This window comes from Homo sapiens, chromosome 19 (assembly GCF_000001405.40).
Source record: "Homo sapiens chromosome 19, GRCh38.p14 Primary Assembly".
Taxonomy (NCBI): domain Eukaryota; kingdom Metazoa; phylum Chordata; class Mammalia; order Primates; family Hominidae; genus Homo; species Homo sapiens.
In genome coordinates, this window is record NC_000019.10 from 36,737,904 (window position 1) to 37,240,874 (window position 502,971).

At 41.5% G+C, this 502,971-nt stretch overlaps 9 protein-coding genes, 3 long non-coding RNA genes and 1 pseudogene across 86 annotated transcripts in view, besides 18 other annotated features; 7 read left to right on the plus strand and 6 right to left on the minus strand.

Moving 5' to 3' along the window:
* Positions 1-5,576: 5,576 nt before the first annotated feature.
* Positions 5,577-34,904, minus strand: ZNF850 (zinc finger protein 850). 2 transcript variants are annotated; one of them, NM_001193552.2, is made up of 5 exons: positions 34,822-34,904; positions 24,692-24,772; positions 24,402-24,528; positions 23,740-23,835; positions 5,577-12,901 (listed from the first exon to the last, which is right to left on the minus strand). In NM_001193552.2, exons 2-5 carry the CDS (start codon positions 24,701-24,703, stop codon positions 9,864-9,866), a joined length of 3,273 nt encoding a protein of 1,090 aa, NP_001180481.1. In that variant the 5' UTR covers positions 24,704-24,772; positions 34,822-34,904; the 3' UTR covers positions 5,577-9,863. The 2 variants fall into 2 exon arrangements, with proteins under 2 accessions (NP_001180481.1, NP_001254708.1); NM_001267779.2 differs by lacking the exon at positions 23,740-23,835.
* Positions 34,444-34,738: a silencer, noted in NCBI's record as "tiled region #9870; K562 Repressive non-DNase unmatched - State 1:Tss". NCBI's record gives its function as "represses a minimal TATA promoter and a strong SV40 promoter by Sharpr-MPRA in K562 cells {active_cell/tissue: K562}" and the evidence as "EXISTENCE:reporter gene assay evidence [ECO:0000049][PMID:27701403]".
* Positions 34,725-34,864: an enhancer, noted in NCBI's record as "active region_14532". NCBI's record gives its function as "activates an Ori minimal core promoter by ATAC-STARR-seq in GM12878 lymphoblastoid cells {active_cell/tissue: GM12878}" and the evidence as "EXISTENCE:reporter gene assay evidence [ECO:0000049][PMID:35858748]".
* Positions 35,005-35,164: an enhancer, noted in NCBI's record as "active region_14533". NCBI's record gives its function as "activates an Ori minimal core promoter by ATAC-STARR-seq in GM12878 lymphoblastoid cells {active_cell/tissue: GM12878}" and the evidence as "EXISTENCE:reporter gene assay evidence [ECO:0000049][PMID:35858748]".
* On the plus strand, positions 35,250-39,175 carry LOC728485 (uncharacterized). Of its 3 annotated transcripts, none has more exons than NR_164116.1 (2): positions 35,250-35,635; positions 37,483-39,175. It is a non-coding gene; the product is annotated as an uncharacterized LOC728485 (long non-coding RNA). The 3 variants fall into 3 exon arrangements; NR_164117.1 differs by having other exon boundaries at positions 35,250-35,606; NR_164115.1 differs by having other exon boundaries at positions 35,250-35,406.
* Positions 53,916-54,416: an enhancer, noted in NCBI's record as "H3K4me1 hESC enhancer chr19:37282721-37283221 (GRCh37/hg19 assembly coordinates)". NCBI's record gives its function as "activates a minimal SCP1, AML or CMV promoter by ChIP-STARR-seq in naive H9 embryonic stem cells {active_cell/tissue: H9 hESC(naive)}" and the evidence as "EXISTENCE:reporter gene assay evidence [ECO:0000049][PMID:30033119]".
* Positions 59,209-59,278: a silencer, noted in NCBI's record as "silent region_10551". NCBI's record gives its function as "represses an Ori minimal core promoter by ATAC-STARR-seq in GM12878 lymphoblastoid cells {active_cell/tissue: GM12878}" and the evidence as "EXISTENCE:reporter gene assay evidence [ECO:0000049][PMID:35858748]".
* Positions 59,289-59,448: a silencer, noted in NCBI's record as "silent region_10552". NCBI's record gives its function as "represses an Ori minimal core promoter by ATAC-STARR-seq in GM12878 lymphoblastoid cells {active_cell/tissue: GM12878}" and the evidence as "EXISTENCE:reporter gene assay evidence [ECO:0000049][PMID:35858748]".
* Positions 59,647-90,208, plus strand: ZNF790-AS1 (ZNF790 antisense RNA 1). Of its 2 annotated transcripts, NR_040027.1 has the most exons (6): positions 59,647-59,908; positions 63,300-63,337; positions 63,973-64,030; positions 85,828-85,918; positions 87,477-87,619; positions 89,747-90,208. It is a non-coding gene; the product is annotated as a ZNF790 antisense RNA 1 (long non-coding RNA). The 2 variants fall into 2 exon arrangements; NR_040028.1 differs by lacking the exons at positions 63,300-63,337; positions 87,477-87,619 and having other exon boundaries at positions 59,660-59,908.
* Positions 59,869-59,938: an enhancer, noted in NCBI's record as "active region_14534". NCBI's record gives its function as "activates an Ori minimal core promoter by ATAC-STARR-seq in GM12878 lymphoblastoid cells {active_cell/tissue: GM12878}" and the evidence as "EXISTENCE:reporter gene assay evidence [ECO:0000049][PMID:35858748]".
* ZNF790 (zinc finger protein 790) lies at positions 79,525-112,889 on the minus strand. 10 transcript variants are annotated; one of them, NM_001242800.2, is made up of 5 exons: positions 112,797-112,889; positions 87,708-87,789; positions 85,764-85,887; positions 85,382-85,477; positions 79,525-82,211 (listed from the first exon to the last, which is right to left on the minus strand). In NM_001242800.2, exons 2-5 carry the CDS (start codon positions 87,714-87,716, stop codon positions 80,530-80,532), a joined length of 1,911 nt encoding a protein of 636 aa, NP_001229729.1. In that variant the 5' UTR covers positions 87,717-87,789; positions 112,797-112,889; the 3' UTR covers positions 79,525-80,529. The 10 variants fall into 10 exon arrangements, with proteins under 10 accessions (NP_001229729.1, NP_001229730.1, XP_047294756.1 ...); NM_001242801.2 differs by lacking the exon at positions 112,797-112,889 and adding an exon at positions 112,099-112,382; XM_047438800.1 differs by lacking the exon at positions 112,797-112,889 and adding an exon at positions 108,796-109,210.
* On the plus strand, positions 112,462-155,315 carry ZNF345 (zinc finger protein 345). 14 transcript variants are annotated; one of them, XM_047438566.1, is made up of 4 exons: positions 112,462-112,761; positions 113,825-114,001; positions 116,547-116,691; positions 138,882-141,672. In XM_047438566.1, the coding sequence occupies exon 4, from the start codon at positions 138,928-138,930 to the stop codon at positions 140,392-140,394; it is 1,467 nt and encodes a 488-aa protein (XP_047294522.1). In that variant the 5' UTR covers positions 112,462-112,761; positions 113,825-114,001; positions 116,547-116,691; positions 138,882-138,927; the 3' UTR covers positions 140,395-141,672. The 14 variants fall into 14 exon arrangements, 13 of the variants coding, with proteins under 13 accessions (XP_047294522.1, XP_016882057.1, XP_016882062.1 ...); NM_001242474.2 differs by lacking the exon at positions 112,462-112,761 and adding an exon at positions 112,973-113,065 and having other exon boundaries at positions 113,927-114,001; XM_017026570.3 differs by lacking the exons at positions 112,462-112,761; positions 116,547-116,691 and adding exons at positions 112,973-113,065; positions 125,014-125,108 and having other exon boundaries at positions 113,927-114,001.
* Positions 112,496-112,735: an enhancer, noted in NCBI's record as "active region_14535". NCBI's record gives its function as "activates an Ori minimal core promoter by ATAC-STARR-seq in GM12878 lymphoblastoid cells {active_cell/tissue: GM12878}" and the evidence as "EXISTENCE:reporter gene assay evidence [ECO:0000049][PMID:35858748]".
* Positions 139,529-140,728: an enhancer, noted in NCBI's record as "P300/CBP strongly-dependent group 1 enhancer chr19:37368334-37369533 (GRCh37/hg19 assembly coordinates)". NCBI's record gives its function as "activates an origin of replication core promoter dependent on BRD2, BRD4, P300/CBP, MED14 and CDK7 cofactors, with strong dependence on P300/CBP, by STARR-seq in HCT116 cells {active_cell/tissue: HCT116}" and the evidence as "EXISTENCE:reporter gene assay evidence [ECO:0000049][PMID:35650434]".
* On the minus strand, positions 150,221-178,388 carry ZNF829 (zinc finger protein 829). 4 transcript variants are annotated; one of them, XM_011526933.3, is made up of 6 exons: positions 178,362-178,388; positions 177,227-177,348; positions 177,062-177,119; positions 170,430-170,556; positions 170,026-170,121; positions 150,221-154,568 (listed from the first exon to the last, which is right to left on the minus strand). In XM_011526933.3, exons 2-6 carry the CDS (start codon positions 177,262-177,264, stop codon positions 153,589-153,591), a joined length of 1,299 nt encoding a protein of 432 aa, XP_011525235.1. In that variant the 5' UTR covers positions 177,265-177,348; positions 178,362-178,388; the 3' UTR covers positions 150,221-153,588. The 4 variants fall into 4 exon arrangements, with proteins under 4 accessions (XP_011525235.1, NP_001032309.2, XP_005258933.1 ...); NM_001037232.4 differs by having other exon boundaries at positions 178,108-178,388; XM_005258876.4 differs by lacking the exon at positions 178,362-178,388 and adding an exon at positions 178,033-178,136.
* Positions 153,524-154,723: an enhancer, noted in NCBI's record as "P300/CBP strongly-dependent group 1 enhancer chr19:37382329-37383528 (GRCh37/hg19 assembly coordinates)". NCBI's record gives its function as "activates an origin of replication core promoter dependent on BRD2, BRD4, P300/CBP, MED14 and CDK7 cofactors, with strong dependence on P300/CBP, by STARR-seq in HCT116 cells {active_cell/tissue: HCT116}" and the evidence as "EXISTENCE:reporter gene assay evidence [ECO:0000049][PMID:35650434]".
* On the plus strand, positions 163,816-164,255 carry RPL31P61 (ribosomal protein L31 pseudogene 61; annotated as a pseudogene).
* Positions 178,024-178,073: an enhancer, noted in NCBI's record as "active region_14536". NCBI's record gives its function as "activates an Ori minimal core promoter by ATAC-STARR-seq in GM12878 lymphoblastoid cells {active_cell/tissue: GM12878}" and the evidence as "EXISTENCE:reporter gene assay evidence [ECO:0000049][PMID:35858748]".
* Positions 178,134-178,513: an enhancer, noted in NCBI's record as "active region_14537". NCBI's record gives its function as "activates an Ori minimal core promoter by ATAC-STARR-seq in GM12878 lymphoblastoid cells {active_cell/tissue: GM12878}" and the evidence as "EXISTENCE:reporter gene assay evidence [ECO:0000049][PMID:35858748]".
* ZNF568 (zinc finger protein 568) lies at positions 178,429-260,029 on the plus strand. 8 transcript variants are annotated; one of them, NM_001204838.2, is made up of 10 exons: positions 178,429-178,688; positions 179,676-179,745; positions 184,683-184,943; positions 187,297-187,355; positions 198,843-198,969; positions 199,244-199,339; positions 236,517-236,563; positions 253,273-253,396; positions 253,848-253,943; positions 258,414-260,029. In NM_001204838.2, exons 3-10 carry the CDS (start codon positions 184,868-184,870, stop codon positions 259,694-259,696), a joined length of 1,908 nt encoding a protein of 635 aa, NP_001191767.1. In that variant the 5' UTR covers positions 178,429-178,688; positions 179,676-179,745; positions 184,683-184,867; the 3' UTR covers positions 259,697-260,029. The 8 variants fall into 8 exon arrangements, with proteins under 8 accessions (NP_001191767.1, NP_001191768.1, XP_047294743.1 ...); XM_017026772.2 differs by having other exon boundaries at positions 178,634-179,564; NM_001204839.2 differs by lacking the exon at positions 184,683-184,943.
* ZNF420 (zinc finger protein 420) lies at positions 269,999-392,465 on the plus strand. 23 transcript variants are annotated; one of them, NM_001329521.3, is made up of 7 exons: positions 340,530-340,667; positions 342,442-342,485; positions 351,136-351,224; positions 353,092-353,218; positions 358,128-358,212; positions 389,225-391,003; positions 392,241-392,408. In NM_001329521.3, the coding sequence occupies exons 6-7, from the start codon at positions 389,302-389,304 to the stop codon at positions 392,270-392,272; spliced, it is 1,734 nt and encodes a 577-aa protein (NP_001316450.1). In that variant the 5' UTR covers positions 340,530-340,667; positions 342,442-342,485; positions 351,136-351,224; positions 353,092-353,218; positions 358,128-358,212; positions 389,225-389,301; the 3' UTR covers positions 392,273-392,408. The 23 variants fall into 23 exon arrangements, 22 of the variants coding, with proteins under 22 accessions (XP_047294186.1, XP_011524805.1, XP_011524812.1 ...); NM_001329524.3 differs by having other exon boundaries at positions 389,225-390,499; XM_047438230.1 differs by lacking the exons at positions 340,530-340,667; positions 358,128-358,212 and adding exons at positions 269,999-270,179; positions 347,123-347,155 and having other exon boundaries at positions 389,225-392,465.
* On the minus strand, positions 326,999-340,294 carry LOC105372390 (uncharacterized). The gene is made up of 2 exons (XR_001754095.2): positions 340,195-340,294; positions 326,999-338,402 (listed from the first exon to the last, which is right to left on the minus strand). It is a non-coding gene; the product is annotated as an uncharacterized LOC105372390 (long non-coding RNA).
* Positions 339,986-340,275: a silencer, noted in NCBI's record as "silent region_10553". NCBI's record gives its function as "represses an Ori minimal core promoter by ATAC-STARR-seq in GM12878 lymphoblastoid cells {active_cell/tissue: GM12878}" and the evidence as "EXISTENCE:reporter gene assay evidence [ECO:0000049][PMID:35858748]".
* Positions 340,366-340,605: an enhancer, noted in NCBI's record as "active region_14538". NCBI's record gives its function as "activates an Ori minimal core promoter by ATAC-STARR-seq in GM12878 lymphoblastoid cells {active_cell/tissue: GM12878}" and the evidence as "EXISTENCE:reporter gene assay evidence [ECO:0000049][PMID:35858748]".
* Positions 407,637-434,792, minus strand: ZNF585A (zinc finger protein 585A). 4 transcript variants are annotated; one of them, NM_152655.4, is made up of 6 exons: positions 434,724-434,792; positions 431,936-432,151; positions 427,692-427,793; positions 418,326-418,452; positions 417,962-418,054; positions 407,637-415,703 (listed from the first exon to the last, which is right to left on the minus strand). In NM_152655.4, exons 4-6 carry the CDS (start codon positions 418,357-418,359, stop codon positions 413,686-413,688), a joined length of 2,145 nt encoding a protein of 714 aa, NP_689868.1. In that variant the 5' UTR covers positions 418,360-418,452; positions 427,692-427,793; positions 431,936-432,151; positions 434,724-434,792; the 3' UTR covers positions 407,637-413,685. The 4 variants fall into 4 exon arrangements, 3 of the variants coding, with proteins under 3 accessions (NP_689868.1, NP_954577.1, NP_001275729.1); NM_199126.3 differs by lacking the exon at positions 434,724-434,792 and adding an exon at positions 434,479-434,533; NM_001288800.2 differs by lacking the exon at positions 427,692-427,793.
* Positions 434,693-434,882: an enhancer, noted in NCBI's record as "active region_14539". NCBI's record gives its function as "activates an Ori minimal core promoter by ATAC-STARR-seq in GM12878 lymphoblastoid cells {active_cell/tissue: GM12878}" and the evidence as "EXISTENCE:reporter gene assay evidence [ECO:0000049][PMID:35858748]".
* Positions 434,693-435,018: a biological region, named in NCBI's record as "Sharpr-MPRA regulatory region 11816".
* Positions 434,724-435,018: an enhancer, noted in NCBI's record as "tiled region #11816; HepG2 Activating DNase unmatched - State 1:Tss, and K562 Activating DNase matched - State 1:Tss". NCBI's record gives its function as "activates a minimal TATA promoter and a strong SV40 promoter by Sharpr-MPRA in HepG2 and K562 cells {active_cell/tissue: HepG2 | K562}" and the evidence as "EXISTENCE:reporter gene assay evidence [ECO:0000049][PMID:27701403]".
* On the minus strand, positions 443,676-472,633 carry ZNF585B (zinc finger protein 585B). Its single transcript, NM_152279.4, has 5 exons — positions 472,538-472,633; positions 469,137-469,351; positions 452,121-452,247; positions 451,758-451,850; positions 443,676-449,341 (listed from the first exon to the last, which is right to left on the minus strand). The coding sequence occupies exons 2-5, from the start codon at positions 469,206-469,208 to the stop codon at positions 447,324-447,326; spliced, it is 2,310 nt and encodes a 769-aa protein (NP_689492.3). The 5' UTR covers positions 469,209-469,351; positions 472,538-472,633; the 3' UTR covers positions 443,676-447,323.
* Positions 479,937-480,426: an enhancer, noted in NCBI's record as "active region_14540". NCBI's record gives its function as "activates an Ori minimal core promoter by ATAC-STARR-seq in GM12878 lymphoblastoid cells {active_cell/tissue: GM12878}" and the evidence as "EXISTENCE:reporter gene assay evidence [ECO:0000049][PMID:35858748]".
* The window catches only part of ZNF383 (zinc finger protein 383), a 30,527-nt gene continuing 7,866 nt past the window's right edge, over positions 480,311-502,971 (plus strand). The window contains exons 1-7 of one of the 14 annotated variants that reach the window (NM_001345949.3): positions 480,311-480,426; positions 481,373-481,587; positions 481,696-481,846; positions 486,915-487,036; positions 492,506-492,559; positions 497,646-497,772; positions 498,076-498,171. In NM_001345949.3, coding sequence (NP_001332878.1) covers positions 492,551-492,559; positions 497,646-497,772; positions 498,076-498,171 — 232 coding nt within the window. In that variant the 5' untranslated portion in view covers positions 480,311-480,426; positions 481,373-481,587; positions 481,696-481,846; positions 486,915-487,036; positions 492,506-492,550. Of the gene's footprint in view, positions 481,588-481,695; positions 481,847-486,914; positions 487,037-487,619; positions 487,680-488,560; positions 488,774-489,610; positions 489,841-492,487; positions 492,560-497,645; positions 497,773-498,075; positions 498,172-502,971 lie in introns of those variants that run through there. The other 13 variants (NM_001387599.1, NM_001387597.1, NM_001387598.1 and 10 more) reach the window with 13 other exon arrangements.

The window sequence follows — 502,971 nt, forward strand, 5'->3', positions numbered from 1 at the left end:
AGACCATAAAAGCACAGGCAACAAAAGCAAGACTCCACCAAAAAACTGTTAGAACTGAAAAATGAATTCAGTCAGACAACTGAGATTACATCAAAATAAAGTTTCTGTGCAGCAAAGGAAACAATCAATAACATGAAGAGACCACCCACAAGACGGGAGAAAATATTTGCAAACAACCCATCTGACAGGGGATTAGTATTCTCTTATATAATTATATATATGAGAATATATAAGAACATATAAGGAGCTCAGACAACTCAATAGCAAAAAAAAAAAAAACCCAATTAAAAAAAATGGGCAAAAGATCTGAACAGACATTTCTCAAAAGAAGACATACAAATGGCCAATGGGTATATGAAAAAAATCTCAATATCACTAATCATCAGAGAAATGCAAATCAAAACTACAAAGAGATATCATCTCACCCCAATTAGGACAGCTATTATCAGAAGGACAAAAAAATAACAAATGCTGGCAAGGACGCAAAGAAAAGGGAACCCTTATATGCTGTTGGTAGGAATATAAACTAGTATAGCTACTATGGAAAACAGTTTGGAGGTCCCTCAAAAAACTAAAAATAGAACTATCATATGATCCAGCAATCCCACTGCTGGGCATATACCCAAAAGAAAGGAAATCAGTATATCAAAAAGACAACTGCACTCCATGTTTGCTGCAGCACTGTCCACAATAGCCAAGATTTGGAAGCAACCTCAGTGTCCATCAGCAGATGAATGGATAAAGAAAATGTAGTTTGTGTACATGAGGGAATAATATTCAGCCATAAAAAAAGAATGAGATCCTGTCATTTGCAACAACATGGATGGAATTTGAGATCATTATGTTAAGTGAAGTAAGCCAGGCACAGAATGGCAAACATCACAGGTTCTCACTTATTTGTGGAATCTGAAAATCAGAACAATTGAACTCACAGACAGACAGAGTAGAAGGATGGTTAATGGAGGCTGAGAAAAGTCATGGGGGAAGTGATGAGGGTTAATGGGTAAAAAAAGAATGAATAAGACCTACTATTTGATAACACAACGGGGTGACTATACTCAATAATAAAGTAATTTTACATTTAAAAATACCTAAAAGAGTATAATTGGATTATTTGTAACACAAAAGATAAATGCCTGAGAGGATGGATACCCCATTCTCCATGATGTGATTATTATGCACTGCATTCCTGTATCAAAACATCTCATATACCCTATAAATATATACACTTACTATGTACCCACAAAAGTTACAAATTAAAAAAAATTAAAAAAGATTTTAAGGCCGGGCACGGTGGCTCATGCCTGTAATCCCAGCACTTTGGGAGGCCAAGGCAGGTGTATCACCTGAGGTCAGGAGTTTGAGACCAGCTTTACCAACATGGCGAAACCTCGTCTCTACTAAAAATACAAAAAATTAGCTGGGCATGGTGGTGTGTGCCTGTAATCCCAGCCACTTGGGAGGCTGAGGCAAGAGAATCGCTTGAACCTGGGTAGCGGAGGTTGCAGTGAGCTGAGATGTTGCCATTGCACTCCAGCCTGGGCAACAGAGCAACACTCTGTCTCAAAAAAAAGAAAAGAAAAAAGATTTAAAAAAACCACAGCCAAATAGCAAGAAGGAGTATACTGAATATTCCCAACAACAAAAAAGATGTTTGAAGTGGTGGTTATACTATTAATAATTACCCTGATCTGCTGACTATATGTTATGTGTACCAAAACATCACTATGTTCCCCACAAATGCGTACAATTTTTCTATGTCAATTTCAAAAATAAAATATTTGTGAAAAAAAAGAACATGATAAGGCCAGGTGTGGTGGCTCACTCACGCCTGTAATCCCAGCACTTTAGGAGACTGAGGCAGGTGGATCACTTGAGCTCAGGAGTTCAAGACCAGCCTGGGCAACATGATGAAACCCTGTGTCTACAAAAAATTAGCAGGATACAGTGGCACATGCCTGTAGTCCCAGCTACTTGGGAGGCTAAAGCAGGAGAATTGCTTGAGCCCGGGAGGCAGAGGTTGCAGTGAGCCAAGATCATGCCACTGCACTTCAGAGCCTGGGTGACAGAGTAACACTCCCCCCACTGCCACCCCCCAAAAAAGAACATAATACATAAAGAATACATGTATATTATAGACATTAGAGCAAATCCTAAAAAATATAAAAACAAAGAGGTATAACTAATAAACCATAGTAGAGATAAAATGGAATCATAAAAAACAATTGTAAAGAAGAAAGGAAAAGGCCAGGCATGGTGGCTCACGCCTGTAATCCCGGCACTTTGAGAGGCTGAGGCAGGCAGATCATGAGGTCAGGATATCAAGACCATCCTGGCCAACATGGTGAAACCCCATCCCTACTAAAAATACAAAAAATTAGCTGGCCATGGTTGCGTGCACCTGTAATCCCATCTTGGGAGGCTGAGGCAGGAGAATTGCTTGAAACCGGGAGTTGGAGGTTGAAGTGAGGCGAGATCACCCCACTGCACTCCAGCCTGGTGACAAAGCAAGATTCCACCTCAAAAAAAAAAAAAAAAAAAAAAAAAAGAAGGAACAAACAACAGTTAGGACAAAACAAATGGCAAGCTAGTGGAACTAAATCTAACCATACTGATACTTACTTGAGATGTTAATAATCTAAACCAGGGATCAGAAAACTTTATCAATAAAGGGCCAGAGTGTAAATACAAGTTTTCTGGACCCACAGAGTCTCTGTCAAATCATTCAACCCCTTAGTTGTAGCAGAAAAGCAATTTAAAACATGTAAACAAATGAGCATTTGTTGTATTCCAACAAAGCTTTATATATAAAACAGGTGACAGGCTGGATTTATCCTGGGAACCATAGTTTGCCATTCCCTGACCTAAACACTCCAACTAAAGACAGAGATTGTCAGATTGTATAAAAATGTAAGAACACAGCCAGGCCTCATGGCACGTGCCTGTAGTGCTAGCTACTGGGGAGGCTGAGGCACAAGGATTGCTTGAGCCCAGGAGGTTGAGGCAGCAGTGAGTTGTGACTGCACCACTGCTGTCCAGCCTCGGTGACAGAGCAAAACCGTGTCTCAAAACAACAACAATAACAGCAAAACACCAAACTAAAACTATACATTGTCTACAAGACACCCACTTTAAATTTAAACACCTAGATAGTTTAAAAGTAAAAAAAATGATGGGAAGAGCTATACCATGCAACCACCAATCATGGCTATATTAATATCAGACAAAGTAGACTTCAGAATAAGGACTGTTACAAGGAACAAAGAGGGAATTTTATAATGATAAATGGGAAAAACAATCCTGAATGTGTAAGTACATGATAACAGAGCTCCAAAATGCACAGATTAAAAACAGATAAAACTGAAAAAGATATAGAGAAATACACAATTATAGTTAGATATTTCAACACTCCCCTATCACTGATAGAACAAGTAGACACAAGACTAATTTTAAAAGGAGAAATATTCTGTGATTCCACTTTTGTGAGGTACTTAGAACATTCACATTTATACATACAGGAAATAGAACAGTAGTCACCAGAGGTTAGGAGATTGGGGAAATGGGAAGTGTTGTTAGAAAGGCTTACAGTTTCACTTTTACAAAATGAAAAGGGTTCTGGAGATGGACGTTGGTTGTACATTATGAATGTACTTAGTACTGACTGTACACTTAAAAATAGTTAAGATGGTTAATTTTATATGTATTTTACAATAAAAATTTTGAACAAAATATTAATTGGTTTTTTGAGAAGATCAATAAAATTGATAAACCTCTAAGCAGACTGATCGAAAGAGAGAGAGAACACACAAATTGCCAATGTCAGAAGTGAAAGTGTGGACATCAAAACTACAGGCTGGGTGCAGTGGCTCATGCCTGTAATCCCAGCACTTTGGAGGGCCGAGGCGGGTGGATCACCTGAGATCAGGAGTTTGAGACCAGCCTGGCCAACATGGTGAAACCCCGTCTCTAAAGTACAAAATTAGCTGGGCATGGTGGCACTTACTTGTAATCCCAGCTACTTGGGAGGCTGAGGCAGGAGAATCGCTTGAAACCAAGAGGCAGAGGTTGCAGTAAGCTGAGATTGTGCCATTGCACTCCAGCCTGGAAAACGAGAGTGAAACTCCGCCTCAAAAACAAAAACAAAACCTACAGTTATAAAAAGCAGATCTGGCTGGGCGTGGCAGCTCACGCTTGTAATCCCAGCACTTTCAGAGGCCGAAGCAGGCAGATCACCGGAGGTTGGGAGTTCCAGACCAGCCTGACCAACATGGAGAAAACCCATCTCTGTTAAAAATACAAAATTAGCCAGGTGTGGTGGCGCATGCCTGTAATCCCAGCTACTTGGGAGGCTGAGGCAGGAGAATCACTTGAACCTGGGAGGCGGAGGTTGCGGTAAGCCAAGTTCGCGCCATTGCACTCTACCCTGGGCAACAAGACCAAAATTCCATCTCAAAAAAAAAAAAAAAAGAAGAAGCAGATCTGCAGTTGAAGCAAGCTGTGAATAAGCAGGGAGGGAAGGACCGACTGCAAAGGGACATGAGGGGACTTTTTGGGATGATGGAAACATCCTCTATGATTGTGATGGTAGCTAAACAAATACCGATATCAACATTAATCAAGTTGTTCATTTCAAAGTATGAATTGTAATCTATGTAAATTATACCTCAACCAACTTAACAAAAATATAACAAGTCTTGAGGTCTTGTCTTTGAATAGTGGAAGATACAATCTCTGGCTAAATATAGGCCCAAGTGGTTTTATTTATAGCTTGACATAGTTCCTTTATTAAAATTTGTTTTTGTTTTTTGAGACAGTCTTGCTCTGTCACCCAGGCTGGAGTGCAGTGGCGAGATCTTGGTTCACTGCAACCTCCACCTCCTGGGTTCAAGCGATTCTCCTGCCTCAGCATCCCAAGTAGCTGGGATTACAGGCGCCCACCACCATGTCTGGCTAATTTTTGTATTTTTAGTAGAGGTGGGGTTTCACCATGGTGGCCAGGCTGTTCTTGAACTCCTGATCTCAAATGGTCCACCCACCTCGGCTTCCCAAAGTGCTGGGATTACAGGTGTGAGCCACCATGCCCAGCTAAAAATTGTTTTAATTAACAAAACCATAAACGTACAGCAATCATCCTTAATGGCGAACATTAAAAATATTTCCTTGGCCAGGAACAATGGCTCACACCTGTAATCCCAGCACTTCAGGAGGCCAAGGACGGCAGATGGCTTGAGCCCAGAAGTTCGACAGTGGCCTCGACAACACGGCAAAACCCCATCTCTGCAAATACAAAAATGAGCCGGGCATGGCAGTGCACACCTGTAGTCCCAGGTACTTGGGAGGCTGAGGTGGAAGGACTGATTGAGCCTGGGAGGTTGGGGCTGCAGTGAGCAGTGATCATGCCACTGCCCTCAAGCCTGGTGACAGAGTGAGACCCTGTCTCAAAAAAAAAAAACACCAAAAAAAAAAAAAACCTCACTTAAAGAAAGGGTCAAGTGAGGAAACTAGTTAGTGCTGTAGACATTCATATTACACATATGATCCAAGCTACAAGTATAAATTAAGAAATAAGGCATATAGAAAGGAATAGGCAAATACTTTTATTTACAAATAATACCAACATCTCTTTAGACAATTCAATCTCATGAAGAAACCATTTCATCTACTAAAGTAGTTCATCAATGTTACAATCCTTAGACAAAAACCAACAGTTTAGTACATAGTAATAGTAATCAATTACACAACAGAAAAAATATCCCAATCATATTATAAACAAAAGCCATTAAGTATCTAGAAATAAGTAAAACAAGAAATGTGTACACTTTTATGCTAAAAATATAAAGACTTACTAAAGCACATAAAAGAATACCTACTGAAATAAAGACACACCAGGTACAAGAGAAAAACTCAATGTCGTAAAGATGTCAATAATGATTCTTTTCTTTCTAATACTATGGCAGAGGAGAAATATTGAAACTCCTCTATTAAAAGGATTTACCGGCCGGGCACGTGGATCCTGCCTGTAATCCCAGCACTTTGGGAGGCCGAGGCAGTCAGATCACCTGAGGTCTGGAGTTCAAGCCCAGCCTCAACATGGAGAAACCCTGTCTCTATTAAAAATACAAAATTAGCCGGGCGTGGTGGTGCATGCCTGTAATCCCAGCTACTCAGGAGGCTGAGGCAGGAGAATTGTTTAAACCTGGGAGGCAGAGGTTGCGGTAAGCCGAGATCGTGCCATTGCACTCCAGCCTGGGCAACAATAGCAAAACTCCCGTCTCAAAAAAAAAAAAAAGGATTTACCCCAAATAGATCATCTTTGGTCAATAAGAATATACAGGTGATCTTTCTGTCTTCATTGTGCTTTTCTCTGCTCTTTAAAAAATTCTACTTTTTTCATAAAAAGAGTTAATTTTTAAAAGTGAAAAGTAAAAACGTTAAGAGTATTGGCTGAACACAGTGGCTCACACCTGTAATCCCAGCACCTAGGAGGCTGAGGTGCTAGGACCAATTGAGCCCAAGAGTTCAAGACCAGCCTGGACAACATGGTGAAACCCTGTCTCTACAAAAGATACAAAAATTAGCTAGGTGTGGTGGTGTGCGCCTGTAGTCCTTGCTACTCGGGAGGCTGAGGTGGGGGATCGATTGAGCCCGGGAAGTTGAGGCTGCAGTGAGCCAAGATTGTGGCATTGCACTCCAGCCTGGGCAACACAGCAAAAACCTGTCACACATGAAAAAGACAACTGTGAACTGTAAAAAGCACTCCTCCATCTTCACCCTCTCTGTATATATTTATGTTTAAATATCTCCAAGGAAGCAGTTACAAAAACATGGAGAATAATAAATGACAGAGTAAGAATTTGAGAACAAACATTTGATTTGTTTCCATAAATTGAGACAAACCTCAACTGACTACAAATTGAGACAAAAGAATCAATTGAGCCGGGCGGGGTGGCTCACGCCTGTAATCCCAGCACTTTGGGAGGCCGAGGTGGGCGGGTCATGAGGTCAGGAGATTGAGACCATCCTGGCTAACATGGTGAAATTCCGTCTCTACTACAAATACAAAAAATTAGCCAGGCGTGGTGGCGGGCACCTGTAGTCACAGCTACTAGGGAGGCTGAGGCAGGAGAATGGCGTGAACCTGGGAGGTGGAGCTTGCAGTGAGTCGAGATCACGCCACTGCACTCCAGCCTGGGCGACAGAACGAGACTGTCTCAAAAAAAATCAATTGAGACAAAGCCTCAATTGATTAACCTTAAAATAACCTTCTTAAAAGATATGTGTGTGTGTGTGTGTGTATATAAATCATCCATAAGCATATTAGTAAAAGTACAAATCAACAGATATGTTTTAGAGAAGTGTTAAATTTTTTAAACGCAAGTGTAATTTAAATAGAATGAAATACAACAATCCGAAGTGCATAGACGATGAGGTAAGATTTTTTTCATCAACTTTATTGAAGTGTAATTTACATATAATAAAATGCAACCATATGTCTACATTCATGCAAATACCACCTTGTAAGAAATGCCTTTCCTGACTACCTTATCTAAATTAGTCCTGCCCAGAGTTCAGAGACCAGCCTGACCAACATGGAGAAACCCCGTCTCTACTAAATAATACAAAAATTAGTCGGGCATGGTGGAGCATGCCTGTAATCCCAGTTACTCAGGAGGCTGAGTCAAGAGAATCGCTTGAACCTGGGAGGCGGAGGTTGCAGTGAGCCAAGATCGTGCCATTGCACTCCAGCCTGGGCAACAAGAGCAAAACTCCATCTCAAAAAAAAAAAAAAGAAAAAAGAAAAAGAAAGTCCCAGGTGCAGTGGCTCATGATTGTAATCCCAGCACTTTGAGAGGACAAGGTGGGCCATTCTTTATATTCATAAGGTGGGAAGATTGCTTGAAGACAGGAATTCAAGACCAGCCTGGGTAACAAAGCAAGACTCCAACTCTACTGAAATAAAAAATAAAAACTTAGCTGGGTGTCATGGTGCTGCTGGGAGTATAGCAGTGAGGACGACCAGAGGTCACTCTTGTCACCATCTTGGATTTGGCCGACTTCTTTACTGCAAGATGTTTTCTCAGCAAGGTCTTTATGACCTGTATCTTATGCTGACCTCATATCTCATCTTGTGACTTAGAATGACTTATCTGTCTAGGAATGCAGTCCAGTAGGTTTCAGTGTTACTTTACACAGCTCCTATTCAAGAAGAAGTTGCTCTGGTTTACACGCCTCTGACGTAACCATGCAGTGAACAAGTCTATTGGCTCCATTTATTCACCAGCATGTGCTCACTTTGTATCTGTGTCATATTTGGATGATCCCAACAATATTTCAACTTTCTCATTGTTGTTATATCTGTTATGGTGGCCTATGATTATCTTAGGCACCACTACTTGTTTTAGGGCATCACAAACTGTGTCCATATAAGACAGCAAACTTAATTGATAAACATGGTGTGTGTTCTGACTACAAACTTAATTGATAAACACTGTGTGTGTTCTGACTGCTCCACTGACTGGCTCACTGCAACATCCGCCTCCCAGGTTCAAGCGATTCTCCAGCCTTGCCTCCTGAATAGCTGGGATTACAGGCATATGCCACCATGTCTGGCTGATTTTGTATTTTTAGTAGAGATGGGGTTTCAACATGTTGGCCAGGCTGGTCTTGAACTCTTAACCTCAGGTGATCCACCCACCTCAGCCTCCGAAAGTGCTGGCATTACAGGCGTGAGCCACCACGCCCGGCTTGGAATTTCTAATATAAATTGCCCACTGGATCCAAAGGAGAAGGTGCGCACAGACTTTAGTTTTGCTTGCTTTCTTTCCAGCAAGGACTTTCTTAGCCACCTTTGCAGTTATGGGCTAAAGTAGACAGGGAAATAGACAGGGAAGGCGAAGCTTAAAACAAAGTCAGTAGTCAAACATGAAAAATATAGTCACACTTATTTATTATAAAAAAACTATTACTAGCCAGGCGTGGTGGCTCACACCTGTAATCCCAGCACTTTGGGAGGCCGAGGTAGGGGGATCACGAGGTCAAAAGTTTGAGACCACCCTGACCAACACAGTGAAACCCCGTCTCTACTAAAAATACAAAAATTAGCCAAGCATGGTGGTGCATGCCTGTAATCTGAGCTACTCAGGAGGCAGAGGCAGGAGAATCACTTGAACCCAGGAGGCAGAGGTTGCAGTGAGCCAAGATAGCACCACTGCACTCCAGCCTGGGCAACAGAGCAAGACTCTGTCTCAAAACAAAACAAACAAACAAAAAATACACAAAAACAACTATTGCCATCAACATTTTATCAATTAGTAATTTTGGCACAGAGAATTTACATAACTAGCCTAATGTCACGTAGGTAGTAAATGGTTGTCTTTTGTCATTGACCACATTCTCTAATATGAATTTGTATAACTTCAATAAGCTTTGAATCATGATAGAAAACTCATCTACATTCATTATCAATTTCTTTCAGTATTAAATGTCCTAATTTTGGTGGGTGGATCACCAGGTCAGGAGATCGAGACCATCCTGGCTAACACAGTGAAACCCTGTCTCTACTAAAAATACAAAAACAAAAAAATTAGCCAGGCGTGGTGGCAGGTACCTGTAGTCCCAGCTACTAGGGAGGCTGAGGCAGGAGAATGGCATGAACCCAGGAGGCAGAGCTTGCAGTGAGCCGAGATAGCGCCACTGCACTCCAGCCTGGGCGACAGAGCAAGACTCCGTCTCAAAAAAAAAAAAAAAAGTCGTAATTCTGGAAAAAGTGAATATGAAGTAATACACATCCATTGTATTTGACCCACATATGGAATCTGCTGATGATCCATGACAAATGGCATGAGAACAGTTTCCTACATTAATTATGTTAGGTCATGAATTCTCTGATGTCGAGTAAGCTGTGTAAGCTGTTTAAAGGCCTTCCCACATGTCTTACATTCATAGGGTTTCTCGCCAGTGTGAACACTCTGATGTCGGCTGAGTCCTGAGGCATAGAAAAAGGCTTTCCCACATTCCGGACATTGATAAGTTTTCTCACCAGTATGGATTCGTTTATGTTGACTAAGTTGTGAAGGACATCTAAAGGCCTTCCCACATTCCTTACAATCATAAGGTTTCTCACCAGTGTGAGTTCGCTGATGTCGAATTAGTTCTGAGCCGCAAGTAAAAGATTTCCCACATTCTTTACATTCATAAGGTCTGTCACCGGTATGAATTCTCTGATGTAGAGTAAGGTGTGTACGCTGTCTGAAGGACTTCCCACATGTCTTACATTCATAGGGTTTCTCGCCAGTGTGAATACTGTGATGTTTGGTGAGTCCTGAGAAACGGACAAAGGCTTTTCCACATTCATGACATCGATAAGGTTTCTCACCAGTATGGATTCGTTGATGTTGAGTAAGTTTTGAACGACGTCTAAAGGCCTTGCCACATTCCTTACAATCATAGGGTTTCTCACCAGTGTGAATTCGCCGATGTTGGATTATTGCTGAGCGAAAAGCAAAAGATTTTCCACATTCCTTACAATGATAGGGTTTCTCACCAGTGTGAATTCGCTGATGTTCAATTAGTGTTGAGCGAGAAGTAAAAGATTTCCCACATTCTTTACAACTGTAGCGTTTCTCACCAGTGTGAACTGGCCGATGTTGAATTAGTGCTGAGCGAAGAGTAAAAGATTTCCCACATTCCTTGCAATGATAAGGTTTCTCACCAGTGTGAAGTGGCTGATGTTGAATTAGTGTTGAATGAGAAGTAAAAGATTTCCCACATTCCTTACAATCATAGAGCTTCTCACCAGTGTGTATTTGCTGATGTTGAATTAGTGTTGAGTGAGAAGTAAAAGATTTCCCACATTCCTTACAATCATAGGGTTTCTCACCAGTGTGAATTTGCTGATGTTGAATTAGTGTTGAGTGAGAAGTAAAAGATTTCCCACATTCCTTACCATCATAGGGTTTCTCATCAGTGTGATTTTGCTGATGTTGAATTAGTCCTGAGCAGAAAGTAAAAGATTTCCCACATTCTTTACATTCATAAGGTTTCTCACCAGTATGAATTCTCCGATGTTGATTAAGGTATGTACGCTGTCTAAAGGCCTTCCCACAGTCCGGACATTCATAGGGTTTCTCACCAGTGTGAATTCTGTGATGTTGGGTGAGTCCTGAGACACTGACAAAGGCTTTCCCACATTCCTGACATTGATAAGGTTTCTCACCAGTATGGATTTGTTGATGTTGAGTAAGTCGTAAACGAAGTCTAAAGGCCTTCCCACATTCCTTACAATCATAAGGTTTCTCACCAGTGTGAATTTGCTGATGTTGAAGTAGTGTTGAGCCAACAGTAAAAGATTTTCCACATTCCTTACAGTGATAGGGTTTCTCACCAGTGTGAATTCGCTGATGTTGAATTAGTGCTGAGCGAGAAGTAAAAGATTTTCCACATTCTTTACAATCATAGGGTTTCTCACCAGTGTGAACTGCCTGATGTCCAATTAGCCCTGAGCGAAAAGTAAAAGATTTTCCACATTCCTTACAATGATAGGGTTTCTCACCAGTGTGAATTCGCTGATGTTGAAGTAGTGCTGAGCCAGAAGCAAAAGATTTTCCACATTCTTTACAATTATAGGGTTTCTCACCAGTGTGGATTCGCTGGTGTCGATTGCGTGTTGAGCGAAAAGTAAAAGATTTTCCACATTCCTTACAACAATAGGGTTTCTCACCAGTGTGAATCCGCTGATGTTGAAGTAGTGCTGAGCCCGAAGCAAAAGATTTCCCACACTCCTTACAATCATAGGGTTTCTCACCAGTGTGAATTCGCTGATGTTGAATTAGTGTTGAGCCAGCAGTAAAAGATTTTCCACATTCTTTACAATCATAGGGTTTCTCACCAGTGTGAATTGCCTGGTGTCCAATTAACCCTGAGCGAAAAGTAAAAGATTTCCCACATTCCTTACAATCATAGGGTTTCTCACCAGTGTGAATTCGCTGATGTCGAATTAGAGCTGAGTGAAAAGTAAAAGATTTTCCACATTCCTTACAGTCATAGGGTTTCTCACCAGTGTGAATTCGCTGATGTCGAATTAGTGCTGAGCCTGAAGCAAAAGATTTTCCACATTCCTTACAATCATACGGTTTCTCACCAGTGTGAATTTGCTGGTGTCGAATTAGTGTTGAGCCAACAGTAAAAGATTTTCCACATTGCTTACAATGATAGGGTTTCTCACCAGTGTGAATTTGCTGATGTTGATTTAGTGTTGAGCCAGAAGTAAAAGATTTCCCACATTCTTTACATTCATAAGGTTTGTCACCAGTATGAATTCTCCAATGTTGAATAAGATGTGCAGACGGTCTAAAGGCCTTCACGGATTCCTGACACTCATGAGGTCTCTCATCTGTATACATTTTCTGGTGTTGAATAAGATGTGAGCCAGAAATAAAAGCTTTTCCATATTCTTTACATGCACAGGGCTTTTCCCCAGTATGAATTCTCTGATGTTTAACAAGATAGGAAAAGTGATGAAAGGCCTTCCCACACTCCTTACATTTATAGAGTTTTTCACCAGTATGGGTTTCTTGCTGTTGTGTAAGTTCTGAGCCATACTTAAAAGCCATACATTCTGTGGATTTATACAGTTTCTCTCCAGGATGAATCCGATGATGCAGAGTGAGAGATGTCTGTAGGCAGAAAGTTGGTGTTGTTTCATAAGTCATTATTGCTTTTTCCAAATATCGCTCCTGATTTATATCTTGGTGCTGAAACTGGCCTTTGCATTCCCAGTCATCTCTGACACTGGAGCCCACAAGGCTATGACATTTTTCCATTCTCACCCACTGAGATGATGTTACTTCATAGATTTCTTTTGGCAAACATGAATCTTTGGTCTTACATCTAAACTCCGAGTCTGAAAAATAACCAGAAAGCAAAAACATAGCATTTCCTTGTTGAGTAGAAATAAAAACATCTATGGTAGAAAGGGGAGACAAACTGAAAATAATGTCCTTAAGAATTAAAGATGTGTTGGGCGTGGTGGCTCATGCCTGTAATCCCAGCGCTTTGGGAGTCTGAGACAGGAGGATTGCTTGAGCCCAGGAGTTCAAGGCTGCAGTGAGCTGTGATTGTGCCACTACACTCCAGCCTGGGCCACAGAGCAAGACCCTGTCTTAAAAAAAAAAAAAAAAAAAAAAAGATGGTGTACATACATGGTATACATGGTGATAGTATGTACCCTTATATGATGTGATGAGAACAGTATTTTATCTCTGTGATCTTCCTTCTAAAAATACTGAACTCCAGTCTAATCACTGGAAAAACACCAGACAAATCCCAAAATGAGAGACAATCTATGAAATACCTGGCCAGTACTCTCCAAAACTATTGAGATAATCACAAACAAGGAAAGCCTGAAAAGCTGTCAAAGCAAAGAGGAGCCAAGGGAAACATAATGACTCAATGCAATGTGTTAGCCTAGCCAAGATCCTAGAATAGGAAAAAAGGACATTAGGTAAAAGCTAAGGAGGCCAGGCACAGTGGCTCACACCTATAATCCCAGCACTTTGGGAGGCTGAAGCGGGCGGACCACAAGGTCAGGAGTTCAAGACCAGCCTGGCCAACATGGTGAAACCCTGTCTCTATTAAAAATACAAAAATGAGCCAGACGTGTGGCCCATGCCTGTAATCTCAGCTACTCGGGAGGCTGAGACAGGAGAATCACTTGAGCCCGGGAGGCTGAGGTTGCAGTGAGCCAAGATCGTACCATTGCACTCCAGCCTAGGCAACAAAAACCAGACTCCATCTCAAAAAAAAAAAAAAAAAAAAAAAAAAGCTAAGGAAATCTGAGTAAAGTAGGGGTTTCCATTAATAATAATAGATCTCAGCACCATAGGAAAGGTAAATAATAATAACAACATTGCTTCAACAATGTTATTATTTAATAGGATCAACATTCATTCATTAATTATGACAAATGTACAAATATAAAATGTTAATGGGAAACTACATGTGATGTATATGGGAAGTCTCTGTACTAACCTCACAACTTTTCTGTAAGTCTAAAACTATCCTAAAACCTAAAGTTTACTTTTTTAAAGTGAGAAAGTAACATCTCACTAGCAAAAAGGCCAAGCAAATTTTTGTAAAAGACACAAATGGGGTATCAGTATCTAAAAATTAAAAAATGAATCATTGAAACTTAAAATTCAATGAATGAATTTGAATTGGCAGTATAAGAGTGCAATCATGATTTTTAAAAAATACTATACATCTTCATCCATTGAAGCCTTAGAAACAACCAATCTGGCAGCAATGAACACGCTAATGACAGATTACTGTCTCTAAATACCATTTCTTACTACACAGAACCTAGGCTCCTTGGAGCATCTTGGGATTAGAACAGAAAGTGTGCATTATGAGCATGGAAAAAGCTGGCATATTAGAAAAGCAAAGAAGCTTATTCAAGACTCCTAGGGTCATGTCAAAAAGACTCAGGAACCATTGTGAAGAGGGTCCCATTGGCCAAAGATGGGACAAGTTGAGCATGAATTCAAGAATAAAAACTGTAATCATTGTAATGTAATTACAATAAATCACATCAAATTTTTTTAAATCTGTGTGTTCATAAGGACAATTTTAAAATTACCTAGTAATTTTTAGGGGATGAGATGAGGAATGGCTGCTAACTTCACAAAAACAGAAACAACCAGATATGTGCTTCTTGATGAAATACACAATACTAATATCACATAGTCTGTTTATAGGAAAGAAAGGAGTAAAGGGAGGAGAGCTAAATGTTAAATGACAGATGATCCAGTTTCTTCAACATATAAATTTCAAGGAGAAAAAGAGAAAGAAATCAACAACAAAACCTCACTGGAATGGTTAAATAACTGGAAATGCAAAAGCAAGGTTAAAAGTCATAAAGAAAAGTCAAAGAATTCATTTGTCTTCCTGAAAGTAATACTGAAAGAACAGGGAGCAAACTATATTCAAGATGGAACAGCTAAAATTTATTCAGAAGTGATGAGGTTTTCTAAAAAAAATCTGAGGTGCCATGAGTGCCATGGATGGTAAATTTTAAAAGTTCTACGGGGCCAGGTGCGGTGGCACACGCCTGTAATCTCAGCACTTTGGGAGTCTGAGGCAGGTGGATCACCTGAGGTCAGGAATTCAAGACCAGCCTGGTCAACATGACAAAACCCCGACTTTACTAAAAATACAAAATAAGCCAGGCATGGTGGTGCACGCCTGAATTCTCAGCTACTCAGGGGGCTGAGGCAGAAGAATTGCTTAAATCCAGGAGACAGAGTTTGCAGTGAGCCGAAATTGTGCCACTGCATTCCAGCCTGGGCGACAGAGCGAGACTTCATCTCAGGAAAAAAAAAAAAAAAAAAAAAGTAAAAGTTCTATAAGCCAGGCATGGTGGTTCATGGCTCTAATCCCAACACTTTGGGATGCCAAGACTGCAAGATTACCAGAGCCCAGGAGTTCAAGACCAGCCTGGGCAACAGCCTGGGACACTGTCTCAAAAAAAAAAAAAAAAAAAAAAAAGCCGGGTGTGGTGGCACATGCCTGTAGCCTCAGGTACTCGGGAGGCTAAGGCGGGAGGATCACCTGAGCCCGGAAAGTCAATGCTGCAATGAGCTGTGGTCAAGCCACTGCACTCCAGCCTGGGTGACCACGGGAGAACCTGTCTCTTAAAAAAAAATTATGCATGATGAAATCCCAATAATAAGAACAAAATGGACAGGAAAAAAAAAAATAGCTTACACACCATGCTTGCTATATGCCAGGCACTATTTTCACTGCTTTACACATTTACTATATAAGCTCATTTAATCTTCAGAAGAATCCTGTGAATAGCATATATATTTGCAAATGAGGACCAGAGAGGTTAAGTAAATTGCCAAAAGTCATAGAGGTATTAAATAGCAGAGCTAGGATTTGAATGGAGGCAATCTGGCTCAAGAGTCCATGCTTTCAACTTCCAAATCAGTGGAATCGAACTAAGTATGGGCATCAGATTTTTTTAAAACCTCAAATCTAAAACAGTGTAAAATAAAACAGGCAACAGAAGACAGGAAAAGTGAGACAAATAGAATAAGCTGGTTAAAAAAATTCAAACAGGCCAAGAGAGGTGGATTGTGCCTGTATTTTCAGCTACTCGGGAGGCTGAGGTATGCAGATTGCTTGAGCCTAGGGGGTTGAGGCTGTGGTGAGCTGTGATTGCTCCACTGCACTCAGCCCGGGCAACAGAGAGAGAGAGACCCTGTCTCAAAAAAAAAAAAAAAAAAATCCAAATACATCACTAATTATAAGGAATGTAAACAAAGAAAAAGTAAATTTCAACCCTTTTAAAATAAAAAGTGACTAAAAACATGAGGACACAAAAAAGTTGAAGTAAAAACTAAGAAAATGAAAATCAGGCAAGTATTCATGAATAGAAAGCTAGGGTCTTAGCACTGGAAAAAAATAGACTTTAAGGTGAAAACATTCTTGGGAATAAAGAGGATTACTACATAATAAAACGTTCATTCACCAAAAAGATATAACAATTCTAAATTTGTAAGCATCCAGTAAAATAAACTCTAAATATGCAAAGTAAAAATTGAGAAAATACAAAAAGTTTAGGCTTCATCTTGATTGTGGGAGATTTCTTTTTTTTAGTTATTTTTTTTGAGATGGAGTCTCACTCTGTCACCCAGGCTGGAGTACAGTGGCACGATCTCAGCTCACTGCAACCTCTGCCCTCCGAGTTCAAGCGATTCTCCTGCCTCAGCCTCCCAAGTAGCTGGGATTACAGGCGCCTGCCACCACGCCCGGCTAATTTTTTGTATTTTTAGTAGAGATGGGGTTTCACCATCTTGACCAGCCTGGTCTTGAGCTACTGACCTTGTGTTTCACCCACCTCGGCCTCCCAAAGTGCTGGGATTACAGGCGTGAGCGACCACGCACGGCTGATTGTGGGAGATTTCAATACACCTCTTTTAATAACTGAGAGGTCAAGCACCCAGAAAATATAAAAGGATACAGAGGATCTTTACATCAAATTAACAAGCATGATATGTTGAACATGTGAGAATTCTACACGCAGCAATTAAAAGAAAGCACAGGAACACGTGAATCCCCACCCCCACAAAAACACTGACAATTCAGCAGTGCGTGAAGTAAGTCTGAACACACTTCCAGAAACTGGTCTCATACTGACCATGTAAATATTGACTATAGTGCAATTAAGGTTGAATTCAGGAATAAAAAATGGGAAAAGAATTTAAATGCAAAACATTTACAAAAGCTTATGGGTTAAAAATGGCATCATGCAAATTAAAAAATTCTTTTTCGGTTTTTTTGAGACAGAGTCTCGCTCTGTCACCCGTGCCGGAATGCAGTGGTGCAATCTCGGCTCACTGCAACCTCCACCTCCCAGGTTCAATCAGTTCTGTGCCTCAGCCATTTGAGTAGCTGGGATTACAGGCATGCAACACCACACCCAGCTAATTTTTGTATTTTTAGTACAGAAAGGGTTTCGCCATGTTGGCCAGGCTGGTCTCAAACTCCTGGCCTCAAGTGATCCACCCACCTCCCAAAGTGTTGGGATTACAGGCATGAGCCACCGCACCTGGCCTAAAAATTACTTTGATGCTAAGTGATGACAATAAAAATTGTATCATGGGCCGGGCTGTGTCTTAGGCAACAGGCAAAAAGCAAAGACAAAACCTCTGTGGACGAAATCAACCTCAACTCAACGCTCAAAATATTCTCACAAAGTTTCAAGGAAAGAGAGAGCACTTCGCAATAAAAAAAAAAAACAAAAAACAAAAAAACTAACACGTACAGGGAAATGGGAAATCACATGAAGAAAAAAAACAGCAGAAACAGAACCAAAAGGCTTCAAATACTAATATTAAAGAGAATTATTATGTTTAATAATGCTTAAAGAAGTTAGAAAGTCTTGACACCACTAGTAAATAAAGTAACTACATAGTTTTTTTATATATCTAGTTTTTAGCCTTTTTTTTTTTTTTTTTTTTTATGGAGTCTCACTCTGTTGCCAGGCTGGAGTGCAGTGGTGTGTTCTTGACTCACTGCAACCTCCGCTTCCTGGTTTCATGCGATTCTCCTTCCTCAACATCCCTAGTAGCTGGGATTACAGGCGCCCGCCATGACACCCAGCTAATGTTTGTGTTTTTAGTAGAGACGGGGTTTTACCATGTTGGCCAGGATAGTCTCAATCTCCTGACCTTGTGATCCACCTGCCTTGGCCTCCCAAAGTGCTGGGATTACAGGCATGAGCCACCGCACCTGGCCTTGAGCCAATGTTTTAAGTGCCATATCACCTACTTGTTCACTAAGATCTCAACTATACTTTCAGCACACTACATAACCTTATTTCCAGGAAGATGTGTATTTGCAAATGTTTACTTCTATTTGGAACACATGTTTTTCTACCCCCAGAGGAATGCATTCTTGTCTGGAGTGTTTCTTTTCCCAAGTTGATGCACATCCACATATTCACCCATTCATATGTGATGTATGTGTATCTATGTGTGCATTTTTTTCTTTTTATAAAAATAGAATTGTCCTATACATATTGATGTGCAACTTTTCCCCCCAGATAACAACAGATAAAGGATAGTTATATAGTTACTATTTATAGATTTACTTCATTTCCTTGAATAGCTGCATAATATCCCATTATGTGGATATACCATAATGTCACATTTTTTTTCCCCCTCAAGACAGAGTCTTGCTCTGTTGCCTAGGCTGGAGTACAATGGCATGATCTTGGCTCACTGCAACCTCCGCCTCCTGGGCTCAACCAATTTGCCTGCCTCAGCCTCCCAAGTAGCTGGGACTACAGGTATGCGCCACCACGCCTGGCTAATTTTTTGTATTTTTAGTAGAGATGGGGTTTTCACCATGTTGACCAGGCTGGTGTCGAACTCCTGACCTCGTGATCCACCCGCCTTGGCCTCCCAAGGTGCTGGGATTACAGGCGTGAGCCACCGAGCCTGGCCTGTAACAGTTTTTGTTAATGCCCATTTAGATTGTTACTGCTGTTCCAGGAAATGTGTTTCTGTATATATCAGAATTAGCTACTTCTTTTATTTCTGTAGCAGACAGTCCAAAAAGTGAGATTACTCATTCCAAATGTAGGCACATTTTCATTTGACTGGCTAGTTTGATGCTTCCTGGCAGTGTCAGAGATGGTCTGTTCCTAGCCAGCAATGAATATTCCCATGCTATATAGTGTTGAATTTTTGTTTATCTGAGGGGCAAACTTTGGCAGGGGTCCGTTGGGATATGCTAACAATAAGATAACTAGTAAATAGAAGCTTTTCTTAACCCAAATGGGTAGATCCGTCGTGATTATGTTGGAATTTCAGGAGTTCTAGAAATGAATGTGCAGATGGTTGCACAATATGAATACAATCAAAGATGGTTAAAATAGTAATACATTTATGTTATGTATGTTTTACCATAATTATAAATAAATGAAAAAATGAATGAATGAGTCACTCCTAAAAATTAGTAAGAAAATAAAACCAAATAATGAAGTAGAAAAGATGAAACATAAAAAGGAAGCACAAACAGGAAATATAGTTTCTTTTTTTTTTTTTTTTTTTTTGAGACAGAGTCTTGCTCTGTTGCCCAGGCTGGAGTGCAGTGGTGTGATCTTGGCTCACTGCAACCTCTGCCTCCTGGGTTCAAGCGATTCTCCATCCTCAGCCTCATGAGTAGCTGGGATTACAGGTGACTGCCACCACACCCGGCTAATTTTTTGTGTGTTTGTTTTAGTAGAGATGTTGTTTCACTGTGTTGATTAGGCTGGTCACCATGTTGACCAGACCACTCCTGACCTCAAGTGATCTGCACACCTCAGCCTCCCAAAGTGCTGGGATTTACAGGTGTGAGCCACTGCGCCCAGCCTCTTTTTCTTTTTGAGACAGGGTCTTGCTCTGCCACCCGGGCTGGAATGCAGTGGTGCAATCACAGCTCACTGCAGCCTTGAACTCCTGGACTCAAGCAATCCTCCTGCCTCAGCCTCCCAAAGCCCCGGAGTTACAGGTGTTAGTCACTGTGCCTGGCCAAAAAGTGAATTTTTCATTTTAATTTCAATTACTTTACAGTTAAATCTAATTAGCCCCATGTAGCTAGCGGCTACTGTATGGAACAGCACAGCTTTCATGAACCATCTGTTGAAACTGGATTGCAAGAACCTTTGTGTTGTCCCTTCACATAAAAAACTAAAACCTTAAATGACGACTCATGCCTTACAGGTGTAGTATGTATACAAAATGAGGCAGAACTCCTAGCAGGGTGCCCATTTTCAAACAAAATGCTTTGCCCTACTATCAGAGACTAGTAAGTAAGCAAATAAATAAATTCAGTAACAAAAACAACTATTAAAAATGGGAAAAAATTAAAGGCAAAACATTTACAAAAGCTCATGGATTAAAAATTGTATCATGAAAATTAAAAAGTTCTTTTTTTGTTTTCTTGAGACAGAGTCTCACTCTGTCACTCACACTGCAGTGCAGTGGTGTGATCTCGGCTCATTGCTCCTCCTCCTCCTCCTGGATTCAATCAATTCCGTGCCTCAGTCATTCAAGTAGCTGGGATTACAGGCATGCAGCACCACACCAGGCTAATTTTTTTATTTTTAGTACAGAGGGGATTTCGCCACATTTGCCAGGCTGGTCTCAAGTGATCCACCCATCTCTGATTAAATGCTCTCATCTAAAATCATATGGTTGTGGCATATCAGATCTTTTCACTTTAAACTTTTAAATTAACTAACCAGCTACGAATACTTGTCTGAACTGAGTTGGATGAGGCAGCTCCAGTGGATCATGCATTTCTGTCCTAGACTGTCATGAGCTTTAAAAAGTTAAAACCAGGCCGGGTGTAGTGGCTCATGTCTGTAATCCCAGCATTTTGGGAGGCCAAGGCAGGCAGATCACGAGGTCAGGAGATCAAGACCATCCTGGCCAATGTGGTGAAACCCCATCTCAACTAAAAATACAAAAAAAAAAATTAGCTGGGTGTGGTGGCACATGCCTGTAATCCCAGCTACTCAGGAGGCTAAGGCAGGAGAATCACTTGAACCAGGAAGTCGGAGGTTGCAGTCAGCCAAGATCGTGCCACAGCACTCCAGCCTGGCAACAGAGCAAGACTCCGTCTAAAAAAAAAAAAAATATTGGCCCAGGAATCTCACATCTGAAAGATTAAATATGAAAATGTCCATTTAAATAAAGATACATCAGAGCAGTCATTTTAAATAGAAGAAACACCTGGGCACAGTTGCTCATGCCTGTAATCCCAGCAGTTTGGGAAAGTGAGGCAGTGGGAGGACTGCCTGAGCCCAGGAGTTCCAGACCAGCCCGTGGCACACAGGGAGAACCCATCTCTACAAAAAAAATTAGAAATTGACTGGGTGTGGTGGTGTGTGCTTGTAGTCTGAGCTACTCAGGAGGCAGAGGTGGGAGGATCACTTGAGTCCTGGAGGTCAAGGCTGCAGTGAGCTGTGATTGTGCCACCGTACTCCAGCATGGGCAACAGAGAGACCCTGTCACAAAAACAAAAAAAGAAGAAGCAACACTGAAAAGCTACCTATACATTTAATATTATTGAACTCATGATATCCAGGACTTGCTTTAGTTAAGGGAAGGTGCAGAGGTCAACAGGCATAGATCAAGTAAGATTGGAAACATGGAAACTCATTGATAACTACTGCAGCTAGGAAATGGATTTGGGGGATGTCCATTACACCATCCTTTCTACTTTTGTGTATGTTCAAAGACCTCCGTAATCAAGTTAATAATTAAAAAAAAATTTTTTTGTAATGTTCTATGGATAAAGGGAAATAGTCATCTATATCCTACAATTAAAACGCTTTTTAAAATGGATAGTTTGCATTACTTAAAAGCACATTTTGAAAAACAAAATGCCTTATCTTTTCTACTTCAAAAGAAAAATCCCTCAGTCTATGCTACTTACAGCCCAATTTTTGTCCATGTTAACATTGTCACCAACTTATTGAAAATGGATCACTCCTTTTCCTTGACACTTAAGTCTTCTATATTTAACTTATTGTCCTCTTTTATACACAATCATTTCAGTGTACCTTTTCCTCCTAAAAGCAGGCATATCCTATTCCTTCACATTTATATCTACAGTTCTTTCTTCTAAGCACCATATTAGAAATCTCCTGGTTGAGTCTACTTTTTAGAAAGTGATTTATACAATGATTTAGACCCTTTATTAGGCTGGGTGTGGTGGCTCACGCCGGTAATCCTAGCACTTTGGGAGGCCGAGGTGGGCAGATTGCCTCAGCTCAGGAGTTCAAGACCAGCCTAGGCTATGTGGCAAAACCCTGTCTCTACTAAAAATACAAAAAATTAGCCAGGTGTGGTGGCGCGTGCCTGTAATCTTAGCTACTCCGGAGGCTGTGGCACGAGAATTGCTTGAATTCAGGATGCAGGGGATGCAGTGAGCCGAGATCACTCCACTGCACTCCAGCCTGGGCAACACAAAGAGATATTGTCTCAAAATAAATAAATAAATAAACCCTTTATTAGACTGTAATTCTGATAGCTTATATCTTCCATAACTGTCACCCACCAAGAAAAGAAGGCTTTATGATTTTTTTTTTAAGTCAATAAATTTTGACTAAAAGTGAATGAGGTCAGACGTGGTGGCTCACACCTGTAATCCTGGCACTTTGGGAGACCGAGGCAGGTGGATCACCTGAGGTCAGGAGTTCAGGACCAGCCTGGCCAACATGGTGAAACCCTGTCTCTACTGAAAATACAAAAAGTAGCCAGTTGTGGTGGTACATGCCTGTAGTCCCAGCTACTCAAGAGGCTGAGGCAGGAGAATTACTTGAACCCGGGAAGTGGAGGTTGCAGTGAGCCAATATTGCACCACTGCACTCCAGCCTGGGTGACAGAGTAAGACTCTGTTTCAAAAAAATAAAGTGAATGAATATCCATTGATGCATGAAATGTCTGCATCAAAGGAAAACTAGACAAGACAACACACAAAAAAAGTTAAGGATCAGTATGAAAAATAAATATATTTTGAAAAAAAAATTTTTTAAAGCAAGAACACAGGTTTAAATTTCAAAGGGAAAGAAGTAGCTTGAAGACAGAGGAAACAGGATGGCTCCCGAAGAAGGGAACTTTATTCTTTGAAATGGGAAGAAATTATGACAAGAGGGTAGCACAGACTGAAGAGGTGGAAGTAAAAGGGGATTCTTGGCCAGGCGCAGTGGCTCACACCTGTAATCCCAGCACTTTCAGAGGCCGAGGCAGGTGGATCACTTGAGGTCAGGAGTTCGAGGCCAGCCTAGCCCACATGGTAAAACCCCGTCTCTACTGAAAATACAAAAATTAGCTGGGCATGGTGGTGGATGCCTATAATGCCAGTTCCTTCAAAGGCTGAGGCAGGAGAGTCGCTTCAACCTGGGGACGGAGGTTGCAATGAGCCGAGATCATGCCACTGCACTCCAGCCTGGGCGACAGAGCGAGACTCCATCTCAAAATAAATAAATAAATAAATAATAAAATTTTAAAAAGTGTGTGTGGGGGTGTATCGTGACTTCTCTTCATGTGTCTTAGGCCACCACCCTTACATGGGACCTTGAAGAAGAGACTCCTCAACCAATACCTGTACGGTGCTGCCTCCCTGACAGGCTGGCTTCTAAACAGCAGTGTCTTCCCCATGTGCTCAGTCCTTACTCACCTCGGCACCATCCTCCCAGCACGTCCCTTGAAACCATCCAGGGCTCTTTCCCTTGCTCCAGTAAGGAAATCACATCAGGCTTTGGGATAGAGAGACCTGTTTATAAGAAAAGAAGTAAGATAGCCAGGCATGGTGGCTCACTCCTATAATCCCAGCACTTTGGGAGACCAAAACAGGTGGATTGCTTGAGGTCAGGAGTTCAAGACCAGCCTGACCAACATGGTGAAACCCTGTCTCTACTAAAAATACAAAAATTGGCTGGGCATGGTGGTGGGTGCCTGTAATCCCAGCTACTCAGAAGGCTGAGGCAGGAGAGTCGCTTGAACCCGAGAGACGGAGGTTGGAGTGAACCGAGATCATGACATTGCACTCCAGCCTGGGCGACAGAGTGAGACTTTGTCTCAAAAAAAAAAAAAAAAAGAAAAGAAGTGAGACATACTCCTGCTGTTCCTGAATTCAAAGTTAGTCCCTTAGTCCTCATGAAGGACTAGAGGAAGGTGTAGAGTTCTGAAGCATGGAGAAGATGGAGTGACCCCAAAGAGCTGCCCATCTATTAATCTACAAAACACAAAACAATTCCCTAGGCAACAGGTGAAAAGTCACCCAGACAATTGAAAGCTACACCCAAAATTCATGAGTTATTTGCGGATAGACATCCTTACCTAGTGAGACCAGGCTGCTGTAGTTCTCCATCATTACATCTCTGTATAAGTCCTTCTGAGCAGCGTCCAGGCACTCCCATTCCTCCTGAGAGAAGTCTATAGACAGATCCTGGAACATGACCAACCCCTGAAATGACAAACCCATGCAGCGCTGTTGAAATTAAAGGAAAGGTTTTTAAGATGAAGGAAGAGATGGAAGGGTGCTGAAGGATGGAGAGAATACAGTGAGCAGACCAGCTAGGATGAGAGTGGGGAAGAGTAAAAAAATTAGTGTAACTTCAACAAAGTACCTCCATGTTCATGAATATTCCTGTTGCAGCCAGCAAACCTCCTTCATAGAATGGGACATTCCGAATATTCCATGGTTAGAGCTGGGAATGAATAAAACACATTGATATATTATTTCCCAAATAAATGAACTAGAGTACAAAAGCACACAGCAAGCTGTAGGCCTAGCAAAGCTGAAAGAATATTACAGTAAACATCTGATATGCAAATTACTATTTACAACAAAAGCTTAATAAACAGGCACTCCTCCCTTACCACTTTCTTTCTTGTTTTTTTTTTTCCTCTTGTTTCATTTTTTTGTTTTTGTTTTCGTTTTGAGACAGGGTCTCGTTCTGTTGCCCAGGCTGGAGTGCAGTGGCATGATCACAGCTCACTGCAGCCTCAACCTCCCAGGCTCAGGTGATCCTCTCACCTCAGCCTTTGTGTTAGCTGTGACTATAGGCGTGCACCACCATGTCCAGCTAATTTTTTGTATTTTTAGTAGAAACGAGGTTTTGCCATTTGGTCAGGCTGCTCTCAAACTCCTGGGCTCAAGCAATCTACCTGCTTTGGCCTCCCAAAGTGCTGGGATTACAGGCATGAGCCACCACACCCAGCCTTTCCTCATTTCTTAAAGGAAGACAGGATCTTTCAAAAATATCTACAAAAAGTTTAAAAACCTCTATTGGCTGGGCGCGGTGGCTCACACCTATAATCCCAACATTTTGGGAGGCCAAGGCGGATGGATCACCTGAGGTCGGGAGTTTGAGACCAGCCTGACCAACATGGAGAGACCATTTTAGTCTCTACTAAAAATACAAAATTAGCTGGGGGTGGTGGCGCATGCCTGTAATCCCAGCTACTTGGGAGGCTGAGGCAGGAGAATTGCTTGAACCTGGGAGGCAGAGGTTGCGGTGAGCCAAGATCGCACCACTGCACTCCAGACTGGGCAATAAGAGCGAAACTCTGTCTCAAAACAAACACAACAACAACAAAAAAAAACCTCTAATGCACTTCACTAATTAGTACTTCCATAAAATAGTATAGATAGCACTTCGATAATTAAATGTACATTGGCTGGGTGTGGTAACCCACACCTGTAATCACAGCACTTTGGGAGGCCAAGGCAGATGAATTGCTTGAGCTCAGGAGTTCAAGACCAATTCTGGGCAATGTGGCAAAACCCCATCTCTACAAAAATATATATCATATACAAATTAGCCAGATGTGGTGGGACATGCCTGTAGTCCCAGCTACTTGGGAGGCTGAGGTGGGAGGATTGCTTGAGCCCGGGAGGTCGAGGATGCAGTGAGCTGTGATCCTGCCACTGCACTCCAGCCTAGGCACCAGAGCAAGATCCTGTCTCAAACAAACAAACAAACAAACAAACAAAGGCCAGGTGTGATGGCTCATGCCTGTAATCCCAGCACTTTGGGAGGCTGAGTCGGGCGGATCACGAGGTCAAGAGATAGAGACCATCCCGGCCAACATGGTGAAACCCCGTCTCCACTAAAAATACAAAAATTAGCTGGGCATGGTGGCACACGCCTATAGTCCCAGCTACTCGGGAGGCTGAGGCAGAAGAATTGCTTGAACCCAGAAGGTGGAGGTTGCAGTGAGCCAAGGTCATGCCACTGCATTCCAGCCTGTGAAGGATCAAGACTCCGTCTCAAAAAATAAAATAAAGTAAAATAAAATACAAAAGTGAGTATCATGGTATGAATAAACTGCACACAGGTCAGACAAAAGTTACAGGGGCATCTGCCAGTATAAGCAAGTTTCCTGTGAGACACCTGGTCATGGGTCAGACACTTGAGCATTAGGCTGTGGGCCAGGAAAAATAAATGTCTGGTGAAAGGCTACTGTAAAGACCCACAAGCCCCTCCCCTAGAGCCCCATTAGGGTGAGGCTAGAGTTTATTATAGCCATTCTCCTGAGAGACCTCAAGACCCAATTAGAAGAAAACTACAACATTTGTTACATAGAAGGCATTTTCCAAAGAGTAATTCAAAGATAGTCTTCCTTTGGATATAAAACAAAATCTCAAGATACGCCAAAACTGTTTTGTTTTTACTGAATAATTTTTGTGCATGTGTGTTGTTGCTTTAGCTGCAAGTGGCTAACAAGCTGTGATTTTCTTTTCTTTCCTTTCCCTTTTTTTTTTTTTTTTTTTTTGAAGCAGTCTCGCTCTGTCGCCCAGGCTGAAGTGCCTGATCTCAGCTCACTGCAACCTCAGCCTCCTTTAGCTGGGATTACAGGCGCCTGCCACCATGCCGAACTAATTTTTGTATTTTTAGTAGAGACGGGGTTTCACTGTGTTGCTGAGGCTGGTCTCGAACTCCTGGCCTCAAGTGATCCACCCACCTTGGCTCCCAAAGTACTGGGATTACAGGCGTGAGCCACCATGCCCGGGCAACTCTGATTTTCTAACTTGCCCCCTGTATTAGGGTCATACTAGGAAAAAAACAAGTCAGAACCATTGGAGCCACGTGTACAGATGTGCAGTAGCCCTGCTAGCAACATTGCTGCTTGCTTTGGCTCTTAGGAGAGATGAGTTCAGCACATGTCTGCCCTTGCTCTAGCTGTCTCTGATTCCCAACAGATGCACAATCATTTCACTCCATTAGTTTCACTTTGGATATCCCATCATTAGATTAAAACCAGCAGGCCAAAAAGCTAACTTGAAGAAATGCTTTCACATCCACAGCATTCTCATAGGGTCAGTATCATTTAGACATGACAGGACCGTGGTTGCAGGGGACAGAATGAAGTGTCATCCTTAACTGGCCATCCAATGTCATCAGCATGAACAGGAGGACTTTATATGATATTATCTGATGTTTTCTGAATATTACCTTACAAATGCTGCTTTATTTATAACTAAAGAATAGGGACCCTGTCTTTTAAAGCTTTATATTTCCTCAAGTAAATGTTTTTCGTATTAAATCCATTAATAATATCTAGTGGCTGACCTGGAAATTCCATTTCTAAGTACTTATCCAAAGTAAAGATTTTTTTTTTTTTTTTTTTGAGATGGAGTTTTACTCTTGTTGCCCAGGCTGGAGTGCAGTGGTGCGATCTCGGCTCACTGCAACCTCCTCCTCCTGGATTCAAGCGATTCTCCTGCCTCAGCCTCCCGAGTAGCTGGGATTACAGGCATGTGCCACCACGCCTGGCTAATTTGGTATTTTTAGTAGAGATGGGGTTTCTCCATGTTGGTCAGGCTGGTATCAAACTCCTGACCTCAGGTGATCGGCCCTCCTCGGCCTCCCAAAGTGCTGGGATTACAGGCGTGAGCCACCACGCCCGGCCAATAATTTTTTATTTTTATTTTTTGAGACAAGTCTCAATCTGTTGCCCAGGCTAGCGTGCAGTGAGGTGATCACAGCTCACTGCAACCTCTGCCTCCTGGGTTCAAGTGACTCTTGTGCCTCAGCCATCAAAGTAGCTAGGAATACAGGCACACACCACCACACCTGGCTATTTTTTTTGGTATTTTTGGTAGAGACCGGGTTTCACCATGTTGGCCAGGCTGGTCTCAAACTCCTGGCCTCAAGCAATCCACCCAACTCGGCCTCCCAAAGTGCTGGGATTACAGGCATGAGCCACTGAGCCAGGCCAGAGAATTTTAAAAGTATGAAGTTGTATGCAGAAGAATGTTCCTTGAAGACAAAACCAAAAAATCTGAAACAAATGTCTTGTTGGTAGATATATAATACAATACTTTTTAATGGGAAAGATATGCAATATTGAGGGAGACAGGGAAAAGAGAAAGCAGAAAAAAGAAGAGAGAAAATGAAAATTACTATTAGGACTTAAAGCTATTTCTCCCCAGTCTGTTTTCCATACACAGAACAATACAGATGTGACCGCAGTACACATATAATTTTGTATTCTCCTTTACACTTTGATTTTTTCTTATCAAAAACACTTTATACATGGCATTTAAATGGCTTATAACTTTCCTAAATGGCTACTACACTGTGTACTTAACCATTCTGTTTCCTTCTACTTATGATTTTTGCTGCAAACCTTTCCCCTCCGATCTGTCCACATTTAAATTCCTTTAAGGAAGGGGGCTGTATAGAAATTTTAATTTATGTGCATTTTACTGAAGCCTACCTTTTTCTTTATGGTTTCTTTTCTTATTTCTAAACGCTAATCTATTTGAATGTGGTCAACCATTCCTTAAAATGAACACAAACAGGAAAAAATTGGGGAACTGTGTCCTTCAAAATATAAGTATTTTGGCCATGTGTGGTGGCTCATGCCTGTAGTCCCAGCACTTTGGGAGGCCAAGACGGGTAGATCATTTGAGGTCAGGAGTTCGAGACTAGCCTGACCAACATAGTGAAACCTGGTCTCTACTTAAAATACGAAAAAGGCCAGGCGCAGTGGCTCAAGCCTGTAATCCCAGCACTTTGGGAGGCCAAGGTGGGTGGATCACCAGAGGTCAGGAGTTCGAGACCAGCATGGCCAACATGGTGAAACCCTGTCTCAAATTAAAATACAAAAAGTAGCCAGGCGTGGTGGCAGGTGCCTGTAATCCCAGCTACTCGGGAGGCAGAGGCAGGAGAATCGCTTAAGCATGGGAGGCAGAGGTTACAGTGAGCCAAGACCGTGGCACTGCACTGCAGCCTGGGCAACAGAGCGAGACTCAGTATCAAAATATAAATAAATAAATAAATATAAAAATACAAAAAAGTCGGGCACAGTGGCTCATGCCTGCAATCCCAGCACTTTGGGAGGCTGAGGCGGGCAGATGACTTGAGGTCAGGAGTTCCAGACCAGCCTGGCCAACATGGCAAAACCCTGTCTCTAGTAAAAATACAAAAATTAGCCGGGTTTGGTGGCTCACACCTGTAATCCCAGCTACTCGGGAGGCTGAGGCAGGAGAATCGCTTGAACCCAGGAGGCAGAGGTTGCAGTGAGCAGAGATTGTGCCATTGCACTCCAGCCTGGGCAACACGAGTGAAACTCTATCTCAAAAAAAAAAGAATACAAAAAATTAGCAGGCTGAGGTGGCGCATGCCTGTAATCTAGGCTACTCGGGAGGCTGAGGCAGGAGAATCGCTTGAACCTGAAAGGTGAAGATTACAGTGAGCTGAGATCACACCACTGCACTCCAGCCTGGGTGACAAGAGCGAGAATCTGTCTCAAAAAGAAAAAAGAAAATAAAAAAGAACTTTTATTTGGGGGAAAAAAAAAAGAACTCCAAAAAAACAAAAATGGAGTGAAAGGGATTTAAGGAAATTGAAAGTCAACAGGCTAATAATGCCAATAAATAATGATGGAGCAAAGAAATCCATGTTGGCCAAATAACACCAACGTGTTTTTAAATAGTTTTTCAAAATTTAGACAGTTTTCCAGTACACTGAGACACTTCTGCTATCAAGACTATAATAGTGGCTGAGCACAGTGGCTTACGCCTATAATCCCAGCACTTTGGGATGCCAAGGCAGGAGGATGGCTTGAGCCCAGAAGTTCAAGTCAAGCCTGGGAAATATAGGGAGACCCCCGTCTCTGCAAAAATAAAATAAAATAAAATAATAAGCCAGGCATGGTGGTGTACATCTGTGAACTGTGACCACCCCACTGCACTCTAGCCTGGGTGACAGAGCAAGACCCTGTCTCAAAAAAAAAAAAAACTATAATATAGAGTAAATGACATTCAGGTAAGTGGAATATTAGGTGTTCAATAAACGTAGGTTATTCCCTCCCTATCTCCATAAAATCATCAATTTTTTTAAAAGAGAAATTTTGATTAGAATCTTTAAAAATATCAATACTTCTCTTTCCAAAAAAGGAGGGAAGATTTAAATATAACAATTTCTCAAGTATTTCTATTTATTTTCATTGTTGCTTAATATTACTCATAATAATGAAAATGCAATTGCTCTCTTTCAAACATAGTTTTAATTAGTTGTACAAAATGCCACCTTATAGTCTGATGTACTTCAAATTTCCCTATCTATGAAAGCTAAATTTGGATATTTTCATCTCAAGTATATTGTAATCTCTGTCTTTAAATCTATCTAGGGTTCTACCTTTTCTGTCATCCTTAGTGAATCTCACTATAGTCCTCCTTCCCTTTAAAAATGCAGTGATAGGCCAGGTGTGGTGGCTCTTCCCTGTAATCCCAGCACTTTGGGAGGCTCAGGTTGGAAGATTGCTGGAGCTCAGGAGTTCGAGACCAGACTGGGCAACATGGCAAAACCCTGTCTGTGCAAACAATACAAATATTAGCCCAGCATGGTGCCATATGCCTGTAACCCAGCTCCTTGGGAGGCTGAAGTGGGAGGATCCCTTCAGCCCTGGAGGTCAAGGCTGCAGTATGCCATGATCCTGCCACTGCACTCCAGTCTGGGTAACAGAGTGAGACCCTGTCTTTAAAAAAAAAAAAAAAAGGCCGGGTGTGGTGGCTCACACCTGTAATCCCAGCACTTTGGGAGGCAGAGGTGGGTGAATCACTTGAGATCAGGAGTTCATGACCAGCCTGGCCAACATGGTGAAACCCTGTCTCTACTACAAATACAAAAATTGGTTGGGTGTGGTTGCGGGCACCTGTAATCCCAGCTACTCAGGAGGCTGAGACAGGAAGACTCACTTGAACCCGGCAGGCGGAGGCTGCAGTGAGCTGAGATTGTGCCACTGCAGTCCAGCCTGGGCAAGGCAGAGTAAGACTGTCTCAAAAAAAAAAAAAAAAAAGAAAGAAAGAAAGAAAGAAAGAAAGAAAAAGAAAATCAGTGATAGGTGAGGCAGCTCAGGCCTGTAATCCTAGCACTTTGGAGGCAGAGGTAGGAGGATCACTTGAACTCAGGAGTTCAAGACCAGCCTAGGCAACCTAGTGAGTCTTTCCTAGTGAAAATTATTTGTAATTATGCCAGAGTGCTGGTGTGTGCCTCTGGTTTCAGCTTACTTGGTAGGCTGAGGTAGGAGGATCACTTGAGCACAGGAAATCAAGGCTGCAATGAGCCGAGATCGTGCCACTGCACTCCAGCCTGGGAGACAGAGTGAGACCCTACCTCAAAAATAAAAATAAATAAATAAATAAAAATTCAGCGATGGAGTTGATGGATTCGAGGTTGAGAACCCCCAATGTGAACCCATTTGGAAAAAACTCAAACTATGTTCTTCCTCTGCTTCACAACAAAACCACAACAATCAAACCAGAAGACTTCTGTGGCCTCAAAATCCAAGGAGATTTCTCCCCATCAGCAAGCAAGGAATCAGTTCTGCAGCAGACACCAGCTGGGTGTCCACCAATTCGATTCTGACACTATCTACCATGAGATACTGTCATCCCACAGGCTAAGGGCTCAGCCCCCAAAACTGGTCCCCTTTCAGACACCAGTCACAAGTCCCAGCCTCTACAACTTCTGACTGACGGGTTCAATTTGGGATTCCTACGACCCCCTCTTTGGGTTCGATTAATTTGCTAAAATAAAATGGCTCACAGACCTCAGGGAAACACATTTACTGGCTGATTATAAGGATATTCCAAAGGATACAGATGAAGAGATGCCTAGGGCGAGGTATGGGGCAAGGGGCACAGAGCCTCCATGCCCTCCCTAGGCACGACCCTCCAGGAACCACCATGTGTTCAGCTCTCTGGAAGCTCTCTGAATCCACCCCTTTTGGGTTTGTAAGGAGGCTTCATTACATAGGCATGATTGATTAAACCACTGGCTACTTGCCATCAACTTAATCCTCAGTCCCCTCCACTCCCCAGGGGTGGGAGGGTAGGGGCTCAAAGTCTCAACCCTCTAATCCTGCCTTGGTCTTTCTGATGACCAGCCCCCATCCTGAAGCTTTCGGTCAATCACTAACATACAAAAAGCCAAAGGCTGGGTGCAGTGGCTCACGCCGGTAATCCCAACACTTTGGGAGGCCGAGGCAGGCAGATCACCTGAGGTCAGGAGTTCGCGACCAGACTGGCCAGTATGGTGAAACCCCGTCTCTACTAAAAAAAACAAATACAAAAATTAGCCGGGCGTGGTGGCGCGTGCCTGTAGTTCCAGCTACTCGGGAGGCTGCGGCAGAAGAACTGCTTGAACCCGGGAGGCAGAGGTTGCAGTGACTGGAGATTGCGCCACTGCACTTCAGTCTGGGCGACAGAGAGAGACTCCATCAAAAAAAAAAAAAAAAAAAAAAAAAAAAAAAAAAAGCCAGCACTTAAGAGATTCCAAGGACTTTAGGAGTTGTATGCGAGGAAATAGGGACAAAGACCAAATCTGTATTTGAGAAAATCACAGAACCGTATGAGTATTTAATTCAATACAGACATGGAAACTGGCCCAAGCATTTACTCACAGATGACTGGGCAAATCCCTGGTGTTATTGGTACAAACTATTGATCGAGCCCCCAATCTCATTCCTACCCCTAAAATATAGCAAAGTGAAAGATCTTATCACTTATTTGGACTGAGATTAACACCATCCCATAAACTGCATGGCTTTCAATCCCAGGGCTATGGCGTGTGATGCCACATAGAATATGCACTAATCTCTGCAGCAATTGAGTTGTTAGGGTAAAGGCTCTTGTTTTTGCCTTCTTTCTCTCACGGCCAAGAAAATTAAGGAACAGGGACACAAAGGATGAGGTCGGAGCGGAAGTTTAATAAGCAAAAGAAGAAAGCTCTCCCCAGCGGAGGGACCCAAAAGAGGGTTGCCAACTAGGAGGCTGAATCTGGGGGGGTTTATTAACTGGGAAGGGGAGGAACGTGGGCTGTCTTGAAGAAAGCACTACCCAGCTTGGCCCTGGGACCTTAGCCCGGGACCAATCCCAGGCTGAAGTGAAAGTTTGGCCCAGGACCAATCAGGGGCTGAAGTGAAAGTTTGGCCCGGGACCAATCAGGGGCTGAAGTGAAAGTTTGGCCCGGGACCAATCAGGAGCTGAAGTGAAAGTTTGGCCCGGGACCAATTAGGGGCTGAAGTGAAAGTTTGGCCCGGGACCAATCAGGAGCTGAAGTGAAAGTTTGGGCCGGGACCAATCAGGAGCTGAAGTGAAAGTTTGGCCCGGGACCAATCAGGGGCTGAAGTGAAAGCTTGGCCCGGGACCAATGAGGGGGTGAAGTTATGATTCAAAGAGGCCGCGCTCACAGTCTAAAGCATGTCCAAAAAAGGAAAGTGGCCGCCGGAACCTGTTAGTCCAAGCTGCACCGTTTCGTAAGCCCCCACCATTTCACAGACCCTGGTCAGAGGGAAACATTCCACCCGGGTTTGGGCTGTGCGAAACATCCTTCCCAACCGCCTGACTTCCTTATCACATCCTGCTGGGCAAAAGCCCAAGAAACATCCTTATCAACTTTCTCCCAGGCAACAAGCCATACCGCCCAGACCCCTCCTGCCCAGGCCTGTAATTACCCCAGCCTGGAAGCGGCAGTGGGCTCTGGCATTTAGTTGGTCCCCGCCATAGAGCCGCCAACTCTCTCTCTTTCTTTAACCCTCGCCTTCCCTTCAAAATCTAACAGAGCCCACCGTGTACATGCCCACAAAAGAAGCGACTATTTCGTGGAAGCCCGCTGGTCACACAAAGGACAAAGGCGTTTCTATGTTGGGCCTCGGTCCCTTATCAGTGCAGCTGAGGAATGTCTTCAGGACAACCCCCCTGTGGAGTTTTCCTTATGTATGCCTGCAGCCTGATTTTTCAGGCTGTTTCTCTGTTTAAAGGACTTTTACCAAGGTCCCACCCTAACTGCCTAAAGAGTTTTTTCTCTCAAGGGGACACACAAAGTCCCAATCGCACACATGCCTCCGCATATCCACTTACCCACTGCCTCACAGCCAATCACACTCTCCTCTCTCACATACACCAAGGGGCCACACAAGTTGCACTTGCACAGCCACAGACCTGCAACTCACGCACACAAGGTACTGCACAGACACGCAAAGTCACACACCCACCCCGGGACACGCAGTCCAACCACACAGTCACCGGTTCTTCACATCCGCACGCACAACGAGGGTCGTCCAGGACACACACACCCACTCCGGGCGCGCACAGTCACAAGCGCCCACCTGATCACCCAGAGTCAGCACCACACAGCCACAGTCACAGACCACGGAGACCCACGGCAGCCATCGCGATCACACACGCAAACTCCTCTCCTCAGCCCTCCACACACAAAAGGACCGGAGCCGGATTCCTCACCCTCAGCATTCTCTGGTTCCGCTCGGGGCCAGCCTAGCCAAGTTCCTCAGGACTCCAAGGCGCGGCGGCAGCTAAATCGGCACAGCAAACGGTCCCGCCACCTGGCTAAGAGGAAGCCAAAATCTCGCGAGACGTGGCGTCGGCCTGCGGGATCCTCTGGGAAATGTAGTCCAGAGCCCGACTGCGGGCTTCCCTATGCCTCTCATTTCCAAGCCTGGCTTGTTTCCTTTTACCGCTCCTCTCCAACGAGGATCGCAGAGCCCTCATGCCGAGCGGCTCGCTATGGGGCCGGCTCGCCCGCTAGAGTGGTCAGGCCTGATTATCCCTGGCAGCTCTGTTATCTGGGGTAAGACACAGGAAAACGTGCTTCCGGTTCTCGGCGGAAGTAGCCCCGAACGGTAGAACCGATGGGAAATGTAGTCCAGGGCAGAAAAGCGGTCAACCCAGCCACGATGCGAGCCAAAGGATTCTTGGCTCCAAGCCTGGTCCTGGCTGTTAGTTTGGAACTCATGCACCCAGATGCTAACTCGCCCTCAGAATGCAGAGGGGATGAAACACTGACCGGACAATTCAATCTGTATATGGGTGAGTCCAGGGCTCAGTCTGCATTGCGCGGAAAATGAAGGTGAAGGTGGAGGTGGGACCTGATGGTCTCGTCCCGGATAGGGTTGAAGAAGTGGGAGAAAAGGAATCAAAATCGTGGATGGGATAAGATTGTGCGCGAATGCTCTCTGGGAGCGGATCGTGGCCGACGAGGGCCCGAAGATGCTGCCTTGTGATCGCAGGTGTGAGTGGAAGCTGTGTGAGTGTCAATGTGAGTTGCCTGTTTGGGAGACCAGCATTGTATTTTTGTATCAGGTAGTAACCTTGGAGCCAGGTATTTGTAAAATTATGATAAGAGGGCATCATTCTGGAGCATCGATTTTATTTGGAGGTTGACAGGAGAGGGAAAAAAACCCCTAATATCTGATAAACAACATAAATAGATTTTTATGTTAAAGTAGTTATATTTATTACGGTCTAGAATGCAAATCCAACATGGCTTTTAAAGCAAGAAAGATTTTTTTTATACAAAGTCAAAGGTATTATTTTTATACACTTACTACAAAACATACAAATAGTATACCAAGCCTAAGAATATAAAGAGTCTAGCTTTAATTAATTGAATGTAAATTTAAAAACAAGCATCTAATAAGTAGTCCTTTTCACACATCGAAAAGCCAATTTCGGAATTTTTTTAAAAACTCAAATTACAAAGTAACAAATATCTGGTGTCTTAGTAACTTGAAGATCAGTACTAATGATTAAGCCAGCTTATATGCTAATATGATACATGAAAAAGCCTGTATTTCACAAATAGCAAACCACTAAAACTTTAATTTTCCACAGAAGCCATTGTTTCACACCAATAATTATGTTAAAGATCAAGACAGGCTAAAAGTTTTTAATGAGCACTGAATCCATTAAAACTTGGCAAATTTTTCCACGAAGGTAGAATTTTAATTTCTGTTTAAACCATGGGTAGATGGTACACCCTTGTGAGGGTGTACTGTAAGTACTTCTAAGGAGCTTTATCAGACTTCATCCCAAATTATGTACCTAGTAAAAGATGTACCAATGTCTACTTTGGAATAAGAAATTATTCCTTGTTTGAGCAAGGATTAAGCAGAAACTGAAAGAAGTGTAGTTTATAGCTTCTTACATAAAGTAGATGGGCACCCCTCAAAAACAAACCAATATCCTGGCTCCTTAAATATCAACATTAATCTAAATAATGTATAGCATGCTCCTGTCCAATCTTTCCCGCTCATTTGTAGTCTTCTCAGATCGATGCTTCATTTTAGTCACACATTTCTATCCTGCAAGACTGGGTACCTGGGCTTTTTGTCTGGTTTTGTAACACTAGGCAGTTTTGGCCTTACTCAAAATATAAGACTGCAAAAGGCCTGTTTTACCTCAACCATACGGCTTCAGGAAATGGTCTGTATTTCCAACAGAAAAGTGGTATCTAACTCTCAGGATGGTTTCTAACAACTGGATAGATACCTGGGTCTTTGCGGCCTGTGATGCAGCCTAACAATACAGGACCTTGTGTGATCAGCTAGGTCTGCTAAAGCAAGGGGACATCCATGTTCTAGATTTTTATTTATTTATTTTTTTTTGAGACGGAGTCTTGCTCTGTCGCCCAGGCTGGAGTGCAGTGGCGTGATCTCGGCTCACTGCAAACTCCGCCTCCCGGGTTCAAGCCATTCTCCTGCCTCAGCCTCCTGAGTAGCTGGGACTACAGGCGCCCGCCACCACGCCCGGCTAATTTTTTGTATTTTTCGTAGAGACGGGGTTTCACCGTATTAGCCAAGATGGTCTCGATCTCCTGACTTCGTGATCCGCCCGCCTTGGCCTCCCAAAGTGCTGGGATTACAGGCGTGAGCCACCTCGCCCGGCCCATGTTCTAGATTTTTTATTCTGGTTTAGCAGGATCCAAACTGCCTGTCCTGAAGAGACTCTCTTTCTCTTCCATACAACGGCTGGCCTCTACCAAGTTAACTGCTTCGTGGGGGGAAAATATTGCCTTTCCTTTGGTCTGCATGTTTTAAGGGAAATACCAAATACACCTACAGGAGTTTATCAATAATAGACAAGGCTGATTTCAAACTCTTTCAGGAGATAAACTGGAGGGGAAGACGAATGGCAGGAGGGTGAAGAGGAAACTGAATTACTGTGCAAACACCCGCCACTCAAATCCGGGTGGTTACTGCAGAGTGAATAACGATAGGTACTATTTCGTGTAAGGCAAAGTCCTTTGAAAGGGCTCCTAGAGCGTCAAGGCCTCCACCTGATGAATGAATGAGTCAGGCAGGCCCAGCTCCACTTCACGGATGGGAAAACTGAGGTACGAGGCCTCGCTGAAAGATGCGAGGCAGAGCGGAGAACCAGAAGCACCACTTCTCTCAGGCTGATGCTCTAATCTCGGCTCCCCCCGCCCCTACAATGGCGTAGACGGCCTCCGCCGCCCGACTCACACACACCCTCCCCCGGGAACGGCAAGTCTCCTCGGGTTCCAAGGACAGGGTCAAAAGACAAGAGGCCCGAGGCGCTCCCGCCGTGATTTGCAGCCAGATACCGTTGGGAGCGCAGCCAGAGAGCGTTGGGAGCGTGCGTACCTCCAGCCCAACATGGCGGCGGCAGCGGCCGCCCCCGACCCCAAGCCCTCCCTCAGGGCCCGAGGCTTCTCCTCAGGGCCTTCCGGTGGGCGGGAAGACAGCGCAACCCCGCCAGGCCTTTCTCGTCGCTGCGCCTGCTCGCTGAAGGAGTCACCTACCCGACGAGACTAACGGCTGCGGCGCGGAAGCCCCACAGCCCGCCGAGAACCAGGAATACGAGAGCCAGGCGGCGCGGCGGCGGGACCTGTACTGAGCAAGAAAGAAGATTTCAAAGTAATTTATTGTTATGAGATCCGTGCTTTTATCTTGTCTCAGACTCCCAATGATAGGCACATACTCTCCTCTGTACATTTAATGAAACTACTAAAATATTTCGATTTAAATCTTCCACCTATTTGTTTTCTGTGTATCCTACCTGTTCCCGACCTTGACATTTTCAAAGAATACAGGTTACTTATTTTGTTTTTTGGTGGTGGTGAGTTTTTTTGGGGTTTTGTTTTTTGGTTTTTGGTTTTATTTTTGGAGACAGGGCTTTGCTGTATCGCCCAGGCTGGAATACAGTGGCGCGATGATAGCTCACTGCAGCCTCGAACTCCTGGGCTCAAGGGACCCTCCTGCTTCAGCCTCCCGAGTAGCTGGGACTACAGGCCTGCGCCACCACGCCCGGGTAATTTTTTATTTTTTGTAGAGATGGGGTGTTCTATGTTGCCCAGTGTGGTCTCAAACTCTTGGGCTCAAGAGATCCTCCCACTTCTGCTGCCCAAAGTGCTAGGATTACAGGCATGAGCCACCGCGCCGGGACAGTTATTTTGTAGAGTGTTCTTTAATTTGGATGTACCTCATCTTTTATGTATCTTTGGGAGGAATACCACATAACTCATGTGGTTTATCCCATCGAGAGACACACAGTGTCAATGTGTTCCATTCTTGGTGATGTTAACTTTTATTACTTAGTGAAAATAATTCTAAGAGATTTCACCACTGTAGAGTGAATAAATGAATATGTGGGATTCATCAATGAATAAGTAAAAGGATGCCAACTGGCAAAAGAACTGAGTTGGGAGGATGGCTTGAGCCTGGGAGGTCGAGGCTGCAGTGAGCCGTGATGGCACCACTGCCCTCCAGCCTGGGTGACAAAGCAAGACCCCGTCTCAGAAAAAATTAAATAAATAAATAAATACCCAGCACCTGAACATCTCGGGCATTTCCTGTGCCTCTTATATTGGGTCCCTGGTTTCTTGGAGCGTATGTCTTTTTTTTTTTTTTCTTGGTTTAGCTTCTCATTTTTGTAAAAAACACGTTCTTATTTTGTTTACCATTTTGACAAAGGCGAATTTGGGTTAAAACTTTGGGACCCTTATAAGCTTGACAGTGTCTGTATTCTACCTCTTTTGGATGACACCTTAACTAGGTTTGAAATTTTAGGTTGAATGTGGTTTTCACTTAGAATTTTGAATTATATAACATTGTCTGCTAGCTTACAGTGTTTATCTTAAAATATGACAATTTGATTTGTGTTCTGTTACTGTTCTTTGTCTTTCAAAGCATTTAAAGGCCAGGCTCAGTGATTCATGCCTGTAATCCCAGAGTTTTGGGAGTACGAGGCAGGAGGATTGCCTGAGCTCAGGAGTTCAAAACCAGCCTGGATGACATAAGGAGACCCTGTTTTCATAAAAGTAAAAATAGGCCGGGTGTGGTGGCTCACACCTGTAATCCCAGCACTTTGGGAGGTCGAGGTGGGCAGATCACCTGAAGTCAAGAGTTTGAGACCAGCCTGGCCAACATGGTGAAACGCTGTCTCTACTAAAAACACAAAATATTAGTTGGGTGAGGTGGCATGCACCTGTAGTCCCAGGTACTCAGGAGGCTGAGGCAGGAGAATTGCTTGAACCCAAGAGGGCATGGTTGCAGTTGAGCCAAGATCGCGACACTGGACTCCAGCCTGGGCAATGGAGTGAGACCCTGTCTCAATAATAATAATAATAATAATTTTAAAAAACATTTAAAATTGTCTCTTCGTACTAGTTTTCTGAAATTTCACAGAAATGTGTTTTGGTGTGGTTCTTGTTTCTTTCGTTGTACAAGGTACTCAGTGGATCTTTGTATTAATATTTTGAAGACTCATGATCTGTGTTTCTAGAAATCGCCTTTTGTTTGTTCTGTGAAGTTTTCTTCCATTCATTTTTCTTCTCTCTTTCTGAAATTCTAAACATCCTTTTAGTTGGATGTTATAATTTCTGATTTCTTCTGGTAGTTTTGTCATCTTTCATCCCTTTTATTTTTATTTATTTTTATTTTTTGAGATGGAGTCTCGTTCTGTCGCCAGACTGGAGTACTGCGGCGCGATTTCGGCTCACTGCAACCTCCGACTCCCTGGTTCAAGCAATTCTCCTGCCTTAGCCTCCTGAGTAGCTGGGATTACAGACACCTGCCACCACACCTGGCTAATTTTTGTATTTTTAATAGAGACGGAGTTTCACCATGTTGGCCAGGATCGTCTCGATCTCTTGACCTCGTAATCCGCCCACCTCAGCCTCCCAAAGTGCTGGGATTACAGGCGTGAGCCACCAAGCCGAACCACGCATTGTCTATTTTCTCATTATTTATAGCATTGTTTTGCAGCATACTTGTTGGAGTCAAACATTTGTTACTATCCAATTATTATTATTGTTATTTGAGATGGCCTTTTGCTCTATCGCCCAGGCTGGAGTGCAGTGCTGCACTCCTAGCTCACTGCAGCCTCAACCTCCTGGGCTCAGGTGATCCTCCCACCTCAGCCTCTCAAGTAGCTAGGACCACAGGTATGTGCCACCACACCCAGCTAATTTTTTTATTTTTTATAGAGACGGGGTTTGACCGTCTCCAGGCTGGTGTCGAACTCCTAGGCTCAAGCAATCTGACTGCATCAGCCTCCCAAAGTGCTGGGATTACAGGTGTGAGCCACTGTGCCCAGCCCAACTATCATCATCTTTATTTTTATTATTATTATTTTTTGAGACAGAGTCTCACTCTGTCACCCAGGCTGGAGTGCGATGGTATAATCTCAGCTCACTGCAACCTCCGCCCCCGCCCGGTTCAAGCGATTCTCCTGACTCAGCCTCCCAAGTAGCTGGGGTTACAGGTGCTTGCCACCGCGCCCAGCTAATTTTTGTATTTTTAGTAGAGATGGGGTTTCACAATCTTGGCCAGGCTGGTGTTGAACTCCTGACCTTGTGATCTATCCGCCTCGGCTTCCCAACGTGCTGGGATTACAGGTCTGAGCCACCGCGCCTGGCCACTATCTTATTATTAAATAATGTTACATGCAGTGTCTTTGGGGAGAGAATTCAGTTTTTCAGAGACAGACTTTGCTCATTTCCTGATTTGTTCATTTTAATTCAAATAGTAAAAGCTTTAGAAAGGCATGAGGATTGCTTGACTCCAAGAGTTCAAGACCAGCCTGGGTAACAAAGCAAGACCCCATCTCTACAAAAAACACTTTTTAAATTAGCCAGGCCTTGTGGTATGTACCTGTAGTCTCGGCTACTGGGAAAGGTGAGTTGCGAGGATCTCTTGGGGCCAGGAGTTGAAGGCTGCAGTGAGCTATGATTGCACCACTTCGCTCCATCCTATGCAACAGAGCAAGACTCTGCCTCGGTCAATCAATCAGTAAAGATACTTATCAAAAGTAAGCAGACATGCAGGCAGATCACCTGAGGTCAGGAGTTCGAGACCATCCTGTCCAGCATAGTGAAACCCTATCTCTACTAAAAATACAAAAATTAGCCGGGTGTGGTGGTGGGCGCCTGTAATCTCAGCTGCTCGGGAGGCTGGGGCAGGAGAACCACTTGAACCTGGGAGACGGAGGTTGCAGTGAGCTGAGATCGCACCATTGCACTCCAGCCTGGGTGACAGAGCAAAACTCCGTCTCACAAAAAAAAGTAAGCAGACATGTCTGCTGCCTACGTGAGGTTTACATTCTAGTCTGGGAGAAAAAAAAGATTTTAAAGTAAAAGGAGAAAATGAGGTAATTTTATATCGTGATCAATACTATGAAATAAATCAATAGGTGGTATAAGCAGTAACTTGAGGGATACTTCCCGTAGCATTGATAGGACAGGTGACTGAGAGATAACCCTTGAGCTTTGGTGGTGAGGAGTCAGCAGTGTGGAAGGGTATTCCAAGCAGAGGCACAGTTACACTAAAGATGCTGAAAAATCAGAGAGCACTTGGAGCATTCCAGAAACAGAAAGCAGCCTGGTGTGACTGAAGCTTAGCAAGTGAGTGGGAAATTAGTTTAGATTTAGGATGCAGAGGTCAGCATTTTCCATATCATGTGAGGAAATGATAGTGCTGAGATTACAGGCATGAGCCACTGCACCCAGCCCCAAACCAAGTTTTTACAGTGGTAAGAATAGATGTTCTGCTATGGTCAGTGTCTAAAGATTTTACAAACAATATCTCTTCTAGTTTGCAGTCATTATTGAAATAACAAACACGTTCTATTGTCAGGCCTTACTATCACTAACTAGTTTCATTGATCTGAATAGGAAACTTACTTGATTAATCAGCTACTCTGGTATTACCTGACATCTCATTAATGCATCTATGAATTGAATTGTTGCTCAATAGGAGTGATTGTTAAATAGTGGCAATGTGATATATCACTATTGAAGTTATGGCCTCTAATGTGGGTCCTATGACAGTTTCGGCAACTCTGTAAGCACTACGGGGTTTTACAATGATTTCTGCAATTTTTTTTTTGTTTTTTTTTTTTGAGATGGAGTCTCACTCTGTCAGCCAGGCTGCAGTGCAGTGGCACGATCTCAGCTCACTGCAACCTCCGTCTCCCTGGCTCAAGCGATTCTCCTTGCCTCAGCCTCCTGAGTAGCTGGGATTACAGGTGTGTGCCACCACGCCTGGCTAATTTTTGTATTTTTAGTAGAGACGGGGTTTCACCATGTTGGCCAGGCTGGTCTCGAACTCCCGACCTCAGGTGATCCACCTGCCTCGGCCTCCCAAAGTGCTGGGATTACAGGTGTGAGCCACCGCGCCTGGCTGATTTATGCAATTTTATAAGGCAATAATTTCATCATAATTTGTTTGCTTATCCTTTTTTTTTGTTTTTTGAGACCGAATGTCACTCTATCGTCCAGGCTGGAGTGTGGTGCTGCAATCTCAGCTCACTGCAACCTCTGCCTCTCAGGTTCAAGTGAGTCTCTTGCCTCAGCCTCCCGAGTACCTGGAATTACAGGTGCACACACCATGCCCGGCTAGTTTTTGTGTTTTTAGTAGAGACAAGGTTTCACCATATTGCCCAGGCTGGTCTCCAACTCCTGGGCTCAAGGGATCCACCCGCCTCAGCCTCCCAAACTGTTGGGATTACAGGTGTGGGCCACCTCACCTGGTCGCTTGTCCTTCTTAAATAAGGAAGTAACAGTGTTACAGTTCAAAATTCTATTTTAAACTTTTTAAATATTCTGCTTCTCGACTTTATCAGGATGTTTCTTTTTTCGATGATCCACAAATCTTGATGGTTTCATAGCCCTGTTTGTAAAAAAACAAAACAAAACAAAAACAAAAAAAATGATTATTCATAAGAAACAAGCTGTTTTGAGTTAAATGGGGTTTTCAATAAAACCGTAAGCTAGGTCGGGCGTGGTGGCTCACGCCTGTAATCCTAACACTTTGGGAGGCCGAGGTGTGTGGATTGCCTGAACTCAGGAGTGACACAGAGTGAGACTCCGTCTCAAAAAACAAAAACAAACAAAACAAAACCCGTAAGCCAGATATTCATTCATTCAGATGTAGTCAACATTTTTCATTTTCAACACTTAACACAATTAATGCTAGGTTGAATTATTTTCATAATATAACTATTTTACATAATTCCCAAAGCACTGAGGATCAATCATAAATACTATCCACAAGGCAGCCAATAGACACACACAGACCACCTCTCATGTAACTTTGGGATAGAGCATTCAATCAAGAAAAAGTCTTCCGATTATAGCCATCAATTTGCCATCATTTTGTAGCACTGATCTTGCATAGATTTTTTTTTTTTTTTAAGATGGAGGCTCCTTCTGTCGCCCAGGATGAAGTGCAGTGGCATGATCAGCTCGCTGCAACCTCTGCCTCTTGGGTTCAAGCGATTCTCCTGCTTCAGCCTCCCATGTAGCTGGGATTACAGGCACGTGCCACCACTTCCAGGTAATTTTTTTGTATTTTTAGTTGACACGAGGTTTTACCATGTTGGACAGGCTGGTCTTGAACTCCTGCCTTCGGTGATCTGCCTTCCTCGGCCTCCCAAAGTGCTGGGATTACAGGTGTGAGCCACTGTGCATGGCCTGATCTTGCGTGGACTTTTTATCTTCCATAAAATGTTCAATGCTGCCCATAAGACTTGAGAGAAATTAAATACCAAGGAGTAAAATTCTGTGCAATAGGCCAGGTGCCTGGTGGCTCACACCTGCAATCCCAGCACTTTGGGAGGCCGAGGCAGGCGGATCACTTGAGGTCAGGAGTTCTAGACCAATCTGGCCAACATGCTGAAACTCCGTCTCTACTAAAAATACAAAAATTAGCCGAACTTGGTAGTGCATGTCTATAATCCCAGCTACTTGGGAGGCTGAGGCAGGAGAATCTCTTGAACCCAGGAGGCAGAGGTTGCAGTGAGCCAAGATTGCACCACCGCACTCCAGCCTGGGTGACGGAGTGAGCCTCCAACTCAAAAAAAAAAAAAAAAAAAAATTGTGGAAGGCCACAAACCATTGCAACAACTATAATTCATTTTACCTTCAGTAACCAATGTTCACCCTCTTAGGGGCAATATCACACCCATTAAGAATGCTTGGCCAGGCACAGAGGCTCATGCCTGTAATTCCAGCACTTTGGGAGGCCAAGGGGGGGCAGATCCACTGAGGTCAGGAGTTCCAGACCAGCCTGGCCAACGTGGTGAAACCCCGTCTCTACTAAAAATACAAAAATTAGCTAGGCATGGTGGCAGGCACCTATCGTCCCAACTACTCAGGAGGCTGAGGCAGGAGAATCACTTGAACCTGGGAAGTGGAGGTTGCATTTGAGCTGAGATTATGCCACTGCACTCTAGCCTACATGACAGAGTGAGACCCTGTCTCAAAAAAAAAAAAAAAACTTACAGTAAGGCTAAATAAATATACAAATTAGGTGTGTGTGTTAGTATACATACATTTCCTAGTTCTGCCCACTAAGAGGGCCTAGAAGCAATGACACACCAGTAGCAATGAGCACACTTGTCACCCTGATCTTGGTGATTTTGTTTTTGTTTTGTTTTTAAAAATAGAGATGGGGTCTCACTGTGTTGCCCAAGCTGGTCTCAAACTCTTGGCCTCAAGGGATCCTCCTGCCTCAGCCTCCCAAAATGTTGAGATTACAGGCCTGAGCCACCTCACCCAGCCCAAGATTTTGGTGCTTTGTAAATAAAACTCTTCAATAAAAGAAACCAAGGATCTTTAAATGAATGGTTTATTCCACGTCTGGGTCAGGGAAAATATCAAATGAATCAAAACATTTTATGGTGCCAGAAAGTTGGGAATTAGTCCCGTACCCCAGCCCCCTGATAAAGGCATGCTATAAATGGAATACAGGAGCCAACCTAAAGAAACTCCCAAGGCCAGTGTTCTTTTTTTTTTTTTTTTTAAGATGGAGTTTCACTCTTGTCGCCCAGGCTGGAGTGCGGTGATGTGAGGTGTGATCTTGGCTCACTACAACATCCGCCTCCCAGGTTGAAGCGATTCTCCTGCCTCAGCCTCCCGAGTAGGTGGGATTACAGGTGCCCACCACCACACTCAACTAATTTTTTGTACTTTTAGTAGAGACAGGGTTTCACCATGTTGGGCAGGCCGGTCTCAAACTTGTGACCTCAGGTGATCGCCAAGCCTCGGCCTCCCAAAGTGCTGGGATTACAGGTGTCAGCCACTGCGCCCGGCCTACTTTCTTATTGTTTTCAGTATCATAACCATGTACATGTTCAATTGCGCATATACTATGTTCTCTACAAAGGTGCAGTTTGGACCTGACTCATCTCTATCTCCAGCTCCTAGGAACATAGGAGGTACTCAGTTACATGCTTGAAAACTGCTGGGGAACAGAAATATAAGTCTAAGGACCATGAGTAACATTCATTTTCATCTACCACAAACAGATATACAACTCATCTGAGCCTTGGTTTGATTCATTCATTCATATGTTCATTCTTTAATTTGTGAAGTACTTATAAATGTCAATACACACTTGATAATGTAGTGGATGCTGGAAATTCAGGAGTATCCATTCAACTTCCTTACGAGATCTATGGAATAAAGTATGTACTATGCTCAAGGTGAGCACATGGTTCTAGAAAAAGCCAGAGGAAAAGTAGCTCATTTCTGGAAAAGGTGATATCTGAGCTGAAAAAATGTTTTCACGTAGAAGTGAACAAGGTTACTAAAATAAGTACTACTCAGGAGTATGATAATGAGCACGGACGTCTGAGTAGAATAGAGGTAAAGGTCACTGGGATTAATAAAGCAAGGTGTGGCCAAGGCGAGCGGATTACCTGAGGTCAGGAGTTCGAGACCAGCCTGACCAACATGGAGAAATCCCGTCTCTACTAAAAATACAAAATTAGCCCGGTGTGGTGGTGCATGCCTGTAATCCCAGCTACTTGGGAAGCTGACGCAGGAGAATCGCTTGAACCCAGGAGGTGGAGGTTGCAGTGAGCTGAGATCACACCATTGCACTCCAGTCTGGGCAACAGGAGCAGAACTCCGTCTCAAAAAAAATAAAATAAAATAAATAATAAAGCAAGGCACACGGCCTGATCTTGCCTAGATTTTTTATCTTCCATGAAATGATTAATGCTGCTCATAAGACTTGAGAGAAATTAAATACCAAAGAGTAAAATTTTATGCAATTGGTCAGGCACGGTGCCTCACACCTGTAATCACAGCACTTTGGGAGGCTGAGGTGGGCAGATCACTGGAGGTCAGGAGTTCTAGACCAGCCTGGCCAACATGGTGAAACCCTATCTCTACTAAAAATACAAAAATTAGCTGTGGTGGCTTTCCTCTAGAAGAGCTGGGTGCAGTGGCTCATGCCTGTAATCCCAGCACTTTGGGAGGCCAAGGCAGGTGAATCACTTGAGCCCAGGAGTTTGAGACCAGCCTGGGCAACCTAGAGAGACCTGTCTCCACAAAATTATTGGGGCATGGTGGCACATGCCTGTGGTCCCAGCTACTTGTGAGTTTCAGGTGGGAGGGTCACTTGGACCCAGGAGGTCAAGGCTGCAGTGAGCTGTGATCACGCAACTGCACTTCAGTTCGGATGATGGAGGTGAGACCCTGCCTCAAAAATATAAAGTATTGGTACTCTACAACAAGAGCATTGCATTGTCACCCATGTAGACAATAAATTGACTCAGAATCACAAATACTTATATTGGGGACCTGTATGTCAAGCCCTAGGAAGAGTGCCAGGTCATCATCTGGGAAAGGAAATATTAGGAGTATTGGGGTGTGAATAGTACTGCACAGAATTCCAATTCATTTCAAAATATATTTCACAGATTATCACAAACCAGGAAATGAGTTGTGTGTAATTTTCTTTGTTTTTGAGACAGAATTTTACTCTTCTTGTCCAGGCTGGAGTGCAATGGCTCGATCTCGGCTCACCTCAACCTCCACCTCCCCGAAACCTCTGCCTCCCAGGTTCAAGTGATTCTCTTGCCTCAGCCTCCCGAGTAGCTGAGATTATAGGCATGTGCCACCACACCTGGCTAATTTTGTATTTTTAGTAGAGACGGGGATTCACCATCTTGGCCAGGCTGGTCTTGAACTCCTGACCTCGTGATCCACCTGCCTCAGCCTCCCAAAGTGCTGGGATTACAGGCGTGAGCCACCGCACCCGGCCAGTTTGGGTTGAGACAGAGTCTTACTCTGTCATCCAGGCTGGAGTGCAGTGGCATGATCCCGGCTCACTTCAACCTCCGCCTCCCGGGTTCAAGCGATTCTTGTGCCTCAGCCTCCTGAGTAGCTGGGACCACAGGCATGGGCCATGACACTCAGCTAATTTTTGTATTTTCAGTAGACACAAAGTTTCACCATGTTGGCCAGGCTGGTCTCAAACTCTGGGCCTCAAGTGATCTGCCTGCCTTGACTTCCCAAAGTGTTGGGTACAGGCATGAGACACGGCACCCAGCCAGTTGTATGTAGTTTTAATCAAACAACTCCCCAAATTCAATGAAGACACCAATTGTATTCATATCCTGCCCTACTAGTCACCCAAGTGAATATCATCATCCAATAATGAAATACCTCTAAAACAACCACATGCTGGAGGGCTGGGGGTTAAAGGAAGGAAATATATGATTTTTACTATTTGCTTTTTTTTTTTTTTTTTTTTTGAGATGGTCTTGCTCTGTCGCCCAGGCTGGAGTGCAGTGGTACAATCATGGCACTGCAGCCTCGACCTCCCCGGGCTCAGATGATCCTCCCTCCCCAGCTTCCAAAGTAGCTGGGATTGCATGCGCACACCACCATGCCTGGCTAATTTTTGTATTTCTTTGTAGAGGCCACGTTCTGCCATGTTGCCTGGGTTGGTTTCAAACTCCTGGGCTGAAATGATCCACCTGTCCCAACCTTGTGAAGCGCTAGGATTACAGGTGTGAGCCACCAGGCCTGGCCTGTTTTATTGTTTAATACTTTAACATTTGAGGCTTCCAATTGCAAGCAACAGTCTCAGCCTTTGGTAATTAAGCCAAAAAGGTAGGTAGCTCACAGAATGATTGGGAGGGATAGAAATCCAGGCTCCAGGCTAGGCTTCTAGGTGCTATGCCCAAAATTATGCCATGGGACAGGTATAGTGAGTAAGTCACCTGCCTCTCCTGCTGGCACAAGAACAATGGGAATTGCCACTGTTGCCACGCTGATGTGCTGTCTGCACCTGATACACGATATATGAGCAACTACTCTTGCCTGTGAAAGCCGGAACCTCTGCCTCCACCCTTGCACGCAAGATGAATTCATGTGAAACCTTAAGTTGATCAATTTTGAAATATCTTGATATGAGTTTCATTGGTGAAACTTAGACACATGACTTAGTCACGTGCCCTACTTCAAAAGAGCCCAAGGAACTGAAGAAATTTCCTAGAGCTGGCAAAAATGTTCAAAAGGGACAGGGAGTGGTGGCTCATGCCTATGTTCCCAACATTTTGAGAGGATGAGGTAGGAGGATCGCTTGAGCCCAGGAGTCTGAGGCTGCAGTGAGCTGTGACAGCACCACTGCACTCAAGCCTGGACAATGGAGTGAGCCCTTGTCTCAAAAAAATTTTAAAAATGTTCAAAAGGTACTGAGTGGCCAGAAAAACAGAACAAATGCCTCCTATCTTCTATCTTTTGACATCTCTTCAGTAACATACACCTTTCTTCCATAATCAAATTTAACATCTTCATCTACAACAAAATGGTCTTGCCCCATATACTGCCACTACCTCACTAACGTAAATGCAAAGTTCCTCCAAGTGTCATAAGTTACTGTGACCATTTTCTTTCTTTTCTTTTTGACATGGAGTCTCGCTCTGTCGCCTAGGCTGGAGTGCAGTGGCGCAATCCTGGCTTACTGCAACCTCTGCCTCCCGGGTTCAAGCAATTCTCCTGCCTTAGCCTCCTGAATAGCTGGGATTACAGGTGTGCGCCACCATGCCCAGCTAATTTTTGTATTTTTAGTAGAGACAGGGTTTCACCATGTTGGTCAAGCTGGTCTCGAACTCCTGACCTTGTGATCCACCCGCCTCGGCCTCCCAGCTTTTAGTTTAATTAGGTATCACTTGTCTATTTTTGTTTTTGCTGCAATTGCTTTTTTGGAAACTTAGCCAAAAATTCCTTACCAAGTCCAATGTTGAGAAGAGTATTTCCTAGGTTGTCTTCCTGGATTTTTATAGTTTGAGGTCTTATATTTAAATCTTTAATCCATTTTGAGTTAATTTTTGTATATGGTGAAAGGTAGGGGGCTCAGACTCAATCTTCTGCACATGGCTGGCCAGTTATCCCAGAATCATTTATTGAATAGGGAGTCATTTCCCCATTGCTCGTTTTTTTTGACTTTGTCGAAGATCAGATGGTTGTAGGTGTGTGGCTTTATTTCTGGGTTCTCTAACCTGTTCCATTAGTCTATGTGTCTGTTTTTGTACCAGTACTATAACATTTTGGTTACTGTAGCCTAGCAGTATAGTTTGAAGTTGCATATATGATGCCCATCAGCAGTGGACTGGATAAAGAAAATGTGGTACATATACACCATGGAATACTACATAGCCTTAGAAAACAGACAAACAAACCAAAAAACCCAAAAAACCTGTCCTTTGCAGCCACATGGATGCAGCTGAAGTCCATTATCCGAAATGAATTAATGCAGCATCAGAAAACCAAATACCTCATGTTCTCACTTATAAGTGGGAGCTAAACATTGAGTACACATGGACACAGAGATGGGAACAACAGACACTGGGGCCTGCTTGAGTGGGAAGGGTGGCATGAGGCTATGGGTCAAAAAACTGTTGGGTACTGTGGTCACTACCTGGGTGACGATATCATTTGTACACCAAACCCCAGTGACATGCAATTTACCCATGTAACAAGCTGCACATATCCCTTAAACCTAAAAATAGAAAAAACTAACAATAAATAAATGAGGTATGTCTAATTGTTGAATGCTATGAAAGGTAACCAATGGAGATATTGAACATCGTGAGAGTGGCCTGGCGCTGTGGCTCACACCTGTAATCCCAGCACTTTGGGAGGCTGAGGTGGGCGGATCACGAGGTCAGGAGTTCGAGACCAGCATGGCCAAGATGGTGAACCCTCGTCTCTACTAAAAATACAAAAATTAGCCGGTTGTGGTGGTACGTGCCTGTAATCCCAGTTACTCAGGAGGCTGAGGCAGGAGAATCACTTGAACCCAGGAGGCGGAGGTTGCAATGAGCCGAGATGGCACCACTGCACTCTAGCCTGGGTGACAGAGCAAGAGTATGTCTCAAAAAACAAAACAAAAAAAAGGAAAATAGTGAGAGCACCATATCTGGAAAGTGGTCCAGGCACTGGGGTGAGGGGTGAGTGTCAGCCAAGTCATCAGCTATCAGAACAGGAAGTCATCAGGTAATACATCAAGTGGATATATTGAGAAGGAGCAGGATCTACCTATTATATAACACAGAGATAACCACTCAGATATATAGATTAGAAATAGTTTAGAAAATTTAAACATCTGATTATTCAGGGAGTAGACCTGGGAGCATTGGAGAAATGATGGGGAGTAGACTGCATGGAAAGCTCTTTCTTAGTATGTGATTTTTCAATTATGCACATAGGTTTCTTACATAACATGTAAAATTCAATTAAAGAAGAAACAAAGTTGTGTTCTGGGGTCCCAAAGGTTCAGTGATTAATTAGAAGAACTCACAAAACTGAGTCAAGCTGTTATTCTCATGGTTATGGTTTATTACAACAAAAAGATGCAGATTAAAGTCAGCAGCAGCAAAAGGTGCGTAGGGCAGAGACCAGGAGAGACCAAGCGCAAGCTTCCAGTTGCCCTCTCCCAGCGGCATCATGTGTACAGTGCTTAATTCACCCAGCGATACATGGCAGAAAGTACAGAAAATACTCCCCAGCAAAAAGCTTACCTGAGCCTTGGTGTTGAGGGTTTTACTGGAGGTTGGTCACATGGACAAGAGCACCCATTTGGATGACCTTAGTTTCTCTGTCTCCACCCTTCCCAAGGTCAAGCTGACACTGCATGGTCCAGGGTCCCCACAATAAATCACATTGTTAACTCCTACAGAGGCAGGATATTCCAAGGACTTAGAGGTTATTTCCTGGGAGATGGACTAGAGTCAAACCTTTCTTTGGAGTGTGCGGGGTTTGGACAATTCAGGCCTACTTAGTTTCCTTGACTGCACACAAGTGATAGTGAGTATGTAGGAAATGAATAGTCTCATATATTGCTGGTGAAAGTATAGTGTTGTATAAACCTCTGGAAAGAAATCGAGTGTGTAGTGCATAAACATTATATTTGGTTTGTTTTTGTTCTTGTCTGAGACAGAGTCTCACTCTGTCACCCACGCTGGAGTGCAGTGGTATGATCACAACTCACTGCAGCCTCAACCTCCTGGGCTCCAGCTATCCTCCCACCTCAGTCTCCTGAGTAGCTGGGACCACAGGCACGTGCCACCACACCCAGCTAATTTTTGTGTTTTTGGTACAGGCAGGGTTTCACCATGTTGCCCAGGCTGGTTTCAAACTCCTGGGTTCAAACAATCCTCTACCTCAGCTCCCCAAAGTGCTAGGAATACAGGAGTGAGCCACTGCACCCAACCTATATTTGTATATACATTAAATTGTATATGCTAAGCCGGGCACGGTGGCTTACTCCTGTAATTCCAGCACTTTGGGAGGCCAAGGTGAGTGGATCACTTAAGGTCAGGAGTTCGCGACCAGCCTGGCCAACATGGTGAAAACCCATCTCCACTAAAAAGACAAAGTTAGCTGGACATGGTGGCAGATGCCTGTATTCCCAGCTACTTGGGAGGCTGAGGCAGGAGAATCACTTGAACCCAAGAGGTGGAGGTTGCAGTGAGCCGAGATGACACCACTGCACTCCAGCCTGGGTGACAGACTGAAATTCCATCTCAAAAAATAACAAAAAATTGTATATATTATTGTATGTGTGTGTATATATTAAGTTGTATATACACATATTAAATATATATACATATATTACATTTTATACACATACATTTGTTTCCTCATGCAATTTGTTTCAGCAGAAGTAAAAATTAAAGATATAAGTAAAAGAATATTTACAGAAGCATTATTTTTGGTGGCAAAAGTACTTTAATATCTTTAAATGCTCATATAATGGAAGATAGTTTAACTCTTACAAAGAACGAGTTAGTTGGCCGGGCGCGGTGGCTCACGCCTGTAATCCCAGTTTTTTGGGAGGCCGAGGCGGGCGGATCACTTGGGGTCAGAAGTTCGAGACCGGCTTAGCCAACGTGATGAAACCCTGTCTCTACTGAAAATACAAAAATTAGACGGGCGTGATGGCATGCGCCTGTAATCCCAGCTACCCGGAGGCTGAGGCGGGAGAATGGCTTGAATCCGGGAGGCGGAAGTTGCGGTGAGCCGAGATGGCGCCACTGCACTCCAGCCTGGGTGACAGAGTGAGACTCCCTCAAAAAAAAAAAAAAAAAAAGTTTGTGGAACCAATTCCAATCCAGTCCAGGGGAGCACACACTGGCGACCAACATCCCCGCTCAGGTCCCTTCAGGGTCGAGAGAGTGCGCCTGGAACAGACTGGGAAACTCCAGCAGGCAAAGTAATGTGCCAGGAATAAAGACACCGCCTGACACATTCTCCATGTTCCTTACACCCACCACGCTTCCATCCGGCTCCAACTCTGTCCTCTCCCCAGGAGCCTCAGATTAAAATACTGCAAGGAAGACACCGATTCTCAAAGTCACAGGCCTAGGAATCTGAGCTACAAAGAAAAATGAGCCCCTGCTCCCCCAACTCCCCCCTACTCCCCTCAGCCCCACTGCCCTGCACCTGCCCCCTCCTCCGTAATTTGAACTGTCCTCCCAGAAGCTGGAGAGACGGCCCGCCTGTGAGGAAATAGAGGACCAGCATGCGGCAAATGCCTGGGTTAGGTAGGAGCAGACGGCGAGATTAGCGCAGGGATGTAAGAAACAAGTGGCTCTCAGACCAAAGAAGACTCCGCGGCAGACGGCACACTAGGCCTTCATAGAGGCGTGCGCTGGACAGGAGCTCGCCAGTTACCGAAAGAATTGTCTGAGAAAGGCTCTGATCTGACCCGAAAGGCCCTTGGTTCCCACGGCAACGCCTCAGCGTCTGGCAGTAACAGGCTCTGTGCCCGGGCTCTCTGGATCTGCAGGTCCCGCCTCCGCCAGCCTCTCACAGCCCGGAGGCACCTCCCATTGGCGCCTGACGGGTTGGTTAGGGCAGCTTCTCTTCCGGCTGTGACAAATCCAGCCTGAGGAGCGCTCCTGTGTCTTTCTTAGTTGTTTCTTCCCGCCCACCTGCCCCTCAAAGCCACAACCCACTTGCACGCCACCGTGTGGACACCTTAAAGCGACCTTCTAGCTCTGAACCCCGCTGAGGGAATGGTCACCTTCGCTCCTATTAGATGGCTTGGCCCAAAGGACCTAGCGACGGCCCAGACAAAAATTTCTTCCTACAAGCTCCATGTGTCTGTGGTCTCTAAGACTCAAAAACAAACCCAAAAGAAAAAGCCAACCCCCACCCCCCGCAAAAAACAAACAAACAAAAACCCCCAAAACGCCGCCAACCCACCTTTCACGAGAGGAGTCCTTGAGAAGAGCCTCTCCAGCCAGGACCAGGTAAGGGAATCTGTGCACTTGGCCAGACCCAGAACACACAGTGGCAGGGACCTGACAGCCACACTCTTACCCCATAGAATCTCCACCACTGACACACAGATCAGGATGCGTCACCATGAGAGATGACACCGCAAATCTGGCTCTCACGGATTGATTCCATACTGTCTCATCGATCCCACACACATCCCATCACTGACACCAGATTCCCTCATCACTGACCCTACATACCCACAATCATTGATTCCATGGACCTCATCACTATCCCAAAGACCACCTATCAGTAATCTACAGACCCTCCTCTGTCACCCCGGGGACCTCACAGATTCCCCATCCCCGATTCCAGGATCTATAGAACCTCATCTCTTACCCCCACAGACCTATTAATAAGAGGGTACATTCATGGAAGACTGTGTTGACCATTTTACACACCCACTGCATGTGTGTATGTGTGTGTGTGCGCGCTGATTAATGGACTTAGGTAAACTTTAGCGTTTTGGTAGGCAATGCAGTTTTTCAATGCCTTTTCTTTTTCTTTCTTTTTCTTAACATCTTTAAAGGCCTTACCCCAGTAAGTGTGGATTGCAATTCATTAATGCCTATCCTTTATTGAGTCCTTGTCATGCATATTTATTAATAATAATTCATAATTCTTACAACTCAGAGACACCAGAGACTCACATGAGAAGAATGGCTGTGGATTTTTATTTACTTATTTATTCATTTTGGTTTCTGTAGATTATAAAAGTCATTCATTTGCATCAAGTCACCAAGTGTATACTTTGTTTTCTAAAAAAAAATTCTAATTACAAAAAAATTGTTTTTAGACAGGGTCTCACTCTGTCACCCAGGCTGGAGTGCAGTGGTATAATCATGGCCACCATTGCCTCGACATCCTGGGCTCAAGTGATCCTCCCACCTGAGCCTACCTAGTAGCTGAGACCACAGGCATGTACCAATACTTCCACCTAATTAAAAAAAAATTTTTTTTTTGTAGATATGTGGGTCTCACTATGTTGCAGAGACTGGCCTTGAACTCCTGGGCTCAACTGATCCTCCCACCTTGGCCTCCCAGTGTTGAGATTACAGGTGTGAGCCATTGCACCCAGCTGATAAAATCTTAAAAAGAGTAACTTTGGGCCGGGCGCGGTGGCTCACGCCTGTAATCCCAGCACTTTGGGAGGCCGAGGCGGGCGGATCACGAGGTCAGGAGATCGAGACCATCCTGGCTAACACGGTGAAACCCCGTCTCTACTAAAAATACAAAAAATTAGCCGGGCGAGGTGGCGGGCGCCTGTAGTCCCAGCTACTCGGGAGGCTGAGGCAGGAGAATGGCGTGAACCCCAGGGGGCGGAGCCTGCAGTGAGCCGAGATTGCGCCACTGCACTCCAGCCTGGGCGACAGCGAGACTCCGTCTCAAAAAAAAAAAAAAAAAAAGAGTAACTTTGGGACCTAATGTAAAATTTCCACTGAGATGATGCGTCAGAAATTAAGGTAGAATAAGATGGTCCTAGGGCATCTGAAACAACGGAAACTCAATCTTGGGCCAGGCGCGGTGGCTCACGCCTGTAATCCCAGCAATTGGGAGACCAACGTGGTTGACTCACTTGAGGTCAGAAGTTCGAGACCAGTCTAGCCAACATGGTGAAACACTCTCTCTACTAAAAATACAAAAATTAGCCAAGATTGCGCCACTGCACTCCAGTCTGGGCAACAGAGGGAGACTCTGTCTCAAAAAAAAAAAAAAAAGAAGAAGAAGAAGAAGAAACAAAATCTTAATTTCTTCATCAAGTGTAAAACTGTGGACTGGACTCTGGAGGAATAATACATAAAAAGACACACAGGCAATTTTTTTTTTAAGTTTTATTGAGAAATATTAATAACATACCACAGAAGCCACCCATTGAAACTGTAAAATTCAACGGTTTTCAGTATATTTGCACAGTTGTGCAAACAGCACCACAATAAATTTTAGATCATTTTCATTACCCTGAAGAAAACCGCATATCCCTCCATTTCCCCCCAACTCCCCTAACCCTGGGCCACCACCAATGTACTTTGTTTCTATGTATTGGTCTATTTTGGACATTTTATTTAAATGGAATTACAAAACGTGGTCTTTCGTGACTGGCTTCTTTCACTTAGCATCATATTTTCAAGGTTTACTCAATGTTTCATGTGCAGAGGGGGCACTTTATGTAAGGATAAACCTAGGAGGGAGGTGCTTATTGATTTTGAAACTTCACTCCAATATTGTAAAAGGGAAATGATTGGTTTCAAATAGAGGAAAAACCTATTCGGGCTAAAATCCTCCCTTTTCGCCAGTTTGTAATGTGGGGTTTTATTGCGAAGAATGGCAAGGTTTTTATGCATATTTTCTGCAAATTCTCCCTGTGTTTGGGGAACAGTCACAGAATGTGGAGGTGTGGGCTTCTGGACTCTGTGGCTGGAGATTCAAGTCCAGGAGAACTCAGGTCCCAGGTTAGGCAGAGAAAAACAGTCCAAGAGTGCCGATAGAACTCTTTGAAATAGAAAATTTAAAATGTCCCCTCCCAGAGAGTCCCAGATAACCACACAAAAGAGGAGTTTGCTGAGCTGGTCCGTCGCGATTGTCCAATAAGATGCAGACAGACTGGGAAAGAAAGGAGTTTATTTCTGCAACCGGTTAGACGGAGAAGCCAAGTAACTCACCAGACCAACTCAAAGTTTCAAGTTTTTTTCTAGTGCTTATATACATCTTAAGCTCAATGCTATGGTGGGACTGCACCTACAAGCAGAAATGTTGCATTCAATCAACATCTAATCTTTAACTACGGTCTAGGGTCTGGAAAGATTTCTCTAGAGTCTTGGAAAGTTTCTGAATCTTAAGACAGGCCCAGGTGAATGTGTAAGAATACTATTATTATTCGATCAGACTTTAGGGTCTGAGAGGACCCAGGCGGGGTCTTAATGGGTTCGTTTTCGCATTCCATCCCTGATACTCAGGCACCAGTTTCTCAATTTCTTTAACGTTTAACTTATGCATTCATCAAAATTATAGTAAAGTGTTAATGGAAACTGTTCTGGTTGCTAATGGAAACCTGGCCTGCCACACTGCCGAACTGAAGCCCACTGCAGAACACTGAAAATGCCTGCAAACACTGACTTTACTGACAACTCTTAAATTACAGAAAATCAAGTTCATGCTGCCTCTCCGATCTGTCCTACGGAATTGCTAGTTACAAACGTGCACATTGTCCTAGGTTCGGTTTTGCAAAGATGGAGCCCTTCAGCGAAAGCATTTGTTTGATTTCATGCATTAATGTTTCCTCTATCCATTTCCTTTTTACTTATTTATTTAAAGACGGAGTTTCCCTTACTGCAACCTCCGCCTCCCGGGTTCAAGTGATTCTCCTGCCTCAGCCTCCCAAATAGGTAGGATTACAGGCATGCGCCGCCATGCCCCGCTAATTTTTGTTTTTGTTTTTTTCTTTTTTTTTTTCTTTTGAGACGGAGTTTCACTCTTGTTGCCCAGGCTGGAGTGCAATGGCGCGCGCGATCTTGGCTCACCGCAACCTCCGTCTCCCGGGTTCAAGCGATTCTTCTGCCTCAGCCTCCCGAGTAGCTGGATTACAGGCATGCGCCACCACCCCGGCTAATTTTGTATTTTTAGTAGAGACGGGGTTTCTCCATGTTGGTCTGGCTCGTCTTGAACTCCTGACCTCAGATGATCCACCCGACTCGGCCTCCCAAAGTGCTGGGATTACAGGCGTGAGCCACCGCGCCCGGCCAATTTTTGTATTTTTAGTAGAGACGGGGTTTCACCACGTTGCCCAGGATAGTCTCGAACTCCTGAGCTCAGGCAATCCAGCCGCCTCGGCCGCCCAAAGTGCTGCGATTACAGGCGTGAGCCACCGCGCCCGGCCTATTTTATTTTATTTTAAGACGGAGTCTCACTCTGTCGCCCAGGCTGGAGCGCAGGGGCGGGATCTCGGCTCACTGCAACCTCCGCCTCTCCGGCTCACTGCAACCTCCGGCTCACTGCAACCTCCAACTCTCCAACTCTCCAACTCTCCAACTCTCCAACTCTCCAACTCTCCGGTTCACGCGATTCTTGTGCCTCCGCCTCCCGACTAGGTGGGATTACAGGCGCCCGCCAGCACGCCTGGCTAATTTTTGTATTTTTAGTACAGACGGGGGTTTCATCATGTTGGCGGCCGGACTGTTCTCTAACTCCTGACCTCAAGTAATCGGCCCGCCTCGGCCTCCCAAAGTGCTGGAACTACAGGCGTGAGCCACCGCGCCCGGCCCCATTTCCTTTATTTTATTTTACTATGTTCAGACGGAGTTTCGCTCTTGCTGTCCAAGCTGGAATGCAGTGGCGCGATCTCGGCTCACCGCAACCTCTACCTCCCAGGTTCAAGCGATTCTCCTGCATCAACCTCCGGAGTAGCTGGGATTACAGGCGCACGCCACCACGCCCGACTACATTTCCTTTATTTTATTTTTATACTTTACTAGCCTGTTTGTTGATCACAAGACTGGCGGTGCACAAGGTTGGGTCTCGGTGTTCACCGGGCGGTGGGCGTGGGCGAGGTGGGAGGGTCTCCAGCGCCTGGTGCTAATCTCCAAGAAAGTGCAGGAAACAGCACCAAACGTGATTGCAAAGTTTTGGTTTGGCGCGGCGGGTAGGCGTTCCAGCGCAGAAATGCGCAGGAAAGTTTCTGCTGTGCTTGTAGGAAGGTCGGCCACAAGCACTTCTTTTGTTTTTTGAAACCGAGTTTCGCTCTGTCGCCCAGGCAGGAGTGCAGTGGCGTGATATCCGCTCACTGCAAGCTCCGCCTCCCGGGTTCACGCCATTCTGCGGCCTCAGCTTCCCGAGTAGCTGGGACTATAGGCGCCCGCCACCACGTCTGGTTAATTTTTCGTATTTTTAGTAGAGACGGGGTTTCACCGTGTTAGCCAGGATGGTCTCGATCTTCTGACCTCGTGATCCGCCCGCCTCGGCCTCCCAAAGTGCTGGGATTACAGGCGTGAGCCGCCGCGCTCGGCCGGCCCCAAACACTTCTTATTGGCTAATCTGGAGCAAACCTGCATATCCATTGGCTGAAAGCTCCGTCTATTTTAGGGTGACTGAGAGCGTCTCTTCCTTCTGTGTTGCCTGGAAACGGACTGTTCGCCTAGTAACATCTGATCACGTTTCCCATTGGTCACCGTTTCCGGAAGCCCGCTCTCCCGTTTCCGGAATCCCCGCAGGCGCTGGGTCTGCAGATGGCGTCCAGGTACACAGTGGCGAGTGTGATTCCGCAGTCTTGGGCTGTTTGGCCAAGCGCCCGCCGGACATGGTACGCCGAAGGGTCATCGGCGTGGAGTCCTCGCTTTCAGCGTCCGCGGCTGGGAAATCGGCCATCGCTACGGCGGGAACTGGGACTCGGGCTGCGTCCCGGCCCTTCCACATCGGTCCACCGCACTCGTGGGCGCCCGCATTGGTGCTGACATAATTTCCTGACCTCTGACCCGTATTGTCTCGCGATTAAAGGTAAAAAACGGGGCTTTTTCATCCCACTGGGGTAAAACGCCCTTTTATTTCTAGCCAGGTGTTCTGTTGCAGAACGCCTCGAAGGGAGGGAGTGACCGGCAGGTTGAGGTTTATTAAATAAAATACATTCCTGGTTTATATTATGTTTATAATAAAGCACCCCACCCTTTAAAAAATCTCACGTTTTGCCAGTTGCATTATTTAGTGGACTGTCTCTGATAAGGACAGCCAGTTAAAATGGCATTTTGTTGTTGTTGCTAATTAAACCAATTTTTAGTTTTGGTGGTTTTCCTAACAGCAGCAACTTCTCAGGCTTTATAAAATCATATTTCTTGTGGGAAATTTCTGTGAAAGGCGCAGCGAGTTAGTTTGGAATTGTTTTAAAGGAAGTAAGTTCCTGGTTTTGATATCTTAGTAGTAGTATTTTCCCCAGTGTCTTTGAAATCTTATTTTTGGAGCACGTATGTAGAGTAACTTTTGTGAAAGAAACAACTTTTATTTTTTATTATTATTTTTTTTTGAGACGGAATTTCGCTCTCGTTGCCCAGGCTGGAGTGCAATGGTGCAATCTCTGCTCACTGCAACCTCCGCCTCCCGGGTTGAAGCGATTCTCCTGCCTCAGCCTCACGAGTAGCTGGGATTATAGGCATGTGCCACCACGTCCAGCTAATTTTGTATTTTTAGTAGAGATGGGGTTTCTTTATGTTGGTCAAGCTGGTCTCGAACTCCCGACCTGGGGTGATCTGCCCGCCTCGGCCTCCCAGAGTGCTGGGATTACAGGTGTGATCCACCGCACCTGGCTGATTTCATATATATATCTTCCTAAATCCTTTAAAAAGTTAGTGGATCTCTTACTTTTGTAGGATTTATTTCATAGTGTGAATGAGACACCTGTAGGCTCCAGGTCTCTGTCTTCATGAGGTGTGAAGATTCAGTGCTTTATAAAACAGTCCCCACATTCTTCAAAGGCCTTGTTCTTAATTCTCAGCACGCTTGTGCTTCTGACATTGTTACTAAAATTAAGCTAAGTTTTTCTGGTTATGTGAGAGCTGTGGAAATGTCCAGCGTTAGCCACTAATGTTTCTCCTTGATATTTCTCCGTATCTTAATACTGACTCTCAATCCATTACTCAGATGGGTGTCCTTTTCCTGGATGTCTGGAAACTAAGCCTGGCTATCCCTCTGACCTCCCTGCCGAGCTACCATTTTTTTCCTCTCTCTTTTCTTGTCTACACTTGAGTTGGTAACCTCAGCTCTTTCATGAGCAACCTTGATGCCTTTGACTCCTTCTGAGTTTATTACCCACAGTTCCATCAGCCAAGTTTAGGGGCCCATGAGAAGGGCTCGTGTAAATTTTCACATTCCTCTAACCAAAATGTAGTGTTTCCTTCCATCTTGAATATAGGCTGTAGACCCCTCGGGTATGGGGTATTGTTGGCAGTGAGACCACAGCAGTTTTTATGTCATCTGACAGCATCTACAAATAGCCTTCATGGTTGTCACTGCTTTCCAAGACATTTCCAAGTAACAGTTCCCAGTGATGATTTACTACTCGCTATTGTTACTTAATGTGTTAAGGTGGCTGTCATAGGCACTATTACTATGTCAGAAATTACACCAAAATTTAGTGGCTCAAACAATCATTATGTTATGTGGATTCTCATGCTCACAGTCAGGATTTCAGATATGGCACAAGGGTAGCCCACTTGTCTCTGTTCCATGATGTCTGGCCTCAGCACGGAAGACTCAACGGCTGGGGTCTGCAACCATTTGGAGGCTTGTTCCCTTGTGGGGAAAACAAAGAGAGATCAGACTGTTACCGTGTCTGTGTAGAAAGAAGTAGACATAAGAGACTCCATTTTGTTCTGTACTAAGAAAATTTCTTCGGCCTTGAGATGCTGTTAATCTGTAACCCTAGCCCCAACCCTGTGCTCCCAAGAGACTTGTGCTGTGTTGACTCAAGGTTTAATGGATTTAGGGCTATGCAGGATGTGTTTTGTTAAAAAAAAGTGCTTGAAGGCAGTATGCTTGTTAAAAGTCATCACCGTTCTCTAATCTCAAGTACCCAGGGACACAATACAAAGATTTCTCCTCATGCGATAGCCTGAGATATGGCCTCCTGGGAAGGGAAAGACCTGACCATCCCCCAGCCTGACACCCATAAAGGGTCTGTGCTGAGGAGGATTAGTAAGAGGAAGGCCTCTTTGTATCTTTGCAGTTGAGATACGAGGAAGGCGTCTGTCTCCTGCTGGTCCCTGGGAATAGAATGTCTCAGTGTAAAACCTGATTGTATGTTCCATTTACTGAGATAGGAGAAAACCACCTTAGGGCTGGAGGTGAGACTTGCTGGCGGCAATAGTGCTCTTTAATGCACTGAGATGTTTGTATACGTGCACATCAAGGCACAGCACCTTTTCTTAACCTTGTTTATGACACGGAGACCTTTGTTCACATGTTTTCCTGCTGACCCTCTCCCCACTATTACCTTATTGTTCTGCCACATCTCCCTGTCTGAGATGGTAGAGATAATGATCAATAAATACTGAGGGAACTCAGAGACCGGTGCCAGTGCAGGTCCCCTGGTCCCACTTTTCTTTGTCTATCCTTTTTTTTTTTTTTGAGATGGAGTCTCACCCTGTCGCCCAGGCTGGAATGCAGTGGTGCAATCTCGGCTCACTGCAACCTCCGCCTCCCGGGTTCAAGCGATTCTCCTGCCCCAGCCTCCCAAGTAGCTGGGATTACAGGCGCGCACCACTATGCCCAGCTAATTTTTGTATTTTTAGTAGAGACGGGGTTTCACTATGTTGGTCAGTCTGGTCTCAAACTCTTGACCTCGTGATCCGCTCGCCTCGGCCTCCCAAAGTGCTGGGATTACAGGCGTGAGCCACCATGCCCAGCCTTCTTTGTCTATACTTTGTCTCTGTGTGTTTTTCATAGTCTCTCGTCCCACCTGACGAGAAACACCCATAGGTGTGGAGGGGGCAGGCACCCCTTCAGTTGGGCAAATGGTCTAATATTTCTTTTTTTTTTTTTTTGAAACAGAGTCTTAGTCTGTCTCCCATGCTGGAGTTCTGTGGCACCGTGTCAGCTCACTGCAACCTCCATGTCCTGGGTTCAAGCAATTCTCTTGCCTCAGCCTCCAGAGTAGCTGGGATTACAGGCGCCCACCACGCCTGGCTAACTTTTTAATATTTTTAGTAGAGACGGTTTCACCATGTTGGCCAGGCTGGTCTCGAACTCCTGACCTCAGGTGATCTGCCCGCCTAGGCCTCCCAAAGTGCTGGAATTACAGGTGGGCGCTTGGCCAAGGGGCTGATATTTCTTAAGGGCTTCCCCTGAGAAAGAAGAAGCCAAACCTACTCAGGCAAATCTTGTTTATTTATTCTTCTAGGTCCAGATTTGGAACAAATCTCTCTAGAGATTGAACAGGTAAGGCTCACCTTTCAATAATTACACCAAGAAAGGCCTAGCTGATGACTTAAGCTATGGTTTTGGGCAGCACGAGAGTGGTCAGGTGGACAGTAGGGAAGTCTATACAACCCAAAGGGAAAAGAGAAAAGGCCCATGAGAAATCAGGGCAAATTGCCACAGTGTGTTTTTCTTGATGGTGTCACTGAAATGTGGGTTACCTTCCCACTGTGTCCCCCAAAGGACATGAGGCCACAGACTGCAGTGCCCGTGAGCAGAGGAGCTGTAGGGACGGTGGTTTGATCGCTCCATTCAAATGCACACCCCGGTGCCTGTGCGTCTCTTCTGATGCAGGGCCCCAGTGGGTAAGCTCTGTGCTTCTCCACACAGTGGATTAGGAGTGGAAACATTCTGTCTGTTTAGCGCTTGATGGTTTGGTGGTGACCTCATGTCATGGTGATTAGAGCCAGTGATCCTAACAGTTTAAAATTGTTGAGCTTGTGGGTAGGTATTTGGGAGATAGTATATGTGTTACCTAGTGTTTGTCATCCGCAGTGGTTTTGTTACTTTTTGCATAAACTGCGGAGAAAGTTTACTAACTGCAGATAGTAGAGAAATTACCAGTCACTCTAAAATCCTCCCATTTCTTGGTCTAGAGCTGCGCCTGGATCCCTCAGCAGTGAGGAGACCTGAAGACCAGAGGAAACACAGCAAGTAGGCCCTTTAAACCACTCACCTGTGTTGTCTTCCAATTTATTCTGTTTTATTTTGTTTCCATCATTTTAAGGGGTTAAAATCATCTTGTTCAGACCTCAGCATATAAAATGACCCATCTGTAGACCTCAGGCTCCAACCATACCCCAAGAGTTGTCTGGTTTTGTTTAAATTACTGCCAGGTTTCAACTGCAGATATCCCTGGAAGGAATATTCCAGATTCCCTGAGTAGTTTCCAGGTTAAAGTCTTATAGGCTTCTTCTGTTTTGAGGAGGAGTTCCTGTCAGAGAAAAGCCTGATTTGGATTTTTAACTTTAATGCCTGTGAAATGCTATAAAAAATAATTTTCTACCCCTAACATTAAAGTACTGTTAGTGAGAAATTAAAATTCCCTCAGGAGGATTAAACTGCCATTTCAGTTACCTGAATTCCAAATGTTTTGGTTGTTAGAATTTTCTTTAATGTTCATGAGGAAGTGTTTTATATTTTCTATCAAGATTAATTCTCTTTTTTTTTTTTTTTAGACGGAGCCTTGCTCTGTTGCCCAGGCTGGTGTGTAGTGATCTCAGCTCACTGCAAGCTCCACCTTCCGGGTTCACACCATTCTCCCACCTCAACCCCCGGAGTAGCTGGAACTACAGCCTCCTGCCACCACGCCTGGCTAATTTTTTTTTTGTATTTTTAGTAGAGACGGGGTTTCACCATGTTAGCTAGGATGGTCTCGATCTGCTGACCTCGTGATCCACCCGCCTCGGCCTCTCAAAGTGCTGGGATTAAAGGCGTAAGCCACTGCGCCTGGCTGTTTTTTCATTTCTATTATGATTTGTCCTGTGGAATGTCAGTGACTTAGCGGTATTTTTATCACACGTTTATAAAGCTGAATAGTTTTGTATGTCAGCTCAGCACCCTTAGTGTCAGCCATGCTAGTCTCCTGCTGTGCATAGATCGAGGCCTGTCCATACCCGAATCTCCTGGGTTCCCACTGTCAGCACCTGAAGGTACCCACCAGATGTGTCTGTCACTTCCCTACATCCACCTCTATTGTGGTTCTCATGTTTCTGCCTCCCTAGAGACCATTTCTCTGTAGAGCAGCGCTTTCGAATAGAAATACAATGCCAGACACATAAGTTGTTTTAGATTTTCTAGTAGTCACTTTAGAAAAGTTAAAAAGAAACAGGTGAAATTAATGTTTTATTTCACCTAAAATGTTAGCATTATCCAAAATATCACTTCAACATCTTATCAAAATAAAATTATTAATGAGATTGGTTACCGTTCCGATAAATAGGTGAACTGAGAGCATACACAGTAGTATTCTGTTCTAATTTCTGCTTCACTGTGAGTGTCTTGACATAGTCTTAAAAGAGTATTGCTGTGAAATATTATACATGTAACTCATAACCTCTACAATTCTGCAGTTGTAATTGGTTGTCTTACCTAATAATCAGTTGCTTTGCTTCATAATATTTAAATTGGCATCTCTATTTTCCAAAAGGCATAAATACTAGTATAGTTTTTTAGTTAAGCCAGGAGAAAGTTCACTTTATTTACATAACTTATACGTAAAAATTTAATAAATCTCCCTGCTTCTTTTCTTTTGCATCATAACAACCACTGAAAATAATATTTCTATGGCAGTTGGGGGTAAATGGACAATAGCTTTTGTGACCAGAGGTGAATGGCCCAGGGTCTCCAGCACTCCAGGTCCCACTGAGCCTGCCCCACAGCTGAGGGCATCGGTATTTCCACACACCTATAATGTACAGTGCCCCAGAACAGAGATCGGATGCTCTGCTTTATTCAGATGGGGTGTTGAGAGTATTGTCATTGTAATTGAATTAGTAAGTAAGTATTTATACACTGTTAAAATCTGGTTGGATTTGTGTCCCTTCACAAAACAAATTGCTTAAATGAAACCACAGAGTTAACATAATTGACTACATCTGCTTCTATGAGCTGCTGTTCTAACATTTAACTAGAATCTAATTTGAAATTAGTCAATAAAAAGTTTATTCAACTGAATTATATTTAGACTTTTTGTTGTTGTTGTTGTTTTGAGATGGAGTTTTGCTCTTGTAGCCCAGGCTGGAGTGCAATGGCGCGATCTTGGCTCACTGCAACCTCCTTCTCCCGGGTTCAGGCGATTCTCCTGCCTCAACCTCCCGAGTAGGTGGGATTACTGGTGCCTGCCACCACGCCCAGCGTGAAGCACTGCACCCGGCCTTCATAGATTATTTTACTTTATTTTAGTTACTTATTTTTATGACTTTATTGTTATAAAAATGCTTGTTTTTAAAAAAAATCAACCAGTATAACAAAGAACAAAGAAGATAATCAACAAGCATTCCCACCTCCATGATTTAGAAATAACTGTCATCAATACAGGAAAATACCATGCCATTCTTTCTCCTCTAGGCACATGGACAGACAGATAGAAGGATGGGAAAATAGATAGATGGTCCAGGCACAATGGCTCACGCCTGTAATCTCAGCACTTTGGGAGGCCAAGGCGTGTGGATTACCTGAGGTCAGGAGTTTGAGACCAGCCTAGCCAACATGGTGAAACCCCATCTCTACTTATAATACCCAAAAAAAAAAAAAAAAAATTGGCCAGGAATGGTGGTGGGCTCCTGTAATCCCAGCTACTCAGGAGGCTGAGGCAGGAGAATCACTTGAACCCAGGAGGTGGAGGTTGCAGTGAGCCGAGATTATGCCATTGCACTCCATCCTGGACAACAGAGTGAGACTCCTTCTCAAAAAAAAAAAAAAAAAAAAAAAGAACAGTTGATGAAGGATGGATAGACTAAAACAATGCTGCATTAATGAGGCTACGATAGTGCGTATTTGTATAAAAAGCATTAATTTGCATTTGTTGGCATTTTGAAGCTCTGTTGTTGGATGCATACACATTTAGTATCTATATGTCGTTATGATTTGTAAATCATGTAATGCGTCTCTTTACATAATGATTTTTAAATTATTTTGTAATGTTTCTCATTACGTTATGTAATGCCCTTATTAACTTTCCTTGGAAATCTTTTTTACCCGTTATCCATACAACCACTCTTGCTTTCTTAATACTGATGTTAGCATGATATACCTTTTTTCTTTTGTTCGTTTTTTATTTTAACTGTCAACTTACCTATGCTGTGTTTGAAGTGAGGTTCTTGTACGTGGCATGTAGTTGGGTTATGTTTTATTTTATTTAAACTGCCATCTCTGTCCTTTACATCAAAGGTAAATTGATGTTCTTAGACCACGTACCTTTAAAGTAATTCTTGATGTGTTAAAGCTTAATTCTGCCATTTTATTATTTGTTTTCTGTTTGTTTCCTGTTTCCCTGTTCTAGTCTTCCACTGGATACTTGATCACTTTTAAAATTCCATCTTGTTTAATTTATACTGTATTTGAGTATATCACTTACATAGTTCTTTTGGTGGTTGCTCTAGGTATTACAGTATATATCTATAACTTAGCCTATTGCTATCCACATTTAAGTACTTGCAGTGGAGCATTGAAAACTTACTTTCATTTAGGTCTTTACCCTCTCTACCTTTTAGATATAATTGTTTCCAATGTTTCCTTTTTCATATTGAGCATTCCAACATATGCTTTTATAATTTTTGCTTGAGTCATCAAATATGATTTCAGAAATTCATAAGAAGGAGATTCTTACGGCTTTGTGGCCCTAGATATACTGCCTGTAGTATACTGACCAGTGGCTCCAGACCTCTTTTCTTTGGTGGGAGAGGGTCTGGCACTTGGGTGGGCCTTGCCAAAATTTTCTTTCTCTGTTGTTGACCATCATCTCCCTCTGAAGTTTACTGCCTGACCTGTTTCTGTGTTTGGTTACTCCAGGTGAACTTGTGCTATTTCTGTTGTCTTTAGGTTGAGAGTGGTAGAACTTTTTTTTAACTTCATTCTATCATCTTTACCCCAAAGTCTTACATTTTTAATAAAATTAAAAGCCACCATTTTTGGTCCTTTGTCAGTGACAGCTATCTAAAGAAAGACATTAGCAGCTTTTTAGATATTTAAGGAAGTTTCTGTCATTCTTTGGTTGTCATATCTTTAGGAAACATTTTTTTCCCTAAATTACTCCAAATTAAATTAATCCTACAGTTGGTCTAATTTAATTTTTTTTTTTTTTTTTTTTGAGACAGGGTCTCATTCTGTAACCCAGGCTGAAGTGTAGGGGTGGAATCATAGGTTATTGCAGCCTCAAACTCCTAGGCTCAAGAGATCCTCCCACCTCAGCCTCCCAAGTAACTGGAACTGCAGGTGTGCACCGCCATGCCTAGCTAATTTAAAAATTTTTTTGCAGAGGTGGGGTTGGGTCTCACTATGTTGCCCAAGCTGGTCTCAAATACTTGAGCACGAGTGATTCTGTTACCCTGGCTTCCCAAAGTGCCGGGATTACAGGTATGAGCCACCATGCCTGGCCCAGTTACTTGCTTTTTAAATAGCTCAAAAGTTTTTCATCCTTTTAACCAAAGTTGCCAAATCTAAAGCATTATTCCTTTTGGTCATCAAGTAGAGGAATGGATGAATATATTTCAGTTTGCTTATTACTAAAATATGTTAGTAATAGCATATTTTATTCAAATCACTGCATATTAGCTCTGTCTTATTTTCCATTTTCATGACAAACACACCCAAAGCTCAGCTCACTGTATTTACTTTCTTTTCATGATACTGTTTGCTAAGTTTTTTCTGTTTGCTTCACCATATTTTGAACAATTTTCTATTAAACTAGGATATTTTAAAAGTTTGCCTTTTCAGGCCGGGTGTGGTGGCTCACGCCTGTAATCCCAGCACTTTGGGAGGCCGAGGCAGGCGGATCACGAGGTCAGGAGATCGAGACCATCCTGGCTATCGAGACCATCCTGGCTAACACGGTGAAACCTCGTCTCTACTAAAAAAAATACAAAAAATTAGCCGGGCATGGTGGCAGGTGCCTATAGTCCCAGCTACTCGGAGGCTGAGGCAGGAGAATGGCGTGAACCCTGGAGGCGGAGCTTGCGGTGAGCCGAGATGGTGCCACTGCACTCCAGCCTGGGCAACAGAGCAAGACTGTGTCTCAAGAAAAAAAAAAAATAGTTTGTGTTTTCAATTGTCTTATTTAGACAAACTCTGTAGTTTCAAAGTTATCTTTTTCTTGCCTGATGCCTTTGATGTTTGATGATGTTAATAATATACTATTTTCAAAGCCAATTTCTTATTTCTACACTGATATTGGAAAAAGAATAAAGTGATGAAGTCAACAGGTGTTATTAAAAAATGTGAATAACAGGAAAATGTTTTGTTGTTTGTTTTGTTTTGTCTTTGAAGTCTTTCACAGACTAGATTTGAAGGTTTATGAAGGATAGGGCAAAATTTTCTAAGGAAAGTTGCATCCTATGACCTCAGGCTGACTTCAAGTAAGAGTGGATTTGATAAAGGCATTGTCTTTCTTAGAGTATGTGCATCTTGGCAGAGGAGCCTGGAGAGGCAGTATAGAAGGATTGTTTTAGATGTTGGATCTCTGTAACCTGCATTTACATTTTGTTGAGCCGTTGTCATTTGGGGGAAAACACGAAAAAGAAAAGATCATTATCATGCTACTATAATGCACATCACATAGAATTGCAATGATTTGTTGGTTGTTCATTCCAGTCCAAGAACTGTGAGTTTCTCCAGCCAAAGGTCTTGTATTTATTGATCTTTCTGTCCCACAGGCCTAAAACAGCAGTTGGCCCATGGACAGTTTAATAAATGTTTGCTGACTAATAGATAGGGTATCTAAAATCTTTTCCATGGCCTTATCTCTGGAGATTAAAATTTTCCAGCACTTGTCTATAAAAGATGTCTATGCGTAACTGTAGGGAAGACATTGTAATTTCTGAAGAGGAGGAGCAAACCGACAAGGTTATTGTAGCATTGATTATAATGCATGGTAGCAGTCTATTCTCAGACCTTTAGATGCCTATTTACCTGATGCACTGGCACCAATGCCCCCATTTTGGTGTGCCATCTTCCCTTCACCACTTGGGACAACACAGATAATAAAATCAGCTCCAAAAGCTAACCCATGGTGGATCCCTTCACACCAGTTCACGGTAGAAAGTAACCCCCTTGCTTGTAGAAAACATTATTATTATTATTCTTCAGATGGAGTTTTGCTTTGGTAGCCTAGGCTGGAGTGCAATGGCGCGATCTCGGCTCACTGCAACCTCTGCCTGATGGGTTCAAACGATTCTCCTGCCTCAGCCTTCCAAGCAGCTGGGATTACAGGCGCGCATCACCATGCCCAGCAAATTTTTTGTATTTTTAGTAGAGATAGGGTTTCGCTATGTTGGCCAGGCTGGTCTTGAACTCCTGACCTCAGGTGATCTGCTCGCTTCAGCCTCCCAAAGTCCTGGGATTACAGGCATGAGCCACTGCACCCGGCCTAGAAAACATCATTAAATAGCAAACAGTAGCAGTGTGCTTGGGGATTTTAGGATTGATTATTTTCAAATCTCTAGAAAAGCTCAATGTATTACCTTAGGCTATAATCCCTGGGCAGAGTCTCATCTGTTAATGGGAGCTGGTCTAAGGGTCCTTCCAGCTCCCAGATTGATGATTTCCCAGGTTGATCTGCTCCCTGCCACCCACCCATCCTCGGTTTTGTTTGTTTTTACAGAGATAATGTCTCACTATGTTGCCCAGGCTGGTCTTGAACTCCTGGCCTCAAGTGATCCTCCTGCCTTGGCCTCCCAAAGTGCTGGAGTTCCTGATGTAAGCCACTGTGCTCAGCCCATCCTTGGCTGTTAAAGTGTGGAGGTAAACAGTAGATGCCAAGTTTTCCTCCAGGTTAGAAGTGGCAGATGCCCCAGTACAGAATAATGTCCCTAACCAGGCCTCCCACTGCATGAAGACCTTATTTTCTGGAGCTTAAACCTGGACAAAGGTCTGACCAGTAGCACTATGTTCATGAATATCAGGTCAAAAATTTAAAACTGGGACTATCCAGAGGAACCTGGTAGCTGCAAGTGTAGTCTGCAGTCCAATGGTCAGCTATGAAAACAGGCTACTTGTACTTTCTGTTTGTCATGGAGTCTGATGTAAAAATTGATGACACTTTCTAACTTCTGGTGTGCTTCCCTTCCTTGTTCATTTTCCATAAGTAGCTTCCTCCATCCCTCTTCCCAACAGGCCACAGTCAATTCAGGACATTTTAACCATGAAAATGAGTCTCTGTAAGAGGAATTTAGAGGCCAGGCACGGTGGCCCAGCACTTCAGGAGGTTGAGGCCAGCAGATCACCTGAGGTCAGGAGTTCTAGACCAGACTGACCAACATGGTGAAACCCTGTCTCTACTAAACATACAAAATTAGCCAGGCATGGTGGCGGGGGTCTGTAGTCCCAGCTACTTGGAAGGCTGAGGCAGGAGAATCACTTGAACCCGGGAGGCGGAGGTTGCAGTGAGCTGAGATTATGCCTGGGCAAGAAAAGCAAAACTCCGTCTCAAAAAAAAAAAAAAAAATAAGGAATTTAAAAATTAACATAGAGGAAGGAATAAAGGGGCCAGCCCCTTAAAAATCCCCCAAACCTCTTTAACAGGAGTTTAGGTTATAATATAAATGTGTTGAGGGTACTTTTTGCCTTTGTTGATGAAGGACTCTAGTGAGATTGTGCTGATGATATTGCTGTACTTGGAATGGACTGGTCCTTTCATTTCCTGGATTTGTCTCTTTGTTCTTTTGAGTTCAGGCATAACTTATGTTAATACACTTTGCAGATACTGTGTTTTTGACAAATTGAAGGTTTTGGCAACCATGCGTGGAGCGTCCATCTGTGCCACGTTTCTATCATCATGTGGTCAGTTGGTGACTCTGTCACATTTTGCTAATTCTTACAATACTTCAAATTTTCCATTATTATTACTCTGTTATGGTGATGTGTGATAGGTGGTCTTTGAGGTAACTGTTGTAACTATTTTGGGAGGTCATGAACCAGGACCCTATATGATGGCAAAATTAATTGATAAACATTGTATGTGTTCTGACTGCTCCCCTGCCCAGCTATTTCTCCATCTTTCTCTCCTTTGCCCTCCTTACTCCTTGAGACTCAACAATATTAAAATTATTTCAATGAATAATCCTCCAATGCCCTCTTAGTGTGCAAATTAAAGGAAGACACATGTCTTTCACTTTCAGTCAAAACCAAGAAACGATTAGGCTTAATGAGGAAGGCCATGTTGAAAACTGAGACAGGCTGAAAGCTATACTTCTTGTGCCAAAGTTAGCCAAGTTGTAAGTGCAAAGAAAAAGTTCTCAAAGGAAATTAGAAGTGCTACTCTGGTGAAAACATTCATGATAAGAAAACAAAGCCCTAATTACTATGGATATTGCCTAGGGTAGTACTCCACGCCCTCTGGGCACACAATAGATATTATCTGATGAACTGGAAAAGAGCAAACCAGAAGTGGCTTTATTTTCCCACTTGGACTCCCTTGGACTGCCTTGGACTAATTTTTAAGTCTTGGTTGGAAATCACCGAGTAGGTTCATAAGGTGCATGACAGAAATAAGCTTTATAGTGGCTTACTTTCATTTAGTTCTGGAAGTTTACCTTTGCCTTAGTTTTGGAAGTAAATTCTAGTTTGTAGAACCATTTTTGTTGCTCTTTCTTCAGTCTTGATATTCCATTCTCTTCTGTCCTTCCTAATGGAATTTATGCATTCTTTTACAACAGGTCTGTTGGTTATAAATTCCCAGAGTTTTCCTTCATCTGAGAATGTCTATTTTATGTTCCTTCCTGAAAGATATTTTTACTGGCTATAGAATTCTGGGTTGAAAGTTCTTTTCTTTCAGCACTTTTCTCCTACACAGAAAAATGCACTACTCCCTTCTGGCCTTCATGGTTTCTAACTAGGAATCCACCAGCATTAGAATCATTGTTATGGTAAAGTGATGGTTCTCAACTGCGAACATTTCCACACCCAAACAAGCATTTGGCAATGTCTAGAGACATTTTGTGCTTGTCACAACTGGAAATTGCTACTGGCATCTAGTGAGAAGAGGCTAGGGGTGCTGCTAAACATCCTACAACGTACAGCAAAGCCCACCAGAGCAGAGAATTATTTGACACAAAATGTCACTAGTTCCGAAGCTGAGAAATAGTTACATATGTGTCATTTCTCACTGAGTGCTCTCAAGAGTTTTGTCTTTAATTCTCTGAAATTTGGATTTGATATTCTAGACATGGATTTCATTGCATTTATTCTATTTGGGTTTCATTCATCTTCTTGAATGTGTAGGTTTACATCTTTTGCCAAAGTTGGGTAGTTTTAAGGCCTTCTTTCTTCAAATATATTTTTAGCTCTGCTCCTTTTCTGTTTCTGGGACTCTGATATGAATGTTTGATCTTTTGTTATTATCCCTATGGCCCATGGGCTTCCATTCTTTTTTTCCCCCAATTGATTTTATTTCTTGTCTAGAATGGATAATTTCTATTGATGAATGTTCAAGTTTATTATTTCCTCTGCCATCTCCATTCTGTTATTGAGCCAATCCAGTAATTTTTAAAAATTTACTTGTTGAATTTTTCATTTCCATTTTTTTCTATTTGGTTCTTTGTTATATCTTCTATTTCTTTACTTAGTGCCCCCTCCTTTAATTTGATTTAAGAGTGTTTGCAATTGCTTGGTGCATTTTAATGATAGGTCTCTTAAACTCATTGTCAGTGAATTATTAATGGCAAAAACTGAAATTACTTTTGCACCAACCAAATACAGTATCAGTGTAATCTTGGTGTTGGTATCTGTTCTCTTTTTCTATTAGGTTTAGATTTGCCTGGTTTTGGTATAATGAATATTTTTAATTGTATCCTTGATATTTTGAGTATTAGGTTATGAGGCCCAGGTTTCTATTCATTTTGTGTTTAACTTTTTAAGAAACTGCCACACTGTTTCCCAAAGTAATTGTACCATTTTAATTTCCACCAGCAGTATGAGCTTCACCTGCTTCTTATCTTCACTAACACTTGCTATACTTAGCTTTTTAAGTGCTAGCCATTATATTAGGCACATAGTGTTAACTTATTGTGTTTTAATTTGCATTTCACTTGTGACTAATCATATGTTTATTTGACATCTGTATATCTTCTTTGGGTTGTTGAATTTTAAGGTCTTTTTATATTCAAGTCTTTGTCAGATATATATAAGATTAGAAAATATTTTCTCCCAGTCTGTGGCTAATCTTTTCCTTCTCTTCACAAAGTCGGTTAAGAGCAAAAGCTTTCAATTTTGATGACTAATTAATTTATTTGTTAAGGACTTGCAGTTTCAGTAACATATATAAGAAATTTTTGCCTACTCCAAGGTTCTGAAAGTTTTATAGTTTTAAGCATATGATACATTTTTAGTTAACTTTTTTTTTTTAAGACAGAATCTCACTCTGTCACCCAGGCTGGAGTGCAGTGGCGCGACCTCTGCTCACTGCAACCTCTGCCTTCCAGGTTCAAGAGATTCTCCTGCCTCGGCCTCCCAAGTAGCGGGGACTACAAGCTTGCACCACCATGTCCAGCTAATTTTTCTTTTTTTGTATTTTCAGTAGAGATGAAGTTTCACCATGTTGGCCAGGCTGGTCACAAACCAGCCAGCCTCAGCTGATCTGCCAGCCTCAGCCCCCCAAAATGCTGGAATTACAGGTGTGTACCACCATTCCCAGCATTTAGTTAACGTTTTTTGTAGGTGCTTTGAGCTATAAATCAATGTAAATTTTTAAACATATATATAACAAGTTCTTCTAGCATTGTTTGTTAAAAAGATTACCTCTTCTTTAATAAATTTCCTTTGCACCACTGTCACAAATCAGTTGTCCATGTATGTGTGTTTCTCAACTCTCTATTTTATTCCATGAATACCACACAGTCTTGATTACTGTAGCTTTATAATAAGTCTTAAATTCAGGTAACATATGTTCTCCAACTTTTTCTTTTTTTTTTTTTGAGTCGGAGTCTCCCTCTGTCATCCAGACTAGAGTGCAATGGCGTGATCTCGGCTCACTTCAACCTCCGACTCCCAGGTTCAAGCAATTCTCCCTGCCTCAGCTTCCCAAGTAGCTGGAATTTCAGGTGCCTGCCAGCAGACCTGGCTATTTTTGTATTTTTTAGTAGAGATGGGTTTTGCCATGTTGGCTGGTCTTGAACTCCTGACCTCAGGTGATCTGTCCACCGCAGCCTACCAAAGTGCTGGGATTACAGGCATGAGCCATCGCGCCCAGCCTATTTTCCAACTTTCAGAATTATTTTTAAAAGTTGTTTTCACTAATCTAGGTCCTTTGCATGTCCATATGTATTTTAGAATTGAGTTCCCAATTTCTACAAAACAAAAAGCCTCCTGAATATTCAAAATGGGATTTCACTGAATCTATAGGTCAGGTTGGAAAGAATTGACATATTAATGGTATTGAGTCTTGTAGTCTCTGAACATAGTATATCTCTATTTAGGTCTTTTTTAAAGTTCTCCCAGAAGTGTTTTTAATTTTTATACTATACATCTTGCACTTCTTTTGCCAGATGCATCACTATGTATTTCATATTGTTTATGGTGTTATAAATGGCATTTAAGGTTTTAAGGTTCAGATTGTTCATGGCTAGTTCATGCAAAATCATCTGCTTTATATATATTGATCTTTATTTTGCAGTCTCACTAAGCTCATTTAGTTCTAATAGTGTTGTAGATACCTTCAGATTTTTTTTATATAGACAATCATATAATCTGTTAATAAAGATGATTTTACTTCCTTTCCAATCTGGATACTTTGTATTCTTTCATTTATTGCACTAGCTAGAACTTCCAGTATAATGCTTAGTGGAAGTGTTTAGACCAGGTATCCTCTTTTTGCTGATCTTTGGACTTTTACCATTAAGTATGATGTTAGCAGTAGGTTTCTCACACATACTCTTTATTGGTTAAGGAAATTCCCAGAATCCCAGAATTCTTTTCCTCCTTAACTGAATTATTCTCCTTAATGAATGCTGGATGCCTAGTAAATTTTTTATTTTATTTTATTTTTTAATTTTTATTTATTTTTTTGAACTGGAGTCTCGCTCTGTCGCCCAGGCTGGAGTGCAGTGGTGCGATCTCAGCTCACTGCAACCTCTGTCTCCCGGGTTCAAGTGATTCTCCTGCCTCAGCCTCCTGAGTAGCTGGGATTACAGACCTGGCGGGTTTTTTTTTTTGGTATTTTTAGTAGAGACGGGGTTTCACCATGTTGATCAGGCTGGTCTCGAACTCCTGACCTCAGGTGATCCACCCGCCTCAGCCTCCCGAAGTGCTGGAATTACAGGCTCGAGCCACCGCACCCAGCTGATGCCTAGTAATTTTTTATTTTCCACTTTGGCTACTGGGAAAAGGAATTATTCCTGGACGTTTTTGAGCTCTGTGGATTCTTCCCTCTAATCCTTTAAGGTAATTGTTTTTCCCTGGCTTCAGGTAGTTTTCACACACGCACGTGTTGATGAATATTTAGCTGAACTTAAAGGAAGATCCTCTGGAGATTTCCGTGCAGTTCTCTCCTCTTCAGTGTTTTGCCTTGTCAACTCGGGCCACTTTGGCCTCATCAGACTCCTCATTCTATCTAAACACTAGGAGACCACCAGGCTCTGCCTGAGTTACTCCTCCCAGCAGTAATCTGGAAAAACTAGGAAAAATTTATTTCTGTTTTTTTCAGGGATCACTGTTCTTCATTGGAAATTGACATTTTAGTATATTCAATGTCTTAAAAACCATTGTTTCACCTATTTCGTTTAGCTTTTTAGTATTTACAGATATAAGGGTAAATCTGGTCTGTTTCTCCATTTGATCAGAAGCAGACATCTGTTCATTCTGTTACTGGTGACTTTCAGTTAACAGAATAATAAAATTAATATGAATATGCCACACTTTTCTAGTTAAAATGTTTTGTCTAGGAAATATTCTTTACTGTGAGGTTATAAAATGATTCTCAGATAAAAACAAGGTAAAATCAAAGGTGACTACTTTCCAACCTTGCTCTCTCCCACCTATAGTTTGTATTTTAATTTTTCTTAAGAGACAGGGGTTTTGCTATGTTGCCCAGGTTGGACTTGAACTCCTATGCTCGAGGGATCCTCCTACCATGTCCTCCCAAGTAGCTGGGATTACAGGCGTGCACCACCACACCCTGCTCCCACCTATTATTTCATCATTTTGATTAGGTCTTGGCTTATCCTTCCACTGTTTTTGAAAGTATAAACATAGCTGGGTGCGGTGGTTCACGCCTGTAATCCCAGCACTTTGGGAGGCTGAGGCGGGCAGATCACGAGGTCAAGAGATCGAGATCATCCTGGCCAACATGGGGAAACCCCATCTCTACTAAAAATACAAAAACTAGCTGGGCATGGTGGCGCATGCCTGTAGTCCCAGCCTCTCGGGAGGCTGAGGCAGGAGAATCTCTTGAACCCGGGAGGCGGAGGTTGCAGTGAGCCAAGATTGTGCAAGCGCACTCCAGCCTGGCAACAGAGTGAAACTCCATCTCAGTGTACTTGTCACCTTAAAAAAGATCTAGTCAACATGAATGAAAATGGCTTATTACAATACAGTTACATAACAAAAAATTATTTTTCACACAAATTGTGAAATTCCATAGATGACAATAATTTAGGAGGGAACTACCTGTTAAAGGTGTGACTTACAAAATGTGCTAAATATGTGTACATATAGTCACCATTTCTTAACTCATGTAACACTAAAAGATACCAAGAACTTCACTTAGAAGAAATTGATAAAGTAACTTTTCATCATTCAGAATTACCCATCCAGGCTGGTCACGGTGGCTCACACCTGTAATCCTGGCACTTTGGGAGGCTGAGGTGGGCGGATCACCTGAGGTCGGGAGCTCGAGACCAGCCTGGCCAACATGGTGAAACCCCATCTCTATTGAAAATACAAAAATTAGCCAGGCATGGTGGAGGGTGCCTGTAATCCCAGGTACTCGGGAGGCTGATGCAGGAGAATCATTTGAACCTGGCAGGCAGAGATTGTAATGAGCCAAGATCACCCCACTGCACTCCAGCCTGGGCAACTAGAGTGAGACTCCACCTCAAAAATAAAAATTATCCATCCTGCTCAGAGCTTAAACATTATAAGCAAATATCTACTATATTATTCTTTGATTAAATATTGGGTTCATCTATGTAAGTTTTTTTCATGTATCTTCATGAGTGAAATTTTTCTGGAATTTGATGTTCAAGAGCTATCCCATCTACTTTTATTATAAAAATGTTAGTCTTTTAGCATGCCCTGGCAAATTTTCCATAGGATTTTCTATTCTTCAGGGTGTAGCCTGTACAGTTTTCTAGTCTTACATGTTTGTTTTGTTTTGTTTTAGACAGGGTCTTGCTCCATCACCGACTGCAGTGCAGTGGGGTGATCACAGCTTACTGCAGCCTCAAACTCCTGGGCCCAAGCAGTCCTCTCACCTCAGCCTCCTGAGTAGCTGGGACCAGAGGCATGTGCCACCACACCTGGCTAATTTATTTTTTGCAGAGATGGGGGTCTCCCTATGTTGTCCAGGCAAGTCTGGAACTCCTGGTTCAAGTGATACTCCTGTCTCAACCTCCCAGAGTGTTTGGATTACAGGCATGAGCCACTGTGCTCAACCTCATCTTACATGATACTTTTTTCTATTTTTTGAACTTTTTGGGTTGTTTTTGAAACTTAATCATATTTAATAATGTTTTCCTAGAAAAAAACCGTACACATATAAAAATCATGTCTAACAGAGTTCACATACTTAATACTAAAAAATATCTCCAAACATATAGTTATATTCCATTTCTCCTTATAATATAGTAGAGGCACTGACAAAGTCTAATGAATAATAGTTTTCTTCAAAGGACTAGATTTTGATGAAAAACCTGTATGGTTTTTTATTCCATGATTTCAGCTTTTCATTAAGCCTTTCCATTCATTCATTTGGGGTATTTGTTCTTATTCTACCTTGCTGTGTAATCATTATTTAACTCAATAAATATTTGAGGCCCTACAACATTATAGGCACTGTCCTAAGTGCTGTGGATACAGTGCTGTGGATACAGTGATGAAGAGAAACAAACTGCCCTCAGTCTTCTTGGTTTTATACACAGAGCAATTTCTATTGATAACTGTTTTAGTTATTTCACAGGATTTAAAATATAGGTCTCATTATCATTCTAAATACTCTGTAATTTCACTTTTTATTTGCTCTTTAATCTAAGAATGGTTTATATATAGTAGTAAATTTCAAAGAGGTAAGAATCCATATGGCTATCCATTTGCTAGTTTCTGAGTTATAACTGTGGTAAAGAATTATATAACACTTGGCTTTAGAAATTTGTTAGAGAGAAGTTATTTCTGAATGTCTTTTAAAAAACTGCTGAACACTCAACAACCCCACTTTTACTAAAGTCATAAGGCTTTCTTTTATAGGTTTTTTTGATGTAGCATGTGAAATTAATATTCAAAGCTTTCTTCATTGTATTTTACTGATTTTTTTTCAGAATTAACATTCTGATGTTCAGTAAGACATAAATAGAGATGACATATTTGTCTATAATCATTATAGTCTTAAAAGTCCTCCTCTCATAAAATGGCTTAATACCAATACAAATGACAGTCACTAAGTCATGTAAATCTCAAATCATTCAACCCTTATAATCTAATGAATACGATTAAACAGACATAGATTTAAGATACTTTCCAAAAAAAAAAAATAGAGGCAGGATGTATTGAAACAAGACATGCCAAATAAATTGTATGACATAGTTCAAGGCTTTTCTAGATTAATTACATGATTTTTGTGGAAATACAACAGAATTTTGCTAATGATGAAAGATTTCCAAAATGAATTATATATAAATTCTTGTGGGTTTTTGTTTTTGAGATGGAGTCTTGTTCTATCACCCAGGCTGGAGTGCAGTGATGTGATCTTGGCTCACTGCAACCTCCACCTCCCAGGTTCAAGGAATTCTCATGCCTCGGCCTCCCGAGTAGCTGGGACTACAGGCGTGTGCTACCACGCCCGGCTAATTTTTGTATATTTAGTAGAGACAGGGTTTCACCATGTTGGTCAGGCTGGTCTCGAACCCCTGACCTCAGGTGATCCACCCACCTCTGTTTCCCAAAGTGCTAGGATAACAGGTGTGAGCCACCATGCTTGGCCAAATTATATATAAATTCTTTATGCAACATCTCTGATGAGAATGTTTTGAGAATGATTCAAAAAGAATTCATGCTATCTCATAAAATTTTACCCTGATATTCTGCAATTGATAACTGATCAGTAATTTCTTTCCTATATTGATTGCATGATGAATTCTCTGCTGCTGCTGCTGCTGCTGCTGCTGGATGTGTGCTCTGTTAAAATGCCTTCCAATATTACTTACATTTGTGGTGTTCCTCAAGAGAAAAAAATAAATGACATCAATTAATGAGTCATGAATAAAGCCCTTCCTACACTTTTATATAATATTTCACAAGAGTGAAATGAAGTGAGAGCTTGAAGAAAATGCTTTCTCAAAATCTTTAAATTCATAGGATTTCTCAAAAGTGTAAATATTCTGGTGTTGAGCAAAGTTTGACTCATGACTAAAGGTGTTCCCATAGTCTGTCCATTCACAGAGATTTGCACTATTATGAATTTTTTGTTCAGTAAAATATGAATGGTGACTAAAGATGTGGCTACTTTTCTTGCATCCATAAGGTTCTGCATCAGTATGAATTTTCTTATGTCGTGTAAGCTGTGAACCCCAGATAAAAGATTTCCCACATTCTTTACATACGTAAGGTTCCTCACCAGTATGCATTCTCTGATGTCGAGTAAGTTGTGAACCCCAGAGAAAGGCTTTTCCACATTCTTCACATTCATATGGCCTCTTTCCAGTATGAATTTTCTGGTGTCGATTAAGTTCTGAACCACGAAAAAAGGTCTTTCCACATTCCTTACATTCATAGTTTCTCTCACCAGTATGAATTTTCTGATGTCGATTAAACTCTGAGCCATGAAGAAAGGTCTTTCCACATTCCTTACATTCATAGGATTTCCTCTCATTGTGAATTTTCTCATGTTGAGCAAGATACGAAGCCCAAGTAAAAGTCTTCCCGCATTGCTTACATTCATAAGGTTTCCTGCCAGTATGAATTCGCTGATGTCGAGCAAGGTGTGAGCTCCAAATATAGGCTTTCCCACATTTCTCACATTTATAAGGTTTCCTACCAACATGAACATTCTGATGTTGAGCAAGATTTGAACCACGAATAAAGGCTTTTCCACATTCCTTACACTCATGAGATTTCTCACCAGTATGAATTCTCTGATGCTGAGTTAGGTGTGATCCACGAGTAAAAGCTTTCCCACACTCCTTACATTCATAAGGTTTTTCACCAGTGTGAATTCTCTGATGTTTAATAAGATGTGATCGCTGACTAAAGGCCTTTCTACATTCATTACATTCATAGGGTTTTTCACCAGTATGAATTCTCTGATGTCGAGTAAGATCTGAGCCACAACTAAAGGCCTTCCCACATTCCTTACATTCATAAGATTTCTCACCAGTATGAATTCGCTTATGGACACTAAGTTGTGAATGAAATCTAAAGGCTTTCCCACAATCCTTACATTTAAAAGGTTTCTCACCGGTATGAATTCTCTTATGACCAGTAAGACTCGAACGTAAACTAAAAGACTTCCCACATTCTTTACATTCATATGTTTTCTTAACAGTGTGAACTGTCTGATATTGAATAACTTCTGAATCAGGAAGAAAGGTATTCCCACATTCTTTATCTCCACAGAATTTCTCACTTGTGTGAATTAACTGATGTTGAGTATGATCTGAACCAGAAATAAAGGCTTTCCCCAGTTCTTTAAATTCATTCAGTTTGTCTCCTGTATTAAGTCTCTGGTGTAGATTAAACACTGTATGCTGGTTAAAAGTGGGCCTTTTTTCACAGGTGCGTATCACCTGCTTGAAGCATTCCTCTTGATTATCTTGAAGTGTTTGAAACTGAGTGTTGCCTTCCCAGTCACCTCTAAAACATAAACAGTCAAGGCTGTGGTTTTTACAAATTCTCATTATTTCCAATTGGGCTATTTCTCTCTCAAAAATGCCATTTTTTGGTAATAACTTCTTGGTCTGACACCTCGACTGCATGTCTGAAAAATAAGAAGGTAAAAACATCATACGGTTGTATGTACAAAAAGCAATACAACTTCTAAAATAGATATAGAAAATCTTGAAGTAAAGCATATGAGAAGTGAATGGCTTAGAAAATTCTCAAATATGAGCAATATGAAAAAAAGGGCAAGAAATAAGTAGAAATTTAAAAGAAATAAAAGTTGAGTCAAGTGATGAGAAATATGTTTTATTTTGATCATATTCATCTGAGGAGCTCAATAAAAAATGATTATCCAGGTATCACCTCAATAACAGAATAATAAGTCATAAAATACCTACAAGTTTCCAAGTACTATGATGAATGTCTTATATAATTCAGAGCTTAAAAATAGGAATGCTGGGAAATAGCAGAATATCAGTCTAATATGAGGGAAGTAATCTGATCCAGAGTTACCAAAGTACTAGGATCTCAATAGCAGGGTATGCTGCATTTAGGTTAAAGGAGATAATTATGGGTGATAGTTCAGACAGAAAAATAGTTTGAAGGCCAGGTACAGTGATTCACACCTTTAATCCCAGCACTTGGAAAGGCTGAGGCAGATGGATTGCTTGAGCCCAGAAGTTTGAGACCAGCCTAGGCAACATGGCAAAAACCCATCTCTATAAAAAATTAGCCAGGAGTGGTGGTGCATGCCTGTGGTCCTAGCTACCTGGAAGGCTGAGGTGGCAGCATCACCTGAGCCTAGGAGATGAGGCTGCAGGGAGCCATGATCACACTACCACACTCCAGCATGGGTGACAGAGTGAGACCCTGTCTTTTTTTTTTTTTTTTTTTTAATACTTTGAGTTTTAGGGTACATGTGCACAATGTGCCAGTTAGTTACATATGTATACATGTGCCATGCTGGTGTGCTGCACCCATTAACTCGTCATTTAGCATTAGGTGTATCTCCTAATGCTATCCCTCCCCCCTCCCCCCACTGACCCTGTCTTAACAACAACAAAAAAATAGTTTGAGAAATTTTTTCAAGGGAGAAGGAGTCTGGCACAAGCTAAGAATAAGTACTCCTCTGTGACTCTTTTTTCTAATGTATATATTTAGGATCGAGTACAATTGTTATCAGTTTTTCTTGGGAGACAGCAAGTACTCTAGCAGTGACTCAATGAATTGAAAGGCAGTTTAGTTACAAAGTATGAGCAGTAATGTACTGCAATGGAAAGATGACAAACTGCAGTTTCAGACTCTAGTTCTGTTTACTAAAACTACTTTTTAGGTGATTGGAAAATTACTGAGCTTGACTGAGCTCTTAATTTTTCATATTATAAAAAGGAATAAAACATCACTTTGCAGAGGTTTGTTGCAAGGATTGGGAATAATACGCTATTTCTATTAAGTGCCTGACACAGGATACGTGTTGAATAATCAGTAGCTGATGATTATTATTAGAGAGGAAAAGCTGGAGAATACGGGGAACTAGACAAGTCAGAGTTTGTCTTTTTATTTATTTATTTATTTATTTATTTTGAGATGGAGTCTCACTCTGTCGCCCAGGTTGGAGTGCAGTGGCGCAATCTCAGCTCACTGCAACCTCCGCCTCCTGGGTTCAAGCGATTCTCCTGCCTCAGCCTCCCAAGTAGCTGGGATTACAGGCGCCCACCCCCATGCCCAGCTCATTTTTGTATTTTTAGTAGAGATGGGATTTTGCCATGTTGTCCAGGCTGGTTTTGAACTCCTGACCTCAGGTGATGATTCACCCGCCTCGGCCTTCTAAAATGCTGTGATTACAGGCATGAGCCACCGCGTCTGGCTGGGCTTGTCTTTTATGACACTGTGTTCTTCTCGTTGTACTTCATAAGCCCTAACCTTTCTTCTGCCACTTCCTCCTCACTGTGACCAGAAACTGTTATCACCTGTTACTCTGATTTTCAACTAAGCAGCCTATTAGGTCTTCTCTTAATGTTCCCTGTATGCAGAAATGTGTGGCCATGTTCCAATCACAGAAGAGAACAAAAAGTTTCTTAAGAGACAATATATTCTTGTTAATTCTTTTAAACCTAAAATAAGAAAATCCATAAATGTTGGTTAAAAGAATGAACTAATAAGGAGAACTAATAAATGCAGGCAATGTACAATCAAGGAGAAGATAGGAAAAATGACAAAAATTCAAAAGGGATGGGTAAAATAAAAAAATGAGGTTAAAAAAATTTTTTTAACTGAATGAAGAATTTTACGAAAATTAAATTTTAAAAAAGGGAGATGAGAAGGAACTTGATCCAAATCATAGATAAAATAAGGGCCACTGGAGAAAAGAATGGCACTTACCTTTTTGTTACATGAGTGAAAAATGAGAGCACAAAAATAGAGTGGTATTTGGAGTGAAGAGAAAGTTCTTTGAGAAAAGGTTTTGTCTCTATCTAGGCCTCAGGCCCTTATTAAAGTGTTTTTTGTTTGTTTGTTTGTTTGTTTTGTTTTGTTTTTGAGATGGAGTCTGACTGTACTCCAGCCCAGGCTAGAGTGCAGTCATGCAGTCTTGGCTCACTGCAACTTCTGCCTCCAAGGTTCAAGCAATTCTCCTGCCTCAGCCTCCCGAGTAGCTGGGACTACAGGTGTGTGTCACCACACTGGCTAGTTTTTGTATTTTTAGTAGAGACGAGGTTTCACCATGTTGGCCAGGCTGGTCTCGAACTCCTGACCTCAGGTGGACTGCCTGCCTCGGCCTCCCAAAGTGCTGCAATTACAGGCGTGAGCCACGGCACCCAGCCAGTTTTTGTTTTTGTTTTTGTTTTCCCCTGAGACAGAGTCTCACTCTGTCGACCAGACTGCAGTGCAGTGGCACGATCTCGGCTCACTGCAACCTCTGCCTCCCTGGTTCAACAATTCTCCTGCCTCAGCCTCCCGAGTAGGTGGGACTACAGCTGCACGCCGACATGCCTGGCTAATTTTTTGTATTTTTTTGTTTTTGTTTTTGTTTTTGTTTTTTTAGTAGAAATGGGGTTTCACCATGTTGCCCAGGCTGGTCTTAAACTCCTGAGCTCAGGCAACCCACCAAAGTGCTAGGATTACAGGCGGGAGCCACCACACCCGGCCCATTTTTTGGTCTTAAGGGGATATTCCAGACCAATATTTCAGAGGTGTTGCTGCCTCACTGTGCAGCTGAGCTGTTATCCACAACAATGGCCTCCTTGTGCGTGTTCAGCCCTCACTCACCTGGGCAAGGTCCTCTTGTCTCATCCCTCAAAATCTTCCAGGGCTCTTTCCCTTTCTCCAATAAAGAGAACGCTTCTGGCTGATAAATGCAAAAACCTGCCCAGAAGATGAGAAACAGCAAAGAACCACATTGTAAAGATTCTAAAATTTGCAACTACTTCTTTGGTTACTAAGGAAGAGAAACAATTACAGGCAGGACAAAAATAAGTATAAACTATGGGAAAGATGGAAGTGCCCACTGATGATAACTATTGCCAGATTTACAAAGCGCAAACCATTTTCTAAAAAACAAAGGTCAGAAGTTACCCTGGACATTTAAAAGACAATAAAAAAAATCACAATACAGAAAGCAGGAATTTCTAAGGAAAATGCTGAATCTTACCCAGTGAGACCATGTTGCTGTAGTTCTCCAACATCACATCTCTATATAAATCCCTCTGTTCCAGGTCCAGGCACTCCCACTCCTCCTGAGAGAAATCTACAGCCACATCCCTGAACATCATCAACTGTTGGAAAGAATAATTCCAAGTATTAATGGTGAAATTTTTAAAAATAATTATAATCCCTATAGATGAAAGGGGAAAGGCTGGAAAGGGGCACTGCAGGGAGTGGGGCATATATTGGGCGAAAAACTGGAGTTGGCTGCCTGTGGTTTCAGGGGAAATGACATGGGAATAAGGGTGACAAAAGCCAAGTGTCTACATGCTCTTTTTTTTTTTTTTTTTTTTTGAGACAAGAGTCTCGCTCTGTCGCCCAGGCTGGAGTGCGGTGGTGCAATCTCTGATCACTGCAAGCTCCGCCTCCCGGGTTCACGCCATTCTCCTGCCTCAGCCTCCCAAGTAGCTGGGACTACAGGCGCCCGCTACCACGCCCGGCAAATTTTTTGTATTTTTTAGTAGAGACGGGGTTTCTCCGTGTTAGTCAGGATGGTTTTGATCTCCTGACCTTGTGATCCACCCGCCTCGGCCTCCCAAAGTGCTGGGATTACAGGTGTGAGCCACGACACCCAGCCTACATGCTCCTTTTTTTTGTTCTTTTACGAGACAGAGTGTTGCTCTGTCACCCAGACCGGAGTGCAGTGGTGCAATCTCGACTCACTGCAACCTCTGCCTCCCAGGTTCAAGTGATTCTTGTGCCCCAGCCACCCTAACAGCTGGGGTTACGTGTGTGCACCACTGCGCCTGGCTAATTTTTTGTATTTTTAGTAGAGACAGGGTTTCGCAATGTTGGCCAGGCTGGTCTCAAATTCCTGACCTCAAGTGATCCACCCACCTTGGCCTCCCAAAGTCTTAATGAGCCACTGCACCCGGTAAAAACTCCTGTTGCTCAGTTACCACATCTTTATGATCTTCAAATCACAAATACCAAAACATCAGAATGGTAGCCCAGAACAGACATCATAGGAGTTTTTTGTTGATACCACTGAGAGGCTACACCAGCCTGGAAGAACTAGCCCCAGATTTATTATGTGAGAAAAGTTGGAGGTTTTGTTAGTTGTAAGCAGTCTTTACTGGGCACAAACAGACTTGTGCATACAGAGCCTTTGGCCCAGGTAACTGTCCTTTGCTTAAGCTACTACTTTTAGTTGAATTATCTGTTAGTTTAAACTGAGAGAATTCTCAAGAGATACACTCCCTGGCTGAATATTATTTTCTGTGGAAAATGTGTAGAATCTCCAGACTTTGTTAAGCAGCTGACAATCAGCAAATTCAGTGTCATAAGTGATTACTGTGAAAGTCATCAGATGAGTTTTTTGTCGATACCACTGAGAGGCTATACCAGCCTGGAATAACTAGCCCTGGATTGTTAATGATATTAACCTTTCATTAATTTCCTGGAAAATCCCAGATCTCTTTGAACTCAACCTCCCATCATATCTGCTAAGGAAAGCATCACAAAGTGCCACATACCTAAATGAATCCCAACCAACACCAACTCCCATCTTGATTAAATGAAACATCCCATTCTACAGAGTAAATAAAAGCCTTTATGTAGTATGTCCCCTTTAATTATTCTATCCCCTCTTGTTAAGCCACAGGTTTGAAATGAAAAGTCTTTACTGTTCCCCTTAAGGAAATGTATTTCTCTTCTTCAGTGCTCTGCCAGATTGGGACACAGGAGATAACTGAAAGCCCTGGTGGATAGATTTGGTCATACTGGTTGGAGAAAAGAGGGATATCTAGGGAAAGCATTGGACTGTTTCACAGTCATTACTTATGACACTCAATAGTGATTCAGGTAAGCAGTTTAAGGATAAGCAATAAAAATATTCACATGATTTGATATAAATGGGTTATATTTTTGGAGAGAGGCAATTCCAACTCACATGGGCCATGACTTAACATTCCAAGTCCACCAGTCCTTCTCTGGATTCTTTCTTGGTGAGGCAGCGTGCTGGGAAAGCAGAGCTAGAAGGAAAGAATCACAAGGTCAGGCCTTTCTCAGAGCTCTCAAAGGGACAAATAGGAAATGCCATTTTCTTCCTTGGAGGTAAGTCAGAAGGAACCTGAAGAAATCCTGGCCCTATCCAAAACCAGAGAGATTCAACAAAAGCAGGATGAAGTTTCAGTCGAATCACTTATGCCAAAATCATGATCTGGATCAGGATACTACTAGATAAGTCAATTCTGGCTTGCCCTAAATTCATACATACCTACATTAACATTTATCCTCAAGCCGCCTATGAATGTCAGTTAATTGTCTCATTTAAAACATCTGGAAATGGGTCACTTGCTCAAATTCACTATTAGGAAATATCATAGGTTTGCTGAATGCAAAGCTTGTTACTTTGAATACTGTATCCTACCCTCTGGATTTCAGAATTTCTTATTTTATTGAGTGAAGGATGAGCTGGGCCTTTCCCTTATAGGAGCAGCCCATGATCTCTGCCTCCTGTGTTTTCATTGACAGTGAGCATCAGGGTGGCTTTTTCATGAAGGGAACCCAAAGATGGAAGGAAGGCTGGATTGGGCGAGTAGTCAGTGTTGTGAAGCACGAACTTTTATTAAAAAAATATATTGGCCGGGCGTGGTGGCTCTCGCCTGTAATCCCAGCACTTTGGGAGGCGAGGCGGGCAGATCACGAGGTCAGGAGATGAAGACCATCTTGGCCGACATGGTGAAACCCCGTCTCTACTAAAAATACAAAAATTAGCCAGGCATGGTGGCGCATCCCTGTAATCCCAGCTATTCGGGAGGCTGAGGCAGGAGAATCGCTTGAACCCAGGAGTTGGAGGTTGCAGTGAGCCGAGATTGCACCATTGCACTCCAGCCTGGCGACACAGCGAGACTCGGTCTCAAAAAAAAAAAATTATATATAGATAATTTTATAATTATCTATAATTATATATATAATAAAAATTATATATATATATGCCTCTCTGAATCTAGCTTTGCACTTAGCACAAGGGAATCAGATAAATAAGTTGCAAGACCTACTATCAAGGAATTCACAGTCAGAAAAGTAAGCAGCAATTACAATACTGTAGGAAATAAAGGTAATCATGGTTATGAAAGGAGCCAACTAGTTCTAAGGAGCCCAAACCAAAACTAGTTTTTAACAGAAAATTTCCTATAGGAAATGGTACTTCAGCTGACTCTTGAGGGGCTGTTCTGTGTGGGAAATGCGCGAGGGGAGAAGAAAAGACACACAATACCTTTAAGGGTAAACAACCTTTATCCCACATAAATGGCAATGCAGATATAATAAGCAAATGATATAATAAGCAAATTGCAATGGGAAGAGAAGGGAAAATATATGTACATACATAGATATATATGTGTGTTGTGTGTGTATGTGTGTATATATGTGTGTGTGTGTATATATATACACATACACACACACACACACACACACACATATATATATATATATATATATATATATATATATATACACTTACCAAACTATAAGCATTCACCACCAGACTGGGAAGCAACAGCCTGGGCTCCAGAGTCAGACACTACACCCAGCAGACTATGGAGGATTCACCACCAGACCGGGAAGCAACAGCCTGGGCTCCACAGTCGGCCACCCATCCGTGCACAGGCGAGGAGAGGTCTCATGAAGCTTTGGTGCAGTCTGGGAGCTTAGCTCTTTTTGTAACAAGTTGTTTGGCATGAGGCCCAGTCACAAGGGCCCTTCCTGACTGGGCTCAAGGAACACAAAAAGTTCAACCTGTTTTTGCGATTGTCTATTGTTTTTCAATGACTAATGTATAGGAATAGATTGAAATAGAGAATTCTCCGAAACAGCACTGGATGAACGCTTCAAGGGGCTCACACAACCTGTTCCAGGACTTGGTGACCATTGTTTGTGTCCATGTTCAATTGAGTTCAAATTTAATATTTAACTTTTCCTCCACAGGGGCTCACCAGAGAAGACAGGGCAAGGTGAGGGGGATCTCCTAGCAGAGGAAACAACATGCGCCAATCAAGCAAAGATATTTTTGTGCATTCAAGGAACACAGAGAGGAAAGACAGTGGCAGATGGAGACGTATAAAGCAGGGATCCTGTTATGAAAAGCCCTAAAAAATAGGGTATAGAGTTTGGGCCATATTTCAGAGGTAATAAGAAAGCATTCTGCATTTTTAAAGTAAGGTTTAAAAATGTTTCTAATTAGAGATACAGCAAAGTTGGTGTGAGAGGATAAAGACTGATATACATAATCTGAGGAGTTCATGAAAATTCCATGTAAAGCCTGTAGTATGAATTGGTCCTAGGAGACAGACAGCTTCAGGGGCATAGAGAACTTTAAGCACTTTTCCAAGAAGAGTGAAGGGCTGGAGAATAAATTGTGAACTAAAATATATTTTGTGTTTGAGAACATGAAGTACTTGAGAGTGATTATTACACGGTTTTAAGAAAAAACTAGTTCTTTTAAATAAAACTTTTTTTTAGCTGAGCACAGTGGCTCACGCCTGTAATCCCAGCACTTTGGGAGGCCGAGGCAGGCGGATCACCTGAGGTCGGGAGTTCGAGATCAGCCTGACCAACATGGACAAACCTCGTCTTAATTAAAAATATAAAATTAGCCGGGCATGGTGGCACATGCCTGTAATCCCAGCTACTCAGGAGGCTGAGGCAGGAGAACTGCTTGAACCTGGGAGGCGGAGGTTGCGGTGAGCTGAGATCGTGCCATTGCACTCCAGCCTGGGCAACAAGAGCAAAACCCCTTCTCAAAAAAAAAAAAAAGGAAAAAAAAATTTTTAGGGACAGTGTCTCAAACTGTCAGTCATGCTGGAGTAGAGTGGTGCAATCACAGTTTACTGTTGCCTCAAACTGCTAGGCTGAAGCGATCCTTCCACCTCAGTCTGCTGAATAGGGTGGGACTACAGGAATGCACCACTGTGCCTGGCTAATTTATTTTATTTTTGTCGAGACGGGGTCCGCTATGTTGCCCAGGCTGTTCTCAAACTCCTGGCCTCAAGAAATACTTTCCCACCTTGGCCTCCCAAAGTGCTGGAATTACAGGTGTAGGCCACCATGTCCAGCCAAAAACTAATTCTAATCCTGATATTCCTCCTCCTGGAAACCATGTAGACAGAAACAAGAAAATCAAAGTAAATCCCAACCATCAGGAAACAGAAAATGAACAGATTCCAAATTATTTGGAGATGTGAAAAGAAAATGAAAGAACAATGTCTGTGGAAGCCACAGTGATGCTACAAAGAAAAACAAATGAGGAATATCCATTCCCATGGGGAGTAGACCATATCCTGAATGAAAGTTTCTGTGAGCAGGAATGATGTCAAAAGGAGGTGGTAAAAGGAGGCCCGAAGATGTCAGGGGGATTCAAGGTGGCAAAACACATTGGTTGTATTTTTTTTTTAAAGCTTTATTGAAATATAATTCACATACCATACAATTAAGCCATTTACAGTGAACAATTCAATGGTTCTTAGTATATTCACAAATACGTGCAACCACAGTCAATGTTAGAATATTTTCATCATTTCGAAAAGAAACTCTAACCCTTTGGCTATCACTCCTTGGCTTCCCCACTGCCACATGTGCCCCATACTTAGCCTCAAATAATGACTAATCTACTTTCTGACTCTATGGATTTTCCTATTCTGGACTTTCATATGAATGGAATAACATATGTGGACTTGTTACTGGCTTCTTTCACGTAGCATAAGGTTCTCAAGGTTTATCCAAATTGTAGCATGAATCAGTACTTCATTCCTTGCTATGCCTGAATAATATCTCTGCAAATGAATAGACCACCTTTTGTCTACCCATTCGTCTATTAATGGACATTTGGGTTGTTTCCACCTTTTGACAATTACTATTATTTTTGAGATGAAGTTTCGCTCTTGTTGCCCAGGCTGGAGTGCAATGGCACGATCTCGACTCACCACAACCTCCACCTCTGGGGTTCAAGTGACTCTCCTGCCTCAGCCTCCCGAGTAGCTGGGATTACAGGCATGTACCACTATGCCCAGCTAATTTTGTATTTTTAGTAGAGACGGGGTTTCTTCATGTTGGTCAGGCTAGTCTCAAATTCCCGACCTCAGGTGATCCGCCCGCCTCGGCCTCCCAAAGTGCTGGGATTACAGGCCTGAGCTACCATGCCCGGCTGACAATTATTTTTAAAATGCTGCAATGAACATTCATGTAAAAGTTTTTGTTTGAATATCATCTATTTTGTAGTTTTCAGAGTATAAGTTTTATTTTCTATATAGAAAATCATGCCATCTGCAAATAGAGATGCTCTTAGCTGTGTTCCGTTCTTTTCTCCAGTGTCTTTTATTTCTTTTACTTCCCCATTTGCCCTAGCCCAATTGCCAGTACAATGTTAAACAGAAGTGGGGATCCTTGTCTGGTCCCTGATCTTAGAGGGAAGACATCCAGTCTTTTACCATTAAGTGTGATGTTGGCTGTGGGTTTTTCCTAGATATCAGGTTGAATTCCTCTTTATTCCTAGTTTGTAGAATGTGTATGTTTTAAAAAAAATCATAAAGGGTATTGGCTCTGGTCAAATGCCTTATCTCTATCTATTGAGATGATTGTGTGATTTTTGTTTTTTTATTCTATTGATATGATGTATCACATTAACTGACTTTTGATGGTGAGCCAACCTTGCATTTCTGGGATAAATCCCACTCAGTCATGTTATATAATTCATTTTAGATGTTACTGGATTTGGTTTGCTACTACTTGTTGAGGATTTTTACACCCATATTCTTATGAGATATACTTTGTCTCGTTTCAGTATCTGGGAAATACTGGCCTCATAAAATGAGCTGGGGACTTGGCTGTATTCCTTAATTATAGTAGAAGACACTGGGTGAACTCAGAGCTGATAATAGGAGTCCTCCTGAACCAGTTGAGCTTCTGAATGGTAAAGAAGGCCTGGCTATTCAAAGGGAACCAAATTTTAAAAAAATTGTCTTCTACTGGGGTAACAGAGGAAGAAACCCTTGAGCAAAAAAACCTTAAAAACTACCCTTGCCCCATTCACTTTTTTCACATGAAAATACCAGTGACAGCTATTCCAGGAAAATCTATTACATCCTCTCCAAAATATAAATTAGATATAACATGCGTAAGATAGTTAGATAAAAGTTTTAGGCTGGTGCAGTGGCTCACGCCTGTAATCCCAGCACTTTGGGAGGCCAAAGCGGGCGGATCACGAGGTCAGGAGATCGAGACCATCCTGGCTAACATGGTGAAACCCTGTCTCTACTAAAAATACAAAAAATTAGCCAGGTGTGGTGGCATGTGCCTGTAGTGCCAGCTACTTGGGAGGCTGAGGCAGGAGAATCACTTGAACCTGGGAGGCAGAGGTTCCAGTGAGCCAAGATCACGCCACTGCACTTCAGCCTAGCAACAGAGCAAGACTCCATCTCAAAACAACAACAACAACAACAACAAAAAACACACAAAGTTTTAAAAGTGTGTCAAAATCCCCCATGTACAAAAAAACTCACTAAAAAAATCAGAGAAGATGAAAATCATCACCCAACATTTCAGTCTGAATTAAAAAAAAAGTATGATGCAATTGCAGCTCTAAAAGCAGACCACAAGCAAAAATATACGATCTCAGGAGAGAGAAGAAAGTAATAGATAGACCATAGATGGGAGTTAGTGGAATTCAAGACTGAAAGAGAAAATAGGCTAAGTCACATCAGAAATGAAGAATAAACTAGCTAGTGCAGCGGCATGTGCCTGTGGTCCCAGCTACTTGGGAGACTGAGTCTAGAAGATTGCTTGAGTCCAGGAGTTCAAGGTTGAGGCCAGCCTGGGCAACACAGTGAGACCCCCATCTCTAGGCGCATAAGATCTGACAAATGCCACAGAAAGTATAGTATGGAACACAGAATACAGAAATTAATGAACAGAACAAAATTTAACAAAGAAACAAAAATCATTTGAAGAAATGAAAATGAAAAGAGAGATCCAATATGCAAAACGCAGAGCACCTAAAAATGAAATCCAAATTAAGAGGATATATCTAAAACGATGGTTGTAGCTGTGTATCTAACACTACAGTTTTAATACTCAAGATGAATTTCCTGAAATAGAGTATAAATAAACGTGATGAAAAGTGAAACCATATTACAGGTGAAAATGAACCAAAATAGTAGCAAAACATGACCTAATAAAATTAGACTAAAACTCATGGGGAATCAAGATAAAAATATCAAATATAAGAAAAAGGAAATTCAATTGTCATCAGACTTCTGCAGTGCTAAATTCAGTACCCCAAACAGTGGGGTAAATCTTCCAATATACTTGTGAAAAAAACAAATGAGGGAGTCAAAACATTTTTATATCCAGCCAAGCTGTCATTCGAGTATAAAGGATATAAGGAGTTTTATGATGCAACTTAGGAAATACTGTTGACATGCGCTGTTTCAGAAGAAGCTACTAGAAGACATACTCCAGCCACAAAAGAACAATAGTGAAAGTTTCAGCAAAAGAATAGTAGTGATGCTGAACATATTTAAATGCAAATCTAAATAAAATAGTAAAAGCGGAATTATGGTAGCCAGCATCCTGGATGGCCCCAAAGGTACCCAGTATGTGGTATTCACAACACTGTGTAGCTGCCTCCTATACTGAATAGGATTAACTTGTATAGCAATAAGGTACTGCGGAAATGATAGAGTATGAGATAGATATAAAAGACACTGTGGCTTCCAGCTTATGCGTTCTTGCTGTCCTTTTGCTCTGGAGAAAACCAGTTGACGTATCACAGGGACACTTAAGAAACCCCATGGAGAGGTCTACATGGTGAGAAACTGAAGTCTATTGCCAATAGCCATGTGAGAGCCACGTTGGAAGGTGATCCTCTAGTCCCTGTTATGCCTTCAAATGATAGCAGCCCTGGCCAAGAGTGTGACTGCAACCTCAAGAGACCCCAAGCCAGAACTTCCCAGCTAAGCCACTCCTGAACTCCTGGTCCACAGAAAATGGTGTTAAGATAATAAATATTTATTTCTGTTTTAGGGTAATATGTTTTACAGCAATAGATAACTAATATAGAAATGAAGGTTAGAGAATAGAAAATAGACTAGCTCATTGATTGCCTCATTTGTGATAACTGAGAGATAAAGGGTGTCATTTCAAGCTGAAAATCAAGGGGAAGAAATTTAGAAATGTTTAGGACTACAGCCAAGGCAGGAGGACTGCCTTGAGGCCAGGAGTTTGAGGCCAGATTAAGCAAAAGAATGAGACCTTCTCTAAAAAAAAAAAAAAAATGAATACAAATGTAAGTCAAACAGGGCAAAATGTCAATTAAATTTCAACATACAAGCAAAAAGTAGGAAATTTAAAATGACAGCACTTAGCAGGAAAAATTCAAATTCCTATAAATAAATCTAACAATATATGTAACATACAATATCTTTTGTTTGTTGGTTTGTTTTTGAGACAGAGTCTCGCTCTGTCACCCAGGCTGGAGTGCAGTGGCACAATCTCGGCTCACTGCAACTTCCGCCTCCCGGGTTCAAGTAATTCTCCTGTCTCAGACTCCCGAGTAGCTGGGACTACAGGCACCAGCCATCATGCCCAGCTAATTTTTGTATTTTTAGTAGAGACAGAGTTTCACCATATTGGTCAGGCTGGTCTCGAACTCCTGACCTCAGGTGATCCACCTGCCTCAGCCTCCCAAAGTGCTGGGAATACAGGCATGAGCCACCGCACCTGGCCTGTACAATGTCTTTATATTAATTACTACAAATAGTTAAAGAAGACCTAAACAAATGAAATAATTTATCACATTCATGGGATGAAAGGCTGATAATTTTCAAGGTGTCAGTTTCCCCAATATAGTGGTATAGGAAGCTTAAAAGTAAAAGGATAGCAAAAGATATACCATGCAAATCATAATCAAAATAATGCTTAGGTGGCTATAATATCAAGACACCATAGATTTCAGAGCAAATAAATAACATGGAAGAAAGGATGGTCTTGAATACATGGTGCCAGGTCAACTGAATTTATATGAGGAAAACAAATCATGATTTCCCCTCACGACACAAAAATCAATTCCAGGTTTATATACCTACATGTGACAGATAAATATAGATGAAAATACAGAATATCTTCATACCTTGGGGATAAGCAAAGATTTGAATAAGATACAGAGTACAAACCATAAAAGAAAAATGATAATGATCAGACTACATTTTAAAAAGCAATTTTTGTTCATCAGAAAAGAGTGAATGGGCTGGTCATGGTGGCTTATGCCTGTAATTCCAGCACTTTGGAAGGCTGAGGCGGGTGGATCATCTGAGGTCAGGAGTTCGAGACCAGCCTGACCAACATGGAGAAACCTTGTCTCTTACTAAAAATACAAAATTAGCCAGACATGGTGGCGCATGCCTGTAATCCCAGCTACTCAGGAGGCTGAGGCATGATAATCACTTGAACCGGGGAGGCAGAGCTTGCGGTGAGCCGAGATCGCACCATTGCATTCCAGCCTGGGCAACAAGAGCGAAACTCCATCTCAAAAAAAAAAAAAAAAAAAAAAAAGACAGTGAGTAAAAATGCAAACCTTACGCTAGGAGACGATATATACAATACACAAAGCTGACAAGGGACTCATTCAGATTATACAAAGAACTCTTAAGGATTAACAATGAAAGACAAGTTTCCCAACAGCTAGGCTAAGAACTTGAACTGGCACTTCCCAAAGGAAGATATCCAAATGGACAATGCACATTAAAACAAAGGTATTCAAGTTCCTTAGTCATCAGTTAGGAAAACCACAATGCAATACCACTACATATCCACCATATTGGCAAACATTTTACAGTCTGACAATGCCATGTGTTAACAAGAAGATGGATCAATTGGAACTTGCATAAACTGTTGATGGGAACTTTTAACTGGTTCAGCCATTTTGGAAAACTGACAGTATCTGCTTGAGGAGATTCACATACTCTTACTCACCAATTCCTCTCCTTGGAATAACCCAATAGAAATGCATACATGTAAACACAAAATGACAAGTGCAAGAATGCTCTCTTCCTGATTATTCATGAGAATAACGTATTGTCTGTATATATGATAAACTTCAATAAAAAGACTAGGAAGAAATACAGCATATTACAAGGCAAATACAAACAAAAAAATAAGCAGAGGCCATGATCTTGAGCATGCTAAAGCCTGCAATTCATAATAAACATATAACAATCATTAATATCTGTATATCAAAGCAACAACAACTTTCATAAAGCAAAAGTTACAGGTTATATAAAATAAAATTTTGGCTGTGCACGGTGGCTCACACCTGTAATCCCAGCACTTTGGGAGGCCAAGGTGGGCAGATCACAAGGTCAGGAGTTCAAGACCAGCCTGGCCAATGTGGTGAAACCACGTGTCTACTAAAAATACAAAAAAAATTAGCCGGGCATGTTGGCGCATGCCTGTAGTCCCAGCTACTCAGGAGCCTGAGGCAGGAGAATTGCTTGAACCAGAAGTTGCGGTAAGCCGAGATCCCACCACTGCACTCCAGCCTGGGCGACAGAGGGAGACCCCGTCTCAAAAAAAATAAAATAAAATAAAATAAAATTTCATTAATACACCTCTCTCAATCCAAGACAAATCAAGTGTAAGGCAAAAAGTAAGTATAGACTGACCAGATGTTAGATCACAAATAAAAGTTCACTAAGTTCCAAAGTTTAAAAATAACACAATATAGCAAAACTGTAAATTATATTATTGGTGAAGTGGGGACCTATGTACTTTACTGGAAGTCTTCAACATAATCAACAGAGGTTGAGGTCCCCTTATGTCACAGGGATCAAGACTCCTCCACAACACTGAGGCCAAGACACTACACCACTGTATTAGTTTTCTACTGCCATGAGGTAGTGGCTTAAAATAATACAAATCTATTATCATATAGTTCAGTAGAAGTCTGAGTTGGGTCTTACTAGGCTAAAATCAAGGTGTTGGTAGGGCTGTGTTCCTTTCTGGAAGCTCCAGGGGAGAATTCGTTTTCTTATGTTTTCCAGCTTCTAGAGGCCACCAACATTCCTTGGCTTAAGGCCCACTTCCTCTATCTAGTAAGCAATGTGGCATCTCTCTGACCATTCTTCTGCGGTCACATCTCCCTCTGACTTTAAACTCAGCCAGGAAAGGTTCACTGACTTTAAGGACCCATGTCATTATATTAGTCCAACAAGATAATCGCCCCCATTTCAAGGTTCTTAACTTTATCCCCTTTGCAAAGTCCTTTTTGCCATATAAAGTAGCATCGTCCTAGTTTCCAGGGATTAGGAAGTAAACATTGGTTGCAGGGCCATCATTCTGCCTACCTTGACCCCCCTTCTATCTTAAGCTTCCTTCTTTCTGAGAGATACTCAGTGAAGGAAATAATGTATACAGTGGTCCATTTCCAAGACAAAATGCCTTGAATTGGCTTAGGTAAGCAAACTACAGAAGAAACAGGATATACTAGGCCCCTGCTTGGATAGATGATGCCTGCTTGTCAGCCTCCCGCTTTCTCCCTTTCCCCCACTTAGTTGCCTTCACCCAAACCAAAGAAGTTTAGTCTAAGATGAAAGTTTGCTAGCCTGCAAAATAGCTCATTTTGTCTGCTTTTATCAGCCTGCCCAGCTGCTTAGGTCATAAGTCAACTATTGAAGAGACCTTGAGCTAACTAGGATTGCAGTGCATTGTGGGCCGCAACCAAATGCAGCAAGACAAGCCTAAAAAAAAAACACACACACACACCGGCTGGGCGCGGTGGCTCACGCCTGTAATCCCAGCAGTTTGGAAGGCCGAGGCGGGCGGATCACAAAGTCAAGAGATCGAGACCATCCTGGCCGACACGGTGAAACCCCATCTCTACTAAAAATAGAAAAGTTAGCTGGGCGTGGTGGCACGCACCTGTAGTCCCAGCTACTCGGGAGGCTGAGGCAGGAGAATCCACTTGAACCTGGGAGGCGGAGGTTGCAGTGAGCCGTGATTGCACCACTGCACTCCAGCCTGGTGACAGAACAAGACTCTGTCTCACAAAAATCAAAAAACAAAACACCTGAAGCCCCTACCCAACAATCAATAGGCAACATCCGGGAAGATTGTGACCCCATAGTTATCAGCCTATGAGGAACCAGGGGAGGAACCTGTGCACTAGGGGATAAATTGCTTGTTGAAACTGTTGGGTGTGCCTATCAGACACTGATCTTGCAAGACCATCATTAAAAGTCTCACTTTTGCTGTTCTCCGGGTCTCTGAGTCCATTCTTTGGGACGGGTAAGTTTGTTTCTCACACTCAAGAAATCATCTTTCACTATCCCACGCTATCTCTCCAAAACTGACTTGAATCCAACCAGAATAAATGTCAATCCAACCTTGTATTTATATTTATCTACTATAAGAAGTCCCAGAATTTCTAGTCAACTGTCTTTTCGGACATTGTATACCATCAAGTCTCATTTGTCCCCTTTTCTCATTCTTCCCAACTTTCAACACTTTTCCTGTATGCCTTCATAATGGAATTCATAATTCATTAACAACCAACTCCTCTTTTATCTTCAACCACTTCCTTGAACACGCCCTAACATTCTGAGTCTAACAGAAACTAGGCTGTATCTGGAGGACTCTGCAGCCCTCTCAACATTTCCCCAGCTACAGCCTCTTACCAGTGGGTCTGAAAATGGAACAGATGGCCGGCCTCCTTGTTGTTCACTACCTTCAGACCTTTCTTCCTCCCTCCACAAACTCTAGTTTTGAATTTCCTGCCATGAGATTGTATATAACTCACCACATCTCACTTTTGTTGACCTCTACCAAACACAGGGTATTTTCCCCCTATATCTGAAATCTTCAGCTCATGGTTTACTCTCTGCAGCGCGATTACCCTTTTCTATTTTTTTTAATTCTTGCATTTTTAACTACACCCACACAGATGAGCCTTGTTTACTTACCCTTGCCTGGACTTTTCCCCCCTCTCGTGGCTCATTTCCAACAACATGTTGATGGGTGGTTGTTCCCCAGCCGTCTTCCCCAGCCCTCTACCCCAACCTGCTGCTCCATTTCTCTGCTCTAATTTACGGAGAAACTCTTGAACTATGTTGTCTACACTGTGTCCCATTCTTCTCCCCTCCTTCTAGGTTGCCCCCACTCCAATCCAGCTACGGGCCAGCACAAAAACTGCTCCCCACACATTCACGAAGGACTATGCCTGTCACTCAACGCAAAGCTCAATTCTTTGTTTTTGGCCCCATAGCGGCTGCTATCACCACCTTTACGAACGTGGTCACGCACAACGCGACGCAGTCATAATCACGTACATACAGTCACATTTAAATAGTCCATTAGGGTCACACACAGCGCCTGTCAACGTCGTGTGCGCGTGCGCGCACACACACACACACACACACATACACACACACACACACAAGCTCCCGTCGCGGCCCCAGCTCCTGCATCAATTTCACTCTCGCATCCACTGCTCCCATCGCGATCGCTCGCCCCCACGCTCCCTCGCCGGCAAAGCCACCAACTCCAAAGACATTAGCACCTCACTCCCCTCAGCCCCGGCCTCGGGCCCTCCGGAGTCATTCGGCTTCTGTGTCTCGGAATCACTCACCCGGCCCTGCGGTCCCTTGATGGTGGAAGGTTCCGCGATCTTTCTATTAACCCTAAAGGGACAGAGGGCTGACAGGAAGTTGCCCGGGGAACGGTGCACTCTGGGAAATGTAGTCCGGAGCCTGGGCCGTCTTTAACTGCCCCGGACACCGCGGTCACCATTAACGGACCCTGCATTTGAGCCCCATCCCCTCGCTGGGCAAAGACCATCGCCCACACACCGCTCACATCTGCTGCCGAGAGCTTCCAGAATTCCAGGCCGCGTTTAGGAAGCTTCAGCGGAGGCATGCAGGCTGCCCTACCTCTGCAAAAGGCTCCCAGCCCTGGGAACAGGACAGTAAGCCCAGGCCATCTTAGGCTGGAAGTAACCTTGGTCCCGACGGCCCTGGGAAATGTAGTCCAGAGCCTGGAACACTGCAGAAATGCCCCGGGGGGATGGTGCGATGGTTTTCAGTAGGAGCTCGCTGCGTGGGCCTCTGACCTATGTGGCATGGCGGGAAAGTCCTACAAGACTGTGCCAAGCGAGTGGCGAGTCTGTCCCGTCTCTGCCCGAGCCTCGGCCCGGCTGGGTGGACACCTCTTGTCCCACAAGTACCAGCCTGGGATAGAACGAAGGGGAAACGATCCATGGGACACAGCTACATGCCCAGCCCTATAGGGGTACCCTGTCTGGGAATCCATGAGAACTCTTCCTAATACCTTATTCCCATCCTCCAATCGCCCTTAAAGTGTTTGGTTTCAATTAATGTTTATAGTAACATTAGTACTGTTTTGTAAATTCCATTCATGCCATTCTTTTTGCTGAAGTACACACTTGCCAGTTTTCATTTGCTTCTCTTTTAGATGTACATCATTTCAATCTACATCTAAACTTTCTGACAGAGGAGTAATTTTTTTCAGTACTTTCAAACTTATCAGGTAACTAAAATAGTTGTTTCTTTTTTTATTGTGAAACAGAAAATACTTGAAGTGCATAAAATGTGTAAGTTCAGTATAACTCCACACAAGTGTTGGTATCTCAAGAACAAATGCCCATTCTATGTGATCATTTCTCTTTTTGTTTGTTTGTTTGTTGTTTTTTTTGAGACAGGGTCTGGCTTTGTCACCCAGGCTGGAGTACAGTGGCACGATCTAGGCTCTCTGCAACCTCTGCCTCCCTGGCTCAAGTGATCCTCCCACCTCAGCCTCCAGAATAGCTGGGACTACAGGTGTGTGCCATCACACTCAGCTAATTTTTATAGAGACAGGGTCTCGCCATGTTGGCCAGGCTGGTCTCGAACTCCTGGGCTCAAGTGATCCTCCCAAGTAGGCCTCACAAAGTACTGGCATTACAGGCATGAGTCACTGCACATAACCTGTGTGATCATTTCTGATACCCAGCTCCAGCTCCAGCTGATCTTTAGGGTATTAATAATATCTTGGCTCTTTAATAGTTTTAATCTCTCAGCTGGACGCGGTGGCTCACGCCTGTAATCCCAGCACTTTGGGAGGCTGAGGAGGGTGGATCACCTGAGGTCAGGAGTTCGAGACCAGCTTGGCTAACATGGTAAAACCCTGTCTCTACTAATAATACAAAAATTAGCTAGGTGTGGTGGTGCATGCCTGTAATCCCAGCTACTCTGGAGGCTGAGGCAGGAGAATCGCTTGAACCCAGGAGGCAGAGGTTGCAGTGAACCAAGATCACACCACTGCACTCCAGTCTGGGCGACAAGAGCGAAACTCCATCTCAAAAAAAGAAAAAAAAGTTTTAATCTTGCTGTGAAATGTATATAAATGCAATCAAATTGTACAAATTTTCTGTCTTGATTAGTTGTTAAACTCCTAACTGGATTAACCGAAAACCCCATAGTAAAGGCCTTACAGAAGGAAAGGTATGCCCATCCAGCCATCAACATCATTTTCCTGGTACTACTGGCAGGGGACCCCAAGACCAACCACTACACGCCCAAGCTCTGATGATTCACTGGGAGGCTCACAGTGAAGTGATACAAAAGAAAATCAGTAAAGAAAAAAGCGCATGGGGCAAAGTCCAGGGGAAACCAGGTGCACACTGCGAAGGGTTCTTTCCCAGTAAATTTATATGGGATTTATTTGTTCCCCAGCAGTGAGTTGTGACAATACATGTGAGATGTTACCAATCAGGGCAGTTTATTATAGATTCAGTGCCCTATGTTTTTATTGGGGGCTGGTCACATAGGCAGTCTGTGCCTAACACATACCAGAATTTCAAATTCCCAGAAGGAAAGCGGGTGTTTAACATAAACCATACTGTTTGTACAAAAAGTTTAGGCATAGTAAGCCACTTATTAGGAAGGTGGGAACCAATCTGAAATTCAAGTTCTAGATGCAAGCCAAAGACTAACCTCGCATATCAGGCCTTTCTAAGGATAAGTAGTCTCAGACCTGCTATGTTAACTAATTTCTGCTCACTACTGTCCTAAAGATGTATGGTTTTCAGCAACATCAAATTACAAGACACATGAAAAGGCAAGAAAAATCATGACACTCAAGACATAAAAGCAAAAAGCAACAACAAACAAATAGAGGTAGACTCAGGTAGGATCTCCCCAGGAGCTTGAGGCTGCAGTGAACTGTGATTGCACCACTGCACTCTAGCCTGGGCAACAAAGCAAGACCCTACCTCAAAAATTAAAAGAAAAGAAAAAGATATGATGTAGATGTTGGAACTATCTAAAAAGGAATTTAAAATATTATTAATATTTTCAAAGCTTTACCATAATGTTTTTCAACCAGAGGTGATTTTGTTCTCCAGGAGATATACAGCACAGTATGAAGTTCTTGGTAGTCACAACTGGAGAGGTACAATTTGCATTTAGAGGACAGAGGTCAGGGAAGCTGCTAAATACACTACAAGCACAGGATAGCTTGCCACAACAAAGAATTATCCAGTCCCAAATAATGGTCCAAGGTTGAGATGCCCTAAGTAATCAAGACAGTGTGTTTTTGGTGAAGGACAGAAAGATAGATTAATGGAAGGAACAGGCTGGGCACGGTGGGTCATGCCTGTAATCCCAGCACTGTGGGAGGCCAAGGCAGGTGGATCGCATGAGGTCAGGAGTTTGAGACCAGCCTGGCCAATGTGGTGAAACCCCATCTCTACTAAAAATACAAAAATTAGCTGGGTATGGTGGCTCGTGCCTGTAATCCCAGCTACTCAGGAGGCTGAGACATGAGAACCTCTTCAACCTGGGGAATGGAGGTTGCAGTGAGCTGAGATGACACCACTGCACTCCAGCCTGGGCAACAGAGCAAGACTCCATCTCAAAAAATATATATATATATTTTTAGGCCAAGGCAGGCGGATCACCTAAGATCAGGAGTTCAAGACCAGCCTGTCCAACATGGCGAAATCCCATCTCTACTAAAAAATACAAAAATTAGCTGGATGTGGTAAGGCAGGGAGAATTGCTTGAACCCAGGAAGTGGAAGTTGCAGTGAGCCGAGATCACACCACTGCACTGCAGCCTGGAGGACATAGCAAGACTCCATCTCGGGGTGGGGGGTGGGGGGAGGGGAGAAGTTATTATTATTTTTTTTTGTAGAGACAAGGTTTCACTATGTTGCCCTGGCTGGTCTCAAACTCCTGGCCTGAAGCGCCCCTCCCGCCTCTGCCTCCCAAAGTGCTTGGATTACAGGCATGAACCACCACTCCTAGCCTATAAAACTTTTTTAGGAACACATAAAAGAAAGTGTACATGACCTGCAGTTAGATGAAGGGTTCTTAGACATGACAACAAAAGCACAATCCATAAAAGAACAACTTGATATACTGGACTTCATAGAAAATGTAAACGTCTGCTATTGAAGTAACACCGTTAAGGAGAAAGACATGGGATAGATTGGGAGAAAATATTTGTAAATCATATATCAGGCAGAGGACTTGTATCCAGAATATATAGAGAACCTTCAAAACTCAACAAGTAAACAAATAACCTCAAGCTTAAAATGTGCAAAGGGCATAAACGGAAATAAAAAGATAGATACCAGGAAAAAATATTATAAAATGTGCCTATATGAGATTTATAAATCACTAATTTCCACCATATATAAAGTGCTCATACATTTCAATAAAAGTGAATAATATTTCTAGAATTTAAAAAATTAGTATTATAGTGAGACAGACAAAGGAAACATAGTTCATGGAAATAATAAGTTTTAAATATTTAAAAAGGTATTCACCTTCATATCCAATGAAACAAAGTTAATAATATAGTCAGAATGAAACTATAAAAGTCACTTTAGGGATACAATGGAGTGGCTTGCAGCAAACCAGTATTCCTGCAGAAAACTAAAAAATCAGATATAATACAAAAAAAAAAAACACAAAGCTTTTTAACTTTTTTTTCCTGTATGAAAAAGACATGAGGGGCTGGGCGCGGTGGCTCATGCCTGTAATCCCAGCACTTTGGGAGGCTGAGGCAGGTGAATCACAAGGTCAGGAGTTCGAGAGCAGCCTGGCCAACATGGTGACACCCTGTCTCTACTAAAAATACAAAAAATTAGCTGGGCGTAGTGGCGGATGCCTGTAATCCCAGCTACTCAGGAGGCTGAGGCAGGAGAATCGCTTGAACCCAGGAGGTGGAGGTTGCAGTGAGCCAAGATCGCACCACCACACTCCAGCCCTGGCAACAGTGAGACTCCATCTCAAAAAAAAAAAAAAAAAAAAGACATGAAGGAGTGTTTGGGACAACCAGGAATAGCGTAGTCAAGACTATAGATTGTAGGTAATCACAGACATTGTGCAGCCACATTTTTCCTGGATTATTTGCCAATTCTTGGCAAAGGGCAGAAGGATCCAGACTGCTAGGACTTTAGTTTTCTGGGCCTAAAAACACAACATTGGAGACTTTATGGGCCAAGATCCCTGTGAGAAAAGAGGGACACAGACTTGAACTCTACATAAGGCTGGTTTTCTTCTCAAGACAGTTACCCATTTCTGAAACTGGTTGGGTCAGGAGGCTCAGGAACTTAGGCGGAAAGCTTCCAAAAAGCAGCAGAGTTTTTGGTAGTCTTGCTGGATTAAGAAGACAAAGATTTTGAGTTCAGGCCCTGTCAGGGGAAGGTGCCTTGGTGAACACACCAGATCCTCCTGAAACCCTGATGGGCTACGTCCTAGGAGCAGGCAAACCAGAAGCACAATGAACCTCCACAACCGTAATGGAGCCCTGACTCAACTCAATCACTGATTAAATGAAGGTCATCAGCCCCTACTTGATCTGCCCAGTAAAGGAAAGGATGAATTCTCTAAAGGAAGATATTATCTGCAGCCTCTACTATTTTTATACACCAGTCCAGAATTTAATTTTAAAAAGTATTAAGCATGCCGAGACAGGACTGTATGACAGAAAACTCTGAAAAAACAAACAGGTCGGCCAGGCACAGTGGCTCACACCTGTAATCCCAGCACTTTGGGAGGCCAAGGTGGGTGGATCACCTGAGGTTGGGAGTTCGAGACCAGCCTGACAAATATGGAGAAACCCCGTCTCTACTAAAAATACAAAATTAGCCGGGCATGGTGGCACATGTCTGTAATCCCAGCTGCTCGGGAGGCTGAGGCAGGAGAGTTGCTTGAACCCAGAGGTGGAGGGTGCAGTGAGCCGAGATTGCACCATTGCACTCCAGCCTTGGCAACAAGAGCGAAACTCCATCTCAAAAAAAAAAAAAAATTAAAAAAAAAAAAAAGGCCGGGCAGGGTGACTGATTCCTGTAATCCCAGCACTTTGGGAATGCCTGGGTGGATTGCTTGAGCCCAGGAGTTTGAGATCAGCCTGGGCAATATGGCAAAACCTCACCTCTATAAAAAAATTAGATGGGTGTGGTGATACATACCTGTGGTCCCAGCTACTTGTGAAGCTGAGGTGGGAGGATCGTTTGAGCCCAGGAGATTGAGGCTGCAGTGAGCTGAAAACACACCACTGTGCTCCAGCCTGAGCAATAAAGCAAGACCCTGTCTCAAAAACAAAACAAAACAAAAAACAAAAAAAAAAAAACCCAAAAAGCCCCCAAACTCCAAACAACAAACAAACAAGCAAACAATAGAAATAGACCAAAATGTGATCCTGGCATTAGAGTAAGTAGGCAAGGACTTTTTAAAAAGATGAAAAGATGAAAAATTACACCAAAGAACTAGTGTACACATTGGTATGTATAATTGAAGTCCCAAAAGAAAAGTAGAGACAGCGTGGAGAAGAACCCTATTTGAAGAGACAATGGCAAGGAATTTCCCAAAACCGATTAAACACAGCAACCATAGATTCAAGAAGTTCACCAAAACTCTGAGAAAAAAAATATATATAACCTAGAATTCTATAGTCAGTAAAAATCTCCTTCAAAAAAGAAAGGATAAAAAGACATTTCAGACAGACCATGAGAATCCATTGCCATCAGAACACCACTAAAAGAAATACTAGGGCCGGGCGCGGTGGCTCACGCCTGTAATCCCAGCACTTTGGGAGGCCGAGGCGGGCGGATCACGAGGTCAGGAGATCGAGACCATCCCGGCTAAAACGGTGAAACCCCGTCTCTACTAAAAATACAAAAAATTAGCCGGGCGTAGTGGCGGGCGCCTGTAGTCCCAGCTACTTGGGAGGCTGAGGCAGGAGAATGGCGTGAACCCGGGAGGCGGAGCTTGCAGTGAGCTGAGATCCCGCCACTGCACTCCAGCCTGGGCGACAGAGCGAGACTCCGTCTCAAAAAAAAAAAAAAAAAAAAAAAAAAAGAAATACTAAATGGAGTTTTTCGAGAAGAACAAGATCTCAGATGAAACAGAAAGAAATTTAGGCCAGGCACAGTGGCTAATACTAGTAATCCCAGCAATCTGGGAGGCCAAGGTGGAGGTTCATTTGCATCTAGGAGTTCAAGACCAGCCTGAGCAATATAGCAAGACTTTGCCTCTACAAAAAATCAAAAATTAGCTGGGCGTGGTGGCGCACACCTGCGGTTCCAGCTACTCAGGAGGCTGAGGTAGGAGGATCACTTGAGCCTGGGAGGTCGAGGCTGCAGTGAGCCATGATCATGCCACTGCACTCAACCTGGGTGACAGAGTCCCTGTTTCCAAAAAAAAAAAAAATTAGTAGGGAAAGAATAGCAATAGAAAGAGTAAGTATGTGAATATAAATGAATATTGACTGCACAAAGTAATATACTGCCCTCTGGGGTTTTGAATGTATGCAGAATTAAATAACAAAAATAAAGCAAAAATGAGGATGGAGGTAAATGGAGTTAAAGTGTCCCAAGGTCCTCTAGCAGTATTGGGGAAATGGTAAAGTCAATAATTTGTCCTAGACTAAAAGAAAGAGGAATGCTGTAATCTTTCAGGTAATCACTAAAAGATTTTTAAAAACATGTACAACAAATTGACAGAAAAAATGGATCCACCTTTGGCTTTGCAGAAAATGACAGTGCAATATGACAGCACAAAGATTTATAAAGAACCTAGATTCTTTTTTTTTTTTTGAGGGGGGTGGTGGGAGACGGAGTTTCACTCTTGTTGCCCAGGCTGGAGTGCAATGGCATGATCTCGGCTCACTGCAACCTCTGCCTCCCGGGTTCAAGCGATTCTCCTGCCTCAGCCTACCCAGTAGCTGGGATTACAGGAATGCACCACCACACTTGGCTAATTTTTGTATTTTTATCAGAGACGGCGTTTCACCATGTTGGCCAGGATGATCTCGAACTCCTGACCTCAGGTGATACGCCCATCTTGGCCTCCCAAAGTGCTTGGATTACAGGCATGAGCCACCACACCTGGCCCCAATCTTATCTTTATCTGGAATATGATATATTTCATTTACACATTCATTGTCCACTTCCCCAACTAGAATGGTATACTCTGTGAGGACAGGAAATCTTGGCTGTTCTGTTCACTGATATTTTCCTAGTGCCTAGAATAGCACCTGGCACAGATAAGGAGCTCAATGAGGCCAGGCGCAGTGGCTCACGCCTGTAGTCCCAGCACTTTGGGAGGACGATGCGGGCAGATCACAAGATCACGAGGTCAGGAGATCGAGACCATCCTGGCTAACACAGTGAAACCCTGTCTCTACTAAAAATACAAAAATTAGCCGGGCATGGTGGCAGGCGCCTGCAGTCCCAGCTACTCGGGAGGCTGAGGCAGAAGAATTCTTGAACCCGGGAAGCGGAGGTTGCAGTGAGCCGAGACAGTGCCACTGCACTCCAGCCTGGGCGACAGAGCGAGACTCCGTCTCAAAAAAAAAAAGAGCTCAATGAATATCTGCTGAATGAAGAAATACAATGGTTGACAGGAACAGGAAATAGGAACTTTCATACATTTCTGGTTGGAATAAAAATTAGTTCACCATTTGTGGAAGGTAAATACTTACATAGCCTCTGTGTTCTAACTGCATTTCCTTAGATTCTCTATTAGTCTATTTGGCACTCGTTCATCAAGAGGCCAATTATATTAACTATATTTTCTTATTTTCTGTATTCTTGATGCTCTGGCATTTGGGGACCTTACCAAAAACAGGGAGAGGCTGCTCCTCTCAGGGCTAATTCCTAAAGATAATCACAGTTTTCCAATGAGCACAGCTTACATATGCAAACCAACCAATCCTGAGTCTATACCTCTCTGATATTGTGATGTAATAAGAAATATGTATTTTGGTCTTTATCCATGCCCATGGTTCTTGGTTCATGGGTCCTAAAACCCTTGTAGTTTCCTAAACAGAGTATTTTCTGTTAAAACACTTGTTCTTAGCCAAGTGCGGTGGCTCACACCTGTAATCCCAGCACTTTGAGAGGCCAAGGCAGGCAGATCATGAGGTTAGGAGTTCAAGACCAGCCTGGCCAACATGGTGAAACCCTGTCTTTACTAAAAATACAAAAATTAGCCGGGTGTGGTGGCGCACATCTGTAATCCCAGCTACTCGGGAGGCTGAGGCAGAATTGCTTGAACCCGGGAGGCAGTGGTTGCAGTGAGCCGAGATTGCGCCACTGCACTCCAGCCTGGGCAATACAGTAAGACTTTGTCTTGGGAAAAAAAACAAAACAAAAAACAAAACAAAAACACTTGTTCTTTTGTCCTTGGTTATGTTCTGAATGTGTTCCCCAAAATTTATATAGTGAAACTTAATCGCCAATGTGTTAGATTAAGAAGTGGAGCCCTTCACGCCTGTAATCCCAGCACTTTGGGAGGCCGAGGCGGGTGGATCACCTGAGGTCAGGAGTTCGAGACAAGCCTGGACAACATGGTGAAACCCCGTCTCTACTAAAAATACAAAAATTAGCCGGGATTGGTGGCATGTGCCTGTAATCCCAGCTACTTGGGAGACTGAGACAGGAGAATCACTTGAACTGGGGAGATGGAGGTTGCAGTGAGCCAAGATCACGTCATTACACTCCAGCCTGGGCGACAAAGAGAGACTCTGTCTCAAAAAAAAAAAAAAGAAGTGGAGCCCTTAGGAGGTGATTAAATTATGAGGGAAGAGCCTACATAGATGGAATTAGTGCTTTCAAAAAAAGGATTGAGGGAATGGGTCCAGCCCTTCAGTACCTTCTGACATGTGGGGACACAGCATTCCTGCCCTGTGGAGGATGCAGCAGCAAGGTCCCATCTTGGAATCAGAGAGCAGACCTACCAGACACCTATCCTGCTGGCATCTCAATCTTGAACTTCCCAGCCTCCAGAACTGTGGGAAATAATTTTCTATTATTTACAAATTACTTTTCAGGTATTTTGCTTCTCAGGTATTTTGCTGTAGAAGTACTAAGGGACTAAGACACTTCAGTTCCTGAAATAGCACCAGAGTAATAAATGTGAAAGATGTCTTTACTGTTCATTAACCAACCCCTTTCAACCACAAGTGAGTTAATGAGGTGAAGTTAGTAAAGCCCCTACATAACCACAGGATAGGGCAACCAAACATGTGATTAGAATGTTGGAAAGTTCTGCCCTACCCCATGACTTCTGGGAAAAGGAAAAGGGCTGAAGGTTGAACTCATCACCAATCGCTGCTGATTTAATTAATCATGCCTACATAATGAAGCCTTCATAGAAACACAAAGGGCTGAGTTCAAACAGCTTATTTCCCGGACTACCCCACAGGCGTTTTCTTTTTTCTGTTTTTTAGGAGACATTGGTGGGGTAAACATACAAAAATGTGATTGCCTCACTCAACCAAGAGCCTTAGCCATAATTAAAAGATGTTCAGATGGAGCTGTACAGGAATGTGATGCTGGAGAACTAGAGCAACAGAGCCACATTAGGTATAGATCGCTTGCCTGTATAGTCCAAATTTTGTTGTTTTTGTTTTTTGGGTCTTTTTGTTTGTTTGTTTGTTGTATTTTGTTTTGTTTTAAGGAGCGGAGAGTTTAATAGGCAAGAAGGAAGGGAGAAGACAGAAGGAAGAAGTTCCCCCATACAGAGATGGGGGTTGGGGGGGTGGTGGCTCCAAAGCCGAAAGAGGAGGTCCCCTTGTTTTTTGGGGGTTTTTTGAGACGGAGTCTCACTCTGTCATCCAGGCTGGAGTGCAGTGGTGCGATCTCAGTTCACTGCAACCTCTGTCTGCCGGGTTCAAGCCATTCTCCTGCGTCAGCCTCCAAAGTAGCTGGGATTACAGGTGCACACCACCACGCCCAGCTAATTTTGTATTTTTAGTAGAGACGGGGTTTCACCATATTGGCCAGGCTGGTCTTGAACTCCTGGGCTCAAGTGATCCACCCACTTCAGTCTCCCAAAGTGCTGGGATTACAGGCGTGAGCCACCGCACTCATGCTTGGTTTTTTTGTTTTGTTTTGTTTGTAGAGAGTATGCTGTTCAGGCTGGTCTCAAACTCCTGAGCTCAAGTGATCCTCCTGCCTCAGCCTTCCAAAGTGCTGAGATCACAGGCATGAACCACCATGCCCGGCCCTTCCTGCCATTGTTAAAAGCTTCAGGATTATATTTTACATCAGCATTTCCTGTTGTCATACACTTCCTGCCATCATATTTCGGCAACCTCTACCACCTCCCAAAGTTTCTAGCTTAAAAAATTATTGATTTCCTCCTAGCTCCCCTTTCTGTCAGTTTTTTAATTTTATATTTGTTTTCAAATGAGTCCTCACATTGATTTTAAAAATTTAACAAGAGTATAGTGAAAAGGAAGTTCCCCTTTCACTATTTATCTTCCCCATATGCATCTATTATGACGGGTTTCTTTTTTAAACTACTTGGAGTACTCATAACTGATTTTGTACTCTAGTTCAGAAGAAATGTCTGAATGTTAAATGTTTACATAAAAAATGCTATTTTATTATATCAGTAATGGAGCTTCCCCCCTTTAAAACTGCTGCACCAGGAAGATACAACCTTGTTATCACAATTTAAAGAGAAAATGAGACTTGGAGGTTCAGATTCCTCCACAGTCATAGTATCAGCTACCCACGCAGTGACCCACATTCAGGTGATTACACACACTCATACACAGATCCATACACGATCTTGCCCCCCCCACCTCCACACACTCAATATGACCTCCCCACGCCCAAAGCTGCACACATCTTGACCTCACTTCTCTCACACACACACCAATCTGACCCGCACGCGGTTTCTTTCACTCAACTACCCAGACACCCCTCATCCCACCAGCACAAGCAGGCCCACCGCGGTCTCACACACACTCGAGCCTTCCTTTGCCCAGTCTCACATGCATGACTGGGATCGCGGATTTGTCCCCTTCCGACTCCCCATGCTGGTTCGGTCCCAGACGCTCAGGTGCCACATTGGGGTGCGCTCTCCCGGCTCCTCCACACGCTACGCAGCTGCCCGCCTCAAGAGCGTCTGCGTGCTTCCAGCGTTAAGTGGAATTCCAAGCAGCCTCCGGGGCACAGTTAGTCTGGTCACTGCGGCCAGACTGCCGCCTCAGGACCCAGAGAACGCAGCACACTTTAGTTGGGCCCATCTATCCCCGGCGAGGCTTGGACTACGTTTCCCAGGAGACCCTGCGGTCCAGTATGTCTCCCGAGGAGGGGCGGAAGCCCGGGAGCCGCCCTCTGAGGCTGGGCGGGGTGAAAGAAAGCTTGCCCCAGAGGACTTAAACAGGCAAGAAGGACTTGGTTAAAGACTATTGCAATAGTCAACTTCCAATACAACAGCAGCTGGAGATTTATAGCTAACGGGCTGGGTGAAGGAGTTAAAGGATGCTAAATTACTAAGAGGAAGTTAAGTATCAAGAGTGGGGGGATTGTTACTAAACTGGCTTAGCTGGATTCTTGCTGAAGTGCTGTTCGCAGGCTATGGAGGAGGCCTGGCCAAGCAAAAAGGGCTCAGAGGAGCCTGACTAAAGCTTGGTCTAGGGACTCCTTGTCAGGTGAGACTCCCGGAAGGCTCCGATGGGCAGCTCACCTCAAAGAGATAGTTTTGTTGGTGCCAGAGTCCGCGCCAGGGGAATCGGGATGGCTGGGCTGTAGCTTTCGGCAACCTGTCGCTTTCTGGACTACACTTCCCAGAAGCCTCTAGGCCCAGGGCACTCTCCCGCGATAACTAGATTGTCTCTTGAGGAGTGGGCGGGATCTTCCCGCGGATTTGGGCAAGCGGCCTTGGGGCTTTGTGAGATAGCTAGGGTCGACTTGTGTGGATTCTAGTAGAACGGAGCTGACCCTATCCGAACAGGCGTAAGTGAGGCGGCTCGGAGCCTGGCGCGACAGGAACTCCCGACCTGTGTGGGCTGCGTGGGGAACAGGCTAAGGAGCGATTGTGAGGAGTGTGTACGGTTGTGACTGGGGGCGTGTGTCTGTGCGACCGTGTATGGAACTGTGAGGGCGGGGAGGAGGACTTTTTGTTTATGTTTGTGCGGGTGTGAGTAGAGTTTAATTGTGACCGGGTTGGGCACTGTGTTTGCGAGTGTGAGGTTCCTGGACCGCGGTTGTGACTGTATGTCCCCTTGGGGTGTGTGTGTGTGTGTTTACTACCATTTGCCGAACTGTGTGTAGTATGCCTTAATTTTGAGGTTTGTGGCTGCTTCCGTGTGTGTGTGTGCGCGCGCGTTGGTGATATTGTTGATGGAGGGTGCGTGTGAATTTGTTGTCATTGTGACCCCAAGGTGTATGTCACTGGGAATTTGAGAGATGCCCACGGACTCTGTGGTTGTGTCCGTGTCTACCCCCGTGGTGTGTATGAGTGTGTGATTGTGTGTTGTGTTTAGGTTTGGGGTGCCTGTGACGTTTATGTCCCTGCGGTGTGAGTGAGTTTGTGTGACTATGTGTCCGTATAGCCAATGTAGGTATGGGGAGTCTTTGTCTTTGTGACTTCAGCCATTGGAGACCCCTGTGAGCTCAGGGACAGGTTCTGCCCAGAACGGCATTGACCCTACCGTTGTCTGTGATGCCCGGATTAAGCAGGATGCCCTAGACTTCTCTGACCTTCCTCTGTAGGTGATGGGCAGTAGGGGCTGAGCAAAGATAACTTCTGACATAGTCAAACCAACTCCCTCTCAGAAGAACCTGATGTTTCCTGACTGCTTTCTCCTTCCTCAGCCCTGCCCTGCTTGGATAGAGGCCTCCGAACAGGAGTAAAGAATGGCTGTTGAACATCCACAAGGCACCTGCAAGGTAGCTTGTCCTGTCCTCTTGTTTAAGAAAAATCCCTTTTTCTTTGTCAGGACATAGTTGCTTTCCTTCTCTTGAAAATTCTTGCCTATGAGATGACCTGATCCCTGGAGTTTCCATTTTGAGAAAATGTGGTGTCTTCAAACCCCACCTCCCACACCTGATTTTCCCTTACTGATTTGTCAGATGGTTTTAATTTTTCTTTTTCTTTTTTTTTTCTTTCTTTCTTTTTTTTTTTTTTTTTTTGAGACAGAATTACAGGCGTGAGCTGCTGTGCCCGGCCTTATCCTTCTACTCTTGATGGACATTTGTCTTGTAATTTTTGGCTACTACAGGCAGTGTGACTATGATCATTTTGTGCGCATATTTTGGTACACATTTGCTTGCATTTCTTTAGAATATATACCTAGTGATTAAATTGCTGATAGTGGCTGGATGCAGTGGCTCATGCCTGTAATCCCAGCACTTTGGGGGGCCAAGGCGGGCGGATCACGAGGTCAAGAGATCAAGATCATCCTGGCCAACATGAGGAAACCCCGTCTCTACTAAAAACACAAAAATTAGCTGGGCGTGGTGGCACGCGCCTGTAGTCCCAGCTACTTGGGAGGCTGAGGAGAATCGCTTGAACCCGGGAGGCAGAGGTTGCAGTGAGCCAAGATTGTGCCACTGCCCTCCAGCCTGGTGACAGAGTGAGACTCCATCTCAAAAAAAAAAAAAAAAAGTGCTAATAGGTAGGGTTTGTACATCTTCAGTTTTACCAAACATTGCCAAACTGTTCTCTAAAGATACTGTACTTATGCCAGCAGTTTACAAGAGTTTTCTTAGCTCCACATCCATGCTAGACATCATAAAACTCTTAAATTTTTGCCAATCTGGTGGGTGTCTAATGTTATATTTAATTTAAATTTCCTTTATTGCTAATAAAGTTGAGCATTGATTCTTGGCCATTTGAATGTCCCCTTTTTTGTTTTTTTTGTTTTTTTTTTTTGAGACTGAGTCTCTATTGCCCAGGCTGGAGTGCAGTTGAATGTCCCCTTTTATAAGGTGTTGTTCAAATATTTGACCAATTTTTAATTGGGTTTTTCTCTGATTTACGGCAGTTGTACATATGTGTATATATCTTCTGTAAATTAATCTTTTTTCAGTTGTATGTGTGATAAGTATTTTCACCTGCTCTGGTTTGACTTTTCACTCTATGTGGTGCCTTTTGACAAATAGAAGTTCTGGATTTCATTGTAATAAAATCATTTCCTATGGTTAGTCTTGTTTAAGAAATTTTTGTCTACCTCAAGATAATGAAGATTTTCTTTGGTCTTAAAGCCAAAAGCTTGCTTTCTTTCTTTCTTTTTTTTTTTTTTTTTTTTGACTCGAAGTTTCGCTCTTATTGCCCAGGCTGGAGTGCAATGGCATGATCTCGGCTCACCACAACCTCCGCCTCTTGGGTTCAAGTGATTGTCCTGCCTCAGCCTCCCAAGTAGCTGGGATTACAGGCATGCACCACCATACCTGGCTAATTTTGTATTTTTAGTAGAGACAGGGTTTCTCCATGTTGGTCAGGCTGGCCTGGAACTAGGTGATCTGCCTACCTCAGCCTTCCAAAGTGCTGGGATTACAGGCATAAGCCACCGCACCTGGCCAAGCCGAAAGCTTTCTAGGGTAGGCTTTAATGTTTAGGTCTTTACACCACCTGGAATTTTTATAGGGTAGGATTGAATTTCATTTTTCTCCCGAGTGTGTATCCAGTTATTATAGTATCATTTATTGGAAAGTTCATATTTTCTGCACTGATATGCAGTGCCATTTTAGTAAAAAAATCAAGTGAACATATATGTCTATGTCTATTTCTGGATTCTGTTCCACTGGTCTATTTGTCACTCCTCGCAGTAATAACATACTGTCTTACTCACTGTAACTTTGTATTTGGAGCAAGTACACTTACCTTCTTTTTCCTCAAGAGTGTCTTGGCTATTTGTGTTTCTTTGTATTTTCGTGTCAATTGTTGAATTAGCTTGGTTCCACCCAAACATCTCTTGGAATTTTGATGAAATTGCATGGTACGTATAATTTTTTGAGTAGAAATTTGGAAACTCTTCTACACTTGATCTGAGCCAAAAGGCCAAGAGACAATGGGGGACTCTTCTAATAACATGAGCCTCTCAGTGGATGTAGGTCTTAGTGTTTCTCAACAAGGTCTTGTTTATCTCCTATAAATAGTTCTAGACAAGTAGGAATCACGTAATTCGTTGTACAGAGTATTCCTTTGGCATTGACTGTCTGGAATCTGAGCAGTTCAGATAATGATCAATCATAGTGATAATTTTAGCCTGGGTTTTGTTTTTTTTTTTTTTTATTGAGCACCTATCTCCTCCTGCCTGTCCTTGTCCCCCTCCTCCACCTCTTCCTCCTCCTCAAAAAGCAGCTGTATTAGAAAGACTAAAATGTATGGTAACTTGAACAGCTAGGTTGTACAAGAAAGGAATTGAAAATTCCCTTTCTGATGTCTTCCAAAACTTGAATTTCATTTAAATGCACCTTATTCTTTCCTCAGACCTCTAACTTCACCCTGGAGTTGAGCAGAAACATGGCTTGCCTTTTCCCTCAGATCAGTCTTGGACTCCAGACAAAGGGTTGGAACTTTGAGCCAATAAGCAGGTTACTGGTAACAGTGCCTGAGGAAAGACAAAGCTATGGGTGTAAGGTTCTTTATATACGGTATCCTCCCACTCCTATCTTCTCCAGCTCTTTATGTACTAATATAATTTTTAACATTTTCTTTTATTCTTGGCCTTCTCAAATACGTTTTTGGAAGTGGGGATATGAAAATTAGATTTAGATGTAAATGTAGATATTTATTGTCTAATATTTTTTATGTTAGTAACATCTGGTACAATCAAGCCTGCTTTTTCGTTATCTTTTACTCTTCTCACTTATCAGATTTCTTTTTTTTCTTTTCTTTTCTTTTTTTTTTTTTGGATGGAGTCTCTCTCTGTTGCCCAGGCTGGAGTGCAGTGGTGCAATCTCGGGTCACTGTAAGCTCCACCTCCTGGGTTTGCCATTCTCCTGCCTCAGCCTCCCAAGTAGCTGAGACTACACGCACCCGCCACCATGCCCAGCTAATTTTTTGTATTTTTAGTAGAGACGGGGTTTCACTGTGTTAGCCAGGATGGTCTCGATCTCCTGACCTGGTGATCCGCCTGCCTCAGCCTCCCAAAGTGCTGGGATTACAGGCGTGAGCCACCACGCCCAGCCTTTTTTTTTTGAGACGGAGTCTCGCTCAGTCACCCAGGTTGGAGTGCAGTGGCGCCATCTCAGCTCACTGCAAGCTCCGCCTCCCGGGTTCACGCCATTCTCCTGCCTCAGCCTCCCAAGTAGCTGGGACTACAGGCCCCCGCCACCACGCCCAGCTAATGTTTTGTTTTTTGTATTTTTAGTAGAGACGGGGTTTCACGGTGTTGCCAGGATGGTCTTGATAACCTGACCTCATGATCTGCCCGCCTCGGCCTCCCAAAGTGCTGGGATTACAGGCGTGAGCCACCGAGCCTGGCCTTTTTTTTTTTTTTTTTTTTTTTTTAAACAGAGTTTCGATCTTGTTGCCCAGGCTGGAGTGCAATGATGTGATCTCGGTTCATCACAACCTCTGTCTCCTGTTCAAGTGATTCTCCTGCTTCAGCCTCCCGAGTAGCTGGGATTACAGGCATGTGCCACCACGCCTGGCTAATTTTGTATTTTTAGTAGAGACAGGGATCCTTCCTGTTGGTCAGGCTGGTCTCGAACTCCTGACCTCAGGTGATACACTCACCTCGGCCTCACAAAGTGTTGGGATTACAGGCGTGAGCCACCGCACCCGGCCCATGTTTCTTTTTAACTACGCTTTTCTCTTCCCGACCTATCACCTCCACTGTGCTGTGTGAGGTAATTTCTGCCTCTACATCTTTGCCATCTTTTCTTACCAACTCTTTAGTTCACATATTGTCTTCATTGGGAAAAAAGTCATCTCAGATTATTTTACCCACACTAGCCTTATCTCTCTGTAATACGACATAAAGAGCGTGACCTTAAGTATCAGAAAAATGTGGCATCTGATTTCACCCATACCACTTGTGAGTTTAACCTGTGAAGAAGAGATAATAATTTTCTGTCAGTGTCGTCAAGATTGAAATAACTTATGTGCACAACACTTAATACACATCAGGTGTTGAGAAAATGTTATTTCCCTTCTTTACTTTTCTTTCTTGGGACCTCTATATCAATTACAGTAGAAAGCATTTAACTAAATGCCTTTGGTTTTTCCCAAAATATCTTATATGTAAGTTTTGCTCCCTACCTACATTGTAAATCATTTAGAACCAGGATTGTGACTTTCCGTTCTCTTATATATAACTTTTCAATCCATTTTAAATTTGTTTTGCTTTGATTTGGGGATCTAAATTCAATTTTTTCTCATTTACCTGGTCTTATTCCCATATTATTTATTCAGTGATAACTTATTTGCTTTTCTCTTACTTTGTACTGCCTACTTGGTGATATTATAAGTAATTCGTATTATATATTTGAATTTTTTTTCAGTTCTTTGATTTATGTCTCTGTGCTTCCGCCTGAACCATGTTTAGATTTTCTTTCAAAAACCTTTGAATACATGATCAGATGTGTCACTTCTTAAGATTGTTGTATTTGGCCAGGCCAGTGGCTCATGCCTGTAATACTAGCACATTGGGAGGCCGAGGCAGGCGCATCACCTGAGGTCAGGAATTTGAGACCAGCCTGGACAACACGGTGAAACCCCATTTCTATTAAAAATACAAAAATTAGCCGGGCATGGTGGCAGGTACCTGTAATTCCAGCTACCTGGGAGGCAGGAGAATCGCTGGAACCCGGGAGGCAGAGACTGCAGTGAGCCAAGATGGTGCCACTGCACTCCAGCCTGGGTGACAGAACGAGACTCCGTCTCAAAAAAAAAAAAAAAAGATTGCTGTATTCTTTATTTTCATTACAAAAAGAATTCCTTATTACAACACATTTAGAAAATAGAAGGATAAAGAAAAAACAAAGGTCATCTGTAATCCTATCAATTAGATATAACTACCATCAAATTGTTACAGCAAATACTTAGAATTCTTTTTTTAATGCAATCGTTGTGTAGCTATTGATCTGTGTAACCTGTGTTTATTATGCCAAAATACATATCAACAGCTGTCCATGTTAACATTTATCTTTATCACGAATTGTAATGGCCTCATAGAGTTATTTCACCAAGGCTTTTTTGTTGAATATAGTTTGCTTACAAATTATTGGCTTTATAAATAACCATCTACTTTGGCCAAATGCTAGTGCTTGTTTTTTTCCTTTTCAGTAAAATTATAATTATATACATAATTAATGAATATATTTTTCTTATAAAAATTGTTTATTTATTTATTTATTTTGAGACGGAGTCTTGCTCTGTCGCCCAGGCTGGAGTGCAGCGGCGCCATCTTGGCTCACTGCAAGCTCCGCCTCCTGGGTTCACGCCATTCTCCTGCCTCAGCCTCCCGAGTAGCTGGGACTACAGGCGCCCGCCACCACGCCCAGCTAATTTTTTTGTATTTTTAGCAGAGACGGGGTTTCTCCATGTTGGTCAGGCTGGTCCCGAACTCCCGACCCCAGGTGATCCACCCGCCTCAGCCTCCCAAAGTGCTGGGATTACAGGCGTGAGCCACTGCTTAAATGTCAGTAAATACTTCCAAAATAATTTCATATTGGCTTGATCACTTCACAGTACACTCAGTTGTCTCTAACAGAATCTGCTTTTCTAACTGCCAGTTAGGTCACTTATAGCTGCATAAGGTACAAAATAGCACTTAGAACAAATAATGATTTCATTTCATTTAAGCTATTCTTTTTTTGTTTGTTTGCTTGAGACTAGGTTTTGCTCTTGTCACCCCGGCTGGAGTGCAATGGCACGATCTTGGCTCACTGCAACCTCCACTTCCTGGGTTCAAGCAATTCTGCCTCAGCCTCCCAAGTAGCTGGGATTACAGGCTCCTGGCACAACACCTGGCTAATTTTTTTTTGTATATTTAGTGGAGATGGGGTTTCACCATGTTGTCCAGGCTGGTCTCAAACTCCTGACCTCAGGTGATCCGCCCACCTAGGCCTCCCAAAGTGCTGGGATTACAGGCATGAGCCACTGCGCCTGGCCTAAGCTAGCTATTCTTAACCTTGGTTACTAACCTCTGGTCCCACCCTCAGCAATTCTGATTTAATTGGTCTGGGGTATGGCCTGAGCATCGCCATTTTTCTCATTATTGTTTTAAGACTAATCAAGCCCATTTTTCTTATTATTGTTTTAAGACTAATCAAGCAAAGCAGTGAGAATGGAGAAGGAACAAAGAAATCTGTAACTGGTTGTGATCAATTAGTTGTAAACACCACTTGCACTTGGACTAGCCAATCACAATTTTTAAAAGGTCACCAGATGACTCTATGCACTGCCACAATTGAGAACTGGTGACTTCAGCGCATATAAGCTGATAGAAAAGCATTAAAATTTAATTTGATGCGGAGTGGGTTCAAACTTTGGAATATTTAAAAAACTACCCAAGAGGCAGGGTGCAGTGGCTCACGCCCGTAATCCCAGCACTTTAGGAGGAAGGCGGGCGGCGGATCACCTGAGGTCGGGAGTTCGAGACCAGCCTGGCCAACATGGTGAAACCCCGTCTCTACCAAAAATAGAAAAATTAGCTGGGTGTGGTGGTGGGCACCTGTAGTCCCAGCTACTCGGGAGGCTGAGGCATGAGACCCCTTGAACCTGGGAGGTGGAGGTTGCAGGGAGCCAAGATTGCACCACTGCACTCCAGCCTAGGCGACAGAGTAAGATGCTGTCTCAAAAAATAAAAATCAAAATAAAAAATAAAAAGCTACCCAAGTGATTCTAATGTACACTCAGGAATGAGAATCACTGAGTTAGACAATCGTGATTTGTTTTATGGAGCTGAGCACAGTAACTGGAAGAAAAATCAAAGTCATGTATCAAGGAAGTAGCGGAAGGAGTAGTTTTGGCAGAGGCAATCAACAATATCTGCCATATCTGTGCACTTCCTAGCAATTTATTGTATGAAAATACACTGGTCATCTTAGTGGTGTCTTGTGGGAGAGAAAACCTAAAGTATATGGTACATACACATACCACGTTTAATCAGCAGTCTTCTTTTTAAAAAAAAAAAAAAACTTTCAAAAGCTTTGGGTTTTGTAAATCTTAAACTTTTTTATGGTTTTTTTTTTGTTGTTGTTGACAGCCTGACAGTTGCTCAGGCTGGAGTATAGGAGTGCAGTGGCATGATCTCAGCTCACTGCAGCCTCTGCCTCCCCAGGTTCAAGTGATTCTCCTGCCTCAGCCTCTTGAGTAGCTGAGATTACAGGCATGCACCGCCACACCCAGCTAATATTTGTATTTTTAGTAGAGATGGGGTTTTGCCGTGTTGGCCAGGCTGGTCTCAAACTCCTGACCTCAAGTGATCCTCCTGCCTCAGCCTCCCAAAGTGCTGGGATTACAGGCGTGAGCCACCACACCCAGACTTTTATGTTTTATTTTTATCTTCACCAGTTCTTTTGTTTTTTTTTTTAATTTTGAGATTCTTTTTTTGTGACATTGAATTCAAATCTGTTTTATATTATTTTTATACAGGCATTTAATTCTATCAATTACTTTTTATTTGGTAATTTCTTGATGTCCAGTTTTTGATATGTATCTTGCTCTTGTTTACCTCGTTTCTAGGCTGTTTGTATTTCCATTTAGTTTCATATTTAACATAAGAATTATTTAGGAATATGTTTTGTTAACTTTAAAATTTTTATTAAATTTGAAACTTGTAGAAGTTAAAAGAATAGCATAAAGTATTCCTGTGTACCACTCAGATTCACCAGTTGTTACCTTTTGCCTATTTGCGTTATCATTCTCATATGAACTTGTTTTCTTCTCTCTCTCCCTCTCTCTCTCTGCACACACACACACACACACACAGACACACCCTACACACATTTTATCTGTACCATTTAAGACTAAGTTGCAGATTTTTTTGTTTGTTTGTTTGTTTTTTTGAGACAGTCTCGCTGGGTCGCCCAGGCTGGAGTGCAGGGGCGTGATCTCGGCTCACTGCAAGTGCCGCCTCCTGGGTACACTCCATTCTCCTGCCTCAGCCTCCCGAGTAGCTGGAACTACAGGCGCACGCCACCACACCCGGCTAATTTTTTGTATTTTTAGTAGAGATGGGGTTTCACCGTGTTAGCCAGAATGGTCTCAATCTCCTGACCTCGTGATCCGCCTGCCTTGGCCTCCCAAAGTGCTGGGATTACAGGCATGAGCCACCGCGTCCAGCTAAGTTGCAGATATTTTGCCCCTTTATTTCCTAACAACAAGATTATTCTCTTACATAACCCACAGTACAGTTATTAAAATTTTAACATTTATATGATACTCTAATCCATATTTAAAATTTTTGATTCATCCCAGTAATGTTCTTTATAACAAACCACCCTACCCTTTCTCCTCATCTATCCAGGATCCACTTTAAAATCACACTTTAAATTTACTAATTATGTCTCTCTAGTCTTCTTTAATCTGGAAGAGTTGCTCTCTCTTTGTCTTTCATGATCTTGGAATTTTTGAAGAGGAGAAGCCATTTATTTTGTAAAAAGTCCCTTAATTTGGGTTTGTCTTCTGGTTCTTCATGCTTACATTCAGGCTATGAATTTTGTGGCAGGAATACCATAAAGGTAATATTGTATCCTTCTTGCTGCATCATCTCAGGAGATACATGATTTTGATTTATTCCATTTCTGGAGATGTTAACTTTGATAATTTGTTAAGGGGATATCTACCATGTTTCTCCACTGTAATATTGACAGTTGTCTATTTGTAATTAATAGATAATTTGTGGAGATGTACTTTGTAACTGTGTAAATAACTACTCACCAAACTTTTCCCCACTAGTTTAACATCCATCCACTGATAATTATTCTTGGGTCTGTTATTAGTAAGATGTAATAGTAATAATGGGAGGGTTTTTTTTTTGTTTGATTTCTATCGCCATTATTTTGTCTGTATTAATTGGTTGGCATTCTACTATAAAGAAGAGCTTTCCCTTCTCTCCCACTTATTCGTTTATGTCAATATGAATTCATAGATGTTTACTTTCCTCAATGGGTTATAATCTGTTGTTATTTATTTTTATACTCAAGTTGTCCCAGATTTGGCCAGCAGGAACCCATTCTGGCTGGCTTCTGTGTTCCTTTGACTTGTCTCCATGATTCTTTGAGCATTTCCTTACTTCCTGGAATGATAAGATGTTCCAGGCTCATTCCTAAATACTGTCTTAGCTCCAGCCTGGAATGAATCATTTCTCTAAAGAGCTCTGGTTCCTTGCAATGTGAATATTTGGAAACCAATATCTAGGTGATGGGACTGCAGTGTTCATTCTTGTCACAACCTGTTCCATATTTATATCTTCCTTCTGTAGTAGTAAGAAACCTGGCTTCCATTATCCTCATTAGATTTACGAATTTGTTCAAGTCTAGAATTTATACATACAGAATGTGAGAATGCTAACCTATACTGTGGTAAAAATCAAGAATACTAAGTAGGGTTCAGTATTTGCTTATAGTTCTCTTTATCTTTTTATTTTTATTTATTTATTTATTTTTGAGACGGAGTCTCGCTCTATCACCAGGCTGAAGTGCAGTGGCGTGATCTCCGCTCACTGCAACCTCTGTCTCCTGGGTTCAAGTGATCCTCTTGCCTGAGCCTCCCAAGTAGCTGGGACTACAGGTGTGCACCACCACGCCCAGCAAATTTTTTGTATTTTTAGTAGAGACTGGTTTTCAGCATGTTGGCCAGGATGGTCTTGATCTCTTGAGCTTGCAATCCGCCAGCCTCAGCCTCCCAAAGTGCTGGGATTATAGGCATGAGCCACCATGCCCAGCCTTTTTTTTTTTTTTTTTCTTGAGATGGTGTCTTGCCCTGTCACCCAGGCTGCAGTGCAGTGGCATGACCTCGGCTCACTGTAACCTCTGCCTCCCTGTTCCAGTGATTCTTCTGCCTCAGCTTCCTGAGTAGCTGGAATTACAGGTGTCCACCACCACACCTGGCTAATTTTTGTATTTTTAGTAGAGACGGGGTTTCTCCATGTTGGTCAGGCTGGTCTCAAATTCCCGACCTCAGGTGATCTGCCCGCCTCAGCCTCCCAAAGTGCTGGGATTACAGGCATGAGCCACTGCACCCGGCCAACTTCTCTTTATCTTTGGACTGGGAGTACGTAATCAAAATATTGTGTTCTAATTTACTTGGATTTGGTTTTTTCCCCCATTAAAGTTGCTTTTGTTATTCATTTGAAATACATTTAAGTTTGTTAGTTCCTACCGTTTGGCCTTTTTTATTACTCTGTTCTTGGTGACTTGATTGTATGAGTATGTAAAAATATTAGCATGCTACCAAAAGTTAAAACTAGCTGGGTGTGGTGGCTCACACCTGTAATCCCAGCACTTTGGGAGGCTGAGGCAGGTGGATCACTTGAGGCCGGGAGTTCAAGACCAGCCTGGGCAACACAGGGAAACCCCGTCTCTACCAAAAAATACAAAAATTAGCCAGGAGTGGTGGTGCACACCTGTAGGCCCAGCCACTTGGGAAGCTGAAGCAGGAGAATCACTTGAACCTGGGAGGCAGAGGTTGCAGTGAGCCAAGATCATGCCACTGCATTCCAACCTGGGCGACAGAGTGAGACCCAGTCTCAAAAAAAAAAAAAAAAAAAAAAAAGTTAAAACTATGCAAAAAGGTAAAGTTAGAGCATCATCACTCTGCTCCCACAACCCTTGTTTTGGTGCGTGTTAATGGGCTCAATTGTGTCCCTTCCAAAATTCATATCTTGAAAGCCTAAACCCCAGCGCCTTAGAATGTGAATGTATTTGGAAACAGGGCCTTTAATTCAGTTAAAATGAGGCCATTAAGGTGAGTACTCATTCGACCTGACTCCTATCTTTATAAGGGAGGAAATTTGGACACACAGAGAGATGCCAAGGATACACACAGAGGAAAGACCATGTGAGTGCATAGCAAGAAAGTGACCATCTGCAAGCCAAGGTGAGAGGCCTCAGAAGAAACCAAACCCGCAATCAGCATAATCTTGGACTGATGTCCATAACTGTGAACAAACAAATTTCTGTTATTTAAACCATCCAGTCAGTGGTATTTTATTATGGCAGCCCTAGCAAACTAATACGGTGAGTTATTTCCTCCTGGGTCATACTATATACTTGTCTCTCTGGGTTATGCTGAGATTGGACCCTCATTATAGGTCTATAATGAGGATTGAGCATTTCCTTACTTCCTGGAATGAGAAGATGTTCCAGGCTCATTCCTAAATACTGTCTTAACAGACAACATTTCTGGTGGATCTTAAAGAGAATGAGCATGCCCTTTGCACTACTCCAGATGATGTTATCATAGGGTTTTCAACCAGAGGAAAACTAGTTTCTCAAATGCTGGATTGCAAGTTATTTCCACTAGTAAGAGAGATCCCCACAGTGATTTAGGAGTTCAAGATTGCCAGTTTCATCTGGGTCCCATCCGTATGTCCCAACTCCAAATTTCAGGTTCCTATTCTTTGCCATTCTTCTTTCACATGAAAAATGTGGCAAGACTGTGAATTCAACATTCATCATAATTCAGCAAGCTGAGCAGTTCTGTGTTTTTCAGCAATGTCAGCCCTTTGGCTACAAGAAAGGGGAGATTCTTTTAGGATTTTTATGGAAATGCTCTCATTCTCAGATTGTGACTTGAACTGAGAGTTAATAAACCTGGGCTTATCAGCTTCTCTTTATGCATTTAAGTTAACATAAGTTAATCCATCCCACACCGCAGTCCTTATATCATTACTGCCATAATGGTCAAGTACAGCAACTATTTAGCTCCCAAGGCATGTGCTTTAATTGACACTTCATTCCAATCAACCATGGCCTAATTAATTGTAACATTACTGCATGCCATTAATTTCTACCAACCCAAATCCCATTGGCATGGAACTCTGCACTGCAGTCAATCCCAAAGGATTAGCAAAAAGATACTAAAAGGCATGACCAAACTAATCCCAAAGTTCCATCTTTACAGGCCTTTCACTTGGAACGACATCAGTTACCAATTCTGTTGCAGTCAATATCTAATCAAGGAACAGAAAACACAGCAATTTGAACTAGGAAAGTTTAATATAAAAAATTATTAACCATCGTGGAACTAGAGTAACAAAGGATTGACCAGTAAGAAGTAAAGGAAACTCTAAAAACCATGGGAATTACAGCCATAAAGAGCAGCCATTGATCGGGCATGATGCCTCACATCTGTAATCCCAACACTTGGGGAAGCTGAGGTGGGAGGATAACTTAAAGCCAGGAATTTCAGACCAGATCCTGTCTCTACAAAAAGAAAAATAAAACAGCCAATTAGCCAGGTGTGGTGCATGTGCCTGTATTCCTAGCTACTTGGGAGGCTGAGGTGGGAGGATGGCTTCAGCCTAAGAGTTTGAGGCTGCAGTGAGCTATGATTGTGCCTGGGTACCTGGGTGACTCCAGCCTGGGTGACAGAGTGAGACCTTGTCTCTAAAAAATTTAAAAAAAAAATAATAAGAGCAGCCACTACTAATGGTAGAGAGTCCGAGGAAGACGCCCTCCCAGGGTTAACATCCAGCCCTTGTTGGAGAGTGCACATCCGTGGCTCATTGAATGACAGTAATTGCTGTGGTAAAGGGCTGGGACTAAGATGAGGCAAGTGAGACGGTGAGAAGCACTCACCGTCAGATGTAACTACACTTGGATGACCCTGAGACGGAATGCCTCAAATTTTGCACCCTGGGTTCCTCATTCTTAAGACAGTCATCGTCAGGGTTATACGTGCAGGGTTGGCATCTGAGAGTGAAAGCCTCAAGTTTTGTGCCATAAGTGCCTCACTTGCCTTAGCCATGTCCTGTTCCTGCTGTGGAACTTGCTGGAAATCTGTGCTCTAGAATTTGCCAGGAATCCATCCTGTGTGGCAGACTGGGTTGTCTTACCAGAAGCATTTGCTACAAAACTTTCAGACAAGGCTACTGGGTGCTGCTGGCCACTTTGTACTTTAAGAGCCGGGAGCTAGAGAAGCTGCTTGACTGAGGAAGCCTGGTAAAGTCACCCATGCTGCAGGAACTGGGTGCTCGGGAAACTGAATGTGCTGCAGGAGGTGGACCTGGATTCTGGAGCCGCCTGCCAGCAAGCATGCCAGAACCAGAAAGGAACGCCCCTTCCTCCTGCAGTGTCTTTCAGACATCCACTACTGGCAAAGCTTAACATTGTTCTGGCAAGGAAAAATATTTCTATAGCCCAGGTCTGCTTTTGCAGAGTGAAAAAATGGTGAATAAAGGGTGAATTTGGAACTTAGGGGCAATACATTGATAACTAGCACATAGTCTTCTAAGAGTTTTAAAGTTAATTTTTTAAAATGTAAGTCATTTATCTAAGACTGACTTTGCTGTGAGATAGGGATATAATACTTTTCAAAATTTTTATTTATTTATTTATTGATAGAGACAGAGTCTCACTCTGTCACACATGCTGGAGTGTAGTAGTTCGATCTCGGCTCACTGCAACCTCCACCTCCCAGGTTCACGTGATTCTCCTGCCTCAGTCTCCCGAGTAGCTGGGACTATAGATATGTGCCACCACGCCCAGCTACTTTTTGTATAGTACTTTTTTAAATGGATAGATGATTATATCTTTTGAATTTTTCCATATAGGCAATCATAAGATCTGCAAACATCACTTTTGTTTCTTGCTTTCTAGTACTTACATGTTTTATTTGCTACAGCCTTTACGGACATGCACATATTTGACGTGTCCCTTCCTGGTTTTTGTAGGTGCTGTTCATCAGAATGAGGAAATTACCTTCCACTCATAGCTTGTTCAAGTTTTGTGTTTCTTCTTACAGTAACTGGATGTTGGGTTTTATCAAATTCTCTGATTGTTGTAGACAATTGTGCATTTTTCTCTCTATTCTGTTAATATAATTAATTAACTGATTTTTCAGTGTTGAAGCAACCTTGTATTCCTTGGATAAAATCAACTTATTCATAAAGTTTGCTTTTTTAATTATTTTATTCAGTTTGCTAGAGTTTTATTTAGGGTGTGTGTGTGTGTTCATAAATTATATTAGCCCAAAATTATTCTCTCTTCATATTTAGTATTTTGTCTTATTTGGTATCATGGCTGTTAGACTACTTTCATCAGATAAACTGAAAAATGTTCTTTCTGTTTCTTTTTTCTTCTTTTCCCCTCAAAGTTTGAGGTTTTTCCTGAAATATTTTATATATTCAAATACATAAAATCTTTTTAGGTTAAGTGATAATACCCATATAACCACCATGAAGATTGGAAAAATACAACATTGCTAATACCACAAAGCCATCTGCCTGCCCAAACCAAATTAATCTCTTTCGCTCTCCACTGAAGTGTAACTATTAAGTAGATTTTGTAAAAATCATTCTCTGCTATTATAATTTTTTGCCAACTTTGTATAACTCCCTAAAGAATATTATACAGCTTTGCCTGCTTTTAAACTTATGTAAATTGAATAATAATATATGTGTTCTTTTAAGTTTTGTTTTGTTTTGTCTTTTTTGAGACAGTCTCACTCTGTTGCCCACGCTAGAGTGTAATGGCATAATCTCGTCTCACTGCAACCTCCACCTCCCGATTCAAGTGATTCTCCTGCCTCAGCCTCCCAAGTAGCTGGGATTACAGGCGTGCACCACCAAGCCTAGCTAATTTTTTGTATTTTTTAGTAGAGACGGGGTTTCACTGTGTTGGCCAGGCTGGTCTCAAACTCCTGACCTCAAGCGATCCACTTGCCTCGGCCTTCCAAAGTGCTAGTATTACAGGCGTGAGCCGCCGCACCTGGCCCATGTTGAATAGTTTAGATATATCTTGTTTATCTCCACTATTATTTAATAACCTTTATGACTATATCACAGTGTATTTTGTCCAACATATTTTTTATGTGGATAATTGGTGGTTTCCAGCATTTTACTCTTAATAAAACTGTTATGAACATTGTAGTGGATGTTTTACCTAGGAGTGGAATTGCTGGGTAATAGGGAATGTGCATGTGTTAGCCTAGATAACCAAACTCTTTCAAAGTGGTTGTATGAAAAAGTGGTCTACTTCCAACAGTGTATATTTGCCGCCGCCTTTGCCACGTTTTTCCCACATCTTTACCAACATTTGGAATAGTCACACTTTTTACCTACCTAGTATACTTAGTAATATCTAATTATGGTGTTAATTTGTATGACCATGACTACTGATGAAACAGAACATCTTTTCATTTGTATTATCTTTTATCTCCTTTTCTCATTTTTTCCCCAAGATTTGTTCTTTTAGGCAAAATTCACATGAGATACACTTAACCATTTTAAAGTGTATAATTCAGTGGTATTTAGTATAAATTCAGTGGTATTTGCTGTATTCACAATATTGTGCAACTATTGATTCTCTCTAGTTTTAAACCTTTTTCATCTGCCTCTAGAAATACCCTGTACCCAATTGAAGCACAAACTTTTAACTTGGATGAATTTAAATTGATGTATTCTTTTCTTTCATTGCTTGTGCTTTAGGTGTTAAATTTAAGAATTAATTGCCAAATCTGAGGTCATGAAGAATTAGAAATTCTGTTTTTTTGAAAGAATTTTATGATTTAGCACTTCTGTTTAGGTTGTTGATCCATCTTGAGCTCACATTTTATATTTGCATGTGTTTATCCAGTTGTCCCAATACCATTTGTTGAAGAGACATTTCTTTCTCCATTCAGTGGACTTACTATCCTTCTGGGAAATCTATTAGTCATAGATGTTTGGGTTTATTTCTGGATTTTCAGTTTTATTCCATTAGTTTACAAGTCTGTTCTTAGGCCAGTCCTATTGATTACTGTAGCTTTGTAGTAGTAAGTTTTACAATTGTAAGAAGAGAGTCCTACCTTTTCATTTTCAATACACATTGCAGTTCCATATGGATTTTGGGTACCAATTGCAGTTCCATATGGATATGAGGAGTGGCTTTTTTTTTTTTTTTTTTGAGTCAGAGTCTTGCTGTGTCGCCCAGGCTAGAGTGCAGTGGTGAAATCTCTGCTCACTGCAACCTCTGCTTCCTGCGTTCCAAAAATTCTCCTGCCTCAGGCTCCCGAGTAGCTGGGATTACAGGTGCGTGCCACCACGCCCAGCTAATTTTTTTTACTTTTAGTAGAGACAGGGTTTTACCACATTGGCCAAGCTAGTCTCAAACTCCTGACCTTGTGATCCACCCGCCTTGGCCTCCCAAAGTGCTGGGATTACAGGCGTGAGCCACCGCGCCCGGCCTTGAGTTCACATTTTATATTTGCATGTGTTTATCCAGTTGTCTCAATACCATTTTTTGAAGAGACATTTCTTTCTCCATTCAGTGGACTTAACTGGCCTTCTGGGAAATCTATTAGTCATAGATGTTTGGGTTTATTTCTGGATTTTCAGTTTTATTCCATTAGTTTACAAGGCTGTTCTTAGGCCAGTCCTTTTGATTACTGTAGCTTTATAATAGTAAGTTTTACAATTGGAAGAAGTGAGTCCTACTTTTTCATTTTCAATACACATTACAGTTCCATATGATTTTGGGTACCCATTGCAGTTCCACATGGATATGAGGAGTGGCTTTTTTTTTTTTTTTGAGATGGAGTCTTGCTCTGTTGCCCAGGCTGGAGTGCAGTGGTGGAGCTCGGCTCACTGCAACCTCCGCTTCCTGGGTTCTAACAATTCTCCTGCCTCAGGCTCCCGAGTAGCTGGGATTACAGGTGCGTGCCACCACGCCCAGCTAATTTTTTTACTTTTAGTAGAGACAGGGTTTCACCATGTTGGCCAAGCTAGTCTCAAACTCCTGACCTCGTGATCCACCCGCCTCAGCCTCCCAAACTGCTGGGATTACCGCCCCGCCTGGCTTTTCATTTCAAAGGCCACTGAAGTGTTAATAGAGATTGTATTGAATCTGCAGATTATTTTAGCGAGTATTGCCATCTTCATGTTAAGTCTTCTAATCCATGAACATGGGATTTTAATCTATTTAATCTCCAACTGATGTACTGCAATTCAGTTCTGGTACTAGCTGCCCAGAGTTAGTGTCAGACTCCATAGGTTTTAGCATACAGTCCCCAGTAAATCTGCCCTTACTTTAGGCCAACTAGCTACAATTCCAGGAAGTTCCCATGACTCCCTCCCCCTCCCCCCTTCATTTAGTAATTTACTACAACTCACAGAATTCAGGAAAGCACTACACTTAAAATTATAGTTTTATTATGAAAGATAAGGATACAAATTAGGAACAGCACAGTAAAGAGACACATAGAGCAAGGTCTGAAAGGGACCTATACACAGTTTCTATGCCCTTTCCTGGTGAAAGCAGGGTGTGTCACCCTCCAAACACATTGATATGTTCACCAGTAAGGAAGCCCCACTGAACTTTGGGGTGGAATTTCATTATGTAGGCATGATTGATTAATCATTGGCCACATGACTGAACTCAGTCTCCAGCCCCACTTTCTTCCTCAGAGACTGGCTAGCTAAAAGTATTTTTGATGACTGCCCCAATTCTGAAGCTACTCGGGTCCACCATGAGTTACCTCATTAGCATAAACTCAGGTGTGATCCATAGCAAAGACATGTCTAGCTCTGTGCTAGGAACCCTAGGACAAAGACCTGACAAATTATTACACAGGGCATAAACAAGACCAGGAGTGAATATGGCAGTGTTTTCTTATTTATTTAGTGGTTTCTTTTCTCTTGGATCATTTAGCTTTTTTTTTTTTTTTGAGACTGAGTCTTGCTCTGTCGCCCCGGCTGGAATGCAGTAGCGTGATCTCGGCTCACTGCAAGCTCTACCTCCTGGGTTCAAGCAGTTCTCCTGCCTCAGCATCCCAAGTAGCTGGGATTACAGGCACATGCCACCACGCCTGGTGTGCCACCATGCCTGACTAACTGTTTTGTATTTTTAATAGAGACAGGGTTTCACCATGTGGGCCAGGCTGGTTTCGAACTCCTGACCTCAAGTGAGCCGCCCACCTTGGCCTCCCAAAGTGCTGGGATTACAGACTTGAGCCACTGCACCCAGCCCATTTAGTTTTTTATTAATGATTTGAGAAAGATCTTATATTTTACCTGCTAGTTCTTTGACAGTTAAATGTTTTGTAAATATCATCACCCATTCTGTGGCTTGCGTCTTTTTAACAGATTTTATTCATAAGTGAGCTGTGAATCACGCTTATATTTTTACGCAACTTTGTTTTCCATTTAATTACTATTACCTTTTTGTCCATATATTTATCACTAATTTATATTCAAAATCTACTGGAAAATAAATCTTTTTCCAGTATGTTCTGTCAGTTTCTTGGGTTTAGAGACATCTCTTCTATGATCCTTTTTTTCTCTACTGACTGCTTGTACCACTATTACTCTAGAATTCTATCTTTTTAAATTCACTGCCCTTCTGCGTTGAGTTCTTTGTTTCTTGGATTCCTTGCCTTCCTGTTTCTTGGTTTGGTTCTTCTTGATATTGGTGGCATGTGAGAAAGGATGAATGAGAATTAAATTTTGTGAGTTCTGGTATATTTTTCAACCACTATATTGATTCTTTGGCAGGGCATGGAATTCTACATTAAAAATATTTTTCCTCAGAATTTTAAAATTATGATCTCTGTCTTATAGTATTGTTTAGAACTCCAAAGCCATTTTCATTCCTGGTCTTTGGTTTATACCCTGTCTTTGCATATTGGAGCCTTTTAGGGTATTTTCTTTGTTCCCAGTGTCCTAGAACCTAATAAAAATATATGTAAATGTAAATCATCTTTTTTTTATACTACATACCAAGTGGACCCATTAAATATGGAGACTCATTTCTTTCAGGTCTGGGAAGTTGCCCTTAATGCTACTTTTTAGAACAATCTGTATTTTCTGTTTTCTTTGAAAAATTTCAAACATAGAGAAAAAAAGATTATTCCAGTGAATTCTGAATACCCATTTTCTTCCTCTGTTTGGGCCACTGTAACAAAGTACCATAAACTAGTTATCTTATAAACAAAAGAAACTTATTTCTCACAGTTGTGGAGGCTGGAAAGTACATGATCAAGATGTTGGCAGATTCAGTGTCTGGTAAGGACCTGCTTTCTGCTTCATAGTTGGCACCTTCTCTCTTTGTCCTCACATAGTAAAAAGGGAAAGGCAGTCCTCTGGGTACTCTTTTTTAAGGACATTAATTACATTCATGAGGGCTCTGCCCTCATGACCTAATCACCTCCCAAAGGCCCCACCTCCTTACCCCATTACATTGATAACTAAAGTTCAACATTTCATTTGGGGGTTGGGAGGACACAAACATTCAGACTCTATCATCCATCACCCAAATTCTTCAGTTGTTGCCATTTTGCCACATTTCCTTTATCTTTATTAATACACACACATACACTTTTTTTTGTGAGTCATTTGAAAATATGTTGGGGACATCTTCACATTTTACCATTAATAATTTTAACATATATCTCCTTAGTATTAATGATATATCTCCAACCTAAGGAAATTAAAATAGACTTAATAATATTCTTAAGCATTTTATATTTAGACAGCTCCAGTAGTCTTCAAGCTCTCTTTATTTAGCTGCTATTGTGTTTGTTTGTTTGTTTTACTTGGGTATGTGTTTGCCTGATCTAGGATCCAGTCAAGATTTATATATTGATTTGGTCATTGGATCTCTTTAGTCTCTTTTAATCTGGAGCAGTCTCTCATTTTTTGTTTTATATGACTTTGAATTTTTTTGGTTTTTTTGAGATGGAGTTTCACTCTTGTTGCCCAGGCTGGAGTGCAATGGTACGATCTTGTCTTACCACAACCTCCGCCTCCTGGGTACAAGCGATTCTCCTGCCTCAGCCTCCCTAGTAGCTGGGATTACAGGCATGTGCCACTGCACCCGGCTAATTTTGTATTTTTAGTAGAGACGGGGTTTCTCCATGTTGGTCAGGCTGGTCTCAAATTCCCGACCTCAGGTGATCTGCCCAACTTGGCCTCCCAAAGTGCTGGGATTACAGGCATGAGTCACCATGCCCGGCCCTGTTTTATATGACATTGAATTTTTTTGAGAATCCAGGACAATTATTTTATAGAATGTCACATAACCTTTATTTGTCTCATGGCTTTCTCATGTATAGGAAGCTTAGATTCAGGTTAAATATATTTGGCAAGCATACCACATAGGTGGTATGATGGTACATCTTTTATTGTATTACATTGGGAGGAACATATTGTCAGGTTGCTCTACTACTGTTGATGCCAAGTGCTGTATGGATGTTTGTCCCCTCCGAATCTTATGTTGAAATTTTCCCCCCATTGTTGGAGGTGGGGCCTAATGGCAGGTGTTTCAGTTATGGGGATGGATCCCTGATGAACAGATTAATGCCCTCCCTGGGGGGCAGTGGGTGAGTGAGTTCTTGCTCTTATTACTTCCCAAAAGAGCTGGTTGTTAAAAAGAACCTAGCACCTCTCTCGACCCTCTCTTTTGCTTCCTCTCTCTCCACATAATCTCTGCACATCCCAGCTCCTCTTCACCTTCTGCTAGTGGAAGCAGCCTGAAACCTTCATCAGAAGAAGCTGTTGGTGCCATGCATCTTGTACAGCCTGCAGAACTGTGAGCCAAATAAACCTCTTTTCTTTATAAGTTACCCACTCTTAGATATGTCTTCATAGCAACACAAGTAGACTAAGGCATCAAGTTTTACCACTTAAGATTAAGGTGGTGAGTACCAAATCTTTCTATTAAACAGGTATATATTTTTCCCTTTATAATTAATAAATAATCTGTAGAGTGATACTGTGAGATCAAGTGAATATCCTTTTCCGCAGCACAATTCATTATCCAGCTTTAGAATCCATTGAGGATCCTGAATCTTTTATCCTATTGACGATTTTTAAATGGTGATTTTCAGGTTCCTCCGTTTCTTCTAGCACACTTTGTAGATTCTTAGCAAACTTCTAAAAATGATTTCTTCTCAGTAGACGTTGGACTTTGTTGCTTGATCTCCCATATTTTCCTATTTTCCATTTCTGTATCTTTTTTGTATGGGTTTTAAAGATATTTTATTATTTACTTTTGAATGATTTGTTTTTATTCCAACTTTATATTTTCATTTTCTATGAATACTTTTTTCACTTAATATTTCTTTCATATTATTCTATTCTTGTATCATGTGGAGTAGCTTCTCATATCCTTATGAGAATATACGTTGTGACTTTTGAGGTTTTCTTTGTTCTCCTATATAGTCTGTCTTCTGAGTTGCTTTGGTTGCTTTGTTTACTGTCTTTTATCTTACAGGCTTTTCTCAAATATCTAATATTTGCCTATTTTTTGTTTCTGTTGTTTTTGTATATATTTAAGATATACAACATGAGGTTTTGATACATATTATGAAATGGTGACTGTAGTCAAGCAAATTAACATGTTCATCATCTCACATAGTTACACTTTTTGTGTGTGTGTGGCAAGAGCACCTAAAAATCTACTCTCATCAAAAATCTCAAATACAATACAATGTCATTAACTATAGTCCTCATGTTGTACATTGGATCTCTAGACTTATTCATTCTACATGTCTGAAACTTTGTATCCTTTGACCTGCATCTCCCCATTTTCTCCCTGACAGTCCCTGGTAACTACCATTCTGTATGCTATTTCTGTACTTTTTTTTTTTTTTTACATTCTACATATAAGTGAGATCATGCAGTATTTCTCTTCGTCTCCCTTATTTCACGTAGCATAACGTCCTCCAGTTTCATGTCTGTTTTGTCAAATGGCAGGATCTCTTTCTTTTCAATGGTGAATAATATTCATTTATATATATCACAATTTCTTCATCTGTTCATCCATCAGTGGGCACATAGGTTATTTTCATGTCTTGGCTATTGTGAATAATACTGCTTTGAACATGTGAGTGCACATATCTTCATGAGGTAGTGATCTATTTGTAATTTAGAGTGGGCCCTAAGAAGCTGTATGCTATATATTTTGTATGTTGATTGTTAGACTTTTATGGGTACTTAGTTCCCTCCACTTCTTAAGTTTTTCTGGGGTTCTGCAGCATAAACCGTACACTTTTTTATACACAAAAAGTGTAACTATGTGTGGGCTTTCCTTACTTTTAGTTAAGATTATATCTTTTTTGATTGGTCATTGTTTATCTTACACTTTCAACTTAAAATGTTGGCTGGGCATGGTGGCTCATGCCTGTTATCCCAGCACTTTGGGAGGCCAAGGCAGGTGGATCACTTGAGGTCAAGAGTTCGAGACCAGCCTGGCCAATATGGTGAAACCCCACCTCTACTGAAAATACAAAAATCAGCCAGGTGTGGTGGTGGGCACCTGCAATCCCAGCTGTTTGGGAGGCTGAGGCAGGAGGACCACTTGAACCTGGGAGGCAGAGGTTGCAGTGAGCTGAGATTGTGCCATTGCACTCCAGTCTGGGTGACACGAGTGAAACTCCACTAAAAAAAAAAAAAGGGGGGTGGGGTGCCAGGCCTGGTGACTCATGCCTGTAATCCTAGCACTTTGGGAGGCTGAGGTCGGGAGTTCAAGACCAGCCTGACCAACATAGAGAAACCCTGTATTACTAAAAATACAAAATTAGCCAGGCGTGGTGGCACATGCCTGTAATCCCAGGTACTGAGGAGGCTGAGGCAGGAGAATCACTTGAACCCGGGAGGCGGAGGTTGCAGCGATCTGAGATCATGCCATTGCACTCCAGCTTAGGCAACAAGAGCGAAACTCCATCTCAAAATAAATAAATAAATAAGCTGAAAATGTTTTGTTGCTGCAGCTTCCTCTTTAATTTCCTTTTATGTGGTGGTTTTGTTCTGTTTTACAAATTCCTTTTCATTCCTTTTAGTGAGGTTTTGGAAAGCGTACGGGGATAAATGCACGTGATCCACTTGAGCTTTTTCAGAGAAATTATGTTGTATGGCTAGAGAAATCTAGTTTTTAGATGTTTATTTGTAAGGATAATACATTTTGCAAATAATTTATTATATTATTCAATAAATGCATTTAGGTTTTTTTTGCATGTACCAGAGTTCAAGTTGATTAAATTAATAGATATTATCTTTGTCTTCATGAAGCTTGGCTCTATTGTAGCAGACAGAGGTTAAACAAGCATTCAAACAAATATGAAAAATTTAACTGTAGGGAATGGATACGTAAATTACCTATTATCAAAACAAAACACAAAGAAAAGAGGAAAAAAGAGCTCTGAGAAATGATAGTAGAGTGTGCATAATTCAGACTGAACATGTAGGAAATATTTTAAAGATACATCATTTAGCAGAGACCTAAACCACTGCCAGAAACTTGCAAGGCCAAGAGTAGGGGCAGTGGATATAGGGGGACATTTCAGGCAGATGAAACCATGATGGGGATGGGTCGGTACAGTTTTGTGCATTTGAAGAACTATGAAGACTACATAGTAGCTACAGCTTATTGTTGGGTGGGGGGTGCAGGGAGGGATATTAGGTTGAAGAGACAGGCAGATCACTGAGGAACTTTTAAGAGCGAGTTCATTTTGAGCAGAACAGTTCCAGGCTAAATATCACTCTGGGTGCTAAGGGTGCAAAACTGGAAATGCAGGCAGGTAGAAGAAATGCTGGTTTAGTGTCCAAGCAAAAGATAATTTTGATTTGGATTAGCCAGTTGGAGACTGAAAGAACAATTTCAAGACATATTTAGACCTGCTCTAAACAGGATTGTTATGTAAGTTGTAGAAAGAGATTGGTGCCGAATGTTTTCACTTTTTGGGATTTGAGGTATTCACTCAGGGCCTTAGATAGTATCTTTAAATCCATTCCCTTTCCTAGCCTCTACTTTTGAGGCAAATAAGTCTCCCAAAATAATAAGCACTGCATAGTTACTTTATGCAAGTATGTAAGTAGATTTGGTGTGATCAGAATCATTCCATAATCATCAAAGATGAGGTTCAGGATATTTATATATCTTCATCTTTCTTGCAGTCTTCTAGTAGTATCACATTGCCTCCTGTCTTGTCTTCCCTTTCCTCTTATGTTAAAACCAGATTCTGTTCCTCTGCTGTAGCCCTTACTGAGCTCCATCTTCTCTCAATGTTATCATCATAGAATTTGGAGGCAAACTTATTTCTTAAATGGCATAAACAAACCACATTCTAACCACAGATGAATCTTCCCTCTCCATAGCTCATTCCATACTCATTTAGCACATTAGTCTTTCATTGGGAAACTGCTCTTTGTGGATTATCTTTCTTTTCTGTCTCCATCAGTTTATATGCAAATTATGTTTATTACTGAAACATCCCAGATTTCCCACCCCAGGAAAAATGTAGTACTCCCAACAACCCTGATAAATGAATATGAGAATTACTCTCATTTATAAATGTTTATAGCACTAGATTCATCTCTTAAAAAATTAAGACAGGGCCAGGACATCTGTATAATTACCAAGCTTTCAAAGTCTGCAGGACTTTTAAACTAAACTAAACTACTATTTAAAACTACTATTTTAAATAAATATCTAAACTACTATTTAAAAATAATCTGTTTCCTGAAAACCTCCTCCACTTTCTAGTCTGACTTTTACTCATTTTCTCTGCTTCCCTAATCTGTTTTTCAAATTGCCCAGTCATATGTGAGAACTGTATAAACCACTCAATTTTTATGAAAATTAAATTGTAGTTAAGTCTTTCGTATCTATTATAAACGTTTAATCTCTCCCAGAACACAAAAAAGTGAATGTTTGCTTTTATATTTTCTTTCAGACTATGAATCAAAGTTGAGACCAAGAAATTATTTCTGAAAAAGGATATGGAAAACCTTACAAAACACAGCATTGAGTGTTCAAGTTTCAGAGGTGATTGGGAATGTAAAAACCAGTTTGAGAGAAAACAGGGATCTCAGGAAGGACATTTCAGTGAAATGATATTTACTCCTGAAGACATGCCCACTTTCAGTATCCAGCATCAGAGAATTCATACTGATGAGAAACTCCTTGAATGTAAGGAATGTGGGAAGGATTTTAGTTTTGTATCAGTCCTTGTTCGACATCAGCGAATTCATACTGGTGAGAAACCTTATGAATGCAAAGAATGTGGCAAGGCCTTTGGTAGTGGTGCAAACCTTGCTTACCATCAAAGAATTCATACTGGTGAGAAGCCTTTTGAATGTAAAGAATGTGGGAAGGCCTTTGGTAGTGGCTCAAACCTTACTCACCATCAGAGAATTCATACTGGTGAGAAACCCTATGAGTGTAAGGAATGTGGGAAAGCCTTTAGTTTTGGATCAGGCCTTATTCGACATCAGATCATTCACAGTGGTGAGAAGCCTTATGAGTGTAAGGAATGTGGGAAGTCCTTTAGTTTTGAATCAGCCCTTATTCGGCATCACAGAATTCACACAGGTGAGAAACCTTATGAATGTATAGATTGTGGTAAAGCCTTTGGCAGTGGTTCAAACCTTACTCAACATCGGCGGATTCATACTGGTGAGAAACCTTATGAATGCAAAGCATGTGGAATGGCCTTTAGCAGTGGTTCGGCTCTTACTCGGCATCAGAGAATTCATACCGGTGAGAAACCATATATATGTAATGAATGTGGTAAGGCCTTTAGTTTTGGATCAGCCCTTACTCGACATCAAAGAATTCATACTGGTGAGAAACCTTATGTATGTAAGGAATGTGGGAAGGCTTTTAATAGTGGCTCAGATCTCACTCAGCATCAGAGAATTCACACTGGTGAGAAACCCTATGAGTGTAAGGAGTGTGAGAAAGCCTTTAGAAGTGGTTCAAAACTTATTCAGCATCAAAGAATGCATACTGGAGAGAAACCTTATGAATGTAAGGAATGTGGGAAGACCTTTAGTAGTGGTTCAGACCTTACTCAACATCACAGAATTCATACTGGTGAGAAACCCTATGAATGTAAGGAATGTGGGAAGGCCTTTGGTAGTGGCTCAAAACTTATCCAACACCAGCTAATCCATACTGGTGAAAGACCCTATGAATGTAAAGAATGTGGAAAGTCCTTTAGTAGTGGTTCAGCTCTTAATCGGCACCAGAGAATACACACTGGTGAGAAACCCTATGAATGTAAGGAGTGTGGGAAGGCTTTTTATAGTGGCTCAAGCCTTACTCAGCATCAGAGAATTCATACAGGTGAGAAACTTTATGAATGTAAGAACTGTGGGAAGGCTTATGGGAGGGATTCAGAGTTTCAGCAACATAAGAAAAGTCATAATGGTAAGAAACTCTGCGAATTGGAAACTATAAATTGAAATTATGTGCTGAAGGAAGGACTCTAAACATATGACTTAAGAAAATTCATAGTGGTGAAAATCTCTACAAATAGAACTAAGGTACAAATGCCTTACTTATGCTTCACAGGTTAGTCAGTCTAAGAATATTTATACAGGAAAAAAATCACCCCAAATAAAATAAATATTTGAAGATCCTTATCTATATTCATTCCTTCATTACTTTTGGAAAATTCTTACTTGTGAATGTTAAAAATGAAAAAAAAATCATTTATTATATTTTGCCTCAACTTTAAACATTGGAAAACTCATTTCTGGGTTAATCCTACTATATTTTTTCAATGGTCTTTTTTTTTTGTATTATACAGAATTACTGATTCATTGAAAAATTATTTTATTTATTGCAAGTCTAAATTTATCCTTTTTTTCTTTCCTGATTATCCTAACACCATTTATTCAATAACCTTGTCCATTTTCATATTTTTTTTATTGACTATTTGATGGTAAGTTACATTTTTATTCACATAAAGCTTGGATATCAGGTCAGTGTTTTTTTGTTTTTGTTTTTGTTTTTGTTTTTTTGAGATGGAGTCTCACTGTCACCAGGCTGGAGTGCAGTGGTGCAATCTCGGTTCACTGCAACCTCCACCTCCCGAGTTCAAGTGATTTTCCTGCCTCAGCTCCCCAGTAGCTGGGACTACAGGCGCCCGCCACCACGCCCAGCTAATTTTTTGTATTTTCATTAGAGATGGGGTTTCACCACGTTGGCCAGGATGGTCTCGATCTCTTGACCTCGTGATCCATCTGCCTCGGCCTCCCAACGTGCTGGAATTACAGGCATGAGCCACCATGCCTGGCCCAGTGTTTGTTTTTTAAATTTATATATATGTATCTATGTCTCATCCTGTTTATGGTCAATAACTGTTACTTTTAAGTATCCTTTAATACCTGTACCTTTTGTTTTAGAAGATTGTTTACTTTCCTTTTATAAAATTATACTCTCCATTTTAGCAAAACAGCTTTCCCTCATCATAATGTAGATAAAAAGAAAAAAAGGATATGGTTACCTGTAATCTTACCAATCATAGATAATCACTGTCAAACTTTTGGAGCAAATCCTTTAATACTATCTCTCATTGTTTTGGAAACAAGGTGTGATTATGCTATACTATAACCAGCCCTTAATATTTTTTGTCTGTAAATATGTTGTTACCATTTTATTGGCTTTATAGTATTCACCTGTCTTTATCAAACCCCAATTTTGTCAAATATTAAAAATTTTGCCATTATAAACACTTACCTTGATGGCCCCTTTTCAGTGTGTCTGATTTATTTATTTATTGTTCATTTCAGAGATAATGTATCAATTGCTTTTGCATATAAAAGATTTTTACATTACAGATAAAGCCGGCCTTTCCTTTGAGCAGCATTCCTGGCCTCAGTTCCTTTCCAATGTTAACCAATTTACTTATTCTTCCAGATCCTTTTATATGCATCTGTAACATACCTATGGTAATGTGGGTAGAATCAATACCTCAGAGCCTTATTGTGTGGATTCTATAATTGTGCCTATCACATAATAAATGCTTAGTGAATGTTACCCATCACTATTATCTTCTCAAGCTTCATCTTTATTATTTCTAGAAAAACTTTTAGCCATGATCCATACCTTACTCAACAACAAAGACCTCATAATGGAGAAAGACATTCATTTAAATGAATGTAGGGAAAATTTGATTGACATTCTTTCCTTGTTGAATAAGAATATTTGCTGCCAGGCACAGTGGCTCACACCTGTAATTTCAGCACTTTGGGAGGCCAAGGTGGGTGGATCACTTGAGGCCAGGAGCCTAGCCAACATGGTGAAACCCCATCTCTATTAAAAATACAAAAATTAGCCAGGCATGGTGGCGTGTGCCTGTAGTTCCAGCTACTCGGGAGTCTGAGGCATAAGGATTGCTTGAACCTGTGGAGGTTGCAGTGAACCAAGATTGCACCACTGAACTCCAACCTGGGTGACAGAGCAAGGCTCTGTCTCAGAACAAAATAAAAATAAATAAATAAAAAATTGTCCTACAGAAAAAATAATAAGATTATAAAGTGTGAGAAGACAAATACACTATAAAATTTGTACCAGGGTAGAAGTAAAAAAACTAGCAGTTTTCTCCATTGAAATCCAAATATTAATTCAGTACTCATCTGCATGATTCTTTGCTTAAAAATAAAATGCAGGCAGGCACAGTAACTCTTGCCTGAAATCTCAGCACTTTGGGAGGCTGAGGCAGGAGGATTGCTGGAAGCCTGGAGTTTGAGACCAGCCTGGGTAACATAGCAAGCCCCCATCTCTACAATAAAAGTTTTAAAAATGAGCCAGGCATGGTGGCCTCCAGCTACCAGAGGCTGAGGTGGGAGGATCAGTTGAGCCCAGGAATTCAAGGCCTCAGTGCACTATTATTGTGCCACTGCACTCCAGCCTGGAAAACAGAATAAGATCCTGTCTCTAAAAATAAATGAGTAAATTAACTAAAATCAAATACATTATTTTTTAAATAAGTGGCACTGAATAGATTACATAGCAAAACCTGTGAGGACCTGTAATATACAGAGGAAATTTTATAGCTCTAAATTCATTCATTTGTTAGAATGTTAAAGAAATTATAAATAAAGAAACCAAGCATATAACCCAAGAAGCTGGAGAAAGAATAACTACAACAAAAACCCTAAGGATAATGGGAGGGAAAAATAATTTTAGAATAAAAAAAGCTAGATCAATCACAACCTAATGTTTTGAAAACAAAAATAGTAGCAGTTCTCATAAATAAAGGTATATGAACATGAATGCAAAAGCGACATTACTCTAGAGACTTTACAGATTACAGGTTGAGCATGCTTAATTTGAAAATTCAATATCTGAAATGCTCCAAATTCCAAAACTTTTTGAGCTCAACATTATGCTCAAAGATAATTTCAGACTTCTGGATTAAGTATGCTCACCTGGTAAATATAATGCAAATATTCCAAAATCCAAAACACTTCTGGTCCCAAGCATTTTGAGGGATACTCAGCTTATGTTTATTACGATTACATGTAACCTTTTAATAATTATTTTGAAAATTGAACATTTTAGTAAAAGGATTTTAATCACCAGAACTGACTCAAAGTGGCATAGAAATGGGTATTATATAAGGGATATAAAGCAAAAACTATATCTAGGAAGGCTGGGGAAAAAAACCCTGTAGCCAAAGTCTCTTTTATACCCCCCAGTCAGGTCCCTTGAGTGAATATTCTGGCATTCAATCACATTTTGCATTGGAAAGAGCAAAAGATGAAAATATATCAGCATTAGTATATTTTATGTCTTTTTAATTTGAGGTAATTAGATTTTTTAATTTTTAAAAAGAATGGAATAGGAATCATTAAAAACAGACTAAAGTAACATGAAATCTTAAGATGCTACATATAAAATACATCACTTTAAATATGAAACTAATTTTTAAAGTCCTGCAGATTAATCTGTTGGAGATATATATTGAAACCCACTTTCAGAGACATTAAAATGCGGGGTAAAAAGTGCATTTTAGAACTGATAAACTACTTCATCAATGATTTTAATGGTTCCTTTTCTTTAGATTTTCAAATTCGTTGATATTGGCAAACAGAATTGGCTTTCAGTTTTCAGTCTCTGTATATATATTTGTATTTCTACTCATAGTTTTATTTTTAAACCACTTTATTCCTCTAAATTGATTTGAAGGAGTCCCATTCATTTTACTTGTTTTTTTTTTAAAAAAAACCTTATCTGGGTTTTCTTCATGCTTTTGACTATTTTTGTTTGCTTTTTCTATTTCAAAAATATATTTCACTATTTTCTTTTTATTTGTGTGTATTTCTGTTGAGTACATGTGCTTGGTTAATATATTTTCAGTCTCTTTTAAATTGGAAGCATTTAAGGCTACAAGATTTCCTTTGAATATTGCTGTATCTGGGGCCCATGGTTTTTTTTTCTTCTTGAGATGGAGTCTCGCTCTGTCACCAGGCTGGAGTGCAGTGGCGTGATCTCGGCTCACTGCAACCTCCGCCTCCCAGGTTCAAGTGATTCTCCTGCCTCAGCCTCCTGAGTAGCTGGGACTACAGGCATGCGCCACCACGCCTGGCTAATTTTTGTATTTTTTAGTAGAGACGGGGTTTTACCATGTTGGCCAGGATGGTCTCGATCTCTTGACCTCGTGATCCGCCCGCCTCGGCCTCCCAAAGTGCTGGGATTACAGGCGTGAGCCACTGCACCTGGCCCCATAGTTTTTTAAAAATTAACTTCTAGATAATTATTATTTTAATCTTGATTTCTCTTTGATTCACTAGTTACCTAGGTGTCTGTATGTTTGTGTGTGTTTCTAAATTTTCAAAAACCTGTGAAAAAAATTTAGCATATGAACTTATAATGTGTGTGATCTGTGAAACTTCATTAAAAAGTTAAAACATTAATTTATTATTTGTGGCCAAATATACGTTAGGTTTTTAATACATTTTATAGATATATGATGTGAAATAATATATATTCTCTATAAAACACAAAGTTCTACTTAATTATATTAAGCTTCGTGATTATATTATTTAAATATCCTCTGATTATTTTGTTTAATTCTGAAAAGTGGGCACAAAACGCCCAGCTATATTGTTTCAAGGTCTTCTGTTAATATAGGGGTTTTACTTTTTATGTTTGGTTGCTGTATTTTTCACTGTGATGTTGAATTCCAATTTCTCTAATATTGAAAATTCTGCTTTGGCCAGTAGAGCTGCACTAGGTCTGTTGTGTCAGCTTGTTCTAGGTATATATCCTTATAAACACCATATAGTTAGTGTTTTATTTTTAACCCAATTTGTTTTTGTATTTTAATTGGAGAACACCATATATCTATAGGCAGGCTTACTCAATTTCTATGAAATCACCTTTTAAAATATCTTTTTCTATTAAAGAGCAGAAAAGTAACTAAAATTCTCAAACTCTGTTGCTCTTTCCTATGTAGCTACTCGTCATGGTCATTTAATGCATCGTTTCTCTTCATCTCTCTGTTCCCTAAAGATTGAAGTTTTCTAAGACTCAGCCTCTGACACATTTACTAATTATACTTAATTGTTCCTTGGTGATTTCACCCCCGTGGGTTTGTTTCCCTTGAACTCCACACTCACTACGTTCAGTAGCCTTCTCTACACTACTTGAATTATTTTTATTTAGGTATATAAAATACTGGTGGCAATAGCATAAATTCTAAGTGTTAAACTTGATGAAGTAATATTGTACACCTATGTAAGCACTGCCCAGACTGATATACATTTACAGCCTAAGGAGGCTTCTTTGTGCTGCTTTGCTATTAATATTCCATTGCCCAGAAATAGCCCCTCTCCTAATTTCCATAACCAGAGATAAGCTTACATGTTTTTCCACTTCATGTAAATGGAATCGTACGCTGAACCCTTTTTGTGTCTGGTTTCTTTTGCTCAACATTATTTCATGCAACAATAAGGATGGCTCTCTCAGACATAATATTCATTTTTATTTATGTAGTGTTTTATGGGAATTGCACTGAGTTAGAGAAACTGAAGTCTGAAGGAATAGTTTCCACAAGACTGCCCTCATTTCAGACACCAGGCACAAGTTCAGAGGTTCCAAGGGCTACCCATACTTCAGACCAGCTGACTACAAATTTGGGACTTGTCATGACTACCCTTGATAATTCAGTATAATAATTCACAGAACTCAAGATAATACTATACCTATGATTACAACTTATTTATTTTTATTTTTTTTGAGACAGAGTCTTGCTCCTGTTGCCCCGGCTGGAGTGCAGTGGCACGATCTCGGCTCACTGCAACCTCCGCCTCCTGGGTTCAAGCGATTCTCCTGCCTCAGCCTCGTGAGTAGCTGGGATTACAGGCACCCACCACCATGCCCAGCTAAATTTTTGTACTTTTAGTAGAGACGAGGTTTCACCATGTTGGTCTTGAACTCCTGACCACAAGTGATCTGCCCACCTCAGCCTCCCAAAGTGCTGGGATTACAGGCATGAGCCACCGCACCTGGCCTATGATTACAACCTTATTATAGTGAAAGGATACAAATTACAACTAGCCAGAGGAAGAGACACATAGAATGAAGTCTGAGAGGGGTCCAAAGATGAGTCTTCTGGTCATCCTATCCCTATGGAGTCCTGGATGGCATTACCTCCTTCCAGCTACAATGTGTACTGATAAGTGTTGCAATCCAGGGAAGCTCACCTTAGCCTTTGGTTTCCAGTGTTTTTCTTGGGGTTTGATAATATACTGCCCACATAGCTGACCTTTGTCTTTCTGCCCTTCTTGCTGGTTTGTCTAATACTGTTTGTCTGCCATTTCCCCAGAAGTCAAAACTGAGATAGCATGCCTCAAAGCACTCATCATAAATCATGTTATACTGTCGGGTGGCCATCCAAAGCACCCAGCCAAACCAAGACACTGTTATTGGGCAGGACATTCCAGAGGCCTAGAGTACCCCCAGTGGGCCTCCCAGTACCCAAGGTAAAGGCAAGACCTCTCTTTGGGTGAAGTTAATTTATCACTATACAGGAATATACTTTGACTTACTCATTCTTTCGTTGATGGGTATCTGTATTGTTTCTACAACTCTGGGAACCTTCTTATACATGTCTTTATGTAGACATATTTACTCTTTTCTATTGGCAGTATACTTCAGAATGGAATTGCTGAGTCAGAGATAGGCTATATTTAGTAAATGTCAGTTTTCCAAAGTGATTGTGCAAATTTACACTCCCACAAAGAATCTGTAAGGGTTTCATTTGCTGTATGTCCTCTTCACACTTAGTATTGTATAGTCATTCTAATGGGACTATACTAATGTATTAGTTACTAGAATTATATATAGAAATATTATATAACTATTATATAGTTATATAAGTATGTAGAAAGTTACATTTTCACTTCCAATGACTAATAATGTTGAATACCTTTTCATATGCTTGCTTACTAGCTTTTTTGATATCTTGTATGCAGGGTTGGTAAGACTTTGGCCGTTTTAAATGCGTATCGTGTCTTTTCCTTATTGCTTTGTGTGAATTCTTTGTGTATTTTGGATCTGATTTGTTTGCTAGATATGTATGTTGCAAATGCCTTTTGCTTTGTGGCTTGCATTTCCACTCTCTTAAAGGTATGGGTTGATGAATTGGAGTTTTTAATTTTAATGAACTCCTGTTTATCAACCTTTTTCTATATATGGTTAGAACTTTGAGTCTTAAATGTTTGTGTGCGTGTGTGTGTGTGTTTCATGCCTACAAACTTATGAAGGTATTCTCTTTCTTCCCCTAGAGGCTTTATTTCACCACTCACATCTTGCCTGGGATTACAGGTGTGAGCCACCGTGCCTGGCCTATGATTACAACTTTATTATAGTGAAAGGATACATATTTCAACTAGCCACAGGAAGAGACACATAGAATGAAGTCTGAGAGAAGTTTGGTGTACAGTATGAGATTTAGTGGGTCAAGTTTAATTATCAATACTGCTACGGATATCCAAGTTAATCCAGTGTTATGTAATGAAAAGTAAATTCTTTCCCCCCAGTTATATTCCAATTCTACCCGCCTCTCATCACCTTTCCTGATACCATCCTGATCCTAACCATGGTTATGTTACTTAGATGTTTATAATAACCTAATTTGTCTGTTTGTGTAGCTTTCAGGGCGTTCACAACAGCATAGCCACAGTGATTTAGATGATATCACTCCAAGAAAATTTGAGCAACAAATAAAGTGGTATTGGATTATAACCCGAAGTATAAAATAAATATCCATGCATTCATACTGATATGACTATATTATCAGATAAATAACTAAATAAATGGAGAAGAGATAAATCTCCAGTACAGAATTCTAAATAATTTATGTAGATATTCTGCCTTCAGGAAAGTGGAGCATAACCCCGCTCCTTAAGTACGTGCTGTGCATAGTGACTTCCAAAGATGACTGTATGGGAAAAGGGAGAAAAGACTAAATTTACACTGGAGAAACTTGACAAACACTCCCTCACTCAGGTGATCAAGACCAACAAAAAGTCATCATGCTGATAGTATGAATCTTTGATATCTATGAGGAAAATGGCACTTTACCTCTGTGATCTTCCTCCTGCAAACAACCTCAGTCTAATCATGAGAAAAACATCAGTCAGATCTTAGCGGAGGAACATTCTACGCTATACTGACCTCCTCAAAATAGTTAAGGTCATTTAAAATGAGGAAGAGGGCCAGGCCCGCTGGCTCATGCCTATAATCCCAGCACTTTGGGAGGCCGAGGAGGGTGGATCACCTGAGGTCAGGAGTTCGAGACCAGCCTGGCCAACATGGTGAAGCCCCGTCTCTACTAAAAATACAAAAATTAGCTGGGGGCCGGGCGCGGTGGCTCACGCCTGTAATCCCAGCACTTTGGGAGGCCGAGGCGGGCGGATCACGAGGTCAGGAGATCGAGACCATCCTGGCTAACACGGTGAAACCCCGTCTCTACTAAAAAAAAAAAATACAAAAAATTAGCCGGGCGTGGTGGTGGGCGCCTGTAATCCCAGCTACTCGGGAGGCTGAGGCAGGAGAATGGCATGAACCCAAGAGGCGGAGCTTGCAGTGAGCCGGGATAGCGCCACTGCAGTCCAGCTTGGGCGAAAGAGTGAGACTCCGTCTCAAAAAAAAAAAAAAAAAAAATTAGCTGGGGGTGGTGGTGGGTGCCTGTAATCCCAGCTACTCGGGAGGCTGAGGCAGGAGATCCACTTGAACCCGGGATTCACTGCAGAGATTGCAGTGAGCTGAGACCGCACCATTGCACTCCAGCCTGAGCAACGAGCAAAACTCCATCTCAAAAAACACCACCACCACCACCACCACCACCAACAACAACAAAAAAAACAAGGAAGAAACTGTCACAGCCAACAGTAACCTAAGGGGAAATGATGACTAAATGCAATGTGTTCTCCTGCTTAGAATGCTGGAACAGAAAAAGGAAGAAAAGCTTAAAAACCTAAGAACATTTGGAATAAAGTGTAAGCTTTAGCTAATAATAATGTACCAATACTTGTTAATTAATTGTAACAAATGTACCATATAATGTAAGATGTTTTTAGTAGTAGGGGAAACTAGGTGTAGGGTATATGGGAATTCTCTCTATTGCTTTTATAATTATTCTGTAAATCTAAAAACTGTTCTAAAACAAATTATATATTTTACAATAGAGAATGAAGCTGAGTATTCAAATTATTTATAAATAGTCATTCCTGTGTATCCACAGAGCCGGATTTATCATGATTTGAGTAATGTTATTACATGGAGTCATTTACATCTATGATATTAGATCCATGTTTTACAAAAGGAACACACGTAGAGCCCAGACCACTGTTTCCTGACATGCTAGGCTAAAAGTCAAGATTCGAGACTCAGAATCATTTTGGTCCTCTTCAACATTTTACTCCATCTAATGGCACACTCTACTTATTGGGTCTCCTGAACTCTAGAGCCAGTAACAGTGATCCTAAAGTCATTCTCATGATTTTGCCTGAGGTACAATTTAAATTCTTGGATGACTCCAAATCTGCAGAAATATTAATCTAGAAAAAATAATAGTTATGTGTACAGGAAAAACTGTAAATTTTACTACATGTGAAAAAGATTTCTGCTTATTAAAAAATACCAAAGAGGCCAAAAGATTAGGAAAAGTTACTGAAACAACATATGACAAACACTAACCTTAATATATAAAGAAATATATATATTTCTTAAATATGTAAAGAAATTTGTAATCAGTAAAGATGACCAACAACGTGATGGTGAAACAGAAGAGTTTATAGTAACATGAACATGCCTGTTAAACATTTGAATAAATGATCAGTTTCTCATAACATAGAAATAGAAATGAAATTATAAATTGTGCTGTCTTGTTTGATCAAAAGTTTGATAAAACATTTAATAGTATACATATTCCAGGGAAGATGTTTCCTGTTCTATCTCCCAACACATACAGTGTTATTACCACAATATAGTGTCAAACCGTCAATGCAAAAATCTTTAATCTCCTTGCCCTGATGATATCTGTCTCTACAATATCCAGTACTCCCACGTCAATAAAATTTATACACCCATTTTCTGTTCCCACCTACCACACTAAATTCTTGTGATCTTTCTACTCTGCACTCTGAAATCCACAGTAACTTATTAGCATAATGCCCCCACCTTTTAAAAAAGCATTCTTAATTTGCCTTTTATTGTTTCTTAATTATAGGTTTAGGAAGTTACAAGGGCAGTTGTGTTACATACACATATAGTGTAGTGGGGAAAGTGTTGGCTTTTAATGGACTCATTACCTAAATAATGTACCTTGTACTAAATAGGATTTTTTTTGGTTTTTTTTTGAGATGGAGTCTGGCTTTGTTGCTCCCCCGGCTGGAGTGCAATGGCATAATCTCGGCTCACTGCAACCTCCACCTCCCACATTCAAGCAATTTGCTCTGTTGCCCAGGCTGGAGTGCAATGGCACTATCTCAGCTCACTGCAACCTCCGCTTCTCAGGTTCAAGTAATTCTCCTGCCTCAGCCTCCCAAGTAGCTGGGACTACAGTGCCTGCCACCATGCCCAGCCAATTTTTCTATTTTTAGTAGAGACAGGGTTTCGCCATGTCAGCCAGACTGGTCTCAAACTCTTGACATCATGTGATCTGCCCGCCTTGGCCTTGCAAAGTGCTGGGATTACAGGTGTGAGTGCCTGGCTTATTTTTAATTCTGTGTATGTGATGAATCATGTATTGAGTTGCATATGTTGAGCCATCCTTACACCCCAGGAATAAAATCCACTTGACTGTGCTGTTACTATCTTTTTTATGTACTGTTTGATTTGGTTTGCTAGTATTTTGCTGAAGATTTTTGTGTCTATTTTCATCAGGGATATTGGCTTGTAGTTTTTTTGTGTGTTTTATCCTTGCCTGGCTTCAGTATCAGGATGATACTGGCTTTGTAGAATGAGTTAGGGAGGATTCCCTCCTATAATTTTTGGAATAGTTTCAATAGTGCTGTTACTAGTTCTTCCTTGCATGTCTAGTAGAATTCAGCTGTGAATCTGTCTGGTCCTGGGCTTTTTGTTTTTGCAAGATTTTTTTCTATTACTGATTCAATTTCAATACTCAGTAGTCTGTTGAGGATTCCTATTTCTCCCTGGTTCAATCTTGGAAGGTTATGTGTTTCTAGGAATTTATCCACTTCCTCTAGGTTTTCTAATATGTGCATATAGTTTCTGCTGATATTTTATATGTCTGTGTTATCAGTTATAATATCACCTTATCATTTCTGATTGTATTTATTTGAATCTTCTTTTTTTCTTGGTTAATCTAGCTAGTGGTCTGTCAGTTTTATCTTTGCAAAGAACCAACTTTTTCTTTTATTGATCTTTTGCATTCCTTTGTTCTCAGTCTCATTTTTGCCTGCTCTGATATTTGTTATTGCTTTTCTTCTGCCAGCTTTGGGTTGAGTTTGTTTTGTTTTTTCCTAGTTCCTTGAGATGTGACGTTAGGCTATTCATTTGAGATTTTTCTATCTTTTTGGTGTAGGCATTTAATGCTATAAAATCCTCTCTTAGCACTGCTTTTGCTGTATCTCAGATGTTTTCATGTGTTTTGTCTCTATTTTCATTTATTTCAAAAAATTTTAAATTTCCACCTTAGTTTCATCATTGATCCAAAAATCATTCAGGAGCAAGCTGTTTAAATTCCATGTATCTGTTTTGAGAGTTCCTCTTGGTATTGATATCTAGTTTTATTCCACTATGGTCAGAGAAGATGTTAGATATGATTTTGTTTTTTTAAAATTTATTGATACTTGCTTTGTGGTCCAGTATATGACCTATTTTTGAGAATGTTCCATGCACAGAAGAGAAGAGTATATATTCTGTGGTTGTTGGGTAGAATGTTCTTCAGATGTCTGTTGGGTCCATTTGGTGTAGAGTCCAATTTAAGTCCAGAGTTTCTTTGTTGATTTCTGTCCCAGTGATCTGTCTAGTGCTGTCAATGGAGTGGTGAAGTCCCCTGCTATTGTTGTATTGCTGTCTATCTCTTTTCTTAGGTCTAGTAGTATCTGTGTTATGGATCTGGGTGTTGCAGTGTTGGGTGCATACATATTTAGGATTGTTTTATCTTCTTGTTGAATTTATCCTTTATCATTATAAATGACCTTCTTTGTCCTTTTTAATTTTTGTTGGTATAAAGTCTGTTTTGGCCATCACGGTGGCTCACGTCTGTAATCCCAGCACTTTGGGAGGCTGAGGCGGGCAGATCACTTGAAGTCAGGAGTTCAAGACCAGCCTGGCCAACATGGTGAAACCCCGTCGCTACTAAAAATACAAAAAAAAAAAAAAAAAAAATTAGCCGGGCATGGTGGCGCATGCCTGTAATCCCAACTACTTGAGAGGCTGAGGCACAAGAATCGCTTGAACTCAGGAGCTGGAGGTTGCAGTGAGCTGAGATCACACCACTGCACTCCAGCCTGGGCAACAGAGCGAGACTCTGTCTCAAAATAAAATAAAATAAAATAAATTTGACTAACAACTTATGTATAAAAGGAAATTACAAATATATTAGACAAAATCATTCTAACAGGGTATTATGGGTTGAACTGTATCCCCTAAAAAGATATGCTGAAGTCCTAACCCCTGGTACCGGTAAATGTGACCTTACTTGGAAACAGGGTCTTGGCAGATATAATCAAGTTAAGATGAGGTCACCAGGTAACCCCAATCTAACCTGACTGGTGTCCAAATAAAAGACATACACAGAGATACACAGCGAGAATGCAATGTGAAGATGGAGGCAGAGATTGGAATGGTGTATGTAAAAGCCATGGAATGCCAAGGACTGCCAGCTGTTAACAGAGGTTAGGAAAAAGGCATAGAACAGATCCTCAGAGTCCTCAGAAGGAACCAAAACGATCAGCACCCTTGAGTTTAGATTTCCAGGCTCTAAACTATGAGAGAATAAATTTCTCTTGTTTTAAGCCACCAAGGTTTTGGTACTTGGTACTTTGTTATCGTATCGTTTAAAAACGAATACATAGGAGAACCTTTGATAATATGTATCCTAATTTGTTCTCCTTACCTGTTTTAAAAAAATTATTATAAAGGTTAACAAAATGGTCTTACTTTACTGTCATTCAACCAGTATGAATTCCCTCATGGCGAATGAGGTCAGAGCGACTACCAAAAGCCTTTCCACATTCCTTACAGTCATAGGGTTTCTCACCAGTGTGAATTCTCTGATGTCGAGTAAGATTTGAGCCTTTATTAAAGGCCTTCCCACATTCATTACATTCATATGGTTTTTCATCTGTATGGATTCTCTGATGTTGAATAAGTTCTGAGCTCTGAATAAAGGCCTTTCTACATTCTTCACATTCATAGAGCTTCTCACCAGCATGAATTCTGTGATGGTTAGTAAGTGTTGAGGCACTATTAAAGGCCTTCCCACACTGCTTACATTCATAAGGTTTCTCACCAGTATGCATTCTCTGATGCTGAATAAGCCTTGAGTGTTGAGTAAAGGCTTTCCCACATTCTTTACATTCATAAGGTTTCTCACCAGTATGAATTCTCAGATGTAGAAAAAGTTGTGAACTTTTAGTAAAGGCTTTTCCACATACTTTACATTCATAGGGTTTCTCACCAGTGTGAATTCTCTGATGATCATTAAGGTTTGAGCAATACTTAAAGGCTTTTCCACATTCCTTACATTCATAGGGTTTCTCACCAGTGTGAATCCTCTGATGTTGAGAAAAATATGAACTACAACTAAAAGCCTTGCCACATTCCTTACATTCATAGGGTTTTTTACCAGTGTGAATCCTCTGATGTCGAGTAACGAGTGAGCCACGACTAAAGGACTTCCCATACTCCTTAGATTCATAGTGTTTTTCACCAAAATGAATTCTCTGATGTTGGATAAATTGTGAGTTTTGATTAAAGGTCTTTCCACATATCTTACATTCCCATGGTTTCTCTTCACTCATAGTTTTTTGAGGTGGAATAAGAAATGTGGGCTGAATAAAAGTAGACATGTCTTCACGGGTAATTATTACTTGACTGAAATGTCTCTTCTTTAGAGATAATATTTTGGTCTCACACATTGATTCCAGATCTGAAAGAAAATACAAAGGCAAATAAATTTTCCTATTCTGGGCAAGTTAAAACTTCTAAAAAAGAAATGGGAGAATTAAACTGAAAAGAATATCTGAGAAATTACACAGTTTTCAAAGGTGGAGAGGCAATCTGTAAAACTGACAAGAAAAGCACAGACATTAGGAGAGGTAATAAAAGAAGCTGAGGATGTGGATTCAGAAAGTAGATGACCTCTATGATCCTCAAATTTTGGTCTGAACCAGAGTCACCTTAAGCCTTGGTGAATACACAGTGTTCAGCACCATCCTCCATATTATAGAGAGATTCTAATTAAAAAAAAAAAATTTTTTTTGCCCCCACCCCAGATCCCCCACAGGCGCTGCCTGAGACCCAGCTCTGTGTCTCCTCGTCGTACAGCTTGTGGAGCTCCGACTGCAAGGCCATCAGCATGCCCAGGCAGGGGTTAAGCTGGAGGGCCATGGAGGAGGACAGGCCAGCAGGATGCCGCTTCTGCTCCAGGGCATGCACCATGCGTGAGATATTCTAATTATATACACGTTCATAAACATATGCTCACATGCACAGAGTATGATACTGTATGTTTTGCAATTCGTAGATAACTGTCAGACCTACATGAAAGGACTGTTAAGAATAACAAATGTGTTGAAAGGTTTAAATGTCGGGGGCGGGTGGAGTTCAGTGACTGTGCAATGGTATACTGGCAAATCACCAGCCTCCGACAAATCTAATATGCTGAACACAACTGGTGGGAAGAGTAGACAGGTACATCTCTTCTGTGCATACAGCATGATATGGGCTAGGAACTCACTGAAAATAATTTGCTCTGGAATTCTGTGATGTTGACCTTGGGAGAAAGAAATGAATAATTCAAGTCATAGCAGTGATTGAGAAGGAAGGTGGCTCAAGTTTGAGACACAAGAGAGTTAAGATAGGATGAAATGTACTCTATGAGAAGAATGGAACTCCATGTCAACATATAAACAGTGAGCCCCAGTTCTATGCTTTAAGGCAACCTCTGAGCCCTCTTTTCCTTGTTTATTAAAATGGGACTGACACTTAACTTATGATTGCTAAAAAGATGAGGAATAACGTATATAAATAATCTGATATAAAGTAAGCACTCAGTATTGGTAGCTATTATTATGAAAAAATGTCATAGCAAAAACAGATATTGGGCAAATAAAATGGCTTGAAGACATCAAAATAAAGCCAGCTAGACTATCTTAAGTATTCCCTCCACACAATCATTGGCCAAACTTAGTCTGGGTGAGTCCCTAAAAATCTCTTAAAGTTGTCCTCATTTAATTACTGAATCCCCTCTTTCCTAGACCACTACAGGAATCTCCTAATGGTTTCCCCAGTATGTTCTAGCACCCTCTAATCCATTCAGCACCTGGTGTGATATTTGGTCTCACTTTGCCCTCCTGAAAATCTAAACTCCTTGGTAATTACCAAGAAGACTCCAATAATGAGGCTCTTGCCTACCTCTACAACCTTGTGTTATACTCCACTTCCACTTGCTCAAGAAGCCCCAGTCCTTCAAGCACCTCAAGTTCTCCCTGCCCCTCAGGGCCTTCCCACATGGATCTCCCCTTTACCTGGCATACCCCTCATCCTATCACCATTGTTGGCCCTGCTAACAATGAGAAAAGCCTCATCACAGCTTCCACTAACAACCAAGCCCTAAGCCACTGAGGAACTCACAGACACTGCTGACACTGATTGCAGCCAGAGAAATCATATGGAGATTATACCACTGCATCCACCTATAACAAAGCCAAAGCAACCTACCCAACCAACACTATAAATACATCTACAGGAAAAAGGTTTTCCTTATGAAAACAAATCCATAAAATTGGAAAAAATGACCATAACAAGAAATACACAGATATCAATGTAAGGATAAAAGAAACACGAAAAAGCATGGAACCATGACATCTCCAAAGTAATACAATAATGCTCCAGCAACAGATTCCAACAAACAAGAAATCTATCAAGTGCCTGAAAAAGAATTCAAAATAATGATATTAAAGAAGCTCAGTGGGAAACAATAGAACATGGATAAAAACCAAAAGAATCAGAAAAAACAATTCATGATCTGAATGAGAAATTCAGCAGATAGATATCATGAAAAAGAACCAAACAGAAGTCCTGAAACTGACAAATTTCAATGAATGAAATAAAAAACACAATTGAGAGCTTCAACAATAGACTAGATCAAGCAGAAGAAAGAATTTCTGAACTTGAGGACAGGGTTTTTTAAAAGAATCCAGGAAGAAAAAGTAAAAAATAATAATTTTTAAAACTGAAAAAAGCTTAGATGACATATGGGACATCATAAAGCAACCAAATATTCAAATTTTGGGTATTCTAGGAGAAGAGATGGGCAAAGGCATAAAAACCTATTTAACAAAATAACTGAAAACTTTCCAAGTCTTGTAAGCAATATAGACATCCTGATACAGAAGGCTCAATGATGCCCAAATAGATTCAATCCAAAAAGGTTTTCCAAGGCCCATTACAGTCAAACTGTCAAAAGTCAAAGACAGAGAATTCTAAAAAAAGCAAGAGAAAGGCATCAAGTCACATATAAGGGAACCCTCAGGCGTCAAGTCACATACAAGGGAACCCTCATCAGAACTAGTAGCAGATACCTTGGCAGAAACCTTCCATGCCAGGAAAGAATGGGATGATATATTCAAAGTGCTAAAAAAACACTGTCAGCCAAGAATACTGTACCTAGCAAAGCCATCCTTCAAAAATGAAGGAGAAAGTTTTTCCCAGAGAAAATGTATCACAACTAGGGTGGCCCGATCAAAAATGGCAAAGGGTGTCCTACATCTGGAAGTAAAAGACATATCTACCATCATTAAACAAATGAAAATAAGAAGCTCACTGGTAGAGCAGATACACAAATGGAAAGAGAAAGGACTCAGATGTAACCATTACATAAAACCACCAAACCAAATGATAAGAGGAAAGAAAAAGGATATAAAACAACCATAAAAAATTAACAGATTAGGAATAAATCCTCACCTATTAATAATAACCTTGAATGTAAACAGTCAAATTCCCCACTTAAAAGATACAGTCTGGTTGAATGGATAAAATAAATATGACTCACCTATATACTGGCTGTGAGAAACTCACTTTATATATAAAATCATAGACTGAAAGTGAAGAGATGAAAAAAAAATACTGCACACAAACAAACCAAAAGCAAGTGAGAGTAGCCATACTTAAATAAAACAGACATTAAGTAAAAAACTGCAAAAGAAGCAAAGAAGGTCATTATATAATGATAAATGGGTCAATTCAGCCAGAGGATATAAAGTTCTAAATTTATAGGCACTCAACACTGCAGCACCCAGATATATAAGCAAATATTATTAGATCTAAAAAGAGAGATAGGGCTGGGCATGGTGGCTCATGCCTGTAATCCCAACACTTTGGGAGGCCAAGGCGGGAGGATCACTTGAGGTCAGGAGTTCGAGACCAGCCTTCCCAACATGACGAAACCCTGTCTCTACTAAAAATACAAAAATTAGCTGGGTGTGGCCAGGCGCGGTGGCTCATGCCTGTAATCCCAGCACTTTGGGAGGCTGAGGCAGGCAGATCACGAGGTCAGGAGATTGAGACCATCCTGGCTAACATGGTGAAACCTCGTCTCTACTAAAAATACAAAAAATTAGCCAGGCATGGTGGCAGGCACCTGTAGTCCCACCTACTCGGGAGGCTGAGGCAGGAGAATGGTGTGAACCTGGGAGACGGAGCCTGAAGTGAGCCGGGTTCGCACCACTGCACTCCAGCTTGGGTGACAGAGCAAGACTGTCAAAAAAAAAAAAAGAAAGAAAAAAAAATTAGCTGGGCGTGGTGGCATGCACCTGTAATCCGAGCTACTCAGGAGGCTGAGGCAGGAGAATTGCTTGAACCTGGGAGGCAGAGGTTGCAGTGAGCCAATATTGTGCCACTGCACTCCAGCCTGGGCGACGGAACTAGACTCTGTCTCAAAAAAACAACAACAAAAAAAGGTAGACTCCCATAAAATAATAGTACGGGATTTGAACATCCCACTCTCAGCATTAGACAGTTCATCTAGATAGAAAATCAACAGCTTTGGATTTAAACTGGATATTAGACCAAATGGACCTACCAGACACTAACTGAACATTTTATCCAACAGCTGCAGAATACACATTGTTCCTATCAGCACATGGAACATCCTCCAGGAAGAGACCATACGTTAGGCCATAAGACAAGTTATAACTAATTTTTAAAAATTGAAATCATATCAAGTATCTTCTCAGACTACACTAGAATAAAACTAGAAATCAATAACAAAAACTTTGTAAACCACACAAATAAATGGAAATTTAAACAATGTGCTTGCTCATGAATGCCCATTGGGTCAATTAAGAAATTAAAGATCATCAAAGACTACTACAGGCAACTATATGCTAACAAATCAGATAACCTAGAGGAAACAGAAAAATTCCTGGATACATGAAAACCTACCAAGACTGAACCAGGAAGAAACAGAGCAGAAGAACCTGAGCAGACCAATAACGAGTAATGAGATTGAAGCAATAGTAAAATGTCTCCCAACAAAAAAAGCCCAAGACTAAAGGGCTTTACTGCTGAATCCTACCAAAATTACAAATAACTAACCTCAGTTTTTCTCAAACTATTCCAAAAAATGGAAGAGAAGTTAATTCTTCCTAATCCATTCTACAAGGCCAGCATTACCCTGATACCAAAACCAGAGAAGGACACAACAACAACAACAAAAAGAGGTGATATCCCTCATGAACATAGACACAAAACCCCTCAATGAAATACTAGCAAATGAAATCCAATAATACAACAACAAGATAATATACAACGATTAAGTGAGATTTTTCCTGAAAAGTGCAAGGATGGCTCAACATAAGCAAATCAATAAACATGATGTATCAGATCAACAGGATGAGGGATAAAAACCATATGATCAGCTCAATAGATGCAGAGAAACATCTGATAAACTTCAACGTCTCTTCATTATAAAAACCTCTCAACGATTAGGCATTAAAAAACATAACATAATAAAGACCATATATGACAAACGTACAGCTAACACCATACTGAATGGGGAAAAGCCGAAAGCTTTTCCTCTAAGAACTGGAACAAGATAAAGAAGCCCACATTCACCACTATTATTCAATATAGTACTGGAAGTCCTATCCAGAGCAATCAGGCAAGAGAAAGAAATAAAAGGCATCCAGATTGGATAATAGAAAGTCACACTGTCCCTTTACAGATGACATGATCTTACATATATTTAAAAACCTAAAGATGCCACCAGAAATTCTTGGAACTGATCAATGAAATCAGTAAAGTTGCAAGATACAAAATCAATATACAAAAATAAGTAGTACGCTGGGCACGGTGGCTCACGCCTATAATCCCAGCAGTTTGGAAGGCCGAGGTGGGTGGATCACTTGAGGTCACGAGTTTGAGACCAGCCTGGCCAACATGGTGAAACCTTGTCTTGACTAAAAATACAAAAATTGGCCAGGTGTGGTGGCAGGCACCTGTGGTCCCACCTACGTGGGAGGCTGAGGCAGAACTGCTTGAACCCAGGAGGTGGAAGCTGCAGAGAGCTGAGATCATGCCATTGCACTCCTCCAGCCTGGGAGACAGAGCAAAACTCTGTCTCAAAAAGGGAAAAAAAAAGGATTTCTATACATCCACAATAATGAATTAGCTGAAAAAGAAATCAAGAAAACAATCCCATTTATTAATATAATAGCTACAAAAAACAACCTAGAAATAAATTTAACCATGAAGTGAAAGACCTCTGTAAGGAAAACTACAAAACACAGACAAAAGAAATTGAAGACAACAAACAAATAAAAAGATATTTGCATGCTTATGCACTGGAAGAACTATTGTTAAAATGAACATACTTCCCAAAGCAATCTACAGATTCAATGCAATCTACAGATTCAATGCAATCCCGACTGAAATGCCAGTCAGTTTTTACATGAACAGGAAAAAAAATCCTAAAATTTGTAGGAAACCATAAAAAATGCCAAATAGCCAATGCAATCTGTAGCGAAAGAACAAAAGTGGAAGAATCAAACTTCAAAATATACTACAAAGCTGTCGTAACCAAAACAGCATGGTACTGTCATAAAAATAGACCCAAAGACCAATGGAACAGAAGAGAGAACCCACAAATAAATCCATGTATTTATAGTCAACTGATGGTTGACAAAGGTGCCAAGAACAGACATAGGGAAAAGGACACGCTGTTCAATAAATGGTGCTGGGAAAACTGGTTATCCATATAGTGAAGAATGAAACTAGACTGTATCTCTCACCATATACAAAAATAAACTCAAAATGAATTAAATACTTAACTATAAGACCCCAAATTATAAAACTACTGCAGGAAAACATAGGGGAAACACTTCAGAAGAATAGGCAAATATATTTTAGATAAGACCTCAAAGATATTTTCAATAAGGGGCAACAACAAAAAAATAGACAAATTGGACTATATTGAACTAAAATGCTTCTGCACAGCAAAGGAAACAATCAGCAGAGTGAAGAGACCTGTAGAATGGGAGAAAATATTTGCAAACTCTTCACCTGAGAAGGGACTAATATCCAGAATTAACAAGGAAGCAAAAAAACTTAATAGCAGTGCCATAGCGGCTCATAACTGTAATCCCAGCACATTGGGAGGCCAAGTCAGGAGGATCACTTGAGGCCAGGAGTTCAAGACCAGCCTGGGGAACATAGGGAGACCCCCCCCGATCTCTATAAACAGTTTTAAAATTAGCTAGGTATAGTGGCATGCACCTGCAGTCTTAGCTACTTAGGAGGCTGAGGTGGTAGAATCACTTGAGCCTGGGAGTTCAAGGATGCGGTGAGCTGTGATCAGGCCACTGCACTCCAGTCTGGCTGACAGTGAAACTCTCTCACATACACAAAAAATGACACTGGGTACATTCTATTAGTAAAAGAAAAAAAAATACATATATATATATGTATGTATAAAACAATTGATAAATATTCAAAGTGATGGGTATCTAAATACCTTGATTTGATCCTTATACGTTGTATGAATGTATCAATATATTGCTTGTGCTCCATAAATATGTATAATTTGTATCGATAAAAACTAAAAAAAAAGCTCATGAGAAATCTAATGTATAGCAGGAGGACTATAGTTAGTAATACTCTATTGTATACTAGAAATTTGTCAGGAAAGTAGGTTTTAAGTACTCTTACCCTAAACAAAAAAAAAAAGAAAGAAGAAAAGATTATAGTTATTTGATAGGATCTGCTTAACTATAGTAATTATTTCAATATGTATGTGTATCAAAACATCATGTTGTACACCTAGAATTTATACAATAATTTTTAAAAAAAGGTTCATATAAAAATTTTTTTTTAAACACATATAAAAATAGAAAGAATGAGTAACACTTAGTATTTGCTAGCAAAACAGGGTGACTGTAGTCAAAAATAATTTAATTGAACATTTAAAAATAACTAAAAGAGGCTGGGCATGGTGGCTCATGTCTGTAATCCCAGCACTTTGGGAGGCCAAGGTGGGTGGATCACTTGAGGTCCGGAGTTCAAGACCAGCCTGGCCAACATGGTAAAACTCTGTCTCTACTAAACACACACACACACACACACACACACACACACACACACACACACACACACACAAATTTGCTGGGCGTGGTGGTATGTGCCTGTAGTCCAAACTACTTGGGAGGCTGAGGCATGAGAATCACTTGAACCTGGGAGGCAGAAGTTGCAGTGAGCAGAGATCACAGCACTGCAGCACTGCACTTCAGCCTGGGTGACAGAGTGAGACTCTGTCTTAAAAAAAAAAAAAAAAATTCCCCTAAAAACTAAGAGTACAATAAGATTGTAACACAAAGGATAAATGCTTCAGGTGATAGATATCCCATTTCTCCTGATATAAGCATTGCCTGCCTGTATCAAAATCTCATGTAACCCATAAATATACATACCTACTATGTACCCAAAAAATTAAAAATAAAGATTAATAAATAAATAAAAACAACCAGGCCAAGTGTGGTGGCTCACTCCTGTAATCCCAGCACTTTGGAGGGCTGAGGCAGGTGGATCACTTGAAATCAGGAGTTCAAGACCAGCCTGGCCAACATGTTGAAACCTCATCTCTACTAAAAATACAAAAATTAGCTGGGTGTGGTGGCATGAGCATGTAATCCCAGCTACGCAGGAGGCTGAGGCAAGGGAATTGCTTGAACCCAGGAGGTGGAGGTTGCAGTAAGCCAAGATTGTGCCATTGCACTCCAGACTGGGCAACAGAGCGAGACTGTCTCAGAAAAAAAAAAAAAAAAAAAAGATAACAAGTGTTAGCAAATGATGTGGAGAAACTGGAACCATCATACACTGCTGGTGGGCATGTAAAATGGTGCAGCCAATTTGGAAAAGAGTCTAGCAGTTCCTCAACTGGCTAAACACAGAGTTATGATATGACCCAGCAATTCTACTCCTAGGTAGAAACCTGAAAGAACTGAAAGCTTATGTCCACACAAAAACTTATAGACATGTTCATACAACATTAATCAAAATAGCCCAAAAGAGGAAACCCAAATGTCCATCAACTGATCAATGGATAAATGTGCTATATCCATAAAATGGAATAGTATTTGGCAATAAAAAGGAATGAAATGCTGATACATGCTACAACACGGATGAACCCTGAAAAGCATTAAGTTATGAAATAGGGAATTTGCAGAAGACCACATATTGTACAATTCCATTTATATGAAATGTCCAGAATAGGCAAATCCATAGAGAAAATCAACTCATGGTTGCCTGGGGCTGGAGGGGGTGGGAATAACAGCTAGAGTGTACAGGGATTTTTCTGAGGTGATAAAAATGTTCTAAAATTGATTATGGTGATGGTTATACAACTCTATTACATTAAAAATCACTGAATTGTACATTTTATGTGGGTGAACTATATGGTATGTGAATTATACCTTAATAAAGCTGAAAATAAAACAACAAAATTAAAGGAGTGCTACTCTGGTTCATAGCGAGCAGGGGTTGGGCAACTTTTTAAATAAAGAATAAGATAGCAAATATTTTCAGCTTTGTGGGCTATCCAAGTGTGTGATTGTAGTGCAAAGACAGTCACAGAAAACTTCTAGTAGTTTGAATGTGCTAGCCTTAAAAAATAAACAAGTCTTTCCAACTTGGATCCGGCAGAATGGCTCCCACAAAGAAGGGTGGTGAGAAGAAAAAGGGCCGTTCTGCCATCCACAAGGTGGTGACCTGAGAATACACCATCAGTATGCACAAGCGCATCCATGGAGTGGGCTTCAAGAAGCGTGCCCCTCGGACACTCAAAGAGATTCAGAAATTTGCCATGAAGGAGATGGGAACTCCAGATGTGCGCACTGATACCAGGCTCAACAAAGCTGTCTGGGCCAAAGGAATAAGGAATGTCCCATAACGAATCCATGTGCGGTTGTCCAGAATACGTAATGGGGATGAAGATTCACCAAATAAACTCTATACTTTGGTTATCTATGTATCTGTTACCACTTTCAAAAATCTACAGACAGTCAATGTGGATGAGAACTAATCACTGATTGTCAAATACATCAAATAGTTATAAAATTGCAAAAAAAAAAGAAAAAAAAAAACAAGTACCCCCCCGCACCCCGCAAAAATAACCCCACAACCTCACAAGAACTGCTAGCTCAAAAACAGAAATTTTTAAAAAGACTGGCTTAATAATTCTGGTTTAAAAATAGCTATACATCTTCCTCCTGATTTTATCAGTGCAAAATGTAAATTTTAAGATTATAAAAACTAGGCCGGGTGCTGTGGCTCACGCCTGTAATCCCAGCACTTTGGGAGGCAAAGGCAGGCGGATTACTTTAGCTTAGGAGTTCGAGACCAGCCTGGGTAACATGGCAAAATCCCATCTCTACAAAAAATACAAAAATTAGCCGGTCATGGTGCCGTGCACCTGTAGTCCCAGCTACTAGGGAGACTGAGGTGGGAGGGTCACTTAAGCCTGGGAGAGGCGGGTGTGGTGGAGGTTGTAGTGAGCCAAGATGCACCACTGCACTCCAGCCTGGGCAACAGAGCCAGACTCTGTCTCAAAATAAAATAAAATAAAATAAAATAAAATAATAAAAACTATACAATTATGTGTTAAACCAAATCAAATTATAGTTCTGTCAGACTTTTTGACATCCAAGTAACTGTTGGGCCGGGTGCAGTGGCTCACGCCTATAATCCCAGCACTTTGGGAGGCCAAGGCGGGTGGATTACTTGAGGTGAGGAGTTAGAGACCAACCTGGGCAACATGGTGAAACCCCGTCTCTACTAAAAATACAAAAATTAGCTGGACATGGTGGCGCACGCCTGTAATCCCAGCTACTTGGGAAGCTGAGGCAGGAGAATCGCTTGAACCCGGGAGGCGGAGGTTGTAGTGAGCCGAGATCACGCCATTGCACTCCAGCCTGGGCGACAGAGCGAATCTCCATCTCAAAAATAAAAAAGAAGAAGAAGAAAAAAAGTAACTGTGTTGCTCTGTAGTGTGTCAGTTTAAATACAGTAGTCAAGATTTTTAGTCAACTTCAAGAAAATGGACATTAAGTAAGAAAAATTAATAGATAATCCTCGAAAACCTGGATGATTTCTAACATAAGGTATTAAAACATTGATTTCTAAGAATAGTTTTAACAAATATGCCATTATTATTTAATATGTATGCCTTGTTTTTTATGTTAGAGGATGGCTATACCTTTGGGTAATATAAATAAATACATGTGGTTTTGTTTTGTTTTGTTTTTGGGTCAAGGGTAATTTTAGTTATAGTATGTGCAGGGCACAAATGTGCAAAAGGGCATTTCTGTCCTTTTTATAAAGGCTTATAAGGAATGTGGGTGGCTATTGGGGGAGTGGTATCACATGTCAGGAGTCTGTTAAAATGTTTATATATCACAGTTCTCAATTACCTACCTCCCACATCTTTCTTTATAATTTGAGTAGTTGAGACTATCTGGGAATAATCATAACAGAAATGTAATAGATATGCTTTTGTTATCAAGGAAATTATAGGTTGGGCACGGCGGCTCAGACCTGTAATCCCAGCACTTTGGGAGGCCAAGGTGGGTGGAACACCTGAAGTCAGGAATTCGAGACCATCCTGGCCAACATGGGGAAACCTCGTCTCTACTAAAAATAAAAAAATTAGCCGGGCATGGTGGCAGGTGCCTCTAATCCCAGCTACTCGGGAGGCTGAAGCAGAGGTTGCAGTGAGCTGAGGTTGCACCACTGCACTCCAGCCTGGGCAACAAGAGTAAAACTGTCTCGAAAAAAAAAATAACAATAGTTTTGTCTTAAAAAAACCAATTGTTCCAAAATGTAAAACTGATACATAAAAAAGACATCTCAGTTTTGATGGGTTTATTTTCAATCCAGTATTTGAACTTGGGAAGAATATGTAAAAACACTCCTAAGTGACTATTATTAAGCAAAGATATGAAAATAGAAAGTACAAACTACAATACAAATAAACATAAGGCATAACACCAATGGGGATGCACATTAAGTAGGTAACAGGAAAGTTATAACAACATTTGTGTAATCAGGATATAAACTATGAATATATTGCTATAGGCAAGATACATACAGTGATTACGAGAGACCAGCCCTCAACTATCAGAAAAAGACATCAAGAAATACTTTTATAGTTTGATGTATCACAGAAAGACAAAACATACTATGCAAAATTTGAAGGTAGGTATCAGAAGAATGAAAGTAAGAGTTGAAAATGTATTATCTTTGATGAGAGGGACTGGGGCAGTCATGGTAGGAATGTATATGTGAAAAAGCAGGCTGCTGTTTTTCTTTTTTCTCTTTTTTTGAGATGGAGTCTTGCTCTGTTGCCCAGGCTGGAGTGCAGTTGCATGATCTCAGCTCACTGCAACTTCCACCTCCTGGGTTCAAGCGATTCTCCTGCCTTGGCCTCCCAAGTAGCTGGGACTACGGGCGCCTGCCACTATGCCCGGTTAATTTTTGTATTTTTAGTAGAGACGGGGTTTTGCCATGTTGGCCAGGCTGGTTTCGAACTCCTGACCTCAAGTGATCTGCCCGCCTCGGCCTCCCAGGTGCTGGGTTTACAGGTGTGAGCCACCGCGCCTGGTCTGGGCTGCTGTTTTTCAATATAAGCTTTATAACACTGTGATTTCAAACTCTGTAAATATATTACTTTAATGAAAATTAATTATTTTAAAATGAAAAAGGAATAAACAGAGACCACCTTTCAAGTACAAAGGTACAAGGTTAAGGTAAGATTAAGAAGGGGGTGAATTAGCAAGTTGGTAGGGAGGAAAAGTGGTAGGAGAGACAGAAATAAAAATACTTGAAGGCAGCTAAGATCAACTGATAGCTGGGAAAAAGTGAAGATTCACAAACTCCTCCCTAGGTTCCTAGAGCTTTGTTAAATCTAGAATTCTTTCTCAAGGGACACATGGATCTTCTATTTCCAACGCTAACTCCATAGGTAACAACATCTACTTCTAGGGCTCCAACCATTAACTTCTACTTGGATCAATTTCCACTTCCATATTTTTTGACTGTTTTACAACTTTCTTCTGAGCGTCCTATTTGATCTTCTCATTGATGAATCTTATCCTGTAGAAATTATTTACAGCAATGTTCTAGCTCCTACATTAGATAACAAGTTTCTTAATAAGCCTACACATTTTCTAAACTGTACAGCACCTAGCAGACTAGTGTATAAAATTAAAAAGTCAAACATTTTTATAAGACTTGCTATTTAAAAATCTTAATTCTCCACAAACTGATATTAATATTCTCATGAAAAAATAACTTGGCATTTTGATTAAGTTTCAAATGACTATATAAGCTAATTCTAAATTTTTTTTTTTTTTCTTTTGTGAGACCAAGTTTTGCTCTTGTCCCCCAGGCTGGAGTGCAATGGTGTGATCTCGGCTCACTGCAACCTCCGCCTCCCTGGTTCAAGCGATTCTCCTGCCTCAGCCTCCTGAGTAGCTGGGATTACAGGTGCCCGCCACCACACCTGGCTAATTTTTGTATTTTTAGTAAAGATGGGGTTTCACCATGTTGCCCAGGCTGGTCTTGAACTCCTGACCCCAGGTGATCCACCCACCTCGGCCTCCCAAAGTGCTGGGATTACAGGCGTGAGCCACTGCGCCCGGCCTAATACTAAAATTTACAATGAAAATGCAAAGGACTAAGCAGCAGCAGGAGAACTTGCTCTACTAGATAAGATTTATTACATGCTACAGTATTAATATAGTGTGGTATTGGCACAAGGATAGACAAATAAGCCAAAGGAACAGAATTCAGAGATAGACTCACAGAAATAGGAATACCTGATTTATGACAAAGGTAGTCCTATTTCTATTGGGGAAAAGATAGATATAGTCCTATCTCTATAGAATGGGAAAAGGACAGTCATCTCAATAAACACTAAGAAGTCAACTGGATATTCACATGGAAAAAAAATGAAATTTGACCCCTACCTCACAACACATACAAATACCAACTTCAGGAAAGTAGATCTAAATGGAAAAAGTAAAACAATAAAGCTACTAGAATATAACATAGGAAATATCTTCAAGACCTTGGGGTAGGCAATGATTCCTATCCAGGACACAAAAAAGCAACACTATAAAGAAAAAGATAACTGTGACCACATTAAAATTAATAACTTCTGTTCATCAAAAGGTACTATTAAAAGAGTAAAGGGCAAGGTATAAAGTGGTGGGAGATATTTACATCATGTATAACCAAACACAGGGCTGATACATAGAATATAATAAGAATTCTTTGAAACCAACAGGAAAAAGATAGACAACCGACTAAGTTTAGCCAAGAAACTTAAACAGGCATGTCACAGAACACACACATCAGAATAACTAAAATTAAAGGGCCTGGCAATAATAACTGGTAAGAATGTAAGAATGCAGAGCAATAGTAACCTTCATACTGCTAGTAGAACTGCAAATTGGTATAACTACTTTGGAAAATTGGTATATTTACTAAAGTTGAACACACACATATCCTATTGCTCAGTAATTCCACTCCTATGTATATACCTAAAAGAAATGTGTACATACATTTACCAAAAGTTATACACAGGAACGTTCACAGCAGCATTATGTTTAATAGCTAAAAACTGCAAACAAACCAACTGTCAACAGAAGGACACTTATAGTAATTAATAATATATAAAGCATAATTTAAAAAATATTCATAGAATGAAGCAGGACACAGTGGGTTACGCCTGTAATCCCAGCACTTTGGGAGGCTGAGGCGGGTGGATCACCTGAAGTCAGCAGTTTGAAACCAGCCTGGCCAACATGTTGAAACCCTGTCTCTACTAAAAATACAAAAAATTAGCTGGGCGTGGTGGCGCAGGCCTGTAGTTCCAGCTACTCGGGAGGCTGAGACAGGAGAATCGCTTGAACCCAGGAGGCAGAGGTTGCAGTGAGCTGAGATCACACCACTGCACTCCAGCCTGGGCAACAGAGCAAGACTCCATCTCAAAAAAAAAAAAAAAAAAAAAAAATGTATATATATATATATATGTATATATTCATAGAATGAAATATAACATAGCCAATAAGAATGAACTAACACCAGATATATGCAGCACCATAGATATGTCACATAAACATAATGTTGAGCAAAAAAAGCCAAAGGCAAAAGACTAAATACTGTGTGATTGCGTCTATACAAAGTTCAAAAATAGGCAAAACGAATCCATGGTGCCAAATGTCAGGATGGTATTTATTTTGAGAGAGGAAAAAGAGGCTGGTGATTGGGAAGGGGCAGAGAAGGGGTTCTGAGGTGCTAGTAATGTTCTATTTATCGTCCTAGTAGTGGTTTCACCATTCTCAATTTCACCATACTATGCAATCATAGTCATGCAGTTTTATGTGTGTATGTTATACTTCAATTTTGTTTTCAAGTAAGAAATAATCAAATGTTTGATAAATGAAAGAATGAGCTTTTAAATCCAGAACAAACTGGTCAAAGATGTTAAATAGCTGAAAGTAGATAAAATGAAAACAAGCACAGGGAAAGAAAAAGACACACATGCACTTACATCTATTTCTCAGGGTGGGAATGTCTACTGTTATACAAATCTAAACGTAGCGTATCATAGGAAGGAATGAAACTAAAATGTGACTAGAATAATTATAGCATAATTGTAGCCAGGGAGGTACTTGCTATATTGGACTAGGGAAAAAGTATGAGAAAAAAAAAAAAAGTGGGATAGCTTATATGGAAGAGGCTTCAGGCCTTTAAAGGGAGCTTCCTGATAACATCTCAGAAGTATATCTCTTTATAGCCCTGCTCCTGAGCCATCATCTCTTACTTACCTGAACACAGGCCTCTAGTCAGCTCTCTATCAACCATCCAGGGCTCTTTTCCTTGTTCCAATAAGGAGATCACAGCTGGCTTAGAATTGGAAAGTCCTGTTCACAAGAAAAGACATGGGACATGGTTATGCTGTGGGGTCCCCAGAAATCAGATCCAGTCCCTTAGTGATCAAAGGAGAGATGCCACTACAAGAAGGACCGGAGAAAGATGGAGAAGATGAAGCTTCAGCCACAGCCCATTGGAGCTGCCCACTTCCAACTCTTCCATTCTATTTTAACTCAAACCATTCCTTAGGGAACAGGGAGCAGAAATTCAGCTGGTTACATGAAGCAAATAATTCACAATGGAGAAAGGAGACACTTCCAAGGGCACACTCTGAATTTTGGGGAATAGTTATCCTTACCCACTGAAACCAGGTTGCTGAAATTCTCCAACATCACTTCTTTGTATAAATTCATCTGATCAGCGTCCAGGCATTCCCATTCCTCTTGAGAGAAGTCTATGGAAACATCCCTGAACATCACCGGCCCCTGAAACAACAAACATGCTTTCACAATGAAAGGAGAAAAGAAAAAGATGGCGGTAGAGGTGGCAAGAAAGGACAGAGTAAGCAAAATTAAAGGGGGTGAATCCTATCATATCAGAAGATATACGTCCTGTGTACAAAGGGATATACAAATAGACTGGACTTTTCCAGTGATATGAAATAGCATGCATTCAGCTCAATTAGTGAGTTTCTTCCCCCTCCCCGCTTTCCCTTTATGCCCCAAGAGAGGGGAAAATGGGAGGGGCTTTCAAACACACCTTATAATACATGGAGTAAAAATTCAGAATATCAGGGGAAAACAAAAATGAAAGTTTCTAAAAGCTTCCAGAAGAAAACACAGATCACATAAGTTTTCAGAAATCAGAATGGCAATAGACTTCTCAATAGCATCATTTGAAATAAGAAAAAACCAAGCAATTCCTTTAATATTATAAAGGAAAATAAATTCTGACCTAGAATTCTATAGCCAGTCAGATTACTAAGCCACTATGAAGATTAAATCAAGACAATTTTAAATCTGCAGGGAATGATAAAAGTACTTCCAATGTGGCTTTTCTTAGGAAGCTACTAGGCTACATGTTCCATCAAAACTAGGTAGTAAATTAGGAAAAAGAAAAGGTACTATATTAAGAAACTGTAAAACTAACATGAAAATGGTGATGAAAGTGCCAGTATAATTATAAAAGGCAAATCCTAGAACATCATCCGGCAGCAGACTGAGAGAACAGCATCTAGGAACAGAAGAAGTGAGGACTATAGGAAAGACATCTCCAAAGAAAACTAAGGAGCTAGTATGTTTCATCATGTAGAAAATATTGACAGGCAACTGACAGCAATGTTAGAGAATTTGAAAAAAATAGTGACACATACATAAAACCGGGCAAAAGAAGAAACAAGGCAATTTCCTCTGAGAAAAATACAAATTGTATTAGAAAGAATCCAGAATCTGGTGTTTTACTTGGCTCACATTGTCTGCAAGGTCCTAATGTCTGCAACAATGTCTGCAAGGTCCTAATCACAGGGATAGCAATGATTGAAAGAAAAATTATGAGCCGAGCATGGTGGCTCATGCCTGTAATCCCAGCACTTTGGGAGGCCGAGGCAGGAGGATCACCAGGTCAGGAGTTCGAGACCAGCCTGGCCAACATGATGAAACCCCGTGTCTACTTAAAATACAAAAATTAGCTGGGCGTGGTGGTGCACGCCTGTAATCCTAGCTACTCGGGAGGCTGAGGTAGGAGAATCACTTGAACCTGGGAGGCGGAGGTTGCAGTGAGCCAAGATTGCGCCACTGCACTCCAGCCTGGGCAACAGAGTGAGACTCTGTCTCAAAAAAAAAAAAAAGAAAGAAAGAAAAGAAAAATTGTGATATAATTCTATTGCATGGACAAAAAATGAAGACTGTGGTATGGGAAATCTCAATCCATAGTTACCTGCCTAGAAATCACTGGAAAATATGTATCAAAAAATAGCAATATAGGAATATTAATTAGAAATATAGGAAAAATGCTAAGAGAAACAGCAAAAAGAGTAGCCACCTAAGGGGAGTAGGATTGGGTTAGTGGGACAATGCCCTGCCATTTTTCATGTCTTTTAACATTTCTTGAAAAATTTTTTTTTTTTTTGAGACGGAGTTTCGCTCTTGTTGCCCAGGTTGGAGTGCAGTGGCACAATCTCGGCTCACTGCAACCTCCACCTCCCGGGTTCAAGCGATTCTCCTCCTTCAGCCTCCCGAGTAGCTGGGATTACAGGCGCCGGTCACCACACCCAGCTAATTTTTGTATTTTTAGTAGAGACAGGGTTTCACCATGCTGGTCAGGCTGGTCTCAAACTCCTGACCTCAAGTGATCCACCTGCCTCAGCCTCCCAAAGTGCTGGGATGACAGGCGTGAGCCACCACGCCTGGCCCATTTCTTGAATTTTTAAAATGCGAAATGGGTTAAACATAAATTTAAAGTATCACTTAGACAACAGCATACTTTAAGTTTCTTGGAAATTACAATTCTTATAAGACTGTCATAATTATTCCCTATTAACATAAACAAATTCAACTTTTATACCCTTATGGTAGCAGAAATTTCCACAATATAAATACTACTGAATGAATCTTTCATTTCAGACATTTTCTTAGGCAAAAATACTTTTAAGACCTTTTCCAGATATGCAGGCCCTTCCCCATACCTTGCCCTATGCATCTCTTCCATTTTGCTGTTCCTTAGTTGTATCCTTTGTAATAAAACTATAATCAGGCCGGGTGCGGTAGCTCATGCCTGTAATTCCAGCACTTTGGGAAGCCAAGGGGGGTGGATCACCTGAGGTCAGGAGTTTGTGACCAGCCTAGCCAACATGGAGAAACCCCATCTTTACTAAAAATACAAAAAATAGCCAGGTGTCGTGGCGCATGCCTGTAATCCCAGCTACTCAGAAGGCCAAGGCAGGAGAATTGCTTGAACCCGGGAGGCGGAGGTTGCAGTGAGCCGAGATTGTGCCGTTGCACTCCAGCCTGGACAACAGAGTGAAACGCCATCTCAAAACCAACAAACAAAGAAACCAACAAAAAAGTAAAACTATCATCATAAGTATAGTGCTTTCCTGAGTTCTATATGTTATTCTAATGAATTATTGAACCTGAAGGAGAGTTACGGGAACCTCTAAATTTTTGGCTGGCTAGGCAGAAGTGCAGTGCCTTAGACTTGTGGCTGGTGTCTGAAGCAGGTACAGTCTTGTGGGACTGAGTCTTTTTTTTTTTTCTTTGAGACTGAGTCTACTCCATCACCCAGGCTGGAGTGCAGTGGTGCGATCTCAGCTCCCTGCAACCTCTGCCTCCCAGGTTTAAGCAATGCTTCTGCCTCAGCCTCCTGAGTAGCTGGGACCACAGGCACACACCACCACATCCAGCTAATTTTTGTATTTTTAGTAGAGATGTGGGTTCACCATGTTGTCCAGGCTGTTCTCAAACTCCTGACCTCAAGTGATCCTCCCATCTCGGCCTCCCAAAGTCCTGGGATTATAGGCATGACCAGCTGGGACTGAGCCTCTTAAGCAATGGGGTCTATGTTAACTCTGGGTAGTGTCAGAATTCAGTTAAACTATAGGACACTCAGTTAGTGTCCCAAAAATTTTGTTTATAAAAGGACACACATTCCCAATTGATAGGAGAAATGAGGGTACTTCTCCCTCACCTTAGGACAAGCAAGGGGGCCCCTTTAGACTCCAGGGTCCAAAGTGGAATGATGAGATACTTTGGAATAATTTTTGCTGTATTCTCTGGAGCTTAGGGGGCACAAAGATTAGTACCTATTTCCCTCTTTGGACTAGATGTGGACCCAATAAAGGGACAAAGTGACCTCAACAAAGGAATGGATCACAGAATGCAGAAGTGTATGACAGATGTCATAAGTAGCCATTTCAAGAAGACATGCTGTGCATATCCCAGGAAATGCAATTAGAGGTTTCCAGCAGGGGCTTCTCTGAGAGACTCTTAATAGTGTCTCCTAACAAAGGAGTGTTGAACATCCATCAAGGCAAAAGAGATCAACACCAAAACAAGTCAAGAAAGACTTTTCTTTTCCTTACCTCCTCTTCCCTACCCCTGCTCTAATCTCATAGGATCCAGAGACTGACTTAGGCAGGAGAAATAGAAGCTCAGGGCGAGGAAATCAAGAAGCTTAATTATGTCCCTTTTCATACTTTGCAAGCTTGAAGCAATTCTCAGCTCAGAGAAGAGGCTTTAAATGAAACTCACATATTATTACAGTGAACTAGAGGTTGTAATTAGTAAAATGAGACTAGATTTTGACTGAAAACAATCAAAGGACATCAAAGAGTGATAAAAATTATAGTCTATACCAGTTCTTATCCAGGGCAACAAAAAAATTAACCCACAGAGAGGGTTGAGAGTAGAAATTATGAGGAAAAAGTTTTTCTTTTGCTTGCTTCATATGGAATCCTGCTTATTTCAAAATGCTGATCACAAGCAGATTTGGTTTTTCAGTTACACAGTCACATCATCTATAAAGCGATAATCTTATGCCCTCTTTTGTAATTTTTAACCTAATTTTTTTTCTTATGTAAGTGTTTTGGTTAATATCTATAAAACAATGTTAAATAACATTGGTAATGTGGTATATCCTTGTTTTACTTCTAATTTTCAAATATTTTGATGTTTCAAATATTTCCTGATTAAACATTAGATTAAGTTCTGAAAACAAATTTTATTTCTTTTAAAATTTATTGTCCCCCGGGCACAGTGGCTCATGCCTGTAATCCCAGCACTTTGGGAGGCCGAGATGGGCAGATCACCTGAGGTTGGGAGTTCAAGACCAGCCTGACCAGCATGGAGAAACACCGTCTCTACTAAAAATACAAAAATTAGCCGGGCGTAGTGGCGCATGCCTGTAATCCCAGCTACTCGGGAGGCTGAGGCAGGAGAATCGCTTGAACCCAGGAGGTGGAGGTTGTGGTGAGCCGAGATCATGCCATTGTGCTCCAGCCTGGGAAACAAGAGTGAAACTCTGTCCCAAAAAAAATAAAAATTTATTGTCTACTACAGTATACTACATGTCCCTAGTTATTCCCGTTAATACTGGGCAACAATCTTCTCTATAGAAATGAGAAGTGTAACTAGAGACTGATGCAAGAGGGGAAGCAGATATTCTATTTGGGCTTTGGCACAGGAGAGGGAAGACTCAGTCCTCTTTAAAAGAAATTCAGATAGAAAGGCCTTACACAAAATACTTAGTTAGACTTATTCTTATCCTGATTTTCTCTGCATCTGTACCAAACACATACAATTTAAAAATTGAGAGTAGGCCCACTCAGAGTTCCAAATTTACACCTTGAGAAAACATTGTCACTATTCTGAGTCCTCTATCCTAGTATGTATCCTCTAATTTTCAGATAAAATGATTACCTGGTGAATGGATAACCTTACAATTTAGTGAGTTCCCCAAGATTAGAAGTGTTGAAACACAAACTGAATAAAGATATTTTTATTATTACTTGGAGGAAGAATCCAAAAACTCTGTAATTGCCTGCCATGCCCACTGCCCCCTCCTGAGATGAGGCAAGGTTCTTTTGTTTGCTTTGATTTCAGCTATAAGTATCAACTCTAAAAACCAAAAAGAGATAAGACACAGAAAAGAAGAAGAAATTCTAACATATGTTTAGTTAGAACCTGAGAAGGAAAGGGGGAGAGAATGATACGGGGGCTTTTTGAAGGTATAATGACTGAAGATTTTCCTGAACTAATAATAGATATCCATCCATAAATTTTAAAACTCTACAAATCCCAAGCAGACAAATAAAACACATTTATATATCTTACACTAAAATTACAGAAAGCCAAAAACAAAACAGTCAGAGGAAGACAAGGCAGATTACCATCAAGGGAGACGAGCTAATCAAGACTGTATGATACTGGCACAGGAATATAAAAAATCAGTGGAAGAGAATAAAGAGTTCATAAACATACCCATGCACATATAGACACTAGGTATATTTGAAGACCAATGAGAACACAATAGACCTTCCAATATATGGTATTGATAAACTGGGTATTAATAAGGAGGGGGGAATCTGACTCTTACCTCATAACATATACAAAAACCAGTTGCAACTATATAAAATATCTAAACATGAAAGTGAAACTTATGGCTTTAAGCATAAATATAGGAGAGTATCTGCATGACCTTGGGACAGGGAAGGATTTATTTAAAAAGATACAAAAAGCACTAACCATAAAGAAAAAATATTGATAAACTCAGCTTTTTAAAAATTAGAACTTATCATAAAATCATCTTACAGGAAATGATGAAATAGTCCAAATAGTAGGAAAACAATCAATAAAGGACTGAGATCCAGATTACATAAATAACTCATACGAATCAATAAGAGCTATTCCAAGAGAAAAATGAGTAAAGATTTGAACTGACATGTCACAAAAGATGACTAAAAACCAATAAACATATGGAATATGTTCAATTTTATTATTAATCACGGAAACCCAAATTCAAACCTGTGGGGGTGGGCGGGTATAAGTACAGATATATATTCAAATGAGGATTTAAAAGTCTGGCATGTCTGATTTGTATATCATAGTTTTTGCAAACATCAAAAATGTATTTCCCAAGACCATTTGATGACATGGGAGAATATTTCTGACACTTCTTTTTGCAAAAATGTAGAACATCAAATGGTAAATGAAATAAAATTTGGTTTTTGACAAATAATGAAAATACATTAAAATATTAACCCTAGTTATCTGAGTGGCTAAATTTTATTTTTTCTTGGTAATGCTGTGTTTTTGAGATCTCTAAATTAATCATCCTTTTATTTTTAAATCAGAATAAATATTTGAGAAGAAAATTCAGCAAGCATAAGTGGAGCAACCATCCTTTTCTGTGATGGGAAAATTATAGGGACCTATAATTAAATGACATTCCTTTAAGCAAGAATTTTCAGAAGAAAAAGAGGAAACCCCAACACACCTTGGATACTGCTTGTAGAAGTTCATCATGCATTCTTTCCTCCTCTTCTGGGTGACACCTGGAGAAAGGTAAAATTGGGAGAGGGAAGAGTAACTGTGAGACACCAGGTTTTTCTTGGTACCCAGATTAGTCAAGTAAGAGTTCTTCCCCAGCCCCATTACCCACCACACATGAGGAATGGAGATCAGAGGAGAATGGGGCATTCTGTCCAATTCCAGTGGCTCAGGGGAAAGGTTGTGTTCACTGCTGTCCAGGGTTGGAATCTGACCAGACCTCAGAGAGGTTTCCTAGAGACAGAGTTCTGGAGTCACAATCGCATAGTTGACAGGACCCCATACTCATACACAGAATGCCACATACATTTAGGGACAGTCACACTTAAGGCGACATGCACGTCTCACCTGCCCACAAGGAGCCACACACGGCAACACAGTTACAATCACATACACACCATAGGAAACACACAATTACAGCTGCACAATCGTAGGCACCCCACACTGTCGCAGAGTCACAATCACACATCACCACGGGAACACACAGCCACAACCCCCACAGTGACAGGTATCCCATATCCGCACATAAGCCGCAGTGTTATTATCTCCCAGACAATTTCACAACCTCCCCTCTTTTTTTGGGGGGGTGGGGTGGGGTGGGGACAGAGTCTTGCCCTGTCGCCAGGCTGGAGTGCAGTGGTGCGATCTCGGCTCACTGCAACCTCCGCCTCCCGGGTTCAAGTGATTCTCCTGCCTCAGCCTGCGAGTAGCTGGGATTACAGGCGCGCGCCACCATGCCTAGCTAATTTTTGTATTTTTAGTAGAGATGGGGTTTCACCATGTTGGCCAGGATGGTCTCGATCTCTTGACCTCGTGATCCTCCTGCCTCGGCCTCCCAAACACAACCTCCACCTTTCAGGCCGCTCCGCCCGCAGGGGCCCAAGGCGCCAGCTCCCCATCGGTCTTCGGTATCCTCACCTAAGCCCTTTCCAGTCATCCCGGATGGGAACTTGCAGACCTGAGCCAGTTCTCCTGGGGACCAAAATATCTCACCTCCCAGATCTAAGGGTCCCGCCAGGAGTGACGAAACGTTCGAATTCCTGCGAGAAAAGTGGCAGGCCACCAGGCCCTCTGGGAAATGTAGTCCAGAGCGGGACCCACGCCGATTCCTGTCAGCTCCTCGCCTGGGCCCACCCGAAACGGCTGCTCCCTCAACTCTCAACATCCAGCCGAGCCTCGGAGTTGCGGGTCGCCGTAGCGCTGCGCAATGGAGATGAGCCTCCCGGGGAACCCGGCCCAAGCCTCACCCTCACACAGGAAAGCAGATGTGTTCTGGCCGGAAGTTGAGTGGGGCCGCGGGGCCTGCTGGGAGGTGTTGTCCTCGGAAACGTCGCTGGCGCGGAGGGATGGTTCGGCGCTTTAGGCGTCTGTCACAGACCTATCTGCGGGTCGCCTTCACCCAGCATCTCAGAAACTGCGCGCGGGATGAACATTCGGGTGTTTCCGGCAGGTGACGCTGCCGAGTCCCCGCAGCAGGGGGCGAGCAAGGGACTCGCGGTTGACGGGACACGGATCCTCTAAGGCCCAGAGTGTCCCGAGTAGCGGCAGTGGGGAGTGCTCAGGGTACGCTAATGGTGAGTGGTTGCAGTTGATGGGACAAAAAACTGTGATGGGAGTTAGTGTGGGTGTGTGGTTGTGTGTGTGAGTGTGACGGCACGAATAATCTGATGGGGTGATTGTGATATTTGGTTGCGCGGGATTATGATGAAATGTGTGATATGTGTGTGATTATGATTAAGGCTGTAGCGAGTGTGAACGTGGCGAAGTGTGCGTGATTGTAATATGTCTAGTAGTTCTTGTCTTGAGCTGGCTTTTCTGTAGCATTTGGCACAGTTGGTAACGGCTTGAAAAACACTTATTTGTTTTCTACTGATCCTCCCTCCTTGTTGGCCACTCCTCTGTAGTCTTCTTTGCTGTCTTTTTTACCCTAGTAGCCCTTGGCCCTTTGTAATTTTCCACTATTCCTTGGCGAACTTTTCAGGTTCATTATTATCTTATGACTTGCTGCTTTTATGTATGTTAGTTAGCTATTGCCATGATAATAATTATGTCTAAAAACCACCCCTGAACTCAATGCCATACAACAGCAAGTCCTTACTCTCCTGTTCACAGGCTTGCGCATTGACTGTGTTCAGCTGATCTAGGTGGGGCTTGGCTGAGTGGATAGGCTGCGTGACGAGTTAAGATCTGCGCCGCATGTGTTCTTTCAGGGTCTCAGGCCAAAAGGACATTTGTTGCCAGGGCATGCTCTGCTCCTGATGGGTCACCAGAGCGCAAGAGAGATTGCCTCAACCAGAGCAAGTCACATGGCTAAGCCTAAAATCAATTATGCCCACAGTTGGAGAGCAAAGTTACCTCGCAAAGAGTATGAATAATAATCTATTAGAGGGTGTGAGGAATTGGACTAAAATTCCAGTCTACCACCTTAAGAAACATACCTCTTTATCCTGGTGAATGCCTTTTAGTCCGGGTTCTCTTTTGTCTGATAATATTGCTTTTCAAGTTTTATTGTATTTCTTAAGAATTTCATTTTCTAACCCCCTTGTGTCTTTATGTTTCAGATCTGTGTCTTGTAAAGAGCATATTGCTGGGCTTACATCCGTTTATCTTGTTTGACTGTTATTTTAATAGGTGAGTATAGTTCAGTGGCATTTATCATGATTGCTCATAAAAAATGTTTTATTTTCTATTACGCCTTAAACATTTTTGATTGACATATAATAGTTGCACATATATCTTTTTTTATTGTGCAAATTCACCTTATCCCTTTTTCTCCCCTAGGTTGGTTTCTGCTATTATCCTTTTTTAATATGCATGCTTAACAAAACTCAACCTTAAGACTTTAAAATACTTGAACTCCAAAATATCCACCAATTTCTGTGTTATTCTTGTCTCATATATTATTTTCTTCTAGTTTTTGTTGTTGTTGTTGTTTTGTTTTGTTTTTTTGAGACGGAGTCTCGCTCTGTCACCCAGGCTGGAGTGCAGTGGCACGGTCTCGGCTCACTGCAAACTCCGCCTCCCGAGTTCAAGCGATTCTCCTGCCTCAGCCTCCCGAGTAGCTGGGACTACAGACGCGCCACCACGCCCGGCTGATTTTTTGTATTTTTAGCAGAGACAGGGTTTCACCATGTTAGCCACCATGGTAGATCTCCTGACCTCGTGATTTGCCGACCTCAGCCTCCCAAAGTGCTGGGATTACAGGCGTAAGCCACCATGCCCAGCCTATTCTCTTCTAGTTTTAAATCCCCAAATTAGTAGTAGTAGCTCATTTATTCTATATACAGTTCGTATCCAGGAGGGGTTGGTTTCAAGACCCCCCATGGATACCAGAATCCACAGATGCTCAAGTCCCTACATCCTTCTTTATACATTAAATCATCTCTAGATTATTTGTAATACCTAATATAATGTAAATGCTGTGTAAATCATTGTTACACGTTATTGTTTAGGGAATAATGAGAAAAAAATCTGTACTGTACGTGTTCAGTACAGACACAACTGTAGTAGGCCTAACTGTATTTTTTATCTGAGGCTGATTGAATCTGAGGATGCAGAACCTGTGGATAAGGAGGACCAACTATGTATACACACATGTATATTTAATTGTGGTAAAATACACAACATAGAATTTACCATCTAAACCATATATAAGTGTACAGTTCAGTGGCATGAAGTACATTCACATTGTTATGGTACCGTCACCACCATCCAGCCAGAGAACTCTTCTTCTTGCAAAACAGAAACCCAGTACCTATCAAACAATAACTCTGTACCCCCCTTTCCCCCGGCCTATGGCATCTACCATTCTACTTTCTGTCTCTGAATTTGACTATTCTAAATACTTCATATAAGCAGAATCATATGTTGTTTGTGCTTTTGTGACCCTGATTTAACTTAGCATAACGTCCTCAAGATTCATCCATGTTAGCATGTATTGGAATTTCCTCCTTTTTTAAGGCCGAATGATAAGTATGTCATATATGGATAAATATTTTGTTTATCAATTTATTCATCATTGGACACTTGGGCTGCTTCTACCTTTTGGCAATTGCAAGTGACACTGCTACAAACATGGGTATACAACTATCTGAGTCCCTGCTTTCAGTTTTTTATATATACATGTGGTAATGTCTGTTTTTAATCTTTGATTGTCATAGTGTTTTCGATAATGACTGAACCATTTTATCAGCATATTTTTGAGCACCTACTATGAATATCAAAAACAGACAAAAATAAGTCCTTGTTTTCATGGAGTTTATGTTGAGGGGGGTGGGTGGACAGTATATATAACTAAATTATAGTCATGTGCCATATATGTATGGACTATATACATACATGACAGTGGTCCTGTAAGACAGTGGTCCCCAGCCTTTTTGGCACCAGGGAGTGGTTTTGTGGAAGACAATTTTTCCAGGGACTGGGGGATGGGAGGGTTATGGTTTCAGGATGAAACTGTTGTCCCTCAAATCATGAGGCATTAGATTCCTATAAGGAGCAAGCAACCTATATCCCTCGCATGCACAGTTCAGAAGAGGGTTCACACTCCTGTAAGGCTGTAATGCCACCACTAATCTGATAGAAGGTGGAGCTCAGGCGGTAATGCTCACTCACCTGCTGCTCACTTCCTGCTGTGTGGCCTGGTTCCTAACCAGGAACCAGTACTGTACCAGTACCGGTACGTGGCCCAGGGGTTGAGGACCCCTGCTGTAAGATTATAATGGAGCTGAAAAATTCCTGTCACCTAGTGACTTTCTAGCCAATATAACACTGTAGCACAATACCATTACTCATGTGTTTGCAGTGATGCTGCTGTAAACAAACCTACTCTGCTGCCAGTCATATAAAAGTATAACATAAAATTATGTACAGTACATAATACTTGGTAATGATAATAAATATGTTACTGGTTCATGTGCCTACTATACTATACTTTTTATCATTACTTTGGAGCATATGCCTATTTATTTAAAAAAAGTTAACTGTAAAACAGCCTCAGGTCCTTCAGGAGGTATTCCAGAAGAAGGCATTGTTATCATAGAATGTGATAGCTCTGTGTGTGTTATTGTCCCTGAAGATCTTCCAGTGGGGCCAGATGTGGAGGTGAAAGCCAGCACCAATGATCCTGGACACTGTGTAGGCCTAGGCTAATGGGTGTTTGTGTCTTAATTTTTAACAAGAAAGTTTAAAAAGTTAAAAAATTTTTAAGAAGATAGCTTATAGAATAAGGATATAAAGAAAAAATATTTTTGTACAGCTGTACAATGCATTTTAAGCTATGTGCTACTACAAGAGTCAAAAAGTTTTAAAAAATTGAAAAGCTGGCTGGACACAGTGGCTCACCCCTATAATCCCAGCACTTTGGGAGGCCGAGGCGGGTGGATTACAGGAGGTCAAGAGTTAGAGACCAGGCTGACCAACATGGTGAAACCCCGTCTCTACTAAAAATACAAAAATTAGCCGGGTGTGGTGGCAGACACCTGTAATCCCAGCTACTTGGGAGGCTGAGGCAGGAGAATCACTTGAACCCAGGAGGCTTAGGTTGCAGTTAGCCAAGATGGTGCCATTACTCCAGCCTGGGTGACAGAGTGAGACTCCATCTAAAAAAAAAAAAAAATGAAAAGCTTATAAAGTAACAAAGTTATAGTAAGCTAAGGCTAATTCAACAATTTGAAGAAATAAAAATTTTATAAATTTAGTGTAGCCTAAGTGTACAGTGTTTATAAAGTCTACAGTAGTGTACAGTAGTGTCCTAGGCCTTTGCGTTCACTCGCCACTCACTCAGAGCAACTTCCAGTTCTGCAAGTTTCATTCATGGTAAGTGCCCTTTACCAGTGTACCATTTTTTATCTTTTATATTATATTTTTACCATTTCTCTCCTGTGTTTAGGTATGTTTAGATATACAAACACCTACCTTTGTATTGCAGTTGTCTACAGTATTCAGTACAGTAACATGCCATACAGGTTCGTAGCCTAGGAGCAATAGGCTATACCATATAGCATAGGTGGGTAGTAGGCTATACCATCCACATTTGTGTAAGTACACTTATATTTGCACAATGATGAAATTGCCTAATGACACATTTCTCAGAGCATATCTCTGTTGCAAAGTGATGCGTGACTGTATATATTAATAGTTTGTTAGAAAGTGATCACTGTCGGCCAAGCATGGTGGCTTATGCCTGTAATCCCAGCACTTTGAGAGGCTGAGGCCAGCAGATCACCTGAGGTCAGGAGTTCAAGAACAGCCTGACCAACATGGAGAAATCCCATCTCTACTAAAAATACAAAATTAGCCGGGCGTGGTGGCGCATGCCTGTAATCCCAGCTACTCAGGAGGCTAAGCCAGGAGAATCACTTAAACCCAGGAGGCGGAGGTTGCAGTGAACTGAGATTGTGCCATTGCACTCCAGCCTGGGCAACAAGAGCGAAACTCCATCCAAAAAAAAAAAAGAAAGAAAGTGATCACTGTCATGAAAAAAAGTGAGTGTGTGAGGGGTATTAGGAGGATATCTCAAGCATAGCACTTCTCAAAACTTATTATAACTGAATGTTTTCTGTTTTATTTGTTCTATCATACAGGGCAAAAATTAGTCTATTTTGTTACATATATTTTTTTTTTACCCTTTACCTAATAAAGACTCATAGCAGCTGCTAAATTAATATATTTTAATAGTCATTTCGTATATTCATCCAATATTATTGTGACATGAGTATAATTGTCATTTCAGATGAAGAATCTTGGAATTCTAAATTGCAATTCTCCCTTAATTCAGTTGCCAAGATAATACAGAAATGGAATGGAATAGCTGGTCTTTGAATGAAACTCTCTTTTATGCCAAATTTGGGGTTGCTGCAAATCTGGGTGTTTTTTGACTCAGGTTTACATCTGTCACCTCATCGAGCATACACCTTTAGACACAGAAGATATCTGAAGAACAGATAGGTAAACATCACTTGGTTTATGCCTCTGGTCAGTGTGTCCAGAGTGTATGAATTACAAATAAGGAAGATTAGTGTTTGAGGCTATATTATCTATTAGTGTGTAACAAATTACCTCAAAAACTAGTGGCTTAAACAACAATAAACATTATCTCACAATTTCTGTGGGAAGTGTCTTCACTGCGTATTTGGGCTTGGGTATCTCATGAAGTTGCAGTCAAGTTGTCAGCCGGGCTGCAGTCATCAGAAGGCTGGGCTGGGGCTGGAGGGTTCACTTCCAAGATAGCTGGCTTCCAAGTTAGTGTTAGCTGTCAACAGGAGGCCTCTCCCTAGGGCTGGTTGAGTGTTGTCATGGTATGGCAGCTGGCTTCCCTCAACATCCATGATCCAAATGTGCAAGACAGAAGCCCTAATGTCTTTTATAACCTAACCTTAGAAGTCACACACCATCATTTCTGCAATATCCTATTGGTTATGCAGGTCAAAGGTACTCATGGTGGGAGGGATCTACAAAGGCATGAATACCAGAAGACGGTGGTCACTGGGGGCCATCTTGGAAGCTGGTTATCACAGGGAGCCAGTGAGAAGGCACCAGGTAAATTAGATTTATATCCTAATCCACAGGTCCTGGTTCCACAAGGATAAAACACATCTGCAGTGCAAATAGAAGTCTGAGGAACAGGTGTCTTATCATGGAAGGAGACCTGACCTGAGACCTGCCTTAGAGGCTGGAGAGTCCTGAAAGAGAGTGGACCCTGGAGTTGCTGGAGCTTGTCTTGACCCTTCTGCCCAGAGCAGGCAGGGTCTGAATGACATCTCAATCTTCAGTGATCAGCAATAGCTGTGTGACAATGGAGCGTTTGAGCCACATGATGGAAAGGAAAGGTGAGGTGGCTCATAGGTGGACAGAGCTTAGGAGAGAAAGGCTCTACATTTGGGGACAGTGAAAAGAAATTCATTACTCCTACTGAGAAAGGTCACGTATGTTAATTGACTAGGCAGGGGAGACATTTGTTTTTAATCATATTCATTTGACTATTTGATTTTTTAAAATAAATTTTGAAATGCAATTTTTATTTCTTAAGAGTATGTTTAAGTATATCTTTAAATGCTGTACTATAACATAAACAAAAGCTTCCTATTCCATCCATCCTGGTTCCCTGTCCCCATTCCTGAAAGGCAACCACTTTGAACATTTTTGTCTCAATATTCTGGTATTCACCTCCTTTTTTCTAAATAACATTCTTACACTGCTAATGCTTCATTTCTCAGTTTTAGATATTTCCTGTTGATTTTTGATAATGAAGTTAAGGATTTAGCTCTCTTTCACTACCTAACCCCTTCCGTTTCATCTCCACCCCAACACACTCTTCTCCTTGCCCTTCTTTCTAATATGGTATTATTTTTTGGAGGTTGAAGGTTGACCAGATGTCAGCATCTGTAAGCATTTTCTTTTGGGCTAGTCAGTTTCCCCAGCAAGAAGTCCTAGATTTTGCTTGAGAAGTACAAGCCAGAACTCCTGCTTTTTGGGAGACGAAGGAAGTGAGCATGTTGGACACCTCATCTTGCAATATGAGAACTTTAATTCTTTTCTCTCTGCATTGCTTCAACCCCACCTTTATCTGCATCTGGTATGCCTGAAATTCAGAGCTTGTCTCATTCAGTTTATCTAGAGAAATAATCTTTAATTTTTTTCTGTTGCCAATGTGAGGGAAATGTGACTATGCCATGTTGGGTGAAAGAAAACATCAGGTGGTTTTAACATCTTTTTATGACATCTTACATTCGGTTTTATGTTTTTCAGCCCTACTCCCAAACTCTAGTCCACAGAAGTAATTAGTAGCTCCATTCCTGAACCTTTCTAGGGTCTTGTCATGGCTTCCCCACCCTCCTCCCACCTTCACTTAAGCTTCAGCTTTCTCTGGTTAAGTTAGATACCACTCATTTGTCTGCTCTTTAGCTTCCCACATTTTGTTGACAGCTCTTATCTGTGGAAATCTTCTATATTCTTTGTCCTTATGAGTTTTAGCCTCCTTTTTTCCTTTATTAACATTATGATTGGTTTGGGAGAGAGTGGAAATATTAATAAATGCAGGTATTCAGGCTTTTATTTTTAACCAAAAGGCCCTGAATTTTTTAGGGTAAAAAATAAATCAAGTTTTTTAAAAATGTCATTAGAAACATGACTGTATTGCATCCTATCTTATCAATGTTCCACATTACCTATAGCCAGTCTCTGATGAAGGTTTTTTTCTAAATTATTTTTTTTGAGGGGGAGACAGAGTCTCGCTCTGTCGCCCAGGCTGGAGTGCAGTGGTGTGATCTCGGCTCACTGCAACCTGCACTTTCCGGGTTCAAGCGATTCTCCTGCCTCAGCCTCCCAAGTAGCTGGGACTACAGGCGCACGCCACTACGCCCAGCGAATTTTTGTATTTTTAGTAGAGACAGGGTTTCGCCATATTGGCCAAGCTGGTCTCGAACTCCTGACCTCGTGATCCGCCCGCCTTGGCCTCCCAAAGTGCTGGGATTACAGGCGTGACGACCGCGCCTGGCCCTAAATTTTTTATGGTTAAAAAATAACATTTTAGGCCAGGCGCGGCGTCACGCCTGTAATCCCAGCACTTTGGGAGGCCGAGGCAAATGGATCCCTTGAGGTCAGGAGTTCGAAACCAGCCTGGCCAACATGGTGAAACCCCTTCTCTACTAAAAATACAAAAAAGTTAGCCAGGCATGGTGGTGGATGCCTATAATCCCAGCTACGTGGGAGGCTGAGGCAGGAGAATCGCTTGAACCTGGGAGGCAGAGGTTGCAGTAAGCAGAGATCAGGCCACTGCACTCCAGCCTGGACGGCAGAGTGAGACTCCATCTCAAAAAAAAAAAGAAAAAAAAATTTTAAAGATCATCCCAATCTTTAAATTTTTGGGGTAACTATTATTATGTACTTAAGATAAACTTCCTGTTAGAAATAAAACAGCAAGATTCTAGGGAGATAAAATATTGCCAATAGATTCATTGGGCACTGCATACTTAGCCCTCCATAAATCCCCATCAGACCCCATATGATTAAATTAGCCATCTGTGTCCATTTCAGTGTCTATAGCTAGATGGCAGTTAACATTTCTTATTGCTTCAAGGATCATTCATCTGTAGAGGGTCTTCTAGCCACCTGGTACTGAAGATTTCTATATTCCTTTGTCTGAAACTTTGAAGCAAATCTGTTTCATTTCTCTTCCCTCAGCTTGGTGTTCTCAAGAGTCTGCCCTTTCCGAGGAAGAAGAGGATACAACCAGGCCTCTTGTACGTCTTAAGCATTTATTTGTTTCCTGCATTATTTTGCAGTGCAGTTACGGTGGGTTCTTGTAACCTACCAATGTGTTGGAAAAAATAAATTGATGAAAATAAAAGTGAGAAAAAATACAGATAGAAAATCAGAACCTGGGGAAATTTGAGATATGGCTATGCAGAAGCAGGTACATACAGAATTATTAAAGTTGAGTTCAAATTTAAATATGATCTGGACAGTCAAAGCAAACTGGGACACTTAAGTTTATTCCGTAAGTCCATAAGTTGCACCATTTATGAGGAAAAACTTACAATTATTTAAGTAAAAGGCTTTTAACTGGCACCTTGTTCAAAAAGAAACTCTAAAATATAGTTGGACTTCTGTATCTGTAGATTCTGCATCCATAGATTGAACCAACTGCAAATCAAAAATACTTGAAAAAAAAATGGGTGGTTGTATCTGTACTGAACATGTACAGACTTTTTTCTTGTCGTTTTCTAAACAACATAGTGTAACAACTATTTACATAGAAATCACATTATATTAGGTTTTATAAGTAATCTAGGGACGATTTAAAGTATACGGGAGGACGTACATTGGTTACGTACAAATCCTACACCATTTTATATAAGGGACTTGAGCATCAGTGGATTTTGGTATCCGTGGGGGGTCCTGGAACCAATTCTACATGGTTTCCTAGGGACGACTGTAATTCCTTAATTCTTACAATTTTTAGCTTAGCTTTTAGAAGTTGGTCTTGGCCAAACTTCAAAAATTCAAATTACCTGGAAGAGTAAGTGGAACACATATCTTTCAAATGATCCTACGTATATATTTTCTTCAATTGAGTTTTTAATCCAAGTTGAGCTAAATTATACTAATATTCTATGGCAGAATCTTATAGTTCTGATATCCATAGCTTTTCACATCTTTTTTATGGTCTCAGAAGATATAGTCTTCATCCTCATCTTACAAAATTACGTATTCTCTGCTCTTGATTCTTTTTGTTTCCACCTCTGAAGTCACTCACACACCTATATTTTGAATGTTTTCTGCTTAACTGCCTCTTTTTCTTCAGCTTATGTCTTTCACATCATGAAATATACACACATACTTCTTTTGACCATATGATCATATGGCTCATCCAGTTACTTCTGTTGGCGCGGTGGCCCTAGCAAACCTCTCTGGCCCTCGACAGGCTTGAGTTTAAATCTTGGCTCAGTGACTTATGAAGTGCATGACTGTGGACAAGTTTCTTAATCTTTTTGTGACTCAGTTACATCATCTGTAAGTCTATAAATGGGGATGATAATGGTATTTATCCCACAGGAATGTTGGGAGGGTTAAATACATGTAACAAGTACCCCATAAATGATAGGCATTGTTATTTTTTTCTCAAATATTTTTGGTCTGCCATTGGTTGAATCCATGGATATTGAACCCACAGATATGGAGAACCAACTGTTACAGCTTTATTGAGTTCTTACTATGTGCCAGATGTATTGTGCTTTACATAGCTTATTTCATGTAATTATTATCAGACGTCTATGAAGTACATATTATTTAAATTTTTTAAGATAAGGGAAATGAAGCACAGAGGTTAAGCTTACATAACATCGTGCATCAATGTGTCATAAACCCAGGATTCAAATCCATACAGTCTGACTCTAGGGCCCACACTCTACGATACTGTACAGATGGAGGCTCATTATGAGTGAAGAAATACAAAAGCCAATTACCCATTCATATTGTTTGTCTATTTTGTAATAATAGTTTTTTCTGTATTCGAAATTAGAATATTTTAAGAATGTCTATTTCAGTATTAGGACTTAGGATTTATGCAGCTACCTTCTCCCAATCTGTCATTTTTATGTTATTTATTTTTTGTTGTATAGACATTGAAGTTTGGATAGTTACATTTAGTGTATGATAAATATGTATACATAATAGAATTCAGTCAAAATATGCAACTATTAATATTTAGTAGTCTTTTCTCATGAGTTGCCAATGTTAATCTTTTCTAAGATATCTTTCCTAATTAATATTAGATCATAGAGATAATCTCTGTTCAAAGCATTGTTTTCCATATTTAGTCTTTAATCCAACTGGATTATAATATTGTAATTGGTTTGAGATAGGAATTTACTGATAATTCTATTAGTAGAATTATCTTTGCATGTAGAAGACCAGTTGTTCCAACACCGTTTATTAAGTAGATCTTTCCTTTGTGATGCCACCTTTACTGTATACATACATGATGGTTTCTAGGCTTTTACTTTTTCTGTAATCTATTTGTCTACATTTATATCAGTACTGTACTTTGTGTGTGTGTGTTTTACATTGGTTTAATTACAATTACTTTATATGGGCAATGATTTCACCACTTCTTTATGCACACACATTATTCTTAGTTTTTCAAAAATTTTTCAGCTACTTTGGGACCTCTGGGCTTCCATTTGAATTTTAGAATTAGTTTATCTAGTTCTAGGAAGAAATCCTATTGGGGATTTCCATTGAATTGCACAACTAGTTGGAGAAGAATTAAGCAAAAAATACATATATATAAAAAATATATAAATATATATATATATAAAGATATATGTGTGTGTGTGTGTGTATATATATATATATATATATATATATTATATATATATATATATTTTTTTTTTTTTTTTTTTTTTTTTTTTGGTGATGAAGTCTTGCTTTGTTGCCCAGGCTTGAGTGCAGTGACACGATCTTGGCTCACTGCAACCTCCACCTCCCGGGTTTAAGTGATTCTCATGCCTCAGCCTCCCAAGCAGCTGGGATTACAGGGGTACACCACCATGCCTGGCTAAGTTTTTGCATTTTTAGTAGAGATAGGGTTTCGCCATGTTGGCCAGGCTGACCTCAAGTGATTCTGACCTCAAGTGATCCACCTGCCTCAGCCTCCCAAAGTACTAGGATTGCAGGCATGAGCCATTGCACCTGTCCCGAAAGATATTTTCTGTCACAATTAAAGATGTTTCCATTTAAGGGAATCTATTAATATAAATTATTATATTCAAGAGAAAAACAATCAGATCTATAGAGCTGAAAATTTTTTTAACTCAGAACCTGTGATTTCAAAAGGACCTATTTATAAAGTAAAAGTAAAAGAACATTTTCTTATGATATTTTAAGAAATTATTCACACGCATACAACACATATATATGTGCAGATAATAAGCTACAAGCTAGTACCATGTTTACTTGTAAAAATTAGGCACTTTCCTACTAGTCAGGAACACAACCAGCTTGCCAGTGCTACTACTACGATTTTGTATGCCTAGACATAAGTAAGGGGAGGGAAATGAAGTAAAAAGCAGGATGGTGCATTCAAAATTATGATATCTAAGTGATACAATTATGTTTTTAGGCAACAGAAGAGAAACACAAGAATGATTGAAATATGGACACAAAATTAATATACAAAAATCAATACCATTTTTCTCTATAAACCACACCATCAAAAATGAAATGGAAGAATGATGCTCAGACTAGAAAAAAACCCGAAAGAAAAAAATAAAATGTATGTGGTGTACATGGGAGAATGAAACCTTCAAATTATTACTGAGATAGAGGATTTGAACAAATTTTTTAAATACCCTTTTTTGGATAAGAGCCATCATTATTAAATTAATATAAATTGTCTTTAACCTACATAGATTGATCAGAATCTCAATAACAATTCTAAATTATTTTTCTTAGAATTAGACAAGTTTATTTGAGCCGAGTCTAGAATACATTTGAAAAATAAAAACATGCAGAATGGCCAGGAAAAGTATAAAAGAATGTCATGTGCCATGCTCTAAGTTTTTAAAAGAAGAATATTTGTTTAATGCTTACATAACTTTAGGGAAAAAAAAATTTTATAAAAAGTTGCCAGTCAACATATACACCCAGAACTGACTTGTAGTTATCTTTATTCCCTCACTGTAAACTTTGTTATTTTAAACAATTATATTCTATTATGTATCTTAAAAGTGAAGAAAGCGAGGCATGGTGGCTCACACCTGTAATCCCAGCATTTTAGGAGGCCACAGCTGGAGGATCACTTGAGGCCAGGAGTTTGAGACCAGCTGGATCAATACAGCAAGACCCAGTCTTTACAAAAAATTTTAAAAAATTAGCTGGGTGTGGCCAGGCGTGGTGGCTCACGCCTGTAATCCCAGCACTTTGGGAGGCTGAGGCGGGTGAATCATGAGGTCAGAAGATCGAGAGCATTCTGGCTGACATGGTGAAACCCCGTTTCTACTAAAAATACAAAAAATTAGCCGGGTGTGGTCGTACACACCTGTAGTCCCAGCTACTTGGGAGGCTGAGGCAGGAGAATCACTTGTACCCAGGAGGCAGAGGTTGCAGTGAGCCGAGATCGCACCATTGCACTCCAGCCTGGGCGACAGAGCAAGACTCCGTCTCAAAAAAAAAAAAAAAAAAATTAGCTAGGTTTGGTGGCTCACATGTGTAGTCCCAGCTACTCAGGAGGCTGAGGCAGGAGGATTGCTTGAGCTCAGCAGTGAGTCTTCAGTGAGCTATGATTGTGGCACTGCTCCAGCTTAGGTGACAGAGCGAGACCCAGTTTCAAAGAAAAAAAAAAGTGAAGGAGAGGAAGGTGCTGTGGTACCAGCAAGAACATTGGAAATATTATTGCCTCTTGCCAGGGGCAGAAGCGTGTTCATGTTTTTTTTTTTTTTTGGTTCTGTTTGACAGGAGAAGGAATAAAACTTAATGACATGAACTGTGAATTTATGTTTTTTAAGGTTCGAACCCCTATGTTTCTTGCTATTAATACTGAATTTCTTAACATTTGTATGTGAAGAGAATCAACATCTTGGGAAAATAGACCCTATTGTAAAGACTGACTCATCATTTTATACAGTCAAAAATTAAAGCATATTTTACTTCTTGGTATTTTGTTACTTATGGCTTTTGTCAGGGATGCAATTTCTTTTTTTTTTTTTTGAGACAGAGTCTCGCTCTGTCGCCCAGGCTGGAGTGCAATGGCACAATCTTGGCTGACTGCAAGCTCCGCCTCCCAGGTTCACGCCATTCTCCTGCCTCAGCCTCCCGAGTCGCTGGGACTACAGACGCTCGCCACCACACCCGGCTAATTTTTTGTATCTTTAGTAGAGATGGGGTTTCACCATGTTAGCCAGGATGGTCTCGATCTCCTGACCTCGTGATCCGCCCGCCTCGGCCTCCCAAAGTGCTGGGATTACAAGCATGAGCCACCGCGCCTGGCCAGGGGTGCAATCTTTTTATATGAGATTTATGCTAAGTTACTAGAGTTGGTGGGAAAATGTTTTTGTGCTGATTTGTTAGCACTAATTTAAAAAATGTTTTCTCTTTTTGTAGTTTTCCCCTATCTTTGTTGTGGTGTATATTCCAGAGGGATTATCTATTTCTGAAACATTCATCAGTTGATTATTGTGTCAAGCTCTGTTCTGAGTCACATTTACTGTGTTATTTAGTCTTCACATCAACCCTTTAAGGAGAATTCCACTTTATAGATGAGGAAACTGAGACTCAAGTTTGGCTATTTGTCAAGGTAACACAATTAGTAAATTTTGAAGCCAGAGTTTGAACCCATGACATTGGATACCACAGCCTATTAACTGGTAAAAAATATCTAAACCCAGCTCCGTTTTGAAAGTTTAGTATTTCAGCATTTTTTTTCAGTCAGAAATGTGTCAGTCACATGTCTGTTCAGCCTTTCTGCTGCTTTTGTGAATAGAAAACAGGCGTTCATTCTTATCCTTGGGGTCTGCAGGTTAACTATGTGGGCATCTCTGCTTTGGGCTGCAGATCAGCTGGCCTTGGCTTAGGCTCCACAGTGGGCTTGTGTCTGCTCTGCATATATTCATTCTGAGTTTCAGCTGAAATGGCACAGCTTCCTGGGCCAAGGTCTTCATTTGCTGTCTCACTGGAGCACATGAGCCAAGGTAAAGGGTGTAAGCAAATTTCAGGCCTTTGCTCACATCATGTTTACTGACATTCCTTTTGCCCCAACAAAGGGCTCAGACAAGGCCCACATTAGTAGATGGGACATTAGTACAGGCAGGAAGTGAAGACTCGCTGAATAATCAATTTATCACAGTAATATTTTCTAATGGAATTATTTTTTGTTGAGTTTGTTTTTGAGACCAGGACTTGCTGTGTTGCCCAGGCTGGAGTACAGTGGCATGAACTTGGCTCAGGTGATCCTCCCGCCTCAGCCTCCCGAGTAGCTAGATGATAGGCATGTGCCATCATGCCTGGCTAATTTTTTTATTTTTTATTTTTCGTAGAGATGGAGTCTCACTATGTTACCAAGGCTGTTCTCGAACTCCTGGCCTCAAGCAGTCCTCCTGCCTCAGCCTCCCAAAGTGCTACGATTATAGGTGTGAGCTACTATTCCCAGCTTCACTGAGATTTTTTAAACTTTAAACATATTGAAATATAGTCTTATAACTTAAAAAAACTTTATTAACATATAAGTCACATACTATAAAATTAGCCCATTTAAAGTATACAAGTGAGTGGTTTTTAGTGTATTCACAGAGTTGTGCAACCATCACCATAATCAATGTTAGAACATTTTCATCACCCTGAAAAGAAACCCTTTACCTGTTAGCTTTCACTTCCTGTTTTCCCTTAAGGCTCTGATGTAGGCAAGAATAAATGATTTCTAGCTCTATGGATTTGCCTATTTTGGACATTTAATGTAAATTGAGTCATATGATAAACTGTTATCCTTTGTGTTGCCTTTCGCTTAGCATTATGTTTTCAAGTTTCATGCATTTTGTAGCTTGTACGAGTACTTTTTATTTCTGAATAATATTCTCTTGTAGGGATATACCACATTTTCTTTATTCATTGATTAATGGAAATTTGATTCATTTCCCCTTTTAGGCTATTATGAATAATGCTGATAAGAACATTGATGTACAAGTTTTTATGTGGTCATATGTTTTCACTTCTCTGAAGTTTGTACATAGAAATGAAATTGCTAGATCATATGGCAACTCTATGCTTAACCTTTTAAAGAATTGCCCCACTGTTAGCCGAGTGCAATGGCTCATGCCTGTAATCCCACACTTTGGGAGGCTGAGATGGGCAGATCACCTGAAGTCAGGAGTTCAAGACCCACCTGACCAACATGGTGAAACCCTGTCTGTACTAAAAATAAAAAACAAGTAGCCGTGCCTGGTGGCACATGCCTGTAATCCTAGCTACTTGGGAAGCTGAGGCAGGAGAATCACTTGAACCTGGTAGGCAGAGGTTGCAGTGACCCAAGACCACACACCATTGCACTCCAGCCTGGGCAACAAGAGCGAAACTCCGTCCCCAGAAAAAAAAAACAGAATTGCCCTACTGTTTTCCATAGCAGTTGTGCTAGTTTACATTCCCACCAGCTGTGTATGAGGATTCCAGTTTCTCCATCAGCACTTGTTCTTATCTGTCCTTTGGTTATAGCTGTCCTAGTGGGTGTGAAGTAAAGCTCATGAGATTTTGATTTACACGTACTGTATAACTTGTGATGTTGAACACCATTTCCTATGTTTGTTGGCCATTTTTATTAATATATCTTCTTTGAAGAATTGTCTATTCAGAGCCTTTGCCCACTTCTAATTGGTTTGTCTTTTGATTATTGAACTTTTAAGAGGTCTGTACATATTCAAGTGTCATCAGATAAATGATTTGGAAATATTTTATCCTATCCTCTGGGTTGTCTTTTCACTTTCTTGATGATGTCCTTAGAAGCACAAAAATTTTTAGTTGTTCTGATGTCCATTTTTATTTAATTTTCTTTTGTTGCTTGTGCTTTTGGTGTCATATCTAATAAACCATTGCCTAATTCAATTGAAGGTCATAATTTACAACTATGTATTCTGAGACCTTTTTTTTTTTTTTTTAAGCTCTTACAGCTAGATCTTTGATCCATTTTGAGTTAACCTTTGTATACGGCATGATCCACCTTCATTCCCTTGCATGCAGACAGTCCAGTTGTTGTCCCAGCATCATTTGTTGAAAAGACTATTCTCTTCCCTGGTGAAGTTTTTTATCACCATTTATTATGATGTGGGGGTTTTGTAGTTGCCCTATATCATGTTGAGGAAGTTCCCTTCTTTTGCTTATTTGCTAATTTGTTGGATGTTGGGTTTTTTGGTTGTTGTTGTTTGTTTGTTTTCAATGATAAAAGGGTGTTGGATTTTGTTGACTACTTTTTCTGCATTTACGGAGATGATCTTATGGTTTTTGACCTTTATTATATTGGTATGATGTATTACATTAATTATCAGATGTTAAATTAATATTGCATTCTGCTGGGGTAAATCCTACTTGGTTATGGTCCATAATACTTTTTATATGTTGTTGGATTAGGTTTGTTAGCATTGAGGATTTTTACCTCTCTATTAATAAGAGAGAGTGGGCTCTAGTGTTTTTTTGGGGGGTGGTGCGTGTGTGTGTGTGTATGTTCTTTGTCAGGTTTTAGTATTAGGGTAATACTTGCCTCATAAAAGATGTGTCCCCTCCTTTTATTCATCCTCTTTGTTTTGGAAGAGTTTGTAAATAAGTTAGTATTAATTTTTTTGTTGTTTGTTAAAATTCACCAGTGAAGCCATCTAGGCCTGAGTTTTTCTTTTGGGTAGGTTTTTTTTTTTGTTTTGTTTTTTTGTTTTTTTTTTTTTTTTTTAGTAATTCAGTCTCTTGTTACAAGTCTTTTCATCTTTTCTTTTTGTTGCAGTTTAATCAGTTTGTGTCTTTCTAGAAATTCATTCATTTCATCTACTCTAGTTTGTTGGCATATATTTATTCATAATATTTCTTTGTATTCCTGTTTATTTCTGTAAGATTAGTAGTAATGTTTCTTCTTTCATTCCTGATTTTTGTATTTTGAGTCTTCTTGTCAGTGATATTTGTCCATTTTGTCAATTTTTAGTTTTATTGATTCTCTCTAATGTTTTTCTAGTCTAAATTTCTTTGATTTCCATTCTGATGTTTGCTTATTTCCTTTTAGTTACTTTGGATTTAGTTTGATCATCTTCTTCTAGTATCTTTTTTTTTTTTTTTTTTAATTGAGGCAGAGTCTCACTCTGTCACCCAGGCTGAAGTGCAGTGGCATGATCATGGCTCAGTGCAGCCTTGATCTCCCAGGCTCAGGTGATCCTGCCACTTCAGCCCGGTCCCCTAAGCTCCCAGTAGCCGAGACTACTGGCATACACCACCACGCCCTACTAAGTTTTTGTATTTTTTGTAGAGATGGGGTTTTACCATGTTGCTCAGGCTGGTCTTGAACTCCTGGGCTCAAGCAATCCGCCTGCCTCGGCCTTCCAGAGTGCCAGATTATGGGCACGCCCAGCCCTCTTCTAGTATTTTAAGGTAGAAAGTTAGTTTATTGATTTGAAATCTTTCTTCTTTTTTAATAAAGTGTGTACAGCTATAGGTTTCCCTCTAAAACTTGCTTTAATGGCATTCCATAAGTTTTGGTATGTTGCACCCTCATTTTCTTTTACCTCAAAGTATTTTGTAATTTCCATTGTGATTTTGTTGATCCATTGGTTATTTCAGAATATTGTTTAATTTTTACATATTTTTGAATTTCACAAATTTCTTTCTGTTAGTGATTTCTAATTTTTGCCCATTGTGATCAAGGAACATACTTTACACAATTCTCTTAAAATTTATTGAGGCTTTTTTTTTTTTTAAGAGACAGGTCTGGCTGTGTTTCCCTGGCTGAAATTCAGTAGCTGTTCACAAACATAATTATAGTTCACTATAGCCTTAACCTCCTGGGCTCAAGTGATCCTCTTGCCTCAGCCTCCTGTGTAGCTGGGCCTATTGAGGCTTCTTTTATAGACTAACATATTTTCTATCTTGGAGAGTGCTCTATACACTTGAGAAGAATGTATATTCTGTTGAGTGGTGTGTTCTATAGGTGTCTGTTAGATCTGGTTGGTATATGGTGTTTGAGTCTTCTATTTTCTTGCTTATAATCTGCCTAGTTGTATCCATTATTAAAAGTGGTGTTTGGGCTGGGTTCGGGGGCTCACGTCTGTAATCCCAGCACTTTGGGAGGCTGAGGCGGGTGGATCACGAGGTCAGGAGTTAAAGACCAGCCTGGCCAAGATGGTGAAACCCCATCTCTACTAAAAATACAAAAATTAGCCGGGTGCGGTGGCAGGCGCCTGTAATCCCAGCTACTCAGGAGGCTGAGGCAGGAGAATTGCTTGAACTTGGGCGGCAGAGGTTGCAGTGAGCCGAGATCGTGCCACTGTACTCCAGCCTAGGCGACAGACTGAGACTCTGTATCAAAAAAAAAAAAAAAAAAGTAGTGTTTGGAGTCTCCAAAAATTATTGTTAAATTGCCAGTTTCTGCCTTCAATTCTGTATTTTTGCTTTAGGTATTTTAAGACTGTTAGATGCATATATAATTGTTATATCTTTCTGCCAGATTGACCCTTTTATCATTATAAAATGTCCTTTAGTAACAGTTTTGTTTTAAATTCTATTTTGTCTGATATTAGTATATCCACTCTAGCTTTCTATGGTTGTTCGCATGCTGTGTTTTTTCCATCACTTTATTTTCAAGCTATTTGTATATTTGAACCTAAAATGTATTTCCTGTAGACAGCATGTAGTTGAATTCTGTTTTTCTATCCAATCTGACAATCTGTCCTTTTTTTTGGCCTGTTTAATCCATTCAGAGTTAATGGTAACACTAAAATTATTGGGCTATGTCTGCCATTTTCCTTTTTGTTTTCCATATGTCTCATGTCATTTTTTGTTTCTCCTTTACTGCTTTCTTTTCACTAAGCAAATATTTTCCAGTATAAAATTATAATTTCTTTAATGATTTTTCACTATATTTTCTTAGTGGTTGCTCTAGGACTTGGATACTATGTATCTTATCAGAACCTACTTCAGATTTATACTAAGTTCCATTAAGATATGGAAATGTTGGTCTTATGTAGCTCTATTCCCTCTTCCCTTGTTTTGTACTATTATTGTTATATATGTTACAGACTCAACCCATTATTATAATTACTACTGCATATAATGTTGCATCACTTAAAGAAGCTGAGAAAAGAGAGCAAATATGTATTATGTTTATTATATTAACCTTATTTACCATTTGTTTGTGTTGATTCAAGTTCTAGTAAATCTTGTGTCATTGCTTACTCTATTCCAAATTTGCTCTGAAGATTCTCTCTTTATCTCTGGTTTTCAACATTTTTGCTATGGTATATCTGACTGTGGGCCTCTTACATTTATTTTACCTGGAGTTCATTGAGCTTCTTGAATGTATAATGTTTTTTGTCAGATTTGGGAAATGTCCAACCATTATTTCTTTGAATGTTTTTTCTGCACCTTTCTCTCTTCTTCTTCTAGTACTCCTACCTCTGACCCCTGAGTACCAGCTAAACAAGTTCTTGTATGTTGTGATCACAATGCCTAATTTTGATGACTTCAAATTAATTAGCATTATGTTTTTACAGGAAACAGTGACATTTAAGGATGTGGCTGTTGACCTTACCCAGGAGGAGTGGGAGCAAATGAAACCTGCTCAAAGAAACTTGTATCGAGATGTGATGCTGGAGAACTACAGCAACCTAGTCACAGTGGGTAAGGTGGCTTGGTAGCCTTGCAATTTAACAGAGAATTCTTTTCCATTTCTGAAATGTGTGAAGACTGTAACTTGCCAGATGAATCTAGCCTTTCCTTTCTCCATGTGACTATATGTGCTCCACTCTTCAGTGTTAAAGGCTGATTACTTTGTGTCATTGTGTAAGTTCATTCATCCTCATCTTTTATAAGCCCTCAAGCTTGGACTTAGCCTAAGATCTGAATGGTTGTCTCCAGCATTGACATCCACATCCTTTGCTATTTCTTGTAATAGGCTGTCAAGTCACCAAACCGGATGTGATATTCAAGTTGGAGCAAGAAGAGGAGCCCTGGGTGATGGAGGAAGAAATGTTTGGGAGGCACTGTCCAGGTGAATAAGTGAAAAGCAGCTCTGAATGAGAAAGCCACATGAGAGTTGTTCAGTGAAGGGTTGATATCATTTCACAATTTCCAAGATTTTCTTAAAGGCCTTATTCTTCTAGAGTGACAAATGGGATGGAGTGCTTTAGATTACTGTGACATTTCTAGGTATTATTCTTCCTATTTTGCAGATATTTTCCTCTTTTAAATTGTAGAGGGCCAGTAGCCCTATCCAATTTCATAATACCAACCTTCCCTAATTCATTCACAGCTTCACTTTCAGGATTATTGTTCCTCTCTCTATGATCCTCGGGCACTCTCTTTCCTTTATGTTTATGGTTTCATTTTCTTATGCATTCAGTATTTCATGGTTGTGTAGTAATTTTAAAACATGTTTCACACTTAGGTTTCTTTTCATTTCTTTCCTTCTTTCTTTTTTAAAAAGCCTTAGATTTGTGTTTGGTTAACAATAGTTTCACTTCCCATTGTGCTTCACAACCCTCACAATCCCATGGCTTAGAAATGTAAAAGTTTCTGGCTTAGAAATCCCATGGCATCTCCTTTCTGCTTATTCCTGCCTTCCATTCCTTTAATTTTTTTGAAACTACATGAGGTCCATCCTTGGTTGAAAAGATATAACCAATGTAACCAATATTATACCTATAATACCAATATTATACCTTTTGTGCAAAAGTAAATCTTCCTCTTATCCTGGACATGGTCCCTTCCTTTCCACAGTTGCATACACTTCTTTTTTGGAGTTATCCTGGCTATTTTTGATTATTTATTTTACCATATGAATTTTAGACTAAACTGTCTATTTCCAGAGAAAAACCTGTTGGAATTTTTATTGGGATTGTGCTAAATATATAAATTAACTTTCAGAAATTTAACATCCTTTTAATGCCAATGTTTTCTGTCTAAGAACACACACTGTCTTTGTTCAGATTTTCATATCTACTTCTGTGTCCTTTAGAAATGGAGCTTTCCAAGTTTTCCCATTGTTGCTTTTATACATTTCACTATAATAATGGGTAAGAAAGCTATAAAACCATCCTTATTTACAGATAATGAGATTGTATCCCTAGAAAACACAAGCAAACCAATTGAGAAAGTACAACAAATAGTAACAGAACTCAGTGAGGTGGTAGGATATCAAATTAACAAAGAAAAATCAATAGCTTTCATATATACTTCAACAACCAAGTAGAAGATACTAAGGAAAGAAAACTACATTTATAGTAGTAAGAACAAAGATGAAATACTCTTCTGGGCATGGATATATAACAGTATACCAAACAAAATCCTGTCTTTATGAGCTTATAATTTAATGGAAACTAGAGTCCCTGAGGTTTTGCATATGGGAAAATATCTTTTTAACCTTTACATTTGGTTGATAGTTGGCTGTGTGTAAAATTCTTGAACCATACTTTCTTTTCCAAAGAGTTTTACAGACAGTTACCTGAGGGATTTAGACAATTCTCTGTTGTTTCCTAGATTCAAATGTTGCTTGGAGAAGTCTGAAGCCTGATTATTTCCCCTCATAGGTGACTTATTTTCCAGGATGCCTATAGGTTTCTTTTTCTTTAAAGCTTAAGTGGCTTTATGAGGCTATGCCTTGGAATTGATCAATCAGTATCAGTTTTTCCTTTCAGCTTGTGGATTCATGATTTTTGTTCCTTGAAATGTCGTCATATAGATTTCATGCTCGTTTCTTTTGTGGTTATCATTGTCATCTTTCGATGAAGGTATTTCCTGCTGTAGCCACTGTTTACAGAAGGATAGTGTTGAAGACTGTCCAGAAAAATACTCTGAGTTGGTAAGAAGTCTCTATACCTCACACTGACCTCCTTTATCATACAAGGTTTTGTGTTGAGAGTTGGTTTACCCTTTCATTCTCCCAAGTTAAAGAGAGATTATTATTTGCATACTTCCTCTAGAACTCAGTGTCTCTTCCATCTTCCTATGCTAACAAACTGCTTATATAAGAATACTGGCTGTTTGCATCTCTTTGTTCAGCCCTGCCTTTGTACCATTTGTCAGGGCCAGATGAAGTCCATTCTGTACCTGCCACAATTTCAAGACATCTGGCAAAAAAATGACTCATTCATTCTGCCCACAAGGGGGTGCCTCTGTTTTAGAGAACTCTGTTCCCTGTACTTTTTGTTGGAGATAAGAAACAGGAACTGCTATCTCTGGGTTTCTTCCCTGCCTAATCCAGTCTATTTTCTGTTCTTTCCTCCTATTCTGGGGATGGAGTTTAGCTATCTTTAAGGTTCATTGAAGATGTATTTTCTTTCTTTTTTTTTTTTTTTTTTTTTTTTTGAGACGGAGTCTCACTCTGTCATCCAGGCTGGAGTGCAGTGGTGCAGTCTCAGCTCACTGCAACCTCCGCCTCCTGGGTTTAAGCGATTCTTCTGCCTCAGCCTCCCAAGTAGCTGGGACTACAGGCACGCGTGACCATGCCTGGCTAATTTTTGTATCTTTTAGTAGAGACGGGGTTTCACCATGTTGGCCAGGCTGGTCTCGAATTCCTGACCTCGTGATCCGCCCACCTCGGCCTCCCAAAGTGCTGGGATTACAGGCAAGAGCCACTGCATCTGGCCAGAAGATATATTTTCTTTTTCTGTTTCTTCTTCATGTTTGCAGAGTGAAGAGGAGACAGAGATGTTTAATTCTACCATATTGAAACAGGAAGTCCTCTATGCTGTATTTGATCCATTTCACCCTTCTTGGAAATGTCTTTCTTCTTTGTGCTTCTCTAAAGGATTCAAATTCTTCCTTGGTTCTGGTTTATTGTTTATTTCTTCTTCCCTTGTGAAATATCTTTTACATGACTTCTTTCTCATCTCTCACTGGACATCACCCAAAGTAGTTCTGAATTACAATAGACTTCTTTTTCCTCAGAGTACCTTCATGCTATATCTGTGTTCATGCTATTAAATAGGTATTTAACTCTAGAAATGACAGCATTGGAATATGTATCTTTAATGCCTCCAGAATTTTGAAACTCTTCATATCTCTGCCATTAATTATGAGTGCTCTTACCTAAGTTCTAGCAGTTATTTAACTTTAATATCATTTTCTAATAAATGGTCCTCAATATTTCCAGCCTACATTGGTCTTGCCCATCTCTCAACTAACATTCTATTACACGTCTACCAGAGTGGTTGGAATCTGAAAACATATACTATCTTCTACATGTTTTCATATTTTGATGTCTAACACTTGTTTATTAGTCCACCTGGAGAAAGAAAACTTTTATTCTTCCTATAAATGAGTCATGATTGATGTAGAGCTATATTTGGGAAGATTTTTCTTATTTTTGGTTGTTTTAAAATATTTACCTACAGATTTCAAAATAAACGTGGAAGAAATCAGGCTAGAGTTAGAAAGACAGGGCATAGTCACATGAGATAGTGTTGAATGTTAAATTGCATGTGAAGTGTCTATTTAGTAAATGAGTAAACCAGACAACACCTAGAAAGTTTTAAGAGAAGGGCTGTAGAAGGAGTAACAAGATTGAGGCTTTCTTTTTCTTTTTGATAAGAGCTTGGCATTGAAGCCATTTTCCTGTAAGATCTATAGCTTATTTAGACTTATTAAAAATTAGAAAACATAACAAAATGTTTGGAAAGTAAAATTAGCGTGTCTGTTTGGGGGGTAAAATTAGAAACATGGCCTGATTAGAGGAGAGAAGATTGTAAGAGATTAGTGAAATCAAGGATGAGTTTTCCATTGTAGAGTCAGAAAGTTCTGAATTTTGCTAGCATTCATGTTCTCTTTTGCTGTCTTTTATTTTTAAAATTTTGTTGTCAATTTAGTTTATTTTTTCCCCTCTTTAATCACTGAAGCTATAGTTTTGCCCTGTGCATGGTGGCAGCAAGGTTACAATGGTCAATTATAAGCAGGGGTTTATAAGATAAACAGAATATGAAGGTTAAAACACATCTAGTTATCTGAATTTTAAGTTACCCACAGCTGATGGAACTCCAGGGGCGTGGAAAACCATTGTAGAACTAATGATGTAGGAATGTTATCATTTTGGGTGATGGTATGAAAGAAAAAAGTCAAAACACAATGGAATTTGATATAAAGGCAGTTTCAGTGTGGAGAAATAAACATAGGATAAGATGATAGGACCTGCTGTTAACACACTGTGGTGAATCAAAGATGGCTTGCCTCCTGATCAGCTTTATACTTTTTATTCAATAAAATTAGACCTTCCTATTTCTAATATGCCTTGTTCTTTAAGCACATATAAAAATGAATCACAATTAGATGGAAAGTTGGAGCTCTCTCCATATTTATTACCAATTTTGGATCGTATTTAGTTTGGACAGACTAATCTTCAAGTATGTTTAGATAGAAATAAAGGAATTTGAACTTTATGAAAATTAATTTGCCTGTGGTATGCAGACTGCACAAAAGATAGACTTGTCAGGATCATGACAGTTAATCTAGGCAAAAGTAATGAGAACTTGGGTTATCATTTGTTTCTCTTAACCTAATGTAGCTGTTATTATTTCTCATGCCATTTCTTTCCCTTTTAATATGCATTTTTAGTTTTTTCAAAGTATACCTTATACATTACTTGTTTTAGAGAGCCAGTAGAAATGTCAGATTATAGCAGTGCTGTGCTCTGACCTCACATTTCACCTCCTTTAGTCAATTATTTTTGACTTTTTTTAACTATCTCTTTTGTTGTCGACCTACGTATTTTGAAACAAATGTTTATACTGCTCTGTAAATTTTTTTTTTTTTTTTTGAGACAGAGTCTTGCTGTTGTTGCCCAGGCTGGAGTGCAATGGCGTGATCTTTGCTCACTGCAGCTCTGCCTCCTGGGTTCAAGTGATTCTCCTGCCTCAGCCTGCCAAGTAACTGGGATCACAGGCATACACCACCACGCCCGGCTAATTTTTTGTATTTAGTAGAGATGGGGTTTCACCATGTTAGTCAGGCTAGTCTCGAACTCCTGACTCACCTCGGTCTCCCAAAGTGCTGGGATTACAGGCGTGCACCACCGCACCCAGTCTGTAAATGTTTCTGTAGTCATTTTCAAACATAAGAATAGAGAGATAAAGGAGCTGGTCGCGGCAGCTCACGCCTGTAATCCTAGCACTTTGGGAGGCCAAGGTGGGCAGATTATGAGGTCAGGAGATCGAGACCATCCTGGCTAACATGGTGAAACCCCATCTCTATTAAAAGTACAAAAAACTAGCCAGGCGTGGTGGCGGGTGCCTGTAGTCCCAGCTACTCGGGAGGCTGAGACAGGAGAATGGCGTGAACCCAGGAGGCAGAGCTTGCAGTGAGCCGAGATCACGCCACTGCACTCCAGCCTGGGTGACAGGACCAGACTCCGTCTCAAAAAAAAAAAAAAAAAAAGAAGAATAGAGAGATAATATAAGGAATCCTCATGTATTCATCACTCAGCTTCAACAGTTACCGACATTTTCTTAGATTTGTTTACTCTGTTTCTCTCTTACCCCCACTCCAGTTTTGTTTTGTTTTTTTGCTGAACTACTTTACCTTTTCTTTTAAATACTACCATATGTATTGCCAAGAGATTTGTTTAATCCTGCAATATTTCTAACACACCTAACAACATTAGTAATAATTTCTTACTATCATCTTCTACTTAGTCTCTGTTATATATTTCATTGTGTCAAGAATGTTGTTTATGGTTGGTTTATTTGAATCAGGATCCAAATAAAATCTGCACATTCTTAGTTCACAGACTATACAAAAGCAGGCTGTGGGTATAGTTTGCCAACCCCTGCTCTAGATGTACCTTATTCTGGATTTGCCATTTGACCTCCTTGTGGTGGTGTTTGACATGCTTCTTTATCCCATTTTTCCTATAATCTGGCTTTATTCAATGCAGATTCAAATCTTTGGCAAGTATACCTCATAGGTGATGCTGTGTACATCCTATTGCATCTTATGTCAGTTTGTCCCACTTACAGACATAATTGAGATTGATCAGTAGATTCATGTATTGTCAGGCCAAATCCTCCTATTTCAGTGATCTCTGTCAACCTTTCACTTAAGGGTTTTAGCACCTATTGACCATCATAGCCTAGATCCATTATTTTATTGAGCGTCTTTCACTTTTATTAGCTGAAATTCTCCCAAAGAGAAAAACTCTCTCATTAACTATTTGATTGCACTGAAATACAGTTTCTCAGGCCAGGAAAAAGAAATACTCTTTCTCTTCAAAAGCTTTTAGAATAATGATTGGTGTCCTAGAGGTTTCCAAAATTTGTCAAGTTAAATCATTATAAATTTATGTAATTTGAGCATCAGAATATATTATAGGCATATAAATATTTTTCATATATTATTATTATTATAATATTGAAGACAGAGTCTTGCTCTGTCGCCCAGGCTGGAGAGCAGTGGTGTGATCTTAGCTCACTGCAACATCCGCCTCCCGGGTTCAAGCGAGTCTCGTGCCTCCACCTCCCGAGTACTGGGATTAAAGGTGTGCGCCACCACACCTGTAATTTTTGTATTTTTAAGTAGAGATTGGGTTTCGCCATGTTGGCCAGGCTGGTCTCGAACTCTTGGCCTCAAGTGATCAGCCCGCTTTGGCCTCACAAAGTGCTGGGATTACAGTCATGAGCCACCACACCAGGCCCATATATTAATACTCAAATTGTCTCATCTTGAGCAAGAGGGATCTTTAGTTAATCTTGTAAGTTTCCCGCTCCAGACATGGAAATAGCCATTTCTTTAAAAACTTTTGCCTCTTTTAGCAGGAAATGATATTGTGGAGACTGCAGTCTGAGGATTATGGTTGCTCTTTAATACTGAGTTATTGGTTCTATAGCTTTTAAGTGGACAGAGCTAGGAAAAATGCATCTTTTAAAAAGAAAAAAATAGGCCAGTCACGGTGGCTCATGACTGTAATCCCAGCACTTGGGGAGGTTGAAGCAGGCGAATCACCTGAGGTTGGGAGTTTGAGACCAGCCTGACCAACATGGAGAAACCCCGTCTCTACTAAAAATACAAAATTAGTTGGGCGTGGTGGTGCATGCCTGTAATTCCAGCTACTCGGGAGGCTGAGGCAGGAGAATTGCTTGAACCTGGGAGGTGGAGGTTTTGGTGAGCCGAGATCATGCCATTGCACTCCAGCCTGGACAACAAGAGCAAAACTCCATCTCAAAAAAAAAACAAAAAAGAAAAAGAAAAATATATATGAATTTTAGATACATCCAATTAAAATTAAAAAGTATAGTGCCCTTTTACCTTTTATGCTGAAAATCTTGGCTCCTCATTACATGTTTATTTCCTTAATTCATATATATTTCTCACCCTTGACACTATTGACATTTTGGGCCAGATAATTCTTTGCTCTGGGGGACTGCCTTGTGTGTTGGGGGACGTTTAGCAGCATGCCTGCTTCTACTCACTGGATAACAGTAGCGCCATCCCTCTTTCTCCCCATCATCTTCCCAGTTGTGGAAACCAAAAATGTCTGTAGACCTTCCAGACATTGCCCAGTGACCCTTAAGGAGTAACACTGATTAATCTATCTTCTTTCTTTATATATTAATTTCAAATTAACAGTAATGCTAATATTACTAATAATAAAAAGACAACTAAACGTAATTTAAGATGTCTTTTGAGTTTTCTTCCTTAGAATATATTCTAATAGGGATATATAGTCAAACTACTATGTTTAAGGTTACTTGAAGTAATTTTCTATGTGATTATGACCCTCATTTGATAAGTAGGCTTGTTTCCAATTTTTTTCTATTTTTAGGGATTGCTTTGGCTTTTTTCTTTTTTGATTTAATTTTTATTTTTTCATATGTAAAATATGTACATGATTTTATTGTCAGAACTCTAAAGTTACAGTCAGAGAAGTCATGGTTTCAGTACATGTAAGTGAAAAAAACTCAGCGTAGAGAACATTGTTTAGAATATACTCTCTTTTATGTGCAAATGGATGGGAAGAGAGACAGAGAGAGAAGTGTGTGTGTGTGTGTGTGTGTGTGTGTGTGTGTGTGTGTGTATAAAATATATATTAAAAATACAATTGGCCCTCGGACAACATGGGTTTAAACTGCACGAGTCCACTTACATGCTGATTTTCTTACACCTCTGCCACCCAAGACAGCAAGACCGACCTCCTCCTCAGCCTACTCAGTGTGAAGATAATGAGGATGAAGATGTTTAGGATTATCCACTTCCACTTAATGAATAGTAAATGTATTTTCCTTATGATTATTGTAATAACATTTTATTTTCTCTAAGTTATTTTATTGTAAAAATGCAGCATATAATACATATACAAAATATGTGTTAATCAACTATGTTTTCAATAAGGCTTCTGGTCAACAGTAGGCTATTACTGGTTAAGTTTTGGGAGAGTCAAAAGTTAGAAACATTTGCAATTATGTGGAGGATTAGCACCTCATCCCCATGTTGTTCAAGGGCCAACTGTACATATGATATATGCGTGTATATGTACTATATATAAGGAAATGTGTGATTATATGTGTGTGTGTGTGTGTGTGTGTGTATGTATGTGTGTGTGTTTTTTTAAATAGTGGAAGAATAATCCAAGAACTGGCTGGGCGTGGTGTCTCATACCTGTAATCCCAGCACTTTGGAAGGCTGGGGCGGGCGGATCATGAGGTCAGAAGATAAAGACCATCCTGGCCAACATGGTGAAACCCTGTTTCAACTAAAAAAACGCAAAAAATTAGCCGGGCGTGGTGGTGTGCGCCTGTAGTTCCAGCTATTGGGGAGGCTGAGGCAGGGGAATCGCTTGAACCCGGGAGGCGGAGGTTGCAGTGAGCCGAGATTGCGCCACTGCACTCCAGCCTGGCGACAGAGTGAGACTCTGTCTCAAAATAATAATAATGATAACAATAATAATAATCCAAGAACTAATAAAAATGGTTATCTATAGGGCAAAGCAGGAATTGGTGTTTCAGGGACAGGGTGGAATCTGGACTTCCGCTGCTGTTTGGTAATTTGTCAGTTTTTATCAACTTGATATAAATAGAAGATGAGGTTTAGTAGCATTACCACAATCACTTCTCCTTTCCTTTTCTTCTGGAATATAGATACATCACAATTTTTAGCTAATTCAATTTCACCACTTACTTTGTTATGATTGTTGACATATTGTTTACTATGAGGCAAGAAATGACTCTTAATTAATATACTTATATAACTTTTTGTCACTCCTAGAATTACTACTTGCCTTATTTTTCTATTTTCTATGTATTATTAATTTAAATGATACCCTCAAAATTCTTTGTTTAAATAAGGAATCCATCGTTGTTATTAGTTTACCTCATTTTGATGCATGAAGGGATAAAAGGGAAATTCTAAACATCTTCCAAAATTCTAAATTTTAAAGAGGATAAAAGAAATTTTTTAGTTTTTTTTTTTGTTTCCTTTTTTTTTTTTTTTTTTTTGAGATGGAGTTTCGCTCTTGTTGCCCAGGCTGGAGTGCAAAGTTGCAATCTCGGCTCACCACAACCTCCGCCTCCCAGGTTCACGCGATTCTCCTGCCTCAGCCTCCCAAGTAGCTGGGATTATAGGCATGCTCCACCACACCCAACTAATTTTGTATTTTTAGTAGAGATGGGGTTTCTCCATGTTAGTCAGGCTGAACTCCCAACCTCTGGTGATCCGCCTACCTTGGCCTCCCAAAGTGCTGGGATTACAGGCTTGAGCCACTGCACCCTGCCTGTGTTTTTTTTAACTAGTGGACTATACTGTAGAATGGTTGGATCAGAACCTAGAAGATTTTTTGTTTGTTTGTTTGTTTGTTTGTTTGAGACTGAGTCTCACTCTGTTGCCCAGGCTGGAGTGCAGCGGCACGATCTCGGCTCACTGCAACCTCTGCCTCCCAGGTTCAAGCAATTCTCCTGCCTCAGCCTCCTGTCTAGCTGGGATTACAGGCACGTACCACCACGCCCAGCTAATTTTTGTATTTTTAGTAGAGACGGGGTTTCATCATGTTGGTCAGGCTGGTCTTGAACTCCCGACCTCGTGATCCACCTGCCTCGGCCTCCCAAAGTGCGGGGATTACAGGTGTAAGCCACCATGCCCTGGCTGAACCTGGAAGTTTTGTGTGGGGCCCCAAATGCCAGCATCTGTTGTTCCTTTTAATCTTTTTATCTCCTATGTGTAGGTACATGCCAGCATTCATGAGGCTAAATAACAGAAAGGGATTGTTGATCTCATTCATGTTAGAGTGTATGGTGAATCTAAATCACATGGGAACTCTACATGCAGTTATGTCTAGGAAATGTAGTTTTAACTGCCTCAGCCTTTACGGGATGGAAAAGCATGGTGGGAGACTGGAATACATGTTACTTAAGCAGATCCATAACTCTTGCCTTGGTGTGTAACTGCTCCCTACTCAGACTTTAATCCTCTTCTTTTTAGTCCCACTCTTATCCTACCCACTCCACTTTTTTTTGAGATGAGGTCTTGCTATGTTTCCCAGACTAGTCTCAAATTCCTGGGCTTTAGCAACCCTTCCAAGTAGCTGGGAATATAGGTACAGCCCACTGCATCTGGTTTTTTAAATTAATAAACTTCATCTTTTAGGCTGGTTTTAGGTTCACAACAAAACTGAGTGGTGTACAGAGCTCATGAAAAAGTACCAAGTATATGGATACCCACTGCCCAGGCACACACAGCCTTCCCCACTGTCAACATCTTGCACCACAGTGGTATATTTGTTACCATCAATGAACCTTCATTACTGTTATTATTATACACATTATTATTACACAAAGTCCATAATTTACATTAGGGTCACTCCTGGTGTTGTACATTCTATGGGTTTTGGTAAATGTATAATGACTCAGATCCATTATAGTATCTTACAGAATACTTTCACTGTCCTAAAACTCCTCTCTCTTCCTCCTGTTTATTCCTTCCTCTCCCATAAGCTCTGGCAACCACTGATACCTTTACTAGTCATCATTTTGCCTTTTCCAGTTTGGAATCATATAGTAGGTGGCCTTTTCCAATGGGTTTCTTTTACTTAGCAACATGCATTTAAGGTTCCTCCATGTCTTTTCATAACTTGATAGCACATCTGTTTTTATCATTGATGAATATTTCATTGTCTAGATGTAGCACAGTTTATCCGTTCACCTAGTAAAGGGCATCTTCCAAGTGTTGGCAATTAGGAATAAAGCTGCTGTAAATATCCATGTGCAGATTTTTGTATGGACATATGTTTTCAACTCATTGGGGTAAATACCAAGCATGATTGCTGAATAATATGGTAATAGTATGGCTAATTTTGTAAGAAACTGCCAGACTGTCTTCCAAAGTGGCTGTACCATTTTGCAGTCCCACCAGCAATGAGTGAGAGGTCCTATTGCTCTGCAAACTTGTCAGCCTTTGACTTAGTAGTTGCAGCAGGGGTTTTTTGTTGTTGATTTTTTTTTTTTTTTTTTTTTTTTTCAGATTTCCTACATAGATGATCACATCACCTGTGAACAAAGACAGTTGTTGTTTCGTTTTTCCTTCCTAATCTGAATAGCTTTTATTTCCTTTTCTTGTTATTGCATTAGGTAGGACTTCTAGTACAATGTTAAAAAGCAGTAATGCGAGGGAACATCCTTGCCTTGTGCTTGTTTATCCCTACCTTTTGAGCGCCTAGATTCTCCAATTCTTGAGCCTTTCCAGTGATTTCTGGCCAAATCTCTTTGTTGCTTATTGTCATTTGCATCTTCATGATACTTTGTAGCTTTGCTATTCAGTTTATCCTAAATGCTTCTCATCCTGCAGTATTATGTTAAAATCTCTTGTTCATCTTTTTTTACACTCACGTCTCCTTTTTCTTATGGATTTAACCCTTTATTCCTTCACTATCATTTTAATGGCATTTTAGGAAGGAGGAAAAATACATGCATTCAAGCCTGTGTGTTTAGTCACAAATGTTCATTTTGTTCTCTAGCCGTTTGACTCCCTATCAGTCATTTTTGTGTTCACCCTTTCATTTTAATTATTCTATTCATTTTGCTGATTTCTGCACTATACGTGGACGCTTTAAAAATCAGTCAAGGCTACTTGGACCTACAGATGTCAGTTTTTGTCTCCATATGTTTTATGTAGTAGTTAACTTCTCAAACCTTAGGAACTAGGAACATTTACTCTTAGCTTTCTTTTGTATTGGTTGACTAGGCCAACATCAAAGATTAAACCCCACATTAGCCTATTTCTGATATGTTATTAATAGTCTAGTGGTAGAATAATTCACAAGTAATAATTTCTGGTCCTCCATTTTAGAAGTTTGGGAAGTTGATGAACAGATCAAGAAGCAACAGGAAACACTTGTGAGGAAAGTCACATCCATCTCCAAGAAAATTCTGATAAAGGAAAAAGTCATTGAATGTAAAAAAGTTGCGAAAATATTTCCTCTGAGTTCAGACATTGTTACTTCAAGACAAAGCTTCTATGACTGTGACTCACTTGATAAGGGTTTGGAACATAATTTAGACTTACTTAGATATGAGAAAGGCTGTGTAAGAGAGAAACAGAGTAATGAGTTTGGGAAACCATTTTACCATTGTGCATCCTATGTTGTAACCCCCTTTAAGTGTAATCAGTGTGGACAAGACTTCAGTCATAAATTTGACCTCATTAGACATGAGCGAATTCATGCTGGAGAGAAACCTTACGAATGTAAAGAATGTGGAAAAGCCTTCAGTAGGAAGGAAAATCTTATTACACATCAGAAAATTCATACTGGGGAAAAACCGTATAAGTGTAATGAATGTGGAAAAGCTTTCATTCAGATGTCAAACCTTATTAGACACCACAGAATTCATACTGGGGAGAAACCTTATGCATGTAAGGATTGTTGGAAAGCCTTCAGTCAGAAATCAAATCTCATTGAACATGAGCGAATTCACACTGGAGAGAAACCCTATGAATGTAAGGAATGTGGGAAATCCTTCAGCCAGAAGCAAAATCTTATTGAGCACGAGAAAATTCATACTGGGGAGAAACCTTATGCATGTAATGAATGTGGTAGAGCTTTTTCTCGAATGTCATCTGTTACGCTACATATGAGAAGTCACACAGGGGAGAAACCCTATAAATGTAATAAATGTGGAAAAGCTTTCTCTCAATGCTCAGTATTTATTATACATATGAGAAGTCACACTGGTGAGAAACCCTATGTATGTAGTGAATGTGGGAAAGCCTTCTCTCAGAGTTCATCCCTAACCGTACATATGCGAAATCATACAGCTGAGAAACCCTATGAATGTAAGGAATGTGGAAAAGCCTTCAGCAGGAAAGAAAATCTCATTACACATCAGAAAATTCACACTGGAGAGAAACCTTATGAATGCAGTGAATGTGGGAAAGCTTTTATTCAGATGTCAAACCTCATTCGACACCAGAGAATTCATACGGGTGAGAAACCCTATGCATGTACAGTATGTGGAAAAGCCTTTAGTCAGAAATCAAACCTCACTGAACATGAGAAAATTCATACTGGAGAGAAACCTTATCATTGTAATCAATGTGGGAAAGCTTTCAGTCAGAGACAAAATCTTCTTGAGCATGAAAAAATTCATACTGGAGAGAAACCATTCAAATGTAATGAATGTGGTAAAGCCTTCTCTCGAATCTCATCCCTCACTCTTCATGTGAGAAGTCACACAGGGGAGAAACCCTATGAATGTAATAAATGTGGGAAAGCCTTTTCTCAGTGCTCATTACTTATTATACATATGAGAAGTCATACTGGTGAGAAACCCTTTGAATGTAATGAATGTGGGAAAGCATTCTCTCAAAGAGCATCCCTTTCTATACATAAGAGAGGTCATACAGGTGAGAGACACCAAGTATATTAAATGAAAGAAGGCCTCTTAAATTCAACCCATGTTTTACTTAAAATATCTTGGCATAAGCTCAAAAAAGCCAGGATCTTTATGGAAAAATTTTAATACTTTGTTAAAAGGTGTAAGACTGGAATAAATGGAAAGAAATACCATATACATAGATGGAAAAACCCAGTATTATAAAAACCTCAATTCTGAAAATCTATAGACTGAATGCAGTTCCAAACAAAATCAACTAAGAATTTTCTAGGATCTTTCAAAAATGATTATAAAATTCATGTGAAATAGAAGTGTATGAATTGCTGCGACAATTTTGAAAAGAATAGAGGAAACACCCTCACTGTATGATATAAAGTTATAGTCATTTAAAAATGTGTGATATTAGTACATTAGTAGGTAAATGAGCAGATTTTAAAGAATAGAATATCCAGAAGCAGATTCATGAATATATGTGAACTCAGTGTATGTTAGACCTGACATCATGAATTAGTAGGGAAATGATGACCTAGTCAATAAAATTGCTGGGAATATTTGACTCTCCGTATTGGAGAAAATAAAATTACAACATTACGACATACTAAAAAATCAATATTCTTTTTTTTTTTTTTTTTTTTTTGAGACAAGCGTCTCACTCTGTCGCCCAGGCTGGAGTACGGTGGTGCAATCTCAGCTCACTGCAGCCTCTGCTTTCCGGGTTTTTTTGTTTTGTTTTGTTTTGTTTTTTGTATTTTTAGTAGAGACGGGGTTTCACCATGTTGGCCAGGGTAGTCTTGAACTCCTGACTTCAAAAGTGATCGCCCTCTTTGGCCTCCCAAAGTGCTGGGGTTTACAGGCTTGAGCCACTGCACCTGGCCAAAAAATTAACATTCTAAAGGATTTAAATACTGGAATTTGAAAAGCCAAACTGTGAAACCATTGGGAGAAAATAGATGATATTGTCTATGACGTTGAGGCCAAGGAGCTTTTTTTTTTTTTTTTTCAAGACAAAAGGACTCTGTAATTCCACTTCTAGGTATATATACATCCTATAGAAACTCACAAATAATGCATAAGAAATATATATATAATATATGTATGTATGTATAGCCAGATGCAGTGGCACATGCCTGTAATCCCAGCTACTTGGGAGGCTGATAGAAGAAGATAACTTGAGGTCAGGAGTTCAAGACCAGCCTGGGAAACATAGCAAGACCCCATCTCTTAAAAAAAAAGAAATATATAGACATATATCTGCATTGAAAACAACCTAAATATTCATCAGTGGGGTAATGGATGAATAAAATATGATATATTCAAATGATAGAATAGTATACAGCACTTAAAAGCAGTGAACCAGATCCATATTGTGTAACATGGATAGTTAAAACAATGTTGAATGAAAAAAATCAAAATACAAATGAAACATTGTGTAATAATATTTATGTAAATTGGAATGAAATCATTTATAAAGAACAACTGTTTCTATTATTGAAAATTGTATGTAAAACTATTTAAAATAGAATAGAAGGATACACACCCAATTATTGATAGCATTGTCTCTGGAGATTGAATTTGAGGCTGTTGATTAAAAGGAGACTTTAGCTTTGCTTGTAGTTTTTATACCTTAAAAAGACTGGTAGCATATAAAATAAATCTTAAAAGCTAATTATACACAATGACAATATGAATGTTTACTTGTAATAGTGTTTTTCTTGTTCTTTCTCACAACAGGCCAAGGGAAGCCTGTGCCCATAGAAGGAAATGTTATAATGGATTCATATGCCCTATCAGATGCTCAACTATTTTATGAAAAATCTCTCTAGAAAATTAGTAATTAGAATATTCTTGTTTATTATATAATGTGAAATTAGCACATTTTAGCAACTTGATGATGCTGTGTTTTTATATTTTAACATTTCTGAAATTGGACTCCTTTCAACTGATGATATCTTAGATTCAAGTAAATATTTAATTATTAAAAATTTGAAAATCAGATGCCAGTATAACAAATGAAATGTGTTTTTATTTACTAGCTCCGGGCATCATGTCTACTACTCACGGTGCCTGTCCTTTCAGTGGAGCCAGTATTATTAGACAGCAAATTTATTAGGTTCATAGCTAACTAATTACCAATATATTTAGAGTATTGTGGAGAGATTAAGATTTTTCCTGGGAAAGTGACTTTGCAATATTTGTTTTCTTGCCCTGTAATTTTCCATACAACCAGCATAGGCATTAATATCATTGTTAATTATAACAATATTTTGAAATGAGAAATCATTTATTTCCTGAGGTGGCCATAAGCAATTGTGTAAAAGTGTGTTGGTTTTAATCTAGAGACCATTTTATTCTTTTTACAACTCTTGACTTACACAGCCCATCCGGTTTTGGTTGGAAATGGTGGTGAACTTAGACCCTGAGCACTAATAGTAGAGTTCCTCTTGAAGAGTCTCATTCTCTGTAATAATACATGAACCAACCCTTACAGAGGTGATGTTTTTATTATGCCATCTCTACAATATTAGTTGATATACATTACAGAAAGCTGCTAATGCCTTTTTAAAAAGGAGATAGGGCCAGACGCAGTAGCTCAAGCCTGTAAACCCAGCGCTTTGGGAGGCCGAGGCGGGTGGATCACCTGAGGTCAGGAATTCAAGACCAGTCTGGTCAACAGGATGAAACCCCGTCTCTACTAAAAATACAAAAATTAGCCAGGCATGGGGCGGGTGCCTGTAATCCCAACTACTCAGAAGGCTGAGGCAGGAGAATTGCTTGAATGCGGGAGGCAGAGGTTGCAGTGAGCCAAGATTGTGCCACTGCACTCCAGTCTGCGTGACAGAGTAAGACCCTTTCTCAAAAAAATAAAAAATAAATAAAAAGGAGATAGGCTGGGTGTGGTGGCTCACGCCTGTAATCCCAGCACTTTGGGAGGCCTAGGCGGGCCGATTACTTGAGGTCAGGAGTTCGAGACCAGCCTGGCCAATATGGTGAAAGCCCACCTCTACTAAAAATACAAAAATTAGCTGGGCGTGGTGGTGCATGCCTGTAATCCTAGCTACTCAGGAGGCTGAGGCAGGAGAATTGCTTGAACCTAGAGGGGCGGAGGTTGCAGTGAGCCAAGATCACGCCAGTGCACTTCAGCCTGGGCGACACAGCAAGACTCTGCCTCAAAAAAATAAAAACAATACAAAGGAGATAAAAATAGGGGGTGTTTGTGAAAAGGGATCTTTAGCTTTTATGATTGAACATTAACTACATTTGTTTGAAGTTGATTTCACAAAAGTAAATCTCAGACTAAAGATGTGAAGTACAACCATGACTATCAGTTTTGATTGTTATTAGGTATTTTTGAAGACTGATGGTGACTTAACAACAGCAGGGACTGACTTCAGTGAAAACAATGACAACTTACCCAAACTGAAATATCTAAATGAGTATTATCATTTCGTAGTCCCTTCTTCAATAAGTTTTATACTAAATCCAGTTTTGCTAGCATACCCAATATTTATGTGTAAACTTTTTTTTTTTTTTTGAGACAAAGTCTTGCTCTGTCACCCAGGCTGCAGAGCAATGGCGTGATCTTGGCTCACTGCAACCTCTGCCTCCGGGTTCAAGTGATTCTCCTGCCTTAGCCTCCCAAGCAGCTGGGACCACAGGTGCGTGCCACCATGCCTGGCTAATTTTTTTTTTTTTTGTATTTTTAATGGAGCTGGGGTTTCACCATGTTGGCCAGGCTGGTCTCGAATCCTGACCTCAGGTGATCCACCCACCTTGGCCTCCCAAAGTGCTGGGATTACAGGTGTGAGCCACTGTACCAGCCTGTAAACCTTTTTCTTTTTTTGGAGAGGGGGTCTCCCTCTGTTGCCCAGGCTGGAATGCAGCAGCATGATCTCGGTTCACTGCAACCTGCGCCTCCTGGGTTCAAGTGATTCTCCTGCCTCAGCCTCCTGAGTAGCTGGGGCTACAAGCTCCCGCCACCATGCCCGGCTAATTTTTGTATTTTCATAGAGACAGGGTTTCACTACGTAGGTCAAGCTGGTCTGTGAGCCACCATGCCCAGCCTGTAAACCTTTTTTTAAAAAATGGTTTTCGCATTTCGTGTATCCACACAAGTAACCCTGTATAAATATTTGTGAGACTTTTTTTTTTTGTCTAAACAGTTGTTTTTATCTGTGATTTTCTTTTTAATGTTTTTTGTTTGTTTGTTTGTTTGTTTTTGGCCTGTACTTTATATGCCTTAAATCCTCTGCCCCTTTCTTTACATAGCTTTAGAGTCAACAGAGAAATGTAAAATTCCACTTAAGGCCCATAAGGACAACCTTAGATTTCTCTTTTGGCCTCTCTCACCCCAGTAAGACTGGCTGAACCTATCAGGTGAGGTAAAGTGCCTCAGAGTAGGTCTAAAAGGGCGTTTTACTGATCTTGTGTCAGCAAGCAGATGATCTGGTCTCTGTAAATTCATTTTTTCCTTCTGTCCTAAGGGGTAGAAATAATAAGATAGATATAAGTGACTGAGACAGACTTTGAAAAAAATCATTAATTAAATCATGGTGAATTCTTCTTTTCCTGGACACACATGAGTTACTGCCTAGAGAGTTTCCATTCTAGAGTTCAAACTTCATAAGAGGTTCAGTTCCTGTGAATGGCCTCAAAACACACAGAATAAAACATACTAATAGTGGCTTGGACTAGACACAGCAGTAGAAATTGATAGATTTCAGATACATTTTGGAGGTGATTCAACATAATGAGTTCATATGAAAGATGAGGAGTAAAGAGATAAAGGATAACTCCTATGTTTTTATGGAAAGAAACTGGCTGGCCGGTGGACCATTTGATAAAAATGCAGCAGGCTGGGGAGAAATATTTTAGAGTAAAGGTTGGGGATGGACTCAAGATGTGTGATGGACTTTCTTTTCAGCTGTTTCCCAGAAGCAGGCTTTGAGATGAGGATTCCTATGCAAGTGATTTATTAAGGAAGTGCTTTCAGTAAGAGGGGTAAGAGAATGGAGGAAGCAGAATAAGAAAAAGAAGTAAGTCAAGGGTGTGATCGCAGGCACAGTCCTGCCATGGATGGTGTCATCCTGATCCCTGTGGGAACTCGAGTGTAAGCTATGCCTCAGACTTTTCAAGATTCCACCTTCAGGACTGAGGCACTTGTGCTGCCAACTTCTGAGAATCTTGGCTGCTGACAACTCACAGCTAAATTCCTCTAAGGAATTGCTGTTGGACGAAAGGAGCTGCCTTATGCAAGGTTACACTGTCTCCCTTCAGGCAGCTTGGCCCACGTTGCCTCAGTTTAGAGCAACTCTGAAGAGCAATCCCAGCTCTAGAGCTCCCCAGGGAACAAATTTCAACTGCATCAGTTTAATTTCTCTTTCCATCCAGTTCTGCTTTATTCATTTCCTTACTGCTGATGTTCCCAAGAGATCTCCCCAATAAACCCTATCATAGATTTCCATCTCAGATTCTCTTTTCCTGGGAAACTGACTTAAAACAGTAGACATTTTGCAACAGTAGTCCTCAAATTGAAATTTAAAAAAAACTTTTTTTTTTTTTTGAGACAGGGTGTCACTCTGCTGCCCAGGCTGGAGTATGTGATGCAATCTTGGCTCACTGAAACCTCTGCCTCCCAGGCTCAAGCGATTCTCATGCCTCAGCCTTCTGAGTAGCTGGGATTACAGGTGTGCACCACCATGCTCAGCTAATTTTTTGTATTTTTGGTAGAGATGGGGTTTCACTATGTTGGCTAGGCTGGTCTTGAACTCCTGGCCTCAAGTGATCTGCCCACCTTGGTCTCCCAAATTGCTGAAATTACAGGTGTTAGCCACAGCACCCAACCAAAAAATATTTTTGATTCATTTGAAACTAATAAACTCATTACATGTTAATACAAGCAATAAATTTTTATGAAATTATTTTATGAAAAAGAATTATTTCCAAAACCAAAAAACATAATAAGAGCGTCATTGTTACACAACTTTCAAATACTTTAAATTACTTAAAAGTAGACAGCTGGGTTCTCATATCTGCTTCTACATTCAGTCACATGTCATGTAAGACTGGGAAACTCCATTCTTACTCATGAGCAAATGAGATCAAAAGAAGGAAAAATATGAAAATAGTTTCAATCTCAAGGCCCCCTAGGGATTTCCAGACTGTTCTTTTTTTTTTTTTTTTTTTTTTTTTTTTTTTAAATGGAGTCCTGCTCTGTCGCCCAGGCTGGAGTGCAGTGGCGCGATCTCGGCTCACTGCAATCTCTGCCTCCCGGGTTAAGCGATTCTCCCTGCCTCAGCCTCCCAAGTAGCTGGGATTACAGGCGCCTGCCACCATGGCTGGCTAACTTTTGTATTTTTAGTAAAGATGAGGTTTGGCCATGTTGGCCAGGCTGGTCTTGAACTCCTGACCTCAGGTGATCCGCCTCAGCCTCCCAGAGTGCTGGGATTACAGGCATAAGCCCACACGCCTGGCTCAAACTGTTCTTTAACTGCTGTTGTGACATTTGGTGTGGTTTCTTCAAAAACTTGATGTCATGGGCTAAAGAGGTGTATAAACAGGAGGCTAAAGGGAAGCATGGGCAAGCTCTCTAGAAGTGGTCTCAGATGGAGGACTTGAGAAACAAAGAAGATGGATAAGGAAAATGTTAAATATGTGGGTAAATAGAAACAAATATTGGCAGGTGGAAAAGAAGAGCAAGATTGATTTACAGGGTTTTCAAAGGCCATGAAAGTACTGGGAAACAATGGTATATAATTCAGTGGATTGGAGTGGGTTTGATTTAAAGTATTTCAAGTCTCTTTACTATTAAATATAAAGCTAATTTTTAAGATTCAGATTTTGAAGGATTGTAAGAGACCCAAAAGATTGCCTTATTGAGTTGAGGAAGTTCCCTTTATTCCTAAGTTTGCTGACTGTTTTTATTGTGATTGGGTGTTGGATTTTTGTCAAGTGATTTTTCTGCATCTATTGACATGATTATATGATTTTTCTTCTTTAGCCTCTTGATGTTATGAATGAGATTAATAGATTTTCAAAGGTTGAATCAATCTTGCATTTCTGGGATAAATCCCACTTGATTGTGGTGTATAATTCTTTTTATATATTATTGGATTTGATTTGCTAATATTTTATTGAGTATTTTTGCATCTGTATTCATGAGAGATATTGTTCTGTAGTTTTCTTTTCTTGTAATATGTTTCTCCTGGTTTTGGTATTAGGATAATGCTGGCCTCATAGACTGAGTTAGGGAATATTTCCTTTTTCTAGAAGAGAGGGTAGAGAATTGATAAACTTTCTTATATGTTTGGGAGCATTAATCAGTAAACCCATCTGGGCCTGATGCTTTCTATTTTGGAAGGTTAATAGTTATTGATTCCATTTATTTAATAGATACAGGCCTGTTTGGATTGTCTGTTTATTCTTGGTGAGTTTTGACAGATTGTGTCTTTCAAGGAATTAGTCTGTTTCATGTAGATTATCAAATTTGTGGGCATAATATGCTTTATACGCTTTTATTCTTGTTCATAATATTCTTTCTTTTTTTCTTTTTTCTTTTTCTTTCTTTTTTTTTTTTTTTTTTTTTTGAGACAGGGTCTCTCTTTCGCCCAGGCTGGAGTACTGTGGCACAATCTTGGCTCACTGCAACCTCCACCTCCCGGGTTCAAGCAATTCTCTTGCCTCAGCCTCCCAAGTAGCTGGGATTACAGGCGTGCACCACCAAGCCCAGCTAATTTTTTTGTATTGTTAGTAGAGACAGGGTTTCGCCATGTTGGCCAGACTGGTCTCAAACTCCTGACCTCAAGTGATCGAACCTCCTCGGCCTCCCAAAGTGCTGAGATTACAGGCGTGAGCCACCACGCCCAGCCAGGTGGAGTCTTTAGATTTTCCTAGATATAGGATTATATCATCAACAAAAAGGCACAATTTGACTTCCTCTTTTCCAATTTGGATACCTTTTATTTCTTTCTCTTGCCTGATTGGTCTGGCTAGGATTTCCATTACTATGTTGAATAGGAGTGGTGAAAGTCGGCATTGTTCCAATTCTTAGTGGAAATGCTTTCAGATTTTCCCTATTCACTATGGTGTTAGCTGTGGGTTTGTTATATATAACCTTTATTATTCTGAGGTATGTACCTTCTGTGCCTAGCTTGTTGAAGTTTTTATTGTGAAAGCATGTTGAATTTTATCAGATGCTTTTTCTGCATCTATTGAGATGATTATATGGTTTTTGTCCTTTATTCTGATGTGATGTATCATGTTAACTGATTTGCATACATTGACCCATCTTTGCATCCCTGGTGCAAATCTCACTTGATTGTGGTGTATTATCATTTTGCTGTGCTATTGGATTTGGTTTGTTAGTGCTTTTTTGAGGATTTTTGCATCTACCTTTGTCAGATATCAGCCTTTAGTTTTCTTTTTATGTTGTGTCCTTCTCTGGTTTTGGTAATAGGATGATCCTGGCCTTGTAGAATGAACTGGGGAGAATTCTCTCCTCTTTTATTTTTTGAAATAGTTTCAGGAGAATTGGTATTAGTTTTTCTTTGTATGGTATAATTTGGCTGTGATTCCAAGTGACCCTGGGCTTTTCTTGGTTGGGACACTTTTTATTACTGATTTAATCTCACTACTTAGTGGTCTGTTCAGATTTTATATTTCCTCGTCATTCAGTCTTGGTAAGTTTTATGTTTTCAGGAATATATCTGTTTTCCCTAGGTTTTCTAGTTTGTCAGTATATAGCTGCTCGTAAGTCTCTGACACTCTCTTGTATTTCTGTAGTATCAGTTGTAATGTCTCCTTCTTCATTTCCAATTTTGCTTATTTGGGTATTCTCTCTTCTTGGTTAGTCTAGCTAGTGGTTTATCAATTTGGGTTATCTTTTTGAATAACCAACTTTTCATTTTGTGGATCCTTCATATTGTTTTAGTCTCCATTTCATTTAATTCTGCTCTGATCTTTATTATTTCTTTTATTTTGCTAATTTGTGGTTTGGCTTTTTCTTGTTTTCTAGTTCTTTGAGGTACATTGTTAGAGTGTTAATTTGTAATTGTTCTACTTTTTTTTTTTTTTTTTTTTTTGAGACAGAGTCTCCTCGCTCTGTTGCCCAGGCTAGAGTGCAATGGTGTAATCTTGGCTCACTGTAACCTCTGCCTCCCGGGTTCAAGTGGTTCTCCAGCCTCAGCCTCCCGAGTACCTGGGATTACAGGTGCTCACCACCATGCCCAGCTAATGTTTGTATTTTTAGTAGAAATCGGGTTTCACCATGTTGGCCAGGCTGGTCTCGAACTCCTGACCTCAGGTGATCCACCCGCCTCGGCCTCCCAAAGTGTTGGGATTACAGGTACGAGCCACTGTGCCCAGCTAACTTTTTTGATTGCATTCTACATTTATTGCTATAAGCTTCCCTCTTAACACTACTTTTGCCTTATTTCACAGGTTTGGGAATGTTGTGTTTTCATTTTCGGTTGTTTCAAGAAACTTTCCTTTGGCCTGGCATGGTGGCTCACCATGTAAAAATACAAAAATTAGCTGGGGTGGTGGCACTTGCCTGTAATCCCAGCTACTCGGGAGGCTGAGGCAGGAGAATCACTTGAATCTGGGAGGCAGAGGTTGCAGTAAGCCGAGATCATGCCATTGCACTCCAGCCTGGGCAACAAGAGTGAAACTCCATCTCAAAAAAAAAAAAAATTTTTTTTTCTTTCAATTTTCATTTTAATTATGATCTTTAGTGGTTATTTGGGAATATGATATTTAATTTCCATTTATTGGTATAGTTTCCAAAGTTCCTCTTGGTGTTAATCTCTAGTTTTATTCCGTTGTGGTCTAAGATACTTGATAAGATTTCAGCTTTTAAAAATTTGTTGAGACTTGTTTTGAGGCCTACTCGATGGCCTATTATGGAGAATGTTCCATGTACTGATGAAAATAATGTATAGTCTGCATCTGTTGGGTGAAAGGTTCTGTGAATATCTGTTAGGTGTGTTTGGTCTAAAGTCCAGTTTAAATCTAATTTTTTAAAACTCTGATTTTTTAAAACTGTCTAATGCTGAGAATGGGATGTTGAAGTCCCTCATTATTATTGTAATGCAGTCTCTCTCTTTAGATCTAGTAATATTTGCTTTATGAATCTGGGTACTTCAGTGTTGGCTGCATATATATTTAGAATTGTTATATCCACTGCTGGTTTAATCACTTTATGGTTATATAATGACCTTCTTTGTCTTTTTTTTTTTTTTTAACTCTTTTTGACTTAAAAACTCTTTAATCTATTAGAAATATAGCTACTCCTGCTCACTTTTGGTTTCCATTTTCATGGAATATCTTTTTCCATCCTTTTACTTTCAGTCTATATGTGTCATTACCAGTAAGGTGAGTTTTTTATAAGTAGGATATTTGGGGATCTTTTTAAAAAAAAAATCCATTCAGCCATTCTCTATTTTTTAAGTGGGAAATTTAATCCATTTATATTCAAAGTTATTATTATTATTATGAGATGGAGTCTCACTCTGTTGCCCAGGCTGGAGTGCAATGGCGGGTTCTTGGCTCACTGCAACCTCTGCCTCCTCAGTTCAAGCTATTCTGCATCAGCCTCCTGAGTAGTTAGGATTACAGGCATGCGCTGGCACGCCTGGCTATTTTTATACTTTTAGTAGAGATAGGGTTGTGCCATATTGGCCAGGCTGGTCTCAAACTCCTGACCTCAGGTGATCCTCCCACCTCAGCCTTCCAAAGTGCTGGGATTACAGGCGTGAGCCACTGACCTGGCTAAAGGTTATTATTCACATACGAAGCTTTGTCTCTATCATATTGTTAATTGGTTAGGGTGTTTTTTTTTTTTTTTGAGACTTCTGGGCTCAAGCAGTCCTCCCACCTGAGCCCCACAAGTAGCTCCCCATGCACCACCATGCCTGGGTAATGTTTTTTTTATTTTTATAGAGATGGAGTTTCACTGTGTTGCCCAGGCTAGTCTTGAACTCCTGGGCTCTAATGATCTTCCCCTCTCTGGCTCCAAAGTGCTGGGATTACAGATTTAAACCACCATGCCCAGGCTTTTTTGTTGTTTTATGTTTTTTTTTTTTTTAATTTGTTTTCTTATTGTCACTGTGGCTTGGTAGATTTCTGTAGTAGTACCATGTGAGTCCTTTCTCTTTCTTCTTTATGTGTTTGCTTTACCAGTGAGTTTTATAGTTTACCTTATTTTCATGATGGTAAGTGTTGCAGTGTTTTTTTTTTTTTTTTTTTTTTTGCTTCCAGGTTTAAGACCCCCTTGAGCTTTTCTTTCTTTTTTTTTTTTTTTCGTTTCTGAGGCACAGTTTCACTCTGCCACCCAGGCTGGAATGTAGTGGTGTAATCTTGGATCACTGCAACCTCCACCTCTCAGGTTCAAGTGATTCCCGTGCCTCAGCCTCCCAAGTAGCTGGGATTAGAGGCATGCTCCACCACACGTGGCTAATTTTTGTATTTTTAGTAGAGACGGTCTTTTACCATGTTGGCCAGGCTATTCTCAAACTCCTGACCTCAAGTGATCCACCCGCTTCGACCTCCCATAGTGCTGAGATAACAGGTGTGAGCCACCACACCCAGCCTTCAGCTTTTCTTGTAAGGCCAGTCTAGTGGTAACAAATTTCCTTAGCATTTGCTTGTCTAGAAAGGTCTATTTCTCCTTTGTTTATGAAGGATAATTTTGCTTGATGTAGCATTCTTGGCTAGTTTTCTTTTTTTCTTTTAGCACTTTAAATATATCATCCCATTTTCTTTTGACCTATAAGGTTTCTGCTTAGAAATCCTCTATTAGTCTTATGGGGTTTCTTTTATAGGTGACTAGATGCTTTTTTTTTCTTCTAAGGATTCACTCTTTATCTTTGTTTGACTTGAAACAATGTGAATATAATTGTGCCATGGAGAAAAACTTTTTGCATTTTATCTCCTTGCATATTGTGAGCCTTCTGTATCTGGATGTCTGAATCTCTTGTTAGGCTTTGGAAGTTTTCATCCATAATTTTATTAAATAGGTTTTCATTGCTAAATAATGGTACCACAATCACCTGTTAATGAATAGTTGTGTTGTTTCCAGTTTGGGGACTATCAAGAATAAGGCTACCATGAATATTTGTGTAAAAATTATTTGTATAGATGTATGTTTTCATTTCTCTTGGATAAATACCAAGGATTGGATTGGCTAGGTAGTATATGGAGATACGAATTTTATGAAAATTCTTAATTTCAGACCTGTCAATTCAGTCTCAGTAGCTTCATTTTTCTTAGCTTGATAAATGATGGAAATATTAACCCAGTGGCAATTTTATGTACGAACACTGATGAATGTCAGCAGCACTAGGCTTTGGGCAGAGTGCCAGAACAAATGGCAAAGCAAAGCCTCAACAGCTGCTCCTGGGGCATAATTAATGACCATGTCCTAAAGACATTTTAGTGTTAACATATAACCAGCTGCTGTTTCTCCTGTAACTAAATTTAACAACTGACAGCAATATGAACAGCGTTTTATGAAATACTCCCAATACAGTCTCTATTAAATGAATTTGGCAGAGGGCTATGCTATGACTGGTGCCCTATTTCAGAGTTGTTTTTTAACATTGGTAATATCTTTTCATGCATTAGAAAGGCCCAAGTTGGCCGGGCACAGTGGCTCACAGCTGTAATCCCAGCACTTTGGGAGGCTGAGGCAGGCGTATCACGAGGTCAAGAGATTGAGACCATCCTAGCCAACATGGTGAAACCCCATTTCTACTAAAAATACAAAAATTAGCTGGCCATGGTGGCATGCGCCTGTAGTCCCAGCTACTCAGAAGGCTGAGGCAGAAGAATCGCTTGAACCTGGGAGGTGGAGGTTGCAGTGAGCCGAGATTGTGCCACTGCACTCCAGCCTGGCAACAAAGCGAGACTCAGTCAAAAAAAGTAAGAAAGAAAGGGTGGGGGGAGGGACGGAGGGAGGGAGGGAGGGAGGAAGGAAGGAAGGGAGGATGGATTCAAGTCACATAAACATTTGTTAGATTTGCTTCTGAACCTTTGTGAAATATTACTTTCTTGTTACATAGTGGGCAGTAACTTTGTAAGATCTCAGGAAGGAAGGAAGGAAGGAAGGATTCAAGTCACATAAACATTTGTTAGATTTGCTTATGAACGTTTGTGAAATATTACTTTCTTGTTACATAGTGGACAGTAACTTTGTAAGATCTCCTAAGAGAAGGAAGGAAGGAAGGAAGGGAGGGAGGGTCCAAGTCACATAAACATTTGTTAGATTCGCTTCTGAACCTTTGTGAAATATTACTTTCTTGTTACATAGTGGACAGTAACTTTGTAAGATCTCCTGGTGTCCAGAACTCAAGCTTGATTTCTGCTGTTTCTGAATATCTCTTAAAGAAACAAGTACTGGAGGCAGAGAATAACCCATTAAGTGTTCTCTGAACTATGAGGCATCTGAGCCTATCTGATCTTTAAGTCAAAATAATGAAGTGAGCCAGGCATAGTGGCTCATGCCTATAATCCTCGCACTTTGGGAAGCCAGGGTGGGAAGATAGCTTGAGCCCAGGAGTTCGAGACCAGCCTGGGCAACATAGTGAGACCCTGTGTCTACAAAAAATTTTTAAAAAATTTGGCGGACGGTGTGACACACACTTGTAGTCCCAGCTACTTGGGAGGCTGAGGTGGGAGGATCCTTGAGCTCAGGAGGTTGGGGCTGCAATGAGCCATGATCACCACTCCAGCCTTGGCAACAGAATGAGACCTTATCTCTTATAAATAAATAAACATAAAATAATGAAGTGAAAGTCGATACAAGAGGTGGTGGAGCTTGTAGCAGATGACAACCATGTCCCCTGAGGTGACTGATACCTCCAGTGTTAGAGGTGGAAGAGCATCACCTCTAAATAAAAATGATCTTCTGCGCTCTCCTAGTTGGGACACTAGTCTTTGGGGACAAGCAAGTACTATAAGAGGGACTTGTATCTATACAAAGACTTGTACAACTGGGCTTGAAATTTTCATTAAGCATGTAAATGTTATCCCACTTTCTTGGGAATCTTTGATTATTGCTATGGTTTGAATATTTGTCGCCTCCAAAATTCATGTTGAAATTTAGTTGCCATTATAACAGTATTAAGAGGTGGAACCTTTACAAGGTGATTAGCTCATGAGAGCTCCACACTCATGGGTGGGATTCATGCTGTTATAAAAGGACAAGTTGGGCATGCTTTTATCTCTTTGCCTGTCTGCCTTCCATGTGAGGACAACCATGTATCATAAATATGGCCAGTGAGATACAAGCAAAAATATTTGGGGGTAATGGGTATTTGAAAGCATTTTCTTCCTTAATTTAAAAGGGACATAATCAGCCAACACAGTCTTTTCCCTTGATTTTTGTCAACAGCAGAGACCAGCATTGAGTCCCTGATATAGCAGCATTCCCTTTTGGAACCAGCTAGCCACCTTATAGAAGGCCGAATACACTGGGCCTGTTCTGTCATGGATGAGACAGAGATTCATTCTTATAAGCATGGACAGATATTCTGGAATAGATTTTTTTTCTTGCCCGTAATGCTGCTGCCAGCATCACAACCATGGACTTACAGAATGCTTTCATGCTTTCTCCACCATTATGGCATCCCCCCAGTTTTGTGTGTGATCAAGGACTTTTTTTTTTTTTTTTTTTAAGAGTCTTGCTCTGTCATGCAGGCTGGAGTGCAATGGCGTGATCTCGGCTCACTGCAACCTCTGCCTCCTGGTTCAAGCGATTCTCCTGCCTCAGCCTCCCAATTAGCTGGAATTACAGGTGCACATGGCCACACTGAGCTAATTTTTGTATTTTTAGTAGAGACAGGTTTCACCATGTTGGCCAGGGTGGTCTCAAACTCCTGACCTCAGGTGATCTGCCCGCCTCGGCCTCCCAAAGTGCTGGGATTACAGGCGTGAGCCATAGCACCCAGCCTGATTACAGGATATAAGGTTAATATTTAAAAATCAGGCCACGTGTGGTGGGTCCTCAGGCAGATCACCTGAGGTCAGAAGTTCAAGACCAGCCTGGCCAACATGGTGAAAGCCTGTCTCTACTAAAAAATATAAAAATCAGTTGGAAGTGATTGTCCATGCCTGTAATCCCAACTACTCGGGTGGCTGAGACACGAGAATCGCTTAAACTGGGGAGGTGGAGGTTGCGGTGAGCCGAGATTGCACCACTGCATTCCAGCCTAGGCAACAGAGACTCTGTCTCAAAAAGAAAAAAAGAAATGGGGTCTTGCTTTGTTTCCCAGGCTGGTCTCCAACTCCTGGCCTCAAACAATCCTCCTGCCTTAGTCTCCCAAAGTATTGGGATTACAGGCGTGAGCCATCATGCCTGGTCCATCTTCTCATTTGGATAGCTGTACCTTGCTAGGTAGAAATAGAGTTGTTTCATTGTTGTAAAGGAGCTCAAGTTTTGTATAAAAAAGTGTGTAGAAACTTAGTACCCAAAGGGTTAGACTAGGTCAGTTATCAGTGTATTGCCTCTCAGCTCCAAATTAACCTTTTCAACACCAGTCTGTGAAAGTGGACAACTTGAAGCATTTCTCCTTTACAGTGAGTGTGATATTAAGCTTTGTCAGTAGAGGGTGTGGACATTGAAGAGGGACATTGAAGGAAGAAGGGGTCTTTCTGGCTCAGGTTGCAGCATTTTGCTTTTCCTTGCTCTTGCTTCATGGTCCATCAGTGGGAGGTGTGTATGTGAGAATATTCAGCGATGCTCTGCGCCAGCTGTGCTCCAGAGCATGCAGTCTCTTGGAGATCTTGCATATCTGGCCTGGGCCTGGCAGACTACCTTGCTGAGGCCCTTCTCATGAGAGACCGTGTGCTCCAGACCTCATGCTCACAGTGGCACCCAAACTCCTCTGCATCCTGGCCATCAGCCGTAGCTTGCTTGTGCAATGGGGAGTAATTTCCTGTAGCTGTCCTGATGTGGAAACCATGCATCTCAGGCCTAAGGCCTACAGTGCCACTCCAACTCTCTTTGAGTACCTGGCAACGTAGCAAACTTCTCCAGCATCACACTGAGCTACAACCACATTCAGTGAGGTTTGAAACTCACCCTTGGGAAAGACCTCCTTCCAAGTATGTTTTCTTTTGGGTACTCTCCCTCAGCTCTAAAGGGCCTTTTAGAGTCCTCCTCATGGCCCTATAGTTTCTGTCCTATCATTGCTTAATAATTCTTTATATTATAATTCTGTTTAAATTCCTTTGGCCAGGCACAGTGGCTCATGCCTGTAATCCCAACACTTTGGGAAGCTGAGGTGGGTGGATCACCTGAGGTCAGGAGTTCAAGACCAGCCTGGCCAACATGGTGAAACCTCATCTCTACTTAAATACAAAAGTTAGCTGGGCATGGTGGCAGGTGCCTGTAATCCCAGCTACTTGGGAGGCTGAGGCACGAGAATCACTTGAACCCGAGAGGCAGATATTACAGTGAGCTGAGATAGCACCCCTGTACTCCAGCCTAGGCAACAGAGCAATACTCCTTCTCAAAAAAAACAAAACAAACAAGCAAAAAATTCCTTTGTGGTTTCTGTTTCCTGACTGTATCCAGACTGATACAAACTGACCATAGAAGCTGGCTGCTGATGCTTAAAAAGCTTCTCATCCATCCATTTCTGGCAAAAGCCCATCATCATTCACCAAGACCTTCACACTTAAGCTTTCCATGATACCCAACTGCTTAAAGTCTCATAAGGCAGGACAGTTTGCCATCAACCAAAAGCATAATGAGTTGTTTCATCACAATGGTCCTGTCTCCATGGCAGATCATAATGTCCACAGTAAAGAATCTCATCTTTCTCTACAAGATAGGTGTTTTTGCCCCATTAGTGCTTGGAATAGAACACTGGGCATGAAGGAGAATCTCAACAACATGAAAATGCATATCTCTTAACAGTGGTGTTGTAGTTTCTTGTGGGCTAAATTGAAAACCCAGGAACAAAATAAAAACTTGGTTGTATTTGAAATTATCCCATAAAATATCTAAGATGTCCTACAAAGCATATAACATGGATCAGTTATCCAACACTGAAGAATAATATGTATATATGTGTGTCAACTGTACACCATAATATCCATACATGGTAGAAAGTCCACTTATAAAATGTAATTTCATGATTCATATTTATATGAGAAAAATACATACAAATTTATATGAGAGTAACACATATTAATTTACATGAAAATGTAACATATACCTTATATTAAATATGCATATGGGCCAGGTGCAGTGGCTCACACCTGTAATCCCAACACTTTGGGAGGCCGAGGCAGGTAGATCACGAAGTCAGGAGATCAAGACCAGCCTGGCCAACATGGTGAAACCCCATCTCTACTAAAAATACAAAAATTAGCCGGGCGTGGTGGCGGGTGTCTGGAGTCCCAGCTTGGACCCAGGAGGCAGAGGTTGCAGTGACCTGAGATTGCGCCACTGCACTCCAGCCTGGCAACAGAGCAAGACTCTGTCTCCAAAAAAAAAAAAAAACTATATATATATATATGCATATGATTGTTAAAAAAGAGGAGATTCATATGGTCTGAAGTTATCATCCCTCAGGTTACTTACCAATTAAAAAGGGGAAAAATAACTACAATGGAGACATGTGGCCATTACCATCTTAGCCAAGTGATCAAATTGGCTCACTGCCTCAAAAAAAAAAAAACATGTTTAGTACTGAAGTATAATGATTCTTGAATTTATTTTCAAATGGTAGAGAGAGAATCAAAAGTGGCAAATTGTTAAATTGTTGACAATTTGTGAATCTAAGGGACAAGCATGAATGAGTTCTTTTTTTTTTTCTTTTCAGAGTCTTGCTCTGTCCCCCAGGCAAGAGTGCAGTGGCACAATCTCAGCTCACTGCAACCTCCGCCTCCTAGGTTCAAGCGATTCTCCTGCCTCAGCCTCCTGAGTAGGTGGGATTACAGGCACGTGCCACCATGCCTGTCTAATTTTTTGTATTTTTAGTAGAAACGGGCTTTCACGGTATTAGCCAAGATGGTCTCAATCTCCTGACCTCCTGATCCAGCCACCTCAGCCTCCCAAAGTGCTGGGATTACAGGTGTGAGCCACCACACCCAGCCCCAATACAAGTTCTTTGTAGTATTCTTTCAATGCTTCTGGAGATTTGAAACTTGCCAAAATAAACAACTGAAGTAAATGTGCCTAGGAAGTGGGAAGGCACTGAGCTTATTGGGGACATACCCAAAGACCCCACTGGAACAGAACTAAAGAACCAGTTCTCTGATTCGTTACCATAAGAGAGGAAGTTTCAGGAGAAGGAATGCAAAAGTTCTATATCCTAATTGAAAGAGAGCGAAAGAAAATATCTCAAGCAAGGAAGGACAGGCTTATCAAGGATATAGTTTTTTGATGAATGACAGGTCATCCCAACCTCTTCCTGCTGAGGGAAGATTTCTTCATCTAGATACTGAGGTCAGAAGTGTGAAATGAGTCCTGTGGGCTAAAATCCAGGTGTCATAAAACCGTGTTCTTTCTCTAGGTTCTAGGGGAGAATCTATTTCCTTGTCTTTTCCAGCTTCTAGAAGCTGCCTGCGTTCTTTTGCTTATGGCACTTTCCTCCGTCTTCAAAGCACATCCCCGCTTTCGTTGTCATGATTTCCTCTCTGACTCTGACCCTCCTGCCTTCCTCTTTTAAGGACCCTTGTTGGGCCTACTCAGTAATCCAGCATAATCTTCCCATCTCAAGATTTTTTTTTTTTTTTTTTTTTTTTTTTTTTTGAGATCAAGTCTCACTCTGCCGCCCAGGCTGGAGTGCAGTGGCGAGATCTTGGCTCACTGCAACCTCTGCCTCCCGAGTACCTAGGACTACAGGCATGCACCATCATGCCTGGCTAATTTTTGTATTTTTAGTAGAGACTGGGTTTCACCACGTTGTCCAGGCTGATCTCAAACTCCTTACCTCAAGTGATCCGCCCACCTCGGCCTCCCAAAGTGCTGGATTACAAGCATGAGCCACGATGCCTGGCCTCCATCTCAAGATTATTAGTTGAAGCATATCTGCTGCAGAGCCTCTTTTGCCATGTAAGATATATTCACAGGTTCTGGGGGTTAGGATTTGAACGTCTTGGGGCATTATTCTACCACTTTGTCTTATTGGCATAATTTATGAATTTCTTTTTTCCCAATCCTTTGACATAACTATATAAATTTTATACATTATTGAAATCAGCCTTTTATTTGGAACTTTTGCATCTATAACCACAAATGAAATTAATACTTTTCTTTTGGCCTGTCTTTATTGAATTTCTTTTCTTTTCTTTTCTTTCTTTTGGAGACAGTCTCGCTCTGTCGCCCAGGCTGGAGTGCAGTGCCCCAATCTTGGCTCACTGCAACCTCTGCCTCCGGGTACAAGTGATCCTCCAGCCTCAGCCTCCCCAGTAGCTGGAAGTACAGGTGTGCGCCACCACATCCGGCTAATCTTTGTAGAAAGGGGGTTTTGCCATGTTGCCGAGGCTGGTCTCAAACTCCTAGCCTCAAAGTGATGCTCCTGCCTCAGCCTCCCAAACTGCTGAGATTACAGGTATGAGCCACCATGCCCGGCCATGTCTTTAATAAATTTTATGCCACTTAGACAAAAATTCATTGGAGAGCATATATAAGTTGGATATAAATACATTGAATAATCATTATTAGTTCAAAAATTAGCTAAAATTCAGCTATAACCATCTGGGTATGGTACCTTTTTAATTGTACATACTTTAAAATATCTTAAATAAAATAAAGCATTTCATTATGGTTATTATTCTGTTCAGATTTTCTACTTCTTAGTAGAAATCAGTGATTTAAATTTCATTAGAAAATCTACAGTTTCCTCTACCATGGTTATAGAGTTGTACATAACAGCCTCAAAATTCTTTTAAACCCAGGCCTGGGCACGGTGGCTCACTCCTGTAATCCCAGCACTTTGGGAGGCTGAGGTGGGCGGATCACCTGAGGTCAAGAGTTTGAAACCAGCCTGGCCAACGTGATGAAACCTCGTCTCTACTAAAAATACAAAGAATACAGGCGGGCACCTGTAATCCCAGTTACTTGGGAGGCTGAGGCAGGAGAATCACTTGAACCCGGGAGGCAGAGGTTGCAGTGAGCTGAGACGGCATCACTGCACACCAGCCTGGGCAACAAGAGCAAAACTCCGTCTCAAGAAAAAAAAAAACTCTTAAACTCTTTATGTTTTTTTTTTCGCATTTCTAATGTTTTTGCTTTATTTTGCTCTTGTATATCAGTCTTGTGTTTCATTTATCTTTTAGTACTAAACTGTGGATTTTTAAATTTTGGTCCAGTAGTTTGTTTTCTAGTTTGTAAACTAGAAATACTTAAGAATTTTTTTTAATGAAATGTTATAAGTAATGTTTCACAAGAAAGAAACGATAATGGCCAAAAATATAAGGGACTACTTTTTAACTGAAAAGAAAAAAAGTCACAATTACACATCCTAGAAGTTAACTGCTGTTAACAATTAACTTTAAAGATATTATTGCCCAAGTGCCTATGTTTCTGCTATTTATAACTTTGTTTTTTTTCTTTTTGAGACGCAGTCTCGCTCTATCGCCAGGCTGGAATGCACCTCCTTAGTAGCTGGGACTACAGGTGCACACCACCACGCCAGGCTAATTTTTGTATTTTTAGGAGAGACGAGGTTTCACCATGTTGGCCAGGATGGTCTCGATCTCCTGACCTTGTGATCTGCCTGCCTCGGCCTCCCAAAGTGCTAGGATTACAGGCGCGAGCCACTGCGCCTGACCTATTTATAACTTTTTTTTTTTTTTGAGATGAAGTCTCACTGTCACCAGGCTGGAGTGCAGTGGTACAGTCTCGGCTCACTGCAACCTCCGCCTCCCAGATTCAAGGTATTCTCTTAGCCTCCTGAGTAGCTGGGACTACAGGTGCGCGCCACCACACCCAGGTAAATTTTGTATTTTTAGTAGAGACAGGGTTTCACCATGTTGGCCAGGATGGTCTTGATCTCTTGACCTCGTGATCCGCCCGCCTTGGCCTCCCAAAGTGCTGGGATTACAGGTGTGAGCCACCGTGCCCAGCCTATAACATTTTTAAATACAGTATTTATTTTAAAAAATTGGTTTATTTTAGTAGCACTTTTAGTAACACAAAAGTGCTTTTATTTTAGTAGCACTTTTAGTAACACAAAAGTGCTACTAAAATTGGTTTATTTTAGTGGCACTTTTCCAGGTCCTAAAGTATTTCTCGAACATACTTCTGTCATTAAATATCCTTCTGCAACTTAATCCTCAAATAATGACGTTGCAGCCCACTATATTGGTTTTCCGTTATTTCCGCTGCAGACCCAACTATCCCTCATCCTTCTCCAGTCCCTTCGGCATCCTGAGCCTGTGACTGCGCCCCTTCAGTCTCTCCTAGGCCACATCCCCAAACCTCTAGGACAGGTCGTTTCCCAGACACCCTCCAGGCCAGCCTGTGGCCCGGCCCGAGCAGAAATTAGTGACTTAAATGTTGAGATGCCAGAAGACCTGGACTGGGGCATGAATTCCCAGCCCAAACTTAGCCACCCGGCTTTATCGGGATTGTGGCCCAGGTCAGTGAAGCCCCAGGTCCGGGCCGACTCCTAATTCGTGGCGTGGCCGGGAGTCGCCCTCTCCTGATCCACCCCAGAGCGCGGCTCCCTGTGGAGGGTACCCTGGGTGGTCCGCTCCCTGGCTTTTTACAGCACTTGTGAGAGGCCTTTGGGCACACACACAAACCCCACTCCCTGACCCTCCGTTTGGGGCGAGGGCGGCTGCAGCCGGGTTAACTTCGCGGACTCTGGAAGCCCTGGCGGCGGGCCCGGCCGCCCCTTCCCGGGTTTGCGGCTACATTTTTCTGAAGCCTCCACGGCCCCACAGCCTTTTTCTAGCCGTCAGCGGCCAACTATTGCTGCCTGGGCCTGTGTGTTTGCCCAGTTCCTGGGAGGGTGCTCGGGTGCAGCTGGGCAGTCTGGCCTCGGCTTCACTGGAGGCGGGGAACTGGACATGACTGTGAGCGCCAGTGACCGTGGTGCGGTCCAGGCCCCGGGTGGCGCACCCACCTCTGGACTACATTTCCCAGGGGGCCCCGCGGCCAACCTTTTCCGGCCGAAGAAGGCTAGTCACCTTTCCTTGGCGGGTGTTGGAAAGCAAAGGGCTGGAACGTCCCGGGCTGCGGAGCTCGCTGGGTTGGGATGGACTCGTTCAGACCTGAGTGCTAGGACGCCGAAGGGGGCGGTGAGGCGTCCCGGCGAGGAGCTGGGGTCGTCTGGAGTTTAAAAGACAGGTGGCTCTCGGAGATGTGCGGGCTGCATGCCCACGCTTCACCGCTAGGGGAGGTCAGGGCTGTGCGATGGGGAAGGAAGAGAGTGTCGGGGCGGTGCAGTCGGGATGGGAGAAGGGTGTCAGGGCCACTGGCCCCCAGCTCGGCAGAGGGCAGTGTCGGGCCGCGCGCAGGCAGGGAGTGGGTGTGGTGTGAGGCTGGCGCTGGAGCGGTCTGGGAATGTTAGGAGGTCTAGGGTATCGCGGCCCTGCGTCCTCTTGTCTGGACTAAAAGTCCGGGCAGTTCTCCCCGGACCTGGATTGTGGGCCCAGCGACAGGTGCTTGGCGATCTGTGCCCGCTGTGCCTGCGGGGCTGTGGTGGGAGTCCTGTCTGCACGGTATTCTGTGTGGCTGTGCATGTAAGTGTGAGCGTGTGCCGGGTCATCGACCCCATCTTTGGGAGGCCTGGGAGGGGGCGGGACACCCTCGCTGTACATTCTGGGGATACGCTGGGCGGGGTCTGCCCTGTGGATGGGTCCTGGCCGTCTACGCAAACCCCAACTGAGACTAGTCAGTAGGTAGTGAATCTCTGTGAATGGCCTTCCCTCCATCGGGTCTATCTCTGGTGTGTGTTGAGGGTGGAAATGGTTCTAGAGTTTGGGGCTGGGAAGTCCCTGCTATATCCACTTCTCTGTTCTTTCACCCAGTAGCCACCAGGGATCTAGACCCATAAAGGTGCCCCCAGCCTAAAGGACAGCAGTTTGAGACCCTGACAGGTGGGTCCATTTAAGCTGTGTCTTGGCGCCACAGACTTTTGGGCTCAGTGTAAGACGCTAGGCCTGAAAGTTTCCCAAGTTAGGCTGTTATGGAGGAAGAGGGCTACGGTCTGGGGGGCTCTCCCAGGACTTCTCTCTGGGCTCCTAAGGTCACCTGCATTTCTTTGTGAGGATGACAGAGAGCGGTGGCGTTGCAGCTTCTTTGGTCTCCCTTTCAGTGCCTGGGGTGGGGCAGGAGTTTGGCCTCCCAAGGGGTTCAGGGAGGGATTCAGGATGGCTTCTTAACGTTTTTCCACATCTTTCTTTAAGAACCCAGAAGAGGAGAGAACTGCTGTGCGTCTGAAGTGATGGCGGAGGTAAGTTGCATTTGACATTTTCTTGGAAAGGACTTACTGGTTTTCAGGACAGTGTCCTATTTCAGAAATTTATCTAAAATATTTACATTCATGATTTGGACAAAGGGGAAGAGGGGAGGAAACTGCATTTATGTAGCATTTTCCTAAAGCAGCCTAGGGCTGTCTATTTTGCAAACATTGTCTCATCTGATCTAGAATTTCCACTTCCCTGGATTTTATTCATGCTCACAACAGTGTTGACAGAGAACATGCCTCAGTGATTTGGCAGGGAAATTGAACAACAGAATTAGCTTTTTCAGTCTCACTGATTTCTGCATTGTCCCCTCCATGATCATATGCAATAGCCTTTTTGCTTACCAATTTTTTTTTTTTTTTTTTGAGACAGAGTCTCGTTCTGTTGCCCAGGCTGGAGTGCAGTGGTGTGATCTCAGCTCACTGCAACCTCCGCCTCCTCGGTTCTAGTGATTCTTCTGCCTCAGCCTCCTGAGTAGCCGAGATTACAGGCACACACCACCACGCCCAGCTAATTTTTGTATTTTTAGTAGAGACGGGGTTTTGCCATCTTGCCCAGGCTGATCTCGAACTCCTTAACTCAGGCAATCCACCTGCCTCGGCCTCCCAAAGTGCTGGGATTACAGGCGAGAGCCATCTTGCACGGCCCGCTTATCAATTTCTTTCTTTCTTTCTTTTTTTTTTTTTTGAGACCGAGTTTCCTCTGTTGCCCAGGCTGGAGTGCAATGGCACAATCTCGGCTCACTGCAACCTCCGCCTCCCAGGTTCAAGCGATTCTACTGCCTCAGCCTCCTGAGTAGCCGGGATTACAGGCACGTGCCACCACGCCCGGCTAATTTTTTGTATTTTTAGTAGAGATGGGGTTTCACTGTGTTGGCCAGGATGGTCTCGATCTCCTGACCTCGTGATCCGCCCGCCTAGGCCTCCCAATGGAGCCTTGCTCTGTCGCCAGTTAGGAGTGCAGTGGTGTTATCTCAGCTCACTGCAACCTCCGCCTCCCAGGTTCAAGCGATTCTCCTGCCTCAGCCTTGCGAGTAGCTGGGACTACAGGCGCATGCCACCACGCCCAGCTAATTTTTCTATTTTTAGTAGAGACAGGGTTTCACCATGTTGGCCAGGATAGTCGCAGTCTCTTGACTTTGTGATCTGCCTGCCTTGGCCTCCCAAAGTGCTGGCAGCAGGCGTGAGCCACCGCGCCAAGACTTTTTTTTTTTTTTTTTTTTTGAGACAGAGTCTTGCTCTGTCACTCAGGCTGGAGTGCAGTGGTGTGATCTGAGCGTGATCTGAGCTCGCTGCAACCTCTGCCTCCCTGGTTCAAGCAATTCTTCTGCCTCAACCTCCTGAGTAGCTGGGATTACAGGCGTGCGCCACCATGCCCAGCTAGTTTTTGTGTTTTTAGTAGAGATGGGGTTTCACCATGTTGGTCAGGCTGGTCTCCTACTCCTGACCTTGTGATCTCCCTGCCTCGGCCTCCCAAAGTGCTGGAATTACAGGCGTAAGCCACCACGCCTGGCCTCAATTTCTTATAACCTGGAATGCCTACCTGTCCACTTTATCTCCGGATAGTTTTTCAAGATAGAAATAACCTGAATGCCCTCTTATGATTAAAGTGATATACAATTTTTGCAAAAGTTTCAAAATTTGAGGGAGTCACAAAGAAAGTTTAAGTCACCCCATCCGTGGTCCCACTATCCAGATGGTCACTATTAATGTTTTCAGATTATTTTGTCTGCTTATATGTGTAGTCATGTGATTTTTTTTTTTCAGAGTGGGTTCATACTACTAACAGAAGTAGCTAACTTATTGAGCATGCACTTTGAGCCACTTATAGTTGGACTTTCTTTACAGATGTGATCTTGTTTAATCCACATAACAACCCTATTAGACAGGTATGACTATATTTCATTAATTCTCTGATGTACTTTTTCTCACATTTTAATCTCTCTGAAATCAAAATGGGGTTTACAAAAATTCTTGGCAAGTCATAGTTTCATTGATGGCATTTTTTTTTCTTTCCTAGTATATAAAGTTATAAGGGCCTTATTATCAGTGACATCTCAGACTCAATGAAATAGAGTATTATTCTAAGTTGACAACTGAGGAAATCAAGTCACTCGCCTCAAAGTTACGCAGTTAAAAATGGTAGAGCTGGCCGGGTGCGGTGGCTCATGCCTGTAATCCCAGCACTTTGGGAGGCCAAGGCGGGCGGATCACCTGAGGTCGAGAGTTCAAGACCAGCCTGACCAACATGGAGAAACCCCATCTCTACTAAAAATACAAAATTAGCCAGATGTGGTGGCGCATGCCTGTAATCCCAGCTACTCGGGAGGCTGAGGCAGGAGAATCGGCTGAACCTGGGAGGTAGAGGTTGTGGTGAGCCAAGATTGCGCCATTGCACTCCAGCCTGGGCAACAAGAGCAAAACTCCGTCTAAGAAAAAAAAAGAAAGGGTAGAGCTGGGGTTTCTACATCACCTACTGACTTCCTTTGCCCACTTGTCAAAGAATGCTATTTTTTAATTTATTTTAAACAACATTTCATATGTTCAGCATATTTTCTCTTTGTCATTTATACGTTGTTTTAGAAATATTTTTTCACAGTTAATCTATTTTGTGTGCTTTTAGATTCATTTAGTTTTCATAAATGTATTCAGATAAATCAACTCTTTTCTTAAAATTTTTCCCTTTTTGCTGTGCCAGATGGTCTTTCTTACCACAAAAATAGAATAGTTACTTTTATATTTTCCTAAAATACTTTCTGTCTTTTATCCAAACAATCTAGTCTTTAAGGTGTCTCCTGTGATATCTCACCAGAGAATGTTGGCTATAAAATTCCAAATTTGGAGTGTTTATTTAGATTTTTTATGCAACTTTGGAGTAATATATTTTAAAGAGTGGCATGGTATTTGTAGGATGTGAAATTTAAGGTTTTTTTGTTTTGTTTTGTTTTGTTTTTTGTCCTGGATATGTCTGGATGTAGCACTTACTTCATTAATTCTGGCCAGTCCTCAAGAATTACTTTCACTCTAAGACTAAAGAAACATATTTTCTATTCTGAATTAATCAGTTTCTTTCTCTTTGATTTTTCTTCAGAATTCTGTAAGAATTTGTTGAATTTCTCTTCCCATTACTGTAGAGGCCAAAACCTTCCTAAGATTATCAGAAGATCACCACACCCTCCCCGTCCATGCCCTGCACACTGGTGGGGAGGAAGCTTCAGTTCCCCTTGCACTTCAACCCTTCATTGTCTATTTCTCCCTGTATCTTCTGTCCTGAAAATATTAATTGCCCTTTGTCCCTGCTAATGGGAGGCTGTGCATTGTGATGAAAGGGTAGAATCTTAGCCCATTTCTGCCATTTGCTAGCTCTGTGACCATGGGCTTCCTCATAATTTCAGTTTGGGGAATGTGATGATAATGGAAATTCACCTGCACTTACACTGGCAACCTGGGGTCCCCCAGCTCCTACCTTCTGGTCTCCCCAACATCCAGTGAAGTGCCCAATTTCATTGCTTCTTTTCTTTTCCTGTTCTGTGAGCTTATGCCCTAGGGCCTCACTCCACTGTCTTTTGCCTTGTGGGAGTAGATACTACATTGAACTGATTGGGCTCCCTGGCTCCACTTTTACTCTTTGCCAATAAGATAATCCAGTAATGTCACCTTTTGAATTTTGTTCAGTGAATCCCTGGTACTTTCAGGATAAATCTCCAACTCTTTCACGTTCATTGCATATTTACTAAAAAGCATATTCTGTATTTAGCAGAGCACAAAGCCTAATGTTGGAGTAAAGTGGTGAGCAAAGATGATGTGTTTAGTCCTGGCAGGTATAACCTGTCATTCAAAACATTTCCTGCCCTGATTCCTGTGGAGTTCTCCAACATCACTTCTCTCTACTCCTCCCTCAGAACCCCTCATCAGCTATCCCAGTTAACTTTCTGCTCCTCAGAAACACAGGGTGCAATTGGTCTCCCTTCTTACCTCCATCTTCTGCTCTCTCTACTTGGAGTGCTGTTCAGTGTGTTTTCTGCTTGTTGGAATTCTGTTCCTTTTCTAAGTCCCAGTTAATCTTCCACACGTTACGTGAAACTTTCCCCACACCCCTCAATCTGAGTAGGTCACTATTTTCTTATTTCCTATAGCAAGATTCTTCTTTTAATGGGAGGCAACGTATCCTGCTTAAAAACCCCTCAGTTAATTATTTCATCTGTGAGAACAAGTTTAAATGTCTCAGGATTGATCCTTCTTTTCAGCCTCGTCTCTCTGCTCTCTCTCTGACTTTACACTAGTCGTGTTAAACTACTAGCAGTTCCCAGATTGCACAGTCTATCTCATGCGTCCATTGTGCAAGAAACACAAGAAGGGCATTTATCCCTCACCACCCCTTTCTCTGGGTTCTACTGAACCTAGTCAAGAACAGCATCTATGAAACCTGTGTCAGTCTCATGGTTGCGCTTGGTCTCAATTGCTGTATCTCTTATAGTCGTTTTCATACTATATTGTAACTATCTTTTTTTTTTTTTTTTTTGAGATGGAGTTTTGCCCTTGTTGCCCAGGCTGGAGTGCAATGGCGCGATCTCAGCTCACCGCAACCTCTGCCTCCCGAGTTGAAGTGATTCTCCTGCCTCAGCCTCCCGAGTAGCTGGGATTACAGGCATGTGTCACCACACCCAGCTAATTTAGTGTTTTTTATAGAGACGGGGTTTCTCCATGTTGGTCAGGCTGGTCTCAAACTCCCGACCTCAGGTGATCCGCCTGCCTTGGCCTCCCAAAGTGCTGGGATTACAGGTGTGAACCACCGCACCTGGCCTTTAACTGTCTTTTTAAAACTGCTTTTTATTAAATATTGAATAGTAGAACATGTGTAATATATTAAGGGGGACTGAACACCCATGTTAAGAGGTAGAATGCTAATGTTAGAAATCCCATGTGTGCTTTGATCTTCCCAATCTAAATCCCCTTCTTTAGCTGTCAGAGGTATCTGTTATTCCGAATCTTGTGTTTGGCATTTCCTTGTTTTTCTTTACAGTCTTAACCATATGTGTTTATTTTCCTGTTCTAATTTGATGTCAAGAAATCATACTGTTTGGATTTTTCTGCAACTCTATTACTTGTCCTCCAACGAGTGTTCAAGAGATCCATTCACATTGCAAACTTATCCTACTGTATAGCCATCCATTGTAAGAATACATTTTTTCATTTATATTGTGTACATTACTCCAGTGAACATTCTTGAACTCCTCTTTTTGTATCCTGTGCAAGAATTTCTGTATGTAACTAAAAAAGGAATTGCTAGCTCATAGGTTATATGCATTTTCAGCCTTACTCAACATTGCCCAGTTGTTTTCTAAAGTGTTTATTATACTCATTTACTATTCCTTTTACTTCGTATCCTCACCAACACTTGGTATTATTAAATTTTAAATTTTTACGCACTTGGGTATGAGTTGATATGTATTATTTTGATTTCAAATTTGCATATTTTGGTACTAAATGAGGTTGAGCCCCCCACCCCCGCAACTTTCATGCTCATTGGCATTCATGTTTTCTCTTTTCTGAAGTACAATTTTATGTCATTTCTAATTTTTCTATTGATTTTTATATTTCCAGAGTTTTTGTTCCTTTTAATGCTTTGTATGCATTTCTTAAATATTGTGGATTGTCGTCCTTGCCGGTTATATGTGCTGTGCATGCTTTCTTACTTTAACCTTTAAATGATGGTAGATATTCTCAATTTTAATGCCTTCAAATTTAATGCTGTTTTCTTTAATTTATTTACATCTTGTGTATGAAATCTCTCCTCTCCTAAGAGTAAAGATATTATCCCTATTTTCTATAAATGATATTATTTTGCCTTTAATGTTTAAGTCTTCAATTCACTTGGAATTAATTGTAGGGTGTGGTATTTCCATTTGGATAATATCTGAAACATCATTTATTGAAAAGGCCATTGTAAAGGATTAGGCAAACTGCAAGGTCTGAGGGAACAGTCCCTACAAGATGCCGTCACTCAGACACCAGCTACAACTTAAGAGGTTCCCATGACCACTCTCACTTTAGACCAGCTAGCTACAAATTCAGGTATTTCCACCACCACCACCCTTAGGTATAATAATTCAGTAGAAAGCCTCACAGAACTCAATGAAAGCTGTTATATTCACAGTCATATTTATAACAGGGAAAGGATACATTGGGTTGTATTACCCTCCCAGTATTGATGTTTGGCAGTACACCCAGAGTATTGTCAACCAGAGAAGCTCACTCAAGCTTCAGTGCCCAGTTTTTACTGAAGCTTCATTACATAGGCATCATTGATTGAATCATTTTCCATGTGCACGAACTCAGTTTCCAGCATCTGTCCTCCCTCCTTGCCTGAAAGTCAAGCTGATACCACACGGCTCAAAGTCCCAAGACCGATTACATGGTAGAAGTAGGTGTGGCCAGCCCCAAGCCCTAGTCATCTCATGAGCATAAACTAACAGACGTGGTCTTAGGGGCTCACCATAAATAACAAAGACATTCCTATCACTCAGGAAATTCAAAATGTTTAGAGGTTGCTTCCCAAGAGCTGGGACAAAGGCCAGACCTCTTTTTGGAGGCCACATTCCTTACTACACAGTCCTCCTTTCTATGTACTTCAGTGGCAGTTCTGTCATAAATTAAGTTTCCCTATGTATATGTTTGTCTATTCTGGGCTCTCCTTTCTAATCTGTCCGTCCGTTTGTCTATTTAAACCATACTGCCTAAAGACTGCTTTCTAGTAATGTCTGATATTTGGTAAGTCACATGCCTCTACTATGGTCCTGTTCTCTAGAAAGGTCTTAGCTGTTCCTAGGTTTTGGCTTCATATACATTTTAGAATTGGCTTATCAATTTCTGTAGAAATCCAGTTGGGATAATGATTTATAATGCATTAAACCTTCGATCAATTTGGGGAAAGTTGACATTTTTACGGTATTGAGTCTTCCTCTGCCTCTAAATAACTCTGCTTACTTGAGTCTTGTGGAATGGTTTTCAATAAATATTTTATAATTAGAGTCTTACACATCTTTTGTTAATTTTATTTCCAGGTATTTTTATATTTTGTGTTTTTCTTAGATGACATTAACTTTAGAATATAGACTGGGTGCTGTGACTCACGCCTGTAACCCCAACACGTAAGGAGACCGAGGCAGGCGAATCACTTAAGCCCAGCAGTTTGAGACCAGCCTGGGCAACATAGTGAGACCCCATCTCTACTATAAATAAAAAATTAGCCAGGCATGATGGTGCATGCCTGTAGTCCCAGCTACTTGGTAGGCTGAGGTAGGAGAATCACTCAAGCCCAGGAGGATGAGGCTGCGGTGAGCTATGATTATGCCACTACACTCCAGCCTGGGTGACAGAGCAAGACCCAGTCTCAAAAAAAAAAGTAAATAAAATAAAATATAATTTTCTCATTGTTTCTGGTATATAGACTTGCCATTGATTTTTTTTTTTCTTAAAACTCCTATGACAGATTATTGCAGTTGATTTTGAGATATTGATTTTATATCCCCCCACCTTGCTTAACTCTTATTTATTCTGACGTCTTGTAGATTCTTTTGGATGTGGGGTCATCCAACTTGATCATATCATTGATGAATAAAGATACTTTTTGGTTGTAAATAATTGTCTTTGTCTATTAGTATTGATTTCTTTTCTTCTTTTTTAACCTTTATTTTAATTCTTATCTTGCTGCACTGGCTCCACCTCCCAGAACAGTTTTGAATGGTGAATATGGGCACCCTGTCTTATTCACAGTTTTAGATACTTCACTTTTACTTATGTTTGCACTTGTTTTTTTTGTAGGTGTCCTTTATCAGGTTAGGGACGTTGCTTTTTATTGCTAATTCGCTCTTGAGTTTTTATCATGAAGGAATATTGCATTTTTAAAATGCCTTTTCTGCATCCATTGAATTGATTGGTCAGGTGTGGTGGCTCATGCTTGTAATCCCAGCACTTTGGGAGGCTTAGTCGAGCAGATCACCTGAGATCAGGAATTCGAGACCAGCCTGGCCAACATGGTGAAACCCCATCTCTACTAAAAATACAACAACAAAAAATTAGCCGAGCGAGGTGGCAGGTGCCTGTAATCCTAGCTATTTGGAAGGCTGAGGCAGGAGAATCGCTTGAACCTGGGAGGCAGAGGTTTCAGTGAGCCAGGATCGCGCCATTGCACTCCAGCCTGGGTGACAAGAGCAAAATTCCATCTCAAAAAGAAAAAGAAAAGAAAAGAAATGATCCTAAGTGTTTTCTCTTTAATCTGTTAACGTGCCTAATAATTTTAATTTATTTCCAGTATCATGTACACCTTTATTGGGAAAAACCTAACTTAGCCATGATGTGTGATGAATTTTTACATATTACTGGATTCAGTTTGCTAATAACTTGCTTAGAATTTTAAATCTGTGGCATGTGTAAGACTGGCCAGTAATTTCAATTCTTCATAATGTCTTTATACAAGTTACTCTATCCCAGGAGAACTGTGGCCTTGGCCTGTGAACCAAGATTGTTTTCTACATTTTTAAATGGTTGGGGGAAATAATCAAAAGAATTATATTTTATGACACATGGAAATTATATGAAATTCAAATTTTAGTGTTCATGAATAAAGCTTTATTGGAACATAACCACATTCATCCATTTATGTAACATCTATGGCTGCTTCTGTGCTGCATGGCAGAGTTGAGGAGTTGCAGCAGAGATGGTATGTCCCACAGAGCCTAAGATACTTACTATTTGGCCCTTGACAAAAAAAGTTTGCTGACCTCTGGTCTAGCCTCATAAAATATATCAGTTTTCCTTTTCTTTTTCCCATGGTAGGATCTGGGAGTACTCATGTTATCAATGGTGTGAGCAAGGCCACTCTTCAGATTATTTGTTTATTCCCTGTCTTCTATGCCATTTACTACCCGCATCCTCCCCCCGCCCATAAGGCAGTCGTGTTAATGTGCATCGTTTTCTTAGTATGTATTCATTCATGCAAAATGTTTTTCTCTTTTGTTAAGGTCCAGGGTGGTCAGTTTTTCAAAATCTTCCATATATGATTGAGAAGAATGTTATTTGAATTGAGTGCATTGTTCTATATGCAGCCATTAGATCAAGCTTAATTTAGTATCTAAATATTCTGTTTTTACTGACTTTTTGTCTGTTGTATCTATCAGTTATTTCTAGTGTTTTGTTAAAATCTGCCACTGTGATTAGGGTTCGTCTATTAGAGTTTCTATTTCATTTATGCATATGTGTATGTATATATAATATGTATTTATTATTTATTAGGTAAGCATAAAATTATCCTTTTCTAACTGTCATCTTTCTGAATATTTATGTTTTGGATGTGTCTCTAATAACCAGCGTAGAGCTGGGCTTTGGTTTTTGACAACTTTGACCAACTTTGTCCTTTTTTTTTTTTTTTTTTTTGTTGAGACAGAGTCTCGCTCTGTCGCCCAGGCTGGAGTGCAGTGGTGCGATCCCGGCTCACTGCAACCTCCACTTCCTGGGTTCAAGCAGTTCTCCTGCCTCAGCCTCCCGAGTAGCTGGGATTACAGGTGCATGCCGCCACGCCTGGCCAATTTTTTTGTATTTTTAGTAGAGAGGGGGTTTCACCGTGTTAGCCAGGATGGTCTCGATCTCCTGACCTCATGATCCCCCCACCTCGGCCTCCCAAAGTGCTGGGATTACAGGCATGAGCCACCGCACCTGGCGACCAGCTTTGTTCTTTAACGAGAGTATTTAGTCATTTACAGTGCTTGTAATTACTAATATAATTGAAGGTATCATTTTTGTGCTTTTAATTCTACCTTTTCTGTATTTCATTATCTTCATTTCATTTTCCCTTCTATGAGTTTGAAAGTTATAAGCTATTTGTGTTTATTTAGTGGTTACCTTGAAAATTTCAATATACTTTCTTAACTTACTAGTGTCTAAAACTAAAAAATATTATTATATTCTTGGTAAATAAGGAAGTAGGATATATTCTAACTAATCAAACAACTTACATTATTGTCAGGTATTTTTCTTCTTTTTTTAACCCATAAGAAATTTTTATTTTATGTATTGAGTGTTATCTTAGATTATCCATGTATTTACGACTTTCTTGGTTCACCATTCTTTCTTACATGTCAAGCTCTCCATCTGGGATCACTTTCCTTTAGATGGAATTAAATAGTAAATTTCTCTCTGATTTTGGTGTTTGTTTTTTTTTTAACATCTTTATTTGCCCTCATTTGTGAAAGGTGTTTTACCCTCACACTGGGATATTCCGCTGTCTTCTGGTTTACATTTTTGTTATTAAATAGTCATCTGTCAATCAGACTTTTTTTTTTCTGTAGATAATCTATCTTTAATCTCAAATTGCTTTTCACGTATTCTCTTTGTATTTAGTGCTCTGCAGTTTTGGTGTGATTGTCTAGGCATGGATTTATTTTTATTTATTCTGTTTAAGACTTATTGGGCTTCCTGAATCTGAATAATGCCAATTCTGAAAATTTCTTAGCTGTCCTGTCTTCCAATACTGCCATTTTCTTAATTCTTTCTCTTTTCTCCTTCTAGAACTTCAGTTAAATATCTATTAAGCCATCTCACATTATCTTCTTAATCTCTCTTCTGTACATCTGCTCATTTGTCTTTTTGAATTGCATTCTGCATAATCTCTTTTTATACCTTGCAGTCCAGTAATTTTTCTCTTCAGAGAGATTTATTCCAGCCATTGTATGATTTAAGTATGTTTTTTATTTTATATTTTTATTTCTTTTCCTTTTTTTGAAATCTACTGTCATCTTTGTGAAGTTTTCTTATTACATTGCTTCCATTTTAAAAACATGTAATATGCTTGTTTTATAATTTTTGGCATTATCTGTATAATATATGAATCTTTTACAGAGGTGATTCCTCCTGCCCCTCAACATTTTATTAGGGAAATTTTCAAAACATAATGAAAAGTTGAAACAATTGCATGACTGATTTTCCTGACTCTTTGTTCATGGAATTATGCCTCTTTGCATGTTTTTGTTTGTTTGTTTGTTTTGTTTTGTTTTGTTTTGTTTTTAAGACACAGTCTCACTGTGTCACCCAGGCTGGAGTGCAGTAATGCGATCTTGGCTCACTGCAGCCTCCACCTCCCAGGTTCAAGCGATTCTTGTTTCTCATTCTCCCAAGTATCTGGGACTACAGGTGCGCACCACCATGCCCGGCTAATTTTTGCATTTTAAGTAGAGATGGGGTTTCCCCAGATTGACCAGGCTGGTCTCGAACCCCTGACCTCAAGTGATCCGCCCACTTTGGCCTCCCAAAGTTCTGGGATTACAGGCATGAGCCTCTACACCTGGCCATTTTTTTTTAAATTTGATTTTTTGTTTAGGCAAAATTCACATAATATATAGTTAACCATTTTCAAGTGCATAGTTCAGTGACATTTAGTTCATTCACAGTGTGGTGCTGCTTTATTTTTGACTCATAGGTTATTTTCCTTGGAATTCTACCCCATAGATTCTTGAGGCCTGATTGAAGGTTGTTCCTCTAGGGCAGATCTGTGTTTGCTTCTACCAGGAGCCCTGCCAAACCAGGACCACCATAAAGTAAACACATGGCAAGTTTTTTAGATCCACCTTAGTATTGTTATGTGAACTGCAGGCCTGTGTGAGGGCTGGCTTGTAGTTACAGTTCCTCAGAGGAAAATGTTTCCCTTCTGCCATCTGCCAAGGTTCCAGTCAGGCAGTTTTCCTAGCGGACCCTAGGAATGGGAATGCCACATCTGGTTTTCCCTTACTCTAAGGGCGTGGTTCTAGAGGTCCCAGGTCTTTGTAGTATGGAATTAATTAGACCCCCCAACTTGGCCAGCTATAGGCTTGATCTTCTCTCCACCTGCTCCTTAATATCATGAATGTCAAAGCTTATGGTCTTCTGGGCTCCATAGACATTCCCTGGGCAAAATAAGCCTCAGTGGCTCAGCTTACCCCTCTCTGTTCCCATTTTGACATAGTTTTATCTGCTGAAGATTACTTTACTTCTCTGTCAGCTCATCCTTGAATTCTAAAATATTTTTGATATTCAATCTCTTATTTTTCAGCTGGTGATTTGGTTGTAGTAACTAGTCCCCCACAGAGCCTGGTGTCCTATGATTGATTTTCTTTTTTTCCCCCCTCCGTGACTGAGCTTTTTAAGAGGAAATGCATGCTAGGTAAGAGTTATCTGCGACCCTGGTGCCCACGTAGAGCCAGAGTCATGGGGATTTGATTCGTATTTTCGGATAAGAGAATTTTGTTGACACAGCTGCTCCTCTCTTCCCATTCCCTTCCGCCTTTGATCTCCCTTCATAGACTGCTGTGATCTGCAGTGACAAACACAGCAGACCTAGCATTTTCCGCTCCCCTAAGTGCAGGGGCCAGCTGAGGGTTCTTTCAAAGGATCAGGAAATTCCCAGGTTGCATCTACAAGAGCCAGAAGTTAGAAGGCAACCAGCTGCAGACTTGGTTATTTCTCAGTAGATTCAGAACCCAGCATTGCCACTGTAACTGCAGATTTGAGTAAATGACTTCTCTTCTCCAAGCTAAAGTTTCCTTTCAGTTAGGATTCATGACCTTCTCATGAGGATTAATATATGTAAGGCACCAGGAACTTAAAGTGCTTAAAGAACAATGATTGTCCTTGAGATGCAGTGTGCAGTGTGCAGTGTACAGCAGTAAGGTTAGGGGTAGTAGCAGGAGAGAATGTCAGGCAGGAAGGCCATGGGTAATCTCGGTTTGGAACCAGGATGTACTGGCCGTGAGGATTCCTGGAACTGTGGTTTCATGCATTGTGTATCTGGGTAATTGAGCCCTGCTGAGGCTGCTGAGAGCCTGCTGATCCTGTGGGTTGTCTGGCTCAGTGCTGGTCATTCTGGAGAGTCTTTGCAGAATGAGGTTTTAGTTTTAGTTCCAAAGGCCCCAGTTCTGGGATATACGAACAAAGCCCAGGAAGTGGCTGGTGCATAGAACACCAGAATTTATTCCTCTATCTCTATTAGGCTTGAGGGAGGCTGGAACCCTCTGTTGTAGAAATCTTTGTCCAGAGCTGGGCCTGCCCAGGTATCCTGTGCTCCTGGGCCTTGAGGGCTCCCTCAAGTCTTTGGGGTGCCTTCAAGTCTTTGGGGTGCCTTCCATGGCTGAGGGTCTCAGTGATATCCAGGTTGTACAAAAGGGAGCCCAGGCCCTGGGCTCTGATCAGCTCCTGACAGTGGGGAAGTTGTTTCTTCTGAGTCTGTTATTCTATAGTTGGATTCCCTGGGATTCAAGAAAGACAAAGGTTTGTTCATTCTTTCTCAAATCTCAGAGAGAAAGAAAACACAGACTCTGTGTGTGTGTGTGTGTGTGTGTGTGTGTTGGGGTACCAAAAGCAGGGATGGGGTGAAGGGATTCATTCTCAGGCCTTTGGGGACCTTGAGGTCAGTCTGATGAATTTTGTCAACAAAATTCTCTTATCCAAAAATATCAGTCAAATCCCCATGACTTGCTTTTTCTTCCTTTTTTGCTTTCTCAGGCTTTCTCTAGGAGAAACCTAGGGTATAAATTTTGTAGTTGTAAAAGCTATTATCTATGTGTTAGTATGTCTCCTCTCCTTCATTGAATGCATTCTTTCATTTTTAAATTTTTTATTTTTATTTTTGTAGAGATGGGGTCCTGCTATGTTGCCCAGGCTGGTCTTAAACTCCTGGACCCAAGCGATCCTCCCACCTCCACCTCCCAAAGTGCTAGGATCACAGGCATGAGCCATCACACTTGGCCTGAATGCTTTCTTTTCTGTTTTTTATTTTAATTAACAATGTATTAGTCCCTTCTCGCATGCTATAAAGAAATACCTGAGACTGGGGATTTTATAAAGAAAAGAGGTTTAATTGGCTCACAGCTCCAGCTCCACAGGCTGTTCAGGAAGCATGATGCTGGCATCTGCTCCGCTTCTGGGGGTGCTCAGGAAACTTACCATCCTGGTAGAAGGCAAAGGAGAAGCCAGCACTTCACCTGGCCAGAGCAGAAGGAAGCAGGGAAGGTGCGGGACACTTTTAAACAGCCAGATCTCGTCAGAACTTACTATCATGAGAACAGCAACAAGGGGGTGGTACTAAGCCATTCATGAAGTATTCACCCCTGTGTTCCAGTCACCTCCCGCCAGGCCCTCCCTCCAACATCAGGGATTAGAAATCCACATGAGACTTGAGTGGGGACACAGATCCAAACCATATCAGACACATTGTAATCCTAGCACTTTGGGGTCATATTTATGGGGTACAATTTGATGTTTCAGTACATATCTATGTGGTATAATGAGCCAGTCAGGGTAGTTAGTGTATCTATCACCTCATGCATTTATCATTTCTTTGTGGTAAGAACATTCAAAAGCCTCTCTTCTAGCTATTTTGTAATATACAATATTTTATTGTTAAACCATAGTCACCCTACTGTGCAATAGAGCACCAGAATGTATTCCTCCTGATTGTAACTTTGTACCCACTGACCAACCTCTCGCGTTTTGTACCCCCACCCCGTCTCTGGTAACTACTGTTCTGCTCTCTGCTTCTGAACGCCTTCTTTTTGCTTTAGAAGATTTGAACAGATTGAACAGATTTCTTTTTCCTAAAACTTCTTGGCTTCCCCAGGGACTTGTTCCCCAGTTCTTCCCATTCCAGTCAGTAATGCTATCAAAGACTGCTATCTCTTTTATTGATTGATTGATTGAGACAGAGTCTCCCTCTGTTGCCTAGGCTAGACTACAGTGGCATGATCTTGGCTCACTGCAACCTCTGCCTCCCAGGTTCAAGCGATCCTCCTGCCTTAGCCCCCCTAGTAGCTGGGATTACAGGCACGTGCCACCATGCCCGGCTAATTTTTGTATTTTTAGTAGAGACAGGGTTTCACCATCTTGACCAGGCTGGTCTCAAACTCCTGACCTCAGGTGATCCACCCACCTCGGCCTCTCAAAGTGCTGGGATTTACAGGTGTGAGCCACCATGCCTGGCCAAGGCTGCTGTCTCTTAAGGGCCCCTCTGTTCTCCAAGAAGTGTTTAGGTATTTATCAGCAAACCTCTTAGCATTTATAAGTTTCTTTGAGACAACATCTTGCTTGGTCACCCAGGATGGAGTGCAGTGGCACAATCATGGGTCACTTCAGCCTCAACCTCTGGGGCTCAAAGAGCTCCTCCTGCCTCAGCCTCCCAAGTAGCTGGGACTGCAGGTACATGCCACCTTGTCCGGCTAATTTTGGATTTTTTTGTAGAAACGGGATCTCACTGTGTTGGTCTTGAACTCCTGGGCTCAAGCAATCCTCCCACCTTGGCCTCCCAAAGTGTTGGGATGACAAGAGTGAGCCACTATACCAGGATTAGCATTTTTTAGATGCATGTTCTTCCACCGAGAGTACTGATGGAGTAGGAAAACCAATCCTTGCTGGAAACTTTCATACCTCCCTTCTTGGAGCTGTGATTTGATGAAGTGGAAATGAATGGTTAAGTGGAATCACATATTGCAAACTTGAGTTTTCTAATTAGACAAGAAAGGAATTGATGTTGATTTATTGTGTTGCAGTCTCAGTATCAGCCAGTATCTCTAGCTGTCTGAGGATTTTAGGACTGGGGATATCCTGAGATATGTAGATTGTATGGAGTTACAGTGTATTCCCAAGGAGTCTGTGCCAGATGGATAAAGTGTGTCCATTTTGAACTTGTGTAGTATGTGCGCACCTCGTGTGACATCGTTGTGAGTCTGGATCTTTCTCCATCAGTTCTGGTAGCTAAGGAACAAGGAGAGTATGGTTGGGGTCATTTGTGGTAACAGGAACAATTTAGCCAGATGTATAAATTGTTGAGAAATGACCAGGCACGGTGGCTCATGCCTGTAATCCCAGCACTTTGGGAGGCCAAGGCGGGTAGATCACTTGAGGCCAGGAGTTCAAGACCAGCCTGGCCATCATGGGGAAACTCTGTCTGTACTAAAAATACAAAAATTAGCCAGATGTGGTGGCCCATGCCTGTGGTCCCAGCTACTCAGGAGGGTGAGGCAGGAGAATCGCTTGAACCTGGGAGACAGAGGTAGCAGTGAGCGGAGATGGTGCCACTGTACTCCAGCCTGGGCACCCAAGTGAGACTCTGTCTCAAAAACAAAAAATTGTTGAAAAATAATGAATGACTATTATAACTGCAAAAGAACCTTTAGAAAACTTCTCCAACCTACTTCCTCAAAACAAGAACATTGTATATATTATATGAGGAATCATGCAGCCAGTAAAATTGCTGTCTATTTAAGAATTTTTGGTGATGTAGAAAACTGATTCAGGATTTAATTTATTGAATGGGAAAGAGGAAGAGGCAATGAGAAGTTTGTGTGCTTAACATAGGGTGTTCCGTGTACTTGCACGTACAGTTTCATTTAATTGGGAAACACCACTTACATGGACTTAGTTTATTCTCTGACCTGGGTAGATAATGGAAGTGCCCAGAGGCTACCTTTGCAGGAGTAAGCATGCCCAAGAACCATGTGGGCACTTCACTCTGATCACCCCTGTTTCCACACCGACCCCTCCATGTTGAAGGAGCCAGTATGGCCTGTTTTCCTAATGGAACTTCCCTATTGAATTGCTTTCTCCATTTTCTTTTATGTTGTCTTAAAGATTTTGTCCATGAATTTCACAAATGGTGTATTTATTTTTGGTTTCAGGGCTTGAAGTTCAAAGATGTGGTCATTTACTTCTCTCAAAAGGAGTGGGAATGCTTGCACTCTGCTCAGAAGGATTTGTACCGAGATGTAATGTTGGAAAATTACGGCAACCTGGTCTTACTGGGTAACTTTATCTGCCCCTCCGTACACCCCCTGCCCCGCCAAACACACAATTGGCCTTCTGGAATTCTTATGTTCTTTTTTCTGAGTTTGTCCCAAGTGCTTTTCAAGTACCTGGATGAGTTAATGTTTCTTGCTCACCAAAAGAATGGTTTGTCTCTTGTGAAGTTGGAAATTGGCTGTTCCAGCAGGCACCTTTATCTTCATTATTTTCATACCTCCCTTCTTGGAGCTGTGATTTGATGAAGTGGAAATGAATGGTTAAGTGGAATCACATATTGCAAACTTTTTTTCTAATTAGACAAGAAAGGAATTAATGTTGATTTATTGTGGTGCTCTGACCCTCACTCCTTCTTCTGACCCTTAATCTACCTGCTCCTCTTTCTTGGTAATTAGGGACTGATTTTTAATTCTGACACCCACAACAAAACCTTGTTCCCTTTGTTTTTGAGCAGGGCTTTCTGATACTAAGCCAAATGTGATCTCCTTATTGGAGCAGAAGAAAGAGCCCTGGATGGTTAAGAGGAAGGAGACAAAAGAATGGTGTCCAGGTGAGTGACGATGAACTGGAATGGGGAGGCCATAGCAGGTGGTCACTTAGCTCATCTGTGAGAAGGCAGCACTTCAGGGATTTTGGTAGGAAAGCTGCCTAAAAAGGCTTGAGATCTGGGGAAGAAAGTAAGGATGTTGTAATCCCAGCAGTTTGGGAGGCTGAGGCGGGCAGATCACAAGGTCAGGAGTTCGAGACCAGCCTGACCAACATGGTGAAACCCCGTCTCTACTAAAAATACAAAAAAATTAGCCAGGCCTGGTGGTGCGTGCCTGTAATCCCACCTACTCAGGAGGCTGAGGCAGGAGAATCACTTGAACCTGGGAGGCAGAGGTTGCAGTGAGCCAAGATTGTACCACTACACTCCAGCCTGGGCAACAGAGCAAGACTCCGTCTCAAAAAAAAAAAAAAAAAAAAGGAGGCCAAGGCAGGCGGATTACGAGGTCAGGAGTTCAAGACCAACCTGGCCAACATGGTGAAACCCCATCTCTACTAAAAATACAAAAATTAGCTGGGCATGGTGGCAGGTGCCTGTAGTCCCAGCTACTTGGGAGGCTGAAGCAGGAGAATTGCTTGATCCCAGGAGGCAGAGGTTGCAGTGAGCCAAGATCGCGCCACTGCACTTCAGCCTGGGTGACAAAGCGAGACTCCATCTTGAAAAAAAAAGAAAGTAAAGCATGTTTCAGCTCCATTTACTAGGCTCTCTTGCTCACCTCCTATAATACCTCCCCCCTCATTTCAGAGAGGAAGTACCCTCTTTCTTTCCCTGTGACAACCATTTTACTTGCATTTTGGGTCCAGTTTTGTCCTGACTTTTTAAAACAGTTTTATTGAGATATCATAAAATTCATCCATTTAAAGTTCAGTAATTTTTAGTCAGTTCACAACCATCACAACAGTCTAATTGTAGAACATTTGTATCACTCAAAATGAAACGCCATACCCATTAGCAGTCACTCCCCAAATCCAGCCCTAAGCAACTACTGATCACTTTCTGTCTACATAGATGTGCCTGTTCTGGACATTTTATATTAATGATATCACACAACATATAATTTATGACTGGCTTTTTTCACTTACCAGAATGTTTTCAAAGTTCATCCATAGTGTAACATATACCAGTGCCTCATTCTTTTATATTGCCAAATAGTATTCCATGGTATAGATATTACCATTCTGCTCATTCATCAGTTGGTAGACATTTGGGTTGTTTCTACTTTTAGGCTATTTTGTATGACTAAAGCTGCTATGAACATTTGTATATAGGTTCCCTTCTTTTCTTCGTTTGTTGAGTATTTTTGTCATGAAAGGATTTTAGAATACTTTTTACCATTACTTTTTCTGCATCTATTAAGACATCTGTAGTTTATGTCCTTTGTTGTATGAATATGTTTGATTACATTGATAACTTTTGGATGTTGAACCTACCTTGCATTTGTAGGATAAATTTTACCTGGATGTGGTATATAATCCTTTATGCTGTTGGATCTGGTTTGGTCTTTTTTGTTGAAGATACTGGTCTGTAGTTTTCTTGTGATATCTTTGCTTTGTCTGGTTGGTATCAGGGTAATACAGGCCTCAGAATTAGAAAATGTTTCTTCGTCTTCTGTCTTTTTGAAGTGTTCATGGAGGATTTATATTAAGTTTTCTTTAATGTTGGGTAAGTGAGGCCATTTGCTCCTCGGCTTTTCTTTATGGGAAGATTTTTTTGCTCTAATTCAGTCTCTTTATTTGGTATAGGTCTATTCAGGTATTCTATTTCCTCTTGAGTCAATTTTGGTAGTTTTGGGTCTTTTTAGGAATTTGTCCATTTTGTCTAAGTTATCTAACTTATTGGCATATAGTTATTCGTAGGAGTTCCTTATAACCCTTTTTATTTCTATAAGGTCAGTGGTGATATCTCCTATTTCATTCCTGATGTTAGTATTTTGAGACTTCTCTCTTTTTTTGTTGGTCAATCTAGCCAAAGATTTGCCAATTCTGTTGATCTTTTCCAAAGACCAACTTTTGGTCTCATTGATTTTCTCTGTTGTTTTTCTATTCTCTATTTTGTTCATTGCTGCTGTGATCTTTTATTATTTCCCTCCTTCTGGAAGCTTTATGTTTTTGTTTATTCTTTATTATCTGGTTCCTTAAGATATACAGTTAGATTGTTGATTTGAGATATCTCTGTTTTTTTTTCTTTTTTTTTTTAATATAGGTGTTTTTAGCTGTAAATTTCCCTTTAAGCCCTGCTTTAGCTGCATTTCATAAGTTTTGGTATGTTGACTTTTCATTTATCTCAAAATATTTTTTAATTTTCTTCATGATTTCTTTAACACGTTGGTTATTTAGGAGTATGTTATTTAATTTTCACGTTTGTGAATTTCCCAGATTTCCTTCTGCTGTTGATATCTAAGTTCATTCCATTGTAGTTGCAAAACATATTTTGTGTGATTTCAATCCTCTTACATTTATTGAGGGCTGTTTTATGGCTTAATATATGGTCTAACCTGAAAAATGTTCCATACATGCTTGAGAAAAATGTGTATTCTCCTGTTGTTGAGTGGAATGTTCTACAAATGTTTTCTTAGGTTTAATTGGTTTATAGTGTTTTTCAAGCAATCTGTTTCCTTGTTGATCTTCTGCCTAGCTATTCTATCCATTATTGAAAGTAAAGTATTGAAGTCTTCAATTTGTTCAATTGTTTGTGGCTCTCTTTAATTCTTGTGTTACATATTTTGGGCCTGTGTTATTAGGTGTATATGTACTTACAACTGTTACAGTTTTCTGACTATCATTATATTCTCTTATCATTATAAAATATCCTTTTTTCTGATTTGTGTGTTGTTGTTGTTTTTTTCTGAGATGGAGTCTAGTGTTGTTGCCCAGGCTGGAGTGCAGTAGCACAATCTCTGCTCACTGCAACCTCCACCTCCCAGGTTGATGTGATTCTCCTGCCTCAGCCTCCCGAGTAGCTAGGATTACAGGTGCCCGCCACCACACCCAGCTAATTTTTGTTTCACTGTGTTGGCCAGGCTGGTCTTGAACTCCTGACCTCGAGATCTGCCGGCCTCAGCCTCCCAAAGTTCTGGGATTACAAGCGTGACCCACCGCGCCCGGCCAAAATATCCTTTTTTCTCACTGGTTACAATTTTTGTCTTAAAGTTTATTTTGTCTGGTATTAGTAATGCTATTTTACCTCATTTTTGGTTACTCTTTGCATGGTATATCTTTTTCCATTCTTTCATTTCAACTATTTGTGTCCTTGAATCTAAAGTTTGTCTCGGGGGCTGGGCATGGTGACTTACACTTGTAATCCCAGCACTTTGGAAGGCCGAGGTGGGCAGATCAATTGAGGTCAGGTGTTTGAGACCAGTCTGGCCAACATGGCGAAACCCTGTATCTATTAAAAATACAAAAAATTAGCCAAGCATGGTGGCCCGTGCCTGTAGTCACAGCTACTCAGGAGGCTGAGGCATGAGAATCACTTGAACCCAGTGAGTGGAGGTTGCAATGAGCTGAGATCACGTCATTGCACTCCAGCCTGGGTGCCAGAGTGAGACTGTGTCTCAAAAACAAACAAACAAGCAAAAAACAGTGTGTCTCTGGTAGATTGCATATACTTGGATCACTTTTTTTTAATCCATCCTGCCAACCTCTTCTTGTAGTGCTTAACAAACTCTGTAGTGTTTAATATGTTTACATTTAATACACTGATGGGGTAGGATTTACAATTGGTATTGTGGTATTTGTTTTCTATTTGTGTTGTTATTGTTTTATTCCTCTATTCTTCCATTACTACCTTCTGTTATATTACATGAATATTTTCTAGAGTACCATTTTTGTTCCTATATTGTTTCGTATACAGTAGTCTTTGAAATTATTTTCTTAGTGGTCGCCTTCAAGATTATAATTAGCATTTCAACTTAAAACAATCTAGTTTGGATTAATACTAGCTTAACTTTAATCTTACATAAATACTTTGCTCCAAAATACTTCTGTTCCCACCTCTCTTCTTTGTACTATTATTGTCATACAAATTACATATTTATACATTATAAGCCAATATTGGCAGGATAATAACCCCCTCAAAGATGTCTATATCCGAATCTCTGAAACTTGTGAACGTGTTACTCTTACATGGTAAGGGGGAATTCAGGTTGCAAATCTGCTCAACTTCAATTAGGGAGAGGATCTTAGGTTATCCAAGTGGGCCCAGTGTAATCACAAGGGTCTTTAAATGTATCAGAGATGTGGCTGGGTGCAGCGGCTCACACCTGTAATCCCAACACTTTGGGAGGCTAAGGTGGGCAGATCGCTTGAGCCCAAAAGCTCCTCGTTTTCTCATTTTTCACTTCCCTTTTTTTTTGTAATTGCAGTGTAAAGAATTGCTTATTAACTATTTTTATTTTGTCATTTCTACTTTCAGGACTTTTCTTTGTCCTGCAATGTGAAAATACCTCCTATTTTCTTTCTTATTATTTTGCAGATTGGGAGTTTGGAAGAGAAACCAAGAATTTATCTCCAAAGGAAAACATTTATGAAATTAGATCACCACAACAGGAGAAGGCCAGAGTTATCAGAGAAATCAGATGCCAGGTGGAGAGACAACAGGGTCATCAGGAGGGACATTTCAGACCAGCTGTAATACCATTTACTTCCATGCAGTGCACAGCCCATAGAGAATATCAGTGGCTTCATACTGGAGAGAAATCCTGTGAATGCAGGAAATGTAAGAATGCTTTTAGGTACCAGTCATGTCCTATTCAACATGAAATAATTCATAATAAGGAAAAAGAACCTGAATGTGGAGAATGTAGGAAAATCTTTAATAGTGGATCAGACTTGATTAAGCATCAGACGCTTCATGAAAGCAAAAAACATAGTGAAAATAACAAATGTGCCTTTAATCATGATTCTGGAATTACTCAACCTCAGAGCATTAATACTGGAGAGAAACCTCATAAATGTAAGGAATGTGGGAAAGCCTTTCGTTCCAGCTCACAAATTAGTCAGCATCAGAGGATGCATCTTGGTGAGAAACCCTATAAGTGTAGGGAGTGTGGGAAAGCCTTTCCATCCACTGCACAGCTTAATCTACATCAGAGGATCCATACTGATGAGAAATACTATGAAAGTAAGGCGTGTGGGAAGGCCTTTACCCGTCCCTCACACCTTTTTCGACATCAAAGAATCCATACGGGTGAGAAACCCCATAAATGTAAGGAATGTGGAAAGGCTTTTCGTTATGACACACAGCTGAGCCTTCATCAGATAATCCATACTGGTGAAAGACGCTATGAATGCAGGGAGTGTGGAAAGGTGTACAGTTGTGCCTCACAGCTGAGTCTACATCAAAGAATTCATACTGGTGAGAAACCCCATGAATGTAAGGAATGTGGGAAAGCCTTTATCTCTGATTCACATCTTATTCGACATCAGAGTGTCCATACTGGGGAGAAACCCTGTAAGTGTAAGGAATGTGGGAAGTCCTTTCGTCGTGGCTCAGAACTTACCCGACATCAGAGAGCTCATACTGGTGAAAAACCCTATGAGTGTAAGGAATGTGAAAAGGCCTTTACTTGTAGCACAGAACTTGTTCGACATCAAAAAGTTCACACTGGGGAGAGACCCCATAAGTGTAAGGAATGTGGGAAGGCTTTCATTCGAAGGTCAGAACTCACACATCATGAGAGAAGTCACACTGGTGAGAAACCCTACGAGTGTAAGGAGTGTGGGAAGCCCTTTGGTGGTGGCTCAGAACTTAGTTGACACCAGAAAATTCATACTGGTGAGAAACCATATGAATGTCAGCAGTGTGGAAAGGCCTTCATTCGGGCCTCACACCTTAGTCAACATCAAAGAATTCATTCAGGACAGAGGAGTGAATGAAGAAATGAGGGATGGCTCAGAATTTGATTGACATGAGAAAGTTCATACTGATTTGGAAAAAAAAACTTATGATTCTAAGTGTGAGACACCTTATAAATGTTAGGAATTAGCAGGGATTTATTTATGTTTCAGAATTTATTACACATCATGATACAACTGGTGAAAAATTGAAGACCTCCATGAATGTAAAGAAAGTAGGGAGGCCTTTTTGGTGGCTCAGAACGAAGTCAACCTCAGGGAATTCAAATGGGGGAGAGGAGGGCAGTGAATATGCTGAGAGGAGTTAATCATTCAGACCTTTATCAGCAGCAGAGTCATTAGCCCTTAGGGGAAATCAGATGATTCAAAATATAAATGCAGGCCGGGCCCGGTGGCTCCCGCCTGTAATCCCAGAACTTTGGGAGGCTGAGGTGGGTGGATCACAAGGTCAGGAGATAGAGACCATCCTGGCCAACATGGTGAAACCCCGTCTGTATTAAAATGCAAAAAATTAGCTGGGCATGGTGGTGCGCGTGTGTAATCCCAGCTACTTGGGAGGCTGAGGCAGGGGAATCACTTGAACCTGGGAGGCAGAGGTTGCAGTGAGCTAAGACTGACCCACTGCATTCCAGCCTGGCGACAGAGCAAGACTCCATCTCAAAAAAAAAAAAAATTATTATTATACACACACACACACACACACACACACGCTGGGCGCAGTGGCTCACACCTGTAATCCCAGAACTTTGGGAGGCCGAGGTGAGTGGATTGCTTGAGTCCTGGAGTTTGAGACCAACATGGGCAACATGGTGAAACACTGTCTCTACAAAAAATATTTAAAAAATTAGCCAGGTGTGGTGGTGCATGCCTGTAATCCCAGCTACTTGGGAGGCTGAGGTAGGAGAATTGCTTAAGCCCAGGAGACAGAGGTTGCAGTGAGCCAAGATCATGCCATTGCACAGCAGCCTGGGTGACAGAGCGAGACTCTTGTCTCAAAAAAAAAAAACAAAAAAAAAACACAAAAAAACGGGGCCGGGCACGGTGCCTCACGCCTGTAATCACAGCACTTTGGGAAGCTGAGGCGGGTGGATCACTTGAGGCCAGGAGTTTGAGACCAGCTTGACCAACATGGTGAAACCCTGTCTCTACTAAAAATACAGAATTAGCCAGGCATGGTGGCGCACAGCTGTAATACCAGCAACTTGGGAGGCTGAGGCATGAGAATCTCTTGAACCCGGGAGGCGGAGGTTGCAGTGAGCTGAGATCGTGCCATTGCACTCCAGCTTGGGCAACAAGAGTGAAACTCCATCTCCAAAAAAAAAAAAAAAAGAAAGAAAATGTAAATGCCATATATATGGGACACCAATTTGCTTTAGCTAACAAAGTATTCATCTGACAATACTTGAGGAAGGCTAGAGTAGTATTTAAAATGCAGCAGATTCTTTCATCCCACATAAATCTTGTTAAATATTCACGAGCTAATTCTCTAAAATTAACTGGAGCTGAATCAATGTGGGGAAGAATTTAACCAATGTTTAGTTTTTACTCACCCTTATCATTATTACTCATTTCTTTTAGGGTGAATTTATTAACTACATCTACATTTTCTCATTTATAAAATAGTACTGTTAGCACCATATTTCTTAGCTGCATTGTGGGGGTTAAATACATTTATATTATTTAAAGCAGTGTCTGTCTAGTATTGAAAGTGTGCTAAATGAAGGCGTTTATTGTTTTTCTTTGTTATTTTCTTAATCATGCATTATTAGACATGAGAGGAAGGACTTATATTTGCAGTGACTATAGGAACATATTGCATCATCTCTTTTTCTTTATTGAAGGTTAGGTAATTCCTTCTGGAGAAAAATTTAATACTGTGAAGCCTTTATTTATAGCTCACCCTTTTGCCTTACTAGGCAAATAATGTGAAGAAACCCAGTAGAATAAAAGTGGGTTGCTGTGAAGTCAGGCGGAAGATTTAGATATTTATCAAAACTTTTCAAAAGGCTGGGCACAGTAGCTCAAGCCTGTAATCCCAGGAATTTAGGAGGCCGAGGCGGGCAGATCACTTGAGGCCAGGAGTTCGAGACCAGCCTGGCCAATGTGGCGAAACCCCATCTCTACTAAAAATACAAAAAATAAGCCAGGCACGATGGCGTGCATCTGTAGTCCCAGCTACTTGGGAGGCTGAGGCAGGAGAATCACTTGAACCCAAGAGGCGGAGGTTGCAGAATTAAAAAAATAATACAGCCCTAGCCAAAATGTATTTCTCCACTAGAAAATTTTAAAGCTACCTGTATAAATAATTTTTATATTAAAAAGGATATCGGCCTGGTGAGGTGGCTCACGCCTGTATTCCCAACACTTTGGGAGGCCAAGGCGGGTGGATCATGAGGTCAGGAGATCAAAACCATCCTTGCCAACATGGTGAAACCCCGTCTTTACTAAAAATACAAAACTTAGCTGGGCGTGGTGGCTCACGCCTGTAGTCCCAGTAGTCAGGAGGCTGAGGCAGGAGAACAGCTTGAACCCGGAGTGGGAGGTTGTAGTGAGCCAAGATCGCACCACTGCACTCCATCCTAGGCGACAGAGTGAGACTCCGTCTCGGCTGGGCGCGGTGGCTTACGCCTGTAATCCTAGCACTTTGGGAAGCCGAGGTGGGTGGATCATGAGGTCAGGAGATTGAGACCATCCTGGCTAACAAGGTGAAACCTCATCTCTACTAAAAATACAAAAAATTAGCCAGGCCTGTGGTGGGCGACTGTAATCCCAGCTACTCGGGAGGCTGAGGCAGAAGAATCGGCTGAACCGGGGAGGCAGAGGTTGCAGTGAGCTGAGATCGCGCCACTGCACTCCAGCCTGGGTGACAGAGCAAGACTCTGTCTCAGAAAAAAAAAAAAAGATGTCAAGGCAGGCCTTATTAGGAATGAATGACAAAGGGAACACTACATATGGAAATTTATAGGGTGTGAACAAAGCTATAGTCTCAGGAAAATTATTTTAATATGTATAGAAAACAGGGCCAGTTAAGGACTAGGATTCATTCCGACTTCACCCTGTGTGCTCCTGTTCCTAGCAGGTTCTCAGTAAATATTTGATCATAGGAATGTGTGAATGATCCAAGGAGTGAGAGAGTGAATGAATAAGCATTCAACCCTTGGATGTAGAAAAGCTCTAGGAAAATTAATGGAAGGCAAAAACAAAACACAAAACTTTGAAATGAAAAGCATTGCACCCTATGAAGAAGAAACTCAAGCATAGTTGCCTGTTCATTGGTGTTAACCACTCTCCTTTTGGCAGGATTGCCTGCTGCTCTTCTGAATCTGTAAATGCCAGATATTTGATCTCCTAGCTTGCCCTGCATCTGGTCACACATATAATAGCCCTGGATACGGAAGATCTGTGCAAAAGTCTGCAAATGGGCTTCAGTTAAATTTTGTTTCCTAACAAAATGGGAGAAAATGGTCTTCTTCAATACAAGATGCATGTCTGTATGTCAGCGTGATACCTGGAATTGTGGCCATTTTGCAAGCAGAGAATCAAGAGTCTGAGACTGGCACAGAATAGGTTGGAATTATGTGTGTCCTTGACATTTTTGTTTTGTTTTGTTTTGTTTTGTTTTTGTTTTTCAGACGGAGTCTTACTCTGTCACCCAGGCTGTATTGCAGTGATGGGATCTCAGCTCACTGCAACCTCCACCTCCCGGGTTCAAACGATTCTCCTGCCTCGGCCTCCCAAGTAACTGGGACTACAGGCGTGCGCCACCATGCCCAGCTAATTTTTATATTTTTAGTAGAGATGAGGTTTCACTATGTTGACCAGGCTGGTCTCTAACTTCTGACCTCATGATCTGCCCGCCTTAGCCTCATGCTGGGATTACAAGCATGAGCCACCACTCCCAGCCAACATTGTTGATATGATGAAACAATGAAGAACTGCCCTTTCCCTGGACTTGGTGCGAAATAAGAAACTGCAGGAGTATGTTGTAAGTTTATTTTTATTTTTATTTATTTATTTATTTGAGACAGAGTCTTGCCCTGTCGCCCAGACTGGAGTGCAGTGGCACAATCTCGACTCACTGCAACCTCCACCTCCCAGGTTCAAGCGATTCTTGTTCCTCAGCCTCCTGAGTAGCTGAGACTACAGGCGCCTACCATCACGCCCAGCTAATTTTTTTCTATTTTTGGTAGAGACAGGGTTTCACCACGTTGCCCAGGCAGATCTTGAGCTCCTGGCCTCAAGTCATCAGCCCGCCTCAGACTCCCAAAGTGCTAGGATTATAGGCGTGAGCCACCGTGCCCACCTGCATATGTTGTAAGTTTATACTCCACTTTTTACAATATATCTGAGGCCTGGAAAGTTATTTTTAAAGACATTTTTATATATACACACATTCAACTTTCGTAAAGTTTATATTCAGCTTTTTATAGTACATCTGACATTGTAGAAAAGCATTTTCTTATATATAGTTGAAATATATATTCAACTTTGATTTAGTAAAGTATATGAAAAACATAATTTACATTCAGCATTTTATAGTGTATGTTTATATTCAGCTTTTTATAGTATATGTGAAATCCTAGAAAAGTATTATTTTCCTGAATAAGAACCAGGAAGAAACTGATTAAAGAGCTATACCACATAATTTCTCTAGTACTAGATTATCTTACAGTCTTCTACCTCTTCAAGATACAAAAGTCATGGCTGTGAGGCTATCATTACCCTTTTACCAAAGTTGGAAAAGGACAGCATCCAAAATAAGTCAGCTATAAAAAAAAGTAAAGTCGGCCGGGTGCGGTGGCTCATGCCTGTAATCCCAGCACTTTGGGAGGCTGAGGCAGGCGGATCACTTGAGGTCGGGAGTTCGAGACCAGCTTGGTCAACATGATGAAACCCCTTCTCTACTAAAAATACAAAAACTAGCCAGGCGAGATAGCACGTGCCTGCAATCCCAGTTAGTCAGGAGGCTGAGGCACGAGACTAGCTTGAACCCAGGAGACAGAGGTTGTAGTGAGCTGAGATCGCACCACTGCATTCCAGCCTGGGCGCCAGGGCAAGACTCTCTCAGGGAAAAAAAAAAAAAAAAAAAAAAAACAAAAACCTGATGTGTATGCTTCCATGCTTTGCCCACACTAAAGAAGCATACCCACAGCTAGATTTGTTTTGGTACCATAGGAGGTTTCAGGTTGGGGAGAGTAGTTTGAATGACATCGTGCATACACATTGAAGTGTCATCTCCTCTCCTCACTTGGTAACATACCAGGGACATCCTTCAAATTAATACCTGTAGATCAAACTAGCTTGAAATTCTTACATAATGGAGTAGTTCCCCCTTATCCCTGGTTTTACAGTATATTGTTTTAATTGTTCTATTATTGGCTATTAGTTAACTTATAAGTTTTATCATAGGTATCTATGAATAGGAAAAAAGCATAGTATATGTAGGGTACAGTACTCTATACAGTTTCAGGCATCTACTGGGGATCGTGGAACATGTACCCTGCAGATAAAGGACTATTCTATAGACAAACCATATGCAGCCCATTTTTCCACTAATGAAAGTTCAGATTGGGGCCAGGCATGGTGCTCATGCCTGCAATCCCAGCACTTTGGGAGGCTGAGCCAGGTGGATGGCTTGAGCCCAGGAATTTGAGATCAGCCTGGGCAACATGGTGAAACCCTGTCTCTATAAAAAGTAAAAAAAAAAAAAAAAAAAAAGTCAAGTGTGGTGGTGAGCACCTGTAGTCTCAGCTACTTGGGAGGTTCAGGGTGGAGAATAGCTTGGGCCCAGGAGGTTCAGGCTGCAGTGAGCCAAGATTGCACCACTGCACACCAGCCTGGGTGACAGGGTGAGACCTGTCTCAAGAAACAAAAAATTCAAATTATTTTACCAATAATTATACACCAAACAGTTTTGTTGTACATATATTGTTGCATGTTGTACTTTTATATCAATAAAGTAGGTGGAGTCCTACCAGTTGAATTCCTTGCCTACAACATAGTGGATTTAAAATATATTCATTAATGCCTTATTATTGTCTGAAATCATTAATCTTAATGGGAATTTATGTCCATTTCCTGACAAATTCAACCAGGACTGAACTTTTTTTTATGTTGGGTGAAGGAAAAGAAAAAGTGCCTTCAATTTTCTTTTCTTTTCTTTTTTTTTTTGAGACAGAGTCTCACTCTCGGCAGGCTGGATTGCAGTGGTGCAATCTCAGCTCACTGCAACCTCTGCCTCCCTGGTTGGAGCGATTCTCCTGCCTCAGCCTCCTGAGTAGCTGAGACTACAGGTGCCCACCACCACACCCAGCTAATTTTTGTATTTTTAGTAGAGACAGGAGTTTCACCATGTTGGCCAGGATGGTCTCAATCTCTTGACCTCGTGATCCACCCGCCTCAGCCTCCCAAAGTGCTGGGATTACAAGCGTGAGCCACCGGGCCTGGCCTGCATTTTCTTAACTGCCAGTGAGATTGAGCATCTACCATGTCTAAGGGTCATTCGAGTTCTGTTTCTGTGGATTGCTTATTTTTATCTCTTCCTTTTGTTTACATTGGAGTAGTTTTTAAAGCAATCTGTGGAAACTTTGCTAAGGAGATTGTATTGTCATATGCTCTGCAGTTTAGCCTGCATCTTTTGCCATCGTTTATGGCAAACAGAGTTAACATATTTTTCTGTGAAGAGCCAGATAGTAAACATGCAAGGCTTTGTAAGCCATACAGTCTCTACTCTGTCTTTGTAGTGTGGAAGCGCTTAATACATAAGCCAGGTGTTCTCAAACAGGGGCCATTTCGTTTCTCATACCTACACCCCAGTAGGCATTTGGCAATGTCCAGAGTCATTTTTGGTTTTCAGTATGAAGGGTGGGTGCTGCTGGCGTCTGGTGAGCAGAGGCCAGGGATCCTGCTAAGCGTCCTACAATGCATAGTACAACTGCCCCCACCCCCCAAAAAAAGTCTCATCCAGAATGTCAGTAGTTCTGAGGTTGAGAAATTCTACCTATAAGCAAATGGACATTGTTGTGTTCCAATAAAACTTTATTTACAAAAAATAATCAGAAGGCCACATTTGGCCTGTGAGCTATAGTTTGCTTATCTCTATTTTAAATAGCTTTTTGCTATATGATAATATAGTTTTCTGTATTTGTTCCTGAATTGTCTCATTCACCCCAAATATTTTTCCAAATTTTCTTCTATTTTATGCCTTTAAACCTTTACTAAATACAAATAATACACAGAAACAATAGCCCCTGTGTAACTACCACCTAATAATTAAGCATGTTGTTTTATTGTTTTGATTAAAAATTTATAAAAGAAATAAATCATTTCAGAAAAAAAAGTGTAGTCTTCTCTTTTTCTCTTTCCAGTCCTGCTCTTTGCCCTGTGTCTGCACAGCAATAACTTAGTGCACTAATATCTGTAAAACCAGCACGTATCCAATGTACAAGGACATGATACATACTATTATGTGCTTCTAAGTAACACAAATGGTGATACATCTTTCTGCAATTTCATTAACAATATGTGGGATCCAAAACCATTGAAAAATACTGATCTAATTCTTTTATCTGCTGTGTTGCCTTCTTATTTATTTATTTATTTTTTGAGACGGAGTCTCATCTCACTCTGTCACCTAGGCTGAGTGCAGTGGCGCCATCTTGGCTCACTGCAAGCTCCACCTCCCGGGTTTACGCCATTCTCCTGCCTCAGCCTCCCGAGTAGCTGGGACTACACGCGTCCGCCACCACGCCCGGCTAATTTTTTTGTATTTTTAGTACAGACGGGGTTTCACTGTGTTAGCCACGATGGTCTCAATCTCCTGACCTCGTGATCCGCCCACCTTGGCCTCCCAAAGTGCTGGGATTACAGGCATGAGACACCGCGCCCGGCCTGTGTTGCAGTTTTATACAATTTATTCACTGAAGTCCCTTTATTAGAGAAAAACAGTTGTAAATTTAAAAAACTATATATTTTAAGCACTCAGGATTTAATAAAGGATTTTTGTAATTTGAAGAATGTTCAGTAGAGCCAAGAAAGCTTGTGGGCTTTACAACCTAGAAAAAAGTTGTAAGCAGAGAGGCTTAGATCCACTACGGTACTGTTCAAGGAAAAGTGTCAGGGCTACTACTACCCACTGCTCATCACCTAGTGGTTGAGGGCCTGGATGCTGCAAACTTCCACAGTGAGCAGTTCTAAGCAAACCCCAAAGGCCGAGGAAGCTGAGGGGCCAAAGGAAGAGGCTGAAAAATCTAGTTTCTTGGAAACATTTTTTTGTTTGGTTTGGGTTTTTTTGTTGTTGTTGTTTGTTTGTTTGAGATAGTCTCACTCTATCGCCCAGGCTGGAGTGCAGTGGTGCCATCTCGGTTAAGCAATTCTCCTGCTGAATTCAGCCTCTCGAGTCGCTGGGATTATAGGCGTGTGCCACCTGGCTATATTTTTGAATTTTTAGTAGAGATGGGTTGTGGGGAAAAGCAAGAGAGATCAGATTGTTACTGTGTCTGTGTAGAAAGAAGTAGACATAGGAGACTCCATTTTGTTCTGTACTAAGAAAAATTCTTTTGCCTTGAGATTCTGTTAATCTATGACCTTACCCCCAACCCCGTGCTCTCTGAAACGTGCTGTGTCAAACTCAGGGTTAAATGGATTAAGGGCTGTGCAGGATGTGCTTTGTTAAACAAATACTTGAAGGCAGCATGCTCGTTAAGAGTCATCACCACTCCCTAATCTCAAGTACCCAGAGACACAACACACTACAGAAGGCCGCAGGGACCTCTGCCTAGGAAAGCCAGGTATTGTCCAAGGTTTCTCCCCATGTGATAGTCTGAAATATGGCCTCGTGGGAAGGGAAAGACCTGACCGTCCCCCAGCCTGACACCCGTAAAGGGTCTGTGCTGAGGAGAATTAGTATAAGAGGAAGGAATGCCTCTTGCAGTTGAGACAAGAGGAAGGCATCTGTCTCCTGCCTGTCCCTGGGCAATGGAATGTCTTGGTATAAAACCGGATTGTACGTTCCATCTACTCAGATAGGGAAAAACCGCCTTAAGGCTGGAGGTGGGACATGCGGGCAGCAGTACTGCTTTGTAAAGCATTGAGATGTTTATGTGTATGCATATCTAAAAGCATAGCACTTGATTCTTTACCTTGTCTATGATGCAAAGACCTTTGTTCACGTGTTTGTCTGCTGACCCTCTCCCCACTATTGTCTTGTGACCCTGACACATCCCCCTCTCAGAGAAACACCCAATAATGATCAATAAATACTAAGGGAACTCAGAGGCTGGCGGGATCCTCCATATGCTGAACGCTGGTTCCCCGGGTCCCCTTATTTCTTTCTCTATACTTTGTGTCTTTTTCTTTTCCAAGTCTCTCGTTCCACCTTACAAGAAATACCCACAGGTGTGGAGGGGCAACCCACCCCTTCAATGGGTTTTCACCATGTTGGCCAGGCTGGTCTCCAACTCCTGCTCTCAGGTGATCCGCCCACCTCGGCCTCCCAAAGTGCTGGGATGACAGGTGTGAGCCACCACACCCAGCATCTCAGAACCATTTAATAAAAACTAGGAACAGAAGTCATGTCGCATGCAGCTGCAAGATGGTGGATCCCTGCACAATTACCCCAAAGTTCCTGGCTTTATATACCATAGGGAATTTGCCTAAGGGCGGGACTATAATAAGTATGGTTCGTGAGCAAACATCAAGGTTGTTTGACCTAAGGGGGAGAATTTAAGGTAAGTACATAAAAGTACATTTAAGGTGTTCCTGGAACTGGGGCTAATCAAGAGTCAACATGGTAGATTAGCATCCAAGATGGAGTTGCTTTAACCCCCGGCGGAGACCCAAGCCTGCGCCTTGAAGCTCCTTCTCCACCGGTAGAAGTCGACTCAAGGAGGTCGTGAGGACAGGACTCCTGGGGGTCCCGCTCTGGGGCACCCGTAGCCCTCTCTTCCACAGCGCCCTCCTACTGGACTCCCGCTGTAGCCACCGCCGTGACTGCAGCAAGTGCACCCCCTCCCCCAACCCCGAGGCCGCCGCGCCGCCACCGTTGTTTAAAGAAGCCTCTGCCTGACTTCCGGGAGCAGAGCGCTGGACGGACAAGCCAATGCGCATGCGCGAGGCGCCGGCTGTTTCCCCGTTCACAATGACCCCCACGGTTGCCTAAGAAACCAGTCCCTGAGGCTTGGGAAAGCAGGAGCCCTCCGCGGCAGTGCGTCGGTGTCGAGGCTCCGAGGCTCCGGCCTCACCTCTCCAGGAGGTCGACAGAACGACAGGACGTTCTCCGAATGCCAGGAGTCGCAGAGGGCAGAGCAGGATGAAGAAACCACAGGCGGAGTCTAGGGGAAGCAGTACGGCGTCCCTGCCTCAGGCCTGCCCGGACGGTGTGCGGGTGAGTCTCCCCAAAAGTCGTGCCCCTGTCAATTCGAGGACAGGTCTGCCTGTGTGCCTGTAGGCTACTCTCTCACCCGAGGGTCGTTCTCACAGAGAGCAGAACCCCGCAGCCTCAGGAGTTGCCTGGGGCGGGCGGGGGGGGATGTTTGTGTACCACTGCTGTGTGTGTGTGTAGTGTGTGTGTGTCTCACTTTCTTCTCTCTCTCTCTCCCTCTGTTTCTTTCTCTGTGTGTGTGTCCGTGTGAGTGTGTTGTCACGAATGTGCCCTGTGCGCCAAAGGGCAATTTCTTGCATGTCGGCCTGTCTTTGGTGAGCCTCTTTCTGCATCTCTGCCTGGGTCATGTGGAGATGCTTCGGACCCAGAGGAATTGAAATCTCATCCCCAGCCTGAGTGGCAGCTTTTCTAGGATCAAGACCACACCTCAGCCAAGGACAAAAGCATCAGAAGAGCTCATTGTCCTGAGGGAGGGGAGCAGACCGACGTCAAAGATGGTTTTAAGTCCGCGAGACTCTTCTCTGACAAATGAAGCCACACCACGACACAGGCTTAAAGAAGAAGCCGGGAACAGGACATGGCAAGGATCCCTGTCACTGGAACACTGGCCTTTCTGGACAAGTCACCCGTTTGGCACTCCTCCCCGGGTGCCCGTTGCGGTGGCACTGTGCTGTATCCTGCCTGGGCTCTGGCCTCTGCTCTGTCCTCCCTCTTGCTGTGTCTCCCGTTTCTGAGGGGTGCAGATGCTTCTTGGTCTGCCTCAATGTCTTCAACAAAGAACACTTTCCAGTCCATCAGGGAGAAACTTCAAGGAGATCCATGTCATGATTGTTTCCCTCTGCAAACTTGTTTCTGGTGGATTGGGCACGTGTGAAGATCCTGGAGCTCTGGGCATCCATACCTGTCTCAGACAGGGAAGCTCCCTTGGTCTCCATGTTTCACCTGATGGCTGCGTAGTTTCCCTACAATGAATGGTAGGCGACCGTGGCTGGCCTTGGCTTCAAGAGAGGCGGTGTCACATTTCCTCTGCATTTCCTGTCTCATTCTTAAGGGACATCTGCTTCCTCTGCTCCTGGGTGGACTGCCTCCCAGAACTGAATCTTTTGGCAGCCAATAATGTCAGGGAGCCAAAGGGACTGGGCTGGGGCTGGGTGCATGGGAGGTTGCGTTAGGGCTACCTAGGCGGTGGAGGGATGGAGGTGGAGTGATCTTTACAGAAACCTCTCCGCTCCTCCAGCAGGCTCCCCAAAATGTGGCTTGGACTTACGCACAGGGCCTCTTCTGGTTCCCAGCTGTGCTTTGCTTTTCCTTGGCATTGTTGGGGAGGTCACCTGTGCCCCCCTTCCACCGGGCACATGCCTGGACACCAGTGTTCGTCTCGCCATCGCCCCATATGGCCTCGGTGACACACACTCACCCCATCTGCTCTGGGGGACGCCAGTGCCACGTTTGGTCACATTGGCTCCACCTCGGACTCACCCCTGTTCTTGTTTGCATGTCTCCTGGAAAGCGGTGGCGGCACACAGCAGCCCCAGGACTTTGGCAAGCGGGGCAGGCCACTGCACCTCCCAGGGAGGAGGGAGGCAGAGGGCTCATGTTTCAGTGAATTTTCAGCTGACACCATGCCTTCAGGCCCATGGGATCTTTCTGTGCCCCAGCGAGGCCCTGCCTGCCTCACCAGATGAGGTGAGCCCATCCCTGGTCACCTGGTGGGATCCAAAATCGGATCTGAAGAGGAGTACTGAGACCCCAGCAGGCGCCCTGAACCTCCTCTTCCACTGGTAGAAGTTGGCTCAAGGAGGCCCTGAGGACAGGACTCCTGCGAGTCCGGCCCTAGGGCGCCCGCAGCCCCCACTCCCTCGCCGCCCCCTACTTGATCCCGGATTCAGCCACCACCGCGCTGCAGCAGGAGCCCCTACTGCCGCCGCCATTGTTCGAGGGGGCCTCAGCCTGAGTTCCAGGAGCAGAGCACGAGTCGGCCTAGGCAATGCGCATGCCCGAGGCGCGAGAGGATTATCCCGTCACAGTGATTCCCACAGTTGCCTGAGAAACCAGTCCCTGAGGCTTGGCAAAGCAGGAGCCCTCCGTGGCAGTGCTTGGGTGTCCGGGCTCCGAGACTCCGGCCTGACCTCTCCATGGGGTCGAAAGGACGGTCTCTGGATGCCAGGAGTCGCGGAGGGCGGACCAGCATGAGGAAACCATTGGCGGAAAATGGCAGAAGCAGTGCGGCATCCCAGCCTCAACTGCCGGGACGGTGTTCAAGTGAGTCTCCCCAAAAGTCATGCCCCCCGTGATCTCGACGACATGTCTGCTTGTGTGCCCGTGGGCTGCTCTCTCACTTGAGAATCGTTCTCGCAAAGAGCAGAACCCCGCAGCCTCAGGGGTTGCCTGGGGCTATGTGTTTCTGTGCCACTGCTCTATGTCTGTGTGTGTGTGTCTCCCATTCTCTCTTCTCTCTCTGTCACTCTGTTTCTCTCTCTCTGTCTGTGAGTGTGTGTGCCGGTGTGCGTGTGTGTGTTGAATGAATGTGCCCTGTGCATCAAAAAGCGATTTCTTGCATATCGGCCTGTCTTTGGTGCGCCTCTTGCTGCGTCTCTGCCTGGGACATGTTGCCGGTTGTCAATCGGTTTCGCGGCAGTTCCACTTTGGGTTTCTAAAGGCCTCGACGACGTGAGGAGAGGCGTCGGTCCTGGAGGAACTGAAATTTCATCTCCATCCTGAGCGGCCTCTTTTCTAGGATCAAGACGACCACACTCCAGCCAAGGACAAAAGCCTCACAGGAGCTCACTGTCCTGCAGGAGGGGAGCAGACAAACGTCAAAGAAGATGGTTCTATCTCCTCACGGCTCTTCTCTGAAAAATGAAGCCACACCACGACACAATCTTCAAGAAGCTGGGAATGGGACATGGCAAAAACCCCTGGCCTCTCTGGACAAGTCACCTGTTTGGCACTCCTCCCCTCAGCCTGTGGCGGTGGCACTGTGCTGTATCCTGCCTGGGCTCTCGCCTCTGCTCTATCCTCCCTCTTGCTCTGTCTGCCCTGTTTCTGAGGGGCCTAGATGCTTCTTGTTCTGGTTCAATGTCTTCAACAAAGATCACTTCCCAGTCCAACAGGGAGAAAGTGGTGATCCGTGTCATGATTGTTTCTCTCTCCAAACCCGTTTCTGGTGGATTGGGCAGGTTTGATGATCCTGGAGCTCTGGGCATCCATACCTGTCTCAGACAGGGAAGCTCCCTTGGTCTCCATGTTTCATGGGATGGCTGCGTGGCTGGCCTTGGCTTCTAGGAAAGGCGGTGTCGCGTTTCCTCTTCACTTCATGTTTCATTCTTGAGGGACATCCTCTTCTGAGCTCCTGGGTGGACTGCCTCCCAGAACTGAATCTTTTGGCTGCCATGAATGTCAGGGAGCCAAAGGGATTGGGCTGGGGCTGGGTGCATGGGAGGTTGTGTCGGGGCTACCTAGGCATTGGAGAGGTGGGGGTGAAGTGAACTTTGCAGAAACCTCTCCGCTCCTCCAGCAGGTGTAGCAAAATGTGGCTTGGATTCACGCACAGGCCCTCTCCTGGTTCCCAGGTGTGCTTTGCTTTTCCTTGACGTTGTTGGGGAGGTCACCTGTGCCCCCCTTCCACCAGGCACATACCTGGACACCATTGTTCGTCTCGCCATCGCCCCATATGGCCTTGGTGACACACACTCACCCCATCTGTTCTGGGGGACGCCAGTGCCACGTGTGGTCGCATTGGCTCCACCTTGGACTCGCCCCTGTTCCTGTTTGCACGTGTACTAGAAAGCGGTGTCTTCTTGCAGGAGCCCCAGGGCTTTGGAAGCGGAACAGGCCACTGCTCCTCCCAGGGGCGAGGGAGGCAGAGGGCTCATGTGTCAGTGAATTTTCAGCCGACACCACGCCTTGAGGCTCATGGATCTTTCTGTGCCCCAGCGAGGCCCTGCCCGCCTCACAGATGAGGTGAGCTCATCCCTGCTTACTTGGTGAGATCCAAAATCTGAAGAGGAGTCCTGAGACCCTAGCAGGCGCCCTGAAGCTCCTCCTCCACCGGTAGAAGTCGGCACAAGGAGGTCTTGAGGACAGGACTCCTGGTGGTCCAGCCCTGGGGCGCCCGCAGTCGCCTCTCTCAACGAAGCCCGCTCCTCGACCTTGGATCCAGGTGCCCTCCTACCGCCGCGCCGCCGCCATTATTTAAAGGGGCCGCAGCCTGACTTCCAGGAGCGGAGCGCGAGTCGGCCTAGCTAATGCGCATGCGTGAGGCGCGAACAGATTCTCGTCACAGTGATTCCCATGGTTGCCTAAGAAACCAGTCCCTGAGGCTTGGCAAAGCAGGAGCCCTACATTGCAGTGCTTGGGTGTCGGGGCCCTGAGGCTCCGGCCTGACCTCTCCAGGGTGTCAACAGGATGGTCTGCGGATGCCAAGAGTGGTGGAGGTCCGACCAGGATGATGAAGCCACAGGCGGAGTCTGGGGGAAGCAGCTCGGCATCCCAGCTTCAGGCCTGCCGGGACGGCGTTCGAGTGAGTCTCCCAGAAAGTCGTGCACCCCCGTGACCTCGAGGACAGGTCTGCCTGTGTGCCCGTGGGCTGCTCTCTCACCCGAGAGTCGTTCTTCTGGAGAGCAGAGCCCCGCAGCCTCAGGGGTTGCCTGGGGGGGTGTGCTTCTGTGCCACTGCTATATGTCTCTGTGTGTGTGTGTGTGTGTGTGTGTGTGTGTGTGTGTGTGTGTGTGTCTCCCATTCTCTCTTCCATCTCTGTCTCTGTTTCTGTCTCTTTCTTACTTTCTTTGTCTGTGCGCCCGTTTGCGTGTGTGTGTGTTGGGACGAAAATGTCTTGTGCACCGGAGTGCTGTTTCTTTCTTGTAAGCCTGTCTTTGTTGAGCCTCTTTTTGCGTCTTTTACTGGGTCTTGCGGCCCATTGTCAGTTTTCCCTGCCGTTCCACTTTGCATTTTGTGAAAGCCTCGGCAACATGGGGAGCATCGTGGGTCCCGCAGGAGTTGAATTCTCCTCCCCATCCTGATAGGCCTCTTGTCCAAGATCAAGACGACCACCCCACACTTAAGCACATTTTTTAAAGGGGTCGCAGCCTGATGTTTAGGAGCCGGGCCCATGTAGACCTGGCTAATGCACCTTACTCGCCTCTCACTGCCTGTCACTTCGTCCACAGCAGCCCCCGCTCACTATTTTTTAAAGGGGCCACTGACGGGATTACAGGAGCCAGGCGCCTGTCGGCCTTGCCAATGTGCATGCTCGTGGCGTGTGCAGGTTCTCACGTCTTAATGATCCCCTCCATCGTCTGGGGAATGGGTCCCTGAGGCTTGCCGATCACAATCACTCCGTGGCAGTGCATCCGTGTCAAAGCTTTTGCCTGACCTCTCAACGTGGTTGACATGATTGTCTCTGGATGCCCGGATTTGAGGAGGTCACCGACCAGGATGAAAAAACCTCATGCAGAGTCACGGAGAAGCAGCGCGGGATCCCAGCTTCAGGGGACAGATGGAATCTCCGGACTCCCATTTGGATCTGATTTTGGATCCCACCCATTGAGCAGGAATGGGGTTACAATCTGGTGAGGCGGGGAGGGCCTCTCTGGGGCACAGAACGGTCCCACGGACCTCAAGCCATGGTGTCAGCTTAAAGTTCATTGACTCATCAGCCCACTGCCTCCCTTCTCCTTGGACGGAGCAATGGCCTTCTCTGGTTTCCAAAATCCAGGGACTCCTGTATCCTGACACTGCTTTCTGGGACCAGTGCCAACAGGGCCAGGGGTGAGTTTGAGGTGGAGCAAATGCGACCACACGTGGCACTGGCGTCCCCTATGAGCAGATGTAGTGAGCGTGTATCTCCAAGGTCGTTTGGGGTGATGTGGAGACTGACAGTGATGTCCTGGCATGCGCTCAGGGGGCTATGGGGACCTTCGGAAGAAAGCCAAGGAAAAGCAAATCACACCTGGGAACCAGGAGAGGGCCTGTGCCGGAGAACAAGCCCATTCAGGGAGGCCTACTGGAGGAGGCGAGAGGTTTCTGCAAAGTACCCTTCACCCCCACCCCTCCATTGAGTAGGTACTTCTCAAGCTGTCTTTCCTTCACCCAGCCAAAACGGAAAATCGTTCCTGCCTTTTTAGGACAGCAGTGCTGAGCAGCAGGATTCCCTGAGCTTTGAGACCAGGACGGTGCCCTGGGAGGCCCAGGTCGAAGGGAGGCAGTGAGCTCATGAAACAGGGAATTTTCAGCTGACTCCCTCCCCTGGGATCTCAGCTGTTACTGTGCCCCAGCGACCCCCTTCACACCTCACCAGACTGAATAACCAGCCCCATGGGACCCGATTTCTGCCCATACCTTCCAATCCGGAATCGGAGCAGAAGAGCAGTCCCGAGTGCCCACCTCACGGTCTGAAGCGCCTCCTCCTCCACCGGGATCCGAACACGAAGTCGGCTTAAGGAGGCCCTGAGGTCAGGACTCTTAGGGTCCTGCGCTGCTTGTCGCAAGCAGCCTCCTCCCCCAAGCCGCCGCCGGTCCATCTCTAGCATTTTCCTGGGGCTGCCGCCTGACAGCCCTGACATTGCAGCGCGCGCGAGCCGACCACGACAATGCGCATGCACCAAACGCGAGGCACCAGGGCAAGCTCTGAGCCAGGGCTGGCCTCCCAGGGACCACCACCATTGCCTGGGCACGGGTCCCAGAGGCTTGGCAGATCAGGAGCCCTCTGTGGCAGTGTGTAGAGTTGGGCTGATGTCTCTCCTCTCTGAGGGATCAGCACGGTGATCCCACAATCCTTGGAGACTGGCAGGGCCGAACTAGGCTGAAGAAACGTCAAGCAGGGCCCCAAGAATGCACCACAGGATCCCTAAGGATCCCTATGATGTATCAGGCCTGCCTAGATAGTTTAGGGGTGAATCTCCTTGAAAGTCGTCCCCCCGGGATTTGGACATACGGCCTGCCTATGTGCCCGAGGGCTGCTCTCTCCCCGGAGGGGCTTCCTGGCAGAGAGCAGAACCACGCAGCCTCAGGAGCTGCCTGGCTGTGTGTTTCTGTGCGAGTGCTGGATGTCTCTGTGTGTGTTTCTTTCTGTGTGTGTGTGGTTTCTTGTGAAACAAATGTGACTCGTGCGCTGGAGCGCGGTTTCTCTCAAGTCCACCTACCTTCTGATGCTCCTCACTCTGTGGCTCCGCTTGGGCTGCGGGGCCCCACGTCCTTTGTTTTGCTTGTAGTTCCTGAAGCCTCGGAGAAGTGGGGGGCTGGCTCCAACCCACAGGGGTCCAAATCATCTCCCCACCCCGGGGAGCCACTCTTCTAGAAAGAAGATGAGCACAACACACCCAAGAACAGACGCCTCCTAGGGGCCCATAGTCCTGTGGCACATCCAGGGCTGGACCCTAGCTGTCCTGTCCTCAGGATCCCCTTGAGCCCACTTCAAATTCCGTTGCTGGCAGGGCAGGAGCTTAAGGATGTCAGATGGGCACTCAATCTTCTTTCAGTTCCATTCCGGGTCAAAAAGAAATGATGTGTGTAGAAATAAGGTGAGACAGGGGTGAGGATACAGTCTGATGAGGTGGGGAGGAGGTCCCACAACTACACCAGCAGGACAGGTGCAGATAGATGTCAAAGAAGCTGGTTCCAACTCATTCTCCCCTTCCTCTTCACTGCATAACCTGTCCACACCATGGCCTGGTGCTGGTGGAAGAAGACATGAATGTGAGGAGAATATTTGGACTGCAAACTGTGGCCTTTCTGGCCAGCTTCCAGGTTGGGCCCTCATTCCCGGAGCCACATGCGAGTGGGATGGATTGATCCTGCGCGGGCTCTGGCCTCTTCTCTGTCCTCTCTTTTCCTGCCTTCCATGTTTCTCATGGGCCTAGGGTTTCCTTGGTCTGGCTCTACATTCTCTACAACAAACTTTTCCCAGTTAGTTGAGGATGACCTTTCTGAAGATCCATGTCATGAGTGTTTCCTCCTCAACACCCACATTTCCTAATGACTGGGTAGCTGTGATAATTCTTGAACCGTGGGTGCTCGTAGCTCCCACCAACAGGGAAACTTTTGGTCCTCCTATTCCGTCAGATGACTGCATGATTCCCATAGGATGAGAGGTAGTCAGCCATGGCTGGCCTTTGCCTTCTAATCTAGGCTGTGTTTCATTTCCTCTGCACATCCTTTCTTATTGTTGAGTGATCTCCCATTTCTCTATTCCTGACTGGAACTGCCTCTCAGCACGGAACCATTGGCTGTTAGGAATTTCACAGAGCAAAAGGGACTGGCAGTTGACTGGGTGCAGGCCAGGTGGTGAGTAGTGATCCGGTGTGGGGTTTGGGGTGTTTTGCACTTTGCACCTCTTGGCTCCTCTGGCTGGAATCCCTGAACGGGGCTTGGACTCTAGCACAGGCCCCTCCTGTGGTCCCAGTTGTGCTTTGCTTGTCCTTCCCTTTCTTGGGGATCCTCATTGCCCATTGGGAGCATGCCCGGACATCCTTCTGAGGCTTGGATTCACCCCATATGGCCTTTGAGACACACTCTCAACCTTATCTGTCCCCATGGATTGCCAGTTCCAGGTGTGGCCACCTTGGCTCCACTTTCAGCTTGCCTTTGTCCTCGTTCCCGTTGCTACTGGACAGCAGTGCTGAGGAGAAGCAGGAGCTTCTGGCAGCCAGACAGGCATGTTTGCTGAGGCACTAGTTTGCATGACGCTACTGGGACCCCTCGGAGGATGATTTTGGTAGTAGGGCCAAGGCCAAACAGGTTAGTAGCCAGGCTCTATGGGACTTGGGTTGTTTCCAAGTCTGAAGCAAGATGACTGCTGGGTCTACAACCTAGATATGGGTCACTGCTTTCAAAACAACCCTCTTAGGTCTTGGGATCCACAAGGGTTTCATAACCTCCTACATGAATCCCAAGGCTCCCAGAGAGAGACTTTTGCCAATGGATAAGTGCAGAATTCTTACTATTGTGGGGGGATATGAGCAGGTGACCACATATTTCACCATCTTGCTAACATCATCACCATCTGTTTCCTTTATTGTATAATAAACTAGTAAACCTAAGTGTTTTCCACAGATCTGTAGCCATTCTAGCAAATGATGCAACTAATGGAGAGGATCATGGGAACTTCTGATTCAGTCATTCAGTAAGACGTACAGGTGACATCTGGACTTGTGATTGGTGTCTGAAGTGAGAGTAGTCTTGTGGGACTGAGCCCCTGGCCTGTGGGATCTGACTCTAAATCTGATTAGTGTCAGAATTGAAGTGCAGGATGCCCAATTGGTGTGCACAAGGAAAAGCCCCACACAAGTGGTATGAGAAGTACTGAGAGTGGCATGAGTATAGAAGGAAAACCTGCTTTTGCAGATACAGTGGCATACATACAATCCTTTTGTATAACCAGGGTTATACACCATGACCAAGTAGAATTTATTCTTGGAATGAAACAATGGTTAAATATTTGAAATCCTAACGTGTAATATATCACATTAAGAGTGAAGGAAAAACCCCACTTGATTATCTCAATTCACGCAAAAAGTTTCAACCAATTTCAAAAACCATTCATGATTTTTTAAAAAGTCATGCAACAAATTAGGAATTGAAGGAAACTACGTCAACATAATAAAAGTTTTATGTGAAAAACCCACAGTGGACAGCACACTCGGTGAAAGACTGAAAGCTTTTTCTCCAAGATCAGGAACAAAGGAAGAAGGCCTGCTGTCACCATGTTCATTCAGCAGAGTACTAAAAGTACTAGCTACAGAAATGTGGCAAAAAAAACAACAACCGGCATCCAAATTGAAGACAATGAAATGAATTTTCTGTGTTTGCAGATGATATGATCTAATGTGTAAAAAACCCAAAAGACTCCATAAACAAAAAACAACTAATAAAATGAATTCAGCAGAGTGCCAGGATGGTCAACACACAGACAAAAAAAAGTTTCATTTCTATACAATTACACTGAAGAACACAAAAAAAAGAGAAAACCATGCCATTCACAATAGCATCAAAAAGAATAAACTTCTTCAAAGTTAACCAACAAATTGAAAGACTTGTCCAATGAAAACTACATATCATTCCTGAAAAAAAATTAAAGACATAAACTGAAAGGCATCCCCATGTTCATGGATTGGGAAATTTAATATTGTTAATATGTCAATACTATCTAAAGCCATCTACAGATTTCATGTAATCCTTCTGAAATTCTAATGACATTTTTTGTATAAACGGAAAAATCTATCCTGAAATTCATATGAAACCTCGTGGGATTCCAAGTAGGCAAAACAACCCTAAAAACTAGGAATAAAGCTGGAAAAATCACACTTTCTGATTTCAGAACTTACTGCAAAATGAGAGTAATCAAAGAGTCCAATATTAATCAATGCATATATAGCCAGATGCTTATCAACAAGGGTGCCAAGATCAGTCAATGGGGATATGACAGGGTTCTGAACTGTGCTAGGAAAACTGGGTATCTACATAAAAAAGAATAAAGTTGAACTATTTTTATTTTTTGTTTGTTTGTTTTTTTGAGACAGAATCTGTGTCGCCCAGGCTAGAGTGCAGTGGCATGATCTTAGCTCACTGCAACTTCTGCCTCCTGGGTTTAAGTAATTCTCCTGCCTCAGCCTCCTGAGTAGCTGGGATTATAGGTGTGCACCACCATGCCCAGTGAATTTTTTTATATTTTTAGTAGAGGCGGGGTTTCACCATGTTGGCCAGGCTGGTCTCGAACTCCTGGCCTCAAGTGACCCACCCACCTCAGCCTCCCAAAATGCTGGGATTACAGGCACAAGTCACTGTGCCCAGCCAAAGTTGAACTCTTAATGCCATATACAAAATTAGCTTAAAATGGATCCATAAACTAATTGTGAGATCAAATGCTTTCATAGCACTGCATTTGGTAATTTTTTTTGGAGGATACCAAATGTACAGGCATCAAAAGAAAAAACAGACAAGTTGAAATTCATGAAAAGTAAAAAAGAAGTGTGAATCAAAAGACATCAGTAGATTTAAAGGGAAACCCACAGAATGAAAGAAAATATTTACAATCATAAACCTGATAAGGGATTAAGATGCTAAATATATAATCTGTAAAATCCAACAATTAAAAGGGTCCAAAAATCTGCCACAGACTTCAGAGACTTCACGTCTCTACTAAAAATACAAAAATTATTTCTCCAAAGACATACAGATGGCCAATAAGCATGTAAAAAGATACTCACCACACTAATTATTAGGGAAATGCTAATCAAATCTATAAGGAGATACTACTTTATCTCCATTAGAAAGGCTGCCGTTAAAAAACAGAAAATAAGAGCTGTTGGTAATGATATAGAGAAATGGGAACCCTGAGGCACTATTGCAGGGAATAGAAAAAGGTACAGCCACTGTGAAAAACAGCATGGCAATTCCTTAAAAAATTGAAAATGGAGGCCAGGCGTGGTGGCTCAAGCCTGTAATCCCAACACTTGGGGAGGCTGAGATGGGCGGATCACTTGAAGTCAGGAGTTCAAGACCAGCCTGGCCAACATGGTGAAACCCCATCTCTACTAACAATACAAAAATTAGCCAGGCGCAGTGGCATGTGCCTGTAATCCCAGAGGGCTGAGACAGGAAAATCACTTGAACCCAGAAGGCAGAGTTTGCAGTGAGCCAAGATTTGACCACTGCACTCCCAATTGGGGGACAGAGAAAGACTCATCTGTCACAAAAAAAAAAAAATTAAAAATAGAATTACCATATGATCCAGCAATTCCACATCTAGGTAGACACTCTGGGAAACTGAAAGCAGTTTCAAAGAGATATTTGTACACCCACGTGACAGAGCAGGAGCATCGCCATCTTGGACAAACACCGCCATTTTAAATTCCCCTTGGCCGAGCGTGGTGGCTCACGCCTGTAATCTCAGCACTTTGGGAGGCTGAGGAGGGCGGATCATAAGGTCAGGAGATCGAGAACATCCTGGCTAACCCGGTGAAACCCCGTCTCTACTAAAAATACAAAAAATGAGCCGGGCACAGTGGCGGGCGCCTGTAGTCCCAGCTACTCGGGAGGCTGAGGCAGAAGAATCGTTTGAACCCGGGAGGCGGAGCTTGCAGTGAGCCCAGATGGCGCCACTGCACTCCAGCCTGGGCGACAGAGTGAGACTCCGTCTCAAAAAAAAAAAAAAAAAAAAAAGTTTCCCTTGATTAAAAACTGCCTAAATCCAGCCCAAAAACACAACATAATGGCTAATGTCAGCATGACCATAAAGGACAAATGACACTTCTGACCAGAAACATTCCAACCCCGAGATAAACCTCCCTCTGAACAGAAACATTGCAGCCCCACAACAAAACTCTCCTCTACCCAAAAATATTCCAAACTTGCAATAAGCTCTCACTCCCTAAACCCTTAAATATCCTTATTCTGTAAGAGAGAACATGCCTGGCCTAAATCGGCCAGAAGCCCCTCTCAGGTTTATTTTCCCAAATAAACCTGTCTTTGACGGTCAAGCTGCTTTTCGTGTTTGTTTCTTCTTTCTTTAATCCTTACACCATGTTCATAGCAGCATTATGCACAATAGCTAAAGTAGAGGCACCCCAAGTGTCCCTTAGTCAATAGATACATAAGTAAAATGCAGTAAATACACACAGTGCACATTATTCAGCCTTTAAATAGAAGGAAATTCTGACATATGCTGCAACATGGATGTTAAGAATATTATACTAAGGAAATAAGCCTGTTATAAAATAAACACTGTATTATTCCACTTATATGAGGTACTTACAACAGTCAACATTATAGAAACAGATAGTAGAATGGTGGTTGGCAGGGGTTGGGGGAATGGGGAGTCATTGTTTAATAGGTATAGAGTTTCAGTTTTGCAAAATGAAGAGTTCTGGAAATAAATGGTGGTGGTGTTTGTTCAACAATATGAATGTCCTTAATAACTCTGAACAGAAGTGTATGCTTTAAATGGTTATGACACCAAATTTTATGTGTATTTCACAATTTTTAAAAATTAGGAGGAAAATAACCCAGCCAAAATCATGAGCAAAAGACGTGTAAACCAGGAGTTGAGAAACTCTTTCTGAAAAGGTCAAGAGTGCTTTCCTGTTCCACAGAGTCTCTGTACTGACTATTCAACTCTATTATAATAGGAAGAAAGCAGCCATAGACAAAAAGTAGACAATGAGTGTGCTAATCTTGCAATGAAACATTTTTTATTTTTTATTTTTTTTGAAACGAAGTTTCACTCTTGTTGCCCAGGCTGGAGTGCAATGGTGCTATCTCTGCTCACCGCAACTTCTGCCTCCTGGGCTCAAGTGATTCTTCTGCCTCAGCCTTCCAAATAGCTAGGATTACAGGCATATGCCACCACACCCAGCTAATTTTGTATTTTTAGTAGAGATGGGGTGTCTCCATGTTGGTCAGGCTGGTCTCTAACTCTTGATCTCAGGTGATCCGCCTGCCTCAGCATCCCAAAGTGCTTTGATTATAGGCATGAACCACCACACTGGGCCGAAATATTTAAAAAGTTGCATTTGGTTACTGGTCAGAGTTTCCCAATCAAATGCATAAGCTGGTTACCACTTTGAAAATGAGTAGTTGTAGGCCAGGAGCAGTGGCTCACACCTGTAATCTCAGCACTTTGGGAGGCCAAGGCATGGGGATCACGAGGTCAGGAGTTGGAGACAAGCCTGACCAACATGGTGAAACCCCATCTCTACTAAAAATACAAAAATTAGCATGGCATGGTGGCGTACACCTGTAGTCCCAGCTACTCGGGAGGCTGAGGCAGGAGAATCGCTTGAACCCAGGAGGTGAAGGTTGTGGTGAGCCGAGATCGTGCCACTAAACTCCAGCCTGAGCAACAGAGCGACAGTCTGTCTCAAAAAAAAAAAAAAAAAAAAAAAAAAAGAAAAGAAAAAATGAATAGTTGTACATTACTGAGAAAATTGAAAAAATCTGAATTTGGATTCAATTTTGGAATAGGAAATTATTACTAATTTTCTTATGTGTGATTATATGACACTTTGAGTAAACAGGAAATTGTTTTTGGGGAGATGGACTCATGTATTTAGATGTAGAAAATTATATCATCCATAACACTGTCAAATTATATATCAAATGTATAGGGGCAAAAAAATCTAATGTGGCAATATATTAATATATATTTTATTTGCTGCAATTTTAAAAACTTTTCTATATATTTAAACTTAAATATATAATTAAATGTATAATAAAAGTGTAAAAATTGCAAACTAGATAATATTTGGTTAATTTCTAATGCATTTTGAATTGTGCAAAAGGAATATAAATTATTATTTTCACACTTTTGACATTTTAAAAATTTGTACATCTGAATTTCATTCCAGGATTAAGTGTGTGATTCACCTTGACATTCGAATGAGACCCTCTCATGGTTTTTACTTGCTTGAGTTTATCCAGAATGAATTCAAATTCAAAAAGGGATGAGTAATTACATGAAATGCTTCTGAATTCTGTCATTCTTCTGAATTTTATCTCATCAAAATCCACTAACAATTCCACAGAAATGAAAAAAATTAACAAAAAATAGCACCCATAATGATATCACAAATGGAAGCTAATATTTATTGAACATAACAGTACATTCTAGATAGTGTTCCATGTTTTTTTCATGTATTAACTCATGTAATACAGCAATATACTGTAGGTACTACTATCGCCATTTACATATGATGCCCAGAGGGGATAAGTATTATCCCCAATATCATATTGGCTGTAAGGAGTTGAACGCTGATGACGATCATTAAGATATGTAGCATGGGGGCAGGCGCGGTGGCTCACGCCTGTAATCCCAGCACTTTGGGAGGCCGAAGCAAGCGGATCACAAGGTCAGGCGTTCGAGACAAGCCTGACCAACATGGCGAAACCCAATCTCTACTAAAAAAATACAAAAATTAGCCAGGCATGGTGGTGCACACCTGTAATCTCAGCTACCTAGGAGACTAAGGCAGGAGAATCACTTAAACCCAGGAGGCAGAGGTTGCAGTGAGCCGAGATTGCACCACAGCACTCCAGCCTGGGTGACAGAGCGAGACTCCGTCTCAAAGAAAAAGAAAAAAAAAAGATCTGTAGAATGTCTAAAGCCTTTTCCACATCACACAGCTCTGTTTGATGACTTTTCATCAATTTAACAGTAATTGGTGCTGGAAGACTTTTACATACAAAGTATAAAGAGCAATGCAATGCTTTCCTATATCCTCTCAATTTTCCTCTATTACGAATGGTTCGATAATGCAAAAATAGAAGAATGCCAGAAAAGGTTTTCTTTTCTTTCTTTTTTTTTCTTTTTGAGATGGAGTCTTGCTCTGTCGCCCGTGCTGGAGTGCAGTGGCGCAATCTTGGCTCACTGCAGCCTCTGCCTCCTGGGTTCCAGGGATTCTCTTGCCTCAGCCTCCTGGGTAGCTGGGATTACAGGTGCACGTCACCATGCCCAGCTAATATTTGTATTTTTAGTAGGGACAGGGTTTTGCCGTGTTGGCCAGGCTGGTCTCCAACTACTGACCTCAGGTGATCCACCCCTCTTGGCCTCCCAAAGTGCTGGGATTACAGGCGTGAGCCACTGTGCCCAGCCCAAAAGAGGTTTTCTTGTGTTGTTATAAAAATACATTATAAACTATCTGAATCTGAGTAACATTTGGGTTCAGAGCTAAAAAATGACACATTACTGACATTTTGAAAAGTTCACACCGGTACAAACAAATTGATACCTAATAAGAGCTTAACCATATCTAAAAGCCTTCCCGTGTAGTCTTTATCCAAATTGTTTCTCAGTGGTATAAATACATTGACACACTGTACATATATACATATACATATATATGGGTCCCTCCTCTTGGCCAAGGGCATTCCAGAGTTACCTGAAAATCTAGATCAGGCCATGATGGAAGAGGGGTTTTCATATGCCTCATGATACCCCTCCAGCATGAACATCAACACAGACCTTAAGTCTGATAAGAAACATTTGTATCCTCTCTCAAGCCTGCTACTTGGAGGCTTCATCTGCAGAATAAAACCTAGGTCTCCACAACCCCTTTTATAACCCAGACATAACCTACTGATAACTCTTTCCACCGAATGCCCATCGGAAAATTTTAAAATCTACCTATGACCTGGAGGCACCTCCTTCTAGTTGTCCCACCCTTCCAGATTGAACTAGTGTAACTCTGGCATGTATTGATTGATCTCATGCCTCTCTAAAATGTGTAAAGCAAGCTGTACCCGAGCCACTTTGGTTGGGCACATGTTGTCAGGACCTCCTGAGGCTGGGTCACAGGGCATCCTTAACCTTGGCAAAATCAACTTTCTAAATTGACTGAGACCCATCTCAGACATTTTGGGTTCACAAAGGGATTTTTTTGTTTGTTTGTTTTTTTGAGACAGAGTCTCATTCTGTTACCCAGGCTGGGGTGCAGTGGTGCAATCTCAGCTCACTGCAACCGCCACCTCCCAGGTTCAAGAGATTCTCCTGCCTCAGCCTCTCGAGTAGCTGGGATTAAAGGTGCCGTCACCACACCTGGCTAATTTTTTGTATTTTTAGTAGAGACGGGGTTTCACTATGTTGGCTAGGCTGGTCTCGAACTCCTGACCTCAGGTGATCCACCCACCTTGGCCTCCCAAAGTGCTGGAATGACAGGCGTGAGCCACCACGCCTGGCCTTAATTTTTTTAAATAGAGATGGGGTCTCACTATGTTGCCCAGGCTGTTCTCGAACTCCTGAGTTCAAGCTATCCTCTGCCTTTGGCCTTGCAAAGTGCTGGGATGACAGGCATGAGCCACCACACCCTGCCGTAAAGGGCTTCTTACCACTATGAGTACTCTGATATTGAGCAAATTGCCCAAACACACTAAAGGCCTTCCCACACTTCTCACATTCATAGGGCTTCTCTCCAGTATGAATACTCTGATGTGCTTTAAGGCCTGAGTTGAGCCTAAAGGACATCTCACATTTGTTACATTAAAAGGGTTTCTCACCAGTGTGAATATTGATGTTGACTAAGTCATCCATACACACTAAAGGCCTTGTCACATTCCAAACATTTATAGGGTTTCTCACCAGAATGAAATCTATGATGTACAGAAAGTTGGCGGCTAGTCCTAAAAGCTTCCCCACACTCTTTACATTCATAGGTTTTCTCAGCATCATCTCTTGTTCATTGAACATGTATATGAGGCTGAAGGGTGTTTTCCTTGTTTTCTGTAACATCTGAGGAGTAAGGAAAGGGGTATTTTCTTCTTACCTGTCTGAAAATCTTGTTTTTTTAAAGTTAACTGTTGTTGTTTTTTTTAAGTAAGATTGATGTTTTCTCAAAGGTGAGCCTTGAAATTTGTAAAATTGGAATTATAAGAAAGAGAAACCTACAAAGCACAGACATTAAGACAACCAGGTAGCAACAGAATTAAGTTCCTTTTATAATAGCAGACTAATGGACAGGTGGTCTTTTTTATCTTCTGTGATGATACATTATTACACTACCTATCATGTACTTGTTTCTATGGATTATCTTGATTCATCTTCAGACCTGTCATGTGTAGTGAGATGGGGAAACAGAGGCACCAAGATGTTGACATCTCACAATGCAGAGCTCAGTATCACTTTCTTAGAGGCTGAGAAGACAGCCTGTCTCCTTAATTTTACCAGGATACCACTTAATTTATGCATAGATTTTTAAACCTGTCTTTTTTTTTTTTTTTTTTTTTTAAGAGACAAGGTCTCGCTCTGTTGCCTAGGTTGGAGTACAGTGGTGTGAACACTGCTCACTGCAGCCTCGACCTCCTGGGCTCAGCAATCCTCCTGCCTCAGCCTTCCAAAGTGTTGGGATTACAAATCTGAACCACCACACCTGGCCTAAGCCTGTCTTCTTTACTGAGTAATTCATCCTTGATACTATTTACCCATCGATTATATAATTTAACATCAATCTTATTAATAATGGCATAAGGCCGGGTGTAGTGGCTCATGCCTGTAATCCAGCACTTTGGGAGGCAGAGGCGGGCGGATGACCTGAGGTCGGGAGTTCAAGAGCAGCCTGATCAACATGGAGAAACCCCATCTCTACTAAAATACAAAATTAGCTGGCGGGGGTGGGGTTGGGGGGTGACACATCCCAGGCTGGAGTGCAGTGGCACCATCTCAGCTCACTGCAACCTCCGCCTCCTGGGCTCAAGTGATTCTCCTGCCTCAGCCTCCCGAGTAGCTGGGACTACAGGCATGTGCCACCATGCCCGGCTCTTTTTTTTTTTTTTGAGAGGGAGTTTCACTCTTGTTGCCCAGGCTGGAGTGCAATGGGGTGATCTGGGCTCACTGCACCTCCGCCTCCTGGGTTCAAGCGATTCTCCTGCCTTAACTTCCCAAGTAGCTGGGATTACAGGCATGTGCCACCACACCCTGCTAGTTTTGTATTTTCAGTAGAGATGGGGTTTCTCCATGTTGGTCAGGCTGGTCTCAAACTCCCGACTTCAGGTGATCTGCCCACCTCGGCCTCCCAAAGTGCTGGGATTACAGTTGTGAGCCACCGGGCCTGGTAGCCCAGCTGATTTTTGTATGTTTAGTAGGTATGGGGTTTTGCCATGTTGGCCAGGCTGGTCTCGAACTCCTGACTTCAAGTGATCCTCCTGCCTCAGCCTCCCAAAGTGCTGGGATTACAGGCGTGAGCCACCACGCCTGGCTAAAAAAACCAAAAACTTTAGATAAGTGAATTTGGAGGAAATATTTATAACAGATAAAATGGACAAACAGATAATAATTCTAATTTACTGTCTCTCTGGCTTAATAAAATATTAGTCAATACCCTAAGAAGAAAGGAACAAAATAAAAATTAGCCGTTCACAAATACAAATAGTCAACAAAGAAAGCCAAAACCTACGATCTCTGAAATTGGCTCTTGAATTTATTGAACATGCAATGACTTCAGATTAGGAAATTTCAAAAATGTTTTTTAAAGTTTCACTTTTTGGAATTTAAAATTAATCCAAATTATTTAATATTCAACATTTGGAATTTACCAATCAATCCTCTTTCATTTTATTTTTCACCCTTAGAATAATTCCTTTTTCAAGAGTTTAAAACATTTTTAAAATTAATTGATTCTGCAGGCTGGGCAGTGAGCTGTGATTGCACCACTGCACTCCAGCCTGAGTGACAGAACGAGACCCTTTCTCCAAAAGATAAATAAATAATTGACTTAATTTTTAGAACAGTTGTAGGTGTACAGAAAAACAGAGCAGAAGGCAAATTGAGCTCTAATATCCCCCTCACACCATAGTACACACACTTCCTCTATTATCATCTTGTTAGTGTGGTATATTTGTATGCTTGATGAGCCAATATTAATATTATTAAGTTCATGGCTTATATTAAGATTCACTCTTTGTGTTCTACCATTTATGGACTTTGACAAATGCATGAGGACATATATCCACCATTAAAGGGTCACAGAGAAAAGTTTCATTGCCCTAAAAATCCTCTGTGCTCCACCTATTCATCCTTCCCTCTGCTCAAGCCTCTGGCAACCACTGAACTTTTTATAATACCATCTGCCTAGTTTTGCCTTTTTCTAGTATTTTATATAATTGGAACTATACACTATGTGGCCTTTTCACATTGGCTTCTTTCACTTAGAAATACATGTTTAAGATTCCTCCATGTCTTTCCATGCCTTGGTGGTTCATTTCTTTTTATTCCTGAAGAATATTCCATTGTATGATTGTTTCAGAGTTAGTTTATGCATTTCCCTATTGTAGGATATCTTGGTTACTTCCAATCTTTGTTGGTTATGTATAAGCTGCTGTAATCATTCATGTGCAGGATTTGAGTGGATCTAAGTTTTCAACTTATTTGGGTATGTAACAAAGAATGCAATTGCCAGATCATAGGGTAATCATATGTTTAGTTTTGCAGGAATTTGCAAAACTGCCTTCCACAGTGACTGTACCATTTTGCATTCCCAGCAGCAATCAATGAGAGTTCCTGTTGCGCCGTATCCTCACCAGCATTTGGTGGTGTCAGCGTTTGGATTTGAGCCAGTCTAACAGATGTGTAGTGGTATCTCATCTTTGTTTTAATTTGAATTCCCTAGTGACATATGGTGTTGAGCATCTTTTCAGATGTTTATTTTTGCTACCTATATAGCAAAGGGCAGATACAGATGATGGACTGCGGGGAAAGAGCTTGCTGTGATGATAGGAAGCTGCAGTCAGGGATGATCTCAGGGTTACCTGGGCATCAACTGTGCTTTCTCCTGTCACATAAAATGTGGTCTACCTGAGTTTTGATTGGAAACAGAATAATACCTGGTTGTCCATAAATATTTCTGACTGAGGCTTGAGATTTATGTATGTTTTGACTGAAAGGTCATATAAGCCCAATATATAAACAGGTTGGGGTACAACAGGGAATGACTGTCAGAGATGTTGAGAGTCTACACTGAATGGATGATGTCACTGCCTGCCCATGTCTTTCTCATTATGGACTTTCAGTGTTTATTTGCCACTTGAAAGGCCACTGAGATAGGCTACATCTGATTTTTCTCTTGAGGATCTCTATTACTGAGAAATTTCTGTATTCTGGGCCACACTGGGTTCATAATCTGACTATATATATCATGTGTGTGTTTGTTCCTTCCCTAAAATGCTCAGTTCAGCTGCAGTTCTAGAGGTAGATACTACTATGTTTGTATTTCAGAGAGCTGAAGATCTGAGGTCTGGAGAGGTTAGTGTGTAGAAAGTTATGTTGAATAAGTGGCAAGGCTATGTGGCCAGGTCAGATAAGCTGCCTTCGGATTTTGCTCTTGAACTTCTACTGGATAATATCTTTTCATAATAGAAAAGAGGAGAGTGAACTTAGGTGTTTTGTTCAAATCATCGACTGTAGGAGTTCTTTCAAGATATGATGAAAAGCAATAATTGTCTCATTTTACATTACCTATAATTATTGCTCACCAGAAATTGATTATCGATGCAGCAACCTTTTACATTCCTCTCTGCTTTATTATGCATGGCCGGGCTTCACTGTAACTAAGAGGGTCCAAGATTCAGAAATATCTTTAACTTGCAATGCTTGGTCACAGGTATCCAACTGAAAAATATTTTGCTCATTAGCCATATGGACACATATGGTAAACTACAGCCAGAGACACAAAATAAGAAGAAAGGGCGATCAGAAGTCCTGTGTCTCCTTAAATTTTGTATTTCTATTCAAATGCATCTAGAGTCATGAGGAAGTTGAGGAAATGGGAAATGCAAAGTCCTAATCAAAGCATTCCCGCATTTCAGTTATCTGCATTATTGCACATTTACATTTATAATGCATACATAAAATTCAATTCAATAGGTATAAAAATGTTAAGTAACCTTTTCTCTCATGCACTCCAGTCATTCAGTAGCTCACTTGAGAGTCAATATTTTAATTTTGTTTTGAATCCTTTAATTTTTTTTCTTTTTCTTTTTCTTTTTTTTCTTTTACTTTTTTTTTTTGAATCAAAGTCTCGGCCTGTCACCCAGGCTGGAGTGCAATGGCACGATCTCAGCTCTCTGCAGCCTCAGCCTCCCAGATTCAAGTAGCTGGGATTACAGGCATGTGCCACCACACCTGGCTAATTTTTTGTATCTTTAGTAGAGACGGGGTTTCATCATGTTGGCCAGGCCTGATGTCGTGATCCACCCGCCTTGGCCTCCCAAAGTGCTGGGATTACCGGCATGAGCCACGCGCCTGGCCAATTTTTTTCTTTTTTTAAATGAAGTTTTATTGTGTATATTTAAGGTACACAATATAATGTTATAGGATATATATATACATAGTCAAAGAGTTACTATAGTGAAGCCAATTAAAATATCTATCATCTCACAGGTACCCACATTTTTTGGTGTGGCAAGGGAAGCTAAAATCTACTCATTTAGCATGAATCCCATATACAGTACAATTTTATTACCTATACTCCTCATGTTGTATAAAAGATGTATAGGATTGTTCATCCTACGTATCTGCTACTTTGTATCTCTGACCCACGTGTCCTCATTTCCTCCCTTCCTTTCTCACTGGTAATCACTGTGGTTCTCTGTTTTTGTTGTTGTTGTTGTTGTTGTTGTTTGAGAGGGAGTCTCGCTCTGTCGCCCAGGCTGGAATGCAGTGGCGTGATCTCTGCTCACTGCAACCTCCGCCTCCCGGGTTCAAGCAATTCTCCTACCTCAGCCTCCCGAGTAGCTGTGATTACAGGCGTGTGCCAACACACCAGGCTAATTTTTTGTATTTTTAGCAGAGACGGGGTTTCACCGTGTTAGCCAGGCTGGTCTTGAGCTTCTGACCTCCTGATCCTCCCACCTTGGTCTCCCAAAATGCTAGGATTACAGGCGTGACCCACTGCATCCGGCCTTCTATTTCTTTATATGTGAAAATTATTTTCAGATTCCACATGTAAGTAAGGTCATGCAATATTTTTCTTTCTGTTGTTGGCTAACTTCACTTGGTATAATGCCCTCCAGGCTCATCCATGTTGTGGCAAATGGAAAGATCTTGTTCTTTTTTAGGGCTGAACACAGAAGTTATTTTCATATACAAGTATGCAGGTGCCATACACACACAAATATGTATGTATATATCATACTCACATACAATTTCAAATACATCTATGTGTTACATGCATATATAAGTATTTCTGTATTTTCACAGAAATGTCACTCTAAATCAGTACCTAGGGAGGGTCATCGTTTTCTTGAGCTACAAAGCAAGACACAGTATGAGTGGCTGCACCCTAGTTTAATAAGTCCTCTAAGTCATATTGAGGATTTTTCCTGTTTTCTTTCGTTGTTGTTGTTTTATTTTGCTGTGTTTTGAGACTGAGTTTCACTCTTTTGAGTGAAGTGGCATGATCTTGGCTCACTGTAGCCTCCCAAGTAGCTGGGATTATAGGTGCCCCCCCACCACGCCCGGCTAATTTTTGTATTTTTAGTAGAAACGGGGTTTTGCCATGTTGGCCAGGCTGGTCTCAACTCCTGACCTCAGGTGATCCACCCACCTTGGCCTCCCAAAGTGCTGAGATTACAGGCGTGAGCCACCATGCTTGGCTGCTTTCACCATTTCAGACTGAGCTTAGAGAAGAACCTGAGGAAAAACATGACTTCATAATTTGATGAATGGAGAAATCTCTTTCCATTCACCCTCCTTTGCTCTATTTCATTCTTATTGTGAAATTTGCAAACAAAGATGTGGATACATTGGTTATTAAATAAACATCTGTGTGATACCTATCCAGGTGAAGAAATAGAGCACAACCAACACCAAGAAGTCCTCTGTATGCCCCTAACTGATCCTAAAGTCTTCCTTCCCCTTATTAGTAACAGATATACAGATATCCACATTACCTGTGGATATCTGCCATCCTCTCCTTGCTTCTCTTTGTAATTTTATTATGCATTTTCTTTTCTTTATTTTTTTGGACACGGAGTCTCGCTCTGTCGCCCAGGCTGGAGTGTAGTGGCATGATCTCGGCTCACGGCAACCTCCGCCTCCTGGGTTCAAGTGATTCTCTTGCCTCAGCCTCCCGAGTAGCTGGGATTACAGGTACAGGCCACGTGCCACCACACCTGGATAATTTTTGTATTTTTAGTAGAGACAGGGTTTTGCATGTTGGCCAGGCTAGTCTCAAACTCCTGACCCCAAAACCTGGCTTTATTATGTATTTTTTATGTGCCTAAAGTCTGATTTTGCCCGGTTTTTCTCTTACATAATTGGAGTAATAGTTTGTATCCTACTGCATCTGGCTTCTTTTACTCAATATTAAGTATTTAAGATTCACACTTAGCTTTGTTTCTGCATTCTATTAAAACGGTACACCAGCCAGGCGTGGTGGCTTACACCTATGATCCCAGCACTTTGGAAGGCCGAGGCAGGCAGATCACTTGAGGTCAGCCTCAGGAGTTCCAGACCAGCCGGGCCAACATGGTGAAACCCCATCTCTACTAAAAATACAAAAATTAGACCGTGCGGTGGCTAACGCCTGTAATCCCAATGCTTTGGGAGGCCAAGGCAGGCAGATCACGGGGTCAGAAGATTGAGACCATCCTGGCAAACATGGTGAAACCCTATCTTTACTAAAAATACAATTAGCCTGGCGTGGTGGCATGTGCCTGTAGTCCCAGCTACTGGGAGGCTGAGGCAGGAAAACCACTTGAAGGCAGAGGTTGCAGTGAGCCGAGATTGCGCCACTGCACTCCAACCTGGTGACAGAGCAAGACTCTGTTAAAAAAAAAAAACCCAAAAAACTAAAATTAGCCAGGCGTGGTTGTGCGCACCTGTAATCCCAGGTACTTCGGAGGCTGAGGCATGAGAATCACTTGAACCTGGGAGGTGGAGGTTGCAGTGAGCCAAGATCGCGCTCTGCACTCCAGCCTGCGCAGCAGAGTGAGACTCGGTCTTTAAGAAAAAAAAAAAAAAAAGGCTGGGTGCCGTGGCTAACGCCAGTAATCCCACAGTTTGGGAGGCCAAGGCTGGTGGATCACCAGAGGTCAGGAGTTCGAGACAAGCCTTACCAACAAGGTTAAACCCCGTCTCTACTAAAAATACAACAATTTGCCAGGAGTGGTGGCACGTGCCTGTAATCCCAGCTACTTGGGAGGCTGAGGCAGGAGAATTGCTTGAACCCAGGAGGCAGAGTTTGCAGTGAGTGGAGATAGCACCACTGCTTGCCCAGATCAAGAGTTACCAATACCAAGACATAAAACTGCACAGAGATTGGACCTAGAGCAGCAGGAGGTGGTATATAAATCACAGATACTAGAGGAAATTGAAAGAGGGAGCAGAAAAATGATTCATCTGTATCAGGTGTGGTCGGCAAGTTGTAGGATGTAGAATGTAGCTGGTGGATATAGGAAGAGAATTAGAAAAAATTAATGCTCATTCAAGTTTATTTTATGAACTAGCCAAAATGTCACATATGGATATTCACAGTAGGTAGAAAGATCAGAGCAGAAGTAGCACTTTTGGCACATAGTTATTGGGATTGAGGGAGACTTCATTTTAGCTGTAATTTTAAAATAGATTTGGTTACTTTTAATTAATCTTTCTAAAGCTTTTAATTTTGAAAAAGCTTTAATTTTTATTGTGGCAAAATATACATAGCATAACATTTGCCATTTTAACCATTTTAAGTGCATAGTTCAGTGTCACTAAATACAATCACACGATTGTACAACCGTCACACTTTCCATCATCTCTAGAGCTTTTTCCTTTTCAGTTTCCCAAACTGAAACTCTGTACCCTTTAAACAATAGCCCTTCATTACTCTCTCCTCCCAGTACCTGGGAACCATCATTCTACTTTTGGTTTCTATGAATATGACATGCTCGATACCTCATATAAGTGGAATCATGCAGTATTAGTTTTTTGTATCCAGCTTCTTTCACTTAGTCTTATGTCAAGGTTCATCCATGTTGTAGCATGCATCAGAATGTCCCTTTTTAAGGCTAAATAATATTCCACTGTATGTCTGTACCACATTTTGTTTATCCATTCCTCTGTCAATGAATGCTTCCACCTTTTGGCTATCATGAATGATGTTGCTATACACATGAATTTGCAAATATCTGTTGAAGTCCCTGCTTTCAATTCTTATGGGTTTAAACCCAGAAGTGGACTTGCTGACTCATACAGTAATTCTATGTTCCATTTTTATTTATTTATTTATTTTTGAGACAGAGTCTCACTCTATCGCCCAGGCTGGAGTTCAGTGGCATGATCTCAGCTCACTGACACCTCCGCCTCCCAGGTTCAAGCGATTCTGCTGCCTCAGCCTCCTGAGTAGCTGGGATTACAGGCACACAGCACCACGCCTGGCTAATTTTTGTATTTTTGGTAGAGACGGTGTTTCACCATGTTGTTCAGGCTGATCTTGAACTCCTGACCTCGTGATCTGCCTGCCTCAGCATGCTAAAGTGCTGGGATTGCAGGCATGAGCCATGCGCCCAGCCTATGTTCCATTTTTTTTTTTTTTAATTTAGGAACCACTGCACTCTTTTCCACCATGACTATACCGTTGCAGAATCCACTGGAAAGGCACAAGGGTTCTGATTTGGCTACATCCTCACCAACACTTATTTTTTCCTGTTTTTTTGATGATTGACATCCTAATGGGTATGAAGTGGTATCTTATTGTGGTTTTGATTTGCATTTCCTTAGTAATCAGTGATGTTGAGCATCTTTCATGTGCTTGATGGCCAGTTGTATATCTTCTTTGGGAAAATGTCTATGTAAGTCCTTTGCCTATTTTTTAGTTAGGTTGTTTATTGTTGAGTTGTAGGAATTCTTTATATATTCTGGATATCGATCACTTATCAAATATATTATTTGAAATATTTTCGTCCATTCTGCAGGTTGTCCTTTGATTGCACAAAAGTTTTAAATTTTGATGAAGTCCAATTTGCTTATTTTTTTCTTTTGTTGCCCACACTTTTGGTGTCAGACAGCTTTTAGTTTACAGTTATAAATATATCATGTCTCTCCTGCCTCATATGTACCACTGGACAAGGTCCCTTTTATGTGCTCAGATTCTGTTAGAGGTAAATGTATTTTGAAGTGGAGAACAAAGATAATTGCAAAATTGGCATGGAGAACTAAAGTAATTATGAAAGTTCCAGATACAAAGAGAGTGGGCTCAATATGCCAGCAGTTCTCTACCAATCCATCCTAGAAGCTTTCTTTTAGGATTGCCTAAATAATGCAGGGGATGGGTGCAAGACACACAAGTGTTCTAGAAGCATGTAAACAAGGTACAGAGAAGAGGATAAGATAAAATAAGATGAGATAAGAATATTAGGAAAGCCTTGTTCAGAAGATTGCCTACAGAGGCAAAAGGGACAGTTTCACTTTGCTGAGGGAAATAGGGTGGTAAGAACCCTGGTGAGGAAGACCCTCGCTTACCCTGATACAGAGAGAAGGTGTAAAATAACTTAATGGGAGACCATTAGGCTGCGATAGTTCCCATGGCTGGGTTCCTACATAGACAAAATGAAACAAGCTTCACCCATCACAAGTGGCCAGCTGAATATTAGCTGTGTAATGAGTGGCCTTCCACCAGGATAGTTCAAATAATGCAACTGCCCAAATTTTCGCCAATCAAATAATTTATCTACTCTACTTCTACATCCACCCTATAAAAGCCTTCCCTGCAAATGCCTCCAGTGGATCCTCCAACCACTTTCAGTTTGGGGCTGCCTGATCCATGAATCTCTGTTTGCTCAAATAAACTCTTTAAAATTTTAATATGCTCAAGTTTATATTTTTTTTCCATTTTAAAAATTGAGATGGGATCTTCCTATGTTGCCCAGGCTAGTCTTGAACTCCTGAGCTCAGGCAATCTGCCCATCTTGCCCTCCCAAAATGCTGGGATTACAGGCGTTGGCCACCACGCCTGGCCACAAAAAGTCTGCGTGTATGGTAGCTTCAAAACCCATTTGTAAATAGGTGTTTTCATAACAAGATGAAAACAAGAAAACATTGAACTTCATATAATAGAAGGGTTCTGCCTGGATTTGCATGTGGGCCCCATCATTTGTTTGCTGTTGGGCCATGGTCAGGTTACTTCCTCCACATAGGGTTTAAGCCTGTGCATCCTTCATCTACAAAATGGGAATATTAAGAATATCTAACAATTAGAAGTGGAGAAAACATATGTAAGGGCCTTTGACAAGAGCTTGTCAAAGCTCAATAATTGCCCTTAATAATTGTTAGCTATCATTCAATAATCATAATCATAAAAATATATGACTCAAAGAAAGATTCCTACTTCATATCTGGCTTCTCAAAAGAATATCAGAAATTGGACCTGTGAAAGGAATGACACTGAGATGTATTTTCACATTGCTAAGTTGGTTTTTTCTCTTTGCCATTTAATTTCTGCAGTCCCCACTCTAAGCCCATGGTTCACCATTTTATTCTTCCTCCTAAAATTTCTTCCCTTCTGGTAAGATTATCTTTGCCTTAACAAGGGCCCTTTTCATCCACCCACTCCCTTACCCTTCCCAGAAGTGGTTAATGGGCACAAAAATACAGTTAGATGGAAAGAAAAGAACTTCTAGTGTTCAATAGCACAGTAGCATGACGATCGTTAACAATAACTTACCATGTATTTCAAAATGGTTAGAAGAAAGATTTGGAATGTTCCCAACACAAACAATTGATAAATGTTTGAGGTTATGGATATGCAAATTATCCTGATTTGATCACTACATATTGTATGCATGTATCAAAATATCACATGTACCCTAGAAATATGTATAATTGTCATGTATCAATAAAAACAAAAAGGGCCTATTTCTCTTTGCCTTCCTCCCCAAATTCCCTCCTGTCCCAGATATGTGTTGTTCCTGGTGCTCTCCTGCCCCCCGTTCATTCAGCACTGAGCCAGCAGGAAGGATCTCACAGGTCATATCCTGAGATCCAGCCCTCCACCCCTTCAGGTAATAATCCTCCTGCTTTTGGTCATTCGTATCCTTTGGTTCATAGATATTTTGAGTCTAGTGCCTTCTAATTGCTGACCTAAATAATAACCCTTGGTTTTTAAAGATAATACAAAGTGGATTTCAGTAACAATCTTGAGTCTTCACAGAAGCTAATGAAGTCAGGGATTCCATGAAGCCATCCAAGCATATAGAGCTCATTTCCCTGGGTCCCTTTTCCTTAGCTCAAGGCCACACAAAATCAGAACATGAATTCCAGCCCACATTTGCATTATGTCGAAATAATTATGAGTTACAAATGAAGCTAACAAATAGCTAAATATGTTCTATTCATCTACTTTGATAAATATACCGCCATAATAACCCACAAGGTCAAAGTTGAGTGTAGAATTCTCAGATTCTTTGGTGCTCTGCACGAGAATGTGGTAGCAGAAGGAGAGCCAATCCTCAGCCCCAGGCCAAACTTTTCCCTTTCATCGTAGGTAGCCCTGTCCTCACTTGAGAAGCCTTGCGTACCCCCGTGTGGGGGACTCCCTAGGCCCCATGCAAGCTCCATCCACATTTCTCACCCCTTCAGACAGCAGAGTCTTGGGCACCATTTGGACAAGCAGTTTGCGCTTTGAAATAAACCCAGGGGAGAGGCCATGCAGGCTCAGGCACATTTGGCCAGGTGTCTGAGTGCCCAGAGTATGGCCTAGAAGAGAACGTGAGAGCTCTGGGTGGGCCGGGGTACAGTCAGTGGAGGGCCAGAGAGGCACCTTCTCAAGCGCAGGATTCAGGGCAGGGGTCCTCTTGCCGAGATGGATGGCTACGATTGCTCAGTGCAATGGCGCCTGCGTCATGTCTTCTCAGCGCATCTTTCACTCAGTCTCAGCCACCATGGGGAGTTCCATGGAAGCGCAGGCTTCCCCTGTGCTGCCAGTAAACTCAAGCTACACTTTCTGCCCCAGGGCATCTCCATTATTTTGGAGATTATAGGATTTTGGCTGAGCACAAACACACAGCCCAGAAACACTTGCAGGTTAACAGCCTCAGGGGAAGATCTCAACCAGTGTGGGACAGGTGGGCAAATGCTCCAGGCTCCTGTTTCAGGTGGACAGTTCGGGAAGACTTTCCGGAGACTCTCAGAAGGTTCTGGCAGAAAAGAAGTCCATGGCAGCAGCCTCAATAGCATGCCTCAATAGCAGGCCTCAGGTGATCCGTCCACCTTGGCCTCCCAAAGTGCTGGGATTACAGACGTGAGCTATCATGCCCAGCAACATAACATTTATATGCACAGGAAAGCAAAAAATGTCGTGTGACTAGCTCTATTGCGATATTCGCCTTGTTGTGGTGACCTAGAACCAAACCTGTAATATCTCCAAGGTATGCCTGTACCCCTAAAAGAAGAGCTGGAGTAAGGACCTGGGTGTGGGTGGTTTATTTGGGAAGTGATCCCAAGAAGCAAGAGTGAGAAGTGGGGAGAGTGAGCCAGGTGAGAAAGAAAAGCCAAAATGATGGCATTGTTTGAACCCCGGAGGCAGAGGTTTCAGTGAGCCGAGATCATGCCACTGCACTCCAACCTGGGTGACAGAGCGAGACTCCGTCTCAAAAAAAAAAAAAGTTGTGTTTACACTATTGTAGTCAATTAAGTATGCAATAGCGTTATGTTTAAAATATAATGTACATACCTTACTTTGAAAATACTTGATTGCCAAAAAATGCTAACCATCATCTGGTCCTTCATCAAGTCGTAATCATTTTGCTGGTGCATGGTCTTGCTTCAGTGTTGATGGCTACTGACTTATTGGGGTGGTGGTTGCTGAAGGCTGGAGTGGGTGTGGCAATTCCTTAAAATAAGATGACAATGTAGTTTGCTGCATTGATTGACTCTTCCTTTCACCAAAGATTTCACTGTAGCATGCTGTGCAGCTTGATAGCATCTTACCCACGGTAGAATTTTTATCAGAATTGGAATCAGTCCTCTCAAACCCTGCTCTATCAACTAAGTTTATGGAATATTGTAAGTCCTTTGTTGTTCTTTCAACAATGTTGACAGCATCTTCACCAGGAGTAGATTCCATCTCAAGAAACCACTTCTTTGCTCATTCATAATAAGCAACTCCTCATCCATTAAGATTGCAGCTATTTGGCAGGGCGCGGTGGCTCAGGCCTGTAATCCCAGCACTTTGGGAGGCCAAGGCAGGAGGATGATCTGAGCTTGGGAGTTCGAGACCAGCCTCACCTACATGGAGAAACCCCGTCTCTACTAAAAATACAACACATGGAGAAGCCCCGTCTCTACTAAAAATACAACATTAGCCGGAATGGCAGTGCATGCCTATAATACCAGCTCCTCGGGCGTCTGAGGCAGGAGAATCGCTTGAACCCAGGAGGCGGAGGTTGCAGTGAGTCGAGAACGCACCATTGCACTCCAGCCTGGACAACAACAATGAAACTCTGTCTCAAAAAAAAAAAGAAAAGAAAAGAAAAAAGATTGCAGCAATTCACTCACATCTTCAGGCTCCACTTGTAATTCTCTTTCTCTTGTTATCTCCACCACAACTGTGGTTACTTCCTCTGCTAAGGTCTTGAACCCCTCAAAGTCATTTATGAGGGTTGGAATCAACTTCTTCCAAACTCCTATTAATGCTGCTACTTTTACCTCATCTCAAGAATCATGAATGTTCTTAATGGCATCTACAATAGTGAATCCTTTCCAGAAGTTTTCCAATTTACTTTGCTGAGATCCATCAAAGGAATCATGATCTATGGCAGCAACAGGCTTATAAAATATATTTCTCAAATAATAAGACTTGAAAATCAAAATGACACCCAATCCATGGGATACAGAATAGATGTTGTGTTGGCAGGCATGAAAACAGCATTCATTTCCCTGTACATCTCCGTTAGAGCTCTTGGGTGACCAGGTATGTTGTCAATAAGCTGACGTATTTGAAAGGAATCTTTTTTTCTGAGCAGTAGGTCTCAACAGTGGGATTAAAATACTCAGCAACACATGCAGTAAACAGCTGTGATATCATCCAAGTGTTGTTCCACTTATAGAGCATGGGCAAAGTAGATTTAGTATAATTCTTAAGAGATGCCCTAGGATTTATGGAATCACAAATCAGCACTGGCTTTTAACAAGAGAGTCAGCCTGTCCTTTGAATGTTTCTTTCTTTTTTTTTTTTTTTGTGAGATACGGTCTCACTCTGTTGCCCAGACTGGATTGCAGTGGTGTGATCTTGGGCAACTGCAGACTTGACCTCCTTGGCTCAAGTGATCCTCCCACCTCAGCCTCCTGAGTTGCTTGTACCAGAGGCATGCACCACAATACATAGCTACTTTTTGATTTGTTTTTTTGTTTGTTTGTTTGTTGTTGTTGTTTGTAGAGACAGGGTTTCACCATGTTGCCCAGGCTGGTCTCAAACTTCTAAGCTCAAGCAATTTTCCCACCTCAGCCTCCCAGAGTGCTGGGATTACAGGCATGAGCCACCGTGGCTGGCCCCTTTGAAGCTCTGAAGCCAGGCATGGACTTATCCTCTCTATCCAAAGTCCTGGATGGCATTTTCTTCCAATAGAAGGCTGTTTCATCTACATTGACAATCCATTGTTCAGTATAGCCACCTTCATCAATGATCTTAGCCAGATCTTCTGGATAACTTGCTGCAGCTTCTACAACAGAACTTGCAGCTTCATCTTGCACTATTATATCATAGAGATGGCTTCCTTCCTTAAACATCGTGAACCAACCTATGCTAACTTCAGACTTTTCTTCTGTAGCGTCCTCATCTCTCTCGGCCTTCATAAAATGGAAGATAATTAGGGCCTTGCTATGTATTAGGCTTTGGCTTAAGGGAATGTCGTGGTTGACTTGGTCTTCTATCCAGACCACTTAAACTTTCTCCATACCAGCAATAAGGCTTTGTTTTCTTTTTTTAATATTATAGAATTGGTTTATTGTAAAAGCAATTGAAGAATACCAGTTAAAATCTTATCCCAATGCTACCCAATAGAACCAAGAAGCAGTTAAGCACCTTTTACATTAGGAACAAGGACATAAAACAAGATACCACATAAAGGCTATGATTCAAACTCAAAAAGAGAAAGGACTCTTGGGTCTCCTTCAGGTCAATAAAGAGGTTATCATAAGATCAAAGCACTGTGCCAGGTATCACAGTACTGTTACAACACTGAGGTATAACTGGACAAATTAAAGTTGCAGGGAAATGAAGATCTCCATACTATTGTTTTGTGGGTGTACTTAAGTGATTAAAATTCTAGAAACAGCTGCCTTTAATGACAGGAAGATGTAAGACAAGTGTTTATTAAAGAGAAGGAAGCTTATAAAGTTCTCTCTCAATGTCCCCCAAATCTTCACAGCCCCCCAAACTTCCCACCCTCCTCCTAAGCTAAAACTACTCAGCTTTATGATGCAGACTTAATTTATGGCTTACTGGAAAATTATAGGCACTCCTTCCAAGTAGCTTTCATCTTCTGCACATTAAAAAAAAATCCCAGCCGGGCATGGTGGCTCACACCTGTAATCCCAGTACTTTGGGAGGCCGAGGTGGGAGGGTCACCTGAGGTCAGGAGTTCAAGACCAGCCTGGCCAACATGGCGAAACCCCATCTCTACTAAAAATAAAAAATTAGTTAGGCATAGTGGCACACTCCTGGAAATTCTCCTGAGGCAGGAGAATCGCTTGAATCCAGGAGGCGGAGGTTGCAGTGAGCTGAGATCATGCCACTGCACTCCAGCCTGGGCGACGGAGTGAAACACTATCTCAAAAAAAAAAAAAAAAATCCCAACAACATGTTACATAATTTATATACCCAATTTTGCTTTAATCTTTCTGCTGTTTTCGTAATAAAAGCCTTACAGTCAATTATTATGAGTGATCAGCCTATAAACTTATATATAATACAGTGATTGCATTTTTTGAGCACTGGAAGTACTTAAAACTTCTTACTTCCAACTTTTGCACTCCTCCGAAATGAAGGGCCAAAATACTTAGATTTTGTAATTGGGAGGAAAAGCAATCTGTCTTCTCAAGATGATGCTTTTCATAGCAGCTTTTGCCAGGGGAAGCGATTTTATATCTGTAATAAATCCTTGAAAATAAGCGCTTATTCTAGAAACATTGGAAGATCCTTAAAACATAGAGGTGCTAGCTGGTACCATTTAAATTCACAACCAGCTATTACTTTATAGCTTATATTGAAGAGTTCATTCATGCTCATTATTTTCCTTTAAAAAATATAAAAAATACTCTTTAGAACCCATTATTACTCCTGTAGACACATACACTTTTTACAGCATTTCTTTCTGTAAAAATGAAGGTATAATCATGATTATCTCTATTTCTTTGCTAAATTCAACTGTCAATATACATTTATTAACCTGATCACTTTTCCAGGTAACTCAAGACTTTGTAGTATTCTCTCCAGCGTCTATTTTCTTTTTTCTTTTATTTTCTGTTTTTCTTTTTAATGGAGACGAAGTCTCGCTCTGTTGCCCAGGCTGGAGTGCTGTGGCGTGATCTTGGCTCACTGCAACTTCCGCCTCCCCAGTTCAAGCAATTCTCTCCCTCAGCTTCTGGAGTAACTGGGACTACAGGTGCCCACCATCATGCCTGGCTAATTTTTGTATTTTTAATAGAGACAGGGTTTCACCATCTTGGCCAGGCTGGTCTTGAACTCCTGACCTTGTGATCCACCTGCCTCAGCCTCCCAAAGTGCTGGGATTACAGGCGTGAGCCACTGCGCCTGGCCCTCCAGGGCCAATTTTCAGCATATAGAAGTAGGAGTAAGACTTACAAGTAAGAATCATCCTGAAGGCAATTTTTTCATATAGTCTTTAATGTGTTCATCACAAATGAGAACTTGAGAACTACAAACTAGAATTTATTTCCAAAACTAAGGCAAAGGTAAACTTCCAGAACTAAATGTAAGTAAACCACTATAAAGCTTATTTCTGTCATGCACCTTATGAACCTACTCAGTAATTTCCAAACAAGACTCAAATTAGTCCAAGGGAGTCCAAGGGGGAAAATAAAGCCACTTCTGGTTTGCTCTTTTCCAATTCATCAGATAATATCTATTGTGTGCCCAGAGGGCATGGAGTACTCCCCTAGGCACTATCCGTAGTAATTAGGGCTTTGTTTTTTTATTATGCATGTTTTTGCTGGAGTAGCACTTTTAATTTCCTTTGAGAACTTTTTCTTTGCACTTACAACTTGGCTAACTTTGGCACAAGAAGTATAGCTTTCAGCCTAGGTTTTCAACATGGCCTTCCTCATTAAGCCTAATCGTTTCTTGGTGTTGAGTGAAAGTGAAAGACATGTGTCTTCCTTTAATTTGAACACTAAGAGGCCATTTGAGGATTATTCATTGACATAATTTTAATATTTTTGAGTCTCAAGGAAGAGAGAGAGCCAAGGAGAGAGAGAGAGAAATGGCTGGCCAGGGGAGCAGTCAGAACACATACAATTTTTATCAATTAACTTTGCCATCGTATAGGGACCTGATTCATGGCCTCCCAAAATAGTTACAACAGTTACCTCAAAGACCACCTATCACAGATCACCATAACAGAGTAATAGTAATCGAAAAGTTTGAAGTATTGTAAGAATTACCAAAATGTGACAGAGTCACAAACTGAGCACATGATGATAGAAACGTGGCACAGATAGACGCTCCACACATGGTTGCCAAAACCTTCAATGTGTGAAAAACACAGTATCTGCAAAGTGTAACAACATGAGTTATGGCTTCACTCAAAAGAATAAAGGGACAAATCGAGGAAATGAAAGGACCAGTCCATTCCAAGTACAGCAATATCATCAGCACTATCTCACTGGAGTCCTTCAACAACAAAGGCAAAAAGTATCCTCAACACATTTATATTATAACCTAAATTCCTGTTAAACAGGTTTCGGGGATTTTTAAGGGGCTGGCCCCTTTATTCTTTCCTCTATGTTAATTTTTAAATTCCTTATTTATTTATTTATTTTTTTTAGATGGAGTTTTGCTCTTCTTGCCCAGGCATAATCTCAGCTCATTGCCTCAGCCTTCCAAGTAGCTGGGACTACAGGCCCTGTCACCATGCCCAGCTAATTTTGTATGTTTAGTAGAGACAGGGTTTCACCATGTTGGTCAGTCTGGTCTAGAACTCCTGACCTCAGGTGATCCGCTGGCCTCAACCTCCTGAAGTGCTGGGATTACAGGCATGAGCCACCATGCCTGGCCTCTAAATTGCTCTTATGGAGACTCATTTTCATGGTTAAAATGTCCTGAATTGACTGTGGCTTGTTGGTGGGAGGAGGGATGGAGGAAGCTACTTATGGAAAATGAACAAGGAAGGGAAGCACACCAGAAGCTAGAAAGTGTCATCAATTTTTACATCAAAGACTCCATGACAAAGAGAAAGTACAAGTAGCCTGTTTTTGTAGCTGACCATTGGACTGCGGACTGCACATGCAGCTACCAGGTTCTTCTGGATAGTCCCAGTTTTAAATTTTTGACCTGATATTCATGAACATAGTGCTACTGGTCAGACCTTTGTCCAGGTTTAAGCTTCAGAAAATAAGGTCTTCATGCAGTGGGAGGCCTGGTTAGGATCATGATTCTGCCCTGGGGCATCTGCCACTTCTGACCTGGAGATAAACTTGGCATCTACTATTTACCTCCACATTTTAACAGCCAAGGATGGGCTGAGCACAGTGGCTTACATCAGGAACTCCAGCAATTTGGGAGGCCAAGGCAGGAGGATCACTTGAGGCCAGGAGTTCAAGACCAGCCTGGGCAACATAGTGAGACATTATCTTTGTAAAAACAAACAAAACCGAGGATCGGTGGGTGGCAGGGAGCAGATCAACCTGGGCAACCATTAATCTGAGAGCTGGAAGGACCCTTAGACCAGCCCCCCAGTAACAGATGAGACTCTGCTCTGGGATTATAGCCTAAGGTAATGCCCTGAGCTTTTCTAGAGATTTGAAAATAATTAATCCTAAAACCCCCAAGCACACTGCTACTGTTTGCTATTTAATAATGTTTTCCAGGCCGGGTGCGGTGGCTCATGCCTGTAATCCCAGGACTTTGGAAGGCTGAGGTGAGCGGATCACCTGAGGTCAGGAGTTCGAGACCAGCCTGGCCAACATGGTGAAACCCCATCTCTACTAAAAATACAAAAGATTAGCCGGGCATGGTGCTGCTTGGAAGGCTGAGGCAGTGAGGCAGAGTTTGCAATGAGCCGAGATCGCACCATTGCACTCCAGCCAAACTACAAGAGCAAAACTCCATCTCAAAAAATAATAATGATAATAATAATGTTTTCTACAAGCAAGGGGTTACTTTGTACTGTGAACTGGTGTGAAGGGATCCACCATATGTAAGCTTTTGGAGCTGATTTTATTATCTGTGTTGTCCCAAGTGGTGAAGGGAAGATGGCACACCAAAATGGGGGCATTGGTGCCAGTGCATCAGGTAAATAGGCATCTAAAGCTCTGAGAATAGACTGCTACTATGCATTATAATCAATGCTACAATAACCTTGTAGGTTTCTTTTCATGATACTGCTTGCTAAGTTTTTTCTGTTTGCTTCACCATATTTTGAACAATTTTCTATTAAATTAGGATATTTTAAAAGTTTGCCTTTTCAATGTCTTATTTAGATAAATTCTGTAGTTCCAAAGTTATATATTTTCAAAGCCTGATGCCTTTGATGTTTGATGATGTTAACAATATACTATTTTCAAAGCCAGTTTGTTATTTCTACACTGATATTGGGAAAAGAATAAAGTGATGAAGTCAACAGGTGTTATTAAAAATGTGAATAACAGGTAAACGTTTTGTTATTTGTTTTGTTTTGTCTTTGAAGTATTTCACAGACTAGATTTGAAGGTTTATGAAGGATGGGGCAAAATTATCTAAGGAAAGTTGCATCCTATGACCTCAGGCTGACTTCAAGTAAGAGTGGATTTGTTAAAGGCATTGTCTTTCTTGGACTATTTGCATCTTTGTAGAGGAGCCTGGAGAGGCAGTATAGAAGGATTGTTTTAGATGTTGGATCTCTGTAACCTCCATTTACGTTTTCTTGAGCCATTGTCATTTGGGGAAAAGCATGAAAAAGAAAAGATCATTATAATGCTACTGTAATGCACATCACATAGAATTGCAATGATTTGTTGATTGTTCATTCCAGGCCAAGAACAGTGAGTTTCTCCAGCCAAAGGCCTTGTATTTATTGATCTTTCTGTCCCACAGGCCTAAAACAGTGGTTGGCCCATGGACAGTTTAATAAATGTTTGCTGACTAATATGTAGCATATCTAAAACCTTTTCCATGGCCTTGTCTCTGGAGATTAAGATTTTCCAGCATTTGTACATAAAAGATGTTGATGCATAACTGTAGGTGAAAGGCACTTCTTACATGGCAGTGGCAAGAGAAAATGAGGAGGAAGCCAAGGCAGAAACCCCTGATAAACCCATCAGATCTCATGAGACTTATTCACTATCATGAGAATAGCACAGGAAAGACTGGCCCCCATGATTCAACTACCTCACCCTGGGTCCCTCCCACAACATATGGGAATTCTGGGAGATAGAATTCAAGCTGAGATTTGGGTGGGGACACAGCCAAACCATATCACCAAATATGGAGAGACTGGATCAACAAGATCATCTCAAACTAATACAGGAGGTGAGAGTTTAAATTAGAACAACCACTTTGGAAAACAATAGGATTATCTTATAAAGTTGAGCATTCTCATATGTTATGGCACAGTAATTCCTCTACCAAAGGCCCTGGAGAAACTCTTGCCCATGTGTACCCGAAGTAGTAAAAAAAGAAAATAAATGCTCATGTAATGCCATTCATAATAGCAAAAATCTGGAAATAAGCCAAAAGTTCATTAATACTAGAATGGGTACATTAATAGGAGAATGGGTAAATAAATTATACCCTTAAAAACTGAATAATATGTTATTTATGGCAATCATATATATGCAATAAAACAATTTTTTTAAAGGAATGGAATCCTAAATATAAATTCAGGGTAGTAGTTACCGCTGGGGCTGAAAGGTGTGAATCAGGAAAAAAAGACAGAGGAAGAGCAGATGTTAGGATCAGAACCTAGTTCTTGGGTTGTGTGGTGGGTTCACAAGTGATTACCATGTTGTTCAAATACATTCAAATACATTTACATACAGGCCAAGGCACAGGCAAGGATGAAATAGGAGCCAAGGTATGCTGTGAGCCAAGGATTATGATTGATCCAATTTTGTGCACTTTAAGCCATTTGAAAAACAGAAAAGCAAAACAACAAAATAATTTTTAAGAAATTGAATATAAGGTGCTAATTTTTAAGAAATTGAATATAGGCAAGGATGAAATAGGAGCCAAGGTATGCTATGAGCCAAGGATTATGATTTATCCAATTTTGTGCACTTTAGGCCATTTGAAAAACAGAAAAGCAAAACAAAATAATTTTTAAGAAATTGAATATAGGGTGCTAACTTTTAAGAAATTGAATATAGGCAAGGATGAAATAGGAGCCAATGTATGCTATGAGCCAACGATTATGATTTATCCAATTTTGTGCACTTTAAGCCATTTGAAAAACAGAAAAGCAAAACAACAAAATAATTTTTAAGAAATTGAATATAGGGTGCTATGGTCTGAATGTGTCTCCCTAAAACTCATCACCAATGTCATAGTATTAGGAAGTAGGGCCTTTAGGAAGTAATTCAGTCATGAAGGGAGAGTCTTCATCAATGGGTTACACAAAGACTGGAGGGAGTGGGCTTCCCCTGTTTTGCCCTTCCTCCTTCTGCCATGTGAGGACACAGTGCATCCCCTCCTGAAGACACAGTGCACAAGGCATTATCTTAGATGCAGAGACCAGGCCCTCACCAGACACCAATCCTAGTGGCACCTTGATCTTGGACTTCCAGCCTATGGAACTTTGAGAAATACATTTCTGTTCTTCATAAATTACACAGTCTAGTGTATTTTGTTATATAGTAGCACAAACGCACTAAGGCATAGTGCCTCGTCATTTTCTTCTAGAATTTTCTTTGTTGCCTGTCTAGCAGTGTGCCATTTTATATTTGATCCTTCGTAATATCTCTTACTTTTGGATTTTTACATTTCTGTTGCAAGTGTATTCTTAGGTACATGTTTTTCACTATTTGTTAGTGTCCAGGTCAGAAAGTCCAGAATACATTCTCTTAAGGGTTCAGTTTCTGCAGCAACGTAAGTATTAATGCCTCCTGTGAACTAGGTATTTCCTTTCCAATTGTAACTGCCATCTGGAAGCGAATTGGAATTACAGTCTATGAGTGTGGGATTGATTTTTAATGTATCTGGGTTATGGTTAAATGCTGGTTTTTAATCACACAGATTCATCGATGGCTTGGCACACTAGAGCATCACTTGCTAGTTATCTCTATATTTTTCCATGCTGTTAGAGAGGGAAAGTACAGACTGTGAAGTTGGACCAGCTGTCATACACACAACATTTGGGGAGCTTTGATTTTTTTAAAACCTTTAGCTGCTTAACTGTCACATGTAGCAGCTCAGGTGAAAGGCACTTTTATTGTGGGGACTTTCCCTTAGTGCTCTGTGGTGCAAGAGCAGACCTATGTAGAAGCATTTAAGTATTTTGTGCATCAACAGGACAATTATAGGAAAAAATTTTTTAAATATAATTTTATTTCATTTTCTGCATTACTTAGAAGCATCAGTAGGATGAAAACAATATTTGTTTCTTAAACCTGTGCACAAATTAATTGATGTGACACACATTAATTCATGATTATTTTCTTAATGAATTGATTCTAAAGCTTCTCTAAGATAGGAAGGCATAAGACAACCAAAAAGAAATATTGATTTATAACTGTTCTAATACTGCTCAGCATTTTTAAAGTACACTATAGCCAGAAAGCATGTTATAATTACTAATAAGATAATCCACAGAATGCCTTGCTGAGCCAGGTAGGTGTAGAAGAAATAAATTGTTTCATATTGGAGGAAAGTGAACACTATAAATCAATATACTAGTGTGAAATTTTGCATGGCTACATGCTATCATCACCAGCATCACAAATGACTTAAGGAATTCCTCAGATGAGAGTGGACTCCTATTGGTGGCCACAATGTCACACTCTTTTTTTAATTTTTTAATTTTTATTTAAAAATTTTTTTTAATATACTTTAAGTTTTAGGATACATGTGCACAACGTGCAGGTTAGTTACATATGTATACATGTGCCATGTTGGTGTGCTGCACCCATTAACTTGTCATTTAACATTAGGTATATCTCCTAATGCTATCCCTCCCCCCTCCCCCACCCCACAACAGGCCCCAGTGTGTGATGTTCCCCTTCCTGTGTCCATGTGTTCTCATTGTTCAATTCCCACCTATGAATGAGAACATGTGGTGTTTGGTTTTTTGTCCTTCTGATAGTTTGCTGAGAATGATAGTTTCCAGCTTCATCCATGTCCCTACAAAGGACATGAACTCATCATTTTTTATGGCTGCATAGTATTCCATGGTGTATATGTGCCACATTTTCTTAATCCAGTCTATCATTGTTGGACATTTGGGTTGGTTCCAAATCTTTGCTATTGTGAATAGTGCTGCAATAAACATACGTGTGCATGTGTCTTTATAGCAGCATGATTTCTAATGCTTTGGGTATATACCCAGTAATGGGATTGCTGGGTCAAATGGTATTTCTAGTTCTAGATCCCTGAGGAAGCACCACACTGACTTCACAATGGTTGAACTAGTTTACAGTCCCACCAACAGTGTAAAAGTGTTCCTATTTCTCCACATCCTCTCCAGCACCTGTTGTTTCCTGACTTATTAATGACCGCCATTCTAACTGGTGTGAGATTGTATCTCATTGTGGTTTTGATTTGCATTTCTCTGATGGCCAGTGATGATGAGCATTTTTTCATGTGTCTTTTGGCTGCATAAATGTCTTCTTTTGAGAAGTGTCTGTTCATATCCTTCACCTACTTTTTGATGAGGTTGTTTGTTTTTTTCTTGTAAATTTGTTTGAGTTCATTGTAGATTCTGGATATTAGCCCTTTGTCAGATGAGCAGGTTGCGAAAATTTTCTCCCATTCTGTAGGTTGCCTGTTCACTCTGATGGTAGTTTCTTTTGCTGTGCAGAAGCTCCTTAGTTTAATTAGGTCCCATTTGTCAATTTTGGCTTTTGTTGCCATTGCTTTTGGTGTTTTAACATGAAGTCCTTGCCCATGCCTATGTCCTGAATGGTATTGCCTACATTTTCTTCTAGGGTTTTTATGGTTTTAGGTCTAACATTTAAGTCTTCAATCCATCTTGAATTAATTTTTGTATAAGGTGCAAGGAAGGGATCCAGTTTCAGCTTTCTACATATGGCTAGCCAGTTTTCCCAGCACCATTTATTAAATAGGGAATCCTTTCCCCATTTCTTGTTTTTGTCAGGTTTGTCAAAGATCAGATGGTTGTAGATATGCGGCATTATTTCTGAGGGCTCTTTTCTGTTCCATTGGTCTATATCTCTGTTTTGGTACCAGTACCATGCTGTTTTGGTTACTGTAGCCTTGTAATATAGTTTGAGGTCAGGTAGCATGATGCCTCCAGCTTTGTTCTTTTGGCTTAGGATTGACTTGGCAATGCGGGCTCTTTTTTGGTTCCATATGAACTTTAAAGTAGTTTTTTCCAATTCTGTGAAAAAAGTCATTGGTGGCTTGATGGGGATGGCATTGAATCTATAAATTACCTTGGGCAGTATGGCCATTTTCATGATATTGATTCTTCCAACCCATGAGCATGTAATGTTCTTCCATTTGTTTGTATCCTCTTTTATTTCATTGAGCAGTGGTTTGTAGTTCTCCTTGAAGAGGTCCTTCATGTCCCTTGTAAGTTGGATCCCTAGATATTTTATTCTCTTTGAAGGAATTGTGAATGGGAGTTCACTCATGATTTGGCTCTGTTTGTCTGTTATTGGTATATAAGAATGCTTGTGATTTTTGCACATTGATTTTTTATCCTGAGACTTTGCTGTAGTTGCTTATCAGCTTAAGGAGATTTTGGGCTGAGACAATGGGGTTTTCTAGATACACAGTCATGTCATCTGCAAACAGGGACAATTTGATTTCCTCTTTTCCTAATTGAATACCCTTTACTTCCTACTCCTACCTGATTGCCCTGGCTAGAACTTCCAACACCATGTTGAATAGGAGTGGTGAGAGAGGGCATCCCTGTCTTGTGCCAGCTTTCAAAGGAATGCTTCCAGTTTTTGTCCATTCAGTATGATATTGGCTGTGGGTTGTGGGTTTGTCATAGATAGCTCTTATTATTTTGAGATATGTCCAATCAATACCTAATTTATTGAGAGTTTTTAGCATGAAGGGCTGTTGAATTTTGTCAAAGGCCTTTTCTGCATCTATTGAGATAATCATATGGTTTTTGTCATTGGTTCTGTTTATATGCTGGATTACATTTATTGATTTGCATATGTTGAACCAGCCTTGCATGCCAGGGATGAAGCCCACTTGATCATGGTGGATAAGCTTTTTGATGTGCTGCTGGATTTGGTTTGCCAGTATTTCATTGAGGATTTTTGCATCGATGTTCATCAGGAATATTGGTCTAAAATTCTCTTTTTTGTTGTGTCTCTGCCAGGCTTTGGTATCAGGATGATGCTGGCCTCATAAAATGAGTTAGGGAGGATTCCCTCTTTTTCTATTTATTGGAATAGTTTCAGAAGGAATGGTACCAGCTCCTCCTTGTACCTCTGGTAGAATTTGGCTGTGAATCCATCTGGTCCTGGACTTTTTTTGGTTGTTAAGCTATTAATTATTGCCTCAATTTCAGATCCTGTTATTGGTCTATTCAGAGATTCAACGTCTTCCTGGTTTAGTCTTGGGAGGGCGTATGTGTTGAGGAATTTATCCGTTTCTTCTAGATTTTCAGTTTATTTGCTTAGAGGTGCTTATAGTATTCTCTGATGGTAGTTTGTATTTCTGTGGGATCGGTGGTGACATCCCCTTTATCATTTTTTATTGCATCTATTTGATTCTTCTCTCTTTTCTTCTTTATTAGTCTTGCTAGCAGTCTATCAATTTTGTTGATCTTTTCAAAAAACCAGCTACTGAATTCATTGATTTTTTGAAGGGTTTTTTGTGTCTCTATTTCCTTCAGTTCTGCTCTGATCTTAGGTGTTTCTTGCCTTCTGCTAGCTTTTGAATGTGTTTGCTCTTGCTTCTCTAGTTCTTTTAATTGTGATGTTAGGGTGTCAGTTTTGGATCTTTCCTGCTTTCTCTTGTGGGCATTTAGTGCTATAAATTTCCCTCCACACACTGCTTTGAATGTGTCCCAGAGATTCTGATATGTTGTGTTTTTGTTCTCATTGGTTTCAAAGAACATGTTGACAGTGGGGTGTTAAAGTCTCCCATTATTATTGTGTGGGAGTCTAAGTCTCTTTCTAGCTCTCTAAGGACTTGCTTTATGAATCTGGGTGCTCCTGTATTGGATGCATATATATTTAGGATAGTTAGCTCTTCTTGTTGAATTGATCCCTTTACCATTATGTAATGGCCTTCTTTGTCTCTTTTGATCTTTGTTGGTTTAAAGTCTGTTTTATCAGAGACTAGGATTGCAACCCCTGCCTTTTTTGTTTTCCATTTGCTTGGTAGATCTTCCTCCATCCCTTTATTTTGAGCCTATGTGTGTCTCTGCACGTGAGATGGGTTTCCTGAATACAGCACACTGATGGGTCTTGACTCTTTATCCAATTTGCCAGTCTGTGTCTTTTAATTGGAGCATTTAGCCCATTTACATTTAAGGTTAATATTGTTATGGGTGAATTTGATCCTGTCATTATGATGTTAGCTGGTTATTTTGCTCGTTAGTTGATGCAGTCTCTTCCTAGCCTCAATGGTCTTTACAATTTGGCATGTTTTTGCAGTGGCTGGTACCGGTTGCTCCTTTCCATATTTAGTGCTTCCTTCACGAGCTCTTTTAGGGCAGGCCTGCTGGTGACAAAATCTCTCAGCATTTGCTTGTCTGTAAAGGATTTTATTTCTCCTTCTCTTATGAAGTTTAGTTTGGCTGGATATGAAATTCTGGGTTGGAAATTCTTTTCTTTAAGAATGTTGAATATTGGCCCCCACTCTCTTCTGGCTTGTAGAGTTTCTGCCAAGAGATCAGCTGTTAGTCTGATGGGCTTCCCTTTGTGGGTATCCCGACCTTTCTCTCTGGCTGCCCTTAACATTTTTTCCTTCATTTCAACTTTGGTGAATCTGACAATTATGTGTCTTGGAGTTGCTGTTCTCGAGGAGTATCTTTGTGGTGTTCCCTGTATTTCCTGAATTTGAATGTTGGCCTGCCTTGCTAGATTGGGGAAGTTCCCCTGGATAATACCCTGCAGAGTGTTTTCCAGCTTGGTTCTATTCTCCCTGTCACTTTCAGGTACACCAATAAGACGTAGATTTGGTCTTTTCAAATAGTCCCATATTTCTTGGAGGCTTTGTTCATTTCTTTTTATTCCTTTTTCTTTAAACTTCTCTTCTCACTTGATTTCATTCATTTGATCTTCCATCAGTGATACCCTTTCTTCCAGTTGATCAAATCGGCTACTGAGGCTTGTGCATTCATCACATAGTTTTCGTGCCTTGGCTTTTGGCTCCATCAGGTCCTTTAAGGACTTCTCTGCATTGGTTATTCTAGTTATCCATTAGTCTAATTTTTTTCAACGTTTTTAACCTCTTTGCCATGGGTTCAAACTTCCTCCTTTAGCTCAGAGTAGTTTGATCATCTGAAGCCTTCTTCTCTCAACTCGTCAAAGTCATTTTCCATCCAGCTTTGTTCCGTTGCTGGTGAGGAACTGCGTTCCTTGGAGGAGGAGAGGCACTCTGATTTTTAGAGTTTCCAGTTTTTCTGCTCTGTTTTTTCCCCATCTTTGTGGTTTTATCTACCTTTGGTCTTTGATGATGGTGACATACCGATGGGGTTTTGGTGTGGATGTCCTTTCTGTTTGTTAGTTTTCCTTCTAACAGTCAGGACCCTCAGCTGCAGGTCTGTTGGACTTTGCTGGAGGTCCACTCCAGACCCTGTTTGCCTGGGTATCAGCAGTGGAGGCTGCCGAACAGCGGATATTGGTGAGCAGCAGATGTTGCTGCCTGATCGTTCCTCTGAAAGTTTTGTCTCAGAGGAGTACCTGGCCGTGTGAGGTGTCAGTCTGCCCCTACTGGGGAGTGCCTCCCAGTTAGGCTTCTCGGGGGTCAGGGACCCACTTGAGGAGGCAATCTGTCCATTCTCAGATCTCCAGCTGCGTGCTGGGAGAACCACTACTCTCTTCAAAGCTGTCAGACACGGACATTTAAGTCTGCAGAGGATTCTGCTGCCTTTTGTTTGGCTATTCCCTGCGTCCAGAGGTGAAGTCTACAGAGGCAGCAGGCCTCCCTGAGCTGCGGTGGGCTCCACCCAGTTGGAGCTTCCCAGCCGCTTTGTTCACCTACTGACGCCTTGGCAATGGCTGGCGCCCCTCCCCCAGCCTCGCCGCCCCCTTGCAGTTTGATCTCAGACTGCCGTGCTAGCAATGAGCAAGGCTCCATGGGCATAGGACCCTCTGAGCCAGGCATGGGATATAATCTCCTGGTGTGCCATTTGCTAAGGCCGTTGGAAAAGCTCAGTATTAGGGTGGAGTGATCTGATTTTCCAGGTGCCGTCTGTCACCCTTTTCTTTGACTAGGAAAGGGAATTCCCTGACCCCTTGCGCTTCCTGGGTGAGGTGATGCCTTGCCCTGCTTCAGCTCATGCTGGGTGTGCTGCACCTACTGTCCTGCACCCACTTTCTGACATTCCCCAGTGAGATGAGCCTGGTATCTCAGTTGGAAATGCAGAAATCACCCGTCTTCTGCATCACTCATGCTGGGAGCTCTAGACTGGAGCTGTTCCTATTCAGCCATCTTGGCTCCACCGAACAAATTTTTATTGTATCTTTTAGTCTATGAAGACAAAACCACAGTGACAGTAACTAGGTCAAGGCATTGTATTCAGAGAGCGTCAGCCTTGGTCTTTGAGAGTGAGTCCTTTTTACCACACTGTTAAGACTCACTGAGCAGATGGGAAATTTCAGGTGGAACATGCAGTGAATAGCAAACACGGTGGAGGGTGCTCACTGTCATGCGCTGCCATGCCTGCCATGGTCAACAGACCTGTCTTGTCCTTGACAACAGGCAGGTTGATAAACATTTTCTTGGAGAGTTTCTTGATTCTTCTCAGTTGTAGCAGGATGGACTGACTTAGAGGAGCTCAGGAAGATTGTTATACAACACAGAAACACAAGATGAATTGTACTCCTCAGCAAGCCTAAGTTAGAGCAGCAGGTCCTTGAAGCCTCAGCCACTCCTGGGACATAGCATAATGCCCCTAATGATTTGAAATTTAGTGGAGAGTGGGTTGCTACTCCCTGTGTCCAGGAACAAAAAGAGACATAAAGAGCAAAAAGTTATAAAATAAGTGGGACTAATATCTGCTTATTTTGGGAGGTAGGGATTTAAGATACAAGAATTCAGCTGCATGTGGAAGCTTACATCTGTAATCTTAGCACTTGGGGAGGCCAAGGCAGGAGGATGGCTTGAGTCCAGGAGTTGGAGATGAGCGAGGCAACATAGTAAGTCCCCATTCATACAAAAATGTTTCTGAAGAAAAGTAGTTCAGTGAGGTGGCACATGCCTGTAGTCCCAGCTATGTGGGAGGCTGAGGCAAAAAAATCGCTTAATCCTGGGAGATTGAGGCTGCAGTGAGTTATGATCACACCAATGCACTGCAGCCTGAGAGTCCTGAAACCCCAGCCGGCGACCTGAAGCTCCTCCTCCACCGGTAAAAGTCGGCTCAAAAAGGCCCTGAGGACAGGGGTCCTGGGGGTCCGGCCCCGAAGTCCCCTCTCCAACAACGCCCGCTACTCCATCAACACTCCAGCCACCACAGCGACTGCCACAGGAGCCCCCGTCCACGCAGAGCCGAAACCGTTTAAAGGGGCTACAGCCTGACTTCCAAGGGCAAAGCACGAGTCGGCTTAGGCAATGCGGATGCATGAGGCGACACCGCTACTCCTGTCACAGTGACCCCAATGGTTGCCTGAGGACGACTCCATCAACCTTGACAAAGCAGGAGCCGTCCGTGGCAGTGCGTCAGTGTTGAGGCGCCAGGCTGACATCTCCAGAAGGTCAACAAAACTGTTTCAGGATTCCAGGAGACACGGAGGGGCAAACAGGATGAAGAAACAGCAGGCGGAGTCTGGGAAAAGCAGCGCGGAATTCCAGCCCGAGGCCTGCCCGGATGGTGTTTGGGTGAGTCTCCCCAAAAGTCGTGCCCCACATCATCTCGAGGAAGCGTCTGCCTGTGTGCCCGTGGACTACTCTCTAAACCGATGGTTGTTCTTTTGAAAAGCAGAACCCCGCAGCCTCAGGGGTTGCCTGGGGTGGTGTGTTTCCGTTCCACTGCTGTGTATCTGTGAGTGTGTCTCCCATTCTCTCTTCTCTCTCTGTCTCTCACTCTCTGTCTCTCTCTCTCTCTCTCTTTCTCTTTCTGTGTGGCAGGGAGCCGAAGGGACGGGACTGGGGCTGGGTACAGGGGAGGCTGTGTCAGGGCTACCTAGGCGTTGGAGGGGTGGGGATGGGGTGAACTTTGCAGAAACCTCTTCGCTCCTCTGACAGGCATCCCAAAATGTGGCTTGGACTCACACACAGGTTCTCTCCTGGTTCCCAGGTGGGCTATGCTTTTATGTGGCGTTGACAGGGAGGTCACCTGTGCCCCCCTTCCACCAGGCACATGCCTGGACACCTTTCTTCATCTTGGCATAGCCCCATATGGGCTCGGTGACACACACTCACCCCATCTTCTCTTGGGGACGCCAGTGACACGTGTGGTTGCATTGGCTCCACCTTGGACTCGCCCCTGTCCCTGTTTGCACTTGTCCTGGAAAGCGGTGTCTTCTCGCAGGAGCCCCAGGGCTTTGGGAAGCAGGACAGGCCACTGGTCCTCCAAGGGAGGAGGGAGGCAGAGGGCTCATGGGTCAGTGAATTTTCAGCTGACACCACGCCTTGAGGCCCATGGGATCTTTCTGTGCCCCAGTGAGGCCCTTCCCACCTCAACAGATAAGGTGAACCCATCCCTGCTCACCTGGTGGGATTCAAAATCAGATCTGAGGAGGAATCCAAAGACCCGAGCAGGCGCCCTGAAGCTCCTCCTCCACCGGTAGGAGTTGGCTCAAGGAGGTCCTGAGGACAGGACTCCGGGAGTGCGGCCCTGGGGTGCCTACAGCCCTCTCTCCCACGTCGCCGCCTACCGGACCGGGGATCCAGCCACCGCCAGGGTTGCAGCCAAAGGCCCCTGCCTCTGCGCTGCCGCCATTGCTTAAAGGGGCTTCAGCCTGACTTCCAGCAGCGGAGCGCGAGTCGGCCTAGCCAATGCGCATGCGCGAAGCGCCAGCCAATTCTCCCATCACAGTGAGTCCCACGGTTGCCTGAGTAACCACTCCCTGAGGCTTGGCAAAGCAGGAGCCCTCCATGGCAGTGCTTGGGTGTCGGGGCTTTGAGGCTCTGGCCTGACCTCTCCACGGGGGCGACAGGAAGGTCTCCGGATGCCAGGAGTCTCCAAGGACTGACCAGGGTGACAAAACCACAGGCAGAGTCCAGGGGAAGCAGTGCGGCATCCAAGCCTCAGGCCTGCCCGGACGGGGATCGGGTGAGCCTCCCCAAAACTTGTGCAGGCCATGATCTTGAGGACAGGTCTGCCTGTGTGTCCATAGGCTCCTGTCTCATCCCAGTGTCGATCTCGTGGAGAGCAGAACCCCAAAGCCTCAGGGGTTGCCTGGGGCTGTGTGTTTCTGTGCCACTGCTGTATGTCTGTGTGTGTGTCTCCCATTCTCTCTTATCTCTCTGTCTCTCACTCTCTGTCTGTTTCTCTCTCTCTCTTTCTCTGTGTGTGTGTGTGCCAGTGTGGGTGTGTGTGTTGGGATCAATGTGCCCTGTGCGCCAAAAAGCGATTTCTTGCATGTCAACCTGTTTTTGGTGAGCCTTTTTTTTGGTCTCTGCCTGGGTCATGTGGCCGGTTGTCAATCGTTTTCGTGGTGGTTCCACTTTGGGATTGTGAAGGCCTCGACCACATGAGGAGATGCGTCGGTCCCGGAGCAACTGGAATCTCATCCCCATCCTGAGCGGCTTTTCTAGAATCAAGATGACCACACTTCAGCCAAGGACCAAAGCCTCATAGGAGCTCATTCTCCTGCAGGAGGGGAGCAGACCGATGTCAAAGGAGATGGTTGTATCTCCTCGCGGCTTTTCTCTGAGAAATGAAGCCACACCACGATACAGTCTTAAAGAGGAAGCCAGGAACCGGAGATGACAACAATACCTGCTGTCACTGGAATGCTGGCCTCTCTGGACAAGTCACCCATTTGACACTCCTTCCCTTAACCCTGTCGGTGACACTGTGCTGTGTCTTGCCTGGGATCTGGCCTCTGCTCTGTCCTCCCTCTTGCTCTGTCTCTCCTGTTTCTGAGGGGCCTAGATGCTTCTTGGTCTGGCTCAATGTCTTCAACAAAGAACACTTCCCAGTCCATCAGGGAGAAAATTCGTGGAGATCCGTGTCATAATTGTTTCTCTCTCCAAACCTGTTTCTGGTTGATTCGGCCGGTTTGACTATCCTGGAACTCTGGGCTTCCATACCTGTTTCAGACAGGGAAGCTCCCTTGGTCTCCAAGTTTCACCTCATGGCTGGGTGGATTGCCTAGAATGAGCGGTAGGCGATCATGGCTGGCCTTGGCGTCTAGGAAAGGCCGTGCGGCATTTCCTCTGCACTTCCTGTCTTATTATTGAGAGACATCCTCCCCTCTGCTTCTGGATGGACTGCCTCCCAGAACTGAATCTTTCAGCTCTCACAAATGTCAGGGATCCAAAGGGCAAGGGCTGGGGCTGGGTGCAGGGGAGGTTGCCTCAGGGCTACCTAGGCTGTGGAGGGGTGAGGGTGGGGTGAACTATGCAGAAACCTCTCCGCTCCTAGAGCAGGCATCCCAAAATCTGGCTTGGATTCAGGCACGGGCCCATTCCTGGTTCTCAGAGGCGCTATGCTTTTCCTTGGCGTTGACTGGGAGGTCATCTGTGTCCCCCCGCATCCACCGGGCACATGCCCAGACACCATTGTTCGTCTCGCAATCACCCCATATGGCCTCGGTAATGCACACTCACCCAATCTGCTCTTAGGGAAGCCAGTGCCACGTGTGGTCTCATTGGCTCTACCTCGGACTCGCCCTATCCCTGTTTCCACGTCTCCTGGAAAGTGGTGTTGGCTTGCAGCAGCCCCACGGCTTTGCGAATCGGGGCAGCCCACAGCTCCTCCAAGGGAGAAGGGAGGCAGAGGGCTCGTGGGTCAGCGAATTTTCAGCTGATACCACGCCTTGAGGCCCAAGAGATCATCCTGTGCTGCAGCGAGGCCCTGCCTGCCTCACCACATGCCTCCCGCCTGAGCCCATCCCTGCTCACCCAGTGGGATCCAAAATCGGATCTGAAGAGGAGTCCTGAGAGCCCAGCAGGCGCCCTGAAGCTCCCCCTCCACCGGTGGAAGTCGACTCAAGGAGGCCCTGAAGACAGGACTCCTGGGGGTTTGGCCCTGGGACGCCCGCGGCCCCCTCTCCCACGCCGCCCTCTACTGGACCCCGGATCCAGCCGCCGCCGCGGCTGCAGCAGGAGCTTCCCTGCCTTAGCGCAGCCGCGCCGCCGCCATTGTTTCAAGGGGCCGCAGCCTGACTTCTAGGAGCGGAGCGCGAGTCAACCCCGCCAATGCGCATGCGCGAGGCGCGAGCGGATTCTCACCGTTGTCTTAGAAACCAGTCCCTGAGGCTTGGCAAAGCAGGAGCCCTCCGTGGCAGTGCTTGGCTGTCGGGGCTCCGAGGCTCCGGCCTGACCTCTCCACGGGGTCGACAGGAACGTCTCCGGATGCCACGAGTCGCACAGAGCTGTCGAGGATGACGAAACCACAGGCGGAGTCTGGGGGAAGCGGCGCGGCATCCCAGGCTCAGGCCTGCCCGGACGTGTTAGGGTGAGTCTCCGCAAAAGTCGTGCCCGCCGTGATCTCGAGGACAGGTCTGCCTGTGTGCTCGTGGGCCGCCCTCTCACCTGAGGGTCGTTCTTGCGGAGAGCAGAACCCCGCAGCCTCAGGGGTTGCCTGGCATTTCTGTTTCTATGCCACTGCTCTGTCTCTGTCTCTTTCTCTCTCTCTCTCTCTCACTCTATCTCTGTGTGTGTGTGCGTATGTGTATGTGTGTCTGTCTGTGTCCCATTCTCTTTTCTCTGTCTCTCACTTCCTGTTTCTCTCTCTCCCTCTGTCTGTATGTGTGTGTGCCCATGAGCGTGTGTGTGTTGGGACGTATATGCCCCCTGCGCCAAAAAGGGATTTCTTGTATGTCCGCCTGTCGTTGGCGAGCCTTTTTCTGCGTCTGCCTGGGTCACGTGGCTGGTTGTCTCGTTTTCGCGGCGGTTGCACTTCGGGTTTTTGAAGGCCTCCACCACCTCAGGAGATGCGTCGGTCCCAGAGCAACTGAAGTCTCATCCCCATCCTGAGTGGTCTATTCTCTAGAATCAAGATGACCACACTCCAGGTAAGGACAAAAGCCTCCCAGGAGCTCATTGTCCTAAAGGAGGGAAGTAGACCGACCTCAAAGGAGATGGTTGTATCTCCTCGCGTCTCTTCTCTGAGAAACGAAGCCACACCACGATACAATCTTAAAGAAGAAGCTGGGATGGGGACACGGCAAGGATCCCTGTCACTGGAATGCTGGCCTCTTTGGACAAGTCACCCGTTTGGCACTCCTCCCCTCAGCCCGTGGCGGTGGCACTGTGCTGTATCCTGCCTGGGCTCTGGCCTCTGCTCTGGCCTCCCTCTTGCTCTGTCTCTTCTGTTTCTGAGGGGCCTAGATGCTTCTTGGTCTGGCTGAATGTCTTCAACAAAGATCACTTCCCAGTCCATCAGGGAGAAACTTCATGGAGATCCATGTTCTGATTGTTTCTCTCTCCAAACCTGTTTCTGCTTGATTGGGTAGGTTTGATGATCCTGGAGCTCTTGGCTCCCATACGTGTCTCAGACAGGGAAGCTACCTTGGTCTCCACGTTTCACCTCATGTGTGGGGGGGATTGCCTAGAATGAGCGGTAGGCGACCGTGACTGGCCTTGTCTTCTAGGACAGGCGCTGTCGCATTTTCTCTGCACTTCCTGTCTCATTCTTGAGGGACATCCTCTCCTCCGCTCCGGGGTGGACTGCCTCCCTGAATCTTTTGGCTGTAATGAATGTCAGGGAACCAACGGGACTGGGCTGGGGCTGGGTGCAGGGGAGGTTGCGTCAGGGCTACCTGGGCGGTGGAGGGTTGAGGGTGGGGTGAACTTTGCAGGAACCTCTTTGCTCCTCCAGCAGGCATTTCAAATTGTGGCTTGGACTCACGCACAGGCCCCCTCCTGGTTCCCAGGTGTTCTATGATTTTCGTTGGCATCGATGGAAAGGTCACCTGTGCCCCCCTTCCTCCGGAACATGCCTGGACACCATTGTTTGTTTCGCCATCGCCCCGTATGCCCTCTGTGACACACATTCACAGCATCTGCTCTTGAATACACCAGTGCCACGTGTGGTCACACTGGCTCTACTTTGGATTTGCCCCTTTCCCTGTTTGCACGTGTCCTGCACTTTTACCAGAAGGTGGTAAAAGTAAGAGAAGAATAAAATTTTGGACATGTAAAATTCATGTCTTCTATAGAGTAACTGGGTAAAGATATCCATCAGACTGTTATATATGCTCTTCAGGAGCTCAAGTAGGGATTGTATTGCAAATGAGTAATTTGATATTTATCAGTGTACAATGATGACTGAAACCATTATAGCCATTGCAGTGTGGTGTGATAATTCACTGATGCTATGCGGAACAGGATATCAAGCAGGTTTTGGGGACAAGTACCAGTTAAGAAACAAGCAAAGAAAAGAATTCATAAGTGGAAAATTGTTTTTAAGTGATAATTATAATTAGCATCATGAGAAAACAATATGATGAAGCCAAGGAAAATATTTAAGATGTCTTTTTATAAAAGAGCCATGATGAGCAGATTTTAACTTTGCCTCTCATAAAACCAATTAAAAAAACTTAATTTTCAAAGGAATGTAAAAATAAGGGAAAATATCTTAATTTGGGATAGAAATAAGAAATTGAGGCATCCACATATCCCATATTTTGAGGACTTTCTTACAGAAACAATACACGTAAGATGAGACGGAAATCACCAAGACTTGGGTCATGAGTTTCTGAGGAAGAAATGAGGCAAACGTTAATTCAACGTTTAATGGTGACAATCATTGCTCTGAGCAACTTAACAACTCTTTAATTCTCAAAAAACTTTCATCTATGTGTTTAGCCTCACTTTTAGGTCATAAAACTGAGGAACTGACAATTTCAGTAACTATAATTTGCGCATGTCACACAGAAAGTAGTGGAATGAGAATTGAAATCTACATCTTATAACCTCTAAAATATTTGCTTTTAACCTCTACACTGTTAGAAGTAACTAACTGGACACATGGACAGAATAGTTGTGTGTTTGTTTTCTCCTCAGATGTGGAGAATCATGTAAGTAAAGGAATGAGGCAGTAAAGAAAGAACTGTGTAATATATTTAAGTGTAAGTATTAACTAGTGGGGAAGGGTTCTAGAAGTCATAGGAAAGATGGGATGAAAAACAGAAAAGACATTATATTTAAGAGGAGGAACATCTCATTTTTTGAGACCAGAGTAAAGAAGATATGGAGAGGGCTGTGGACCACAAGTTTAAAACTTTGCCAAAGTATTTTACTTCGTGTCCATGAAAATCTTTTATTTTCCTCTGAGAAATTAATAGGCTTTTTTATGAAAGACAGTGCAAACTATATAATGAATTTTGTTAATTTTAGTTTTATGTCCTAATTTGTTTTTCCTATGAAGGCCAGATTCAAATTTGAAGCTTAATTCTTAATGAACTTATTTCTGTATATTTCTAATTGAAAGTTTCTCCTTAATCACTTATGTTTTCCTAATTTTGATCCACTTAGGGTTTTCCATCTTTTGTTGAGATTATTGTTATCTACTTTTCCTGCCTTATAGAATAAGATAATAAAATAAATACATCATTTAAAACTCACGTAGGACTTCATCATTTCTTCTTCCTGGGAGACAGCAGAATCCTGAGATGGCCAAGGTAGGGGATGGGTGAAAAAATAAGCCATCAAAAACCCCACTTGCTTAGCAGCTCTAGGAAAGGCAGACTAGGAATCTCCAGTTAGTTAAGATCATCTGGAGGAACTTTGTGGGGAAATAATCTTAAAGTCTATCAAAAAGCCAAGAATAACTACACTGTTTGCAGGCACCAATATGTACAAGCATGACTGACGAAATCCTATGGAGCTTCAATATGGATTTTTAAACATTATTTCTAAATTAAAAGTATAATTCAGAAGATATTTTTAAGCTAGCTGCATACTTCACTCTTCGATCTATCCATCCATCCATCCATCCAATCACAAACTTACAGAAAGTTGCAAGTATAGCACCAGGAACTTTCTTGTTACTGAACCATTTGAAAGTAAATTGTTGACCTAATGCTACATCACCCCTGAAACAGGAATTAAAAGAAATTAAAGAGTGTGTAAGCAAAAACTCAATTGTATGTGAGAAAACCCAATTCCCCCTGAGAAACAGAAAGAGCTGGAGTCCTTTAAAAAATTAACTGCCTGTTTTTCTGTGGCTAGTGAGCTTTATCTCTCCCTTTCCCAGGCATTGTGAAGACCCGGTTTCCCTAGCTGTGCAGCTGCAAGGTCACTAGACAGATAAACTCAAGTCGCAAAACATGTTTTTCCTTGAAAAGTAAGAAATGATGTAATGCATGTCTCACTTGCATAAGTGCCTTTGTTTCTCGCTTCTGTAGTATGCTTCCCCCTGCATAGATCTCCCCCCTCCCCCGCCTACCCCCACCCGACGAAATGCCTAAAAGGTAATTTAACTCTTTGTTCAGGGCTCAGTCCTTTAGATGTTAATCCGACTGTGCAGTTAAATAATTAATAAATATCATATCCTCCTGAACCCCATCAGTCGCTCTAATTCCTTAAAGATCCCACAACATCCCTCAAAATGCTGCATATTTCCTACAAAAAGGACATGCCCCTACCTACATAACCACAATCCAATTACCAAAATAAAGAAATTAACATTTATTTGTTATGACCATCGATATCAGATTCAAGTGTTGCCAATTGTGCCATTAACTGGATAGCATGAAAGGAACAAATTTAGAATCATGCATTGCCTTTAGATGTCATGTCTCTTTAATCTCCTTTAGTCTGATACAGTTTCTCAGTCTTGCCCTTTTATAACCTTGACACTTTTTATTATTATAAGCCAGTCTGAAGAATTTCCTTCCAATTTGGTTTTCTCTGATGTTTCCTCATGATAAGGTTCCGAGTTGTAGAAAGAATGCCACAAAAGTGATGCATGCTCCTATCAGGGGCACATGATGACATTCTATCCTATTACTGGTAATACTCCTTGATGAAAGAGCATTACATCTTAATCACTAAGATATACCAGCCAGGCTTCTCTACTGTAAAATTACTCTTTTTTTCCTTTGTAATTAGTAAAGATTTTATGGGGAGGTACTCTGAGACTATGTAAACACACCATTCTTCATCAAACTTTCAATTTATTAATTTATGTCAGTATAGACTTGTGATTTCCTATTTCATTCAGAGGTTTGTAATCTATTATTACTTATTTTAATGACCAGTTTGCTCCAGATTTGGCAAGTGGGAGCCCCTCCTGTGTGGGTTTTGCGGCCTTTAACAGGTTCCTATCATTCTTTGAGCGCCCCTTACTTACACATATAAAAGATGTTCCAGGCTCATCTTGTATTTGCTGTGCCCAACACTGGAATCAATCATTTCTTCAAAGAACGCAGATTTTTATCAGAGGAAATAATAATAGTAGTAAAATATATATTTTATGTGTGTATTTATGTATATGAAACATATTTGATCAGTCCCCCCTAGAAGAAGCCACTATCCCATTACTGCCGCCATACTCTCCCTGGATAGATACCTCCTCATTGTGCTCAAGCTACAGTGCAGTGCTTTAGGCCTAAGTAACTGCACCGGCATGTATGCCTAGCTTGCTCAGCCCCTAATGGATTTAGGATTACAGTATTAGGAAGAGAAGGGAAAATGAAGAATCTTTCCTGTTGGGGTGATCAGACCCAACACCAGGTCGTGGGGGTGACAAAGTCCGGCGGAGTCAAAGGATTGAGAAAAAGACAGTTTGAGAGAGAAAAGTGGGACCGGACCCAGGGGGCCATCACAATCGTAGAGGCTGCGAAGGCCCGAGCTCTGGGAGCCCATGCTATTTATTGGTAATCCAACAAAGAAACAGGTGGTGAGAATGTGGAGGTCAAAAGGGCACATTGCATTAAGTACATGATTTACAGCTGTGATGGTTTAGCATTTGCTCTACTTGAGATAATGGAGAGCAGATTCTTTTAACTCAAGATACAATCAATCCTGGGAGAGCAAGGAGCAAGGAGCCAGCAAGTCTAGATACATTCCAGAGCCATGAGCCCTGGATTCTATCCAAGCCACAAGGGATTTTATGCCCTGGGCTTAGATTATGGTGCATGATGGTAGGCTTCCACCCTTTAGCATAGAGCTTGGTGTTCCAAAGGCCACAAGGGGTTTTAGACCCTGGACCCCGGACATGTTCCAAGACTCTTTTACATTATGTCAGACATGCAAGCCCTGCCTCAGCTTCTCCTAACCCTCAGCTTTTTCCCAACACTTTCCCAGCTGGATCAGAGAGATGCAATGTTTGAAGGACTTGACCCTCTATTGCTGGCTTTTGAGATGGAGGAAGGGGGCCGTGAGCCAAGGAATGTGGCAGCCTCTTGAAGCTGGGAATGGCCCTTGGCTTACAGCCAGCAAGCAAATGGAGACATTGGACTTACAGATGCAAGAAACTGAATTCTGCCTATTAACCTAAATGAGTAGGAAGCAGATTCTCCCTAGAGCCTCTAGAAAATAATGCAGCATTGCTGCCACTTTAAATTTAGTTCAGTGAGGTCTGAACTTCTTGACCTACAGAACTAAAAGCTAATAAATTTGTGTTGTTTTAAGTCACTAAATTTGTGGTAATTTGATACAAGAAAATACTCGTACAGTGGTCACTTAATTTTCAATAAAGGTGCCAAAGACCTCCACTGTTGAAAATACCATTTGCATTTTCAATAAATGGCACTAGAACAACTTGATATCCATACAGAAAAAGAAATAAATGAACTTCAACCCCTACCTGCCACCATGAACAAAAATTAACATAAATCCTAGAACTAATATAAAAAGCTACAACTCTAAGGCTTCTAGAAAGAATAAATATGTAAACATATTTCCAACCTGGCAGTAGACAATTTGTTAAGTCACAGAAAGCAAAACTGCAAAAGAAAAAGAATTGACAAATGTTATCAAAAATGTTTTTCTTACTCATCAAAAGACACTGTTAAAAATATGACTAAGAACATTTATAACTCGGCCAGGCGCGGCGGCTCACGCCTGTAATCCCAGCACTTTGGGAGGCTGCGGCGGGTGGATCACCTAAGGTCAGGAGTTCGAGACCAGCCTGACCAATATGGTGAAACCCCGTCTCTACTAAAAATACAAAAATTAGCTGGGCATAGTGGCATGCGCCTGTAGTCCCAGCTACTCAGGAGGCTGAGACAGGATAATTGCTTTAACCCGGGAGGCAGAGGTTGCAGTGAGCCGAGATTGCACTCCAGCCTGGGTGACAGAGCAAGAGTCTGTCTCAAAAAAAAAAAGAACTTCTATAACTCAACAATAAAAAGATGAACAAACCAATTAAAGATGGGCAAAAATTTTGACCAGATACTTCACAAAGAAAGATGTTTTGCCAATAAGTACATAAAAAGTGATCAACATCATTAGTCATTAGAAAAATGTAAATTAAAAATACTGTGGGACAGTAATGAGATATATAGCCAGAAAGACAGCACCAAATGTTGGCAAAGAGGTAGGGAGACTGAAACTCTCATACTTTGTTAATGGGAGTGTAAAATGGTGCAATCCCTTTGGGTATGGTTTGACAGTTTCTTATAAAACTGAACATACACCTATACACTGTGTCTGAACAATTCCATTCCTAGGTGTTACCCCAGAGAAATGAAAACAGATGTTCATAAACAGACATGTCCAAGAATGTTTATGACACTATTATTCATAATAGCCAAAAACTTGGAAATAGCACAAAAGTTCAACAAGAATATGAATAAACTGTGATACAATCATAGAGTGGAATACAACTCAGCAATAAGAACTATTGAGTATACCACAAACACCCACACATACAACATGGATACATTTTTAAAACATTATACTGAGTGAAAGAAGCCTTACATACAAAAAACACATATTTCAATCCCAATTATACGAAGTTCTAGAAGAGACAAAAATTAATCTACAATGGGAAAATATCAGAATGGCAGTTGTTTCTGGATATAGAGTGGGAAATGACTAGGAAGGAGCATGAAGGAACTTTCTAGGGTGATGGTATTTTTCTTCACTTTGACAGGATTTTGGTTTGCACAAGTATTTGAATCTGTCAAAATTCTTCAAATGGTAAATTTAAGATTACACAATTTTACTGTATGTACATTTTACCTAAAAAGCTGTAACTAGATATTGAACTTTAGTTAGTGGTATGCATGCTAAAGTATTTAGGGGTAAAGTATACGATGTCTACAACTAACTTTGAAATACAACAAAAAATGGATCAATTCATCCTTATGGATGAATACAGGGCTGGATACAAGGCTAATTATTTGGTAAAGCAAATACAGCATGATATTCATTATAGTACTTAGATAGCGAATGTATGGGTATTTTTGTACAATTCTTTTAATTTCTACATGTTTGGAAATTTTCATAAAATGGTGAAAATACAAAACTATCAACTTATAATTCTACATTCAGCAAAAATATCTTTCAAGAATTAGAAGTTTTTAGACAAATAAAGACAGAAGTTTTCAACAATAGATCCTCACTGAAGAAAACTGTGATAGATGCACTTCAGGTAGAAGAAAAGTGATGCAAGAAGGAGAGGTAAGCAAAGAAAGCAGTAAACTGGTGTGTAATCAAACACTCAGCTCATAAAACATAATAATGTCTCCATATGTGTGTGTACATTATTTTGGTGCTTATGTTTACAATATAATTTAGCAGGATATACTTAAGTTATCAAAGTCTAAATAGTATTTTTATTTCCTGCCAATGACATTGGCATACTTCAACACTAATCACTTCTACCAACTTAAAAGCTATTGCTGTGGTATTTTTAAAATATATATTAGTGTGTGTGTGTATATATATATATACACTTACACACACACATACATATAGATATATAACCAGATTATACCACAAAGATAGCATGTAGGTTGGTAGAAACAATGCTTGGTGCTAAAGTATTCTAACATCATTATTTTGCTGGGCAGGAAAAATGTTTTGTTCACACATTGATAACTTAAGTATGTCCTGTTAAATATTTTGCAAAAGTACTAAAATAATATAAATAGAATGCATATTACCCCAAAGAGTAGCAGAAAAGGTTGGGGAGGGGGAACCAAACTGAAGAAAGAATAAAGGAAAGAAATGAAACATTAAAGTTACATATACATCACATCACAAAATAAAATCATAGAAATAAATACAAATGGCCGGGCGCGGTGGCTCATGCCTGTAATCCCAGCACTTTGGGAGGCTGAGGCGGGCGGATCACCTGAGGTCAGCAGTTCAAGACCAGCCTGACCAACATGGAGAAACCCTGTCTCTACTAAAAATACAAAAATTAGCTAGGCGTGATGGTGGACTCCTGTAATCCCAGCTACTCGGGAGGCTGAGGCAGGAGAATTGCTTGAACCCAGGAGGCAGAGGTTGTGGTGAGCCAAGATTGTGCCATTGCACTCCAGCCTGGGCAACAAGAGTGAAACTCTGTCTCAAAATAAATAAATAAATAAATAAATAAAAATATGCCAGTACATCTCTGATTGGATAAATAAGTAAAATGTAACTAAAATCTGTTTTCAAGAAGTATATTAAGGGAAGCATATAGAAAGACTGAAAATGAAGAACAGAAAAAACATTTGGAAAATACTAATCAAATGAAAGCTAGTGTTGTGATATTAGTGTCAGATAAAACAGACTAGAGCATTATTATAAAGTGATCACTAACTGCATCATGATGAAATGTTCAATTTTCCATGAAGATATAAAAATTGCAAGCTTAAGTTACTAAAAATACACACTATAAACCAAAAATTAATGAAACTACAAGGAAAAATAACCTTACAGATATGGCGAGATATTATACATAGTTCTTTTAGTAAATGATAGATAAAAGAGATACAATCAGTAAGATTATAGATTTCAACAAAAATTACAACTTTATTTAATGGCTATGTATTTTTAAAACAGTTACTATTATACACAATAGCTGCAAAAGACAAATTCTCATCAAAGACACACTGAATATTTAGAAAACTTAGACACGTATTAGCCTATCGGGCAAATCTCGAAAACTTTCAAAGGACTAGTTTTATATACCGTACTTTCACTGCCCACAAAAGTAGCTATGTTTGATATATGTCATCAAAGGAAAATTAGAAAGACCTATATAGTTAAGAAATATAATTCTAAATTATTTATGGTTAAAAGAAATCATAGTAGAAATTTAAAAGTATTTAAAACTGAATGATGAGATTACTACTTAATATACTGATGCTCCTGGACTCAATGGGGTTATGCCCTAATAAACCCATCACAAGTTGAAAATATCATTAAGTCAAAAATGCTTTTACCTAACCTACCAAGCATGACAGCTTAGCATAACCTACTTTAAACATGATCAGAACACTTATATTACCTACCAGTTAGATGAAATCATCTAACACAAACCCTATTTTATAATTAAGTGCTGAATGTCTTAATTTATTGAATACTGAACTAAAAGTGAAAAACAGTATTGTCGTATGGATATTTGAAATACGTTTCTACTGAATCCATATGGCTTTTACACCATCATAAAGTTAAAAAAATCATAGAACCATTGTAAGTTGGAGACTGACTGTATATAAAATTCTGTAGGATGCAGCTAAAGTTGGACCTCGAGGAAAAGTTATAACCTTACCAGTTTATATTAGAAGTGTAAAAATTGATAATATCTAGCATCCAGCTTAAAAATGTGAGAAAACAATGGCAGAATAAATCCAAGGAAAGTGAAAGCAAGGAAATAATAAAGACCAAAACAATACAAGAAATAGAAAAATAGTTATATTATGGAGAGGATTAATAAAGTCTCAAATAGATTTTTGTGTTATATCCCAAAAATTATTATAAAACTGCTACAGCATGGAAATAGCACAGGGAACAAATTGACCAATATAATTGAATAATGAATTCCCAACATATGTGACACATACATATGTGTTGTATGTCCCATACACATATAATAATCCAATTTATGACTACTGATAAGTGAAAAAGTTGGTCTTTGCATATTCTGGGACAACTGGTATATGCACACATACATAACACAGAAATTGTATCTCTCCTTTAACTTACTACAGAGATGAATTCTAAGAGATTTTATAAAAAAAATTGTGAAAGGCAAAACTATAAACCTTTAAGAAGATAATATATGAAGCTAAATTTATGACTTTGATATAGAGAAGGATTTCTTAAAATGCAAGAAAGTACAAGCCATAGAGAAAAAAATTCATAAATCTGACATTAAAACAGAGAATTTCTATTTGTTAAAAGATCCCTATTGTAAACAAAGACAAGCTATAAACTGGGATATTTTCAACACATATAGTTGATACAGAATAAACATCCAAAATATTTTTACAAAGTCCTATAATAATAAAAAGACAACCCAAAGAAATTGAGCAAAGGGTTTCAGTAGGCATTTCACAGAAGAGGAAGGGCCAATAAACAAGTCTTTAAAATCTTAACCTTATTAGTAAGCAGAGAAATGCAAATTAAAACCAAAATGAGATTCTACTGCATATACATCTACCAGAATCACCTGAACTTAAAATTCTGAGCATTTCAAATGTTAGTAAAGAGTATACATTGGAAAATCCCCTTTGGAAAATATTGCATATTGCCTAGTAAAGTTGAGAATATTTGCATGGTATATGTACTCTGTGTTCAGTAATATATTCTTCATATATATCCTAGAACAGGGCTTAGCAAACTATGGCCCACAGGCTAGATCCTGCCTTGGCATAAAGTTTCACTAGAACACACTCGTTCTTTTACATATTGTCTATGGCTGTGATTTCATGATACAATGGCAGAGTTGAGTAGTTGTGACAGAAACTGTATGGCCCGCAAAGCCTAAAATATTTCCTATATGTCCCTTTGCACAAGAAAGTTTGATGACCCTTGCCCTAGAACAGCCTCTGCATGTCCATCAGTAAACATGTACAAGAATGTTCGTAATAGAACTATAAATTCAAACTTTGAAGCAACTCACATTTCTATCAACTGAGAATGGATTTTAAAAACTGTAATATAGTCAAGCAATGGAATACTGTACCATAAAAATGAATGGATTATAGCTACACTACTTAATCTCAGGAACATAATGTTGACAAAAAAGCGAGTCACAGAATGATATATGAAATAGTTATATAAAACTCAAAAACATCCATAAACAACATAGTTTTGGAGTAAGTAGCTGAAACTATAAAGAAAAGCAAGAGAATTATAAACATAAATCTCAGGATAATTGTTATGTCTGAAGGAAAAGGGGATAGAAATGGGAATAGATGTCTAGGAGTCTTCAAAGTTAGTAGTTAATATTTTCTTTTGGCTGGGCGTGGTGGCTCACGCCTGTAATCTCAACACTTTGGGAGGCCGAGGCAGGTGGATCACCTGAGGTCAGGAGTTCGATACCAGCCTGGCCAACAAGGTGAAACCCCATCTCTACTGAAAATACAAAAATTAGCTGGGCATGGTGGTGCGCACCTGTAGTCCCAGCTACTCGGGAGGCTGAGGCAGGAGAATCGCTTGAACCCAAGAGGCGGAGGTTGCAGTGAGCTGAGATCCTGCCACTGCACTCCAGCCTGGGCAACAGAGTGAGACTCCATCTCAAAAAAATAAATATTTTCTTTCTTAAAAAAGGTAGTTGGTACACAGGTTTTTGCTGTATTGAGAATTAAAAAAATACATATACTTCATAAATATTATTTTGTATCTACTCTATATTTAATAGAAACTATCTTTGAAACATACGAATTTAATTAAAAGACAGGGTGAAGGTTAAATTCTTTTGGTAGGTCATAATAAAGTAGACTCAATTTCCTCCAATGGACTGGAGCCTCTAAGGCAAATACTCGAATAACATTGTAAAATATGATTTCTGTTGACTGAAAAACTGGGCTTGAAAAACCAACGGTTTCATTCTACCTGATTCTTCCTCCCTCACCAAGACTCTTTCATTTCTTTTTTAACCATATCTTTCTTTCCCATTATCTGATAAGGAAATTATAATGGGCTTAAAAACTTAGAAACCATCTTGCATATCGTAAAAGATAAGAAATTGGTCAGACTCTGGCTGTGGAATTAAGACCCATTTCCATGGTTGTCAGGGAAGCAAGGCCATCCTAGGAAGGGCTAAAGAAAGCTACAATCAGAGTTGCCTCCACACGATTCTGCAAAGCTCTAATTATTTTCTGAGAACAAGGGACAAAAATTCAGGCAAGCACACAGAATCCACAGGATTCACAAAGGAAGAAGATACTCCAGATTGTAAATTTTAATTTGGGGGAGAAGATGTCCTTCCCTAGCCAGATAGATTCTTCTAGTTTCCAATATAAAATCTGTAAATAATCTCTCTGAATTCAGTTATCTCTACTCCTTTTAGGAAAAGTCTTGAAGGTCACTGGCCACTGCAATGAAAAATTGTTAATCACACAAAGCCAGGGTCAAGATTCATGACATAGATGGCCATTGTGAATGAGGAACTATTCATATATATTTCAGGATTCTCAATCCAACAACAGTAGAATGGTTAAAAAGGATTATGATGATCAATAGACACTATGTAATCTTTAATATGTTCCAATTAAAATACATCATATTAACAAATTTTAATTTTGTAATATTCAAAATGTTTTCTGTCATTATTTCAAAATACTAATGATGTCTTTTTAAATATTATGAACATTTAAAAGGTATATGCATTTTATTGCAATATTTTGTTTTAAAACATGAAAAAAACAGATTACAAAATAGTATGTAGTAAGTGATGTTTTTGATATGACTGTACAAATATTTAATGGCATTTGAAAAGATATGTGTTTATCTTTTGATTGTGATACCACTGGTGGTTTTAAAAGTTTTCTTTTCCTAGGGCTGGCCAGGGTGGCTCATGCTTATAATCCCAGTACTTTGGGAGGCTGAGGGAGGTTGACTTGACCCTAGGAGTTCAAGGTTACCATGAGCCATGATTACACCACTGCACTCCAGCCTGGGTGACAGAGCGAGACCCCATCTCTTTAAAAAAGAAAAATGTCACTGACATAATACTGCGTAAAATTTTAAGATTCATTTTGTTAATTTAAAATTTATAATCCTAAGTTTATTGGATGCATAACATTCTGCTCCCTGTGTACTATAAATTACTTAACTATTTCTTTGTTGAGAATATACATTGAAAAGATCATCTCAAAAATTCTCCTCACAAAGTGGCTAATTCCAAGTCTGGGACAGGGAATGCACAATATAAGTACGAAATATCTGTGCCAGGTTGGGCGTGGTGGTTCACACCTGTAATCCCAACACTTTGGGAGGCCTAGGCGGGTGGATCACTTGAGATCAGGAGTTTGAGGCCAGCCTGGCCAACATGGTGAAACCCTGTCTCTACTAAAAATATAAAAAAATTAGCCGGGCATGGTGACAGGTGCCTCTAATCCCAGCTACTTGGGAGGCTGAGACAGGAGAACTGCCTGACCCGGGAGGTGGAGGTTGCAGTGAGCCGAGCCGAGATCATGCCACTGTACTGCAGTCTTGGCGACAGAGCGAGACTCTGCCTGAAAAAAGAAAAAAAAAAAAAAAGAAAAGAAAAGAAAGAAAGAAAAAGGAAAAAAAAGAAATACCTGTGTCAAAAAGTAAGGAAGTGCTCAAAGACAAATGGGGACACGGGCACCAGCGTCAGGGGTTCTTACAGGCCAATTTGGAACAATTTGAGCAACACAGAGGATGATAACAGGCTAAAGTACTTTGGACAAAAAATAAAAATCCATGAGCCATAGTGATATTCAAAAGAGAAAAAATAAAGAGGTATAGAGGGAAAGGGTGGAAAGGCAAAGCTCTTTTATATACAAGAAGGAATGGTAAAATTAAAAATCACCATTTTGCAACTCCTAACTTAATAACTGATTTAGACAAGAATCATTAATGATTATTAAAACCATCAGGTAAAAGGCTATTTGGGAAATGGTTTCAAAATATCCCCATCAGATTACTTCTTAGCCTCAAAGAAAAAAAGGTATTTTTTTACCATGAAGAAATCAGGTGCACATCTCCTTGAACCAAAGTAATAAAATTTAGTATCATTGGTAATGGATCAAACTGAAATTATGTGTCACTTAATATGATGCAATAGGAAGAACACACCAGCATTCATAGTTTTCTTGCCAAATATATTTAAACTTAACCTAATTATGACAGAGCAATCAAACAAATCCAGAATGTTAGGCATTCTACAAGACAAATATTCTGGACCCTTCAACTCTTAAAAAATGTCATGAAATACAAAAACAGGCTGGGGGAATGCTGTTCTAGATTAAAGAAATTAAAAAGATAGGCCCACCTACTGTAATGTGTGACCTTAATTGGGACCAGGATGGATATTTTAAATACACATATCAGACATTTGGGAAACACTAGGGCAATTTAAATGTGGACTATATATTAGATAATATTATGAATCATTGTTAAAATTTATATGTATATTCATGATATCGAGGTTATGCAGGAGAACAACCTTGTTCTTCGAGATGCGTGCTGAAATCCTCAATGGTGAAATATATAATATCTGCAGCTTACCCATAAATGGTGAACAAAAAATAAACAAAAATATGTAAATACATGCAGACAGAGATTAAGCAAATGGTCCAAAATGTTAAAAACTGGTGAATCTAAGTAAAGGATACACAGTGCAAATCATTATTCTTTTAATTTTCCTGTAGCTTTAACATTTTTCAAAATAAACACTTAGGGAAAAGTAATTATATCAGAGTGCCTCAGATACTTTTTTGGGATTGCTGATTAAATGCTAGACTCATACGTACTGGCATAAACCTAATCTGTTGGAAGAAGTTCAAAATCATTTGCCAACATCAACAAAGACTCTCAAAGAAAATAATCCAGTGCCAGGAAAGAGAACATACTTACCAATGCTGTCCAGGGTCAGACACTATAACGGAGCTGAATCCAGTAACTGGGCTGAAGAGATAACTAATCCTTAAAGGTCAGCAAGGTCAAAATGGGTTATAAGGACATAAATATGAAACTGGCATTTCATAAACAAACAAGACACCTCAGGCCTATGAAAACTTGTTGCCTTACTATTCCCTTCTCTCTGCAGTCTTCCTAAGGTGTAAGTTTTTCTGGATTTTGTCTGCTTCCACAGTTTAGGTTCCTTGGCTCACTTCCTTGCTCCAAAACCAACGTCTCTATTGACTTTTATATTTTAAAATTAAATTTTAAATATATGAGTGATGCTACCTTGCTAAAAGAGAGAGAGAGGCCGGGCGCGGTAGCTCACGTCTGTCATCCCAGCACTTTGGGAGGCCAAGGTGGGCAAATCACGAGGTCAGGAGTTCGAGACCAGCCTGGCTAAAATGGTGAAACCCTGTCTCCACTAAAAATACAAAAAATTAGCTGGGCGTAGTGGCAGGCGCCTGTAATCCCAGCTACTCGGGAGGCTGAGGCAGGAGAATCACTTGAACCCGGGAAGCGGAGGTTGCAGTGAGCTGAGAGCGCACCACTGCACTCCAGCCCGGGCGACAGAGTGAGACTCTGTCTCAAAACAAAAACAAAAACAAAAACAAACAAACAAACAAAAACAGAGAGAGAGGGAGAGAAATGACCTATAATGCTTAAGTTCCCTTTGACATTTACTTCTCCCCCTTTACCCTAAATCCTCTCTTCTCTCCCTAAAGGTTACCATTAGCAGGAGTTTTGTGTGTATCCCTCTATAAAATATATACTATTTTTATACTAATTATATCACATAGTATTCTAACAAATCCTTCTCAGTTCCTGCAGTCTACGTTTCTGATGGTCTTAACCTTTTTTAGCTTAAAGTACCTCTTTGTGAATCTGAAAAGCTGCCTATACTTTTTTTAAAAAAATCACATATCAACACATATAAAATGTCATAAGTTTAATATACAAGAAGCCCATCCACATGGAATCTATTCATCTCAGGTGAACAACTGTTTTTTACTTTTAAGTGATAGCTTCCTTTTTCTTGCAAGCACTCATCGTAACTATTCAAAAGCCAAAAGTAGTGACCCAGAATCACACAGATGCGGCTCAAGATCAATGCATGCTGTTCAATTTGAAACCAGAATGTGTCTGTCACCTCCTAAAAAAAAAAACAAAACCCAGTATATATCTCCCATATATAATTGGACATAATTCTTTTTTATTTTTATTTTTATTTATTTATTATACTTTAAGTTCTAGGGTACATGTGCACAACGTGCAGGTTTGTTACATATGTATACATGTGCCATGTTGGTGTGCTGCACCTGTTAACTCATCATTTACATTAGATATATCTCCTAATGCTACCCCTCCCCCTACCCCCACTCCCTGACAGGCCCCAGTGTGTGATGTTCCTTACCCTGTGTCCAAGTGTTCTCATTGTTCAATTCCCACCTATGAGTGAGAACATGTGGTGTTTGGTTTTCTGTCCTTGCGATAGTTTGCTAAGAATGATGGTTTCCAGCTTTATCCATGTCCCTATAAAGGACATGAACTCATCCTTTTTTATGGCTGCATAGTATTCCATGATGTATATGTGCCACATTTTCTTAATCCAGTCTATCATTGATGGACATTTGGGTTGGTTCCAAGTCTTTGCTATCGTGAATAGTGCCGCAATAAACATACGTGTGCATGTGAATTGGACATAATTCTTGCCTGACTTTGACCCACTCTAACTCAGTGCAATTTAATTATCTATATTTCACATAGCTATGCCTGATCACACACACAGGTTCATTCCCTCAAGAATTCTGATCACCAAATTTGCTATTCCAGTCACATTACCGGTAAGAGATCAATGTATTTGATATATGGTCTTGCAAGACCAAGTTTTATTAATTTTTTTCCCTCTGAAGGAGTGGTGAAATTATACTCTATCTTCTCTGTGCTGGAAGTTCACAAGTTTTTGATTATTCAAAAATCATAAAAGGCCAAGAGGTCTTGAAGTAAGTAAAAATAAGTTCAGGTTTACCAACAAACTCTACAGCCTTAAGTTACTTTCTGCCGGCCAAGGTTTTCTCATCAGAAAATGAGGACAAGTGTTTGACCTAGAATTTGGGAAATCTGACTAGTGCTGTACTGTGCTAAAATTCACTCTTCTTATGTATAACGTTGTTTTATTATTTTATTAGTTGATGGCCTCTCAACCGTACCCAGTAATAAGAGAAACTTTACCCTCTAATTAGAAAATAATGGATATCTACTTTTGGCCTGCTGTGGCAGAGGAAAAGGCAGTTACCCTAGGACTGGTTTTGAAATAATCTTTCTAAAAACAAAGAAAAAACTACGTTAATTTTGGATTCTTCCCGATAACACATATATTTGATCCAATAGAAAAATGATGTCTAAATTACTTGTCAGATAAATTGATTATCTTTTCCAGATTATTACATTACTATTTAAGGAAGAAATAACTTGGCCATAGTATTTTCACTGTCACACACGATCACACACAGCTCATTTGCTCTTGGCACCCTTACAGACACTGAAATACAAGCACAAAGAAAGCACGTTTATATAACACAGATCACCAGTTACTCAATTACGGCCACACACAAAAAAGCAGATATACATACAGATACCCTTCATAAGCAAACCACAATAGAGATCTGTGTAAAATCGTCTTACTCTGTTAGACGATTCTACACAGTTATAAAATCCCATTACTACGCAGCTTAAAGTACAAATCACCTCACACCCCACAGCAGGAAGAATCACACACAGGCAGAAACACAACCATACACACCCGGCCACGGAAAGACTCTCAGTCCACCTGGCATCTCCCATTGTCACACACACCCCAAGGGCCTGGGAGGGCACACACAGGGTCCTCTGCAAATCCGAGGTTCCGGCGGGTCCCCGCACCGGCCCCAGCTCCTCCCCCGCACCTGCCTGGCCGGCGGGTCCCACCCTCTCTCCTGCCAGGGGTAGACCCTGGGACCACTCAGCTCGCTCTCGCAGGCCCTGAGCGTCTGACGCCTGCGCACTGAGCGCGGGCGGGCGGGCACTCCCAGAAACCTCCGGGGCGCTGCAGGCGGGACAAGCAGGTTCCACAGGCCGAGCCCACGAGCCCCTCGAGGGGTGAGCGGCCCGGGCCTCCTGGCGTTCTGGCCGGCTAGCCAAGCGCTGGACTACATTTCCCAGAGGCACGGCGTCCGGAGCGCTGGACTACATTTCCCAGAGGCACCGCTCCCGGAGCGTAGCTTCATTTCCGTTAGTTTGCGAGATTTGGAGGCCTCGCGTGGGGAGAGGGCCGCGTCTGTGGAGGAGCTTGGCTCCGCACCTGCTGGGCTGGCGAACCCGAAATTGGGCTTGGAACCCGGGAGCCAGATCTTGGACCCTGAACTGCACCTCTGTCAAGGTAGGAGTGTCCGGGATGCCGGAGCGGACACGCGCGGAGAAAGCGTCGCTGGGGTTACTCGTGTGGCCGTGTCTCCGGTTTTGTGTGCAGGCTACAGCCTGCCTGGTATTGGCGACTGCCTGTGCATACACGACTGGACGTGTGTGGCTGTGGTTTTGTGTATGAGCATTTGTATGAGTGTGAGTTGTGACTCTGAGGGTGTTTGTGACTGTTTGCTTACCTGGCTGGGATATACTTATGTGACTGTGATTTTATGTGTGCCGCGTGTATAATTGGGGTTTGCCTGTGACTATGAAGTGTGTGACAGTTGTGACAAGAGTGTTTGGATGTTCTTGTGTCACTTTGAGGTTGTGTGTAAACCTGATATCGTGGGATGGATTTGCCAGTAAATTTAAGGTGTGTGACAGTGTTGCTGTGACACGGTGTTTATTACCGCGTGTTTCCCTGATTTCGTACTGGGTTGGGTGACTGTCTGATTGTGTGTGACTGTGGGGTTGTGTGTGCTGTTTTCATGACTGTGTAAAGAGACTAAAATTGCAGCTTTGAAAGGGTGTTTTTGGCGGTATGTGTCTCTGACAAGGTGCTTGGATGTAATTATATGCCTTGTACTTAATGGGATTTTGTTTGAGACAAGGTGGTCTAACAATGTAGCATAATTGGGTGATTGTGCCTCTAGCTGTGTAACTGTGGAAATGTGATTATGTGTGACTTTATGTGGCCATTTGTATATTCTGTGACCTTATGGGGGTTTAGTCCAGTACAGAAGTAAATTTCTTTTTGGTATTTCTGGGGTTCATTTGGGGCTGAGGTCTGCCTATGGATTGTGAGTCCCATGTGGCTCTGTGCTCCTCCCATGTGGCTCTGAGGACTTAAGGACTTTTTGATTTGACCACAGTGGCTGCCCTTTCATCCATGGCCTGTATTGCTTCATTTCTGTATCCATCCTCGGTTCACCTTGGGAAATGTAGTTACTTACGAGTTCACGACTTCTTCCCTGCGTCCTCTTGCCTTATAGCCTTAAGGGGATTGGGTGCAGGGAAGTGGCAAGAAGTAAGGAAGTCAGACATTTGGACACCTGAGTGATGAATAGGAGTTATTTGCAAGTTACAGACCTGGTCTTAGGATGAGAATTTTAGGGCTGATAATACCTTCAAGACAGCCACTGGATGCTGTGCGCGGTGGCTCACATCTGTAATCCCAGCGCTTTGGGAGGCAGAGGCGGGTGGATTACCTGAGGTCATGGTTTCACCATGACCTCTACTAAAAATACAAAATTAGCTGGGCGTGGTGGCGCATGCCTGTAATCCCAGCTACTTAGGAGGCTGAGGCAGGAGAATTGCTTGAACCCGGGAGGCGGAGGTTGCAGTGAGCCAAGATCAAGCCACTGCACTCCAGCCTGGGCAACAAGAGTGAAACTCATTCTCTAAATAAATAAATAAATAGGCCACTGGAAATATAATGGGACTCCAGGAGTGGGAATAGTTTCAGAGGGAGTGCTTTAGGAGACAGCCACCCAGTTCTGAACCTGAAGCACCCCACTGCAGGACTGTCTCCAGTGTACAGCTTTGAATACAGAAATAAATTCAAGCCCAAGACAGCTGTGACCTGGCCCTTCTTTCTGATACAGAAGGTAGAAGACTTATTCTAGTCTCCTCCTGACTTTTCTTTATGTTAAATGAGATTAAGAGGATGGAGGAAGAGGGTATGTTATAATTTAGCATATTCCCCAAGAAAGGCCTAATATCTCATTCCATTTTTCTTTTTCTGAGAGTAGAGCCCAGAGGAGAAAGAATGGCTGTTTCAGTAGCAATGTCCAAGGTGAGTATTTCCTCTTTGTTTCCTGAAATACCTTTGTTATTACAGGACATAGACATTTTTGTTTTCTTTTTGAAATTTCTTGCCTTCTCAAATGATAGAGGGGCAAGGCAATTTTTGGTAGATTGAGAGCAAAGAAAATGTGCCATTAATCGGGATAGATGCTTCCCCAATAGTGGTTAAATTTACGAAGAATGGATTTGAGACTCATGGATTTAAAAAGGGGAAGAGAGAAATAGCTCTATTGTGTTATTTAAAAAGGGAAAGAGCTCTATTGTGTTATTTCTGATACAGCACCATTTTGATTTTTTAACTTTTTTTAGCTTGTTATGGAAAGTTTCAAATGTACACAAAAGTATAATGAATATGCCTAGCTTAAAAACGATCACGGCCAGGTGTGGTGGCTCATGCCTATAATCCCAGCACTTTGGGAGGCCGAGGCGGATGGAACGAGGTTAGGAGATCGAAACCATCCTGGAAAAAGGTGAAACCCCGTCTGTACTAAAAATTAAAAAAAAAAAATTAGTTGGGCGTGGTGGTGGATGCACATAGTCCCAGCTACTCGGGAGACTGAGGCAGGAGAATGGCGTGAACCTGGGAGGCAGAGCTTGCAGTGAGCCGAGATTGCGCCACTGCACTCCAGCCTGGGCAACAGAGCGAGACTCTGTCTCAAAAAAAAAAAAAAAAAAGCGATTACTTTCCAATCTTGTTTCATTTATTCTACCTTCAGTTCAAAATCCTTTCTAATTTGCCCCTTTGATTTCTTGACTTATAGGTTATTTTGATGTGTCATGTTTTCAAATATTTTGAGGATCTTCCAGAGATCTTTTGTTACTGATTTCTAATTTCATTACATTGTGTTCACAGAATATACTTCATATGATTTTAATCCTTTTAAATTTATTAAGATTTGTTTTATGACCCAGAATTTGATGCATCTTAGTAAATGTTCCATGTGCACTTGAAAAGACTATATTCTGTGGTTGTTGGGTGGAGTGTTCTATAAATGTCAACTAGGTCAGGTAGGTTGATAGTATTTTTTAAATCTTCCATATCTTTACTGAGTTTTTATTTGTTGGATTTTTCTCCTTGTAGTTTCTTTCAGTTTCTGCTTCATGTATTTTTTTTTTTTTTGAGGCAGAGTCTTGCTTTGTCACCCAGGCTGGAGTGCAGTGGCCCAATCTTGGCTCACTGCAACCTCCACCTCCCAGGTTCAAGCAACCTCCACCTCCCAGGTTCAAGTGATTCTCCTACCTTAGCCTCCCGAGTAGCTGGGAATACAGGCGGGCACGACCATGCCCAGCTAATTTTTGTATTTTTTTTTTTTTTTTTTTTTTTTTAGCAGAGATGGGGTTTCACCATATTGGCCAGGCTGGTCTCAAACTTCTGACCTCAGGTGATCTGCCCACCTCGGCCTCCCAAAGTGCAGGGATTACAGGTGTGAGCCACTGTGCCTGGCCTGCTTCATGTATTTTGATGCTCTGTTATTAGGTATAGAAAGGTTTTAGATTTTTACATCCTACTGGTGAATTGACCCCTTTATCATTAGGAAATGGTCTTCCTTGTCCCTCATAATATTCTTTGCTCCAAACATCTACTTTGCTTGATATTTAATGTAGCCATTCCAGCTTTCTTTTCATTAATATTAGCATTGTGTGTCTTTTTCTATCCTTTTTCTTTTAACCTGTTTGTGTTTGGTATTTCAAGTGCATTTCTTACAGGCAGCATGTAATTGGGTTTGTGTTTTTATTCAATTTGGCAATCTCCATTTTTTGTTGTTGTTGTTACTGTTGTTGAGACAGAGTCTCACTCTGTCACCCAGGCTGGAGTGCAGTGGTGTGATCTCAGCTCACTGCAACCTCTGCCTCCTGTGTTCAAGTGATTCTCCTGCCTCAGCCTCCCAAGTAGCTGGGATTACAGGCACACACCACCACACCCACCTAATGTTTTTGTACTTTTAGTAGAGACGGGGTTTTGCCATGTTGGCCAGGCTGGTCTCAAACTCCTGAACTCAGGTGATCTGCCTGCCTCGGCCTCCCAAATTTCTGGGATTACAGGTGTGAACAACCACACCCAACCAGCAATCTCTATCTTTTAATTGGAGTATTTAGTCCATTTATATTTAGTGTGATTATTGATATGGTTTGGTTCAAATCCATCATTTTGCCATTTGTTTTATATTTATCCCATCTGTTCTTTATTTCCTGTTCTCCCTTTTCTGCCTTCTTTTGGATTGAGACAGAGTTTCAAAATAACAATACCAATATTTTAACCAACCATATGAATATAGAAAAACAACATAAAGTCCTGTTGGAGTTTGACAGGATATAGCCCACTAGGGATCTATAATCAAATTACTGTGTTTAAAAGTCGTCTACAATAACACTTCTCGTATGGTTAAGCTGCCAGCTGGAAATGCAGTTATGCTCATTTGTTTTATATTGCTTTTCATGTTTAGGGATTGCTTTTCTCCCACTATGATTTAATTTTGTTTTAAAATTACATAACATATATCTAAAATCAAAAGTACAGAATAAGATGAATTTGAAGAAGTCTAGTGTCCATTTCTGTCCCCTCTACCTGCTCCTTTCTTCCCTCTATAGTAGCTGGGGCTACAGGCACGCGCCACCATGCCCAGCTAATTTTTTGTATTTTAGTAGAGACAGGGTTTCACCATGTTGGCCAGGATGGTCTCGATCTCCTGACCTTGTGATCCGCCCACCTCTGCCTCCCAAAGTGCTGGGATTACAGGCGTGAGCCACCATGCCTGGCCCCGTTTTTGCTTTTTTTTTTTTTTTATTTTAGTAATCCATCATACATAGTGATGTGCACTTCTCTGAAGTAGGGCATAGTATCTGGTTGTTTTCCTTTATGTGATGTTAACAGCCAGCTACTGACATCTTTATGTGAATATGTTATTTTATCAGTGGTTACAGAATTATATTCTAATTCTTCTGCATTTATTAGCTGGACTATATCTATAAAGGGAGCCATCCTTTCTCAATGTCTTGGTTACCTGAAGAATAGTTTATGCAAAAAGAAAAACTGGAATGAAAGATTGGTTTTTCTCTTATTATTTTTCAGCATCTTTCAAAGCTTATTCTGTGTTTTTCTTTTAAACTATTATTATTAACTTGTGTATTAAAACATATCTGTTATGTTTCGATCTGTGACAATAACTGTTCTTATTAATGCTCACATTGTTCCATGTATGGCAAGTGGAAGGTTTACCCTCTCTGATTTGTCTGCTTTTGGATTCCTTTTTATTCTTTTTGACATGACCCCAGTAGTCTTTGGCAGATTCCAGACTTTCCGTGCTGACAGAGTATTCCAGGCTCATTTTGTACAATTTCCTGTCCCAAACATAAAATCAGCCACTTCTTTATGGAGCCCTGGTTCCTTTTATAAGAAGTGCTTTTAAGAAGTCACAACAAGGATAGTAGGAACTCTCATTGCTCCTAGTTGTCATTGCTTATAGCCTTAACAGAGCTGGTGAAATACAAATTTTTTAGAAGGAGAAAAAAAATCCTGAGTGTATACTGATATTTCCAATTGAAATAAAAGATTATAGAGTTTTTCTTACTATCTTTGATTTTATATTTGTGTTTTATAATCTGAAAAAATCTTAATTCGTAATGATTAATGATATTAAGATTCTCACTGATATATGTGTGTGTATAATCATTTCAGGTTATATACATATATTACTTTTAGACTAACAATGCCAATATTATTAATAACAGTATAACTACTGAAAAACTCTAAGACATAACTTCATAAAGTTATAAACTCTTAAGACAACTTTGAAAAACAGTTTATAGTTATTTTGTTTGTAGGTTATATTGGGTCTAATGTCAAATGACTGTATTTTAAAGTTCCCGAAAATAATCACTTCCTTTATATGTTTAACCTTCCAGCTTTATGCACAGATAAGTTTGTTTCATTTTGCTTTTATTTCTTAGAGATTTTTTTTCATTTTGATTTAATTTTGTGATTATAGTTATAGAAAACATACTTGTGGTTCCAAAGTCAAATAGATTTGATTGGTAATACTTTATAACTTTGTTGTATGTCTGTCTTCCTAGAAGCTATTGAGCTGTAACTTTTTTCATGTAATATCTTTGTGAGGTTTTAGTATTATGGTTATTTGGCCTCAAAATGTAGAACAGACTGCTGTCTCCTTTTTCTGTTTTCTGAAAACGTTTGTGAAAGAACAGTATTATATCTGCCTTAAATATTGGTAGAATTTACCAGTAAAGCCATCTGGGCCTTCTCTGTGGACAGTTTATTTGTTTGTTTCTCACATTCAATTTCTTTAATATCCATGGGATGATTTGTATTTCTGTTTTTTCTTGTGTGAATTTTGGCAATTTTTGTTTTAAGGAATTTGTCTATATTGTTGAAATTGCCAAAATTATTGGCATAGAATTGTATTATCTTTTTAATTAAAGCCTTAAAAAATCTGTGGTCCAGTCTCCACTTTGGTAATATTTTTTTTTGAAAACTTGATAGGGGTTTGTAAACTGTATTAATCTTTTGAAAGAATTGATTTTTGAGTTTGTTGATATTCTCTATTGTAATCTACTTTATATTGTGGATTTTGTGCTTATTTTTATTCTTTCTTTTCTTCTTACTTTCAGCTTCACTTGCTCTTCTTTTTCCAGCTTCCTAAGGTGGGAGCCTAAATCATTTTTCTAACATAAGCATTTAACACTATTAATTTTCCTCTAAATACTGCTTTTGTTGCAGCTCACAGAATCTGATAAGTGTGTTTCCATTGTCACTCAGTTCGGCATATTTTTCAATGTCTTTTTGCATGGGTTATTTAGAAGTATGTTTAATTTCCAAATATTTGGAGATTCTTGTTACTAGTTTGTAATTTAATAATATGTGGACACTGACCACAGTATATTCTCTGTATAATTCAGTTTTTAAAATATTTACTGTTACTTGTTTTATGACCCAGCATCTGGTTTATTTTGATGACCTTTCCATACGCAGTTGTTAATGAAGAGTCTGACTCTTGCTAAAATCCTATGTGTGGGTTCTCAGGCTCCACCAGGTCATTCCTGGCAGGCCACACAGGGGAAAGGTGGCCTCCCCGCAGCAGACTTGGTGCACTTCTAGTGCATTACAGTCTCTAAAGGGAGTTGCAGTGCAGGACTCAGGCCTCCCAGACCAGCCATGCTGTTATGCGTGTTTACATTCCTAACCCAGGCACCTCCATTAGGAGGCCTCTTTATCAGGTGCCTCTGCCAAGAGGACATCCTAATCTAGGGGAGAGGGGAAACTTTGAAGACACTTTCTTTCCCCACTCTTAGTATCCGGTAGTTTTAATTTTTTTCTTTATTTCTTTTTTCTTTCTTCTCTTTTCTTTTTTTTTAACATATTTTTGGAGACAGGATATTGCTCTGTCGCCCAGACTGGAGTGTAGTGGCATGATCATAGCTCATTGCAGCCTTGAACTCCTGGACAGTTCAAGCAATCCTCCTGCCTCAGCCTCCCAAGTAGCTAGGACTACAGGTTTGCATCACAATGCCTGGCTGATGTTTTATTATTATTATTATTATTATTATTATTATTATTATTATTATTTTGTAGAGACAGATTCTTGCTATGTTGCCCAGGCTGGTCTCAAACTTCTGGCCTCAAGTAATCTTCCTGCCTCGGCCTCCCCAAGTGCTGGGGTTGCTTACAGGCATGAGCCACCGTGCCCAGCCAGGCCTCACTACTTTTTCACTCTTAGCCCTTCCCTTGTCTTCTTGTCCCCTGGTCCCAGTCCATAAAATGAATGATAGGAGCTTTTTGTTCTGCATTCCCTTAGCAGTGAGATGACTCACTTCTGCACTGATCCACATTTGCACTGATCTGCCTGACCCTCTCTGACCCTCTCCAGGTGCTATTTCATGGTTGGGGTTGGGGGAGTGAAACAGTGGAGTACTCAGCGCTTTCTCTGGGTTAGCCTCTTAAATTAAGTGACTACTAAGTGATTAAAGGCTGGTTGTGTTAATCACTTATTCCAACACCTTGCAGCTCAGTTCTCTTCAGCCCAGCTTGGCTTTTGGTAAGTGGGTGTGGTATTCTATTAATATATATTTATCATCTTGGCCAAGGTACTTGATATAGTGGTATGTAAATCCTCTATATTGTTATCGATTTTATTGTCTACTTGTTCTGTCAGTTACTGAGCAAAAGATTTTACAATTCCCAACTCTGTGGGTTTGTCTCTTTCTTCCTTTAGTACTGTCAATTTTTGCTTCACACATTTTGAAGCTTTGTTGTTAAATCTCTACATTTGGATTGCTGTCTTCTTGATGAGTTGATCCTCCTTATTGCTAGTATTTCTCTTTATCTTGAAGTCTATTTTGTCTTATACTAATATAGGCATACAAGCTTTCTTGTGATTAGAGTTTGATGGTGTATCTTCCCATTTTACTTTTAGCCCATCTTTATATTTAAAATGTGCTTCTTGTAAAGAGCATGTAGTTGGAACATGCATTTTTATCTTGTCTTGTTACCATTTTTTTATTGGAATGGTTGAACTATTATTAATACAATTTAGTTTAAGCTCTGCCATAGATGGGAGCATCCATATGTGGCTCTTAAGAAGAGCTTAGGGCCACATGTGGTGGCTTATACCTATAATCCCATCACTTTGGGAGGCTGAGGCAGGAGGATTGCTTGAGGCCAGGAGTTCAAGACCAGCCTGGGCAATGTAGCAAAACCTCATCCCAACAAAAAAAGTAAAAATTAGGTGAGTATGATGGCACATGCCTGCAGTCCTAGCTACTTCGAAGGCTGAGGAGGGAGGATTACTTGAGCCTAGGAGTTCAAGGTTACAGTAAGCTATGATCATACCACTGCACTCCAGCTTGGTTGAGAGTGAGACCCTGTCTCAAAAAAAAAAATAAATAAATAAATAAATAAATAAATAAATAAATAAATAAATAAAAATTAAGAGCTTGGCACTTTTTTGGAGTTTAGGTCTTTTAAATTTGTGCCCTCAGCTCTCTGATGAATTTAAAAGAAATTATGACTTTTCATCTTATCTGAATTATTTTTAGGTTGTTAGGATGGGCCCAAGTATCTCTTGCAGAAATCTATATGTTGAAGAAGTCAAATTTTCAGTTAAAAATGTATTGAGCACCTGTATCAATGATTCTCTGCAGGGGCAGTTATTCTCCCTAGAGGGTGTTTTGGAAATATATCTAGGTACTGTTGAATGTTAAAGTAAGTGGGTTGAGGGTAAAGACTTCTAGCTTTTTTGTTTGTTTGTTTGAGACAGAGTCTCACTCTGTCGCCCAGGCTGGAGTGCAGTGGCGCGATCTCGGCTCGCTGCAAGCTCCGCCTCCCGGGTTCACACCATTCTCCTGCCTCAGCCTCCTGAGTAGCTGGGACTACAGGCGCTCGCCACCACACCCGGCTAATTTTTTTTATTTTTAGTAGAGACGGGGTTTCACCATGTTAGCCAGGATGGTCTAGATCTCCTGACCTCGTGATCCGCCCGCTTCGGCCTCCCAAAGTGCTGGGATTACAGGCGTGAGCCACTGCACCCGGCCGATTTCTAGCTTTTGAAGGAGTGAGGTCTCGGATCTAGGTTAGAGATTACCCAACTTTTTCTGTAAAGGGCTAGACATTTCATATGGCTTTGCGGGCCACATGGTCTCTGCTGCAACTCTTCAGCTCTGCTGCTGTAGTGTGAAAGTAGCCAAAGGCACTATATAACTGAATGAGTATGGACGTATTCCAATAAAACCTTATTTACAAAATTAGTTGGTAGACAGTAGTTTGCCAAGTTATGATTTAGTTGTCCATCAGTGCATAACAAAAAATTGTCTGTGATTTGCAAAATTGAGAACCATACCTGGAAAAAATGTGTTTATGATTTTCCAGGTCTGGAATCTCTTACATAATGCATTTTGTGCATGACTTTTTCAATTTGCTGAATTTATCTACTTTCCTATTATTGGATGGTTTTACTATTAGCTGTATCTTCCAGGAATGCAACCATGATTTGATTGAGAAAAAGGCTCTACTTCGCTTAAGAAATTTACTGAGTTTTTTTTAACCATTTCAAAAAGTTATAGTATTGATGGCAATGCTAATTGTGTTATTTGTCTTGCCTATAGCAAATATGTATAGAAACCTCCATTTATAGATAATGCATTTCTATTTATTCTATACGTACACATGAACACACATATATTTAGCCTTTATTTCAAAATGTCAAATATAAAAGGTGTCAACAATACTTAGTTACATATTGTCATTTTATAAGTCTAAATTTCTTCATTATAAGTAATTGTAGGCATAAGCATTTAATTATTTGTGCCTTCTAATGTAGTTGTGTATGATCATAAATATATTGAAATATTAAGTTGTTCATTATCTCCATTTTTGACATCTATAGATGTGTCGTTATTACCTATGAGTTTCATTTCAGAAGTAGTAGAGACATTGTTATATTTTCTTTTTGTATATAGAAAGCATTGAGTTTGATCAAGTTAAGAACCACAACATATGTCTGTCCCCCTTAGTGTGTGTTTTGGGGGTGGGAGAAACAGGAAGAAAAGAACAACAAAGATAATTCCAACTGAATCATTTGTTACTTTGCAAAACACCTGGTCTCATGGTTCTGCTTTCTCCTCCGTAGCTCTGCATTCTCCAGACTCTGTGCTTTCCTAAGATAGGAACCCAGAAGAGGACTGATCATTTCTTGCAGCTCTAAAAACCATGGCTCGGGTAAATTGGAGTTTCCTTGTGCTCTTTTCACTTACTTTTTTACAGAGCATGTGTGTGTTTGTATTCCTTACTCCTGAAACTTCATTCCTAACTGACCTCACTCAGGAATGTGCTCCTCAGTTTGTCCCATTCTGATAAGTGATAGTGTCTTCCCTAAGTGTGTCTTTCGAATCTAACCTTTAGTCACATACTTACTCAACAATATGTATATTGTTCAGTAATCTTTGACTAGGAACACTGATCTAACAAAAGTAGAGTTCCCTGATTTCATAAGGTAGAGGAGGATGTTAAATGGCACCACACATGAAAACCTTTTGAACTTCTCTTTAGATCTAAGTTCCCAGGTAGACAAGACAGGAGTTGGTCTTGACTGGGCTCACTCTCAGTATGTGGCAAGCGCTCATGCTTTATGAGTTTTTAAGATTAGGAAGATGATTAGGGACTGAATACAGAGAGATCAGGGATCTTCCCCAGGAACATATAATTTAATATGGATCAATTTGAAATTCGACATTATGTGCTGGTCTTGAATGTATAAATTTGGATTATGTTTTTCACCTTTCTATTGTTTAGAATGATGAAAAGTTACATTTACGGATGAATGGTAAATATGATCATAGTGAAGATGATCATTCACCAGCAGAAGTTGTTGAGAATTATAAACTCTGAGAACCAAGAAATACTTACAAGATTTTTACAACCTAAAATGTTCAAATATGAGCACTTATTAAGTCAGACATATTCATTATATGGAGCTATTCTGTAGCCTATAAAATATTTACTAAATTATTGATGACAAGGAAAATGTTTATGATATAGTACTCTGATCTAATGGTGAATCTGGAGCTTCAATAAATTCTTTAATTTTATACAAATCTTATTTTATAAGGTTTTACAGAAAAATTTTACCATTTTGTTTATTCCTTAAATAATGAAGAGAGAAACTTACATTTATTGAGAATGTATGATACACAATATACATATTGTATAAAATGCTTGTGTATGCTACTTCTTTTAATTGGGACATTGCATTTATTTTATTCCCAGACTTATCTGTAAAGTAAGATGTTCTGTATGCAGAAAATATGTGTAGCAGGCCAGGTGCAGTGGCTCACACCTATAATCCCAGCACTTTGGGAGGCCTAAGCCTTAAGGCCAGGAATTCAAGACTAGCCTGGGCAACATAACAAGACCCCTGTCTCTACAAAAAAATTGGAAAATTATCAGGGCACAGTGGCATGTACTGTGAGTGGCACGTACTGTGGTCTCAACTACTCAGGAGAATGAGACAGGATCACTTAAGCCTAGGAGTTGGAGGCTGCAGTGAGCTATGATGGTGCCACTGCACTCCAGCCTGGATGACAGAGCAAGACCCTGTCTCCAAAACAACAACAACAAAACTATAGCAATAGGAATAATCAGGAACATATTTGTACTTTTCAGCCCATGTGCTCTGTTGCTTCCTTTGTGGAGGGATCTTCATCTCCCTCTCCATTGAAAAAGTATTTTTTTGGCCGGGCACAGTGGCTCACACCTGTAATCCCAGCACTTTGGGAGGCCTAGTCGGGTGAATCACAAGGTCAGGAGTTCGAGACTAGCCTGGCCAAGATGATGAAACCTTATCTCTACTAAAAATACAAAAATTAACTGGGCGCAGTGGCAGGTGCCTGTAATCCCAGCTACTCAGGAGGCTGAGGCAGGAGAATTGCTTGAACCTAGGAGGCGGAGGTTGCAGCGTGCCGAGATCGCGCCACTGCACTCCAGCCTGAGCGACAGAGCAAGACTCCATCTCAAAAAAAAAAAAAGAAAGAAAAAAAGAAAAGCATTTTTTAAATTTCCAAAATTAACATTTTGTTTGTTGTTTCAGAAATTAGTGATGTTCAGGGATGTTGCCATTGACTTCTCTCAGGAAGAGTGGGAATGCCTGGACTCTGCTCAGAGAGATTTGTATAGAGATGTGATGTTGGAGAACTATAGCAACTTGGTATCACTAGGTAAGGAATCTAGCCTTCATATTTCAGGATCTACCTTTGGATTGGCTGCTTTCTCTGCTGTTATTTCAAATTTCCTTTTTAAGTAATTAACTGAATTTCTTATTCTTTTCAAAGGAGGAGTTTGAAATTACTGGAAGTAGACATGGTTTCTCAGGGCACCTTTATCTTTTCCATCCTTCAAAAAGCCTTACCACTGCCTTCTAATACCATCTTCCCTGATGAACAAAGGGCTAGATTTGAAGTTTGGGATACTTGGAATATTGGCAGATAAAACAGCCTATACATTGTTACACTTTAGATCTGCTAAAGGAGCTCTAAATAATTCACACGCCCAGTCACAGATTTAAAAAATAGATGCAGAGATGTATGTTTTTTCTGATAAAAGAGTTTACATCATTTGTATAGTGATAGAGTAGATCAATGCATTTCACCAACAACTCAAATGAAGACAACCCATTAATTAGAACAAACACATTGTCTTATATGTGCTTGGTAGTTGAATATTACATATTAAGAACTTTGGGCTGGGCTCGGTGGCTCACGCCTATAATCCCGGCACGTTGGGAGGCCAAGGTGGGTAGATCACCTGAGGTCAGGAGTTCAAGACTAGCCTGGCCAACATGGCGAAACCCCATCTCCACTAAAAATACAAAAATTGAGCTGGGCATGGTGGTGTGTGCCTGTAATCCCAGTTACTCAGGAGATTGAGGGAGGAGAATTGCTTGAACCCATGAGGTGGAGGTTGCAGTGAGCTGAGATCACATCACTGTACTCCTCCAGCCTGGATGACAGAGCGAGACTCCATCTCAAAAAACAAAAAAAAAAGAACTTGCATTGGACATTGAATGAATATGCTAGAATCATCTTTTATTGTAAAATAGTTGAGGGGGAACCTGTGATTGTCTAAGAAACTTTATTGTTTTCTTCTGTAGTATTTTTATATGAAACAAAATCCGTATCAATTACAACTTTAATAAGTGATTTTCCAACCTACATGATAACTTTATTCCTTGTGCTGGAATAAACTGTCTCTTGCCTCTTCCTTCCTTTCTCCTCTGAAGCCTTTAGGAAGTCAGTGATTAACACATGTCCCTAGAGGACCCAAGTGGTGTGGAAAAAAACCTATGACTTGAGGAGAAAAGCAAGGGTTTTTCACCATGATCTTCCTAAAGACTCTTACCTAATTTCTACTGCGTCCTTTCCCTGTTGGTTTTTATTATCATTCTTCCCACTTTCAAAAGAGGGAATGGTTGGCCGGGCGCGGTCTTGTATGTGCTTGGTAGTTGAATATTACATATTAAGAACTTTGGGCTCGGCTCGGTGGCTCACACCTGTAATCCCAACACTTTGGGAGGCCGAGGAGGGCGGATCACCTGAGGTCGGGAGTTCGAGACCAGCCTGACCAACATGGAGAAACCCCGTCTCTACTAAAAATACAAAAAATTAGCCGAGCATGGTGGCGCATGCCAGTAATCCCAGCTACTCTGGAGGTTGAGGCAGGAGAATCGCTTGAACCTAGGAGGCAGAGGTTGCAGTGAGCCGAGATTGTGCCACTGCACTCCAGCCTGGGCGACAGAGGGAGACTCTGTCTCAAAAAAAAAAAAAAAGTGCAAATTAAAACCACAATGATATAGTTATTTCACATGCTATAAATTGGCAGCTTGACAGTACCAGGCATTCTCAAGATTTGAAGGCAGAAGTGCACTATATCTTGATATTCACAATAGCCAAAAAGTGGGAACAACCCAAATGTCCATCAACTAATGAATGGATAAAATTTGGTATTTTCTTAAAACGAAATATTATTCAGCAATAAAAAGGAATGAAGTTCTGATACATGCTTTAACATGGATGAACCTTGGAAACATGCTATAAAGAAATACCCGAGGCTGGGTAATTTATAATAAAAAGAGATTTACTTAGCTCATGCTTCTGGAGGCTGTACGAGCATAGCACTAGTGTCTGCTTGGCTTCTGGTGAGGTCCAGGAAGCTTTTAGTCATGGTGGAAGGGAGGGGGAGTCGGTGTGTCACTGGCAAGAGAGGGGGCAAGAGAGAGAGGAGGAAATTCAGGCTCTTTTAAACAACCACATCTCGCGTGAACTCATAGCGTAAGAACTCACGACAGAGTCTTGCTCTGTCGCCCAGGCTAGAGTGCAATGGCCCAATCTTGGCTCACTGCAACCTCCTTCTCCTGGGCTCAAGCGATTCTCCTTCCTCAGCCTCCCCAGCAGCTGGGATTACAGGCACCTGCCACCACACCCAGCTAATTTTTGTATTTTTAGTAGAGATGGTATTTCACCTTGTTGGCCAGACTGGTCTCAAACTCCTGACCTCGTGATCCGCCCACCTCCCTCCCAAAGTGCTGAGACTACAGGCGTGAGCCAGTGCACCCGGCCAAGAACTCACTCTTTACCACAAAGATGGCACGAAGCTATTCATGAGGGATCCACCCCCATGATCCAAACACCTCCCACCAAGCCCCACCTCTGACACTGGAGATTACATTCAATGTTAGATTACATCAACATGAGATTTGGAAGGGACAAACATCCAAACTATATCCCATGCCAAGTGAAAGAAGCCAAATACAAACACTGCATATTATATGATTGCATTTATATGAAACGTCCTCAATAGGGAAATCTATACTGACAGAAAGTAGGTTACTGGTTACCCAGCACTGGGGATGGGGAAGAGGTAGAACAGATGGAGAATGGGGAGTGGGGAGATGAGAAGTGACTGCTAATGAACACAGACAGCATTTCTCTTGGGGGTGAAAAAATGTTTAAAAATTAGATTGTTGTGATTGTTGCACATCTCAGTGGGTATACTAAAAGCCACTGAATTGTGCAGAAATAATATGGAAATGGTTGCCAAACTTGTGTGTACTTTAGAAATAGCTACGGTCTTTTAAAAAATTCCACAGCCCAGGCCACACCCCAGACCAATTAAATAATAATTTCTAGGCATGGTACATGAGTATCATATTTTTTGAAATTCTCTAGGTTTTTCAAATGTTTAGCCATGTTTGATAACCACTGCACTGTGGTATTATCTGAGAATTTTTTTTAATTGAATGTTCACTCCATTTAATTTATTACCAATATACTTGGATTTATTTATCCCCTATTTTATGCTTTTTGTTTCCTCTTTTTATCTTACGGGCTTAAAAAACTTTCTCCCTCCTTAATGAGGGTGGATACAATCGTGTTTTATTTTTTGCAACTCCATTTTCCCCCTTGTTTTGTTTGGAAAACGTACAGTATTTATTTATTTTTAAAAGTTATCTTTAAATTTTTATCATGTGTACCTAATTCCTTTTAATGTCAATGGTATTTTATAGTTTTTATTGATTGTAATTGTGTCTGAAAATTATATATTTAATGGACATTATATATTTTGATGGATACTAAAACATATTTATTCAGTCCACATACAATATTTGGTTTGCATATTGCTTTGCAATAAACTTGCTCTATCTCCACCCCTAGGATTTCAAGGCCAGCAAGTTGAAAAACAGACATATAAATAATAGTATCTACTGTGAAATAAATTGGTAACCTTTGTGGCAATTAGTTGAGGTTCTAAGGAGAGATAAGAAATTGACATCTCTATGTCAAATATATATTTTATTGTCACAGAATTCTTATCAGAAGTATACCAGCAATGTATATCTATTATATACTTTATCAACAGTGGCTATTAGCACGTAGAAATATCTTTGTTAAGGCCAGGCGCGGTGGCTCACGCCTGTAATCCCAGCACTTTGGGAGGCTGAGGCGGGCAGATCACGAGGTCAAGAGATCAAGACCATCCTGGCCAACATGATGAAATCCCATCTCTACTAAATATACAAAAATTCGGTAGGTGTGGTGGCACATGCCTGTAATCCCAGCTACTCAGGAGGCTGAGGCAGGAGAATCGCTTGAACCTGGGAGGCGGAGGTTGCAGTGAGCTAAGATCGCGCCACAGCACTCCAGCCTAGTGATAGAGAGAGACTCTGTCTCAAAAAAAAAAAAAAAAAAGAAATATCTTTGTTGATTTGTAGATGAAAAACAGAAGAACATTTCTGCCATTGCCGGTGAATTTAAATACTTTGGGGGTATTTCTGCCTGTTTTGGTACTTTAGTAATTATCATTATTGTTTGTGTCACTTGACAAATACATGCTTAATTTAGTGAAGTCTAAAATTCATGTCTAACTTTCCTTAAGATAATTAAAGGATATTGAAATGCTTTAACTTTGATCTGTTTCTCCAATCTGGTATTGTTGTCTGGTATTTTAGTTCTGTTCTTTTTTTAACCTACAAAATGGGCATTATTTTTGTTTCATAATGGCAATGTTTGCTTGTGGATTTGTTGATGTAATTATCTTTTATTTGTATGCTATTCCTCTTTCATTATACCTTCCTTCTGGGATATTTTATTTATCATGAAATACATTAGGGAAGGCTTATTGGTTTTATTTTTTTCTTTTCTTTTCTTTTCTTTTTTGAGATGGGGTCTCATTCTTGTTGCCCAGGCTGTAGTGCAGTGGCGCAATTTCGGCTCACTGCAACCTCCGCTTCCCAGGTTCAAGCGATTCTCCTACTTCAGCCTCCCCAGTAGCTGGGATTACAGGCGCCCGCAGCCAAGCCCAGCTTATTTTTTAATTTTTAGTAGAGACGGGGTTTCGCCATGTTGGCCAGGCTGGTCTCGAACTCCTGACCTCAGGTGATCCACCCACCTCCACCTCCCAGAGTGCTGGGATTACAAGTGTGAGCTACCACCCCCGGCCTGTCTTATTGTTAATAAATGCTCTAAGTGTTTGTTTTTGTCATTGTTGCAAAATAACCTTGTTTCACTGTCATTCTTGCCTGATGATTTAACTAGGTATAAAATTCTATACTGACAATTATTTTTTTCTCAGCACTCTGAAGATATTATTCCACTGTCCTCTGGCTTCTATTGTTGCTCTTGAGAAGTCTGCCATCTGTTTCATTGTTATTCCTTTTGTAAGTAATCTGTATTTTCTCTGGCTGCTTTTAAGATTTTTTTCTTTAAGATTTAAATGTAATTGATTATATTGTTTCACTTCTAGATGTTTGATGTTCTCCCCCTCTCCCAGATCTTTTTTTTTTAAGCTCATCCCTTTCTCATGGTTTTTATCTTATACTTTCATATATTTCCAGCACTTATGTGTCATACAATCCCAATTTCTGGGAAACAGGTCTAATTTTGCTGTTTCTTGTATCCATGGGGACTCTTGTGTAATGATGAATTATCCATAGCACTTTTTTTCTCCTTTTCTTTGAGAGTCCAGGCCAAGACTGAAAAGTCCCTTGTCATTTTCCTTTAAGGTTTGCTGGATTTGTTTTTCTTTCTCTGAACTTTATGTCTTGAATATTTCCAATTTTGTAAAGAGGTTTGTTTGTAATCCCTGCTCTTTTGTTGAGGAAAGGTCTTGTCTGTTCAGTTTTTTCAGACCATTAATATACAAACATCTAGGTAATTAAAATCAACAAATATCCCAAGGGTAACTGTAACTTCAGAGCATATTTACTCCATCTACTTTCTGGTTCCTACTTCATTGTAGCACCCCTGGATCTTGTTTACTTTCTTTTATGCTTCACATACTTTTAAAAGGACATCTGTCATATTTTTCCAGTATTTGTTAGTGTTTTTTAAGAAATCGGATGCACCATTTACATATTAACAATATTGAATCCTTTTATTGTTCAGCATGCTAAATCTGCTTTTCTTTTTATGTTCTCTGTAAAGTTTCATGGTTTTTTCTTATTCTTTTTTTTTTTTTTGAGACAGAGTCTCGCTGTGTCACCCAGGCTGGAGTGCAGTGGCGTGATCTCGGCTCACTGCAACCTCCGACTCCCCAGTTCAAGGGATTCTCCTGCCTCAGCCTCCCAAGTAGCTGGGACTACAGGCACCTGCCACCACACCCAGATAATTCTTGTATTTTTAGTAGAGACAGGGTTTCACTATGTTGGCCAGGCTGGTCTTGAATTCTTGACCTTGTGATCTGCCTGCCTCGGCCTCCCAAAGTGCTGGGATTAGTTTCATGGTTTTTTCTTAAAAGATCTTGCACATTTCTTAAGCAATTTCTCAGTACATTTTGTTTATAATATGAATAGGAATATTTTGTTCTGTAACATTTTCTAAATGGCTAATACTGATATATATTATATATGAGAAAGTATTGATTTCTATAAATTGAAAATCTTATGGAAATATAGTTTTTCAGTGGATTATAGTGGATTTCTAGGTGGACAGTTTTGCTCTCTACATACAATATGTGGTCTCTTCCTTTTCTGTTTGTACCTTTAAAAAAAGGCAACTAAATTCAGTAGGACCCTGTAGCGGAATTTGAAAACAAATCATTCTTATCTTTTCTCAAACTTTATTGGCAGTGTTTCTAATGTTTAACTATTAAATGTATTTCTATAGACATCTGGTAGATACTCTTAACTAGGTTTTTACCTAATTCCAGTTTTAGAGAACTTTTAATAAAAGGTCTTAGAATATATTAAAAATTTTTTTGCATTTCTTGAAATCATGCTATTTTATTCTTTAAGTTCTTTATGTGGGAAAATGGACTCTGATGTTGAATTATTCCTGCATTTGTGGGATAAAGTTTATATGATCATGATGTGTTATGCCTTAAATACACAGCTAGATTCTATGTTCCTAATATTTTCTTTTAAAATTTTACCTTTGTTCACGAGATTGGCTTCGTTTTCCTAAGGTCATTTTTCAATGCTGTTATACTAGTTAATTTAACTTTGTAAAATGACTAGGGTAGATTACAATATTTTTATATGTTCAACAACAGTTATGTACGATTGGAATTATATATCCTTTTTTCTTTTTTTTGAGACAGGGTCTCCCTCTGTCACTTAGGCTGGAGTGCAGTGGCCTGATCACAGCTCACTGCAGCCTCCACCTCCCTGAGCCCAGGTGATCCTAGTTGAGACTACAGGCATGTGCCACCATGCCTGGCTAATTTTTGTAGTTTTTGTAGAGATGAGGTTTTGCCACATTGCCCAGACTAGTCTCGAACTCCTGGGCTCAGGCAATCTACCTGCCTTGGCCTCTCAAAGTGCTGGGATTACAGGTATAAGCCACCACACCCGGCCTATATATTCTTTAATGTTTGGATAATATTGCCAGTAAACCTACCAGTCACTGGAATCTATTGCCTTGAATATTAGATATAATAGGTACTATGACCAGCAGATACAAATGATCATCAGTCATAGGTATCTATTGCCTTTTAGGAGCACAGACACTGAGCTCAAATTTAAATTTTTTATGTGGTTATTGCTGTATATCAGTTATTATATCTTCATGGGTTATTTTTCATGTTTTTCATCTGTTTCATCCAGTTCTAATTTACTGTTGCGTTAATAGGTTTTTTCATAAACACTTTTAAAAGTTTTGTTTTATTTTAGTTGAAACATAATGCACATATTTATGGGCTACCATGTGATGTTTTATACATATGTGTATTGTGTAATTATCAAATCAGGATAATTAGCATATCTGTCACCTCAAACACTTGTCATTTCTTTGTGGTTAGGACATTCAAGATGCTCTCTTCTAGCTATCTGCAGGCATTCAGGACATTTTTGTTGACTATATAGTCACCTTATTGTGCAATAGTACATCAGAACTTATTTCTCCTATCTAACTATAACTTTGTACCCATAGACCAATCTCTTCCCAGCCACCCCCTCAGCATCTGGTAACCACTGTTCTACTCTCTACTTATATGAGATCAACTTTTTTAGGTTCCACATATGAGTGAGATCATGTGATATTTGTCCTGTTCTTGGCGTATTTCACTTAATATAATGTCCTCTAGCTTCATCCAAGTTGTCAAAAATAACAGGATTTTATTCATTTTTATAGGTTAATAGTATTCTATTCTGCATATATACCACATTTTTGAAAATCCATTTATCTTTTGATGGACACTGAGTTCGAGTCCATGTTATTGCTATTGTGGATAGTGCTGCAGTAAACATGGGAATGCAGATGCCTCTTTGACATACTGATTTCCTTTCCTTTGGATGTATACCCAGTAGTTAGATTGTTGGATCATATGGTAGTTCTATGTTTACTTTTTTGAGAAACCTCCATACTATTTTCCATAATGGCTGTGCTAATTTACATTCCCACCAAGAGTGTGTAAGAGTTCCCCCTTTTTCCACATTTTTACCAGCATTTGTTATCTTTTGTCTTTTTAATAGCCATTCTAACAGCAGTGAGGTGATATCTGATTGTAGCTTCGATTTGCATTTCCCTATAATTAGTGATATTGAGCATTTTTTCATTTACCTGTTTGCCATTTGTATGTCTTGAGAAATGCCTATTCAAATCTTTTGACTATTTTTTAATCAGATTATTTGTTTTTTTGCTGTTGAGTTGACTTTCTTATATATTCTTGGTATTAACACCTTATTAGATGCATAGTTTGTGAATATTTTCTTCCATTCTGTAGGTTGTCTCTTTTTTGTTTGCTTTGAGATGGAGTCTCGCTCTGTCACCCAGGCTGGAGTGCAGTGGTGCAATCTCGGCTCACTACAACCTCCGCCTGCCAGGTTCAAGTGATTCTCTTGCCTCAGCCTCCAGAGTAGCTGGGACTACAGGCACATGCCACCACGCCCGGCTAATTTTTTGTATTTTTAGTAGAGACGGTGTTTCACTGTGTTAGCCAGGATGGTCTCAGTCTCCTGACCTTGTGATCTGCCCGCCTGGGCCCCCCAAAGAGCTGGGATTATAGATGTGAGCCACCATGCCCAGGCTGTAGGTTGTCTCTTTACTCTCATTTCCTTTGCTGTACAGAAGCTTTTTACTTTGATGTAGTATGTTTATCTGTTTTTGCATTTGTCAGTGCTTTTGAGGTATTATTAAAAAATCCTTGCCCAGATCAGTGTCTGTTTCCCTGTGTTTTCTTCTACTGGTTTCATAGTTTCCAGTCTTACATTTAAGTCTTTAATCCATTTTGAGTTGAGTGGTGAGACAGGGGTCTAGTTTCATTCTTTTGCAGGTGGATATTCAGTTTTCCCAGCAACATTTACTGAAGAAAGTATCCTTTTCCCAATGTGTGTTCTTGGCCTTCTTGTTGAAAATCAGTTGGCTGCAAATACTTGGATTTTTTTTTTCCTGGGTTCTCTATCCTGTTCCATTTGTCTATGTGTCTGTTTTCATGCCAATACCATACTGTTTGGTTACTATTGTTTTGTAGTATATTTTCAAGTCATGGAGTTTGATGCCTCCAGCTTGGTTCTTTTTGTACAAGATTGCTTTGGCGGCCTGGCGCAGTGGCTCACACCTGTAATCCTAACACTTTGGGAGGCTGAGGCAGGTGGATCACCTGAGGCCAGGAGTTTGAGACCAGCCTGGCCAACATGGCGAAACCCCATCTCTACTAAAAATACAAAAAATTGCTGGGTGTGGTGGCAGGCGTCTGTCATCCCAGCTACTCAGGAGGCTGAGGCAGGAGAATCACGTGAACCTGGGAGGTGGAGGTTGCAGTGAGCCAAGAGTGTGCCATTGCACTCCAGCCTGGGCGACAAGAGCAAAACTCCATCTCAAAAAAAAAAAATTGCTTTGGCTGTTTGGGGACTTTTGTGGTTCCATATGAATTTTAGGATTCTTCTTTGTATTTCTGTGCAGTGTCATTGGTGGTATTTTGATAGGGATTGCATAGCATTTGTAGATTGTTTTGGGTAGTATGGACATTTTAACAATGTTAATTCTTCTGATCCATGAACATGGAAAATATTTCCACTTATTAGTTTCCTCTTTAATTTCTTTTGTCAATGTTTATAGTTCTCATTGTAAAACTCTTGCCTCTTTGGTTAAATTTATTCCTTTTTTTTTTTTTTTTGCTATCTATTATAAATGGGATTGATTTCCTTTTCACAGTTTCCTGTTGGCCTATGGAAATGCTACTTATTTTTGTACATTGATTTTGTCAGTCATTAGCACCTTATTTTGTTCATTTGTTGAGCTCATATTTTCCTGAATGTTCTTGATGTTTATGGACACGTGATGTCTGTGCACTGAGCAATTTATTCAAGAGTTTGCAGGCCGGAACCTGGTATCTCACGCCTGTAATCCCAGCACTTTGGGAAGCTGAGGCGGGTGGATCACCTGAGGTCAGGAGTTCAAGACCAGCCTGACCAATATGGTGAAACCCCATTTCTACTAAAAATACAAAAATTAGCTGGCCATGGTGGTGTGTGCCTGTAGTCCCAGCTACTCAGGAGGCTGAGACAGGAGAATTGCTTGAACCCTGGAGGCAGAGGTTGCAGTGAGCTGAGATCATGCCACTGCACTCCAGCCTGGGCAGCAGAGCAAGACTCCATCTCAATCAATCAATCAGTCAATCAATCAAGTTCACAGTCTAGCTTTGTTTGTGCCCATCCTTCTTCCAAAGGCCTTCCAGACATTCTAAGCAGACTATCTATCTGTTGTATTCCCTTGAGCCTGTAACCACTGCATCCATCTCAGCATTAAAGGGCATTAAGCCCAGGCTTCCTGCTAGCCTTGCAAGGGCTCCAAGGTTGTTGTGGCTCTCCACCTGGGTGGACCTAGAGAAAACCCAAGAAGGATACTGGTGCTGTATGGGAGTCCAGACAGGGACCTGAGCCCAGAAGACTGTCCTGGTGGCCCAGATGGGTGTGCCTTCAGCAGGTCCTTGCACAGGCAAGATAGGTCTCTAATTACAGTGAGAGGGCTGGAGCTGAGACTGGGCCCCCTCAGGATTTGCTGTCCTACAGGACAGAGGCTGGCAAGCCTATCTTGTTGGCTTAGACAGGTGTACATCTCCCAGCATGTCTCTGCACAGATGGGGTAGTTCTATGACTGCAACAGGAGGGGCTAGAGCTTAGACTGGGCCCTCTCGGGATCTGCTGTGGGACAGAGGCTTCCATGCACAGATGGAATAGTTCCCTGACTGCAGTGGGAGGTGCTGGAGCTGAGCCTGGACCCCCTGAGGATGTGCTATGGGATGGCAGCTGATGAGCCCATCTCAGCCCACATGGGTGTGTCTCCCACCGTGTCTACACGGAGGGGATAGTTCTCCAGTTATTGCAGGAGGGCCCAAGGCAAAGACTGGGCTTCCTCAAGGTCTGCTGTGGGACAGAGGTTGGTGAGCCCATCGTGAAGACTCCAACTCCCAAACCATGAGATACGGATGAATCTTACTCTGGATCCTTGTATGAGCGGTTCTGAGCTGGCACCCCCAGCTGAGGAGGCTGGAGCTAAGCCACAGAGCAACTGTGAGGTTCACTACCAGGACTGTTGTCAGCAGGCATAAGAGACTCTCCACCTAGACACTAGTGTGCATGATTCCTCCTGGACCTTTAGGCAGATGGTTTTGATTGCACGCCCAAGGCCAAATGGGGCTGTAGCCAAGCCCTCTGGGGAATGGGGCCATTTTCAAGCTTTGAACATGGGATCAGCATGGGAGATCAGCCACCTGCGTGCCAGTCTGCACTCTCAAAATGACTTTCCTAGGTCTTGGGCTTTACTCAAGTTTTACAACCTCCTACCTGAATTCCAAAGCTTCTGCAAAGAGACTTTTATCTGTGGATGGGTGCAGAATTCTCGTGAGGGGATATGAGTGGGTTACCTCCTATTTCTGCCATCTTGCTGACGTCACTCCCATAATCTCTCATAAACACTTTTTAACTCCTCAATTTATGGTTACCTTTTTCTCTCCAGTGCTTTGGATTTGTGCTAAATCTAATTTTTTTCTACACGTCACTTTTTTTGTATTATTTATGGATATTTTCAAATAATTTTGGTATTTTGATTTTGCTAATTATTTCTGCTGTTTCTACGTTTCTAATTTACTCATTTTCTGATTTTTTATCTCACTTATATTTTGGTTTTTAGTTATGCTTTTTGCTCACTTCTTCTTGAGGTGAAATCTTAATTCTCTTAACTATAGTATTTCTTGTTTTTTAATAAATGCACTTAAGACTGTAAATTTCCCTGGGTACAATTTTAGCTGATTTCTTGGGATTTCACACAAAGTTTCTTTTGCTATTTGGCTCTAAATTGTTTTAAAATTTTATTTTTATTTCCTTCTATAACAAACATCATATAGAATTGTCTTAGTAACTTAATTCTAGGATTATATGTTTTTTCTATGTTTTTATAATTTTTAGTTTTATGCTAATGTGATAATTAAAAACATTTTATGTCAGTTTTATCTATCTTCCTATATTACTAATTATGTTATAGTCTTCCTTGTTTTTATTTCTGGTCTGTTTATATTCTATTCTCTACTATGACGGTGATTAATTTCTCTATATGTCTGCTAGTTTTTGTTTATTTAGGAGCTAAGTTGTTGGTTACATAATGGTCATGACTATTCATCCTCTTGCCTGGCTCTTAGATGATGTCCCTGAGCTGATCTCACTGAGAAAACTGAAGCTAGCAGAAGAGAAGAGAGATTCTTGCTTCCTTGTCTGTTTACCTACCTTCATCTATACTAATTCAACCTCTTTTCCTATTAACATGTAACCTTTTTGTGCCTTTACTTAAGCCCAGTACCCTCACTTGTATACTGAATTCCATTCCTTCTCATATTTTTAAGGACACTGTTGAAGCAATTGCCCTTTGTCTCTTCTAACATGAACTTGTCCATATCTTTTACAATAATTTTCATCAGCATACAAACATGCCTTAATTTCTTCTATCTTAAAAGGAAAAAAAACAAAACCAAATATTTTGACACACATTTTCCTCTTGATATAGCTCCATTTCTTTGCTACTTTTTACAGAAAAATACAAAAGAATTTTCCATATTCCCTAACTCCAGCTCTTCTCTCATTTTTTTTTTGTCTTTTTTTTTTTTTATTATACTTTAAGTTCTAGGGTACATGTGCACAACGTGCAGGTTTGTTACATATGTATACATGTGCCATGTTGGTGTACTGCACCCATTAACTCGTCATTTACATTAGGTATATCTCCTAATGCTATTCCTCCCCCCTTCCCCCTCCCCCGACCCCACAACAGGCTCCATTGTGTGATGTTCCCCTTCCTGTGTCCAAGTGTTCTCATTGTTCAATTCCCACCTATGAGTGAGAACATGTGGTGTTTGTTTTTTTGTCCTTGAGATAGTTTGCTAAGAATGGGTTTCCGGCGTCATCCATGTCCCTACGAAGGACATGAACTCATCCTTTTTTATGGCTGCATAGTATTCCATGGTGTATATATGCCACATTTTCTTAATCCAGTCTATCATTGATGGACATTTGGGTTGGTTCCAAGTCTTTGCTATTGTGAATAGTGCTGCAATAAACATACGTGTGCATGTGTCTTTATAGCAGCATGATTTATAATCCTTTGGGTATATACCAGGTAATGGGATAGCTGGGTCAAATGGTATTTCTAGTTCTGGATCCTTGCGGAATTGCCACATTGTCTTCCACAATGGTTGAACTAGTTTACAGTCCCACCAACAGTGTAAAAGTGTTCCTGTTTCTCCACATCCTCTCCAGCACCTGTTGTTTCCTGACTTTTTAATGATTGCCATTCTAAGTGGTGTGAGATGGTATCTCATTGTGGTTTTGATTTGCATTTCTCTGATGGCCAGTTGATGATGAGCATTTTTCCATGTGTCTGTTGGCTGCATATGTGTCTGTTGGCTACATAAATGTCTTCTTTTGAGAAGTGTCTGTTCATATCCTTTGCCGACTTTTTGATGGGGTTGTTTTCTTCTTATAAATTTGAGTTCTTTGTAGATTCTGGATATTAGCCCTTTGTCAGATGGGTAGATTGCAAACATTTTCTCCCATTCTTTAGGTTGCCTGTTCACTCTGTTGGTAGTTTCTTTTGCTGTGCAGAAGCTCTTTAGTTTAATTAGATCCCATTTGTCAATTTTGGCTTTTGTTGCCATTGCTTTTGGTGTTTTAGACATGAAGTCCTTGCCCATGCCTATGTCCTGAATGGTATTGCCTAGGTTTTCTTCTAGGGTTTTTATGGTTTTAGGTCTAACATTTAAGTCTTTAATCCATCTTGAATTAATTTTTATATAAGGTGTAAGGGAGGGATCCAGTTTCAGCTTTCTACATATGGCTAGCCAGTTTTCCCAGCACCATTTATTAAATAGGGAATCCTTTCCCCATTTCTTGTTTTTGTCAGGTTTGTCAAAGATCAGATGGTTGTAGATGGGTGGTATTATTTCTGAGGGCTCTGTTCTGTTCCATTGATCTATATCTCTGTTTTGGTACCAGTACCATGCTGTTTTGGTTACTGTAGCCTTGTAGTATAGTTTGAGGTCAGGTAGCATGATGCCTCCAGCTTTGTTCTTTTGGCTTAGGATTGGCTTGGCAATGCGGGTTCTTTTTTGGTTCCATATTGAACTTTAGTTTTTTTCCAATTCTGTGAAGAAAGTCATTGGTAGCTTGATGGGGATGGCATTGAATCTATAAATTACCTTGGGCAGTATGGCCATTTTATTGATTCTTGATTCATCATTGATTCAGTATGGCCATTTTACGATATTGATTCTTCCTATCCATGAGCATGGAATGTTCTTCCATTTGTTTGTGTTCTCTTTTATTTCACTGAGCAGTGGTTTGTAGTTCTCCTTGAAGAGGTCCTTCACATCCCTTGTAAGTTGGATTCCTAGGTATTTTATTGTCTTTGAAGTAATTGTGAATGGGAGTTCACTCATGATTTGGCTGTTTGTCTGTTATTGGTGTATAAGAATGCTTGTGATTTTTGCACATTGATTTTGTATCCTGAGACTTTGCTGAAGTTGCTTATCAGCTTAAGGAGATTTCGGGCAGAGACTATGGGGTTTTCTAAATATACAGTCATGTCATCTGCAAACAGGGACAATTTGACTTCCTCTTTTCCTAATTGAATACCCTTTCTTTCTTTCTCCTGTCTGATTGCCCTGGCCAGAACTTCCAACACTATGTTGAATAGGAGTGATGAGAGAGGGCATCCCTGTCTTGTAATGCTTCCAGTTTTTGTCCATTCAGTATGATATTGGCTGTGGGTTTGTCATAAATAGCTCTTATTATTTTGAGATACATCCCATCAATACCTAATTTATTGGGAGTTTTTAGCATGAAGGGCTGTTGAATTTTGTCAAAGGCCTTTTCTGCATCTATTGAGATAATCATGTGGTTTTGTCTTTGGTTCTGTTTATATGCTGGATTACATTTATTGATTTGCATATGTTGAACCAGCCTTGCATCCCAGGGATGAAGCCCACTTGATCATGGGTAGATAAACTTTTTGATGTGCTGCTGGATTCGGTTTGCCAGTATTTTATCTTCTCTCATTCTTTTGAATCTGGTTCAGTCAGAACTTGCTCCCATTATTCTGCCAAAACTATTATTGTGAAGATTACCAGTAATCTCCATTTTGCTAATAATGCCATTTTTAACTTAGGAAGCACGATTTAGGCCGAACACGGTGGCTCACACCTGTAATCCCACCACTTTGGGAGGCCAAGGCAGGGAGATCACCTGAGGGCAGAAGTTCAAGATCTGAAGGGGTGGCCTGCCCCTCCATACCTGTGGGTGTTTCTCGTCAGGTGGAACGAGAGACTGAGAAAAGAAAGAGACAGAGACAAAGTGTGGAGAAAGAAAAGTGGGCCCAGGGGACCGGTGCTTACTGGTCTCTGAGTTCCCTCAGTATTTATTGATCATTATCTCTACCATCTCGGAGAGGGGGATGTGGCAGGACAATAGGGTAATAGTGGGGAGAGGGTCAGCGGGAAAACATGTAAACAAAAGTCTCTGTGTCGTAAACAAGGTTAAGAAAAGGTGCTGTGCCTTGATGTGCACGTGTACAAACATCTCGGTGCATTAAAGAGCAGTATTACCACTAGCATGTCTCTCCTCCAGCCCTAAGGTGGTTTTCTCCTATCTCAGTAAATAGAACATACAATTGGGTTTTACACTGAGACATTCTATTGCCCAGGGACGAGCAGGAGACAGATGACTTCCTCTTATCTGAACTGCAAAGAGGCCTTCCTCTTTTACTAATCCTCCTCAGCACAGACCCTTTTCGGGTGTCGGGCTGGGGGATGTCGGGCTGGGGGACAGTCAGGTCTTACCCTTCCCATGAGGCCATATCTCAGGCTATCACATGGGGAGAAATCTTGGGCAATACCTGGCTTTCCCAGGCAGAGGTCCCTGTGGCCTTCCACAGTGTATTGTGTCCTGGGTACTTGAGATTAGAGAATGGTGATGACTTTTAACAAGCATACTGCCTTCAAGCACTTTTTTTTAACAAAGTACATCCTGCATAGCCCTTTGGTAAATCCATTAAACCTTGAGTCAACACAGCACATGTCTCTGTGAGCACAGGGTTGGGGCTAGGGTTACAGATTAACAGCATCTCAAGGCAGAAGAATTTTCTTGGTACAGAACAAAACGGAGTCTCTTATGTCTACTTATTTCTGCATAGACACGGTAACAGTCTGATCTCTCTTTTCCCATTTCCCCCTTTTCTTTTGGACAAAACCGCCATCGTCATCATGGCCCGTTCTCGATGGTCGCTGTCTCTTTGGAGCTGTTGGGTACACCTGCAGACTAACAACAGACAGAACAGGCACACAAGGATTAATAGGAAATTTACAATAGTAGAACTTCCGATGGTCTTAACCCAAGTGACAGGGTTAAGATTTGTGAGACCATCAGCAACTCCATGATTGCCTCAGTTCCTGGTACCAAATTTAATGGGCTTTGATCCTTCAAAAATTTGTTCTTTTAATTTGGAAATGTCTAAAGTGAGATTATCTTTTCTTCCCTGTAGACGGCATCTAACCATGTCCCAGTGATGCTCAGACTCATTATAAACTCCAGGTGTAATACAAAAATCTGACGTATTCCAGTCACACTGTAACTGGAAATGATGTTCTAAGCTCATGAGCCTATCTCCCATCCAAATGACAGTCTAAGATCATTAATTTGATTTGCCAATTTTTGATCAATACCAGATTGTGAATTCCACCATCTTGTAGAATTCTTTTGCCAATCATTAACAAAGTTTACTGTCCGAACAGAAGAGTGCAATGCAACTCCTGCCACAGCGGCTGTAGTTGTGACTGCGATTAATCCCATAATCACTGCAATTAAAGTAAAAATGAATCTTTTGGATCTATTTAAAATGACTTTTAATACTTCAGTCAAAATATGGATGGATGGCGAGGCCTCCCACTGTCGGTCCATGGACACAGGGATCCACACGCCTTCCCTTGCTCTCACTAGCAGAATACGGTGCTGCCAATTGAAAGTTGAATCAATGCAAGTAAACAATCTGCAATTTTCACAGGTTATATAGTTTGGGAGTCTGGTTTAATAACTATATTTCCTACAACTAGCATATAAGGGCGCTTTATACAACTTTGTAAAGAAACCGTTAGACTTGAATTTAGGTCGATAGTATAAAATGGCTTATGATCTCCTGTTTCTATAGCTTGATTTCCAGATCAAATTCTAATGCGGTATGAGGCCACAGTAAGCCTCCATAATTCTGGATGTTCAGGACCAGAAACAGGACTTATTATTTTTGGTCTTGGAGTAGAGATTCCTTTTTCTCCCCATTCCCAAGGGTAGAAAGACTGTAATTTTTTGTGCTTATGTTTGTCTAAACTTTCTGTTAAGTCACTATCAACAGTTGGACTCACTTGTGCACTGGGACATGACTGAGTTTGTCCTGTGCAATTGTGGTAGAATTGACCTCGAGGTGCCCAATCTATAATAGTTCCAAATTCATCATTTTGTAATATCACCACACTATTGGCCACACATTCTTCCTAAACTAAAACTTCTGTGTCTTTTGATACCTTGGGAATTTCCGTGGGGCAAGGTTTCCCTTTAGGCCTACATTTTAATGATCTTTGATAAGAAAAGTCCTGTAAATAATTTACCTGTGGCCTGAGTGACATTCCGCTTACCATGTGATAAGTGAATCTACTGGTGGTACAGTAAGTAAGTACTTCTACCAACCAATTTTGGATTGTAGGCATTAAACATCCTGGTGTTCTCCCTAGACAAATAGGAGGATAACGATACCCAGTAGAAATATTTATCGTCATTCCTTCTTCCTCAGGTTTGGCAGGGCAGTGATCATCTGTGGGGCCAGGTACCCATACACTGTTATTAACATATACTTCAATAGGATTATCCATCCATGCGACTGCCCGAATTAAGGGCAGGAAAGGCACACAGGCCCAGTAGGTATAATTAGCTGCAGCTGCTCCTACAGGCATGGGGAGACTTACCACCATTGATACAATCATCAAAGCTGCAAGCAGCATACTCTCTGGAGTTTGTGTCACCTTTGTGTTCTCAAGGCCTTTTTTAGCTAACTGTGTCAGCTTCTTTAATTGTGCCCAAGTCGGCGGCTCTGCCTTCTTGGTGAATGGCAACTTCATCTATTCTTCTGACATCACCATTTTATCTTGTGAGTTGATGGTGCTTGATTGCAGTGTTTCTGTCTCCGTGGAGGTGCTTTTCTTTGCATCTCCGACAGGTTCATTGTAGAACTTCAAATGTCTAGTTGGTATCCAAACAGGAAGCTGATTTTCTCCTGGTGAAACACAAGCAAAACCTCTCCTCCACGTTACCACCTTCCCTATTTCCCATGTCTTATTGTTGTTGTCTTTCCACCAAATCAGTTTTCCTTCATGTGGGCTATTCTTTTTTTTACCAGTAAGATGTTGTTCTGCAGGAGTAGTAGTCTGATTTCTATAAATGTTTAAAAAATTTAAAGTATAGAGTGCTAGATTAAGTTGCATCTGAGGAGTGGTACACTCCTTACTGTCTCCCCCTTCTTTTTGTTTAACTAATTGAGTTTTGTGTGTTCTATTAGTTCTTTCAACTATGGCCTGTCCTTGGGAATTATAGGGAATTCCTGTTGTATGTGTAATTTTCTTGGAAAGCTTTACTACAGTATCCTGGTCCATTGTTAGTTTTAATTTTTTCTGGAACTCCCATTACAGCAAAATAAGATAATAAATGTTTTTTAACATGGGAAGTACTTTCTCCTGTCTGGCAGGTTGTCCATATGAAATGTGAGTAAGTATCAACTGTTACATGAACACATGATAATCTTCCAAATGAAGGTACATGCGTGACATCCATTTGCCATAACGCATTAGGACACAGACCTCTGGGATTAACTTCTGCCTCTTGAGTGGGCAGGTGTAGGACTTGACACTGGGTGCAATGTTGTACAATATTTTTTGCCTGTTTCTATGTGACATCAAATTTGTTTTTTAATCCTGCTGCATTTGCATGAGCCAAAGCATGAAGTTCTTGTGCTTTTATGAATGCAGATGATACCAGTAAGTCAGCTTGTTCATTTGCTTTAGTCAAAGGCCCTGGTAAATTAGTGTGTGCTCGAATATGAGTAATATAAAATGGGAAATTTCTTTTTCTTACAGTTTGTTGTAATAAATTGAATAGCTGGTTTAACTGATCATCCATGCTATATTTGATTAGAGCTGTCTCAACATCCCTTGTAGCCTGTACTACATATGCAGAATCTGATACAATATTGATAGATTGATCAAAATCTTATAACACTGTAATGACTGCAACCAACTCTGCTCTTTGAGCCAATTGATACTGAGTTTTGATTACTTGCTCTTTTGGCTCTGTGTAAGCTGCTTTTCCATTGTTGGAACCATCAGTATATACTGTCAGAGCATTTTCTAAAGGTCCGTGACTGGTAATTTTAGGTAAAATCCAAGTAGTCAATTTTAAAAACTGGAGGATTTTTGTTTTTGGGTAATGATTATCAGTAATTCCCACAAAATCAGCAAGACCAATCTGCCATGCACCAGAATTGATAAAGGCTTGTCTAACTTGTTCCTTGGTTAAAGGGACAACTATTTTGTCTGGGTCATTTCCACACAATTTTATTATTCGTAATCTTGCCTGACCAATTAATGTAGCTATTTGAGCCAAGTATAATGTAAAAGTCTTAATTGTACTGTGAGGAAGGAATGACCACTCCACAAGATCAGTATTTTGAACAATGATGCCTGTTGGAAAATGTGCAGTAGCAAAAATCAAAAGTTGGAGTGGGGCTAAGGGATCTATTCTATTTATTGCACTGACTGAATTTTTTCTTCCACTAATTTAATTTCTTTTGTTGCCTCTCGGGTTAATATTCTTTTACTATTTAAGTCTGGGTCTCCTCTTAAGATAGAGAACAAATTTGACATGGCATAAGTAGGAATACCTAGAGTTGGCCAAATCCAATTAATGTCTCCTAGCAATTTTTGAAAATCATTTAATGTTTTTAATGTGCCTTTTCTTATTTCTATTTTTTGTGGCTTAATTTTTTTATTTTCTATCTGCATCCCTAAATAATGAAAAGGAGTAGAGGTTTGAATCTTACCAGATGCTATTGCCAGTCCTGCGTTGGCAACCTCTGCTTGCAGAAATGTGTAACAGTCAATTAATTTGTCTCTCGTTTCTGCAGCACATCAAATATCAACGTAATGAATAACAGTCTGAAAACTTATCTCTAACTGGTTGAAGAGCTTGACCTACGAAAGTCTGACAAATAGTTGGACTATTAAGCATTCCCTGAGGTAACACTTTCCACTGAAACCTGGTGGCTGGTTCTTTATTATTTATGGCTGGTATAGTAAAGGCAAATTTTTCACAATCCTGCTCCACCAGAGGAATGGTAAAAAAGCAATCCTTCAGATCAATTATAATTAAAGGCCAGTCTTTTGGGATCATGGCCGGAGAGGGCAACCCTGGTTGGAGATGCCCCATGGGTTGAATTATGGCATTTACGGCCCTTAAGTCAGTTAACATTCGCCATCTGCTGGATTTTTTCTGAATTACAAACACAGGAGAATTCCAAGGCGAGAATGAAGGCTCAGTATGTCCGTTTTCTGATTGTTACTTTGCTAATAAATGTAAAGCCTCCAGTTTTCGTTTTGGTAGCAGCCACTGATTTACCCATACAGGTTTTTCTGTTTTCCAAGTTAATGGAGTGGGTTTAGGAGGATCTACAGTGGCCGCCCCTAAAAAGGATACCCTATTGCTGCTGTTTCTTGATTTCCCTCAATCTCAATTGGGACTTTAATGCCATTTTCATTTTTTCCTAGTCCCTTTCCTGGTATATATCCCATCTTAGTCGTGATTTTTTGATTTGTGGGGCTATATAATGGGGCAGGCATAGTGATTTCCTCACCCCATTGTTGTAATAAATCTCGACCCCACAGATTAACGGGAATTGAAGTAATCATTGGCTGAACAGTACTTTCTTGATTATCTGGCCCTAAGCAATGTAAAATCTCAGCACTTTGATACACTTCTGAGGCAGTGCCTACGCCGACAAGTCCTGTAACAGCCTTTTGTTTAGGCCAATTTTTTGGCCACCGATTGAAAGCAATGATAGAGACATCTGCTGCAGTGTCTACCAACCCCTCAAACTGTTTTCCTTGAATAATGGCCTTACACACAGGTCTGCTCTCTGAGACCTGACTTGCCCAATATGCAGCCTAGCTGGATCAGTGCTTCCAAACCCTCCTGTTCTTTTTATCTCACTGTTTTCAACCTTAATATAAGGCAGGAATAATTAAGCAATCCTGTCTCCTGGACTGGCACTCCAAGGAACTGAGGAGCTAATAACCAATTGAATTTCGACTTTGTAGTCTGAATCAACCACACCAGTATGAATTTGAACTCCCTTTAGATTTAGACTCGATCTTCCTGAGATTAGTCCTACAGTCCCCTCAGGCCGTGGGCCATATATCCCTGTGGGGATTTTTTTGTGGGGGCTCCCTGGAAGCAGAGAGACTGCTTGTATAGTACACAAATCTACTGCTGCACTGCCGCTTGTGGCCGGGGACAGTTGCTGTATTGTGGTAACTGGCCCATTCCCTGAAGCACTTGTGACAGTGGGGGTTGTTGTCCCTGAAAACCCTGAGGAACAAAGGGCTAAATTGGGAATGCCCCAGTTTGTTGCGGGGCCTGAGGCTGGCCCCTCTTCTCGTTTCCCGACAATGGTTGCCCATTTTTATCAAATTTAGAATGACATTGACTAGCCCAATGTTTTCCTTTTTTACCTCTTGGACATAAGTCAGGTGGCTCTTTATCTGTTCTTGTAGTAGTTTGAATAGTTATATTTTGTTTATTTGAGGCTGGGCAATTCTTTTTTTGATGACCAATTTGTCCACAATTATAACATTTTCCCCTAAATGTTCTAACTTGTCCTCCTAAAGCAAGTCCCGTTATTGCTTGAGCGATAAGCATAGCTTTATGCATAGCTCCTCCAATTCCATCACAGGCTTTTACGTACTCTTGAGATTACATCTGATCCCACTGGGACCTTTCCTTTTAATGGTTTAATGGCTGATTGACACTCAGGATTGGCATTTTCGTATGCCATCAACTCCACTATGACCTTACGGGCATTCTCATTGGTAATTGACTTTTGAGCAGCATCTTGGAGGCTTGCCGCAAAATCAGGGTAGGGCTCCTTTAGCGCCTTGTCTTATTGTATTGAATGAGGGGCAGGCGGTTCCTGGGTCTTGGCTTTTTTCCCAGGCTCTAAGGCAGATAGGTCTAACTTGCTCAGTGGCCTCATTTTACATTATTGCTTGTTAATTAGTAGTGCTCCAATTTTGACCTGTTCCTAATAGTTGATCTGCATCTATGTTAACTGGAGGATTGGCAGCCCTATTTTTTTGGACCTGTTCTTGTGCCCCATCAATCCACCAAGTCTTCACCAAGTCTTAAATTGTAAACATTGAGAGGGTGAGAGCGATCATTTGGCCAAAATCTCCCAATCATAAAGAATGAGTCTATGTCCATGAGCAATGGAATCTAATAATGTCCTCATATAAGGGGAGTTGGGTCCATACTGTTTTACTCCCTCTTTCATATCTTTTAGCATTTTTATGGAAAAGGACTCATATCTGGCCTCAGCTAGGGGAGGCGCTCCCTCTTGGGCCTCTTCTTCAGGTGGTATCGGTTCTAATATTACTGGGAATTGCCATGCCTCGGTATCTCCTTGTTTTCTTGCCTTATCAATAATTTTATGTAATGCACTACCCTGTCCACTAGGTGGTGGTGTAGGATTAAATCTCATAGTGGGCTGCTGAGGATATAGCGCCCTGCCCTGTGGTGCTGGAAACATTCCTGGCTGTCCATACTGATTTTCTGGGGGCGGCTGATCCTGAAGTTCGGCTGGCGGCCAGTATTGATAGGTTACTGGCGGTTGGGTCTTATTTTCCACCGGCTGATATTGTGGATACTGTATTTGGATTGGCATTGCCGTGACAGAGACTCTATCTTTCCCTATTTGATATTCTTTTGGGGTTTGTACTTGTCTAACCTGCATTTGAGGTTGTAATGTTACAGGCATCTGAACTGCTGGGAGAGGAGTTGGCCATCGTGGTTTAGACTCTGATGGCCCCACTAATTCTGGACCTTTTTCTTCTAATTTTAACATTTCAGGATATATCACTTCCTGTAATTGATTATAGTCAACATTTTGCATTGACCGAACCATTACCGGCTCTGCTACATATTTACAATGTGAACTTTCCGTTCCTTTCCCAGATTCTATCCCTGCCTCTTCTTCACAATCTATTACACATTTTCCAGGGCATCAGAAACTGAAATGCTATCTTCTCCTGTTTGAAACAGTTCTAAAGCTACTTTAATAATGGCCCAATCATTCCATACTGTAAGTGGGATGATTTTACCCTCCCTACTTGCTTGTTTTAATTCTTTGCCAATTTTTTCCCAATCTTTTAGATCTAAAGTTCCCCGTTCTAGAAACCATGGGCAGAATTGTTCTATTGTTTGAAATAGAGTGATTAGATTTTTTTTGTAGAGACTCTGACTCCCCCTCTTTTTAAAAGAATTTTAATGGAGCTAAGAGGCATATTTACTTTTAGTTTGTCCCATTGTTACCCTGGCTTCTTCTGAGCGCACAAGTTTACCGCAAAGGGTGACCATAGACGTACTCAGGAATCTCTCGTTGACTTGTCCTCATTGACCACGCTCGAGCGTACCTTCACCCTAGAGAAAAGCACCTACGTTGGACACCCGATGAAGGAGTGGCCTGCCCCTCCACACCTGTGGGTGTTTCTCGTCAGGTGGAATGAGAGACTTGAGAAAAGAAAGAGACACAGAAACAAAGTATAGAGAAAGAAAAGTGGGCCCAGGGGACCGGCGCTCACCATACGGAGGACCCGCGCCAGCACTGGTCTCTGAGTTCTCTCAGTGTTTATGGATCATTATCTCTACCATCTTGGAGAGGGGGATGTGGCAGGACCGTAGGGTAATAGTGGGGAGAGGGTCAGCAGGAAAACATGTGAACAGAGGTCTTTGTGTCATAAATAAGTTTAAGGAAAGGTGCTGTGCCTTGATGTACATGTATACAAACATCTCGGTGCATTAAATAGCAGTATTGCTGCTAGCACGTCTCACCTCCAGCCCTAAGGCAGTTTTCTTCTATCTCAGTAAATAGAACATACAATTGGGTTTTACACTGAGACATTCTATTGCCCAGGGACAAGCAGGAGACAGGTGCCTTCCTCTTATCTCAACTGCAGAGAGGCCTTCCTCTTTTACTAATCCTCCTCAGCACAGACCCTTTACGGGTGTTGGGCTGGGGGGCGGTCAGGTTTTCCCTTCCCACGAGGCCATATCTCAGGCTATCACATGGAGAGAAACCTTGGACAATACCTGGCTTTCCTAGGCAGAGGTTCCTGTGGCCTTCCACAGTGTATTGTGTCCCTGGGTACTTGAGATTAGAGAATGGTGATGACTTTTAACAAGCACGCTGCCTTCAAGCACTTTTTTAACAAAGCACATCCTGCATAGCCCTAAATCCATTAAACCTTGAGTCAACACAGCACATGTTTCAGGGAGCACAAGGTTGGGGGTAGGGTTACAGATTAATAGCATCTCAAGGCAGAGGAATTTTTCTTAGTACAGAACAAAATGGAGTCTCTTATGTCTACTTCTTTCTACATAGACACAGTAAGAGGCTGATCTCTCTTTCTTTTCCCCACAAAGACCAGCTTGGCCAACATGGTGAAACCCTGTCTCTACTAAAAATACAAAAAAATTTAGCCAGGCATGATGGCACACGCAGGGATTCCCAGCTACCTTGGAGCTGAGGCAAGAGAATTGCTTGAATCCAGGAGGTGGAGGTTGCAGTGAACCGAGATCACACCACTGCACTTCAGCCTGGGCAACAGAGCAGGACTCCACCTCAAAAAAAAAAAAAAAAAAAAAAGAATGCACCATTTCGCCTCATCTCTCAGCATTTGACATAACCGATCATTCCTTCTTAAAACACTTTTTTTGGAAAATATGGGTGGAGCCAAGATGGCCAAATAGGAACAGCTCTGGTCTACAGCTCCCAGCATGAACGACGCAGAAGACGGGTGATTTCTGCATTTCCATCTGAGGTACCGGGTTCATCTCACTAGGGAGTGCCAGACAGTGGGTGCAGGACAGTGGGTGCAGCACACTGTGTGCGAGCCGAAGCAGGGCGAGGCATTACCTCACTCAGTAAGTGCAAGGGGTCAGGGAGTTCCCTTTCCTAGTCAAAGAAAGGGGTGACAGACGGCACCTGGAAAATTGGGTCACTCCCACCCTAATACTGCGCTTTTCCAACGGGCTTAAAAAACAGCACACCAGGAGATTATATCCCACACCTAGCTCAGAGGGTCCTATGCCCATGGAGTCTCACTGATTGATCTCAGACTGCTGTGCTAGCAAACTGCAAGGCAGCAGCGAGGCTGGGGGAGGGGTGCCTGCCATTGCCCAGGCTTGCTTAGGTAAACAAAGCAGCCTGGAAGCTTGAACTGGGTGGAGCCCACCACAGCTAAAGGAGGCCTTCCTGCCTCTATAGGCTCCACCTCTGGGGGCAGGGCACAGACAAACAAAAAGACAGCAGTAACCTGTGCAGACTTAAACGTCCCTGTCTGACAGCTTTGAAGAGAGTAGTGGTTCTCCCAGCACGCAGCTGGAGATCTGAGAACGGACAGACTGCCTCCTCAAGTGGGTCCCTGACCCCCGAGCAGCCTAACTGGGAGGCACCCCCCAGTAGGGGCAGACTGACACCTCACATGGCCGGGTACTCCTCTGAGACAAAACTTCCAGAGGAACGATCAGGCAGCAGCATTTGCGGTTCACGAAAATCGGCTGTTCTACAGCCACCGCTGTTCTGCAGCCACTGCTGCTGATACCCAGGCAAACAGGGTCTGGAGTGGACCTCTAGCAAACTCCAACAGACCTGCAGGCGAGGCTCCTGTCTGTTAGAAGGAAAACTAACAAACAGAAAGGACATCCACACCAAAAACCCATCTGTACGTCACCATCATCAAAGACCAAAAGTAGATAAAACCACAAAGATGGGGAAAAAACAGAGCAGAAAAACTGGAAACTCTAAAAAGCAGAGCACCTCTCCTCCTCCAAAGGAATGCAGTTCCTCACCAGCAACAGAACAAAGCTGGATGGAGAATGACTTTGATGAGTTGAGAGAAGAAGGCTTCAGACGATCAAACTACTCCCGAGCTACAGGAGGAAATTCAAACCAATGGCAAAGAAGTTAAAAACTTTGAAATAAAAATTATACGTATGTATAACTAGAATAACCAATGCAGAGAAGTACTTAAAGGAGCTGATGGAGCTGAAAGCCAAGGCTCAAGAACTATGTGAAGAATGCAGAAGCCTCAGGAGCCGACACGATCAACTGGAAGAAAGGGTATCAGTGATGGAAGATCAAATGAATGAAATGAAGCAAGAAGAGAAGTTTAGAGAAAAAAGAATAAAAAGAAACAAACAAAGTCTCCAAGAAATATGGGACTATGTGAAAAGACCAAATCTATGTCTGATTGGTGTACCTCAAAGTGACAGGGAGAATGGAACCAAGTTGGAAAACACTCTGCAGGATATTATCCAGGAGAACTTCCCCAATCTAGCAAGGCAGGCCACCATTCAGATTCAGGAAATACAGAGAACGCCACAAAGATACTTCTCGAGAAGAGCAACTCCAAGACACATAATTGTCAGATTCACCAAAGTTGAAATGAAGGAAAAAATGTTAAGGGCAGCCAGAGAGAAAGGTCAGGTTACCCACAAAGGGAAGCCCATCAGACTAACAGCTGATCTCTCAGCAGAAACTCTACAAGCCAGAAGAGAAGGGGGGCCAATATTCAACATTCTTAAAAGAATTTCCAACCCAGAATTTCATATCCAGCCAAACTAAGCTTCATAAGTGAAGGAGAAGTAAAATCCTTTACAGACAAGCAAATGCTGAGAGATTTTGTCACCAGCAGGCCTGCCCTAAAAGAGCTCCTGAAGGAAACACTAAACATAGAAAGGAACAACCTGTACCAGCCACTGCAAAAACATGCCAAATTGTAAAGACCATCAAGGCTGGGAAGAAACTGCATCAACTAATGAGCAAAATAACCAGCTAACATCATAATGACAGGATCAAATTCACACATAACAATATTAACTTTAAATGTAAATGGGCTAAATGCTCCAATTAAAAGACACAGACTGGCAAATTGGATAAAGAGTCAAGACCCATCAGTGTGCTGTATTCAGGAAACCCATCTCACGTGCAGAGACACACATAGGCTCAAAATAAAGGGATGGAGGAAGATCTACCAAGCAAATGGAAAACAAAAAAAGGCAGGGGTTGCAATCCTAGTCTCTGATAAAACAGACTTTAAACCAACAAAGATCAAAAGAGACAAAGAAGGCCATTACATAATGTTAAAGGGATCAATTCACCAAGAAGAGCTAACTATCCTAAATATATATGCATCCGATACAGGAGCACCCAGATTCATAAAGCAAGTCCTGAGTGACCTACAAAGAGACTTAGACTCCCACACAATAATAATGGGAGACTTTAACACCCCACTGTCAACATTACACAGATCAGCAAGACAGAAAGTTAACAAGGATACCCAGGAATTGAACTCAGCTCTGCACCAAGCGGACCTAATAGACATCTACAGAACTCTCCACCCCAAATCAACAGAATATACATTTTTTTTCAGCACCACACCACACCTATTCCAAAACTGACCACATAGTTCGAAGTAAAGCTCTCCTCAGCAAATGTAAAAGAACAGAAATTATAACAAACTGTCTCTCAGACCACAGTGCAATCAAACTAGAACTCAGGATTAAGAAACTCACTCAAAACCACTCCACTACATGGAAACTGAACAACCTGCTCCTGAATGACTACTGGGTACATAATGAAATGAAGGCAGAAATCAAGATGTTCTTTGAAACCAATGAGAACAAAGACACAACATACCAGAATCTCTGGGACACATTCAAAGCAGTGTGTAGAGGGAAATATATAGCACTAAGTGTCCACAAGAGAAAGCAGGAAAGATTCAAAATGGACACCCTAACACCACAATTAAAAGAACTAGAAAAGCAAGAGCAAACACATTCAAAAGCTAGCAGAAGGCAAGAAATAACTAAAATCAGAGCAGAACTGAAGGAAATAGAGACACAAAAAAAAACCTTCAAAAAATTAATGAATCCAGGAGCTGGTTTTTTGAAAAGATCAACAAAATTGATAGACTGCTAGCAAGACTAATAAAGAAGAAAAGAGAGAAGAATCAAATAGATGCAATAAAAAATGATAAAGGGGATATCACCACCAATCCCACAGAAATACAAACTACCATCAGAATACTACAAACACCTCTATGCAAATAAACTAGAAAATCTAGAAGAAATGGATAAATTCCTTGACACATACACCCTCCCAAGACTAAACCAGGAAGAAGTTGAATCTCTGAATAGACCAATAACAGGATCTGAAATTGTGGCAATAATCAATAGCTTACCAACCAAAAAGAGTCCAGGACCAGATGGATTCACAGCCAAATTCTACCAGAGGTACAAGGAGGAGCTGGTACCATTCCTTCTGAAACTATTCCAATCAATAGAAAAAGAGGGAATCCTGCCTAACTCATTTTATGAGGCCAGCATCATCCTGATACCAAAGCCTGGCAGAGACACAGCCAAAAAAGAGAATTTTAGACCAATATTCCTGATGAACATTGATGCAAAAATCCTCAATAAAATACTGGCAAACCGAATCCAGCAGCACATCAAAAAGCTTATCCCACCATGATCAAGTGGGCTTCATCCCTGGGATGCAAGGCTGGTTCAACATACACAAATCAATAAATGTAATCCAGCATATAAACAGAACCAAAGACAAAAACCACATGATTATCTCAATAGATGCAGAAAAGGCCTTTGACAAAATTCAACAACCCTTCATGCTAAAAACTCTCAATAAATTAGGTATTGATGGGATGTATCTCAAAATAATAAGAGCTATCTATGACAAACCCACAGCCAATATCATACTGAATGGGCAAAAACTGGAAGCACTCACTTTGAAAACTGGCACAAGACAGAGATGCCCTCTCTCACCACTCCTATTCAACATAGTGTTGGAATTTCTGGCCAGGGCAATTAGGCAGGAGAAGGAAATAAAGGTTATTCAATTAGGAAAAGAGGAAGTCAAATTGTCCCTGTTTGCAGATGACATGATTGTGTATCTAGAAAACCCCATTGTCTCAGCCCAAAATCTCCTTAAGCTGATAAGCAACTACAGCAAAGTCTCAGGATACAAAATCAGTGTACAAAAATCAGCAGCATTCTTATACATGAATAACAGACAAACAGAGAGCCAAATCATGAGTGAACTCCCATTCACAATTGCTTCAAAGAGAATAAAATATCTAGGAATCCAACTTACAAGGGACGTGAAGGACCTCTTCAAGGAGAACTACAAACCACTGCTCAATGAAATAAAAGAGGATACAAACAAATGGAAGAACATTACATGCTCATGGGTTGGAAGAATCAATATCATGAAAATGGCCATACTGCCCAAGGTAATTTATAGATTCAATGCCATCCCCATCAAGCTACCAATGACTTTCTTCACAGAATTGGAAAAAACTACTTTAAAGTTCATATGGAACCAAAAAAGAGCCCGCATTGCCAAGTCAATCCTAAGCCAAAAGAACAAAGCTGGAGGCATCATGCTACCTGACCTCAAACTATACTACAAGGCTACAGTAACCAAAACAGCATGGTACTGGTACCAAAACAGAGATATAGATCAATGGAACAGAACAGAGCCCTCAGAAATAATGCCGCATATCTACAACTATCTGATCTTTGACAAACCTGACAAAAACAAGCAATGGGGAAAGGATTCCCTATTTAATAAATGGTGCTGGGAAAACTGGCTAGCCATATGTAGAAAGCTGAAACTGGATCCCTTCCTTACACCTTATACAAAAATTAATTCAAGATGGATTAAAGACTTAAACGTTAGACCTAAAACCATAAAAACCCTAGAAGAAAACCTAGGCAATACCATTCAGGACATAGGCATGGGCAAGGACTTCATGTCTCAAACACCAAAAGCAATGGCAACAAAAGCCAAAACTGACAAATGGGATCTAATTAAACTAAAGAGCTTCTGCACAGCAAAAGAAACTACCATCAGAGTGAACAGGCAACCAACAAAATGGTAGAAAATTTTCGCAACCTACTCCTCTGACAAAGGGCTAATATCCAGAATCTACAATGAACTCAAATTTACAAGAAAAAAACAACCCCATCAAAAAGTGGGTGAAGGATATGAACAGACACTTCTCAAAAGAAGACATTTATGCAGCCAAAAAACACATGAAAAAATGCTCATCATCACTGGCCATCAGAGAAATGCAAATCAAAACCACAATACCATCTCACACCATTTAGAATGGCAATCATTAAAAAGTCAGGAAACAACAGGTGCTGGAGAGGATGTGGAGAAATAGGAACACTTCTACACTGTTGGTGGGACTGTAAACTAGTTCAACCATTGTGGAAGTCAGTGTGGTGCTTCCTCAGGGATCTAGAACTAGAAATACCATTTGACCCAGCCATCCCATTACTGGGTATATACCCAAAGGACTATATATCATGCTGCTATAAAGACACATGCACACGTATGTTTATTGTGGCACTATTCACAATAGCAAAGACTTGGAACCAACCCAAATGTCCAACAATGATAGACTGGATTAAGAAAATGTGGCACATATATACCATGGAATAGTATGCAGCCATAAAAAATGATGAGTTCATGTCCTTTATAGGGACATGGATGAAACTGGAAATCATCATTCTCAGCAAACTATCTCAAGGACAGAAAACCAAACACCGCATGTTCTCACTCATAGGTGGGAATTGAACAGTGAGAACACAGGGACACAGGAAGGGGAACATCACACTCCAGGGACTGTTGTGGGGTGGGGGGAGGCGGGAGGGATAGCATTAGGAGATATACCTAATGCTAAATGACGAGTTAATGGGTGCAGTACACCAACATGGCACATGTATACATATGTAACAAACCTGCACATTGTGCATATGTACCCTAAAACTTAAAGTATAATTTAAAAAAACAACAACACATTTTTCACATGGCTTCTGGGGTTCCGTGCTCTCTTAATTTTTCTCCTTCCTCAATGGCTATTCCTTCTTAGTCTCCATTGCTGTTTCCTTCTCATCTACCTGAAGTGACCCAGGGTTCAATCCTCAAACTTCCCTTTTTCATCCTTCCCCTTCTGTTTTGTATATAAAGGTACGCCCTGGGTGACCTCATCAAATCTTGTAGCTTTAAATGTTATTTCGTGATGACTTTCAAACTTATATTTGTAATCCAGATACCTCCCCAGAGTCACATACTTACACATTTGTGTCTATTGAACATCTTCATTTGATATCTAATAGTTCAAAACCAGACTTTTCACAATCCCTCCCAGGTCTGCCCCATCACAGTGAGGAGTTCTCAGTAAGTAGCACTTCCATTGTTCCAACCTTTCAGGCAAAACCTGCATAGTCTTCCTTGTCTTCTCTTTTCATGTTACATGTCCATTCCACCAACAAATCCTCTGTAGTATACCTTCAAAATATATCCACTATCTAATGATACCTCACTTCCTCCACCCTTACCTCCACCATCATCTGGTCTGAGTCAGGTGGATTATTGTTGTAGCCGCCTAATTTCTATCCATCTAGCTTCTGTACTTTCCCATTAACTATCTTTGTATTTACTAATTTTGGCTCCCCAACTCAGAGTAAAAGTCGATTTTTTAAAGATGGCTGAGACTGAGGTCAGATGGATTTTTTCCTGTCTCTGAACTTTAGGCCTTGAATAGGTTCCAATTTTGTAAAATGGTTTATTTCTAATCCCTGCCCTTTTGTGGGTGAAGGCCTTGTCTCTTGAATTTTTTCAGAACACTAAGATACAACCTTAGGCTATTGAAGCCAGCAAATGTCCCAAGGGTAGCTCTAACTTCAGAGCATGTTCACCTCTCCAGTTTCTGGCTCTCAGCTCTCACTTCATTGCTTGACTTCTTTATTTTCTTTTACTCTTGTCTTTTTTTTTTTTTTTTTTTTTTTGAGCGGAGTCTCGCTCTGTCACCCAGGCTGGAGTGCAGTGGTGCAATCTTGGCTCACTGCAACCTCCACCTCCTGGTTCAAGTGATTCTCCTGCCTCAGCCTCCCGAGTAGCTGGGACTACAGGCGTGTGCCACCATGCCCAGCTAATTTGTGTGTGTGTATTTTTAGTAGAGAGGGGGTTTCACGAGTGTTAGCCAAGATGGTCTCAATCTCCTGACCTCGTAATCCGCCCGCCTCAGCCTCCCAAAGTGCTGGTATTACAGGCATGAGCCACTGCGCCCAGCCTTAATCTTGTCTATATTTTTAAAAGGATGTTTGTCATATTTTACCCACCATTTATTGGTGTTTGTTAAGAAATCTGATATACCATTCAGATACCAACTGTATCCACCTACTGTCACAGTCATAATATACAACAGTTCTATTAACCATCCCTAAATTCCCTCATGCTTTCTTCTTTCATTGTCAACCTCTCCCCTTTAACCATTCCCAGCCTATGAAAAACTACTCACCAAATTCCATCCATATAGTTTTGCTTTGTCAAGAATGTCATATAAATAGAATCAAAATATGGCTTTTCTCACTTAGCAAAATATATTTAAGATTTATCCATATTGTTGCATGGATCAATTTGTTTCTGTTATTGTTGAGTAATGTTGCATGAATCAATACTTTGTTTCTGTTATTGCTGAGTAATGTTCCAGTACCTGGAATGGCCAAAGTTTGCTGATTCATTCGCCTTTTGAGGGACATCTGGTAGTTCCAGTTTGGAGCACTTCTGAATAAAGCTGTTATAATCTTTGACATATAGATGTTTGTGTGAGCATAAGTGTAAATACTAATGTGACTGCTGTATCATATGCTAAATGTATGTTTAACATTATAAGAAACTACCACACTCTTTTTTACCATAGTTACAGTGTTTTGCACTCTCAGCAACAGTATTTGAGAATTTTTGTGTTCTGTTTCTTGATCTGTATTTCTAACTGAAATATTCTTTATCACTATAGACTCCTTCCCTTATATTGGATAATTGTTTTTTTTTTCTTTTTCTTTTTTTATGAGCCAGAGTCTCGCTCTGTTGCCCAGGCTGGCTTGCTAGTGGTGAGATCTTGGCTCACTGTAACCTCTGCCTCCCTGGTTCAAGTGATTCTCCTGCCTCAGCCTCCCAAGTAATTGGGATTACAGGCACCTGCCACCACACCCAGCTGATTTTGTATTTTGTTTTTTTTGAGATGAAGTCTTGCACTGTCACCCAGGCTGGTGTGCAGTGGCATGATCTCGGCTCACTGCAACCTCCGCCTCCCAGGTTCAAGCGATTCTCCTGCCTTAGCCTCCCGAGTAGCTGGGATTACAGGCACCCGCCACCATGCCTGGCTAATTTTTTGTATTTTTAGTAGAGACGGGTTTTCACCATGTTGGCCAGGTTGGTCTCGAACTCCTGACCTCAAATGATCCACCTGCCTTGGCCTCCCAAAGTGCTGGGATTACAGGCATGAGCCACTGCGCCTGGCATGAATAATTGCCTTTTTTCTCTCCAACATTCCATGAGATTATAGAACCCTTTCATTACGTTATAGACCTGTAGTAGTGCCTGGGAACTCTAGGATGTGTTCTTCCCAGAACACACAGAATTGTCCTTGAATAGACAAGTAAATAAGAGAAGACATGAGGCAAGGCATGAAGAAACAAAGGAAACTGTGAAGTAAGGATAAGTAAAAGCAACTTAGTATCCTATTTGAAAGGGATAGAGAGAGCTAAAGAGCAATTGGAGAGGCATATAGGATCATAGATTTAGTATGGAGGTGCTTTTGTTTCTATGTGTAAGGAAGTTATAGGGAAACCACAGATCACTGGTTTCTAGGCATGTACCACTAGGGTGGTATGAAGGGTTGATTACAGAGAAACAGGACAAGGGTATTTAGGAGTGACAGAAGTATGACGGTGGGTGGATACATGATTTGTGTCCTTATAAGTCAAAGTTTCTTTTGTTTTTTCTCCTGTTTTTCATTCACCTGGTTTTTATTGAGTGCTTTCATTACCTAGTTTTTATTGAGTGCTAGACATCACAAAGAAAAGTTATAAGGTTTCAGTCCTTGGATAACATTATACAAAATCCAATAAAGATTTAAGTTTGCTATGGCAAGCAGTCTTGAATCACCATAATCCAAATTTTTGAAATTTGAGCTGATTCAAAGATGATTCAGACTTCAGACTCTGTCCAGATTGGTCTACTGTTTCTCCTTTATTCCTCAGTATAGCTCTCAGGGTTCCCAACCCAAAGTATAAAGAATTCATGGCAGGCCCTATCCTCCAGTTATTGTTGCCCAGCCCTGTGACACAGTCCAAAACACTGTTTAGTTTCTCCCCCTCTTAGCTTTTTCTAGAATCATAAGACTTCTCTAAGTGGAAATGTGGACCCAGATGTTGGGCTTATCTCTTTGATTTTCATATTTTTCAATTTTTAGCCACCCACTCTTTATTATGTAAACGCTCCAGTGGCTTCACTCAGGTGCCTTTTATAATTTGCTTAATTTGTATAATTGCTATCATCTAGAAGGTTGGTCTAAATTACCTAAATTACCAGAAATTAATGTTTAAGATTTAGGGGCTGATAATTAAATTAAGACCTGAAGAATGAGGAAGAGTGTTTGTATAGTCTCATCCAGAGCAGTCCAAAGAAATGGAATAGGCTCTGGCTAGCTTTTAATTGAAAAAGGTCTGTGACTTTTTCAGAGTTGAAAGGAAGCTAGTTTTTCTGGCAAATAAGGAGCGAAGCTGAGAAGGCTCAACAGATACATAAGCAAGGAGAAGACCATGGAAGGGGAAATAAGTCAAAGTCATTGAAGAGTTTGGATTTTATATTAATATGGAAGCTACTAAAAAGTATTAAGCAGATAAAGAAAATCATTATCTGAATCTGAATCAGTTGATAGGAAGGATTAAAATTACAGATCTCCAGGATCTTTTTCTGATTCACTAGCAGTTAGTCTGGTGTAATGTTGGACAGCTATAATTTTAACATGCTCCCCAGGTGATTTTGATCCCCACCAAGGCTTGAGAACTACTCACTTTAAAATTGTTCTTAATCTCTTCCCTTATCTTCTCAAGTGAGTTTTCATTATTCTCTAATCTCTCAGATGCCCCTTTCATATATTAATATATGAGATCCTTCTTAGCTAATTTTTTTTAAAATTCTAGATAGGAACATTACTGTACCATGAAATCAGTGTAGTGGGGTTTGTCTGCATGTGTATGAGACAGAGAAATTGAAAAAAGTAGAAATATTGCAGAATAGAATAGAAAGCAGGGAAGATACTGTTTTATGAAACTGTATATATATAGTAGGTTGTGATGTGAAAGGTAGGTATTATATGTCATAATAATCAATATTTGAAACAAACTCATGTATGTCTGTTATTTCTTATGGGCATTATTTTCCTATTATTTGTCTTTTCTATAGAAGTTATATTTCTCAATTTTTTTATTCTCTCTTATCTTTCAGACTTGCCTTCAAGGTGTGCAAGTAAGGACTTATCTCCAGAAAAGAACACTTATGAAACAGAATTATCCCAATGGGAAATGAGTGACAGACTTGAAAACTGTGATCTTGAAGAGTCCAATTCCAGGGATTATTTGGAAGCCAAAGGCAAGATGGAGAAGCAACAAGAAAATCAGAAGGAATATTTCAGGCAAGGGATGATCATATATGACAAAATGTCCATTTTCAACCAGCATACTTACTTATCTCAACATTCAAGATGTCATTCTACTGAGAAACCCTATAAATGTAAGGAATGTGGGAAAGCCTTCAGACGAGCCTCACACCTAACACAACATCAAAGTATTCATACTGGTGAAAAACCCTATGAATGTAAGCAATGCGGGAAGGCCTTTAGTCGTGATTCACAACTCAGTCTTCATCAGAGACTTCATACTGGTGAGAAACCCTATGCATGTAAGGAATGTGGGAAGGCCTTTACTCAAAGCTCACAACTTATTTTACATCATAGAATTCATACTGGTGAAAAACCATATAAATGTGAAGAATGTGGGAAAGCCTTTATTCGTAGCTCACAACTTACCCGACATCAAAAAGTTCATACTGGTGAGAAACCTTATGAATGTAAAGAATGTGGGAAGGCCTTTACTCAGAATTCACAACTTACACTACACCAGAGACTTCATACTGGTGAAAAGCTCTATGAATGTAAAGAATGTAGGAAGGTCTTTACTCAGCTCTCACAACTTATTCTGCATAAGAGAATTCATACCGGTGAGAAACCCTATGAATGTAAGGAATGTGGAAAAGCTTTTATTTGTGGCTCACAGCTTTCTCAACATCAGAAAATTCATAATGGGGAAAAACCATATGAATGTAAGGAATGTGGAAGGGCCTTTATTCGGGGCTCACTACTGATGCAACATCAGAGGATTCATACTGGTGAAAAACCCTATAAATGTGAAGAATGTGGGAAGGCCTTTATCCGTGGCTCACAACTTACTCAACACCAGAGAATTCACACCAATGAAAAGCCCTATGAATGTAAGGAATGTGGAAAGATGTTTAGTCATGGCTCACAACTTACTCAACATCAGAGAATACACACTGGTGAGAAACCCTATCAATGTAAGGAATGTGGAAAAGCGTTTAATCGTGGCTCACTCCTTACACGACACCAGAGGATTCATACTGGTGAGAAACCCTATGAATGTAAAGAATGTGGAAAAACCTTTAGTCGTGGCTCAGAACTTACTCAACATGAGCGAATTCACACAGGTGAGAAACCCTATGAATGTAAGGAATGTGGGAAATCTTTTATTCGTGGTTCCCAGCTTACTCAACATCAGAGAATCCATACTGGTGAGAAACCTTATGAATGTAAAGAATGTAGAATGGCCTTTACTCAGAGTTCACATCTTTCCCAACATCAAAGACTTCACACTGGTGAGAAACCCTATGTGTGTAATGAATGTGGAAAGGCCTTTGCGCGTGGCTTACTACTTATACAACATCAGAGAATTCATACTGGTGAGAAACCATATCAATGTAAGGAATGTGGGAAAGCCTTTATTCGTGGTTCACAGTTGACTCAACATCAGCGAATTCACACTGGAGAAAAACCCTATGAATGCAAGGAGTGTGGCAAGGCCTTTAGTCATGGCTCTCAGCTTACTCTACATCAGAGAATCCATACTGGTGAGAAGCCCTATGAATGCAGAGAATGTAGAAAGGCCTTTACTCAGAGTTCACATCTTTCTCGGCATCAGAGAATTCATACTGGTGAGAAACCATATCAATGTAAGGAATGTGGGAAGGCCTTTACTCGTGGTTCACAGCTAACTCAACATCAGAGAATTCATATCAGTGAGAAATCTTTTGAATATAAGGAATGTGGGATTGACTTTAGTCATGGCTCACAAGTTTACATGTGAATTGTCTGATTATTTGAGATCACTATGAAGAGGTTCTCTGGTTGTTAGCAGCAAAGAATTCTCACAAATGTGAATATGGGCGCACATTTGCCTCATAAAGCACAGCATCAGATAATTTATGTGAGAGAAAATGGTAGTGTCATTCATATAGAAAAACATCATTACTGGAAACCTATTAAACATTAGCAAATTGGAGAATAGTTTTAATATAGTAAATGTAGGAAGCCCTTTAGCCATATTGAAAACAAATATCTTTTTCAACGTTATCTTAGCTCTACTAGTTGATCTTTTTGTTATATGTATCATGATACTTAACCTCTACCTTGGTTTAATCATTTTAAGATAGACCTAAGTATATTACCTTTATTGTAAGATTCTTGGAAGTATTATGTAAGTTATTACATGTAAAAGCTCTTAGAATGGTGCCTTGAACGTAGCATACCACAAATATTAGCTACCATTTTCACTAGTGTTATTTTAGAGAATTTGCATGAGAGGAGAGTACTTATGAGTATAATGAATATTGAGAAATCTTTTATCAACACATCCAAGATGACTTGGTTGGGGGGCACTGTATGCCATAATGAATGTGAGAAAGCTGTCATTTAAATCTCATCCATTATTGCTATAAGAGGAAATTCATACTGTTAAAAAAAAAAAAACCCAGTGGATATAATCAGTGTATTATTAAAAAAAAAAAAACCCAGTGGATGTAATCAGTGTATTATTGAGCACAGCTGTTAGAGAAGTGGGACAAGGTGTGAAGTGATTTTTAACGAAGTCTAAGATCCAAAGTCTAATAAATCTAGGAATTTTTTAAAAACTTGAATGTATTGCTTTTGAAGTAAACAAAATAACTGATATTACAGACTATTTTGCAATGAAAAATGATGAGAGTTTGTGATACAGACTGCTTTTTTCCTACCCTATATCTATTTTCTCTTTTTTAGTAACAAATTTCTGGGCTGAAAATCTCAGCCTTCCTTGCAGGTCAACAAGATAGAAGTGATATTTATATGAGTAGGAGATTTACGAAATCCATTTTTCCTGTCTTTTTTTCCGTGCCTACAATGTGGACATCTAAGCTGGAGCTCCGTTACTCTCATGGGGACTTTGAGAATGGTATCTGGGTGTTATGGATCATGGAGCAGAAATACAGAAGGAGTCTGCAACCCTGATGACTTTGTGGAACAGCCATACTAGCTCTGGTCTGCTTGCCTCCTGTTTCTCTTTAAATAAAATTAAACATCTTATTTGTTGATGCTATTGTAGTTCTGTTATTGACAATAAAAATTCTTAAGGATATAAAATTTTGTACCTGGAAGTGGGATGCTATGGGTAAAAGAAATCTCAAATGGGGTATTGACTTAGGGCCATTGAGAATGAGGAACTGCCCAAATTAAGCTAGGAATTTGAAGATTCTTGTTTTAATAGGCAGGATGTTTTGTCACTGCCTCCCACTCTTACAAGCATGCTTTATATCAGTTGATGCTATAATGTTAGAGGAAATGCTAGAAGTGATTCAGAATATGTGTGTTGCATGTTTCTTGCTGCTTTCAGTAATGTCTTGTGAACGAGATAAATTTAGAGTAGAGCTAGGCAGCCCACTAGCAGCAATTGAAAGCAATATTGCTTTGGTAAGATGTTATCTATGATGGCAAGCCCTCAATCCTCCACCCTTAATCCACTTACAGTGATTTAATGTGACAACCTGAACAAGAAATCAGACCACTGCCAATGCATACAAAGGCAGTCTGCTAGTAAATATGGTTATGTTTTCCTCACAGGAGCCTATTGTTCTAAAAGTAGTCAGTTATTAGGTACTTAATATATTCCAGCCACTATCTTAGGTGTTTTGGATATTTGTCAGTGAACAATTCTAACAGGAGGAGATAATCATACACACAGAGTATGTTAGAATATAAGTGTTATGGGGAAAAAGTCATTGAAAAGACAATGGGAGGGATATGATCATTTAGATTGCTTTGTGAAATACAGTGATCAAGGTAGACCATCAAGAAGGATAGACTTGAGCCAAGACTTGAAGGAGTGTGGTGATTCCAGGCAGAGGAGAGAGGTCCTACAATGGGACTACACTGAAGTGTTTTAGGAAAAGTGGAGAAGTTATTGAAGAACACTGTGCAAAGGGATGGTTGCTAGAGCAGAACTGAGAGATAACAGAGAGCTATGTCTTGCCAAGCGTGCAAGCCATTGGAAAGATACTTTATTTTGAGGGAAACACAACTGTTGAAAAAAATCGATGAGGAGGTTGTAGTAACTCAGATGAAAGAGGATGTCATGGCTTCGGAAGAAGAGGTAACAATGGGTATAGTGGTTATTGGTTGTATTCTAGGTATATAGTAAATGTGACAGCAAGCAAGATTTGTTTAAGGGCTAGATGTAAAAGAGACAAGTCTAGGGTGACTTTAAGTCAAAGATTTTAGTCTTGAGCATCTGGGAATACAATGTTTTCATCAACCAGGATGGAGAAAACTTCAGTTCCAGGGTTTTAGGGGAAGATTGAGAGTTCAACTTTGAACATGTTGAATCTGTAGATGTCTTTTAAGACACAAAATGGCAGTAGTGAGTAGGCACTTCATGTATGAGATATACCTAACTTGGTATTATATTACTTTAGTAGGTATTGCCCATATTTATTTAAATGATTAGGGTTTTAGTATAGAAAAGGTAAAGAACAGCAAGGACTGAACCACGGAGCACTCCAACATTAAGAGTTCAATGATAAAAGAACAACATGAAAGAAGCTAAAGGCCAGGTGCAGTGGCTCACACCTGTAATCCCAGCACTTTGGGAGGCTGAGGCGGGCGTATCACGAGGTCAGGAGATTGAGACCATCCTGGCCAACACGGTGAAACCCCGTCTCTACTAAAAAAAAATACAAAAAATTAGCCAGGCGTGGTGGCGGGCGCCTGTAGTCCCAGCTACTCGGGAGGCTGAGGCAGGAGAATGGCGTGAACCCAGGAGGTGGAGCTTGCAGTGAGCCGAGATCGCGCCACTGCACTCCAGCCTGGGTGACAGAGTGACAGTGTCTCAAAAAAGAAAAAGAAAAAAAGCTAAGGAGGAGAACCAATAATAGAGGAAAACCAAGAAACTGGAATCACAAAAGCCAAATAAAAGTGAATTGAAGGAGAATCAACAGGTATCAGATAGCTTTGGCAGACTGATTATACAACACGAGGTTTGAAACGGCCATTGAATTTATCAGTATCCGTGTCAGTAACTTTGAGAAGAGCACAGGGTTTTTTTTCTTTGTTTATTTCTGGTGTATTGACTTTGGAGTGATAGAAGCAAAAGCTTGAAAAGATAGTTGAGGATGAGTACAGAGAACACTGCATGAGGGACACAGCAAGCCACAGGCACATCTGTTAGCCCAGCCTCCAGGTAACAGTGGAAACCCTGCAGGAGAGTCACATGCACACCCTCAGATCAGTCTGAGGGAAGGATCCCATGTTGTATCCTTTGCTCCTGAAGTTTTCTCAGCCTGGTCAGCTTCCTCAACACCTAGAATCCCTGGAACTTCTGCTTGACCTCCTGAAGGAAATAGGCCAGAGCCTAAACTCAATGCACAGCTGCAGAGTTCCTGGATCCAATGCTGCAAGGACCCATCCAGGGCAACCACAGAGGTCATTGAGATGCAAATTCACTGCTAGTGCCATGTACGTGTGCAATTGGAGGATCAGTTTGAACTTCCAGACACCAGGCTCACACAGATGCAAAGAGAAGGGTGGAGCTGGTGCCAGAAAAAGAGCTGGCTGCTATCTTCCCTTACTCAGGTCTGAATAACCACAACTGGGTCTCCTTGGACACTCTATTAAAGGACAAAATTAGGGCTTAAGGTATGCCCTCTGGACTCCCCTTTAAATCAGAGGCAAACAGCAAATAATGCAAACTCTAAAATACCCAAACAGGAACTATAATGGAAAAAAAATCACAAGCTGAGGGTCAAACAGAAATACAGGAATAGGTTAAATAGAAGAACTGCAGACCTGAAAAGGCTTGACGCCAGTGCAGTCACAAAGGGAAAAAAGTACATATCACTCAAGAAGGAAAAGAAAAATGTCGATGAAATTAAACACAATGTTTATTAGAACGACAAGACTGGCTATAACTGGATAATCATCTTGTGAATAGTGAAGCCATCTGAATAGGCACAGACAGAGTTAGCTTGTTGGTAAAAGTAATGGAAACCCACAACTCCATAATAATCACACCTGCCCAATCATTAACAAATAAATGTGGAGAAAGCAGCACTATAGAAATGGATCCCCAAGAATGTTGGCCCTGATGAACTGGAAAATTATTTTTGTTGATAAGATTGAGCCTGACAAAAATCTAGACCCATCAGAAATAGGGAAGACAAAAAAAGACGGCGGTCATGGAACAGGCTAGAGCTCACCCATGATAAATCACAGCCAACTACCATATGGAACTGGGAACAAATGCAAAATGAAGACTATTTCACTAGACACCACACATAGACACACAAAAAGACAAAATTACATTCACACACACAGACATACAACAGTGACACAGAAACACACACTCAGGCAGCTCCTGAGGCTGCAGGGTTCTGCTGTCTGTGATGAAGTCCCTTTAGGAAAAGAGCAGCCTTGAGACACAGGCCAGTCCTCAAGGTGACAAGAGGGACAACTTTTGGGGAGACTCACCCGCACACTGTCTAGGCGGGCCTGAGGCTGGGATCCCGTGGTGAATTTCTGGGGCTCCCCTTGATGTTTCTTCAGCCCTCCATGATGCCTAGGATCCCAAGACCATCCTGTTGAACCCCTGGAGAAGACAAACCAGAGCCCAAGGCCAATGAACTGCCACAGAGGGCTCCTGCTCCGGTGGTGGAGGAAAAGAGGTTGCACGGGACAGAAGGCCCGTCCTAGCCATCCTGTCCTCAACCCCCACTTCACTGGACTTCTTCCTGAGTTCCTGGTGGAGGAAGAGCTTCAGGGCAGGAGATTGGTACTCCTTACTCCTCTTTGGATCTGATTCTGGATTGGATGCTGTGGGCAGAAATTGGGTCAGATGGGGGTGAAAATAAAATCAGTGAGGTGTGGAAGGGGCTGCTGGGGCACATAGACACCTGAGTTCCCCAGGGAAGGTATCAGCGAAAAATTCACTGACCCATGAGCCCACTTCCTCCCTTCAACCTGGCCCTAGCAGGGCCCTGCCCTGGCCTCAAAGCCCAGGGGCTCCCGCTTGTCACCACTGTCCAGGAAATGTGGAAATGAGGTCAAATGCAAGGTGGGGCTAAGGCAACCACACCTGGAACTATCATTCCACAGGGGCAGATGGGTTGGGAGTGTGTCTCTGAGGCAGCTGGGGTAATTCCAGGACAGACAGTAGTGTCCAGGCATGCTATCAAGGGGCACTGAGGACCCCCAAGAAAGCAAAGAAGAATCAAAGGACTCCTGAGACTAAAAAAGGGCCTGTGCTGGAGTCCAAGCCACCTTTGGGGATTCCTGCCAGAAGACCCACGAGGTTTCTGCAAAGTGTACCCATGCTCAACTCCAACACGGGGGACCCCTAACACAGCCTCACCTGTATCCAGCCAATCCCCAGTCCCTTTTATTCAATTAAAAAAATAAGTGGCAGCCAAAGGATTCAGTGCTGGAAAGCAGTCTCATCCAGGAACAGGGGAGTTAGATATCCCTCAAGAGTGAGAAAATGGAAACAAAATGCAAGACAACCTCAATTAGAAGGCAAAGGCCAGCCATGGGTGTCTACCTCTCATCCTGTGTGAATCACGCAGCCATCTGATTGGATATTGTGAGCAATTGTCTTTTTGTTTTTTGTTTTTGTTTGTTCGTTTGGTTTTTGGTGAAAGCTATGAAAACCTAGAGCTCCATGATCATCACACCTGCCCAATAATTAAAGATGTGTGGAGAAGGAAACACTCATGAAATGGACCCCCCAGAATATTGTCCTTGGTGAACTGGGAAATATTTTTTGTTGATAAGATTGAGCCAGACCAAAAAAATCTAGGCCCATCAAAAATATGGAAGACAATAAAAGATAGAGGGCATAGTAAGAGAACAGAGGCAATGTTGGGGAAATTACTACCACTGCCATGTGGATGCAGGAATGAGTGCAAAACTCGTGACCTAGCCAGAAAGGCTGCAGTTTGATTTAAAGAGATTGTTCACACGTTATTGTGTTCTTCTCAATATTGAATCATGGTGAGTTTTCATGCGACTATTAAGGGAAAGGAAGAATGGAGTTACAAGCATCTTCTTTGACATCTGACTACACCACTCCTGCTCATGGAAAACGTGTTCCTGTGAGGTTTCTGTTGTTGGATGTGGTATCGTCACCTTATTTTAGAAAAGTTGGCCTCTCCAGAGACAAGGCTATTTTTATTCCTCCTGGTGCCAAGCAGGCCCCCACCTCGCCCAGGCCTTAACAAAACACAAGCTGGAACCACACAGAAAACAGATTACACACAGCCCAAGCAGAAACACAAGGAGAGGTAAACCAAAAGGAAGCCTGACGAAAGAAACCCCCTCCAGTGCACAAGGCACATTTGTCCCACTAGATACCACAAAGAGAAGACACACACACAAACACATCCCACACAAATACACACACAGATATACAACACTTACAAAGTGCTGACCAGCTACAGCCAGTTTGGACCAATAAGTATCGGTTTATGCCAGTTCTAATTTTTCATCGCTGGTTCTGACTGGTTTAGAATGGCTTCAACTGGCCAGAACCTATTTAGTGAGACTATAGTGAATTTGACCAGCTTGGACCTGTTTTGACTGGCCAAAATCAGTTTATGCCAGTTCTGGTCTTTGTTGGTTTTGACCAGATTAGACTCATTTCAACTGGCCACAACTGTTTTATGCCCAGTAAAAATGGCCTCAACAGGTTTTGACCACTTTCTTATATCATCTATATCCTTATGTAACCCTTGTTATTTTTTATGAGAGACTTCTTACCAAATGAGGGACACAAGAAATATTAGAACTTGAGCACACAAACAAGAACCACTCATAACCTACAGGAGAATTATCATTATTGTAGATGAAAGAGGACCTTCCACATTTTCCCTTAGACCTTAGAATCTTTTTCAGTCTTTCAGTGTACAATTTTGAGCACGTGTTTTTACTGGTTTTCACAATCTGGAATTGTTTTATGCCAATTGTGATCAGTCTAAGTTGGTTCTGACCAGCTTAGACCAGTTCCAACTGGTCAAAACTGGTTTGTACTGGGTATTACTGGCCTTGACCAGCCTGAACCAGTTTTGATTGGGCAAAATCAGTTCATGCCTATTCCAAATGGTCTTGCCATTTCTGACCAGTTTAGATCAGTTCCTCTGGCCAAAAATGACTGATACTGGCTCTGACTGGCTACAACTGGCTTGAACAAATAAGCACCAATTTATGCCACTTCTAATTTGTCATAGCTGGTTCCAACCAACTTAGAATGGTTTCAGCTGGCTACAACCACTTTAGAGGGGCTTATAATTAGCCTTGACCAGCTTGCACCTGTTTTGACCAGCCAAAATCTGCATATGCCAGTTCTGACTACTCTTGGCCAGTTCCGAAAGGTTTACACTGATTTCAACTGGCCACGATCAGTATAGATGGAGTATAACAAGCATCAACAGGTTTTGATCACTTCAATGTAGAATCTATAGCATCACATAGGCCTTGTTAGTTTCTTTTTGACATATTTCTTACAAAATCAGAGACAACTAGACACACAAGCAAGAAACACTCAAAACCCTTTGAAGAAAGTTTCACTATTGTAGATTAAAGGAGACCTTCAATGTTCCCTTAGACTTAGAATACTTTCCCTCTTTCATTGTGAAACCAGCCCAATTTTCCAACAAGCTGGATGTCCATAAAACTGAAGCTTGAGAAACTTACATTTGTACAATGAAATACATTTGCTGCTTGTTGACCAACTCCTTTCCCCCTGTTTTTATTCGGGGCTATATAAACCCTTAACTTTAGTCAAGGAGGAGGGATGAATTTGAGGTTTGGCTGCCATCTCACAGGCTGATGTCACCTGTGCAATAGTAAGCCTGCCTCCCTGGCAATACTCAACTCACTGATTGGCTTTTTGTGTATTGACCAGTGGGACCCAAACATAACCCCTGGTGTTTGGTAACAATTGTACAATTTTGAGCACTGGTTTTGACTAGTTTTATAAGCCAGAAACTTTTTTTTTTTTTTTTAGATGGAGTCTCACACTGTTGCCTAGGCTTGAGTGCAGTGGCGCAATCTCGGCTCACTGCAACCTCTGCCTCCCAGGTTCAAACGATTCTCCTTGCCTCAGCCTCCCAAGTAGCTGGAATTACAGGTGCACACCACCATGCCCAGCTAATTTTTTTGTATTTTTAGTAGGGAAGGGGTTTCACTATGTTGGCCAGGCTGGACTCGAACTCCTGACCTCTTGATTCACCCGCCTCAGCCTCCCAAAATGCTGGAAATACAGGCATGAGCCACCATGCCTGGCCAAGCCAGAAACATTTTATGCCAGGTGTGACTAGTCTTGGCTGGTTCCAATCAGTTTGGGTCAATTTCAACTGACTGCAAACGGTTAAGACTGGCTCTGAGTGGCTGCAACCAGTTTGAAATGACCATAATTGGTTAATGCTGGTTCTGACTGGTCATGTCTGGTTCCAAATGGTGTAGATTGGTTTCAACTGCCCAAAATCTGTGTAGCTAGTGTAAAAGGAAAATAAATATCAGGACCCCAAAATCACTAAACCAAAGGAAAAAGTCAAGCTGAGAACTGCATCAGGCAAACCCTGTCTCCCATTTTATTTCTAAATACGATAGCTACAAAGATAAAAAACTATTATACATACCTCCCTCACAATTTGTCCACAAGAAAATTTCTTGTGGGCCTCAAGATCTTTACCCTAAAACAGTGCTGTTGAATTTAACCCTGGTAAGGTAACTTGATAGTTTATCTTCACAGGTGTGAGACAAAGAACAGAACTCAATCATCCCTCTGCTCACCTGAGACAAATGCACATCTGATTGCTTTCTCTGCCCTATTGTTTATGTAAAAATTCAGATTCACTAAGCCAGACTAAGGATTCAGTAAAAGGCTAATCAGAGACTCAAAAGAATGCAACAACTTGCCTCTTAGCTACCTATGACCTGGAAGCCCCCACTTCAAGTTGTCCTGTATTTCCAGACTGAACCAATGTATACCTTACACATACTGACTGATGTCTCATGTCTCCCTAAAATGTATAAAACCAAGCTGTGCCCCAAAAACCTTGGGCACATGTCATCAGGACCTCCTGAGGCTGTGTCATGGGGTGTCCTTAACCTTGGCAAAATAAACTTTCTGAATTGATTGAGACCTGTCTCAGATACTTTGGGTTCACAACAGGCTACATCTGGCCTTGACTGGCTTGGACTGGTTTTGACTGGCCACAATTGGTTTATGTCAGTTTTGACTGGTCTTGGCCATTTCCAACAAGTTTACACCAGTTTCACCTGACCACAAACGGTTCAGACTGGCTCTGTCTGGCTACTATCAGTTTTGACAGACTGAAATTACTTTATTCTCTTTCTGATTTGTTATGGCTAGCTTTGACCAGCTTTTACCAGTTTCAACTGGCCATGACTGGTTTGGATGAGCTATAACTGGCATTAACCACTTTGAGAACCCCTTGAGACTTTTTCATTTCAGCTATTGTACTCCAGAATTTTTTTGTTTTCTATTTCTTTATTGATATATCTATTTTGTTCATACAATGTGTTCTAGCCAGTTACTGCCCAAAGAAGTCTACAGTCAATGCTATTCCTATCAAAATACTGTCATTTTTCACAGAAATAAAAGAAACTACTCTAAAATTTATACAGAATCAAAAAGGAGTCCAAATAACCAAAGCAATTCTAAACAGAAAGAACAAAGCTGGAGGCATCACATTACCCAACTTCAAACTACTATAAAGCTACAGTAACCAAAACAGCATGGCACTGGTAATTAATAAATAAACAAATAAAAAATAAATAAAACAAAACCCACAAACCCACATACACCAATGGAACAGAATAGAGAACCAAGATATAAAGCCACATACCTACAGTCATCTGATCTTTGGCAAAGTTGACAAAAATAAGCAAAGCAGAAAGAATTCCCTATTCAATAAACAATGCTGGGATAACTGGCTAGACACATGCCAAAGAATGAAACTGGACTCTGACCTTTCAAAATATAAAAAAATTAATTTGAGGTGGACTAAAGATTAAATGTAAGACCTCAGGCCAGGCGCAGTGGCTCACAGCTGTAATCCAAGCACTTTGGGAGGCCAAGGCGGGCCAATCACCTGAGGTCAGGTGTTCGAGACCAGCCTGGCCAACATGGTGAAACGCCGTCTCTACTAAAAACACAAAAATTAGCCTGGCATGACGGCAGGCACCTGTAATCCCAGCTACTCAGGAGGCTGAGGCAGGAGAATGGTTTGAATCTAGGATCAGAAGTTGCAGTGAGCCAAGATCATGCCACCGCACTCCAGCCTGGGTGACAGGGTGAGACTCTGTCTCAAAAAGAAAAAAAAAAAAAAGACCTCAAACTATAAAAATCTTAGAAGAAAACCTAGGAAATACCCTTCTCAACACTGGCTTTGGCAAAGAACTTATGGCTAAGTCCTCAAAAGCAACTGCAACAAAAACAAAAATTGACAAATGGGACTTAATGAAACTAAAGATCTTCTGCATAGCAAAAGAAATTATTAACAAAGTAAACAGGCAACCTACAGAATGAGAGAAAATATTCACAAACTATGCATCTAACAAAGGTCTAACATTCAGAATCTATAAGGAACCTAAACAAATCAAACAAAAAACAAATCAATTTAAAAACGGGCAAAGGACAGACACTTCTCAAAAGAAGACATACGAGTGTCCAACAAACATGAAAAAATGCTCAGCATTCCTAATCATCAGAGAAATGCAAATCAAAACCACAATGAGATACCATCTCACACCAGTCAGAATGGAGACTGTAAAAAAGTAACAGGTGATGACAAGGCTGTGGAGAAAAGGGAATGCGTATACACTGTTAGCGGGAATGTAAATTTAGTTCAGCCACTGTGGAAAGCAGTTTGGAGATTTCTCAAAGAACCTAGAACTACCATTTGACCTGACAACCCCATTCCTGGGTATATACACAAAGGAAAAATATATCGCTCTACCAAAAGACACATGCACTCATATGTTCATTGTGAATAGCATTGCAGTGCTATTCACAATGGCAAAGACAAGGAATCAACCTAGGTGCCCATCAATGGTGAACTGGATAAAGAAAACGTGTTACATACATACCATGGAATACTACACAGCCACAACAAAGAGTGAAGTCATGTCATTGATCCAGTTGGAGGCCATTATCCTAAGCTAATTAACGTGGCAACCGAAAACCAAATACCACATGTTTTCACTTATAAGTGGGAGCTAAGCATTGAGTGCACCTGGACATAAAGATGGGAACAATAGTCACTGGGGATGACTAGAGGAGGGAGAGAGAAAGGAGGATGTGGGCTGAAAAACGACCTGTTGGGTAGTATACTTACTACCTGAGTGACAGGATCATGTGTACCCCAAACCTCAGCATCACGCAACATACTCATCTAGCAAACGTGCACATGTACCCACTCAATCCAAAATAAAACTTGGGAAAAAAAAGAGAAAAGCAACTAAATGAGTTTTTTTGTAGAAAACAAATAATTGGGTCTTATTTTTATATGCACTTTGACACTTTGACAGTGTCTTTTAGTGATTGTTGCATGTTTCTTTTTATGTACAATTTGCATGCAACGAAATGCATACATAAATCTTAAGTGTACCATTTGCTGTTTTGACAAATGCATAACATGTTGAATATTTATGTTTAGCAAACCTGTTCAGCATCAAGCTCCTGCCCCAACACTTCCCAGTCTGCGCACGGCCACTTTGCTGGCTGTAACCCTTTATAAAGTCTCCTTGTTTTTTAAATTTAAATAGTGTGTGGCCAGGCATGGTGGCTCATGCCTGTAATCCCAGCATGTGGGGAGGCCAGGGTGGGTGGATCATTTGAGGTCAGGAGTTCAAGACCAGCCTGGCCAACATGGTGAAACCCCATCTCTATTAAAAATACAAAAAAAATTAGCCAGACCTGGTGGCATGCACCTGTAATCCCAGCTACTTGGGAAGCTGAGGCAGGAGAATCACTTGAACCCGAGAGGTAGAGGTTGCAGTGAGCCGAGATCACACCACTGCACTCCAGCCTGGGCGACAGAGTGAGACTCCATCTCAAAAAAAAAAAAAAAAACAAAACAAAACAACAACTGTAGTTTTTCTTAAAGTTAACATATCCATATCAGTACTTAGTGGCCCATGAAGGGAAGGTAAAAAGGGTAGCTCCATTTGGTCCTACCTAATTAATGTTTCCTCTGTCTTAGCTTGGGCTGCCATAACAAAATTGCATATACTCAGTGGCTTAACAAAATGGAACACAAATGAATTTTCTTAACAACAAAAATTAATTTTCTCACAGTTCTGGAAGCTGGAAAGTCCAAGGTAAGGTGCCAGCATGGTCCGCTTTTGGTGAGGGCTGCCTTCTTGCTACGTCCTCATACGGCTTTTCCTAGGTGCAGGAGACAGAGAGAGCGAGCGAGCCTCTCTTCCTATTTTTGTAAGACCACCAATTCTACCAGATGAGGATCCCACCCTTATGAACTTAATTAACTTCAATTACCTCCTAAAAGCTCTATCTCCAAAATAGCCACATTGAGGGTTAGAGCTTCAACCTCTGAATTTTGGGGGGACACAGTTTAGTTCATAGCACCCTCCAAAGGATACTCCTCTCCTTTGACATGTGTGATGTTATCCACAACCATCAAGGGGTGGATAGCGTTCCTGATTATAAAACTTCAGCATCCAAAAGCTTGGAGCTACCCTTGGTTCTGGAAGCTTCCTTACTTTTACTTTGAAGTTTTCAGTTCCCATTGGGAGAGACCCTCATCCCAACTGTAGATGAATCATTTTTCTTCTTGGCCAAGCTGGAGACTGCATGGAATCACTTTTATTCTTCTGCAATATCATTCCAAAGTCAGGAGAGACAGCTTTAAATTACAGCACCTGGCTGAGACCTGGGAAGCTTGCCCCATATTCCCGACATTCCTCACTGTGGCCTTCCATTGAGTGACTGCAGCTGACTGCCAATTCCCAGAACCATAAGCTTATGTTTACAATCAAGGACTCTTCCACCTGCCTTACACACAAACTCAGCAGACTCATTTTAATTTTTTTTAGTTACTTTTTTTTTTTTTTAGATGGAGTCTCGCTGTGTAGCCCAGGCTGGAGTGCAGTGGTGGGATCTCAGCTAACTGCAACCTCTACCTCCCAAGTTCAAGCAATTCTCCTGCCTCAGCCTCCCGAGTAACTAGGACTACAGTGTGTGCCACCACGCCCAGCTAATTTTGTGTGTGTGTGTGTGTGTGTGTGTGTGTGTGTGTATTTTTAGTAGAGACGGGGTTTCACCGTGTTAGCCAGGATGGCTTCAATCTCCTGATCTCGTGATCTGCCCGCCTCGGCCTCCCAGAGGGCTGGGATTATAGGCATGAGCCACCGCACCCAGCCCATTTTAATTTATTTTACCTCCTACAGGTGGTCCTGACACATACACACTGAACAAACATGCGTGTGACATATGAACCATGTTCACTTTGGGGTAGAGACACAACATTTAAATTTATTACAATTAGGTCCTATTATATCAAAAGGTCTTTTCAGGTCAGGAAGCCACACAAGTGCGCAGTGTGTGTATACTAGCCAGGACCAGTCTGTGCTCAGTGGTCTTTTCATCAGGAGAAAGTTACTGAAGTTAGTCTCTTGTCCAGTCAAAGCTATAGTTATAGCTGGTGGAATAGTGGGTGGAGGTCAGTCATCATCTGGTGGAGCTGCAAATTGTTTTAATATTGTTTATGTTGAGGCCAGTGCTTGTTTAGCTGCCAGAGAGGAAAAAAAAAAAAACCTTGTGGCAGTTAGAGGCAGTTAGAACATACTTTATTCTTTTTATTTATTTATTTATTTATTTTTGAGATGGACTTTCACCTCACCATAACCTCTGCCTTCTGGGTTCAAGCAATTCTCCTGCCTCAGCCTCCTGAGTAGCTGGGATTACAGGCATGCGCCACCACACCCAGCTAATTTTGTATTTTTAATAGAGATGGGGTTTCACCATATTGGTCAGGCTGGTCTCGAACTCCTGACCTCAGGTGATCCTCCCGCCTTGGCCTCCCAAAGTACTGGGATTACAGGCGTGAGCCACTGTGCCTGGCCAGAAAAGAATTTATTCCTTAAGTGTAGGGGGATGTGACCTATCCCTTGCCTGGCATGGCTTTGCGTCCAGCTTATGTCTTATTGCCACAAAGCATCTGTTCTGTCAATCTTATGATCTCTGTTTTAACATTCATGTTGGTCAGTTGTTATATTTAAACCACAAAAGAGAGGGGTATAATGAGGCCTGTCTAACCTTCCATCCTGTCATGGCTGGGAACTAAGTATTTAAGAGTTTTCTGGGGGCTGGGCGCGGTGGCTTTACACCTGTAATCCCAGCACTTTGGGAGGCCGAGGCAGCCAGATCACCAGAGGTCGGGAGTTCAAGACCAGCCTGACCAACATGGAGAAACCCCGTCTCTACTAAAAATACAAAATTAGCTGGGCGTGGTGGCGCATGCCTGTAGTCCCAGCTACTCGGGAGGCTGAGGCAGGAGAATCCCTTGAACCTCGGAGGCAGAGGTTTCAGTGAGCCGAGATTGTGCCACTGCACTCCAGCCTGGGCAACGAGCAAAACTCTGTCTCAAAAACAAAAAAAAGGAGTTTTCTGGGGTCCCCTTGGCCACAAGGGGGTCCATTCAGTTGGGGAGTGGCTTAGGATTTTAAGTTTATAAATCTTAGGGAAAGACTCCCAGGAGAATAAGTGAAGACATAAAGCCATATCATGGAAAGATTTAAGTGTTCATCACTGTTATAATAGGCACAGTTATAATATTAAAATAATGATAATAATGATGATGTTAACAATGTCCTCCTCCTATGGGGCGGGGATGCAGGAATAGCCAGCCTTCTCAGGAGAAGTATTATGGCTACACTATTACTACTGTATTACTTTATAACTACAGCATGATTACACTATAACCAAGCCTGGGAGTGATCACACTAATGATGGCCTTTCAGGTGCAGCACTGCATAGGGGTTAATGGAATGGACTCTTTAGTTGGCCAGCCCAGGTTTGAATTTCCCTGTGCTTTTTAAAAGTTTTGTGATCTTGGAAAATTCCTTTATTCCTCTGTGACACATTCTTTGTGTGGGAAACGAGTATAATAATTGTGCTCATCTCAAGCATTAGGAGGACTGAATGAACCTAGAACATGGCCTGGTGCACATTAAACACTTAACTAAAATTTGCTGTCATCATTATTGTCATCACAATCAGCACTGTGTACTGGGTACCACATCATTTATGCTTCACAAATACCTTATAATGTGCGGACTATTTCCCTCTGGGTTACGAGATTGTCATTAGTCAACAGTGGTATCAATTGCAATGATAATGGTAATATAAATGCAAATGACCACAATGTCAGTGTGGTAGCCAGCCTCCAAGATTGCCCTCAATCAATCTTATCTCCTGGTATTCAAACTCCATAGAGTCTTCTTTCACGATAAATAGACTGACCACTGTAACCAATACTTTCACTATGTGGTGAACACACTCAAGTATTCTTATGGTGGGTTCCATGTGGTGAGAAACTGAGGCCTTTCACCTTCTGCTCATAGTCACGTGAGCTTAGAATCAGATCCAATTAGCCCCAGTTAGCCTTCAGATGACTGCAATTCTAGCCAACATCCTGATTGCAACCTCATGAGAGTTCCTGAGCCAGAACCACCTAGCTAAACTGTGCCTAGATTTCCAGTCCTCAGAGAGTATGTAGGAGAATAAGTGTTTATTATTATGTCACGCCACTAAGTTTTGAGTAATATGTTACACATAGCGATAGATAATTAATATGGTTGTCCTAGTCTGTTTGGGATGCTATAACAAAATGCCTAGGCTGGGGGATTTATTAAGAAGCCAAATTTATTGCTCACAGTTCTGATGGCTGAAAAGTCCAAGATCAAGATGCCAACACATTCAGCGTCTGGTGAGAGTTGTCTGCTTCTCAGATGGTGACTACTTGCCGTGTTCTCGCATGGCAGAAAGGAAAAGAAACTCCCTTGGCCCTCTTTTGTAAGGCCATGAATTGCATTCCTGAAAGCAAAGCCCTCATGACCTAATCACCTACCAAAGACTCCATCTCTTAATATTATCTCAGTGGGAAACTGATTTCAATATGTAAATGTGGTGGGGGAAGGCACAAATTTAGACCATTGCAGCAGTCGACGCTGTATTGTAAATGTGCCCATTTTCCGCAATATAATAGAACACACCATGGGTTTTCAGGATTGGCATTTATTATAGGCACAAACTTAATATAACTCAAATGATTGTACTAATGTGCTTCTTATATTGTCCTATTTCACAAATGTAAACAGAGAGCACAATTTTTTGTTTTAATAGCAGCATTCCTTGTTATAATAAATATTAAAATAACACCATAATAAAATCACTAAGGATGTAACCTAATTGTGCTGATTTCACAGAGGGTGGAAAACATCAGCCCAGGGGTGGGACTACTGTGTTTATATAATACAAACACCTGAAGGTGGCAGAAACTAGCAGAGACAGAGGATTTCTTAGCATCAGAATTGATATGTTGTTATTTATGATATCTTAATAATTTAGAGGCATATAATAATGACAAGGATTCTGATATTTGTTATAAAGTATAATTGTGTTGATTATATTTAAAACCATTAATAGAAACAATATAATTATAGAATTAAGTAAAACTGTAAGTGGTATGCTATGGCATGGTGTACGGTATGGTACGGTATGAGGAATGTGGAGTAGAGTGTGGTGGGGAGGTGTAGGATATACCATAAATAGTCACACTGGGTTGGGCGAGGTGGCTCAGGCCTGTAATCCCAATGCTTTGGGTGGCCGAGGTGGGCAAATCGTGAGGTCAGGAGATTGAGACCATCCTGGCCAACATGGTGAAACCCCATCTCTACTAAAAATACAAAAAATTAGCTGGGTGTGGTGGTGGGTGCCTGTAATCGCAGCTACTCGGAGGCTGAGGCAGGAGAATCACTTGAACCCGGGAGGCAGAGGTTGCAGTGAGCCAAGATCACACCACTGCACTCCAGCCTGGCAACAGAGTGAGACTCCATCTCAAAAAAAATAAAAATAAAAAATAGTCACATTGGCACTAGTAGCCCATTTGAGAGCTGAGGGTGGAGGGTGTGATTCATCCTGGCATTATGGGAAGTGTCCATGACAACCTTGGCTTTAAGCTGACTTTGGCCACGGGGTCAATGTCTGCCACACTGCATCACATCCATTATCCAACAAGGTGCCTGAGCCCCAGAACCCTCAGCCCTGCCACATTCCTCTTGCTCCTGGGGTTCTATATTTTCCAGTGGCTGCTCCAGTGGAGGAGGTGGGGCAGGTGACACTGACAATGGGGTGCAGGATAGAAAGTGCTAGGCTAGATGCTGATGGGAGTGGCCCCCTGCCTATGGATCCCCCACTCCTGCCCCTTTCCCCCTCTATGTGACCTGCCACTGTGACCAGGAGGAGGCTAAGTTAGATCTTGTAAACAGTGTGGAATGTATGTAGGTAGGATACTCAGTTTGGTACTGCCCTGACATGGAGTTAGAGCTGGGTGTGCTGGACCATGGTGGGAGGAGGCATTAAATCTTGAATTAGAGGACCCAAACCCACCCCACCAACTTCCCCACACATGTTACCAATCTGTGCGGGGCATCTGGTCAACCTCGATATTATTGCTATTATTCATTCATCCATTTAACAAGCTTGTACTGAGCATCTGCTTTGAGCTGGCACCGTGCTGGGCGCCTGGTATACAGCAGAAACAGGACAGACAAAGTCTGGTTCTCATGAGGCTGATGGTCCAGTGGGGAAGAGGGATGAGAAACCAAAAAAAGGAATATTGAATCAGGTCAGATAGTAATAGTATTTGCAATGCAAATATCATACAAAATAAGGGAGCAGCAAGTGAGCTCTACAGATGTGTTACTTCAATGGCAGGATAAGATGGGGATGGAGGCACTGCAAAGGTGGAAGAGGAAAGCAAGATGCACGGGCACTGGAGAAGCAGAGCACTCTCAGAACAGTCGGTGCAAAGGCCCAAAGCCAGAGAAAAGATCCTTGATGTTAAAACAGCCAGAATTGAGATGCCTGACAAATAAAAATGTTGACTAACTCCAACTGCAGACTCTCTGGCCTCTTTTATTGTAGTTATATCTTTACACTACAAACATTAAATGCAACTACGTGAAAGTAGAAATAACCAAAATATTATGTGAAAGTTTGATATGTAAAATATTAAAATTAGGTAATCATATAAAATAAAACATATACTATAAAACAGGTACTATTATATAAAATACAAACTATTTTATTGTCACAAGGAATATACAGTAATAAATATTACAATATGCTATATAACATACTGTAGACACAATTTTCTATAGTATGTAATGACAGGCACATATAAAATTAAAATATATAAATCTAGTTTTTACACTTATAAATCTTTTATCAAATGTAATTCAAGTTATCACATGGTTTACCTAAAATACAACAGCACTTTTGAGATTCATCCATGTTGTAGTAAGTGTCAATAAATCATTTCTTTATGTCTGAGCAGCCCTCCATAGTATTGGTGTACACAATTTGTTTAATCACTCATCCACTGATGTACATTTGTGTTACTTCCTAATTTGGGCAATTATACAATTGCTGTGAACATCTGAGTATAGGTTTTCATGTAAACAGAATTTTTCTTTCATCTAGGGTAAATACCTAAGTGTGGAGTTGCTGAGTCATATGATAAATGTATGGTTAATAGTATAAGAAGCTGCCAAACTTTTGTGCATAGTGGACAGACCGTTTTACAATCCTACAAGCAATGCATGAAAATTTCCATTGGTCTGTATTCTTGCCAATTTATGGCACGTTTTCATTTTTAGCCATTCTAAAAGCCATTCTATAGTAGTATCTCATTGTGGTTTGATTTACATTTTCCTGATAATTAAAGATGTTGAGCATCTTTTCATCACCTTATTTTCCATTTGTTTTTCATAGAACCATATGGATGAATCTCAGATACATCACATTAAATGAAAGCACTCCGACTCAAAAGGAGATATACATACACGTACAAAACACACACACACACACACACACACACAAGGACTCCACTTATACAATATTATGGAAAAGGCAGAACTATAGAGACGGAAACAGACTGGTGATTGCCAAGGGCTGGGAGTGGGAAAAGGGACTAAAAAGGGATAGGAAAGAAGTTAGGGAAGTGAGGGGCCTGTTCTTCATCTTGATTGTGGTGTTGATTGCATGATTAGATACAACTGTCAAAACTCAGAACTCTACACTAAAAAGTGTGACTATTACTGAATGTAAATTATACCTCAATAAATATAACTTTAAAAATATTTCAGTTATGTCCACACAAAAAGCCTGCACAGATATTTATAACAGCTTTCCTCATAATTGCCAAAAGGAAGCATCCAACAGTCCTTCAGTAGGTGAATAAATAAACATCCAGACGATGGAACATAATTTGGCTCTAAAAAGAAATGCATTATCAAGCCATGAAAAGACATGGAGGAAACTGAAATCCACATTACTAAGTGAAAGAAGTCAATTTGAAAAGGCTACACACTGTATAATTTCAACTATATGATATAAAAGATCAAAGGTAAAACTATGGAGACAGAAAAAATGTTGCCAGGATTAGAGGAGATGAAGGGATGACAGGCAGAACACAGAGGATTTTTAGGGCAGTGAAACTACTCTGTGTATAACAGTGGAAACATGCCATGATCCACTTGCTCCAACAAGCAGAAAGTACAAGACACATTCTATGGTGTTACACCAAGGATGAACCCTAATATAACCTATAGACTTGGGGTGGTAATGAGTGTCAGTGGAGGTTCACCAATTGTAACAAATATACTACTCTGAGAGGAATGCTGATAATGTGGGAGGCTATGCATATGTGGATTAGGGGATATATGGGAAACCTCTGTAATTTCTACCCAATTTTGCTTTGAACCTAAAACTACTCTAAAAAATAAAGCCTTCCGTATATACGGGTATATGCATATACATATACGTAAGTATTATAATATTGTTACAATAAATATATAAGAGAAATAATCAAAAGTCATTTACAATAAATTGTTTCCCTTCATGAGGCTTGGGCATACAGAGGATAGTCAGATGCTTATGTTGACTGATGACTAATATTAACAGGATGCTGTCATTGGGCCCTGCTGGCTTGGATCCCATCCATCATGTGACCCAAAAAAAGTCACTTCATTCTCCCATAATCCCATTTTACAAGTGAGAAAATTGAGGCCCAGAGGAGGTTTCTGGGCAGGCTGAGGGTCCCTAAGTGGATCAGTGTTGGCACCAGAATTTGAACCAACATAGACAGCTTTCACTGTTCTGCTCACACCATACTCATGTAGTAGACAGGAAGCCCAGCTTGTGGTCTCCTGAGATCTCCAGATCATCCCTGGCCCACCCTGGGTCCATCATTCCATTGTGCCTTGGGGGGAACTCAGAGGAAAAGGTCTATGAGGCTGGGACCTCATCCTCATCACCATCTTCCAGGGATCATGACCATGCAAACATGGAGATGCAATCTTGGGGGAAGTACAGTAGCCAAGGGTGACTAAGGAACCGCATGAAGCAATGTGGGAAATTGGGAATCAGCAGACATTGGGTTAACGGGACAATGGGGAGCCAAGAGATACCATCAAAATTTAATGGAGGGGTCAGACACTGTGTTAGTGATTAATGGGCATCAACAGACATTGGGCTAGTTTTTGTTTTTTTTTTTTTTAACTGGGGTCCTAGAAAGAAGGGGACAGAAGAGGCTCCAAAATACAGTTGGGAAATGTGGACATTATGGTTCATTGTAAGTCACCGCCATTGCCTGAGGGGAAGGAAGAAAGTTAACAGCATCCACCGTATTGAGGGCATTCCCACATGCTGTGTTAGGGACAGTTAGATACTGCTAGGTGAGTAACGGGAGATAATTGTTCATCATCGTGAGGGAAAAATCAATAAGGAGGATCACAAGACATCCTGCTAGAGGTGTAATAAAAGTATCAGGAGATAGAAACCATTGTATTGCAGGGGGCACACCACTGTCCCCTATTCTGAGGGTTGTAATAAGTGGTCATCACACAGAATGGAGAGTGGACCTTACTAGACATTGTCACAAGTGGGAAGAGGTAACAGACACCATGCTGGAGTGAGGTGATTGTAAAAGAGGTAATGAGGAGATCTCCAGAAACTGTTTCCGGAATTGATGAAGTGTGACACACATAAGAGTAAGGTAAAACAGGAAAAATGGCCAGGCGTCATGGCCCTTTCCAGCCCTAAACATATGGTTGTGTTGGTTTTCATATAAGTTATTAATCTGTTACATGAAAGTTACATCCTTAAGGAAGCCAGATACTAAGCTTCAAGTCAGTGATGAGTACGAAAAAAAAAAAAAGGCAACTGAGTTGGAAGAACTATGACAGCAGAAGGGAGATTTAAGTTGTCCCAGATGACCATAAAATTCTTACCTCGGAAGCTTTCTTGAAGGTGATGGGAGTTCACAAGACACGGTGCTGGGGGTCAAAACACAAAGTGCTGAGGGCCCGTGAGGCTGAGAGACAGTCATGGTAGATAATGAGGGGGGTGCAAGTCTTGGTAGATGACAGTGGGGACTCAACATACATTCTGAGGTTTACGTCTGTATACATAAAGGTTTTTTCTTTTTTTTTTTGTAGCATCTCTTTCTTGATAGAAATACTGAATGAGGGTTGGATATGACCAACTGTGGTAGATTCGAATGAGAAAGAAAAACACCCAGGAGTCTGTTACACAATGTGTTCCACAACGAACAACTCACATAACTTAGGATTCATCACTATCAAAATAACTACGTATTATGTTGTTTTATCATTCAATTTGTTGGCACTATACCTAATCCACAGTAAACAGGATTATCGTTAACTTAATACGATCTTTCTTAGGAAGAATTTGGTAACAGTATTCTATTGTAGTTTTCATGAGAAGGCTTTTCCTATTCACCAAATTGACTCGGTTCCTTGTCAGTATGAATAATGACCCAAGGTTTACTGGGGATGGTGACAATGTAGGAAGGGTCCCTCGCCTCATTCAGTGCCTTCTCAGAGGCCCTCTCCAGAACAGCCATGTGTGACATTCTGCTGTGGTCATTTCTATTTACAATAATATACATATTTTTCTGCTGCATGCGTGCAACAGTGTACAATCAGACCCAACCCTCAGGGGGGTTTTCTCACACTGTTTCTCTCAAGCGTGGCTGCTCTGATGGACGCTGAACACTGATTTCTGAACGAAGCCTTTCCCACAGATGCCACACTTGTAGGGTTTGTCTCCAGTGTGTGTTGTCTGATGTTTATTCAAATTGGACCTGTCAGTAAAGGCCTTCCCACACTCAGCACACACGTAAGGCTTCTCTCCAGTGTGAATTCGCTGATGCACTTGGAGCTGTGATTTTTTAGTGAAAGACTTCCCACAGTCACTGCACTCATAAGGTTTCTCTCCAGTATGAATTCTGTGATGTGTAATCAACTCTGACTTCTGTCGAAAGGTCTTCCCACATTCAGAACAAATGTAGGGCTTTTCTCCGGTATGAGTTTTCTGGTGCTTACTGAGATTTGACCTGCCACTAAAGGCCTTCCCGCACTCGGCACACACATAGGGTTTCTCTCCTGTGTGAACTGGCTGATGCACCAGGAGCTGAGACTTGGAGGTAAAGGACTTCCCACAGTCACTGCATTCATAAGGCTTCTCTCCAGTATGAATTCTTTGATGAGTAATAAAGTTTGACTTGCGGATGAAAGCTCTTCCACACTCAGTGCATACATAGGGTTTCTCTCCTGTATGAATTTTCTGATGAACAATGAGTATTGATTTCTGGTTGAAGGCTTTCCCACATTCGTGGCATTCATACTGTCTCTCTCCAGTGTGAATTTTCTGATGTATATTGAGGTGTGACTTCTGAGTGAAGGCTTTTCCACAAGTATTGCATTCATAAGGCTTCTCCCCAGTATGGATTCTCTGATGTGTAATCAAGTCTGACCTCTGGGTGAAGGCCTTTCCACATTTGGAACATATATAAGATTTCTCTCCTGTATGAGTTTTCTGATGTGTAATGAGATTTGACCGGTTGGTGAATGCCTTCCCACATTTATTGCACATATAGGGCTTTTCTCCTGTGTGAATTCGTTTATGAACATGGAGTTGCGACTTGGAGGTAAACAATTTCCCACAGTGACCACATTTATGAGGTTTCTCTCCAGTATGAATTATTTGATGTGCAATCAAGTGTGCCTTCTGAATGAAGGCCAGTCCACATTTCATGCATATATACGATTTTTCTCCTGTATGAATTCTCTGATGCACTGTGAGTGCTGACTTCTGAGTGAAGGCTTTCCCACAGTCACTGCATTCATAAGGTTTCTCTCCAGTGTGAATTCTCTGATGAATAATCAACTCTGACCTGTAGGTAAAGGCCTTCCCACACTCAGTACATATGGAAGATTTCTCTCTACTTTGAACTTTCTTATGTGTAACGAGGTTGGAATTATTGCTGAAGACCTTCCCATATTCGGTACATATATAGGGCTTCACTCTTGTGTGAACACGTTGATGTACCTGAAGTTGTGACTTGGAAATGAAGGATTTGCCACAGTTACTGCACTCATATGGTTTTTCTCCAGTATGAATTCTTCGGTGTGCAATCAAATGGGTCTTCTGGATGAAGGCCTGTCCGCATTCAATACAGATGTAGGATCTCTCGCCTGTATGGATTTTCTGATGCATCTTGAGTGTGGACTTTTGTGTGAATGCTTTGCCACAGTCAGTGCATTCATGGTGTCTCTCTCCAGTATGAATTTTCTCATGTATACTGAGATCTGAGTTATAAGAGAAGCCTTTCCCACACTGGCTGCATTCATAGAGTTTCTCTCCGGTATGAATTCTCTGATGCCTGAAGAGGGACGACACTTGAAAAAAGGATTTTCCACATTCATTGCATTTAAAGGGTTTCTCTCTCATATGGGTTTTCTGGTGTATAATAAATTCTGGCTTCTGTACAAAAGCCTTCCCACATTCAATGCATACATAGAGCTTTTCTCCTGCAAGAACTTTCAGGTGTACTTTGAGCTGTGACTTCTGGGTGAATATCTTTTCAAATTTGGCGCATTCATAAGCTTTCTCCCCAGGATACATTTTTTGAGGTTGAGAGGATACTTGTTTATAACTGAGGATTTTTCTACATTGATTATGGTCCCATAATTTCTCTCCTGTTGGAATACACTCATGGTTACTATAGGAAGACATTTTATCATTTGGTAATCTTTTTAACATTCTTTGAAGGATTATTTTTATTATGACTGTATAAATCTAAATTATGCTTTAAACCATTTCCAAATGAGGCATATTGATGGGGTCTTTTGGGAGGAGAAATGATGTTTGGGTTCACATGAATTATTTTTCTACTATCCTTATAGTCATATTGCCTCTTTGTTGTCAATATTTTCTTGATGAAAGCAACATCATTTTGATATTTATTTTCTCTGCTGATAGCTCTCTATTTGTCACCAATCTGTCACAATTATTCTAGAATAAAATAGAATCTCACATCACTTTCATCATGACCTTTTCTTTCAATTTGGAAAGAAACCTCTTCAGAGATTCCGTGCTATAAGGTCTGGAATCTAAACTCCGCTCAAATGAGAAACAGGTGATTTTAGTTCAAAGAACAGCTAGCAGAGGCTAGGGGGTATGGTACAAATGACTCATCCAGGCTGAACACAGAGAAAAGGGTGAGGGTGAGTAACGTGAAGAGGAAGGCAGTAACAATGTTGATAGGAAATGTTCTGGAAAACAATTCAGCAGTTAGAGGAAATAAACTAAATGAACAGATAACACCATGGACAGATGTGGAAAAAGTAAGGCAAAAAACACTATATATACCACAGCATCATTCATATAAACTAATGATCCAAACTCTTAATTCACTTACAACATGCATGAAATAAAAAATGTTTCCATCATATAAAACAGTAGCTTATGACAGGCAGAAAAATGGGTGTGGGGGAAAGAGAAAAAGGAATAAATCAAAACATAAATAAGAGAGAATCCTGACCCAGACTCATGATGATAGTGTGTCTTAAACTGAAGACTATGATTAAACTCAAACCTCATCAGGTAAACTATAAAAATAAAGCAATCAAAAACAACAACAAAAACGAACCCTGGTCAATGTGGAATCACTCAAGCAACATCAAGAAAAAAGGTCAGGAAGGGTGATTAATTATGTTAAAGACAGCAGAAAGATAATCCCAAAGATTAAGTAACAGTGACCCCCAAAGTCATCAGTTTATCCAGGCATGAAGGACTGGGAAGAAGTAAGAAATTTCATGGCCACTCCTCTGCAGAAAACAAAAAGAGAGGGTGATTGGACAGAAAGCTCTGAGGCATCTCACAGTAAAAAAAAAAAAAGAAAGAAAAAAAAGAAAAAAGAAAAGAAATAAAAGTGACTAGCAGGAGTGGGAGTGGGTGACACAGAGTAACTTTGAAAGAAAGCAGATCCGTGAATGCGTGAAGGTTAAAGAAAGACTCTAGGACTATGGGGAATGTAGGGGAAAAGAAGAATGTTAGAGAAAATGAGCATAACCAAGAAAGAAAGATCTTTTTTTTTTTTTTTTTTTTTGAGACGGAGTCTCGCTCTGTCGCCCAGGCTGGAGTGCAGTGGCGCGATCTCGGCTCACTGCAAGCTCTGCCTCCCGGGTTCATGCCATTCTCCTGCCTCAGCCTCCCGAGTAGCTGGGACTACAGGCATCCACCACGGCGCCCGGCTAATTTTTTGTATTTTTAGGAGAGACGGGGTTTCACCGTGGTCCCGATCTCCTGACCTCATGATCTGCCCGCCTCGGCCTCCCAAAGTGCTGGGATTACAGGTGTGAGCCACCGCGCCCGGCCAAGAAAGATCTTTAATGAGGGAGACTGGCACATGATTCAGAATCCACGAAGCCAAAGAAGAACACAGAAGTGACAAAGGTCGGCCAGGCGCAGTAGCTCATGCCTGTAATCCCAGCACTTTGGGAGGCCTAGACGGGTGGATCACTTGAGGTCAGGTGTTAGAGACCAGCCTGGCCAACATGGTGAAACCCTGCCTCTACTAAAAGTACAAAGATTAGCTGGGCATGGTGGCTGGCAAACACCTGTAATCCCAGTTACTTGGATGGCTGAGGCACGAGAATTGCTTGAACCCAGGAGGCGGGGGTTGTAGTGAGCTGGGATCATGCCACTGCACTCCAGCCTGGGCAACACAGCCCCGGCTGCGACCCAGGCTGTGACAAAAAATAAATGACAAAGGTCATCCAGGGAGAATGCATTTAGTGATCTGAGAGGCCAAGGGGGCATCAAGCAATACAAAAACATTCAGAACTTTCCAGAAAAAGCATCTTAATAGTATTCCAAGGGTGTTGGTGTTTCTCAAGACAGCTGAGATTTCCTCCCATCTCCCATCTACCGGATTCACACTCGCTTCACTCACCTGGGCAGCTCTGACGTGGCCTCTCACCCTGCAGTGCCCATGGTTCCTTTCCTTGCTCCAACATGACCACCTCTGCTTCAGGAACTTGATATCCTGTTCATGGGAAATGATAAAGGTCTGGGTCCAGCTAATTGTGTTTCAGGGCCCAACCAATAATCTCTTATTCTTTGATGAGGATTTTTTCTTCAGAAAAGTAACCATAACTTTTCAGGGTAAAATTCTGAGTGCCCTAAACAAATAAAGAATCCTAGACAAATCAAGAACAAAATCATCACCTATTTAAGATGCGGACAGCATTCACCAACTGAGAATGAAAACACTCTCAGTGAGGCCTCCTTTCAGATACCAAGGTGACTGTGCTTACCTACTGAGAGCAGGTGGCTGTAGGTCTCCAGCATCACATCCCGGTACAGGTTTCTCTGAGAAGGGTCCAGGTGCCGCCATTCCTCTCTGCTGAAATCGATAGCCACATCCCTGAAGGACACTGATCCCTGTAAGGGCAAATTCTTGTTCAATGTGCACAGTCAGCTTAGAGGGTTGGAGAGACTATATTTAGGAATATGGAATACAGGTCTTGTTGTTTTAAATTTACATTCTCTTTTTAAAAACTCACTCCCATTTCTCTAATACTTTATTATGAAAATTTTCAAACATACCGACAATTTAAAATAATTATGCAGTAAGAAATGTATACCTACCACCTAGGATCAATCATTAACACTTTACTTGCTTTATCATACATCTAAGCCATTCTTTTATCTATCCATCTTGCTTCTTTGTACATTTCAAAGTAAGTTGCAGATGACACCACACTTCTTCCTAATACTTCATTTTTTTTTTCTTCCGAAACAGAGTCTCGCTCTGTTGTCCAGGCTGGAGTACAATGGTATGATCTTGGCTCACTGCAACCTCCGCCTCCCAGGTTCAAGAGAGTCTCCTACCTCAGCCTCCCGAGTAGCTGGGATTATAGGAATGCACCACCATGCCCGGCTAATTTTTGTATTTATAGTAGACACGGGGTTTTGCCATGTTGGCCAGGCTGGTCTTGAACTGCTGACCTCAGGTGATCCACCCGCTTTGGCCTCCCAAAGTGCTGGGATTATGCGTGAGCCACCGCGCCTGGCCTCTCTTAATACTTCAAAATGCAAATCATGAACTAGGGTGTAAAACGTATCAACCTTTTGTAAGTAACATTTACATACAATTAAATGCACCAATCTTTAATTTACCATTTAAAGTTTTGACAACTGTGTACACCTGTATAATCCAGAAATTTCGAAGAAACATTTTATATATATGCATATTAAATATTTAGTTTTACATATTTTGTGGAACACAGAAATCCCATCAAGAATTTCTGCTATTTGTTCTGTACTATAGTCAGCCAATTACTCATTTTTCAAAACTGGCAATTGAAATAAGCTGTGTTTTAGTTTCCTAGCAACTGGATGAATGACCTGCGATATGCTTTCTGATCAATTTAGGACGAGCCCTTATGCTAGCCCTGGGAACACAGAAATAATTATGTGTCCAATCTTCTAGCAACTTAAAAGACTTGGAAAATAAATCAGACTGAAGTTTTTTAAAAAAGAAGACATAACAAATTCATTAAGGTGTTGAAAAGTAGATGCCTTATGGTGGAACACACTGAGGGCCCAAAGGAACAAAAAGTACATTTTACTTGAGGGAGTAAGTTGACATTCCGTAGAGTTGAGGAATTTAACTTGGAAGATACAAAGTGTAACCCAGAATATGGGGTGAGGGGGACAATGCCCAGAAAAGACAAGAATAAAAGGTGTAGAGATAGAAAAATACACCATGAGTTTAGGGAACAGCAAACAGGTTTATATAAATGGAGAGAAGTCTGTCTGATGTGTCAGAAAAGCAGTATAGGAAAAACAGTTTGGTCAAAGTATGGAATTTTTACTTTCAGTAATGGTAATTAAGGTAATCAGATTTATATGTAAATTTTTTTTAAGTTCTGTATTACACAGGATAACCAAACAGCTGGTGAGGAAAAGTTCTTTTTTTTTTTTTTTTTTAGACAAAAGTCTCACTCTGTCGCCCAGGCTAGAGTGCAGTGGTGCGATCTCGGCTCACCGCAACCTCCACCTCCCGGATTCAAGCCGTTCTCTGCCTCAGACTCCCGAGTAGCTGGGATTACAGGCGCACGCCACCACACCAGGCTAATTTTCGTATTTTTAATAGAGACAGGGTTTCACCATGCTGGCCAGGATGGTCTCGATCTCCTGACCTCACGATCTACCTGCCTCGGCCTCCCAAAGTGGTGGGATTACTGGCATGAGCTACTTTACCTGGTTGGAAAAGTTTTTTATAGAATGATTCTAGCTAATAAATAAAGAAGTTAGGATAAAATTAAAATACCACCATGTATAACTACTAATGAAATAACAGATTTAGACAATAATCATTAATGGCTGTTGGAATGTTTCAGTTGAAAGGCTGAAGGGAAGCGTACAATGGATAGATCAGCTAGTAACATCAGCATCCACAAACCAGCTCTCATGTGCCTGCTGACATGGCATAGTAATTAATTTCATTACACTACTTATGAAGTATTCTTGCCAAAAAATAAAATTCAAACCCCTATCTCATCAAGTCTCCAGATCTAACAAGCCATTCACAGGAGTGGGAAGGAGAGTGAAACGTACTGAACAATATGAAGACCAAGACATCAGCTAAATTCAGAAGGTAGCAAATGGCCCACTTCTTCAAAAAATTACAAGAGAATGGACATGGAAGGGAATATTTTCTTTATTAATAGAGACTTTAGAGCCATACTAACCAAAGGCAACTTGTGGACTTTCACTAATTAAAATGAACCAATCTTAAAAAAATATTTATGACAATTTAGAGAAATGCAAATGGTGGGTATTAGATGATATCAAGGAATTACTGTTATTTTGTTGTGTGACATTAGCTTACTGGTTATGCTAAACACAAAGGAAAAAGGGAATTCATATCTCTCCGAGATACATATCAAGGTATTTTTACACAAAACATGGTGTTTGAGATTTGCTTTAAAATAATCTAGCTGCTGAATGGGAGGTGGTTTCAGATAAAGTAAGAATGGCAGAATGGGCCAGGTGTGGTGGCTCACACCTGTAATCCCAGCACTTTGGGAGGCCGAGGCAAGTGGATTGCTTGAGGTTGGGGGTTTGAGACCAGCCTGGCCAACATGGAGAAATCTCATCTCTACCAAAAAATACAAAAATTAGCTGGGTGTGGTGGCACACACCTATAATCCCAGCTACCCAGGAGGCTGAGGCACGAGAATCACTTGAACCCAGGAGGTGGAGATTACAGTGAGCTGAGGTCGTGCCACTGCACTCCAGCCGAGGCAACAGAGTGAGACTCCATCTCAAAAAAAAAAAAAAAAAAAAGGCAGAATGTTGATGACGACTGAAACTGGGTGACAGGGACAATCGGTGAAAGGGATCTTTATACTATTATCTTTACTTTTGCATATATTTAAATTTTTTCATAATAAAATGCTTTTTGAAAACAAAATACATGATCCTCCAAATTAAAAAATCTAACTTGGAATTGCACAATGAAAGGAATGCCTATTACCACATGGAGCTGTATACATTTAAAGAAAGTATGCTAGGGACTTGAATACCCCTCCCTCACCTTAGCAATTTATCAAAATACTAGACAGGACATCATCAAGGTTATAGAAAAGGCAGCTGCAACAAACAACAGCAGAATGCACATTCTTTTCAAGCACCCATAGAAAAGTGAGCATGACAACCATACCCTAGGCTGTGAAACAAACCTCAACAAGTTTACAAGAATTACAACAATACAAAGTATGTTCCACAAGGGAATCAAACAAAAATTAATAACAGAAACAAAACAGACAAAATCTCCAAGCAAATTAAAAAATAACAAACAAAAACAACCTAAAAAACCCACAAAATATTTGAAAATTAACAGCACTCTTCTTTAATGACCCACAGGTCAAACAAGATATCGCCAAAATAATATTTAAAATACACAGAGTTCTATGTATAGACAGTAAAAATACAACCTATCAAAATCTGTGGGATGCAGGTAAAGCAAGGCTGAGAGGGAAATTTATAGTACTAAAGGATTACATTAGAAAAGGGAAAAAGCTACAAATCAATAATGTAAGCTTGTACCTCAAAAAACTAGAAAAAGAGGCCAGACATGGTGGCTCACTCCTATAATCCCAACACTTTGGGAGGCCAAAGTGGGAGGATTGCTTGAGCCCAGGAGTTCGAGATCAGCCTGGGAAACAGGGCAAAACCCCATCTCCATCAATAATACAAAAATTAGCCAGGTGTGGTAGTGTGCACTTCCCAAATAGTGGTCCCAGCTATTTGGGAGGCTGAGGCAGGAGAATCACTTGAGCCTGGGAAGGCAGAGGATGTAGTGAGCTGAGATGGCACCACTGCACTCCAGCCTGGGCAACAGAGCCAGAACCTGTCTCAAAAATAAATAAATAAATAAATAAATAAATAAATAAATAAATAAATAACTAGAAAAAGAAGAGCAAAAGAACTCAAAAGCAAGCAGAAGGAACTAAATAATAAAAAGTAGAAATCAACAAAACTGAAAACAAAAGATAGAGAGAAAAATCACTGTAACACAATCCAGTTATTAGAGAACAAAATAATAAAACCGATAAATTCACTGATTGGTCTATTAGTCAACCAGACTGGCAAAGATAAAAAGACACCAATATTAGGAATAAAACAGTAAATATCATTATAGATGCAGCAGCCATTTAAAATACAATGAGAAAAATAAACACTCCAAGCTAATAAATTCAATAACTTAGAAAAAAATAAGCCAATTCCTCAAACATCACAAACTACCAAAACTCAAACCTTTGAAAATGGATAAGATAAACCATCTTATGACCATTAAATTAATTTAAATTAATAATTTAAAAGCTCCCGAAAAAGAAACCTCTAGGCTAGATAGTTCTACCAGAGAATTCTTTTTTTCTTCTTCTTTTTAATTTTTTTTGTGAGACACGATCTTGCTCTGTCGTCCAGGCTGAAGAGCAGTGGCGTGATCATCGGTCACTGCAGCCTCGAACTCCTGGGCTCAAGCGATCCTCCTGCCTCAGCCTCCTGAGTAGCTGCCACTACAGACACATATCACCATACCCAGCTTTTACCAAAGAATTCTATCGAACTTACAAAGAAGAATGTGTCATTTTTACATAATCTCTTCCAGAAAATAAAAGAGGAGAAACACTTCCAAACTAATATTTTTAAGCCCAGTATTACTCCAATGTCAAAATCAGACAAACACAGTAACAAAAAAAAAAACTACAGGCCAATATCTCTCATGAATTTAAATGCAAACATTCCCAACAAAATGTCAGCAAACTGAATTCAAGAATCACTAAAAAGAATCACGTACCACAATAAACTGGAATTTATGGGGGAACTCTTTGTACTATATTTTCTAACTCCTTATGAATCTGTAATAATTTCAAAATAAAAAACTGAAATATACATATTACTTAAGAAAGATTATTTTCAAAACATACATAACATTTGGGAATGGACAAGACTGGAAGATCAGAGACTCATTGCACAATTGATGAGAGAGAATATAAATTGTAGTTGAGCCTGAACAACACAGGTTTGAACTACGCAAGTCCACAGATACATGAATTTTTTTCAATAAAAGTTACATATAGTGTGCATGCCTCTCCTGCCTCCCCTTCCACCTTCTCCTCCTCTTCCGCCTCTGCCACCCGAGCCAGCAAAACCAAACTCTCCTTTTCCTCCTACTCCTCAGTCAGCTCAGATGTGAAGATGACAAAGATAAAAACCTTTACGATGATCCACTTTCACTTAATGAATATTGAATACAAATATCTTCCTTTTGATTTTCTTAATAACATTTTTTTCTCTAGCTTACTTTATTCTAAGAAAAAAAAAGTCATGTATGAGCAGGTCTCTGAATTCAGGAGAGTGCACGAGCACACAGGAAGAAATTGGAGACAGAAATGTATTAAAGATACTTGTGATCATTAATATCTGAAAGTATGATTCTTTTTTTTGTTTTTTGAGATGGAGTTTCACTCTGTTACCCAGGCTGCAGTGCAGTGGCGCAATCTCGGCTCACTGCAACCCCTGCCTCCCAGGTTCAAGCGATTCTCCTGCCTCAGCTTCCCAAGTAGCTGGGACTACAGGCACCGGCCAACATGCCTGGCTAGTTTTTCTATTTTTAGTTGAGATGGGGTTTCACCATGTTGGCAAGGCTGGTCTTGAACTCCTGACCTCGGGTCATCTGCCCATCTGGGCCTCCCAAAGTGATGGGATTACAGGCGTGAGCCACCACGCCCGGCCTAAAAGTATGATTCTTAAAAGCTACTTTTTTAATTTATTCATTTAATTGTGTTCGGAGATTACAATTTGTTTCTTTGTGATGTGTGTTGATTCTGTTTATGAGGCTTACAATATCTTCATTTCTTAAAAGGAAGGCTTATACACTGTTGGTGGGAGTGTAAATTAGTTCAGGCCTTATGGAAGACAGTGTGGCGATTCCTCAAAGACCTAAAGACAGAAATACCATTTGACCCAGCAATCCTGTTACTGGATATATACCCAAAGGAATATAAATCATTGTATTATAAAGACACATACCCACATATGTTCTCTGCAGCAGTATTCACAATAGCAAAGACATGGAATCAATCTAAATGCCCATCAGTGATAAACTGGATAAAGAAAATGTGGTGTCTATATATACACCATGGAATACTATGCAGCCATAAAAGAGACTGAGATCATGTCTTTTGCAGGAACATGGATGGAGCTGGAGGTGATAATCCTTAGCAAACTAATGCAGGAACGGAAACCAAATACCACACGTTCTAACTTATAAGTGGGAGCTAAATGATGAGAACACAGGGACACAAAGAAGGGAACAACACACACTGGGGCCTTTTGGAAAGTGGAGGGTGAAAGGAGGGAAAGGATCAGAAAAAATAACTAATGGGTACTAGGCTTAATACCTGGGTGATAAAAGTCTATACAATAAACCCCCATGACACAAGTTAACCTATATAACAAACCTGCCCTTGTACCTATAAACTTAAACCAAAAAAAAAGTTCCCTATATACCTGAAATGAAGACGCATGCTCTAGTTTTCTCTTCATCACACACTTGCATATTCATGCCCTACACACACTGAACCCCCAGCCCCCAAAACTAATGTCATCAAAAAATTTAATGGGGAATCAAGACAATGTCATGTTAGGCTAGAATGGAGTTTTGACACCTCACCAAATGATCTTATACAAACAGTTTGTCAGGAAGAAATCTCCTCATTCAAAGACAATAAACATCTCCTGATGTACAAAGATGCTATGAGTAAAAGGATGAAAAAAAAAAGAGAGGAGATTAAGAAGAATACACTAGAAATAAATTGACATACAACAGAAGAAATCATAACCTCCATGAATTCAAGGAATTTACTAAAACAATTAACTGCTTAGGGAAAAACAGATTAAGAATATAGTGATATAAATTTCTGAAAAATAAATTAACAGAACTCAGTAAAAAAGTAAAAAAAAAAAAAGCAACACAAAAATAAAAGTCTCCCTGAAAAAAATGAGAAGACCCTGCAAAAACACAAAAGGTGGCAAAGAGCAGATTAAGGCAAGTGAGCAACATGAGACGGAAATAAAGATATTTTTTAAAGAAAATAAGAGGAGTTTAATAAAAACATCCAATGAACAAAAGAATCCTTGAATTGGCAGTGTAGAACTGTTATCATTATTCACAGTACAAATTTAATAAATACTGTCTTAAAGAGTAGATTCGAATATTTAGTTCAAGAAGTTAACATCATAAAGATGACACACACACACACACACACACAAAAACAAAAAAGAATCCAAACATTCCAAATTACATGGAAGACACACAGAAACAAAGCACAAATATAGAGTATATAGTGAAAGATTTATAAAATAGCCACATCAGAAGCATAACATAAAATGCATCTTTCCACACACACACACAAAAAAGCACAAGAACTCCAAAGGATGACATTAAAAAGATGACCAAAGGCATATCTGGAGTTGCCAACAGAAAAGAAATAAGAGCCTCCTCCTTAATATTAGATAGGGCTGAATTGCAGGGGAAAAAATATTAAACAAGGACACAATGTGAAATGAGTTTCGGATGCCGTATTTACTATCTGTGCACCAAACTACATAACATCAAAATTTATAAACAAAAACTATAGGAAAAAGGCCGGGCGTGGTGGCTCATGCCTATAATCCCAGCACTTTGGGAGGCCGAAGCGGGTGGATCACGAGGTCGGGAGATCGAGACCATCCTGGCTAGTCTCTACCAAAAATACAAAAAATTAGCAGGGCGTGGTGGCGGGCGCCTGTAGTCCCAGCTACTCGGGAGGCTGAGGCAGGAGAATGGCGTGGACCCGGGAGGCGGAGCTTGCAGTGAGCCGAGATTGCACCACTGCACTCCAGCCGGGGCGACACAGCAAGACACTGTCTCAAATTAAAAAAAAAAGAACTATAGGAAAATATAGATAGAAATACATTTGTGGTGGGAAACTTTAATAATATCTCTCAGCAACTTGAGACAAAGTAGAAAAAAATGAGTAATACTATAGAAACCTCATAGCTATATATCTTATTGATAAGCTATCAAATTTTTTTCTTTTCAAGTGCCTATACAACAATCCCAAAACAAAACAAAAAACAAAGAAATACCCGTAATAATCTCTCGAAAAGTAAATTTCTCCAATGCTGCAATCCTAATCTTATTGAAGTTTTTTGCTTTTGTTTTCAAGACAGGGTGTCACTGTCACCTAGGCTGGATGTAGTGGCAATGTCGTGGCTCACTGCAGCCTTGACAGGCTCAAGCCGTCCTCCAATCTCAGCCTCCCAAGTAGCTGGTATCACAGGTGCCCCACCACCACACTCAGTTAATTTTGGTTTTTGTTGTAGAGACAGGGTCTCACTATGTTGTGCAGGCTGGTCTCAAACTCATGGGCTCAAGCAATCCTCCCGCCTCAGTCTCCCAAAGTGCTGGAATTACAAGTGTGAGCCACCACATATGGCCAAAAGTAAAGTTAAAAAATGAAAATCTTAAAACCTAGAAATAAAATGTGGTAAATGGTATTTAAAGATTTGGTGGGGTAGTTAATGTTCTAGAAATTCATCCTTTTCAGCTGGGTGCGGTGGCTCATGCCTGTAATCCCAACACTTTGGGAGGCTGAGGCGGGTGGATCACGAGGTCAAAGTTGAGACCATCCTGGCCAACATGGTGAAACCCCGTGTCTACTAAAAAAATACAAAATAATTAGCTGGGCGTGGTGGCGCACGCCTGTACTCCCAGCTACTCGCTGGGCTGAGGCAGGAGAATTGCTTGAACCCGGGAGGCGGAGGTTGCAGAGCCAAGATCACATCACTACACTCTAGCCTGACTACAGAGCAAGACTATGTCTCAAAAAAAAAAAAAAAGAAATTCATCCTTTTCATTTAGATTTTTTTATTCATTTGCATGAGATAAATTATTTTTCTAAATTATTTTTAGTACAGTTTTGCTATATACCAGAGCTTCTGATATATATATACCATTTTTATTGTTTTTGAGATATTTTACAATTTTAGTTTTGACTTTGGCTTTGGAGTGGGTTGCTGAGAACATAGCAGTTGTTTCACTAATCCCAGTAAAAACCTACTAGGCTATTGTTTTCTTCTACTCTTCAATGCAGTTAGTTAACATATTTGACTTCTGAATCTATCTTCATAATTTCCAGTTCTTTCAGGCATCAAGGTTAACACTGTAAACAAAATAAAACAAAAACCAAAAGCAAGGTTGAGAATAATTTTAAATATTATTCTTTACCCAAAACTTCAGCATAATGACCAACTATAAAAATGCATGACCTTTCCATTATTTTTTACTGTGTTGGAAATGCTGAATCAACATTTTAATTTCTTCAAGGACTTTGAACCATTTAAATTCTTACCAATTATATCTATTTTTTGTAAACTTTTATCCTTTTATTTATACTTTCATATTTTTGGCATGATTTTGTATAATATTCATTCATGATTGTTTGAATCTTAGGTACGGAACTAACTGTTTCTCCTGTTTTGTTACATTCTTTTGTCTTTTTTTCAGTCTTGCTCCGTCGCCCAGGCTGGAATGCAGTGGTATGATCTTGGCTCACTGCAACCTCCGCCTCCCAGGTTCAAGCCATTCTCCTGCCTCAGCCTCCCAAGTACCTGGGATTACAGACCTGCACTGTGGCACCCTGCCAATTTTTGTATTTTTAGTAGAGATGGGGTTTCGCCATGTTGACTAGACTGGTCTTGAACTCTTGGCCTCAAGTGAACCACCCACCTCAGCCTCCCAAAGTGCTGGGATTACAGGTGTGAGCCACCATGCTGCCCAGTCTTTTTTTTTTTTTTTGAGACAGAGTCTCGCTCTCGCTCTGTCCCCCAGGCTGGAGTGCAGTGGCACAATCTCGGCTCACTACAACCTCTGCCTCCTGGGTTCAAGCAATTCTCCTGCCTCAGCCTCCTGAGTAACTGGGACTACAGGTGCGCACCACCACATCCGGCTAATTTTTGTAGTAGAAACAGAGTTCCACCACGTTGGCCAGGATGGTCTTGGTCTCCTGACCTCGTGATCCACCCATCTTGGCCTCCCAAAGTGCTGGGATTACAGGTGTGAGTCACCATGCCCGGCTGCACAGTCTTTGATTATGTAGATATTTACTCCATTTTTTGATTGTCAACACATCAACTTGTCAACACATTTTTTGATTGTCAACACATCAACACAGCAACTTGTGTTTCTGTCAAACTCATACCTTAGGTCTTTTTTTTTTTTAAACGTCCAGGATTCCAAAAAGAAGCAATTAAATCTATAGTTTTTCCCCTCTACCCACAGGATAGCTTTAGCACATAAACTTACTTTATTTATTTATGAGACAGGGTCTCACTGTGTCACGCAGACTGGAGTACAGTGGCATGATCTTAGCTCACTGCAACCTCTACTTCCCAGGCTCAAGCGATCCTCCCACCTCAGCCTCCTAAGTAGCTGGGACTACAGGCCTGCACCACCACACCTGGCTAATTTTTCTATTTTTTGTAGAGACGGGGTTTCACCATGCTGCCCAGGCTGGTCTTGAACTCCTAAGCTCAAGCAATCCACCCACTTCAGCCTCCCAAAGTGCTGGGATTACAGGCATGAGCCACTACACCCAGCCTACCACACAAACTTTAAAATGCACTACTTTATCCAAATGTTTTGTTTTGTTTTGTTTTTGACATGGAGTCTCACTCTGTCGCCTGGGCTGAAGTGCAGTGGCACAATCTTGGCTCACTGCAACCTCTGCCTCCCAGGTTCAAGCAATTATCCTGCCTCAGCCTCCTGAGTAGCTGGGATTACAGGTGCCCGCCACATACCCAGCTAATTTTTTGTGTTTTTAGTAGAGACGGAGTTTCACCATGTTGGCCAGGCTGGTCTCGAACTCCTGACCTCATGATTCGCCCACATTGGCCTCCCAAAGTGGTGGGATTACAGGCACTGGGCCTGGCCCCAAATGCTTTTTAATTGTGGTAAAAATACACATAACATAAAAGTTGCCATTTTAATATTTTTAAGTGACCAGTTTAGTGACATGAAGTACATTCACGTTGTGTAAGAGCCTTTTACTTTTTATTTTTATTTTATTTTATTTTATTTTATTTTATTTTATTTTATTTTATTTTTGAGATGGAGTCTCGCCCTGTCGCCCAGCCTGGAGTACAATGGCACGATCTCGGCTCACTACAACCTCCGCCTTCCAGGTTCAAGTGATTCTCAGCCTCAGCTTCCCAAGTAGCTGGGATTACTGGTGCGTGGCACCACGCACGGCTTATTTTTTGTGTCTTCAGTATGAGTCTTCAGTATATGAGTTTCACCATGTTAGCCAGGCTGGTCTCCAACTCCTGACCTTGTGATCCACCCGCCTTGGCTTCCCAAAGTGCTGGGGTTACAGGCGTGAGCCACCGCCCCAGACCTTACTTTTTATTTCTAATTTAATGCTCTTAGAAAACAGAATCAGTATGATGGCAAAGGTTTCTATTCTTTGTCTGCCTTGAGAGTAGTGTACTAAAATGGCCAATGGCATATTTAATGATTTCTGTTCATTTTTACTTAATATAGTTCAAAAATACATTATTAGTTAAACAAATGTTGATAACTTTTATAATTATTTGTATATTCTTCCTTTTATAAGTATGAACCATCCTCTTCATCCCTTTAAGTGATTTTCACCTTAAATTCCTTTTGACCTGTTCCTAAATTGCATCCCTAGCTTTCTTTTGGTTCATTCCTTTATTTTTAAATGAGGATAAAAGCAGCCCCTGACCGCTGAGAGTTAGCCTGGTACTATCAGTTAAACCTCAGTTTTGCTAGAAGCTAGCCTGGCAGGGGCCAGCTAACTCATGGTGTTCTCCATGGCGCTACACAAAAATAATCTCTTGGAACACCAACAGCAAACAAGACCAATCTCTGACCACCATGGTGGAAGACAAAACCAAGACCACTCTGTCATTATACTTGAGCACAGACAAAAATCACAATCTTCTTCAAACCATAAAAATCTCCTTACTCTGCATAAGGAAAGTGACTGCCAATTATACCTTTACCAATTATAGCTTTTGCTTCAATCTACCCTTCATATTTTCTAGGTAAAAATGATTAAGATACCCAATCATAAAATTTCCCAATAGGAACAGAAGTAGAGGTTCAGTGAAATTCAGCTAGAAGATTCTTATTACCTGTGACTAAAACCAGAAATGAAATTCTACTACAACTTACACATGCAACAGAAAGGAAAGACATGAGAAGAATGCCTACTGCTACATAGTTCATAATATGAGCTGTATTTTACCAAACAAATATTTAAAAAGCAATGTGTGAAAATTTAGTCTACTATGGCACCTTTTGTGAAATAGAAAGAAAAAAATGTGTACTTGTTTTTACTTGTTTATAGAACTAAGCAATCAAAGAAAAAGAATAAAATCGGTCCTGTATGTTGAGAAACATGGGGGTAGGTGGGGAACGGAGGTGGGTGAATCACAGATCCATGTTTCCCCTGAATTTGTTTCCTATAACACTTTTCAGGGTGTGTTGCCTTTAAATGCATTTCTAATTGTTTTTAATTTTTATTTTTTACTATTATTCCCATTTTACCAATATTATTTTTGAACGAAGTGTATATATTCCCTATTCAGAAAACTAAACTTTCCTAATACACTATCACAATATCTCCAGAGGCATAAGAAATAAAATTATACCCATGAAATAAGAACAAGATGCTAATCAAAAAGAATATTTAGAAAATAAATTACAGTTATTAAAAATTAAAACGTTGAATTAAAATGTTGATAGTGGTAACGAGAAACTCAAAAGAAGGGCTGGAAGGCAAATGTGACAAAGCTTCCTGAAAAAGAGAGCAGCAAAGAAATAGAAAACAGTAGAGGGAAAAAAATGGAGAACCAATATCCGAAAAACAGAAATGTAAAAAAAAAAAAAAAAGAAAGAAAGAAAATATTTGTGTTTGAGGAGGCAGTTTAGGAAGAAACAAGAGAAATACTTTGAAAATCCCACAGAAAAGTGACTTCTAACCAGGAAAATCTATCCACAGCCCAAAGATCAATGTAGTGTGATGACAAAATAAACAACAGTTTTTCTTAATAGTCCACCTCTCCACTGTCGCACAGATGGCCTCCAGAGACGAAGACATTACCCACATGTTGCTCATTCTCAACAGGAAGATCAAGATTTGTTTCAGGAGCAGCAGGTCTAGAGTCCAGCTGCTTCCTGTGGCCCAGCTCCCTCCCTCAGTCATGAGGTTCTAGTGACAGACCAGAGATACCTAGTCCTGGATTGAATTCCCACCCCCCTGGGACTCCTCCTTCTCACCTCATAGGAGCTGCCATGATCCTCTGGAGCCAGGGCTGAGGATTTCTGAGGTGAGGTCCAATTAGCTGGCATGGCCACACTGGGTCTCAACCCTTTTTCTGTAGGGTGTCTGAAGCTTGGCAGTCATCTGTGAACTCAAGCAGAGCTGCTCTGAAGAGATGGGCTGGAGTCTAGAGGAAAATCTGGCCCAGGGGCTCCCCAGAGACACCCAGAAACCTGGAAAGACAATGTTCCCATAGTCAGTCATTTCACATTCAACACATAAGCACTTCCTGGATATATCAAGGTGCAGGTCCCTGAGCTAGAAACCAAAGCAGTGGTTCTCAAATGGGTATGCATTCAAGTTACCTGGAGGACCTGTTAAATGAAACACAGTTAAAAATTCTCAGCCTACTCCACAGTTTCTGATTCAGTAGGTCTAAAGTAGAACCCAAAAAGTTTCGTTTCTAACTGGTGCCCAGGAAACGCTGATGCTGTCAGTACAGGGACCACACTTTGAGAACCAGCGCTGAGGAGAACATAAAATTTAACAAAATCTGTGATAGGTATTAGTTACGGTGAAATATGGGAAAAGTCATGAGAGATGGAGTAATGTTACTGCAGATTTGAACTGCAGCTCTGACACTTTTCACCTATGAGAACAGAAGTTTCTTCACTTTCTTTTGAGACGGAGTCTCGCTCTGTCGCCAGGCTGGAGTGCAGTGGTGCGATCTCGGCTCACTGCAAGCTCTGCCTCCCAGGTTCAAGCAATTCTCCTGCCTCAGCCTCCCAAGTAGCTGGGATTACAGGCATGCGCCACCATGTCCAGCTAATTTTTGGTAAAGACGAGGTTTCACCATGTTGGCCAGGATGGTCTGGATCTCCTGACCTCCTGATCCGCTCGCCTCTGCCTCCCAAAGTGCTGGGATTACAGGCGTGAGCCACTGCGCCCAGCCATTTCTTCACTTTTAATTTCAGAAATGAGGATGAAAATGCTTATCTCAAAGTTACAAAAATTAAATGAGATAATACTTGTAAAGTACTCAACACCTCCCAGGCACACAAAAATCATACAATACATATCAGCGATTACCATGCATTATCAGATATTAAAACAATATAAAAACAATGTAATAAAAACAAGTAAAACAATAAATATACCAGACAATATTGATCTATATATGTGATAAAAGTGGTATTCAAATGAGTGTGCATAAGACATTCATTGCATAAATGGCAGTGATATAATGCAGTGATATAACTGGCTGGCCACCTGGAAAAAAACAAACTAGATCTCCATCACACACTATTCAGTAGGCAAATGCCAGCAGGACTGATCACTTAATTATGTGTATTTGTTAAATCACAAAGACTATTAAAATAAATTTTAGAAGTATACATGTGTATAACACTGTGGTGGGCTGGGAGGGATCTTATTACACGTGAGAGGAAACACAGACTCTGTAACAGAAAAATCAGATACTTTTGATTAGATGATATTTCCTAACTTTATGTTAAAATATACCACAAAAAAAAGTAGGACAAAAGATATGAAAATTCACAGAAAAGGAAACAAATGGCAATTAACCAAATAAGATGCCAACTTTAGTAACTGGAAAATGCATTGGAGCAATTAGATATAATTTTCCCTCAAAATTTTAAAAACTTTTAAAATGCAACAATATCCACTGCTGGAAAAGCATCTGGGAAAATGAGTTATTTTATAAATTGTTGGTATAAGCTTGAATTGTTATATTTTGAGCTACTTAGTCATATCTATAAAGTATTAAAAATGCACATATGCCGGGCGCAGTGGCTCACGCCTGTAATCCCAGCACTCTGGGAGGCGGAGGCAGGTAGATCACCTGAGGTCAGGAGTTTGAGACCAGCCTGGCCAACATGGTGAATCCCCGTCTCTACTAAAAAATACAAAAAATTAGCTGGGCGTGGTGGCGGGTGCCTCTAATCCCAGCTACTCTGGAGGCTGAGGCAGGAGAATCCGTTGAACCCACTAGGCAGAGGTTGCAGTGAGCTGAGATCGCGCCACTGCACTCCAACTTGGGTGACAGAGCGAGACTCCATCTCAAAAAAAAAAAAAGTGCACATAGTTATTCCTAATAATTTCACATATATAAAGCAGAAAAAGAAGGACAAATGGACAAATAACCTTTCCAGAGTTGAGTACTTTACCTTCCTCTGTAATTAAGCAGACAAAATAATCTGTGAGGAGACAGATATATTTTTTGAATATATGCTTAATTAATATCTATAACAATACAATTAGAGAACATAGTACACTGTTTCTATGTAATAGATGTGACATTCATGAAAACTGACCACGAACTAGGTCATAAAGCAATTTTTCAATTTGACCATTAAACAGACATTACTTTAAAAAGGAACTTCTAAATAACTCATGGATCAAAGAAAAAACCACTTAGATTTGAACAATTTTTAATACAAAGATTCACCAAAACTTGAGAATTTTTATATTAAAGAAGACTGAAAATTAAAAAGCTGAACTTTCAACTCAGGTTAGAAAGCAAGCTGATTACAGTCCTCACCGATCACCATAACTGACCCTACAGGCTCTGTCACTGACCACAGACTCCCATCACTGACCCCCAAACCTCAATCACTCATCCCAAAGAGCTCCATCAATGACCTGAGAAATCCGTCACAATCAACAACGGACGCCACAGAACCCCATCACCGAAGCCTGAAACCGCAATCACTAACTCCACAGGCAACCTCGACACCCCCTATTACTGGCTCCACAGAAACCCCAATCGTGATCAACCAAAATCACCTCAAAGATTTATCGGTATTGGAATATGAAAATACTCCTGACACCAGCGGCAAAAAAGCCTTGGAAGACCACTTCCACTTCCGGTCCGACTTCTAGCACCTCCCCTTTGTAGGCTGTTGATATGGCGCATGCTCTGAATAAACTTGGAAGCCAGTTTCCTCGAACAGTCAACAGGGCGCAGACACAGCGCACAGGTTCCGTAATGTGGCGCTGTCCGGCAGAGAACATGGCCGCGCCCTTATGGTGTTTATTCGCGTGGGCCGCCATTTTGAAAGCATATCCATTCCGTAGAGCAGAGGAATTGGCCGCTGGCAGGGTTTCCTAGAGCGAGGCAGGTATAGTTACATAGGATGCTGGAGTGTGACCCTTGTCTGACTAGGCTTCTATTTCGGAGGAGAAAGTTACTGGAAATGTGGGTCTGGTGCTGTATGTTATATTTAGAAAAGCTAAGTTACCTTTCTGAATACAGGACACTGAGGATAATAATTACCAGGGAATAGAGGAGCCAGGGAAAAATCACCAAGTGAAGGGGATCCTGGGAGAAACCACAGGCAGATGATAGGAGGAATCAGGATAGTACAGTCCATTTTTTACAGACGCCATTCAGGGAAAAGGTGGAAAGGTCACTAGGGGAGTCATCTCTTGAGTGAAACCACCCTGAAAGTCTGAGAGACATCTGAATGAGTAGTAGGCTGCAGGAAGAGTGGTACAACTTTTAATGGGAGAAACCGCCTTGGGAAATAGGGTAGAAGTCCAATAGTATTAATACAATCCTCTCCTGGGAGATACCACCAGAGGAGGGAGGAGAAGTCCGGGCGTCCCCTTCTGAAGGGCTGGGTCGGGTGGGAAGGTGAATAGAGATTTGAATCACCCATTACCCTCCACACTAAATACCTCAAGTGCAACTATAGTAGGCAGCAATAATAACAACACTAATAGTCTTTAGTATGGCCAACGTGTTACTAAAAGCACCTAAAGAAGACTGTTTTTATTTACCTTGAAGTTAAAATATAATTAATAACAATCGCCTTACCATGTCAATGAAGCTTTAAGTGCAGTCTCTGACCCTTAGCTTCTCCTCTGTGGAAATTCTGAAACCTCCTTACTCCCCTTTTTGGAGGGTGTGGATGAGGAGTTGTAAAGATACAATTCCTTTCACTTGGTGAACTCCTAAACATGATTCACAGCTCAGCTTCTGACAGGAAGTTCTACCTGAACAGTGGTGGGAAATTACTACCCAATGTGTTCAGTTCCAGCAGGTGGGAAACTTGTTTTCAGGGAATTGAACCTACACTCTGATGTGGGCATGCTGGATGCCTTCAGGCCAGTTATGTCTGTCTCTGGGACTCGGCTTAAAAATATGTTTAGAGAATTAGACTCTGCTGATCTCAGGTTTTCTTTCTTCTCCGAAAGGACGGTCTAAGGAAACATCTGTGGAAGTCCGTTAGTAAACACACAATTTCTACCAAGGGGCTAAGAATTACTGTTGATTTTGTCAGTAATGCAGCTCTGTTAAAAAGAAGATGACTTAACTTTTAGGGATTCGTGTGGAAATATTTATGGGTGGAATAATATTAGCTTTAAAAACTCCACTGAGAAAAAAAAAACTCCACTGAGAAGGGGTATATGGTATTGCAAAAGAAAATGTTGATAAATGTTAAAGCAGAGTGATAAGTAGACAGAACTCATTATAATGTTCTCTTCCATAGTATTTGTGTGAAATTTTCATAGTAAATTTCTAATTTAAAAAGAAAGGAATTAAAAACATTTACAAGGAAACATCAAGAAGACAGCAGGTGTGGTCATAGTGTTAGGGAAGATGAAACCTAGGAGACCCAGAGTGACACCATTTTAAGTTCAGCTCCATCTTGACACTAGCAAGGCACATTCATTGCAAGTCACAACTCATGGTCCTAATGTGTTTACAGCGAAGGAAGCAGCCCTGTAATGCCTGCAAAGACAAACTCCTAGAACAACAGAAAGTCCAGATGTCCAATACCCATAACAATAAATGCTTTCAAGATCATTATAGTTATACTTTGATGTACTTACTAAAATGTCAGGGATAGTTTTCTTTAAATCAATAGAATAATAAATTTTGTCATAATGTCAGGCCACCCACGCATAGGCACAGCTTACTTTAGTCTTTACATAGACAAGACCCCTATATAAGAAAAGCTTAACAGATGTTCCTCCACTTGCTTTCTGAGGACACCCTACTCTGTTGTGGAGTAGCTTTCAATAAACTATCTCTTCTCACTGCACTCTACAACCCACCTGGAATTCTTTCCTGCATGAGATCAAGAACCCTCTCTTGGAGTCTGGATTGAGACCCTTTTATTTCCATAACAATAGTATTATACAAACACAGGCATACCTCAGCGATATTTAGGGTTTGGTTCTAGACCACTACAATAAAGCGAGTCACACAATTTGTTTGGTTTCCTGGTGCGACATACACTGGGGCCTGTTGGGGGTGGGGTGGCGGGAGGGAGAGCATTAGGAAAAATAGCTAATGCATCCTGGGCTTAACACCTAGGTGATGGGTTGACAGGTGCAGCAAACCACCATGGCACACGTTTACCTATGTAACAAACCTGCACATCCTGCACACGTACCCCAGAACTTAAAATAAAAATTAAAGGCTGGGTGCCCGTGGCTCACGCCTCTAATCCCAGCACTTGGGGAGGCCAAGGCAGGCGGATCACGAGGTCAAGAGGTCGAGACCATCCTGGCCAACATTGTGAAACTCTGTCTCTATTAAAAATACAAAAATTAGCTGGGTGTGGCAGTGCACACCTGTAGTTCCAGCTACTCGGGAGTGTGAGGCAGGAGAATCACTTGAACCCGGGAGGCAGAGGTTGCAGTGAGTTGAGATCGCGCCACTGCACTCCAGCCTGGGCGACAGTGCAAGACTCTGTCTCAAAAAAATAAAATTAAAATTAAAAAAGTCTATTTTGAAAAAAATAGAGAAAGAAAACAACATGAGAAAGAAAAAGGAACATTACTACTGAGAGAAAGATTTAAAACTCAAGAGAATTCTAAGGATATTTTGAGAAATCCATTTGAAAATGTAATAAAATAGGAAGTTTCCTAGGAAAACACAGATGAAAATTGCCATGTATAGGAAGAAAATTTGGATAGGCCAAAAACAATAAAAGAAATTGAATTGGTAGCATATGCAAAAACCAATCCTATGTGTATTAATGATTCAAATGTTAAAAACATAGCTTTAAGACTTTTAGTAAAAATATTAGTAAATGTGTTTTAGACTCTGTGGCAATGGAAAGATCTCTTAAACAGAACACCAAAAAAGTATTATATATAAAAGGTTGATAAAACTGACTATATTAAAATAATAATTTTTGTTCATCAAGTGATAGTAAAGAGAATGAAAAGGCAAGGTATAAACTGGTGCAGATACACATAGAACACAGGCTACCCGAGATAGCAGGAATATGCTTTTTAAAAAACCCTCCAAATCGGCTGGGCGCGATCTCGGCTCACTGCAACCTCCGCCTCCCGGGTTCAAGCGAGTCTTCTGCCTCAGCTGGGATCACAGGCGCCTGCCTAATTTTTGTATTTTTAGTAGAGACGGGGTTTCACCATGTTAGCCAGGCTGGTTTTGAACTCCTGACCTCAGGTGATCCACCTGCCTTGGCCTCCCAAAGTGCTGGGATTACAGGCGTGAACCACCGCACCCAGCTATGCATGCATTTTTATGCGCTGGGAGTGAAGGTGTAGGATTAACCAGCCTTCTCAGGAAAAGCATTATAGCTATGCTATAACTATTATACTCTGTTATAACTACAGCATAATTATATACAACACTATAACAGAGACTGTGAATGATCATACTAGTGATGTCTTTTGAGGGGCAGCATTGCATGGGGGTTGGTATAATGGACTCTGTAGTTATCTGTCCTGGGTTTGAATCTCTCTGTGCTGTTGACTAGCTCTGTGATCTTGGGCGAGCTCCTTCATTCCTCTGTGACTCAGATTATTCATGTGGAAAAGGTGAATATAATAATTGTAGCTATCTCAAGCATTATGTAAATTGAATGAGTTTATACATTTAACGAGTCTAGAACAGGGGCCTAGTATACATTAAACACGTCCCTAAAATTTGCTGTAGTCATCATCATCATTATCATCATCATCACAATTAGCACTGTTGTGGGTGCCACATCTTTTTTTTTTTTTTTTTTTTTTTTGAGACAGAGTTTTGCTCTTGTTGCCCAGGCTGGAGTGCAATGGTGTGGTCTTGGCTCACCACAACCTCCGCCTCCTGGGTTCAAGTGATTCTCCTGCCTCAGCCTCCCGAGTAGCTGGGATTACGGGCATGCACCACCATGCCCGGCTAATGTTGTATTTTTAGTAGAGATGGGGTTTCTCCATGTTGGTCAGGCTGGTCTCGAACTCCTGACCTCAGGTGATCTGCCTGCCTTGGCCTCCCAAAGTGCTGGGATTACAGGCGTGAGCCACTGCGCCTGGCCGGGTGCTACATCATTTCAGCCTCACATAGACCTTACAATGTGCAGACTATTCCCCTCTGGCTTACAAGACTGTCATCATTCCTAATAGTGGTATCAATTGCAATGACAATAGTAACAAATGCAAGTAACCACAATGTCCATGTGGTAGCCAGCCTCCAAGATTGTTCTCAATCAATCTTACCTCCTCGATATTCAAACTTCTATGTAGTCTCCTTTCACAAACAAAAGTGACCACTGTAACCAATACAGCCACCATGTGGTGAAGACACTCAAGTATTCTTGTGGTGGGTTCCTTGTGGTGAGAAATTGAGGCCTTTCACCTTCTGCTCATAGTCATGTGAGCGAGCTTGGAATCGGATCGAATTAGCTTCAGTCAGCCTTCAGATGACTGCATTTCTGCCATGTCAACATCCTGATTGCAACCTCATGAGAGCTCCTGAGCCAGAACCACCCAACTAACCTTTTAGATTTTCAGTCCTCGGAGACTATGCAAGAGAATAAGTGTTTATAGTCACTTTAAGTCACTAACATTTGGGTAATTTAGTGATAATTTTCTGTGATATTATTATGGTGTTAATTTAATATTTACTATAATAGTGGATATTGCTATTAAAACAAACTGGAGCTGGGCACAGTGGCTCACACCTATACTCCCCGCACTTTGGCAAACCAAGGCAAGAGGATCACTTGAGGTCAGAAGTTTAAGACCAGCCTGGGCAACATAATGGGACTCCATCTCTACAAACAAACAAACAAACAAAAATCAGCCAGGCACGGAGGCACTTGCATGAAGTCCTAGCTACTCAGGAGGCTGAGGCAGGAGGATCATTTGAGCCCAGGAGTTTGAGGTCGCAGTGAGCCATGATGGCACCACTGCACTCCAGCCTGGGCAACAGAGCCAGACCCTGTTTCAAAAAAAAAAAAAAAACACTCAGACTGAGGGATTTATAAACAAGAGACATTTATTGCTTATAGTTGTGGTGGCTGAGAGGTCCAAGATTAAGATGCCAGAACATTCAGTGTCTGGTGACAACTCCCTGCTTCATAGATTGTGCCATCTTGCTATGTCCTCATACAGTGGAAAGGGCAAACAAGCTCCCTTAGACGACTTTTATAAGGTACTGATCCAACTCATGTGAGCAAAGTCCTCATGACCTAATTATCTGCCAAAGGCCCCACCTCTTAATATTATCCCACTGGGGATTAGGCTTTAATATGAACTTCGAAGGGACACAGACATTTAGACCATAGCAATAGACAACACTGCATTATAAATGGGCCCATTTTTCAGAGTATAATAGAACACACCGGGTTCTCAGGATTGGCATTTATTATAGTCACAAACTTTATATAAATGCTTGTATTAATGTGGTGTTTACATTATCCTATTTCACAGATGGAAACAGAAAATACCAGCTTTTTTAAAATAGCAATATCTATTATTATAATAAATATTGAAATAACACCATAATAATATCACTAAGGAAGTAATCTAATTGTGTTGATTTTGCAGAGGGAGAAAAACATTACCTCTAGAGCTGAGGCTATTGTGCTCATGCAAACTCCAATCTGAAGGTGGTAGAAACTAGAAGGGACAGGATTTCTTAGCATCAGAGTTCATAAATTATTCATGGTATCTTAATAATTAAAGGCATGTAACAAATAGCGACAAAGATTGTGATATTAGTTATAAATTATGATAATTATACTTAAAACCAATAATAGAATCAACATAAGGTAGAATTAAGTATTGTAGTGAATAAGTGGTATGATATGGGGAGTGGGGAGTAGAGCAGGATAGGGTGGGGTAGGATATAACATAGATAAGAGTCACATGGGCACAGTAGCCTCACTGAAGCTGAGGGTGGAGGGCTCAATTCATTCTGACATTAGGGCAAGTGTGCATGACAACCATGGCTTTAACCTGACTTTGGTCACGGGGTCATCTTCTGCCACACCGCATCACGTTCATTTTCCAATTAAGTGCCTGAGACCCAGAACCCTCAGCCCTGCCACATTCCTCTTGTTCCCTAGGTTCCATATTTGCTGGTGGCTGCTCCAGTGAATGGGGTGGAGCATATGGCACTGATGATGGGGAACGGGATTGAAAGTACTAGGGTGGATGCCAATGGTAATAGACCTCTGCCACTGGGTCCCTTACGACTGTCCTCCACCGACATGGTATGCCACTGTGACCAAGAGGAGGCTGAGTTGGGAGACCTTGTGGAATGCCAGGGAAGGATGTAGGTAGGATACTTGGGAGGAGGGTAGCAGGGTGGTTGGGCACCACCCGCACATGGAATTAGGGCTGGGATATGCTGAAGCATGGGGTGGGGCATTAGATTTTGAATTAGAGGACCTGGAACCAACCCTACCACCTCCCACGCATTTAGCCAATGTGTGTGGGGCATTTGGTCAATGTCAATACTATTGTTATTATTCATCCGTTCATTCGTTTGTTCATTCATTAACACATTTAACAAGCTTGTACTGAATGTCTGCTTTGTGCTGGCACCATGTTGGGTGCCTTGGACACAGCAGAAACAAGACAGACCAAGTCCAGGTCTCATGAGGTCTAGTGGAAAGGTTGGATGAAAAACCAAAAAAAAAGAAATATTTAATATCAAATCAGATGGTGATGCCTGCAACACAAATATATACAAAATAATACAGCAGAAAGTGACCCCAATGGATGTGTTACTTCAGATACAAATGGTGGGGTGGATGCTTTTCAAAGATGGGGGAAGAAAGCAAGATGCATGGGCACTGGGGAAGCAGTGTATGCCCAGAGAACACAGTTGGTGCAAAAGCCCAAAGCTGGAGAAAGCTTCCTTGGTGCTAAATCAGCCAGAATTGGGATTCTTGACAAACAATAAAAATATTGACCACCTCCAACTGCAGGCTGTCTGAACCCTATGACCCGTTATTATAGTTATAACTTTATACTATAAACATTAAATGTGATTATGTAAAAGTAGAAATAACTAAAATGTTACATGAAAGTTTGATATATAAAATATAAAAATTATATAATCATACGATACTATATATTATATAAAATGGAAACTATTTTGTAGTAGGTATAATATCATAATGTGCTATAACATACTGTCAACACAATATACAGTGTATGATATGCACACATAAAATAAAATACATAAATCTATATTTATAATCTAGTATCTAATAATTTTTCAAATGTCATTTAAACTATCACATAGTAAAATAAAAGAGTACTTCTGAGATTCATCCATGTTGCAGCCAGTGTCAATAAATCACTTCTTTTCATGTTGGGGTAGTATTCTATTGTATAGATGTTTAATTAGTCACCCACTGTTTAATTAGTCACCCACTGTTACATTTGGGTTGTTTCCTAATTTTGGCAATTATACAGTTGCTGTGAAATTTGAGTACCCGTGTTTTTATATAAACAATTTTTCACTTATCTAGGGCAAATACCTAGGAGAGGGATTGGTGGGTCATATGATAAGTGTATGTTTAACAGTATAAGAAGCTGTCAAGGCTGGGCATGGTGGCTCACGCCTGTAATCCCAGCATTTTGGGAGGCTGAGGCGGGCAGATCACCTGAGACCAGGAGTTCGAGACCAGCCTGACCAACATGGAGAGACCCTTAACTAAACCTCTACTAAAAACATATAAAATTAGCCAGGCGTGGTGGTGCATGCCTGTAATCCCAGCTACTTGGGCGGCTGATGCACGAGAAACGCTTGAACCTGGGAGGTGGAGGTTGTGGGGAGCCGAGATCATGCCATTGCACTTCAGCCTGAGCAATAAGAGCAAAACTTCATCTCAAAAAAAAAAAAAAAAGCTGCCAAACTTTTTGCCCAAAGTGAATGTAACATTTTACATTTCTACCAACAATGCATGAAAGTTTCCATTGCTCTGCATTGTTGCCAACTCTCAGCATTATGTCTTTATTTTTAGGCATGCTAAAAGGTGTGTACAGGTATCTCATTGTGGTTTTCATTTTCATTTTCTTGAAAATTAAAGATGTCGAGCATCTTTTCATCACCTTATTTTCCATTTTTATCTCATATAACAATATGGATAGATCGCAAATACATCACATTAAATGAAACAAGTCCGACTCAAAAAGAGAGATACATACACATATATAAACAGACAGAGACACACACAGGATGTCTCCATTTATACAACATGTGGAAAAGGCAAAATTATACAGACAGAAAATGGGCTTGTGATCATCAAGGCCTGGGGGTGGGCAAAGGGATGGACTAAAAAGTAATAGGAGGAAATGTAGGGAAGTGAGGGAACTGTTCTCTGTCTTGACTGTGGTATTGACTGCATGATGTAATTGTCAAAACTTTGAGAATTCCACACTAAAAAGGGTGAATATTACTGTATGTAAATTATACCTCAATAAATACGACCTTAAAATATTACAGTCATGTTCACACAAAAACCTGCACACAGGTGTTTATAGCATCTTTATTCATAATCAACAAAACTTGGAAGCAATTAAGGTGTCCTTCAGTAGGTGAATGGATAAATAAGTCATGGTACTTCCAGACAATAGCATATTATTCAATGAGAAAAAAAAAAAAAAAAGAGCTAGCAAGCTACGAAAAGACATGGAAGAAACTTAAATCCACATTACTAAGTGAAACAAATCAATCTGAAAAGGCTGCATACTTTATGGTTCAGAGGCAAAATTATGGAGACAAAAGAAAATAGCCAGGAGTTTAGAGGAGTAGGCGAAACACAGAGGATTATTGGGACAGTGAAACGGCTCTTTATCCTTCTGTAATAATGCATACATGTCATTATTCATTTGTCTCAACCCACAGAATGCACATCAAGACTGAACCCTAATTAAACCATGGACTTTGGCCGATAGTGTCAATGTAGTTTCATCAATTGTAACAAATGTACCACTCTGAAGGGGGATGTTGATGATGGGGGAGGCTGTGTATATGTGAGGGTAGGGGATATATGGGAAATCTCTGTACCTTCTGCCCCATTTTGCTGTGAACCTAAAATTTCTCTAAAAACTAGTCTTTTATATAAATGGGCATACATATACATATATATGTCAGCACTAAAATATCACGTTACAATAAATATAAAGGAGAAATTATTGAAAGTCATGTACAGTGAAATGTGTTTTCCTCCATATTTCCTGGAATTCATGAGGAGTGATACACTTAGGAGTAAGGTAAAATGGGAATAATGAAGGGGACCAGACCTTGTTCTAGGGTATGTTAGGAAGGAAGAGGTGATCTCCAGGCACCCTCCTGAGAGTCAGCTGACATTGTCCTAAGTTGGGGATAATGTTGTATCACAAAATATCCAAAACTGAAGGAAGAATAGTGAAGCTTCAGATACAGTGCTGGATGAGGTGAAGGGAGGTAATGGGTGAGCAGACATTGGTCTAAGATGTTGAGCAGCATGTGATGGGCCATCAGATACTGTGAAGAAGTGAGGAAGCAGAGCTAATGATGGCTCAGTAGACATTGATCTAAGGTGAGGTAATGGGATGTGTCACCAAGCACTGCCCAACTAGGGCTTGGGAATTAAAGGGGCATTGTGGCCCTGCTTCTTTGACTATGTTCTATCCTTTGGGCCCCATCTTCACCTCCCCATACTGCCCTTCTTAAAGGTGAAACCATCTTTGCAGAGCCCAAATAGTTCCCACTCCCAGAACTGCCAATAGACTGGCCCCAGACGCCACCCAGCAACTGTGCATCTAATCAGATCATCTGTCAGCATCTGTAAGGCCACTGCTGCCTATCTAGGGCAAGATACCTAATATCCAATGAAGATCCACCCAAGTCTGCTCTAGTTCCCTGCTATTGGCTTCAGGCACTCCTCTCGGGGCAGGATGAGCAGGTGTGTGGATTGGGTTCTGGAGTAAATGCGGCTCTGTCGAGTTGCAACTGAGACAGGACAGCGCTGTGCATGCTGAGGAAAAATGAGCAGGGAGTCTTTTGCAATCATGTTGGAGCTGTGGGATTCTGGAATCATGGCAGGAAATCCTGGAAGCAAGCATCCACATGGGATTTCCTGTACCTGTTTTCCCTTCTTTAGCATCAGACCAAAAGGTTCACAATGACTTTTTAGCTTTAGGGTTGAGAAGGGATACAGCCCAGGTACAGACTAGAGGTGAAAAAGCCTGGTGTGTTTTAGCCAAGTTGGTTCTCCCTATTAGCGCTTCTTATGCTGCAACACAGAAAAAAATCAGACAGAAGTCACGCAACAAGCATGGGTCAACTCTCCACAGGTGCATTTATGGAATGCCTGCTGTATGGCAGTCATGGGTCTAGACTCATAGTGGTGAACAAAAGGGAAATATTTTCTAGTGTAGAAGCCACAGAGAAATGAGGAAAATACACCAGGCAGCATGGTGGAAATTGCTAGGGAGAAGAATAAAGGAGGAAGGGTAAGGGGCTGGAATTTTAAACCAGGCAGGCAGGGAAGGCCTGTGTGGAGGTGTCATGGAAAAAAAGACATGACGGACAAGCCACAGATAAAATAAAGAATTGTGCTCTTTGCAACGGGCACTGCAAATACAAAGGCCCTGAGTCAGGAACTGATGTTTGAGGCACATGGCGGGGAAGGTCCTTGTGGGGTGCGTGGGACGAAGATGGACACAAGTAGACAGTGAACATATGGTGGGGTTGGTTTTCATATGAGTTATCAATTTCATATGATTTATGATTTATCTCATATCTCATATAATGTAAGATAATGATTTCATGACTTATCAACTTATGAAAGTCAGATCATTAAGGAAAGTAAAATGCTGGGCTTCAACTCAGTCACAAGTAAATTAAAAAAAAAAAAGAGGCAGGCAACTGAGTGAGAAGAATTGTAATAGCAGAAGGAAGAATTTAAGTTCTCCCAGATGACCTGAAAATCCTAACCTCAAAGGCTTTCTTGAGGGTGGTGGGAGTGTACAAAACACTGTGCTGGGCCGGGCGCAGTGGCTCACGTCCGTAATCCCAGGACTTTGGGAGGCCGAGGCGGGCGGATCATGAGGTCAGGAGTTCGAGACCAGCCTGGCCAGCATGGTGAAACCCCCGTTTCTACTAAACATACAAAAATTAGCTGGGCGTGGTGGCACACGCAATCCCAGCTACTCAGGAGGCTGAGGCAGGAGAATTGCTTGAGCCCGGGAGACGGAGGTTGCAGTGAGCCAAGATAGCGCCACTGCACTCTAGCTTGCCCGACAGAGCAAGACTCTGTCTCAAAAAAAGAAAGAAAGAAAGAAAGAAAGAAAGAAAGAAAGAAAGAAAGAAAGAAAGAAAGAAAGAGAAAGAAAGAAAAAGAAAGAAAGAAGGAAAGAAAGAAAGAAAGAAAGAAAGAAAGAAAGAAAGAAAGAAAGAAAGAAAGAAAGAAAGAGAAAGAAAGAAAGAAAAAGAAAAAACACTGTGCTGGGTGTCAAACACAATGTGCTGAGAACCTGTGGGGCTCAGAGAGAGTCCTGGCAGATAATGAAGGGGACTGTAAGTCTTTTTCTATGACAATGGGGACTCAACATACGCTCTGAGGTCTGTGTCTGAATACACAGGGAGTTTGTCTTATTGCAGTATCTCTTGCTTGATAGAAATACTCAATGGGGAATTGGATATGCACAACTGTGTTCGATTCAAAAGAAGAAAATACCCACAATTCTACTAGACAGTGTGTTCTGGAACAAACAACTCACAGAAGGATTCATCACTATCATATATATTATGTTGTCTTACCATTCAAACTGTTGGCACTATACCTAATCCACAGTAAACAGGATTATCATTCCCATAATATGATCTTTCTTATGAAGAATTTGGTAACAGTATTCTATTGTAGTTTTCATGAGAAGGCTTTTCCTATTCACCAAATTGACTCGGTTCCTTGTCAGTATGAATAATGACCCAAGGTTTACTGGGGATGGTGACAATGTAGGAAGGGTCCCTCGCCTCATTCAGTGCCTTCTCAGAGGCCCTCTCCAGAACAGCCATGTGTGACATTCTGATGTGGTCATTTCTATTTACAATAATATACATATTTTTCTGCTGCATGCGTGCAACAGTGTACAATCAGACCCAACCCTCAGGGGGGTTTTCTCACACTGTTTCTCTCAAGCGTGGCTGCTCTGATGAACACTGAACACTGATTTCTGAACGAAGCCTTTCCCACAGATGCCACACTTGTAGGGTTTGTCTCCAGTGTGTGTTGTCTGATGTTTATTCAAATTGGACCTGTTGCTAAAGGCCTTCCCACACTCAGCACACACGTAAGGCTTCTCTCCAGTGTGAATTCGCTGATGCACTTGGAGCTGTGATTTTTTAGTGAAAGACTTCCCACAGTCACTGCACTCATAAGGTTTCTCTCCAGTATGAATTCTGTGATGTGTAATCAACTCTGACTTCTGTCGAAAGGTCTTCCCACATTCAGAACAAATGTAGGGCTTTTCTCCGGTATGAGTTTTCTGGTGCTTACTGAGATTTGACCTGCCACTAAAGGCTTTCCCACACTCGGCACACACATAGGGTTTCTCTCCTGTGTGAACTGGCTGATGCACCAGGAGCTGAGACTTGGAGGTAAAGGACTTCCCACAGTCACTGCATTCATAAGGCTTCTCTCCAGTATGAATTCTTTGATGAGTAATAAAGTTTGACTTGCGGATGAAAGCTCTTCCACACTCAGTGCATACATAGGGTTTCTCTCCTGTATGAATTTTCTGATGAACAATGAGTATTGATTTCTGGTTGAAGGCTTTCCCACATTCGTGGCATTCATACTGTCTCTCTCCAGTGTGAATTTTCTGATGTATATTAAGATTTGACTTCTGAGTAAAGGCTTTTCCACAAGTATTGCATTCATAAGGCTTCTCCCCAGTATGGATTCTCTGATGTGTAATCAAGTCTGACCTCTGGGTGAAGGCCTTTCCACATTTGGAACATATATAAGATTTCTCTCCTGTATGAGTTTTCTGATGTGTAATGAGATTTGACCGGTTGGTGAATGCCTTCCCACATTTATTGCATACATAGGGCTTTTCTCCTGTGTGAATTCGTTTATGAACATGGAGTTGTGACTTGGAAGTAAACAATTTCCCACAGTGACCACATTTATAAGGTTTCTCTCCAGTATGAATTATTTGATGTGTAATCAAGTGTGCCTTCCGGATGAAGGCCAGTCCACATTTCATGCATATATACGATTTTTCTCCTGTATGAATTCTCTGATGCACTGTGAGTGCTGACTTCTGAGTGAAGGCTCTCCCACAGTCACTGCATTCATAAGGTTTCTCTCCAGTGTGAATTCTCTGATGAATAATCAACTCTGACCTGTAGGTAAAGGCCTTCCCACACTCAGTACATATGGAAGATTTCTCTCTACTTTGAATCTTCTCATGTGTAATGAGGTTGGAATTATTGCTGAAGACCTTCCCATATTCGGTACATATATAGGGCTTCACTCTTGTGTGAACACGTTGATGTACCTGAAGTTGTGACTTGGAAATGAAGGATTTGCCACAGTTATTGCATTCATATGGTTTTTCTCCACTATGAATTCTTCGGTGTGCAATCAATTGTGTTTTCTGGATGAAGGCCTGCCCGCATTCAATACAGATGTAGGATCTCTCGCCTGTATGGATTTTCTGATGAATCTTGAGTGTGGACTTTTGTGTGAACGCTTTGCCACAGTCAGTGCATTCATGGTGTCTCTCTCCAGTATGAATTTTCTCATGTATACTGAGATCTGAGTTATAAGGGAAACCTTTCCCACATTCACTACATTCATATAGTTTTTCTCCGGTATGAATTCTGTGATGCCTGAAAAGAGACGATACTTGAAAAAAGGATTTTCCACATTCATTGCACTTATAGGGCTTCTCTCTCATATGGGTTTTCTGATGTGTGATGAATTCTGGCTTCTGTACAAAAGCCCTCCCACATTCAATACATACATAGAGTTTTTCTCCTGTAGGAACTTTCAGATGTACCTTGAACTGTGACTTCCAGGTGAAGCTCTTTCCAAATTCAGCACACTCATAGGATTTTTCCCCAGAATAAATTTTTTGATCTTGAGAGGAAGCTGGTTTATAACCGATGATTTTTCTATGTTGATTATGGTCCCATAATTTCTCTCCTGTTGGAGTACATTCACAGTAAGTATAGAAAGACATTTTACCATAGTTAGTACTCTTCTTAACATTCTTTGAAGCATCGTTTCTATCATGAATGTGTAGATCTAAATTATGCTTCAAGCCATTTCCAAATAAGTCACACTGATAGGGTTTTTAGGGGGATGTAAAATGTTTGGGTTCACATGAATTATCCTTCTGATAGCCTTATATTCATAATGCCTATTTGTAGTCAATATTTTCTTGATTAAAGCAACATCACTTAGATACTTATTTTCTTTTCTGATAATATTCTATCTGGTTATCAGTCTGTCACTGTTATTCTAGAATGAAATACAATCTCACATCATCTCTATCATCATCTTCCCTTTCATTGTGGAAAGAAGTCTTTTTTTTTTCCAGAGATTCCCTGTAATAAGGTTTGAAATCCAAACACTTTTTCAAGGGATAATAAGTCACTTTTTGCTTATAGAGCAGCTAGCAGAGGCTAGAGGGGAAGGTAAAAATGGCTTATCCAGCTTGAACACAGAGAAAAGGGTAAGGGTGAGTAATTTCATGAGAAGGGTGTGACACTACTTAAATGAAACATTCTGGGGAACAATTCAGCAGTTAAAAGAAATAAACTAGATGAACAGATAACACCATGGATAGACATGGAAAAAGGCAAAAAACATGATATATAGCATAATAAGATTTATATAAACTAATGATCCATGCCCCTAATTCACTTTAAATTTTACAACATGCACGAATTAAAAAATGCTTCCATTATACAAAACAGTGGCTTCTGGTGGGAAGGCAGATGGGTGAGGGGAAAGAGAGAAAAGGGGATATTATCACAAAAATAAAATGAGAATCTTCACCCACATTTTCATGGTCATAGTGTGTCCTAAACTAAAGACAATGATTAAACTCAAACCTCATCAGGTGAAATATAAAAATAAAGCAATGACAAAAACAAACAAGCCCGGGCATGGTGCCTCATACCTGTAGTCCCAGCACTTTGGGAGGCTGAGGCGGGCGGATCACCTGAGGTCGAGAGTTGGAGACCAGCCTGACCAACATGGAGAAACCCCAACTCTACTAAAAATACAATGTTAGCTGGGCGTGGTGGCTCATGCCTGTAATCCCAGCTACGTGGGAGGCTGAGGCAAGAGAATCGCTTGAACCCGGGAGGCGGAGGTTGCAGTGAGCCGAGATCGTGCCATTGCACTCCAGCCTGGGCAACAAGAGTGAAACTCCGTCTCAAAAATAAATAAATAAAAATAAAAATACAAAAATTAGCCAGGCGTGGTGGCCCACCCCTGTAATCCCAGCTACTCGGGAGGCTGAGGCAAGAGAATCATTTGAACCTGGGAAGTGGAGGTTGCAGTGAGCCAAGATTGCGCCACTATACTCCAGCCTGGGCGACAGAGTGAGACTCCCTCTCAAACAAACAAACAAACAAACAAAGCCAACCAGGAAGAGAGACCCTAACAGTGTGGAATCGCTCAAGCAACATCAGAAGGAAATGTGAGAAAGGGTGATTAATCCATGCCATGTCAAACACAGCAGAGAGGTATTCCCAAAGATTAAGTGACAATGATTCCCAAGTCATTAGCTGGATGAAAGGCCTGAAGGACTGGGAAGATAAGAGAAATCTCATGGCCATTACTATAGCAAAAATAGTTAGAGAGCCTGACTGGAAATAAAGTTCTTTTTTTTTTTTTTCTTTTTCAGACTGAGTCTTGCTCTGTCACCCAGGCTGGAGTGCAATGGCATGATCTTGGCTCACTGCAACCTTCACTTCCCGGGTTCAAGTGACTCTTGTGCCTCACCCTCCCAAGTAACTGGGATTACAGGCATGCACCACTACACCCAGCTAATTTTTGTATTTTTAGTAGAGATGGGGTTTTGCCATGTTGTCCAGGCTGGTTTCAAACTCCTGACCTCAAGAGATACACCCACCTTGGCCTCCCAAAGTGCTGGGATTACAGGCATGAGCAACTGTATCTGGCCCAGAGATAAAGTTCTGAGGCATCTCACAGTGAGAAAGACAGAAATAAAAGGGGTGTAGCACGAGTGGGAGTGTGTGACACAGAGTAAATTTTGAAAGAAAGCAGATCCAGGAATACCTGGATGTAAACGAGAGACTCTAGGACAATATGGAAGGCAGGGAAAAAAAGACTGTTACAGAAAAGGAATATAATAAAGATTTATCTTTAATGAGGCTGACTGGCACATGACTTATAATCAACAAGGAAGGTCATCCAGGTAGAAGGCATTTAGTGATCTGAGAGGCATCAAGCAATATAAAAAATTCAGAGCCTTACTGAAGAGTGGTCTTAATAGCACTTCACAGGTTCCAGTGTTTTTCAAGACAGCTGAGATTTCCTCCTGTCTCCCATCTAACCTGAGTCACATTCACCTCACTTCACTCACCTGGGCAGCTGTGACGTGGCCTCTCACCCTGCAGTGCCCATGGTTCCTTTCCTTGCTCCAACATGACCACCTCTGGTTTAGGAACTTGATACCCTGTTCATGGGAAATGATAAAGGTCTGGGTCCAGCTAATTACGTTTCAGAGCCCAACAAATACAGTCTTATTGTTCAATGATGGTTTGTTCTTTAGGAAAGTAACCAGATATCTCTGAGTAATATTCTGAGTACCCTAAACAAACAGAGAACCCTGGAGGAAAAAAGGACAAAACCATCACCTATCTAAGATGCCAACAGCATTCGTCAACTGAGAATGAAAACACTCTCAGTGAGGCCTCCTTTCAGATACCAAGGTGACTGTGCTTACCTACTGAGAGCAGGTGGCTGTAGGTCTCCAGCATCACATCCCGGTACAGGTTTCTCTGAGAAAGGTCCAGGTGCCGCCATTCCTCTCTGCTGAAATCGATAGCCACATCCCTGAAGGACACTGATCCCTGTAAGGGCACATTCCTGTTCAATGTGCATAGTCAGCTTTGCACGGTGGAGTGACTATATATGGGATTACGGAACATGGGTTTTGTTGTTTTTAATTTACTTCATTTTTTTTTTGAGACAGTCTTGCTCTGTTCCCCAGGCTGGAGTGCAGTGGCGCGATCTTGGCTTACTGCAACCTCCACCTCCCGGGTTCAAGTGATTCTCCTGCCTCAGCCTCCTGAGTAGCTGGGATTACAGGCACGTGCCACCACACCCAGCTAATTTTTGTATTTTTAGTAGAGACGGGGTTTCACCATGTTGGCCAGGATGGTCTCAATCTCCTGACCTTGTGACCTTGTGATCCGCCCACCTCGACCTCCCAAAGTGCTGGGATTACAAGCTTGAGCCACCGCATCTGGCCGTTTTTGTTTTTGTTTTTGTTTTTTTTCCTTGAGATGGAATTTCACTCTTTTGGCCCAGGCTGGAGTGCAATGGCGTGATCTTGGCTCACTGCAACCTCCACCTCCCAGGTTCAAGCAATTCTCCTGCATCAGCCTCCTGAGTAGCTGGGATTACAGGTATGTGCCACCATACCCGGCTAAATTTTGTATTTTTAGTAGAGACTGGGTTTCACCATGTTGGCCAGAATGGTCTCTATCTCCTGACCTCGTGATCTTCCCGCCTCGGCTTCCCAAAGTGCTGGGATTACAGGAGTGAGCCACCGCGCCTGGCCAATTTACTTCCTTTTTAAAGAACCTGCCACTCATTTCCCTAATAGCTTATTACGAAAAATTTTAAACATACAGAAAATTAGAAAGAATTGTACAGTAAAAACCTATATATCTACTACTTAGATCTACCATTAACACCTTACCCTACTTGCTTCATCACACATTGATCCATCTTACTTTTTTTTATGTATTTCAATGTAAATTGCAGTCATCACTACACTTTCTCTTAAGCACCACAAAATGCAAATTATTAACTAGGGTGTAACATTTGTTAACCTGATAAGGTAAAATTTAGTACAATACAAATAAATGCAACAATCTTTATTTTGCCATTTGACCTTGTGACAAATGTATACACCTGAGTGATAAGAAATTTCTAAGAAATAATATTTTACATAGGTCACATATTAAATATCCAGTTTTAGCTGGGGTGCAGTGGCTCACGCCTGTAATCCAAGCAAGAATGTCAGAGGGGGCCGGACACGGTGGCTCATGCTTGTAATCCAAGCACTTTGGGAGGCCAAGGTAGGTAGATCACCTGAGGTTTGGAGTTCGAGACCAGCCTGGCCAACATGGTGAAATGCCGTCTCTATTAAAAATACAAAAAATTAGCCAGGCTGGTGGCACGTGCCTGTAGTCCCAGCTATTTGGGAGGCTGAGGAGGGAGAATCACTTGAACTTGGGAGGTGGAGTTTGCAGTGAGCTGAGATTATGCCACGGCACTCCAGCCTGAGCGACAGAGGGAGACTCTGTCTAAAAAAAAAAAAAAAATCTAGTTTTACATAATTTGTGGAACACAGAAATCTAACAAAGAATTCCAGCTATTTGTTCTGTTCTACAGTCAGTCAATCACTCATTTTTCAAAACTGGCCATTGAAATAGGCTGTCTTGGCTGGGCCCGGTGGCTCATGCCTGTAATCCCATCACTTTGGGACGCCGAGGTAGGTGGATCACGAGGTCAGACGTTCAAGACCAGTGTGGCCAACATAGTGAAACCCTGTCTCTACTAAAAATACAAAAAATTAGCCGGGCATGGCGAGCACCTGTAATCCCAGCTACTCAGGAGGCTTAGGCAGGAGAATCGCTTGAACCTGGGAGGCGGAGGTTGCAGTCAGCCGAGATCATGCCACTGCATTCCAGCCCGGGATACAGAGCAAGACTCCATCTCAAAAAAAGAAAGAAAGAAAGAAATAGGCTGCCTTTTAGTCTTCTAGCACATGGATGAACAACCTGCCACACAGTGGCTGATCAATTTAGGACCAGTCATTATGCTACTCCTGAGGACACAGAAATGAATTATTTATGTTACTAGTCTTCACGCAACCTGAAATACATAGAAAATAAATAAGACCAAAGTTTGAAAAAGTGAAGACATTAAGTTCATTAAGGTGCTGAAAAGTAGATCTCTATCTGAGACACCCTGAGGGCTAAAAAGAAGAAAAAGTGCATTCTACATGAGGAAATAAGTTTACATTTCATAGAGCGGAAGAATTTAACTTGGAAGATAAGAAGAGTAATACAAAGTATGGGGTAAGGGGGACATTGCCCAGCAAAGACAAGAACAAAAAGATGGGGAGATGGGCTCCAGTGAGCCACGATTGCATCACCGCACTCCAACCTGAGTGACAGAGCGAGAACCTGTCTCAAAAAAAAAAAAAATAAAATAAGGCCGGGCGCAGTGGCTCATGCCTGTAATCCCAGCACTTTGGGAGGCCGGGGCAGGTGGATCACCTAAGGTCAGGAGTTCGAGACCAGCCTGGCCAACATGGTGAAACCCCATCTCTACTAAAAATACAAAAAATTAGCCAGGTGTGGTAGTGTGTGTCTGTAATCCCAGCTACCCAAGGCAGAGGTAGGAGAATCGCTTGAACCTGGGAGGTGGAGGTTGCAGTGACCCAAGATTACGCCACTGCACTCCAGCCTGGGTGACAGAGTGAGACTCCATCTCAAAAATAAATAAACAAATAAATAAATATTAAAATACACAATGAGGGCCGGGCACAGTGGCTCACGCCTATTATCTCAACAACTGGGGAGGCCGAGGTGGGTGGATCACGAGGTCAGGAGTTTGAGACCAGCCTGGCCAACATGTTGAAACCCCCTCTCTACTAAAGATACAAAAAATTAGCTGGGCACAGTGGCACATGCCTGGAATCCCGGCTACTTGGGAGACTGAGGCAAGCGAATCGCTTGAAGCCAGGAGGCAGAGGTTGCAGTGAGCCGAGATTGCGCCACTGCATTCCAGCCTGGGCGACAGTGCAAGACTCCATCTTAAAAACAAAACAAAACAAAAAAAAACACCACATGAGTTTAAAGAACAGCAAATAGGGCTGGACATGGTGGCTCACACCTGTAATCCCAGCACTTTGGGAGGCCGAGGCGGGCAGATCATGAGATCAGAAGATTGAGACCATCCTGGCTAACATGGTGAAACACCATCTCTACTAAAAATACAAAAAATTAGCTGGGCGCAGTGGCGGGCGCCTGTAGTCCCAGCTAGTCAGGAGGCTGAGGCAGGAGAATGGCGTGAACCCGGGAGGCAGAGCTTGCAGTGGGCCGAGATTGCACCACTGCACTCTAGCCTGGGTGACAGAGCAGGCCTCTGTCTCAAAAAAAAAAAAAAAAAGAGAACTAAGGCCAGGGCAGGGGCTCACGCCTATAGTCACAGTATTTTGGGAGGCCGAAGTGGGTGGATTGCTTGAGCCTAGGAGTTTGAGACCAGCCCAGGCAACACAGTGAGACCCTGTCCCTAAAAAAATACCAAAAAAATTAGCCATGCCTGGTGGCAGGCACCTGTAGTCCCAGTTACTCGGGAGGCTGAGGTCGGAGGATCGACTGAGCCCGGGAGGTCGAAGCTCCAGTGAGCCGTTAATGCACCACTGCACACCAGTCTGGGTGACAGAGGGAGACCCTGTCTCAAAAAAATAAATAAAACTTAAAAAGTAAGAGACTTACGAATCATACTAACCAAATGCACCTTGTGGACTTTGGCCCCTAATTAAAATGAACCAATCTTAAAAAGATATTTACAACAATTTAGAGAAATGCAAGCAATGGGTATTAGATGATAACAAAGAATTACTGTTATTTTGTTGTAGGTGTGATATTGACTTATTTGTTATGCTAAACAAAAGAAAAAAGAATTCATCTCTTTGAGATACATATCAAAGTATTTTTAGATAAAACATTGTGTTTGAGATTCACTTTAAAATAATCCAGGAGCTGTGTAGGAAGGTGGTTTCAGATGAAATAAGAATGGCAGAATGTTGATGATGACTGAAACTGGGTAAAAGGTACAATAGGTGAACAGGTTGCTTATACTATTCTCTTTACTTTTGTATATATTTAAATTTTTTCGTAATAACATGTTTTTGAAAAATATGATCCTCCAAATAAAAAATCTAATTTGGAATTGCACAGTTAAAGGAATGCCTATTTCCACATGGTGTACATATTTAAAGAAAAGTATTGGCTGGGTGCAGTGGCTCACACCTGTAATCCCAGCACTTTGGGAGGCCGAGGCACATGGACCACCTGAGGTGAGGGGTTCAAAACCAGCCTGGCCAACATGGCAAAACCCCATCTCTGCTAAAAATACAAAATTAGCTGGGCATGGTGGCGCATGCCTGTAATCCCAGCTACTTGGGAGGCTGAGGGAGGAGAATTGTTTGAACCTGGGAGGTGGAGGTTGCAGTGAGCCAAAATCACGCCATTGCACTCCAGCCTGGGCAACAAGAGCAAGACTCCATCTCAAAAACAAACAAACAAACAAAGTATACTAGGGACTTGAATACCCTTCCCTCACCTCAGCAATTTATCAAAATACTAGACAGGAAATCATCAAATATACAGAAAAAGAAGCAACAGTATTTAATTGATATTTATAGACTACTGCAACAAACAACAGCAGAATACACATTCTTTTCAAGAATCATAGAAAAATGACCAAGATAGACCATACCCTAGGCTATAAAACCAACCTCAACAAATTTAAATGAATAAAATACAAAGTATGTTCCACAAGGAAATCAAACAAAAAATCAATAACAGAAAGACCACAGAAAAGTCTCCAAAGGAATTAAAAAATAAAAACAAAAGCTTTCTGGAAAAGCAAAAACTATTTGGAAATTAATAACCCACAGTTAAATGACCTATAGGTCAAAGAAGAAATCTCAAAGGTCATTTTAAAAATAAATACACCTGGCCGGGCATGATGGCTCAGCCTGTAATCCCAGCACTTTGGGGGGCCGAGGCGGGTGGATCACATGAGGTCAGGAGTTCGAGACCAGTCTGGCCAACATAGTGAAACCCCATCTCTACTAAAAATACACAAAATTAGCAGGGCGTGGTGGCACGCACCTGTAGTCCCAACTACTTGGGAGGCTGAGGCAGGAGAATCACTGGAACCCGGGAGGAGGAGGTTGCAGTGAGCCGAGATCATGCCACTGCACTCCAGCCTAGGCAACAGAGCGAGACTCTGACTCAAAAAAAAAAAAAAAAAAAAAAAAAAAAATTCAGGAAAACAAAACAAAAAACAGAAAAAAAAAGTCAATAAAACACAATCCAGTTGTTGGGGAGAAAAAATCAACAAAATGCGGCTGATTGGCCTGTTAGTCAACTAGACTGATGAAAATAAAAAGACACAAATCAGCAATATCAGGAATAAAACAGGAAATATCATGACAGATTCAGGAACCATTAAAAGAAAAATATGGGAATACAAACACTTATTTAGATAAACTAAATAAATTAGCTTATTTAGATAAGATAAATAATCTTATAACTATTAAATTACATTCATAATTTAAAAGTTGGTGAAAAGAAATTTCTAGGCCTAGTTTTGCCAGAGAATTCTACCAAACTTACAAAGAAGAATTAGTCTTGGCCGGGTGTGGTGGCTCATGCCTGTAATCCCAGCACTTTGGGAAGCTGAGGCGGGCAGATCACCTGAGGTCAGGAGTTCAAGACCAGCCTTACCAATATGGAGAAACCCCGTCTCTACTAAAAATACAAAATTACCTGGGCGTGGTGGTGCATGCCTGTAATCTCAGCTACTCGGGAGGCTGAGGCAGGAGAATCGCTTGAACCCAGGAGGCAGAGGTTGCGGTGAGCCAAGATTGTGCCACTGCACTCCAGCCTGGGCAACAAGAGCAAAACTCTGTCCCCCTCAAAAAAAAGAAGAAGAAGAAGAATTAATGTGATTTTTACACAAACTCTTCCAGAAAATCAAAGAGGAAGACCTCTTCCAAATTAACTTTGTACAGCCAGTATTACTCTGACATCAAAACCAAAGAAAGCACAAAAAAAGAAAACTATAGACCAGTATCTTTCATAATTTTAGGTACAAACATCCTCAACAAAATATCAGCAAACAATCCAGCAATGAATAAAAAGAATCGTGTACTACAATAACTGAAATTCATGGGGGAACCCTCTGTATCATTTTGTAATTCTCTGTGGATCTATAATTATTTCAAAATAAAAAGTTTTAAAAAATATACTCCTAAAGAAAGATTATTCCAAAACATTTGGAATATTTTGGAATAGTTATGACTGGAAAATCATTGACAAGACTCACTGTACAAGTCACATGAGAGAATGTGAATTACAGTTCACCTTTGAACCACATGGGTTTGAACTATGTGGGTCCATTTGTAACACAGATTTCTTTTTTCAGTAAAATTACACCGAGTGTGCCTCCCTCTCCTGCCCTCCCTTTTACCTTCACCTCTTCCCCCTTTGCCACCCAAAACAGCAAGGCCAAACTCTCCTCTTCCTCAGCCTCCTTAACCTGAAGACCATAAGGGCAAAGACCTTCATGATGATTCACTTCCACTTAATAAATAATAAATATATTTTCTCTTCCTTTTGATTTTCTTAAAAGCATTTTCTTTTCTCTAGCTGAATTTTATTATAAAAATACAGAATATAATACATATACCATACAAAATACATGTTAACCAACTCTTTGCTATCGGTAAGTTAACAGCAGGCTATCAGTAGTTAAGTTTCAGGGATGGTCAAAAGTTATACACAGCTTTTCAACTGCACAGAGGTTAGCGCCCCAAGCCTGCATCGTTTGAAGGACAACTGTGCTTAGTATAATTGCGGTTTCTGCCATTTTTTCTTTTTATTATACTTTAAGTTCTAGGGTACATGTGCACAACGTGCAGGTTTGATACATAAGTACATATGTGCCATGTTGGTGTGCTGCACCCATCAACTCATCATTTACATTAGGTATTTCTCCTAATGCTATCCCTCTCCCAGCCCCCCACCCCACAACAGGCCCCGGTGTGTGATGCTCCCCACCCTGTGTCCAAGTGATCTCATAGTTCAATTCCCACCTACGAGTGAGAACATACAGTGTTTGGTTTTCTGTCCTTGTGATAGTTTGCTCAGAATGATGGTTTCCAGCTTCATCCATGTCCCTACAAAGGACATGAAATCATCCTTTTTTATGGCTGCATAGTATTCCATGGTGTATATGTGCCACATTTTCTCAATCCAGTGTATCACTGATGGACATTTGGGTTGGTTCCACGTCTTTGCTATTGTGAATAGTGCCGCAATAAACATACATGTGCATGTGTCTTTATAGTAGCATGATTTATAATCTTTTGGGTATATACCCAGTAACGGGATTGCTGGGTCAAATGGTAATTCTAGTTCTAGATCCTTGAGGAATCGCCACACTGTCTTCCACAATGGTTGAACTAATTTACACTCCCACCAACAGAGTAAAAGCGTTCCTATTTCTCCACATCCTCTCCAGCATCTGTTGTTTCCTGACTTTTTAACGATTGCCATTCTAACTGGCGTGAGATGGTATCTCATTGTGGTTTTGATTTGCATTTCTCTGATGACCAGTGATGATGAGCATTTTTTTCATGTGTCTGTTGGCTGCACAGATGTCTTCTTTTGAGAAGTATCTGTTTGCCATTATTTTTAATGGCAAAACCGCAATTACTTTTGCACCAACCTAATACATAAAGTAAGGCTATAATGTTAACAGGGATGTAGAAGGAAAATGGCACTAATTATTAGGGAGGCAGACCTGATGTTGAATATGAAGGTGAGAAAAAGGATTAAGAAATAATTCTTAGTCATCAATTTTGTGTCACTATGTACATTCTGGTGCCAGGAATGTGTAGAGAAGGCTGAGGAAATAAAAAAAAATGACTTAAATTTTGTATATGTTGAGATTTAGCTGACAGGATATATACGAGGGTGTACACTAGGTGGTGGATAGAGAGCTTATGATTAATTGTGATAGAGATTAGCTGAATAGAGAGCTTATTTATTTATTTTATTATTATTATTTTTTGAGATGGACTTTTGCTCTTGTTGCCTGGGTTGGAGTGTAATGGCGTGATCTTGGCTTACTGCAACCTCCGCCTCCCGTGTTCAAGCGATTCTCCTGCCTCAGCCTCCCCAGTAGCTGGGATTACAGGCATGTGCCACCATGCCCGGCTAATTTTTGTATTTTTAGTAGAGACTGGGTTTCTTCATGTTGGTCAGGCTGGTCTCAAACTCCCTACCTCAGGTGGTCCACCAGCCTCAGCTTCTCAAAGTGCTGGGATTACAGGCATGAGCCACCAGGCCAGGCCATTCCAGTGTTTTACAAGCACTTTGGGAGGCCAAGGCGCAGATCACCTGAGGTCAGGAGTTCAATATCAGCCTGACCAATGTGGAGAAACCCCAACTCTACTAAAAATACAAAAATTAGCTGGGTGTGGTGGCACGTGCCTGTAATCCCAGCTACTTGGGAGGCTGAGACAGGAGAATCTCTTCAACCCAGGAGGCAGAGGTTGCAGTGAGCCGAGATTGCGCCATTGCACTTCAGCCCGGGCAACAAGAGTGAAACTCTGTCTCAGAAAAAGAAAAAAAAAAAAAAAAAGAAAGCTATATTATTAATATAGTCACAATATTATTTATTGTATAAAGATTCAGAGGTCCTTTGTATAGAGGTCACTGGATTCAGGGGAGGGTATGAGCATGCAGATGGAAGTGGAAAGAAAAGTACTAAAGATATTTATAATTTTTAATATGTAAAATTATGATTTTTGAAAGCTACCTTGTTGATTTCTTCATTTAACTGCATTCAGAGATTACAGTTTGTCTCTTGTGATGCATATTGATTGTGCTTATAGGGCTCAGAACATCATTTCTTTGAAAATGGTACCTATATACCTGAAAAGAATATACATGTTCTAATTTTTCTCTTTATCATACACTTGTATAGTCACACCCTACACACACCAAACTCCCCAACCCCCAAACCCTATGTTATCAAGAATTTAGTAGGAACACGAGATGTCATGTTAGGCTGGAATAGAGCTTTACCACCTCACCAAATGAGCTTCTTATACACAGTTTGTCCAGGCTGGGTGCAGTGGCCCATGCTGTAATCCTGGGATTTTGGGAGGCTGAGGCAGGCAGATTGCTTGAGCCCAGGAGTTCAAGACAAGCCTGGGTAACATGGTGAAACTGTCTCTACAAAAAATACAAAATTTCGCCAGTTCTATTGGCGCGTACCTGTAGTCCCAGCTACTCGGCAGGCTAAGGTGGGGGGATCGATTGAACCTGGGAAGTCCAGGCTACAGTGAGCCGTGATTGCACCACAGCACTCCAGCCTGAGGATAGAGTGAGACCCCGTTTCAAAAAACAATTAAAATAACAGTTTGTCCAGGAAGAAACCTCCTCACTCAAAGATAATACTAAGCATCGCCTAATGTACAAAGATACTATGAGCAAAAAGGATAAAACAAAAATAGAGAGGAGATTAAAAGGAATACACTACAAATAATATACTACAAATAAATTGACACACAACAGAAAAAACATCCACCATGAATTCAAGGAATTCACTATAATTATAACTACTTAAAATAATTAAACAGGCCAGGCGCTGTGGCTCATGCCTGTAATCCCAGCACTTTGGGAGGCCGAGGTGGGTGGATCATGAGGTCAGGAGCTCGAGACCAGCCTCACCAACATGGACAAACCCCGTCTCTACTAAAAATACAAAATTAGCTGGGCATGGTGGCACATGCCTGTAATCCCAGCTACTAGGGAGTCTGAGGCAGGAGAATCGCTTGAACCTGGGAGGTGGAGGTTGTGGTGACCCGAGATGGCGCCACTGCACTCCAGTCTGGGCAACAAGAGCGAAACTCCGTCTCAAAAATAAATAATAAAATAAAATAAAATAAAATAAAATAAAATAAAATAAAATAATTAAACCCAAGGAAGAAATAGTGGAAAAACAGATAGGCTAAGAATGTGGTTATGTAAATTTTTGAAAAATAAATTGGCAGAACTCAGTAAAGTTTTTTTGTTTTTCAAGCAACACAGAAATAAAGGTCTCCTTGAAAGCAATGAAAAGACCCTGCTAAAACACAAAAGGTAGGCCAGGCACGGTGGCTCACGCCTCTAATCCCAGCACTTTGGGAGGCTGAGGTGGGTAGATCATGAGGTCAGGAGCTCGAGACCAGCCTGGCCAATATGGTGAAATCCTGTCTCTACTAAAAATACAAAAATTAGCCAGGCATGGTGGCGCGCGCCTGTAATCCCAGCTCCTCAAGAGGCTGAGGCAGAAGAATCGCTTGAACCCGGCAGATGGAGGTTGCAGTGAGCCGAGATCGTGCCACTACACTCCAGCCTGGGTGACAGAGCAAGATTCTGTCTCAAAAAAAAAAAAAAAAAAAAGCACAAAAGGTGGCAAAGACAAGTGAGCAACATAAAATGGAAATAAGGAGTTTCAAAAAGAAAATAGAAAAAAAGAATTTAATAAAAACATCTAATTAAAAAATCCTTGAAGTGGCAGTATAGAACTTTTATTGTTATTCACAGTATAAATTTAATAGTCTTAAACGATAGATATAAAGATTGGGTTAAAGAAGGTAATGTTATAAAGCCGCCACTAAAAGAACAAAAGAAAAAACAGAGGCCAGGCACGGTGGCTCACACCTGTAATCCCAGCACTTTGGGAAGCTGAGGCAGGCGGATCACCTGAGGTCAGGAGTTTGAGACCATCCTGCCCAACGTGGTGAAACCCCATCTCTACTAAAAATACAAAAATTAGCCGGGCATGGTGACACACACCTGTAATCCCAGCTACTCCAGAGGCTGACGCAGGAGAATCGCTTGAACCCGGAAGCCAGAGACTACCATAAGGCAAGATCATGCCATTGCACTCCAGCCTGGCAACAGAGCAAGACTCCGTCTCAAAAAAAAAAAAAAAAAATTATCTTTCCACTGCCATACAGAAGAAATGTACAAGGACTCCAAAGGATGACAGTAAAAGGAGGAGCAAAGGCCTATCTGGAATTGCCAAAGGAAAGGAAGCAAGAACCTCCACCTTAATATTTGAGCTGAATTCTCACCAAAAAAATTAAATATGACAAGGACACAATCTGAAATGAATCTCAGATGCCATTACTGTCACTGCACCAAATTACATAGCATCAAAATTTATAAACTATAGGAAACTATAGGAAAATAATAGCAAGAAATACATTGGTGGTGGGAAACTTTACATAATATCTCCCAGCTCCATTTGATAAAGTAGAAAAAAATCATTAATACTATGAAAGCCTCATAACTATATAAGATATCTTATAAGTTACCAATAAAATCTTATTGCTAAGATATCAAATTCTATATCCTGGAAACAGATTTCCTGTTTACACAGTGCCGGTGTAACATTCAGAAATGTTAAACATAAAATTTTCAAAACAAAAAACACAAAAACCTTTAATGTTATGCCACATGCAAATAATTCTCTCCATCTCTGCAATCCTAATTTTATTAAAAGTAGAATATTTTAAATGAAAGTCTTAACATGTAGAAATGAAAATGTGGTAAGTGGTCAATGAAGACTTGGTGCTTGGTGGGAAACAATATGTTACTAGAATTTCATTCTTTTTTTCTAGATTTTTAAATGTAATTGCATAAGGTAAATTACTTCTCTAAATTATTTTTGGTACTGTTTTGCTAGACTGTGTACCATTACTTCTGATATACAGTATTTTTTTGAGGTATTTTACTATTTTAGTTTTTAGACTTCTTTGACTTTGGACTGGGCTGCTGAATGAGAAAACAGTGCTTGCTTCACTTTTTTCCCAGTGATAAACTATTAGTCTACTGTTTTCATCTACTCTTTTTTTTCTTTTTTGAGACAGAGTTTCGCTCTTGTTGCCCCGGCTGGAGTGAAATGGTGTGAACTCACCGCAACCTCCACCTCCTGGGTTCAAGTGATTCTCCTGCCTCAGCCTACCAGTAGCTGGGATTACAGGCGCCCGCCTAATTTTTGTATTTTTAATAGAGACAGGGTTTCATCACGTTAGCCAGGCTGGTCTCAAACTCCCGACCTCAGGTGATCCACCCTCCTTGGCCTACCAAAGTGCTAGGATTATAGGCGTGAGCCACGGCACCCGGCCTCATCTACTCTTGAATACAGTTAGTGAATACATTTGACTTCTGAATCTATTTATTTCCAGTTCTTTTGGGCATTGAAGTTAACTCTGTAAACAAAATAAAACAAAAACCTGAAACAAGGTTGAGAATAATTTCTGATATTATCTGTTACTCAAAACTTTGGCATGAAAATCAACTGTAAAATCACATGATCTTTTCCATCATTTTTGACTGCGTTGGGGGTGTTGAATCAACATTTTAATTCCTTTAAGGGCTTCTGTATAATTTGTTCTTACCGAGTTGAAAATTTATTTCTTATAAAATTTCATCCTTTTGTTTAGGTTTTCATATATTTGCATGGTTTTTTTTTTTTTTTTTTTGAGATGGAGTTTCGCGCTTGTTTTCCAGGCTGGAGTACAATGACGCAATCTCAGCTCACTGCAACCTCCGCCACCTGAGTTCAGGCGATTCTCCTGCCTCAGCCTCCTGAGTAGCTGGGATTACAGGTATGTGCCACCATGCCCAGTTAATTTTTGCATTTTTAGTAGAGACAGGGTTTTACCACGTTGGTCAGGCTGGTCTCGAACTCCTGACTTCAGGTGATCCACTGGCCCTGGTCTCCCAAAGTGCTGGGATTACAGGCATGAGCCACCACGCCCAGCCCTATTTGCATGATTTTACATAATACTCACTCGTGATTGTTTGAATCTTAGGTATAGAAGTAACTATTACTCCTGTTTTCTAACATATTTTGATTATGTTTATCTTCACTCTTTTTTCTTGATCATTAATATGGAGAAGCAACTTGTGTTTCTGTCACATTTTTATCAACCATTTTTTGTTCTCTGTGACTCATGTCTTTGCTTTTCTTTTTTTAGTCCTCGTTCTTTTTTGTATTTTTTGACTCATTCTTTTTGTAACTTCTTCAGTTGAAACCATAACTGCTTTTTTCCCAAAATTTCTAAGATTCCTTAAAAGGCACTTAATCTATAGTTTTCCCCTCTATCTACAGTTTAGCTTTACCACACGAACTTTAAAATGTAGTACTTTATTAGCAGGGCACAGTGGCAGGTGCCTGTAATTCCAGCTAGGAGGGAGGCTGAGGCAGGAGAATCACTTGAACCCAGGAGGCAGAGGTTGCAGTGAACTGAGATCGTGCCACCGCACTCCAGCCTGGGCAACATAGTAAGATCTTGTCACAAAAAAAAAAAAAAAAAAAAGTAGTACTTTATTGAACTATTTTGCGTTGTGGTAAAATATACATAAAATTTGCCATTATAATTATTTTTAAGTGTCCAGTTCAGTGGCATTAAGTACATTCACATTTTGTGCAAGAGCCTTTCTGTTTTGTTTTGTTTTGGTTTTTGAGATGGAGTTTCACTCTTGTTGTCCAGGCTAGAACGCAATGGTGTAATCTCGGCTCACCGAAACCTCCACCTCCCGGGTTCAAGCAATTCTCCTGCCTCAGCCTCCAGAGTAGCTGGGATTACAGGCATGGGCCACCACGCCCAGCTAATTTTGTATTTTTGGTGGAGACAGGGTTTCACTATGTTGGTCAGGCCAGTCTCAAACTCCCGACCTCAGGTGATCTGCCCGCCTCGGCCTCCCAAAGTGCTGGGATTACAGGCATGAGCCACCGCACCCAGCCTTCAAGAGCCTTTTACTTATTTGTAATTTAATGCTCTTTGTCAGAAAACAATCAATATTATAGCAAAGATTTATATTTTTTATCTGCTTTGATCAATAAGCTTCTGAAAGTAGTGTGATAAAATGGCCAATATTGCATTTAATGATTTCTGTTCATTTTTACTTAAAATAGTTCAAAGATACATTATTAATTAAAAAAATGCTAATAATTTGTATAATTCTTTGTACATGATTCTTTTCATAAGGATGAACAACATGTTTTCATCCCTTTAGGTGATTTTCATCTTAAATCCCTTTTGATCTGTTCCTAAATTGCAGCCCTAGCTTTCTTTTGGCTCACTCTCTTATTTTTAAATGAGGACAAAAGCAGTCCTAACCTCTGAGAGTTAGCCTCGTACTATCAATTAAGCCTCAGTGTTGCTAGAAGCTAACCTGGCAAGGGCCAGCTAATTCATGGTGTTCTCCATGGTGCTACACAAAAACAATCTCTTAGAACACCAACAGCAAACAAGACCAATCTCTGACCATCATGGTGTAAGATGATACCAAGACCACTCTGTCGTTATATTTGAGCATAGACAAAAATCAGAACATTCTTCAAACCACAAAAGTGAATAAAAGTCTCCTTATTCTGCCTAATGCAAGAGACTGCTGCTTTTTTCTTTTGAGACAAAGTCTATCTCTTTCATCCAGGCTGGAGTGCAGTGGCATGCTCATAGCTAGGTGTAATCTCGAACTCTTAGGCTCAAGTGATCCTCCTGCCTCAGCCTCCCGAGCAGGTGGGTCTATAGGCACACAGCACCATGCCAGACTAATTGTTTTTCTTTTTTTTTTTTTTGAGACAGAGGCTCACTCTGTCACCCAGACTGGAGTGCAGTGGTGCAATCTCAGCTCCCTGCAACCTCTGCCTCCTAGGTTCAAGCGATTCTCCTGCCTCAGCCTCCTGAGTAGCTGGGATTACAGGCGTACGCCACCATGCCTGACAAATATTTTTTATTTTTAGTAGAGACGGGGCGTCACCATGTTGGCTAGGCTGGTCTCGAACTCCTGACCTCAGGCAATCTGCCTGCCTCAGCCTCCCAAAGTGCTGGGATTATAAGTGTGAGCTACCGCACCAGGCCCAAACTAATTTTTAATTTAATTAAATTTTTTTTTTGGTAGTGACAGGGAATCACTACATTGCCAGGGCTGGTCTTGAACTTCTGGCCTCAAGCCATCCTCCCACCCTGGCTTTCCAGTGTTGGGATTACAGGTGTGAACGACCGTGCCCAGCCAACTGCTGCTGCTTTACCAACTGTAACTTTAGCCTCAAGCTATCCTTCCTATCTTCTAGAATAAAATTATTAAGATACTCAATCCTAAAACTGCCCAAGAGCAACTAAAGTAGAGGTTCACTGAGGTGCAGATGAGACTCTCACCACGTGACTAGAACCCTGAAATGAAATTCCACTACTTCTAATATATCCAATAGAAAGAGAAGGCATGACAATATCCACTGCGATATTGTTCATAATAGTTTCTGTATTTTACCAAACAAACATTAAAACAGCAATGTACAAAAAAGTTAATCTGCTATGCCATTCTGAAATCAAGAGAAAAAAATTGTAGTTGTTTTCATTTGTATACAGAACTAAGCAATCAAAGAAAATGAATAAAGCAGGTTATCACTACCGGGAGACACAGGTAGATGGAAGGCAGAGGTGGGTGAACCACAGTCCCATCTCTTTCACCATAATACTTTTCAATATATTGCTTTTCATATATTTCTAACTTTTGAACTAGGTATATGCATTGCCTATTCAAAAGATTAAACTATTCCTAATAAATTATCACAATATCTTCAGATGGATAAGAAATAACAATACACCCAGGCCGGGCATGGTGTCTCACACCTGTAATCCCAGCACTTTGGGAGGCCGAAGCAGGTGGATCACCTGAGGGTCAGGAGTTCGAGACCAGCGTGGCCCAGATGGTGAAACACCATCTCTACTAAAAATACAAAAATTAGCCAGGCGTGGTGGCTCGCACCTGTAATCTCAGCTACTCAGGAGGCTGGGGCAGGAGAATTGCTTGAACCTGGATGGCAGAGGTTGCAGTGAGCGGAGATCATGCCATTGCACTCCAGCCTAGGCAACAAGAGCAAAACTCCATCAATAAATAAATAAATAAATAAATAATTTAAAAAATAACATTACATCCATGAAATAAGAACGGGATGGCAATAAAAAAAAATTTAGGAAACAGGCTGGGAACAGTGGCTCATGCCTGTAATCCCAGCACTTTGGGAGGCTGAGGTGGGCAGATCACCTGAGATCAGGAGTTCGAGATCAGCCTGATCAACACGGAGAAACCCCGTCTCTACTAAAAATACAAAATTAGCCGAACGAGGTGGCACATGCCTGTAGTCCCAGCTATTTGAGAGGCTGAGGCAGGAGAATCTCTTGAACCCAGGAGGCGGAGGTTGCAGTGAGCCGAGATCATGCCATTGTACTCCAGCCTGGGCAATGAGAGCAAAACTCTGTTTCAAAAAAAAAAAAAAAAATTTTAGGAAACAAACTAGAGTTTTTAAAAATTAAAACATTAAGTTAAAATGTGGATAGTGGTAATGAGAAGCTCAATAGAAGGGCTGGAAGGCAAAAGGTGTCAAAGTTACCCAGAATGGATAGCAGGAAATACATAGAAAATAGTAGAGAAAAGAAATGGAGAAGCAACATCTGAAAAACAAGTTTCAGAAAGAAAACAGAGAAAACATTTGTGTTTGAGGAGGTGGTTTAGGAAGAAATGAAAAAATGCTTTCAAAATCTCAAACAAAAGTCACTTCTAACAAGGAATTCTATTTGCAGCCAAAACATCAATATAGCGTGATGACAAAATCAACAACAGTTTTCCTTGACAGTGCACCTCTCCACTGTCACACAGGTGGCCTCCAGAGACGGAGACATTACCCACGTGTTCATTCTTGACAGGAAGATCAAGTTTTCTTTCAGGAGCACCAAGTCTAGAGTCCAGCTGGTTCCTAAGGCCTGTCTGCCTCTGCCCTAAGGCTGTGGTGACAGATTAGAGCTATCTACTCTTGGACTGAAATTCCACCCCTTGGGACTCCTCCTCCTCACCTCATAGGAGCTGCCATGATCCTCTGGAGCCAGGGCTGAGGATTTCTGGGGTGAGGTCCAACTAGCTGGCATGGCCACACTGGATCTCAACCCTTTTTGTCTAGGGTGCCTGAAGTTTAGTGGTCATCTGTGAACTCAGCAGAGCTGCTCCGAAGAGGTGGGCTGGAGTCTGGAGGAAGGTCTGGCCCAGGGACTCCCCAGAGACACCCAAGAACCTAGAAAAACAATGTCCACGTAGTCATTCAACATTCACTACATAAACACTTCCTGGATACACCAAGGTGCAGGTCCCTGCGCTAGAAACCAGAGCAGTGGTTCCCAAACGTAGGTATGCATTCAAGTCACCTGGAGGGCTTGTTAAAACATAGTTTAAAATTCTCAACTTCACCCCTTCGATGGGTCTAAGGTAGGCCCTAAGAATTTTATTTTCTAATAAGTGCCCAGGAAATGCTGATGCTGCTGGTACAAGAACCACACTTTCAGAACTGTGGAGAACAGTGCTGAAATATGGGAAAAGCCATGAAATTTAGAGTAACATTACTGCAGATTTGAACTGCAGCTGTACCACTTTTCAACAATGAGAATATAAAGAAGTTACTCAGATTTTGTTTCAGAAATAAGGATGAAAATGCCTGTGTCACAGTTACTAAGATTAAATGAGATTATGCTTTTAAAGTACTCAATGCCTCCCTGCCATGCAAGAATCACGCAATAAATATCAGCAATTACCATGCACTATATTAAAACGTAATACAGAAAACCATGTCATCAAAACAAGTAAGATAATAAACATATCAGACAATGTTGATCTATATATGAAATAAAAATGATATGCGATTGAGTGTGCACACGGCATTCATTGTATACATATCCCCAATTGGTGCATGCAATTGGCCATGCATCTGGAATAAAACAAACTAGATCTCCACCTCACACAATATTTTTTTCTTTTAAGATGGGGTCTCGCTCTGTGGCCAGGCTGGAGTGCAGTGACACAACCTCATCTCACTGCAACCTCCACCTCCAGAGTTCAAGTGATTCTACTGCCTCAGCCTCCCAAGTAGCTGGGACTACAGGCATGCGACACCACGCCCAGCTAATTTTTGTATTTTTAGTAGAGTCAGGGTTTCACCATGTTGGCTGGGATGATCTTGATCTCCTGACCTTGTGATCCGCCTGCCTCGGCCTCCCAAAGTGCTGGGATTACAGGCGTGAGCCACCGCGCCCAACCCACCTCACACTATTAAGTAGACAAATTCCAGGAGCACTAAACATTTAAATACATGCATTTTTTAAAACCCCTAAGGATATTAAAATAATTTTCAGACTATATATTTGTATAGCATTGTGGTGGGGTGATAAGGATCTTATTACACATGACAGGAAACCCAGAAGCTATAACAGAAAAAAACAGGTATTTCTGATTATGTTTCCTAATTATATGTTTAAATAAACCATAAAATTCGACATAAAGATATATAAGAAATTTTTTCAATATGTGATGATAGCTTGCTTGTAATGTTAACTCTAAGCAATCACTAAGCAAAAAAGGCCAAAAAAAAAAATAAAAGAAACTGGAAAAGGTATGAAAATTCAGAGAAAAGGAAGCAAATGGCAATTAACAAAAAGATACCAACTTAACTAAAAGAAAAACGCGTCAGAACAATTAGAGAGAAATTTTCCTTAGAATCATAAAAGCTTTAAAAAAGTAACAGACCAAGCACAATGGATCACTTGAGGCCAGGAGTTCGAGACCAGCCTGGCCAACATGGCGAAACGCTGTCTCTACTAAAAATACAAAAATTAGCCAGGCGTGGTGGCGGGCACTTGAAATCCCAGCTACTCAAGAGGCTAAGACAGGAGAATAGCTTGAACCAGGGAAGCAGAGGTTGCAATGAGCGGAGATCACGGCATTGCACTCCAGCCTGGGCGACAGAGCAAGACTCTGTCTCAAAAAAAAAAGTGACAACATCCACTGTTGGAAAGCATTTAGGCAAATTGCTTTTATAAATTATTGGTTGAAGCTTGAATTGCTATAATGTCTTTTGAGCTATTTAGTCATATCTATTTTTTTATTTTTTTGAGATGGAGTTTCACTCTTGTCGCCCCGGCTGGAGTGCAATGGCATGATCTTGGCTCACTGCGACCTCCGCCTCCCAGGTTCAAGTGATTCTTCTGCCTCAGCCTCCCGAGTAGTTGGGATTACAGGCACCCACCACCACACCCAGCTAATTTTTGTATTTTTGGTTAGAGGTGTTTTTCCATGTTGGCCAGGCTGGTCTCGAACTCCTGACCTCAGGTGATCTGCCCACCTTGGCCACCCAAAGTGCTGGGATTACAGGCGTGAGCCACCAGGCCCGGTCAGTCATATCTAGCAATACACTCAACTGATCCCAATAATATAGTTTTAAATATATAAAGCAGAAACAGAAGAAAGGACAGGTGGACAAATAACTTTTCCAATGTGAGTAGTTTACCTTCCTCAACAAAATAATCTGTGAGGAGATACATAATATATATAACATATGATTAATATCCATAACAATACAAATTAGAGAACATATTACACTCTTTTCATGTAATAGATGTGACATTTATGAAAAATGAGGAAGAACTAGGCCATAAAGCAATTGTTCAACTGAAGCATCACCTACAGACACTAATTGAAACATAAAGTGCACTTCTTTTTTTTTTTTTTTTTTTTGGTGCTCTGTGGCCCAGGCTGGAGTGCAGTGGCAAGATCTGGGCTCACCGCAAGCTCCGCCTCCCGGGTTCACGCCATTCTCCTGCCTCAGCCTCCAGAGTAGCTGGGACTACAGGCGCCCGCCACCACGCCCGGCTAATTTTTTGTATTTTTAGTAGAGACGGGGTTTCACCGTGTTAGCAAGGATGGTCTCGATCTCCTGACCTCATGATCCGCCCGCCTGGGTCTCCCAAAGTGCTGGGATTACAGGTTTGAGCCACCGCGCCCGGCCATAAAGTGCACTTCTAAACAGCTCATGGGTCAAAGAAAAACAATTACTGAAAAAAATTTTTAAACACTTAGATTTGAACAATACGAAACTGCTACACATCAAAACTTGTTAATCTTTATATTACAGGCTGAAATGGAAAGAACTGAACTTTCAACTCAGGTCAGAAAGCAAGCTGATCACAGTCCTCACCGACCACCATAGCTGACCCTACAGGCCCTCAGTCACTGACCACAGACTCCCGTCACTGACCCCCAAACCCCAATCACTCATCCCAAAGAGCCCCATCAATGACCCGAGAAATCCCTGTCACAGACAACCATCAACGGACGTCACAGACCCCCATCACCATGCCCCGAAACCACCATCACTAATTCCACAGACAACTCCTCTATTACTGACTTCACAGAATCCCTAATTGCAACCAACCAAAATCGTCACAGAGACCTCTCGGCATTAAAACGTGAAAATAGTCCTGACGCCAGCGGCGAAATAGCCTTCGGGGACCACTTCCACTTCCGGTCCGACTTCTAGCACCTCCCCTTATGGACTGTTGATATTGCGCATGCTCTAAATTAACTTGGAAGCCAATTTCAGCCCACAGTCAACAGGGAGCACACACATATTTAGAGACATCGTGCAGTTTCCGTAATCGGCGCTCACGGGCAGAGAATATAACCGCGCCCTTATGGTGTTTATTTGTGTGGGTCGCCATCTTTGATGCGTATCGATTCCGTACAGTGGAGGAGTCCGCCTCCTGGAGTGTTGACTAGAGTAAGGCAAGGATTTTCACATAGAATGCAAGACTGTAACCAGTGTGACCACGCTTGTACCCAAGAAGAAGTTCCTGAAGATAGGATCTGGAGCTTTATGTTTTTTTTTGTTTGTTTGTTTGTTTTGAGACAGAGTCTTGTTCTGTCGCCCAGGCTGGAGTGCAGTGGCGCCATCTCGGCTCACTGCAACCTCTGCCTCCCAGGTTCAAGCGATTCTCCTGCCTCTGCCTCCCGAGTAGCTGGGATTACAGGCAAGCGCCACCACACCCAGCTAATTTTTTTGTATTTTTAGTAGAGACGCAGTTTCACGTCTCTACTGGTCACGCTGGTCTCGAACTCCTGACCTCAAATGATCCACCCACCACGGCCTCCCAAAATGCTGGGGTTATAGGCGTGAGCCACCGCCTCCGGCTGTTATATTTACAATACCTAAGTTACCCCTTGGTTACGGCACACTGCAGAAAACAACGATTTACTAGGAGAAACCATGGGGGAACTAGGAAGCCAGGGATCCTGAGAGAAATAAGGGAGATAAGAGGAGGCATCAGGATGGTACAATCTATTTTTTGGAGACACCACTCAGGAGAAGGGTGGACTGGGATCTGAGTTCACTCCTGGGTGAAACCACTAGGCAAGACGGAGTTATGTCACAGTAGGTAGTATCCTGCAGGAAGGGAGGTACAATTTTTAGTAGTTGAAAACACATTAGGAAATAGGGTAGAAGTTGGGTTAGTACAATCCTCTTCTAGGAGATACCATGGAAGAGGGGTTAGAAGTCTAAGCATCCCCTTTGAAACGGCTGGTAGAAGGCTTTGGGAGGTATAGATATTTTAATCCCCTTAATCTCCATCAGCATCCACCCTAGCTAACTCAAGCACAACTATAGTAAGCAGCAACAATAAAAATAATAATAGTCTTGGCTGGTCGTGGTGGTTCATGCCTGTAATCCCAGCACTTTGGGAGGCCGAGGCGGGCACATCACCTTAGGTGGGGAGTTCGAGACCAGCCTGACCAACATGGTGAAACCCCGTCTCTACTAAAAATACAAAATTAGCTGGGCATGGTGGTGTGTGCCTATAATCCCAGCTACTTGGGGGGCTGAGGCAGGAGAATCGCTTGAACCCAGAAGGCGGAGGTTGCAGTGAGCCGAGATCATGCCATTGCACTCTAGCCTGGGCAACAAGAGCAAAACTCCATCTCAAAACAACAACAACAACAACAACAGCACAATAATAATAATAACAGTCTTTAATATGGCCAACGTGTGACTAAAAACACCTGAAGAAAATCTTGCTTTTTTTTTTTTTTTTTTTTTGAGACAGAGTCTCACTCTGTCACCCAGGCTGGAGTGTAATGGCACAATCATGGCTCACTGCAACCTTGACTGCCCAGGCTCAAAAGCAATCCCAGCTGGGCGCAGTGGCTCATGCCTGTAATCCCAACGCATTGGGAGGCCGAGGCAGGTGGATCATGAGGTCAAGAGATCGAGACCATCCTAGCCAACATGGTGAAACCCTGCCTCTACTAAAAATACAAAAATTAGCTGGGTGTGGTGGCGTGCGCCTGTAGTACCAGCTACTTGGGAGGCTGAGGCAGTAGAATCACTTGAACCCAGGAGGTGGAGGTTGCAGGGAGCTGAGATGGAGCCACTGCACTCCAGCCTGGTGACAGAGTGAGACTCCAAAGAACTGGGATTACAGGCGTGAGCCTCCGAGCCCGGCCAGGGAGTTTTGTTTTTTTTTTTTTTTGATTGCAAAGAGATGTTGAATTTTGTCAAATGCTTTTTCTGTTTCTATTGAGATGACCATATGATTTTTGTCCTTCATTCTGTCAATGTGATGTATTGCACATACTAATCTGCATATGTTAAACCATCTTTGCTTCCCTGGGATAAGTCCCACTTGATCATTGTGTATCTTTTTGACATGCTATTGGATTTGGTTTGCTAGTATTTTGTTGAGGATTTTTGCATCTGCGTTTATCAGGGATCTTGGCCTGTAGTTTTCTCTTTCTTCTGTCTTTGCCTGGTTTTAGTATGAGGATGGTGCTGGCCTCACAGAATCAGTTTGGAAAAATTCCTTCCCCTTCAATTTTTTTGGATTAGTTTGAGAAATATTAGAATTTGTTCTCCCTTAAAAGTTTGGTAGAATCAAATCCAAGAAGGGGATGATGAGAACCTCTAATTTTCAGGCAAACTGGGCAGTTGTTGGTAATCAGGTGACCTAGTAGTTGTCATTGGCATCTGAAGAGGTGGGCAGTCTTGTGGGACTGAGCAATTAAACTGTAAGGTCTGTGCTAACTCAGGTTAGTGTCAGAATTGAATTCAATTGTAGGACACCCATGTAGGGAGGGCTGGAGAAGTGGTGTCAGAAAAACTCCACATATTTTGTGTTAAAAACGAAACATTCTGGAAGTATTGAGTGTTGTGAGAGTATATATTTTTAAAACCAGTTTGTTTTTCCTATGCAACTGTATAAAAAGACATATCAAGTCTCACTCCCCCCACCACCCCAATCACTATAGGTTATCACTATAGGTATTGTTTCTGGTTCACGTTTCCAATACTTCTTTTTTCCTATCTTTTCTTTTTTTAGTGAATATAAACAAATGCTTATATCTAATCTAATTTCCTTTTCTTTTTTAGACGAACTATATGTTACACTGTTCTATACTTTCCATTTTTTATATATTCCAGAGTTAATGTCATTCCGTAGAGAGCTTCGTTTTTTTTTTTTTCTGCTGTGTGTGTATGGGCTGCATAAAACTTTATGATGTGACTGTGGTGATTTGAGCTGCTACCTTTATCAAATACTAAGCATCTATGTGGATGTTAATTTCTTTTTTTTTTGAGATGAAGTCTCACTCTGTCACCAGGCTGTAGCGCAGTGGCACAATCTCAGCTCACTGCAACCTCTGCCTCCCAGGTTCAAGCGATTCTCCTGCCTCAGCCTCCCGAGTAGCTGGGACTACAGGCGCGTGCCACCACACCCAGCTAATTTTTGTATTTTTAGTAGAGACGGGGTTTCATCATGTTGGCCAGGATGGTCTCGATCTCTTCACCTCATGATTCACCCGCCTTGGCCTCCCAAAGTGCTGGGATTACAGGTGTGAGCCACCGTGCCTGGCCGGGATGTTAATTTCTTTCTTTCTTTCTTTTTTTGAGACGGAGTTTTGCTCCTGTTGCCCAGGCTGGAGTGCAGTGGCTTAATCTCGGCTCACTGCAACCTCCGCCTCCCAGGTTCAAGCAATTCTCCTGCCTCAGCCTCCTGAGTAGCTGGGATGACAGGCGCATGCCACCATGCCCAGCTTATTTTTTGTATTTTTAGTAGAGATGGGGTTTCATCATGTTGGCCAGGCTGGTCTCGAACTCCTGACCTCAGGTGATCCACCCACCTCGGCCACCCAAAGGGCTGGGCGTGAGCCACCGCGCCCGGCCATGGATGTTTATTTCTCCATTTCCCATCCTCCTCCCTTTGTCTGTCTCTCTAACCACACACAAATAGCACACTGTTTTAAGTATAGAGGCTTTATCATGTACCTCATATAACTTCATGTAACTTCAATTCTACTTTCTGTCTCTATGAATACACCTATTCTAGGCACCTCATATAAGTGGATTCATACAATATTTGTCCTTTTGGTCTGGCTTATCTCACTCCGCATAGTGTTGAAAAAGAAAATAAATGGCTTTTATCTGAGGAATGCAAGCCTTCTTTATGTGATCAAGCCCAGAGAGGGGTTGGGATGACACAGCTGTTGTGGTGGCTCATGCCTGTAATCCCAGCACTTTGGGAGGCCTCGGTGGGAGGATTACTTGAGGCCCGGAGTTTGAAACTAGACTGGGCAACATAACTAAACCCTCTCTCTATAAATTTTTTTTTCAATTAGCCAGGTGTGGTGGTGTACACCAATAGTCCCAGCTACTCAGAAGGCCTAGGCGGAAGGATGCTTAAGTCCAGGAGTATGAGGCTGCAGTGAGCTGTGATCATACCTCTGCATTCCAGCCTGGGAGACAGAGCAAGACCTTGTCTCTAAAAAAAAAAAAAAAAAAAAAAAATGCTGGGTGCAGTGGCTCACACCTGTAATCCCAGTACTTCGGGAGGCCAAGGCAGGCAGATCACTTGAGGTCAGGAGTTCAAGACCAGCCTAGCCAACATGATGAAACCCTGTCTCTACTTAAAAAAAAAAAAAAAAAAAAAAAAAAAAAGGAAAGAAAAATTAGCCGGGCATGGTGGTGGGTGCCTGTAATCTCAGCTACTAGGGAGGCTGAGGCAGGAGAATCACTTGAACCCAGGAGGCAGACGTTGCAGTGAGCCGAGATCCCACCACTGCACTCCAGCTTGGGCAACAGAGGGAGACCCCATCTCAAAATAAATAAATAAAAATTAAAAAAATAAATTAAAAATTAAAAAAAAGAAATGAGTTTTTTCTGCTCTAAAATCAAAAGTTTGCAAGCTGCATTCCTTTCTGGAGGCTCTGGAGAATTTGTTTTTTTTCATTTTCCAAGTTGGAGAAGCTGCCTGCATTCCTCAGCTCATGGGCTCCTTTCATCTTTACACCCAATAATGGCTGGTCGTGTGTTTCTCACAGCACACAATTCCAACACTGACTTTATGCCTTCTTCCTCATTTCAGACCCCATGTGATTACATTGGGTCTAACTGGACAATCCAGTATAATTCCCCTATGTTAAGGTCAGCCGATTAGCAACTTTAATTCTACCTGTTAATTTAATTCCACTTGCCATGTAACATAGCATATTCACAAGTCCCAGGAACTAGCATGTGGGTATTTTGGGGGGAACATTATCCTGCCTACTTTAGATGTTGAGGTCATTCAAGAGGAAAATGATAGTTTTGTTAACATGTGATGTTAGAACAACTGAATTTCCATCTGGAAAATAATAACTTTGAACATTACCTCACATACACAAAAACTAACTTCAAGTGGATGATAGACCAAAAATAAAAACTAAAACTATACAACCTTTAGAATAAAACATAGGAGAAATTCTTCACAACACTAGAGGAGTCAAAGATTGTTAGAAAGACCAGAAAGCATGAAGCACATTTTAAAGATGAGAAATTGGATTTCATCAGAAGTAAAAACTGCTTTTTGAAAGACATCATGAAGAAACTGAGGGCTGGGCACAGTGACTCACACCTGTAATAACACAGTGAGACCCCATCTCCACAAAACACAAGAAAATTAGTTGGGGGTGGTGGTGCACACCTGCAGTCCCAGCTACTCAGGAGGATCGACTAAACCCAGGAGGTCAAGGCTGTGGTGAGCTATGTTAACACCACTGCACTCCAGACTAGGCAACAGAGCAAGACCCTGTCTCAAAAAAAAAAAAAAAAAAAAACTGAGAAGGTAAGCCCCAGGCAGGGAGAGAATATTTGCAATTTGCAATATGTATATTTGGCAAAGGACTTTTACCCAAACATATAAAGAATTGTTACAACTCAATAATAACCAATTTTAAAATAAGAAAATTTTATTTATTTATTTATTTATTATTATTTTTTGAGATGCAGTTTTGCTCTTGTTGCCCTAGCTGGAGTGCAACAGTGTGATCTCAGCTCACAGCAACCTCTGCCTCCCGGGTTCAAGTGATTCTCCTGCAGGGATTACAGGCATGCACCGCCACGCCTGGCCAATTTCGTATTTTTAGTAGAGACGGTGTTTCTCCACGTTGGTCAGGGTGGTCTCGAACTCCCAACCTCAGGTGATCTGCCCGCCTCAGCCTCCCAAAGTGCTAGGATTACAGGCGTGAGCCACTGCGCCCAGCCGAATATTTTCAATAGATGTCACAAAAGAAGATAAAAGAATGGCAAATAAGTATATGAAAGTATGCTAAGTTCATTGACATCAGGAAATGCAAATTAAAAACATAATTTGATACTACTGCTCATTCCTTAGAATAGTCAATAGATGCCTGATGTGGGGTTTGGGAGGTGGGGATTGACTTAACAATGTGGGGGGCAGAGGGCGGTGAATAAAAATATTCTATATCCGCCGGGCGCGGTGGCTCACGCTTGTAATCTCAGCACTTTGGGAGGCCGAGGCGAGCGGATCACGAAGTCAGAAGTTCGAGGTCGGGAGTTCGAGACCAGCCTGTGAGCTCGAACCCTGTCTCTACTAAAAATACAAAAATTAGCCAGGCATGGTGGCGGGCACCTGTAATACCAGCTACTCGGAAGGCTGAGGCAGGAGAATCGCTTGAACCCGGGAGGCGGAACTTGCAGTGAGCCGAGATCTCGCCACTGCAGTCCAGCCTGGGTGACAGCTAGACTCCAACTCAAAAAAAAAAAAAAAAAAATTCTATATCCAGTAACACTAAGGATAAATGCTTGAGGGGATAGACACCCTATTTTACATGATATGATTCTTACGCATTGCATGCCTGTATCAAAACATCTCATGTACCCCATATACAACTACTATGTACCCACAAAAATTTAACTAAAATGCTTAAAAATTTTTTAATTTTAAAAAATATTCTATATCCTGATTACGATGGTGGTGACAAGGGTTTAGACATGCGTTGAAGCTTACCGAACAGTTCACTTAAAATGAGTGCATTTTATTGTATCTAAATTATTCTTCAGTAAAGTTGATTTTTAAAAAACATGCACACAAATATAATTTACAAACTATAACATTAGCTCGTTTATGGTGTACCATTCAGTCACTTTTAGTGTATTCAGAGTTGTGCAAACATCATTATCTAATTCAAGAAGCTTTGCATTACCCCAAAAATGAACCCTTTAGCTATTACCAATCACTCACAGTTCCCCCTAATCCTGCTAGTCCTAAAAAACTCTAACTTACTCCTTTTCCGTAGATTTGACTATTTTAAATATTTCCTATAAATGCAGTCATACAGTATGTGGCTTATCCACGGATGAAGGCAAAAATGACGATTTAGTCAGTCTAGCATTCTCAGAGAGCGTTATAACGCCTAGTACAGTCCGGGGTCCTGGGTGCGTTCTGCACTGAGTCGGCTTGGGGCAGGAAGTCATTTAAGCGACCTCCTTCCACTTGCCCCAGCGCCTCACCCCTTCCTGCTCTAGACTACAGTTCCCAAAAATCCTTGCGGCTCTAGTCAACATCTGGCCCGAAGCTGGCGACCTTTTCCTGTTTCTCAGGGAACTCCCTGGGGTTGGCCGGTACCATGGAGGAAGATTGTCTTCAGCGTGCAGGGCCAGCGTCCTACGGCAGTTTCACTCTGAGCCTGTGTCTGGATCACGGAGACGCGGGGTAGCGGTTCGGAGTGCGGAGCAGGGATGTCCCCGAGCTGTGCAGCTGCAAGAACCCGAAAAAACAGGCGCCATCTTCTCGGCGCGGTCCTACTCCGGACTGTATTTCCCAGAGGCCCCCGCGAGTCCAGGGCAGCCCCTTCATTTGCCTGCTGGACCCTCCGCCTCAAGGGTAGGGGAAGTGCGCGGTGAGCGGCCTGGGTCTTGCAGGCTCGGCTGGGGCCCGCAGGTACGTGCATGGGAGTTTGAAGGGACTGACCAGGCTGGTCTGGAGTGTTGGGCATGTATGAGTGTGTCGGGCATGTATGAGTTGGTCGGGCTGATAGAGGGGGTGGTGGGGAGGCGGGCGCGAGGCGTGGGCTTCCGTGTGTGAGTGTGACCTTATGTGACTGTGCCTCTCTGTGTGCGCGGGTGTGATTGTATATCCTCGTTGTAGTTGTGTAATTGTAACAATGTAAGGCTGTATGTGTAGGTATGACTGTGTCCCGTGTTGGGACTGTGATTGTGTGTGGCTGTGTAACTTTGCGTGACATTTGTGGAGGGTGTTTGTGTGGAGAGAATCTGATGAGGCTGTGACTGTGTGTTAGTCTGAGGGGTGTGTGTAATTGTGTTTGTATGACTGTTAGCAGCACTTAAGTGTACTGGATGCCTTACTGAGTAAATCTACTACCCAGAAATAACCCAGTAACGTGAGAATGTGAGAGTGTGACCATGTAACTTTATGTAGCACTGTGTCTGCGGTTGGAAAGTGCGTGTAATCGTGCCGGGGTGATATGTGTGTCCTAGTGGTCATTGTGTTATTTTGAATGTGTGATTGTGTGTAGTGCTCAATAGGGGTCCTGGGGAGGGGGGAACTGTAACTTTGTGTGGCTCAGTAGTGCGTGTGGTATTGTGACTATCTGTAGCACTCTGGTTCTGAATGGTGCTATGTTTGAGGGGTCTGTAAATATGCTAGTGTAACTTATCCTCAAGGTAGATGTGGGACAATGATTGTGTGACCATATATAGTGTTATTGTTTGGGTGAGGCGTGCCTGTGGAGGTCTATGTGGGTCCCCATGGTGGCTGGGTGACTGCAGCATTGGGTAGGGGGTGCTTGTGACTGTCTTTGTGACTCCAGCTCTCCCTGTGAGGTCAGGACAGATTCTCGAGAGGAGAGACCTCACCCCTCTGATACCAAGAATGCTCATGACAGCCTACACTTCTCTGTTTTTGTTTTGTTTTGTTTTAAGGCGGAGTTTCGCTGTTGTTGCCCAGGCTGGAGTGCAATGGCGCAATCTCGGCTCACCGCAACCTCCGCCTCCCCGGTTCAAGCAATTCTCCTGCCTCAGCCTTCCTAGTAGCTGGGATTACAGGCGTGTGTCACCACGCCCTGCTAATTTTGTATTTTCAGTAGAGACGGGGTTTCTCCGTGTTGGTCAGGCTGGTCTCGACCTCCCCACCTCAGGTGATCCGCCTGCCTTGGCCTCCTAAAGTGCTGGGATTACAGGCGTGAGCCACCACGCCGGGCCGCCTACACTTCTCTGACCTCCCCCATCCCTTCTTCTCTCCATAGATAGTAGCTGTAGATCCAAAATGACCTCTGATCTGCTCAGTCTGGGCCACAAGAAAGGCCTGGCATCTCATCATTCCTTTCTTCTTCAGCTCTGCTCTCGTCAAGAGAGTTACCCAGAGGAAGAATGGCTGTTGACCAAACCAAATACAAGGTGCATTGGGTTTCCTTTTTGCTTCTCTTCTCTGGATAGTCGTGGTTAACATAGAGTCAACAAGTGACCTGGTTCTTACAAGTTTCTATTCAAGAAAATGATGAGAAGCCTTGGAGTGGACTCAGAGATCCCAGTAGTCTGTTACTTCTTTCTACAAAATGTTCACTTATTAATTTAGAAAATAGAACAGTTTTCCCAGTGTACTAAAGTTTTGTTTTTTTAAACACACACACACTCTCCCCTCCTCTGTCTCACACACACCCACCCACACAATTCCAAAGAATTTAGAAAATAGGGAGTTACAAACAGCAAATCTACTACCCAGAAATAACCCAGTAATATTTTGATCTATTTCCTTCTAGTAAGTTTCCTATGCACATATACATTGTTTTCAAGATTGGAATCTTATGACATTTACCATTTCATATCTTGTATTTTCACTAAAAATTATGTATGGTTCTTATATTTGGTTTTCTTTTCTTTTCTTTTTTTTTCTTGAGACGGAGTCTCGCTCTGTTGCCCAGGCTGGAGTGCAGAGGCGCGTTCTCAGCGCACCCAGGCTGGAGTGCAATGGCTAGATCTCAGCTCACTGCAACCTCCCGCCTCCCGAGTTCAAGCAATTCTCCCGCTCCAGCCTCCTGAGTAGCTGTGATTACAGGCACCTGCCATCATGCCTGGCTAATTTTTATATTTTTGTAGAGATGGAGTTTCACTATGTTGGCCAGGCTGTTCTTGAACTCCTGACCTCAGGTGAGGCCTCCCAAAGTGCTGGGTTTACAGGTGTGAGCCACTGCTCCTGGCCTATATTTGTTTTTTTTTTTGTTGTTGTTTAATCCCTTTATATTACGTAATACAGAAAAATAGTTAAAATATAGATGTATAGTTTAAGAAGTAATTATAAAGAGACCCTCAGCATAACAAAAACTTGCTTCAGCAGTCCAGAAAAGCCCGCTAGTCCTTTCCCCAGAATAAACTTATCCTACCTCCCTCTTTAGGCAACACTTATCCTGACTTTGATAATCGTTATTTTCTTCTTGACTTTTTAAAAAAAGTTTTGTTTTGTTTTGTTTTTTACCACATATCTGCTTATCCCTAAACAATATAGTTTAGTTTTGCCTTTTTAACACTATATAAATTAAATTGTACTGTATGATGTTGTTTTGAGTCTTGCCTTTCTTATAAAATACTATATTTGTTAGCCTCACTCTCGCTGCTATACATAGCTGCAGTTCAGACGTTGGTTATTTCCTGTATGACAGGGCTGCTGTGAAAATGTTTTTACAAGTATACCAGCATATATGCATACCTTTCCAGGATATAAGTGTATGAAGGAATTGCTGGGCCATACAGTATGTTTTGCATCTTTAAATTTCCTAGATAATGCTGAACTGATCTACAATATAGTTTTATAAATTAAATTCCTACCGACAGCTTATAAACATTATAGTCATCTTGTATTCTAACACATGGTCATTTGGTATTCTAATCTTTAATGAATCTGCTGATACCATGATATATCATGTTGTTTTAAAAGTATAACATACATTCTGGGGCCAGGCATGGTGACTCATGCCTGTAATCCCAGCACTTTGGGAGGCCTACTGGGCAGATTGCTTGAGCCCAGGAGTTTGAGACAAGCCTGGGCAAGATGGTGAAACCCCATCTCTACAAAAAGTACAAAAATTAACCAGGCATGGTTACATGCTGCTATTGTCCCAGGTATTCAGGGGATAAGGTGGGAGGATTGTTTGAACCTAGGGAGGTTGAGGCTGCAGTGAGCTGCGATTGCACCACTGCCTTCCATCCTGGGCAACAGGGCAAGACCCTGTCTCAAATATATATATATACCATACATTCTGAAAAGTACAAAATCAAGGTATATGACCTGATGACTTGTATAAAAGTGAGCATATTCCGGGCTGGGCGCGGTGGCTCGTGCCTGTAATCCCAGCACTTTGGGAGGCCAAGGCAGGCAGATCATGAGGTCAGGAGATCAAGACCATCTGGCTACGGTGAAACCCCGTCTCTACTTAAAAAAAAAAAAAAAATACAAAAAATTAGCCGGGCATGGTGGCGGCCGCCTATAGTCCCAGCTACTTGGGAAGCTGAGGCGGGAGAATTGTGTGAACCCGGGAGGTGGAGCTTGCAATGAGCCAAGATTGTGCCACCGCACTCCAGCCTGGCCGACAGAGCGAGACTCTGTCTCAAAAAAAAAAAAAAAAAAGAAAAAGCATATTCCTTTGACCAGATCTCAAATCTGATAAGGAAATAAAACATAACTGGCATTACAGAAGCCCAAGTCTTGTCCAGTTCACTCACTACCCACTTCTCCTAAAGAGAACTAATAGTTTGTCTTCTATAGCCATAGACTAATTTTACCTATACTTGAATTTTGCTTGGCTTCTTTTTTTTTCACTTTTTTTTTCCTACTGTCAGTTTCACTTGGAGATGATGCTTGGCTTCTTTTGCTCAATATTGTATTTCGTATGTAATATGAATGTATTCTGTAATAATATGTAGTATAAATATATAAAATTCATCCATGTTGCTGCACGTTAGTTATAGGTGATATAATGAATATAGTGAACACATTATTATTGCTGTTTAAAATTCTGTTGTATGAATATAACACTTTTTTTTGTTTTTGAGACAGTTTCGCTCTTGTTGCCCAAGGTGGAGTACAATGGCACCATCTCTGCTCACCACAACCTCCACCTCCTGGGTTCAAGCGATTCTCCTGCCTCAGCCTCTCAAGTAGCTGAGATTACAGGCGCACGCCACCACACCCAGCTAATTTTTTGTATTTTTAATACAAACGGGGTTTCACCATGTTAGCCAGGCTGGTCTCAAACTCCTGACCTCAGGTGATCCGCCCGCCTCGGCCTCCCAAAGTGGTGGGATTACAGGTGTGAGCCACCGTGCCCGGCCGAATATAACACATTTTACTTATCCATTCCATTACTGATTGGCATTTGATTTCATATTGAGGCTGTTATGAAAAACGCTGCCGGGAACATTCTTTTACATGTCTTTTGGTGCACATATGAATGCATTTGTCTTGGGTGTATTTCTAGGAGTGAAATTGCTGGGTCATGGTTTCTGTATATGTTCAGCTCTAATAGATACTGACAGTTTTCTGAAATAGTGGTATCAATCTATATTCCAAACTGCAGTGTAGACTTTATGACAAGAATAGATTTTACAACAAGAAGCTTTACTAGAGATAAAGAGGAATAGTTTATAATAAAAAGATCAATTCACCAGTAAGATATAACAGTTCTGAATTTATATGCCTTCATAAAATGGCTTCAAATATATTTGACATAACTAAAAGAAGTAGTAGATAAATCACAATCTTAGTGGGGAGTTTTTAGCACTCTTCTCAATAGCTGACAGAACAAGTGACAAACCCAATAAAGCTATATGGTATTTGAACAGTGTGATTGACAAGCTTGACCTGATTGATATGTATAGAACAGTGTACCTTACAACTACATAATATACTTGCTTTTCAAATGCATATGAGACATTTATCCAAATTGATCATATGCTGGGCCACAAAGGGAGTCTCAATAAATTTCAAAGGAATGAAATAATACTGTAACTTTCCTGACCACAGTAGGTTAAGCTAGAAGTCAATAACAAGAAGATAATTGGAAATATCCCAGCCAGGTGTGGTGACTCATGCCTGTAATCCCAGCACTTTAGGAAACCGAGGCAGGAGGATTGCTTGAACCCAGAAGTTTTAGGCCACCCTGGGCAATATAGCAAGACCCCATTTCTAAATTTAAAAAAACAAAAATTAAAGAAATATCCCAATGTTTGGGATTTAAGCAATGTATTTATAAATAACTGGTGACTCAAAGAATAAATTGTGATAGATATTTAAAATATTTTAAACTGAGTGATAATGAAAAATAACATACCAAAATTATGTTTCTAAAGCTGAATATGAGGAAAATATATAGCTGTAAATGCATATGTTAGAAAAAAATGAATGTTGGCCGGGCGCAGTGGCTCACACCTGTAATCCCAGCACTTTGGGAGGCCCAGGCTGGTGGATCACGAGGTCAGGAGTTCAAGACTAGCCTGGCCAAGATGGTGAAACCCCATCTCTACTAAAAATACAAAAAAAAGTAGCCAGGTATGGTGGCGGGCACCTGTAATCTCAGCTACTCAGGAGGCTGAGGCAGAGAGTTGCTTGAACCTGGGAGGCAGAGGTTGCAGTGAGCCAAGATCGCGCCACTGCACTCCAGCCTGGGCGGCAGAGTGAGGCTCCATCTCAGAAAAAAAAAAGAAAAAAATTAATGTTGAAAAATTAATGATCTATGTATTCATCTCAAGAAGCTAAGGAAAAGTCTAGAAAGTTAAACCCCCAAAATTAAAATCTAGGAAATAATAAGAATAAAAGCCCAAATATAAAATTTTTAGTTTATTTGGTATTGCATATATTTAAGGTGTACGTGTTTTGCTGTACATAACGAACATATATTGAAATACAAAATGAATGTACAGTGAAGAAAACTAACAAAGGCAAAAGCTTATTTTTGGGAATTAATAAAATTAATAAATCTCTAACAAAACTTAAAATATGAAGTAACACAAAAATTGCCAATATCTGATAAGAGGAAAATTAAACCAACCACAGACTTAACTTAAAGGCTGAGGGCTCAATTAATTAATTAGTGTTTGGTACCTGGGACTTGGTTCCACAAAATAAGCTCATTGGAATCTGAGCCACTGATCATTATACTGGGTCCCTTTTTATACTTCATTGAACATGTAGATTTTTCTGGTTTTTTGTTTTTTTCTTTTTTTGAGAGACGGGCCTCTCACTCTGTCACCCAGGCTGGAGTGCAGTGGTGCAGTCACAGCTCACTGCAAACTCGACCTTCCAGGCTCAGGTGATTGTCCCATCACAGCCTCCCGGGTAGCTGGGACTACAGACAATGTGCCACCATGCCCAGCTAGCTTTTTTTTTTTTTTCAATGATTTTGTTTTCATTTTAATTGTGGTATAAAAGACAATGTAAAATTTACCATCTTAATCTTTGTTTTTTTTTTTTTAGACGGAGTCTCACTCTGTTGCCCAAGCTGGAGTGCAGTGGCATGATCTCAGCTCACTGCAGCCTCTGCTTTCCGGGTTCAAGCGATTCTCTTGCCTCAGCCTCCTGAGTAGCTGGGATTACAGGTGGGTGCCACCATGCCTGGCTAATTTTTGTGTTTTTAGTAGAGACGGGGTTTCACCATATTGGTGAGGCTGGTCTTGAACTCTTGACCTCGTGATCACCTGCCTTGGCCTCCCAAAGTGGTGGGATTACAGGCATGAGCCACTACGCCTGGCCATCTTAATAATTTTTTTTTTGAGATGAGTTTTGATCTTGTTGCCCAGGCTGAAGTGCAATGGTGCGATCTTGGCTCACTGCAACCTCTGCCTCCCAGGTTCAAGTGATCTCCTGCCTCAGCCTCCCGAGTAGCTGGGAATACAGGCATGTGCCACCAAGCCCAGGTAATTTTGTATTTTTAGTAGAGACAGGGTTTCTCCATGTTGGTCAGGCTGGTCCCGAACTCCCGACCTCAGGTGATCCACCTGCCTTGGCCTCCCAAAGTGCTGGGATTACAGGTGTGAACCACCACACCAAGCTAATCATTTTTAAATGTACATTCCAGTGTTAAGTATATTCATATTGTACAATAGATCTTTAGAACTTTTTCATCTTGCAAACTGAATTATAACTATTAAGCTACAATGTCCCATTTCCCTCTTTCCCCAGCCCCTGGCAGCCACTGTTCTACTTTCTGTTTCTATGAGTTTGACTACCTTAGATACCTCTGTAAGTGGAATCATTTATAATAGTATTTGTCTTTTTGTGACTGGCTTCTTTCCAGTCACAATACCCCAAGATAGAAAGGGGATTCACTGCAGTTAGTCAGTAGACACACACAAACCCAAGTAGTAACGGGATACAATATAATAATGAATTAGTTGAATGCTTTGATAAATTAGTTTGACATGTTACTTTTTATTATCATTCAGTTTAAATTTTTTTTTTTTTTTTGAGAAGGAGTCTCGCTCTTGTCACCAGGCTGGAGTGCAATGGTGCGATCTCAGGTCACTGCAACCTCCGCCTCCTGGGTTCAAGCGATTCCCCTGTCTCAGCCTCCCAAGTAGCTGGGACTACAGGCGCGCACCACCATGTCTAACTAACTTTTTTTTTTTTTTTTGTATTTTAGTAGAGACGGGGTTTCACCATGTTGCCCAGGATGGTCTCGATCTCCTGACCTCGTAAAATATTTTTAACTTCCATTGCAATTTATTCTTTGAACCACCAGTTATTTATAAATACATTGCTTGAATCCCTGACTTAGCATAATGTCCTCAGGGTTCAAACATGTAGCATGTGACAGGACTTACTTTTTTGTAGTTGTTTATTTGTTTTAATATGCTTTATTTTTTAGGGTACTTTTAGGTTCACAGTAAAATTGAGCAGAAGGTACAGAGATTTCCCATACACGTCTTTCCCCCACACGTATGGTCTCCCCCATCATCAACATCCTCCACCAGAGTGGTACATTTATTACAACTAATGAACCCACATGGACACTCAGAGTCTATAGTTTACATTAGGGTTCACTCCTGGTGTTACACATCCAGGGGTTTGGACAAATGTGTAATGACATTTATCTCCATTATGATGTCATCCACATTAATTCCATTGCTCTAAAAGGCCTCTGTGCCCTGACTGATCCTCCCTCCCTGTCAACTCCTAATCTTTTTATTGTCTCCATAGTTTTGCCTTTTCCAGAATGTTGTAATCATACAGTATGTAGTCTTTTTGAATTGGCTTCTTTCACTTAGCAATGTGCATTTAAGTTTCCTAAGCTGTTGATCATGAGACTGAGTCCCTTTTTATACTTCAACAGACATGTAAGTTTCTATTTTTAATATAGATTTTAATTTTTGTAAGTTCATTTATTGGACAAGATGTGTGCTTTAAATTTTTGCATGGTGAAATCTGCAGTTTCACTATAAGATATATTGACCTGGGGTAGTCGTATTTTTAAAATTTATTTATTTATTCTTTTTTTGAGATGTAGTCTTGCTCTGTTGCCAGGCTAGAATGCAGTGGTACGATCTCAGCTCACTGCAACCTCCGCCTCCTGGTCCTCCTGCCTCAGCCTCCCAAGTAGCTGCGACTACAGGCGTGCGTCACCATGCCCAGCTAATTTTTGTATTTTTAGTAAAGACAGAATTTCACCATGTTGGCCAGGATGGTCTTGATCTGTTGACCTCGTGATCTGCCCGCCTCGGCCTCCCAAAGTGCTGGGATTACAGGCATGAGCCACTGCACCCAGCCAGGCTTTTTTTTTTTTTTTTTTTTTGAGACAGAGCTTCGCTCTTGTTGCCCAGGCTGGAGTGCAATGGCGCAATCTCGGCTCACCGCAACCTCCGCCTCCCAGGTTCAAACGATTATCCTGCCTCAGCCTCCCTAGTAGCTGGGATTACAGGCATGTACCACCACGCCCGGCTAATTTTGTATTTTTAGTAGAGACGGGGTTTCTCTGTGTTGGTCGGGCTGGTCTTGAACTCCCGACCTCGGGTGATCAGCCTGCCTCGGCCTCCCAAAGTGCTGGGATTACAGGCATGAGCCACCGCGCCCAGCCATCCGGCCAGGCATTTTTTAAAAAACTTAAATCTCCCTTGTTAATATCACTATATAATTATTAGGGGTTTAATATTGCTAATAGAATGTTTACTTCCTAGGCGATACCAGCCCTGCAGGGCCTGTGGGATTTTCTCTTTGTGTGTGGAGACGAGAGATTGTAGAAATAAAGACCCAAGACAGAGATAGAAGAAAAGACAGCTGGGCCTGAGGGACCACTATCACCAAGACACAGAGACCGGTATTGGCCCCGAATGCCTGGTCGCGCTGTTATTTATTGTGTATAAGGCAAAGGGGCAGGGTATGGAGTGAGAGTCATCTCCAGTGATCGGTAAGGTCGCGTGAGTCACGTGTCCACCAGACAGGGGGCCCTTCCCTATTTGGTAGCCGAGGCAGAGAGAGAGAGGGGACAGTTTACGTCATAATTTTTTAAATGTATTTTAAAGACTTTAGTTTTGTTACTGTCAAACAAAATTTGTAACTAATTTTGTTACTGTTATTTAGAAGGCAGAGCCAGGTGTACAGGGCGGAACATGAAAGCGGACCAGGAGCGTGACCGCTGAAGCACAGCATCACAGGAAGACAGGCCTCTGGATGGCTGTGGGCGGGCCTGACTAACGTCAGGCGTTTTTACAAGAGATGGTGGAGCAGAGTGTTTTTTAACTCCCCCAGGGAAAGGGAGACTCCTTTTCCCGGTCTGTTAAGTAACGGGTGCCTTCCCAGTTACTGGCGCTACCGCTAGACCAAGGTCGGCTAAGTAACAGGTGCCTTCCCAGGTACTGGCGTTACCGGTAGACCAAGGAGCCCTCTAGTGGCCCAGTCTGGGCATAACAGAGGGCTCGCATTTTTGTTTTTTGGTCACTTTTTATCGTGTCCCTTTAGTTTTTATCTCTGTACTGTGTTCCTTTAGTTTCTATCTCTGTATGGCTTGGGTTTTTTTAGGTTATAATTGTAGAACAAAGATTATTATTGGAATAAAGAGTAATGCTACAAACTAATGATTAATATTTATATATAATTATAATTTATTTTTAGTATAACTATTTTTATTCTATATATTTTCTTTATTATACTAAAACAGCTTGTGCCCTTGGTCTCTTCCCTTAACACCTGGGTGGCTTGCCGCCCAGAGTATGCAATAAGCTCTCATTTGGAACATTCAGCTAATTTGTTATTTTATTGTATCCCATTTCTACTTGGTTTTGTGTGTGTCTACTAACTGCAGTGAATCCCCTTTTCATCTTGGGATATTGTGTGAGGCCACTGTTGTGATGGGTCCTTCTGGCTTTGGTACAGTTTTTCCTTTTTCTGGGACTAACTGGCTTTTTCAAAGTTCCCGAGTTTATTCTTTTTGTCTTGGGTAGATGGAAACAAGCCACTAATACTAGAACTATAAAAAACAGGATAAGAAAAGAACACATATATAATCCTTCTCTAATTATTGTATGTAAAAAAAAATTATTTTATTCGCCCACCTTTTTTGTGCACTTTATAACAATTTTTTTCTTACATATTATTATGGACTTAGAGCATTTCATAGCTATTTCAACTGACTGATAGCTGTTAAAGACTCTATCACAGTGTGGAGGAGTGGCAGAAGTATTCTGTTTATTGTTGTGTAAGTTTTCATTAGTTGGCTAATGGGATCCCCTTTTAGGAGACTCTTAAAAGGAGTTCTTTCAGCACAGATATTTTTAAAAACAGCCTCACCTTTTGGCAATGGCAAAAGGTTGAATTTTTTTTTTTTTTTTTTTTTTTTGAGACAGAGTTTTGCTCTTGTTGCCCAGGCTGGAGTGCAATGGCGTGATCTCGGCTCATTGCAGTCTCCACCTCCTGGGTTCAAGTGATTCTTCTGCCTCAGCCTCCCGAGTAGCTAAGATTACGGGCATGTGTCACCATGCATGGCTAATTTTGTATTTTTTTTTTTTAGTAGAGACGGTTTCTCCATGTTGATCAGGCTGGTCTCGAACTCCCGACCTCAGGTGGTCTACTTGCCTCAGCCTCCCAAACTGCTGAGATTACAGGCTGTGAGCCACTGCACCCAGCTTTTTTTTTTTTTTTTTTGAGTCAGAGTCTCACCCTGTCACCCAGGTTGGAGTGCGATGGCACAATCTCAGCTCACTGCAACCTCTGCCTCCCAGGTTCAAGGGATTTTTGTGCCTCAGCCTCCCAAGTAGCTGGGATTACAAGCATATATATATATGTGTGTGTGTGTGTGTGTATATATATATATATGTATATATATGTGTGTATATATATGTATGTATATGTGTGTGTATATATATGTATATATATATGTGTGTGTATATATATGTATATATATGTGTGTGTATATATGTATATATGTGTGTATATATGTATATATATGTGTGTGTATATATATATATATATTTTTTTTTTTTTTTCAATAAAACAGAGCTAGAAGAATTAGTGCCTGCATCCCTGTGTGTTTAGGGGTGGATGCGGGTGTTGTGTGTGTGCATGTGGTGAGTGAAGTTGACTTTTTGAGGGTTGAGAAACAAAAAGACTTGATTAGGGAAGTCTTTGGTCTTTCTGATCTGAGTGCACTGTGTTCCTGGCCAAAGGGCACCATTTGTGTGAGTCTGGTTTGGGGACCTGAGGGCTGCAAAGGAGGTCATGGTAGCTCAGTCTTGGGTCATAGTAGGTCATTAGCTCAGGGCAGACCATAATAGCTCAATCATGGGTTCAGAGCAACATCACTGAGGTGGGACAAGGTCTGGCCCGAATCCGTTGGCTAAGGCAGGAACTTAGGTTGTTTGCATGAGGGAGAATGAATCTGAGTCCTTGTCTTGCTGCAGCTAAAGCCTGAGGTTTGTAGGATTGAGGAAGGAGTAGGATTTGTTCCATATTCCTACTAACTGGAGTTGTATCTCAAGACCAAGAAATATGGAGGTGGTTTTATCTGACCTCTAGTGTGATTTCTAGAGGGTTTTACTTCCCCAGTCATGCAACCTCAGAACACTGTCCTTTTTCAGGAGAACGGCCTCAAGGAAGACTAACCATCTGCAATACTAGAAGCCATGGCTGAGGTGAGTTGATGCTTTTTCTTGCCTTCCTGACATTTAGTTTAAAAAAAAAAAAAAGACATGAGCATTTGCTTTCCTTATCCTGACATTTCTGGCTAACAGAGTTCCCCTTCAGAATCCTTGTCCCCATTTTTTCTTAGCTAGATAATCCTATACCATCTCTAAGTATCCCTTTTATTTTTATAAATCAACCAGCATTAATATTTTCATTCCGTAAATACCTGAGCATCTCTTTTTCTGAACTCTTTCCCAAGGACTATGATAGGGGATGAATTATCTCAAGGAAGCAAGAATAGATTTGTAAAATGAAGTTACCCTGTCTGGACCATTATTTGATGAGTTGAAGGTGTGAGTTACTTAGCTGGAAATATAGACAAGCCAAGATTATCTCTACAGAGTAGCATTCTCCAGTAAGATAGGATGAAGTGTGGTGCTGGTAGTTCCAAATGTTGGATTGTTGCAAGATCTGGTTTAGGCACCTTTGGGGATCATGGGGTTGGTGGCTGATACAGAGCTCTGCAACTCTGTAAGAACATCCTGGAGAGAAGTCCAATTTCAGGTTGGATAGGAAGTTTGGATTGTAAGGAATTTCTGTGAATCATTGAGTTTTCTGTATCTCAGAATTAAGGATAGTGATAATGGATGTTTACAATGGTTCAGCCAATGCATAAGTCATGTGGATCACACTGTCAGAGCTCAGAAGAACCTTTTAAGTCTTATCCAGTAATATCTGTATTGTAGAAAATTCTACCAGAAAAATAATTATTAAAGAATTTGTAAAACGCCAGGTGCAGTGGCTCATGCCTGTAATCTCAGCACTTTGGGAAGCAGAGGCAGGCGGATCACCTGAGGTCAGGAGTTAGAGACTGGGCTGGCCAACATGGTGAAACCCCATCTCTACTAAAAATACAGAAAATTAGCCAGGTGTGGTGGCACATTCCTGTAGTCCCAGCTACTTGGGAGGCTGAGGCAGGAGAATCCTTGAACCTGGGAGGCAGAAATTGCAGTGAGCCAAGATCACACCACTGTACTCCAGCCTGAGCAACATCTCAAAAAAATAAAAATAAATAAAATAACTTTACATATAACTTTATATATCTTTTTCGTAGCTTTGATTGATGCTCTAAGATCACATGGGGGTAGTTTAGAATATATTAGATGAAGGACAGCTTTGGACATAACACAGACCAAGAGTTGAGAACTTTTGCATCAGGCACAAGCAAACTGATTATAGTTGTGTTATACCAGATCATGTAGCTGCTGTGTAACGTGACCTTAAATAGTCTTCCTGCATAGGACGAGCAAAAGGGGATGATTCATCAATAGGATAGAGATTTAAGACATTCTCTGGCTACCCCTTGCATTGTTAGGTGATGTCTTTTAGCAGAATTATGAAGACCTTTTTCTCCCTTAATAAAGGAGAAAAACTGATGGCCTGAGAAATCTTTCTCTGCTTTTCAATTTTATGAATTTTTTCAGAAGTTATAAGACTATTACTGAATTTTTACTTATTTGATAAACATTAACTATTTTTGTTTTGGTCAGATAAATTATTGACAAAACTAATTAGTATTTTTTTATAAGTAAAACATTTTCCTTTTTTCCTCAAAAAGGTTTTTTTGTTTTTTTTTTTTGAGACGGAGTCTCACTCTGTCGCCTAGGCTAGAGTGCAGTGGCACGATCTCGGCTCACTGCAACCTCCGCCTCCCAGGTTCAAGCAATTCTCTGCCTCAGCCTCTCGAGTAGCTGTGACCACAGGCCCCTGCCACCACGCCTGGCTAATTTTTTCGGTTTTAGTAGAGACTGGGTTTCATCATGTTGGCCAGACTGGTCTTGAACTCCTGACCTCGGGATCCACCCACCTTCGCAAAGTGCTGGGATTACAGGTGTGAGCCACCATGCCCGGCCAAAAATGTTTTTTTCACGTAGGTCTATATAGCTAACTGGTAGACCAGAGAATTACCTCATCTTATTTTGGTTTTATACCAATAAAATATATCTTGGATACTCAATAAATAAATACTCAAAAAATAAAAAAATAAGGTCATGATGCATAATTTTATTAGGATGCACATCGTATCTGGTTCTCTTTCTTTTTGTAATATTACCAGTTATTGATAATTTTTAGATTCATTCACTAGGGGTTACAAGTGATCTTTTAATTCTGTCATTCTTCCTTCATAGATTAAGTGGAATACGTCTATCTATAAAGTAAAACTTTCCCTCATCAATTGTTTGGTTACCCTGAAGGACAGTTCATATAGGAAAGAAGAATGTTTGATTCTTTCCATTTAATTACCAGTTTTCCAAATAATGAGTTGGCTTCTTAGACTTGTCCAAAAGTGACCAATAATGTTTTAAAATAGTGTTGTGAACTCATGGATTAAACATTTTTAATATGATCAGTCCGTTGCAGTTGTCCATATAATTTGATGTGCAACCAATCCTAGTGAACACGTATTATTCTCTTTTATAATGCTATTGTATTATATTCTCTTATTTTTTTTTTAATCCTCTTGATTTCTCTGCAGAAAATAGGGAAATTCATCAAACACAATGGAAAGTTTCCTTGGAAGATTATTATCTAGTCACACTTGCATACAGTCCCCTCTTACAGCATTCTACAGTTTGGGATTTTGTTTGTTTGTTTATTTGTTTTTGTATTTATTTATTTATTTATTTATTTATTGAGATGGAGTCTTGCTCTGTCGCCCAGGCTGGAGTGCAGTGGTGATATCTCAGCTCACTGCAAGCTCCGCCTCCTGGGTTCAAGTGATTCTCCTGCTTCAGCCTCCCGAGCAGCTGGGATTACAGGCGCGTGCCACCACGCCCAGCTAATTTTTTTGTATTTTTAGTAGAGACAGGGTTTCACTGTGTTAGCCAGGATGGTCTTGATCTCCTGACCTCATGATCTGCCTGCCTTGGCCTCCCAAAGTTCTGGGATTACAGGCGTGAGCCACTGCGCCCGGCTGTTTTTATTTTTTTTTTGGGATGGAGTCTTGCTCTCTTGCCCAGGCTGGAGTGCAGTGGTGCCATCTTGGCTCACTGCAACCTCCGCCTCCCAGGTTCAAGCGATTCTGCTGTCTCAGACTCCCGAGTAGCTGGGACTACAGGCGCACACCACCACAACTGGCTAATTTTTGTATTTTTAGTAGAGACAGGGTTTCACCATGATGGTCAAACTGGTCTTGAACTCCTGACCTCGTGATCCGCCCGCCTCAGCCTCCCAAAGTGCTGGGATTACCAGTGTGAGCCACCACACCGGGCCTGGGATTTGTTTTTAATCCTATGGGAAATGTCCTAATAGGGCTTTGGCATATCTTTGTTCCAATTTCTACATTGAGGAGGGGAAGAAGCTTTCTTTTTATTAAATAAAATACACATCTTTTTATTTTTTTAAAATTTTATTTATTTATTTTTTCGAGACGGAGTTTCGCTTTTATCGCCCAGGCTGGAGTGCAATGGCGCAATCTCTGCTCACTGCAACCTCCACCTCCCAGGTTCAAGCGATTCTCCTGCCTCAGCCTCCCAAGTAGCTGGGATTACAGGCATGTGTCACCACGCCCAGCTAATTTTGTATTTTTAGTAAAGACGGGGTTTCTCCATGTTGGTCAGGCTGGTCTTGAACTCCTGACCTCAGATGATCCACCCACCTCGGCCTCCCAAAGTGCTGGGATTAGAGGCATCAGCCACCACGCACGGCCCACATCTATTTTATTAAATAGGTGCCTCAAGCATTAGTTGCTAATGAAACAGAAATACAAATGAAACATCTAAATATCCAAATACCACATTTTCTCTAGATTTCCCCCAAAATGTGCCTCATCTCCCTGTACTTTTACATAATATTTCTAGTATCTTCATTTTGTTAGTTTTGCAATGTCACTGTCAAGATAGAATTATTTGATGGCTTAAGACAACTTTTATTTTATTTTATTTTATTTTTTGAGACAGAGTCTTGCTCTGTTGCCCAGGCTGGAGTGCAGTGGCGCGATCTCGGCTCAGTGCAAGCTCCGCCTCCCGGATTCACGCCACTCTCCTGCCTCAGCCTCCTGAGTAGCTGAGGACTACAGGCGCCCGCCACCACGCCTGGCTAATTTTTTTGTATTTTTAGTAGAGACAGGGTTTCACCGTGTTAGCCAGGATGGTCTCGATCTCCTGACCTCGCGATCAGCCCGCCTTGGCCTCCCAAAATGCTGGGATTACAGGCATGAGCCACCACGCCCAGCCAACTTTTGTAAGATTTTCAAACTCTAAATTTATAAATCCTATTACAAAAAAAAATTATAATAATTTGACGTGCAAGTTGTAACAGTATTGGTCAGTGGGAGTATCTTCAAGTTGCCTCCTAGTCTTATCAGCATGATCCTAACAGTTTTTGGTTGCTTTCTTGCTTTTTGGTATAACAAGACGTTCAGACTCATCCTGTGCATTTTGTAAAAGTTGCTCTTGTGGATTTCGTGAAATCAGTTCTTTTCCCAAAGAACCTTGGTTTCTTTTATTTGAAAATGATATTTAGAAACCACAATCTAGGCTGGGTACAGTGGCTCATGTCGTAATCCCAGCACTTTGAGAGGCTGAGGCGGGCAGATCACCTGAGGTCAGGAGTTCGAGACCAGCCTGGCCAACATGGTGAAACCCTGTCTCTACTTAAAATACAAAAATTAGCTAGGTGTGGTGGTGCGTGCCTGTAATCCCCGCTACTCGGGAGGCTGAGGCAGGAGAATTGCTTGAACCCAGGAGGCGGAGGTTGCGGTGAGCCGACATCATGCCACTGCACTCTAGTCTGGGTGACAAAAGCGAATTTCTGTCTCAAAAAAAAAAAAAAAGAAAAGAAATCACAATCTAGACTCTAGGGATGCTCGTTGCTACTGGATTAGTCATTATTTCTAGGCCGTTTCAATGGACAGAGTCAGGAATTTGTTTAATATAAACTTCCTACTCTTGCATCTATTTCTGAAATCTAAAGATACAGGTTCTCAGTGACACCAATATAATGACTCATTTTGTATTACCCCACAATACAAGCATCGTAGTCTCTGATACATTTTTTTAATTACACAAGTAATACGTATGTTTATTGTTTCAGGGATCAGTGATGTTCAGTGATGTGTCCATAGACTTCTCTCAGGAGGAGTGGGACTGCCTGGACCCTGTTCAGAGGGACTTATACAGAGATGTGATGTTGGAGAACTACGGCAATCTGGTTTCAATGGGTAAGGGCATCTGTACCAGTGATTCCCAGTTCTCCTCTGGAATGTCTCCTTCTTCCACAGTGAATTTCTCAGCTGCTTTTCAGGTTACTAGCTGAATTTCTATTCTTTATTACCAAACAAATGGTTTGAGCTGAAATGAAAAGGAAGAGTGGGAAATTGGCAACTCCAGTGGGCTGTGGTTGAAGCTTCATCTTCATCTTTCTTTGGCTGTTCCTGTAGTGGCATCTCTTCCTGTGATCATCAAGGGACTGGATCTCCTTTACCCCCAGCATAACCATGTTCCATATCTTTTCTCGTGAGCAGGACTTTACACTCCTAAGCCTCAAGTGATCTCCTTATTGGAACAAGGGAAAGAGCCCTGGATGGTTGGCAGAGAGCTTACAAGAGGCCTGTGTTCAGGTAAGTGAGAAATGACCGGACAGGAGAAAGTCACGATAGGTCAGAACTCAGCTGGTCAGGGAGGAAACAGCACCTTTGAGATGTTATCCCTGAAGCTCCCATCAAGAAACTAGGCCAGTGGAGAAAATGAAGTCCTTTTAGCATAGTTGTTAAATAACCTGTTTCGCCCTTTTCCTCACTTACCACTATTTCTACTACTCCTCTCCAATCCTCCTCTTAATTTCAAGCAGAAGGTACCTTTTACTTCTCTAAAAAAAACCCTATTTTACCCGTATTTTAGATTCAGCTGCTTGCTAGCTTTTTTTACTCTCTCTCTTTTTTTTTCTTTTTTTTTAAAGGGTCTGGCTCTGTCACCCAGGCTAGAGTGCAGTGACATGATCATAACTTATTGTAGGCTCAAACTTCTGGGCTTAGGCAGTCTCCCTGCCTCAGCCTTCCAAGTGGCTGGGACCGTAGGCCTGTGCCACCATGCCTGGCTAATTCTTTTTCTTCTTCTGCATTTTTTTTTTTTTTTGAGACGGAGTCTCGCTCCGTCGCTCAGGCTGGAGTGCAGGGTGCGATCTTGGTTCACTGCAACCTCTGCCTCCCGGGTTCAGGCGATTCTTCTGCCTCAGCCTCCTGAGTAGCTGGGACTACAGGCGCATGCCACCATGCCCAGCTAATTTTTGTATTTTTAGTAGAGGTGGGGTTTCACCATATTGGCCAGGCTGTTCTTGAACTCCTGACCTCATGATCTACCCGCCTCAGCCTCCCAAAGTGCTGGGATTACAGGCATGAGCCACCGCGTCCGGCCCCTCTTCTGCATTTTTTAGACTTGTACAGGTGTTTTCTACTACCACTCCCCAAAATAATATAATTGCGTCTGTATACACACATGTGAACACACACACACACACACACACACACACACACACACACACAGAGACACACACACACACACCCCTTGCCCAAGTACTGGTCTTCATTATAGCTGCCTGTCAGTGACCTGTTTTATCAGACTGTCTTCAATGTTTCCTTTATGGAACGTTTTTTAATTTCCTGGTTTGTGTAAGGGAATCTTCCAGGTGCTACAGTTTACTAATTGTGTTACCTTTACAAATTCAAGGTCCAAAAGTGGTGCTAAAATATATACATATATGACTTCCACAAAGTAGAGTAGTATAAAAGAGAAATGAGATAAGGAGTTTAGCAGAAAGTCAAAGGCTAACTATGTAGAAGTGGAATTAATCCCTATTGAAGTAGTAGGTGGAGCCTTGGAAGTGACTGCAATCACTATGTATAGAGATATTGTTGGGGCCAAGAAAAAAAAAGGATCTGTGCCTATATTAAAAAGGAAGAGGTGGCAGAGCAGGAGAGATTTGGGATGAAGTAGGAGAACCAGAAGAGTACTTATTGAGCACTACTATGTACCAAGCATTGGTCCAAGGGCTGGGACTGTAGTATTCATGAAGGCATTCTAAAGTTCTGCACTTCTGAAGCCTACATTCTAGAGGGTAAGAGAGAAAATGTCTTAGTCCATTTTGTGCTGTTACAGCAGAATACCTCACATCGAGTAATTTATAAAGAACAGACATTTATTTTCTCATAGATCTGGAGGCTAAGAATTCTAAGATCAAGGCACTGTCATCTGATGAGGGCCTTCTTGCATCTTCGTGTGGCAGAAGGCAGTAGGGCAAGAGAGCCAACTCCTTCCATCAAGCCCCTTCGTAAGAGCACCGAAACCCATCCTTGAGGGATGGGTCCTTGAAGCCCGATCATCTCTTAAAGGCCTCACCTCTTCGTTTTTGGAATTTTTTTTTTTTTTTTGAGACAGGGTCTCACTCTGTCACCCAGGCTGGAGTGCAGCGGCACAATCATGGCTCACCACAGCCTCAACCTCCCGGGCTCAGGTGATCCTCCCACCTCAGCCTCCCGAGTAGCTCGGCCCACAGGCACACGTCACCACGCCCAGCTAATTTTTCTATTTTTTGTAGAGACAGGGTTTCGCCATGTTGCCCAGGCTGGTCTCTAACTCCTGGGTTCAAGCGATCCACCCACCTTGGCCTCCCAAAGTGCTAGGATTAAAGGCTTGAGCCACTGTGTCTGGCCCCCACCTCTTAATACTATCACATTGGCAACAGCTGAATTTTGAAGGAGAGACATTCAAACCATAGCAGAAGATAAACATGAATGTCAAGTATATATGTATAAAACAATATTAGCATGACATTAATATTATATGATATATAAATATTTTTAGAATTATATATCACTTACATTTATCTACATGTAACTAATATATTGGTATAGTATAAATATATATCATATATTAATAATATTTCTATATTATTATATGTCCATGTGTATATGAAATGTCAGGTGGTGGGTGATAGATAAGTGCTGTGAAGAGAGGCTAGAGAGGGCCTCTCTGATGAGGTGTTCTTTTAGTGAAGACTTGAAGGAAGTGAGGGAACAGGTAATGTAAATATCTGCTAGGAGAGATTCAGGCAAAGGGAACAGGAAGAGCCAAGTACTCGAGTTCAGAGCTTTTTGGCAGCCACCATTATGGCTGAAATTGAATGAGCAAAGCGGGAATTGTAGAAGAGGAGATCAGGAAAGTAGCAGGCTTATGAGTGTTTGCATGCTGGGTGCAGGTCAGGATGGGAGTTGGATGTACCTGTAGATGATTTTGGGTCTTGTGGACCTTGAATTTTACTCCGAATGAGGTGTAAATCCATTGAATGATTTAGCAGAGTGATATTATCATGTTTGCAAAGGATCATTCTTGCTCTAGGGGTTCCTAACTTTGGATTCCTTTAGGTAGAATTCAGGGAGTCCATGAACTTGGATGAGAAGAAAAAAATACATCTTTTTGGTTTTTTTTGAGACGGAGTCTCACTCTGTCACCCAGGCTTGAGTGCAGTGGTGTGATCTCAGCTCACTGTAGCCTCCACCCCGCAGGTTCAAGCGATTCTACTGCCTCAGCCTTCTGAGTAGCTGGGATTATAGGCGCCTGCCACTGCGCCCGGCTCATTTTTGTATTTTTAGTAGAGATGGGGTTTCACCATCTTTGCCAGGCTGGTCTTGAACTTGTGACCTCATGATCCACCTGCCTTGGTCTCCCAAAGTGCTGGGATTACAGGCATGAACCACTGTGCCCAGACCAAAAATACATCTTTATATTTAATAACCTCTAATTGAGATATAACATTTCTTCCTATCGTGATGTATGGGACAAACCATAGTAGCAGTAGTAGTAGTAGTAGTTACTGTGACTTTGACATTAATGGAAATCACAGATACGTTCATATTATTTTACTGTTATTGTAGGCATATTGAAATATTTATGCTCATCACTACTTCAGAATTAATGTAGTACTAGGCTTGCCACTAGGTCTTGTTTAATGTTTTACTAGAGAAGAAAACTCCAGGCAGAGAGAAGAACCCCTGTGAAGGTTCTGATGGGGAAAAGCTTGGTGTGTTTGAAGGACTAAATGCCAGTGTTGGTGGGCCCCATGATCAAGTGGGAGTGGAGTGTGAGTCAGGGTTTGGATAGACAGGCAGGAGCCACAGCATTCAGCCTTTGCAGGAGATTGTAAGGAGTTCGGACTTTGAGCAGTGGAAACCTAAGCCAAATGATACTATTCCCTGAATAGATTAAAGGGTGAGAGAGCTTGGTGGGGAGACTGGTTGAGGAGGCTACTTCACTGGTCTGGGTAAGAGTTGATTCTGGTTTGGAAGATGACATTGGCAGTGGAAGACAGAAGAGGGCAGTTTCAAAACTTTACTTGGGAGCTTAACTAGATGAAAGTTACTGCAAGATCTGCCGGGCGCAGTGGCTCACGCCTGTAATCCCAGCACTTTGGGAGGCCGAGGCGGGAGGATCATGAGGTCAGGAGATTGAGACCATCCTGGCCAACATGGTGAAACCCCATCTTTCCTAAAATACAAAAAAATTAGCCGGGCGTGGTGGTGCACGCCTGTAGTCCCAGCTACTTGGGAGACTGAGGCAGGGGAATCGCTTGAACCCTGGAGGTGTAGGTTGCAGTGAGCCGAGATCACACCACTGCACTCCAGCCTGGCAACAGAGTGACACTGCGTTTCAAAAAAAAAAAAAAAGTTATTGCAAGAGCATATAGAGATAGGAGGAGAAAGATTGTGTTGGAATGAATTCCCTGTTCCTGTTTTGAGATACTCCAATAGGCTTCATTTTGATATCTTCAAACCATTTAATTTGCCTAATATCCCCATTTTTAGTAAGAAATTGTTTCATAATACCTGAACACTTTACTCCAAAACATGTATATACATTTTCCTGTAACCCCCCAGTAATCATGAGTTAAGGATTATTGCCCTTTTACAGATGAAGAAATGGTAGCTTAGAGATTAAATAATTGCTTGTGAGCACACAACGATTAAGTATCAGAATTGGCAGTCAGCTCTCATCAATCTGCTTCTGGTTCCTGTTATCTTTCTATGGCAGTATGTTGTACTGTGTCTTAGTTTCTTTCCATCTTCCTTAAACTTTAGCTCCTTCTCTCTCATTCACTGTGGTGGTACATAAGCAAGTCTCCTCTCCCCTAAGATCAGCATCTCAAAATTCCAAGGCAAACAATATTTCCATTGAATCCCCAGCACATAAAATAATTCTGAGTTTTCCTATCTGCCACTTACACACCTACATCAAATTAGTTCAATACATTAGACTTACATCTGTCTCTTCCCTCATGTGAATAACCCGCTGTTACCAATTCCTTTTTTTTTGTTGTTTTGAGATGGAGTCTCACTCTGTCACCCAGGTGGAGTGCAGTGGTGCGATCT

Bases quoted from the DNA above. Each gene is read 5' to 3' on its own strand.
- ZNF420 (NM_001329515.3), top strand. The intron at 353,219-389,224 runs GTAAGGAATCTA...CTTATCTTTCAG, and splicing joins TAGCAACTTGGTATCACTAG to ACTTGCCTTCAAGGTGTGCA. The intron at 391,004-392,133 runs GTGAGAAACCAT...TGAAAATCTCAG, and splicing joins GCATCAGAGAATTCATACTG to CCTTCCTTGCAGGTCAACAA.
- ZNF585B (NM_152279.4), bottom strand. From the start codon at position 469,208: ATGCCAGCTAGTTGGACCTCACCCCAGAAATCCTCAGCCCTGGCTCCA. The intron at 451,851-452,120 runs GTAAGCACAGTC...TCCCATGAACAG, and splicing joins CAGCCACCTGCTCTCAGTAG to GGTATCAAGTTCCTAAACCA. The intron at 449,342-451,757 runs GTGAGTGAAGTG...GTACTCCAACAG, and splicing joins GCCACGTCACAGCTGCCCAG to GAGAGAAATTATGGGACCAT.
- ZNF585A (NM_001288800.2), bottom strand. From the start codon at position 432,007: ATGCCAGCTAATTGGACCTCACCTCAGAAATCCTCAGCCCTGGCTCCA. The intron at 418,453-431,935 runs GTGAGAAGGAGG...TTGCCCTTACAG, and splicing joins ATCATGGCAGCTCCTATGAG to GGATCAGTGTCCTTCAGGGA. The intron at 418,055-418,325 runs GTAAGCACAGTC...TCCCATGAACAG, and splicing joins CAGCCACCTGCTCTCAGTAG to GATATCAAGTTCCTGAAGCA.
- ZNF829 (NM_001171979.2), bottom strand. From the start codon at position 178,051: ATGACTGGAAAGGGCTTAGGTGAGGATACCGAAGACCGATGGGGAGCT. The intron at 177,349-177,892 runs GTGAAACCCCAT...CTCTGTCTCTAG, and splicing joins AGACCATCCTGGCCAACATG to GAAACCTCTCTGAGGTCTGG. The intron at 170,122-170,429 runs GTAAGGATAACT...TCTTGTGAACAG, and splicing joins CAGCAACCTGGTTTCAGTGG to GACTTTCCAATTCTAAGCCA.
- ZNF790 (XM_047438798.1), bottom strand. From the start codon at position 85,998: ATGCCCCACTCCCTGCAGTGCCCCTTTCCAGCCTTTCCCCTTTCATCT. The intron at 85,478-85,763 runs GTAAGATTCAGC...TCTTCTGGGCAG, and splicing joins CAGCAACATGGTCTCACTGG to GTTTTTGCATTTATCAGCCA. The intron at 82,212-85,381 runs GTGAGTGAGGGC...CTTATTTTTCAG, and splicing joins GACAAGAGGACCTTGCCCAG to ACATGCAGTCGAGGTGTCAG.
- ZNF345 (XM_047438566.1), top strand. From the start codon at position 138,928: ATGGAAAACCTTACAAAACACAGCATTGAGTGTTCAAGTTTCAGAGGT.
- ZNF568 (XM_047438787.1), top strand. From the start codon at position 184,868: ATGACATCTCAATCTTCAGTGATCAGCAATAGCTGTGTGACAATGGAG. The intron at 184,944-187,296 runs GTGAGGTGGCTC...CTCTTCCCTCAG, and splicing joins CCACATGATGGAAAGGAAAG to CTTGGTGTTCTCAAGAGTCT. The intron at 198,970-199,243 runs GTAAGGTGGCTT...TTCTTGTAATAG, and splicing joins CAGCAACCTAGTCACAGTGG to GCTGTCAAGTCACCAAACCG.
- ZNF850 (NM_001193552.2), bottom strand. The intron at 23,836-24,401 runs GTAAGGATGTCT...TCTTATAAACAG, and splicing joins CAGCAGCCTGGTCTCACTAG to GTCTCTCTATCCCAAAGCCT. The intron at 12,902-23,739 runs GTGAGTAAGGAC...GTTATTTTTCAG, and splicing joins GCTGGGAGGATGGTGCCGAG to ACTCGGAGTTTAGATGTAAG.